At 40.1% G+C, this 576,716-nt stretch overlaps 10 protein-coding genes and 1 pseudogene across 35 annotated transcripts; 3 read left to right on the forward strand and 8 right to left on the reverse strand.

Annotated features, from left to right (window-relative positions):
* The first annotated feature begins 401 nt into the window (after nt 1–401).
* Nucleotides 402–2,482, forward strand: LOC125688046 (heat shock transcription factor, X-linked-like; annotated as a pseudogene).
* Nucleotides 2,483–6,096: 3,614 nt separating this feature from the next.
* A4GALT (alpha 1,4-galactosyltransferase (P blood group)) lies at nt 6,097–22,451 on the reverse strand. 5 transcript variants are annotated; one of them, XM_048933521.1, is made up of 3 exons: nt 21,945–22,148; nt 21,200–21,792; nt 6,097–10,651 (listed from the first exon to the last, which is right to left on the reverse strand). In XM_048933521.1, the coding sequence occupies exons 2-3, from the start codon at nt 21,200–21,202 to the stop codon at nt 9,530–9,532; spliced, it is 1,125 nt and encodes a 374-aa protein (XP_048789478.1). In that variant the 5' UTR covers nt 21,203–21,792; nt 21,945–22,148; the 3' UTR covers nt 6,097–9,529. The 5 variants fall into 5 exon arrangements, with proteins under 5 accessions (XP_048789478.1, XP_048789481.1, XP_048789479.1 ...); XM_048933524.1 differs by lacking the exons at nt 21,200–21,792; nt 21,945–22,148 and adding an exon at nt 22,319–22,451; XM_048933522.1 differs by lacking the exon at nt 21,200–21,792 and having other exon boundaries at nt 21,945–22,147.
* A 13,772-nt stretch (nt 22,452–36,223) lies between these two features.
* Nucleotides 36,224–75,815, reverse strand: ARFGAP3 (ADP ribosylation factor GTPase activating protein 3). Of its 2 annotated transcripts, none has more exons than XM_048933510.1 (16): nt 75,672–75,815; nt 70,848–70,966; nt 69,697–69,769; nt 67,156–67,287; nt 65,140–65,223; nt 63,376–63,457; nt 62,923–62,982; nt 61,217–61,263; nt 59,075–59,220; nt 55,887–56,012; nt 55,187–55,312; nt 49,865–50,002; nt 48,576–48,699; nt 47,113–47,203; nt 44,122–44,243; nt 36,224–43,575 (listed from the first exon to the last, which is right to left on the reverse strand). In XM_048933510.1, the coding sequence occupies exons 1-16, from the start codon at nt 75,738–75,740 to the stop codon at nt 43,558–43,560; spliced, it is 1,557 nt and encodes a 518-aa protein (XP_048789467.1). In that variant the 5' UTR covers nt 75,741–75,815; the 3' UTR covers nt 36,224–43,557. The 2 variants fall into 2 exon arrangements, with proteins under 2 accessions (XP_048789467.1, XP_048789468.1); XM_048933511.1 differs by lacking the exon at nt 75,672–75,815 and adding an exon at nt 75,397–75,567.
* Nucleotides 75,816–78,541: 2,726 nt separating this feature from the next.
* PACSIN2 (protein kinase C and casein kinase substrate in neurons 2) lies at nt 78,542–140,207 on the reverse strand. Of its 8 annotated transcripts, none has more exons than XM_048936303.1 (12): nt 140,083–140,207; nt 119,300–119,393; nt 109,449–109,559; nt 97,890–98,046; nt 96,873–97,108; nt 96,050–96,205; nt 94,885–95,060; nt 92,979–93,099; nt 90,706–90,830; nt 90,024–90,140; nt 88,877–89,073; nt 78,542–83,808 (listed from the first exon to the last, which is right to left on the reverse strand). In XM_048936303.1, exons 3-12 carry the CDS (start codon nt 109,506–109,508, stop codon nt 83,696–83,698), a joined length of 1,458 nt encoding a protein of 485 aa, XP_048792260.1. In that variant the 5' UTR covers nt 109,509–109,559; nt 119,300–119,393; nt 140,083–140,207; the 3' UTR covers nt 78,542–83,695. The 8 variants fall into 8 exon arrangements, with proteins under 8 accessions (XP_048792260.1, XP_048792281.1, XP_048792230.1 ...); XM_048936324.1 differs by having other exon boundaries at nt 90,024–90,137; nt 140,079–140,207; XM_048936273.1 differs by having other exon boundaries at nt 140,079–140,207.
* Nucleotides 140,208–142,547: 2,340 nt separating this feature from the next.
* TTLL1 (TTL family tubulin polyglutamylase complex subunit L1) lies at nt 142,548–170,350 on the reverse strand. Of its 5 annotated transcripts, XM_048969028.1 has the most exons (12): nt 170,260–170,274; nt 169,949–170,097; nt 167,475–167,587; nt 165,027–165,151; nt 160,656–160,864; nt 158,569–158,749; nt 157,412–157,546; nt 157,136–157,244; nt 154,299–154,442; nt 152,467–152,553; nt 151,259–151,422; nt 142,548–149,845 (listed from the first exon to the last, which is right to left on the reverse strand). In XM_048969028.1, exons 4-12 carry the CDS (start codon nt 165,137–165,139, stop codon nt 149,716–149,718), a joined length of 1,272 nt encoding a protein of 423 aa, XP_048824985.1. In that variant the 5' UTR covers nt 165,140–165,151; nt 167,475–167,587; nt 169,949–170,097; nt 170,260–170,274; the 3' UTR covers nt 142,548–149,715. The 5 variants fall into 5 exon arrangements, with proteins under 5 accessions (XP_048824985.1, XP_048824995.1, XP_048824975.1 ...); XM_048969038.1 differs by lacking the exon at nt 169,949–170,097 and having other exon boundaries at nt 170,260–170,321; XM_048969018.1 differs by lacking the exon at nt 170,260–170,274 and having other exon boundaries at nt 169,949–170,253.
* A 17,249-nt stretch (nt 170,351–187,599) lies between these two features.
* MCAT (malonyl-CoA-acyl carrier protein transacylase) lies at nt 187,600–190,649 on the reverse strand. The gene is made up of 4 exons (XM_048964234.1): nt 190,194–190,649; nt 189,984–190,071; nt 188,989–189,206; nt 187,600–188,255 (listed from the first exon to the last, which is right to left on the reverse strand). The coding sequence occupies exons 1-4, from the start codon at nt 190,647–190,649 to the stop codon at nt 187,833–187,835; spliced, it is 1,185 nt and encodes a 394-aa protein (XP_048820191.1). The 3' UTR covers nt 187,600–187,832.
* On the forward strand, nt 190,648–202,012 carry TSPO (translocator protein). The gene is made up of 4 exons (XM_048964339.1): nt 190,648–190,804; nt 196,636–196,834; nt 199,236–199,374; nt 200,244–202,012. The coding sequence occupies exons 1-4, from the start codon at nt 190,648–190,650 to the stop codon at nt 200,415–200,417; spliced, it is 669 nt and encodes a 222-aa protein (XP_048820296.1). The 3' UTR covers nt 200,418–202,012.
* A 119-nt stretch (nt 202,013–202,131) lies between these two features.
* TTLL12 (tubulin tyrosine ligase like 12) lies at nt 202,132–221,248 on the reverse strand. The gene is made up of 14 exons (XM_048964185.1): nt 221,017–221,248; nt 216,666–216,841; nt 214,663–214,861; nt 213,399–213,558; nt 212,944–213,077; nt 210,055–210,131; nt 208,759–208,875; nt 208,453–208,647; nt 207,451–207,562; nt 206,496–206,647; nt 206,326–206,407; nt 205,802–205,870; nt 203,534–203,672; nt 202,132–202,645 (listed from the first exon to the last, which is right to left on the reverse strand). Exons 1-14 carry the CDS (start codon nt 221,134–221,136, stop codon nt 202,494–202,496), a joined length of 1,884 nt encoding a protein of 627 aa, XP_048820142.1. The 5' UTR covers nt 221,137–221,248; the 3' UTR covers nt 202,132–202,493.
* Nucleotides 221,249–226,892: 5,644 nt separating this feature from the next.
* Nucleotides 226,893–427,919, reverse strand: SCUBE1 (signal peptide, CUB domain and EGF like domain containing 1). Of its 5 annotated transcripts, none has more exons than XM_048964148.1 (23): nt 427,755–427,919; nt 425,260–425,382; nt 395,731–395,859; nt 375,167–375,301; nt 324,357–324,482; nt 318,044–318,160; nt 315,095–315,184; nt 298,875–298,991; nt 278,476–278,598; nt 256,662–256,778; nt 254,681–254,803; nt 251,349–251,468; nt 249,642–249,734; nt 248,145–248,261; nt 246,537–246,674; nt 245,192–245,395; nt 243,810–243,971; nt 240,541–240,708; nt 239,538–239,699; nt 237,933–238,130; nt 233,842–233,994; nt 232,853–232,932; nt 226,893–231,686 (listed from the first exon to the last, which is right to left on the reverse strand). In XM_048964148.1, exons 1-23 carry the CDS (start codon nt 427,840–427,842, stop codon nt 231,534–231,536), a joined length of 3,036 nt encoding a protein of 1,011 aa, XP_048820105.1. In that variant the 5' UTR covers nt 427,843–427,919; the 3' UTR covers nt 226,893–231,533. The 5 variants fall into 5 exon arrangements, with proteins under 5 accessions (XP_048820105.1, XP_048820098.1, XP_048820120.1 ...); XM_048964141.1 differs by having other exon boundaries at nt 246,537–246,695; XM_048964163.1 differs by lacking the exon at nt 315,095–315,184.
* Nucleotides 427,920–480,223: 52,304 nt separating this feature from the next.
* MPPED1 (metallophosphoesterase domain containing 1) lies at nt 480,224–541,363 on the forward strand. Of its 6 annotated transcripts, none has more exons than XM_048964273.1 (7): nt 480,224–480,323; nt 494,553–494,815; nt 499,875–500,056; nt 513,826–514,051; nt 532,246–532,361; nt 536,491–536,604; nt 540,530–541,363. In XM_048964273.1, the coding sequence occupies exons 2-7, from the start codon at nt 494,664–494,666 to the stop codon at nt 540,646–540,648; spliced, it is 909 nt and encodes a 302-aa protein (XP_048820230.1). In that variant the 5' UTR covers nt 480,224–480,323; nt 494,553–494,663; the 3' UTR covers nt 540,649–541,363. The 6 variants fall into 6 exon arrangements, with proteins under 6 accessions (XP_048820230.1, XP_048820224.1, XP_048820240.1 ...); XM_048964267.1 differs by lacking the exon at nt 480,224–480,323 and adding an exon at nt 480,414–480,822; XM_048964283.1 differs by lacking the exon at nt 480,224–480,323 and adding an exon at nt 480,893–481,270.
* Nucleotides 541,364–557,673: 16,310 nt separating this feature from the next.
* On the reverse strand, nt 557,674–565,844 carry EFCAB6 (EF-hand calcium binding domain 6). Its single transcript, XM_048949296.1, has 5 exons — nt 565,728–565,844; nt 563,766–563,943; nt 562,729–562,913; nt 560,198–560,347; nt 557,674–557,796 (listed from the first exon to the last, which is right to left on the reverse strand). Exons 1-5 carry the CDS (start codon nt 565,842–565,844, stop codon nt 557,674–557,676), a joined length of 753 nt encoding a protein of 250 aa, XP_048805253.1.
* Between the last annotated feature and the right edge of the window lie 10,872 nt (nt 565,845–576,716).

Raw genomic sequence — 576,716 nt, forward strand, 5'->3', positions numbered from 1 at the left:
CCAGCCCATCTCCAGAAGCAGAGGGACCCAGGAGGCCAGCAGGGAGCTACTCACAGGAGCACACAGGAAAGGGGAAGCAAGGCCTCGGTGAGGGATGATCTCCTTACAACACAGCTTTATGTCCCTCTCAAGTTCAAACAGCCATAGCTCAGGACAGGACCAGCAACAAGTGCTACTCAGTGACATCAGCTTGGGCAGTTCCAGCCAGTCCAGCCTTGGGCAGCACACACTGGTGTCACTGTGATGACACAAGGCACCAAAGTGATATCTGAGCATCTCCCACCGGAACACCCAGGCAGTGCTGGTGGATTTCCCTTGCCAGCAGGCAGGGAGAATACTGGCTCATTGCACAAACGGCTGCAGGTGCAAGCTTTGGACAAAGTGAGACAGGAGATACTGAAATGGAGTTGTCTGCAGCAGAAACAGCTTCTGCTGCTGATCCTGAGGAGCTGATCAAGACTCCTGTAGGCTCCATTTTTACTGACCCTACAGGACACAACTAAGCAGCAGCTGGCCATGCTGCTGGAACATCAATACAGGAAGAACAGGACTCACCAGTGCTTCCAGAAGAGGAAACCAAAGGTTTACCTCGCAGTCCATCTGAAGAAAGCATTGGCCTAGCCAGGGTTTTCTCATCCCTCAGCTTCCCACAGAAACTCTGGGTACTGGTGGGAAGTGACCAAGTGAAGAGCATTCAGTGGGGTCACGGAGGAAACTGCACTGTAATCCAGAAAGAAATGTTCAAGTTGGAAGTTCTGGCAAGGGAAGCACCTGCGAAAGCCTTTGAAAGTCCCTGCATGAAGAGCTTTGTTCGCCAGCTTAACCTGCATGGCTTCACCAGAGTGCCACAGCACTTGGAAAGATCTTTCCTTCCTTAATTTCTGGCCGAGGAAGAAGCATTTGCTGCCCATAGGAAGGTAAGTACCTAAATTGTTCCCCATACTAACCAGCTCTTGCAGAACTCGGAGAGAAGGAGGTTCCATTAAAATCAGCTTAGGTCATAGCTATACCCAAATTTGAACCAATGGAATGGAAAAGTAAATAAATCAGAATGTGACAAACTCACTTATTTCCGTGCATTTGCAAAATTTCTTCTCTTAGTCAGCCTAAGCCGTAGGATTAAATTTATTGGTGTGCAGATGGCTCAGCACCACACAGTCCTTCACTCAGTTTCCCCCTTCCTGGTGGTTTACTCATGGGTTGAGATAAAACTACTAAGATAAAGGAAAATAATAAAAGATGTGTCTATATGTATGTATATATACATACGAATAATATACGTAACAAGAGGTGAATGAGAAATTGCTCACTAGCTCACAACTGAGGCTTAGCACCTTCTTCAGAAGTTCTTCTGTATGATGTCATATGGCATGGAATATCCCTTTGGTTAATTTACATCAACTGTCCTAATCCGTTCCCTCCCAGTTCCTTGGGCCCTTTGCTCAGAATGGCCTTGGCTCTGTCCAGCACTGCTTAGCAGCAACTGCAGACATTTGTGTGCTGTCAACATTGTTTTACTCCCTGAACCAAACCATAGCATCATACCAGCACTCTGAAGAATACAGTTCCATCCCAGCTGAAACTGAGACACCCATCAGCCTTGTTAATACCTATATTTGTCCTGTGCCATTAGAAGTCCTATTTTCTGTATCATGCTATCCTTCAGCTGCACGCTGACAGCACCTAACTCTTCTCCCTTATATTTTTCAGTTACTCCTGTACTCCAGCCCACACTTCAGAAGAGATTACCCGCAGCTGCTGGGACACTGCAAACGAAGAGTAGCCCACAAGAGAAGAGACATGGCTGCCCCTACCCCTGCCCTACAGGAGGCTCTGAATGAGAGCCCCCAGAGGAGCAGGCCAGATGCCTAACCCATGCAGGGAGTGGCTGCTGGGCCAGAGAGGAGCCTGCAGGCAGCAGAGCCAGAATGCACGCAGGCAGCAGCACCCATGGGGCCCTTGCCAGCCAAGTGCTCTAAGAATGACACCCGTCAAGCCTGAGGAAGTGCTGCTCACATCCTGCCAGGCTCTGCTGCAGCACCAGCACTGGAACAGTGCCAGGCTCTGTCCTGCTCCATGCTGCCCCTGAGCAGCATCCAGATGCTGGGTGCCACTTGTGTTCCTCCACTACAGGGCACTCAGCCATTCCTGCTCCCCTCTTTCACACCTGGCTGTCCTCAGCAGGAGCTCCTGCAGCCCCCAGAAACACCACAGCAGCAGGCTCCCTAGGCTGCCTTAAATTTCCTTGGCTCCTGCTTTGCAATGGCCATGATGACAGCAGCCATGATGATGCCACCGGACTGGCAGCCCTGTGCAGCCCCACACTGCCCAATGTGCACCTGCAGCCAGCACCGGGCAGATGCAGGCCATGGGATGGCCCCATAGTGCAAGACCCACTGCAGACAGTGGGACAGAAGCCCCTACTTACATGTCCCTAAGCTGTAGCTCATAGGTGATTAGTTGCAGGAATAGCACCTATCAGAGATTAACCTTTTTAGTTCTCATACCTCTTTGTTTGCATATTTAACTACTTATTCATTCCATTCTTCTGGAAATAAAATGATTCAATAATAAACCTTTTCAGTTGTCATGTCATGTAAAGTCATTGGCTCATTTCATGCTGAAATCTCAGATCGAATTTGTTTCATCTCTCAACAAGCAATAGTAGCCGTGCTTCTAACACCAATTGAATACTTTTCTCTAAACACTACACTCTAGATTCTTTGCTGTACAGTAAAGGATTGGGTAACATTTGTACAACATTTATATCCCAGCACAAGAAAGATGTGGAATTCTTGGAGCTGGTCCAGAGGAGGGCAACTAAGACGATCAGAGGGCTGGAGCACCTCTCCTATGAAGAAAGGTTCTGGGAACTGGGATTGTTTAGCCTGGGGAAGAAAAGACTCCAGAGAGACCTCATTGTGGCCTTCCAGTACACGAAGGGAGTGTATAATCAGGATAGGGTACAACTGTTTACGAGGGTGGATAGTGACAGGTCAAGGGGAATGGTTTTAAACTAAGAAAGGGGAGGTTTAGGTCAGATATTAGGAGGAAGTTTTTCACACAGAGGGTGGTGATGTACTGGAACAGGTTGCCCAAGGAGGTTGTGGATGCCCTATCCCTGGAGGTGTTCAAGGCCAGGCTGGATGTGGCTCTGGTCTAGTCGTTGGTGACCCTGCACGTAGAAGGGGTTGAAACTAGATGATCATTATGGTCCTTTTCAACTCAAGCCATTCTGTGATTCTATACATCTCACACACTGGAAATATCCTCCTAATCACAGAACCATGGAACAGCTTGGGTTGGGAGGGACCTCTAGGATCATCAAGTTTCAAACCCCCTACCACTGGCAGGGTTGCCAACCATTAGAGCAAGTACATTATTGAACATTAGATCAAATTGCCCAGGGCCCCATCCAACCTGGCCCTAAACACCTTCAGGGCTGGAGCTTCCACGGCTTCTCCGGGCAACCTGATCCTGCACCTCACCACTCTCGCAGTAGCAAAGATCCTCCTGACATCTAGTCTTAATCTCCTCCCTAATTAAAAACCATCCTCCCTTGTATTACCACTGTCTACCCTCATAAAAAGTTGATTTCTCTCCTGCTTATAATTGCCCTTTAGAAGTTGGAAGGCTGCAATGACATCACCCTACAGTCTTGTTCAGACTGAACAAGCTGTATAATCAAAGAATATTAGGATGTTATAATCACAAAACAAACAAAAGAGTTAGGCAAAGCAGACTATGATAACAAAATAGAATAAATAGAAGGCTTACCCCTATCCTGAGCTCACTCACAAACCACCAGCAGAGGCAACCTCCAGACGAGATCCTTCCCCACTGGTAGCCAGCTCTTAAATAGGTCTAGGAGGGATGGAGCCAGGCCCCACCCCTTCCGGCAGCACAGATGAATTGCCTTCACCTGTGCTCCTCTGGCTGACTCATGGTTCGCCTCAGGTGATCAATCAGAGGTTCAGGCCCTGACTCAGCAGTTCCCATACAACAAGCCCTCTCCCTTCAGCCTTTTTCACAGGAGATGCGCTCCAGCCCTTGGATAATCTTTGTAGCCCATCTCCGGATTCTCTCCAGAAGATCCACATCTTTTCCATGCTGGGGGCCCCAGGCTTAGATGCAGTACTCCAGCAGGGGCCATCTGAGGGCAGAAAAGTGTAGGCAACTCCCTCCCTTGCCCTGCTGGCCACCCCTCTTCTGATGGAACCCAGGATACCACTGGCCTTTTGGGCTGCAAGCACACACTACTGGCTTATGTTGAAATTTTCATCAACCAGGACCCCAAAGTTCTCAGCAGTTCTTCTCTCAGTTTCCATATTTATCTGGAATTACTTTGACCAAAGGCTTGCTTGCTTGAATCGTAGAATGGTTTGGGTTGGAAGGGAGCTTTAAGACCATCTAATTTCAACACTCTGCTATAGGCAGAGACACCTCTCTCTAGACCACGTTGCTTAAAGCCCCATTCAGCCTGGCTTTCAATGCTTCCAGGGAGGAAGCGTTCACAACCTTGCTGGACAACCTGTTCCAGTGTCTCACCACCCTCACTGTAAATAATTTCTTCCTAATATATAGTCTAAAACTTTCTGGATAGGCTTCTTTTGTAGAAATGTTTCCAAAGAGAAATAGAGGTGCTCAAGAAAGAAGCCTGGACTAAATGGATTTTCTTTTTGTCATGAGTTGGCCAAAAGAGCATAATTACTGGCTCACTGATCTCTACAAAACTGTTGTATTCCTTTAAGTAAGCAGGTCTGAAAGCATAAAAGATTAAAAAATAGGAATTCTGTAAATTAATACAACTGTTTTGTGAACTCAAGGCTTTAAAATTATAGGATTACAGATCATCAGGAATAGCAATTAGTCTAAGCTAGAACCTCTACCATGCTAGCTTTAATGTATTTGCCTTTAATTCATCCATAAAATAGACATTTTTCGTGTTTCATAGAACCATAGAATGGTTTAGGTTGGAAAGAACCTTTGAGATCATCTAGTTCCAACTTCCCTGTTGGGGGCAACCTGTTCCAGTGTCTCACCAGCTCCACAGTAAAGAATTTCTTCCTGATATCTAGTCTAAGTTTACCCTTCCAGTTTTAAAGCCATTCTCTCTTGTCCTGTTGCTACGTGCCTATACAAAAAGCCCCTCCCCGGCTTTCCTGTAGGCCCTTCAGGTACCAGAAGGCCGCTATCAGGTCTCCTCAGGGTCTTCTCTTTTCCAGGCTGAAGAGCCCCAGCTCCCAGCCTGTCCTCACTGGGGAGGTGCTCCAGCCCTCTGATTATCTTTGTGGCCCTCCTCTGGACCAGCTCCAACAAGCCCATGTCTTTCTTACCTTGAGGGCTCCAGAACTGGACGCAGTACTCCAGGTGGGGTCTCACAAGAGCAGAGTGAAGGGGCAGAATCCCCTCCCTCGACCTGCTGGTCGCACTTCTCTTAATGCAACTCAGGATACAGTTGGGCTTCTGGGTTGCAAGCGCACATTGCCAGCTCATGTTGAGTCTTTCATCAACTGACATTCCCAAATCCACAGGGCTGCTCTCAAGCTATTCTCCAGCCAAGCTGTATCTGTGCTTCTTAACCTCCATCTTCAAACAGGTATTTATAAACAGTGAAAAGGTCTGACCACCAAGCCTGATCTTCTCCAGGAAAAATGATCTGTGTTCTCTCATATGCCTTTCCTCATATGCCAGTGTTTCAGTCACTTGTTCATCTGTACTGGGTCTGGCTGGGATAGAGCTAATTTTTCTCACAGCATCTCCTATGGAGCCATGCTTTAGATTTGCGACCAAAACAATGCCATTAACATGCTAATGTTTTAGCTGTTGCTGATCAGCACTTGCATAACATCAAGGCCTTCTCTATTTCCCTCTTTGCTCCCCCAGTAAACACACTAAGGGTGTTTATCTAAGAGGTTAGGAGGGGACAAAACCAGGCAGATGACACAAACACAAACTGGGCAAAGAGATTCCAACTTGGTTCAATCAGGAACAGTACCACACTTTTCTCTGCACCCTCCCTTCAAGTCCCAAAGACAATACTGTAGCTGTGGTCCCCAGAGCCTCCATTCCCCATGTAGTTATAATCAACTTACCTCACTCTCATTCCACTCTCTTAATTTTATTGAGCCATTTCTGGACATGACTTTAAAATACTTTTCTGCATAGTAACGAACAGATTGTTCAGACCTGCCACCAACGCATCACAGAACAAAATGGTAGAGAGAAGAAATAATAAAACTGTATTTATTTTTCTTTCACAAGATGGAGGGCCAAAGACTCTGCTTATAACCTTGGAACATTGACTCTACAGGGAATAAAACCACACACACACACACACACACAAAAACAAAAAACAAGAACAACAAAAACATTTCACTTATGCAGAAAGGCACTTCCTTAGAGTAAGCAGTAGTACACCGAGTCAAATATTTAGTAGGTCCCAAATATGTCTGTAATCAGTCCCTGATATTGCCACAGTAGAGATTCTGTTAAGGCTTTACAATCATGAAACACCATTTTACCTTCCTTGGTTCCTGGCTCACTGCGGTTTTTGTTGCTTAGCATAAAGAGCCCAAATCAGAAACAATCATTAGAAGGAGAAACCATGTTCCACTGGCCATAGACTAGGCCAGAGTTGATGATTCTGTGGCTGCTTCTAAAGAAAGCAGTGTGTGGGAGGGGAAATGAATAGGTATAGATAGAGCATGATGTGAAAATATCATCCATTTATATCTCTTATTGTGGTTAAGACCACTTAAGCAGTCATGAAGATCTGCTGCTCTCCACAAAGCTGTTGTTCTTAAAGATGTTCAGTGTTTGGAGATTCAGAATCCTGAATGTCTTCCAGCACATGCCCTAAAGCTAAGCAGAACAAAGGGGCAGCATGCGGTGGTTTTGCACTGATGGCTGGTTGAATTCCACCACACTGCTCTCTCACTCCCCTGTCTCAAAGGAACATGAGGAGAAAATAGAATCAGAAAAAAAAAAAAAAAGCTCACAAGTTGAGATAAAGACAATTAAATTGAAGGGGAAAATAGAGAAAAACAAACAAAGGCAGTGCAGAAGCAAAGAGAGAGAGAACAATTTTTCTCTACTCTCCATTAACAAGCGATGTTTGGACATATCTTGGGAAGCAGGGCCTCAATATATGACACAGTTGTTCAGAAGGATAGACATCATAACAAGAGCCTCTCTATCTCTGTCTTCCTTCCACATTTTATTGCTGAGTGTGACGTCATGCAGCATGGAATGCCCCTTCAGTCAGTTTAGACTAGCTGTCCTGGCAATGTCCCATCCCAATCTCTTGCTTGCCCCCCAGCCTGCTACCCTTGGGGGAGTGGAGAGAGTTTTCTTAGCATAAGAGCACAGACAAAACATTCGTGCAATATCAGTGCTGTTCCAGCTAGATATGGAGAGCATAGCACTATATGAGCTGCTAAAGGGAAAGAACTCCACCCCAGCCAAAACCATGACACAGCATTACATATCTATGTACACATTTGGAGTCACCCAGTGGAAGGGTGTTTCCAACACCTTCTTCATCCCAGAGCAGCTGCTTGTGCACAGAGCTCCTGCCTTACCCAACTGGTAGCAGGTAGCTTCCATTGCAGAGCAGCAGCAGCTTCCAGTCAGACAGCTCAGCATGCAAATAAACAAAAGGTGCACAACCTGCTGAGCTCCCAAAGCCATGTTCCCCAGGGGACAGGGAACTGTTGTGGAAAAGTGATAGGCAATTTGGCTTTCTTGTTTTTATCCTCCAAAAAAGAGAAATAAACCCAAGACAACCTGAGAAATGTTGTCATTGCGTGCACAGTCTTTTACTTTTGACTAAGTTGAACCAACCTCACCTAGCTTCTGTTTGACATGGGAAACAGAAGAGGCTTCAGAAAACTGCAAACCTAGCAATTATCTACATCACCCTCAAAGGACTTGCAGGTAGCACTCCTTTTAAGAGCTCTTGCTATGAGGCTTCATGACACTGGAAATCTCACTGACTCATGGCCACCAGAAGGGTCACTGGAGTATCCCACTGCTGTTCCTGGGGGTAAGAAAATCCCCACACTAAAGGCAGAAAAGATTTTACAATGAGATCAGTGTAGGAGAGGGGATGGCCAATAATTTGCTCACCTCTGTCAACTCCACTGTAGTGTCAGCTCACGTGTCTCAGAAAAACTCTTTAGGTTGTGGTGAGGAACAGATACAAGGAAGCTTATGGTTTCTACCTTACTTTTGCTTCCTGCTGCTCTTTCTCTGATGTTTTTATATAATGAACTGTAAGAGCACATCCTTTTGGCTATCAAAGCAAAGGACAATTTTTTTTTGCCATCGCGTGTCCAACAAATTTGCCTCTGTGGTGGAACCATCAAAGACACAACTGCACCGTAAGAGTGATACGTTAACGTTCTCCATCATAATTCAGTCACATGCTCAGAGGAGAAGAGTAAATCTTTTCACTGCACTTCTCCAGACCTCCCAGGAGAGATTTACACTCCTGCACAATGAATAGTGAACTGCAGGAGGGCTGGAGCTACCTGGAGGCTACCTGAAGAAGTCCATCATAAATGACTCAGTTCCTGAACTTGAATTTAGACAGTAAAGGTTTCCACCACGCTCTCTGTAACTTTGGGAATACTTGGAAGTATCACTTCTTTCCCTTTTGGATCAGTTTAAGCACTGAAAGATCATAGATGCAGTTAGGAAAATTTGGTCACACTTACAAGCCCAGTGTAAAAGACATACCGGCTCTTCCTGAGTTACATGCAATTTAAGATGTGATTTGGGAGAGCTCTCCTGCTCATTACAGGAGAGTTAATTTGCTGTTACTATACCACAAATCACTGCTGTGCAAGAACTCTTTTTAAATGATGAACTAGACTCAGATCCCCTCGTCCTGATTCACGCCAAATTTCCAAGCAAATCTTTAGACCCACAACACTAAAGAGACTCCAATGTCCTATTCTCTCCTTGGACAAGTACCACGAGAAAGTCTCTTCCATCAAAGTCTTCAGAAGAAAAAGGAATGAAAAGAAAAACATCACTTTAACCGTTTCACCTTTCATCTCTGTTTTCCTTCACATTTTTTCTTAAGACACCTCTTCAAGCACACCCTTAAGCTCTTCAGTTCCTGTTCTTTGCTCTCCCATCCTTTTGGTGCTTTGAGGCAGTAACAGAGGATGAGATACATGTTTCTACAAGGCCCCTTCCAGATCTGCAGCTACAGAAAGGAGTCTTAATCTTCAAGAGGTTTATGGAGGCTGCCACAAGTGGCCCAGCACTCACTCCTCATCCTGAGATTCCTCCACCTAACTGAGGAGAGCAGAAGGTGGGTCCTGCAGAGAATCAAAATATTGTTAAAGTCAAGACAAAGAGCTGCACAGATGGGCTGAAAATACAGGCTCCATCTAAACCCCACAGATGGCTTTTATCCTCAACTCCCACCACCTTCACTTCAAAAAAAGTTTATCTGAAATGAAACAGTTGAATGGTCGGGAGGTCCCAGGCAATATCTGTTAGCTGATCCTTGGAGTCAGTGCCATTTAAAGTCCATCTTCAAGACATCATATGTGGCAGGGCAGAAATGAGAATGCAGCTGAGCCAGCAAAGCCTGCGATGTGATCTCTAGCCTTGTCCCTTGGCTCTTCTTGTTCCATACATGCACAGCATAGGTGTTCTTCAGCAGTTCATTCAGCTCAGTGGAGCTGACTGCTTCAAAGTATTTCTTCCAGTCCTGCCACCGAATGGGATAAAAAGCCTCTCGTGGAAGAGCACTCACCCCTTTGCAGCTCTTAGTGCTCCGAAGACTCCTGATGGAACACCACTTCTTAAAGACACGCGTTAGGAGCTGTGGGCCTTGATGCCCCCAGATCCAGCTGTTGTAGTTCTCCACAAAGTCCTGCATACAAAGCTCTATGAACTTGTGTTTGGGTGTAAAGGACAGAAAGGCTCCATTCAGTACATACTTGGACTGGGTGCCAAGCACATTGGTGAGGTTCTTTAAGTTCTTAAGCACAATGAAGTCTGTGTCCAGGTAGATGCCCCCAAACTTCCACATGATGGCAATTCTGCAGGCGTCAGACAGGATGGGCAGGAAATAAGGTTCCCAGCGCTGCTGAGCCTGCAAGTACCACTTTGCTAGAGGTGTCCCAGAGAACAGCTCCGACAAATCCAAGGGACGGATTTCCACATTGGGGAAGCAGCTTAGCAATGAGAAGCCCCAGTGGTTGGGTAATGAGGCATTTCTGTTTGCCAGGCCTTTCATGAGCACCACGACCCTCGTCCCTGGATGCGTCCGGGCAGCTGACTCCACAGAGCACATGAATAGGTAATTTGGGTTGGTTCGTTCAGAGGTCTCCACAAAAAACACATCTCCTGGGGGAGGAGGAGGTTCACCAGCAACAGCACAGGGAGGAGAGGGAACAGAGTGAGCACAGCGGATCTGAACAGGCAAGTAGACTTGGTCCCTGTCCTTAGAGTCCTCCGTGATCCTCCAGTACAACACGATGGAGACAAAGGACATGAACTTAAAGGCAAGGATGAAGAGAGTTCTGAGCTTGTGGCCAAGCACCACCCGGGTCAGCTTTAGCAGGCAGTTGGGCATCCTGAGCATTCTTGTTCCCATCAGAGCTTGCTCTTCCAGAAGAAATGTGATCTGGAGGGGAAGAAAGCAGAAAAAGAGACAAGCAGTCAGCAGACCACGAGCCACAATATATCACTATGGCAGAGCTGCATATGAACTCTCCTGTATGCCAGCATGCTAAATTATGTCTTAAGGATATTTCTAAAGAAGTGTCCTGGCTTCTCCATTCTGCAGCAGTGCCCACAGGTCCGCACCAGAAACCACAGTCCCTATATAGATTGTTAGAGTGCATGGTAAAACACACTTGCACACCTACAAAGAAGCTCAAGGGGTTGGTGGCAGAAGGGGAGCTCAAGAAACAACCCTCTGGGCTCTTCCCAGAACCATCACAGGGACCACAGCCCATCAGAGGCCCATCTGCACAAATTCTGTGTAGTGTAGGAGCACAGAAGTGCAGAATCATCATATCACAGAATCACAGAATGGCTGAGGTGGGAAAGTGACCTCTGGACATCTTCCAGTCCAAACCCCTGCTCCAGCAGGGCCACTCAGAGCAAGGTGCCCAGGCCCACATCCAGGTGGCTTTTGGAGATCTCCAGCATAGAAGACTCTCTTCTATTTATCACAAACCAAGATTTACCCTCAATTCCCTGGATACGTGCCATGCTTGCCTACATGCTTGCCACTTGTCAAGAAATACAGTCTTTATTCCATTTTATCTTCATGAGTCTGTCATTTTCAAATCAGATGTGTTTCAAATCAGAATTGCCTTCACCTGTGCTCCCTGTGCTTCACTCGTTGCTCGCCTCAGGTGATCAATCAGAGGTTCAGGCCGTGATTCAGCAGTTCCCATACAAAGGGAGATATGCATAATTTAGAATAAATAAAGTCAATACAGTCCATCAGCAAAAGCAGGAGCTTTATGTCATGAACTAAAAAGTGCAGAATGTAACAGCGAACTCAATCAGCCTGCTACAGATAGCTACAGATCAGCTTAATAACAGAACAGAACCTTCCACTTTAGATCATTTATACTTCAGTTGAAAAAAAAGAAAAGAAAAATCTCAGCTGAGATTCATCTCAGTTCAGTTTTTCCTCCATTTGAAGGAGAGTTCAACACCCTGTGATTTTGCAGCATGTCTCAAGTCCCTCAGTTTGCACACATCATCTGGCTGGCAGCACTGCGCTCTGTCGGGCTTGGGAGCTGCCATGTCACAGCAAGCAGCCCTTTCTTCCATTCTCTTTCTTTGAGACTTGAAGAGGACAATGAACACTTTCTTCCCATATAGCTACAAGAAATGGCAAGACCATGTCATCTGCCCCAACTCTCTTCTCTCCCTCTTCTCTCTATGACCCACTTCAGTTCAGAAGGAAGAAGAGCACACGAGCATGGGAGACCTTTCTACTGTATGGCTTTTGCCTCCACCACTTGTTCCAATATGACTGCTCATAAACACATGCAGCTGGCCAGTGCTGGCTCTTCTCTAAAGCACTGTAAACAGGAAAACACCAAAGTGCCAACACAGCAATGCAAGTATATGCCAGTCTCGTATATGGAAGAGGAAATGCTACCCAAGTGACATGTAGATGGGCTTTGTATGGTTTGCCATGTGATCTGTAAGCAGTTTGCATCCCAGCACAGTGAGCATACTGTTGCAGTCTTGACTTCAGAAATTCAATATCATGTGATTTATTACCAACTACCTTTTTCTAAATTTATTAGCAATCAACTTTACTTTTAATTTCCAATTCAGCTCCTGAGCAGAAGAAGTGAAACAATTAAACAAATAGTTTGGGAAATACCTTTCCTCTCTTTTCCCAGGCTCCTCTTCAGCTCCTCTTTCTCCCCTCCTGCCAAGTACCAGCTTCCTTTCTTTTCCCTGCTGCTTACACTCAGTCTGTTCCTGTTCCTTTGGTCAATGCATAACAGCTTATTTTCGCCACTCTTTGCATCTTATTCCTTCCCAACACTGCTTCTTGCTTCTTACAACTCTTCTGCCCAGCCCTCCACAGCCTGCAGTCCTTCAGAGCGTACCCACCCTGGCAGAGGCTCTCTGCAGGACACAGGGAAATCCCCATTCTGACATCAATCATCCACCAGCCGCAGATCCACAGGCATGTCCCTGTGCCCCTATGGTTCCTCTTCCGGCACAGACCTTCAAGGGTATCCCTGCCCCAGCTTGGGTTGTCCACATGCCACAATCCCTCAAGGGTACTTTTACTGCACTACCTCCTCCAAGGACAGCACCTCCACCCATGTACCCTTCCACACCTCTCCTCCTCGCCCTCCCTTCACTCTGGAGACATTTCTTTGTGCACGTCCTCACACCTCCTTTTGCATGCCCTCCAGTGTTTCCTCTCAGGTCTCCTCTGCCTCCTCACATCTTTGCTCATGTCTCCTTTTGCTTGTCCTCATGCAGGTCTGTACCTTCCTCCTGTCCCTTGTCACCTTTTCAAGTCCCATTCTGTGATTCCTCAAGTCACCTCACGCCTACCCCCTGTGACTTTTGTTCATAGCAGCTGTCTCTGTTTCTTAAACACACTTGGGCAGAGGTGCCACGAGGAGCTGACTAGTTGCAGTTTTGGTGTGCAATGAGTTGTTATGCTCATGGCCTCCTCCCACTCAGCCCACCCCCTGCAGCTCCAGTTCCCCAGAGCCTGCCAGTTAAGTTCCTCATTGTTTGGGGTTTTTTTTCCTCTGCAAGGGAAATACGCATTTGGATTTTGGCTTACCACCTGTCGAGCAGTTCTGCACCACTGGTGCAAACAAAAGAAGTCATACTATTGGCGGTGAAGGTCACTGCCCCTCGAGAGGCTCATGTATTTGTGTCCCTTTGTGGCAACATCTGCTTCCCAATGTTCCCTTTACAATGGAAAGTCTTTAAACAAATAAAGTACATGAGAGACCGTAAGTTCACATTTACATTTACCTACTTGTAGTACAAAGGGCTTGCCAGTTAAACCAATCTAAGATCAAATTTCCACAAAAAAGGGGGATTCGTTCAAGTGTTTAGGGCAGAAAATTCAGCCTACAAAGTCCTCCAATAGTTTAGCTTCCAGAGAACAGCTTGACTGAAGAATAAATCTTGGGAAAAGGTAATCAAGAGAGCACTACTGCTCCCCCAACACCTCTCCTATAAGCAGTGGGGAAATAGCAATGTCCCAAAAATAGCAATGCTTTCTCTTTAAGCTACTCAGCAGCCCAAGGGAAGAGAAGGATCTCTGGCAGTAAATAATAGCAGCAGATGACAACAGCTGTTCCAGCAACAGCAGTGAAGCACCAGGGAAAGCACAAGCACTCATCCTATAGCTCCCTTTGCTTCAAGTGACAGCCAGCCAAGCATGGCTGGAGCAGCGTGCTGTGCACTGAGCAAGGCACAGAGAACGGCAGTCAGAACCTGCCACGAGGCAGATGGGGCTGCACTTCACTGTAGGTGGCAGAAGAGAACCCCAGAGCACATCTCTGTGGGTCAGGCAAGGTGCTGCTTTTAAATGTTGTGTTTCATATGCTGCCTAACGCTGAGCCCAGGATGTTTTCCCAAGTGAATGTTGCAAGAGACCTGGAGTGTTTTGCTGCTGCTTAATGGAGGATGTCTTATCCATAATCAATTCCTCTGTTTACATGTTTCAGCTGTTGCCTTGGTTTTCCCCGGAAAGCGGTGACAAGTGTTCTAGGGGTAGCACCTGTACCTTTCCTCTAAAAGCCATTAGAAACACTTCACAAGGAAATACAAAAAAAAATCCCAAAACCTCAATCAAAGGAAAAATGACCAAGTAAACTTTTGAATAACCTTTGTTACACCAAAATTAAGTAAATTAAACACGAACCTAGAGCTCAGAGAATTTAGAATAACTAGTGGGTGTAATTTGCATCAAAATCATCCACCACCACATGTGGTGGTAAGGCCAGAGAAGAAGCTGCTGAAAGTTTGCATAAATCAGCTTTCGGTTGATGTGTTTCAGAGCTACAGAAATGCATTTCCTTTCTTTCAAGAACAATGGAAAATCAAAGCTGGCAAAGCTTTCATCACAAACAAGTTAGGAAAAAGGCAGACCTACAGATTATGCACATTGTCAAAGCAAAGCTTGTGACATTTTTCAGCTCAAAGACCGTGCACAACACTGCTCTGCTCTGTTCCTTCAGCTTTTACCCCTTTGATAGTTCAAGTTCAGCACTGTTACAAACCCGGTACATAGCAAGTGATGCAGTGATTTGTTACAATGTGCTGGGTAGAGTTATGGTCAAGATTGGTCTTTAGGAATACTTGGTATGAGGCATTCTGCAGCAGAACGGTGGAGGTGGGACTGGTGTTTGAAGCTATGCTTTTCGGTCCTGCCCCCAGGCCACAACAGCAAACACAAATCAGAGGCATGAAGCCACTCGTGATCTCAGCCTCAGAGAGAAGTGGTCTTTCAAAAGTCTACTCAGGTGCTGTAGTTAACATGTTTAAAATGCCTTGACTTTGTCCACAAACTGTATCTACGTCAAAGCATTTTGCTTATTAATGCTTCCCCCAGTACTATCACTGTCCATTGGGTTAACTCATGATGTAACCACGTCAACTCTTGCAACATGCAAATGCACCACATTGGTGATCTAGGTGAGGCCCTGTCTTTCCCCATTTGCACCGTGAAAGTAATTCATGACAGAAGTGGGGTTCTGTGAAATCCACGAGTCATGGATGCTTGGAAGGAGGGTGTACAGAAACAGTGAAAATGGCTAAAAGAGATGGAAAACGGCTAGGTGGGATTGGAGTAGGGTAGCTAACAGTTGTTTTAATTGGGAAATCCTGCAAGAAGAATTTCAGAGGTGGCAGTCGCAAACGTGAAAGAACAGAGGAAAAGGAACTTTTCACTGGTCTCCACACAGAGGTACCAGATGCTGGAAGCATTTTGCTTAGAACTGCAAAACAAAGAGTAGAAACCTGAGTACAGGCATTAAAAACCAGCTCACAAGCCACTTTACATTAAGCTAAGGATGCCTAAGCACGAGCAGCTGCCCTTGAGTCTCACAGTCACGACAAAAGCCAATTATTTCAAGAATTAAGAACTAACATCATTTCTCTGGTTTTACAACTGCTCAAGCAGAAATGCACATGCCCAACCTCAGTGAAATCCCTGGAAGAAAATACACACTGACGTTTGGCATTGTGAAGGATGACTCTGAGGCTGAACTTTCTGCCACCACACAGTTGTCCAAACCTAAGCAGGAAAACACAGCCTCTCTGCACCCTATTACTAAAAATTTCATGGTGCAACTTCTCCTGCCAATGGAGGTGCTCCTCCACTGCCTTGGGTCACCACAACCTCTATCAATTGTATTGCAGATCAGTTTGGGCAAATATCCATAAAATATTCCAAATATTCAGAGGAGAACTGGTTTGGATGAGTGTGATGATGCTGCACACCTTGAGATCAGGATGAAGTCAGACAGATATTCCTGGAAAACTGAATAGTTCTTCAAAGTTCCAGCAGAGGTGCAGTTGAAAATACCTTCTCTTTATTAAATTCAGCGTGACATGGTATAATGCAAATGTGTAGAAGATGAGCATATAATCTTCCTCCCTCCCTGGGATACTTTTGAACGCTTCTCTGAGTGGACTGGCCGCCCAGAATATCCTTAATGCACAAGGTGCAATACCCTGGGACGTCTGTGATAGCAACAGATACAGGGAAAGCAAGTTTAGCCTTAATGTTGCATAGGGAGACTCAGACTTGGATTAGAAGGACTTCAAGACTGGACATCCTTCAGAAATAGTACCCCTATCTTGACTAACCACTGGGAAGGAAATGTTAAGGTTGCACAATGGTCAATAAGCCATGACACAAAAGCTATATGGAAAACTGAGAATGAGCAAGCTGAAGGTTTAGAATAAGAAAACAGAAAGTTGAAAGGTGAATTAAAAGGGAAGAACTAGAATTAAGTATGACAAAAGGCCTGTCATAGTGACTGTGACGGAAATATTTGGGACAGCCCAGGTGAATCTGATGGCAAGGTAACTGATTCTATAACCTCTTTATGAAACAAGAAATCATTGCTGTTGACTCACAGGGGAATAATCCACAGAGGTGGGATTCTACTATAGTTTGAGATTTTAATGTGGATGCCGTGTACCAAAAACAGCCTAGGTAGTCAATCATTAAATGGTGATGCCTCCTCTGGCATGGCGAAGCAGCAAGAGTATCTCTGTTTGCACTAGTGGCAGATTTGGCTTTAGGTCCCGGAATTCCCACCCTCAGAGGGAATGTACTCAAACCCTACGAACCTTCGCTATTGGGTGGATCCACTACCAAGACTGTGGCTGGGAATGTCTTATCACTTGACAAGCTCCAGATTAATTTCAGGAAGCATTATTACTAGCAACTCCTATAACCTTATTACACTGAGCTGAAGCCCCAGGTGAATAAGCTAGTGCATGGCTCATTCCTGCTATGTCCCCTGACTTGAGGTCTGTTGAAAAAGGACAGGGAAATGAGCATGACATGCTTCAATGGCAAGGCCCTACCCCATTCACCATATGGGATGAATCATACTGATGAACTGCTGGTTTGGCATGAAATGAAACACTGTGAGAAACCTTCCTCTTAAAATTGTTGTTTTATGTACACCATGATTGGATCACACTCAGTGGTTACAGTAGTGCCTGTTCCAGCATCCCTGGGGATGTATCAGCAATCATGATGTTGAGTTTGCGAACAACATATCTCAGGTGGGTGATGAATCAGATTGCTGATCTGGCACCCTCCAACATTGGATACTGAATTCTGATTGTTAGCAGAACCAATCCACAGTGCATTTTGGAACCAACCTAATTTGGCAAACTTACTTCCCAGCACTGAATAATCCGAATCATCAAAAACTCTTGAAGCATGCTTCCATGGGCCATGGCAAGCCCACTTAGAGCTTTACAGTATGCCACTGTGTACAAATGAAGAGCAGGTGGGAAAAACATGCAGTTATACCTTTTTTACAATCATGCCCAAGCACAGTTTCTGTTTAAATGTAACAGCACACAAGCTTGTCCTGATGCTGATCAGGGCCTGTGATAATGGCTCAGCAATTACAAACAAATGTGCATTTAATGGCTTGAAATTTCAGAATCTCACATGCAATGCTAATAACAAATTCTCAAAGATGCTGCAATTTCACTGGCCCTAATTCTACATGACATAGTCTGCCGAGTAATGGTCAGCTGAGTAATAACAATAGCTGGAATACAGTTTGCCCAGACAACGTCTGGCTGTACAAATGGAAACCTATTTTGCAAAATCTGGTTGAGCCAAACATGCAACTTAATTGTTCTCCTGACCCACAGTGCTCATTCTGCAAACATCAAAACAACTCCAGATACTGTTTAAACAGTTGGATGGCTGTGGTTTTTTGGCATTGGTATGTATAAAAGTATACCACCACAGTGGGTTGCTACTTAATCACATAACTACAGATTCATAATCACAGAATGGCTTGGGTTAGAAGGGGCCTTAGAGCCCACCCAGTTCCAACCCTCTGCCATGGACAGGGTTACTGCTCACTGAGGCTGCCCAGGGCCCCATCCAACCGGGCTCTGAACACCTCAAGGGATGGGACAGCACAACTTCTCTCAGCAGCCTATGCTACTGCTTCACTATCCTCGGAATAAAGAATTTCTTTCTAATATAGAATCTAAATCTGCCCTTTTTTTAGTTTAAAACCACTCTCCCTAGATATATCACTAGCAGACTATGTAAAAAGTCTGTCCCCATCCTGTTTATAAGCTCTTTTTAGGTACTGGAAGGCCATAATGATGTCTCACTGAAGCTTTCTCTTTTCCAGGATTAACAAGCTCAGCTCCCTCAGTCTTCCATTGTATAAGAGGTGCTCCAGTCCTCTGAGCATCTTTGTGGCTCTCCTCTGGACCTGCTCCAGCAGCTCCACATCTTTCTTGTGCTGAGGGCCCCAGACTTGGACATAATGCTCCAGGTGAAGAGAGGGACAATCGCCTCCCTAGCTCTGTTGACCACTTTTGATGCAGTCCAGATTACAGCCTTCTGGACTGCAACTGTTGGCTCATGTCCAGCTTTTCATCCACCAGAACCTCCAAGTCCTTTTCCACCGGGTTGCTCTCAATGAATACTTCCAGTGTGCACACATATCTGGGGTTGCCCCGACCCAAGTGCAAAACACTGTACTTGGCCTTGTTGAATCTCATTAGGTTCACACAAGTCCACTTTTCAAGCTTGTCCAGGTCCCTTTCGATGGCACAATACCATAACACACCTCAAGCCTTATGCATTTCAATCTAAATAACTGACACTTATTTTTCCAAATACCCGATACCCAGTTTATCATAAGCACAGAATATTCAAACCCTTAGCAACAAGATCAACTGCATTTCATAAGGCTGTATGCTTACTGCTTCTAAACTTGGGTGCTTCTGAACCAAAATGAGCTATTGATAACACCTCTGCTGTACTCAAAATTACCCAAAATACAACGATAGATGCTTTAACAAACCCACAGATGGAGCTCACTTTCACAATTTGCAATTTGAAATCATGAGGCCTTAGGCCATCTTTTAGCTTCACAATGAGGAGTTTCTGCATTCATGTGACTTGTTGCTTTTTAAGAGGTTGGATATGGTGTGAATGCTATTCAGCAGCACATCCTTATTTGTCACCAAACTGTGCAAGGACAACCCTTGCTCAAAGGTCTGTCCAACAATTGGGCCAGACCTCAGTGTGTAGGGATGGCATGCCTTACCAATAGTAGCTTTTATTTTAATTGCAGGCTCTATTCTTTTCTGTATTCTTTAATGTATCTTGTACCACTTTACTGTGTGTTTCCCTCCTTTCTAAATCAATATGATTCATGTGTGCTTTACCTTCCAAACCACCCCAGAAGCTCCAGCATTGCTCTCACATGGCCATAAGACTCCTCCACCTCAGGCACTAGGTGGCAAGAAAGACAAAGCAAGTATAGCGTAGTCTCACTCCTAACAAGTCAGAACTGGCTGCGGGCCAGGGGCATGGGTGGTTCGTGTCCTTACGCTGGTAGGTTGAACTCCGTAAAGACAGCCCCTACCAGTGGCCTGAATGGTGGTTCTCTCCACCCAGCTTCAGTAATACAAAACAGGCCTGGCTTTTGCCCAAGATGGATGCGCTAAATGTTCTCCTCTGTTTCTCCTGTTCCTTTTGCTCCCTTAGCAGATGAAGCTTTGTTGGGACAGTGGTGGACTTGTGACGTGATGACATTAACTCCAGAACCCTGCAAAACACCACAGCCCTGATACAGATCTGCTTTGAGGTGACGCTCTGTCCATCACTTTTGCTTTGTGACAGTCGCTGACATTACACCTGTTTCCAGGTGAAGTCACCACCCAAAATAAGATCTGTGGATCTGTTCTGGAAACTGAGTTACCAACAAAGTAAGGGATTTAATATGTTTGTTTGGGCAGGAGTGGCTGAGAAAGACAACCCCAGATAAGTGCAGAGAAAAAGATCTGAAAGAAGACGCAGCAAGCAGAAGACTTTCACATGCATGGGAAGTACATGCCGTGAGGAGCTAAATGATAGTGTATGAGGACAGGAAGAGCTTGAACAATGTTCCCAACCTCTCCTGACATCACATGCTAGACCATGATGCAAACCCCAACAGTATAAATGGCAAGATTACTCCATGCTGTACTCTACTGATGCGGTCTCATTCCCACATGGAAAAAGTACATTTGCGTGGTTTTATGTGCTAGCTGCAACTGGCAGGCAGCACCTTACCTCTGTGGTTATGACCAAATAAAAAAATTAGATGGATAAAGAATTACACATAAGAACTTGCCAAAGTATGGGTCGATATCAAAAGAAAAGCAAACCAGCAGCTAATTGAGCTAATTGCAGCTGAATCCACTCCCTTCCTCCTCGGGCTTTTCTTTCACACTCCTTTGCCCCTGCCATGCCCAGCCCTGAAAAGCTTGAGCACCATAAAGTGAATTCTTACTTGTTTGGCTTCCAGAACTGGTTTTGCTCCACTGCAGAGTGAGACACAAACAATGGCATAAAGAGGTGCTGCAAGAAGCAGCATTCAGGTGGCTGCACTATTACAGCTGCACATCACTGAGCTCAGTGGCATCATCAAATTGCATCCCGAGGCTTCACAGTCCCCAGCTGCTAAATCTGGCCCTGTGAGACTGCTGGCTTCTTTGGAGACACTGTCTGCTGGAAGCTGTTAATGCCTTGAGAGCCAGTGGGAAACCAATGAGAAGGGAAATGTGGGTAACAGCCATGAGCTGCACACCTGCAATCAACTCAGGGCAGGCAGGTTGCTATTCACCTGATATCTGACCCTCAAGGAAGAGTACTGCTTTTATGCTGACAGATGATGAGCATGAGAAAAGAAGGGCGTTCATGTTGACTTCCCAGTCATCGGTTCTCCCCACAAAACCAGTGCCTGGAGACACAGCTGGATTTGTGCTTCTGGCTTTCATGATAACAAAAATAGTCATAGTGCAAAGCTGGCAGCGCTTGGCAGAAGCTGGGGTGGGATGCAGGCAGGATGCAGAAACATCCGGCCTGTGCAGAGCAGCCCCTCATGCATTGGGAAACAACGCACTGGTTTAGATCACTCTTAGCCAATACTGTGGGACTCACCATCTTTCAACTTCCCAGCTTTTAGGTCACTAAGTACAGGAGTTACTCATTTCTTCACAACTGCTTTGCCAGGGCTCTCTCCCCCTATTACCACAGCAAGCATTCCCACAGCCCTCTCGTGAGGCTCAGTCCTTCTTCTCCAGCCCTCCCTCCAGCCTTAGCCCTGCTCAAATCCCAGCACTTTCCAGGTCAGCTCCGTCAGTTCACGAAGGCCGTCCGAGCTCCCCCGTCACCAGCTCTGTTGCTTCTCCCCCTGGGTCCGGGTCAGCCGCACCCCGCCCGAGCCTTCCTTTGCACCTCATCTTCTCACCGCACCGCTGCCCGGCGGCGGACCCGGCTGTCGATTCGTCCTTCTCGGGTTGCACGGCGCCTTTCAGCCCGCACGACATGCGGGCACCGTGCGTGCAGCCCCTTCGGAAAGCGATGCCCGCTTGTAGCACGGACGGATGGCAGAGGACGCAGCGCAGCGGTAGGAGGCAGACCTCTTCGCCCGGGCTCTCCGCAGCACTACGAGCGGACAGACTGCGAGCTCCAAGCAGAGCGGCTCCAGCTCCCGGGAAGCTCAGGGCAAAGCTGCGACGAAGACGGACGCGCTGCGCCCATGGAAAAAATCCGCCGCGGAAAAAAAATAAAAAAATAAAAAAAATTCTCCAATTCCCCCCGTCGCGCCGGGCGGGTCGGGGCCGCCGACCCCGGTGGCAGCCCCACGCCCCGTCCCCCCGCGATCGCCCCGCGCTCCGCTCACCTCCGCGCCCTCCGGCAGCGCCTAGGAGCCGGACTGGGATCGGGACCGCACTCGGACCCGGGCCGGGTACCCCAGCCACCGGCCCGGCAGCGCCGCCCCCGCCCCGCCCGCAGGCCGGGGCCGCCTCCTGAAGGCACCGTCATGGAAGGATCGCGGCCGATTTGTTCCCCTCCGTGTTGGGATGTCGGCCTGCGGGGCCGGCCGGCTGCGGTGAAAAGGACCGGGATGCAGAGGCGCGGCCCCGCGTTGCGGGGAGAGAGCAACAGGAGTCATAGAAGCATTAAGGTTGGAAAAGACCTCTAAGATTGTCTAGTCCAACCGTCTGCCTACCACCAATACTGCCCACCAACCATGTCCCTGAGTACTACATTTACCTTTTCCTTAAACACCTCCTCGGGCAGCCGGTTCCAGTGCCTGACCACTCTTTCAGAGAAGAAATTTTTCCTAATATCCAATCTGAACCTTTTCTGGTGCAACTTGAGGCCGTTTCCTCTCGCCGTTACCCAGGAGAAGAAGCTGATGCCCACATCACCATTACCTCACTCCAGGAAGTTGGAGCTCTCCCCTGGGATGTGCTCTCCCCTGAGTCTCATCCAGACTGAACAAGCCCTCTTCCCTCAGCCACTCCCCATAAGATTTGTGCTCCGAACCCCTCACCAGCTTCACTGCTCTTCTCTGGACACACTTCAGGGCCTCAATGTCTTTCTTAAAATGAGGGCCCAAAACTGAACACAGTACTCAAGGAAGGACAGGATCACACCAGCCCCTCTGCTGCGAAGGGCAGGGGTCACAAAGCAGCACAGCCAACCACATGTGAGGCTATAAAATCAATTAAAAAAAAAAGGGGGGAAAGGAGAAAAGGAAAAAAAGAGAGAATCGCAGCTTACCTGATGAGTGTTTTGCATATTGCAAAACAAGAGATACCTGCCCTGAGGTGGGAGGAAATTCTGCCTGAATCATTCTTGGCAAATGACTGCTCCACAGGTTCTCAATGAGCACTGATAAAGGGAAGTGTGGCCTTTGTTTGGAACAGCACCGCCGGTACAGCCATGGGGGGACATCACTGGTGATTTTTGGATGCAGGTTGGCCAATAAAAGGAGCGATGCAGGCAGAGCTGACCCACCTAGAACTCAGCCCCAAGTCTGTTAGCTATGCCCCAGCACCGCTGTTGGTGGCTAGCCTGTCATAGCGTGTTGCTGTGTGTTACAGAACACCCGTAAGAAACATTTTTATGAAAGCAATTTTGACATTCCTTAAACAAAACAAAAACAAAAATATTTTCCCAGGAGTGAAGCAATCTAAAACCACTTCTTTTTTTTTTTATTTATTTCTTTTTCCAGGAATAACATTACATTGCTTCTTTCCTAACACCAGGCCCGAATCCAGTTCGAAGTTAAAGTGGATTTCAAGTTATTTTTCACTGCCAGAGCCACCACCAACTCTCTGCCTTCCTTGGCTGCCCCAAGGCCAACACTCAGAGGACAGGGACACAGTACACTCGTGGGGACCCCTATGGTGCTGGCCCTGTGCATGTAGCAGAATGAGAGTGGGGCCACTTGTTGTGGGAAGCTCACAGGCAGAACTCACCTGCATGAGCACATGGGACTGTAGGTTGCCGCCCTCAGTAGGTCCCTTTGACCCTACAAAGGGCCTGTGGCTTGCTTAGCCAGATCTCCAGGCAAAGGAAGGAATGGGCTGTCTATGCTAGCAGGCGCTCACCCCTCAAAGTGGAGCTGCTGGAACAAACAGTGCTGGCAGATACGGAAAATCCCTTTTAGAAGCATTAGCACGGTGCTCTCAGGGCGGTATCGCTTTTATCGATGGGAACTTGCCAAATCGGTGTTGCCAATTGAGTCAGCTGTGGTTACAAGCAGTGTGTCCAGCAGATGGGTTAGAAATGAAAACATGATAATAGAAGAGCAGGAACAGCAACGGTGCCTCCAGGAGAAGACAGAACCTCTGCTGCCCTAATCTTAAGCCAAGGGGAGCTCTGCTGCTGTGAGAATATAGCCTCCAGCTGGAGTAAGGGCCAGAACCCTCTGGCTGGCTGAAAAATGGTCCAAACACATCTCTGCTTCATGCTTCCCTCCTGAGGCTCGCACAGGCCAGCAATAAACATGAACAACTGCACCAGGGCTGTGCCTGGCTGCAGGGAGCTGCAGGAGGAGCGCTGGGCTGTGTGCAATGCGTGGATGCTTTCCTTTCCAGAATTTCCAGGGAAATTCTGCAGCTGGTAGCAATGGTCCAGAGCCCCACAACCACTGTACATCCACCAGGACCAGCAGGAGCTGTGCATCCCACTGCCGTTGCCAGTACCCAGCACTCCCCTACGCCTGCTCATGTCCATCACCCACTGGGCATCTCTGTCTCCATATCAGGAGAGCAGCTGCACGCAGTAAAACATCCATGTGTCTCACAGCTCAAACTATAGTGGGATTGAGATGGAATTAATGTGTCATATAAGGGGGGCAGCACCTCACAGTAGGTCGTACTCCTACTCTTACAGGAACAAAGGCCAATGATGAAGCCTTTTGTTTGATATCTTTAAGGATATTTGTTGATTTAAATATTACACTCAAAATATAAATTGCTCTTTAGTCTGAGGCTATTAAGGAATAAAACACATTTGGGACACTGTATGTACGTGGTTGCAAAAGGTCCATTTTCAACAGTCAGGCCAGCTTATCACTGATCTGCTGCTGCTGCAGGTCCCAATGCACCTTCCAGAAAGAGGATGGTCAGTTGCACATGCTGGGACTTTAGTGCATCATTGCCACCATCATTAACATCAAGTTTCTCGTTGATGTTGATGCAACATGAAAAGAATATTTGCCATGCTGAACACCACAGGATATCTGTCACTTGTCAGGATTAATTCCTAATGAGCTGCCTCCTTTTCCCACTGGCAGCATCACTGCTCTGGCTATGCTGATCACAGAATCACAAAATTGTAGGGGCTAGAAGAGGCTTCTGCAGAACATTGAGTCCAACCCCTGCTAAAGCAGGTTTCCTGCAGTAGATTACATAGGAAAGCATCCAGGAGGGTTTTGAATATCTTCAGAGAAGGAGACTCTACAGCCTCACTGGGCAGCCTGTTTCAGTGCTCCATCACCCTCACGCTAAAGAAGCTCTTCCTTGATGCCCAGCCTTTCCAAGCACAGGCTTGGGGCCTCAGTCCTAAAGACCATTGGGCAATGAAGGAGTGACCCTGCCATGTGCTAGCAGTGCCATGTGAGCCAGAGCACCACACTGTCTGCACCAGGCAGAACTGACCTGCTCCAGTGTAATGGGGCATGTCAGCATGACTAAAAGACCCACCAAAATGCCAGGGAGAGCACTGTTAAGGAAGACTGTCACGGTTAGGCCTGGTTTCCTCCCCCTGAGGCAACCAATGCCAACAAAGAGCGCTTATCAAGTTTAAGGTAAGCATTTAACTAGGCAAACAGAGTCCTTTTGCTCCTACACAGAACTGGTCACCTTGATGGAGGTTTCCCTGGTATCCAGCAGGCTATGGACAGGTGTTTGGGATTAGGGACAATTTGCTGCTGCTCATCCTCCCCTAGAGGTTTAGTGTGCTGGAGGAAGCCGAATGGTCCCTCCAGCCCACTCCTGCCGCTGGCTTGCTTGTCTCCCCGAGCCTTGCCTGGGGCCTGGCCACCAGCAAGCACTGCTGGTTGGGTTTTCCATGCCTTCAGAGCAGGTGAAGTTCAAAGCAGATTTCCCACGTCACAATTTCCATTTCCCAGCTCCCTCATTTTGGGCACAGAGCATTGCTGGTTCTGAGTGCTGGATGCCAGCAGAACATCCATATCCTGGCCAGAAGCCATGGGGGGGCTTCAGCCACCTGCGGAGACCTGCCCCAGAAATGGCCCCAAACCATTGCAGGCAGCAGCTCACCACTGCCAGGAGCTTCATGGCCCTGGGGTGATCGCATGTGCCATCAGAGTGGGCAGGTGGCCAAGATCAGCGGCTGTCACACTGGACTGGGCAGGACATTTTTCCTTCCAAGGGCCACAAAAAAACATGGGATGCTTTGAGGCGTGACGGGAGCTCTAAATGCCTTCCTTCTGTAGACCTGTTTTCTTGCAGCAAGTTTAAAAGCTGAAAAATATCGTCATCAGGAACAGTAGCAGTTTTCAGCTTTTCATCCCTCTCCCCCGCACCCTCACAAATCCTCTCCACACCTGTAAGGAAGAGCAGTTTTCTGAATTAAAATGAGGACTTCAGGTCCTTACTATTTATTTCTTTACTTATTTATTTTTTCCTTTATTAATGCAGCACGGTTCTGTGGTATGTGGGCTTCAGGGGCTGTTGAGCTTCAGCTGGGGGATTGTGACATTCATGGGAAGTGGAGACCCATCTCTTTCTGAAGCAGGGATCAGCGCAAAGTGGCTCTGAAACCACTTGTAAAATGCTGTGTAGGTCCGCAGGCCACATTTTCTTTCCTTTCCCTGTAATGCCAGGGGAGTATCTTGCCAATGAGCCTGAGGCTGTCTGGAAAATGTCATCCAGCACATTATTTCCCTTGCCAGAGGGATATTTATAGACAGCATAAATCATGTTGTCACGATCAAACCCTGTCAGGGAGGGCCCGCGGGAGCAAAGCATCTCCCCCAGCTCAGCAGGATTAGCAGAAACGGGGACACCAATGACAGCAATTTCCCACCCACCAACTGGGTTTTCCTGCTTCTCCAGGACCCCATCTCACTGCACTGCCCAAATTCACTATGCTTTACTTTTTTTTCACAAGCTGGGATGACCAACACTTTGTATTTGGACAATAACTTATAATTATATGAATAATTTCAACTGGGTTTCTCGCAGAAAGTGAGCCCCTTCCCCTCATCTGAGCAATTCAACACTTTAAACATTTGAACATAACAGACATAATGAAACAACGCCTTCATCTTCTGGGAAGCACAATTCTTTGAGTTCTGGCCAGCTTTCATCACAGGCTGCCTGAATTTATTCATAGAAAAATAAACATGCATTTTTGATAAGCAAACATCTAAATCACCAAAATGGCACCAGTCCCCTGTGACACTCATCAATAGCACTCACTGCAGCCCAGAATGCGATGCTATGGCCATGGCAACAATCTGAAGAACACACCTCTAACCCATGACAGCCAGCATCTCCCCAAATGCCCATGGCTTGGTTATGTGAAGGTCACTGGGTGGCTGTTTTACCACATGTGTCCATTCCATTGAGGTCTTATCATTTCAATGAGTGTAGGACATTAAGCCTTGGTGTGAATCCTCATGGGAGATGAAGAAGATTAGAAGGGACATTCAACTCTTCTGGAAGATGGACAGACCAGCTGACCAGCTGAGCTGGGTACCACCAGCACCTACTGTTCCACAAGGCCGCATTTTTTAGAGCCATCTTTAGAGCCACCTTTGCTTGGTGAGGCCACAGTGAGCCAAAGTTGGCAGCTGTAGGGCTGGCGATTACCAAGATGTGGTCAACATAGACCTCGATGGGGAACCCAGGGAAGTGGGAGGAGAGCAGGCAGGAAGTAGCATCCCCTAAGGAAGAGGTACAGCGGAGGATCACACCAGTGGGCAGTCATCTGGAGCTTGTTGCCGGAAGTGTGACTGCTAAACCCAATGGTCAAGATGTGCCACTACCACCAGCCCAGAGGACAGGGAGAGAGGCCATGTAGACTCAGGCTGGCAGAGCCAAGGAAAATGAGAGTGAGCAACCAGAACCATTGATCTCTTCTCCCTGCTCAGCAGTAGGTAAAATCAGAAGCAAGAGCAAAGCCTGGAGAACCCAGCCCTCCTTTCGGCCCAGGTGAATGCTGGTGGTGCACAGTGAGGCTTTGTACTTGGTGCAGAGAGGGAGTGAGGTTGACAGTGAACGTGGTGCTAGGAAAGTGAGTTATAAAACTTCAGCGAGAGTAGAAGTTCCAGAGCTGCAGAGCTGAGGCAGAACAATACTGCAATGCAGCCACCTCCCACCTTCCAAACAACTCAGCTGCTTCTGGAGGCAGTTAATGGAGAGGGTCACCCCAGGCCAGGTCACCTTCAGCTCCCAGTCTGTACAAGAAACTACTGCAAATTGCATCTGGTGCCAATGTCAGCTGTCCCACACATGGGACAGGGATGGAAAGTAGGAGTAGGAGATGGAGGGAGGGGGGAAAATCAACTCACTGAGATAAGGAGGGCAAAGAAACTAAGGAGTGGCCCAATGAAACAGGGCTTACGCTGGAAAGGTCAACTGGCCAAGATGAAATGCAGGCACACTTGTACAAACTGAAAGTCTTCTTTCTAAGACACAGAAAGCAGGAATGCCTGATTTTACCTCAAAATGTTGACATGACATTTTGAATTTTTGGTGAAGAAAAGATGGTTGGTGGGACATGATCACAGTCAGTGGGACTTCTAGCACAGAGGAACAGCAATGAAGACCCTGTGTAGCCGAGTCTACAATAGATTAAGGAAAGTCTTGAGTCAACACAAGTGAAGGCAGGCTGCCAGCAGCTAATGTTTTCAGAAGCTACAAATAAAGTAGCAATTATCAGCAGAAAGCACACTTTCTTCACTTCTAACAAACTGATCCTGCTGAGTTTTGGTCATCTCTGTGGCCATATTTCACACATGCTTTCTGTGCAAAGTTACAGCGATTTCAGTTATCAAGAGACAGAAATAGAAAGCTGCAGGAACAGGCACTGAAGTATCTTAAAATCTCAACAAAGCAAATAAAACAGAAAACCATTTTAGCCAAGGCACCACAGTGCTGCTGTACATGTTCCATGCAGACTTGCCATCAACCCACTGTGCACACGTGCCTTCTCAAAAACTCTCCAGAAATAAAAAAGAGTGAAACCCACTTAGGCAGGGCCTGACTATCATTGACCCCCTGCTTTTTGGGGCTCCAGCACAACCTCTTCATCCCACACAACTTTTGTCTGGAGCTGCTCACAACCCATGTCCCACCACCGATGTTTTCATTCTGTAACTTCATTGCCTTCCCTTACTTTGGGAGCATGCATTTTCTACCAGAAGATGATGCCTTGGAAGCCATTGGATGGAGCTGCCTGTTTGGGCCAGGGCTAGGCTGGTATTACTAAGGAGTATTAATGCCATTAGACAACAGGAGAAATCAAAGCACCATAAATACTCACAGGGTCCTAAAGATTTGACTTCATAATGTTGAAAATAATTCTGAGAAAGAAGCCAGAGAGATTTAAGTGATAGAAGTGCTAAGGAACATGGGCTAGGACATAGAAAACAACAATATTTCATAACTGGAAAAAACAATTGCTTTGAGAATACTGCAGATAGAATATAGGGATACAGAATATAGGATATCCCTAGCTAGAAGAGATCCACAAGGATCATTGAGTCCAACTTCTGGCTCCATGCAGGACCCCCCAAAAGAGTGAGGCAGGAAAAGAATGGAGTTGGGGAGAGGAAGAGAGCCTGATGAGAATGGACATGACAGAAGGCAAAGATTTCTGAAGGATACAGCCCACGGTTGTCATAGCCCTGCTGAGAAGAAAAAAGAGATTTTAAAGACAAGGGAGTGAACAGGGACGTTTCTATAAGCCAACTTTGCCCATGACGTGGTTTCTGAGTCTGCGGCCCCAGAGCTGAGTGCTTCACACCACAGACCTGCATCTGCTACTTTCGTTCTCTCTTGGCTACCCCTGTCCTCCCCCCTCACCTGGTGCAGTCCTGTTCCCTCCCCCTGCCAGCAGCTGCACAAATGCTTCCAATTCTGTTTCCTAGGCCAGGACCGGTGAGCACTTACCTTGCCTTAGCTCTGCACTGTTCCCAGGCACAGTCTGGGGGCACCTCCAGCCCTGGATGGAAAGCAAACAGAAACTGAAAAGCTGTCGACCAGCGCAAACAAAGGCAGGATTGGGTGCACCGGAACATGCAGGCAGGTGTGCACAGGGTGTGGGCTCCCATACAAGAGTTTTGGAGCAGAATGGAGGTTTCTAGTGGCAGTATTTTCCAGCCATTGTCAGCGTTTGTATGTGGGGATGCAGGGGGGTCATGGCCTCGCTTCTAGCCCATGCGTGGCAAACTTGTGTAGGGCCATGGCTGCCAATGCAGAGGACTGGGGCTGCTTTCTCCGAGCAAGCAGTGCTTTGCTATGGTTAAACCTTGCTTGCCCCTGACTGGGGAAGGAATCTGCAAGGACACAAGGAGAAGGGCTGTAATGTGCCCTGTGCATGCAGTGAGGGATGGGCAGGGGGAAACATAACCCAAAAAAGAAATTAAAAAAGATAAAAATAAAATCAGAGTATGATTTTTCCATCACAAAGTACAGATCCACAAAACATTTTGTTTGTGCCAATAAACAAATGAGAAAATAAAAGGAAAGAATCTGAGAAAATGCAACTTATTCTGATCAGCCTTTCTGGTTTTCATCTAACTGTATTTAAAATGTTCCTCAGCTGAAAAGTCCTGGACAAGGAAGGGAAGAAAAGAAAGAAAAAGGAAAGCAAACATTGCCTCTTAGACTGAGCAAAGTATTTAGCTAGATTCAAAATGTGTTTTCTCCTTGTTTTTCCACCTGGTATTTTTTAATTGCCTTGAGTCATAGCAAAACTTTTCTCCTTTATTTTTTCTAAGCTAATTAAAAAGGGAAATTGTTCATACTGGCTCCATGTAGGCTGCACTACATCCAGCTTGATGGACCCAAGAGTCTCCATAAGAGCCTGCATTCACTCACAGTCATCGGCATCTGCATCACAACTTTGATGCTTCCCCAAAATTATGCTCTGGTTTACTGGAAATCCTGTAAGATTTCAGAAACGTCCTTCTGTTACTCAGTATTTCTGGTATTAGATCTCCATCAGAAAGGCTGCAGCTGGAGGTAGATAAGCACAGGCATCCTCTCGCAACACTGGGACCTGTTACTGTGCATGGCCTCCACCAACATCACTGTCAGCTGCAGCTCCTCTTGTCCTCATGGCGCCCCACTGACTCTGAAATCAGCAGGGTCATTTGCTGTCCTGTCAGCAAGAATGATGTGCCAAGGGGATGAGTCAGAGCAGCCATCATTTTCCCCACTTCCCAACGTACCTTTGGGAAGGAGGAGGGCAATGACTGAGATGAAGGAAAAAATACTGTAAAAAACACACTATTAATTTCTGTCAGTTGCCTTTATCAGAACAACAGTTTAATACTGGCTAAAAGGTTTGCACATGCATTACTTAATATTTCTTCCAAAACTATGTTTTTCTCAAACCTCTTCCATGCCTTGGGGGTACATGCTTGCTCCTTTGGACCACATGTCTTGCACATCTCATGTGCTCTTCAACTCTGTAGACTGACTTAGCAACTGCCTACAGAAAGTCCTGCTGTTGCCCACCAAAGCAGTGGGAACTTGATGCTCTGGCAATGCAGCTCCTTCCCCAGCTGCTTGGCCAAGAAGGCTCTCACACTGGACTCTATGGCCTTATTCCCACGTAGTGCAGCAGTGGTACAGGAAAGCTCAGAAGGCCTCAGGAAGAAGCATGCTCCAGGGTGTGTGCCGTATAAGCAAGAGCCAGTAGGGTATGAAAACACAGGCAAGAGATGGTGGGAGATAATGACAGAAGGAGTGCAGTGAGCAGCAGGTTAGGAGGCTGTGGGACGCTCCAGGGACCCGTGCTCAGTCTCACCACAGCTAAAAACAAGTTAGTGCCAGGCACCCTGTACAATTGTATTCCTGATTGCTCACGGAAACATCCGCTGTTCAAAGCCACAAAAGATAATGGCTGTGGGAAAAAAGCTACACGAGCTTCCAGAAGTGTCATGGCAAAGCATCTCTGAAGAGGCAGCTAATTGAGGATAAGGAAGAGCTGAAATGGCACCTCAGTGGGATAACCACTGGGTTCAGCCCGGAAAGCAGTTAAAAACCCCCAAGTCTTCACAGTAAAACCCCTCCCCACACGAGGAGGCCATGAAGGCCCCGCCTCAGGCACACGTGTGGGCTCAGCACTGGGACTGTGGCAAGTTTCCAGAAGCCAAATTTTGTGTGCAATTCTTCACTTGACAGACCCACATCTACTACTCCCATCCTCTCTGGGCCTTCCCTGCTCTTCCGCTCTCCTCATGCAGTCCTACTCCTTTCCCCTGCCAGCAGCTGCTGCCACAAATGCTTCCAAGTCAGTGCCCACCCCAGCAGTATTGCCAGTTTCCTAGGCCAGGACCAGTAAGCATCTCCATGTTCTGTCCTCAGGCACATTCTGAGGGCACCTTCAAGCCTGGCTGGGCAAGCAAAGGCACGTTTGGGTGGCACCAGGACATGCAGGCAGGTGTGCACATGATCTGCTGTGACAGAAGGCCCTAGGCATGGAGTTTGGAGGATGTAAGGCCAGGCTGTGCCCACGAGGCTGCCAGAAGACTGCAAACAACCACTGTCTCCAAGAACGAGCCATCCACAAAGATGGGACTCCAGAACCCAGTCATGCCATCGCACACATCAAGCATTTCTTACGCTCCATCTTGGCCAGCCAAACTGCCTGCCAGTCAGATGGGGAAATGCCAGCCGTGTGAAAGGCACAGGAATGTGCAGATCATGGGAAAAAATGCTTTTGTTTACTTTAAATTTCCTCCAGTTTCACTAATAGCCTTGCAAGTAATCAAACGAAATATTTTAGTAATTTGCATCCTGTTGATGTATTTTGTCTCATTTTTCAGTTAGCTCACTCATCATAACAGTACTTTCAATTTTCAGTTTCTGTGAATTAGCACAGTTAGTATTTTTAACAAATCCGAACTCTGTTAAGATAAAATGAGTGTCAGCCCATTGCTCAGACACAGCCACACAGGTATGTAAGGCCTTGTATGTTAAAACGTCATTATGCCACAAACTGAACTTTGAGGGGAGGGGGGAACCACCAAAGAGTTTCTGCTAGAAAACTTCCTATTTTATTTTTTCTTTGTTTCTTTTTTTCACCATGTCTGAAGAATTTAATATTCGATAAAAGGAAAAAATCATTTCAAATGTTATTCTACACAAAAGTAGCCAAACCCTTTTTCTTTCCCCTATATTTCCCTATTTCCCCTTCAGATATGACTTTTTTTATTTCAGAAGAGCAACGTTTTCAGTATAAACTCACAGATACATTTTTCTTCCCAACAGCAGGATGTTTGATTTCATTTAGCATCATGCTACATCCCTCATTTATGCCCAATCAGATGAAAAAAAAATAGGGTGCTTTCACATTTCAAAGAGAGTTAAGGTCATTTTGGGTTTTGGTAACAGTGTGATGGTCTGGATAGGTTCTTCATAAGTCCTTCATAAACCAAGTAATGATGGCAGTGCTTACCTTCAGCACCAGACTTCAGAGATAAACTGGAGCTCTCAGTGAACCTCAGGAGAGACTGCTCTCCATGCAGAGAAATCCTACCTTCATCTGCATTTATAGAAGCAGGACAGCAATGTCCAGGTTTCCTTACATCTCTGGACAACTGAGTGCTGCTGCTGAGTACCAGTGATGCAGTCAGCCCTAATGAAGAGTAGATCTGGCAGGTTGAGACTCTGAAAGCTTTCTTCAAATGTGACTGCAGCATTTTCCTGGAGGGAGGGCCCCTATAAAGCTGATTATTGCATTCATTACTGATGAATGCAGATGCTGGTGGTCTTTTCTCCTCACTGAACCTAGCAAAGGGTTTCAGAGAGCAAAAAAGTCCGAAGGAAAAAACATCAGCTTGTTTTTAAAATTAAGAGTACTTTGAGTGAGACATAAGCAGAGAAAAGTAAATTGTTCATTTCTCAGTGCAGCAGACAGGGAAAGGGCTTTTCCCTCAGCACACCCAGCAGCGATGACATCTCCCTGTGGCTGAAGACAGGTTGCTGTGACCACCTGCTTTCTCTTCACAAAGGATCAAGCCCCAGAACAAACCAAACCCCACAACTGGTTTGCCTGTTTGGTGTTCCTTACCCATCTTGGTGTAAATCTGAGGGCCAAGAAGGCAAGAAAAGAAGGTGACACTTTCCCCAGGGCAGGAAAGTGTCACATACCTGGTTTGAAGCCAACAAAGACCACTTCCAAATCCATCATCAGAGAGCTATTACACAAGCAGCAGCACCTGTCTTACCTTAGTAGAGCTTTTGGTTTGATGCCAGTTAGTCACTGTGGCACTCCTTGATGGATGTTTGGTCCAATTAAGATACTAGCTAGAAAAATTCACCTGTAGCCTTATGTTTCCTTCATTTTCTGATGTCAGAATACACCAGAGACGGAGTAGCATTTATATATATAGCAGTCATCGGGCTATTATACATCAGAAATGCAGTTCTAAGTCAGCATTTCAGTGTGATTACTATGCAGAGTAGTAAGTGTTATCTCAAACCCAAGTCTTGTAAGCGTAATGGGCTGCTTATTGACAGAGCTCCCTGATCAGTTAGACACTGTAGAATTAGGGGATAAAAATGTCTGGATAACAAACTAAAGGCATGAAAACACTGGCAATCTCTGTTTCCTTCTCTTTTCTTTGTTTTCACTAATAGATCCTGGTCTTTCCCTGCTATGGTCATGTTTTGTCAGGCAGCTGGTCTTTACAGATGGTGAAAAAGGAGCTTCTCCTAGCAACATCACTGTGTCAACACCTTCTCCTTTTGTGCACAAAATCTTTGATGCACAGAGAGGATATTTTCAGTGCAATGGGATAGCAACACATACATCAATATTCATCATTCCAGTATACACAGTGTTTCTGACCAAGCTGTTCTGTGAGTAACCCTCCAAGCACTGTACCATGTTCATCTCCCTAAGGATTTTGTCCCCATAAAAATGACAGATACAGAAACCAAAATAAAGCAACATGAGTGTTATAATATAAACATATAAATGTATATATAAATACATAAATAAATAAATGCTGTGTTGTATTAACTCACTTGTAAGTTGATGAACCAGTGAAGAATGTGGTATACAAACTTCAGACTGCAGCGTCCTCTATTCTCATGCGATAGGATCCTGCAGTGTAGGATCTCCATGTTCCCATCACCAAATTTGCCTCCTGCTTACCCACCCTCCTGTGTCAGCACCTTACAGACGCTCTTGCTGTATGTCTTCTCAAACCAGCCTGGCAACAACATAATTATTTTCCCCATTCTTCATCATGGAAAACCACTCTTCCATACCAATCTCCCTGTTAAAATATCCTTTTGTAAACATATGGGGTGTCAGTCTGTAAGTGGTGGGGAGTAGATATCTGTATCATTTGAGGTGAAGTTGCTCCATGGGGCCCAGTCCAGATGCCCACTTGTAGATACTTCCAGTGCCCTTGTGCTTGTGATTGCTGACACAGCACTGCAGGACACCTCCCCCTTTTAGTGTTCATCACAGTAAACAGGCAAAGGAATGCGTCTCAAAGAGCAAGGTGCTTGTGAGTAGGTAACTGATGGGAAAGTGGTAGCTAAGGTACAGACATAGCTACTTTTAAGATCAGAACATGCTCTTAGACTAATGACGTGCAAAAAAAGCTGCAAATGAAGAAGTGCTGCAGAGCTTCAGTACTGAGCTGAAAGCCAACCTAAGGTGAAGGGAATTTCCAAATACTGCTCCTTTCCTTCCTTCCTCTTTAAAAGCAGAGAGGATCCTAAAGAAGTCTTGCAAAGCACGGGCATAACTGCTCTTGTCTGGTTTGCAGACAGGATACAAAGCACTCTAGTAGCCACTGAGCATCACACGGCCTCCGCAGGGCAACGCTTCTCTATTTTCACATCTTCTAGGTAAGAAAGCAACAACACTTAGCAATACTTAAAGCAAGGAGAATCCAACCTTTTGGCTTGCCTGGCCCTCACTGAGTGAAAACAAATTTTCTTGGGCCACATATTAAATATACAATGTATTTCATATATATAACTAACAAAACTTCTTATATATATATTTTATAATTATAAATAATAATTATATATAATAATATATATTATAAATAATAATTATAAATAATAATTTTATACTATTAAAAAAAGAGGGCAACAAAACCACAAAACTAGTGGGATATTTGACCTTGTTTTTGGGAAACTAATGCACTAATATCTGATTTGATGGCAGTGGTTGCAATTCTTAGTGAGTTCTCAAGGCGCTCACCAGATATTTTTGATAAAATTTTACTCCTCTTGTGCTTAATCCTTGATAGCAGTTGATCACAAGTGTACATGCTGCCAAAAAGCGATGGCATGAATAAGGCATGATTGTGAAGCAAGGGATATTTTTCTCTGGCAAGATAGGTTTTGCCAAAGGACGGGGTCAGCACAAAGTACTCAGACACCAAGTTAAAGAAGTGAGTTTATCTTTACTTACATTTTAAGAAATAAAATAGTAAGTGAAAAGTACAGCCAGAATAAAACAGGATAAGATAATGCACCTAATCAGTACTGCACAAGATTAACAACAGTGATTATGAAAGATTCATCACCAATTGCCCTAATACCTTACTATCATCCAGATCTGCAACCTCTGGTGAGCCCTGGTTGCAGCAGGGATTTGGAGAACCTTCCTCAGCAACTGGGAGGTCCTATGCAGTGTGTCCACTCATAGGTGAAGTCTCTGAATTTGCTGCAAGGGGGTTCTGTTTTTATATTGTTGAATAAACAAGCTCATGTAACTTCAAGTGCAGAAACATCTGGTGTCATTCTCCTGTTGGGTTCCACTCAAAGCCTGGCCTGGGCTTGAGGAGGAACCAGTGGAGTTTCTTATCTGTTTGGGCTTTAACCACATATTTCTCAAAAAGGTCAGATGTCTGGTCTCACTGTTCTCAAGATGTCCTAAATAAAGAAAAATCCCCTATTAGGTAGTGCCACACAATAAGGGCACTGATCTTTACAAATTGGCCTCAAAATATATATTCATATTAAAACAGCAAAACAGGTAAATATTGCACTGCACATATGGCATAGCGTTTGGTTGTGAGGTTCATCTAGAGGCCAACTTTGATTCAGGGCCTATTGTTCAGGCCTAAATACTTCGATGACTTACAAAAGTCTGGTAGAGACATGATCGATTTTTTCCTTGAGTTAAATGTCTGATAGCAACTCTATACATTCCATTTGAAAATTCACAGGTAGCGTATTTATGTAGACTGAAATTGGAGTTGCAAGTATACTGAAAAAAAAGATCATTTTTTCCAACATCTTGAAATCTATTCTTAAATTGCACCCATGTGGGCAGAATAGCAGAAACACTAATCAAATATGTATCACAAAACTAATGTAAAAAATATTCTCAGAAATCGAAGTCTAAAAGGAACCAGGAGATCCCCTTTCTTTCTATGAGAGACCTCCTCGCCACACTTCCTTTGAAGGTTTTAAAAAAGAGATGCAATGTGCAAATTTAAATTGAATTTAATGAGCAAATTTAAACAAGTTTAAACTTCAAAATCGGAAGCAACATCCCCTGACAGTTGTAGCTAACCATGCAAGAAGATGAGGGCAGTGCTGTTTTTTGTCTTGGAAGCTGTGAAAAGTACGACAGAGGAAAACCGAGTTTTTTTTCCACTTTGCACCACCTCAGCCACTTCCTGGTATGTGGGACGCTGGTTTGGCTATTACTCATTCAAGAGAATCCAGTCTCATACGCATAACCTATATATGCAAATCGAGTTAATTTGTGTAGAAGCCCTCAAAAATCAACATCAGGCACATTCACTCTTTTGTATGGCCCACAGCTTCACCCTATATCCACAAGAATAGCTTAACCATGACTCAAGACAGGATGTTAAACTGTTTGCAGCTAAAGTAATGTTTACAAACTCCTATGCTATGGAGTCACTTGGCCCGTTCTTACACCACAAAATCTTTCTAAAACAAAAAGCTGAAATTGGCATCAAAATAGTTCTAGTATTGCTGCTCTCAGCAGTGGAACAAACTGATGCCAGGCAGACCAAAATGACAGCATTAAGGTGAAACAGAAAAACAAACATGGCTTTACTTAGAGCAAGTTCTGCCTGACTAACCTGTGGCCTTCTACAGGAGAAGAGAAGGCTCAGCAGAGACCTGAAAGCAGCTTTTCAGTATCAAAAGGGGAGCTATAAGAAGGGGACAGACTCTTTAGTAGGGTCTGTCATGACAGGACAAGGGGAAATGGTTTCAAACTAAAAGAGGGGAGATTTAGATTGGATATAATGAAGAAGTTTTCAGTGTGGGTGGTGAGGCACTGGAGCATATTGCCCAAAGAGGTGGTGGATGCCCCATCCCTGAAGATGTTCAAGGTCAGGCTGGATGGGGCTCTCAGCAATTGAGATTGACTTGTAGATGTCCCTGTTCATTGCAGGGGAGTTGGACTAGATGATCTTTAAATGTACTTCCAACTCAAACCATTCTATGGTTCTATGACTTCCCATTTTGCAAAGAGAAGCAAGAGAAAGAGATAGTACCAAGATTCCCCCCCTCTTTACTGTTCACTCAGGGAAGGACAGCACACTCTGTATCAAACAGTACCAAGCATCGAGTTTATGCTTGTGCTGGCGTTTTTGCAATTATATTTAAACATTTTTCCAACCTTTGCAGTTTAATACATAAACTCAGCAATGTAAGTTATTAAATAATCCCTTCTCCCTTCTCATTATATGCAGAGTTCCTACAAAACTTTTGAGAGAAGAGAAACTTTAAGGAGGAACTTTCAAGAAGAAACCTTCAGGAGAAGAGAAACTTCAATGGTTCAGAATTACTGTTGTTCAGCTCCAGCTTTGCAAAAGCAAGAAGTGCACTGGGATTAAGAAAGGCTTAAAGGAAGGGAATGCAAAATTTCGCTTGCAGGAAAACCAGGCCCATTAGATAGTTTTCCTATTATAAAATCTGTGAAGCTTGTAGCAGCAGCATCCCCTATGATCAGAGGCTGGCAGATGTGTTTGAAAGTGAACAAAAAGAAAAAAAGAAAGCAAGAATACAAACTTAGTTCTGTTTAGATACTTGATCCAGTCCAATCAAATTCTGTAGGATCAGATGTACCATGGTATTCCAAAGTCCCACAAAGCTCCTCAAACAAGGTGACATAGCCAATAATCTAGATGAAGTTCCTCCACTCTAATGCATGCAGCACAGGAAATATGCAAGAGGAGTCGGAAGCCATTGTGCAATTAGGAAACTGCTGTAATTGAAATTGCTATAATGGAAATGCGGTGGGACGAATTGCACAAGTGGAACACTGCATGGGCTACAAGCTTGTCAGAAGAGACAGGCAGGGAAGCAGGGGCAGAGGAGTTGCCTGTTATGTTAGGAAGTGGATAGAATGAGAAGTGCTGCCTCTGAGAAAAATGTGGTAGTTGGGGTCTGCTGCAGACTGCCTTCCCAAGAGGAGACTGTTGATGAGGCTTTCTCGCTTCATCTACAAGAAGCATCGTGCCTGCAGGCTCTCATCCTGATGGTGGATTTCAACCACCTGATATCTACTGGGGAACAACACTGGAAGTCTGCAAGCAAACCAGGAGACTCCTGGAATGCACTGAGGACAACTTCCTGGTCCAGCATAAGATATCGGGCAGAGACTGGCATGGCTGAACAAGGACCTGCTTGTCAAACTGAAGGAAAAGAGGGACAGGTACAGGCAGTGAAGTAAGGTTGTGAGCCCTGGGAAGAATATAGTAATGCTGTCTGGATGTGTAGAGATGAGATCAAGAAAGCCAAAGTGCAGATGGAAGAGAATTTGGTGAGGGATGTGAAAGATATCAAGGGATTTTATGGGTACATTGGTCAGAACAGACAGGCCAAGGAGAGCGTACTCCTCTGATAAATGAGAAGGCAATAACTGGCAGTTACTGGCAGTAACAGACAAGCAGAAGGCTGAGGTACTCAGTGAGTTCTTTGCCTCAGTCTTCACTGGCAGTCACATTTCCCACATCTCTCACATCCCTGAACCACTAAGCAGACGTTGAGAGAGTGAAACTCCTCCTGCTGTAAGAGAAGTTTGAGACCACCTGATAAGACTGAAAGAGAACCTCTATGGCTCAATAATATGAATCCCAGTGTCCTGAAGGAACTGCATGATGTAGTTGCCAAGCCAATCTTCATGATATTAGAAGAATCATGGCTGACAGGTGAAGTCCCTATTGACAGGAAAAAGGGAAGCATCACTCCCATTTTTAAGAAGGGCAGAAAGGAAGACTTCAGGAACTACACATTCAGCCTCACCTCTGTGCCTGGGAAGATCATAGAACAGATCCTCCTGAAGCTATACTATAGCATATACAAGATGAGGTGATCTGAAACAGCCAGCATGCCTTCACCTAGAGCAATCACACCTGACCTATCTGGCGGCCTTCTGTGACAGTATCAGCTTTAGTGGACAAAAAGGAAGAGAAACTGATGTTATCTACCCAGACTTGTGCAAGGCCTTTGGCATGGTTCCACACCACATCCTTATCTCTAACTTGGAGAGATATGGATTTGAAGGCTGGACTATTGGATGGATAAAGAACTGGTTGGATGGTCACAGCCAGAGCATTGTGGTTAATGACTCTATGTCCAAGTGGAGGCTAGTAATGAGCAATGTCCCCCAGGAGTCCATTCTGGGACCAGTGCTCTCTAGCATCTTTATCAATGATACAGTGAGACTGAAGGCATCCTCAGCAAGTTTGCTGATGACATCAAGGTGAATGGAGTACTTAATCCGGTAGAAGAGAGGGATGCCATAAAAGGCACCTTGACAGGATTGAAAAGTGGGCCAACATGAACCTAATGAGATTCAACAAGGCAGAGTGCAAGGTTTCACACTTGGGTCATGGTGATCCCAGGTATGTGTACAGACTGGGAGAAGAACTCATTGAGAACAGCCCTGCACAGAAGGACTGAGGGTCTTGGTACACAAAAAGATTAACATGAGTCAGCAGCGTGTGCTAGCAGTCCACAAGGCCAAACATAGCGTGGGCTCTATCAAAACAGGGGTGTCCAGCAGAGGGAGGGAGGTGATCGTTCCTTTCTGTTCTGCCCTCAAGAGTGCTCATCTGGAGTACTGGAGGTCTAAGGTCTCCAGCACAGGAAAGATATGGAGTTGTTGGAGCAGGTCCAGAGGAGAGCCACAAAGATGATCAGAGGGCTGGAGCACCTCTCCTCTGAAGACACACTGAGGGATTTGGGCTTGTTCACCTTGGGGAAGGCACTGGGGAAACCTCACTGTCGCCTTTCAGTACTTACAAGGAGCTTATATTCAAGACAGAGACTGACTTTTTACACAGTCTAACAGCGATGGAATAAAGAAGAATGCTTTTAAAGTATAAGAAAGAGATGTTAGATATTTGAAGGAAATTCTTTACTGAGAGGGCAGTGTGGCACAGGCACAGCTGCCCAGAGAAGCTGCGGATGCTCCATCCCTGAAGGCATTCAAGGCCAGGTTGGATGGAACCCTGAGCAGCCAGAACTAGTGGGTGGCAGCCCTGCCCATGGAAGGGAGTTGGAACTGGATAGTCTTCACTGCCCCTTTCAAGCCAAGCCATTCTATGATGCTATTCAACTTGAGGAGTTAAAGTTGGCTCTTCCAGTGTACATGGCAATCCTCCCCACCTCCACTTGATGAAACAGTGACACCTCAGTGGTTTATTAATGACAAAAAGAGGTGCATTAGAGGTTAAGAGCTACACATCCAGTCACTACGTCAAGAGAAGGAATTAGTGGTAATGGGTTGCCATAGAGAACCTACAACAATAAATGAAGGCATAAATCCAAATGACGTTAAACTAGACAGTATTTCTGAAAATACTGAATTGTTCAACACTTTGCATTCCCCAGATTGCAGCACAAGGGAAGAAGTTTATACAATTACACAGAAGTTTATACAAAGTTACGCTTGCTTTGTGGCACATAAGGTAACTCCGCAATTGTTTCCTCCAGTAATTTGTTATTTTGTACTGAAAGCACCATTTTTTTCCACATTTTTCCATCTGTAAGTGGTTTGCTGTATTACAATGATTACAAAAACCCAAACATGTAGGTGATCTCATTTACATGTTTAAAATATGAGAAACCAAAAGAGAGGATGGGACAGGATGGAGGCGGGGGCAAGGATAGAACTACATTTTATTATACTTCACTGCCTGAAGTAAGGCAACTCTATCCACACACAAATGTCTAAACCTGCAGATTAGTTTTCAGAAGAGCAGCTCTTCTTCAAGTCACTGGGTGCAGCTGACTGCTAATCTGAAAATAAGACCATTTTTTATGTGTAATAAAGCATTTTCTCTTCACATTAGGCAAAACCATCTTACAGAGTGGGAAAGGAAAAAAAGTGTAAAAGCTCTACAACTGAGCAGGACAAATACTTCTATTCTCAGAAAAGAATCATCATTTTTAGCTTAAATCTGAACAGCTGTGAGAGAAGAAGTTAGAGGAAGTGAGAGTTAAATACAAGAGGCACTGAGAAACAGAAAAACAAGTACATCCACATAATGTGAACTGTACTTCACCACGTTTGAATACAGAAACTTTCTTTTCCATCCCACTTGTTGCTTTGATTTCTATTGCTATAGCAATTTAATAAGAAAGTTAGTTTCACTAACTGAAATGGAAGGTTAATTTTACCAGATCATTATATGGAATACAGATGGCAGTATTCAAAAGCTGGAGACTGGCGTCTGCATATATGAATTTAATTAAAAAAAAATCAGTTTATACCAATTTTCTTTTTTTTATTAGATATCAGCAGTTTACAAATTTGAATTAAGAATCAAAGGTACAGAACAGAATTAGCTTGAGCTCATTGTTGGTTGTGAGGTTTTTCCGTTAAGTTCTGATCATTTTTATACAAGATGTCATCAGCAAAAAAATCCAAACTGTCTAAAACACAGTTCTACTATATTTCCTCATCCAAAATGTCATTATTTATCAAAAAAACTGTGATTGTTCTGAAAATTTTAACAAGTATTTTACTAACTACTCTATTAAGCCCCTTATATACTTAAAGTTTTTTCAGTTTGTACACAATACAGATTGTTTTTAAAGCACTTAAGGATTCCATATTGCAATTTTTTTATGACTTTCAAAACCAGGAATAAATAGATTGTTCTCGTAAATGGATGAAATCTATTATTCAAAATACCAGGTGCCTCATCTCCCTTATACCTCACATTAAGTATAACATTTTCTTGCACAAATGTCATTTAAAAACATTAATCCCCCATCACTTCAATGCACATCAATTTACTGCAAGAGCTTTTACTTCCTGTTAAACGCAGGTTTAACTTCATTCTATGTTTTGCTACAGACCACTAAATACAATCTCAGCATAAGCTTACTTTCTTCTCCACAGCTTGTAAGACAGTCAGAAGATACGTTATGTCTGGCAACTGAGGATACAGCTGCACAGCGGTTTCTGTTGGGAAAGCTCATTTCCAATGTACGTGCTCATCCTTTCTTGCCTCACAGACAAAAGCAGTAATAATACAAAGTTCCCAACATCTAACATCAAGGTCACTAAGAGAAACACAAGACTGTCAAGGAAAAGGAAAATAAAAGCATATGCAATGTAACAAGTTGCTACATAATTTCTGCTCTGTGAAGACAAAATAGCAATAAAAAGACGCTGCGCCAGAAAGCTGCACAAAAATAGGCTGGAACAATTAGAGACATTAACAGTCTTAAGGCAACCTTTATTCAAATCAGCAGTGTGATTACTTGTGCACCTGAAGAGAAACTCTTCTTTAGTGTACTTAATTGATATGCAAGTTGTTAAGAACCATATCGATCCTAGAAAGCAAACAAACAAAAAAACCAGGCATGAGCATGTTTTCCACTGAAAGAAATCAGTTTCACTTACGTTAGTGAAATAAATTGTAGTTCAATTCTTAGAATCTTTCTTTAAGAAAATTGGGCACTGTTTTGAAGAACTGGAGCTTGCAGCTAAACTGAGAGATAATTAGCCTGATTTTCAAATACAAAATAGCTCCCATCGCCCTCATATAGGAAGCACAAACTGCAGGAAAGCTACTACTGTCAAACCAGAAGCAATACCAGAGTTAGGAACTATAACAGCAAGACAACAGCAAACAAATGGAATTTTTGTTTAGGTTTTAAGAAAAAACACTCTCTGCAAGGAAAGAAACAAAAAGAAGGTGTGCAGTAAGCTACAGATTTCCCTCTAAGATTATAAAGAACTACTGTCAATCCTGGCAGGTCTATGAAGTTCAAAACTGAGTCCATTCTTTCCTTCCCAAAAATAATTCACAGCAGGATCTATGACATTAGATGCCTACAAGACAACTTTAACTGAAATGTAAGATATTTTTTGCTAACCTGTATAGATGTCATGACTCCATTAGCGAGTACAGAAAGCTTTCCAGCCACTGATTTCACTCCTTGTTTAAACTGGGCAATATCAGGAGCAGAAGGCAAGACGTTTGTAATGTTGTAGCTTCCTGAAGGGGCAAACACACAGACAAAAATAGAACAATTCTGTATAAAAAGCAGACTTTTTTCCCGTAAGAAGTACAAAATGCTACTAAGTGGACTAAAGGTGACCATCTGAGAACCACTACAGAAAACAGTAGGTCGAAATCTTAAATTTCTTAAATCCATCTTGCTTTTTATTTTTTCATTAGCTCCTATTTCCACCCAGTCTGTCATTTTCTACACTTTGCATTCCCAGTTAAGCAGTATATGTTTGGATGAAACATGATTTATCCTGTGCTTCCAACCTGCTGCAGTGGTATGTCTTGCATCCTGAACAGCTGTGCTTAACGTTGCAATTTGGAGATGAATGAGAAGTAAGGAACCTTATTTGTGTGCATGCATGGGCATGCTTTGCTCGCTGTTCTGCATTACTGTACCCACAGACTGAACATTCTCTGGAATTACAGCAATGGTCGTTTGCATAGCAGGTTTTCACAGTCCCCAACAAAGCTGGCAATCCAACCTTTCTTAGAAAGGGTGTTACCTCTACTGCTGTTATGAGAACTACAGGTCTAAAGACAGCAGAAAGCAAAGGTGTTTCAAAACTAATGGCACGGTAAGTATTAACACACAATTACAGTCAAATGCTCGTCAGTGAGAAGAACTACTGTCATGCTACATTCTGCAAAGTATTTTGAAGTCTTCCAAGCCTCTGGTGCTGTAAAGGACAAACACATCAGTGAAAGAGCTCTTGCAGAACTAAGATCTCGTGAATAAATGAGGTTCCTGAGAGGAAGCACATTTTCAAAATAAAGACTGGTCCGTACCCTAACTCAGGCATGCAGCCAATCAGTACCTCTGGTCAGTCAGAGCACGGCTGGTAAGTTGTGCGCAGTTACCAACCTGCACACAAGTTCATCCAGACACCACGTCCTTCAGAACTGTAACTCCTTTCAACAACATTTCCACACACTGGCTTTCAACAGTATTTCTATATACTGGCTGCTTTTTTTTTTTTTTTTTTTTTTTTTTCTTCCCTGGAGAGAACCTGCAGCTCCTCTTTTCACATTCATCAAGCTTCCCTTCCCCCAAGACCTTCCTATGGCACATGGGCACATCGCCTATTGCTCCTTTTCAAAAAAATCACTATTCAAAAATTCACTGTCACTGAGATATCTCTACTTCTGAACTGTAACTTTATCCATTCCATTTAACACGTGCTTCAGCTTTTTTTTCTCCTATTAAAGCCAAAACAATGGGAATAAAAATCACATATATGAATAAAGGGAATGAAGCTCTACTCTCTTCTCAATCGAATGATTTTTCTCCTGCTTTTCTAGTTTACAAGACTCCCAGACAATTGCACAAAATGACAGAGGTAGATAACTCCTTGTTTTCTAACTTCTTTCAAAATCATCATTTGCAAGTCAATGACCTGACATGCCATCTTTCAAAAGTAACAGGTACTAAAAAAAAATACAAACTAAAAACTCCATTTTGCAGCCTTATCTTTTTGGTAACAGTGTTCTGTATAAAGACAGGTATCATGAAACTTGGTGACGTAAAACCTCAGCGGTGTTCATGAAAACAACTTTAGTTTCAAGACTCTATATTGGCAAGGACCCCAGAATTACAGAAGTGCATTTGTTGCCAACCTCCGGTCTTCTGATTGCATTTATTTTACGGAACGGATCAGGACCTTGGCATTAATCCAACAACAGACAACCTATGAGTGCAGTAAAATATCTCAAATGGTCACCATCTAAAATAACCTTTGAGAAGGGGATTGTAAAAATCAAGAAGAGATCAAAAATCAAGAAAAACAAGCAGGAAAGACAGATCCTAGAGCCTGAACATAATGTGAATTTAAAATACACAAACTAACAATTCTTGGTGTATTGTTTCTTCACTTTTATTGCTCAGAAGTGTAGTAACTACACAGGAAATTGAGCCACTTTGTAATGAAACTTCAAAGTCACGGTTGAATTACATAGCAAGGATGCCAGTTGCAGTGAGTAACTAACCATGAAATGCAGGAAAGTATTTTGCATTCTTTTATTAGAAATCTCTGTACTCCACACGCCCTAAGAGACTTTCCCAGTAGTGAGTAATGAATAAACATGTGCACAGTTCCTATACACATAACAAACTTTGTATAATTGCTTATGAGTATCCTTATGCAGAGTACGATGAGAATTTTATCATGTATACACCTAGTGTGTAAGTGAGCAGAATCCTCAAACATCATATTCTGAGAAAGGACAGAGCCCATTTTGAAACAACACTATGTTGTTGAATTATTAGCAGCATGCTAAAAAATAATGACATTTTCAACAGCCTAAACACTACTTTTCAGTCTATTTAATACTTAATTTCTAACCTGATGATATGTACTCTCCAGCCTAAAGTACTCCAACAAACCTTCTCAACAGACAAATAACTTGCAACATTTCCTTAACAATTTGGCAAGACCAGTGTTCAAAGCAGATTCAATACTATTATTACAATGTGTGGCATGCATGTGGCATGTGGTAACTCATCAAAAGATTACCTGAATTTAGGTGTCATCTCCTTTGTTTTTAAGCTATTACTATACGGTTTCAGGTCTTCTTTGTTTGTTTTCATACACAAAAAAAGCAATATGTCACAAAAATTATACTAAAATACTGAAGTCACTGAACTGAAAACACGGAGCTTTATATCTAATAAATGAACATTTTGAAAAAATGACTACAGCTGTCTTGCTTGCTTGATCTATTAGCAATATTAATGCATACTGCACTTTGCATACTTTTTGCAGAATACAGCAATAGCTTTCTAACACCATGACTAGAAGCAGAGTACTGGAATGCATCCCACGGCACTCTACAGTTTCTCACCCAGTTAATTATGTACCTGCCGGCTGCTTTTTCTGATCTTCAAACAAGTCTGCTGAACTTATAGAGGAGCTTCCAGAAAGTCTTTCCAGTCGAGCCCTAGCTTCATACTAGAAAAGAATTGAGAAGAAAAAGTATTTTAACAGCGTGCTGGCATTTTGAGAGCTGATGTAAAATAACGAGATTTTATAAAAAGTAAAAACCCATCTGAAGTTGACCATTCTGAAAGCTACTGTCATATTATATGTAGCTTATACAGCATGAGCTTGTCCTCCCCTCAACTCTTTTCTTAATAGATCAAAGACTGACATCTTCCTCTGCAACACTGATAAGCCAGTTCACTATTAGCTCCCCTAAAAAAAGTTTATATTGCTGACCAGGCAGAGGGCAGTGCGCTATTCAATCATTAAAAATCACAACAAAAAATATGAAATAGTGGGTAGGTATGAAAAACACTCCAGTTAGCATCATTTTGGCATCACAGCATGTTTGTATCATAAAATCATACAGTGGTTTGGGTGGAAGTGACCTTAAAGCCCACCCAATACCAACCCCTCCCTGCTGCTAGTAGGGCTGCCACCCAGCAGCTCAGGCTGCCCAGGGCCCCATCCAACCTGGCCTTGAGTGGCTCCAGGGATGGGTCATCCACAGCTTATCTGGGCAGCCTGTTCCATGCTTCACCATTTTCTGAGTGAAGAATTTTCCTCCTATCACCTCATACCTCCCTTCATTTAGTTTAAAACACTTCCTCCTTGTCCTATTACTATGAGATCATGAGTCACCCTCCTGTGTACAGAAAGGTCACAATGAGGTCTTCCTGAAACCTTATTCCTGCTGAATGATGATTTTAATTGAACTTTTCCCAGTTCCAAGTCCTTGGGAATGGTGATAAAATGACTACATTATTTTACATCACTGTTTACACTGTTATTTTTTCTTTAAAAGAACTTTCTTTTAAAGTGATTGCTTGTCTACAAAACTAACTAATATTAATGCTTTTGTTTTATTACTATTTGTAGGCTGATCCAATTATATGCTATTTGCTGAACAATTTATAAGCTTACCTACCCTTACAATTATAAGGAGACTGCCCTTTTCATCAACAATTCGTTAGCATCAGATTTTTTGTTTGCAATGAAAGAAGCTGGACTTCATCCAGCATCAGGCTGATTCTTTCTAAATCAAAGACTGCTGAATGACTATCTATCACCCCTATCTATCTATCACCTACCAGAAAAGAATGATACTGGGGACAAAGCTCCTCCTAGCATTTTCAGCTCCTTGAGAAGAAATACTAAACCATCAGTTACTGGAGACTTGTCTATTTCTATCAAACAAATTTTCAAACAAATACAACTCTACAAAAGTAACAATTTTACAGATTAAGTATTTATTGCCTGCTCTTTATATGCAACAACACCTTGTTCTACAGCCAAACAATATTTTCACATTCAGCAAGGTTTATCACTGTTTCCAGCTTACATCTGCATGATCTTGCCTTCCGAAATACATGTCTGATGAAATTGCTTTTACATTGCCAAATTTTTTTTGTGCCTCATCGGTGCTTGAAGACGGCTCATATTCAGGCTTACGACGAGATGCAGGCCTAGAAAAAAAACCAGAATGCATTAGCAGTGTTACATTTATATCATGGCAGAATGCTAAATCAAATAAGAAGCACTACCATCTTCATTTTTTTGAAGTCCAGAAGCATAATAGTGATTTATAAAATAGCAGCACGTAGAAATTAAATCAGCATAAATCCAGGACTGTATAACTAGTCTGATATAGCAGCAAATAAAATTTCAGTGACAGTTTTACAAGACAATGAACTTATAGTATCTGAAATTCATGAATCCTGCCATCTTTATTTTTAGAGCTCACTGAAAAAGTAAGCCAAAATTACATCAACAAAAACAGGATATTTCTACAAAACCCCAAAAGAAAAACAAACCCACTTAAAAGCACAACATCAGTGAAATTCACATTTAAGCCAAACAGTATGAAAAGATCCGGCCTTTTATCTCAGCAAACATGCATATTCAACTGCTTATACCTTTTTTTAAAGAAAAAAAGAAGCTTAAATAACAAACTAACAGCGTTATGAACAATATCAATGCCTATTTTGTGCAGAATGTATGGTCCAAGTCTTTAAGAAAGAAGAGACTATGTTTGTCTTAAAAAAAAAAGTTACATTAAGCATACAGATAAATGAAAAATTGTTTTAAATAAGAACAGAAGCAAATACAGCTGGCAATCACACAAAAGCCCACATTCTTGCATTTTCCGTTTTATTGAAAAGATGAAACCACAGCTGTCACAAGAAGAAATACATTTATCTCTTATCAAAGAGACAACAGACCTAATTGTGATGATATCTTGATCCCAAGAGCTTAGTTTCACTCCTTCGGTAACTGGGTTCTACTTGGTTCATAAGACAATACACAAAGGAAGTAAAACAAGCATGTACTCAAAACACTCAAATATGAGTCATTCTCTATTTTGCCTACCACCCTTTTGCTACAAATACTTTGGAAACTACCTCCAGTAGATACACTGCAAATCAAAACAGACAATAAGTTTTAAAAATACTGATCACGAAATTCAGCTTACAAAGAAAACTCAGCCAGGAGGTTCCCTGCCTATAATCAAAGCTGTGACCAAATTCTCCCTCTAGTCAGAAAAAAATCGCACTACTATAATCAGGATTCAAATTGTATTAACATGCTTGGACTTTCTGTTCAAAAATCAGTTAGTATTTCTTGGCATACCTCTCTGAAAAGCCTGTATTTTTCGGAGTTAATATTACATCAACATCTCTGCTATTACTTTCCTTCTTCCAAAAAGGATCCGAATTGTCATCCCATTTAGAGAAAGTGTTGCTTCTCAAATCTGAAGAATCATAGTACCTAAATAAAAGAAAAAAAAAGAAATAGTGAAAAAGTAGAATCTTACACTTAACTGAGTGGAAAGTTCACCTTCCCTTGAGGTTGGATGTGGCCACAAATATTCGGTGTGGACTTCCAGAGAGATCTGTTCCCATCAAAGACAGCAGAACAAAGATTATGTTAATTTAAGTATTCCATCTGTTTTAGGGTTAGGCAAAGCACTTGAAAAAAAACACTGTCAAGACACCTACTTGACATAAGAGAAATCCTTCAGAACAAGCCCTGTGAGCACTGGTTTTGCATCATGACAAGCCTACAAGCCAGCCTGTTCATAAACATTTGGTGCTCTTCACACTCCATAGTAATATACCAAAATAAAGCCACTACCACTTTCAAGGCACTTTTAGAGATCCAAATGTACCTAACCCCTGCCATCTGATGGTGCTGTGGGTCCACATGCGGGAAATTTTTTCTAATCAGAGCTGACAGTGGCTGATCTCACAGTTACGTACAAATCTATCTCCAGCAAGAGAGTCTGCTCCCATTTTCTGCAGCATTAACAAACAAAATTCAAAGCTGTATGGAAAGCCCTTACCTCAGGTTCTGTACATTTTTGTATGCAAATATTACCATGAAACTTCTGAGCTTTGTAACATGTTTTATTAAACAATGATAAAGAACATACTTCTTGAAAATCAGTCTCATTTGAACAACTGAGAATCTTTTTGCATATCAAAACTGCAGAGAACACAAAAACAGAAAGAAAAGGAAAAAAAACTGAAGCACATTTGACAGGGTATCTTATCTTGAGCATTTCCCCTTATATATGATTATCTACGTATGTTTAAAGACACCTGGCTAACACTGGGGGGAAAAAACGTATCTAAATGCTAAACACTGAGTGTTTCTCTTTGTGGCTAAATTTAAATCCTAACTTTGGATATGACTAGGATAGGGGTAAGACGACCAAAACAAAAGGAGGCATTAAAGCCAGGACCCACATTTCATGAAAAGAGCCATTTGAAAAACATGCTCTGTTTGTGTTATAAATACTCAGGACACTGTTTTTGCTGTTGATGGGAAATGTGACACCTTCAGTGAAGTCTCCCACCACTGTACATGTAAAAGAGCAAGGACAGATCTGTGATTAACTTCTGCAGAAATCTCTCCCTTTCTCTCCCAATAGACACCAAGAAATGAGACTCACTGAGATGCAATCTTCATTTTCACAACTTTATCTCACAGAGTGAATGTTACATGCAATGTATTTTTGAGGGCGTTTTTTCCTGCTAAAAGCACTATTTTAATCTCTCCACTATATGGATACAGCTGGAAAATCCACAGGAAGTCATCAATATAAACTGAAATGAAAGGAGAAATATCACTCTTTGGGGCACATCACTATATTAATTCAATCTTTTCCTGTTACTGTGATTCTAGCTTGTTTTCAGTGGAACACCTCATAGAATAAAAGGAAGGCAGAAACTCCCAGACAGAAGTGGCAGAGCATCAGAGGGAAGATTGTCTTCCAAACTGCCTCACTCAGCCGCTGATCTCGCTCTCAACAGCTCAGAAATATGGCAAGGTGCTATATGCTTTCCTACAACCATTTTCCTTTGGCCTTTCAGCTCACTTTGTGTCAGATGTTCCTGTGGCAGCGAGATGTAGAAGCGGAGTATGAAAAACACATGTGGAATCTACGAGATGCTCACCTAGAGAGTGATGCTCATCTTCCAAAGTTCTATAGGAATGCATAATAACAAGTAGGGTTATGAGGACAGAGAGGTGAAGCAATCTAATCCCTCAAAGAACATCAAAACAACAGGATTGGAAAGGGATTACTCATGAGCTACTTTAAATAAAATGACTTATTTCTTCACCTTTCCCTTTCAGACTTTCCTAACTTTACAAAGTATTTCTTCAGTAATCAGAGAGGGAAAAAACCCACACATATAAAAAAACCCCACATTATTATGTTAATAAACATTTTTTAAATGTAGGAAAAAACAAAACAAAACTAATCCAAGAATTTTGAGAGGCTTTAATTACATAATAAAATCTTAAGGTATTTATCTTGCTTGATTTACAGATATGCACCAGCATGGCACTAACATCCAGCATTATTTTGCTTTTTGCTACATACTGAGATGACAGTAAAGTTACTCTGCCTCTATTTCAAAGTCACAACTTGCAATAAATAAAAACCCTACCAAGTCCAACAATCTGACACTTTCTCTAAAAAGAATGAATTTGTTTATCAACTCCAATTAGATTCTACTACTGCTACAGCATGCACAAGAGTCAAAAGCAGCTAAGTCACAATTTACCTTCTAATTATTGAACCAAAACACATTAAAAAGCCTCTTCCATAATTCATAATTTCTCTGCTAGTAGACTTATAAATAATTTGAGAGCAGTAACAGCCCCTTTTCAAGGTACAAATAAACAGAGGAACACTGAGATGATACATGTCTCATTTTAGAAGACTGCTGCCAGTTTGCTTGGTATCATATTTGCAATTCTGTTGCTAGTGATTACACAACAAAGTAATGACATTAAAGCCTCTGCACTTCTATTTACCTACCTACAAGTAATTAGGTACCATTTTCCATGTTACTTTGGCAGCAATTCAATAAAGTTTACAGAAGGACCGCTTGTTTCTATCAGTCCAGCTGTTTGAATGCAATTAATGCCTGTCAAGCACTTTGCTGTCTCCTTCCCAGCAAAGTTTGCAGTGCATTTGTGCTCTGACCCAAACTTTTTTGTCTTGGATTTTTCTTAATTTTATGTTTAAAGACAAAGTCTTGTATTATAAGACTGCAGACATCTGCCTAATTCATCTAGCACACAATATATCAAGGTTTACTTTTTGTAAGCATTTGGCATACTTTTAGGTAAAAGATTCCAACAGCAGTCAACCTTGTACCAGAATTTGGTATTTATTTAATTCTCAACTGAGCACTGAAGATACACTCAAGTTCCACAAAACAAACAAATATGAACTAAGATTCTGCATATGGTCAATGAAAGGTTGTACAGCAACTCTTCACAAATAAAGACTAGACAGGACTTGACAACCAGTGAGACAAAACTTATAAGTACCACAGAATTCAGACTACTTCTCAGAAAAAAGTAGCTTCTTTTCATTACGTTGAAGGCCAGGAATGCTCTGCAGAGGGATCTTAAAAGGCTTGAAATAGGGGCCTATGCACGCTTCATGAAATTCAACAAGGCCAAGAATAAGGTCATGCAGCGGGGCAATTCCAACCATGAATAAAGGCTGGGCAATGAGTGGATAGAGAGCAGTCCTACACAGAATAACTTGAGGGTATTGGTGAACAAACAACTGAGTAAGAGCAGATCCTCCTGAGATCTACATTACGGCACGTGCCAAGACAGAGATGATAACAGACAGCCAGCTCAGCTTCACCAAGGACAGATCACAGCTGAACAGTCAGGTGGCCATCTATGACAGTAACAGCATCAGTGGACAAAGGAAGGGCAACTGATGTCATCTACCTGGTCTTGTGCAAAGCCTTTGATATGGTCCCCATCACATCCTTGTCTCTAAGTTAGAGAGATATGGATTTGAAGGCTGGCCTACAGGATGGATAAAGAAATGGTGGGATGGCCACAGTCAGAGGGCTGCTGTCAGTGGTCTTATAACCTGGTGGAGGCCAGTGGTTAGTAGTGTCCTCCACGGGTCTGTCTTGGGAGCTGTGCTTTTCAGCATTGTTATCAGTGACAAAGACAGTGAGATTGAGTGCATCCCCAGAAGTTTGCTGATGACACCAAGCTGCATGGTGCAGCTGACAGAAGAGAAGGAAGGGATGCCATAAAAGGTATCTAGACAGGGTTTGAAAAATGGGCCCATGTTAACCAAATGAGGTTCCAGAACGCAAAGCGCAATCTTTTTTTGTTTGTACTTGAGCTGGAGCCATCCCATATTTGCACTGACAAGGAGAACTCATTGAGGAGAGCCCTGCCCAGAAAGACTTGGTGCAATGAATGAACAGCTTGACATGAGCCACCACTGAGCACTTGCAGCCCAGAAGGCCAACTGTATCCTGGGCTGTATGAAAAGAAAGGTAGCCAGCAAGGCAAAGGGAGGCCTTCGTTCTGCCCTCACGAGGGTATGCAGACCTGGGGCCCCCAGCACAAGAAAGACATGGAGCTGCTGGAGCAGGTCCAAAGGAGGGCCACAGAGATGATCAGAAGGCTGGAGTACCTCTCTCATGAAGACAGGTTGAGGAAACTGGGCTTGTTCAGCCTTGAAGAACAGAATGTTCCGGGGAGGCCTCATTGTGGCCTTCAAGTACCTAAAAGGAACTTAAGAATAGGTGGGAGACTGACTTCTTATGCAATTTGATAGCAATGAAACAAGGGGAATACTTCTAAAGTAGAAGAAAGAGGTAAAATACTTCTAAAGTAAAAGAAGTACGCCCAACCCATGGTCTGTATGTGGACCAACAAAGCTAACAAATGCAGCCACCCTCTGCCCTGTACCATTGTGGTGGTGGCTCTGACCCACTCTGGCCCAAGTGCACAAATGTCACTCAGCGGCCAACCGAACATCAGTGAGCAATTATCCCTATCCGGTCTGAAACGAGGGCATGAGGTGGGCACAGTGCAGTGCTGACTCAAGTTATGGCAAATAAGTTTACGGATTTTTGATACATTAACTGTCAACATAAATATATTAGCTGTGACTTTGGAAATGGAACATAGCTTCCCTACAGTAAGGAAAAAATCCCACTAATTCCACATTTTTGTTGCTCTTCTTTATATGTTTTAATATAAAAATATCAAAAATTAAAATAAGTTTTGTTATTTATATATATTAACTATATTCTATATTTACAAAGGCTACTCAGAAAGTAATGCCTCGTATTTTATGACTTTGGCTCATGATGTCAGAGGTAGCTGTTGGTGGAATGGCAGTAGAGGCTGGACCTTCCCACAGATATTCCATTGCATTTTGTTGCTGTGTGACAGACGGCAGCAGAGGGGCAGTCTGACAACATGGCACCTGACATGGAAGTGGGTATGAAGCAAAGCTGTATTACTAAATTCCTCCATATGGAAAAAAAATGGTACCTATTGACATTCATGAACACTTTGTGAACATTTACCTTGTTTCAAATATACTGCATACACTGAAACACATAACTTGCATACACTCAAAACACAAAGCCAATACATTACCTTGAACTAGAAGAAGAGAAATAGGAGTCTTCTGCATCATCTATGTACTTTTTCTTTGGTTTTGCAACTGTTGGTGTTTCTTGTTCTATTGTCTGCATATCTGAGATGACAGAGTGAGAAATGCCACTGTGGAAAGTGAAAAAAAAAAAAATAATAATAAAAAAAATAATGTGAAGAGATGACAAAGCCTACATCCTAAAATAAATAAATAAATAATGAAAGCCCTTGTGCAGTCTCTGAAGCCTGCTGTCATTGCAAAATCTTTATAAGCATTTAAGAAGAAATGGGGAATTTAGAAAGTAAAGAAGCCTTTGAAAGCTCAGCTACAGTTCTCTGAAGTAGGGACAAGACTTTTGAATATACAAAGCATTCCAACAGCTGTAAAAGAGCCATATGATTTTTCAGAGTTTTGGCATGTATCGGGTAGACTGTGCTTAGGTTTGTAGTGTTCAAGAAGACATTCCCACTACCCTCATCACAGACAGCTAAATAACTCAAAAATCCTACAGACAATCTACAATTTAAGTTAGCATCTGTCTGGAAAATTAGAACTCCTACCCCTTTCTCTGACAAATACTCCATTCTTTGACAATTGCATTTCCTTAACACTTCAGTATATTTTTTCATTTCACAAGTAAAATCAAGACTATTTGCATAAAATCACAGTCTATTTAAACACAGGGTACAGAACCTCACATACCTTCTGTTGCTGCCAAATCCCATGCCAAGCCTCTCTAGTTCATTTTTCTTCTTACCAGATAGATTTAACTTTTCTTCTTTTGTTTTAATATCAAGATCTCTGTAGGCCAATCGTAAAGATGATACACTAGAACAAAACATACAGTTAAATGTTAATGTAAAATCATTTTAAAATAGTAATATTGATAGAAAACAGGCAATGCGTATTATACAATTGTATCTTGTTTTCTGTGTTTACTGAAAATATTCATTATTAACAAGATCACATTCCAACTATAAGAATGGGAAAAACGTGGTAGAGAATACTGTTTAAACAGTACTCTGAGTATGGTTGGGTTTTTTGTTGTTGGTTTTTTTTTTTCCTCCTTCAGAAGACATGTAAAAATTTCTACTGATAAAGTTCAGGGTACTGTTTTGCTCTACCATCAAGTCAACCACTGTCATAGTGGTACCTGCTTCCCAATAATTACCAAAATCACCCAACTCTGATACATTACAGTATCCTCAATACAACACTAGTAATGTGCTCCCCAAGAGCACTCCTTGGCCCTGCTATATCTTCCTACATGCTCCTAATGGTTTTAACACCTGCTATATATACTTGAGGAACTTTTAGTAGAGGTAGACTACATTTCCCCTCTGCTGATGCTGCTCTTCTCTGTCCCAGAAAAAGAATCTCAGAAGAGGGAAGAGAATCTTTGTAGCTGCAACATCAAATATATTCTCTAGTATGGAATCTCTGGAGCATCCAAAACGTATTTACTCCATGACAAGCAACATATTTTGTCACCTGAAACATCCTTGTAATTCAAATACAGTAAGAGCTGAGATGCCATCAGCCTTTCTAAACTTCAAAACAATATTAATTATTTCCCAGCAGTATCAACGTAGGAGGTAGAGTTTTTAAATCGTGATTACAGAACTGTAGGAACACTGCTTAAATCTAATTTGTTAGTTTAAAAGGGATACAAAGAGTAATTTTAATGAGGAACACAACAATATCTAATTCATAGGTTGTGTCTGTCATAAAGTACAAATGAACACTATCAGAAGAAAAGCAAATGGGAATTAGATGTTACTTGTAGATACCTGTAGACTTCCTGTTGCAAGTAGAAGGGAAATATCTAAGTTGAAAACAACACATTTTCCTTCTAACTTTCCATCCATTTTATACGGAAGCAGGAATGAAAAGAAAAGCCACTTGATTACTGAAACGGGCTCTTCTGGTCTCGCTCTTCATCAGGCCCCATGTGCCCTTACTTAATTTTAAACAGGAGTACAAGATGCCTCTAACAAAGGTCATATCTTGCTGGACAGTGCAGACTACTGCAAGACAGAGGTTGTGCACCTGAACTTGCAATGACTGGATATCCTTTGATTGGCCCTTCAGAAGGCCTTAATTCAGAACTAAAATGCATTATGTCTTACGTTCAGATGCTGACAACAATAAATGTCAGTCATCTGTTGAATGATTTTTGAAATCAGTAAAATCTGAAAAACTTATCATCAAACTACAGAATATATCCAGGAAAGTTTTTAATCAATTCTTACTATTTAGAACCAACCATTATAGAGAAAATGGGAAATGTTTTCTAAAGTTCAGCTTAATACTGATACTGAAAGAAGTCTACTCAGCACTTTACTTAAATAAAAAGATAGTAGTCTGTTTCATGAAATCTATTTAATGAACATAAAAAACCTCTTGTTTTCTGCAGATTAAAAATCATCATTATACCTATTAGTCTTACAGTAACTCTAGCAGACTATTATTTTGTCACTGTACAGCAGAAAATGAAGAAACTGTGTACCAATTATAAAATTACTTTTTAAGCTTCAAATCTTAGGTCTCTTTCTAAAAAGAAAGCATCAAAAGTATAATTTCCAAACATGTAACAAAGTCACAATTAAATAATTTACTAAAGCTCATTACTCACTCATTAGTTACTAGATTTTAAAACGAAAACCACACAAATTAGCTGGAGGCATGCACAACTTAAGAAGTATTCATTCTTCTTTAATTTTGATATACACTGCCATCTACAGTTAAAAACCCAAAAAGTTAATCTGTAGTGAATGTTACCTTGCCCCTACTGAGATTGGATACATAAACTGAGGTCTATGTGCATCCCTTGCATTTACAGACACTCCTAGAGGGTTCTAGCTAGCTCCAGAAATATTGCAGTGCACCTACACACATCAGGTACCAACAAATGTTTCTGACACAAAAGCAGAATCACTAACGTGAGTTTCTTCCAAACTGCATAATATCATTTAAAAGATTATCATGAAAGAATACTAATAATTAATAATGAACAATTATTTTTCGTTTTTATTTAGCAACACATTCCTGCAATTCAGTTTACTGGCAATTTCTGGCAATTGATGAAGGATGTGATTTTTGTCAGAATACTCAGAATACTCAGAAAAAAAACAAACGATCCCCTTGTGATTAATACTTTTGATGCACACAAAACATCCATTTTTGCAGAGGCCATGTAACATGTATGCATAAATACCATGAAGCAGATTGTAGGCCCAAAAGCTTGGTATCGTGAATTCCAAGTGATCTTCTCATTTTGCAATTGCAATTATACACAGAAAATTCCTCAACAGTTTATTAAAATGAGGCAACCTAGTTCTTATCAGATGTAATGCTAAGAATAAAAGCTGCAGCCTATTTACTGAGGACCAACAGAGTTGGGGCCTCTGACAAAAAACAAGTTCTTATGAAAATGAAGGCAGCGTCTGTATAAAACAGCTTAAACTTAAGCAGGCAATTCTAGCCATACTTAACCAACCTGCTGCTTTTGACAGCAAAACTTTTACCCAACACATACACAAATAATACAGAGCACCTGTATGATTCCTAAGCAATCAGTGAGGATGTTACAATGTTTATACACTTCATTACACCAAACCAAAATGAATTACATAACTACCAAAACGAACTACCATAAAAAGTACTGAATAAAGAAAGTTCAAGAGGTGAGAGTCTCATCTGGTAACATGGCCAATGGAACAATTACTTTTTGACACATCCCACTCACATTTGGGGATCTTCATTGAATTAAGAACGAAAGCTTTATTTGCAAAAGTAATGCTTTGGCAGCATTTAAAATGCTGACAGTTAATTCATTAACAACAAATCAGGCGCTGCATTTTACCATTGTCTATACAACTCATACTTACAGTGGCTCTTCCATCTCTATTTTCTTACTGCTATGAAGATCCTCTTGTTCCTTCATTTTATCTACAGCTTGTGCTTGTTTTTCAATCTCATTAAAGTTTTGGCTGCTGACTTTTTGTGCTCCCAAACCGCCTTTTTTGGCACCAAGCTTGATTCATTAAAAAAAATTAAAAATAAAAAAGACCCATGATTACAACTGAGAAAATACTGAAGAATCAATTTTGAAAGCAACAACAAATACTACACTCTGTTAGGGAATATACAGTGCAACATCAATAATGATTATGCTGCATAACAATAATATGATAAACTTTGTTGCACCTGAACCATTTGATGCTCATTCACTTAATTCATAATTACAGAAGTTATAGAAGTGACTAAGATTTTTGAAATAGTTCTTACTGGCCAGTCTTAGTAGTAAGGACTGATTTATTCATATTTTTAATAAATGTGTACATAAGTATTTAACCATAAGATAGGAATACACAAGTTTTGCATATAAGTGTATGCAACATTATATGCAAATTATATGCAAAAGTTATATGCACAATTAGTATTTGCATATAACAAAGCACAGCAAGTTTTTGTTTTTGTTTTTATTAAGATAGACACGTCAGTTAAAGAGGTCACAGTTTTGTGATTTTTTTTTTTAATAAATCTATTTCTAGCTCATTATTTTAAAACATGAATACAAATCCTTTCATTCTGCTCATCAGTTATTTAAAAAACACAGACTACTACCAATTTGAATAGACAAAATCATGTAGATTCAGAAACAACAAAACACTCAAACTGCTGCTCTCAGTCTCCCATGTGTTCAACTCTTCATCTGCAACACTACAGCAATATTAATTTTCCCAATACAGCTATCTTAACATCATGAAGTCCTCATCTAAGAGCTCTGGTCTATGTACACACAGAATTGTACAGTTTTAGGCTCTGACAATGCACGTGCACCTGTGAACCCAATTACATTCTTTTATCTCTAAGAGAACATAGCTGCATCAGCCACTTGGAATAAACAGGAAATTCCTCTTGTATACTGAAGCCCTCTAGTGGGAGCAATGAATAGTATGTTTCAATCTTTTCAATCGTTTGACCCAATGGATGTAATGTACGGAGAAGTACATTAGCCAAACCTAAATGTAGTGACTCCCTGTAACATGACATCCTTGTAGCCTATTATTAGGGATATTTTACTGGGAATTGCGAGCTATACTCCCAAAACTTAGCTTTTCCTGAATACACTGAGTCAACTCTGAAATATCTGCCTCAGTTTTCAGTTCCTTGAACAATCACTCAGCTCCTCACGTCTTCTGTACAAAGGCCAGATGCCTAAGAAAGCGTTGGGATCCAATCCATAAATAACTCTCTAAAGTATCCTGAAACTATTTTCAACTGAATGCAGCTGCAAGTTATCTATAAATACAACAAAGCGCCATACTGTGGCGTGATGCTAGATAAGAGTTGCTACACAAATAAAAACCTGAATGTCTCAAGTTTACCTTATACTGACACATTAAGCCATGCATGCATATTTAGCCACTTGAAAGAGCTATTGGAAATGCCTGTTTTCAGGATTTGCTACAGAAGGAACTCAAATGTCAACTAATATAGCTGAAAGACTAAAGAAGTCAATCCAGAGTCAACATATCTGACAAGAAAGAAGAAAGGTTACAGGGCACATTAAAGGATGAAGTTGCAGGCACAATGGTTGTGAATGAAGCCTATGTATCAATACAGGCTTTGACACTTTTATTTTACTTATTTTTTAAAAGACAGCAGGTGTTAAAAATCTAGACAGTGCCATAAGCTGCAAGTACGCCAATGCACTCAGAATTTATCTGAAATCAGAAAACTCCTCACGCATCTGAAGTACTCTGCTACAGAACAACAGTAATCAGTCAGACAAATTCATCTTAACAATCAGAAAATCATTTGAGTTGGAAGGGACCTATTCATTTTGCAATGGATCATTAGTTGTTTTGATGTAGGTCTTCTATTGCATTTTAGTTTCATAAATTGTTACTGATATATGTTCTGTTTAGTATTAACTCACATAATACATTTCCAAATTGTAATTTACTATTTCCACAGGTCTGTAATGCAGAGGAGAAATAAAAATGTTAATTATATAGACTTACCCCTTTCTTAACCTGATTCGGCTTCTTTTTTATGAAGGAGGTGCTCTCTGCAATGATGAAATGTACATTACTCAACATACACTTTTATTAATTTCAGAACTGCAAAAGATAATTTCTACAATTTCAGTCTCAAGATGTGTTTTCAAATCATAAAGTATTACAGTTTCTTCATGAAGAGATTCAGAAACTAAACTGAGTAACAGTGAACTGAGTGGTAACTATTACCAAGAAAATGTGAGAAAGAGCCTCTGATTGAGGATATGGTACCTCTTGCCTATTCTTAAGAAGAATAAAATTACAGTTCAGTTTTTGGTTGTGGATACCTACTAGTACACAGACTTGCCATTCTGAATCATGTTAGAGGTTTACCTGATCCCAAACCACTTCCAGGACAAATTTTCACTAGATAGAAAGGCACTATCTATGTTTAAAACAACCAGTGATAAAATAAATCAGCATCATCATCATAACTGCACCAACAAAATCACAAACATCACCAGAGGTGACAACATACTTTACCACTGAACTGAAGAGTTTTGCTCAATTGCCTACATATACTACTAGGAGACTAAATTTACATATAAAGTTTGCAGGTTCCAGACTTAATGCTTTGTATTAGACTTTGAAACATACAAAATAAATGTATTTACATCCTGCTCTTCATGAAGTCTGAAGCAACTTCTGATCCTGGTACTTTAATGAGGCCATTAGCAGTTGAATTAACTACAGTTTCTAAACAACTCCTACTAAATGCTTACACATATAGGAGAAACTCGAGTTGAAATTTAGTCAGAAATAGACTAAACAAGAATACACAGAACAGAGATTCTTCATGTAAGATAGAACTTGCCTTGTCCAAAACAAGTAAGAAAAGCACTTGTTCTGTGAAAACCTGTGTTATAGATAAAAATCAGAAAAAACAGGTAGCACATGTAGATAACTCTTTCTCCTACTCTCTAGTCTCCATCTCATTAAAAAAAAGTGAACTCAAAAACAGCAATGAAGATCGTGCCATCTTGAAGCACTAAGCTAGACCAAGCAATACTTCTCTACTAACACTGTGCTGCTGAAAAATCAATACTCCTGGCTCTTGCAGGGTGATCCTAAAAAAGATACGCCACCTATGTATTTAATTCTATTCTGATTTCCTCAACTTCTTAACTTATACAAAGACATATTCCTTACTGTTATGCAAATTAAGATTCTAGACACTGAAGATCTTAAATTACAAGATTTTTCCTGCCTAATTATGTTTTGTTTTCTGAAAAGGGAGCAAACCTACATCTAGGTAGAAAGAGGGACCTACAACTTGTAGTCTTGCTTTACATAAAGTTCTTGCTTAAACAAACAAACAAAAAAAGCAGGCCATTATTCACAGCACAGTGCTCCACCTGTGTACAGATGCAGAACTAGAAGGCGGCTAACACACTTAAAGCATTATTGGTCAACATTACTCGGTGCATTTAAACTCACCAAGTCAGCAAGGATAACATAGATAAAACCAGAACACTGTTGACTAAACCTGATTTCTTTAGTGGAATACAGCATTTAAGAGAAGTCGTAAAACAAATTCTGATGTTTCAAAGTAACTCATGTACAGAATATTGAAGTAAGACTTCCACATCCTTCCCCAGTCACACATTCTGAGTAAAAACACATAGAGAGGTACACTGTACTGGTTGCTGTCTTCTGCTTATGCTCATTACCTAATGTGGCTTTTGGTGATGTACTAAGGCAATCAACACTTGGTCCATGTTCTGGTCCACCTGAAAATATAATGTACAGCAAGGGTAAGAATACCAGAAGGTTCATCATAATGTTTAAATACCAAAACACAACTCACCATCCTCAGAGTTAGATACAGACAGCATAATGTGTTATTTCTGTTACAGCTTTACCAGCTACTAACAGTCACCCAAAGATTCATCTGAAATCTTCTGAATCAGACTTTAAGTTGGATTTCTACTAAACATTATTAAAGGAACATGCAACACCACACATTCTAGCACAACCCTTCTAGAAACACAATCCTTCCCAAAATTCTGAAGTTATTAGCAAGGTTAGATGATTTAACTATTGAAGCAAGGTAAAGAGAGCCTAAACAAAGAAACTGTCAGAAAATGCACAAAATTTTTTTGTTAACAAAGAACCAATCATACCTTCATAGCTTTCCAGGATGTTTTCTGAAGCTTTCTGTTGTAGAGGAACTGGTTCTGGCTCTGATAATACCCATTCTGTATTCTTCATATTGAATTTAAAAAAATAAAAATAAAAATCAGAATTGCACACAAAATGGAATCCATCAAATAAATACGAGCACTGTACTCAAGAACCACTGATGAGTTAGTATTGAATCCTTATGACTATAGCTTCTAGTTTTAAAACCTATTAAAAGAAATGTCTACCTTTATTAAAAAGTGACCTGTTTTCAAAGCACTGCTGAGCATCTGAGTCCACCTTTCAGTAAATTTCAGTGTCTACCATCCAAAACAACAACATGCATTTTAATTACATTCTAGATTTCATCGCTGCATGCTGGCCATTCTCTTTTATTTATTTTTTTACTCTTAACATTTATACAGTACATGAGATCTGATTTCTAATTTATTTACATATAGTAATCAACTCTTCTCCCCATGCTAGGCTCTCATACTTCTTATTTTCTAACATTTACTTTTTGACTACAAGCAGTACTCCAAAGTCTTTGAGTCCTTTCATTTAGCTCAGACAAATCCTTCTCACCAGGCAAGCCTGAGGCCTGGACACAATAATACCTGCTTAATATTACCTTTTTTCCTCTACAAGCCCTTTGCCAGTTCATGCTTGCTTTTCTTTAAAACCTCAACCTCAAAGCTTCCTGTCATTTCCCTGTCAAAATACCACACTCAAGGAATGTCTTGCCCTGAGGCACACAAACTAATTGTCTCTGAACTCCTATCTTTTCAACTATTCAAAAACTTTGCTCTGAAAATTTACTGTACCTGACCCATAAATTCTCCCAAAAGGGTTTGCATCAAGTTCCTACTTCTTGTCCTCAGTCTAAAAATATTTACAGCAGTTCCCTGCTTAACCCTCCTTCTCCCTAGCTTGCTTCAGCTTATGCTTTTCCTTGCAAGTGTTATTCCATGTTCCTTTTGGAAATAAAAATACACTAATTATTTTTCTACTGTCAGAACAGATCATCTTCTGGTGAAACCCTAGATTATAACAAAAAGCTTTAGGTGTTCACAGACAGCAAATGTACTAGAAAACACTACTGCCAGAACATTCAATATTGTTGCAATATTTAGGAATATTAGTGCAGCAGTAACTTAATTACTGCAAGTTTAAGGTCTCAATTGCTTTTACGGGTACTTTTCAAATATCAGAGCCAAGAGAGTCTCTGAAACACTGCTCTCCAAAATATACACAGCACCTATCACCAAAAGGCACTGGGAAAGCAGAGCAGAGCTAAGATCAAACACATAAAAACCAACAGCAGCAACAGCCTGCAGAAAATTATTTTAATTTTTTTCCAAAGAGGATGTAATTCTGCAGGGAGGAAAAAAAAGCACCTGCTTCACCAATGTTTTAGGAACTATTACATTTTATTGATTATAAACTGAAGTTTTCACTTAGTGAATTTAGATCAGGGCACTCTCAAGCCAAATGGCTCAGTCATGAGTCCAAGTGAAATTGTGTGCCTAAGAAAAACAGTTTCATTCCAGATTTAGCTATTATTTGGGTAATTCTGAATTATCATCTTAGAAAATCATTCACATTCAGGAAGAATTTTGAGACTCACAGAAGGATGAGAAGATGAATGAGTTTGATTCAACAACCTACTGCCTAAGATTTTCTTTCAGGGTTTAACCTTCATAACAGAACACACAGTTATCCTAATATGTTCAGAAAGCAAAGAATTAAGTAGAGTCAACCTATACCTTGGAAGAAGCATGGGATGCAAAAAAGTCCTCTTCTTTGTGCTGAGGTGAAGCAGGTGGCATTCCACATCCATCTATCCACAGCTACAAGTGTTCACAGAGAGGATCAAGGTAAAGAAGGAGGAGGAGGAGGAGATTATTAATTTTACAAGACAATTGCATTAAAGTATTCTGAAAAATGCACTTATCTTAAAACTACATTTTTATCAGGTTAAAAATTTAGTGATTTTCTTTTTCTAAGTATTTCACCCTTGCCAATTTATTTGAGTATATGACATTCCTTGTTTAGATTCCATGGCTGTGATATCTTCCTTCCCAGTAACCATTTCCTTCCTAACCAAATACTCGGTATAAGCTCTGCTGCAGTAATATTATCAATATTCAGTATCACTAGAGTTTTAGAATCAAGTTTTTTCACATACTCATGTAAGAATAAAAAAAACACTAAGAAAATACCATGGTCTGGTACTTTGATGAATTGTCCCACTCGGTCTAGAGCTCCAAAACCTCTACTACACCTGCAGAAAGCTGTAGCAAGATGCTAACAGTTCTCAGGGTAGGCTGCAGAGCCCTAAGTGCCTCAGGTCATTCCCGGAACCCTGCAAGACAATACCTGAACTTGTGATCTACATTCTAAGTTTAGAAGGTTCTTACTAAGACACGCAAAAGACATCATGCTGAAAATAGTGACCATATTCAAAAAGGTTATGAAATATGCAACAAGCTTACCTCATCGTTAAATAATCAAAAGAACCAGTAAATTAGAGGTGTTTTTTTTTAATGAGACCAGTATGAAGACTAATTACTGAACGAAACTTCAATATAGATAGCACATCACCACTTAAGCTTGCAGTGTATTCAGAAATATATTTACTATTTTCTTAATGTAAGAAATAAATTATTAATATCAAATTTTTGGATGAAATCTATAACTGAAGATAACCACAGCTCTTTAAAGTGTCATTTGGGGAACTTCATGCCAACTTATATGCAAATAGTATATTAAGTTTACTTAAATTTGTTTCATATCTAAAGCTATTAAGTAAAAAAATTATCTGAAATTAGTGATGTAAACCATGTTAAATACAATATCCATAACATAGAATTATTATAACTAACTAAATTTCATGCTGTATCATATATAGACTAGAAGAAAAAAAAAGCAAGAAAACTGTATTGTGTTTTATTTCTTTATTTCTTTTTTTTTGTTTGTTTGTTTAATTCCCACTCATCTGATCAACTTCAAATGAATTAGACATGGACTTGAACACACTGAATTCAACAATCAAAGCATTCATTCTGCATACGCAAAACAGAAGCGTTGTGTCAAACTTACTTAACGCCTCAGCAAACTCATATGCTACACAGTTCAGTAACAACTTCTTCCTGTCAGCAATCTCACTTCTAGGCTTTGACAGCATGCCTGAACTGCATCAGCACTTTTAACAGAACAGTATGCTCAAGACACAGAATTTGTGAATTTTTCAAGTATAATTTCTGTAGAAAAATGTACCTACTCAAATCAAAACACTGTAAAAATCACAACTACCTTATAGACAGCTATTGGCACTCCTATGTTTTTACTATGCTGTACTTCTAAGTAATAATTCAGTTGCAGAAAAGCAAATCTAATCACAATACATAATTCATGGAGAAGAGCTGGCATATTCATTGTGCAACAGCACAAATACAATTTTGCAGTACATCTGTGAAACAAAGTAGTTCCCATTTTGACGAATACCTAGTTTCCACCTACAATTCCTGTAAGTTACTCCAAATGATACAATTAATGTTTTGAGTAACCCAGAAGTGATTCTGAAACATCAGGTTCATCTCTACCCTCGGTATCTGCTGCAAATTATTTACTCCACTTCTTGCCTCCTCAAAGCAATGTGTAGCAGTACCTCCAAAATAATTGTCTTTCACATTGTAGATTAGAAACTTTAAATGACTCTAGTGGTAAAGGAATGGGAAGTGTTTCAGAAATCTAAATGACAAAAGACATACATGACTTACATCAGTACCATGTTTTCTTGTTGCTTGTGTCGCAAGAGATTTAATCTTCTCCTTGTAAAGCTGAGCAGCTCGACTGTTATACTTTGCATTGGTGTCATTTGTTGTGCATCCATGTTGATGGAAAAAAGCAGACTATGAAGCAAAATATATAAAATGCTATAAGAAACAAATTTCAAAACAAATGGCACTTAACATTAGTATACTCTGCAACGCAGCAAAAGACTCTGCTCCTGTCTTTAATTGTAAACTATGAAGTCTATGTAGATCTCCAAAATAAGAAGAAAACTCCATTATGGCAACATATGAACACATAAAACAACAAAACCCAAAAACATCAGTGGAATGTTCTAGAATTATACACAATTCCAATCATATAGAATGATTCCTACCTCCAAATCTAACAGCTGAAGAAAGGAAGAGGTAACTGACTGCCAACAGCTGTGCTTCAAAAGATGTTTCTAATATTCTAAAAGGCATTGCTTGGCTTCATGTCCAACATGCCAGGGAGAATAATGTATGTTCAACAGACTTTTTACATGGGCAGACAAGGGGGACTGGCTTTAAACTAAAAGGGGAAATTTAGGCGAGATGTTAGGAGGAAATTCTTTACTCAGAGGGCAGTGAGGCCCTGGCACAGCTACCTGGAGAAGCTGTGCTGCCCCATCCATGGAGGCATTCAGGGCCAGGTGGGGTGGGGGCCTGGGCAGCCTGAGCTGGTGGGGGGCAGCCTGCCTGCTGGAACTGGATGAGCATTTCTTCCAACCCAAGTCATTCCATGATGCTATAATTCAATAGCATCAAAATGAATATAAAGAAATGGTCTTCCTTAAAAAAACAAAACAAAACAACAACAAAAAAACCCAAACCCCCCAAATTTCTGTGTATGTACACATATGTACACACTCTTTTTATGTGCTTATTTACATACAAATTTTGTTTGCAAGATCAAAACATGGAAAAACTAGGTATGTTTTTTAATACCTAGAACTAAGTGGCAAATTACATCATACGTTCTTGCACAAAAGAATGTATCAGACCATTACAGTAAAACACACTAAACAAGTTTCTGATAGAGTCAACAAATCCAGGTGACTGAAGGTTGTAATGTCAAATGTAAAACCAGTACACAAATACCACACTCTGTAAAAAATTAAGCCAGTCAACTGCTGTAACTACAATAAAACAGTTGTAAATGTCACCCTGCCACAAAGATTTTGTATATCTGCTTATAAAAACATTTACATTTATGAAGTTGACTTTCAGAGCTTTTCTTTGTAGGCCCCAATTGCCATCACTGCAGATATTTATTCTGAAGACAAAAGGAACTTGCAACACCACATTTCCTAGCAACCTTCAAGAGAGCTAGGAAATAGTTAGGAAGTTCACAACTGCTGTTATCCAAGATTCAGTGTCATCAGGCAATTATAAAATACAAATAGCAAATGTTAATCTGGCAGTACATCTAAGCAACAGTTAGTAAAAATAGAATTTAACTGAACTGGAACAAAAAACCAAACTGTTTTTAAATTAAATTAAAGGCAAAATGTCAACTTTACTTTTTAAATGTTCAGGTACTTTACTAAACTGGTCTTTAAATTTTCAGCCATTTCTCTTCATTTCTCAGGAACTCCAAAACAGATCATTATGAATTTGAGGTATACAAGGAGTGAGTGTGCTTATATTTGACCTCTTGGCAATGCGTTATAGGAAACAGTGACATCCAAGCAGAATGTAAAAGAAACCACACAAACTTAAAAGATGTTTACTGTTAATCCTCTGGGAATATGCTTTCTGAAAGTAACTGTGGTTCTGATTAGTTAGAACTATGGTGTTTATGTACCAGGTGGTAAGAAAGAAACTTGACAATTAAATTCATATAACTGCAGCATAAAAAAAGAATATAACTTAAGAAAGGAGAGAAAGAGTAAAGGAGGGTGAAAACATCACTTTATTTCAGAGGAAGCTGCCAGCTGTTCAGATCTGCACACCAGAAACAGTCCCTTGCCAAGTACCAAATTTAAAGAATTCAAAGACTGCAAAATGCAGAAGTGGAAGATAAATTATAATGATCCTCAATTCACCGTTCTCTGCATGGAAATAGATAAAAAACTAGAACTTTCTTTTTCAGAAAAATGCAGCACTGGCATAACTTTAACTTACAAAAATACTGTGAAATAAACTTATTTCTAAGTACATATGAAAAACGAAACCAAAAGTAACAGCAAATACGAATTGGCCAAAACAAAAACACTGCTACTTCCTCTCTGACAGCATTATGTGCCTTATCCAGATTTCAATGGGTACCAAAGTCATACCTTGACTTATGAGAGACTTCCAACACTGACATGCTCTTTGGCATGGCATCATTGTAAGCCCCATAAGGAAACACAGCCTCAGGAAAACACATGTTAACTAGGTTTACAAGCAGAAGGAAAGCCATCTTTCAGCAGTTACCAATGTTTCACTGTTAAATTAGATGTATTGACAATGTATCAACAGTAGTTTCCAAGCCTAACAAGCCTCAAGGCGCAGGATACATACAGCATTTGCATTTCCTCCAACTTGCATGCACCTCAGTTGAAACCAAGACCAATTGGAATCCAGTTCTGTAGATCTAAAGAGAGGGAAACATGCTTAGTGTTATCTCCGTAGCCATTCAAAATCTACTTTTTTCTGTGCAAAGAGTCTCTCACACAAATTATTTTGGGGAAGTGTGAGGCAGTGACATGATTTAGCAGAGGGTTGTTAGAGTTAGGATAGTGTGGTTAGGTTGTGGTTGGACTTGATCTTTAAGGTCTTTTCCAACCTGAGCAATTCTGTGATTCTGTAATTTTATTAGAAGAATTCTAATCATTATAATACTATGATCATCAGGAATGGATTCTTGAAAGACCTTTTGTAACATTCTTACACACAGTGACAAAGCAACAGAGGAAGAATATTGATTTTAGCTGATGGAAAACATTTGCTTTTAAGTGCAATCTATTCTTAAATGCATTGCTCTCATATACTTCAAACAGTATCTTCCATTTCAAATATTTCAAATGCCTACCAGATGTAACTCAGGTGAGGGTAACTCATCTGAAATCAGAGAACCTCAGTAAAACAGCAATAACTGGCTGAGCCACCAGAGAGGGTAGCACTTTATATAAAAACTCTTTCCTCCTACCCCTAGTACAAGCACTACAGCAACGTAATGAATTACTTCAGGAAGCAAAGCAGGCAAAAAAAGGCTACGTGGGTCTCTTAACTGGCTTGCAAGCGCATCAGATTATCATTATGATCAACACACTGTCACACTGTTAGATAACAAAGATAACAAAGTGCTATCTGCCTCAGTCTTGATTCAGAGAAAATGATAAAGCGCTTCAAAGTGCTTACTCCCTTCTTTGTTTTCATCATCTTCAGTGCAGAAACAAATCTGTCAACAAAGGCGTGCTACTGACACAATAAGCAGGTAATGGGAAAGGGTGCACGGCATAAGTGCTATTGAACCCTACCTATTTACCTAGTTCCCAAGTAGCCATCAGATAAAACAAAGCCAATACAAACATTAAAAATGTTTGAAGGAGAAGAAAAGAATGGGCTTCTCTCTCTGATCAGGCATCCAAAGAAAATAAAACAACAACAAACATTAGAAGCCGGAATATAAATCTTTCTATTGCTGTTGTAGGAAGATACCAACCACTTACCGAATGAAACTCAAGTGCACGCCAAGCGATCGGTGCGTCCCTGAACAGTCAATACAAAGAAAGACTCCATATGTTATGCTTGCCCAGCTAGGGTTTTTCGATCCACAGTCAAAACATACCTTAAAGAAAACAAAGATCATTAACTTGACTTATGCACAGTCTCTGCTTGTAGATGTATTATGGGTCATTCTTAAACACCCTTGCAGTGATAGGAACTTAATTCAACCTTAACGCATGTGTCAACACAATTTCATACAACCCTGATTTTATAAAGAGAAGCTGCACAACCTGCCTGAGCTTGAAGAAAGCATCCACTCTGCGTAACACTAGGCCTAAGACTCTGCCAGATGTTCCCATTTGTACTATGCATTACCTGCGTGCTGCTGAACCAACCATTTGGCTGTCCACAACAAGACTGGTTAAATAGCTGACGTGTCCAAAATCACATCATAGCCAAAGCTAAGACTTTCCCACCACATAAGATTCCTAACACTCAGCTGAAGCTACAAGAGATATCTGCCTCTACACCTCATATACTTTGTACTTTCTGTACAGTCCACAGCCCTCAAGTCCTACTTTGGTTATTCTTACATCTGTGCCTCTATGGTCAAGGAAAGAGAGAACAAAACAAATTATCTGTTATTTTCAAATGCAAGGAAGAATGCAAATTTAAACAGAAACAGTTATACAGTTATTCCTATTTAATGTTACATGCATAACATATAGAAATGTTCCCATACAGAAATACTTCTCTAGTTGATCAATGCTTTTTCAGTGGAGTTATAAAGGCTGCAAAGGACTAATTCCACAGTAAAAGCACCCACTTACTGGGCATCCTGAGCAGCATCTATTAAAAAATGAACTCCACAGGGGCAAGTTTTTTCACCTAAACTGATGGATTTTCATTCTGCAACTTTATTCTTCAAAACCAAGGTGAGGGGAAAAAAACAAACCAAACCAACAACTCTTCCTGCTAGGGTCTCCACTAATGTGACTAAATAGAGCATTTTTCTTACATACCCTGCCAAACTACAGGAGAGGAAGGAGTGCAGGAAGCATATTTGTATTCCACAATTGCATGTGGAAATGGGGTCATTCAGTGACATAAGCAGGAAGAAGAAATGAGAGAAAAGCTGTAGAAAATGAGTGTTAAAAGGAGGAGCAGAAGAGAGTCCCTGAAGTGAGCAGCACATGGGGAAGAATGATATACAGGAAGTTGGGGAAAAAAAAAAAGAATGAGTCCTTTAAAAAAAAAGCTAGCTTCACCTTCATTTTAAATAGGCTGTTTTCAAGCTGTTCCTTCCCAGGGCAAAAGGAAGGAGATGACTGAATTAGAAGTGGTTTCTGATGGAGACCAAAGCTAGCACAACAGCCCCAGTCCTGCTGGACTATCACAGGAGAGCAAGGCAGACCCTGAGCAGTGGTCTGGGCAGAAATTCCCCAGAGCAGAAATGGGAAAAGAGAATCCTGAGCATTGGCAAGTGATTGAAAAATAATCCCATGGTTAGAAAAGTTCTGTTGGTGATGTCCCTGAAGATTCCTCAGTACAATGATAAGCTCTTCTTAATTTTAGCGTCTGAAAACAGTTATTGCATCACTGTGGAAGGCAGCTGTCACAGAACAGGACAGCTCACTGTCTTCACTGGCCCAGGTCTCTGTCAGCTCTGTTCCAGACAGCCGTGAAAATGACTCACAGAGATAAAGCCATATCTTTAAGGATTGCGATGCAAGTAGGAATAACACCTAGTTCCTTTAAGAACTGTCAGTTCCATCACGTTGTGCAACAGACAGTTACATTTCAGTAAGCTACCTGATGAAGGAGTGTACTTAACTCACACTCATGTTGCTGAGCTACCTCAATTTCTGAAGTGCTTCCCAACACATGAATTCTAAGAACTGAGAATAAAGTAAGAGATTTCAGAACCAGCCTTTGAAATTGCCTCTGTTTTAAAACCAGAGACAGTGTGTTTCCTGTACTGACTGAGGTACAACTAAGGTCTCAAAGTCATTATAAAAATCAGGTTGAAGATTACACTTCAATAATCTGTTGCTTTTTAAGTACACTTTCAATATTTTTGTCTACTTTGTTTTCGGCCATTTTGGGACAGTCCAGATTCAGTAACAATCACTTAAGGCAAAAGCCATAACCAGGCTGTTTGTACCAAAACAAACACAGATTTAGGGATAACCCATAGCAAGAAGTCATTATATTGTACAGCATCCACCTTGCACAGAGGTGGAAGTTAGCAAACCCCTTACCTATGGTGGTGAACAAATTCACAGTGCCCACTACCATTGGAAACTTACAGACAGACACAAGGCCTGCAGAAATGCTAGGTTTGTCATCCAGGAGGGCTGGCTCAGCACCCAGCCTAAGGCCAGGGCTATGAAGGCATGTGTCAGCTGTGCAAGGCCCCAGCACTGAGCCATGCAGGAGGAGTTTGTCATTGGGCAAAGGTGAGCTGCGTGCCACAGCTGCTCTTACTCACCCACTGCAGCATTCAGATATGCTCCCTTTTCTTGCATCAGCAATAATAACTGCGCTTGTTGATGGGACTGGAGAGCAACGCTACAAACTGCCTCAGAGCAAAGGTAGGTCCAACTCGCATTGCAGCCACATCAGCAGCAATGCTGAGGTAAGGTAGGGAGCAGGAACATTTGCCAACAGAACAGCACCAGGCTGCCATATGGGGAGAGTGGGAGCCTTAATAATGACATAAGGGACAGCCACATACACAAAATGTAATAACAGAACTGAAAAACTGAGAAACCACCACCACAATGCACCTTCTTGGTTTGCAGCCAGTTCACATTCTCGAGTTGGGCCTCTAAGTGGTGCCATGGATGTTATTCTCACTAGGGGAAGGGACAGAGCCAGAAAAGGGAACAGAAATGCATCTACTGCAGGGAGACAGACTTGTGGCAGAACAAGAGTCTATATACAACAGCACCAGGACAAGTCCTCCAACCAGGCAAGCTCTGCAAACATCTAAACCAACCATACCAATCACCCAGAAGGTTGGTTGTTAGAGCTAGAGTAGTACGGTTAAGTCGTGGTTAGACTCAATGATTTTGAAGGTCTTTTCCAATCTGAATGATTCTATGAGTCATACTGTGCAGCTTCTGTGTCTGAAAATAATTTAGTATGTTCAAAATACATCCTATGTGACAACTGTAACATGTTTGTTAAATGCTGCCAGCCAACTCTGTATTATGCAGTGCATAAAAAACAAAACAACTCCAATAAGCTATTTCTCATGCCATACAAAGTAAAAGAAACCAGAGACCGAGCTACAAGTTCACAAGATCACTAGATACAAGATCACTATTCAAATTCCAATCAAAACATGCTATAATATTTAAACTAAAACTGCACATGTACTTAAATGAGAATTATTTTGCCCAGGCCAGCATGTGCTTGGAAGCCTCGCAGAGCACCCAGCAGTGTGCACACACACACCTTCCCACAGGAGGCAGTCAGGGCCCCACAGCTGCATGGAAAGCACCTGTGCTTCCCAAACTCACCCAAACATACACAAAACAGCTAAAGCATACTACTAAAATTTTAAGAGGAAATGTTTCCAATATTCCAAAGCACTTATTTTTCAGGTGCTGCAGGAAAGCCCTACAAAGGGGCAGACTAAGAACAGAACAAGAAAAGATCAAAGCAGCATGCAGTCAAACACGAGGAGCTGTGGCTCTGGGCAGCCTGGTCTGGTGGTTGGTGACCCTGCACATAGCAGGGGCGTTGAAACTAGATGATCATTGTAGTCCTCTTCAACTCAGGCCATTCTGATTTTATGAGGTGAGCTGGTGGCAACAGCACCTTTTGCTCAAGAAAGCTCTTCCTACCTGAGCATGGGAAAGCTGCGAGATGTGAGCTACTGAAGCTCCTCATAAGCCTTTCCTTCCTACCTGAGTTACTGTCCAGAGTAGGTAACTGAGTTACCTACCGGAGCTACTGTCATCCGACTGCACACAAATGACAGCTTTCAAGCAAACCTGGTCCGAACGAGAGCAAACGTTGCCCCAGTCCAACTCTGCCAGCACTGTACTGAATCCCTTCGAGGTATCACAGCAGCACAGCCAGGTGAGCCCGACACGCCTGAGCGGCCCCGGGCACCACCGCCCAGGCTCGGCAGGAGGCAGAGGGCTCTGCACGGAGCTGTGCGCCCTGCCGGCAACAGGCAGCAGCGGGCCTGCGTGGCTCCAGCAACGGCGTGATGGGAGCGTTGCAACACTGCTCCATCTCTTGGGCACGGAGCTCAGGAACTGGAACTAGGAAAGCGGCTCAGGAGCTGGAACTAGCAAAGCAGAAGGGGGGACCTGAAGGACGGGGATCTTTCCTCGCTTTCGAAACTAGCTCAACTGCCGACTGTCTCTTTTCTTTAGTCTTCGTGCTCTGCGGAAGCAGGCAAAGCCCCACTGCCTGTACCCTGCACAAGAACCGGCCGGCCCCGACACTCTCACAGCCGCACGTCCCACGCAATACCACGGCCGCTACACCGCAGGTCAAGTCCTCACTGGCTGACCTAAAGGCAACACCTACGTTTGTCACCAAGGAAGGGATCGTGTCTGTTCGATAGAGAAACACCCGCCATGCCTTAGCTATCTCGGGGCGCGCTGCTGCCCCCCGGTCGTTCCAGTCACCGAAAGCGCCGGGTCCCCGCCGTGCAGCCCGGCCGCAGCCGTGCCATGTATCCGGACAGCCGCCCCGCGCGGCCCAGTCCCGCCGAGACACGCGCCCCGCCCCGCCCCCCGCCAGTGCGACGTGTCACAGCGGCGGAGCGCGGCCCCTACCGCGCCGAGTCCCGGCGCCCTCACCTTGTTGGTGGGCACGGAGCGGAGCCGCTTGAAGATGGCGCCGATGTCCTGCTTGCTGGGCTCGCACATGGCGGCAGGTGGGGGAGAGGCGCGAGGGTCGCCAAGCGAAGCCGCCGCCGCCGCCGCCGCCCGCTTCGCTGTCCGGGCCGCGCCGCCGCCGAACGCTCCGCCCCTCCTGCCGAGCGGCCACGCAGCGGGCGCGCGCACAGGGCCGCCCGGCGGGGCGCGGCTTGTAGCCGCCGGCGTGGCGCAAGGGGGCGCCGGTTGCCATGGGGACGCGCGACCGCGCCGCGTCAGCGCCTGGAGGCGGGAGGCGCCCGGGCTGAACGGCGGGCAGGGCCGGTCGTCAGCTGCGTGAGGAGATAAAACGTGGGAGAGCGACAGCAGCTCCGATTGCTGGTCTGGAAAAAAGAGAAGTGGGACATGTTGTTACACTGCGAACAGAATGGTTTCCACTCCTGGACACGGCGTGTTAGTTTCAAGCATTGTGAATAAACGTGAGGAGATGGGCATTTCCTCTGGGCACTCACACTGAAGTGTGGAACCAGGGACAAATCTTGGCATCTCTGTACTGTTGTTCATCCTCCCCTCACTCTCATCACATGCAGAGGAAGGACTACACACTACCCGCACATGAAACAGAGTTAGGGCAAATTTTCCTAACGTGTTTTTGTATAATAGTCTAGGTTCAGGGGACCTCTGCAGAGTGGCTGCTCTAACCTGTTGAAAATAGGGCCATCAGTAAGTTATCTAGGGCCCAAAAGGTCCACCTCCACCTTGCATGGAAATCTGTCTTCAGGCCCTGGCCTTCACCCTCCATAGGCATCCATACATTCTGCACATGTTCTCCAGATTTGCTTGCCAAACCCCATTGGGCTGCATGAGGATTGCCAGCCTACAGCTGGTGGCCTCTCAGGGAGAAAAAGTTGCCAACAGATTTCCATGAAAGAAAGTTTATTATGTCAGCTTCATAAGTACTGAAAGGGAAAGAAAAACAAAACAAAACAAAAAAGGCAGGAGAGGTACTATCTTGCTAGCTAAGTGGAAAAATCAACGTTGGAAAAACAAAGTTAATTTGAAGACTAAACCATGTGGCACAGCCCCCGAAAAGGACAGTCCTTGTTACTGTCCCGCACTCTCCTCAGCCACGCTGCCACTTCCCCAAGCAATGCTGCTCAAAGGCAGCTAGGTCCTGCCACTACAGCAGCCTTGCTAAACTGGAGTGCACAAGCAATAACACCGTGGGCTGTTGGTTATTTCAGAACTGACTCTTATTTCAGGAAGTGGTTCATCTCTGCCCTAGTGTCAACACGTCAAAAACCTGCTAGTTATTCAGAGCCACTTTGCACACACTGCACAAGACTCCATCCTTGACTGTGTTCATTAACACACTGTACTGTCTCTGTCTCACGCAGCGCCTCTGTCCCAAGGCCATACTCTGCCATTCAGATAAGTGGGTGTGCAAACTAGACACACCTGTTGCAGCCTGCAAGCTCAGCTGATTGCCAGCAGGTGAGCTCTACACAAGATGCAAGAAAAGCATTTAGCACATACATGGGAACTTGAGGGATGTAAACGTGACCTGAGGCAATATTAAAAGCAAACTCTAGACTTGGGGAAACAGGTGATACAACAAATGGACATAGAAGCAAGGACTGAGCTATCTACATCTACTGGGGAACAGGCAGTGCTTGTGATTCACTGCCTGCTCTTGCAAGTTGAATATTTTTAAAAACTACCCTTCAAGGGTGCCTGCAGACTGAGTGCTGGAATGTCCTCTACTTTGGAGTTAGGTGTAGTACAGGTCCTTAAGCAGAGCCAGTAGTAGAGCAACACTATGAGCAAAGCTGATACCACTCGTGTCCTCAGCCCTCAGCAGATTTTCGTCTGGACTGTTGTGGCTTAACCCTGTTGGCTGCTAGCATAACACAGCTGCTCACTCACTCTGCATTCCCAACAGGAGGGGGAAAGAATTGGAAGAGCAAAAGTCAGAAAAGTAATGGGTTAAGATAGACAGTATAACAAGAGGAAAAAAAAAGGAGGGGAAGAGGGGGGGAAGAAGCAAAAGAAAAAGAAGAAAAGTGGTGATATAAAACTATATCACTACAAGCTGATGCAGCAACCCTGATGAACTTCCCCTCAGCTTTAATTGTTGTGCTGTGTGGTGGGGGATATCCCTCTTGGTCACTCTGGGTCAGCAGTTCTGGCTATGCCCCCTCTCAGCTCCTTGCACACTCCAGCCTACTCACTGGCAGAGCAGTGTGAGAAACAGAAGAGCACTGCTCAGTATCGATTACAATATTAGTGTGTTATCAACACTATTTTCATCACAAATCCAAACCAGAGCACCGTATGAGCTATTACAAGGAATATTAACACTACGCCAGTCAAAAGGGAGCACAGCAACAAAAAACTGTCAAGTCTGAATGTGCATTCATTCTCTGGATCCATTATCCACAAAAAGCTGTACTGCCATTTGCTTTCTACTTGAGAAAGAATGCCAGTTTGTTCAAGGTATTTTGGAGACAGCCTCATTGTCTTTACTTATGCTTGGTTTTCTTTGGGAAACTTGGTCACACTGAGCAAAGTTTGTTACTGCTCACATCTGCGCTGTGCATAACAATAATACATCGCTTCGTGGCAGCTGCAGCTCTAGAAATTCAAGGCCAGCCTCTCTCTTGCAAATGATATCCTCAGTGACACAACATGGTCCCAGACACATATCATTCCAGACTACATAATCCATCCAGACAATCTTCTCCTTGGAGCAGAAAGATCAAGCATCTAAGTGTCTAGTCCCACAATATGGAAATGAAGTTTAGCAGTGTTAAACTACATTAAAAACCAGTTGAAACCAGTTCTACATATCAATAATATACTTTTATTTAGTAATAATGTATTGTTTGTACTGATAACATCAAGAAGCATAACCACTTCGTCACATAGGTGAGGTTTCTTGGAGCTTTCTAATCTTGAAAGTAGTCCATCTCAACAGCATTGTCCAGTACAAAGCCAAAAAGTTACAATAATATAATTTTCAGACAAGTCCACTGCATAGACAATATTCAGTTGTGCTTCTGTAAACCTGTTTGCATTAGGAATGCAAGAGACTTGCAAAGTCACATTTAGAAGCAGCATCCCACTGCAAAACCCACCTATGTTGGCCACATGATAGCATTTAATCTTTGGCAGGGCAATCAAATTTCTGCATCTTCTGCTTCAGGTTCCTAGAAATATCTATATCATAATACACAATCACTTCACAATTAATACAGTTGCTACTTCATTGAGTTAAAGCTTCATGGGTCATGCAGAGAGGTGACCTAGCTGAAGTAAAGGTAACCTGGATTTTCAAAACGTTCTTGTCAATCTCCCTCATAAAAACCTAGATTCATTGCCATGAAATAAGGAAATGATCATTTAACAAATTAGTCACTGACCACCATAACAAACAGTGGGAGGTTGCCAGTGTGTTGCCCAGAGGACTCATGCTTGAACATGTAATTTGTATATTTATCTGTGAGAACAGTAAATAGGAAGGTAGTGGTTTATGGAACTACCTACATTTACAGAAGTAAAAAAAAAAAACAAACACAAAAAACAAACAAACAAAAAAAAAACAGTAGAAATATCTTGTATAACACTAACTAGGTAATAAAGCAGCAAGTAAATTTCAGAGTCAAATGCAAAACAAAAATACAATTTTTATTAAAAATAAAATAAAAAGTCTGCACTTCTCTAATGGGGTCACAATTAGCTACAAGAAAGAATGGTTGCCTTTCTGGAACTAATTACAGGATCACTTTTCTGACCTACTTCGTCTACTTCTGTATGAACAACAGTTGTTGACAAAGCAATGAACGGAATGTTCAAAATAACTTTTTCTTATTTCACAGAACAAAAGAAACAGATCACTGACAGCTTGAAGTACTGTGGCTGAAGCATCATTGCATGCTGTCCTATTTCTATGCTCTTCCCAAGGCACCCACAATGTGCTACTGGCACAGATCTCACCCAACCTACTACCAGAGGTTGTTACACCCTCTGAAATGTGAACAGCGCTCAATAGAGCTTCTGGTCTACAAAGGTATTCTCTGAATGGAGGGTTCAAGAACCCTCTGTGGTATTTTGAAACTTTGTGCTAGAGGATTGATGTCAGATCCCCTAGGAATCTGTATTTCTAACAGGAGAAAGGAAGTAAGGCAGGCTGAAAGCAACATATGCTTACCATCAGCAGGTAAACTGTTAGATGTCAAACACACTGAAGTGATTGTCTACTGCAGTAATTACTGCATGACCTTTCTTATGCTCTGAAATTGCTTTTTACATTATAATTCAAACAAAACCAGTAGGTGAAAGTATCCTATGTTATCAGGAATAACTCATTCTCACAGATCAGGAGCAGGCTCTGTAGATTCCTTCAAAGTGACCACAGTTAACAAGCTCTATGATATTCTGAGGTAAATGACTAACTTTGCCAAACCAGAAAAGTGGGAGAAAGATTACAGGATGATTATGTAACCTCAGAGTTAATTTTTAAAAATAATAGATGCGACTCTAGGAGAACAGGAGATATTGCTGCTCGACATCCAACCTTCATTACATCATCTTCCATTTTCTTCCTTTTCTCCTTTGTTTTACAATAATATATTTTTATATATATATATATATTTTTAATTGCCAAGATCATGTCAGATCTGTGGTTTCCCCTTACAAGACTCAGTGTTTCTCCTTATCACCAATTCTTAAGCCTGCTTTAATTTTCTTCTTTGCAAGTGTTATGAATAAAGGCTTCATTGGAAGAAAGACAACAGAACAAAAATATTCAGGTCAGCTATGGCAAAAAGAGTTTTAGCATGTCAGGCCAACTCCACAAATATCTCAACAAGAGATAATAGCAATGGATTGGATTGTTATACCAAGATATTACAAGCTACAATGTGGTTATATTGAGAGTGTATCTTTGCTTTTACACTCTATATACGTACACCAAATTTGTAGGCAACAATATAAAATTATAGATGCAAGTAAATTAGCAGTCTGAGGAAAAAACGTGCTAAAGTTTTGGTGACAAGTTCTCAGAGTCTCAACAAAGGCAACAAATGAAGAAGAATGTCAATATTGCTTTGGACTACACATAAGGAATTGCTGGTCTTTACACATTGTCTAAGAAAATAGCCTACTATTTTTTCCCCAAAAAGACTTGCCATACTGAGGGGGGGATACAACACTTGCTCTGTGAGGAGAGGCTGAGGAAACAGAATTTGTTCAGTCTGGAGAAGAAATGATTCTGGGGTCCCAGAAGCAGCCTCCCAGCAGCAATTTGGAGGCTACCAAGACACCGGCAGGCTCAAGCACAAGCTCAAGCACAGCAGAACAAGACACAGGTTCCAACTGCAGGTAAAGCCAGGGGAGAAAGAACACCATTATAGAATCATAGAATCATAGAATCACCAAGGTTGGAAAAGACCTAAAAGATCATCCAGTCCAACCGTTCACCTATTCCCAATAGCTCCCACTAAACCATGTCCCTCAACACAACATCCAGCCTTTCCTTGAACACCCCCAGGCTCGGTGACTCCACCACCTCCCTGGGCAGTCCATTCCAGTGGAATAAAATATCATTATAATGATAATTAAGCATTGTAACTGCTTGAACAGAAAGGTGAAAAAACAGCCTTTGGAAGTTTTCCAGACCAGCTCTCAAGACTTGAGCAACCTAGTTTGAATGTGGAGTTGACTGTTAGATCAGCCACTGGACTAGAGATCTCCTATGGTTGCTTCCACTTAGATTCTATGATTACTAAATTTGATGCCCAGCATAAAGAACTGGATTATTTAGATTAAAAAATATAGATGTGAGAGACATGATCAAACTTCTGGCTAACAATCACAAACACGACTATCTTAACTGCTAGCAGTTAGCAATAAAGAACACCAAAAAAGAAAAAGACCTCTCTCACAGAAGGTAGAAGAGACTCAGATATTACAAAATAAAAAACAAAACAAACAACAACAAAAAAAACCTTAGTTTATCCAATCTGTATCAAACTTGACAATACCATGGAAAGCGCTCTCGTAAGTACATTTAGCGTACCCACAGAAGACATCAATCTCTTCTTCCACAAACATTTTGCTGCAGCATCTAAGAGCTGTTGTGCACTATGCCTAAGCAGCACAGTGCAACTGCTGGCATGCCCATCTTTATGACTTTCAGATAATACAGACTTTGTCATCTTGAATTGCAATCAGGTGTACTATTTGCTTCATAAGAGTATTTTTTACATACATCGCAAGATGAAGTGCATTCTGTGTATTTAAGAGATTAACAGATTTTATTGTTTTCTAAAATATATTACAATATAGAGACCCAAGGCAGTAATTCCTGACAGATTTAGTAACCATTTTGTGAATGAATAATTATGTTTTTCTTGACATACATACATCCACTTTCAGAGCTTGCACATTTTAATGCATTGAACATTATGACTAAGTATATCTATACATTTGAAAAGCAAATGATAAAATCCAAAACTACCAACAGTGTTTAATAATTACCTCAAAATAGATTTGTTAGCTTCATTACAGTGTAGATTCCTAAAGTAGCATATCTACTTACCTGATACTTGATTTTTATTTTTATTGTTTTTTAAACACAAATCTGTTGTAATTTACAACCCAGTTTTAAATGTCACAAATGCAAACTATTTGGCACTGTTACAGACAACCGAGTTGTAATTGCAAACAAATGTAGTTTTTACAGTGTTCTGCTACAATAATCCATGTAAGGACTAAGGCTAGTTTATATGTTGACCCACAAATTTATCCACATTACAGATTTTGAGTATGTTAGTGTGTTTCCTGTACTTCTGAAAACCTAATCACAGAATATTTTGTCTATAGTACAGTAATGAATATGGCAAGAAAGCAGATTTAAATATACCTATAATTTAAACTCTTATAAGTCTAAATCTTATCCACATCAAAAGGTTTGATAACTAATAGCCATGCTCTTTATATTTTGGAATATCAAATTGTATGTACATATACACAACAGATAGCCTCTTAATAAAAAGCATTTTCAGTCTATTTTACAATCTCTGTTCAAAAAAAAAAAATCAGTCTTCACAGATTTAACATTTCAAATCACAAAAAAAAATCATTAGCAGTTAGGATTTTTTTTTTCTGCACACTTGTGCTGGAAACAGATAGTATTCTGGGGCTTATGTATGATTTATCTCTTTGTTTATACAGAGCTACTTAAGATCTACAATGAAAACTCATTTAAGTGCCAAACCATATAAACAACATTCATAACAGAATCCCAACCCATGACACCTGCAGATATCTCTGTTACAAATAACCTTCTGTAACAGATAGCTATTACGTATAATATCTGTTTTACAACTTCGAGTCATGCTGACAACATTGAAAGATTACTACAACATGGAAAGAGTTTTCATTCAGTCAACTGCTGACTAAATCTATGTCATAATTTAAGTATTATATGATCAAGCATACAAAAAGATGCTTACCTACATAGCATTTAAATAAAAAAATACTGCATCTTTCAGACATTGCTAAGAACAAATAGAAAATTAACTAGAATAATCTTAAAAATTCAAGTTGCAAGTTACTGAAGGTCACTTAAAATAACCGATTAAACATAACTCAGCATAAGCCACATACCTCGGGTAGGATGAGGCACAAGCATAGAAAATGCAAAAATATTTAAGAGTCACAATAACAGACCGTGTGGAAAGAAAAAAGCTTTGAAAGTATTTTTCCTATCACTATTTTTTCCGCCTAACTCCTTTCATTTGCATTGTGCACAAGCTGTGAAAACCACATGAAATCAGTTCTATGTTCTGTCTTTAAATCACCACAATTTCAGTATTGAGCTTTCTCTCCTTTTCATGAAAATATATACACTCTATACATCATTCAACTTCCTCTTGGTTTAAATATATACTGTACAGGCCTGCAGAGCTTTTGTAATGCTTCTGTATTAACTTTGTCCTTTGTCACTGGATTGGTTCTACATAGTTTGCTGGGTATAAACCAACTTGCCCGTTGTCCAGACGTCCTTTGCACCAACCCTGCTCATCTTCATTCTCCATTTTAGTTAACTCATCCCCTGCAAAAAAAAAGCAGCACTGTTAAAAAAAAATCTATGAACTTTTAAGTGTCAGTAATAGAAAGCTAACATGACAGTTACCTATTTACATGGCCACTCTTGTTCCCTTGCCCACACCAGCTCCCAGCAGAAAGCCTCTAATCTCTGCTCTTCACACTTTTCATACTAATGCCATTTACTGATTTGCACATGGGATGAAAGACCTCACAATTTCAGAAGAGCAGTGAGAAAGGAGCTACTTTGAAACAAAAACATTACGCTAACAGCATTTCAAAAAGGCAAATACCATTTTAAACAAAATTAAAGAATGCCATTTTTTAACTTATATATGGTGTTGTTTTACTAGAAGATCAAAAGCTCGCATATAGCTAAAGATAGATGGTGAGGGATCTGGAGCACAAGGCTTACCAGGAACAGCTGAGGGAGCTGGGACTGTTCAGTCTGGAGAAGAGGAGGGTCAAGGGTAACCTTATTGCTGCCTATAACTACTCAAAGGGAGGTTGTAGTGAGGTGGGAGACAGTCTTTTCTCCCATGTAACTAGCAATAGGACTAGAGGGAATGGCCTCAAGTTGTGCCAGGGGAGATTCAGGTTGGACATTAGGAAATACTTCTCCGATAAGGCACTGGAACAGGCTGCCCAGGGAGGTGGTGGAGTCACCGTCACTGGAGGTGTTCAAGAAATGTTTAGACACTGTACTGAGGGACATGGTTTAGTGGTCAATACTGGGGACAAATGGACAGTTAAAAAATGAATGACCTTAAAGATCTTTTCCAACCTTCATAATTCTATGATTCTATGAGATGAACAGACAAAGATAGTAGCTGTGGACAGTAATACTACCTCTAAGCAAACAGAATAATCCTACACTGGGTTATTAATCCTACCACAACAAAAGGTCAGCACAAATGAAATAAACATTTCATTAGGCTTACTGTCAATATATACTTATCTTAAGAGCTGGTGAAAGATAAGAACATGTTACAAAATGACATACTTAAGAATTCTCTTAAGTAATTCTTGCTGCTTTCCAGTATTTCCACAACCACTACTTAGGTTGTGATGCAGGAGAATTTAAAAGAACCTTATACCTTACTCTGTAGCATCTCTTCTTTCCTCATCTTTCTTTTAACGCCTACCTTTACACTGCTGGAAGTCGGTGCAGAATTGTAGGTGTAAAAAAGTTAACCAAGAACTTGTTTCCTAACTTGAATAGCAAGAGCTAACACTGAATATTCATTCAGGTATTTATGAACTATAAAATAGCCTCATTGTGCACCTCTAATCTTCTGCATTCGCAGGAAATACTTAAGCATTAGTCTGCAGACTTCAAGATGCTATACACGAGCAAATGAACGTCCACCTCAGCAAAAAGTCCACCAGGGAAATAAAAGGCCACATCATCTGAATTATTTTCACACAGACAACTTCTTTGAATCAAACTATTTCCATAGATGCATGGGATTATATTAACCCATCCCTAATGGTTATAAATACACAAAGTATTACAGAAGTCTCAGTACATTTAGGAGAGCAAAAACTACCCAGACAGTATACATTGAGAAATGGAACAAGCATCATAATATATCTTCTATAATCGCACTCTTATCTATAAAAGGATTCAGAGGTCCTTGTGGACAACAAGTTGGCTGTGAGCCAGCAGCGTGCTCTTGTGACCAAGGCCAATGGCACTCTGGAGTGTATTTAAAAGAACATAGCCAGCAGGTTGAGGAGGATGATTCTCCTACTCCACTCTGCCCTGGTGAGGCTACATCTACTGTACTGTGTCCAGGTCTGGGCTCCTCAGTTCAAAAAAGACTGAGTATCCCCTAGAGAGAGTCTGGTGTAAGGGCACAAAGATGACTTAGGGGCCTGCATCATCTCCTGTACGAAGAATGGCTGAGAGACCTGGGACTCTTAGCCATCCCAGGAGCCCTCAGGAAAAGACTGCAAGGTGATCTCATCACTGTTTATAAATATCTGAAGTACAGGAGTCAACTGGGTGGGCCAGCCTCTTTTCTGTGGTGTGCAGTGACAGAACAAAGGGCAACAGGCAAAAACTTGAACATCAGAAATTCCAAACAAACATGAGGAAGAATTTCTTTACTGGAAGAATGACAGAGTACTGAACAGGCTGCCCAGAGAGGCTGTAGAGTCTCCCTCTCTGGAGACATTCAGGATCTGCCTGGACCTTCCCTGTGCAACTTACTGTAGAGAACCTGCTTTAGCAGAAGGGTTGGACCTGATCTCCAGAGGTCCCTTTGAAGCCCTACAATTCTGTGATTCTAGGATCTCTAGTTTGTGAGTCTACCAGATAATAAAAGAAAGGTATGAACAAATACTTGACTTATGGAGATGTTTTGCAAAATTTTAAACCAGTGATGTTGGAGGTTTATTAAAGTATTATCACTGGCAATCATACGCACAACAAGATTATAACAGAAAGAGTCTTTACAAATGCATGGAGGATAGCATGTATACTAGCTCATTTTGACAATGCTGCCTGGTCTATATTTCCTGTAGCTATTTATCCTCAGCCATGGCAGAACACTAGACACATGTTAGGTTATGTCCCCTGCAGTTATACAGTTATACGACTATAAAACCTCTCATAAAATAGGGATAAAATTATTCCTCCTCTTTGGAAGCCTACCACATTTGTTTGCCATCAGAAAAAAAAAAAAAAAACCAGGAAAGAAAATAACAACAACAACAAAAAAGCAACTGACATATAATGTATTCCACTAATGAAAAGGAGAGCTTCAAGTCTGCAGAAAAATAGTACATTTGATGGACACTGCACAAAGCCTATATATTACAGCATGTGGCTAGAAGTGATCACAAAAGCTTTGTAGGCAAATTCTTTGAATAGCTAAGGACATTCCTCTGGAGAATATCCTCATACATTAGAACAGATCCCTAACATGCATTAATCGCCTGCTGACAGCTGCTTATGACTCCAGGCATAGTCTGCATAGGAACACAGGAATAGAATACATTCTAAACTGGCTCCTGCCTGATCCAGTCTATTGTACATTCAGTGTAAACCTAGTCACTTCAATATTTGTGTCTAAAAAACTGAATGTTTTACTGCAGGCATTCTGTAATTCTTCTCCTGTAAGGGAGGTTTGTAGCCTAGCATGGTCCCTTTGTTCTGATTCATAAAATCATGATCTGCTGTTATAATGTTTTCTTAATGCTCTTCCTTCAAAGGTATTAAGCAGTTTTTAAGTTAGGTCTAAATACACCTCTTACTGTTCATACTCGTACTTTTATTCTACAGGCTTCACACTGAGAGCCACTTCATTCAAGTAGTTAATACTAGTCTAACAGCTGGTGCTAAACGTACAGAATGTTTAACTTTATATATAACCATTACGTGTGTAAAAGCATTACATAATTCTGTCATGGAAAATCTTTGTTATTGTGAACCTTTGGAATGCCAGAATGACTTGACAGGTACAATATATAAATCTCAAGGTTAACTTATTTCCATCCCCCATCAAGAAAAAAAAATGAACGGTTAAAGTCTACAGGATGAAGAGTAGTTTCAGCTTCTGTGCACTTCAGAGAAAGCTCCGGATGTTTAGTTACTACTATTCTTCCGTCAGAGCACAATTTAACAAAGTTAAAAGCCAACCCATTTCTCTTCTTTCAAAGTCCAAATTGTTTGTCTACAAAGATAAGCCAAAGATATAGAGTTTTACTATGAAAAAAAAGGAGAGAAGTGAGTGAATAGACAGTCTCACCAGGGTTATGGGACTTGTTTATTCATAAAAAACATTTCCATCTATATGCAGCTCTGAGCACCATCTTTCTCCACTTGCAGAATGGAATACTAACAGTTCACTGATAAGCTACATCACTGTCTTATTTAAAATAAGAACTTTCAGCTCTAACATCCAACACCCACTGCAGATGAAATAGCATAATTCTTATGAATGCTGAAAGGGAAGCGGAATGAAGAGTTTTCCCAGACTTTTTTTTAATCACTTGAATCCTTGAATCCTCTTTGTCTTCTACAACTGAGCTAGCCAGTCATTTAGAGAAGGAAGCAAGCGACAAGCAAAGGTGGAAGGAGTAGACTGACAATCTAATCAATCTCACTTTTACAAACTGAAGTTCTGATAATCTACCATGAAAAAAACATCTTATTCTGGAGCTCCTGCTTAGCAAGCTTTTCATGTGCAGTTTGAGGCAAGACAAGATAGATACTGGAGCTCAAAAGGTGCAGATTTTGCCTTGCACCAATAGAGGGTGCTGCCTCTGGATTGGTCAGATTATGAAAAACACTTGGAGTCTCCTGTTAAAGGCTGAGGAAGACGCTCAGGCACTCAGCACACAACTGCTGGTAGCCCAAATTTCTCAACTCCTACAATCAAGTAAAAAGACTCAAAGGAAATAAAACATCTCAAGAAGGGAGATGTCCAGTCAGTGTACCCTAATATAATGCAAGCCAACAAAACCAAGTAAACAAGTAAAACACAGTAGGGCTACTGTGCATAGACATGCTGAGGAGTGTCAAAGGAGAAAATATTTATCAATCCATGACCAAGTGCCCAGCTTAAAAAAGAAAACACCAATAAAAACACCTTAGCGGTGTAGGAAATAAGAGTCTAAAAAGTGGATGCTCCCAGTTTAGACAGGAAAAAAATATATCAGTTGATTAGATATTGTTTTAAGATGCATAGCTCTAGTCTTTTCCTTTAAATAACATCTTTGTAGGGCTGGCATTTATAGACAGCTAAAAGCAGCAGCTGTTACTGTCATCAGCTAGGAAAATGAGAAAAAGTAATCAACTGCAGCTCCCTGTTTTATTTAGCACAAAATGAATATCCCAAACAGATACATTCCAATACACTCCAAACAGATTACAAGTCAGTACTTTCAAACATGGGATAGCAAGAAGCACTATCAGGAGTGTGGGTTAGACAAGATCCTGTAAGTGGAGTTGTACATTCAGAGAGACAAGTGACTACAGAAAATAAAGGAAATGCTCTGAATAAAAGTCCTTATTTGCCCCATTTCTCCTTTTGATAAAGTGCTTTAAGAGCACACTGTAAACTTACCTGCTTTAAAGCTGAGTTCATCTTGCTCTTGGCCCTCGTAGTCATAGAGTGCACGCACTCTCACCTCCATTGCAGGAGAAGCATCTTCATCAAATGGATTGGTGTCTCCATTTGCATCAGTGGAAGAAAAGGGATTGTTGGACTCTTCATCAGACCAATCTGTAGGGTAGCTTTGGTTTTTTTCATAGCTGCTAACGCTAAAAACAGATTTTAAATTACTTTTTTCTGCTCTTACATGAAGAGGCTAGAAGTATCCCTGAGATATCAGTTTCCTTAGTTAAGCTTAAACTTCTCTGTAAAGGTTGGCTTTGAAAATTTCTCTCTGCTTATCTTATCTACCTTTAGCTGGCAATACCTTATTCAGAAAAAAATCACATTCTTACAGTATATTCAAAGTTAAAAAAATAAAAAAATAAAAAGGAAAAAAAAACAGAAATCAAAGACAACTTTCCTATCAACTCCAAGAAATTTCTCTAACAAGAAATCTGTAGAATCTATGAGATTATTTTATCTTTCTCTAGAAAGATAAAAGCTGTGAAGGTAGCACATAAGAGGAACTAGATATTTAAACTGCATTCAGAATCTTTCTCTCATTCCTCTGTGCACCCCATACAATATATTTTAACTTTTTGTATGTGGCAATCCACCAATATAAAGGGTTCATTACAACAGAGTGACAACTTGATAATTTAAAGAAGAATTCACTGTTGAGTACATGCATGTCATTTAAGACAGTGATATCCTTAGGTAGGCATAATGAAGCAACAGACAGTGTCTCGAAAAGGTCCTAAACAAAAAGAAAGCTATCAAAAAAGCAGACTTATTCAGCATGAACACACATAGGAGTAAAGCTCCAGGAGCATTCTTGTTAGAAAAAAAAAAACGTCCACATTTTAAAAGACTGGTTTAGGAAGGAAAAAAACAACAGCAGTTCAGCTAGCAACTGCCAGTAGGCCCAGTAGTTTCAAACCAAAGATCAAGGCAACAGATGCAGCATCTGTTAGGAGAGACAAGTTAGTTTACAGTGAAGCTGACAAAACCTCTCAAACAGACTTCATGCACCCACCAACATAGCGTTATAGAAGCTGAAAATTGAAAACCCTGGATAGAATAAGTGTAAAAACAATTAAAACAACATTTCACCAACTTTTTGATCTTATTGTCCTCCTTTTCACTGACAGTACTCCCAGTATCTTCTTCATCTTCAAAGGGATTGTAACTTGATTGTACTGACTGCACTGTGTTACTCTGGACACTAAGACTGCTAATTTGGAAAAGAAAGAGCATTATGGTGATCCTATCTGTTTAAGAGTTAAAAACACTCATTCGTGTCCCACTAAGTTATTTTTTAGAAGACCCTTTCTCCAGCCATTAAAAAAAAAACACACAAAACAACAAAAAGAACCACCAACAACAAAAACAAGAGCAGCGTAAGACCCAAGAAAGTTCTGACAGTCTCATAATACGATACATTCCTCCAGAACTAGAGACATTACTTTCTAAGGAAGCTGTTGTTAACAGCCACGTATAAATGGCATCCAGATTAGTCACTAAGCATTTTGCAAGCTAAGATTTCAAAGAAAAACTGTCATTTCCACAGATAGAAAAACAGCAACAGACCAACCTCCCAATCAGCTACACAGTTCAGTTTCTTATAATCCACAGTGGAGAGACAAATGTAAAATGGAGAATTAATCACCAAAATATTTTGTGAGCTGCAGGAAGCTATTTTAAGAATGCTCAGACAAGTAACATTTAATTGGCCATTGATCCTATGTCTCTGTTATGTTAAATAACTAAAATAACTAAAAATAATTAAAAAAAAATACCTGCTATGTTTGTTAGGCTGTGAAGCTTGATCTCCTGTCTGATTAATACCGGTCAGAGTCACTCCATCAGAAGCTTTCTTCTTTTCTCTTCTGCTGAGAGTGCGATTCAGATCTGCAGACCACTCCTATCAATGAATGTAAAAAGCGATTGAGAAATGTAATGGAGCACTAATTATCACATTTAATTTTTCAGACTGTGTTATGAAGCATATATTTATACAGCCTTACAAATAGTTATTGTAAAGACAAGTTACTCTACGTGTTTTGGTTATAGTCCTCTTCTAGTTCCTATCTTAGCAACGCAAACAAATCTTTGCTACTCACAAATCCCCAAGTGACCTGTACTTCCCTGCTTAGCATTCTGCACACCTTGAAAAGACTTAAAATACCAGACATCTGGAGAAATCAAAGGAATTGCTCAGTGCAACTCGTTAAAAGTTGTATTGAGAACATTTACTGTTTCAAGTAATGCCAAGACATCTGGCTTTTTAAAATTAAATTTTAGGTTTACCTTTTGAAGTATTACAGTCTACACAGAATCACAGAATCACCCGGGTTGGAAGGGACCCCAGGATCATGTAGTTCCAACCCCCCTGCCTAGCAGGGCCACCAAACATACATATTCAGATCAGGTTGCCCAGGACCCCGTCCAACCTGGCCTTAAACACGTCCAAGGACGGGGCATCCATCTACTTTAAGATACAAGTTTACTTCTCAAGAAGTGCTGCAGGATTGACCAACAATGGAGCTCATTTTTCATGTCATTGTATATAACTTCTCCTGTCCCTAAAATGTGAATGAGCCCTTAGGGTATTGCACTCAAATATTTTGTCCTTAAAAGCCAACCAAAAGAGCTCAAATCAACACAACTGTTGACAGCACTCATGATGTCATTTGTTAAGTATCCCCTCCTTGATGTTCTGAATGACTGAGAAGTTTCAGAAGGCAGATAAACACGCATGGTGAGACCTAAACACAAGTTATACCTTTCAAGTCAAACTAGGCCATGTACAGATATAAAACAGAGAACACAGAGTAAACTGGACACAAGCAAATATCCTATGCTTAGGCAAGTTTCATCTCAGAAAACAAGTTAAAAATTCAGGAGATGGTTTACTATCCAAAAGATAAACTTTGAGATATTAAGAACAAAATGAAGAGTTTGTGAGATGTTATTACTACTTGTTTATACAAGTAGCATGGTCAGTCATGAGTGATTTCTGGCCAACTTTTCAGAGGTACCTCTTTATTTTAACCTCTTACAAATACATATGGATTTTAGAGTTACCAAAATATAAAGACCACTGACCTAAGTACATTTGTACTTTATAATGACATTTCATATTCATTTGATAATGATTTTTGTTTTTTACTTACATCATCCTTGTAGCATGCAAATGAAAAAACACTTGATTAGAAAAACAGTAACAACGGAATTTCATGTATTAATTATGATGTTTATGAAAATGGATGGTATTTCCCCACACAGAAGTAACTGTAGTTCAGTATTGCAGGCAAAGAAATTCTGCAGTACTAATATGAGCTTTGTTCCCCAAATCTTACAATTAGAAGTTATTCAACGCTTACTTTACACTCAATAACTGAAGTTTCCACTCCATTAATTGAAAGCCCAGAAATTATTTCAATTGAACTTATGATTCTGTACAGAAATTCATTCCAATTCCAGCCTTTTGATAATCTGCTAGTATGATTCTGCACCGACAGAATTTGGAACTTGTTTCTTGTAAGCTAAGTTAGCAGAACACTCCTCAAAAGCCTCCCTTTTCCTTTCAGAACTGAATCCAGCAATAAAATAACTGCTGCAAGGTAGGACCTTTTAGTTGCTTTTTTTGTTTGTTTTTAATATAATGGTACCAGAAAAACTAGTTAAAGACTTCTACATTTTCAGAATCAATTTGAAATATTTTAACTATTTCAACAGCCTTTGCTGTCTACTCAATAACAAGAAAATTCCAATTTAAGTCTGACACCAAAAGGGAGAATCAGATACTAACAACTTCAGTAATGACTTCATTTTAAAAGAAAAGGTCTGCTTTTACCTCTCTACTCTTTAAGTAGGTGTTTGATATAATCATCTCCAAAAGTAGAGGCTGAGGGAACCCAATAGAAATAAAGAAAAACTATTAAGATAACAAAATTAACTGCAAGAAGTTGTTCGAGTCTAAGAGTCTCACCAGAAAGGAACATGTCAAAAAGGAAACTGGAAAAGAAAAAACAAAAACAAGTGTGGGCTTTCCATACTCTGATCTTACCTCAAACTGAGGCCAATTCATTGACATCCCTGGACCTTGATTAGCTCTGAACCACCGCAAGTCTTCAACAGCATCTGCAGTTTTTATGTTCTGTTCCAGTTCACGGTAGATATTTTTGTAACTGCAAAACAAATTTATCTTCAAATTCAGCACAAATGTAGAAACATGGCAAATTCCCTAGATTCATTTATATTATATAAATATATTTACATATATATATAAACAGTATTGAAAAAACACTGCAAGACAGACTTTAAAACCGTGGGACAGACCCATTAACTGCCTGTAAAAACAGTGAAATAACATCCTTATTTGAAAGATGGATTATTACTCTCTTGTAAAGTATCTTAAATAGTTGTCAGTAAATGTAGTACTTAATTCGGAATGTATTTAAATCACCAAATGTCAACCTTGAACTTTATTGAATTTAAAAGTCTGCCTACAAGGTAGTAGGAACTATTTTCAGTGTTAACTTCACAGCATTCTGTGTGGAGCCAGGAGTTGCACTTGATGATCTTTATGGGTTCCTTCCAACTCCAGATATTCTGCAATTCTGTGAAATTCCTGTCTTAATCCAATTAGACTTATAATTCCTTACGAAAATAAAAGTCTCCAACCTGAAGCAGAGTTAAATGAGTTAAAAAGACATAAGAAAATGTGTATTTCTTATACCTGCTAACAGCTTCTACTGTTTTAGATACCGTGATCTTAATAACGACACTATTTACATAAAACATCAAGTGCTATATAAAAGAACCTTGCTGCATCTACTCATCTTTTGGCCTAATTCTTCTTCATTTAAGTTGAACTCTTAACGATGAAGGATTACACAGAAGTCACGCTGCAGATACGATTCTGATCCTGTCCTAAACCACACACAATATGCTTGCTCTACAGACTGACTACAAATATAACAGCCTTCTTTTTTAACAAAAGGATCAATATGGTGTAATATGAACCCAGATGAAGAGGTGTTAATACAACAGATACACGGTCTTAAAAGTGACGCAGAACTATGAGTCCATTGACAAGCTAGAGGGATTTTAATGAAACCCTACCAGACCACAGCACACAAACTCTAGAATTTTAAGAACTTCTCTGGAAGTAATGCCTCGTGTTCTGTGTTGATTTGGGGCATCAGAGGTGGATGTTAATGGTATAACAATAGAGGCTGAACCTTCCCATCAATAGTCCCTTACATTTCGTTGCTTTGTGACAAATGGCAACAGAGGGACAGTGTGACAAAACGGTGTTCGACATGCGTGCATGAAGCAAAGAGGAGCCATTGAATTACTCCATGCAGAAAAAATGCCACTGACTTTCACTGATGCTTGCTGAACATTTATGGAGACCAAACAGTAGATGTGAGCACAGTGTGGTGGTGAGTGGTGGCTTTCAGCAGTGGTGACAGCAACAGTGGTACACCTTTGCTGGTACAGATTTTCATGAGCACAGCACACAAACTCTTGTTCACCACTGGCAAAAACACATAGCTAGGTGATGACTGTGTTGAAAAAGTGTTTTGTAGCTGAGCATTTGCTCTACCAAACAGTGTTTTATTGCGCTCTTTTTAGCTCTTACAGTTTGCGTGGAAATAAATAGGAGGCATTACTTTTGGAGCGATCTACATATATCAACAATGAAGGTTTACCAGTTTGTTCAGTACCTCTGAAGATAACTAGCAAATGCTAGGGATAGATGCTAACCAGATCCCAGACAAGACAAACAAAAAAAAAAACGTATTCCGTTTTTAGTAAATTGAGCAATTAAAATTAAGTCATTATTTTAAATATTAAGTCAGATTTTAAACCGACCTACTTGAAGCATGGTTTATTTTCTTGCTCAGAAGCAAAAAAGCACTAATAAAAGTATTAAGCACTAATTTTGAGGTCTTGCACAGTTTTACCTTGCAGCATTAGACAAGTCAAGGTGTTTCTGAACTTCCAGCAACACTTCTCGAAAGAAACGTAAGCGTTTTTCCTCAAACTGCTGACACTGTTCAAATACCTGCTCCATGTTTTCCATGTACTGAGGAGTGGCATTATCTAATTCTTTCAGTGATTTTTCATACTTTTCTTTTGTCTGAGATAGAAGGAATAAAAAAGAAATCAATTAGCAATACTTTTATTACAGTCCTACGAGACCCACAAGTATAGTAATAGGCAAGACCTGGACTAAAATACACCAAATCACATTCTCTTCCCATTACCACCAAGTATCTGTTTGATCATGATTAGAGTTAGCTAACAAAATAACCAAACAATTCCAATAAAGGCCTAAGCCTCCTCTCCAGCTTCTTAAAAGAAATTATGAAAAACGTTAATGTAATCTTAAAGATAAAAAACAAAGAAGGCATTTAGTATAAGAGTAAGTGGTCTTTCCATTTACAGGGTCTCTTAGTTAAAGATCGCCAAATAATTTCCAAGTGTTAGCATTCCCCCTTCAGCAGTTTATGTAGTTCACTGTGAGTTCCAAACAGAAAAAGGTATAATTGCATACATTCCTGTGAACATAAGCCATAAATCTAGCGAGCTCAGTTAACACAATTTTGGACTCTAGATCAACTTATAGCAGTAGTTCAGAGATATTAAGAGATCCCAGCAAAGATAATGTTGGCCATCCAGATCACACAGCAACATCACAAAGGGAAAATTATTTTTTTTGAAAAAAAAAGTCACACATTTACTTCATTTAAATAGACTGCATCAGCTCCATTTCCTTAAATAATAGTTTTTTAAAAGTGCACATTATGCAATCAGGAATGATGACGATTTTAGATGCCAGCACGCTTTAAGCATCTATCTCACGTTCTCTCAAATGAAATAACTCAGTCCTCACTACCAAATATGAATAACTCTTGTATTATTCTGTTTCTTTCCCTACTCAAAGCACTTAGGTAAAATAGAGGTTATACGATTTGCTTTTCACAAAAGAACATAACAATGACATACTTTGTTGAAAATCCCAAATTCTGACATAGGACCATAACAGACTAAGCTGTGCTGCAGTCTACAGCACATTCAGGAGGACAAAAAAATCTTTAGATATCAACAAGTATATATTAGTCATACCTTTAGTACATCTTGTTTGCTTCTCTCCACTTTGTCTTGTAATTTCTTGAGTTGTTCAGGATTCAACGCTGGATCAGCTTTGCTATTTGTCTCTCTAGATATAGCCAGTTTCTCCTCTTTACAGGCTGCATGATATGCTTTCTTTGCAGCTTCCACCTAGAAAGATAATTTGAATCTCTGCATCTGTGACGCTTTATACAACAATTGTGATGGTTTTGTTTCAGGATGGGTTTTTTTTGTTTGGTTTGGGTTTTTTTTTGGTACACTTCTTATTTAGGCCAAGGATTGAACACTACACAATGTAATCAATGTAAGGAAATCAATGTAAGGAAATTATTACAGTACTTTGAAATCAACATATTTCACCATACAACAAATACCACTTATAAAAGCTTGGAGAAGTGAAGTAAGACTCTAGAAAGGTTTACAGGAAGTCTGAAGTACAACAAGTTTTCCTCGTGCCCATGTTCCCCTGCTCCCCTTCTTCTACAAACCTGTTATTTAAGGATGTTGCGGGACAAGGAGAAAATTTGCAAATGCTTTTCCCCTGATCATTTCTTTGAACAATACGTAACTTTCCAGTGCATAGGACCAGGTGTTATTGAAATAACTTAAATTCCACTTTTTCCAGATTTTCAGCGAAGACACGAAGATTAAGAGAGACCAAAAGAAAATACTGATTTTCAGAAGAGGACAGAAAGCAAGAGAACTTTTTGAGAAAGGAGGGTCCAGCAGAGAAAATAGGGAGTTTACTCCCTTACAGAGATTTGAGACATTAATATATTGTAACACAAGATATCTAATACATAATCTACTGCTGTACCTCTTTCAGCTTTTTTGCCCAGGGTTTCTGAGCTTTCCTAAATCCATCTTCTGCTTCTTTGGTTTCCTTAAATCCTCCCATCATTTGCTTATGAAAGGCTTCCTTCTGCCAGTTCTTGATTTTTTCAAAGTCTTCATTCATCAGTGAACCTTTTACTTCTAGATGTAGTTCACTCACTTTTTCAGCTTCTGACATAAAAGCACACCAAGCCCTTTCTACTGTTCCATACTGTGGGCCTAAACACAACAGAAAGTGTCATTCTCAATAACCATCACCCACATGGAACTATATTCCCAAGAGACTACCTGAAGCTATTGACTTACATTCATTTCTAAATAGGAATTCCTAGATAATTACGCAAATGTAGAAAAGGGATTATTTTTTTTTTATAAAGATATTTTTAGAATATAACATGTTAAAATCATACTTAAATGATATTCATTTAGTCTGGCCTGCATCTCCCTAAACTGCAATTCCCAGTTACACTTATTAGCTCCTGTTTGAACTGCCTTCCATTTCTCAACATACTTTTTGAAGCATGGACAACCAAGAAAAGAAAAGCTAACTCAGAATATACTAAAATGCTGTCAGATCAGCCTTTCATTAAAACACTACTTTTCTATTATTGGTTCCCCAACAACCACTGACACCTTTTTAGACAGACATACTTTTCAAACAGCGTGTTCTCTACCCTTATTTAGCTAGAAACAGCTAATGTGTAGAACTGAATTTATTTGGATACATCAACACTGGAGGCAATATTCACCTGCTTCCATAAGAAAAAAGCAAATTAGAAAAGGAGCTACGTTTTTGTCTTTTGTGTTTGTTTTTTGGTTTGCTTTGCTTTGTCTTAATCAAGGAAAGCTTGATCCTTGAAAGACTCATTTGTTACACTACTGAGCCATCTGCAAAGGTTCCATTTAAGCTAAACATTTCTACTTTCAACTTACCAAGAACATTCAAATTTTTTTTTTCTATTTGAGAAATGTTTCAGAGTTCAAAACGAGGATGTATTACCTTTTTCCACAAGCTGTTTCCATCTCTTTGCCCATTCTGTAAGTTGCTGAGCATAGACCTTCTCTATCCGTGCCCGTTCATGAATACAGTTCATGAGATCATTGCAAAGTCTGTGACCATCATCGATTCTCTTTACTGTCCGCTTGTAATTTCCAACCTATAAAGAAACAAACACTTAGCAATTCCTGCTTGAAACATCTGAAAGCAAAGTAAGTCTCTAATACACATACAGCAACAGTACAAGGATAATCTGCTACCAGGAATTCATCAATTATACCACCCAGTATTTTCAATTAATCTTAAAACCTAACTTATATGAGATATTAGAAATAAATTGTAGTATGGTCTGCACGAAAGATGCTGGAAGTTTCCTGAAAGAACACCACAAAGCTGACAAGTCGTCCTATAGAAAAAAAAGGTTATTAAAAAAGCAAGCTCACCATTCAGCAGACACAGTTCAGTCAGCAATGCAAATACAGCATTACAAAAGAACCCATGCATTATTAGTCTTGCAGTGTAAGTATAGGTAATTGCCACAACAGTTATTAAGAAATTGTTCTGCATTATTACTGCTTGGCAATGCTTTAGATGGTCAAAATACTTGACGCAAGCACTGACGGAGGAAAGAATGTAGGTATTACTGAGTATCCTAATTTCACATTCCGTTTAATTAAAAGATTGATAAAACTGCAACAACATACTGTAAAATCTACACTGAACAAAAGAACGCAGTATAGAAAAACACATCCACAGTGTAACCAGCAGAGATCAGAGGCACACTGTATTATAGCTGTGCTTCAGTGTTGACAAGGTAGGTTGCAATTAGTTCAAAAGTATACTCTACAATTTAATGTGGGCTCAGTTCTGACAGTGACTTGGAAGCTCCTACCCCTAGCATAAACACAAACATTGTAGAGAGGAAAAACTAGGACCCCATGTACAAGATGCAAAGGGATGAGATATGGAGAAAAACGTACGAACTTTCTTTATATAAATGAACACCTATTCATTTTTGTGTATTATCAACATTAAATAACCAATCTAAGTAATGCGAGGGGTGGACAGGGAAAAGGTGATACAGCTGACAAACCAGTATTTCAACTAGTTTCAAGGTCAGTCAGGTTGATTTCTGTAAACATTAAACAAAACATGAAAACTCAGGTAACAGAATTTGCACGGCCTATTAATATTACAGTCAACTTCTTATCAGCCCAAACCACCTGACTGAAAAAAAAAAAGATAAGCAGTGAAGTAGTAGGTCAACCATTCAAATACTTAAAGCACATTTGCCATTTTTACATGAATCACATCTTAAGTGTGGGAAGCCATCCAACTTTCCAGTTCGTATTTATTCAGAATTTTGTCAGCAGATGCACACGCAAACCATCTGCTTCAGAAAAGCTTCTCAGAGTACAAAGGGAAATATTTTAATATTCTTAAAAGAAGGAAAACTATATTAAGTGCTGGTAAAAATAAATGGGACTTTATCAGTGACTAATCTGAAGTCTGATGAAGACAAACATTGGCCAAAAATAAGTTGACAAAATTCAGGGTCAAAGCTGGAAAAAAGTAACCAAAACAAACAATGACAGGGCAATTTATTAAGATGTTGTCCTCAAAGCATTAATTTGAGTATTTTTTGGACTATAGCACTTCAATAGATTTAAGAAACTCAGTTATTATCAAAGTAAAGCCACCAAAGTCTTCAGCCACTGACTTGTCCTACTCTCATCAAAAAGTAGCCTCTTTAAAAGCAGGAGGTTACAGACTTGGACATAAAACATAATGCAAGCAAAGATAAGAAACTATCAGCAGTGCAAAGAAGCAGGCATCAAAAATCAGACAGAGCACGCATCCATGTCCAGACAGACTTCATCTAGTAATACGAAATGTATGAAAAAGAACCTCTTATTTTCAGGGCAAATATTGAAAATGAGAAATTAGTAGTTTCAGACTAACACCACACAGTAACAAAGATCAGTTTGTAGGTCACTCCAAAAGTAATGCCTCCCATTTATTTCCACAGAAACTACATCAGATGCAAAGAGCACAATCTCACTATTTGATAGAGCACATTCTCAGCTACACAACACTCCTTTTCAACAGTCACCACCATTAGCTATGCATTGTCCCCAGCAATAAACAAGAGCAGCATATCACAATCTTAAAATCTGTCTCAGCAGAGGTGACCCTCTGCCTGCTACAAAACACCCAGCTCCTCACTGTGCTCACAGTCATTGATGCCATTTTGTCAGCCTGTCCCTCTGCTGCCATCTGTCACAGAGTAACAAAATGTAATGGAATACTGGTGGAAATGTTCAACCTCTACTGCCATACCACCAACATCAGCCTCTGATTCTGTGAGCCAACATCATAAAATAGGTGGCATTACTTTTGGAGCAGCCCTCATGTAATCCAAACATTAAGAAAATTAAGTACCTGAAAGAATACTTGCTGAAGTTTGTGACAGGAGGACAAAATTATTCATATGCTCAAAATTACTCTGGCTGTAGGTACACAGCCAAGCAGGCTTAAAACAGGTTACATTTGGCACAACTACCCAAAGCCTCACATTAGCATCAATTTGAGTCTTACAGCCTAGGGATTTACATCTCTAGCAAGAACATTTCCTTTCATAAATTTGCGCTACTAAATTAGCATTTTATATGCTAATACTGAATTGGAGCTGGCTGCCTCATGGTATTTTTAATGTTTTCATTTTGAGTCGTCTGAGCAAATCCTGCCCACACGGTAATATCCAGCAGTTGTCAAATCTCAGGCAGCATTCAAAGAACGGAATTCAGCTCGCCTATTACAGCCTACTCACTCCTCAGCCTTCTGCTGCAGAAGGCCATTTGTAAAAACGCCTCATGTAGAGCAGGGAAGATTCACCCACACCACCTCCTTCAGCTGAAGAAGACTGTAAGAACTGACATGATAGTAAAGAACAAGAACAAGGCCTACAATGCTACGGAATAACAACTTTGTATTCCAAAGAATGTCTTCTATAATATTTTCAAACCAAACACCAAAAATGTTCATTCAAAATACACAAACGTTTCATAAATCATATTAGACATCACATTCAATTTTCAAGACCTATGAAGAAAGTCAAGAGTTTTGGAAACAAAGCATTTTTCTGTCATTTTTTTCATGACACTGAATGCAAATTACACTGAATGCATTCAGAATTTTTAAAACATCACAATTAACAAATCATTGATACTTCATATCTTTTAAATCATTAGTTTATTCTTCCCCTCTTTGGGGGCATATTTAAAACGCAGAACATACTTCTCAGACCCTGATTCTTAGTCACTAAGTGAATTCATTCTGCTTCTGTAAGATCACCCGTCCTTAGTATTTTCAGATAAAAGCTCCTTGCTTTTCTAACAACCTGAGCCTCCCAGGGCATACTGTGCAGAGGAAAAAAAATTAAAAAAAAAAATGGGGTTGTGGACTTCCTCCAATATCTTATTAACACTCACTCCAAGTGCATCATATCAAAATTTAAGTAACTGTTTTACATGAATCTCGCCAGCTCTTCCCATGTATCTGTCTGTTCATGCACAGGCACGCACATAGATTTCCATTTCAGATAGCTCTCCACGTCCCTTCTCTCTCTGCAGTTTCAGATACAAAAATGGAGGATACCGCTGTCTGCATCTGATTCAGAAGACCAGAGGCAGGGAAGAGATGTACAGGGCTCTAGAGAATGTGCAAGTAGGCTGAAAGCACACACAAGGAGCAGAAGGGTCACAGACATGTCCACAGTATATTTGGAGCCTGCAGCACCAAATATAGGTGCTGAAGGACCTGTCAGTAAATGAGAGCCCCAGGACCTATCTCAAAGTAAGATCTGTTGAAAGGCAAACTCAGCCTTGGGAAGACTCAGTTTGGTGAGGGGCAGCAGCTATCTTAGGCAGGATTGAACAGAACAGAGTTTGCAGTATGGCCTTCTGAAGGACATCACGGGACTTTTGTCCTACTCAAGAAATTCAAGTGCATTAATAAAATATTTAGTGCATTAATAACAATTAAGCACGATCAGTGGATAGACTAGACCAAAGCAAAATAAAGTAAAATTAACTTTCTTATGAGCAACTAAACAGACCCAACTTCAAAATGGTCCAGTGCTTCAATTCTACAGACACTTAATAGCCTTCTGCTTTCCCTCTGTGAATGTGTGGATACTCTCGAGAGCTGAATTCCTTCCTCCTCAACCTGAGAATTACCCTCTCTACTCCAAATATAGGTTTGATATTTTTATATAGCATATAGATATCTTCATTTAACTTAAAGTACTTTATAGAATACTGTAGTGTTTAACACTAATCACAGAATCATAGAATGGCCTGGGTTGAAAAGGACCACAATGACCACCAAGTTTCAAGATGGTCACCAACCACCAGACCAGCGTGCCCAGAGCCACATCCAGCCTGGCCTTGAAACACTAACTGAAGTAATTACACATATCCACAAATATATCCACACAAAGTCTAAGGGAATCATTTAGATCTTCTATAACTGTAAATAATACATTATCTTAATTCTTACAATGAACCTTACTGTTTGAAAAATGCATTTTGAGCTACGGAGACTGCAATAACAAATTTTTGTGAAAAAACAAAGGTAACAAATATTATTCGTAGCAGCTGATCAGAAAAATAAAATCCTGTTTTTCCTTGTTTGATCAGAGCTAAATTTACATAATGCCTTGCCATTCTCAGATTTCTGCATTAGCACTTGTCAGTACGTGAGCACAGCATTTCATCAGTTAGAGTAACTTTCTGATCTTTGTTGGGTTGTTTCCTGTTAAACTTTTCCTTGTCCTACAAATGAAGCATTTCCTTCAGGAAGGTAAAACTGTAGGACTACAAGCTTTCTTACAGTTTCAAGGACAGTGAAATCTTTTAGCACAAGATATTTAAAACCTGTATCCTGCTTTCAATTTAGCATTAATGCCACATGCTCAGCTGCCGTTCAGCCTTAGTTGCTAGAAACACTTCAAGAAGAAATGATCCTCTAAGCATTTGTTTTTCTGAAATACTGCTGGAATGGTTAACTTCCTGATTAAATTGGTAAATTCCCTGAAGACTCTGATTCTCAGTTTTAACTGTACCTATGGATGGTACAGTCATCCTATGGAGGATGATGAGTTAGATGGAGACAAAGTAGTTTTATATGTTAGTGTAAACATCTTCAAACTGCTGTTATTATTAATTAAGAGAAGCTTTCCTGCCTGTGCTATTATGGAACCAAGGGGGAACACAAAATCATAGAATCTTTAATGTTGGAAAAGACTTCTAACATCACAAAATGCTGCTTTCTTTCATAAATTCAGATAGCCATTAGTTTCCCTGTGTGTCTTCTGAAATAATACTGAGCTTTGCTATTAATACATTTCAGGTGATCCTATTTTGCCCCATTTCACCTCTCGTGAAATATCTTTGCATGTTTGTTCTGCTTAGAAGAGAAAAATGTCCCCCCTTCTCTCACTGCAGTATTTCTTCTCGTCTACAAGCACAGCATTGAGTCACCTCAAATCTTTCCTAAGCTTAGAGAATTCACAATAGCCAGAGAATGACAAGCACACAGAGATCTGGTATTCAGTATTGCACACCTTAGCAGTACACTCCTTTTTCCTCCATTACCACCCCGGTATACTGCAACCAACCGCCATCACTGATATGGGAATATATCAAAGATTACAGGCTCAATATTTTATAATTTCACAGCATTTGTGACACTCTCTTTGTACCACATTACTTACACACCTTTATCTCAACTTTACATTCGGTTAGTTGTTTTGTTTTTTTATTAAGCGTATTCATAGACAAGGATAAAACACATAAAGAGTTAAAAACCACTTAACAGGTTTTTCTGGTACGCTGACTGAAAAATAAGGATATTTTAATTTGTCAGCAGCTCAGAACATGGCAAACACTCAGCTATTGCTAAACTCGTCAATTAATTCCTGCATATTATAATTACTATAACCACTAATAGAGAGCTTCAAATGCCTGAAATGAGATCTGACATCAACTCTTTTTCTGAGCTTGCCTAGTTTATCCATAACCAGTCAGCCATTATGAACTGGAACCATTTGAAAGAAAATACATTTCCGTATCTCTCAAGTCACCATAGCATACAATGTGTTTTGCTGTTGTTTTCAACTGGCAAACACTCAGGCAGGAAACGTGCAGTAATGAGCTTTGAAGGCTTAGTCAAACCCACACATGCCAGTATGAGAACAAACTACTTCCAACATTCAATTCAACCATAAATACGCCTTCTTTCTACCTACAAACCAGAAGTTTCCAAACGTTAGCTTTTATAATGCTCAATAGCACATGTTCTCCCTCAGAATAAACATGCAAAAACCAGACTATTCAAGGCCCGGTTTGAAACCTTGTTCTATATTTCCACCTGCATCCTGAATATCTGTGTCGATCGAAAGTGGGTTCTGAACATAAGCAGAACTATTTCAGTCCATAAATTAACACATACACAGCACAACCATCTCCCAGCACCATTTAAGTTTTATATTGGTAAATCTACCAACGTAAGTTAGCCTCTGGATTCAAGAAAAATCCTGAGGAAGCTCTTAGGCTCACAAAAGCTAAAGCCAAACACACCAGTAAGCAAATACCTGGCAATATAAATGGAAAGCACTACGCTACTCAAAGCTAGAAGAAAAAAATGCACGCAGGAGATACAACAGCAATGTACTGTTGTAGAGTCCAAATATCTTTAAAATGGAAGAACTGGCTTCATCAACAGAAGAAGCACTCACTAACAAGGAATTGAAATCCCTCAACTTCAAAACACTTTTTTTTAACATTCAATAGTGAGTTAAATTCTTCTTAAACTCATCCAACAGCCTCAGAAGATAACTCACTTAGATGCTGGCTGACAGCAGCAGGCACAAAGCACAGACACGATCAGTACCCAAACTGGCAGGCCCATGACCATTGCCACACAGAGCTTATAATGCAGTTTGTCAGAGGCACGTCCCAGATTGGCTCTCTCTGCTATCCAGAGTGTTTGGGGCTGATTTTTGTTTGTTTCATTGTTGTTTTTTTCTGTGGGGGAGTGGTGTAACAAAAATACATGCTGTGGTCTGATTTGATGCAACCACAGTACAAAGAGGACCGAATTCTCCTTTCTGAATCAGTGGAAAATGTTTCCTTGCTAGTGGTTCTATCTCTTCAGAACGCAACATGCCTAGCACCTCAAAATCCATACCAAGTTCTGGGCTTGAGAAGAATAAGTCACAGGCCTGAGTTTCTAGACCTAATGCCAGTCACTGTTCAACACCTATTTTTGCTTGGATTAGTGGGTATTCTTACAGTACTAATGAACAACTCCGCAATACACGTGGAGGTGCCCATACAGCTGACACAAACAGAGAATAAGGGAGAACAAGGACTCATATCTAGGGTATAGGTGGCACTGTCAATGAATAACCTGTGGGTCATTAAAAATAAGCATTTCTACAGGCTGTAGCTGTTCCTTTCAATGCCTTACCTTGCAAAATATGCACATACTTTTACTTTGATCTCTACCAACGCCTAATCATCATCTTTCTTACCTTCACGGATATCTAAGTGAACAATAGCATTTGTCTCAGCTTGCTCAAGGCATTTTTAATATGACCACAGCAGTGATTAGCAAGCATAATGCTGGGACTTATTAACAAACGCATCATAATAATTAACAGAAGGCCAGTTTTATATACCAAATCACGTGGAATACAATACTATCACTGTACTGAAGGCCAATAGGGTTGGCTGTTTCTTGCATTTTAAAGTATTTTCACAAAATATTGGAACAAGACGGGGTTTTTTTTGTTGTTCAATATAGCAGATGGAAAAAATCCAGAAGGTTTCTAGGTGAATACGGGGCACCAAATTTCCCACTTTCCCTTGGAAATGTTGCTGCCATCCTGCTCCAGGCCATAATCAGTAGCTTCCAGAACACGTTACCCCATCAGCTAAGTAACACCAATGAAGGAATTTCTTCTTGGAACATATCAACAAGATTCCTCTATGCACCCAGCGCACACCCTAAGTTCTGCACCCAATAAACAGCCTGAGTTCAGCCAAATCTATCAAGGTACACTGAAACTTGTCAGAATGAAAAAGAGGTTTCAATTTCTTAAGTAATGCAGGGCATTACTACAGCTGAAATTTGATGAAACCCTCCTGTAGCAGTTATCTCTTATCTCTCAGAATGTCCTTCCTTAATATTTTGCAATTCCTTGCTCTCTAACCAAGCGTAGATGAAAACATGCATCAATTTTTCCATCTCCTAAAATATTTTTATTTGCTGAACATCTGGAAGAATCTCGGGAGGGGCAGGAGGTGAAGGGACAGATGTGGTCTCCTGGAATGGATTTCTTCTTCCACTAGGAGACAAAAATGCAAGCCAGTACTAGAAGCTTAACTAAACAATGAAAAACTTTTTTCAATTTACCTGTGAAAGCTTCTATTTCCAACTTATGGTATGGAAAGATATTTCTGAAAGCCTAATCATCTGTTCTTGCAATCCAAAAGAAAAAGCTGACCAGTTAAAGTCAGATGACATTTCATGGAGGTCTGAACTGCAACGGCAAAAACTTAACTAGCTTATAAACACTTCAATAAACACAATTTTATCAGCTCAATAGAATGACAACATTTGAAAAATAAAAGTGGTTCAGTTTCAAAGATACGCAGTGAGAAAAACCACAGTCCTCACAGGAAGTTCTTAGGGTACATTCCACAGCCAGCCACCTCACTCTTTCCTAAGTGTCTTTCAAGGAAAAGATGTGCTTCGCAGCAAGCTCCAAAGGTAAATAAATTTGAGCTATTTTGGAGTATGAGGCAACAAATTCAAAAGCTTCCCATGTCTGCCTCTTCTGTGGCACAGCCAGGTTTAAATACATTCACTGCATTCAGTTGTGGCAGTGAAACACAACAATGGGGCTTTCAACAAACTGTAGGCTGTCTTTAAAAACAAACAGCAAAAATGAACATGTCACACCTTAAGAACTTCTGATGAAATAGAAAGGATGCAAATGACAAGTCTGCAGTAACACTGCAACTTATAAATTGATTAAGAATGCTGTAATTCTTATTGTGAAGCATAAAGTACAGAGGCTGTGATTCTTGAGATGCTGCATCTTTTCTAATTAAGATGAAAAACGTGGATCACAGCAGTTTATTTATCCAGTTTGAGAAAGACAAGGTTGGAGCTCAAAGTTGCAATTTTCAGAAACAAAATAATTGACTCAGAAGATAATGAAAAATGACAAATTTTAATCTAAAATTCAGACAAACTTTGGTTGCAAAGATGGCTCCAAACCCAGCAAGCCAAGAGCTTGGTAATTAAGTTTGACAGGCCTGCTATTAGTGTCTACATGTCATTGTTAATACTGAAGAGTTACTCTTAAGTTGACGTCTTGGTACAAGATGTCCTTCGCTTCAAGTTAATGTTCTACTGATAGTGGAAGTCTGGCATACCTCCCCCTTATTAACTCTTGAGTTTAGGAGTAATTCTTGCCTTGTTGTTTTTTTCAGGCTGTCCTGCAGAAAGGCAAGGCTTAGAGACAAAAGGTACCTTATGTCATGACAAAATTTGGCTTAAGTATCTGCAGGGTGTCTTAATTATTCATTTAATGAAAATATTCAGAACTACATATAAATCAAACTACAGTCCAGGCTAGTAAGAGGCATATATGTTCAATTGCAATGACTCACACTGAAATGCACAAAAGTACAGCGTGGAGGTCACAAGAAAACTATTCCCAGATGAAAGAAATTGCTCAAAATATTCTATATCAAAGCTACACTGCAGCAGGCAGCACATTCAGCACTTTCCCATTTGCCCTTAAGTTGTGCTTTAGTCCAAGCATCTTGTTCAGGACCAGGATTAAAAATCATCACTGTCACATGATGCTACATAGAATTATAATGACTTGCTGGATAAGGAATTGGCTGGATGGTCAGATTCAATAAAATTGTGGTCAATGGCTCAGCATCCAAATGGAGATTGGTGATTAATGGCATTCCTCAGAGACTGATGCTGGAATCGGTGCGATTTATTATCTTTGTAGGTGACACAAACAGTGGAATCAGGTGCACCCTCAGCATGTTTGCAGACAACGCCAAGCTGAGTGGTGCAGTTGACATGCTAAAGGGAAGGGATGCTATAGAAAAGGGCCTGGATAGTTTTGAGAAGTGGGTCATGTAAACCTCATGAAGTTCAGCCAGGCCAAAAACAAAGTCCTGCACCTGGGTTAAGGCAATCCCAAGCACAGCTACAAGTTGGGTGCAGAATGGCTTCAGAGTGCCACAACGATTAATCAGAGGGCTCGAGCACCTCCCCTATGGGGACAGGCTGAGAGAGCTGGGGCTCTTCAGTCTGGAGAGGAGGAAGCTCCAAAGAGACCTCTGGAGTATGAAGATCCCACATTCTCTGTGCAATCATACTACAGAGCGCCCCTACAAAAAAACGTATTCATAAAACTGACAATCCAATATGTTTAAAATAATTCTTGATAAATAGAATAGTCATTGTTCACATAATAGTAAATAAATCTCCCAATAAGCATTAGCTGCCTATTAAAAAGAGCCCCAACAGTAACTTCAGCATTAGATAGGCCTTTTAGATACAGGAAATCTGCATCAAAACACAATTACCACCAGAATTCATTGGAAGCCTAGAAATGCTTTCATCTAAAAGGAAACACAATGGTAGACAACCAAAACCAAGATGTCTGACATAGAATGATCCAGATATTTTCCCCCGTGTCATTTCCATATTTACTACAGCTAAATTCAGTTGCCAGTCACACGGTAGAAATTTACCCCACTGAATACAGTTCATCTAGACTGCATACTGACCACAGCCAGCACTGCGGTACTGGCTGTGTCAAACACTTGTTTCCTGTAATTAACTTCTTTAGTAACATGCTTTCTGCTTTATGAAGTTTGCTCTCTTTAAACTTTTATGAAGTTATTGTGACATGTGAAAGCCTTCTCCAGACTTTGGCAGAAGTTAGTGTGATCTTGCACTGTGCTTTATATTACCCTTCTGCATGAACGCTCTTACACTGAGAGAGCATAAGTTCTCTCAAAAAAAAATCTTACACCTAGGCACCAGCAGCAAATGCAGTAAATTCATATATTAGCTTAAATATTAAGCTATGTATACTTACAATACTGTTTAACCAGTTACTTTCAATTTAATATTGTTCATTCAATTCCATTGATAATTTTAAAAGCTCTTCCCCCCGCCCCCAGCAATTAGAATCTGCAAAGGTTAGATTCTGAATTGCACACTGCATCAGAAAGGACGTTTCTCAAGTCTCTGCCATTTAAAAAGCCTTGACAGAACTGGGCCAAAATCTAAAAAGTCATTTTTACCCTGAAGGCTATTTCTGCAGATCACAGTAACCGGAGACATCTTATGTTGCAGCTCTCTCCACAGTTTATCGTGCACAAAAAAACAAATTTTCTATAGTAAGAGAAAAAATACAAAATCAAAATACTGTGAATAAAAGGCTTAGGTTACCTCCCAGAAGCTATCACTAGAAACTTCTACTCCAACAGAATCATCGTATAAGCCAGACATTTCTACGTATGGAGAGCTTGCAAGAATTCAGAGCTTCAACACCTTCAAAACCTGCACAGAGATTAAAAAAAAAAAGAGCGTTATTAATGAAGAACAGTTATTAGAAGAAAAATGAAGTACCATCCTTAAATTCTTGGATATCATGAAGAACAAAATAAAAACAAATGCCAAGCACACACAGCATGTAAGTGCATTCTGAAACAGAATCATTTCCTGTCAGTTCTCAGCTCTACCATCGTATTTACGGTGTTCAGAAGCTGTTCAATTCATCTGTCAAATATCACTGAACTTACATTTTACATTTACTTTAAGAAAAAAAGGAAATCTCTTAAAGACATCTGAACAGTGTGATTTCTACTTGCTAAGCATGCAAAGCACTCTAAGAGATGATCAGTTGAACTTTGCTAACAATACAATAACCATTTCTTTTTCACTGGAAAACTACATTATGTAATAAAAACCATTGGAAACATTTAAGGCCAAGAACAACTATGGATTTAAAAATAAACCTCCTCCATTCCTGCCATTTCTACAGGAATCTTAGATTCAAATAATCTACTAAAAGCTAAAGGCACCCACAAAAGCAAACAGCTTCCTCTCTCAACAACAGAAAGCAAAAAGCTACAGGAAAGACGATTAGAGTTACTGAATTCAATTCGCAGGAGGCAAAGCCAGCCTCCTCCCTGAAAACCTTAGTACATAAGTTATTCAGACAGTTATTTCACCTACAGTCACCTGTGACCAGACCTCTTACCAGGCCAGCTAACTAACAGCTGTGTCATTTGCTTTTTTTTTTTTTTTGCCAACGCTCCTCTGGATTCTAAAGGAGAGAATAGATTTGAAATGACAGTACAATACATATCTACTATTCCCAGTGTACTAAGTAAAAAGCTGTAGATCTCATGGCAAAAGGTCTACTTGAAGGTGACAATTACTTTTACTTCCACATTCAAACTCATAGAAAACTTAAATAGCTCTAATACTGAATACAGAACTGAAAACTGCCAAAGAGACATCACAGTCTCATAGGACGGCCTGGGTTGAAAAGGACCACAATGACCATCTAGTTCCAACCCCCTGCTATGTGCAGGGTCACCACCCACCAGACCAGGCTGCCCAGAGCCACATCCAGCCTGACCTTGAATGCCTCCAGGGATGGGGCATCCACAGCCTCCTTGGGAAACCTGTTCCACTGTGTCACCACCCTGTGTGTGAAAAACTTCCTCCTAGTATCTGACCAGAACCTTCCCCGTCTCAGTTTAAAACCATTCCCCCATCCTATCACTTATCCACCCTAGGATATCAATTACATTTAATTTCAAAAAGATGTTCAAAAATACAGGAAGGGTTCTGCGAGTCAAGGAAACAAGGGGTAGCAGTTGTTCTATTAAAAAAAAAAAAAAATCTCCATAAAGAGTCATTTGGTCACAAACTAGAGATCCTTATTTATAATTCCTTACAATTAGTCACTGTTACACTTAAAATACAGAGGTAATAAGGTCTTTCTGTACCTTTGAAAGGATGATGAGAAATATGGAGACAAAGTAGTTTTATATGTTAGTGTAGTAATCTTCAATTTGCTAATAATAATTACCAGGAGAAAAGTTTTACTACCTGTGCTAGTATGGAATCAAGGGGGAACACAGAATCATAGAATCTTTAAGGTTAGAAAAGACCTTCAAGATCACCAAGTCCAGTCATCAACCCATCAGTACAATGACCACTAAACCACTACCCTAAGCACCACATCTACTTGTTTCTTGCACTAAAACATTGTTTACAAGTAGGCTGCTAAGAATTGTTTAATTAGAATATATTCTTTTCAAGTAAACATCGGCCCTGACTATTCTTATAGTAAGGAAAACAAAGAACGTATTTGTAAGTGTTGATGCTTTCTGACAGCCCTTCCCAGACAGGTAGAAGCAGCACAGAGAGGATGCAAGAGTGCCATAAGCTTTCAAGTAGTTGGACAAACTTGAAACAATAGTTTGACATTAAAAAGTTGTTGGTTTTTTTTTTCCCCCAAGAGTTTGATTATTTTAAAGTTTTCCTGAAAATACAAGGCTATGCAGTGGTACCTTTAACAATAAATCCAGATACTTTTTCTGATCAAAAGGACACCTAGAAGACAACTTGCTTGACCAAACACTGCTAGCTATTTTCTCAGGTGTTTATTTGCCTCTCTGATATTCCCCATTAAGGAGCACAAACACAATACTCTCAAAACCAACAGTGAATGAAGCAAATGCAACCCAGGAATGCTATGCAGACTGAGTGAGGTTCTCAGGAAGGGTTGCATCGATCTCCTACAGCAGTTACAACACAATCTTTAAACCAAAGTGTTTGTTGCTGTTTGGGAAAGATCAAGCTGAGGATTGTTGAGCTCAGTGTTTCAGAAAAACAAATAATTTTATCAAAAGTATAAACCCAAATCAAGCCAGCCACCCCCTACACACCCCCTATGCCCCCCCCCAAAAAAAGCACAGAAGACCTATTTTTTCCTTCTTAAAGAAAACAGTGAAAGCGTTCTGAAGTAACGACAGTGTCAGCTTACCTTCTTACCTTTCCTCTTATTAAGACGGCCTAGGCTATATGAGCACTGGAAAGCTTTATCTGAAAAGCTACACTGAAAAATAGGAAAGGTTGAAACAAAGGAACATTTTCTTAAACGAGGGAGCAGGTTGTGGCAATTTCCTCCCCCTCAAAGTTTTATTCCTCCTAAACCAAAAGTACGTAACACACTAACCTTTTTTTTTCCATAAAAGCATGAAAATGATCAGCACTCAGGAAATTCTGATGGATTTAAGGTTTTCCTATGCCAAGTACTATGCTGTGAGAAAGTATGAGCAAGCGTATTTAGGGAAATATTATGAAGTCATAGCAACAACAGGCACAAAAAAACACTATTTGTACAGCACAACTTAAAAATAAACGGAATACTGAAATACCAACATCAAACTGAATGAGTCATGCTGCTCTCATGCAATAGATTTATTACAGCAGCCAGTTCTTTAGCACATTTTTTGTTAGGGTTTGGTTCTCCCATCCTTCAAATGAATTTGCAGGGCTTCACAATGGAAGTCAGTTACATGTTGATAGTGAGGGTCATATGCTTAACTGTGAAAAGTAAGCCTGAGAACAACGAAGGCTGCCAGAATAAAATCTGGGCCATTTAGATCAGTAAGCCAAAAGAGGTGGCTCCTGCATATGATCAGTAAAAAGTTGGGAGTTCTTTGGTCAGCAAGGCTGTAAGTAGCAGAACTAGCAACTCCGTAAGAAAGCAAGGTGCACACACCCAGTTCGTGCATTCCCACAACTTGGCTTCAGGCACTCCAGCTTCAGTCTTCTTCCACAGCTTCAGGCCCTCTCTAGGAGCCCTACATTACCTTTTTCTTGCTGAGCAGGCAGTACCATGGTGTTCTGGCAGTTTCTGCCCACCTCCAAGCTGACTTGTCAGCCAGCTCACCACGCACGGTGCATCATTACTGAGCCCACACCAGCTTTCTTGAGCAGGTACATCTTCATATTAAATCTTTGATATTTTCTTCCTCTGTACCAAAGATCTCTGGGATTTTCATTACAGAATAAAATCCTAGTTTTTTTATCTATCAAAGGTTGACCCGTATTGCTGCAGACACAAACCACCAAATGTGAGGCAGCACAGAGAAGATCTTAATAGCACACAGCCCTGGTGTTGTTCACCACAGTGTCAGCACACAGGAGCTAACAGAACTCATGTAGCTCAAAGCAAACCACAAATTCCAACTGAAAAGAGTAACTAAACTAAATAGTTATAGTATGATAGTTACAGGATACTAAATAGCAAATACTGTAACTACAGAAATGGCACTGGTAAGAAAAGCTCAAATTTCTTAGTGATTTTTAAGACACTATGAAACTGAGCAATAAACAAATGAGATTTATTAATAAAAAAGCTTCCTCCTTAGGGAACATTCTAGAAAAGCTATATGCTAAAAACCTTGATGCTTTTCCTCTACTGCTAGTGCCCTCTAATGTGAAAAGACCTGCTATAAATATCCTGAGGGTTCAACAAATGAGATTTTTAGAAAATATTAACTAATAGTAGCCAAGCAGGCCTTCAGAAATTGCACAGAAAGATCTGAATGAAATATGCTGCTTCTGCTCTCAAGACGTCAGTTTTGATACTGTTACCTTGAAAGCAATTCACAAAATTCAAAAAGCATTTACTTTGCTCACATGGAAAACACTTGATTTTCTTTTTTATTCCCTTTTTGTTGTGTCAGGTGGTAGAGCTTAGCACATCACACGACTTGCAAAAGTCTGGGCAACAAATGCAGACTTAAGATGGCAAAATAATCCAGGCTATGCCAAAATTTCTCTTCATTTTCTAACAGAAAAAAAAAAAAAAAAGGAAAAACAGTATTTAAAGGCATTCTTCAACCCAGCTCTTCCTTCAGAACAGACAAGTTTTTAACGAACTCTTATTGTGAAACATGTAGAACTGTTTGTCAAATTGTCAGATTTTAACGTTCTGAACCCCCTTGGAAGATGTCTATATTTTAAGAGGATGGCATTAAAAAGGAAAAAAAAAATTAGGATCTTCATGTTGCTTACTGCATGCAACAAAGAGGAAAACTAGGTGCTGGAAGTCTGATATTCCAACATGAAGGACATCTGCAGATAAAACACTATTTCACATACTCAAAACCTGAAGGCAATACCATAGCCTTGTCCTACAGACCTGCTCAACATTTCCCAGAATGCGCAATCCAGATAACAAGCAGAAGGCATGATCTTTTGTGCCCCACTTCTAGAACTTCACTGTTTGCAGAACAGAATGAGCCAACAGGAGTTCCCAGTGCCCACACAACATAGCAATCATCCTTCCAACTAATCTCTCATGTACGACAGGCGCTTTAAAGCAAGGCAATCTCTAATCCTGAGGCTCTGCATGACAAATTAGTCCACAACCAAGAAAACTTCAGTTACATGAACGACTGAATCATTTATAGCAGGGTGAGCTATGAGATCAGATCAGATTCCTCAGAACTTTATACAGTTGGGTCTTGAAAGCCTGCAAATATGGAGACTGCACGATTTCTCTGTGCGCTTCAGCCCAGTGTTTAGCATTCCTCATGGTGAGGAAAAAATAAATCAATTAGTTTTTAGGAAACCGAACAGTCTCTTCAGCCATTACTACTACCCTTGTGTTTTCTTTAAGGACTCTTCAGAAGCAAACTCAAAGGCAGTTTAACAGCATCTAGAAGAAATGCACCTGTTCACATCCCCCTTTAAATTCCTGTTTGGAGGAGCAGAAGTTGTCACTCTGGATCTGACTCAGCAGGATTCCACGTTCTGTGACTAGGGAGTGAAATACAAATAAGGGTACGAATACAACTCAGCTTAGACCGGCTACTAACAAACACTTTCAGCTATGGTATTTTTCTGTATTACTCACTGAAGTCTTTGCTGTACAGAAACAAACATCCTGTGCTTCAAGTACAAACCACTGTGCTTTGCTGCTAAGCCCAGCTACCACAAACATGCATTACAAAAAAGTGTATCTTGTATTCTTGGGTTAAATAAAGCCATTTAGACATTCCTTCTTTTTCTATCCTGTCCAAACAATCTGCTGTAGGAGAGCTCCTGATTTCTTTGGGGTTGCAATTTCTGGATGGCTCTACATGGTCAGAAAAACACAGTCTTTGAGAAATAATGTGAAATTATAAACCAAAACCTGGCTTATACTTGAAATCCACACACGGATTGGACCAGAGGAAAAAATGTTTTCTTCAGTTTATGCATTCAAGCGACATCTAGGAATTTTAGCTCCAGGATGCAGGGGCATCAAACCAAGTTTATTCACTACTATTCAGCGCAGTAAACACCCCTAATTGTGATTAGAAGATATGACTGCCTACTAATAATACAAGTTAGGCCTCAGCCTTTTGAGGCCATAGTCTCAAATCAACAGCTTTGCCTTAGTTCTTATTTTCCAATCTACAAGGGAGAATAGCATGCTCTTACACAGAGATCAAAGAAAATCTACTAGTTTCCTCCAAAAACTCAACTACACCAACAAATGCAAGAAAAGAGTCTGTAAAGGGAAACCAAATCACTGCCTCCTATGGAATTCAGTCAGAGCAGCACAACAAATGGGTTTTTGAAAGGTGACAGCAATCCATTTGGTGGTAACCTCATTATTGTGAGCACCGAGGCAAGGAAACTAAGAAATGCACACTAACATGATCTGCATTATGCCTTCTCCTCTGTGACTGAGACAGCATACAAGCTACTAGCCTGTCCCAGCCATTCATAACTTTGAAAAAGAGGAAGGAGAGATTCCTTACATATCTGCTTTGGCCCTAACAAGCAGGATGTGGATGGGGCTGCCGGTGTGCCTGCACACTGGAGAAAGGTAATTTGGGGGCAGCTGCAAGGCAAGCCCATACTGGTGTCAGCCACCCACCATGAGCACAGGGAAGAGGAGGAAGAGGAGAAGAAACACTCAGCTGCACCTGAAGTGGAGGAAGGCAGAGGAAAGGTGCTTTCACAGGCATGCAGCTGCTACTGGCTGCCCTGCTCCCCACGCGCTGGCCCAGGATCAGAAGTGTTAAATGGTATTAAATGCCAATTAAGCAAAACACAGAACTAAAAATAAAACAGCAAAAATCAAAACAAAACTATGAGTTAAGAATTCGATTTGAGACAGCTTCCTACAACTGTATTCAGTGATACTCGCGGTCGCTAAAATGTCACATCTGTAACAGGCAGCAGAGAAAACCACTAAAAACAGCATTAGTTCACTGCCTTTACATGCAGGCAACGAGCAAACAACCAATTTCCAGCACACAACAGAAGATCAATAAAGCAACCAGAAGTACCTTGACACTTACCACACAATAAAAAAATCCAACTATACTGATAAGACTATCTCAGTTTAAAGTCACCTGACACATCAACACTGCATAACTGAAATTTTACAGTGTATAAATTTCACACCATATAAAGAGTGAGAACAACTACTTCAGTTGTTATATTCCCATTTAAAACAGCTTGAATATCTGATTAAATAAGTAACATTTTAAATTACTGATTAAATGAGACAATCTTTGAATATTAGAACACAGAAGTTCACCTTTGTAGTGCATGACAAGGACCCAAACTTTGCCAAATAGATTCTCAGCATCAGGCTTCAGATACTTACATTATGATGTCATTCGAGTACACTTAGAAGATAGGCCAAAGTTATGAGCTGTTGTTTCTGTCTGGTTTTATATTTGAAGACAAAGCAATTGAACCCTTAAAACCTCTTGGGGAATTCTCTCTTGTAACCGTGTGTCCTTACTGCAGGCACAAGCAATACCAGGGCGATGCACTTGTCTGTGAACCAGCTGTCAGCCCCTATCTTCCTCTCCCTTCATTTGCTGTCATCTGTACTGGGTTGTTTTTTTCAGACATTCAAGACTTACCCATCACTATGAGCTCCCACACGCTGTCTGCATAACCTCTGCCTGCATATTTAGAACCAAGCCAAGAGATGACTTGCACAGCAAAATGAGCAACCAAGAAAAATTATCTTTTTTTGTCATCTCCGTGCAGGTGGATATTTTAATGGTATGGTTTTTGCTTTAGCCATATGGTTGCTAACCATGTTCAGAGGCTTCACAGAGGTTTCTGATTTTTAAAAGAAACAGACACCGACCACAGGAAAGAAATACAAGCTTTAAATGGCATGCCTGTGTTGGTGAAGGCCATGAGGACGATATGCAGCTACCCAGGGAGTTCTAGAAGACTTAGTTGTACTTAGAAGTTTAATATATTCAGACTACGCACTTTTGCTTAACTGTAAGTGTAAGAGGTGATGCAGTAACAAGAATAAAAAGACAGTAAAAGTCTCCAAGTTCTTCAGATACCAACTGAGCCTGCATTTGCAGTGCTCTGCTCAAAGCTGAACAACACTTAAAACGCTCCTGCTGTACACCAGCCCTTGTGATCTCCTGCTCACCAACACAGAAAGTTCTTACTTCAAATTCCAAGCATAGATCTGAACAGAAATTACTTCATTACTACATTTTAGTGTTAAAATATCCAATGCCAATGAAAGGTTTCACTGCATAACATGCTTCTATTGCATTTGATCAAAAAAGGTTTGTTGTTGTTGTTGTTGTTGTTGTTTTTTTAATGATCACTACTAAACAACATTAAGTGCTTAAATTTGGAGTTGATGCTCATGAAAGTGTTCTGATAGAAATTTTATTCTTTAAAGTAAGGCAGGAAGAAGAGATCAATTACAGAGAAGTGAGAGTAATGACAATCCATAGCAAGGAGAGTGCAAATGGCTATCTTCAGTTTCAATCTTCATGAATCTATCTGAATACATTTAGATCTTTTAGGATGATTATTCAGTGACAAAAAGGTGCACACAGTTTCCTATGTTCCCATTAAAAAGATGTTTTTCAACCTCAGCCACCTAAGCAAAGCCTCCAGCTTTGCAAATAGAGTTCCACGAGCGGCTAGCTATTGCAGGAGAGATTTCAAACCATAGACTGAGCAGTATGAGAATTTAACAGTAATGAATAAATTTCCTCAAGCCAGAACTCTAACACAGAAGCATTGTTAAATTTAATTACAAATCTACAAATTTAAAATGATGAAAAGGTTGAATGCAGCAAGTTTCACCCACGCTGTTCTATATTCTTCAGATAAGGAACGCGTAACGTTTTTGAACGCCATCCTGATATTACGGAAGGAAATGTAAACAAGTCTCTAATCCCAGCTACTTCATGAAGGAAAAGGAGCATGATAACACAAGAGTATTGTACTCTGATTTCCTCAAATGTGTTTCTGAATAAAGAAAGCTAAGATCTCTCAGAGCAAGAAACATAATTAGAAAAGAAACAGACTGCCTACAAGATCTGGAAGTCTTTCCGAAAACATTTCCTGTCCTTCAGAATGTACTGCAAAATCTAAATCTCTTACATTTTTAGACATCCTTTAAAACAAGCACTGCTGGAGAACGTGTGAGCGTTTACAGACTTGAAAATACGGTGCAAATGGGAACACAGACGCAGTGTCAGAAAGGCCTGACAAATGCAACAAAAGCATTATGATTTTGTACAGACAGTTGCCACGAATTCAATCAAAAGCATAAGCATCAAAGAAAATGTTACGAAGATAACATGAAATGTATTACCAATGACTTCAAAAACTTCAGGCATTGATTTAAGATAAACTTTGTCTTGTTAATATATGAGTCTGGAACTATAACCTGAAGTAAAGCATCTCTAGTTTCTTTAATTTGATAACCTCCAAAAAACACTAAGAGCACCATTTACTGCAGTTAAGAACTCAAAAACAAGTCTGCTAACAAAACACTGAAGTATCCCTTTTAAAAAAAACATACTCTCGAGTTCTCAAAGGATGCAGATATTTTTTAAATTATTTTTTCAGTTATTTTATCTCATCCCACTGGAGGTTGAAAACACATCATCTTTCTCTATCTCTGCTCTAAACATTACTATCTTCAATGTAGGCTAGCTTTGATACACTACACCAAGTTGTATCTTGCTTCCTGAATCAACAATGCTTCTTGGCAGATTAAGACTCCTGCCTGAAAGCATTATTAGCAACATTTCCTATTAGGATTCCTCTGCAGAAGAAAAGCAAAATTAGTAATACATCTGGAGATGAAATAAAGGTGACCAAAAAGAAAGCAGTCATTGAATAACATGAAAACCCCAAAACTATAAGCATTATGTTTTTACTTCTTTAAGATGGGTATACTACATACTTTATCATACACTTACTGTATATTAGTCAAGTCAGTAACCGTTGGAAGGACACAACCATTCCCCAGATTCTCTCTCCGGATTTTCAGACTGATTTCTGTATGGACTGTTCCTAAAAACAGAAAAGAAAGTACTGTTAAATAATGAAACCTTCCAGACAAGCACAGTAAAGGAGATCATTTCTGTTTTAAAAAAACCCCTCTCATGACTGCTTTAAAACAAGAGAAACGAAGATCTCAGCACAACATTTTCCACACGAAGTAAAGATTAAAGCTAATACAGGCTTTAATCTGGATTTAATTCTTATGCAAACTTTGGAGGTATGCCACAATGACATACACTGAACACTACCTGCACGTTCATCAGGTAACAAGAAAAGATACAGCAAGAAGTACCCTTGAATAGTATCCTTCACTGACAGTAAATACAGAATCTAGCCATAACACACTAAAAAGTATGTCACTTCCCATTTCTGTAGAGATGCACAAAAGAGAAGCAACATATGGAAGCAATTTGACAGCAGATATTTGGTCACAAAACACTTGTTTGAGATTTTAAATCCTGCAACACTGACTTACTACAGGAAAAAAAAAATCAATTTAAATATCCAGTTCTTGGATTTTAGATCCAGGGCCGTAAGGGACTGAGGCCATAAGACACTTGTGTTATGCTAGTCAGTGTAATACTAAATGGTAGCCTTCTCAACAAGGAAACTGTAAGAATTGTTCCTTTAGGAGACTAAGGGCTGGGTTTTTGTTGTTGTTGTTGTTTTTTTAATCAAGAATCCACTTCTTTCTTTGTGGGAAAAAAAAGAACAATAAAATTGCTTTCAGTAAATTTTGCCAGGAAACCACCTGAAAAATCTTTTGACTGTGGAGTCAAGATTTTTTCATTGAAGTTATTATTTGTTGGATTTATTATTATTTAAATTATTTGAAAATTAAATATTATACATTTAAAAGACATAAAATTTTAAAACAAAGTTTTTCATTATTTAAAACTGAGTGATTAAAGTGCAGGAAAAATCCAATCTGAATAGAAGTCTTCTAATTGTCACCTTTTTAGATCCCGTGACATCATCCATTAATTAACACGTCCTGTCAAGGTCTTCCAACATGAAAGAAACCTTTCTGTTTAACTCAGTGTAAATAAAATCAAGATAAATGTGCCTTTAGGTTTGCTTCTAAGAAGCAAGAAAGGTATACAAGACCACGTCCCTTTAATTTCCAGATTACACTTGGGAAGCATTTAATTCCTAAGAAACCTTTAAAGTGGCCAGACACTTAACAAATAACAACTCTTTATTCTCTGGAAATAGATAGCAAGCGCAGAATATTCTTCATAATGAAAACTGATTTCAGCAAAGCCATAATGAAAGTATTTAACATCTACGTGCCTAATACTTAGCTCGTTCTGCAACTCAGAAAACAAATTCAAGCAGAATTTGACAGCAGAGCAGCAAGAATAGTGCAGAGAAATTGAACAAGAGGATTGCAGTGATGCATCCTCCAGCAGAGAAAATGCAGAAAAGCATTTACAGCTGCACTGAGAAAGTAGCTACAGAGAAAAGTGACGTGGCTACAACTGTTCTAAAATGGCATATGATTTAGAAGCAAAGAGTATTACAAGAAACGCTGCCTCGGATATCAGAGCTTTCCATCTTTTACCTAAAGATAAACGATGCCATGGTTCTTATCTGACCACACAACTACCACAAAACATGGACATTGCTGCACTTATAGAGAAAATCCCACAGAAGTATACAAATAAATATGAATAAAATAATCTGCATGTTTCAGACGCAGTCTGTTTGAAAGCAATCTTTCCAACCATGATTAAACAAACGCCCTTAAACTGACAAATGTTAAATGCTTTACAAAAATATCACCTCCATTTGGCCAAAAATACTTTCAAACCAGCCATGAAGCAGAATAGTACATTTCTGGTTGGAAAAAGCAAAGAACTATTTGATTGGTAAGCAAGAAACTTACCTTAAAAGACATGCCTCAGTTCAGTTGCTTTTCCCCAGACATGGAGCTGAGCAGCACAACAGCACAGGGAGCTGCAGTACCTGCACAGCTCTGCCTGACCTCCACTTCCACAAACAAAATTCTCTCTGAGCACAATTTCATCATTTCCTGCCGGCTGCTGAAAACCTTGCCGCTCAAGCTAAGGTCATTTTTTTCACACTGCAGCACTCAAACCAGCACAGGGTTTTCACTCGCCCATTTCCATACTGCAATGAAGTTGAACACTCAGGTAATGTTCAGAAAAGCCCACCGCTAAGAGACATTAACGAAAGGTGTTTTTCAAGCGTACAACTGCCTTAGGTGGAGAGCAGCCTTTTCAAACACATCAGTGAAATATGCAGGCATATTTTGCAGACATGTTGCTTAGGAAGCAGCTGTGTTGCTTCTGTGTTTCATACTCAAAAGCTGTATTTTTCCATCTCCGGAAATATGGGGCTGTAATACTAATTAACGAAATACTGACATGTATTGAATAGAGGCACGTCTAAATCCTTAGATTAAGGTGAAACACGCAGGTCTTCTTGAATCTGAAGGTTACATTAAGTAAAGGAGTTATCGTTCTTCGCATCAAGAGAGAACTGACTTAGAGACCTCAATTGAACTGAATTTAGCCCTAAGATTCCAACATATTTCTCTCTAAAGACAGACTACTGTTTGAAACTGAATAAGTGTGTTAATGACACGTCAGCATACTTTGCCTTTTGATATTCTTACAGACAGGCAGGTGACGATGCTTGGCAGAATCTAGTAATACTGACCGGGGAGGGGGGAAGCCAATTGCACTGCTGAACCTAGACCAACCTGTGTACCCTACAAGTAACTCCTATGCCTTTTTTTTTTTTTTTTTTAAAAGAAGAAGTAAAAAGGAATAGAGAAAGGAAAACCAAAAATAGGACTTCGTATATAGTCTCAGAAGGGCACCAATGAAGATGATAAAGGAGAAAAGATCTAGTGAAGTAACTCCATTTCCCAAAGAGCAAAGCATTCACAGTTGATTTAAAACACTGTAGGGGCACCACATGTCCACACAGAACTCTTTGGGGTGCTTTAGGATTACTCTCTACTAGACAAAAAATAGCTTTATAGGATAATTACTTGATGCATGTACAGTAGTAGAAACATCCTACATCATCAGTAATGTTTTGGTAGTATAGCTTATGCTGGATTTTTGAACAGAAGGTACAGAACTGCACCCTAGGAGCCCTGCTAATGCAGAAATTAAGTAAGCACCCCCATAACAGCTGACTTAGTTGAGAGCCCTAACAGCTCTACACAGGAGCTTCAATTATTACCTATGCTTTCTGCAGCCATTACCCTCTTAGCCCTCTGATGAAACGCAGAGCGAGTGAGCATGTCATGTACTTCAGTTCTCAAAATATATGCAAAGGTGGTTTAGAATTTCCTCCCATTCTAGCAACATAGAAACTGTTAATTACTGCAGGCACCCCTACAACCTGAAAGCAACATTCTCAACTGGGGACAGAGTCACAAACATTATACATCACTTCAGCAGTGTCATTCAATGTCTGGGACCAATATGGAAATTATAGGCCTCTGCAGAATGTAATTCATAAATGTACAAGCAGAAAAAGCACAGGCATAGGTAGCTTTGACTGTCCATCTTTCTGGTAAACTAAGAATAATCTGCTGATTATTCTTTCAGGAACAACACAAAAGATCCATTCATGTATTTCAGAATCAATGATCGACCGTAACCACACAAATAAACATGTGAGAGTGTTTCATATTTCTGATTCTAAACGATTAATTCAGATTTTAAACTGAACCTGTTTCTGAATACCAGTCAGGGTCATTGATGTTGTTAGTGTTAAGGTGGGGGAAAAGCTTACTTGCTACTTAGTTCCATTAAGGTGGCCATTAAAAAGAAAGACTCAAATTCAGTTTAAACAGATTTTCAGCCCTGTGAATCCAAGGCAAACTTTAGCCAGGACTCCCACGTTTCTAGGCAATTCCATTTTCTGATCCTCCAACGGTAATTACTGCAACAAGGACAAAAGATCTTTATTTGCCTGTTAGTAATTTACGCAAAACAGGATTGCTGACCTAGTAGAATTAAATAACCCTCAAAAACACTTCATTTTTTAAAATAAATCTAATATATAAACCTGCTCTTTTATGTAAGCAACACTGAAGTCTTATCATGTACTAAACTCATAGGTCTAAGCTACCTGGAAGTACCACTTGTAAGTACTGAGGTCACAGATCTCATTTTACCACCATACACATAATTCAACAAGATAAGCTAGAAGCAAGCTCAGCTGCTTTGTGTGTTTTCATTTCACTCTTTAAAATCACGTGCAGTATATAAACCCACGTTAACTCCAAGGTAATTTAAAATCTAAATGTTTCAGTGAACAAAACAAGGTGTTGCTTTAAGGCAATCACATGTAATTGAGATCAGGCAAACAAGATGGAAGTTTTTCTTTGGTTGCAAACATCTCACTAGTCTCATTAGTAGTTTAGAAAATGCAAAACAGCAGCCAGCCTTCCTTACAATTTCCAGAGATGTGGATTCACTTTAGTTGTCCTTCAACGGCTGCCAAGCATACAAGTCACTCAAATGTACAAACTCAAAACACAAGAATGTGAACAAAACAAAAGCTTAGTTTACTCAATCACAGCCCGGTCTTTTCTGTGCTTCTCCCCCTTTTGAGGAAAAGGAAAGCTTTTAATGACATATTCAATTAAATACATGTAGATGTACACGTAGATCAGCCACCCACCCTACAATCCAAACTGGACTGAGGTTCAAGGAAACTGGGACAAAGGCCCCATTAACTACTGTTCTTGCACTTGCCATTACCACTGTGCTTTTTAACTTCTAACGATTGGGCTATCACTACGAGCACAGAAGCGTGGAAACTGCAGCCTTCAACCTGCATCTTAGCAACAATCAAAAGACAGAAATCAGAGGTAAACAATGCAAAGCTGAATCAATTGCTCTCTCAATATTAGCATCTGATAAACACCAGCGTAGAAAATTCAAATACCTACAACTACTTCTAAACTACACACGGTCCAGATCCAATCTCCAGAGTGCTGAACAAAGTATTAATAAAGACTTGATAATACTCGACTTCCTTTGTTCTTCATGTATACTGCTGAAAACTTCAGCATTTTAGTGATTCTACAGTAATTCCCAAATACAAAAACAACAGTTACCAAAGATAGAACTACATTTCTGTATGAACCAGGGTAACCTGAACTAATCAGAACAGAAAAGTCTGCTATAACAGAATTAAATTATTTGGGAATTAAAATATCAAACTTGCACACACTGAAAAGAAATGGCATAAGACAGTTTTTTTAAATTATGGCTTATACACAAATAGAAAAGAGTCAGATGTTGAAAATTCATTGTGGCCTTACAATACTTGAAGGGACCATATAAACAGGAGGGGGAATAGCTGTTTATGAGAGTGGATAGTGATAAGACAAGGGGAAATGGTCTTAAACTGAGACAGGGGAGGCTCTGGTTAGATATTAGGAGGAAGTTTCTCACACACAGGGTGGTGACACACTGCAACAGGTTTCCCAAGGAGGCTGTGGATGCCCCATCCCTGGAGGCATTCAAGGCCAGGCTGGATGTGGCTCTGGGCAGCCTGGTCTGGTGGTTGGCGACCCTGCACATAGCAGGGGAGTTGAAACTAGATGATCGTTGTGGTCCTTTTCAACCCAGGCTATTCTATGATTCTACAAAAATAATTCTACTCAATGCCGCAGTTTTTATGCCATCAGCCTAAAGCTGTGTTCAGCACCATGGGAATTTTCAGCAGTCTTATAAAGGTGCTATGAGGGTCTACCTTCAACTTTAGATTTTACCAACTGGGTAGTCTTGTGCTTATGAACTCAGCCTACCTGAGCAGATCATACATCATATTTCCAAAGCTCCGAGTTGTCTCCCAAGATCTGAATGCGCTGTGTGGGAGCTAGGATTGCAGCACTGTGCTCATTTCCAATGGGGCACAGATGTGGGGCAGCGGCCTAGACAGAGCTGCTCTGTGATGTGACATCACCAAGGGAGAGCTCTATGTCACCAGTCAGACCGACACTGCAGTCCATGTTCCAGAATAGCTCGTGGTTACCGAAATGAGTCACCTGCCTAAATATGATTACCGCTACAAAGCCTACCCGCGTATGGATCGCTGGTTAAGAGTTTGGGTAGCAAAGGAAGCTCAACAGCTGAAATAGCTGCAAGCTGAAAGTTTAAGTTATGCTGCAGTGTTTTAAAGTTAACAATGAAAATAAGACTTCGATTAGATCAAATGTTCCTTGAAAACAACGTGCTTTGTCAATGCATATTACTTTGTATTTAGCTCTCTTTACCATATGGTAGATGGAAGAGTAAGAGAGCTACTTATGAATTAAAAGCATTGCAGGATAAAGCTTCAACAATCAAAGACAAGAGAAGAAATGGTGACAACATACATGAGTAACACACATAACGATAACATAATGATCTTTTTCATAATCACACTTTTCACTGTCACGGGTCAAATGAACATGCATGTCAGCAGAAGATTTGTGAAACTTTTCCAGTTCTGGTTCTGAAGACTTAGAACGTTAATGCTACTGTCTGATACACACAGCATTAAAATAAGAAAGCCTGCATCTAGAAAACCGCATAAAATCTCTTCATTCAATATTTCTGCACACTGTTTTTCAATTTTTCATGACTTTTAAATGGTTTTAGAGGAGGGCAAGTATTCTTAATACTTCACTATGGTTCCCACTTTAAACCAGTGGCAAACTGTGGTCTGCCCAAATAGCAAAGCATCCTGGAGGTTTTAAACTGACAAAAGTCCAGTTAGACCCACAAAGCTCAATGTCAGTACTGAAAATAAATAGCAGAGATTATATCTGTTGATCATTCCTCATCAGCTTTCATGGGAAGGTCACAAGTTGCTTGAACCCTTTAAGAGAATCCCTCCAGCTATGATTTTGCTAACACTTGCTGGAAGCTTACCATCACAAATAACCTTCACACATTCAAGCAAGCTCCCAGCCCACTATTTAAGAGCCATCACCTGTGCTTACTCCTCAATCTTAATGGTGTAAAGCCCTAAAAAAAAAAAAAAAAAAAAAAAAAAAGCCAAAAAACACCACCAAACCCTATGCAATTTCACAGTACATTTTAAAACATAGTGGGGAATATATACTTTACATTCTGATTTACTTATTTCAGAGCACAGAAAGATGTCTTTTAGACATATGTCTCATAAAAAAACCTAAACCACTGAAAACATTAAAGACATTGTGATCCTAAATGTAAGACTTCTTGTGCATTCAAGTAGGATGAACCCCTGGTACAACTATCCCAAGGGTCCACCACACACTCCTCTAACAAAGTTTCATGATTTGTGTTTAACTTGAAGTTCAGGTTTCTTTAACTGAAAGAGAAAATAACAGGTACCTCATTGAGGCAAAATATCTGTACACTCAAAGGAAAGACACCCAAAAAAGAAAAAAACCACAGTATTGCACTTATAGTTTTACATGTAAAAATCATTATTAAAAAACAGGCTATACTGAAAATTCAAGAGATTAAAGACAAGGACCATCAAGTTCCAACCTCCCCACAATTACTAGCAACTTGTAATAATACTTATGATTAAGTTGATCTGAGATTTCCCTCTGTCGACCCTTCTGTTGTGACTGTTCCTTCTCCCCACTGGAAATGAGCCTTCAGCTCTGACAACTCCAAGTTACAGTAGGATCACTGAACTACATTTGTTTTAGAACTGGGCTCAAGTCCAACTCACGCGCCATCAGTCAGAACCCTCTGATCCTTTTCCTGGGGCTGCTCTCTCACCTCCTGATTCCCCCCCCCGGGCACAGAGCCAGGGCTGCCCCATGGGCACAAACCAGCTTTTAGTGAACCTCATATGGCTGCTGATTGCCCAGCTCTCCTGTTGGCCAAGATTAAATCATAGAATTCCAGAATGGTTTGAATTGGAATAAGACCATAGGCTTCCAACCCCCCTGCTGGAGGCTGGAACACCAGGTAGAGAAACCTGGGAAACCAGGTTACTCAAAGACCTCTGCAAAGTCTCTCTCCCTTTGAGGGGCTCAACAGGTTCTCCAGCTTAGTGCTGTCCTCAGAATTAGCATGCACTCCAGCCCTGCATCCAGACATTGCCTCTACATCAAACCTTGCCATTACAAAGACAAGAGGTGAGGATGACAACAGTCTGATCTTAATTTCTTTCTTAGCATTTTTCAGGTATTTTAGCGGTAGCACTGCTGAGTAGCAGTAGTAGAAATACAGACAATATATTTGGGCTGTACCCAAGTTTGAACCCATGAAGTGGAAAAATAAATAAATCAGGCTATGACAAACTCATTTCAATGTATTTGCAAAATATCTTGTCTTAGTCAGCCTAAGCTGTAGGATTAAACTGACTTATTGGTGTGGCCATACCCCGCAGATGGCTCAGCACCATGCAGACCTTCATTCAATTTCCCTCTTCTTGGTGGGATGGGGGAGAGAATCAGAGGAAAAAGGATAACTTGTGGGTTGAGATAAAACTATTAAGATAAAGAAAAGGAAAACATTAAAAGTTGAGTCTGTGTGTATATATATACACAGATAGATACAAATAATGTATGTAGCAAGAGGTGAATAAGAAATTCCCTCCCATAGAACAGCTTAGGTTGGAAGGAACCTCAAGGATCATTAAGTTTCAACCCCCTTGCCACAGACAGGGCTGCCAAGCACTAGAGCAAGTACCAGATCACATTCCCAAAGCCCCACCCAACCAGCTTTAAACACCTCTAGGACAGGGCATCCACAGTTTTTCTGGGCAACTACTCTCATAGTAAAAAAAATTCCTCCGACATCTTACCTAAATGCCCAATCTTTTAGTTTAAAATCATCCTCCCTTGTCCTACCACTGTCTACCCTCGTAAAAAGAGATTTCCTTTAATCTCTGTTCAAAACTTTGCAAGGCCGCAACAAGGTATCCCTGCAGCCTTGTTTTCCAGACTCAGCAACCCCAGTTCTTTCAGCCTATCTTCACAGGAGATACACTCCAGCCCTTGGATCATCTTCATAGCCCTCTTCTGGACCTTCTTCAGAAGCTCTACATCTTTCCTGTGCTGAGGGCCACAGACTTGGGTGCAGTACTCCAGCCAGGGCCTCATGAGAGCAGGATAGTGCAAAACAGCATCAAACCAAGTGGCAACTCTCTCAGTCCAGTAACACAGATTTCAAAAATATTGCCAAAAAAAAGTTTTTCCTAAAGGATCTTTGAATTTCTGCATCAAGTTCTCTCTTCTGAGGTGCTGAATAACAATGCCTAGTACTGACTGGAGCAACACAAGAAGGGCTGTGTGACACCCGAACAGTTCCCAGGGCTTTTTCCTTAGACCTCTTTGATTGCTTGTATTAGAATACACCAACCATATTCCTACAACATTCACTAAAAAAAAGTTTCTACAGATAGTCTTTTCAACCTAACAGCCCAGCGAAGATGACCTTCTGAAAGCATTTCTTGCCAACTCGCAGCTCTGACTACACAATTGCTATTGTGAAACCATCCCAAATAAGCAAAAGTAACTCCACATGGATTCATCACACCATCACTGTCCTTCTCCTAGTCCTGGGAAAAGGCACAACTCAACAGACACTAGCACCAAGTAATGCAAGTAGGCTAGATTGAAAGAACAAGTCATACTAACAACCCTGACACAAAATAACCAGCATGCAATGCTACAGAAAGGATCTTTCAGCTACATGAAAAATTTATAGTCTATAGAATTTATTTCCCTCATTTATAGTCCTCTTATCAGGGTATTTTTCAGTGACACAGCACTGCAAGAAATTATTCAATTTCAAAATCTGTTCATTCAGCTTAACACAGACAAACAGTAATTTACATATGAGGTTGTAGATTCTAGCTAAAATTGGAGAAATCCAACATCCCACACTTCAGTGGATTTTCAAGTACATAAGTTTTCACTTGCTTCAACACTTAGGTTTCAGGAGGCTAGCTTTAGATAAAATGTTAAGTTGTACACTGATACATGCATGCCAAATCACTACTTGCATTCATTTTTTACCCAATTTGATGACTTTTTACCTCCTAGAAACAGAAAACACTCAAAGAAAGTTGGCCATCTAGGAAGCAAAATTCAAAAATGTCTTTTTAAGTTTATGCAGTTAAATTTTCAGCAACCCTTTTAGTATACAGAGCTACATGAAGCTGCTTAGTATGTGGAACTGGGTGATGTTGAAACGCACAGAAGTTGCAACTTTCATTCCCTCCTCTTCTAGGACAGAGACTATAGCCAGATTGAGATTTTTCACAGTACTCCCAATTTAAACACATATGCTGACTCTGATGTAAGTGCTTAGGTGCAATATGCTACTCTTCGCACATTCCTGTAATTCTCTTGAGCCAGCACTGCTGCATAACTCAAGAAAGCACGTAAAATTTAATTCATTCTGGACAGTGAATCTAGGTTCTAAACAACAACACAGATTTGTGGAAGACCAATTATTTTAAAACAAGATTAGAGACACAATCTCCTCTCTAATAAACAAAAGAACAGGACAGGCAGCAGCTCACCCTCAACAGCCATGAGACAGCACTCCCTCTTCAGATTCAGTGACGGATGCAGCTTTAATGTCACTTGTACTTGAAGAAAAGAAAAAGTCCACCCTCCATTCTTATTTTTGCTGATGTTCTCAAAAGGACCACATGAAGCCCACATACATTGCCTCATACATAAATAATTTCAAGAAAGAGCAAACACACAAACCTGTGAGAGCCACCACAACAAAGCAATTCGGCATTGGCTGAAAGCTTTAGATTGCTTGTTTCTCCCAGTTTGCAGGTCTAAGTATTGTCCAAACCTGCTTCCCATCGCATTTTAAGCACTGTTTCAGAAGATTTTTATAACAGTATGACGTAACTTTATTCTCCAACTGCTTACTGCAATAAAAGTTCAAAGATCCACCTGATCCATTATTTTCTGGATAAATTCAAAATACATTTTTAGAAAAGCATATTTGTAAGATCTTCACCATTAAAGAGCTAACCCGTACATAAGCACTTCTTGGTATTTTTCCTACTGAATACATGGATTTCCAGTGAGTATTCCAGCCAAAGTAGATATTTCACACACCTTGAAAGTTAATTTCATAGAAACTTCATAAACTTCCCAGCTGAACTAGTAGCATCACTCACAACTCACACAATCTCAAATTTAACTTAAAGGATACAATGCTGGTACAGCATTATTCATTTAAAAATGTAGCACATTAACAATACGTACAAAATGTTAAATAAACCTCCTGGAAAAAGTCCAGTGGAAGGCCACAAAGATGATAAAGGGCCTGGAGCAGCTCTCTTAAGAGGAAAGGCTGAGCGACCTGGGTCAGTTCAGCCTTGAGAAAGACAGACTGAGGGGGGATCTTATTAATGTTTATAAATATCTTAGGCATGGGAGTCAAACAGACACGGCCAACCTCTTTTCAGGGGACAAGACAAGGAGAAATGGACATGAACTGGAGCATAGGAAGTTCTGCACCAATGTACAAAGGAACTTTATAGTAAGGATGACGGAGCACTGGAACAGGCTGCCCAGGGAGGTTGTGGAGTCCCCGTCTCTGGAGATGTTCAAGACCCACCTTGATGCCTACCTGTGCAGCCTGCTGTATGGGGCCTGCTTAGCAGGGGGGTGGACTTGATGATCTCTGAAGGCCCCTTCCAGTCCCTACAATTCTGTGAGATGCTGAGAAGGGGAAAAAAAGTACATGCAATGAAAATACCTTTAGGCATACTTGAAAGCATAAAAGCCTGCTTGACTTCTTCCACCCTTCTCTGCTATGCAGTAAGATCTCTCGGAAATGACATAATTACTAGTAATCTTGATAAAAAAAAACAACAGTAACTGTTTTGAACAATAAATTGGTAGAGATAGCATGCTAAATTTAGCACGGTTTGTGATTACACAGTGTTTCTACAATACCTATTAACACGTAGAAGCATATTATCTCCCATACAGCTTCATTTACAAGAAAGAAGGCAGAAAAGGATCAAAGTCCTCCCAGCTGCAATTTTCATTTTTCTACAGGGCTAGTTAAAAGTAAGCCACTAAACTCTACTTTTATAGAAAGTGAGACTGCTCCCTGTTTTAATAGGCTGATCAAACTTCATAACAAAGAAGCTATGGGTCACCTTACTCTGAAAAAAAAAGTAAAAATCAATCCATAATGAAAGATCTGTTTTACAATCCACGTGTATCAGCTACTGTACCAGAGCTGTTCCTGACTTAACAACCATTGAAACTGCACTCCACAGATATTACTCGTGATACTCTATAACTCATATGACTTAAATACGACTAGAAACTACGCAACAGCCTGATCTAAACCAACTGCTAAAAATACAGTAATTAGATACAGACTAGATACACATTGTTCTCCAATACTGGAATATCACAAGCTTAAGCAGAAGCAGCTGCTCATATGCTACTTTATCCAAAGGATTTATTAGCCAAATTCTAAACGATTTTCAGATTCTCACACAGATCCTTTAAAACTACACTAACTGTCCTTTGCCTTCTCAAATGTGTGTTTAGGAAATAAATAACAACGAACAGGCAAGACTTTCATGATATCTGCTGAACAAACTTTCATCTTTCACAGCACAGAGCACAATTAAACAAAGAAAAGAACAAGGTGTTTTGCAACACTGCTCACTTTGCTTTCTCAGAAAGATACTCTCCAATAGCCAATCTGTGCACTTGTTTAAGAAAAACAACAACAACACTAAACAAAACTCATTATGTGGAACAGAACATTACTGGGAATAGCTAAGAAAACAGATGGGGCAGTATCACAGAACAAAGGTAACAGAAGGATCCAATGAAATCTACTCAATTATTTTTTGTGTGAGGGGAAAAAAACAATTGTGGAGACCACAATAAGGCGGAGAAACAATTTTTCCAGTCTAGGAAATAAAAGATCTGATGAGGTTTTGTGTGTACCTACATTTTCCCTAACATTTCTACAAAATTGTTTCAAAAACACTTGATTCAATTTTGAAAAATATTGAGACAGAATTCAAACTAGAAAGCTAGCTCTTCAAAACTTGATTTAATAATAAATTGTTAACATATCTGCTTAAACCTCATACTAGGAATTAACAAAAATTATTCAGCGCTCACTTTTTTTCATAGCATTATTTAATAAAGCAATAAGGAATTTAATTACATAAAACTCTGTATCAATGTTACAAACTTACATTCCTTTAAAGTTACTACAGCTGAATATTTTAGAACTCAAAAAGGGAAGACTTTTTGCTCCTTTATACTTCAAAAGTGTTTCAGTTCAAAAAGGATTTCAATTTCATCTTCTTGCCCTTTCACTTGAAAAAAAAAATATCACAGAATCACTGAACAGCTGAGGTAGGAAGGGACCGCTGGAGGTCATCTGGTTCACCCCCCTATTCAAGGCAGGAGGAGGTAGGAGGTATGCCTTAGGTAGGAGGATGCCTACAGCAGATATGCTAAAACAAAACATTTGAAGACAAATTTCCAGAACAAGCAAGCTCACCTTCAAATTTACTTTTCAAATGATCCTGAATTCATATTACCTACTTGGCTATGCATTTAAAATTGGTTAAAACATCAACGTGGAGCTCTTGGAGCAGGTCCAGAGGAGGGCCATTAAGATGATCAGAGAGCTGGAGCACCTCTTCTATGAAGAAAGGTCAAGGGAACCGGGTTTGTTTAGCTTGGAGAAGAGAAGGCTCTGGGGAAAGCTCATTGTAGCCCTCCAGTACTTGAGGGAGCATAAAGGGGAAGGTGAATGGCTGTTTATGAGGGTGGATAGCGATAGGACAAGGGGAAATGGTCTTAAACTGAGACAGGGGAGGCTCTGGTTAGATATTAGGAGGAAGTTTTTCACACAGAGGGTGGTGACACACTGGAACAAGTTGCCCAAGGAGGCTGTGGATGCCCCATCCCTGGAGGCATTCAAGGCCAGGCTGGATGTGGCTCTGGGCAGCCTGGTCTGGTGGTTGGCGACCCTGCACACAGCAGGGGGGTTGAAACTAGATGATCGTTGTGGTTCTTTCTAACCCAGGCCATTCTATGATGATCAAGAAGCATAAGTTATCTTCAATTTTCTCACCTATAAATAGTTCAAGGTTACAGCCTCTAGGTAAGTGTTCAATCTTAGCTGCGTAACTGCAGCTCACACAGCATAGCCTCAGTTCCCTACGATGGGCTATACTGTTGTACTTATGAAGACTCTTTTCCTTTTTTTTATTATATCCTGACCACCTTTGGTATACAAGAGAATATAAAAACACACACACACAAAATTGGTTATGCATAACATTCAGTTTAAGCTTAACTTTATTCAAGTTATTCACCATGCTTAGAAGAACAAGTCTACTACCTTCTTAAGGGACATGCTGCACAACCATGGGGTCATTTGGTCTTTTGGCATCCCACTTTTCCAACTCTACAACTTGCTTGGAACTTACGTTCCAAGTGACAATGCCTCATCTGAAACAGCACATGCATCCAACATGAAGCAACTCTACATGTGCTGCCTTGCAGAAGAAAAACAGAGCTGAAAGACTGACTGCTTACACAACAAACCTAAGCTGAATCAGACTGTTTCCAGCATCAACTGAGAAGAGTCAAAATTGGCAATCTGATAAAATAAAACTACCAGAGAATCACCACGGTTTTTTAATAGCTGTACCTAAAGCCAGAGCGAGAAGAAAAAGGAGCTACAGACAGCAGCTGTGGTGCTTATATGAAACATCATCTCATTAGATTTCTACAGAATGTCAACGTTGTGACCCAGAGGCTCTGAAGTACTTGCTCAATAAAGCCATCCTCAAAATATTTTCCTGAGGATATTTCCAAACTTACAAGAAAAGAAGATGAGGAGGAAACACTGAAGGAAAGGAAATTCATTCTAAAGTTGCAGATAGGTATCTATTCTGTAGACAATGCGAGATGTACAAGAGCTGCTCCAAAAGTAACACTTCTATTTTATGACGTTGGCCCACCAACATTCCATTACATTTTGTTGCTGTGTAACAGATGGCAGCAAAGGGGGAGTCTGACAAAATGGCATCTGACATGGAAGTGAAAATGAAGCAAAAGGGTGTCACTGAATTCCTCCATGAAGAAAAAAAGGCACCCACTTACACTCATTGATGCCTGGTGAACATTTATGGAAACCAAACAGTGGCTGTGAGCACAGTGAGGCAGTGGGTGGTGCATTTCAGCAGCGGTGACAGCAATGGGAAAGACAAGTCATGCTCCAGATGGCCGCATACAGCTGTCACACCACAAAATGAAGAGCATCTCAATCAGCTCACTCGCATGAATCAACTAATAATGGTGATTATGTTGAAAAAGCAGTGTTTTGTAGCTGAAAATCTGCTCTACCAAATAGTGTTATTGTGCTCTCTGTATCTGATGTAGTTTCCATGGAAATAAATAGGAGGCATTACTTCCCAAGTGACTGTTATTACAGGTGTTCACGTACACAGGGATGCGCATGTGTGCACAGGCCCATACCTCCAAACACAATGATTAACTTCTACTGTATAAAGAGGAATAATTTCTGATGTAGCACAGCTGGCATCACAGCCATTGTTAGGTCACCAGCACTGCAGTAACAGAACAGAACTGAATCTTTCCATTTAGGACTAAGAGCACAAAAGTTGCTTTGGAAAGTGGCACCCCTGAACCACAGGTTACTGGTTGATCACACTTAATCCACACAGGCCGGTTGTTCCTACGCTCAGCTGAAATAGTCTTTACAAAAGACAAAGCAAGAATGACTCACAGCCCTAAAAGTTCCCTGGGGGTGCAGAAAACCTGCTTGTGGAAAGCACGATGAGAGAAAAATATACTGAACTTCAGGTAAGCCAGTGGAAATGCTAGTGGCCTACCATGACAGTGGGCCAATACAAATAAATAATCAAAGAGATGGCAACACTCCCAGTTGCAGGCATGAGAGTTCCTAAGAAATTTAATTGCCCAGAAGAGAAACAGCTAATCACTTGATTTGTTTCTCACTGTAGCTGAATGACACGTGTCCAACAGCATTCTTTATACTGAAGATCTTTCCTAACAAGCAAAAATTAAAGAAAGCTTCTTCAAAGCAAGTGGTTTTCCAGCTTCAGTTCTCACAGGTAAACCAGGGTGCTCATATTCTGGAATCCAACAGCCACCTCAACCCAGCGAGGGTTCAGAAAAAATTCCACTCAGTCAAGTTCAGCCGGGAGCTCCTCCAAGCCGTGCAGGGGTTCCTTCAAATTAACCATAAATGTATGCTGATCAGACATGAGATAGCTTAGATTGTCTACATTATCGCTGGAAAACAACTACAAGTTTTGAAGCTTTTATCTGTAACTGTTATAGGAGAGAGAAAACATTACAAGTTTTGGGAAAATGCTTTTTAAAACATCGGTTAGCAAATGTGAAAGTAAGAGTGTCTGCAAGCTGATGCTGTATAATCATACGTCCTCACTAAATATTTAGATACAGTAAGAGAATCCTTAACTTGTTATAGACTTATTATTTCTGTTAAGAAGAAAACTGCTTTTCCATTCAGCAGGTCCATCTGGCAGCATCTGTGAAGGTGCCAAGAGGATAAGAGGCGTAAGTAAAACTAAAGATGTGTCCATTCGTCCTCTGACTCATAGCAGAACCTTTACTGAAATCTGTACTTCACATTACCAATTAAGGCTGACGCATTTGGGATTTCCCTCTCATCCCCTTTTGTTTCTACTCATAAAGTCAGAAATACAATAACAAGCTGGGAAGTGTAATGAAGTTCTATTAAGTACAAACAAAATTCTTAATTCAATTCTTATTTCAGTGCTCACCTAGTAGGCTAACAAAGAATTTATGTATAAACTGGATGCTGTTTCTAGAAACCAGACACACTGTGTTCCAAAAGCAGAGGTTAAGATGCTAGCTCTGAGAACTCTGCTAGCTCATATCTGTCCTACTTACATTACTCCTGACAACCACTGTAATGAGACAGAGCACCACACTTCTGCAGAAAGATACTTCACAATGAAGATTAAAGCAACACCACATTCACTCAGTATTATTAAACAACTCATAACTTCCTAATCAGAACCTACCAGTTTGCAAGGAAACCACAACTGTGCGATACTGAAATCACAATGACAAGATATTTAGGATATACAGGGATACACTTAACAGATGCCCTAAGAGCAACAGTTTATTTTGCATGTTTAAGACGGCTGAGATAACAAAAAAATCCCCTTTTCAGTTTCAACAAAACTGTTTGAAACATACTTATTAATATGACTTGACAGACTGCTCTTACATTCTCCATTTGTGTCATTTTATTGTAGTCAAGTTTATCAGTCACTAGTCCAGAGCACATGATAAAAGGCAAAGAAGTTTGTCTGTAGATGCCTTGGAATTCTTAACTTAAAGCAGAGTGAAGAAATAAGTTAACAACATGCACTGGCCCAAAACCAAACACTCCCAAGACACAGGTTTCCAACTCTGTCAAAATATTTACAATATGCTCTGTAAGCCAGGACTGCTTTTAAATATTTGCATATTCTAAGAAGTTGAAGCAAACCCCATCCACTTGAAGGCTTTTAGTTCGGGGTTTTTTGCTTTGGGTTGTTGTTTCTTTTTTGCATATGTGTGATTTTATTTCTTCTTCAGAGCTCATTACTGTGCAGTGCTGCTCACAACTCACATTAGTTATTTACTAATTGGGGTTGGGTACCTTCTCAAATATTGACACATCCTGTGCAGTAAGACTCATAGGACTCCAGCAATACACAGTGCTTCACAACGGCTCAAGCAGAACCACTCACGCTCCATAGAGCACACACCAAGGCAGATCCTAGACCAACACCACCAGAGAAATGTTGACTGTTCTCCAGCCCCAAGCAACATACTTTGACAGAATGGCACACAAAGGGATGACGTTCATTCACGATTATGACTGCAGACTGGGAACCAACCCTGGGATAGGTTTTGGGGAACGGCTGTTTATGAGGGTGGATAGTGATAGGACAAGGGGAAATGGTCTTAAACTGAGACAGGGGAGGTTCTGGTTAGATATTAGGAGGAAGTTTCTCACACACAGGGTGGTGACACACTGCAACAGGTTGCCCAAGGAGGCTGTGGATGCCCCATCCCTGGAGGCATTCAAGGCCAGGCTGGATGTGGCTCTGGGCAGCCTGGTCTGGTGGTTGGTGACCCTGCACATAGCAGGGGGGTTGAACCTAGGTGATCGTTGTGGTCCTTTTCAACCCAGGCCATTCTATGATTCTCAGGACCTGCTGCTCCTAGGTTGAGAAAGGCATGCACTGCCACAGAAGCTAATTTGTATCAGTCCTACAGATTCATAGAAGCATGGAATTCTTGCCTAGCAGCATGGTTGAGCATTTTATCCTCTGCTATTGCTGCGACAAGCACAGAAGTCTCACGTTCTGACTTTACAGGCTACTAATTTAAGCCATAATAACCTTTAGACCCATTTTAATCACAACCAGGGAAGCACAGAATTAACATAAGGATATCTTTAAGGCAGCAGCTCGGTCAGCTCCGGAGTAAGAAATGGAACCCATATGCCTGACAACAACATGAGAACACTTCTCATGTCTAACCACATCAGGCCCGACAAACTAAAATGAAGTTTTTGCTGCACAGCTGACTTGTGCAATATGGAAACTATCTCATAAGCCAGTAAGATTTTTTTTTTTTAAAGAACACTTCAGATCATCCACAAAGATGCATACAGCCAACATCAAGATCATCAATCACAAATGCCATCTGTCAGCTCAATATTAACTACCTCATCCACTTGCTGTACACTCTTACTAAAGCAGGGGAAAAAAAAAATCATTTTCTAAACTAAAACGAAACAGTTTTGTTTGTCAATCATTAATAAACGATTTCATCACTATGTACAACTGTGCCATGTATATTCCTTTTATGGAAGACGTTGCTTGATGTGTGGTATGCAGTTTAACCCCTGGGGGCAGATTTAATGTTTATTCTAGCATGGCACTGCACAGCATGCAGACCCCAAGCCAAAGAAAGTAACTCTAGAACTGTAAACTACGCAACAAGGGGAATTTGGAGCAGCCATGTTAAGCTTAACACCACAGAGAACAAGGCAGCACCTGCACTCCTCTCCTGTTTACCATAACTGAGCCACAGCATAGAACGTGCAGAGATCTCCAAAATGATGTTGTACTGTGCCAATTAGACATGCCCCGTGTGTTAATACATGCTGCTGTTAAAGCTGATTCAGTCATAATTGGCAGAACGTAACTACTATCATTGAAGGCAAATTGCAAGTCTGACAATACGTAATTTCAGACGAGTGCAGGTATGAAACAGCAAGCTAATGACCTTCATTGCTGAAAACACAATTAGGAAGCTCTGCCTGCCTGAAATAGAATTAGCAAACAGTTTTAGCTACCTTTCACCATAAAGCAAAGAGGTGTCTTCCCACCCCCTACAGAAAGCAACCAGTCTCATCATGGACATAAAGAGAATGATCTTTTTGTTGTGGTAAAATGAGAATGAAAATCCAGCTGCTTACATAACACAGCCTTCACTAGGACTACTGTAACAACACTGCTAAGGGTTTTATGCTCTCAAAGCAGTGGAAAAGCCTTGCCCTTATAGAAGATCTGAAAAAAATCTGGTATTAAGCCCAAATGAGCAAAACGAAGAAGCTCCCCCTTGTAGCAAGAAGCATAAACACACTCATTACATACAGCAAACTTTCAGACGGACTGCCGCGAGGACGTGGACAACAGCAGATCCTAAGGCTCGTTTTTACCCCTTCCACAAAGGTCAGCAAATGTCCCTCGCACCTTCCCGGCTTCCCCTGCCGCCGGGGCAGAGCAGCAGCCCCAAAGGGCTGTGGCCGGGAGCCTCTGAGTCACGCCGGCCCGAGGCAGCCCGGCCAGGCACGGCGAATGCAGCACGCAGACAGAGGCTGCGGATAGCCGGCGCTGCTCTGCCAGGTAGCTCGGAGCCCATAAAGCGGCTTCTGTCTCTCCACGAATGTCTCATTCGGGGTGAAGACGCGATTCTTCCCACGTGACAGAAAAAGGGAAAGCCAACAGAGAAAGCGGAGACGGCAAGCCCGAGAAGCCCGACCTATACGGGCCGTTACTACGCTCGGAAGGCTGCGAGCAGTTTAAAACCTCGCTTTCCCCCGCGGAAAAGCTTCTTCCCACCGGGTCGCTATCCTTACCCGCCACCAGCCCAGAGCACGGCAGGGAACGGGGACAAACGCCAGCCTCCCTCCTGGCTCTCCTCCCCCTGCTCCCGTCCCGCAGCCGCCAGCCCCGCGCCCGGCGAGACACCGAACTTCCCCGCGCAGACAGCCCTTCCCTCCGCCACGAGCGGAGCCTCCCCAGCCGCTGTCGTCATTCCCCGCGAGCCCCGGCCCTGCCCTTCCCCGCCAGGCGCCGTGCAAGGAGAGCTTCACCTTCCCCGCCGCGGCCGGCGCCGGTATCACGGCGCGCCCCGCTCAGCTCAACTGTCACCCTGCCCGCCCCGCCTCTTTCGCCCGGGAGCGCCGAGCCCCGGCCCGCCATCCGCCCTCGGCCACCGCGGAGCACGGAGCGCCTGGCTGCCCCAACCACCCCCCGCCCGCCCCTCCCCCGCGAGACTCTGAACCCCAGCCTCCTCCTCGCGCCGCTCCCCTCGGCTGCAGCCACAAAAGGCGGCCCCGCCCTCACCTACAGCCCCCAGAGCGCCGCGAGCCGCCGGCAGCAAAAGAGAGCGCGCGGAGTGCAGAGCAGAGCGAGCAACCGCCCAGCGCTCCGGCCGTGCCGCTCCGGCCGCACCAACTGCCGCCCGCCCTCCGATTGGCCCACGCCCAGCCGCCTTCCGATTGGGCGAGGTCGGAGCGCAGGTTCCCGCCCCGCCACCGCCCATTGGCTCTCCGCAGCTGCCAATTAATGCCTCTTCCTTGTCGCTGGCTGGAAAAGGCGGCGGAGGGAGCGGGGGGGGGGCGTCAGGGCGCGCAGCCCCGTGGACGCTCGGCAGCCGTTAGCGCCCCGTGTCGCAGAGATGTCGCGGCAGCGGTCGGAGAGCTGCTGAGAGGTTTTAACGCCCGGGAGCGGTGAAGGCTTTGCTTTCCCTCCCGCTCGTAGGGCGGGCTCCCTGAGGAACGGGGTGCCCGCTGGCACCGCCGTGTGGCACAGGCGGCGGCTTTGCTGCCCAGCTCCCGACCTGCTCGGGGGGACCGCGGAGCGCCAGCCCGAGTTGGCCAAGGGCAGGGCAGCCTCTGCCGTAGCGCTGATGTGTCCGAGGCACGCCTGAGCGGTATCGCGGGGAGATCTGTTATTCGGCCCTCGCCTATCTGCTAGGCGTATTTGTTTTAGACAGGATTATTTCAGGTTCCAGGCGGACGCCGTCACGGTAACCTTGTTCCGTCCCTTCGTTCCCTGGCAGGGTCAGGGTTTCCCTCCCGTCGGCCCTTCTCGATGCCGTTCTGGTTCCTCGCCGTCCCGGGGCAGCCCGCTCTAAGGACGGCTGCGCTGCAGCCCTGACGGTGCTATCGTCCTCCTGACCACGGGTCTCACGCTAGGCTGCGTGCACCGGCCCGGACGCCAAGGCTTCATCTATTCTTTCACTAAGCGGATGACTCATTAACTTAAGGACTTGTAGGAATTTAGGGAATTTAGATTAGCCCGTGTGAGCACAGCGCTGGGGTAAGGTTTACCTGTCCTCAATAGCTTGGTTTGAGTGGCAGCTAGCGATACCGTGAGCTTTGGTCAGGCTGTTTTCAAACGTGTAATGTTTTTCTCCCCTCCTAAATCTCCCTTAATTCTCTGTCCTATGTTGAAAGTTAACATTTCAGGTTTGTGGGAAGGTATCTTGAAATTCAGTGTTGTTTCCTCTCTAAGTTCTGCCAACAGATCCATCCGTGTTTTTTTGAACAATCTTTCTCATTAGACATGAGAGGGAATTTTGCATAAACCAGCTCTCCTTGCAGATTACAACCGATACATACAATCATAAATACCCCTCTTTCTGCACAGATACGAACCAAGCTTCCGTTTTGCCTAAAGCATTGTCAAAGCTGGAAGCCCTCCCCTCCCAGAACACTTAGACTTTATTCAGCCTCAACATCAAAACAGTCATTCATCTATTTGTATGGTGAAATAATGCTCAAGCTTGTCCAACAATTTAAGTGAACAGGAATTCAGGGTAAGTCATAGCTCCTTCTTTGGCACAACCAAGTTCATGGTGTGATGAAAAGGCATTCCACTTCATCAGAGGACAGAAATTCAGTCTGGAACTGGTGGAAAGTAAGAAAAACCCTGTTCCCCATAGAAGTGATTGGATACTGACTTGTACCCTAAGCTCACTTTGCTGGGCAGGAAGCCACTGCCAATCACATGCATGCTACCAGCTTTGAACAGTCAGCATATTTTAGACCAGTGTGGGTCAGCGACTAAATTCTACAAGAGGTGTGTATATTCAGGCCCCGAGTCTGACTGCAAGAAATTAGAAATAAGGAATGCAGATTATTTGTCTTCAAGTTATGTGCACATATATGAGTTTCCTCAGTCTTGCTTATAGAATCACCCAGAATCACAGAATAGCCAGGGTTGGAAGGGACCTCAAGGATCATGAATCTCCAACCCCCTGCCACATGCAGGGCCACCAACCTCCCCATTTAATACTAGACCAGGCTGCCCAGGGCCCCATCCAACCTGGCCTTGAACACCTCCAGGGATGGGGCATCCACAGCCTCTCTGGGCAGCCTGTTCCAGCACCTCACCACTCTCTCTGTAAAGAACTTCCCCCTGACATCCAACCTAAATCTTCCCTCCTTCAACATAAAACCATTTCCCCTTGTCCTGCCGTTTCTACCCATTTCAAAGAGTGTCTCCCCTTCTGTTTGTAGGCTCCCTTTAAGTATTGAAATGCTGCAGTGAGGTCACCCCACAGCCTTATACGTTTCACTTATGTATAGATATGCATATAAATATATGCACATATATGTACATATTTGTATACATATCTATATACATACATACACATATATAGTTATAACAAATATAGCCCTCAGTCACACTGTAAAGGCAACAGCTATTTTGGGATTCATCTTCACATGGCGTTTGCGCTGATTCTGCCTTCCTAAGGAACGGAGGGTGATCAGAAATGAATAATACACACAGAGTTTACTAGGAGGATTCAGACTTTAATACAGCTTGAGAAATAACAATCGTATTTTCCAACTTTTCACTTAAGCATCTTTATAAATTCTATAAAATTGTTTTAAAGACAAAAAGTAAAAGCAGATTAATTAGAAAAAGCATATTCACCAAAAGATCATTTGCTTGAACGTTTAAGATTTGAGGGATCCTTGAGGCACCACTTTAGGGAACACCATTTTCAAGCAGCTGAATACTGTCCTCTGGATACAAAACATTTCCCATGCTTTTTACACTCAGTTGAAAAAAATGGCTTGGACACTTTTGGAACCAAATAAGACAATAACAACAATGGCAACTTTAAGAATACATTTTTTAACTGTAAAATTATTACCCGTTTTCCAAGTGTATCATTTGAAACAGTTAACAAAACATTATCAAAGTTGTCACAGTGTACGTTTTGGATCAATGCTATTGATTTTGTAAATTACCTCCATATCTGAAAGCAGAAATTGTCTGCGCTACAGTCAATATGTTGCTGTCAACACGTTGCTGCTCCATTTGATCCATTTCTGATGGTAGTACAGTTTAATGCATGTATACATACATATATATAGGCTCGAGGCCACATGCACTGCATACATTCACTTAAAAAACTGCTTGGAGGAAAATACCTCAGTGGTTGATGAACTACTATTTTTTCAATTTATAATTTACATGCTGTCTTTATGGATAGTCAAACATTATTTACCTTTTTGAAGTGAATTAAAACAGATTAACGGTCTAATTATATCTACCACCAGTCATGCAACCCCCCAGCATGATGACACTATGATGATGCCATAAATTACACAATGATACCGTGAATCATACTTTTAACATGATATTATTCATCTTGATTTTAGCATTTTCAGATTAGCTTTTTTTTTCCTCCCCCATAAATATTAAAATTAAGTTGTTCTTTGGATGCTTTCACTTTGTAACTTCGTGAGAAAGACTGTCTCCATCCTTTATCTTAGAAGAAAGGCTGACAGTTTACACAGCCCTACTGGTGGGCATGCAGTTTTGACTGCAAGAGACAGGACAGGAAGTTTTCTGAAAATAAATAAGTACATAAATAAATAAATAGACAGATAGATAAATAAATAACCCTGCCTCCTTTTAGATGAGTATCCCATGGTTATTTTTATTTTTAACACAATCTATTTTTAAATATGCTTTTTGTGTCCTCCGCTGTCCTCAGAAATTTCACGTATCCTTTTAAGCACTAGCATTTTCTCTGAGATTCCCTCAGAGCAAATTCGATTGCTCTTTCTTGGCTCTTGCTGTAACATTTTGGCATTCTCTTCGGCATTTTTATCTCTAGCTAAAAAAATCCCAAGTGTTACATGTTTACAGTTTAAGACCTGAATTAAGCCCTGAACCATATTTTGATTCCAAATGTACTCCCATTAGTGGTTATATATGCCAATCAATGTCACAGAATTTCAGAATATTACAGTTAATTCCACTCAATTAATTAATTTTACTGCTTAACTGCACAACTTTCATCAAATACGATTCGTCTCACAGAAGAGATGCTCATTTGAAACATCCTTTATTATCTCCTTGTCTTCCACATTCATGTCTTCAAGCAGCTTCATACTGTCCTAACTTTTCTATTTCACAACAGTTGCCAATGATTATCTCAAGTGTGAGTGATGTGCTTTTCAGGAGGTACAAAATTTGTGGTTAATTAAAAGCATAGAGGACAACATCAATGATAGGGATACCACTATGTCATCAAAACAATTGGAAATGATCTGGCTGTGGACTACTCCAAGTATGGTGAGTTTCTTGAAGCTCACCTACGCTCTGACAGCAAATTTTAAAGAGTATTTTTAGAAAATATTAAATAATAATAATTAAAAAATACAACAGCCAAAAGTGTAGCACAAGCAACTTCCTACTATTCAGTAAAAACAAAGTCTTTCCAAGACAGCCATATATCTTCCTACTTCCTCTTAATAATCAAAAATTTTACCAAAATTATGACTAAAATCAGCTTTTCTCAGCTCTACACATTTATTTTCTGCAAGAAATCCAGAAATAAAGTCATTTCTTTGTGAAGGAACCCTAGAGGTTAGCATAGCTAGCTATGGACGGTAGTGTTACATTGTGATACCCACATACCAGATGGCACAGCGTGCTTCCCACTGAACTGAGGGATTGAGTGAGCTGTTTTAATAAGGCAGGCACAAGACGAAAGTTACCTTCTGGTTATAGTTCCACATACATAAACTGAACAGTAACTACTTTGGACACAGCATCGGTTTATCCTGACAGAATAAAGCTCCTTCCTTGATGACAGATAGATGAGCTCTGCCTGACACATTCTCCTGCTGAAGTGCAGTGCTATATATCTTCTGTGAAACGTCTATTGTTTTGCTGCATTTACAGCAGGAAGTGAATCCGGACAGGGACATTTTAGGCTGAAGCTCTATTGTAAAGCCAACAGCAACAAAATAGCTTTAGGGATAATACTGTTCCTTCTATTCTAGTTAAGTTCCTAAAGCTGCATAAAGAAGCTATTCTGTGGGAATCTTATTAATGCCATCCATGTCAAAGAATTAATAGGGAGAAAGGTTAGTGCCCGGGAAGCAAGCCCCAGTATTCAATTCCAGCAATAAGCTCCTTCTACACTGATGTCATTATAACAACTCCCATAGCTGTTTAGAGCTGGTCTATTTAATTCTTCATACAATACTGCCGTTATACCACAGATCACTTAAGCATATGAACTGCAAGACTTAGAAGCACATTTATTGTAGCTTTGCCCAGCCAGTTAGTACATTAAACAAAGTGAGAACTTCAGAGGATTTCTATTTCTCATTTATTTTGCCCCAATGAGACTCAAAACAATTTTTGCTAAAGTCAAATGTATGAGTATGATTGGCCTAGGGCCAAAGTCAGTTGCTCAGAACCCATTAAACCCATTTAACCCCTAGCAAATAGAGGTAAAACAGCCCTTTCTCCTTTGGAAATTTAGGCTCCTTATATTCACATGAAGGTATCCACACAGTATTTAATATCTCGTAACACACACGTTAACGTCACACCTTTACTTAACTCCCTTCAAATCCTATAGTAGACATCCTACATACTGCTTACACATCTGACTAATGACCTCAGTTCCAACTGATAGATGCTACACATAGGCTGTTATCAGTTTACACATCACTTGGTAGCACTATTTCCACCCTGCTACAGCAGTGGATTTAGTTAAAGGAGCACTGGAGAGAAAAATGCAGTGATAAAATCTTGAACATGAGATAAAATTTTCCTTCCTGGTTTCTCCTCCTCACCAAAAGGAAAGTTTCACCTTTACCTTTTTAGGCCACGCACAAACATCTCGTGGCACGGCATTCACATACTACCCTTCTCTCCCAGAAAGCTATGACTGCTTTTGTTTCCTTCTCATCCCCCTGTCTCGCAGCCTGCAGACAAGTTGTTTCATGTACAGAGCAAACTCTCAGCTACCACAGAACACAGTTCTTTCCTTACTCAAATTCCAGTGAAGAAGCAACGTATTTTTCAACCAAAAGTTTGGAGGAAAATAGATATTTCATAACAATGTAGCTTCCTACTTTTTTTTTCCACAAGAGCATTCTATTATCTATAGGAGGAGGCTTCAAGTTCTTTATAGAAAAGGAAGACTTGCAGCTTGCTTCCAGCTGTTTTTTTGCTCGCTTGTTACTGATAATGAGAAAGGCACTATTAATCATCTATTTAACGTCATTTCAGTTTTGTTCCCTAAGACTTCTTTTGCATACCCCGTTTTTTCAATGTATTAAAAGTGATAACATAGTTAAGCCTTTGAACTTCAACCTCTGCAAAAAGCCTGTTGGAAAAGAGCCTGCTATTTCTAATCACTAGTGCATTGTGTTTAAAAAGAGAATGGGGTGAGATCAGGAAGAGAGGGTCACTATGTCTGCAGCCTCTTTGACTTCTTGCTCTTTAAAGAACGCTGCATTACCAAAACCATGTTTGTGTCTGCAATATAAATTACCAATACTGGTTAAAGATACAACTGTGTAAAATACTATATCAACATTTGACATCTAAATTCTAGTTTTTTATTACTACACAGTGAAAGTTTTGTATCAGAAGTGTTGTTTTTTCCCCGCTCCGATTAGTAATATTACTGTTTTAATATCAAGGTAGTGATGATAATCCTTGAAATATCCAACAGACATTTCATCCTCACATAAGGTGTTTGAAATTTGCTTTCCCACTACTACACGTGGCCAGAGAGAAGCATTTGCCTGTTCCAAATTGATAGCTCTGCTACAAAAATATTGTCTGTATAAAATACTGCTCTTGAAATGTGTGAATGAAATAGAAATGAGATAGAAATCCAATTTTTCTGAAAGCAATAGTAAGACTTTGATTTAATATGATAATGATTGTTCTGAAGTCAGGACTGGAAGGGATGCATTATTATACTGATTAATGAAAATGCAAGCTCAAATGAGTGGGTCCTTTCCAAGCCATTAGAAACCTCCTATCAACTAAATGAGAATATTCAATATCAATATAATAAATATTATCAAATCAATATATTATAAATAATAATAAAATATTCAGTATTGCCGTTCCTATTCGGTATGTCTTGCCAATGTCTGTTCTCGAGGCCATGATTCAACTCATCAGCTGGCTGCAAAGACACTACTGCCAACAGAGTACCACGTACACATGAGTTTGGAAGAACAACGTTATTTTGAAATTATAACCAGTTTTGGTTCATTGTGAAATCACAAGTAAGTACACAGTTCTCTAAAGCAGCCTACACCAATAGCTGCTAATAACCTGGACTTGTTCTTACCTTCATGCTAAGCTTTCCCAAAAGGCCGACTGCAAGTCCTGCAGCTGGCTTAGTATGTAATGCTTCTGCACACTTAAAAAGCTATAGTACAGTTGACTTTTTCAGCAGAATCAGCATTTCTCAATATACCTCTTCCGTATAGAGCCCCACTAGAGTAGGCTGCACAAACAGGAAAAAGATAAAGGGGAAGAGTAATCATTCTATTGTAGCCTCAATTGCAAGCACTACTGTTATAACAAGACCACAGTAACATCCTTTGCACAGGCTACTAGAGAAAGGAGTTAAAAGCAGTGGAAATTGAAGTGAGAGAAAGCTGTTTTCCTTCTATTCGAGCACCCCTGTTGCATTACCTGTAAGAAATACAACCATACTACAGAATATTACAGCCTGTTATTTCCTAAGGTTGTCAACTTGTTACATACTTTGTAGTAACAGCCAATTTTGGAAAAAGCAGGAAATGTCTGTCTAAGTACCCCGTCATTAACACAACACATAATATCTGACTGTACATCTACTTAGGAGTGGCCTACCTGTTGAGGTTCAAGTACTGAAGCAAAACTCAGGCTCAAGAATTAAAAAAGAATTAAAACACACCAAACCTAACAGCTATGAGACCTGGGATTTCGAAGAGCTTCACTGCCATGCAATAATATTAACTTACTTCACGAGCCAAATTGAATATGCTTTTGTAAAGGCCAGTGAGAAGATTCATTAAGTCTAATGACCAGACAATCAGCTATATTTTGGTCTTTATTTCAAAGAAACAGCCAAGATTAATGAAGATGAAAATTACACTTGGAGTGACCAACTCAGTCCATGTATTTCATTCTTTTTTGCAAGGATGAATCCCAGATCATGTCTAAGGGCATCAGGAGAGGCTAAGTTTAAAATGTACGCATTTATACAGCCCTGCCACACAGAAAGGTGAAAAATACTTAGCCTGCTGTGACAGACAGAAATTGAGTATTGCTGCATTAGTGATATCCAGATTAGAGTTTATTACAGGTGCACGGATATTTGTAACTTTAAGCCTCCTTTTGTATTTCTCTCCATAACACTTCATAATCAAAGAAAAAAAAATAAAGGGGAAGGGGAGTGAGGACAGAGAAATAATGATGAAGAAAGATTATCAGAGCTGCACATCGAGACATCATTATAAGTAACAGCTCAACAACTGGTGGAAATGTGAGTGAAGGTAGCCACTGATGGACCCAGCTGGTTAGTTTATATCCTATGCTGTTAGAAGACCAAAATACCTATTTTTGCTCTATACGTTTCAGTATCTAATCATCACAACTTTTGAAATCAGAGCTAGAAATAGTTTATCGCATGCAACAATATTGTTGTGGTAGTACATACAAAATACACAAAAAGACACAGAAGTACTTACATGAAGAAATTCTAGTGCAAGTAAAGATTTACAGCCAGTCAATTTACAGCCATTCTCAAGCAATGAGATTTATTACAGTTATAGATGTTCTGCCTGATTTTCCAAAGACAAATTACCTTGCAGTAAAAACTAATGGCTAGCCCAATAATACATCAACATACTACCTGAAACATTCCTTGTTTACGTGAAACCTTCTACTTTTAAAGAATTATCAGCTCCAAAATATCTTAAGGCAAAACAAAAAAACAAAAAAAAAAACAACCAAGCAAACAAAAAAACAAAAACAAAGCAAACAAACAAACAAAAAGCCCTGCATGTAAAGACTTACTTTTCAAGTACCTAAGGCTGGTCATAAATCTTTAGCCACTTTAATTGACAATAGTCTCAACTCCATACACTGCTGTTTTTTCCCTTGTTACATTTTTTTTCCTAGCAAGCAGCTGAACCACCATTGTGACAATACTGACGCTCACCATTACTACTCTTTCCCATTATCTGTATCTCTTTTATTACAGGAATGTAGAGATAAGCTACTTGAGAAAATAAATTACAGAACACTTGTTGCTCTGTATATCAGAACATGTATTCTTAAACGTCATCTTTATAAAGAAACCTCATAATAATTACTGGCTTCTCCAACGTCCGAACAAAGATGCTTCTAAAAATGTAGAATTTGTTGCTTTCAGAGAACTACAAGCTTAAATATTCTTGATTAAATTAATTACATATATTACACTTTTTAAATATATATACATGCATGCGTATAATTGGCAAGTCAGTGCATGTATTATAAAGATCCAGGTTTAGGAGTGCTCATTTCACTTATTTTCAAAGGCTGTATTGTTTTCTTTGATTGTTTCCCTCACACAACATGGCGAAATAGAGAAATCTGTTCATGAACTCATTTTTTCATGATGCTGTCCTACCAACTCAGCAGCTGTTCTGCTTAGTCATTATTTCCAGGTGGTCAGTACAGGCTTTCCTGAATCTCTCCCACGATTTCCTTTTGTTCCAGTGGATTGCCCGGAACGACTTCGCAAGTCACGATCAGAACCATCGCTTTGCGCCATCTCTTCATCATATCTGAAGAAGACAGAATTTTTTCAGCACCTTAGCCTACTAGTCACTATTCTTCCACACTCTATTTTGTTTAACGTTTAGCACTGACATTTCATACAAGCTGTTTTACGAACATGTTTATGAGTGCACAGTTTGAAATACAGCTATTATTCGAGGTAATATACTACCACTTGGTTTACAATACAGACCAACTGAAACATCCTCAGCTAGCTTTGGTAAGAAACAGACTGCTTGGTAGCTTTGGTTCAATTACAGAGTTCGTGAAATTTCATGCTTGTGAAATTTCATGTGCACTTCTGCCCTTCTCAATATTGCTCTTACACAGCAGAGCAGGAACATCAGACTGCTGGCACTTCAATCCAATCTTAAGCTATTGCTTCAAGCAGAGGATTGCTAACTGCAGTGTTAGAAAACTCCACTGTTGCAACACTGAGTGAGTAGGAAAAAAATGAGCTGAACAAACAACAGCATGCTTAACCAAATGCATTTGATGACGTGCATTTTGTAACACTTAACCACAGTGGCAAGCAGTTCTTTAAATATCTAAGCCCATTACAGCCTCAGATAACCTCAGTATACACTTACTGCTCAGTTGCTGTGCAAATTACAGACATTGACTACAGATGCTTATGTACAATTATCAAAAGATAATACTATCATATTTTGTAGAGCATTCATAATATATGCTTAGTTATACTCTTGTACAAAAACGTTACATGGTAGGTGCAAACACATTAAAAATTAATTTATAATCCAGCCAACACATTTAATTGTCTTTACCAATATCTAGAAAGAGTGTAAGATTGGCATGAACTACTGGGCTGACTATGTACATAACCACATTCTTGATATACTAAACAGCTGCACCATTAGGATTTGAGAACCTAACTGGGCCATTCTCAGTAAGTATGTGAAACTGCAATCAATACAGTCATTACAACAGTGCTCCTCTGCATAAGATCAATCCTAGGCTGATACTTCAGGCACTCCAATGTAAAAACGTCTGTTGATTTTTCCCTTTAATAATACTAAATTTGGTAATTAAAAAAAATATCTGGTACTATATTATTATTATTACATCTAAGATTCAAATAGCATCAATTTTGTGCACATAAGGGTAACAACTATTTGATACAAGTTTTATATGTTTAACTACAGTGTATATATAGCACTTAATACAGTTAAGACTCTACACATGCAGAAGCTGCTGGAAGCTCAGTACACACAAAGGTTTATCAGACAAGTAAGATTCCCTCAGAGAATGAAGGACACACTCCCACCTCCAAAGCTGCTAATACAGCCTCAAAAAATGGGAGAATAAAGTTTGCCTTATCTCTTTGGTCTACATTACACATTAAAAAGAAGTGAGATGACTGAAAAACATTTGCAATTATACAAAACAATGCTAAAACTTACAAGACTTCATAATTGCCAAGAACCTCTTTAGGTGGAGATTTATTCCATTTACAGTCTGGAATTTCCCCATTAGGCACAGCAATGTTCAGTGTGTCATTAATGAGATTATACTTCAAGATGCGATCATTAGCAGTACTGGAAGTAAGAGAAGGGGAAGCATTAACCTACAAAAAAAAAAGAATCATTTTTTATGAGTGGAATAGTTCTCTAAGCAGCATGTGTATGACTTTATGTACTATTTGAGCAATCAAGAATCAGCATCTCAAAGCACATCTTTCACTTCCTCAGATGTTGAAAGGAATCCCCCATTGGAATTTTTTTTTTTTTTTTTTTTTTTTAAACTTAAAACTGAAGTGTGTCTGCAGCGTCAGCCTGAAGATTTTTCTTTAAACTAAGTTACCCAGGGTCAAACAGACAAGCCAGACATTTTTGTTTAGTTTTCTAAGCTTCTATGGATACCAAAACCATAAATTTCAGTGCCTGATTCACTCCAATGTTTGTTACACACAGGAATCCGTAGGTTTCTTCTAGTTAAACAGCTTTTATTCGTGTTCTTAATTCAAGTTTTCCCCTTTTGAATTGTGAGCTGAAGAAACACATAGGCTCCACGTCTCTATTCAAAACACTCAATTGCGTATTATTTTTTTTAGTGAAGGCTGAAACTGGGGTTAGTTTAACATATCTCTTGCATTCCACATTTGTTATGGGGAAACAGTACCACAACAATAAACAGCTTTGATCTTTCACTTCAAAAAGATTGAGAAGATGTTTAGATAGAATTTACACTGAACGTACAGATCCAAATGTGATATATTAAATTCTTTTCATAAAAGAAGCCTTCCAAACATCCCAATTACTTAAAGTGTCACTCCCCATCAAGTCATTTTTCCAGCTACTCATAGAGTATCTAACAGGGCTGCTAACATTCAGATAGCCTCTGAAGTCTAATTACAAGGATGCACTGGATTTAAAAGACAAAAGGGAAAGCCACAAACAAAAAGACAAAAGAAATAGAAATTTAAAAAAGCACATGCTAGCTTGGTCATCACAAGGTCTATTTTACATTCTAATGTTTTGCCTAATCCACTTACTAGAGGAACAAAAGACAAAGCTTCAAAACAGAAATGACTACATGTAAATCTACTTGGTTTTATACTGTGAAAAAAAAAATCAGTGGGAAGTTATTTCTGTATTTTGTGTGACTTTACCTCAATTAGCCATGGCTTAAGCTTGTCATCAATGATAATGTCATATCCATAGCACTCAAAGCAATGTTTATCGTTATTCATTACAGGCTAGAAAAAACAAGAGTATACATTAAAACCTTCAACTTCCTAAGTAACCTGATTACACACTTTCTTGGCTAGAAGTCACGTGATTACAAATCATTTACAACGTAAGCTAACATAACTCTAACATACATACGCTAACATTACTCTCAAGTAAGCTTAAAAATAATTTCAGGACTCTCTCCTCAAGCTCTTGGTAAATATTTCAATATTAATGACTGCATTAATGCCAAGTACCCAATTGCATCAGTACTCCGTTGTGTTTCCAGTTTTAAAATAAAAGTGTTCTCATATTTTGCAAAAGTAGTAAGAATATTTACAGCCTGCATGTACCCAGAGAAATCAGGACATTTAAAAATGTACATAACACAGCTTCACATAATCATGAATTATTTATGCTTCAGAGATAGAAGACTTATTCGTGGACATTTCCTTTGCTGCAGAAATTTTAGGTCAAACAATTCCCAGATACTTTTTAAATCTACAGTTAGTTCAAGTCATCTGTGATCTTGAAAGCCAGAGCCCAAGGATCAAGTTGTGCTTAGAAGCACACTCTGGAGAGTCAGTTTTCCAGCCTCTGCAAAGGATTTACAGCATGCATGCCAAGACTTTTATATAAATCTCATCAGATCTTTTAAAGAAACCTTTGTAACAGGTTAGTGACATGGTTTCCCCTAGACTAATAGTGAAAGCTTTTCAGTTCCTTAGGGAGTGAAAGCGGGAAAGGAGGAATGAGCATCTCTCGTTACATCTGCCATTCTCTGACAGACAGAGAAGCACTGCAGCCGATCAAAACATTTTGTCCTCTATATTCTCAAAACCTTTTCTCCTAAGGTTCTGCTTTGGATTAAATTCCTTTTCCTCTCACATCTGGTTTTAAAAGTGATTGCATAGTAGCAGAGGCAGGGCTGAGCCTCACCCCACTGATCCTAGCTTCACGACCTTGTCCCTCTTTCTTGTGCTGGTTCTGGCATCCACCCAATCCTTCAGTGAGGTGATTCAGCTTATTACACTAGCAGAATACTAACGCATCAATAAAATCAGTAATTTTCGTTTGGAAGAATGAGCTGATTCAACTCAAAATGGTGCCAGGAGCAGCCCAAGAAAGATGACAAGACCATGCACTCGAGAACAGGCTCTTCTTGGCAGCAGAAAGCTCTTCAGCTATCCCTGCTGACCCATGGCACAGTACCTGCTCTTTAACATATGATGGGATATGTCTCAAGCTAGAAAAGTCACTCAAGCAGAAAACTATTATAAAGAAAAAATTAAAAAAGGGGATAACATTTCACGAATAACTCCATGACCCATATATAGCAGAGCTGAAAATAAGCTATACAAGTCTGCTAAGCTAATACCCTTCAACATTTTGTGTGATAAATTGTCCCCCGCAGCTATTTTTTCTTTGACACATTATTGCTGAAGTGACATCATGGGCCTTGGTAGAGCTCAGTACTATTCACAAGGGCAGTACCCAGTCATATTAATTAGCTCAAAGGACCCTCAAGAAGATAGATTCATTCAGCTCTTCAGCTTGCTCACCCACAAAAGATTCAAATTCACTCCGCTCAGACAAATCAGCACATCACAGAATTGCAGAAATTGGCGTCGGTGTTGTCACTCAAAAAGCAGGAAATACATTTCAGGTTTTTCTGGGGGCAAACTCATTTTCACTCTGATGAAAATCCTGCAGCCATGATGTTGTCACATTCTAGGCAGCAATGTGACAGCATTCTAGGCACAGTACTCACCGCAACAGCCTTCAGCGACTGCACGATTATCCAGTGAATTTCATCAAATAACTTGTTTGTAACTTCCTTTCCACGGGTGCTTTCCAGATACAGGCGCAAGTTACTCACTGTCCACTTGCCTCCATGGATATGATTGTAATCATCCTGGAGAGTTAAGGAATTAAGTCAGTCTTTAAGATTCTGAAGTTGCTCAGCAGTTTTGTTCCATTCACATAAAGAGCCCACTTCTACCTGCATGCAAATATCGCCTTAAAAATGAACTCAGCAAATGGTTTTTACTCTGTTTTACATATTTAGGTCCTCCATACAAAATGACCATTTGTATTACAGCTGCAAGTACTATAGGACACAGCACATCAAACAACAAATCTCAACTTAAAAGGACTTGTCCTTTCAGGAAACAGACAGCTATTATATACTTTTAATGGTGCAACTGACAACAGCTGCAATCATGAAGACACTGAAATAACACCTGAATTACCTTTAAATACTGCTTTCTTAGGTAATTCAGCATTCAAGGTAGAAAACACATTAAGTACTACTGAAACAGAATAGTGGAAAAAAGAAGGTTACTTTATATTTGTCCTTTCAGAGGCAATCAATGCCCTGCAATATATTCTCTTTAAATGGAAAGACAAAAGCAAAGTGAAGGTATTTTTACTGATGGAAAGACATATTCAGTTCTCAAATAGCTCACAGGACAAACATTTTGTCCCTTTTTGAAGATTCTCCTCAGGGTATTTCTAAGAGTTAATGACTCTATACCTGCTGAGTTCTAAAACACGGAATGCCTACAGTAGGATGTCAGAAGAATCAAACTTTTCATCCTCTAAAACAAGGTCAGAGAAACCTCTCATCAATTTTCAGAGGTTTTTTTGTTTGTTTCCTACAACTTTCCCCCACAGTAAATTTGATAGACAAATAAAGATCTGAAACGTGGCTCTCAGCACTCTCTCCATGGACAAAATGTCTTAAGATCACAGATTCCAGAAAGAGGACAGAGATCAACTTTTCAACCCTCCCCGCATTTCAAAATAAGTACTCAAAATCAAAATAGATTGCAAGTGGACAGAGCTCTGCACAATCACAGCTGTGTTGTTACAAACACCAAAGCAAAGAAGAATACTGCAGGCAACATGGAATATCGCTAAGTGAAAACAATGAAGTAGAAGAATCACTTTCACTTTGCTTGCATTACACACACAGTGAACAACTAAGTACAATTATATTTTCTAGCAGAAACATTCCAATGGGCATACTTAACCCTCCTTTCTTTTCTTTAACCTTTCTCTCTCCCTGAATCTGAATTATAAGCTTTTCAATTTGTCGATGCTTTCCCACGAGCTTGTGTGGTACAGACACAGTAACTCCAGAGTTCACTCAGGGTTTAGGGTAGAGTTGAAGGGCAAGAACCTAAAAGATTTTCCAGACCTTATCATAACTTTGATAAATCACTTGACAGTTCAAATTAGGTTATTCTGAACTGTATGGCTCAGCTGCCTCCAAAGTTGCAGACAGGTATTAAATGGAAGACGAAAGGCTGAATGATAACAGGAGAGGCAGCACACCATATGCCTCATCTCTTCTCTGCTGCTGGCAACAAAACCATGACTTACACTCTACGCTGTATGGGAATTACTTTCACCCCAACTAATTCTCAGTGCCTTTTCAAATCATAACATCTCAAATTCACAAATCAGCACCCAGGCAAGAAAATATTTTCAGTACCAAAAAACCCCCCATATTTTCACACTTACTCTGATTCATGATTACCATAAGTGACATTCACAGTTGAAACTTTTATTACAGGAATATCCAGATAAAAAACAGCTCTGCTGTGCTGCACATCTTACAAAGCAATAATAGACAAAGCATGTTTGTTTTGTGAGTGTCCATGTGTGTGTGTACACAAACACTCATGTATACATACATATTTTCAGTGCTCTTAAAAAAATGAAACCCACAAGATTAGGAAGTGAAACAACAGCTTAAATTCCTGTAACAGAGGCACGTTTTACAAAACGCAGTCATCTGCTAAAGGCAAACAGGTCAATAATCATCATCAAGTGGATTCCCTGAAGAAACAAGGCTCAGGCAGTTATACCACATGTCCAACTGTTAATGTTACCTCTAACCCACTTGCCTTTCCTCCTACTGGGGAATATCAGCTTGTTTGGGCAGAGGGGATGCTGTCAAAGCTATCAGGTTTCCACACATTCGTTTTAAGAATATCAACAGCAAATTAGAGGACGGAACAATTGCGCAGGCTGAATTCTATCTCTATGCTTTCCAGAGGAAGCCACTAGCTGGCCAGGAAGCAAACATTTATCACAAGTCCACAAATGCACACTCCCTTTGTTACACAGAGAAGAAAGAGGGTGGAAACATAGGAAAATGCTGGAAGCCACTGTCATAAATAAGTGCTGGAAAAGAGGAAAGCTGAATTAACCGCATGGCCAAGAAAAAGGGAAGAGGAGATCTTCAAGTGCCATTATAAAATGCAGATCCACCATAACCGGGCTTCATTAATTCCACTGCTCACGGAACCAATTGCTAAGTGAGTACATTAGCATTTAAATGACAGGAGACTTGGAAAGAAATTGCTTTCAACTACTGCAAGTCAAGACTGAAGGCATCACAGTCAATTACAGAACTTGCAGTTCCTTATCTTGCATACATTTTATCTGCAGTCTTCTAAAACTTTTTTTTATGGTCAAGCTGAGACAGTTTAATTGCAAGATGATAAAGAATGAGACAAATAGAGCCTTCTTATTTTGGGACAGCTTAAGAAAATCAGTCTTGTTGGAGAATAGCACCTAAGAACTTGATACACTTACCCCATGTTTCTGAATGGCAACATTTGTAAGATGTACAAACATGTTATCCAGTTCACTGGTACTTGGTGTATATTTTACTGTGCAAAATCGGCAAAATCCAAGTTTATACCTTAAATGCAAAAAGTCATTGAGGTATGTTAAATCCCAGTAAAAAGGATGGAAAAGATCATCCTAGGATATGCGTACACATTAAACTTCTTTATGCAACACTGGCAACATTATTTTGACTACGTTAAACGTTCTCTTGCAATAAAACACATCCATACACAATCTTACATGTAACATCTCAGTGGGCGATACGTAGATACCAAAACATACAGACGAAGGTCAAATTTCTTTCCCCCAATCAGTAATGGATTGTTGATGTAGAGAGAAATCACATAGGCTTCCTTGGAAGACTGAGATACAAACCTGTAACACATAAGTAAACAGTTTGTAAGTTTTGAATTAACAGAAATCTTGCACCTTACTGACAAAATAACGTACAAAGTTATACTGGTTAACAATAACACACTTGGCAGCAGGCATTATGTACAAAAAAACAGCAAGTCTAAAATACAAACCTGAAGACCAGTATCAATTAACCATTAAAACTCAGTTTTGAATTTGGCAGGGCAGCTAACTGAGCCACTCAGAAAGCAGTTCTACACACCAGTCTTTTCTTTTCTCTTGAGAACATCTAGAGCTTGTCTACAGACAAGAAGCATGTATTACATTACCTTCGTTATTCAGGGCCTTATATTCCTAGAATGTTTGTATTTATGCTTGGTTTGCCAAGGCAAACCACTGTGAAAAGCTAGCTTTCAGACTGTGACATTCTTCAGATTCCAAGATAAACAGAAAAAAATGTCTCAAGGGGTATTCAGCCAGTCAACTTGTAACAGGGAAAAAAATCAGCATTAGCTTTGAGATCAAAACACTTCTTAGTCAGAGAAAAGCATAGGTTGCTACACCGTTAAGTCCATTTGAAAGCAGGACACCCACATGAGGTGTACTCCTTTGTGCTCCCAACAGATAATGGATTTATTTCATGCACACACATTCCTCCTCTGCACTAATTTAAGAAGTGAATCAATATGTATTCAATAAAATCATGATACAAATTGCTCAGGGAAAGATTTTTGTCTTCACTTCCTGTTAGAGCAGAACAATTTGTTTTTGCACATTATTCCAAAGACACTGAAAGCATTTTTTTTTTTAATAGAGAATAGTTATTCTAACTGTTCTTTATATCTTCTCACACACCAACATAAGCCATATTAAGACCTGTTTAAATGACAAAGTCAGATAACTGAGATCAAATGCAAAACTATCTATATAATGACAAAGCTATAACAGCAGAATAACTTTCCCGTGCATCAGACTACCAGCACGCTGATGTGGTTCATCTGATTATAGAAGAACAAGAACGGGTTTAGTTTTTAAGCACTTACGAGGATGTTTTGCTATCTCGAGACCATTTTTTAATTTGAGACAGTTTATTGATTAGAAATATTCCTTTTCCCTGAGCTTTACCACAAGGTTTCATAATCCAAGTGCTGGAAGGATTCTTTCTGAATTCTTCAACGAAGAGATTGTAATCAGCAGGAAGCATAAAAGTTACTGGAACAAAATCTGAGTTGAAAAAGAAAAAAAGAGTGCACCATTAAGGACAGTACATCTAAAGAGGAATCTTCATTATTATAGAGCAAGTTTTTCTAATCTGGCATGATCAACTTCCAATAAAACACATGCTGCTTTTTATTTCATTTAGTTTATGATTCTTACTTAAAGAATGGCTTTAGTATGCTGCTAATTTCAGACTAGTGAACTTTTATTTATTTGAATCATTTTTCTTCTGTTTAAATGATGCCCAATTATAGTATTATACACCACTGCAACTAAACTCTTGTTAGCAGATTCCCTCATCTTCATATGTCAGCTTTTACCACTCTGCAAGCCATCCCATCCTGTCATCCTCTCTGTACACACAAATACCCAAATGTTGATGTTGTTTCCTCTTCAGATGTGGCAATTTTTAATTTCTGTGCTAGTCTCATGAGTCATTTTTTCTTTATTCTCAGGCTCAGAGTTACCATACTTGCTAATCTAAAGAGAGGTATTTCGTGCTTTTTGCTATCTGATTATTCTCAGTCCCGCCCATATAGCACTACTTCTTTCTTACATGGATAAACAGTGATTTCATTTCACTTTCCCTGGATGTAAATCAACTCAGCATGTCCCCATCTCTATTCCACTGCAATGTTTGCACACCTCCAAGGCAACTTTGCTCTTCTCCCCCCCAGTCTATTGTTTTGATGCTTGCTTGCCTTTTAAATTTTATTTCCTAGTAGTCATTATCAGTTCTCCAACTTCCCCTAAATTTTGCTTCTGAAAAGCTTACCCATTCTGGCAGAAGCCTTTCTACCAAAAATTATTTTTATTTAAGTTTTTGCTCCAGTAGAGGATTTCCAGATTTTTTTTTTTCCTTCCCAGATTTGATTTAAAGAAACTCCAGCCTTTTTTTGACATGATGTTCCAGGGTCATTCTGTACCACCAATGATCTTAGAGCAAAATATATTACTCCCATAATATTCCCACTTAAAAACTATATATATATACACACACACACACTTACAAATCTATTCTTGTATATCCTGACATAACCATTTCATGATCACTTCACCCATGTTTCTTCAATTAATGTTGCACTGATAAGTTGTTTTCATTAAGCACTTACTTACCTAACCACATCTAAATACAAATTTAACACATACAAAGAGGATGTGTTCTTCTCTTTGAATATTCCTGAATGCTCGCAAGTAGACAGTGGCAGAACCACATTACTGCTGTAGTAGTACGACAGAAACAATCTTTTAGCCTTCCTTTGTCTCTATTTTCAGCAGTTCTTGAACAAACCCCACACTCTGTTTCTCTCAAATCTATAAAACATTAGCTATTCTGCTTCAAAACAAGGTTTATGAAATGCTATATTTTCCAAGCTTTTCACAAGAAATGTTTGTTACTACTGTCTTTAAATCATTTTCCCTATTCCTATCTGTTTCCTTATGCTCTAATGACAGCTTTGTAGGAAGTGAGAAGGAGAAAAAGACAATGAAAGAAGACAGTAACATTTGCAGAACGCAGAACAGTTTTAGGATAGAGTACACTTTATTCTGTTTAACTGACTGTTATTGACAGAGCACCTGCTGACAGATAGCCACTTGAGTGTTGGAACACTTTAGAAGTTCAGAAAACCTAGCAAAATTCCTTCCCTACTGGAAGACAAGCTATGCTGCAGCTAAATTACCTGCATGTGATAATTAAAATACATTAGTTTTATGTCTCTGAAGACAAACTGGTAAAAATGGGTAATCTCAGTTGCTTGTACTACTTGCAAGCAATTCACTGCAGATATGTTGCAACACGTACATTAGAATATGTTCATTAATGTGCTGTTCTGTTTCTCTAAGTTACAATGCCGTCAGTTTATCAACAACACAGAAGGCAAAGTTAACACAGATAATGAGAACCACGTACCCAAATAAATATATTTTCCATTTTCATCCTTTTCTGCAAGAGGACTTCCTTCCTTCTCAAGTTCTTTCCTATACCGTTTGATGTTCTTTACCATCAAATCTTTTCTGGTCAGTTCGTAGTGATTGGGGAAATGGTTGACGATTTGGTCATCAGAAAGGCGGTAACCAGTTTCCACACTGAAAACATTTCTGATTGTTTGTACACTCATCCTGAAAACAAAGACAGACAGCAGATGATTTCTCTAAGGAGATCAGAGTTGAAACTGTGTATGTCACTGTTGTGGTTTAACCCAGCAGGTATCTATGCACCACGCAGTCACGTCACTTCATCTCCTCCCTCTCACACTTCTTCCTTGCTCTGCATAGCAAAATATTTAGCTTCAGTGACAATCTAACATATTCTGAATCTCTGTTAGCAAATGAAATCTTTCCAGATGCTTTATCATTTCCTATACTAATAAAATTGAGGCAGCTGGTGAGGCAAGAAAGAGGAAAACTTGTCTCTACTAGACTCTGGATTGTTGATAGACAGGTCAGCCCTCAGCAGGGTCTACAAATTACTCCTACACACCCAAATGCTACAGAAATATCTTTCTAATTTATTGCTTTTCTCTCTGGAACTCAGTTTTTCTCTCATTAAAAAAAAAAAAAAAGCCACAAAACCATCACTACTGGTTACCTTGCTATTATATTTCTGGAGGGCGTCAAGCATATGAACGGAAATTAGTGAATCGCAGATCTTAATAAAAACACCTGTAGATAACAGAGCAGAATACTACAGCAACCACACCAAATCAGCTGTTTACTTCGTTTCTCACAGAATACAAGAATAGGGTCAAAAACACAGAGTTTTCTATATTAAAGGTGTCACAATGATGGCATTCAGGAAATATTCTTAAATTCACAATCTGCAGGGCTATCGTTCCAGGAAGAAGGCAAAACAAAACCAAATCAGCCACACAGCAATTTCCACGAGTGTCCTGCTCCCTAACTCCTCCCCTCAGCTGCATTCTGAAAACAAGCAGATTACTACACTCCTACTCATTTAATAAGTGGTTAACAAAAAGCACAGTCAGCAGTATGAACTGCCATTCTGTCATATTTGAAAAGGACTACGTTGAAAAAATAGTGTTTTGTTGCAGAGAATTTACACTATCAGATGGTGTTCTTGTGCTCTTTGTATCTGTTGTAGTTTCCATGGAAACAAATAAGAGGCATTACTTTTGGAGCAACCTACATATTAAATGGCAGAAAAAGCACCTCTAAGTATACCAAACCATTTATACCCTCCCTTTCAAACAGCCACTCCATAAGCATTCAGCAAGCATCAATGAATGTCAATGGGTGCCATTTTTTCCACAAAAAGGAATTCAATGTCACACTTCCAAGTCAGATGCCATTTGGTCAGACTGTCCCTCTGCTGCTGTCACATAGCAACAAACTGTAAAGGAATACTGGTGGAAAGGTCCAGCCCCCACCACCACACCACTAACATCCACCTATATTATCATGGGCTGGCTTAACAAAACAGGAGGCATTACTTTTGGAGTAGCCCCCGTAGATTATTGCATTCTGTGATGGCATTTCAGTTTTAGAATCAGAGAATCCTTGGAGTTGGAAGGGGCTTTTAAAGGCCATGTAGTCCAACTCTCCTGCAATGAACAGGGACATTGTGCACAGCCAGATTACACTGCCCAGAGCCTGATCCAGTCTCATTTTGAATGTCTGCAGGGACAGGGCATTCACCACAGCACTGGGCAACCTGTTTCATTGCTTCACTGCCCCCACTCTAAAACATTTTTTCCCCTTTATCCAAACTAAATCTACCCTCTTTGAGCTTGAAACCATTTCCCCTTGTTCCATCATCACAGACTCAGTCCCCCTCTTTCCTGTAACTCCCCTTTAGATATTGAAAGGCTGCTACCAGGTCAGCTTGCAGCCTTCTCTCCTCCAGGCTGAACAGCCCCAGCTCTCACATTCTGTCCTCACAGGAGAGGTGTTCCATCCCTGGGATCATTTTTGTGGTCCTTCTCTGGATACAATCCAACAGTTCCATTCTCTCCTGTACTGAGCATTCCACATCTGGATGCAGTACTCCAGGTGATGCCTCACCAGCACAGAGTCAAGGGGTAGGGTCGTCACCTTCACCCTGCTGGCCACGCTTCTTTTGATGCAGCCCAGGATACAGTTGGATTTCTCAGCTGTGAGGGCACATTGTTGGCTCATGTCCAGCTTCCCATCCACCAGTAGCCCCAGGTCTTTTTCAGCAGGGCTACACTCGTCATTCCCTGGCTTGTATTGCTAGTGGATGTTGCTTTGACCCAGGTGCAAGGTCTTGCATTTGGATTTGTTGAACCTCATTAGGTTCATCTAGGCCCACTGCTCAAGCCTGTCTAGGTCTATTTGGATGGCATCCTGTCCCTCTGGTGCACATGCACTCCACAGCTTGGTATCACCAGCAAACTTGCTGAGGGAGCACTCAACCCCACCGTCAACGTCAATGTCACTGATGAAGATATTAAAGAGTATCTGTCCTGGCACTGACCCCTCGGGGACACCAATCATCACTGATCTCCATCCAGACGTTAAGTCATTGATCACCACTCTCTGGACTCGATCCTGCAACCATGGAACTCGGATCCTTCACCCATGAAACAGTCCACCCACCAAATTCATATCTTTCCAATTTGAAGAGAAGGACGTTGAAGGGTACACATCATCTTCAGTGCATTCCAGGAGCCTCCTGGATTGCCTACAGCTTGCTGGGCTATTTTTTCAGCAGATTTCTGGGTAGTTGAAGTCCCCCTACAGGATGAGTGCTTATGATCACAATGCCTCCTGTAGCTGGAGGTAGAAGGCCTTATCTACAGGCTCTACTTGATCAGGTAGCCCGTAGTAGACACTGATCACAAGGCTCCATTTGCTGCCTTGCTCTCTAACTGTCACCTACAGCCTTTTGACTTGCTCATGACTATTCTTTAGGGACAGTTCTTTACATTCTATTCCCTTCCTGATAAAGATAGCAACATCCCCTTCCCTCCTGTCCCTTCTGAACAGCCTGTAGCAGTCAACAGCCATACTCCAGTCATGAGAATCATCCCACCAGGTTTCAGTGATGACAACTGTACCATAATTTTCTGGTAGCACAGTAGCTTCTGGCTCCCCCTGTTTATTAGCCAAGCTGTGCTCTTTGGTGTAGAAGCTCTTCAGCTGGGCAGCTGGTCCTGCCACCTCCTTAAAAGGAATAAAGGAGTTATCCTTTAAGTATCTCCCTTGATTTTCCCCATTGCCTTCTGCTACTGCCCCAGCAGTCACTACACCATCACAGGATTTTGTACGTGCTGTAGTGTTGCCAGCACCTCTCAAGGCAGTGGGTCCTTCAAGGCACCTGCTAGCACTCTGTCCCTCTAGCTATGCCATTCCACATCTCATCGTGGGAAGGCTCACTACCCCCTCTGTTCCCCTTCAGACCTAGTTTAAAGCCCTCCCAATGAGCTCCGCTAGTTTTTCCCCAAAGGCCCAACTCCCTCTTCGTCTTGTATTAAACAAATCCATTATCTTGATTTAATTTTACATTCGTAGTGAATGTACTGAAATATTGAATAAGTCTGCATGTAAATCTTTTCTGAGGACAAGAAGGGGAATGCAGTCCTCGATGCCTTTATTACAGGAGTCTGCATTCTGATAACAGGACAAGCCCCTGCAACACTGATAAAATAATACTGTATCATATACCAGAACCATGGATCATTTTCTTTATGTTGTCAACACACACAAACATGTGTATGCTAAAAATTTGAGGGAAAGATATGTTTCAAAGATTCTGTTCAGGTCAAAGAACCCCTTCAATCATAAAGGAACAATTCTGCTTACTGTGTGCAAGAAATTGGAGTAAAATTGGGTATCACATTTCAGAACAAAACAAAAACCACGTCAGCAACTACAGCCTTTGGCCTGAGGTTTTTACAGTAGGCATCCACAGAAGTGATGGTCTTCTTTGCTAAGTTAATCATTTTCCACTGCATGACAAAATCTTTGGGAAACTGGAAAGGCATCTGAGGTCATTAGAAAGGATGGGGGAAAGGATCCCTGCTGACAGGACCTTCTGGCCCCATGAATCCTAACGACGATAGCAGGCCTGCACAGATACCAGGATTTACTAATACAAATCCAAGGAAAAGATCAGCAACAGTGTTAGATTTTTTTTTCTTCTTTAAATTACAGAAGCAATGAAACAATGTTACACTTGTAGGAGCACTTCAGCAAATTAAAGCTAACACATGCATCTTTTATTTCTAAATATGCATTTTGTACTATTGCTAAAGCTATTAATATATTTAAATACTTCAACAACTTAGACACCAGTACTTACCAATAAAAATTCCAGTCCTCATTTTCTGCCACCTGAATCCAGCCTCTTTTTTCAAAGTTGTTTATTAGAACTGATTTTTCTATGTCAGTTACCCACTTCACTTTTCCTGCCATTATCCCATCAACCTGTTAGTAAAGAACAGAGTTAAGCTGCGAAGTAAAAAACACGATGTGAAAAAAAACAATCTGGACAAGTCACACAGAATCACAGAATCACAGAATCACCCGGGTTGGAAGGGACCCCAAGGATCATGTAGTTCCAACCCCCTGCCTAGCAGGGCCACCAAACATACACATTTAGATCAGGTTGCCCAGGACCCCGTCCAACCTGGCCTTAAACACGTCCAAGGACGGGGCATCCACAACCTCTCTGGGCAGCCCGTTCCAGGGCCTAACCACTCTCCTAGTAAAGAACTTCCCCCTAACATCCAACCTAAATCTTCCCTCCTTCAACTTGGATCCATTTCCCCTAGTCCTGCTGTTGTCAGCCCTTTTGAAGAGTTTACTCCCCTCCTGGGTGTAGGTTCCCTTCAGGTATTGATAGGCTGCAATGAGGTCACCCCGCAGCCTTCTCTTCTCCAGGCTGAACAAGCCCAACTCCCTCAGCCTGTCCTCATAGGGGAGGTGCTCCAGCCCCCTGATCATCTTAGTCGCCCTCCTCTGGACCCTTTCCAAAATCTCTATGTCTTTCTTGTACTGAGGGCTCCACACCTGGACACAGTACTCCAGATGGGGCCTCACAAGAGCCGAGTAGAGAGGGACAATCACCTCCCTGTCCCTGCTGACCACCCCTCTCCTGATGGAGCCCAGGATCCCATTTGCCTTTCGAGCTGCCAGAGCGCACTGCTGGCTCATGTTCAGTCTCTCGTCCATCAGGACCCCCAGGTCCTTCTCTGCCGAGCTGCTCTCAAGGACCACTCCTCCCAGCCTGTACAGGTGCCTGGGGTTCTTCCGGCCCAAATGCAAAACCCTGCACTTTGCCGTGTTGAACCTCATCAGGTTCACCCGAGCCCAGCCCTCCAGCCTGTCGAGGTCCCTCTGAATGGCATCCCTTCCTTCCACCGTATCAACCGCACCACTCAGCTTGGTGTCGTCAGCAAACTTGCTGAGGGTGCACTCAATTCCCTCATCGATGTCATTAATAAAGATGTTAAAGAGCACCGGTCCCAAGACAGACCCTTGGGGGACACCACTTGTTACCGGCCTCCACCTGGACATGGAGCCATTGACCACCACCCTCTGTCTGCGGCCTTTCAACCAATTGCTTATCCATCGGGTCGTCCACCCATCAAATCCACTTCCCTCCAATTTGGAGATGAGGATGTGGTGGGGGACCATGTCAAAGGCCTTGCTCAGGTCCAGGTAAATGACATCGGTCGCCTTCCGTTCGTCCACCAATGCCGTCAAAGAGGAAGAAAAGTGGACAACACTTAAGTATGAAGGAAGAAGTGAACCAATTTTAAAAACCACAGAAAAGAACATCCCAGTTTCAGACTGAGAGCCTGCATTTGTCATCTGGGCAGCTTCAAAAAAAGAAATCTAGTTACAAGGATCTTTCCCCACCCAATTCAAGCTTCACGAATGGGCACACAGCTCAAGTCTCTCCTTAAACAAACCAACGATGGAAATCATTAGCATAAACTCACTAGGTAATATTTACTGAAAAACAAACAAACAAACACAATCATAGAGCACAGAAAGTTTTGTACTTCTAATCAAGACTGATATAACAAAATCATAAGGGTTGGAAGAGACCTCTGGAGATCATCGAGTCCAAATCCTGGTAAAGCAGGTTCCCTGAAGCATCCAAGTGGTTTCTGAATATCTTCAGAGAATGAAAGTCTCTCAAGGCAGCCTGTTCCAGTGCTCTATCAACTTCACAGTAAAGAAGCTTCTCCTCATTCAGATGGAACTTCTGATGTTCCACTTTGTGCCCTTTGCCCCTTATCCTGTCGCTGGGCACCACTGAAAAGAGCCTGGCCTGATCCATTTGACTCCCATACTTCAGAGATTTATAAGCAGTGATAAGAACCCCTCTCAGTCTTCTCTGGGCTAAACATTCCCAACAAACCCAAAAGGCTTTCAGTCTTTCCTAATTTGGGAGATGCTCCAGGCCCCTCATCATCTTTGTGACCCTCTTCTGGACTCTCTAAGTTTCATGCCTTTTCTGAATAGAGGAGCTCGGAACTGGACAGAATACTCCAGATGTGGCCTCATCAAAAGCAGAGTAGAGAGGAAGGATCACCTCTTGACCTCCAGGCTGTGCTCTTTTTAATGTATCCCAGGATGCCATTGGCCTTTTTGACCACAAGGGCACACTGCTGCTCATGACCACCAGGACACCCAGGTCCTCCACAGAACTCCTCTCCAGCAGGTAAACATATATACATATAAATGTTTTCTCTATTTGTTTTGGGTGGGAGCATTCACATTGCTTTACTTTACTCACCAACCACAATATGAAGGCTGCTTTGAAAGTAATGCCTCCTACTTTATGGTGTTGGCCCACAACTTCAGAGAAAAATCCACTGCACGCTCCATGAAGAATCACAATTTGCTATTCTATAAGGAAAGAAGCAAAGTAATGTCACCAACTTTTTTGTTGTCTCACTGTATCTCACACAGCTATGATTTCTCCTTTCCCTCACTGATGTGAGAGGACATGGTAGTATCATTAAACGTTTTGAAGCAGTTTCCCAGACCTAAGGTTGAAGTCTTCACAAACTGCATTTCAATTCCTGACACTAGGTGTCGCTTTCTACTTTAGATCTTTCACTTGTCCTCAGCAGCCTTTCATCATTGTTAGATCAGAAGGGAGCTCAGGACTTTCCTAGCCCAGTGCTTGCTCCAAGGAGAGTGAGCTATATGGTCATGGCTTTATTTAGCCACATTTGGAAAATGCCCACACAGCTGGCCTGGGTGCCCTTTTTCACTGCTCAACAGTTCTCACAGTGAAAATAGTTTTCCATACATTCAGCCTGAACCTCTCATTTTAGCTTATTCCCATTGTTTCCCATCTTCCCATCGTTCATCATCACAAACAGTCTGGCTGTGTCTCCTCAAAAACCTCCTCACAGTAAGTAAAGGAAGAAAGGTGAGAGCAGCCTCTTCTCCAGGCCAAAGAAGCACAGCTCTCATAGCTGCTCATTACAGGCCAAGTGCTTCGGCCTCCTTGGCAGCCCTCCTCTGAACTCATTTCAGTGTCCCAGAATCATAGAATCAATTAGGTTGGAAAAGGCCTCTAAGATCATCTAACAGTCAACCTATCACCCACCATGCCCACTAAATCATGTCCCTCAGTGCCACCATATCTATACATTTCTTGAACCACCTCCAGTGATGGGGTGCCCACCACAGCCATTGGCAGCTTGCTGCAGTACCTCACCACTCTTTCAGAGAAGAAGTTTCTCCTAATAGCCAAGCTGAAAATGCCCTGCTGCAACTTAAGTCCATTACTTCTCATCCTATCACAGTTACCTGGGAGAAGAGCTGAACCCCACTTTGCTACAGAGAGGTCTAGAGAGATATAAAGAGCTTCCTCTTCTCCAGTCTAAACAACTGCAGTTCCCTCAGCCACTCCTTATCTGTTCCAGACCCTTCACTGACTTTACTGTACTTCTTTGGCCTCAATGTCTTTCTTGCAGAAAGAAAGCCCAAAACTGAACACAACACTTGAGATGCCACCTCACCTTCCAACTTGGTGTCACCTGCAAACTTAGTGAGGATGCACTCAATCCCCTCGTCCAAAATCATCAATAAAGATATTTATTAGTTTATCCACATCTCTCTTGTTCAGTTACTTATGTCTACCCTCATGTACTGTGTTACATCGTGGCCCTTTTTGTTTGAGAAAAACAGTGAAGTCTAGAAGATGGAAATGCTCAACAAAAAAACAAGCCAAGTATCTGCAACTGCTACTTCTCAAGGGAGAAGATGAAACTTTTCTGACAGCAGCAACATGAGCAAATGACAATACTGGTGAAGTCAGCTCACAGAATCAGTTTCAACATAGCTATTCAGTCCTTCTTTAGTTCATTCCACAAATTACTTACAGAATTGCAGCCTACTGACTTTTCATAGTTATCCTTCACCGAAATACACTACAGAAAAGTGCTGATTCATAATTAAATGTCTAAGCCAAAAGCACACTCTTCAGCACATGCATCTCCCCAGTACAAAACCTGCCATGCAAGGAAGTGGGAGAGAGTGAAGTTTCACCCACATACAACACCATCTACTTCTCCCTCCATTTAGAATTTTTCATCAAAAAGTCAAACTTCAAAATGCATTATTTACTCATCTTTGCTAATAACATAATTAATACCATTTCTGCAGCTAAGACAGTGGAATGGCATTCAAGGGGCCTTCAAGCTTCCAGGCCTGGATGTCAAGATGTACAGTTGCTACAAAAGCAATACCTCTACAGTTTCTCTCCTCCTGAGAGCCACAGTCCATTACACAGTGCTCCCACTTCTTCTTGCCTAACCTTAGTCAACAAACCCAACAAGGCAGAGACACTACTGCTTATTAGGCCTTGATTTTGGAGAGATCCAGGCACACCTATTTTCCTTCACATTTGTAAACATAAGTTAAAATCAAGCATAAATAGACGGAGAGAAAAGAGCATGTGCAGACTCGGGGTCTTTTTTCTGTACTTATACAATACCGAGTTCCACAAGCTGATGATTTTTCATTGGGCCTTTTAGATACTACCAAAACAAAAAGCAATGACACACAAGGATTCAGTTGCTTAACCCAAAGCATTCATGAATCAAAGTTTAATGATTTTATGCTATTTAATTACTAAAACCCACATACAAGAATTCATAAAAAATAACAACATAGTAAGCCATACAAAAAAAAAAAATCTTATTTTCTGCAGCATTTTAAATACAATTCAATTTTCTACAGGAATCTTCTAACCTGTAAGAAGGTACTCTTGATAACCTGCTGAGACCACCGCAGCACGGAGGACTGGAACCAGACGGGCTTTAAGGTCCTTTCCAATCCAGTTCATTCTGTGATTCTATGACAACAGACCTCACAGGAGCTCATAGCCACACAGCTTCGCTCTGTAAGCACAGCGTTAGCGACCACGAGCGACTACAGCACGACAGAGAGCAAGCCTGCAAGGGGAGCATCAGGAGACGCCCATCTGCCGTCCATCCCACAGCAAGGGTCCCAAGCCACAACCTATCGCGATAACGCCAAGGAGAAAGAAGCTCTGCTCTCACCTGCGCCGGCCGCGCCCAGCTCCATCACCCCCTTCCCGCCCTTTCCGGCTCCGCTCCCTAGCAACCGGGACGCGCAGGGGGCGGGACTTCCGGAGCGCTGGCGGCAAAGGCGCAACTCTGTTGCTAGGGAGACGCGAGGCTCCTTGGGGGTCGGCGGCCATCTTGTGTGTCCTCATCGGGAGGGCCGAGCCGAGCCGAGCCGAGCCGAGCCGAGCGGAAAGGGGAGGGGCTTGGGGACCTGTCCGAGTTGGGGCCGTTTGAACATTAAAGGCGCTCTCGCTCAAGTTTGCAGAATGCCTAAAAAACAGATCACTTAGATTCCAAAGGTCTAGTCTCTGCCTGAACATCAGATGTTGATCGTCATATAATACAGGATTATCTTTTTATCGGGTTGATGCTGTTGTGAAGGAGTGTCTGAATGTTTCCCTGAAACAAACAGCAACTAAACAGTTAAAAATATGAGAGAGAATTACTGCCTAAAAAGTTACAGCATTAGTGCTTGTTTAGAGAATGTGTACAAAAATTCTTTCCAAGATGATTATGATTATGATTATAATACATAAAACACTTGACTTTCATAAAGTTTACCAATATAATGAGATAAGAGCAGTACAGAACAGTGAGGTATTGCACAACGGGCTGCAGAGGTCTGAAGGAAAAATAACGGTAAAATAAATTATTCATCCCACAAGACAATTTGCTATTAAAAAGTAGACCTACCACTCAATAGCTGAAATAAGCAGTTTGCAACATGCTGGTACGCAGCAAACAACTGATAGTAATCTATATTCCCCAAACAATCTGAGTATAATAAACCTGCTTTATGATTGACTGCATCATCCTAAGATGACAGGCTCAGTCACAAAGCTGCAACTACAAAGAAACAGTTAAATGCAATAACACAGCAGGAACAAATTTAAGCACCCCCTAGTTTAACTACAGAAATGGCTACAGAACGCCGTGCATCTTCCTCAGTCACGTGTAGCGGGGATTTCCTGACACCACACCACCTCTGGCTACAGACCGGAGCGTGGAGCAGCCTTCACAGCCACTCTTTAACCAAAAAGGTGTATCTGCAGGGATACAAACCGCTGTGAAAAACCTGAAGAGAGACCGAACCTTTTGCCTTACTACCAGTGCATGTTTTCTTTTTTCACATCCATCATACCTCAGGGGAAGGCTGAAAAAGGATCGCTTTTTAAATCTATTAAATAATTAATTAAGGACACAAACAGTTGTGTTTTGTTTTTATGGAAGAGTGTTTTAGCTTAACTCAGCAGTTCTTAATCAAAGTTATGGTTCCACGGACCCATAAAAAAAACCATACAGTTCCAAGATGTGTTGTTTAATTGTCTCTCTGAAAATTACATCAGTGTTATTACATCAGAGCTAATAATAGATGCTCTAGTTTTTAATATTAATGCATCTCCATTTTGTAGCATTCTTTTTCCAGCAAGGGAAGTTGGTGAGAATTTGAGAACAGCTCACTAACGCTTACTATTACAGTATCAGGAAATGCCGTGGCAGCATCAGCATGCTATCTTTGTGGCAGTTCACTCCTACAATGACATTTGCATAATTTATTTTAAGCATGAGACAACTCAATGACTTAAACAGCATTACCTATGTATTCAAAATCAAGCCTGGTTTCGGGGGGGGCTGGGGAGAGGAACAATTATCGATTTGAAAATGAATACCAAACTGAAAATAAAAAAAAATGAAAGTAATTAAATAACAAAATACCAGAAATGCTGAACAGGACAAAGTCTCAACAAGAAGTGATATTACCGAGGTTAATTTCCCTTTTATTGTGTTGTACTTTCAAGGCAATTCTCATCTGGTGTATTGCAATATTGCATGCGTGCGTGTCCACACAGCCCTCAGCATGAGCCTGGAGATAAGCACTGCTGTGTGCAACTCGCAGACGAGTAGCCCAGATGTGCAGAGCTTGGAAAGCGATGGAAAAACATCCAGCTTACAACGAGGGCTGTAGTGCAGGCAGCATGAAGAAGCGGTTTGCATAAATAATATATCTGCACCTATAGACATACACGCACAGAGTTCTCTGCACTTGAAATGTAGCCACAAAGCCTGTGGACACCCACGCTTCAGGCAGAGCGGTATCTGTGCCTCCGCTCTGCGTTGTTTACCTTCCCCGACACAGAGATGAAATCATGGTATAAACAGAGGGCAAAGTCCGCTCTCAGGCATTATACCCGACAGTCTCCTGTTTGACATGACAATAAAGCGTGGGGCAATGGGGGTTTTCTGGTTCTTTAAAGCTCTCCTGATGTACTCTCTAATGATAGCTGATACCGACCGAATCATTCACCGCGCTGTTATCAGCAACGCCAAAGGAAAACATCGCAGTCCCGTGACCTTACGAAACCTTTAGGGCCGGCTGCCGGCCGCCCGGCAGGGCTCCAGCAGCCGTCCCTCTCTAAGCCCGGCTGGTGCTGCGCTTCCCGACCCTCGTGCGCCTCGCCGCCCCCTGCTCCTCGCTCCCAGGGACGGTGGGCTGCAGGTGCACCTCTGGCCAAGCAGGACAGGCCTGTGGGGCTCAGGCGAAGCTCTCCCTGTTCACCACAACTTTTCTCAAATCTCTGCGCTCAGATGACCAAGGGGTCTTCGGTAAAGGGGACCTGGAGGTGCCATCCAGCACCCCCTCCGTTTCCTCGCCGTATTGCCGCCGTCCCTTCAAGCCCCACCCCGGCAGGGCCCCCTCACGGCGTCCCCGACCCGAGCCCGTCCGCCGCTCCTCCTCCTCCCGGCGGCGGCCACCCGCGCGACGGGGCGGGCCGGGGCGGGGCGGCGGGCGGACAATAGGGGCAGGCTGCGGGCGGCGAGCGGCCGGGGCCGGGCTGGGCCGGGTCCCCCTCTCCTGACGCCTGTGTGTGCCCGCGGGGCGGGCGGGCGGCAGCGGCGGAGGTCGCTTTCAGCGCGAGGCGCCGAGCGAAGCCGAGCCGAGGTGAGCGGCGGGAACGGGGCGGCGGGCGGAGGGGCAGCCTGGGAGCACCCCGCCGAGTGATGCGGCGGGTGGCACGCCTGACTCCTGTCCCCAAGTAGCCGAGGACCGGTGCGTGCGCTCTCGCTCCTGGCGAAGCAGGAAATAAGCGCTCGGAATGAGCCCCGAGCGCGCAGCCCGGAGCAAGCGATCCTGCGTGGAACTCGGAGCGAGTTTCTGCGCGTCCCGCGCTGGCGGGAACCGGGAGGGCGGGGGCACCGCGGGGAGCTTCTGCCCGGGCTTTTTCTGATACAAGTACAAAGGTTTTGTGATGTGTGTGTGTGTACGTGTTTATTTGATCATTTGATGCATGTCAGTTGACTGGGGGAGCTCAGCGGGTATAAGGAAGAGACCCAACAGCGCTTGTTCACCTGATGCCAAACCGCTGTACGGACCTGCTCTGTCTCTCGAAGTAGAAACGTAAGCGAGTTCCCTGCCCCACCCGGCGGGTCGGTGCCTGTGGCGGCTCCCTAAGGGCAGTATGTCCGTAGGTCGCTGTGAGAGCGGGTCCGTCGGCTCGTGGCCTGGCGCTGCCCGGGCTTTTGGTTGCACAGACAGCTCCCGCAGGCAACCCAGCTGCCCCGGCTGCCCGCGGTCAGCCCCCAGCCATGCCCAAGCCGCTGCAGTGGCACAGAAGTCAGTGTGCCGCATGTGAGCGAGGGCTGCCCGCCTACAGAAAGCAAATGTACGAGGAACGCTGCTTTTGAAGAATTGCAGTGCTGCTTCAGGGCAAGAGGGCTTGCAGACGGAGTGCCTTCTTTTGCCTGTCACACTCAAGTTTGGTCTGTTTAATAAAACACTACGTGTTTGCTGATGGTTTCAGCTGTTTTGCAGTGTGCGAACATAGCTTACCTGTGGTAACTTGGTAACTCTAAAATGTGGACACACCACCAAAATACTGCAGGTGAACCAGGACTTTAAGACAAAATCACTTTATTGCCATGTTTGCAGTACTACCAGCATTTCACCAATACAGGAAACCCGAGTAACACTGAGAGCAGTGGGTCGTTATAATTATTTAGATTGCTGTGTGGAACCAAAAAGGCTTTATAATGACTTAAATTTGAGTTCCTTCACTTGTACATCACCTATTTCCTCTCATCCTTCCAATCCAACTGCAGGATCTCAGAAGGCACCTGTAGATCACCAGAGTTGACAGGAGGTGCTGAGCTCTCTGACCCCAGGCCCAGTGCTGTGTCCTTGTTGCACAGGACAGGACACAGGAACGAGATGCAGCACCCGATGCAGAGTGTGCCATGCTGCATGCCATGCTGTGTGGTGCGAAGGGGAGCTGGTGAGGGAACACAGCCACCCACAGCTACACCAAGAGTGCCAGTTTTAATGAATTTAATTAGTAATTAAATTAACAATATTACAAATTGCAGAGATGTTAGATTTGAAGTATTCAAATTCTACTGTGTAATTGTTTGTAAGCATGAGCGACATGAAATTTTCTGACGACCAGTAGCAACTTTTATTTTGCATCACTTGTTTCAAACATACAGAACTAGACAGTTTTAAGTTTTTAAAATGTGAGCAAAGCAGTATTTTCCATAACTTTATGGCTCATTCATACATTAGAACTACACACATTTTCAGTTACCTTCTACAACTTCGCTATGTAATTCAAGTAGCAGTTCTAAACAAAATCTTGTATTATCACAAAAGAATCCTGACCTTTTAGTGATACCGAGGAGTGCAAAGGGCAGAAGATGTTTTGAAGAGGATATGTAAATACTAGGTTAAGTCACAAAGCTTCTGCTCAAAAACTTAACTCTTTGTGAACAAATGACAGAAAGATGACATCCCTGAGAGATGTGGTGCTGCCACAAAACAAAAATCTGAGTCTGACAGTAAAAAAATATTATTTGAAGCAATGGTTAATTTCAGTTTAGTACTAATTCACGTTTCTGTTCAGTGTTCCCTCCAGTGTTCTCTGTTCTTCCCATAAAACTTCTTTACAAATAAAAGCAGGACCCTCTCATTTCCCTGAGCATTTAGAAGCTATTGAAACTAATCAGAGAGCACCGAAAGAATCAGTAGACACCTCAAGGAAAATGATACCTTGCACGTTTCATCAAATCATGGCTTTTTACTGTGGATATAGCTCTTATCTAATTTTTAGGGCAGAAACCTTTTCTTGTTTTCCATGATTGTATAATGAACGTCCCATCAGGCAGTGGTACTCTCCAAGTGCCCTCATGGACAAATTCTGATGCAAATGCAAAATCTGATGATACATAAAAATTGGGTCGAACCAAATGCAATGAAAGTCTCCAGACAGATACCGTTGAAGTCTTGACTCAGAATTTCAATCATGGTACCTTCAACAGTCTCAGTGTAGGCTGAAATAGAAAATACATGGGCAAGCTTTCTACTTCAGGAGGTTTCTTCGGTTTAAAGTCTGCTGTATGTTTGTTTTCCTCTAACTACTGAGGTTACAAGACTTGCTTTAGGAATACACCTGTTTGTTTCTAAATAGAATCAAACACTTTCTTCAAATGCTTGAGGTAGGAGAGCCCATGTTAAATTCCCAGGGAAGGCACGTTTTGATACTGTGTTTGAGAATGTAAATGAAATAAAGTACAGTTTGTGTTCCTTAGATTTACAGAAGTATACCTTTAAAGGCTGTTTGAGGCAATATTAAGGTATGTTTATATATAAACAGTATCCAAGGTCATTGGTGTTAAGCTGATTGAGAATGCAGTATGAGACAAAGAATGAATTTATCTTTGGTCCTTGGCCTGTCACCGATTTCAGAGTTAATCCAGCAACCTAACCCAGAAAAATGAAGAACGATTACTGAACCTCTCCTCTCTGTTTTTAAAGAGAAGCTGAAGGTGCTGATGGCTACCTTGCAGTGTTCGGGAGGAAAGCCTGCTGAAGCTGTCGTGTCTACATGCAGTTGGTGGCCGATGGCTTCCAACTCTCAAGGGAGGAGAAGTCAACAGCTGAGGCCAACAGCTCCCCCAGCTGCGGCTTCTGGCAGAGGTCATAGGAAACTTAGAGTTTGGAGAACAAACCAAAACCCACTGTGAGCTCTAAAGCTTATATTTCTCCTCACTGTTTTCCCCCTGCATGCCCAGTATTCTGCTTTCTCTGTAAGGTTAACTTCATCTTTGGTTATCTTTTCAAATACTCATCCTTGTAAAGCAGAACAGAGATTTGTATTTGCAACAGTGCAGGTGATGTCATGTTTTCAAATAATTGGTTATAGATTGAAGACAAACAATATGCAAACAACCAAGTCTATTTTTTTTTTTTGTTTGTTTGTTTCCATTTAAATTTAGTTTGCAGAGGCAGCTGATACAGTGTGAAACAGTTTGAGGTACACTTTGATATCTCAGAGATAAATGGCAAGAGTGTTATCTGGTAGTATTCATTTATATAGGAAGGACTGGGAATTTTGTGCTTGTGCACTGAAATTGAGAGGGCTGCTACAAAGTAATGCCCCCTGTTTTATTATGCCTCCTACAAGATTAGAAGTGGCTGTTGGTGGAATGGCAGTAGAGGCTGAACCTTCCCACCAGTATTCCATTGCATTTTGTTGCTGTGTGACAGCAGTCTGAGAAAATGGTGTCTGACGTGGAAGTGTGCATAAAGCAAAGGGGTGTCACCGAATCCCTCCGTGTGGAAAAAATGGCACCCACTGACATTCACCAACACTTTGTGAACGTTGATGGAGATCAAACAGTGGCTGTGAGCACAGTAAGGCAGTGAGTGGTGTGTTGAAGCAGTGGCAACAGTGACAGTGGGTCACCTCTGCTGGTGCAGATTTTTGTGAGTGCAACATGCAGCTCTTGTTCATTGCTGGTGAAAATGCATAGCTATTGCTGGTGCCTGTGCTGCAAAGTAGTGTTGTGTGGCTGAGAATGTGCTCTATCAATTAGTGTGATTGTGCTCTCCGCCTCTATTGTAGTTAACATGGAAATAAACAGGTTGATCCAAAAGTGATTCCTCCTATGTAGATCATCAACACCAGTTTTCTACTTCCAGAACCATCTTTAAAAACATACTCAGTGTACTTCTAAATAGCTTTGCCAGTAATTTCTGCATAAGGCGTACAAAACTGTGTGCATAACAAACACAATAGTTACGACTATGTAATAAAATACATATATACAATATAGAAATTACTGTTAATGCATTCAGTGCATTATACTGGGAAGTTATTTGCCTGCCTTCTTAAAAAGTATTACCACAGCAAATCTGACCATTAGTTTTCCCCAGCTCACCTGCCACTATACCTGGGTTAGCAGTATTTTTCAAGCAGGAGATTTTCTGTTCCCTTTTGCTAGGTTAAAAAGAAAAAAAGATACAAATGGAAAAAAAAACCTGACTACACAAAGTAAGGATAGAGTCAGAATCCTTTTTTGTATCAAAGATGCTTCATTATTTAATCATAATTGTGTTCAGAAAAAGTCATAGTTACCGTCATATAATTATGTGTTTAAGGAGCTTTTAAAACTCATATCTATTCAGAAAAACATTAAGTGTGTATTTAACTTAAAGTACATTATTCATTCTGCTGAAGACACTGAGCTCAGCTTTTGCTTTGCTAAAGCCTTACAGAAAAGAATGAGCTCTTTGATCTGTTCACTGGGCTGGAGATGTTCTCTGGTACTGGTAAGGGTCCTGCTGTGCCTCTCAGATGTGCTGTGAGGATTAGATTAAGGTCACTTGCTATTTAATGATGGATTATAACTCACGCACAATTAAAACATCCTGGTTTCTCTAAACCAAACTCAGCTTGCTTACTCTTTAAGCATAAATGAAAGAAAAGAGGAAAGAATGAGAAGGATGGTAGAAGAGTGATACCTGCTGCTTTATCAGATCAGACAGGGCTGTTGCTCCTCTTGCCCACCTCTGTGTGGATCCAGACTGGAGAAACAAAACACGTCTGTGATAATGCAGCTGTCACGTGTGCGTCTATGTATACTCATATACCTAAATCTTAAAGGGATGACAAAAATCAGCAAATGATTTCAGTTTGGTCCTTAGCTGCCAAGAAGACCAACACCAAACTTTGCTTTGGAACTAAGGGAGCCATATCTCACGCACCTTCAGGAGAGCAGTCCTGTCAGAGCGTCTGCCCAAGTGCTTCCATGTGTGCCCAACATGCAATGAACACCCTCTTAGTTAGTGATCCCATACATGACTGTGGAGATGAATTGGTGGGCAAAGGCAGCAGCACAGGCTGCAGCTGAATGCTTGGCAGCAGAACCCAGCCACTGCAGCGGTTTCTTTTTTAGCCTGTGGGAGGAAGGTATTATCACAACAGGTGTGAGGTGGCATATGTTGTGCTTGGGCTTTTGTCATGGTATTGTATGGTTTGTTTACATGTCTGATTTCTGTAGTGCATCGACTTATTATAGGTCTCTTTCACAACTCAGTTTTCATCTCCTACAGATATAGACATTTCCATTGTGTGGCCTTGTGAATGTGAAACTAGCATCTATTCTAGAAATGAAAAAAAAAAAAAGAGAGAAAGAAAATACCTTTTTTTAGAGAATTTTTCACAGTGCATGGTTGTGAAGTCTAAGAATAGTTGGTGTAAACACGCAATAGACACTTGAGGTTTTATTTCAGTTTTTAAATACATTCCATCCATAGTGTTTGTTTTAGTAAAGGCTACTAATGGCTCTAAGTTTCAAAGACACATGAGTAACACTTTTCCATTTGTTTGAATCTTCCTCTGGTACCTTCAGCCTACAGGAATAGCAGCAACGCATAGCTAGATGTTTGCTCCGTGCCTTGGAGTGAATGTATGGGTGGGTGGTTTACCTTCTGCAAGGCCAACGATGCATGCTTGGGCTGTTTCTCTATGCCACCTGCTGAGGCTAGACACTTCCACAGAGTTGGCACTCTGGATATCGAAGAGAGTACTTTGGCATTCCTGGCATCCTTCAAACATGCAGCCATTCCCAGGTTCTCTTTGGCCTTTCAGGATCCTGTGGAGCTCATGCCCAAGCTTGCTCTGAGAGAGCTGCTAGAGCATGACTTGCCCTGGATAATGCAACTCCATAGTGTACATGTTGTGTCAGCCTTGCCCAGAAATGAAGGGAGATGTAGCTGTTGAATGGGATCACCTGTTGAGCACCACTATAGTCAGCAGCTTGCTGGACTAGGTGCTTCTGTGGGAAGTGAAGGGCTGATACTAGTGGAGGGGAACACAGATTTGAACTGAGATGGCTTCACTATATGGTGTGTATGGAGCCTCAGCACTTGGCTCAGAGCTAGCATGTTCTCTGGGGAACTGGGTTACTGGAAATGAGGTACAGTGCTGGAAATGCTGAAAGTTCCTCTATAACCCTTTTCTTGACTTTTGCTTGGACTGAGGTGGGAGACATAGAGCAACACGTAGTGGAAGCACTATTTAAAACAAAATAGGGAAAGGATACAGCATCTGAAACTACTCATTTTTGTTATTTTTGTAGATGATCATAAGCCTTTTAACTATCCTGTAACGTATGTTCAGATTCTGACACTGACATGTAAATAAACAGCTATATGACTAAGGGTGGCATTGTATAAATAAAAGGAAAAAATGTGTGATTATAGTCCATACAGTATGTTAATGTCTACTGAACACAAGGTAATCCTTAGATTTTTTTCTCTAGTCACATTAAATGTCAGTAAGTGAAGTCTTTGCTTTTGCAGTGATACAGGCTGAACTGAATATACCTTCATTTAGTTATACCAAGTTTCTGCTAGGTTATGGAAGTGCGTTTATTTATGCAATAATACATACACTGTAATATTTGGTAACTTTGCTTATGGAAAATGTAGAGTTCTTCTGAATACTGAAAGAAGATCAAGGATTTCTTGGTGCATAACGGCCTCAAACTTGACCTGAATGTAAGACATGAAGAACATAGAGCTGGCAAACAAGTCCACTACAAGCAGCGTTAGGACAGATAGTCTTCGCTTGGTTGAGCTCCATCTCTGAGAATATTTTACACAGATGTTATTCTGCAGAGTGTGCTTAAAAGGACAAAGGAGCGCAGCCTGGGGGGAAATCCCATTCATTGTTTTCCAGGATTACTCCATCAGCAAAAGGAGCTAGCTCAGTGATGATGTAGCTGGGAAGCAGAGAGGATAAAGCAGCAGGCCAGGGTCACACCAGATAAAAATGCACATCCAGAGGGCTGTCACTGAAGTCACTCATCGGGCGCCCTGAAGGCAGCAGGTGGAGCAGAGCTCACCAGCAAAGTGCAGAAACAAACATCCCCAGGCTGGAGAAGAGCTGGCTGCCCCAGTCTGTGCGTGCGGATGTAAATAGCCCCAGTGCACAGCTCTGATGTCACCGGGCTTGATAAGCCCAATAAAAACATTTCCAAAGGCTACAGACACGCCAGCTCTGCCCTGAGCTTTGCTGGTGAACTCAGCCTCTGTGGTGCTTTCAGGAAGGCCTTATCAGAGGATGGGAAATGCTGGAGATGGCCCACTTGGGCTGAAACCCAGTGAGTTCTGTTGCTTATTTTGCTAGAACAGGAGCAGCCAAGCAGCCGCTTGTAGTCTGTGTGCTGGATGCCGGCTGCTGCTAATGAATTGCCTTCTGAAGGGCTGAAGTGGGATAACGCTAGGCAGCTCACTGCCAGGCATGGGATCGTGTCTTGCACTATCTGAAACCACTGGGAGCTATACTTAGCTACGCCAGCTATGTTTATCTATATTTTCCAATTTCTGGGCTGTTTTGACCCATTACGAGGAGGCTGCCTGCTCGAATCTTTGTTGGTACATCTGTAGGCTCACTGAAAGTTTCCTTTGGGGGCTCTCAGAATAGCTCTTACCTCAGCGCACTGCAGGCCCAGCAGGGGCGGCCACGCACACCGAACCACGTCCGCCTAAACCCAACCTCGCGTTCCCAGACAGCATGGGAGTGACGCTGGCCCTTCTTTGCAGAGCACCATGTCCCAGGCGCGGCGGAGCCCCAGGCGTGTCCTTCTCTCCAGATACCCCGACGGAGCGCCAGAGGAGCAGACGTACGGCAGCCTCCTGGCAGCGCCAGACACTGCAGAGCAAATGGAACTCAATATCAGGTATCACGTCGCAAGAATGCTGCTTCTGTCCTCCCCACCCGCGTCCGAGCCCCCTGACCTTCACAAGGCTCCTGGCTAAGCCCAGGAATCACAGTGGATGATATTAAGAAAAGTTGATGCAAATGGAGATAACCTGTAGCGCTCAGCACCAACGGCACAAGATTATGCTGCATTAAATGTCTGTAACTCTCTGTGCTGCCCAGGGACGCAGATGTGGCTCTTCATTAGAGGCCCACCTGTTAGAACAAGCAGCTGAGGAGGCTGCTTTTACATAATTCTCCAGGCGCCTCTCACAACCAACTGATAGTGCTATACTCTTTTGTTCTTTCTTTTTCCTTTTCAAATCTCGCACATTTTTCCAGTTCAGGGATGGGGGGCTGTCTTTTGCAAGATCTGTGAAAATTCCTTTCTGTGTTTATTTATTTTTTTGTTTAACCAACCGAACCAACCTTGAGTTTATCTAAGTGGATCTCTAGAATTAGACTTGTAAGCCCACTTATTGTGCAGCATAAATGGACCTCAGCAGAAATACGAGTTCAAATAAAAGCACATAGTCATAACTAATTTTACTTAAAACAAAAAGCACGCACGCTTAGGAGAATCTGTACTTATTTCATTGGAAATTTTCATCAGTAGAGTGCAAACAGTTTGGGGATGCACACAAATTCTTGACCTTTCATGCTGGACAGCAGCTGCAGCATAGGGATCCGCCTGCCCTGAAGCTCCCCACAGATGCTGTTTCAGTTGGTTCATATTCCAGCATCACTCGCTAGCTTGGGAACTGCTCTGTGCCATGGCGAGCGCTGAAGCGAATCTGTTGGACAAAAGAATTGGTTATGTAATGTGAGGTGTTTTGAGACATCTGAAGTGAATGCTTTGTGAAATATTTTGACTTTGTGGAAAAAAAAAAAAACCTAGAAATAATTCTGTTGTGTTGTATGAAGAAATTAGATACCATGGCTTTTCAAAAGTATCAGATGAAAAACCAGATGAAAACATCCTAGCACTTGTGTGTATAAATACGGACTTAAGGTCTCTGATCAATCAACAGATAAATAATAAAAAAGCTGAAACATTTAGCATTTACATCCCTACCTTAGCCCATCCATTGGGGAAATAACTGTGCCCAGCACTTGCAGAGTAAATTTTGAAGAAGTGACTTTGCTGTGTGTTCCTTTAACTGCTATTTCAATGCCTTCCAGCTCAGCTATCCAGGTTGGCCATCAGCTGGCACTGATTGGGGATGAATTTAACAGAGCCTACAGCAGGAAGATTGAAGACACACTGCTTCACTTGGCACGCAGGTGAGTTACCTTGCTGACACCATCTGTCCCTGGATGCTTCCAAAAAATCATGTCATATAGATAAATAATAATGTTTCTGCATCCAGAGTTTAAACAAACAAACATAAACGTTGCCATCATTGCTGTTTCATACAGAATCTAAGAAAGAAACCATATACTGAATCTTATTTTACAAACAAGAATCTTATAATGTAAATTGTTTCCACAGACTGTAACCATTTACAGAGAGTTAACTGTTTCTTGGTGCTTAAAATTTCACAATAGCACCGTAGTTTTCCTTGGCTAGACAGCATCTTTAAGCACAGCAAAGTGAGGAGAGGCCCAGCAAGTGCAGTGCTTCAGGGATTAACGTGTTACTGCATGTCAAACAACCCATCATCGCACATACAATAAAACATGGCTCAACTCGTTTGCACTGCCTTTTATCTGCTGAGGGCTGGCAGGGTTGTCATGCATAGTTATCAACTGCAGATTAACTGCAGAAGCACAGTAATTAACATAGTAATGTCCCAGTTTGAAACAAGAGTTGGTTATTGCAGACTTGAAGAGAATGAAGCCCAGTCATAGCTGTGTTCCTTAACTCAGCCTGGGTCACCTTGACCCGAGCTGCTGTGCATCTTTTCCAGCCTTAATGATTCTATGAAATACACATGTATGGGATACTCTTTAGACTTCCAAGAAGGAACATTTATGTTTTGGGCTTCTTTTTGTAGTTTTCTACACTTTGGCATTTTGTTTGCTAATTTTTAGAATAAAGCTACTATTGTCTCCGTGTTTTGTTTTTTTTTTTTCTCTTTCTGTTGTGGTGTTTTCTAAATCATCAGGGTTGCTATCAGTGTTTTCCAGACATGGAATATTATTAGAAGTGTTACAAGAAGCTTTGGAAACTTTTTGAACAATAACTGGACAAAGAGGATTGCTGACTATGGAAGCTGGGTATGCACTCTCCCTTTTCTCCCACTTTCTGCTCAGAAACTCCTAAATGCCAAGGAGTAAAGCCTATTGGGTTACTCTGGGCTTGGGTTTATTCCTTAATTTGCTGATACACCCCCTACCAAATGTCTTGTTCACAAATCGAGTGAGCTAAATGCCTGCAAACACTCAAAACAGGTGCCAAAGTGTCACTGACATCACTGGGGCTCCGTGCAGACAGGAGCCTCCCTGCTATAAAAAGCTGTGAGGATACATTCTGGATTAGATAGGTAGGGCTGTTATAATCTGTGTTGCATTATGTTTTGGAGAAGATATGAGGACCTTTTAGACTTTGGGTAAGGCAGGTGAGGCTTGACCCCACTGCTCGTTCCTGCAGAGGAAGAGGTGACGCTTTCAGTTCAGCACTCCCCTTGCCCTTGCTTTCCTGCACCAGCACTTTGCTCCCTGTTGTTCCTAATGGCCTCCCTTTTCCTCCTGCAGGTTTGCCGGCTTCCTTTCAGGTGTGTCTGCCAGAAGCTGGTGCCTGCAGCTCTGCTCGCTGTCGCATTTTGGTGGGCCATAAGCTATGGACTGCAGAATTAACACAGAATTACCATAGGAGGTCATTGCTGGACTCTGACCAATATAATTAACACCCAGGTGGTGGCAGCTGGTTTGTTTTTCAAATTTACACTGATAAAAATCTCTTTTATATTTAAAACCTAGGCTAGTGCTGGGTCACTGCTGTTTGGTAACTTTTTTAAGAAGAAAAATGTTTAAAATTATGAGGTTGTTGCTGGATAACTGCCTGACTTGCTAGTTTTGAAGTGTGAGGCCAGGTTACAAAGTCCATTTCTGTCCTTTTTTCGTTTGTTTTAATGCAATGTAAAGCATCTATTTCATATCATGGAGTTTCTTGAAAAGATTCCAGCTGTGGGGGGAGACAGAAGGCATGCTGGTCATCCTTAAAACTTAAACACTTTAAAAGCAATAACAGAGATAAAAACCATGATACTTTTCTAAAATTAAATTGTTGCTTCACATGTTCTGCAGTGTCATCTACATTATTTTCCAAGACTGTGCTGTTACACGTTAGTAACAGAATTCCTTATCTAGTTAATTTATCTAACACTACAGGACAGGCTTTAGTCGACTGTGTAATAAGAAAAGCACATGGAATTACGTTTGGTTGGAAGAGGAGCTGTTCAGATGGTGTGCTAACAGTCATGCTGGTTGGACTGGCACTCAAGTGCCTCCCAGCTCAACCCATTACTTTTCCAGTATGTTTCAAAAATGTAATGACAGATCTGACATTCTTCTGCTTTACGAAGTCAAATTCTGAGTTGTCCAGGAAAACAAGAATCTGTTTGAATTTGAGAAGGGCCTTGGTTTTGCGTTTGGCTGACTCATCTTAGAAGCCATGTGGTTAGCAGGAAACTGCCGACTGGAGAGAACTTGCAAAATGGCGGCGGGGGCAGATGTCAGCCCCAGCTACCCCATGTGGCAGCCAAACACGGCCGCCTTCATCTCAAGGGCAAACCGCAGCCACCCCATATCACCCTGCCTACCTGTGTGCTGCTTTTCACTGCGCGCAGATGCAGACAGAGAGAAAATGAAAGCGCGTCCCTGTGGTTTGGGCATTCCCCTCGCAAGAGGGGTTACCTGCTTCCTGTCTTGTCAGGTGACCGCCGCTGCTGCTAGGGTGCTTCTGCAGCAGGGAGGTGCGGTTCTTAGTGGCCTTGTCTGAGAGGTTGGAGCTTCCAGTCTGAGCCCCACCTTTAAGTCAGACAAGGGATTGGAAGCATTCTCTTCCTCCTAAAAGTAAATCCCAACCCAGGACAGTTTCAGAGGACTGAGGAGTGCGTTTCTGCTCCCGTGTGAGCAGTACCAAATCCCACTCTGCTCATGGGCTTCCACCTCACACAACTTTTTGGCAGGGAAAAAGAGGAAAAAAAGGTCGAACTAGAATCTTTTGTCCGATATTTTGTTGTAAGACTTCAAAATATCTTTACCTGACTTGAAATGCAGAGCAAAAAAAAAAAAACAAAACAAAAACCAACCAAGGTACTTCAAGGGCGATGGGTCCAGTATAGCTCTAAGCATTCAAACAGTAGCACACACACTGGAGCCTCTCCAAAAATATGTCCCCTTTCTGTCACAGTGCCCCAGACTGATCTGCCTTTCAGCAGTAAGCACGCTGGGTACCTTCCAGCAAAGCACACAGGACGTGATTGGAACCATGGTCTGATCCAGAAGGTGGCAAACAGAATTGTTCACGTAGCCAAAAGCCAAGCCAAAATGTCATCAGTGAATTGGCTGTTCTGTTTAACTCCATATTAGAGGTATAACAGAAAATATTTTACGGTCATTATCTAGTGAAGGGTAAAAATTCCCGTCAGGAGAGTATAATAAACCACCTCAGCAAGGTAACAAATGTACCAACTGCCATTATGCAATCCTTCCTGGCAGAGTCACTTCAACAGCACAAAACAATGCCGTGTGTTTCTGGATAAATAATCTCTATGCACTGGGAAGCAGTTATGTACAGGAGGCTGCTGCTCTGTCACTGCCATCTGACTGCTGCCAGGGATGACTGCAGTTTTTCACTCTTGGGGTCCGCAGTATTGTAACACTGAATCCCAGGGGAAGTACAGCATCTTGTATGGATGGAACAAAACACAGCACTGGAGAACAAGAAACGTAACCACACTGACACGAGGGAAACACAGTGCAAACAGACCCTGCACCAAGCATCAGCAGGGATGCTCAATAAGCAGGAATAGCTAGGCTGCCTCACATGTGGCATCCTGCTTATGGCTCTGCACTGCGACTCAGGAGACCCGCATTTCATTATTTTCTTTTTTAAACAGCACACTTCCTCATGTGACAGAGTTTACGGCATTTGACTTTTTTTCCACATCCTGTTTCTGCTTGCTCCTAGGTGCAGGAGCTGTGCTGGCTTTTTACATCATTAAACTTTCAGCCTCCAGAAGAAGGGGTAGATCACAAGCACATCAAAAGAATGCCAATAACAGCAATAAGAGCTAAGCACTCTTTGCCAGCTCACGCACTATCCTCCACCTTCTGCAGATGGGTTTTAGGACATGAGATGCCCTCCTGCTCCTTTATAGTTATGCAGTTTGACTTTTCCTATGCATCTACTAAATGCTATACTAACAAAAATCCAAAACTAAGAAGACAGGAAGGTCAACCCAAAGATACTGCTCAGCTGAATATCCACAACACAGCCTTTGCCTGCACTTTTGTACACAATCCAATAACAAATGGCTGCTCTCTGATTTTCTTTAGAGCTTTAAGCACCCCTTGCAGGCAAACAGCAAAGACTTTCTGAGCATTCTGTGTGTAACTGTCACAGGTCCCAGAACTGCATAAGGAGCTTGCACCCTGCTGGTGAACCAGTGGTTCGCCAGCACTGCACTACTCACAGCCACAATGTACAGCACCTCTCGACTGTGAGCCTTGCCAAGGCATTCCTTTCCTTACTTTCCTCCTTCCAAGATAACCTAGCACTGGTGTGACACTGAGCAGCTACATGGAAAAGTTTCCATCCATGTGGGGACTACTTGTCAGTAATCACATGCTGTGAAGCATCCAAAATAACCAGAAAAGTTCTACAGTTTACTGATAGCTTAAACTTTAGGAGCTTAAACTCCTTTCTGCAAAACAAACAAACAAACAAACAAAAAAAAACAAACAAACAACCCAAATCCACATATTTTGCCTTATTTGACTGCTGGGAGGCAACAGTGAAACAAAAGGATTTGATAGAGGTGAACTTCATAGCAGGCAGCTTAGGCAAGGCATGGGGGGAGCACCCGTGCATCAGAGTGGCTGCATGGGGATGGAGTCACCTAAAGGAGCCCATGCCTCAGCAGGGCATCATCAGGCCTGTATGGGACAGAACAGTGTAACCCAGGCAGCACACCCTGCACAGACAGTGCTACTTCTGGCCGTAATTTGAACGCACACATGCTCACCACTCACACAAATTCAAAATAAACAAAACAAAAAGAATAAAAACAACAAGGACGTTGCTTGCAGGATGCAGGCCAAGGAGGAAGCTGTTTGGTGCATTTATTGACAACTCTACAGTCCCGGTGCAGGTGAGAGAGCTGAGCTCCCGCTCCACACCCAAGGCACACGGTGGAGAAGAACATTTCCTGTGGTGACGCATGATGCTCCTCTCACTGCAAAGAGCCATCAGTGTTTCACACTTCCCCTTTCAGGAGCCTGACATTATTTGTACACTGTGGAAAGCCCAAGTCGCGTCGATTCTTCTCAAAAAGCTGTTTACGTCTCTGCTGCTTCCTCCTCCTCTGTGACGTCCACATGGCTGTACTGCCTCCAGGCTTTCAGATTGCACTTTCGGAGAACCGCTCCCAGCTGTTTCCCAGGACCCACCTCGTAAGTGTATGGAAATTCCATTCCCTGCTTCCTCTGGTACACAGAATGCATAGTCTGCTCCCACAGCACAGGTGAGACGAGCTGCTTCAACAGCAGTTTCTGGATGTGCTTTGAGTGCATGTACTTTTTGCCATCCACGTTGGAATAGACACAAATCAGTGGTTTTTGTATTTCAATGGATTTCAGGACTTCAGCCAGCGGCTCTACTGCTGGTTCCATGAGTTGTGTGTGGAAGGCACCACTGACTGGAAGCATTTTGGTACGTGTGAAGTTGAATTTTGGGGCGTTCTTCTGCAAAAACTCCAAAGCCTGTAAGAAAGGGAGAGCAATCACAGCCTGACACAACAGAATTCCATGTGCTCACTCCACCAGATTGGCCTCTCCAGGCTCAAGGTAATAAAGCCACTCCTCTCCTACCCAACCACCAAGCACACAGTGGGGAAAAAAAACAAACCCATGAAGCAAATACATAGGCTGTTCTGAAAGTAATGCCTCCTATTATTTCTACGACAAAGAGCACAATAACACAATTTGATAGAGCAAATTCTCAGCTACAGAACACCATTTTGCAACATAGCCATTAGCTATGCATTTTTGCCAGAGATGAACAAGAGCCTGCATGCTGTGCTCATAAAAATCTGTAGAAACAGAGATGACCTATGGTTGCTGTCACTACTGTTGAAAAGTACCACCAGCTGCCTCCATGTGTTCACATCCACTGTCTGGTCTCTACAGATATTCAGTAAGTGTTGATAACTGTCAATGGCTGCCATTTTTTCCACATGGAGGAATTCAAGAACAGAACTTTGCTTTATATGCACTTCCACGTCATGCCATTTTGTCAGACCGCCCCTCTGCTGCCATCTGTCACACAGCAACAAAACGTAACACAATATCGGTGGGAAGGTTTAGCCTCTACTGCCATACCACCAACGTCTGCCTCTGGCATTGTGGGCCAACAAAACAAAATAGGTGGCATTACTTTTGGAGCAGTTTTAAGACATTAAGTTGAAGTAAGCAGGTGCATCTCCTGCAGCAGTACCTGTATGTGGCCTGCGATGACTCTGCTATCTGGGAACAGGTAGTTGGAGACCTCGCACACGGGGTTGTCAATGCCCAGCGACTCACAGTGCCTACGGGCTTCCAGGCAAGCGTATTTGTAGTTGACCTCTTGTCTGCCGATGACTGACAGCATTCCACTGGGGACGGCCTCTGACGCCGCCTGCATGGCCTCAGCACGTACCTTCACAGCATAGAGTGCTGAGGGGAGAAGGGGACAGGTGAGTGCAGACAGGCAGCTCGCTCACACTGGGAGTGAGAATCACAGAATCACTACAGTTGGAAACATCACTAAGATCATCCAGTCCAACCATCAACCCATCCCCACCATGCCCACTGACCGTGCCCCTCAGTGACACATCTACACATTTACTGAACAACTTCAAGGACAGTGATTCCACCACCCAATGCACCACTGCTCTTGCAGAGATGCAATTTTTTGTAATATCCAATCTGAACCTCCCCTGGTACAACTTGAGGCCATTACTCACTATCCTATAACTAGTTTATTGGGAGAAGCAGCCAACCCCCACGTCACTGTAACTGAGTTATAGAGAGCAATGAGGTCTCCCCTCAGCCTTCCTTTCTCCAGACTGAACAATCCCAGCTCCCTCAGCTGCTCCTCACAAGACCTGTGCTCCAGACCCCTCACCAGTTTCACTGCCCTTCTCTGGACACGCTCCAGGGCCTCAATGTCTTTCTTGCAGAGAGGGGCCAAAACTGAACACAGTACTCAAGGTGCAGCCTCACTAGCGCTGAGTACAGAGGCCGATCACCTCCCTGCTCCTGCTGGCAGCGCTATTTCTGATACAAGCCAGGATGCCGTTGGCCCTCTTGGCCACCCGAGCACATTGCTGGCTCACGTTCAGACGCCCATTGACTCCAAACCCTTTCCAAGGTCTGTGTTTTTAATGCGACGTCACGCATATCAAAGAAAACCGCAGGAACAGAAAGCAACATTCACCCTCCGACCCGCACCTTCCGCAAAGTCCATGGCTCCGGCGAACACCAGCGCCGCGAACTCGCCCACGCTGTACCCGGCGGCGGCCACGCAGCTCTCCACAACCTGCACGGACACACGCGCGGCCGTCAGCGGGGCCGGGCCGGGCCGGGCCGGGCCGAGCCGGGCGGCAGGAGCCACGTCGCGGCCCCGGCGGCTCGATGCGGGGCCCGTCGGCCGCCGCCTACCTTAGGCTGCAGGTGGTTGAGCTTCTCTACGGCGGCCAGGGAGGCGACGAACACGGCGGGCTGGCAGTGCCGGGTGCGGTCCAGCTCGGCCCGCGGCCCCTCCAGGCAGAGCGAAAGCAGGTCGTAGCCCAGCACCTTCTCGGCCAGGCGGTACATATCCCGCACGCCGGGGTAGCGCAGCAGCCCGCGGCCCATCCCCACGAACTGGCTGCCCTGCCCGGGGAACAGCAGCACCGTGCCCTCCCGCGGAGACCGCCCCTCCCGTCTCGCCTCCGCCGCCTCCCCCTCCTCGCCCGGCTCCCCGTCCCCCACCGAGCTCTGCAGCAACTCGCTCAGGCTCGCCGCCCGTTCCCCACCGCCTCGGAGCGAGCTGCCCCGCCGCCGCGCTGCGCCGTGCAGGACGCCGCGCCCGCTGCAGCCAGCGAGCCGCCATGTTGCCGCGGCCCAGCTGCCCATGGCCGCCGTCTGCCCGCCCGCGTTGCCCCGGGAACCGAGCAGCCCTGCCGTCCACGGCTCGCGCCGCGCTGCTCCGCGACGCCTCCTTGGGGCGGGCCCCGCCAGCGGGCGGGCACTCGCGGCAGAGGAGGCGGCGGCGCGGGAGCGGAGCGGAGGTAAGGGGTGGCCCTGGCCCCGGCCGGGGATGGGGGGGACCCTTGTGCCGCGGTGCTGGAAGCCGGAACGGCGCGACAGCTCCTAATGGGACATTTCCTCACGGGCGCCAGGAGGGGCCGGGTTTATTTTCTTAGATTTCCAGGCTCCCTCGGTTTCTCGCTGCTCTCTTGGTTTCCTCAGTTGTTGTTGGGGCTGCGGGCCCCTCGGGAAGCGGCCGAGATCTAGAGGGGGCCGTTCTGTTCCCAGGGAGCCCGAACTGCTGAGCCCGAACAGAAGCAGCACGGCTCTCCCTTTGGTTCCACACGAAGGGCGCTGGCCGTGTTGCAGTGCTCGGGGCTTGGCCGTGTGGGTGGGCCGCCAACTGCCCTCCGCCATGGAGGCAGTCCTGGAAGAGGTTCTCTTACATCCCGCTCTGTCTAAAGAATTCCCAGGTCTGCACGGCGCCCATACGGGGAATATCCAAGGGGAACGTCTGTGTTATGTACACGGATGGCGCTTGAGAAGTGGTGGCAAAGGAAGACTGCCTAAAGGGTGCTTTGTCTTTAAAATACAGCCTGTTGTGAGGATCTTACACAAATGTACATGGTGAAAGTTACAAGAGACTGAGCAGTAAATGGCAAATTGTCTTGCAGGCAGATCCATCCCAGCAGACAGGGCTGCCTCTCAGTGTGTGGCTTTGCCTTTGGAAAGCAGTGGCCTGGGCAGCGAGACCTGTTGTGTCTCCAAACCAGATAAGCATGCTTGTGTCGCTCACCTATATCCTTAAGGACATACCATCAGCTGTTTAATTTATAAGTGCACACTATAAACATATCGTTAGAAGTTTATGTTGTATTTCTATTATGCAATATATATTGTTTTAAATTATAAATGAGCCATAAAAGTCCCTTACTTCAGGCAAACACACCTGATGTTGCTCCAGCTATTAGTAAAGATTTACAGACAAGACTCCTTTGAGGCAGCTAAGTTCTGTACCACAAGCTGTGAGAAAACTTTGTCTTCATTGCCACGGTTTCCCAGCAGCCAGAGCCGAGGCAGACCTAAGAGGTTTATTGCTATCCAACAGGCATGCACCCCTTAATCCTTTGGGCAGCTATGTGATGTGGAGCCTTTCCCCAATGAGGATTTGCATGCTGCCTCTCAGATCTGGGTAGAAACTTACTGCCCCCAAAACAGCATATTAGAGAGGACAAGTGTCTCCTCTGGGGGACCTCACTCCCAACTTCTGCGGCTTTGTCTCTACCTCAGCGTGCCTGGGACCACAACTCCAAAGCCGTGTCGGTAACTTCGCCCCACTGAGAGATTTTCCTTAGCACTGTTAATGCAATAGCTGTAACTTAAGCTCCGTGTGATTGGAAAGCCAGCACCAAGTTACTTAAGGGGATTAGTCAGGTTTATCGGAGCAGGGATGTAATACTGCAATGGAAGCGGCTGTCCTCTTCTGCTCCTGCTCTCTGGCAGTGCTCAGGATGGATGGGGGAGGGCACACACCTGGCTCTCACAGAGCTGCTCCTTCACTCTGGGTACTTCTTCACTACCCTGAGGCATGTTGGCTCCTCTGTCACAGTACACGTTGTTCTCCACACCCTGTTCTTTCTTGTACACAACCTCTTCCAGACAAAGGAGAGGACACGGAAAGCTTCCGCTTCACTTTCTGTGCATTGTGCCGCCCTAGGAAAACAACCTGCAAAAAGACAGAAGGCTGCAAGCCATAATGTTGCCGATTTTCCCCTTTATTTCTCTTGGTGCATTACAGAGCTGGAACTATTGTTGGACAGGTCGGCTGCTTTGAATAGCCAGAAGCAGTGTTTTAACATGGGTGAAACAAACTGGCCTGCTACAGCCAGACTGGGCTAAGCAGAAAATGGGCAGGATGATGAGGAAAACATTGAAGGGCAGAGATGAGAGAAACAGAAATAAGCTTCTATTAAGTGTGTTGAGGGAACAAAGATCTCCAGCAGCAGAGATCAAATTGTCTGCATGCTGCAGATACCATCTACAGACATCCTGGTTTCTTCAGTATGAAAATCAGGGTGCAGAAGTATTGCACAACCAGCTCTCCCTGCAGTGGAGCTGGGACCCGACTGGGAAAGCAGTGTAGGTTGTGTAATGGATGCAGCTGGAGGGGCTGTGCTAGCATACCTGTGCCAGGTGAGTTATCGCTAAGTAACTTCAGGTGTCTGTACATGCTTAGAAGACAGGATGTGCCCCAAACAAAACAAATTAGAGAAGGAAAGCTGTCTGTTTCACAGCCTGGATGTTTCCAAATGCAGAACCTGCATATATGTGAGCACAGGGCATGAGTGGCTGAAGGATCCTTATCACCTCAGCTGGTGTGGAGTGGCTGGGAACCCACCTTTGGCCCTGATGCATTCTTGCAAACATCAGGTGGTTACAGTATGTAATTCCAAATGAGAAATCCAGTTATGAACAATAACAGCATTATTAATGTTAAAAAAAATAAAAAAATCCTTGTTGTCTCATTATAGTTGATCATAAAAACTTAGATGGTTTTCAGGCCTAAATCTGTGAGCATCATGCTTAATTCAGACAAAGGTGGGTAGGATGCTACATTGAAAAAAAGGCAGGGCTGGCAATGCTTTATGAACCCTTCAACTCCATTACTCTCAGAAATTTCCTGGGCATGCCACAGGCAGCACAGATCTGTTGCTGCACTGCACATTTGGGACTGGGCTGCAAGCTGCATGTTCACGAAAGGTTAGAAGTGAAACCTGAGATCAGATTGCATCACTCAGACCCCTTCACCATGTTTTCTCCTGTCTTTGTCACCTTCACAGAATCACAGAATCACACAGAATTGTAGGGGTTGGAAGGGACCCCCAGGGATCATCGAGTCCATCCCCCCTGCCAAAGCAGGTTCCCTACAGTAGGTCGCACAGGTAGGCATCCAGGCAGGTCTTGAACATCTCCAGAGAAGGAGACTCCACCACCTCCCTGGGCAGCCTGTTCCAGTGCTTACCTTACACTGGGGTTTTACACACTGCACCTTCTGTCACAGTCTGCCCATCACTGTTGCCTGATCTTTTGCCATTCTAGTCCCAGCTTCTTTGTTTGGATGCAGCACATCTCCATTGTGTGATCACTTCCTCACTGAAAACCTGTACCAAGTAACCAAAGATGGACAAAGCTTCTTCCAGAGTTAATCAGTGTGGCTCCATGAGTCAGCTGTTGCTTTTTATGGGTATTTGATGCTGGAATTTAGCTTCTGGGGAGTTAAATACAGAGCTCCACTGCTGATAGACAGCTGTGTGTTACCGGACTGACTCTCTGGCACACTGCAACTTTGTTACACAGCTCTATGTGATGCAGGAGAGCATTTTGCAATGCTGGCAAGTCCTGAGAAATGCTGTTGGGAAACAGAGTATGTAATTAGTAGTAACAACAGTCAAAAGAATAGGACACCAACAGTCAACTCAAACCAGTACATTTCACCTTTTTACTTCTGTATCTTCCCATCTCCTGTTCACACACAGCAGTACTTGCCCTGTTTCTATGCTTTGTGCTTTCCCCATTTCCGTGTGCCCTCCTGATTTCTTGTCACTCAGTGTTTCCTCTGACGTGTGGAGGGACAGGTTTGGAGCTGTGCAGTTAGTCACTGGCTGGAGCAGAGCAGTTTATTTCCAATTTGATAGCATTCAGCACTTCCAGCCTGCAAACCATGTCGGGCCTTTCCTCCATGGGGAGAAGCTGACAAAAGGAACAATGCCTGACGCAGCCCAGCTGCTTGATACCTGCAGGAAACTGCCCTGATGCTTCTGTGGCCCAATGGAATATAATGCCCCTGAGGTCCTCACTTATCACTTTGGGAACCTACTGGCATTGGATCAATCAGTGTGCTGCAGCAGCAGAGCTGACTGGCACCTTGAGGCGTGTGTCCAGAAGTGCACACTAAGCCCCAGTGTGCACTTATTCACGATGCGAGCAGTGGTGTAACAACTGGTGAGATCTGAGCTTTCAGCTTCTAACACAACCTTTGGGAATTACCATCTGAGGACAATCACAGAGGACCAAGGTGTGGGAGAACGCCTTAACTCCTCTACTCTAGGTAAGACACTACGTGGTGAAGCAGCAGGAAGGACACAGGGCAGGAAGTGCAGCAGTGACCACAGCACAGAGCTATGCAGTTCTTTTCCTCCCCTCCTTGCAGTCTATCCTCCACCCAAGACCCGGTGCTGCTCCAGCAGGCTAGCACATTGTTCTCCCTCCCCAGTTCTTCCCAGCTCAGTTGTGCATTTGGCACTGCTGGGCTTGTCTTTTGCCTTGCACCACTTCACCCTTCTGTTATGGTTTTGACAGCTTTACTGCTTTGTTTGCTGTCTTTTTTGTGTGCTCCCACTCCTTCCCTCCTACAGCTCTCCCCTGAGGCAGCCCCACCGCCTACACGGCCTTTCTTGTTAACTCCTTACATACTTCCCTACCCTGTGTGCTTCTCCCATCCCTCTGTGCTGCTTTTCTTGCAAATCTCTGCTTTGCATCTACCACCAGAAATGTTTGTGATCCTACTCAGCCTTGTGGCTGAGGATTAATTAAATTAATCCTCATTACATCTACATGGGCAGAGTGAGAAGACCATTGTGCAGGAGATGTCCCTTGCTGGCCTGGCTCCTTCCTGTTCCCTGCATAAAAACACAGGGTGCCAGCAGAGCTCTGACAGATGAAGCCATCAGTGCAGCATCCTATTCTTAAGCACATCTGCTACCGGTAGGATTTTCTCTGTCCCACTCCCTGTCTCCTTATCGCATCAGACACAGCTGTACCAACAAAACCTTCATACAGTTTCATATAGGACATCCTCCTTTGGCACATCTCTGAGTATGACTGCCCTACAGCTCTCTCTCCTGGGGGTGTCCAAGGCCCAGGGCTCCCACTGCCTCCTGCAGTCTCTTGTGTGATTCCTTCCTGCCACCTGCCCTCCCCCCAAACAGATGAACAGGAATGGGGTGTATTTGACAACTGTGTATTTGAAAAACAACACGTTTTGGTTATGCCCTTTTTACTGCACCTCTTATCTATTTGCATTTTAGCAACCTAAACACAGATCTTTTATAGCATTTGACTTTCGGCCAGAAAAATGGTGACCAAGTTTTTCCCTGCTTACTTTCTGACTCGTTTTATTGGTGCCCGTACACTAACTCAAGCAGCTCGGCTACCAGAGTGAGGCAGCACTTTGTGTTACTTCTGCAGGCAAATTTAATCCTGTGAACCGTATGTGTTTGGCAACTAAGATGGCTACAAATGATTGCCTGCTTCAGGTACATTCTCCTCCTATCCATCTTCATCCTCCCTGGCATTTTATCTTGTGTCAGTTTCTCAAGCATCTGCTGCTTATCACATCCATCTCACTGCTCACCCTCCAAGGCTAGAAACACAACACAATGTATAGAACTACTTTGCTTGGGCACAGGCAAGACACACTGCTTTATTCCCAAGTGCACCACTCCAGTGAGTGAATGGAGCTCTCACTGAATACAGAAATGCAAGTTTCTATCAAACTGCATTGTTCCCCTGGTATACCCAAGTGAGAAGATTGACATAGGTAAAATTCAGAACCCTTACTGCACAAAGCTTAGAAGGAAATGAAAGCTCAAAAAAGCCAGAAAGTAAATGGTAGGTTCCTATATGGAGGTGAGTATTGTCCAGTGAAGCCAATACAAGATCCATTAATTTCAGCTGCACTGAGAGACAAGAGTAGGCTGCGAATCAGACCCTTCCTCTGTATACTTTTAAAATCTGCCTAAAAAATATGAAATAGTTTAGTTGTTTCCTTTTAAACTTACTCTGCCAATCCACTTTCTTGGGTTTGTTTCAGATTCAGTCTCAATGGAAGTGGTACCAGCCTGGGCCTCAGCCGTGGGTTTCACGCTCCTGCCTCATGCAGGAGGAGTTTTAGGAAGCAAGATAACCAGAAAGGAAATCCCAGTGTGGTATGAATCTCTGCAGAAGCCATCCTGGTGTCCCCCTAACTGGGTGTTTGCTCCAGTTTGGGGAACTCTCTATACATCTATGGGGTATGTTTTTCACATCGTATCAATACACTTGTGTGATCTCCAGGTTGTTCATTATACAGTGCTAGACTAGAAAACTATTATTAAATTTCTGTAGCTTGTATGTCTGCAAGAAACTGTACCGAGCTGCCTGTCTAGCAGGTATAGATATGTCTGGGGAAGCTGTGTGTGGGCACGCTTTGTATGTAGAACTGTCCACTACAAAAGCAGGAGTCGGAAAAGCTGCCATTCATCTGCTTTCCTCATTCATTCTGAGGGGAAGATCTGCCAAGCTGGCAGCAGTGAAGCGAGGCAGCTTTGGGATTTCTTCTCTGCATGTCCTTCAGTGGTTTTAGGAAATTAAAAACAAAAGGGAGGGGTGAGAGGATCGGGACAGAATTGTTTTAACATAGCTCAATTAAAATAAATCCAAAATCAAAACTAATACACCCTTTCAGCTTAACTGCCAGCCTGTTAAGTTCTAGAGATCTGAAACCCTCTGCTGTCTCCTTTGGTACCTGTGGGAATGGGATTTGGCCTCACGATTCCCTGTTCTTCTGACAGTAATTGCTGTGCTGCCAAGTATTTTAAAGCAGTTAAATAAGAGAGACCTGTTCCTTTCCAACATTATGTCATTATCCTGCAAGTTAATTTAAATACTACAACACCTGTTGCAAAATACAGCAATGATCCAGTATCTGAACGCATACCTGAACGTGTAAGAGAGCTGATTTAACATTCTCTCATTTTGGTCTACTTTTCTGGAAATAAAGGCTTTGTAATTTTTACAGATCCACATGCTCTTTTCTGTCTGTATTCTTTCTTCTTTCCTCTTCTTACAGGGTATGTGTGCATATTTATTTAATTGCTCTTTGCTTTTGTGTGCTCAGAGTTAGAATTTGGGTTGCTGTCCCTTGGATAAAAAATGCCTTATCTCAGGGAGACAAGAGCTGAGGGGCTTTCTCTTCAAGCTGACTGTGCAATCTGTAAACTTGTTTCTTGAATTCTCATCATAAAACTGGATGTCACATTAAATCTTTTAAAAATCACTTGTGGTAATACCAAAAGCAAGCAATATGTTCTGAAGTAAGTGGTTTCAGCTACATACTATATACATCTAGCTGACTGAAAATCTATTTATCATCAGGCTTTTGCTTCCATAACCTGCCATGTATAAACCTTGGAGTGGTTAAGACTTCTCGTTTGTACAGAATCGGAGAATATTAAAAGCAATAAATAATTAAAAGCAAGGTTTAAAAAGCTTCCAAAGTTGCATTGTTTAGTCTTTATGAAAGACATGGCCACAAAGCAAGCCTGGGTCACTATCTGAGTCAAAGAGAAAAAGAAATCCTCCTTACGTGACTGAGATATGTAGACTGCAACAGCTTGAAGGTTCATTACCACAGAAACACATTTGAGCCCCCTGCTGTTCAGCAGGTGCACAGTGCAGTTCACACACCTGGCAGACTCATAAGAGAAGGTAGAATCTGTATTCAGTTACTAACTCTAAACCAGGCGTATAATTCAGGGTGTTGGCACTTTGTCTGTGGGACTCTTGGAATGACTGTGTAGTCAACTGCATTGGTACGTCTAATAGAAAAGTTGAATGAACAAGAGTCTCCCTGTTCTAATCAGTCTCTTAAAGTTTAAAAGAAAATCTTACAGTAGTCATTTCACAAATCCAAAGAATTTTTGTCTTTATCAGCTTATATTCTGGGATCGTTCTGGTGAACAGTTCTTCTTTGGCATTAAGATGATCTGTTAAAAAACTTCAGAATATTTTTGGAAGATCTTTTTATAAGCTGGTGTCCCACAAGGGGGGGAGGGTGCTGGACACGCCTTCAGTTCTTTCTCTAGAAGTCCTAAAAATCTCTGTACCTTCTGTACCCTTCCCTCCTCCCTTCTGAAATGTGACTATAGATTCCTTTTCTGCTCGGTCACCATCCACATTCATGCATGCACTTTGGGATGGTACTCATTTTGTCCATTCCCGTCTCAATTCCTACTTCTACACTCATTTCCATGTATTTAAAAAGGTTTCTTCCAAACAAAAGTATTTTTAAACCATCCTCTCTCAGTACTGACAGCAACTGTTTCTTCCTCTCTTTAGAGACTTAACTTTTACTTTCAAGTCTTTGACTTGCTTCCATTTCAACACAGCATTCTCTATTAAGACTGAAATGCAGTAAGTTATCTGCTTTTCTGCACCTAGAAATGAGAACTCTGACAGAACAGGGAATATTTCTCTCCATCTTGCTGTCTTGCAGCAGATAATCAACCCCCCACAGTCAGCCATTCTGTCAAGTAGTGCCAGGACATTTCCAAGTGAATTTAGACTGACACTGAAGCGATTTCATTTGTTTAAGAAAACACGGCCGCTTTCTAACCAACGTACTGGATTATCCCTTGCATTGGCTTTCTTCAGATACGGCTCCTACCTGGTGTGGAAAGAACTGGGGGGCTTCAGTGAAAAGGCGGTGGTTCCTCTGGGCCTGTATGCAGGGCAGCTGGCATTAAACTGGGCATGGACTCCCATATTTTTTGGAGCTCACAAAATGGGATGGGTAAGTGAATAAGTTTGTTTCTTCAGCCTATGCTTTTGCAGTCATCTGCGAGGTGGTGAGGCTAAAACTTGCATCGTGATTTTTTCCGCTCTGAAACCGAACCCGGTTTGTATCATCAGTACAGAAGATGGCTTGCAGAAGTTTGCTGCTGTTCTTCTTACTGCATTCCAGCAGCCACCTGTGAGAATTTACAACACCCTTAAACGTTCAGATTACAAGTAGCTCCTTCTGACACCCGTTGATAAGAGCCTTCTGTGACTACAAAATGCAAACAGTTATGCCTTAGCAAAGTTCCTAGGTATCTCTTTGGCAAACAGTGGCGATAAGAAGCTTATCATTTACTCACGTAATCAGCATCTGGTTTAGACAAGAGCAGCTTTCTGCATGCTGAAGAAAAACAGCTCACCTTAAAAATAAAAATTAGTATTAAAAAAATGATTTGCCTGGCTCTCTAAATATAAGAGCAATGTTTTAAAAGCAGAATGCTTTGCAAACCATAATTAATTCAACCACACCACATCTCTTTAGGCAGTATCTAGAGCAGAAAAGATCTGGGTGAGATTACGTGGCTAAGGGACTGTTTCTGCTACCAAGAGGAAAAAGGAAAAAAAAAAAAAGAAGAAGAGTACGGATGAGAAGAATTTTGTCTGCTCCCAGCTGCAGTGTCCTTTCTTCTCACTGTTTTATCTTTGTATCAGTCAGTTCAACTCTTAGCTCAGCAAAAATCTTTTTGCTAGCTATGTGCTGAGAAGTCAGCTCACAGAGGGAGCTGCAAAGTGTCAGTGCTAAGTAGAAAGAGCTGCACAAATACCATCTAGTTAAGAAAATGCAATGAGGAAAAGGACACTAACCACCTTCCTGTGTTTTAGGGGCTGGTGACTCTCCTGCTCACAACTGGTACAGCGACAGCTACCACTGCTTCCTGGTATCACATCAACAGAACAGCCGCTTACTTGATGGTCCCGTATTTAGCTTGGCTGACCATGGCTTCTGCGCTCAATTACCGGATCTGGAAAGACAATCGCAACAAGAAATCTGAATAAACAGCTTTCGGTCAAAAACATTTTTTTGCTCCAAGAATTTTCTAAAGAAAGTTATGCCTTACTACTTTTTTAGCTGAACTATTTACACTACATTATAATTTGACGCTGCAATCCTTGTTTTAAACAAATGTGCCTCAAGTAGGCAAGTCTCAAAGCCTGCATGAAGTTTCGTAGCAAATTAAACAACAGAGCACATCAGAAGGTACTGGTTTCCTGTATTGCAGCATCACGTTTTATATCACAAACAGCACTGTAACTATTACCAGAAATAAGCACTAACTGCAACTTCATTTAGAGGAAGAAATCCAGCTTCCAGAATGCTGCTCCTCACAGCCACAAGTGCCACTGTGGCCTGAATCAATCACGTTTAGCACTAAGCATGGTGCCTTACGGTCTCACTGCAGCTTCCGTGTCTTCTGATCACTGTACTCTGCAAGTGTTTAAGACCAGCTCTTTTTCACAATTTGTGCCACCCCGCTTGGAAGCACTGTACAATCCTAAATGTCAGATAAATATATTAAACTACAAGTAAACTTACTTTTCTTCCACTGTTTTTGTTACAAAAAGGTTTTGAACAAGAAGAAAAAACGCGAGGTAACAGGATGCTGTAGCCTAAAGGGGGCCCCTTCCTCTCTTTTCAGCATTACAGCAGGCAAGACAAAACAGCAAATTCAGAGTATTTATAAGCCAAGAGCACCCAAATACTCAGCAGCTGTCTGTACATACCTCTGCAGTCCCAGCAGCATTGGCCAGAGCACCCACAAGTGCTGTGTTCACCATTCAGCCCTGTCAGTGGAGCAAGAAGCCGGGCTGTTGGCAGACTGCATACACAGGCACTGAAGTTGTCTCCTGCCTGCACCTTCTCACTTTAGCTGCTTAGAAATGGAAACGGGTTTTTCCTCTCTGGGATTACGGTAGCTGACACAGTAAGATCTGAGATGCTTAATTCACCCACCTGCTTCCTAAAAGAAGGAAGATAAAAGAAACAAAAAATCTTTGTCTAAAAGCATAACAGAGTATTTTAGCCCTGTGGGCTTGTGGTCCTACCACACAAATCTCACTACTTTTGTTGTGTCATTCTTCTGGTTTGCTAAACATGATGCTGCTGTCTCCTCTGTAATGAAGGAAACTTCCCCCTCAGCTCTAGATCCAGTCTCTGTTACTTGTTTTCACGCACTTCCAAAGCAGAAAGTGCCTTTTGCTTTCCTACAAGTCACAGGGCATCTGCTGAGCATCCTCTCAGAGCCAGTCTCAAGCACCTGTTGCAACATTCAATGCCACTCAAACTTTCAGAGACAGCTTACTGTTCTACTCAGTGTTTCAGCTGACTAAACAAAGCAGGCTTCTGAAGAGGAGCACCCCGAAATAGAATACTTCATCTTTCTTCAGTGGGCCAGAAATGAGATGCTAACAGTTCAAATTTCTTTTTCTCCCACTTTATAGTATTTGTATGCGCCAAGAACTCAAAATTAACACAGACCAATAACTTCATGCACAGATTTCAGCAGATGCTGAACAGCTTTTGAAAAACTACCAGGAGCTTTTACTGATCTTTCCCCCCCACCTTCCTCATTCAAGCTTCATATACTTCATTTTCAATAAACTTGCCAAATGCAACTTTAATAACCTGTTTTAACTCTGCCTAATGACATAAAAATTTTAGAACTTTGTACAACAGAAGAGTGGCTAACAAAATGATATACAAACTCCAAGATGATTCAGTAAACTGTAATTTTAATGTTCACACAGGGAACTACGCCACGTTTCCCAGCAAGAAAGCAAGAGCTTAGTCTACCTGAGAAACAACTCAGGTGTTCCAGTTCTGTCCTATTTTGAGGTTTACCATATTCAATAAACAAGACATTTGGTCAATACAAATTGGTGATGTACAGCACAAAGCAACACAAGGAAAATGCAGACAAAACAATTATCAGTACAGTATAAGGTATATGTGCATTCTGATTTTTTTTCCTGGGTTACTAATACAGGAAAATAATTGCATCAGCAGCTCATAGAACTGAAATGTAAATATTGCTATTAAGCAGATTGTGAAGGAAAGAATCAAGCCTCCTGTGGCTAGACGATACACGTCACGTGGCAGTTGTCTGCCTCATCCAGAAATAAGGTGCTGAAGACATCATTAAAAAAGGTAGGGTGGTATTTGCAGGCTCTGTCACAGTCAGGATTGAAGTTCACCTCCAGAATCTGAGGCTGCATGATTCTTTTTCCTGTCCAAGAGAACACAAACACTGCCTTTTAATGCAAGCTATACAGAGACCCTGAACCATAGCCTGTCATTAAGCTATAAGTCATTGAAAATGTCTAGAAGTCATTTTATGACCCAACCTGGCAGGGTTTTTTTTGTTTCACTCCTAATCGCTCCTTTAGCAAAGCCAGGCACAAGCATGGAATTTTGCTTGTGTCTTGGGAACTGAGAATTCTTTTCTACCCCTGTAAGAGGTAGGTGTGCACAGGGCACACTTGCAGACATATCTGAGCTTTCTGCTAAGAAAAAAATTGCCTTATTTGGCCTTTTTTTTTTCCTACCAGTCATCCACAAATAGCTGGAAGAAAGGCTCCAAGTGCTTGTCAGCCATACTGTGACATTAACATGAAGCATCTCCATATACACATTCTCACAGGGACAACTGAGTGACAGTCCCATGGACATCAACAGCACTGAAATAGTAAACATGGGCCCTTGTCTGCTTAACTAAATAACACTGCAACCTGAAGACACTGGGCCAAGCCACAGGATGATGTCTCTTTAAGGCTTTAGTACACAGGCAAGGATTCTCCCACTGTAAACTGGAAAGAAAACTTGCCCCTGTACAGCTGCGCTTCAGCAAACTAAAACAAAGCCATAGCAGGAGTCCAAGGGAGGCATGGACTCAGCCAAGCACAGTTAGCAGCTCCCTCTGCCATCACAGTTCACCAGCACAGCAGCATCTAGCCCCACAGACCTGCAACTTCAGAAGCCCTTTGATGTCAGTAGGAGGTGCAGAGTGCAGAGTTTACGCTGCTTGAAAATCCGTAAGAATCTGAGCAAAGGAAATAAATTCCTGAAAATGTTCACAAAGAGGAATTCAACATGCAAAGAAATGAACTTCTCTCACCATCTCTGCTGGTGTCCCATTTTAGCATCAAGTCAACGGCATACAGTGCTCTTGATGACGGATAATCACAGATGCCAAGAGGTGCAGGTTTAGCTGAAGCAACTTGGAACAATTCAGCAAATGCCTTAAAAATGTTTGCCTAGTAATAGAAGAAAAAGGTCTCAGAACAAGAAGCAAAGTTCCTACAACAGAAGCAAGTTAAAAAACCCACCTTTTAATCACTTAATGCATTCACATTTTGAAGAGTTTATAGAAATTACACTAGCCAACAGAAAAATCTGCACAGCACTGACTTCAAAGTATACATTGAGACAAAGACCAACACCTGCTAAGCACTTGGCCCTTTCACTGTATCTGTGGACTTCTTCTGGGAGCAAATAAGTACAAGAAAAATCCTAATGATGGCACACTTATTTATTAGATTCAACTTTCCTCTCAAGCATCAGGTGTAATACTACACTTCCACACAAAGGAGAAGAAGGAGAAAACCCAGGGAAGCTCTGTGCACACCAGCAGTGCAAAGGTGAAGTTTTTTCCTTCCCTGCCTGTCAAACCTAACTTAGCTTTGTTCTGCCAAGAAAAGTTTTCTACCTGCTTAAACTGACATCTATAAACAGTGCTGGAAGTTTATGTATGTTTGTGTCTACCACACTGGTGTTTCCATAAGCAATTAGCCAATAGGACATACAGGTGTAATCCTTAGCATGGAAACTATACTGCAGTAAATCTGCAGTATCTGCAAATGCAAGAGAGTAATACTCTGCACGTGGCACATGTCACTACTTTGAGTAGCCTGTGCATGGTTTCTTTTGATCTGTTTCTCAGTCTCTGCAGTCTCTTTCAGACTATTACAATCCTAATGCTGCAAACCTGTCATGCTCTGAATGTCTTTCCTTGCATGTGAGGTTCTAGTTAAAATGGATATGAATTAGTTTATGCAAATCAATCCACAGCTGGGTAATTTATTCACTTTTGAAAGAATACACATTAATCAGTACTCAGTCACCATTTCTTCTGCATCTTTTGACGAGTTATAAATATGGAAGAATGCAATAATTCAGTTACATGTGTACTTCTGAATCATCTTTTCACATTCAGCTTTTTCTTTCAAGCACTACTTATGAATAAAAATGACAATGTCCTCATCTGCCTTCTTGCATATTTTTCAGAAATACACTACTGGAAGCCTTTTCTTTGCATATAAAATATGCCTAAGTATGCCTTAGTGTTAGGGAATCATCAGTTTTCTTGTGCAAAGGTAGCCACAGGGCTAAGATCAGCTTGCTAATGCAGAGAAGCCAGAGCTGCAGCTGAAAATCCTACATCACAGCACCCAAGTCAAAATTTAATTCAACAAATGGGGTAATGTGCTCACTTAAAAATCCCTCCTCCACCAACTCAGTATTTCTAAGAGAAGAGATCAGCTTAACTTTTTAAAAATTTGCCACAGTATGTAAATACAGCCTCTGCACTATCCAGCCTGGTAATGCAGCCCCTTGAGCACAGCACCCTTGAGGTAAGGCTTATTTCCATCAGTCACTTTGGCACAGCTGGGCACATCCTCATCTTGCAAATGAGCTCCAGTGTCCTGCAAAGTGAGCTAACATGAAAGCTTACAGGGAGATCTTTAGACCTACAGCTCTGCTTAACTTAGGTAGATCAAAACCTGATTTGGGAAGATTAGTTTTCTACTTGTTTCAGCAGCCTCTTGTGTTGTGAAGTCCTTCAGAACAAAGGAAGCAAGAGCCTGAATATCTCAGTGGTTCAATCCCCAGATTCAGTGTTAATACCCTACTGAAACAGAATAGCAGTGAAAGCTTTGAAAACACCTTTTTCAGAGTCATAACAGCAGCATCTGTTACGATTAACACTTGATACTGTGGACTTCCCTGCTGTTTTGCATGGAATACTGAATGTTCATAACCATGGACTTTTGTAAATGGCATCCTTTCTCAGGTAGAACTCTCAGGAAAACTGATCCTACTCCCAGGAGCCTGACATTATTTAAGACTGGCTTTATTACCAAGTCCAGTGCAGGGAATTCTCAATGTAGCCATGAAATAAAATTCTCAAATGCTAAAAAGGGTGTTTGAGGTTGAATTAGTCGAAGTAAATAAATTATAATGTAAAGGTTAACATTCGCTGTCCTTTATGAAGCTGATGACACAAAGTATGTTTTCTGAGGGAAAAAAGTAACTTTTCTTAAAGGCAGTTTATTGAGTTGGATTCACAGATGCTCATGAAATTAAAGACAAATTGTTGACTTACCTGTACTGTTGTCCACAGATGTTCAGGATATTGTTTTTCAAACTGAGGAACAAATTCTTCACAGTGTACCTAGAACAGTTTAGAAGCAAGATATATTGCTTTGGGAATGACTGAGCAACCAGATGACACTGGAATACCAAACTTTTTTTTTTTGTTGTTATCCATAGAAATGCAGGTAGAGAAGTAAGGAGTTGGACACTTCCTGAATCCCTTCCTTGTTTTAGCGTTTACATATAAAGGATTATACTGCAGTCTTTAAAAATGATTAGCTGCCATTTTAATAATTCTTCTTATTGATCTCAATTAACGTGGATCTTATTCAGGATGTAGGTTTGTATTACCTATCACAAATTATTAGGGGTCCAGACAGCAAAACGTCTAGGAAAAAAACTTGGTTAGGATATTTCCAACAGAGACTGCCTGCTAGGTACAACACAGGGTGTTGGGGAATAGTCACCAAAGAAGGCACTGGAAGATTCTTTAACAACACAAAGATAAGGGAATATTTTGGACTGTTTGCTTACCTGCTTTAATGTTACACCAGGAGCATAATTCATAACAGTGAAATGCTTCTCGTAGTCATCCAAGTCATCAAGGGAAAACGCCCTAAGGAATAAAACAGTTCCTTAGAACCAAATGTGATCCCTTGGAAGCTAAGTCCCATCAGCCAAACAAGGAAGACAAAGGTAATTACCGATTTGAAAAGCGTAGCCAAAAGACATCATAGACAAACAGCTTGAGTGGTTTCACGGAGCGCAGCAACACAGCGTAACGGATGTCAAATTTAACCATCCCCACGTCTTCTCGGTGAAATAAGACTGGATTCTCAATGTATTTGCACACTACCTAATAGAAACAAACAAACAAAAACCCACGGAAAATATTATTTGATTGAAATGAAAAGTGGCAGTAGATATTGAGGATTTAAGACATCCTTGTGTATGTTTTGGTTTTACTTAAGAAACATGCATAAATAACTGATGATGTGCCAGCAGGTGTTTTATAAAAGTCCTTGGAGCCTGCCTGGGAAAGCTGGGCAGCCAGAATGTATAAAAGCCTTTTTATTTACAATTTTAGTGGCATTAACCTCTTGAAATCTAAGTCTGAAGCAATTTGGGCACTCCTGTATTCCAGAAAAATACATGCAGTGCACACATCAGCAGAAATAAAGTTCAGGTGACAGTCTGACAATATGACTGCATACTACAGGAAAAAAAAATAATAAAGAGCTCCATCATTTCTCTGTTGTTGGCAGTGTTTTGTGCTGCTGAGCTATGGATCAACAATAACGATCAACAGGGGACAGAAGCAACAGTGTACAAAAATTCATGACCAATGCTAATTACACCTAAGGTGTGATCATCTTATCTGAGAATTAGCCTTGAAGCAGAAATGCACTGAATCATTAATTACTGTCAGGGCAAAACTTTTTTAAATAAGAAAACATCAACCTCTTTGGGTCTTCCATCACTGCAACAAATGGTGCTGATTTGAATAATTAACTCAGAATTCACTGAAGCTGACTGCTGATGGATCAATGTACAAATTTTGAAGAAAATAAGTTTCCTTCCTTCTAGTCTTAGACCACCTCCTGTAACAGTTTTTTCAGAAATCCATTTAAAATCTCACTCAAAGCCACGGTCTCTAACCTTTGGGCTGCTTTCCCTATGCCTGATGATATTGTTAAGGCTGTTGGTGATGTGGGTGTCCAGGCTTCTGGCCAGGTTCCACGGTTTGCATATCCAGTGATTGTCTTCTCCTCTGTGAGAGATAGAAAGCCAAAGCCTATAAGCTTCATTCATCTGTCTGAACATTCACTTGAACTGATCTACATACTCCTATGTCTTAATCACTTCATAAAGCTGGGCACTACAGTGCAAGAACTAAGGACTTCTGACTGATAGCTTCAAGCAATGGTGTAAAAGGCAGAAAAGGCAATGGTAGCTTTCACTTTTTTCCGTTAGGGATTAGCATATTCTCACTGCTGATTTCCTTCTGTGTATCTTACTACTTTAAAAGAGAAGAACAACACATGAACATTAACACCACAAACACACAGAGGCCACGGTACAGACATCATTCTGTCAAGAGTCTGAGGCTGTGCTGGCAGGCAATCACCTCAGTTTCTAAGGTGATTCTCTTAATACCTGCAAATAATTCATAATACATTACACCACGACTGCCTCCCTGGGGAAGAAATTAGACCATATCTCAGCAATTCACACTGCAAGAAAACAAGAGTATACCATTCTCATCTCACTTCCCAGTGCTCAGTCACCTAAAGGGGGCAATATTCCTTGAAACATCCTGGTCTTCATTCAGTACATTTTTTTGAGCAAGGACAGGGTGACACTATGTCCTTCTTTCCTCAGTTAATAAAGCAATCTCAGAAACTGCTCTGGCTGCATGATAAACAGCTCAAACTGAGCTGAAGTTAGCAGTGTTAACTTAAGATGGTTTTATTTCTGTGAAACTTAGTCCCCTGCTTCCCTTTGCCTTATATGCACGTTGCATTTGTGCTCAATCCTTGATAATTAAGAGGAATTTAAACATCAGACAAACCAGTTACAAATCTCCAAATGCAAGACGCTCATCTTTGAATAAAGTGGGATCAGAAGCACAAGATGTAAGGTAGGAGAAATAACAACCACCTTCTCTCACGCTGCTGAAAGTAACAGATGAACTGGGGCAGCTCTGTTTGGAGGTTAAAAGTACGCGGCAACCATCTTGGCCCATCCGGCCCTCCAGCTCGTCTAGATATGGATGCCAGGCAGTCTTTGACAGTCAGGAGGTTCTCACATGGGAACTGATTCAGCATTACTTCAGGTCTTTCCTCACTCAGCTTCCTGCAAAACAAAGGAGCTGTTAAGCTGAGGAGGGGAAAGGCCTTTTGGATCGCTTATAGAGGAAGAAAGAAAAAAGAAAAGAATTTCCCTTATCAGGAAAAGATTTACAACCTATAATCTTTGAAGTGTGAGAAGTTGTAGAGGATGTCTGCTTCTGCCTCGTTGTCTGTGAATACAAAACGGGGATGTGTCAGGCTGTTGAGGACTTGCTGGACGTCTGTGAACACCCTAGAAGAAAAAAGAGATATGAAGAAAAATGACAGCTTGATTTCTGAAAATGATCAGCTGCTGCTCGAATAGAAAATAGTGTTTTGTTTTTTTAGATGTTGGCTCCCTACAAGTGTTACGCTTTTAACCTACAGAAAAAAAAGAAATATTGTGGAACAGATTAAAAATCAAGAGTTTTGAAACAAAACATCTCAAAGACAGTTTTGCTCCAGCAACTTTAACAAAACTTGCAATTGAGTCCCTGACGGGAGAGCACTAACATGAATTCACTATTATACACAAAAGAGCCCTTGAGGGAGAGATACCTTCTAAGTACCTTCATTGGTGGAAGAGCCCTAACCATCAACCTGTCAGCAACAAGGACCAAATCCATATGAAACCTGCACAGTTTGAGAGCTTCAGCATGAAGACTCAAAGTCAGACTGATGTAGAAAAGCAGTTAGAACAGTAAATGAACATTTCAACAGATTAAGCAACTGTTATTTTTTCGTTTTTCTTGAGGTGTCACAGTACTCTTCCTGCTCTCCAGACCTGCTCTCATCAATTAACTCTTCTTTCCTCCTCTGCAACCAACCAATCAGAAGATACAATCCCAGGAGAGGACCAACTTTTGGAACAGCCCGTTCACAGGGAGAAACACTCTTTTCAAAAACCCCCAACATCTGAAGCATGTCTGTTATGCTTTGTTTATTGCTACAGACATCCTGCATAGCTCTGTGTGTGACGTATTACCTTCACTGTGCTATTTACCCTGGAGAGTAAGACTAGAAGAAACTAATTCACAGCACTGGCATTTATCAAAAGAAGTCCTAATTGTTTTCCCACTACTAAAACTTGGTGAAGTTAATATCCTCATACAGCCCTTCCAGTATTTCTTTCTGCAAAATGTGGCTTCTTGAACTCCTGTACAGCTGAAGGAAATACAGCATCAAATCTGACAAAAGGCCCGGAATAAGTTGCACTAAATTCATCTCAAGGACAGGACAAATATCCACTGTTTTGGAGCAACTTTTAGTCCTTGCTGAGGGAAATAGGATGCAAAGTGGTGACCTGGAGGTAAAACAGCCTTATAATGCTGTAACAAAGTCTTGAAGCATTCAATATTCTCACGTAACTCCAGCACACTGCAAGCATCATACTTAATCTTGGTAAGAAAGCATTTTGTTTGCAGATACATACTTGAAAACTTTGTCTTTATCATAAACTGATGGGTTGATTGCTATGGGGAGTTTCTCCTTGTTTTCTGCTAAAATAGCCTAAAAACCAAACAAAAATAAAGAAATTAATAATAGTCACAGTAAACAGGCAGCCTTGAGTCAGACTTCACAATGATCAGCAAATAAGAACAGCAGCACAGACCAAACTGCCTTTTAACGTGCACACAGTCATGTTTATAGGATAAGTGACTGGAAAACAATTTTAAAAGGAAAAATAAGTAAAATACTCAATGATTACATGTTCATCCAAGTTTTTTATTATCGTTATCAATGTCTATTGAAGTTTTATCAAGTTATCAAACCTTACAGACAGTTTAATGCAATTCCTTTTCTTCACATAAGTCTTTAAATACAGGTGTACAGGTGTGTTCGTAGCCACAGCAAAAATGACAGTCTGTGTGACCACTGCACTGCCTGGCTCAAGTGAACTGCAGTCACGTTCTGAGAAACTTATGTTGTGTCATATGCTGCCCAGCAAGAAATAAAAGTAAAACAATTAAAAAAAATAAATCAGTACAAGAGCAGAGGCAGAAGGGGGTCAGAATTAAGAGGCCACTGATAAAGAAGGAACAAAGGGCAGAACATCTGCCCAGTCAGACATACCCTTCATCTTCAAGGGTGTTACAGGAAGTACAATCACCTCTAACTGGAAAGTGTAAGCAAAATCAAACCAGAGACACTGCCTTCTACAGCAAGCTGGACAATACAAAATAATTCCTGATTAGATGACTACAATTCTCAGAATGGTGCCAGAAGATTTGTTTGCATCTATTCTCAAATAGCTCAAATTCAGGGACCTGCTGCAGAACTGCAACTACTTGAGTCTCCCAAGAAATCGCTTCTTTAAAGTCAGACATTTCATTAGAAGTGCCTTTATTAGGAATGTCTCCTCTGAGTCTGCTTTCTGCAATCAGTGCCCAAATCACTACCTGCAGTACCATTCAAGTCACAGACTTTGTGATCTGTGCTGAAGAATACAGTGAGGTAGCAGAACAAAAACCAGGTGAGATTTCATCTGCAGCATTACTGTATTAACTCTGCTTTTCTAAGCAGGGCTGAAATCTTGTAAGATTTATGGGAACTAGATGATATTCAGAAGGGCCCTTCCAACCCAAAATATTCCATGAGTCTTTGCTTCTATTTAAAGGAAAATTAGAGCCTCAAAAGTAACACCCTTAGCTACTGCAAAACCAACAACTCAGCCAAGCAAACAACAAATTATTTGTGCATAGTAGTAAAGCATTCCCTGCTGCAAAAGCTGTAGAGATAGCAAACATTTACACTACCTTGCAAAACTGCTGGCTCAAAGACTGAACAAATCTGACACAGTCAGATTTTTTTGCGCACACAGCTCTGTATATGCTAAGCTATGGCAACCAGAAGCGTCAGCAACATGCATCTCTCCATAGGTATTTCCCTTCTTGAGTCATACTACATACAAAGTTTTTTCTTTGATCTGTCAGCAGTCTAAATCTTCAATCACCTACAGCTAAATATTCCAGAGGAAAAAAAAACGTTTTCAAGACAAGGTAGGAAAGGAATATAATATTTGCCCGTTTGCCACACACTTGAACTAAACAACAGATTGCCTTATCTGAGATCCAGGCACATTTGCCAAGAGAACTGTAAGATCAGAACTATATGAGCATCGTTTCTCATCTGTAAATAGGAAGTATGCCTACCCCTCTTCAAAAATGCAAAATCCCAACCAGTATGACATTGGTTCCAGAACAGCCTATTTTGGTCATATGCATTTATTCAACAAAATCAGCTTAATTTTTGCCTAGTTAATAATGAGCTGAATTTGGAGTTTTCTGACCATCCTCCATCAAAAGCAGCAGACTGTTGGTACAGAACATGTGGATCCAGTTTTTAGCTTGCCTGGGCCACACTGAATGAATAGAAATTGTTCTGGGCCACACAGAAGATAAATACTAGAGCTAGTGTATAGAACTAAAAAAATTTCTCATAATTTTTATTAAAGCAAAAATGTGAGAAAAGTGAATAAACGTAGGTAAAACGTGTGTCCTTCGTGATGCTCAGAGGACTGGAGCACCTCTCCTACAAAGAAAACCTAAGAAGGCTCTGGGGAGACATCACTGCAGCCTTCCAGTACTTGAAGAGAGTTTATAAACAGGAGATAGACTGACTTTTTACACGGTCTGATATTGATAGAGTAAAGGGGAACGGTTTAAAACTGAAAGAGGGGAGATTTAAGTTGGATGTTAGGAGGAAGGGGTAGGTGAGGCACTGGCACAGGGCAGTTTGGATGGGGCCCTGCATCTGGTGGGTGGTAACACTGCCCAAGGCAGGGGGTTGAAACTAAATGGGCTTTAAGGTCCCTTCCAACCCAAAAACCATTCTGTGACTCTAGGATTTATAACAGTGGTATCAAATTAAGGACATTGTCTCCACTACAATATTTAGCAATTCTAAACCACATGATAAATGAGTAATCAGACTGAAAAGTATAATTATCCCAGTGTACTAAGATGAATCCTTCTGTAATTCAAGACAGACCAGAAGTACTACAGTAATAGATCCAGTGGGTAAGCACGTTAGACAATGTTTCAAACACTGAACTGGAAGATAGGTACCTTATATGAAAGACCTGGCACTGTATTTACATGAAGAAATACTGCAATAACATAGTATAGACAATTTCTGTTGCCTCAGTTCTGTTAAGTTATATCACATGCCAGATATTTCTCATTTCATTATGCTTTTTTTAGTTAGTACCTATGCTCTGAGTCAATCTTTAAGCCTGACAAAAAGCAGAACCAGAACTCTTTGATTAGCTATTTAGACGCCATCTCTGAAAGGATAAAATATGACATCTGTTACACCCTACCTGGTAATGCTCATCGGATGGCTCTGGGGTAAAGCAGTTGACATCCAATACCTCACTGGGCAGCCACGGTAGCAAAACACACTTCCTGATCAAGCGATCAGTTTCCCCGTAAGCATAATCACGGGTCACTTCATCTGCAGCAAAACAAGGAGAGCCTTTCAGGAAGTCTTTAATTCTACGCTCGGAAATTCCCCTCATGCCTCATCATACAAATGAATGTTGGACAGTTAGTAATGCTACAACTGTCAGGATCAAAATGCAAAATTAGATATAATTAAAGAACTACATTAAAAAGGGTATTACTTGCAATGCAAAAATTAGGTCAAAACCAGCTGACTTACGACAGTTTAATTGTGCAGCTGAACACTATTACCCCTCTACGTGGTGGGAGCAGAACGAGGCATCCAACCACGGGTACAGGTGCAAAGTCAATAACAAACACAGACTCAACTTACCACCAGTTTCCAGGTCTCTCAGGGGCCAGAGAACAGTGTAAGCAATTTGTTGAGGCATGTAGAACAGGGGTGCTGTTGCAAAGCTAGGCTGATCTGAATGCTGAATGCGTGATCCAAACTCATCCATAATATACCAGACAGGAACTTTCTCCTCCGCAGTCTGCACAATTAGAGAGTGAGAAATACTGCACCTATCACTTTCTAGAAAAGAACTACAAGACAGAAGGTTCTGGCAGTACCCGCTAAAATGCTGTCCGTGCATCCAAGACACTGTGAAAACTGGCAAGCCTGTTCTTGTAACTAAAGAGTCCCATCCTTCCTCTTATTACAAAGCTATTGCTTACCAAATCCACTTCCCCTGAAGCCAGCTCAGGGAATAAACACAACAGAAGGCTGTTTCCTCACACTTCTATAGATGCAGAAGGGGAGACACACAAGTTGGATTTACACTATTCAAAGCAGTTCAGTGTCAGAAAGGGAAACTGAAGCCAAGTTCAACTATAGGTTGAATTAATTGTCTTCCAGGAAAGCATTTTTCAAGTGGGAGCATATAATTTCACGATTCATGAGTCACTCATGAGAAAAAGACAGGAAACCAAAACATAACATAGAAAGATGGAGATGTACTGCATCTGAAGGACCAAAGTTGGTGTAGTCGTATCTATATTACCTAAAACTAGGATCTGGAATAAGCTACATCTGGAAGCACACCATCTTGAAACTAGCTGGTTCTCACTTGAGGTTGAGCTAACGTTTATACTGTATTGGCAATCAAATGCCAAACTGAAACCAGGAAGCTAACTTATCTGACAGCATAAGTATATCCTCAGGGGGTGAAACACCCCTACAGATGAGGAAAGCTGTGAGCATAGCTGCTGAGAGACCTGTTTGTGAGGCACTTGATTCATGAAGGAGTCTTTCCTTCACTGTGAGTAAATATGAATAGAAAAAAACAAATTTGACACACAAGCAGAACCGCCCTTTTTACTGCCCTTCCTTTGCACAAGGCTCTTCTCCTCTGCGTGGAAAAACAAGAAAAAAAAAACCAACCCTCAAAATTCTTATCTGAAATGAGGGAGCAAGCCACCACACATTCTAACTTTAGATGGCATCTGCTCTCCTTCCAGATAGAAGTTTATTGTTCAATGCCCATAAAAGAACATTTTTGTGCCAAAAAAGTATATTTGTTCTACCTTATACTGGAATGCTTCACTCAGGGCTGCCCAGAAGTTTTTAGCAGCCCAGTCAAGCTTCAGAGACTCACCCCTTGAGAAAGCTGGTAGGTCTGATTGTACTTCCACATTTCCTGCAACACTTGCTCAACACTGCCCTCATCTGGGATTTCTCCGTGAAAATCGATGCCCATGAGATTTGCCATTCTGTGAAGTAAGCCAGGCACGTGAAGCAGCTGCTGGCGGGCGTGTTCAATGCGGTATGTCCAGGCATGGTCGATGAGGAAAATGCTTCAAGAGAATTTTGATAGCATTACAACGGAATGTATAGAGATATTTCCATGCAAGGGCCAAATACCTCTCTCAGTAAGAGCTACATGTTCTTGCAGAAAGTTCAGTAACTAAATACTCTTAATGGCAAAGTAACTCCCTGAGCGCACACATACCATTACAGGTAAGGAACAACTTCCCAGCAGTAAGACAGCACTCTTTTTGTTCTAGAAAGTTTATTGTGTAATAGTCAGACATTCTACGATAATGAGGCACAAACAGAACAGTGCACTCAGTTTGCCAGCCCAGCTCTCCTTAGGATCCTGGAACACAGGACTTTCTTCCTTCTTCCACAACATCAACCTGATATTCACAGAACAGCTAGAGTTGGAAGAGACCTTCAAGCCTGCCCAGTTCCAGCCCCCAGTGTGGGCAGGACTACCACACACCAGATAAGGCCGCCTGGGGCCCCATCCAACCCGGCCTTGAAGAAGAAAAACTATGTACTGTTTTGGAAAAGCATTCCCAGATCCTTCTAGCCAGGAGATCTTGCAATATCTACAATCATCTGTAGAACCAGTTGGAAAGGCATGATCACCACAAGTCTTATACAGGCTAGAAGTTCAAAAACTTTAAAGTTTTTGACTGTTTTTTCTTAATTTGGCTCCGTTTTTCTTTTCTTCCCCAGAAATAGAATGCACTGTTTAAAAGAAGTACCGATCTGAAACAAAATCACAGCCAACTGGCATATCTCTCCTTGAGAAGTTTAACCCTTGTGCTGGCTGCATGATTTTCACAGCAAAAGCCAACTTAAACAGAAGGATTCTTCACACTTTGGCCATATCCTTTCACTGAATCACGTCAAAGAACTGTAAATTCTACTTATTAATTTCCCCTTCTCAGTTTTCATAAGTTAAAAACATTTCAGCTGTCATGTATGCCAAGTATCCCTGAACAATTATTGTGTATCATATTCTACACACAGCATAAGCTTACTTTAATTTTAAACCTAGAGATTCTAGAGAATGCTAAGGTGGAAATCTACTTCAAAAGACAGTTAGCAAACAAGCATGTTGGTATTCTGCTTCTACAACCACTCATCTGAATGCTACAAGTAAGCCCAAGACTTTCTAAGAGTTGCTTTGAATTTTACAATTTGTGTTCTCAGATTCAGAAAGGCAATGACTTAGCTTAAGGCAAGCACATAAAGGTAGATACCCACGCTCTATGTTGCTTTTACTCATCAAGACAAAGTTTATGTAAATAGACAGTCTAAGATCTAAAGAAAAAACCATGAAAGGTCTGGCAAAATAAGATCTATACAACATGTGCCTAGCAGGCAATTGTATGGCAACACTCTTGAATTACATCATAGCCAACCATAGGAAATTCAGCAGTCTATGTATCATCTCTTACAGCAGCTCAGTATCCCCTGGGCCTGAGGTTCAACAGCAAACACACTGAATCTGCAAATCTGTGTATTTTATTTCTACAGACATCTCAAAGTTACCTCTTCTCTATTCTCTCAGTTTCATAAAACTGATTAATAAGCATCTTCCTCCATGATTTAAGGAGAAGCAACATAAAATACCTGCACTCCTAGGGCTCTTTACAAGTTATGCTTCATAGCAGGAGATTATTTATCTTTTCTGAAACAAGCTGCTGTGTCTTACGGTAAGAACGACAGACAAAAAACAACAACATATAAAACAAAACAAAGGAGCATTTTTGAATAAGACCAAGCAAGTTTTATTACAAACTGCCCTCATCACTGTAGGGTTTAAGACCACTCGGACACAGGACCAGTTCGCAAATCACTACTCACCTATCAGGATTGGAGGCTTGAATCCCATTCTCATTTGTTACTATAACTTTGAAACAAGGTTCATTTCCAGGATTTGGCTTCTTTTTCAATTCATCTTCCATTGCTTCATCACCTTCATCTTCCTCATCTACCTCTTCTACTTGCATTATCCCAAAGTAGTCACCAGCATCAAACACCTGAAGTTGAAAGTAAGAATACAAGCAGTTAGTTGAGGCAGTACTCATGTACGCACAACGCAACACTGCCAAGGCACAGACAGTTTTGGCCTGCATTCTGACAACAGTGGTGTCTAGCATTCATTCTTTCACCTTTTAATAGAGCTGTCTGGGAAGTTTCTCTGCTTAACATCAGGAGGAAGCTGTGTTGGTTTCTTTAGCATCAACAGATCTGTTGACGATCATCCATTAATTCCACTAATCACAATTATTTTTGTTCAATTCCAAAATCAACAATCAAGTGAATCACTGCAAAATACAATCTGATATTATGGCATGCAGTGCTCAACAAACCCAGGTGTTACCCAGGTTCCAGAACCACAGTGAAGTACATTAAGACCCCCAGTCAAGTTCTGAGTCAGTTAAGAGATGCAAGAGTATTTTCCTCCTCCTTCCTTACACAAGGAACAGTTTGCTCACCTGCAGATGAGATCGGAGCCTTCTCACACTGCTGCAAGCTGAAGTCTATACTTAACTGGTCCACTGAAAAGGGTTCTAAACACATTAAGAAGGCCACCACACGTTTCCCTTCTGCCACAAATCTTGCCTAATGGTGTCTTGTATGCCTGCTGCAGAAAACCAATGCTACTTCTCTGATTTCAAATTAAACATGTAATTTCAAGAAGAAAAAAGTATAGAGTCTCAGAAGACATTTCCAACCCTTTTGCAGGAAGTTGTTCTGCTAAGTCAGTCACGCTACGTAGTCAACCAGACAGGAGCTGACAAATGATTAGTCCTCTCACACATCATTTTTAAAGAGGAGTAAGCCATCCTAACAATACACTTCTCCATCTAACCTTGTTAGTAAGCAGCAGGGAGGGTAACATTTGGAAGCATAACCTCCAGAGGCACTGCTTAATGTGTCAAGCACCTAGCCCATTGCATCACTATCACAAGTCATTACCTCTAGACACTGACAACTTATTGGCTGGAAAATCCCAGAGGCAGAGACAAGCTTTTATTTGTTCCTTCAGGACAATAATCTCCACTAAGCCCCAGCTGGAGGGCAAGAAAATCAACTTCACATTCGCAAAGCAAGGCCACCTAGACAAAGCAGAGCTGCCCATGGGAGCTAGCAGCAAGAAGGGAGGGCAGCAGGGAAAGAGCACCTGCTGCAAATTTTAACCTAGAGCACTGCATCATAGAGCAGAGCAGACAGTACCTGCAACTGCCTCCTGAGGATTGGTGATGGTGTTTTGTTTTGGGCTAGGGGGTGCAGAGCGATGCTGAGAATGCACAGGCTAATTTCACATACGTGTTTTTCTCAGGTAAACAAAATCACTTTGCAAACAACCTCACTGGAGATTAAAAATACAGAAATAAGTAACTGATTTATCATCACCTGTAGTTCAGTAGGCATCTGAATAGCTAGTGATTCCAATTTATCTCTAGTTTTCCAGTTTTGTTGGAAGAGGATAATGTTACTCAACAGCAAGCAGTATTGCCATCTCTTGCTGTTGGGGCCACCAACATTTCCTTTAAGATCCTGTTTGCCTGCCTGTACAGTTCACAGCCATTTTAGCCGATTTCACTGAGGCAAGTTCCAGCCACAGGAAAAGCCCTTTCTTGGGTGGCTGCCAGCAGCACTCTGCTCATTTCTGTCAGGTGGCTCCCAGCTGGAGCAGCATCCTGAGCTGGCTGCTGCACAAGCACTAAGACCAGTCCTGAAAGGCAGCAAGAAGCGTGAGCTTTCCCCAACATCATCATTAAAAACAGCAGTAAAATGACCAGAAGCCATTAGGAAGTTAAAACTGCAAGCATGATGTACCACAGCCCACTTGACATGTGCTGCCTGTGCCTAACATATGGTGAGGCAGTGCAAGGATGGCCAGCTGCAGAGAAGCAGCTGTAAGCCAGCCAGGTTTGGGAAAACCCTCTGTCCCTTCACATTCAGGTGCAACTCCAACCTTACAAACCCAGAAAACTAGACAGTGCGAAACAAGGACTGCCAAGCGCAGGCACCTTCAGCAAATTACTTGCAGGCATGCTGCAAACTGCTGTGAAATCCACAGGCAGCCTGTGAGCAGCAGCATGCCCTCCCCTGCTCTGCAAAATAAAGTCTGGTAACACTAATCATGCTGCACACCTACTGATAGTTAAGTAGAAGACACCACTTAAGGGTCTGCTTTTGTCCAAGTTTGAACAATGATTTCTCAGGGCCACAAAAATACTCACTGCAATACATAGGGGCCTGCCAGTTTTGCTAAATGCAAAATAAGGAAATAAGTAAATGCAGGTTTCTTGCCCTAGCAGATATATCACATTTGGGATGAGCAACTCAGTGTAATTTGTGGTTACACAAGGCTCTCAGGAGCAAAACGGCTCTAGCAGCTCTCAAGGTAAGTGAAACCCCTCCACTTCTCTTGCAAGCTCTAGCATACAGCAGGTAAGGTGCTGTATGTTGAAGCAAATTCATGCTGGAAAACAGTACATCCAGAACCCAGCCCAGGCAGCTGATGTAAGAGGAGATTTTATCTACGTAATGCATACAAGTTTTCCAAGTTCTACGCTAGAAAATTTTAATCTTTGTAACAGGTTAAGACAGATGAAAAATTCCTTCCACCTTCACACAGGAAACAAGAGAACTCATGCTGTAGTCTGCGTTTCACAGATTTATTTTCCCCAATTACTCTTCGCTTAAAAGTCCCTGAGCATTTTCATCCTTTTCCTTCACCTCCTCTGCTGCCTTCATGCTGAAGCTTTGAGCAAGATACTGTGGGCCTGCTTGCTTCAAGAGTTCATCCCAGGCCACCGCACTCCTCATTGTAATTTTTCCTACACAGTCTTCTCCATATCCTTTTGTCCTTCTGGATAAAATCTAGAAGCTGCAATGGCAGAGACACGCACCATTAGCAGCCTGGTTTATCTTAAGCACACTGAAATCATTACATTTCTCTCTCCACGCACCCTGGACAAACAAATACACTCAGCCACTGTAGCAAGCATATTGAAACAGCGTGCACTGTGCCACACTAGGATATGTGCCTTCTCCATGCCAGCCCCTGTGGAAGTATCATGGCTATGGTTTTCCTCATTCAATTCTCTTCCCTCTCAACTTCAACGAAGAAGTTTGTGGCTTATCAATACTCGTAAATGTCAAATGGTAGGAGACAACTGGATGGGGCTAGGCTCATTTCAAAGGTGCCCAGTCAACAGGACAAGGGGCAATGGGCAGAAACTGAGATCTAAGTAGTTCCATCTGAACACGAGGAAAAACTTCTTTACAGTGAGGGTGATGGAGCACTGGCAAAGGCTAACCAGAGAGGTATCTCCTTCTCTGGAGATACTCAGAACCCACACGGACACTTTCCTGTGTAACCTGCTGTAGGAAACCTCTGTTAGCAGGGGTCGGACTAGATGCACTCCAAAGGTCCCTTCCAACCCCTACGATTCTATAAGAGAGCATTTGCTTGAGTTAACGTAGACGTATTCTCTCTGCAATACACAGCTATTCCTCTCACTTGCAGTACCAGACATGCAGCTGTTGGAAACAACCAGAAATGCATTTAAACCCTCCTGAGTGTGCTGCAAGCACTCTGATGGTATCACATCTTCTTAAACTTCCATCCAACTTTGAAGTTGGGATGAGGAAAAAAAAAGAAGGCACTCAAACAATCAGAGCTGAGTTTATTTGTACAACTGTTTAACCACAGCCCTTGCTCCTCACCCACCACCCTGCAGCTTCTCACCCTACCTCCTAACCCACAACCCCTGCTCGCTCCCTCCCTCTCCCCACACCCTCAGGCTTCATGGAGCTCACTCCGCCCCAGGACAGCGAGCTCACCTCGCCCTTATTGCCTCCCGTAGGCTGACTCCTCCAGACTCCCTGGAGCGCTCTCACTTTTCCACACAGCTGGTTTCGGGTCCTGCATTTCCCGCCTCAGCTCCCGGTTCCTCTGCTCCAGCAAATCCACGCTACCTTTCCTCACCGCTGAGGCTGGCGGCACACGCACCACATCCTAAACAATTCTGAACCGTGCCTACCGACAAAAGCGGTCCCGCTCACGACCCATTTCCTCTTTCTTTTCTTATCGAACGGCGGTCAGCCGCTGAAAACACGAGGCAAAGGGGATTCCTCGCTCCGCCGCTGCTTAACCCCGGCCAGAGCGCTCTTCCCAGCCCCGTCCCGCACTCACCTCTCCGCGCAGCTTACGGCACAGGCTCTCCCAGTAGCGCGCCGGGACGCAGGAAGCACGGAGAGCAGCCCCGTGCAGGGCCACGAAACCCGCCAGCTCTTCATCGCCGTCCCCCGACATGGCCGAGCCTGGCACAAACTGCTGCCGTACCCCCTGCCCGCCCCGCCGCGAAGCGGAGCATGCCGGGTGGGGCCTGACCGGGGAGGGAGACAGAGCGGGAACTGCGCGCGCGTGGCGGGCGGGGCCTCACCGCGCTGAGAGGCGCGGCTGTGGCTGCTGCCATGGTGCGTAGTGCCGCTGGACGCGTTCGCTTTTCGATGGAACTTGCTGGTCAAGAAAGCGTCCAATTCGTGGAGCTCCTTAAGTGGAGAATGAACATTAGTGTCACACTGAAGTAATTGTTCGCTGCTCGTCTTGTGTTGCTGGACTGATGTGTGCTATAGAGTAGCTAGCCCAGCAGTCCTTTCTCCACGTAATCAGTTATCATGAGGCAGATCTCTGTCAAAGAGCTGTGGTACCGTGGTCAGACACTGACGGTATAAAGAGATGAGATGCATGCTGTAACCATATGCTGCCGTTCCAGCACGATCCCCAGGCTATCTGAATAGAAGACACAGGCTGATCTTCCCCTGTCCACCCCACCATGTGCTCCCACATGTTCACAGCATGTCACTAAGCAGACCTGCCTAAATGAGCAACAGTGTCAAAAACCAGCTGCCTTAACTGGGTTCCTGCTACACGTCTCTATGATTGTAGATATTTCTGCTAATATTGTAGTTTGGAGAAAGGATGTCTGTGGTGGAGATCTCACCCCTGCATTATAAAAAGCAGGGACTAGACTGCTCACAGCTCTCACGGGGATCTTGATTGCTCTCACGGGGATCTTGATTGCTACAAAAGCTCCCACAGCCACCCTTCTCTCAGCTATTGCTGTGCCACAGGCTTACTACAGGATGTGTATTATGGATACACACACCCTCATGCACAGCCTGTATCGTGTATACCAAGTCACAAGACTTGTTTCTTCCTTAAGCAAATCCAGTAAGAAAAGTAGGATATCTTTTCATTTCCTTGTTCAATAGAGCTGCACTGAGCATGCCCTGTCCCGGGGGGAACGTGATCCTGCAGATTTACGTAACCTTGTTTTTGCCAAGTGCAGGCAGGTGCTTTCTCACTGCCTGTGTGCACCTTCACCTCACTTTGGGCAGGACTCTGGCTACCGGCCAGCTGTCTGTGGTTCCAGGCTGTTTGGGTGACTGTGCAGGTCAGGCAGGTCAAAACTGTTGCTGGTGAACTCAAGGTAATAATAAAATGCAGTCAGAATCACTGGGATTAAGAGCAGTGAGACTCTGAGATGTGGAAGCAACAGTAAATTGTATTTATCTCCTTACTTTATCTAATGAGGTTTTATTTGCCTGCAGCTCAGCCTGTTCTGCTGTTTTTCCACCAGGAGTATATCTATATCCTGCAGCAGGGATCAGAGTCCAGCACTTGCCCATTTCACATAACCATCTCAGCTGCGGGGCTACACAACAAGGCTTTCAGGAGCAAGTATTCCTACCCCACATCACTGACTGCTTGTGATGCAAAAGCAGTAGCCCCGCTGTCACCTCTCATTACAAAAACAGGTACTTGTTGATAATATCTGTAAAGTGGAAATATCTGTAAAGTTACCTCAGAATATTATTCTGATTGTTTTCTTAGGAATAGTGACTAATTTGCGGCACCCAAACAATGCAGCCCTTACTGAGGCAAAGTGCTTGTTGAGTTTGACAGTGCACAAGTTTTGCACAAGTGTTTACAATCAGGGAAGTTAAAAGAAAACAAAAAACAAAATTGACCTTTCTAATTTTACTCCTGTCTGAAGTAACAGGATCCAACCTTCCAGCATTATCTGCAGGGGTCCAACCCAAGCAGCTAGGGTACCACTTTGTCACAGCAGTCCACTTGCCCACTACAGCCTCATTTATATTCTGCCCTGCAGCAGCCAAAATGGCTACTAAATAAATGCCCATCTGCATATTTTGTCTAGTGTGGTATGTATTTGTTATTTTTTTTTAATACAGCAACATTTATAGCAAAACTGGTCTGTAGCTACTTAGAGGGAGAGCATCCCTCTAAGCTCACCTAGCAATATGATAGAAATAAATTTGTTGGGGTGTTAGGCAGCAATGGCAGCAGGAGAAAGCAGACTGCAACCCATATTGGCTTCATGTGCTGTAGGAGCTCAGATATGGCTCCATGAAACAGAGGAAGAAAGAAAACTTGCCCTGACAGGGAAATATCTCTGGAAAGTCCTCCAGGATTGTACAGGACAGACCCCTTCTGAGTCAGCCATGATCGGTGGCTGAACAAAGATGAAAGCAAGTCTAAGTAAGGCTAAGTGTGCCTTCATTTACCTGCTGGGTCTCTCCAGAGTGCCATTCATCAGGCCAGGTGTCAAAATTATGCTTTGTGAGCTTGTTGGGAAGATCTGAGATCTGCAATTCTTACCAGGCGATGCTTACTTCAGAATCTTGTACTCAAATGTACATTGTCACAACTGCGGAACTGGTGTTTGCCTTTGTACACAGGTGCTTTGTTACCAATAATTAATTTGACTTGTGATGACCTTGAGGAACTTCTGGGTTCAAGTCTTCTGTCTTTGATAGGAGCTGACTTTTCATATTAGTCCATCAAAGATCTGGAGCAGATAAAGACATCTGAGCACCATCTCACGTGTTCCGTCATGAGGCATCGTCTTTAGTCTGATAGAAGTGATGCTCTGTCTTCTTGGAATGTAATTAGAATGATTGCTATTATTACCTAAATTGACTGCTATTAGCTGAAAAAAGCAGTAAATGATTTGTGCAGCCAGTCAGAATGTAACTGTCTCTTTGTGCCCTTTAAAGCTGTCACACTGACACCAATAGTCATTAGTCATACTATTTATGTCACAAACAATGTATGTATTATCATATGATAAATGCTTTCTGTTAACAGGATAAGCTACTTAGATGAGAGTATCAGTAGAATACCACGACCATGGTGGTGTGTCAAGTCTCCTGACTGCCCCACATAGGTGGCTGCTGCACCACTAACAATGTTCTGATGGCAGATGGCATTGATCTGTTAAGAGGTGCTGCTGAGTGACAAACCTCGCCTTTTGTCAACTGATTTATTAACATTTGTGATTTTTGTCTGGTCCAGCATGCTTCAGTGACAACTGCATTTGTTGGACTGCAAAAGATGATCTAAATCATATTTAACAGAGCTAGTGATGTCACTGCGGGTGCTCTACATTCTATTCGGTCCATTAACATCCAGTTTTGGATCAAACAAATCATGGATTGCTTAACTGTAAGTATGATATCTAAAAGTCAGCAGGAGGACCTGGGCAAATGCAGTATTTCTACAGCAGGGCTAGAATGGAGAAAAGACACTCTTGATCTCTCCTTAAATCAATGTTTTGGGTGCCAGCATGGTTTCCTCTCTACACAGACCTCAGAGAGAAAGGCAGCTTTTGTTTGGAAGTCACTGCTCTCATTAGCAGCTTGTGATAGTAAGAGCCCATCAGGCCACCATCTGGAGAGACCTTTCTTCCACCTGAATGAGATAAACAGAGTTACATAAGAATTATTTGAAGAAATTGTTAAAAATCCTGGGGGAAAGCTGACATGTCACTTTGGTCTGTCCATGCCTCAGTATCCCAGCACTGAACTCCTGGTTTGACAAGAAAGAAAATGCTCTCTGTTGCATGAAGATGCAAACTAGATTCAAAAATATAGATGTTATCAAGAAGATGATTTGTCTTCTGATTCTTATCTACTTTACACTGGCGTGTTGAACCTTACGTGAATATGTATGAGTATACGTGAATAAATGGCAGCAGAGACATCCATTCCATTTTATGTTTATTATGAAAGTGATTTTAACAAAAGTTTTATTACATGCTTCGTTTTGAGCTTTGACATAGAAAACAAAGCTATTAATATACAGAGGTAAAAGGAAGTGTATTTTCTTATAAGGTACATTTACAACAACATTTTCTACTACGAATCTGACAGCATTTTTAAAATATTGGTAAAGCCTTAGATCACGGTATTTTATTTTCTAAGTATCAAATTTTGTACAGTTATTCACTATCTTTGTTCTAAACTACCATGATACATTTCATATGGAAATAGCTGTTTGTACATAATTTACATTGATAATAAAGCTTAGAAGTCCCAGCAGCATCTACAAGGGTTTCGTTCAAAATGTCACTCATGCCTGCTATTCAGATGTAGCCAATTGGTACAGTAACCAATATTACGTATCTGGGTATTTTTTTCCAAGATCTAGTCTACCAGAAATTCCTATTTAATAGGCAGTGGATAAGATCACGGTGAACCTAATGCAGGTAAAACTCCCACAGACCTCAGTGGCAGTTTTGCCTAAAAAAGGCTCTACGATCTGATCCAATACGTTAATTTATCACTTCCACTGCTACCTAGAGCACAGAGATACCATGCCTTTCCTTATCTTTGTGCTCTATTGGGGCATAATTTCTGAATTCCCTTTTTTTCCTGAATTTGGTGTAGTTTCTTATTCTAGTAAGAACTACCACTAACTTTAAAATACCTATTCTTTATATGTTTTGAAAACAGTAAGCACTTCCGAATGACACTTCATAGTCAATTCAGTGAAAACTAGCAGGTTAAGTTGTCCCAGAAAACTCTTCCCATGACACCAATGTGGCTGCAGAAACAACAGGAGCAGTCATCCAGCAGAATGAATCTGACTACTGACCACACGCACACCAGTGCCCTGTAAGTACCTTTTTAATTATCTGTTGGCTATTTGCTGCTGTCAGTGTGAATTAGTGGCCTTTCTAAGATATAAAACATAGAAAACAATATTTACAAAATAAATTTAATTAAAAAAGTAACAAGAGCAAACTAAAAAAAGATATTTTCACAATCATTAAAATTTGCTTAAGCAAAGCCACTTCTTTTCCTAGATACTGAGAAATTCAGCTAAAGTTGAATTGCAATTGTCTGTATATCTTTAAACTTGTTATTTCTGCTTTCTGAATATAGGTGGTTTAAATTATTACATCTACAGGTACTTCTGTACATTTTACTCTTGTATATTACATATTAAACTTTATAGATTAAAAGTTTAGTGATGAAACAATAAATAAATGAAATAACAAACTGGAATTGTACATAAGCAGGTACTCAGATAACATATTTTTTCCTTAAGAGTTTATTTCCCAGTTTGTTTCTATTCAGATGAAAAGTGTTATGACAAAACATGAGACTTTTCTCCAAACTGAAGTTGGATACTGAGGAATAAGTTTCTATTACCTTACAGAATTCCATAAATTCTTAACAGAGACAAAAGTCTTTCTTCTTTCCGCAAGTGCTTACGACAGTCTCTCATCCTAGAAAACTGTTTCATTAACTTCTCAAAGTATTGAGAGCCTATAGAACTTCTCCAATCACTACCATTCCTGTCAAACAGTGGTTTTAAACTATAGAAAAAAAATGCAACTACTCAAAATAATGACACAGGTACACACACCAGTATGTTGCTCACTCCCCCTCACTCCCACCATGCAAAAAATGGAAAATTCAGGCTTCTGAGTTGGCTGAGAAATTTGCCACTGAATTTAGTTATTGGATATTTCACTCCAGGTCATTTTTTAAGAGCACTTAAAGGTATTTAGAGTCCAGACACAAGTACTCTCACAGGCCAGTTAGGTTTTGCTGTCCAATAGCAGGCAGTAGTTCCTTAGAAGAATCCTACCACTGCTTTAGCTCCTGAAGATTAGAACTGGGTTGTTTAGAGATAGGACTAATCTGACAAATTTGAATCTGTTGGGCACACTAACAAGGGGGCCTGGAGTGGGGGGGGGGGGGGGGGGCGCAACTTTCTTATTTCAGTGTTTAGTGCATGGAAGCATGTTTCTTGTTCATGTGGCATCTGTTCTTTCTATGTATAGATGGTGGACTACAGCTGAGCTCTGCTCTTTCAAAACCATCTGGCAAATCAAAATGCAGCCTTTGAAAACTCTGCAGCCAAACATGACTTTATTTAAGCTAGTCTAAAACTAATCTAAAGTAAATTAAAATAAGCTTACTAAGATAAGCCTACTTAAAACAAATGCAAAACTGATGTGTAGGAAGGATCAGTCTAAATTTTCAGTACACCCAACACTGTGGTTTAATTTTACTGTGCGGAGGAAGCATGAGAAAATAAATTTCTTATGAAAAGTTGGTCATTAGGTAAAATTCTACTAAATAACGAGGAAGGAAAGTTGGCAGAAAAATGGGCTGAAAGTTACTGAAGTCTTTTTTCGGTCTAGTTTCGGTGACCTAAATCTTGAGGCAGAATAAATCTTGCTATCGCAGGCAAGATACAAGTGGCAATCTTCTACTGAGCAGAAAATCTTGGTGCTTCCTGTACTCAAATGACACACGGGAACACCCAGCCCACAGCAATCACTAACAAGCACTTTCAAGGCATGACTTAGGGCTTGATTAGCAATTTCTGATTGTTGCAATCTCCTGGATTACAGCAGGTGTGCAGGCTGTTATTTGATGAGAATACCTAGGTAAGATTCATCATCACCTCACTAAAAATAAGTGCAGTATTTAAAGCAGGAAGAGAGGCTTGAAATGTTAAGTGCTACAGGTGCAGCTTTTAAGTATATAGGCGTTTGCAAATTGAAAATGAGAAGCTTGGTTTGTTTGTGATGTGGAATTGTGTAATTGCAAATGGGTACTTCTTCAGCCTTCCTGCAGTGACACAAACATGTTGTTGCACATGGCCTGTACGCAGCATGGCATTTGTGATACGGGTCTGTATTTATTGAATGTGTTTAAATGCAATATTTCACATTTAGGCTAAAAGCCAAAATTTGCTATTCTGCCATGGACCAATTCATTTCATGAAGCTCTTTGTCTTAAAGCAGGCAATATTCCTCCCGGTATGTTTTTTGATTCCCAACTTTGTCTAAGTCATTCCTTGTTATTGCATAGTAACAATAGGCTCTCTGGCTTTCGCTCTGTAGAGTGAAAACATTCTACATGATATAAACAAAAGAAGAGCTCAGCTCACCTTCTGTTTGGTGAATACCAGTTTCTTTAACTGTCAAGTATGAAAAACCCTTGTGCCCTTTTGAAAGTAGTAAGATATTTTTAAATGAGATCTGTCAAAACATTTCTTTCTTTTAGAGCTCATGCAAAAAATATATGCTGTCATAAACATCAGCTGAAATGGGTTCAGACACTCCTATATACCACTTGTCGCTACTTTTTTTCATGAGAAATTTGCACATCTGATGGTTTTTCTATGCAGAGCTGCAAGCATTCAAACTTGGCTCATTTTCTAAATATATCACATATGAAACTGTATATTTTTGAAGGCCAAATTGTTCTTTCTTTCACAGCAACGCAAAGTCTGTATTTGCTCCAGAAGTCACTGAGAGCCCTGTCCTGACTGCGGAATCCCTGCCCAGCCGTGGCTCTAGGGAGCATGAGCTCACGTGCACCTCTGAGGCTGCCTGAACCAGATGAAACACAACATTTGTCTAATGTGGTTGAAAGTCAGCCAGAGCTGTACCAGAGCAAACTGAAGACAGTCCTTTACGTATTCACTGCTCACAGCTGCACCAAGGTCCCACTAACAGTGGCCATGACCAAGACAAGTTGGTGCCATGGTCTCTGTGTGGCACTGGATTCCTCATGGAAGACGTTATGGTGCTACCAGTAGTCTATGGACCTTTAAGGCAATTACCTTCAGCTCTTTTCTAAAGAGGAAGCTTGGCCTGCATGACAACTGTGGCGTTATGCCCACAATCATGAGTTGCTAAGCAGAAGTTTAGCAGGGATTTTACAAAACTCACTGCACAGCATCAGGTTTCCAAAGCTCACTTACTGAAGCCAACAATACTACAGATCATTCTTCACTGTTCAACAAATGAACAAGTTACCTTTCTTCATAAATTCAGTCATCTTTGTTTAGAATTCTGAACAATTCCCAACTATCTTTCAGCAGCACATCTTAAATTCTGACTAGTTCTAATCATTCTGGATAGACCTATCAGACTATGAGGTACTGTTTGGTTGAAATAGTTTCTTCGCTATGGCCTTATACATGATTATCTAAAAAGATTTTTGTTATTTTTAGGATTTACATTTTTTTCTACAAATTCCTTCTGTTAAGGGAAAAACATGCACATAACTTCTTTCATTTTGGGCATGTACTGAATCTGGTACTGACATGGTCGCCTTCAAATATCCACCTTTAATAATCCATCACGAATATTTAAGGAAAGTAATTGCAACATCCTCACAAAAACAAAACAAAACAAAACAAAAACCACCACCACCACCAACAAAAAAAAAAAACAACCCAAAAAACAACCTTTAAAAGAGGACATTTCTGACTTTCATGGAGCTATTACATTTGAAAACAAAGGTTAATATATAAATATATAGAGATTAAAGAGAATGTTATTCAAAGACCTACAATCCATGCATGACAAAAAAGGAATTAGACTAAGCTGAAACTGTCCAGGCACAGAAAGAAAAAAATTATGGTCTTCAACAGAGAAGGAAAGAAGGCAAGTAAAAATACAAGATGGCCAAGCAGAAAAACACAACTGAATATTTAATGTGTCTCTTAGAAATGAAATAGCCAACCACTCAAAGCCAACAGAAAACAACTTTGTAAATTTAAACAGCACTTGCTCAAAGACAAAAAAAGTGTAAGAAGTACAAGAAGTTAGCCTTATCTACCCTTAATGCTTTCTTTGAGAGCATCCAAGGGTATTTTAAACTACAAGATAGATGTGCAAAAAAAACCAAAAAAACCAAAGCAGTTACACGTGTCTTTCTGAAAGGATGCTGGCATGACAGTTAATTTATGCACATCATAATCTTGTGGGATCAGAAGGGAAATGATACAAAAGAGGAAGAGACTTAAAAATAAAAGAAGCTGAAATGCCAATAAAAATAGCTACTCTGTCACTGAATTCTGCAATCGTGTGAAATTAGCCCTTGTGCCAGAAAACAGGAGGAAACATGGGATTTATCGTCATCTTAGAACCCAGGTACTCATCACACTGTGAGGAGGACCTGACTACAAGGTTAATGCTCTCTTACAGACTGCATAGTCCCAGAAGTTGATGGGCACAGTGACTCCAAGCCTCTGATTGCAGGACCCGTCCTCCAACCCATCAAACTGGGCTGCAAAACTGTGTTCCTGCACCTTTCTTTTGCAGTTTAGGCCTGTGGCAGAGGTTTGTCCCCAGCATTTTAGAGATGGCAGATCTAAAAAAAAAAGATCCTCCTTGGTGAGCTCCTCACAAGTGTGCTGTCCTCAGGTGTAATTGTTTGTCTGCTGTGTGGGTCGCCCAAGGAAGAGACAGTAACTGCCCCCTTCCTGGACAGCAGTCACATCTAAACTGATGCTGTTATTCTTGCAATAATGTATTAAAAGAGGATGCCCAAAAGTAAACCATTATCCTGTGTTATAAAACTGCAGAAGGGTTTGTGTTAATAGAAGTGACAAGCACTTGGAGAAGTCATTGGATCATCTAAGCAAAGTTACAAATAGATACAAGTAAATAGTGTGTGGGGGAGTAAAGATTTAAGCATGAATAATATTTACAGTAACTAAAGATAACATTACTAATGTACCCACAAATAGAAGTATATATTTATATATTTATATATTGTACTCATTTAGATGCTCTATTAATGGAAAGAAAAACAGACTACCAGTTTTGTTGGTGTTGTTCCTTTCTCATCTGTTCTATTGTAACTGCCTCCAAAGGGACCAACTGATGGATAGAATTCCATAGCTCGATCCATTTCAATGCAGTAACGTATAGTGGCAAGCCTCTGAAGAAGTTTAGAAGAGGAGAGATGAAAACATAAGCACAGGGGACTCAATTGTACAGAATTCATAAAACAAAATTATACATCTGATTCTTGTTGGTTTTTTTTTCCTCCTTTTTCTTCCCTTTTGATTTCTACTTGGTCAGAGGTTCCACTAAGCCACAAATGAGAAGTAACAAAATTTAAATTGTTTTGTTTTCTTCTAAACTTCAAGTGCAATTCAAAATCCAAATCTTATTCATACTACATACCTCTTACTACAACAGAACCTACTGGTAGGTAGTTTCATCAGATTTGAATAGATGCCTTCTTTGCTTTGCAGAAAATTATTTTTGATGGAAAATAAAAAAAGCGGAAAGAATATTTTTACGTAACGTAGTTTCAAATGGAAAGTGAAGATACACAAGTGCAGACACAAGTTTGGATCTTCAAATAGACACACTCCAGGATCCACAATACTTTTTCTGTAGTAAAAATCTCACTCAGAACATTGGTGGTTAATGATTATAAAACATTATAGGTATTCTTCAATATACAACTGAAAATAAAGACTGCAGAAAAGAGCCTTTAAATTACCAGATGTTTCTACTACGGAGGAAAGACAGTATTCAACAGGAATGCAAAATAACCTCAAACTGAATACCACTATTTATACGGTCGTAGAAATCTGGAAACTTTTGATCGCAATAGTTTTATAAATGATCTTGGAAACATCTCTTTCGACTCTTGTGCTGTGTACTTGAAATAGTTTTGTGGATGTGCCAGTACGTCAAAGAGAGCTTTAATCAGTTTCTTGTCCTGTGGGAGACAACATACATATTATATAAAAATACTGTTGGGATTTAGTTTATGCTCATCTATCATAATTAATGAACAACAGTCAGCTTTTTTCTTTTGGTAGAACTTGATTCTGGCTAAAGCAGTGTAAGTAAACTGCTCCATGTTGGAGTAGGGTTTTATACTGATGAATTTGTCTACTGTGTTTTCAGGTTTTTTTTCCTTTCTCTTTTTTTCCTTTTTTTTTTTTTTTTCCTTTCCCTTTGCAATTTCTGTTCCTGGAAGATACTGAATTGAGAGAGCAGCAGTTGGGTTAACCACAAACTGGCTGTACAAGTCAGGCATTAGTACGGAAAGCCGCCTCTGTTGGCCCTTCCAGCCTCTTTAATGCTGTTGCTCAGGACCTTCCTTCCACAAGAAAGAAAGAAGACTGGTCTTCAGCAACCCTGAGCTCTTTAAGGAGCCTCTCCTGTATTTTGGTAAAGCCTTGTTTCAGGGAATCAGCCGAGCCTGTGCCTGAAACCTGAGTGACCTGGAAGATCCAGTGAGCGAATGCTCAGAGGGTTGAGACAGGGACAACCAGGAGAGCTGGCTCTAAGCCTTACATTTAGCAGGTTAAAATTTGCTTTCTGAGCAGCTTTACATACACATATATTTAAGTTTAAATTAATTAGATGTTATACGTGGCAACACAGCAGCCTTTTTCCACAGTTCTCTCCTTCTGAAAACCATTTATCTCACCTTTTGAAAATCCTTTCACAAACAGCCTACAATGCTACATTAGGGTTATATCTTGTTAAGGCAAGATAGTAGTTTAGATAATTTTTAATGCACAGGAAATTGTAATTTATTGTTAAAAAAGCTAATTTAAACATATGCCATACTGAGGCTGAAGAAGACTCTTTGAACAATAGCTTATTCATTTTTATAACATACAATCACGTTAGCATATGTTTCATTTAGGTCTTACGTCAGCAAAGGATGTAGATGTGTGCTTAGCCCAACTGAGCTACTGATTTTGTTTTACTTCAAATACCAGCACAAAGCTCTGAAAAGAGGGAATCTCATTCGGCATCACAGAGGAAGTTTAAATATCACAACCCTATGAGGGTAATGAGAGCTACCTTGGAAAAATATTTAGTAAAAGGAATCCTTGGTTAGCCTCAGATAAAGAAGAATTTTCATACCTTTAGAATTTCTTGATGATTTTCTGATGCATATAATCGTCCATCCCGAACAATATCTTCTATTAGTTGTTGGTAATCCTCTGAAAAATAAAGATCAGTGAGCGACTGTGATATCCTTTGGCAGGATAACAGACAGATAGGCACTCATTATCTAGACTTCCTCTTCGAGACAGGTGAGAAATTGAGTATCCAGATCATTATTCAGTGATCACCTTCCTGCTGTGGTCTAATCTAATCACAGTAAAATGTAGAATTCTGTACTGAACAGTAACTTTCAATTCTCTATGTAAGTATTGACTTACCCCCAGAAAGCTACTCCCTCCACATAACAGTGCTTTATTATCTACATTTTATAAACGAAGAAACAAGACCACAGATATGAAATAACTGTCAAAGGCTACATAAAACACAGGCAGCTGCCAAAGTTATCATAAAAAAGTCTTGATTTTGTTAAAACAGGAATCATCCCAAAGTCCAAAATACACAGTTTAATGCATATTTCTATACGATGAGCTAGAATGGTCTAAAACGTTAAGGATTTATGGAAGTGGCTAGTTAAAGGGTATTTCCTTTGGCATCCTTGCTTTTCTCTGTTGAACTTGCGATGTTATTAATTTATACTTTTAATGACTGTGTTGATTATCAGTAGGGCTTGATGAAGGGGCTTCCTGAAATGTACAGCAATTAATAGTTTTCTCATTACACATATGATAAATGACCATTAAAGAGAGTCTCACTGAATTTCATGTAAGTTTAAAGAATTCTCTGTAACTTGCCATCTGTCTTTCAAACATTAAGAAAAGAAATAAATATAAAATCAGGTATCATTTAAAACCAGTTGTAAAGAATTTGAAAGTAATGGACAGAAAAAGTTACATGAAGTTTTGTCTTCATTCTTCTCTCCCTGTCATCACATGATGGACAGATTCTGAAGGCCAGTGTTCTGCATTTCACATAAACACAGAGATGGAAAACAATCCCCTTCTCACCATCATACGTCACATAAGGGACTTGAAATCCTTTCCCACTGTTGCCTTCATTTGACTTGAACTGAATCCATAGCTTCCTTGATCTTGAAGTAAATGCAATAGGTCTCTCATAAGTCTGACACGTTTCGTATGTAGTAATTGAAGTAGGAGAAGCTAGGAAATATTAAATACATACGTTTTATAATTTCAAAGTCAGAAATGTGAAATTGACAAAACACTTCTCAGTTTACAGATACCTGTCAGCTTAAGGTTTTTTTTTTTTGTTTGTTTGTTTGGTGACAGAAGGCTCTTTTATCTGCCAAAGAGACGAAGGGAATTTTTCAACAAAGGTAGTAAGAGCCCTTCTCCTCTGTCCCAAGACAAGTTCATTTCTAATGTTTACAAGATTAGTATCAATATTACTCACTCTGTGTACTACTGACCCCAGATAGACCACAACAAGTCAGCTGCACCCCAGGTAGATGTGATAAGCAGCTCCAAGAACTCCCTGTTTGGGGAATTAACCTGATAGCAGTACGCAATTACCCTCTGAAGAAGAGTTAATGTGAGTGTGCCCAGGCCAGTGCTGTGTTTCGCTGTGCAAATCCCATGGCTGCAGGAGCACCTCAGCCAGAGCACAGGAAGAAGAGGAGCCTACAGGCAGTTCTCACTTGGCACGGCTGATCACACCACCTGCCTGGCCTTGCCTTTATCTAACAGTGCAGCAATAAGTTATCATAAGAATGCTGTTTTTGTTTGGCAGTAGAAATGATAGAGTTGTTTCAGGAATCACAAAACATAGAATACCTCAGGTTGGAAGGGACCTTTAAAGATCTTGTTCCAGTCCCCTTGCCATGGACAGGATTGTCACCCACCAGATCACGCTGCCCAGAGCCCCATCCAACCTGGTCTTGAATGCCTCCAGGGATAGGGCATCTGCAGCTTCTCTGGGCAACCTGTTCCAGTGCCTCACTACACTCTTGAGTAAAGAATTTCTTCCTAACATCCAGCCTAAATCTCCCTTCTCTTATTTGCAAGCCATTCCGCCTCATCCTATCACTATCAGTCTGTAAAAAGTCAGTCCCTGTCCTGCTTATAAGTTCCCTTTATGTACTGGACGGCTGCAATGAGTTTTCCATTGAGCCTTCTCCTCTCCAAACTAAACAAACCCAGCTCTCACAGCCTTTCTTCAGAGGTGTTCTAGCCCTTGGAGCATCTTTGTGGCTCTATTTTGAACCCACTCCAACAGCTCTACATCTTTCTTGTGCTGGAGGCCCCAGACGTGGACACAGTACTCCAGATGAGGCCTTATAAGGTGCAGAGTAGAGGGGGACAGTCACCTCTTGTGCCCTCCTGGCCACCTCTCTTTTGATGCAGCCCAGGATACAGTAGGCCTTCTGTGCCACAAGGCACACTGCTGGATCATGTCCAGTTCTTGTCCACCAAGACCCTCAAGTCCTTCTTTGCAGGGCTGCTCTCAATGAGTTCTTCTCCCAGTCAGTACACACTTCTGGTATTGCCCTCACCTAAGTGCAACACCTTGCACTTGGCCTTGTTGAACCTCATTAGGTTCATGTGGACCAACTTTTCAAGCCTGTACAGGTCCATCTGGATGGAATCCCTTCCTTCTGTTGTGTCAACTGCATTACTCGGCTTGGTGTCATCAATGAACTTGCTGAGAGTGAACTCAGTCCCACTGTCGATGCTATTGATAAAGTTGTTGAAGAGACACTGGTCTGAAGACAGATCCCTGGGGGACAACACTTGTGACCAACCTCCACCAGGACATAGAGCCATTTACCACAACTATCTGGCTGTGACCATCCAACCAATTCTTTATCCACTGAATAGACCAGCCTTCAATCTGTATCTCTCCAATCTAAAGATAAGGAGGTGGTGTGGGACCACACCAAAGGCCTTGTGCAACTCCAGGTAGATGACATCAGTTGCCCTTTCTTTGAAGGAGTGACTGATCCTGTAACTCCATCATGGAACGCCACCAGATTTGCCCTTGGTGAAGCCATGCTGGTTGTGTCAGATCCTCTTGTCATCTTGCATGTGTCTTAGCATCTCTTCCAGGAGGATCTGCTCCATGATCTTCCCAGGTAAGACTCACTGTAGTTGAGTCTCTGCACTTCACATACAACACAGGCCTGTAGTTCCCCATGTCTTCCTTTCTTACAAAATATGTTAACCTTAAAAGTGATGTTTCTCTTTTCCCAGTTAACAGAGACTTTGCCTGACAGCCATGACATTTAAAATATTATAGAGAGTGGCTTGGCAATCACATCAACAAGTTTCTTCAGGAGCCTGAGATGCACTTCATTTGGCCTCATAAGAAAATCCCATAACAGCTGAATGAAGAAAAGTGGAAAATCTTTTCTGTGCACAAGGTTTACCCAGTATGCTGTGTGAATCACAGGCCCATTTGATGCTACAGCACTTAGGGTTCCTACCACGTAAAGACCTATACTTTTCTCTCCTTACAGAATTAGCTTCAATAAATAGCATTTAAAATGGTATCTCACAGAGACTAAGTGCTTTTTTACTGGGATCATAATGGACCAGGACCAACCACTGTAAAACACCTGGCTGTAGGTTTGCAAGGAAAATACCATTTATCTGTACTGAAATAGAGCTGATAATTTGAGAACCACACACAATTGTGTAGAGTTAAGGTGACAAGCAAAGCTATCAGATTACTGAACAAATTTCACAAGCTTGCTCACTTTCTGTTTATATTGCCTGTGTGACTTGGGCTGAACACATTCAAAGCACGCTCAGCAACTGGAAACTCACGACAACCACTGGAGGACTGTGAGCATGACTTTTACTTGCTCTGTGCAAATACTTCCACAGAGCTGGAGCTTGTCTCAGCCCACATCTGCCTGTGTGTGCATAAGTGAAGGACTGGGTGGCAAGTGTGGATCAGGGAGAAGCCCAGCTTAACATAACCACGCTGGCAAGAACATGCTGTATTATTTATACATACCATTGTGGTTGAGTCCATTCTTAAACTACAAGTAAGGGGATCCAACAGTACCTCTGGATCTGCGATCAGTTTTTTCACTGCTTTCACTGTATGCCGACTTTCCATAAAATGTAATAAATATTTGTAAAGACTACTTATGTGATGCCAAATATATAGTAATTGCAAATCACATATCTGAAAAACTCCCCTCATTTTTCAGTGCTGATATTGTGGTACTACTGTTGGCTCTAAAGTGAAAGCCAAATATTTCCCTGATCTGCCTGGCGTTAGTTACTGCTGGAACCACAGCTTGGGATTAGGACAACTAATTTGTTCTGCTACACTGTTTTGCTTTTAAAAAACAAATCTATACAGAAATATTTTTATTTTATCTACACTGAGCAGGTTTCTTTTAGTACTCATCTGATATATAGAGCTGCCAACACAAGCCCTCAAGGATAAAAAAAAAAGGTCACGAAAATTGTTTTAGCAAATGAAATACGCCATTTTACCAAGTAAAATACACTGTTTAAACAAAGTTCCATATCAACAATTGCTTTTCAGGTTTGGTGCTTCTTGGAAATTTAACAACAGATCAATAGAAGCTGGATGCCTATAAAGGACGGCAGGAGAAATGTATCATAATGCTGTCTTAGCTTCAGGAGTAATCAAAGAAAGGGTACGATACCACTCCACATAAAGTTGGGAAAAGTTGGATTTCTTGAAGGTGTCAGGAGACAATCTGTGCCATGGCAAAGATTTAGCAATACTTGCAGCATTTGTATATTGTGCAGCATTTACTCACAAAGGATAAGCAAGAGAATAATTTGCATAGATGTCAGAAGATATCTCTTCTAATCTAATTTAGCATTACTGCATTGACTTCTAGAATGGCAGTGATTTATCCCACATGATAATTGGGCTAGACAAAAGCCCATTAACTGCTTTGTGATTCAGCCAGGACTCTTGAATAATTAATATGTTAATTGTTATTGGTACAGTGTTCTGTTTTAACTTGCTCTGCCATTTCAACAGTCCTTTTAAAAACACTGAAAGTTGAGGACAATCATCCGTTCAGTACGAACTTCCCACTCAGACTGTTTGCAATAAATATTTATATAACCCATGTCTGACAACTTACCACTTTTTCTCATTACTAAAACATCACCACATTCATCTTCTATTGGGAGAAATATCTCAGGCACAACAATGAGTATTCTCCTCTTTGGGGGCGGATTTATATTCCAAATGCATTCAACGTTAGCTGGGTAGTCTCCAGGATAGTTAGGTGATTCAATATAGCCAGTATAATCACCAAGTTCTCCTCCACAGTGCTGGTCTATGCAGGAACAGAAATTAGCATTTGTGTTAGCTGATGAGCTAATTTGAGCTGTTATTCTAGATCTGTCAAGAGCAAGCCTAAACTTCTCCTCCTGGGTTTAGAAATGGATACATTCTTCAGCTGCTTCTTTGTTTATCACTGAAAGCCCTTAAAGCAATAGTCAACCTACAGAGATGATTGCAACTGATTTGTATACCCTTAATCTCCAGTGCATAAGGTAACCCTCCATTCAGCTTTGACGTTTGATTAAGAAACCAGCAGGTAAGTAAACAGGATCTCATTGTGGAGGCACTCATGCAGTGGTTACCACTGAGGCCATGCTGACATCTACGTTTTCTGACTGAACTTCATGTGGTTTTTAACCTGGTTTAGGTGAAAGCGTGTGATGATCCTAATAGGTAACCTTATCTTGATTATAGATCTACTTTGCTTTGTTTAAAGTGAAACAACTTATTCAAGAATCTTAACCGATGCATTTAAGTTTTACTTTCTGAGCTTTTAAAATTCCTACTGAATTTACCGTGTGATTCACTAAGTTATTTAACTTGATCTTTCCAGGCCTACACAACTGTGTAAAACTAGATGTACATTTAAATATTTTGCTTAATCAAAAAATTCTGCAAGGTCAGAAGCTGGACTGAAAACAGAAAATATCTAAGCCAGCAAAGTGACATAAGTGGTTTTACTTTATTGGAAAATTATCAAACTCCTTCAAATTCTTTAAGAATAACTGATTTACTTAAATTGCATTAGAAAATATGACTTAGTAAGAATAAAAATTTATGGCAGCTGTACATACGAATATTTGATATGACATTACCTAACTATTATAGAGAACTTCTCTTAAATTTGCATGGTTGGGATGAAAAAAAATCTTTCGTCTAAAAGAAACAGTAACTCACAGAAGATCAAATACAACTACACAGCAATCCTCAGAGATGTTTAAAATGGTAACTTAAGACAGAGGGCTGAGTACTGCAAAAAAGCCTATGAGACTTCACTGTCATAAGTAATTATCTGGCATTTGCAGTATGCATGACCGTATCTGCTAGCATTTTATAACGACTAGCAGCAGTTACTCTGATAGAAGATATTGTGCTCTACAGAGATAGAAATATGCATCACTGCAAAACTTCCAGGATCTGGGAATTTGAAAGCTCAATAGTTTTAACTTGTAGCTGGCACTCTATGAAATTACATTAATGCTAAAACAATTAAATGCATCAAGTGATAGTTTTCCAGGTTTTGTTCTCCTTGCTTTCAGTTTTTACTGTCCCATGTGGCAGCAGATATAAGCTAACTGGGAAATACATGATGAGAGTGCAACCTGACAAATGAACCTTCAAGCTGCGGTTCAGAAACAAAGACATGCTTCACCTCACAGCTACTATAAATGCAACTTACTTTTACAGTGTGTAACATTAGTGGAGCCATCAAAATCTGTGCTTGTGTTCCCAGGGCAGGTGATGCAGTAGTTTTGACCAAACTCAGGTTGGTAAGTTCCTACAGGGCATCGGATACATCTGTGCGTTGTGGAGTTGTAGTAGTGTCCAGGAGAGCAATGAACTGCAAAGTATGAGCCATATTATTTTCATATTATTTTCCCTCTACTTTGGACATAGCCCATGATTCCCAAACTGCAGTATAATTACTAGGCAGTAAAAGGCAAAAAGAACATAAGCTCACACTATTTCCAATTACAAATGACCTTCTAACTAGAATACTCCTCTGAAGACTGATGAACTAGCAATTCATGCTAGATATGCCTCTCACTACATTTGATACAGGGGTTTCCTATGAGCTAATAAAAAATGGAAGATGATACATATCTGCCTCAACAACAAAAATGTCTTTCACAATAGCAAGAGGGGAGTTCCTATGTTTGCCAGAATCAGCATGTAATTCAAATAAGTAAGCCAAAATAAGTTTGGGCAGATTCCTTCTTTAGTGTTTGCACTGGAAGTTGTCATTACAGGACACGCAACGTGTTCCATACTAACAGTTGCTGCCCAGCCCATTTGTAAAGAATCCTTAACTTCATATAATTTCTGTAATATTTAGTTTTTCTAGTTTGGAAAATAAAAACAGGCAGCAATGAAAGGCTAAATCATTCTCTGATGCAGGCTGGTTTGATTTTTTGCCATGCAGTGAAGCTGATTTATACTTCCCAGTTGCAGAGCTAATACTATATGTGCCTGTGGTAAATTCCAAATACAATAAATCCTGTTCAGACTCCATCTCCACAACCTTGGGAGATCATGACTATTTTACAGATTGCCCGAACATTTAATTTAATCACATACACTGTTCCTATATGCAGTGACTATGTTTGTTTTGGAGACTATCAAAGCTCACAAACAAAAGGGCAAGCAGCAGGAAACAAATCATGGAAAGATATGAAATTCACCTTTGGTTTCACAGTCTTGAAAAGAAACAGCACCTTCGTACTTGGTCACAAGCCCTCCACCACATGGAAAGCAGAGGGTTCTTCCTGGTTCAGGCTGATATGTACCAAGAGGACAGACTCGACAAGGTTTAAAACCATCTGATGAATAGTGTCCAGGAGAACACTGCCCTAGAAATGAAAATGATCATCTGTGTTAGTGAGCTTACTTTTCTGGCCAAAATATAAAAACAGCTCATAGTTGGCAATGTTTCTTTTACCTTAAAAAAGTAACTACAAGACAGCTGCAGATCAAATTCTAGTCTTACCTGCTGCATCTGGATTGTTCCTGTAACTACTTCCTAAAAACAGGGCCAGCAATTAGAACTAGTTTCTTAATAAGCTCTTTGCTACCCATGTTTCTTTTTAAATTTTCTTTTTTAGAATGGGTCTAATAAGATGTTTTTATAATATTTTCACTGAGTCTTTCACCTGAGAATTACAAAGTTCTCTACAGGGAAAAAATGAATCTTTGTATCATATCTGTGAAGCATTGTTTTCTTTTTAATATCTTCTTTTTATTATATGGAAATGGTAACTATCTAGATGGGACAGTGTGGCATCCTGTCTGGAAGAATAGCTGACACCAGCAGCTTTCTGGGCAGCTGCAAAAACTACTGCTTGTCAGAAGTTCTTCTGCCAGAAAGCAGCCAGTTGTGAAAAGCAAAGCACTTCGTTGAGGAGCTCACTGACAGATACAAGGTAGTTTTAAAACTTGCTCTCCAGCTAATTTCTGATAGGCATTTGTTTGGCTTGCTTCTTTCTAGCTAGTGTACTTTACTCTTCGACAACATATTTGAGAATCAAGATGTCAAGTTTTTCAACATTATGGCATTACTACATATCTTCACACTAGTCCAGCCAGGAGATCAGCACTTTGAGATGTGTTAAGTGTTCCCTGAGGTTGCCTAATAGCAATACTTTGCAATTCATTTTCCCCAAGAACTGAACAGCAGACAGAAAAAACTGGCTTGAAATCCTGAGAGTTTTGAGAGCTCTAGGTGGGGTTGGGGTTTTTTATAAACCCTGATATTGGGAAATATTGGGGACGTCCAGCATCCTGGGTAATTGGCACTCAGGATGGACAAGAAATCCTGAGCAAAAGCAAAGTTAAAGCAAAAATTCAAGCAAAAGTTCCTACAAAAAATCTAACTCTTATAGACAACGTTGGGATCAGGATCTCTGGGATTTAGTCTTGCTCCCATCCCACCTGGCTGGAATATGAGTGTACAAGTAGGTTGATGTGACACAGACTCAGAGACATGACACTGCTAATTTGAAGACAATTCTGCACTTATTTTTATAGCAAAACTGATCCTCCTGGTCTGGTCCAACTGGTTGCTGGACTTTAATGTGAAGGTAGTTAATGAATGGATGTGGGTCTGGATTTCAATGTGAAAATTAAGAATGTGTGAAATGTGGCTCAGAGATATCTTTTAAGGAATAGGTACCGTTGTGTTTTCATACTGCTAAATGTTTGCTGTTTTCAGCATTAATATATCTTACCTGAGGATGTATATAGAAGTGAGCTGTTTCCTTCTTGCCTTTTTAATTGAATTTGAAATTGAAATTTACCAACAAAATATATCTGACATGATTTCCCTGAGAAAAGCCCCAAATGAATAGGCTCCCTAACTGTGTTTTGGGCTTGTGTCTGCAAGAATCACATGGAATTTAAATATCATAGCATCTTATTCAGTTGGAGCTACAAAAGAGTTCTATGCAACAGCCACTTGCAATCTCTTTCAGGTATCTGCATGTGCTTCACCTGTAGGGATGAGGATTTGGATTACAGTGTACTTGTTACCACACAGACATACACTGCTCCAGAAGACATGATGCAAAAATAGTATTAATTACACATGGTGAGTACATTTCTAACAAAGCCTGTTATTTACAAAGTCATAAAAACACAGTTTTATTATATGTGCTGCAACATTTTATCCTGTTCTTGATAAAAATTTAGGGAGGCTTATGAAGTCTCAAGTACATTCTTTTGCCACTTTCAGAAAAAAAGAAAAGGGGAGAGTTGATTAGGAAAAAAAAGACTCTTGTGATCTGACAGCAAACATTTCCAGAGCAATACTCTCCACAAAAATAACCAGAAGGATTTCTTTGTGTTGTGCAGAACAAAAATTCAAATGCAAGCCTTGCTAAAGGTGAGATAAAGCAACTAGTAACTCTTGTTCTACTTTGGTCAGTACACTATATCAACATTTTTTAAACTCTGATAATCTATTCTTATTGGATTTTGTTCAAATAAAAAAAAACAAAACCCAAGATGTACAGGCATTTTGAGTTTTTTTCAATGATAGCTCCTGCATACAGGATATCAGCAAAATCTACCATATGTTTGACTAAACTAAACTTTTTTTAAGTTCAGTGAATGAAGAAAAATGGCAGCTTCTCAAGTGTCATTCATTGTGTGCTCACTCTAGTTATTCTTGAAGTAAGCATTAATGTAAATTATATGGGTAGGTTTTAAAGTCAGAACTGGCAAAGCAGATAGGACAGATTTCTTTCCAAGAAAAAAAGCTACTAGATTTTGCTCATCTGCAGGAAATAATGTAGATAAAATAATTAACAGTGATATATCTTGAATAACTTACAATAGAAGCATTTACAAACCGAAATTTGCAGCTCTTTTCTGAAACTGGGATTACCATCGTAATCCAATTTATATATAACGAAGTCAAGTCAGAGGTGCTGTGTCATTTGCCAAAAGCTATAGCAAATTCATACAGCATGGCACTTGCAGTCATTACCTCTGAGCCCATGTACAGACCCTTGCAACACAACTATCTCAAAGTTACAACTGCTGCCAATGAAGCCAGGTAAACAGCATCCCATGCAAAAGGTTAAATCAGCAGGTTCATTACACTCACCAGCCCAAAGTAAACTATCCCTTTGGCTTGCAATATACCTGATGAGTCCTTACAAGTCGAGGTATGTCTGTTCAGATTCCATACCTGACGTGAAGTAAAGAGCTTTGCTTGACTTGCTCATTTTCATACCATAACCTTGCTGCAGCAGGTCCCACCTTCAGTTGGCAATGTCAGCATGTCAGTGAATGGAACGAGCCAGAACATTTTGTATATTGCTTGTAAGAGCACAGAGATTTCTTCTGTTACCTTTACAAGACAGAAGTGTGGATGGCTCTGCCCTCTTTTAGCCTCCACACTTCACAGGCTGTGTGGCAACACCTAATCCTTTTACAATCACATCAAACTTGCCTCCACATTCTGAAACATTCCGGGCGCCTGCTACTCCCTGTCCATCATTACTTGGGCAAGGCTCACAGGTAAGTTGACCTTCTGTGTCTTGGTATGTTCCTGGTGAGCAAGGAATGCACTGATTATGTTCTCCGCTATAAAAGGTGCCCGTGCTGCAGGTAACTGAGAAAAGAAAAGAGGAATCTGCATAAGGACTTTCATTTTGATCACATCATTTTCCTATATATTGAACGTTTAGAGAAGATGGGTCTTTTTAGTCTCAGTATTATTAGTGGCACTTTTGCATGCATTAGGCAAAGACTGTCACCTGATGTAAAGAGGACTGTCTGGGGTCTGCAGCCAATTGACATCAGTGCAGTCAAGGTCCTTCTTCTACTGTTTAACCCATTAAATGGCATTCTACTGTGCTGAAGCACTACCAGATATAGTTGTTAATAAAGTTAATGCAGTCTGCAAACAGTATATTGCAGTTCAATTAAGGCAGTGTTGTATAATGTATAGGAAATGATGTGAATAGTTTGATGATGTGAACAAATTTAAATTATGTGCATTTATGTGTAAGTTCTACGGAAGAAGGCACAAAAATCTGTCTCCTGTAATCAGTTCTGGCGATTTCTCTGAGGGCAGTGTATCCCATGTAATGTTTTCTTTTTCTTGACACTCAAATAGCCCAAATGGAAGGCATTTTAAGTATGTAAATGAATCCGTATACTCTTCTTATAGTAACAGGTCACAATTACATTAAAGGTTTTTCTCTACTGGATATTAGTAATTAGTAATTAGCTTCTAGACACTAACAGCAGCAGCTTTTCAATAACTGCTTGTAAATCACTGTTCCTATGTGATGAAAACAGCCTTAGAAACAACTCATCAGAGGCATCTAATAGACCTGTCTTAAACTCCTTTTTGCTTGTAAATGACTTGGTGTCTAAAAGCAGCTGGAAAAACAGATATGCTAATATTGAAAATGTGACTCCAAGTGATTAGAAACCTTGCAGTGCTGAGAACTGCCACTAGTAGTTTTGCATTATCACCTTAGCACTACAGCCTAGTAACTGTGGAAGAAGCTTAAAGAAATTTGAGATCTGACATAAAGTTAAAATAGATTTCTATAGATCGTTCCTTCTTTTTTTTTTTTTAATTGGACTTTTTGAGTGTTAATTATAAATATACATACAGGTCACAGATTATCTGGTGATGAAGAAAGTAAGAGAGACAAATTCAAACTAAATACACAGCATCTAGGAAAATGCTATTTCATTGTTTTACAGAACTGTAAATGTATTTTCATTAGATACTGGGAGTAACTGTGAAATAGTTGCCAACATATTGTGGCAGTGTGTTTTTTGGGGTATGGCTGAATGGAATCAGTTGGGACTTACCGCATTTTCCATCCTGCAGCACTTGCCCCGTACTGCAAGCTTCATGCCCTTCAGTAGCTTTAGCTGGCTTCTGAGCCACTTCATATTCTGTCCCAGAAAACTGAATGTAAAATTGCTGTTTATTAATAGATTTCCTCAATGTTTTGATTGCAGTTTGCAGCTTCTGCTCCATCCTTTTCCGAACACAGTCAATGTTACAGGTGTCTAGATGGGAAACGATAAGAAAACTAGAAGCAATTGAGATTGATGCTTAAAAGAGGTGCTTAACAAAAAGCTCAGCTTGCATTACACTGTGACTCCTCTGTTTGTTTCACTGTCTTCTCCATATAAACTGTAGAAGCAGCTCACTGTATTTAAAATCAGGACTTTTATGGGGCCAGCCAGTAGTACCCTGACGTCCATCAAACTGAGCTGCATGGCTTGTGAGTGGGCATGGAGCGCTGGTACCTCAGTCATTAAGAAATCTGGTTATACTGAGTGCACAGGGCTACAGAAATCACCAGTCTAGACAGAAGGATCAAGATGGCACTGTGCAACAATGCTGTACTCTGCTTTACAGAGTAGCAGTGACCAGTGCTTTGTGCACAATTAGAAGAAGGGTGGATGTCCCACTGCATCCTATTTCCACATAGGTGTCCTGTCAGACACCACCACCATTTCTGAATTTTCTCAGTCCACTCAGTTGATTAGGAATTCTCCCTACATTCCTGATCAAAATACATAACTGACACAAAGAAAGGTACTTTTTAGCACAATTGGCTGTTTGAACTCCTTGCTACTGAGATAACCCTCACAGGTTAAGAAATCTGCCTTTGAAGACTGACAAGTTTATAGAATTCAACCTACATTTTCTTTGGCTGAGTGTTATAGCATGATATCCTACATCTTGAATAACTTGAAGCAATTCTTTTTCTTCCTGAAGTTTGTTATGAATACATGAATTTATCAAATGTGTGATAAAAATACTCAATTCTCAGACTGAAGTTTCAGCAACTTACATTTTGAAGGACATTTTTAGGGTTAGTGTAACATAATTTCTAGTTAATCCTTACATTCTCTGTGCATCAATTAGCACTTCAGTTGTCTGAGAAAATCAGACTAAATTAAAATACAAGACTTAGCTCTAGGAATTTTGCTGTAGATCCAATCTTTGTTCTTTGGCTTAATTTCATACCTAATTCCTTTCAATAAAACTCGGAAACTGAGTTTGGAAAGGCTGTTGAATGAAGCTTGTGCTATAAGCTTCACATAGCAGCTTGATAAAATAGCATCAAAGAGATTCTAACAACACACTGAGGAATTGAATTATGGTTTCTCTCTGCAGACTTAGAGACCGTTGACAAACCTGAGACTTCTTCTGACTTCATCTCCACTTCAAACTCTGCGGTGATATGGGACACTTCTTTTGACGGTGACTTGCGGCCCCGGCGCTTTTTCTTGGAGGAATCACACTTGAGATTCACAAAAGTCACGTGGCAGTTGTCTGTACAAGGGAATTGACCTCCTTTCATGAGAGAAACCACACAAAGAAAGAAATCAAGTAGCAAGGTAGCAAGTGACAGGCTAATGAGCAATATCTCAGCTGGGTTATTATTAATGCAGTGACAGGTTTCGTAACATTTCACATGCACTTAGACACTTTGATCCTTTTGTTGGTGAAAGCAGGAGGCAAAAGCACTGGTGTGGTGATGCTCAGCTGCTTAGTGTTACCTATAATGCCTATAATTTCCTGTATCTTTTCTGTGTTAGGATTAGGAAACTATTTAGAGAAATTAGGCAAGAGCTGCAATACTACATACAGTCATTTCATGGTTATACCAAGCAAGAGAGTCAGTTTTCACAAATTCATTAGAGCAGCAGGCTTGGGACTAAACCAGAACAAGCATGGGCTTCTAGAAAACTACTAACTGATGTTCTATCTCTTTGAGCAATCTCTTGCTCAAAATCTCTTTTCTATTCAGCTATCATTCAACTTCTCACCAGCAAGAGTGGTAAGACAGACTCACAACAGAGAATGTAACACCAGTAGACATTTTCTGTAAGCTGCTACGTTCCTCTAAGCAAGAACTTGAGCTGCTGCAGTCTCACCAGTATTGTGCACTGAAGCCCAGAAAATTCTGAGTTAATGTTAAAAGTAAATGAACTTCAGATATTTCAGCTGTAGAAGTGCACAGCAAAAATACCAACACATTCTTTAATTGTTCAATCTACTCCAACGTATCAAGGGAATGGAGGACAAGAAATAAATGTCATGAAAATCTGTTAAAAATGTTTTGTTTAACCTTAAAAATGAAGTTAAAAATTAGCAATAATAGAGTCCCAAATCTTACTGCCATGAGTTTTTTGAAACATTTGAGTGCTTTGGTATAGCCTGATAAATCCTTTTTTATTTACATTTCAGATTTGTTGTAATTTTGTCTAAATCCTCTTCTAAATTTTTCTTCTCACAGCATAACTACTAATTCCAGTGTAACATATGATCGAAGACTATGTAACATCAGATTTTGGTTGTAACTTTTCTATATAGGGGTTGTCTGCTGCTGCAGTGCGTACTCATCCAATATAATGCAAATGAATAATAGCGTTTGCAAACGTAGATTGGAAACAACAAACTGAACCGACATTATTTCTTGTAACTGCACTGGTCACAGCTTTTTGTCTCAAGATATTTCTGCCATTACCAATGTCAGAAAAAGGATCAGCTTAATTCCAAATTCATGTAGTTTTGGACAAAGATTTTTCAAAACAACTGGTGACATCTCAACACTGCCGTATCCAAACTTATGGCACTGTTCAGTGAGAGTGTGGAACTTGACTTGATCTTAAATTCAAATCCGAATATGAAAAGCATTGCTTTTTTTCAGACTGAGATGTTAAAACAAATTACGTGAACAAGCAAACAAACAAGCAAAAAAATTCTGAAGCTGTTTATGTGTTGTAACAAATCACATACCTAAGACAGCTTGCTTCCCAGCATCTTTTGTTTTTTCTTTGCTGCGAGGTCGTAAGTGGCACTTTGCATCTTTAATTTTAAAGCGAGCTTTCTGCTTGATTGGAGGGGCTAAGGAATCTGTTGATGTTGAACAAAAAAAAGCCATTGTTTGTGATGCAGATGAAAGGAAGCCTGGAATTTATTTTTAAAAATAGACTTAAAAGACTTTTTGCAACATAGAAAACACACAGACCAAGAGCTATACACCTTTTGGAAAGGGATCCATTTGCATAAGTTTATTATTTCCCATAAGCACTTACACTTGAGCCCAGACAGATGAATGGATTTGCTAGTACTGTACATGCTCTGCATGCACTCCTTCCATCCAGTACACCTGCACATCTTTGTGGGATTGGGTGAATTTGCCATTTATAAAGAGTAAGATTCACTGATAGCGTTTTTTTTCTGACTGTTACTTCCTACACTAGTTGGCGGTAGCTCTGACTCTTGCTAATGCCAAGCAGTAGTAAGACTGACTTAATGGAGTTAAATTATTGACAATGGAAAACTATCCAAAGGAAATACCTTTATTTGATGGTTGTCTAGAGCTTGCAAGATTTTTTCTTCAGCTTTAGATCCATGCCAGTCATAACTTTAAAGGCTCCAAATATGCAGTGCTTCAAAAATGCAACTGCTGACTGACTTCCTCACAAATTCCATGGTGTGAAAGGTATGGCATGGCCTGTCACCTTCCTGCTCCTGCAGGCTGCCCCTTGGAACTGGAGCAGGTAAAAGGGTGTTGCAAGTAAGTGATGCAGTGGGGAGCAACCCTGAGAGCATTATAGAGGTTATCTGCCCCTGTGGCACAGGCAGACAGAAGGGCTGCTGTGTTAACTCCACAGCAACATACTTCGTATTGCATTCCAAATGTATAACAAGTACATGGCTAGAGAACAGGGAAACTGGAGAGAAGCATGGCAGGTATTGATATGTGAAATGGGCTGATACTTCCCTCCAATGGATGCTGTTTCAACTGCTTTTAATTCTGCCAGACTTCATCTTCTAGAGCTGAGTTCATTTTACACTAAGTATCAGCTTTTGAAATTTTGAAATGTCCCTGCAAAATAATCCAGCCACTTCTGTGAACAAGTAGAATGAAACACTAAATGTGCTTGTAAAAATACTGTAACCTTTCTGGTTATAGAAATGCAATGCCCAGATCCTCCACACTCCTCAGCAATGTCTTTGTAGCTGATCACCAAGCAGCATCGTTGCCTTTGGCTGCTGTGCTCCTGCTGGGCTTCTCGTCTCCTAGTCTGTGCCATTTTTACATGCTCACTGTCAGATGTTGGACTATGGAAAGTAATTTACTCCAGAGCTTGCCCTTGTTGAATGTAACTCTTAAATCTGGCTTTGTGTAACTTCAGAGTTGTCTACCTTGCATCTCCTCAGTGGTTTAGGAGACCTCCACATTTAATTCCCAGAAGCCATGGCCAAGGTGAGCAGGACAGCACCTACCTGCACAGCTGGGAAGGGTGGCATTGCGCTTCTGCTGAGCCTTGCCTTGCTGGACAGGAACACCACAGCTCAGTGTGTAGCTGTTCTCTGAATCTGTGAAGCAGAACACACAGTCAGCACACAGGGCATCAGCCTCACAAAACACCTGCTCTGCTTAGCTCTCTCAGCACTAATGTGTCATGTCTGAGCACTCTAATACTGCCAAATAATGAGACATTTAAAGTGTTGAACCTGGATTTTAAATGGCTGAAGTAGCTTACCAAGGGCTGCTGCTTCAGAGCATTGACTACGGTTTGTTTCTTTCAGCACTGAAATGCTACATTTCATAAAGAGTTCGGCATGAGGTTAGCTGACAATTAAGTAATTCCATGGCACACAGATCAGAAATATTTTACTGTGTTTGTTCATGGCAGAATCCTTGTGCTTTGATCATCTCTGTTACTTATAAATAGATCATGTACACTAGTAATAAAGCTAACCAGATTGACACATTTTTTGGCAGAAACAAAAATTAACATGCTAAGAACTATGAAAGAGTTTGCATACTGCACAGATTGAACTCTATTGGTGCATGCAAATTAGATAAATGCACGGGTAATCTCTGCTAAAATGAAAATAACGTGTGAACAGCTCTGCCACATATAATGCCAGGACTAACATGAAAAGTAGAGACATCTTTGTGGAAAATAATCCTGTGTCAGAAAGAGAACACCCATTAAAAAGTAATATCAACCTCCATCCTACTCCACTGTCCTGCAAAACTGTGTAGATGAAAATTACATGTAGCAAATGATAAGAAAAGGGAGGGGAAAAAAAAACACAGTGAGATGCCTGATTTTCTGTAACATTCAGCTGAACTACTGCCAACAAAATTTATTGAAACCCAGCTACTGCCAGGAACAGAAGCAACAAATAGTGAGTAGGGGTTTACCTGCGCAGCCTCCTGAGACAGATTAAGTCATACCCACTCTGTGTGAGACAGTAAGGCAGGTTTTAAGCTGTTGCTGCTTCATTCACTGATCCATGGTGTCCCTCGCTGAACTGATGGAAGTTTTATGCTACTGTGGCATAAGAGTTTGATCGTATGCTGGGGCTGCCACAACATTAAGTTGCTCAGGGTGTCCCAGCACTCTTCTCCTGCCTCTGCCTCATGCTTTGTTCTCTAAACCAGATTATCTAGGAGGAACCATCCATTTTCCAATCTGTTTCCACTCCTGTTTGATCACACAATTTCAGGATATGTTGGGACATGATGCAGAGTCCACCATTTTAAGCAGATGCCTGGAGGGGCTCAGAGCATTCTATTCATAATGAAAAACAGTGCTTAACAATTAGCAGGGAAATCAGCTGCTCAGTTTTCCCTCCCCTATTGACTAAGTAACTTAACGTATCAAAATTTTTCTTTTGCACATTTTAGTTAAGGCAACTGTAGGATTTTTTTTTTCAGTTTGACTTTTTTTTTCTTTCCCAAATGACAACTCAGATTAAACAACCAAGGGCCAAACCCTTAATGCAACGGGCAGTCAGTTCTTGTATATAATCATGTGCATGTTTGGACAAAATTTAATTTATAGTGAACCTTTGCTCACTTACAGTTGACCATCATAAAAACTGAATGCAAGAGTCATGTATACATTAACAGAGAAGAATCATCAAGTCGCATTCAAATAACTATATCACTTCAGAGAACAGATATTTTGTACAAACCTGGAACAAAAAGGGTATTGGAGGGGCATGATAGGAAGCAGCTCTCTATTCCTCCTGTCTTACTACATACTAGTTGAGCCTTGGGAGCTGGTTTGGCATTTGGGAGACATTTCACCATCTCTGAGGACAAAAAAAGAAAAATCAGAAGCAGCCCAAACCAGAACTCTGTGCATTCACTTCTTCACAACAGTGAGAAAGGAAAGGTAGAAATGGCAACCAAGAAAAATTACAGGTGCAGGCATTTCTGAAATAAGCGTTTAACAGGAGAGAGAACATTTGGACCTTGAGTTTGGACTTGGAAATGGAACTCCTTCAGATTTTTAGGTCTAGCATCTGAGTCTTTTATTCCTATCTTCTTCTTTTTTTGGGACTGTTCAGGTCCAGAGCTGCACTTTGAAATGCAGGTATCTCTAATTATGAGCATTATGCTGCACACACAATATCATTACAGAAGCAATAGGTAATATTAATGACTTGAGAAGTCCTGTCCCCCTTTTTTGGAGGCCCAGCTCTCTGGTTCACTGGGGAACTACAACAATATACACAAGAATCCCTCTCACAAAGTTCTGTTTATTTAGATTGCCAGTGAAAGCATTTTCTTTTTCTCACTCCAGTTCTCACAGGCTTGTATTTCAGTGCCAGGCTTAAGCTTCTGGAAGTAGAAAACTTCCCATCTGGGCAACGATGAGGCAGCAGGTGCTGAGATTGGGAGTAGATAGTCCCATCAATCCTTTCAGCCAATGTCGAACTGCCCCAAGCTATGGTACATAAATATCAGCTGCTCCTCATCAGCACCCACCACACAAGGCAACAATGAATATGTCCCTGCTTCTCTTCGTGGCTTCACAGCAAGATGAAGACAGAATATTCTGTATTTCTTACCCACAAACTGCTCTTTGTACTTGGGTGAGGGACAATTTGTGGTTTAGCTGAACCTACACGACATTGCTGAGTTGCTGGATCAGTTCTGTGCTTCATCTAAAGATGATGGTATGCAACTGATAATTAAGATACTGCATTTATTTTAATCTAATATCTTTTGGTACTCAAGTATTACTTAAATATACCTTTCCTTATAAATGACCAGATGCATTCTCAGCTACAGCTCGAGTAGTAGATGCCATCACTATCTGGCACTAAGGCAGCCTCACTGCTTACTTTCCTCCAGTCACCTCCTCCAGAGTTTTACTGTTTGCACTGACTATTGGCTGTAGTGCTGGGCACCTGTTATACCAGATAGTTCATGCTGTATCAGATGAATCTCAGGCAGGTGTCTGTAGAGCAGTTCTTGGTTCAGCCCTGTATAAACACATGTTCAAGTGCATATGCTTTTCCTCTGACTGGTCTTTTCTGCTTCATGCTCACCCTGCAAGGTGGACCTGGCTGACTCCTGTTTAGCTCCTAACTGGCCTCGTTGGAAGAGCCGTTTTTCCTACCCTTCACCTCACCACTGGACCACAGAAAGTTAGAGATCAGAGCTGTAGCATCTGAATTCTGTAGGACAGTTTTGGGTTGGCCAGACTTCGGGAAGAGCTGACTAAAGTTGGGATGAAATAGACCAGTTGAAATGTGGCAGCTGGAACAAGCCTTCCTGGCTTGGCCTGAGTACAGAGGAAGGATCCCAGGAGCCACCATTTGGATTGATTTCCTAGCCTCACTGCTGGTTAAGTATAAATTACATGCAAGTCCTTTAAACACATCTAATGTTCACATCTGAAATACAGCAATAACCATCCTCTACTTATCTCCCTCCAAAGGTCTTTAATGTTGCTTTGGTGATGTTTGGAAAGATACTATTTCTTTGGACTGAGGAGACAAACACAGGTGCAAAGTGTCGTTTCTGAGCAAAAGAGGATTTTGTTACAGCAAATGTAGAACACAGCAGGGAGATGACACTTATTTTAAGCCTCATTAAATTCATCAAAGAAAACAGTGTGCATTAATGGAAAAGAGTGTTCTATTTTCCACCTTCCAACTGAGTATTCCAAATAATGAACAGAAATACACAACTAGGAAAATATTTCAATACAAGCTCTTACTATGGCAAAAGCATTCTTAGTAGGTTGAGAGAGTTCTGTGGCCTAACAGACCTTAGAAAACTTTAGTCTTTACTAAAGTTTTACAAGTTAGTTTTAGGTTAGTTCACAAAGCCTTTTCCAGAGGGCTAACTAGTACACTGCAAGGTAGATATAGTGGACCATTAATTAAAAACAAACCCAAGAAGTAACCATTTCTTATTTCTACAGTCCTTAGTTCTCATGTAGAGAAGCAGTGAAGGTAATGTATCTGAATGCAAGTGGGGAAAATGAGGTTCTTACTGGTAGGTAGAAAGAAAGTCAGTGGCAAAGGCTGAACGTCAGCTGAAACCCTTCCAGTTATAAAGTGCTTTCCATACTGCTTTATCCATGTAAGTGGAAAAATGCCACAATCTTCTATCTTATATCGCATGATATAAGAGGCTAGTGCAGTGCTCTCTACTCCAGAGTATAGTGCCTTCCCTCAGTATGTCAGGAGATTCCCTTTTAAACAAGGTCTCTTCTTTATTTTTGTGTCTTGCTCCCAGTTAGGTAATAGCCATCAGTTCCTACTGTATCCATAAAATATTCATGGTTTAAGGAAGCAAACAAAAAAAGCAACAACTTAAATTTGACTATGAAAGACCTAACGTATGCCATTCTCAATAAAAATATGAAAATTGAATTAAAATCTCACAGAAATGCAGCCATGACCAATATTTGTTGTGTTTCAAATTGTGCTTCTAAAAGAAAAAATAATCTACCTAAAAGGTTACACAACAAGGATTGGAACAGGTATTCAGATTTGGCACAACGTTAGTGGCACTTGTAGTACTTGCTATCATTTGAGTCATCTTGGGATTGTACTAACTGCAGTTAATACTTCTCACACATCTACTATTGGTACTTTATAATGAGCAGGATACTTCTGGGGAGAACTTGAACAGGGGTATGATGTTGTGAATGTATATATTGACTTGAATAACATTCTACTTGTAAACAGTCATATATTTTAAATATTCTAAATTACTCTTAAAGGGAAGTAGAGTTATATCTGAAATTACACAGTTCAATATCAAAAGACCATAAAAAAGCAGAGGATCAAATGAAAACATACCTAATAACGTAGGAAGACCCACATTTGTGAGCACAAGAATCATAAATCAGAATTTAAAAAAAAAAACAACACATTCAACATATTTCCCATTCTTCAGTCCACCTGCAGCATTCCTCAGACAAAGTTACAGGCTTCTTCACTCTTCTGGAGAATGGGAGCAGCACCACAGCCACCTCTGAGTCAGTGACTTACACACTTACCAACGCAGTCCTTTTTATTCCAGTGCAGTTTCTTTCCAGGTGGACAGACACACTCATAGCTTCCCATTGTATTCAGACACCCATAGTCACAGCTGCCATTGCTGATGCTGCATTCATCAATATCTGAAAAATATAGTTAAAGGTGAGAGGATATTAACAATGTCTATACAGTATCTCTGTGCATACTGTACACACGTGTACATTGAAAAGTTGTGTGCATAAGAATATCTGTACCTACTACATCTTCTATGTTTACATCTATGTGTAATGCAGATAACAGTCTTGTCAAACAGCTTATCGTGCTTTGCATGCATTTGTCCCCAGACACATGCACAGCTCCTATTCCTGTAATGATTTACACATAACATGGAATCAAAGAATCATAGAATTGCTCAGGTTGGAGAAGACCTTAAAGATCAAGTCCAACCACAACCTAACCCTACTATCCTAACTCTAGCAACCCTCCACTAAATCATGTCCCTGAGCACCACATCCAAATGGTTTTTAAACACATTCAGGGATGGTGACTCAACTACATCCCTGAGGAGCCCATTCCAGTGCTTAACAACCCTTTCTGTAAAGAAGTTTTTCCTGATATCCAACCTAAACTTACCCTGGTGCAACTTAAGACCATTTCCCATAAGGCCAAATGACACAATTAAGTTACTTGTCAGGATTAGTTACACTGAAATTCTTGGAAGTTCTCACAAGATGCAAAACATTCTTGAAAGTCTGTGCAGCATCTGGACAATAATGTATATTACATTATATAGAAAAATGTCAAAGGTTTAATTGCTCAGACTCTAGTCTAATGATAGGCCTCAATATGTGATAGTTATAGAAAAACTGTCACTGCATGTGTTTCTAAGGCAGGTCAGGCTGTAGCGGTAGCGGCTCACAGGCTGAGTGCCTGCCTATTTTTCCAAACCATGCCTGAATCATGTCTTGAACTCCGACTGCCAAATGCCTGGCTCTGAGTGAATCTACATGGTCTGCAGGGATGGCTTTAAGAGTTCTAGTCACTTCTCCAGAGTCCCCAGCTCTGGAGCCTTGTGACCCAGTCTGAAGTCAGATGTGAGCTACAGGTAGGAACCAAATGAGGGACTAGGTTCCATGGCATACTAGGTGCTACACCAATTAACAAACACAAGCCTAGTCCAATTAGCCACATTTTTCTCTGGCACCTGTGGAAGAACAGCAGCACGCATGGAACAAGGCTTAGAGCTGCAGGCTTCTGATCTGTTGGAGCTGTTGGAGAGGCTCCAGAGGAGGGCCAGATGATCAGAGGGCTGGAGTACCTCCACTACGAAGACAGGCTGAGAGAGCTGGGCTCTCCATCAGCCTGGAGAAGAGAAGGCTGTGGGGTGACCTCATTGCAGCCTTTCAGTACCTAAAGGGAGCCTACAAACAGGAGGGGAATCAACTCTTTGAAAGGGTAGATAACAGCAGGACAAGGGGAAATGGTTTTAAGTTGAGGGAAGGAAGATTTAGGTTGGATATCCAAAGGAAGTTCTTTACCAAGAGAGTGGTGAGGTGCTGGAACAGGCTGCCCAGAGAGGCTGTGGATGCCCCGTCCCTGGAGGTGTTCAATGCCAGGTTGGATGGGACCCTGGGCAGCCTGGTGTAGTATTAAATGGGGAGGTTGGTGGCCCTGCATGTGGCAGGGGGGTTGGAGCTTGGTGATCCTTGAGGTCCCTTCCAACCCTGGCCATTCTGTGATTCTGTAATTCTGTTCTGAGGCTGCTGTGTATATCACTGTAACAAAAATGCTAGGCCATTTTTTTTTACGTTCTTCAGGGAATAGTTCAGCCGATTTGAGACACTGAAATTTCAGTGACACCCAGCTCAAACTACTCCAGCTTTAACTGTTTTGGTTCATCTTATCACCTCCTGATCTAAAATATTCAGCTTAAGAACGTGTGGCTCAGTAAACAGTTCACAAAGCAAACAAGCAAACAGATGCGGAAAAGTATTTCCAAACCTCCACAGTGTGTCAGCCCATACAAAGTGTAGCCTTTATGGCAGAGACATTCGAAGCTTCCAGGGTAGTTGATGCAGGTGTGATCACAGGTCCTTTCAAATGAACACTCGTCTATATCTGAATTCATAGAGAAAGCATTAATTAGTTAGAACTCATTTAAAATGAATGGCTGGGATTTCACAGCCAGCTGCAGTATCTTCTTCTTCCTGGTAGATCCCATTTCATGTAAAGTCTGAATACAATCTGTTTCATTCCTTTAGTCCCTTATAAAGAAAGTACTCTGTATGCAGAGAAGGGTAACAGGAGACTAAACATGAAGACTGTGTTATAAATATTCACCATTAGGTGGCAACATTTAACTTCTGAACCTTAATACCCAGCAGCGTTGTGAGGGTATTAAGATTTTTGGGGAGCTCAGACTCCCTGCACCAAAGATACAAGAAATCTGGGTCCAAAGTCCACATTCTACCTAATTCAAGAGAATCTGACCTCTTCCCCTTCAAAAAGCCAGGCATCTCTAATTATTGCTGCTCACTAATGTGAAACTCCTATTTACACAGACTCTTCGATCCAGCAGCTTATGAAGAAAGCAATTAACAGCACATTACTTCAAAGACAGTACAAAGGTTTCGCTGAGCAGGGCAACACAAAGGTTTATTTGACAGCAGTCCTCACAGAAAATGGACTTGCCAAAAGCTGTTACATTAAAGGTACTTTAAATAGCAACGTGAGCAAAATAGCAGCACCTTCGAGTGAATTTTGTCTCCAAACAATTGATATTCCTAAAATCCTCTTCATTAGGTAATTTTTGTTGAAAGGCCAGAGAAATTAATACAGTGGCATCAGAAGTACCTCTCAAAAACAAACAACCAAACAAGCAAACAAAAAAATCACATTCTTACAATACTCCTGAGGGATAAAGGAAAGGAATAGGATTTCTTTAATAGCTCGCACACTTTCTAGGGTTGCTCATTAAGAACATTAGCTGAGCAGCACCATTACTTCACATAACTGAGACTTTCACACTGTACATGTTCAGAAAAGCATGTGCATGGAAAATGTGGAAAATCACATACACTTAATGGTATGCTGCCCCATTCCTATATCCAAGAATTACTTATAAAATTTTGATGTTTAATGAAACATTCTAGATCTCCTCATGCTATTATAAATGCAAATACTTAACTTCAAGAACTATAAAATCAAGCTTTTATGTATGTGTACATAAAACCAAAGGCTTTGTGAGAGTTTATACATGAATTTACAATGTTGTAAACAGATATATTTTATATGATATCCAATTCTGAGTGTTTAAAAACATGCACAGAAAAAGAATTCACAACATGGAAAGCTACTGCTCAGGCAAATGCGTAACATGAAATGAAGTATACAAAACGAACAGAACAATCTACTGTACAATTCTAGGTGTGCATCTCGACCACTTGCTATGATCACATGATATAAAAAGACAATCAAAATTTCCTTTTTTTTTTTGCATCTATTCATTCTTAATCCATTTTCCTGTATCACTATTCAAGTTGAGGAAGTAATTTCTTTTTAAGGTTTCCTTTATAGTCCTGGAAATATGAGGCTTTTGGATACACATTGATGGCAAATTGTTTCAGTTTTCTCCAAATGAATATGTAAAGTAAAATCATTTGGGAATGAATACTGGAGTTACAGTTTTAAAGGATTTTTACTGCCTAACAAGCTGAATCATACATCATGGCTTCATTCCATGCAGCCTTGTTCACTACAGCAAGAAATTTGCAGAGGTAGTTCAATTTGCTGGCCTCTGACTTACCATGGAGGGACCTTGGAAAAAGGATAATTTCACATTTCTCAACAGTGACCTTATCCTGTATTATTTTATTCAGTGTGGTTTATGTGCTGCTGCCACACATACCGCTTTGTGCTGTTATGCATCAGGGCACAGAACTTTACAGGTTTTTCTTCAAATTAACAAGGAGCTGTAGCCTCCCTGCCTGCGTAAAGAGCAGTCTGTCTAATAATAAGACCAGTCATCTGCTTGCCAAACAACAGACACTTGAGATAGACAAATGCATTTCCATTGCATGAATTATTGCATGAAATATCAGCTGCTCATAAACCTACATTGCTTACACTGGCTAGCAGAAACAAACGCTTTTATTACAATCAAAGCCCACTCTAAAAAGATTTTTTTAGCCATTTAAGCCTCTCATCCCACCAGTGCCACCATTCTCATAAATCCAGCCCCTGCTAAACTCAGCCTCTTGCTTTGGCTGATCCGATGTGGAAAACCTCCACACAGCTTTTCCCTTGCTTAACAACAAGCCCTTGTCACCCTCTGCTCCTGCCTGCTGAGGGCAGGGCTGATGCTGCCCAGGGATGGAGCTTTGCGCAGGGCAGTGCCTGCAGAATCACCAGTCCCCTGAGGAATTCAGCACTGGCCATAGAAAAGGGAAAAGTATGCACCACATGCACTCTGCTAAAAGAAACCCATAGTGTGATATAGGATACTCAAATCCTCTTGCACTTTTTTTCATCCCTTTTTAAGCTCTGAAATCTTTGTTCTAGGTGCTATTATTTCTTCAACTCCCAGAAACTCTGAAGTTGGACATCACCTCTTTGTAGTTCCCTGCAATAGTTCTCTTCATGAAAAGATGTGTTTATTTCCCACTGCCCCCACGATACACTGATATCCTGCATAAGGCTGAAGATCAGGGAATTACTCTATTCTTCCATATCCACAGATCTGGGCTTCAAATTGTGCATACCACACAACTGGGAAAGAACATAGGTATCCAATCTTCAGCTCTTCAGTACAAACACATCTATGCAATCTGTCAGTGTTATCTGCTGAAGAGAAGCCCAAAAATACGAAGGGAGGTATGTTGCAGGTTACAGCTGAAGCAGTGGGGGAATGAATGAGTTTTCTTTTGGCTTTGTGGTCAGACTCACCATGAACACATGCACATGCTCACACACACAAACTTATTCTTTTTAATTGGGTCAAAGTGAATTCCTCACACTGAGAAATGAACTTGCTTGGTTTGAGGTGCTTTTAAAAGTGACTCAGAATTATTTCAATTAAGTTTTTGAACCATTTTACCATGAAAAGTCAAAGTGTTTTTTTTCTTTTCAAGGAACTGCACTGGAAACTTGAAGTTCTTAGACTATTCTAGTTGAATTTGGCATGCATTCACAAATGGGCTGATCTGTCACAGAACCTTTCAGAATTGCTAATGCTAATCTTAGTTTGCTAGTCCGACATCCAATTCAGCACATTCTTTTTATTTTTTCTTTACCCAGAAATTCCAATCACATCGATCACTATTTTCAACATATGTGAGACATCCACACAGTTTAACTGTTTGAAGCTTGTAAAAACTATAGAGCTAAATTCATCCCTGATAGTACAGGATGAGTTTCCTGCTGGAGATAACTTTTCCGGTGGTAGCACATCATTCTAAGGTGAGGAACTCCCTACTACTGGAGCTGACAACACAGTAGAGGTGCCAGTTTCAGGGACTGGGCCAAGTGACCTGAAAGATCCCTTCCAACCTCCACAGCTCTGTGATTTATGTGCACCCCGGATGCCCCAGACCAACCTGAAGTACTCTGTTTATGGTACCCTGTGCTGCTGAACGCTCTCCTTCCAGTTAATGCTTCCATGACATCAAAGAATCAACTCTGAATAAAATCCAACATCTCTTCTATCAATCCACATTTTCATCTCCAAAGAGAATATCTGAACAGTGCAAGCACTCCTTCCTTTTTGCCTAGGAGGGGTTCAAATTGAACAGATTGTTCAGTGGTTTAATAAAAGAGTAGGATTTTCCTTTGTTTTTGAGGGAAGTGGTTGTTGCCAGCGGTGGTCATGCTTTATAATATTTGTTTGGCCCTGTTTCTACTATTTTAAGCCAGAACTTTGGATTTTTTAATTAGTTTTTCAGGTATATATATATATATAGTATATATATATAGTATATATATATAAAAATATAACATATATATATTATAAATTTTATAAAATTTCAGGCTTTCACACATTCAACATTAATGATACTTATTTTTCTTGAATATGTTTGTAAGTGTGTGTCAGATTGTCAGTACTGACAAATAAGGTCTTCCATTTACCTCCATAAGGAGAGACACCTCTGAGCTATTTTCTTCTAGGCTTCCTCACACAGTTATGTCTCAGAGGTGACCTGAAGGAGCAGGGAGAAAGCTGCTCAGTTTCCGTGCTCAGTCCCTGCCTTTTCCACTGATGCTGCCAGCAGGACCCCAATTACAGTAGCACTAATTGTTCTGGTGGTTTGTGTGATGTGGACTCTGACTCATTTGTGACTGTACAGAGCAGGGCACCAAGAAGCCATCACACAGTAATGATTTTTGCTAAGTCTGAAACTGAGCTGGATTCCTACCAGCAGTTCTGAAGTGAAAGGCTTCTTTCTGTACTCTGTTTCCAGTCCTCAAATTCAGTACCTTATATTCTCAATTGCCATTGCTTTTTTCTCTACAGTAAATTTGAGAGTAATTAAAAGAAATCAAAGACCAGAAAATTTTAGTGTAACACAGAACATTTCAAAAAGGATTAGCATTGCTAGCAAAGTGCTCAACACTAAATATTTAAAGATGAGGCTGGTAAAGAACATGGCAAGGGGAAATCATTATTTGATAAGATGCTATTTGTACCATAGAGAATAAGACAAGAAGAGCTTTGAGACAATCAAAAGCTATGATACAGTTTTAGTATTGGAACAGTTCTGGGCACTATGGGCAAAGAACCAATCTAATATTTGATTTGCTTTTATTCACTGAGGCAAGAAGAGACATACCTGCTGGATTACAGCATATACGTAAAATATATTTATTATTTAATAATAATAATTTAATAAATTTAATGTAAATAGATTTGGGGGGGGGGGGGGCACAGAAATAGAAAAAAAAACAAAAAAGAATAGGAAATAAGTACTTCTACTATTGATTCCTTCATCAGTGAAAGTGACTCATAACCCCCTGAATGCTGACAAAAATGGTCACAGTATCACATTAATACCTAGAGTTGGTATCACAGTCATTGTTCCATACGCTCCCAATCCTTCCCTAAGTTAAAGTAACCTTCATTACAGCAGCAAAGACATCTATATTTCACAAGTGCTGCCCAGGATGCTGTGAAGCACATGCAAACCAAGGAATACCTGGTTTTCAGATAATCCCTAGGCTGGAAGCGATGGTCCTGGTTGGTCCTGTGTCCCATTTGGACACAAAGCCATAGATCAGGGCACTGGGAAAGCAGTGTGAGTGACAATAATACCCAGCCTTATTTCAGCCTTCTCACACCCCCTTGTTTATTTTTAAGCCCCAACCAAGTGCAGACTCAGCGTGGAGTACCCCACTCAACCGATCACGCACACAAAGCAAGCCCAAGGTGAGGCAGAACATTTGTGCACACATTTCTCAGCTTCCAAGTCGCTGGTTTCTCTGAGAAACAGAGCTTTTCCTTTTTCTCATTCATTAAGCACACATACATAGAAATTCTAAAGAACTGTTAGATGACGTTTTTAAAATAAACACTAATGCTTTTTTATATGTATATTTGGCTGAAAGTTATTTTCTGTCTCCCCTTTCCTCCCCTCCATCCTCTGATTTCTGGAGGGAATTCATACCACCCATGTAATGTTGTTCACCTTACAGCCCAGCCAGAGTGGTTTCCAACAGCACTTGACAGACATTAGGGAAACCACATATCTTAATCTGAGTGGTTGCTGGACCACAGGGAGTCATGATTCAAGCTACATTCTCCAACAAATGCTGGCTTAAATTCACTGTTGGGAAAGGTATTATTTTGCTATAGCCACCACATGAGGGGTTTCCACCATAGCTCAAGTTTTCTGATCCACAGTGACTTAGTCCTGTTCACAGTTAGTAAAAAAACATCCTCCATCTGAGAATATAACTCTAGTATACATCCAGCACCAAGTAGAAGGAACGGCATATAGCTAACTTCTTGCGTTTCACTGTCTACAAAAACAAAACCAATGAAGGGGAAACATGGAAAGATTTAGTAATATACACACCTCCTGCTTCACTGCTTTCCCACTGAGTGCTTCTGAAGTGGGCTAACAGAAAGGGAAAGGAAAAAAAGAAGGAAACCGGAAAGCCATAACCCCAAACCTTTAAAAATAATTGAGAAACCACACCCATTTAGGCTTCCCACTGCATTACTCACTTGCAATCAAACTTGCTGCTGAGACTTAATTGTTAATAACGTACTAATGACCGACAGAAAAACAGATCTGGCCTAAATTGTTATACTTCAACGTGAACGTAAGCGTCTAAATAGCACGGTAACATCTTGTGTTTCAGAAATTTAAGTGCAAACCATCCATTAGGAGTAACATTGACTTATTTATTTAAGAATTTTAGTGCTCACAGTCAACTATGCGATTAGTGATGACCAAATGTAACACGCTAATCAGGGAGTGAGAGATTCCTGAAGGAAACTGATTTTGCTTGCAAGGAAATGCACTTTTTATTGTAGAAGACTTCTCAGAATGCAAAGTGGTAATAAAGCAAATAAATCTATATAAACTGCAAAAAAAATGTGCAAAATATACTAGAAAGAGATTAAATAAATAATTAGAAATCTGTGACTTATCATGTAAATATGCCACAAAGGAGATAGTGCAGTAGAAAATGAAATTATTATTACATCAGCAATAGGCACCAAATTTTGCAAGATTTTGGTTCCTTCCCACTCTAGTACAGGTCAGACAATTGCTGCATGCATTATTTAAGCATGTTGCTAGGGTTCAGATCAGAACCAAAGACTTGTTCATATCAAATTAAACCGTTTCCCCAGTCTAGATAAAGCATTTAATTGAACCCTTGATTCTACTCTATAGCAAACAACATGTCTCCAATTTCTGGCAACAGATTTAGGCATCAGTGCTATAAGCAGGTCCATATTTTTGCCACATGGGAACCGTGGAAATCAGTAAGGACCTGCAGATGTGCCTCCAGACACATTCCCACTGGAGGGCTTTGGGTACAAGTTAGCTTCAGCTCTGTGACATACAGAAGATACTTGCTGTCTCAGAGGACAAGGCTTTCCAGTACAGCAGCAGCTTAACTTCAGTAAACAGACACATTCCTCTGGGTTCACCACACTGAGGTGGTTGCTCTTTTGCAAGCTACTTGCAAGCCCAAGCTTCTGCCACAGCAGTAGGTCTGCACAGACCTTGAGCCTGCCAGCTCTTGCAGGCTGCATGAGCAAGAAGGCAGCACTCTGCTGAGCAGCCATATGCCTTGGAAAATGCAACCAGACCACAGTTTCCATTTGTTTAGGCCAGAGTGGCATACAATGCCTGGAGTGCGAAGCCTTTCCAGTCCATAGCTGCAATAAGGACTGCAAATGTAATCATCTACACAGCTCTGCTTCACTGTCTCAGTAACCCTCAATGTCTGTTTTTATTCACTACATTGAGATCCCGGAAACACCTTGTCTTCACCTCACTTACTGGCTATCTGTAACCCATAATAACCTCAATAACCCATTATCTCTGTTCTTGAGGCTGTCAAACTGCCTCTTATATCACTCTTAAGAAAGGCTAAGTCTCTCTCTCTTTGTACAGTCCTAAATGTAATATTAATACCATAGCTTTAGTGCAAGAGCAGTCTAAGGAGCCACAGTTGTCTCAGTTGTTTGTTTTTTATTCTGGTCTGATGATTTCAGATACTCATATTCTGCTCTAAGGAATGCCTGGACATCACTGATTTCTCCTTTTTTGTGTTCTCATACTTCCACTCTGTTTCTGAAGCTGACTAATGCCCTCTAAGTTATGTGTGATAGAAACCAGGCATTTATTTTGATAGAATGAGTTTCTTTAATACCAGCAAGATGACCATGCTCATTTAGCCTGACCTGCATTTAAGCAGCGTCTAGCATTTTTGATTGATAACCTATGAAAGTATTTCTATCCCAGAAAGGAAGGGCTAGGTGTTTTATTGAGATAACCTCTTAGACACTTACATCAGCTTAATTTTTAAAGTTAAAATTAGTTTGATCCTTTCTAGTTGCTAAATCTGGCAAAGAATAAGTAACTTATCTTTAAAAAGTGCAATGCATACCTGATTCTTTCAGAAACCAGCAAGTACCTCTCAATATATTTCTTGTAGTATTTTGCTGGGTCTGAGGTTACACACAAGAAAGTAGAACTCAACTAAGTAGTTCCCTTGGGCTGGCTGGCTGCCTCTCTTAATTCATATAATCAGAGCAACTAAGTTCAGAAGACAGTAATCATTCATCAGCTCCTTCAGTGGTTAGAGGATCTGCAGCAGTCAGATCTGTCTTTGATGCAGTGCACCAAGGGGACAACTCTTAAGCCAACAAACTCATCACCGTCACTAACATCAGAGCAGCTGGTTTCCCACTGTTTAGGCAGAAGTTGCAGCAAAAGGAACTGCGCTTGGAAAGAACACAACCGTACCATCGGGAGAGTTTTTAAAGGCAAGTGGCAACTTGTTTCCTTTATCTTTGCTATCACACCTTATCATAAGAGCCCAGTTGCTCTTTCAGGAAACGGCTGTGCTGTCTCTGGGGTTTAAAAGCAGAAGGAAAGCAGGTTAAACACTGAGAATTGGCAATAAAATTGTAGGTCTAAACTGTTTGCCCCCTCTCCAGAGTAAATACAATCCTTTCTTTAGGAACTTTTCCAAGGGAGTTTTATGTGATCTCACATACCAGCAAATTAATTTTCCCTTCTCCTCTGCATTACTTTCAAAAATTCCCTATTTAATTTTCTTCTACACAGTCCACAAGCTCATTCTCTTCCACAAGCTTCCCTCAAGACTCTCTTTGTGTTTGCAGAAATGGGGCCGCAAGATAACCTCTTAAGGCAGTGAATATCTGTTCCCTATGTTCCCTTAATGCATGCGCCAAGTCAACTGACCACCATACATTGCTCTTCCTGTCAGCACTGCAGAGACAATTCTGCTCCCAGTAAGTACTGTTTTGTTCCGCCTCATGTATCAGCCACAGAACTATTTGCTTGCTTTTGGATCACCAAAAGATTTGCCTTAGGGGGCTGGGAAGATTTATTGTTTTGGATAAAAACTGCAGAATTTGGCAATTTCAGGCAGGCAAAAATTGGCGGCTAACTTTGGGGTCTTTGGGAGTATCTTTGACTACAGTTGGTGGGATTTGGACCTTTTTTTTTTTTACATTTCTATAATTAAATACATAATCATCTCCGCCATCATCATTACATTATTATTTCTCCGCTGTTTGGCAAAGTCAAAGTTTTTTGGCTTTTTTTTTTTTTTTAATTCTGCAGCATTATGAAGGACCTCACCATGTTCTCTTTTGTAAGAAGCAGCAAACAAAGAATAATGGTAGAAGACTACCTGATAATTTCTCTTTCTGGCAGATAGCAATTTTCTGTAGTATTTTAAACATGGTAGCATGAAACTAATTGCTAAATCTTGGTACTGCAAGGAAAGCTGGAGAACAGCAGTGGAACCTTCTGCTCATGGGACTAGAAAAGGAGTCTGGAATCAGAAGAGCCAGGTCGAGCTTCTCTCTTCCTCCACTTCTCTTCAGCTGAGCTGAACCGGTCAGCAGCTCCAAACAAATGACAGAGGAATGAGAAAACTGATGCTGGTTACTAAGGCTCTGAGAGTAGAAGGCAACAGTGCTTTTCACCTAATCAGAAACATTTGCTTCCTCCATGCAGGCCCTTCACCTTGTCACTCACACCAGGGAACATATCTGCATTTCTCCTTAGCCTGATGTTTCCCTGTTTCTGACCATATTTCAAACAACACTGCCATGGCTTCTATCCCAATTTGTGAAATCACTTGACAGATAACCTCAGTCAACTTAGCATGTGATTTACTGACCAGCTGTGCTGGTTATCTGTGTTTCTGGAGCTGGGGAGAGACCACAGATCCGTGTTGCAGTTGAGGATAGAGCTGGGAGCATGCACATCAAGTTGCCTATACATCTGTGGCACTCTTCTCATATCCTGTCTGTACAGACAGTCTCTAGACTCCTTTAGATTGAGTACTCCCATATCACAAGTGAAGAAATTTCATAGATTCACAAAATATTCTGAGCTGGAAGTCACCCATGAAGATCACTGAGTCCAGCTCCTAGCTCCACAAAGGATCACCCAAAATTCAAACCCTGTGTCTGAGAGTGTTGTCCAAATGGTCCTTAAACTCCTGCATCTTGGGGCCATGCTCACTGCCCTGGGCAGCCTTCCCATGGCCCAACCACCCTGTGCTGCAGCCCCTGTCCCTGACCACCAGCTGCCCTCCCCTGACAGCTCCATGCCGTTCCCTTGGCCCTGTCGCTGTCACACAGCAGAGCTCAGCGCTGCCCCTCCGCTCCCTGTGAGGAGCTGCAGCCACCATCAGGCCTCCCTCAGCTCCTCTGCCCTGCGCTGAGCACACCAAGGAGGCTCAGGGGCTACTCCCGTGTCTTGCCCTCCAGACCCTTCTACACCTTTGCAGCCCTCCTTTGGATGCTCTGTAATATTTTTATGTCTTTCAGATATTGTGGTGCCCAAACCTCCGCACTAGCATACAGTCGGCCCTTTTGACAGCCTGGGCACACTATGACTCATATTGAACTTGCTGTAAATCACAACCGCAGATCCCATCCTGTGGGGCTGCTCTGCAGCATCTCATTCCCCAAACTGTATAAGACCCAGGACTGTCCTATCCCAGATGCAGGATCTGGCTCTCGCTCTTATTAAACTTCATGACACTGGTGACTGCTCTATTCAAAGGCCACTCTACCCTTGAGCGATTCAACAATTCCTCCCAGTTTTGTGTCATTCACAAATTTACCTAGTATGCCTCCAAGTCTTGTATCCAAGCCACTGACGAAAACATTATAGAGAGCTGGCACTAAAATGGAACCCTGCAAGACCAAACTTGAGGGATGGGTAAGGGGACAGAGAAGGCAGAAGAGCCTTCAGCTAGTGGAGTGCAGTTTGCAGAGAGACTCATCAATCACCAGAGACAGCTCTGGAGGTACTTAAAGAAGTTAAAAAAAGAAAAGAATTACTTCTGCAGGTGAGAAAGATTGCTGGGTCTCTTATAGACAAGGAAAAAATCCTACTAGCAACTAGACAGAATGGTATAAAATTAGTAAGACTGCTCAAGGTCACAGACATGAAGGGAGCCAAGGGATGTGTTCTAAAAAGGCATTTGGAAAGGAAGATTTAAAATATAATTACTGTTTTTCACTATCAAGCTCACTACACTTAGCTTCACCACAAGCTCATGGCACTTACTTTCATCCTACTTTGTCTGTTTATTGTTATACTTGTGAATAACAATTCTTAAATGTACTTCTAAAGGATTGTTAAAAGATTTTAAAATGCCTTATAGTGATCTGAGCTTTAGTGCACAGCAACCTTCTATATACAGAAAAAGCCAATAGTATCAGAAATATATAAGCATCTTTAACAGTACTGTGCCTTTTTAGAATCCATTACTTTTAAAATCAATAGAAAATGAGCTGAGCTAAGCACCTTTCCATATTTTTCCTATGATCTACAAAATCTACCCACTATTAGATGAGGGAGGGCTGGGACTGCTTGATGAAGGGCCACGAGTCAGAGCAAGACAGAGTAAATACATTTGCATCCTTTCAGTGATGACAAACCAAAGGAAGGCCAAAATAGCTATAATAAATGAGCTTGAGTTAAAACCCTATCTCTGAATGCCTAGTTTGGAGAATTCAAGTGCAACTACAGTCAATGGCATTTTCAGATAATTTTAATCTGTTACGTATGCTAGCACCAATGTAGTAGCACTGTGGGCATCAGAATGTATAGGTTTCTGATGACAGCTCTTCTTGGTGCTCTGTGTGAGCATTTTGGCAATCACATCATCATTGCTACATGGAAGGAGTGTGCATGTACAGGCTGCCACCCCCAACATCTTTATGACATTCGTGTTATTACCTTAATGGTCTCACCAGATTATAAAGAGACTGTGTTTGAGACAGGCTTTTCAAACACAAAATTATTTCTAGTAAGAAAATAGAAATCCTCTTGAGCCAACTCACTTGTATAGGCCAACTCACTTCAACATGTGACAGTTGGATACAACCACTCAGTGGGGCAACACAAGGGCTTCCTAGCCTCAAGGCTGTTGGAGGGTAGAATTTGCTGGGATACAAGTAGAAACAGATGTAGAAAGATGAAGGCAAAAGACTCATGTGTGATGAAGTTTCTAAAACTGGAGACTGAAGTAGTGTAAATGCTCAGACAGTCTGTAGACTTCCTAAACATAATCCTTGTTCTTGGGTCTATGTTTACCTGTCCTACCTCTTTCTCACCCCTCCCACTCCTCCCCATTACATGAGGGCTTTGTTGTATTCAGGCTTCTCAATCTGAGGAACCCAGTAGGAGGCAATTGGCTTTGGCTTATATTACGTTTATCGTCTTACCATTGTTTTGCAAGGACAATATAAAATGAAATTAAAGTCAGTATTTTCCCAACACTTTTTTTTTTTTAAGAAAACAAAGTACTTTAATCAAAACATTGCCAAGATTGCATAAGCAAACATATCCTTTTCCAAAATCAATCATTTTCCAAGGCAAAGGCAAGTTGAGTTATCTACTGCTATTACGGCAATAAACTATGCTGCAATGTCAAGTGTGTGGGGTAGGAGAAGTCACATATAAAGAGGAGAAATACATTAAAAGAAACTTCAGGCAGGTTCATTTGTTTTCCTACAAACATAAACATGTTTAGTAGGACTCTGCTCAAACCTGTACTTACACAATAGCTTTGTAAGAGCAAGTTAAAAACCCGATGAGACGAACAAAAAAGGCTTTAGCTCAAGTGAAGGATATTCCCTCTCTCCTGCAATACATTTGCTTTTTAGACGTATATCTGGAAAGAAAAAACTTCTCCTTGCCAAGCTGTCTCCATCACAGCTGAGTAGTGTCTGCCTTGAAGGAACAAGGGACTACTCTGGGTCAAAATATGCTCTAGCGTTATTTGATGGTGCTGAAAGAGCAAGTATAACAACAGTTTCAGTTTTCAACCAAAAACTCAGATGCAGCACTTCACCTCCTGTTGTCCTGATCATGCATCCCCAGCTAACTTCAAGCTCCTGATGGCCACTTAATATACAAGAATTGCTGTTCAAAGGCTTGTTTAGAACGTATTTAGAAAACTTGTCTTGAGATCGAGAATCTCCTGTCTCTGCCACATGCTTGTTGATTGCCTGCCTGTAATTCATGGTCTGCCACTGACTCCTGTGCAAATCTGCACAGCATTTAGTATAAAGGATTCCTGATCTTAATTAAGGCAATGTAATGAGAGAGAGCTGTAACATGGCGTTATCTCAAAGTGCACCACTGAAATATTGGAGAATACATATACATACACTCCTTCTGTGGTTCTTTTTAAAAGCAACTCCTATTGAATTACAGCTTTCAGCACGATTTATCAACATATTATTGTTTGTGGAAGAATACTACCTTCCTGCTCAAGCTATTCCAAGGCTGACTCACATCCTGGTAATTCATTAATACATACGATTTTAGTCCAGTAACATAATTTCTGCACTATGCATACAATAAATCCTACAGCATCAAATGAAAAATATACCTCAAATTCTCTTTCTAAGCATTAATGGAACATTTTACTTGGCTTCCCACACACAACACCACAGGGAGGGGAACAGACAAAGCTGTAGAAAGCAATTTGATAGCAATATACGTTAGAGAGTTTAACACGGGAACATAAGAGCTGCAATACTGAATGAGACCTGAGGTCAAACTAATCTAGTATCTTCCAACAGTAGCCTGTGTCAGAAGCTTCATGGGAAAAGAGAGGTAGAATAATTTGCCCCAGCTGCCCTCCCCACAGTAAGTGTCATCCCATTAGGAATTGATTTAAAGCCCAGATTGTGAGGTTTAATATTTCTTTCAAGCAGCAGCAATCAAAAAAATTAACTTATGATAACTCTGTATGTGCTGCAGAGAGGAAAACTGGAGGTGGGGGGAATGTATTTGTTTTCATGTTTCAGCAGACATAATTGCTACAACCAGCATGGGAGATACTATCACTTGGCAAACAAACCTGTACTGGCTAGAACTGCATATAATTTATGCCTGAGGCATTTATTGTTTCTGGGTATGATCTTGCAACTCTTTTTTTCTCACAGAGGCAGACTCTACCACTATTCACAATCTCGCTGACACCAAGAGCAAGCACCATGTGTAACAGGAAGGGTTTGAGATGTATTCCTCCTTTCATCAACAGTGCAACGTGTTGCCTCTCAGCAGAGTATTTTCTTAACCTGACACTAGCAACAATATGGTGCCTGTCATAAGTAAGATATTTTCATAAGGCTCAGTGACATTCAGTGCCTAGGAGAAAATCTGCATAGGGAATGAACATGATCAGTGACAGGGAAATTATCTCAAATTTCCTTCCTGGTTTCCAGAAGCAGCTCCCAGCATTGCCTCTGGTGTGCCACTGGTTCTCATTGGTTCTTGGCCCACATCTGCAGCTGAACTGGCACAGCTGTCTGTATGCCAAGTGTGAACAGAACCAGACCTACTGGGCCAGACTCAGGTGGAGTGGCTGCAAATCAGCCTAAGGAAGGAAATGTACTTTATATCTTACAGTATGGCTATTTGATGTGGATGAATGTGAGAGTGCATAAATGCAAAATCACTCTCCTTCATGTGCATCACACAAATGTGTATTGATACAGGACAGCTTGAGTCCCTTCATCCTGTTTTCTCACTACTCACTCCTGCAACGGCACTGACTTACTCTGTTCAAGTGGTTTAATGGGACAAGGACTAACAGATTCCCTTAGTGTGACTGCAGTGTGAGCACAGTAGCCTGCTGAGTACCACAGCTTTCTTAATAATAGAAGTGAAAACTAAATGAAGCCCTGTATATTTTTCTGAATACTGAAGACATGAAACTTACAAGCAAATGCATACGCCAACTCAGGTAGAAGTCAGTGAGGGGATTTATAAGCCCGCTTGCTACTCAGCCCATGATGCAGATGATCTCTGTGATCCCTGTTATCACCTTCCTTTGCAGCAACACAGAGAGCAGCTCCCTTAAGGCTTGCTGACACTCTGCACCAGTTGCAGCCTAGTCCTGACAATGAGTCTAACATCCTGAGTGAGAGGTATGGGTGGGTTCAGGTAAAACTGTATTTTAAATATTAAGAAGAAAACAAACTGTGCAAAGCAGTGACATTTCTGTTGGTATCTTCTTTAGGTCCTCCTACCTGGCTGTGAAGCTGTGACAGAATAATACTGTTGATGCCACTCCAGAAAGAAAGGAAAGGCTAAATTGGCTTATTCTATTTATTTAGTGAGTGAGAAAGAGAGAGAAAGGGATGGAACGACAGGAAAACTTTTTAACGTTTTTCACTATTGTGTTGGCTAAACAATGACGTTGGCCATTGAACCTGAAGGGTCTGGATTTCATCCATTGTCTTTCAAAGTAACGTACATAAAACATCAGATCTAGCATCGATACAGATCAGCTGAAAGATTTCATCAGTCCCTTTACTGCTGCTTGGTGCAGCTGTAACCACATTTCCCACAGCTCTCTGCTACTGAGACTGCACTAGAATATACTCAGCTACTGCTCAGAGCATGAAGAGTCACAGGAGTAGCACTATGGTAAAAAGGTATCTTGGCTTGACTGGGAGAGTTACAGCATTCCTTCACTTCAAGGAATTTCCTCAGGTTTTTGAAATGAGATACGGGATACAGGATTCTCCCTGTCCTCCGTTTTCACGATGTAGTGTGAGAGAGAAAGGGACAGATATTCCAGCCCATGCATTCAGCTAAGTACCTTAACACTGGTAGCTTTGTCCTGTATAAATCAATGCAAGTGGTGTACCCTCATCCTGTGACCTTCATCAGGTCATTTGACTGGGGCCAGGTCAATTGCTTTTCTTGGTTACATGATCAAATACGGGTCACTGTTATGTAAGCCAGGGGACAAAATCATCTCTGCCTCCTTTTTATTTTTTAATTTGGTCCCTCTACATCCAAGAAATGCGATGATTCAGTGCTGCTGGTGTGGATACATCAATTTACTTGGGATTAAACTGGTTCTGTCCAGCCATATTTATCATCAATGCTTCCATACAGAAGAGTATAGAGAGATCTTTGTAATTAATCTCTGTGGGCTTCTTTAGGCCAAAAATAATTCCCACAAACACTTTCTATCTGTCGTTCCTTGTACGATTAATCCCTCATTTCATGCCCATTTTCAAAATGAAGATACCATGATATAATTGACCTTGGAAGGCTAATACTACATATTTTGTACAAGTAAGTGAAAAGACAGCTGCTATGAGATATGATTAGATATCTAGTTAACACAACAGTGTTTCAAGATCAGACCGGTGTGATCTTTGGATAATAGATATTTGCTGTATTTTTCAAGGAGCTCTTTTCTTTCTCTTGTTCTGGAATGAAGCTTCTCCCAGCAGGTATCCATCAGTAGCCCTATGTGAAGCATACTTCTAACATACTGATCACAGGCTCAGATAGGGATAACAAAGCAGCCCTGAGGTTGGGTTCAAATCTTATTTCACTTCTGCTCAATGACAACCTGAGAAACAAAGACAACCTGCTGGGCAATACTTGAGGTGTTTTACAGGTCCGCATCGCAATATGCTGGCAGAGTTACTAAGGAAACTGCCTCAATATCTGCTCACAAGATACCTGGCTCTGGCCATTACTTGCAGTGTTCTACTCCACGCATGTCAAGTTTCTGAGGAACAGTTGTCTGGAAGCGAAGCTGGAAAGGCAGAATGGAAGGATACAGTGGAGCACATAAGAAGTACATTTGTTTTTAAAGAGAGAAAGAAGAGCCCAAATACACTAATGTGACAATGGATGTGCTCATGTCTTTCTCTAGTATTGAGAAGGAAAAAAAAAATCAGCCATACTCAAGCTTTATTGGTTATTCTGTAGTGCTATAAAACCAAACATCTAGCAACATGTGCCCATAGAAATTTACTAGAGCAAGAAGTTGGTATATAATGAAGCTAGAGAGCCTAATTCTGTTTTGGACTTTGTGTTGTACAAATTTACATTGTAAATTTACTGAGTTCCCCTTTGACAGACACCAATACTACCAAAAGCCGACTAGGAGGCATTGCACTCTAGTGCTTGGTTACAAAATAGTAATTACACTTGTTTAAAATCTGGTAGGAGAGTACTACAGAATAATCAACAGTCAAACAGGAATACATTGAAACAAAAAATGCTGTAACCTAGTGTGTAGTTCCTAATGTGCTAGAGGGGTGCTATTGCCTGGCAAACAATCATCTCCTTTACAGTGGCTGTATCAACTGAAATGGTTGGTGAAATGGCTACTTAGAGAGCCTTCTTTAAGGCTGAGCACCATGACTGTGAGATCTAGCAATCGAGCCCTACTTAAACTCACTTTTGAGGCACTGAATTGCTTCCTGCATAAGGCTAAATTCCACAGTACGCAAGGATTTGGCTTTATTTCGGCAGAGGTGGAAAGGGGCAGAGGATGGCAGTAGATTTAGCAGCCCAGAGTCTTACATTCTGTTCACTGCACATCCCCACTAAAAGCACTTTTTTTTTTTTCTGAATGCAACTCATCTTTTCAACTCTACCACTCCCTGGAGAGTTATGACAAATGAGTTTTGCTGTCTTTCCTTGTTTTCCCTTGCAGAAGGCAATTCCTACAGCAGGAAGAGAAAATTATTTATGATAGAATTTCACACATTTTTCTGGGTGTTTAATGAAGCTTGAACTTGAGTAGAGCAGAGAGTGCTTATTGTAGAATTTTTTTCAACATCACTGCACAACAAACAGAATCTTAATAAGCAATTAAGTTAACTGGCTTTAAAACTCATATGGCTGAGGATTAAGGTAATTATGTCTGCACTTATATACATTCATTGTAGCTTTAAGTAGTCTTGCTTGCTGTTTTGTTGCCGTTGTGCTTCTAAAACTAATCTGAGTTGTTGTCCTGCTGTTAATTACCACAAAGGTTATAAATACAAGACATGCTTGCTATGAATATAGCCAAGTTATTGTGTTATGTACTCAAAGAAGTTGCAGGCCTCTTGCACGGCTTATATTAACAGATCCAATGGTTTCTTCCAGTACTAATGAATTTACAATACTTTAGGCTTAAGGGATCTGTTAAACCAATATACAGTAGATGTATTTGATATTGCCAAACAGTGATTTTGCCATCAAAGGTGAAAAAAAATCTATTTTTAATTTTCCATGAAAAGAGAGACTCTGGGAAAGCTGTATTAGCCTCCACAATATCACTGTCAAGGCAGTGTGGATTCTTTACCTTCTGGGTTACAAATAAGTTTCCTTTTAAATGGTTGGAATGCAGGGGAGGAGAAAGGAAGAAACCCCCTACATTCTCCTTGTCTAACAAGGAGTGTAAGCGTGAGAACCACTCCCTAGCAGAAGTAATCTGTGATTGACAATAGTTTTCTTTGCAACCAGGGCTAAAAATGGTTTAGCTGTAAACAGACAAATGCAGAACATTTTAATTCCCTTTACAAACGCAAGGACTGCTTACACAAGCACTCTCCATGTGGAATGGCTAGCCAGTGGCACCAAGCAATCAGCAAGCTTCAGAGCTCCTGAAAAATGATGACTTTTCATTGCAGAGTATGAGCACAAATACAGGAGAGTTCTTTTTTTTGTTGTTTTTTTTTTTTTTTTTTTTGCTTTTGTCTTGTAATGAAGAAGCAGGGTAGATTCACAAAAACTTGAAGTTTATTCTCCGTACTGTCAAGGTGTTCACAGATATGATCTGAGGCAAGCTACTATACTGGACTTCACCCTTCTGGCTTGAAAAACTGAGAGAGAAATATTTTCCCTTTCACAGAGACAATGAATGTGTGTAAGGCACTTTGCACAATGGGGTGGGAGTTAAGCAAACAGCCAGAACAAAGTCTGAGGCTTTGATACAATTTCCCTACAACCTTAAAGTTGGCCCTTCAGCTCTGCAATGAGTCTGCGAGGGTCTGCAATGAAAAGACATCAATGAAATGAGGTGACATGGGACAACCTTAGCATTTCACAATGATTCTACTGGTACCTTTTTATGGAAACACTGAAAATTGTCTTATGCTGAAGTTAACAATCACATGAAGAAAATGATGTAGCAGCAGCTTATTTGTATTTTCAACAGTGTGAAAAATATTGCTAACACAAACAGTGTATCTATGGCTGTTTTTCTTTACAGACTCTTTGCTCTGAATCAGACGCAAACACAGACTTACCCAGGGATTCTGCAGGTCTTAAAAGGGTAAGCTTACCAATTGCTTGAAAGGACATTCTGTCTAAAATTAGCAGAATCTGTTCCTGGATGTGAATGATGGACTCATTTGAAGATTAACTCCCTATACACTAGGAAGGCCATCTGAATAAAATAGGTCTTTGACCAAAACAACATACACTTCCAAGGTCCTAAATTAATATTTGTAAACACTGATTTGTAACTGACAATAAGCTTTAGTTTCAAAATGGAAACCAGAGGAGAAAGGCAATACTGACAGCAAAATCGATAAGTCATAAAAACTCTATTATTATGAATCAAAACAACAGACATAACACAAGTTTTATGGAGTCAAATTAAATGTTTTTGATTCATACATTGAAAAGGATGATATAGCCAAAATATATATTTTTTAATCTCTCAGTAATGTTCTATGGTTGATATTGAATGGCTGTTACCCCCCAAAAAAGCTATGGATAATTTATATGCTAGCAGAATCACTAACCCCAAACCACATTTTTCTGTCAGACCTGACATTAATATCTATAAACACTTCCACTAACTACATTCTCTTTGCAGAGGAGCAATGAAGTACAGGTGGTTCATACATCAATGATTTGTTGATCTATAAATTCACTTACCTTCCTTCTTTATTAGCAGGCTTTCTGACTGCCTGAATCACCTACTACCACCTTAAGCACCAGACAGGAACTAAATTATTGAGGAGTGTTCCCTCAACAAAGCTGGAATCATACCACAGCTGCTGTATCAGTCTCCGGAATCCAAATACCTCAGGCTTCAAACAGGAAATAACTCTGTCCTCCCCACTGCACACTTTGAAGGACCTACATTGTTGGGAGCAAAGCAAATTCTCCACCTTAAGAATTCTCCAAGCCTGCATTAATCAGGCTGTTGGGCCAACAGATAAGCTACAGTTGACAGGTCAATCAACATACCCTGTAGAGGCAGAGTGCCCACCCTTGCCCACTGACAATGGAAAAAGTAGGATGGCCAGGTGATGTTTGTATTTCTGAGCTAACAATTCTTGTCTGACCATGAAGGTGAGCAGAAGATGAGCTACTGCTTCATTCATTGCATGGTATGTACTGTTACCAACAAGTCACTCATTAAGTGTCCCAGGCACACAAAGAAGCAAAACTTTCACAAACAAGGTTTACAGAACTGCTTCCAGTTTCTCATTATCACAAGTACCTGATTATTTATAGGTAGGTTTCAAAGTCTGTTACTAGGACTTTGCATCATGAACAAATACATTCTGTACTAGCTACTGCCTAACAAGAATGCACGTCTTGAGTTCTTCCTTGTTGTACTCACAATGACTTCAGTGGCAAAACCTCTTACTGATATGACAGTGAAAGCATGTTACAACATAAGAAACTCAAGAAACAGAAAGCATTCCTAACTATCTCTAAAGGCATCATGAAAGGAATATTTCTTTTTAACATTTTGTCTCTATTTTTAGCAGGTGTATCAAAACTTGGCAACTTACAACTTTCTGACGTGACTCAACATTATTTCTATCTAAACATGTGGAACTCACTGTTGCCAATCTGAGCTTTTCCCATCGTGTCCTAGCATGAAAGTAACCTTGCAGTGACTTCTCACTGACAAACTCATGGTGCAGTAAGCTTCCTAGGCAACAGAAGTACCAACGAGATGCAGTGCAAAACCTCTGGAAAGACGTATGGATCTTCAGACTTTTTTTTTCTCCTTTGTTGATGAACAAAGAAGCTTTAAAGTACTGCTGTTTTGGACTTTGTAACTTTTATGTGTTCAAAACCCGTGCACATAATCATGTATGAATAAAAAGGCAATCCCAGTAGAAAAATTTCCATGAGTATTTCCTTCTTCCCTTTCTGTTTCAAATAATGCATCTTCATCTCTGTAGTCTTTTTGAGGAGGCTTCTACAGCATAAAGCTATAGAATTCACACATTTAAAATAGTTACACACTTATCTAGTCATAGAATTTATAGTACTGTATGACTTCGGTAACAAATCATGAAGCACACAACAAACATGACATAAATCATACTTCATTTGGATTCTCTCAAAATTCCTTTTATAAACTAATTTTATCAAGAAAAAGTAAGCTCACAAATTAGACTATTTTTTCACTTTAACTATTTCAAATGCTCTATTCCAGTAAGTTATTCCAAATGAATTCACTGCAAATAAGGTATACTTCTGTCCCACAGAGATCACAGCAAATTAGAGGACATGAACACTAGAATCTTTGCCTCTGCTAATTCCACTACACCACAGGGATTTTCCTGCTTCAGCAGGACACTGAAAACAATGAAGCAAGAAATTTCCAAAAATATTCTAAAACAACTTCAGAAAATCAAAATCTGGTAGGTATTTTCTAACTTTACTTCCTATGACAGTGTGATTAAGATCTCTAATATAAAATTACATTCCCCCTGACAATGAAAAAAAAAAAGTCATCAATTGAAATTAACAACTTCATTATATAAAGAGTAAAATAAATGATGTATTACCTTGACAGGTCCGTTCATCTGTGAGTAGTTTATAGCCCTTCTGGCAGCTGCATTCAAAGCTGCCAACTGTGTTTCGGCAGAAATGGTCACAGCCACCATTGTTTACCAAGCACTCATCAATATCTGCAAGGAACGAAGGGGAAAAATTTAGTTCATGACTGCAAAAAGAGTATTTTAAGTCAGGAGTATAGGAGTTCACACAGATTCCCAAGGAGGCTGCTGTCCCTTTAGAAAATAAGATCATCGGATGCATCCAATCCCAAACCTTTCTGGCAAGGCTTACTAAAGAGCTATGGCTGAACTGTTCTGGTGACAGAAGTATTTCTGTCAGCAGTGGAAAAAGTAAATGACCAAACTGAGGTATTTTGATGTTAAAAACTATTGAGGGAAGATTCTTTGTAGATGTAGTGATCTACCTAACAGAAGACTTTGGCTTAAAACATTAATATCTCCCCTAACACAGAAACTCTCAAAACATGAGAACACTTGAAAACATGAAATAACAACAAACACAAAGTAAAATCCATCTGACTTATCACAAAATACTTCCATTATTACTATATAAAGAAATGAAAAGGTATGTTAGAGAGGATCCAGAGGAGGGCCACAAAGATGATCAGAGTGCTGGAGCACCTCACCTACGAAGACAGTCTGAAGGAGCTGGGCTCTCCATCAGCCTGGAGAAAAGAAGGCTGCGGGGTGACCTCATAGCAGCCTTTCAGTACCTAAAGGGAGCCTACAAACAGGAGGGGAATCAACTCTTTGAAAGGGCAGATAACAGCAGGACAAGGGGAAATGGTTTTCAGTTGAGGGAAGGAAGATTTAGGTTGGATATCCAAAGGAAGTTCTTTACCAAGAGAGTGGTGAGGTGCTGGAACAGGCTGCCAAGAGAGGCTGAGGCTGTGGATGCCCCGTCCCTGGAGGTGTTCAATGCCAGGTTGGATGGGGCCCTGGGCAGCCTGGTCTGGTATTAAACGGGGAGGTTGGTGGCCCAGCATGTGGCGGGGGGGTTGGAGCTTGGTGATCCTTGAGGTCCACCTTGAATCTACCTCCTACACCTTATAACTTCTAAAAGTTTTGAAAATCTGGAATGCCCAGTCCATAAAAGCTTGTGTAACATGGATATGATAGCTCACAGAACCTCATTTGAAATGCAGGGCACTTTTCCACCCCTCCCAGCTTACCAAAAGGTGGATGCAGATTTTCTGAAAAAAAAACCCCAAACTTATTACTTTTTCAGGGGAATAATACTGCAAAAATATAGGCCTTTTTAGAGATATAAACAAAAGAAGCAATATGTCAGAGCCTTGGTGCATACTTCTGGAAGAGAAAATGAGATTCTTCAGAAAAATAAGTGGAATGTGATCTTTGCTACTGAAAAGTTTCTTACTATAAGCTCTGAAACTTTGAAGAAACAGCTGATCATTTAAAAAGCAACTCCTGCAGAACACAAAGCTAGGAACTAAAATGTGGAGATGGAAATTTATCAAGTATAGCATGATACTGGTGAGTGAAGGGGGCATTTAGCACGATTTAAATTTAAGATGACTTTGAGGGTCTGTTATTCACTCCTTTTTGAAAACATGATTACACGCATGAGAAAGTAATACGGCTCTTACCACATTTCTACACATGGAATACAAAAAGCAGCCAAATATGTCTGCAAGAGGAGTGAGGAGGTTAATCTAGAAATTTTAATAGCTCAGAAGCAAATTCAGCCCACTTTCCTAAACGGTGCTTTGCTGCACGGACACTAAACAAAATACATTTAGGAGGGTGTACGTCTCCAATGAATAAGAATGGCATGTATAATGAAAAAAATTTGCTCAATGAGCTGGACATATGGAAAACAGAAATGAAACCTTAGAACTAATACTACACTTTATTGGTTTTGTATCTGCTTCTGCACAGGAGTGGACTTTGCATTCAATACTACTAAAAGCAGGAGGGTAAAATGATAGACTGCAGCTGTGGTGGTATCAAGCCTTGAGTGGACTGCCCAAATGCAATCTCTGTCTCAGGTAACAGAGCCTCAAAGTGAGCTGATAGCAGGAGTCATTTCTTGTCTGTGATCCTTAAGTTCTGGTGACTGAAACAGAGTAGCCAAGGACAGATAACCTTAACTCCCAGCCTGACCTAGTGAAGATTACACTGCAGGCTGCTCTACACAACAGCGTGAGACTGTAGGCAGCAACCCATCTGGTTTCAGCTATGATTACAAGGACAGGGACAGATCAGTGGTGAAAACACATGACTGGTTGGCCTAGTTCCCCAGCCATTTCCATTCTGGTGAGTTCTCTCTCTTAGCTCCAACAAGTGTTAACTGGGTCTCTGGTACACTTCTCGTGATGGATTACCACAACTGCTCCATCCTTTTTCACAGCACAGATGTACCTTGCCATGACAAAACTTTTGTACAAATTAAACTGTAAATTAAAATTGCTAATATATTGTGCATCATGAACACACAGAACAGTCGTTCATCATGAGGAAGGTCTCCTTTACCCTTGATAAGAACAACATGACCTCTGGGCTATGAAGCAGAAATTACTTGCAGCCGTCAAACACCATTCTGAAGGATTGATGTTTTAAATGATAGCCCTTGGATTTCACATGTTACATTCCAGACTACAGTCTCGCTAACTTTTTTTCAGGGTCTCTGCAGTCCACAAGGGACAGAAATGAAACCTTCCTGGCCTCAGAGGGTAGGTTTGAAGCTGTTAATCCATTTCAATTCCACTGACAATGCAGCATATCAGTTTTACACCAGCAATTCTTTGGAGTAATCCTGAACCAGGATCTATGCAAAACCTGGGAGAGTCCACAGGAAAAGAAAGTTTTTATTCATTTCTTCTCACTGGATGACATGATGTGGCCTTTTGAAACCAGGACCATCAAAACAGAATAGAGGTCAAAACTGTTAGCTGCAAAAACATTCTAAATAACACAAACAGCGCCAGTGTCTCTGCTTTCACTGTATTTCTTTCCATGGCCATAGCGAGACTGACAAGGCATGTAAAAATTATTTCACTCTATGGAGAGCAGTACACTGCTGCATTTCACTTGAAAGAGAGCAGTATCCAACCACATCATGTCTAGCTGGTTCACAGAAATTGCACCAAGCCTATATCCCCACTATTTTTCTTTCCACAGCTATAAATAATTTGTGTTATGAGCCATGTGAAAATAAATGATTCCACTGTGTGAGAAAGGGGGGCCCATTTATCTCTAAACTGACTGGTACCCACCTTTGTCAGGTGGCTCCTGTGAACTTCACAGAGAGTATGCTTCCATGGCATGTCTGCCTACCATGCAGGGGAAGAAAAACACACTGGAAACCCATCACGATATCTCTACCAGATTTGAAATTTCTTTGTCAAATCTCCATATTATCTTCTATGATTGGGACTGTCTGTAGAAATTATAAAACTGTTATTTTCACACATAGCTCTGAAGTGGCTTATTTCCAATTGATAATGCAAGTTGCATAAAAATGGTTCAAACTTTCCACAGTGCTCTGTTCCCCCATATCCCTAGAAATACAAGAGTATATAAAGAGCTATATTTCTCCACAAGGGCTGTATGTGAAATGCTCTGATAATCAGTGTTTACACAACACTCTGGTCATTTCAGACCAGCGGGTCTGATGGGCTGCCAATGCATTAGCAATGAAATTCAAAAGGATTTCTCTTAATGTAGCAAGAGCATTGATATAGTTAAACAATACCTTGCTCATACAAGCTATGGATCTGCTACAAACACCGAATGACAGCTTCTGCACAAATGGACATAGACCAATAACAGACTAAGGACAAACCACAGAAGTATGGTGGAGATTGATGGAATGACTGTTCCTGTTTCACTCTGTAGCTTTTCAAGCTCTGCTTAGCATAAGTCATGTTAAAAAGACACTAGTTCTGATCTGGATGCGAGTCATGAGAGTGAATGCATGAATGTATATGTGCTACGAACTCAGAAAGCTTTACCTTACCACACACAAGTCAGAGAACAAATTAAAAAGTAGTGATTTTAAGTAACTTAGAATTTAGCTTTCCACATAAGCTGCTTAAATAGAACTTGAAAGGGTAATCAACATGCGATCTTCGCTTAGTTCTTAAACAATGATGGATATGGAGATTTCCAAAGCCTCATCTCGGGCGGAAGTTAGGCTGCTTTTTTCAATGGCTGGACAAATATTTGAACTGATTCTGTCTGTCTAATCCTTTGCAGTATTAAAATGCTACCTAGCTCCAGGAAAATAATATACTCCAAGATCAACCAAAAATAATTACAGGAATGTCATGCCCTTCTTGTTTTTGCTAAAGAAAGCATGTTAAGATTAATTACGCTATTACCAACATTCAGGGGATATTGGTAGGCATATTTCTTCAGAGTGGGCTAATCTGCCAATTCTTAGCTTTTTATTCCCACTCATGGCATTTTCCTCTGCTTTCCTTTCTTTCTTTCTCTTTTCTCATGCTTCTAAAAATCACCACTCTTCCCTAACCGTTATAACTATTGTTGCCTTGTTGACACAGGTATTAGTTCTGTGATGCATGCAGACCACAAAGTACTTTATAAAACAGGCCACAAAACTCTTTAACCTTGTCAGTGCTGGGGAAATAGATGCGCAGAAAAACAAATTTACTCTGCCAAACATGAATACCACCTCAACGCAACAATCCAACAAGGCTGCCTTACTTAGTATGACAAACAGGACAGGCCTGCACAAAGCACACGTTGCTCTACATTACAAACGGTATCAATGCTACCTAATGCTCAGATTACAATTGTTTTTATTTGCCTCTTAATTTTTTCAGAGTAACTTGCAATACAGTAAGTAACTTGGGATTAACAAAAACATAACCTACACTCTAAATGTGTTAAATTACACTTTCCAAACTACAGGGGCTGCTCCAAAAGTGATGCATCCTATTTTATTATGTTGTCCCATTGAAACAGAAGCAGATGTTGGCGGTATGGCAGTAGAGGTTGAACCTTCCTGCCAATATTCCATTACATTTTGTTGCTGTGAAACAAACAGCAGCAAAGGGCTGTCCGGCAAAAAGGCATCTGACAAGTGGAAGTGTGTATGAAGCAATGGTGTGTCACTGAATTTCTCCAAGCAGAAAAAAATGACACCCACTGACAATCACCAACACTTGCTGAACGTTTATGGAGACCGAATGGTGAATGTGAGCACGCAGAAGTGGTGGCACTGCAAGAAAATCTAGATGCAAATGCTGTCTGGTAGATTACAGGGAGTCAGAAGTCCTAGTCCAGTTTTCTAAAAGGTTTATCTAGCAGTCTGGGCAAGTTTTAACACCTCCCTATTTTATTTTATCCCTGTAATGAGGCATTGGTAATTATTACTTGATATTTTCAGGACAAATACTTTAAAATGATTTATTTTAATTGAACAAAGCATTTTGAAAAAAAGTCATCTACTGTAAAAAGTACTGTCAAATTACAGACATTTTTCCTTTTTAGTCTGGACTTTTGAGTGGTTTGACACAACAGCCTGTATTGGTAGCATTTTATCCTGAAAGACATTGTGAATATGTGTAGAACCATACAGGCACAGTCCACTTTAAGAAGTACATGCGCTTTTCCACCACTCTATCTGTGACTGCGCTCTCTGAACGAAGCTCACTGCCTCTAACATGTTTTGCATATTTCAGAGAGGAATAATTCTATTTACGCAGCATCTTCTATTTGAGGATTTCAAAGGCCAGGATCTTATCAACTTTATTGCATTAAACCTACAAACACTTCTGCAGGAGAGATAAGTTTAATTATTTCTCCTTTAACAAATGTGAAACTGAGGTGGGTAGGGTAGTGCGTGACTTTCTTGCATCAGATAGCTATAAAATGAAATAAGGCATATTTTATAGCACCTCTAATTTGAGTTTTGCACTTCAGTGACATCCTCATTTTCCCTCCCATGGTGCTAATTAACTGTAATGTATGATAATCATTACTGAACCAAAGTTCCACTAAGTAGCAAATGAAGGTTATCTATTTAATTAGCTATATGGTTAGGTTGTGGGGCAAGGCATTTTCCTAATTAACAGAACTAAAACTAGACTGGGCAGACAGGAATGAGTGTAATTAAAATTTAATCTCCCTCATCCCGAAAACATGCTGCCCACAAAATGGAGAGCTTTGTGTAAATGCTCTTATAGCATGGGAGGGTTGAGGCAGGTTTCAACACATTTCCCTCATGTCACTTTCTCCATTTTCACCTGTTATCTTTGCAATTTCACAAAGAAACCTGTCTTCCAACACAGATGGTAATCTGTCACATATGGATTTAGGTGTCAGCTATTCTGCTTCAGGACATATCCACTCTGACATTATCCACCAACCAATCAATAAAAGAGTCTGCCAGGCTGCCAAGAGATCAATCACCTCGTAAAACAAACATTATGTCCCATTATTTTCTTATTACAGTTAATTAGATTTATAAAACACAAAAAGCTTTGAAAGTGAAAAACTTAGAAATGCTGTCAGAACAGTTTAGGCCATGATTTCTCATTTGTGAAAGGGAAGGGATTTACTAAATCTATCGAGAAAAGAAAGGATTTTCATTTAAAAATTTTGCTGAACAGTGAATTCTTTTTTTAACTTAAAAACATGTTAGTGCAATGCTACCAACCCAAACAGTGCAAGTTGTCTTAAGACTGTGATACCAGAATGTGAAGTGGACTGGAGATTTAAAGAGAGAGGGTGATATAGTTAATACTGTCTAGAGCTAATTGAAAAAAAAAATACAGAAAAAAGGGAAAAGAAAAAAAAGCTATAGAGATCCCAGAAAATAAAGTTAGTTTTCCTCTGACTGTAAGATTTTAGAAATGCAAGTGTTTTTTTTAATAAAACACTGGAGAGGGAGAAGTAAGTGTGCAGTTATGGCTTGGGGACAACAGAATGTGTCTCTTTTACAAAGCATCTGGGAAGTGAAGTACACTAGGTTCTGTGAAACTCAAGTGGAAATAATGACAGTTTAAGCTCATGTACACTTAGAGGTTGTGTTTAAAGAGGTGGTACTGAACTGTGCAAATATATAGGCTGAATACTTACCTACCTTCATTATTCACATAGCCACTATTATCATAATAATTTTACATTTAATGCTTATGCGGTTTATGAAGGAGGAGATGAGGCAGAGAGCTATATGAATTGGTGAAAGTTATGTTCAATGGCTACACTAAAGGGGTTAATCTAGTGGCTCTCAAGACAAAAATCAGACAAAACTGCTGAGCTAATACCCCTGGGCACATTATCTGTTGTAACTCTCACTGAAAAACAGTGCCTTGCCCTGACAGTATTCAACCTCTCCATATAGTCTCAAAGAAAAGCACAAGGGCAAGTGAGAAAGCTGGATGCTACTGGAAGAAGATACAAGAATCCTTGGACTTAGCACATTAACTCAGTTTGCCTTTTAGTTATTTTTATTTTTCCCTTTGGAATTACTCTTTCCTCAGGAAGGCTGTGTGCTTGTTTTCAAGAATCTCATCCTGCATCTAAAAATTCCTATACTTGTGCTTGATTTAGTTAAATAGAATTTAAAAATAAAATTGCTATTGGGTAAGGACATTTGAAGACACTGATATGCTTTCTAAAATCCCATTATAAAACTGTTTTTTTTTTTTAATGATAAAGCTACTCTTGCTGAAAAGGATAGTTGAATACTATTAATTCATGATAATTCAAATCCCTCATAACTGATGAATTAAAGAAAATTGGCTGGTGACCAACATTAACCCTCCAAAACTTTTTGAAGATATTTCTTCAACCATCCAGGGATCAATTCTGTATCTGGAAAGACAAATACATTACTGAGAGCAGGATACAGCCATATAAAAAAAAAGGGGAAATATTTGATGAAAAATAATGAAAGAAAAAAAAATCTACTGTAAGTTTTGAATGTTGGTAGCTATGATTATGCAAGTAGTTGACCCCCAAATTACAGAAAACACATCACACTTCTGTGGTTGCTGATCCTTGGGGAATTTTATTTTGTCAAATAAATGCAAGGTCTTTTCAACAACTCAAATGCAAAATATGACCCTCCCAAGCATTAATTTAAAGGATTTGACATTTTCAAAGGGGAGGTTCACAAAGACTAATAACAAATGCAAGTTTCCAGGGAGCAGGGATATTGCCTTCTCATGAAAAAACCCTAAGTTAGTACACACAAATTCATTTTCTGGGGATAGATGGAACCCTTGGGAAGGAATGAAACTCAGTTACATGGCAGCTGATCCAAGTCTGCAATTTTTAAATGGAAGATAATCTGTTATCTTATATTCGCCTTGTCAAAAATGAGTCTACAGCTGACAAATGAATTGAACGTCTTCAACCTAAGAATAAGGCAATTCCCCCAAAAAGGGAAGGGGTAGTGGAAGGTTTCACACAGTCTGGATGAGATAAATTTGCAGCAACAGTTAGAAGGCAAAAAAAAAAATACATATATTTTTCCCTTCTATTCTCTTTTCTTCTTTCTGACAAATTTCACCTGTTACTATTTAAAATTTGAATTTCCTCTCACTTTTTAAATCCCATGAGTTTATTATTTCATTATTCCTCACTGTAACCTGGAACTTCACATCTCTCTCAGAAAGTCTAGATCAGATTATGTCTACATACCTAAAATTAATTGCGTTAGTGCCCACTTGAAATATATGCTCATCAGTCAATATCTGACGTCCACTTTTCCAGGCATCTGAGTAGTTGTAACCAGCTATTACCAACCATTTTCTGTGTTCTTGTCCTCTCAAAATATCATACATTTCCCCTTGGTCAATCTTTCTCCATCTTCTTCTCTACATATACGGATTTACTATCACCTCTGCCAATCCTTCTCTTCCCTCCATGCCTCTCCCTCTGTCGGATGCACCATCATCTTGACACATGCCAGGTTTTTCTTAGCAATGACAACAGTCCAATCCCTCTTTTCTTTAGTAGAGAAAAGAGAAAAGCATTCTGATTCTGAGTCACCCTTTGGTCTTTTCAAAGCCTTGAAACTGTTGTTTCCAGGACAGCCATACTGGGACAGATGAATATAGCTCCTCTTTGGGCATGACACAGAGCTCTTCATTGAGAAACTGCATCTGCCTGCCAGATGCTGTGACTATTTTCCTCACATTGGGTTATTCTTATTTGCTCTTTGTCTTGAGACTGGATAACATTGGTATAAACGCATTAAATGGCTGTGGCCTCAGCAGTGAGACTACTGCAGGCAGGATGTCATGTTTGCTTCTTTAATCCACATTTACAGAGACATTTTGAAAGTTTTTTTTTGTAGCTATCTGGCAGCTCATGTCCTAATCTGATTTCCGTGTCTTCCTTGTCTTCTCTACCCCTTCTAAAATAAGCAGCTTGTTCAAACTCAGGCATTGATCTTCTATCAGTTTTCCCTTTCTGAATTCTGAGCTTGATGAGTTTTCTCAGACATCTTGCTCAGGTCCTTCAAAACTGGCTCCGTTGTTTAAAATTCCTTTTCAGTTTTAACCTTTCTTTTGTCTCCCTATATAACAAACATAAAATTTCCCTTTGCATTGTCTTCCTTCAACAGCCACAAGTCTACTTATTATCTATACAGTGTTGCCAATGCACATGCTTAAAGGATAGATCAAGGAATTCCCTGTGGAAGCATTTACTGGGTTGCACTCTAACATGGTCTTTATTTTCCCAAAGATGTCAAAGTGTGTGCTCTCAGAAATTCTTGTCAGTACTCAAACACCTAACAGGATCGTTGTTTTCATGATGAAAGTGTTAACTTGCCTCTAGTTTAATATTGCCTTTCTTTACTTTTTTTTTTTCAGTTCAGCAGTTGCATCCATTGTTTTATAGTCCTAAATCACCAACTGCCTGCCTTTGGGTTGCCTCTTTGACACAAGTATCTCTAGTTTCTTCACCAAAAGTTTTTTTTCAGAAGCAGTGGACTAGGAAAGGGAAAGGGAAGGGAAATTCTTTGCTGTGCAACATATACCCAGGAAATACGTTCGTTTCCATAAATCACTTAAGCATTTTGAGATTCATAGAATTTCTGTTGTTTTTAGTAAGATGAAATGACATGTGATCTTATGGTTCATTACACAGAAACACTCTAAAATGCTAGTAAAGTTTGTCAGTAGGCATTTTACAGAAAGCCCCATCATTTTCAATTGAACATTGAATTGCACATTTAAATCTATGCAACTATATAGAAAATGACTATTTTGCTTCCTCCTAAAATCACTAGTCTAGTTACTGGAGGACATTACCATCTTTCTTCACATTATTCATAACTCATCAATTTATTTAGGTGTTAACTTCTCACACAACACAAACACGTTCCTCTGTCCATTCACCACTCTGTGTCTATGCACACAGTTTATGTAAGAGGCTTCTGCATTGAATACTTTTGTTTGTTATTAAAAAAAAAGATCAGCCACAAGATTTGTATCTGACTTCAATCCTTTTGAGCTTCTTTAAACTACAAAGTCAGTGAGATCTTGGGTTTGCTTCAACAGTGAAGTTCTGTTATAAATTCAGCTTCAGCTCTTTCTCATTGCCTTGTATTCATTATGGAAAGGGCAAGTCTTTCTTAATTCATAGCTGTAGTGGCTTCTCATAATATCTGGCCTCTTCTGCTTTCTGATAGCTTTTTATTTAAATTTCCAGAGAAGCAAACTCAAATGGCGTTTATATTTGAATGTGCACTTATTTCTAGACACAAATAATAGGAAGGTACATTGTTGCAGCTTGAAAAAAGAGTCATGCAAGGGCTCTGATGGAAGTAGAGTTGCTTTATAATGGATTATGAAAACTAGATCTTGATTTGACTCATGGGAAACTAACCTTAGGTTTAAGTTGATAAGAAAAAGGGAGAAAGCCATCACAGAAAAAAACCAGCTGAAGATAAACCACTTTGATAAACACTTAAGTGTTATTAGGAGGCACCACATACCAAGCTTGAGGCCTGTTTTTGACAAACAAGCTAGTGCCTGATGTTGATAAAAATCAAGGAAGTCTGATTCCTCTGGAGTAGGAAGTTCTTGTGAGAGAATGACAAAGCAGATAGAAGGAAAGCAAGGGACAAGAATTTTGTCCCGCACTATCACATATAATCAGAGAACATGGGCCTGTATTAACATTCATTTTTTTCTTAAATTTTGTTTCTACTGATAAGATTAGGGAGTCTCTTTATTCCCCACTGGTCAGACTCTGAAGGGAAGTGGAACACGTAACTCGGTTGAAACAGATTTTCAAGGCAAGTAAGGTGGATATCCTGTATAGTTATCCTGTAAGGGTTATGCTTATGAGCATGTTATTGCAATATGATATGCGTTCAGAGCATGCCAGCTGTTCCATGTTACTTCAGAATGCACATACATTTAAGCTTGTGCAAATAGGAGGTGTCTTAGCCACACAATGTAGAACTTCTAATGCAATCAGGAATGACCTAGACTGATGTGTTTTTTTTATCACAGGGTCACCTATTTTTTTGACCATATTCTAAAAAATAGGACATCACGGAATTCCAGAGAGAAGTAGAAGGTACAAAATCAAAGCTGGTGCACTCTAAGAGCCAATGCATAGAAGACAGGACAGAGGTTCTAGCTTGGTCCACAGCAAGGACAAAATGGTCTTGGGGATCAAAGGAAGAATGGCAGCAGGTGCAGTCTATATAAAGGCCTAAGAATGACAACCTCTGCATTAGTCAACTTCTTCATTGAGGGTTTGAGAACTCAGTGTATCTCAATCTGTTTCCATTTGCAATTTTTTCCATTATTACTATTGTGGTACTTCCACTAGAAAATGAAAGCCTACTGAGAGCAATCCCATCTTTCCCTCAGTTAACTTTTCACAGACTCTGAGGAACATGCATACTGTTGCTCTGGGATATCTCAGAGCAATCCATCCCAGATAGCTTTGTCTATGTGCAGCAAGTAAAGAGAAGCTACTTATTAACCTATATGAAAAACTGATCTTAGTAGTCATCACTGTACCTTAACTGAGAGTAAGGCAAAGGCATCATTTTCCATATACAATTTTCCAAACCAAACAATGAATATAAGACATCATACCAGCAGGGCGTTAGCAAAATTTAATTTGCTGTACATCAAATTACTCTGGCATTAAGCACTGATGGCATGAACCAGTACTAAAATCGTGAGTACAGCTGTTCTATTAACTACATAAATTATCTTAAATATACACCACAGAAGTAAATGCCATTTCAGGTGCTGCTATTATCAATGGAAATACAGTCAGATGAAAAGGGTATAAAGCAAGCAGGTCTCTGTCCTTTCTGGATTTACAGAAGACCTGTTAAAAAACCCACTGCTGCTTGTAATCTTGTGCCTGACATTTATGCTGACATTTGCTGGTGCCACAGCACTCTGACCGCAGTGCAGATGATGACTGACAGCAGCTTACTTCATTTTAGTTTACTCTTTCTCACCATTTGCATATATGATTTTCCCCTACTTTTTTGAGAGAGAGCACTAGAAAATGCTAATGGCCGATTATGGCTAATGGCTCAAATACATATGTTCTGCAAAAGCAGCATGTATTCAGTGAGGAGGAAACTAAACAGACCTCTTCACATGTGTGGAAAAATGTGATCTATCTACGTTTATGTTGCTAGAGAAACTAAGCAAGAGTGCTAATGGGAGACTCCCAGAAAGTATACTGCAAATTTCAAGTAATAGTATTCCAGGCTAGGCTAGGTTAGGAGCCAATTTGCCTCTACAAGCAATCCATAGAAATTTGAACTCTTGAGGAGATCATTTAAATTCTTCTTAATATAAAATGCTGATGTACATGAATTAATTCAACAAGGAAGACAAGAACAGCTTTATAGCGTAATATCTGAGCAAATCTAATGCAATTCTTAATCCTGGCTTAGGCTTTTAATCTCCTTGCTCGCTGTGTTCATTTATCTACAACATGATTACCAAAGGCAACAAAGCAAAATCAGAAGGATATATTGTAATGACAGCATAGAGAAAGGTTATGCACAGATAACACATACTTAATCTTGTATTGAAGTGACAGTGGCTCCCTTTAGTTAGAATTAATGGATATAGATATAATGCATATATAATGGGCATAAATCATCTTTATTTATAGTTGCCAATACATTTGCTTTCCCTTCTCCCCAATAGAAGAAGTAGAAGTTCCTTCCTACTCATCAGACCTGTGTGTGAAAGAGACTGAGGTTCAAACCTCATCTTTCCTAACAATGGTAGGCAGGTTTCTACATTCTCCCCCTCAAGGTAATGTTCCCAGTCATAAAGGAGCAGAAAACAACCCCTTCTGCCCTTTTCACAAACTTTCTGACTTACTAGGCAAGGGAATACCTGCCAAAACAAGTGAACCAAAAAAAGAAGGGCAATTTTTCACTGTAATTCAGATCTGAGATTAGGGACACTGGAACTCGACTGAATATGCGTGGCAGGCACCAGCAGAAGTTCAGGCACTATGGAAGTTTTACTGGTGAAAGTTTAGGTCCTATGGGAATTTACATTGCTTGCAGCTATGCAGAAGGTAAATCTATAAATCCCGTAGCTGTGCACCTCCATATAGAAGTTACATACTTCAGCAGAAAACTCAGGTGTAATTTTCAGTCCACTATTTTAGTGATTGTGTGTTCTCTAACACTGCTTATGCATTTATGAAGAAGTTATGTATACCTTTGGTACAATGATGGTATAACTTAAGTGGAAACCTTTCAATTTTCTGTGGGAATCTAACCCAAGAAATACTTTTTGTATTTAGGTGACTACTTTGAAGAAGGTCTCTTTACAGCTAAGGAAGAAAACCAGAACCGTGACCGAACAAACAAACAAAACATTCACGTGAATTTATTTGTGTCTGTCTTGCATTTGGCTCTTAATCTTAGTTCAGGAGACCTGAACCAAGCCTATGGACGTGATTCTGAAGGCCTTGAAGCACCTATATGATGTGAAAAGAATGGCTGTACGTGCCAGCATCTGCCTCACTGTAAACTTGACTGATGCACATATTTTACACAGCTTATCTTGCAAAGGGATGTATTTTACTGTCAAACTTCTACTGGCATGCAAAAGGAATGTTGAGTCAGGCATATTAACAAAACAAAACCTTAGTTCATCATTTTTCTGTAAAACTTTCCTCATTTAGGCACTCTGAGAAGAAAATATACTGCCCTGAAACTTATCCAATCCATCACAGTCAAACAACGTGAGAATCATAACTGAAGTGAGCCACTAGTTGACATACCGAACTAATCACAGAATCACAGAATGGCCCAAGTTGGAAGGGACATAAAGGTTACCTATAATTCCTTCTGGTGTTTCTTTCAAAAACAAAAACAAAACAAGCAACAACAAAAGAAACAAACAAACAAGAAAAAGAAAATGAGGAAACATTTTCCGTTTTTCATATGAATTGATCAGGATTGACATGATGCAAATTTAAAAAGCTTCAATCAATTTAATCCAGTTTAGTGGAAAAACCAAAAACAGACTTTAAGTAATTTTGACTAATGAAATGATGGAAGGGAACCATAACTGCCCACAGATATTCGGTATCCAGGAAATGAAGCCAAATTGGCCAGCTAAACTGCTCATTTTGAGCTTTTCACTTAGTGTAAGTGTGTTCTGAATGAAAAGAGAGGAAAGTTTTCAACATCTGAATCATATTCTCATGCCAAATTGATTTGAACATTAATTTTTGCATTTAATTTAATGAAACCTTTCAGTTTGTATTTACCAAAACATGACACAGTTTGCTTCACTGAAACTCATTCTGTAACAAAGTCTTAATTCAATTCAATTTTCAAAATTGAATTCATTTCCAGGTTTTCATTTTTTTTTTGTATTAAAAAATAATTTAAAATGCATTCTCCTCTCATAATATGCTGCAATTAAGAATCAGAAAAAAGTGCAATTGCTACATCAACCTAATAAAGCCAATGCAATAATTCCCTTATGTTTCAATAAAATTTGGTTTGGCTCTTTGACTGAAATAGCTCATTAGTCACCATGCTCCTGGTTTTCATTTCTAGATTGCTTAATGATAGCGAAGGTTACAGAGTTGAGTTAGTGGGTAAACTGGTCAACGATAAGGCATTTCTGGCACTCCCACAGCAGCACAGTCAAGTATTTAAGCATGTAAGTGCCACATTTCTCTGCTGCATCTGAATGCAAAAGGATGGGGGCCTGTTTCAAGGAAGTAGAGAGCACATCACATTTCTGGGTAACCATGACAATGAGACAGCAGGAAGAAGAAATGTTTGCCCAAACAGCATCCAGTCACATAACCTCTGCGTAACACTGCTCTGGTTAAACAATATGCCAAAGGGCTAAGAAGGGCTTACTTAGTGTACGTTGCACAGTAAATAAAATGCCCCAGCCTTAGGTGTAGACATCCAGGGGCCTTTCTGTGTCTTAAATACATGTCTGAGAGATCACCTGGACTCAGCAAAGTTTCATCTGAGTGCATGAATTAATGCTGCTATATTTAGCAATGTTACCAATGTACGGTCACACCGCTACTAAAACCAATGACACTTAGTCCCAGCTGAGTATCTGCTTCCCCAGAACCCCACTCTCAAGCTTGCTTGAGAAAGTACTGCAAAATAGCAAGTTAGCTAAACAAAACAATAGTCATCTTGCTATTACAAAACATCCATGGGGTATGCAAAGTTAGATGGCACTTTACAGATGCTTTACAAAAAGCCACATTTGCACTGTGTCTCTTGCTCCATACACCTAGAAAAACACTACTCTTCTGCTTTAAAATTGTACTTGCTCTGCCATCTGAGTCTTGGGATGGGGTGAGTATGGCACCTGCACAATTGGACTGTGACCCTGTGACAGTACTGTCAGGCTGCATTGCTCTGGGGCATAGGAGTGCCTCAGGGGGCACAGTTTCTTTGTCAAATACATGTGGAAGTGATGAAACAGAACTTTGGTGCCACACGGTCTTGCATTTTATGTGTTGCCAGAAGCCTGTGATCCTTCCCCTTGACCTAATCCACATCTTATAGTACGTCCAAAACAAACTCTTTATTGTTTAATCCAGTTCAGAAGCTGGACTTGAACAATCTTCAGAAAATAAACTCATTTGACTTCACTCCTCTTGAGCCCCTCGTGTTTTTCAGAAATGAATCTCCTGCTTTATCTGCTATATATAGGTTGTATTTAACATAATTAAAGTGCTAAAGTGATGAATCTTCTCACTGTGGGCAAATAATAACTGAATGCATGAGATAGGTACTCAGCAGGAAAGAAGTACAGATACCAACAAGCAGGGAAGCTACAGACTAGGGAATCCCAAGATGCACAAAGTAGGAGATATTAAAAAGTGGGTAGGAGACAATGAGCAGCAAGCATCATGGGCCACTATGTCTTTTAATCCTCTGTCTCTCCCTTTCTGTTTGTATTAGCTGACTTCTGTAGATGACTCAGTAGGCATGCACGGAAATGAACTACATTGCTTTGACATGCACAGCACAAAACCAACTCAGAATCAAGCTGGGGTCACTAAATTACAATGGCGGGAGAAATTAAATAGCATGAGTTAGAGGGAGGATGTGGAGTTCTTTTTGTTTGGGATGTGTCTGTTTTCCTAGCTGACAAAGGCCTGCATGGTTTGGCTTATTTAGAGATATAGCTAACAGCTGATAGGAAGACTGAAGGGAAAAAAGATCTTTTTTCATTCTGTGTCAACCCCGCTGAGGAAAGACTTGCTTTTGAAACTAACTTTTAAGAAGAACAGCAAAATGTTGATGAATCTGTACCTCAGTCAGCACTCATACAACTGAAGGCCCCTCTAACTAGGCAGCAGAGGTCTGTTCTTAGCACCTTTGCCCTTATTTCACTGCTAGACCATGTAAGTTATATGGGAGTATATAGGAGAAAGAACTGGAGATATAAAGTTTTCAAGCTCTCCTCTTCATCTCCTAGAAACTTAAACAGTCTTCTGCTACAGTAGTCCCCTCACAGGTTATGCAGCTACCTGTATGTATTCCTCATTAAGTCTTCATTCACAATGATTTTTCCTTCTATTTTATTGACATTGATAAAGACCAGACTGCACATGCATTAACTAAGGAGTCTGATTCTTTGAACTCCCATTTCCCATTGAGCCTGTGAAAGAGATCAATGTGCAAAGACCCTGAAGATAGATTCTTTGCATTACTCAGAACTTGCTTCCCTGCAGCCTCCTTCTCTGTTATATTCAGGAAGGGCCAGGAGAAATATCAGAACTTCAGTCCTGACTCATTTTTGTATTCTGTAGTTTGAATCCATCCCAGCTTTTATGATAAAACTATAGAATATGAAATCTGCTATTGCAAACAAAATGTGGACCAATTAGTAACGTTTAAAGAGTTATACACTCTTTGAAAAAAAATCCTTTTTTAAAATGTATGTTTGTCTTTATGTTACACTAAATTGTTAATGAACTTCCACACTACTAAACAAAATATCTGTCAAAATTTTGAAAAGCCAACTCTCTATCAATATTTATTTCATAAATTCAAAAATTAGGATTGTTGTTTAATTTACCTGACTCCCTAGTTAAACAAACAAGGAAGGAAAGAAGGAAAGTTGCAACAGATTTCCATGAAATACCAGCATGGTAAAAAAAACACTATTGAAGAAATCAATTACATATGAGCTAGAACTACAAATTGCATTATGCCCCTATTGGAGTACTCAACAGTTCAGACATTTCTATGAGTCTTATTTAAGCCTCAGCAACTCCATAATTTCAGTAAATACATAACTTCAAATAGTAGCTGTACTATATCAAATGCCATAGGGAGGAAGATGCCAAAATGGATGAAAAACCATAGTCTTTCCAATAAAAATATTCTTTTTGGTCAACATTATTTGCTAAATATAACCTAAACTTATTAATCATTTTGCTCAAACCACAACTGCATTTTTTTTATTAATACACTAATTAACCCTCCAGTTTCTCTCAGCTTCTTCTCAGCTGTCCTTCCTCTTTCTTTTCTTGTAGTAGATAAAAAGCCTATCTCTTATGTTTAAAAACATAAGCTCTCCTTAAAATCATGCCTCTACTAAAAACCTCATTTGGAGATGCTGTGACATTTGGTAGACTTGGAAACCCTGCCCAGGGAAGACCGGATGTGGCAGCTGTATGATCCCTGAAGGTGCTTTAATAGGCATTCAATAGATTATCCATCGTTCTTACCACATAGCTGCAGTTGTTAAAGATAGATCAATGGACAGCATACAATAAGAGACAGTAGCCCAATCAAATCAAAGAGAGTGAAGAGAAAAATAAAAAACTTTAATTTGAGAAGATCATTCTATTGTTTTCAATACAATTCACAGGAAAATGTGTTAACACTGAACTTCCCCACCCCAGACTATTCCAGCTCTACCTACAAGCAAGAGGAACAAAGAAGGTACTCTGCCAAAACACTCACTTCTATGTTCAGAAGATACACGTCTCAGAAAGCAGACTTGACTAAGGGCTGCCTGCATTATGAAGCAGCTTCCTGGTCAGTTTAAGTATATGATTCTTAATGCACAGATTTAAATGGGAAGTTGCTTTGGCTTCAAGGAAGCAAAATCTAGTCCAGAAATCTCGTGGTGTAATACATTAGAAAAATAATATTAATTTCAGTTAAATGTAAACCATATATTTTACTGTTTTTTTTATTGCCCAAAATGTCAATTTTGGTTAGGGTTAAAAAAAAAAAAAAATAACCTGGTTGGTTTGTTCAACCATGTGAGTGAATTTCAACTTGTTGTTTAAGTAAAAGGATATCTGCAACATCATAAAAATACAGATTCTGTTTCTTACATTTTCTTCTCATAAAAAATGGAAAATGAAGAAAAATGTGAAAGTGCTTAGGGCTATGGTATTTGGTTTGAGGATCAGTTGAACATTTTATTTTGTCTGTAGCACTAATTATAGATTTGATTATTATATAAATATTGTTTCATGTTAGTTCTATGGCCAGACTTCTAAATTTAGAACTCACCTTTTTTTTCATGATGTACTTTCAATAATAAACATTATGATCAAGTCTAGGTGTATGTTACAGTATTAAAATGCCTCCTTTTTAAGCACTCGGTGGAGTCACTGTTACTGTTCTACTATGGCTTAGCTAGTCTGCCTGTAAAAATGAAGGTTTATTTTCATGTGGTTTGAACTAGAACGACCGATTTTTGATGTGTGCTCACCCATAACCATTAAAATTGTATGCAATGGCAGCTTAAATGTTTTATTTTCAAATAAACAGGCAAATGGACTGTTATTTCTATAAATAAGCATACTAACAGAATCATGCCCAAGTTTTTAGCCTGGAGCAAGAGGAAACCACACATTTTCTGTTTATTTTTGTGGGTTTTACTATTTTAAGTTACATGAGGCCCTGAACTAAAGATATTCTGACATTTCTGGTTACTCTGAAGAAAAAAAGTCCCAATAGTTTCTTAACAAGTTAAGTCAGTTTATTCTTGCTGCTGAGTGACAAAAAAGTATTTTCTGCCACAACGATATATGCAATGTCCTCCTGGACGTCCCTAATCTCTTCTAATGGAGCTCAAAAGAAAAATGTAGGAAAATAGGAAAAGGGTTGATGAAGGGCCTAGTCCTGCAAGTATGTATCCAAAACTACTTACATGCATAGTGCCACTAAATGTGATTCTGCAGGAGTATTTGAGAACTGTCCCTGTCTCTTTAACTGAGAACAGATGTTGAGAGTGGTATCAGATGCTCTTTTCTGTTCTCCTTTCCCTTGTCCTCAGTTTTAACACGTTCATGAAACACCAAGGTTCTTATGCTGTCTTTGGAACAGTAAAAGACAAGCATGAACTGAAAAACTTAGACTGTGCACTAATAAATGCTGCTTTGGTTTTCCTTTACAGCTAGCTACTTCTAATGTTTTGAAGGGCCAGAAATGGGCAACTATTTGTTTGATTTTTTTTTCTCAGTAATACCTCTGCAGCTTTTGCTTAGCCTCAATTGGTGATCAACAGTTGATGGAGATTTGGTTGAGATTTTTAACCTCAATCTTGAATAGAAAAATTCAAGGATCATCACAGGATTGAATTTTTAGAAGTATATCAGACTATCTTTTATAACTGAATGTTTCTGCAGCCCAGAGTTACTCATCTAAATCTGGCCAGTTAAAAACAGTTCGACCTCTGTAGCTCGTTTCTTTGTGGTAATAAAATCTTCCAATAAAAAGAGAGAAAAATGACTGAAGTAGGTAAATGCAGAAGAATTAAGGATGAGGAAAGCAAATGAACTCAACTGCAATCACTATGCCAGTAACAGCCTTAACTTAAAAGTATTGATTAAATATCTGAATATTTACATCTTGTACCGAAACCGCTGAAGGCAAATGATGCATTGCAAAGCAAACAGAAGCTGACCTTTGCACGTTTTCCCATCAGGCTGCAGGGTAAATCCAACTGGGCAACTGCATCGTACCCCTGTCGCGGTATCCTTGCAAGTCCGATCACAGCCTCCATTATTGACAGCACATGTTTCTGCAGAATGAAAGAGAAAGAGAGAGAGAGAGGGGGGAGAAAGGGAGTGTAATGAAATGTTCTGGGGGAGGGGAGAGGCACCAACTCTTTGGGGCAATATTACAATATCGTGAAAGCAGTCTAAATTATAAGCAAGCCAACTCAAGCAAGCTCTCAAGGTCATCAGGGCCCACATACTTGTTTTGACTGGTAAATCATTTCCACAAGTCACAATTTCTTTTTCCCTCCAAACTGGTGTTTTTATTTATTATATTTAGTTTGTGCTTTTGAACTGTCTTAGGCGATAGGATGGGTTATTGCATATGAAACAAGTTTAAGAAAAAAAAAGTGATTGCCTTTAAAAGCAGAACCAAACATTCAGTCTGTTTCATATCAGTCAATGTCTAGCCAAGGCTTTTTAAGGTTCATTTTTTTAAAGGATGTTGTAGGCATAATGAACTTTAAAAAGCAGTAGAAAGCAAAGCAGAGTGCTAGACACGGAACCGAGACTTTTAAATCCTTAGTTAAGAAAGAGTTAATGGAAAATGAACTACATATATCACTTTGACAAGAATCTACATGCCCAATCTGTTCTTACTGAACTACAAGCAAAAGGCATCTGGGTTTTGTCCACTTAAAGCTTTTTGCAAATTGAAAGGAGTTTGGAGTGGGTGGGAGGGCATAATTGAGGTCACTGAACCCATTCCAAGCTGTGTCATTGAAATTTCCCAGTGCTTGTAGTATGTAGAAGGGTGGCTGGGCAAACACAGGCAAGGGAAAACTGCAGTGCTTTTACAACAGTGGGCAATGGCTATTAGGTACCACCACACTAAAAAAAAAATCTTCAACTTCATCACTAAAAAAAAAAAAAAAAAAAGAGAGAAAAAAAAGTGAAGAACACTCCCTCAATGCCATTACTTTCTGTGACTTGTGTGAGCACATGCGTAAACCTTACACATACATACACATGCATACCCACACACACACACCCATAAAATAGATAAAAGGCAAGTGAAACAATTAACTTTGCTTTGATCCAGAGAATAGGCTGGATGCAAGGATGCCAATTTAGTCAGTTTGAACTCTGAATTTATCTGAAAAGTACTTACTTCAGAGAGTAAGCCCTTTTAATAGTATCTTTTTCAGTTACTCTGGCTTTGATTAAATTAAAATAATCTCCCTGCTCCCCCCAAGATGCCATTATTCTACACAGTTCACCTCATTTTGGCTTTCCCTGGAGAGGCTTTGTCACTACTCACTCAGATTTACAGACTCTTATTGCTAAATATTCACAGCCTGTGTCACAATTGTACTCTGTAGACAGGGTCTCACAATACACTATAGGATATGCTAATAAGGAACTGCCTTAGAACAGTAGGTTGATCAAAAATTATTTACACAGAACAGAAAAGGCTTTATCTTTAAACTGACTGGTACTAAAGCATTTTTATTTTAAAGTAGCCTCTGCTAATACCCTCAAGGTGACTGCCCCTTTGGAGGGATTTCCCTGCTTCTAAGTAAAAGAAAAATAAATTTGTTTTCAATTTTGAACAAGTAAAGACCTATGTATTAGTTTTGGAGTAAGCTGCTGGCACTGATGACCCAAGTTGAAATCGAGGGGTAAGGGGCACGCATGCATTAACAGCATGAGACAAAACTTTGCTGTCCATATACATTCATTCACGCTGTACTAGATATGTATACATTTATACCATATATGCTATATAATAACATCATATTGAAAAAAAAAAAGAATCAGTATACAAATGAATTTGCACACAACTACCAGAAAGCACAGCTAGTAAGTAGATTGCCATGTTTTTGCAACAGCTTTCTAAAGATGGACTTGCGTCTATACATCTTTATTCTCAGGCAGAGTCCTTGCTTACCTGTGTTCTCCAACAAAATGAATGGGCCATTTTGCATGAGCACAGACTATTTAGGTAGGACTTGCAGGACCTGAACCTACCTGCTTCAATTTTGATTTTCATTTACTTCCCTTGGAAGGACTACTTAATAGCTTTCGATGCCGACATTACTCTTAGGAGAATTCTTTTGTAAAATGAAGAAATTTCCATTTGTATATGAATGCATGTGTGTATCCTCATATGCCAAAGGAAGAAGTTTCAGATCATTTAGAAGTGCTTTTTTTTTTTTCTTTTTTTTTTTTTTCCCCTCCTTCAGTACAGTTTAACAGTAGAATGACTAATCAGGAGTAAAGAGTTAAAGAGTTAAGGTTAAAAACCAGGCAAAAGTGCTAAAGATGTACGTTTGGCATGGCACTGCAAACAGTAGTAAATCTTATGTTAGCAGATTAGCTTTGGCATATGAAGAGTCCTTTATTGCAGTTCATCAGCAAGAGATGAACATGAATAGCAATATTTCTGTTTTCTGGATGACATCCAATGAAAATGAATTGACACAACAATTTTTTTTTCCCATGGCATGGATGACTGGATCTATAGGGTAAGGGTCATCCAGTGAACAAGAGTTATTTCTATGTATAAATAGAGTGAATCAAGCTAGCTTTTCTTATTTTCACAGAGATTTAGTAAAACAAACCAAAAAGGCTAAATTCCCTTCAGCTTTCCTGGTGACTCTGACTTTAATACGTGATGAACTCTAATACAGAATGAAGATCCAAGTGAGCGAGAGGACTTCTGACATTACCTACTAACATTTTGAATAACCAGAGAAATGTATTGATGAAATTCCTTAAGCTCAAGGTCACGAGAAAAAAAAAATAGTAAAAGAAAGCAAATGTGAATAGCAGAATGTGGGAAAGAGGTATTACAAACTACATCAAATAGAAGTGCTGAGGCCTATATACAACATAAACCGAAGCACATCACCACTTGTGTTTCTGTTAGAAATGACTTCAACCTATCCTTCTCCCCCATCAAACTTTAGTATGTATTTGAAATGCAAATACAAGTTTCAGAGCAGAAATAAATGTCTTATTTCCAAGCTATCATGCTAGAGATGCTATACTTATACGGAAGGGAAAGAAGAGATGTTCAAAATTAGGATTAGATTCACAATGATATTCATCCTACAGGTCACTGCTTTTCCAGTTTTTCTGATGTTTTTTCTTACGATGAAGGAGCAGAAAAGAAGTGGAAGACAAAACAGTGATATTTCGTCTCCTTCTGAATTGTGATAAAGCTCATCCTTTGTAACTATTAACCTTAACTAGAATTTTAAATAATGCTCATATCATTACTGAATTCCCTCCAGAAAATGCAGACAGAAACAGGGATCTAAATAAAAGGAAATCTATTTACATATATAAGGCATTGTGGGAAAGCATATATTATATTTTCCACTGTCAGCTCTTTATTATTCATTCTTTATAATGAAACAGACTTATATATCTGCTCCCTGGATTGATAAACAAGAAGAAATCAAATTCATTACCAACATAATATAACTATGTTTTACTACATCAGTCCATTACACTACTATGTGTTGTTTCTAAACATCCTAATAAACCAAATATTCTATTAAAAAGTACAAGCTTGCACTGTCAGTCCTCCAGCACTGGATTAAGGGTGTTTACTAAGTTAGTAGGTGAAGTTACATGGGTATTCAGTACTTTAATGCGTCACTCCAGTGCCTGCAAGGGTTTAGCAGAGAGAGATGAGGGCCGGGCTCTATTCTGCATCTTTTGAACTAAAGCAGAATCTTTATCAGGAGGTCAGAGAGCCTGGTCACTTCCTTCAAAACAGATCTAACATCAGACAGTACTTATTTGGCTTTGAATACTATAAAATTCCTGGAATTGAATACATTTATCATGATTCGGGAACATTTCTGATAACCTCCATTTCATTTTTTATGAAATATGTAAAATATAAGAACTCAAAATGTAAGCCTCTACTCAACTCTGGTTTTTAGAAGTCATCAATTATTTCATAAAGCCATTCAAAATCTCCCTTCAATCATTTTATTTTCTTTTTATCTTTACAGTCAAAAGAACATAGTGTGATTTCGAGTATCACTGAAAATTGGACAAATCTAGACTTCTGGAAAAGTTTGGACCAATTTCATCTAAAATTCAAAACAAGGTTTAGAAACTGAGATATGGTGCAAACGAGAAGGTAGATATCTGAAGATTATAAAGTAATATAATATAACTGTCTTAGTGATGTCGCTCTATAGAATCTTTTATAAGTCACGAAGTATGGTTCCTGATGACTGATGAAGACAGCTTAAGAAGGGCAAGTGAGAGGCTCTGGGAAACTTCAGACCAGTGAGCCTCACATCAAAAATCGTAACAGAAGCCATTTCCAAGGACATGAAGGACAAGAGGAAGATTTGAGAATGTTTAAAAAACAGCTTACTAAGGGCAAACCATGCCTGGCTAACAGGATCACCTTATACATGAGTTGGTCTGTGAATAAAGGCAGAGATGTGGATGCTGTTCATCTTAAATTCAGCAAGTGCTTTGGCATGATTATCTGTAGTATCCTTATGACTGCAGCAAGAAAAAAGAGACTGGTTAAGTGGATAATACAGTGAGTGGGTCGGATCACGGGGACTGTCGAAGCAACAAATTTAAGCTGGAATTTCAACTTAATATAAAGAAAAATATGTTCACAAAGAGAGTGGTCAAACATCAGAACAGGTACCCAGGGAGGATGTGAAATTTCTGTCCTTGGAGATATTCAAACTCAGCAGTACATGGCCATGAACAACTGGGTGTAATTGGCCTTTCCTTGAGCAGATCAGATCAGATGATCTACAGAACTCCCTTCAACTTACATGAATCTATAGCTCAAGAAGACTGATTCACCTATTCTATAGAGAATAGACTCAATTTCACTTTTACTTCACATTATTTATTTCTGGAAGAGAAGAAGGAAAAGGGTGGGACCATGAACACAGCAAGCATCATGTCAAATTCAAGAGCAGAATGCATGTCTGTTCAGTATCAAGCATTTATGCATTTATTTCTTTGGAATCTGATATTTGTGTATTTCCAATAAGAAATGCTCAAATTCTGAAAGCTGGAACACAAAAGCAGAGGTGTGATTTTTTTCTTACATTTCCCATAAACTGCTGTGTCATCTTTAGCAAATTACTTGGAGCTCACATGAAATTTGGTGATGTATTAGTCTCTTTGTGTAAAACAGAGGTTTTTCTTATATCTTTTGAAATTCATTAGCACACATGATCAAGAAACATTAAACACCACTGTTTTTATCGCTACAGATAGTACAGAAATTACTACAAGTAGTACCAAAATTAAGTGTCAACTGTGCCCAATTTTAATTTCATTTTTGCCCTGACTATATAATATTCCTCTTCAAATGTAACACTTTGCAGAAAAAAAAAACAAATTCTTAATAGAATTTCTTCTTTTTCATCCACTCTGAGAGTGCTTTAAATTAGTACAATATGCAACAGGATTAATTTAAGAATGCTTCATTAACAGATGAAAATGTTTCTGTTTTGTCCTAAACATGGTCCATCATTTTGAATTGGCTCTAATTATATTCTACACAAAAAATTAATACTATAAGCTCTGGAATGTGGGCACATACCTGCACGTATATGCAAAACTCAGTCAACCTGCCAAAGCAGTGTGAGGAAAAATTGCTTATGATAACACATGACTTCCAAAAGATTCTCTTACAAGACAAAAAGGTTTAAAAAAACAATGATGCTGTACATGGCTAAAAGGAATGAAGGGGACAAGTAACAATGTCATTGTTTCGTTTCTATTAAGACCTAAAACTTTGGGTGGCACATAAGCGGCAGGCAGGTAAGAAGGTAACTGATGAACTCAAATTTCAGAAAGAACTACACTGTAATCCTGCTCCTCCCACAAGAAGGCTGAGCCAGATGGTCATCACAAAGAACCTTCAGAAAAAGATTGACTAGAACTTGGGTGCGTCCTATCACTGCCTAAAAGCAGAAGTGCTATTTTGAAGACACTCTACATTGTGCAGGCTACCAAGATACCAGGCAATGTATGAAAGTCACCCCAAAAATAATGCCTCATATTTATTTCCATGGAAACAAAAACAGATACAAAGAACACCATTTGATAGAGCAAATTCTCTGCTATAAAAAAATCTATTTTTCAACATAGTCACCACTTTTAACTGTGCATCTTCACCAAAAATAAACAAGAGCTTGCATTCTGTGCTCATAAACAACTGCACCAGCAGAGGTAACTCACTGTTGCTGTCATCTCTACAACATTCAGCAAGTGTCAATGTACGCCAAAGGGTGTAATTTGTTCTGCATGGAGGAATTCAGGGAAACGCCTTTGCTTCACACTGCACTTCCATGTCAGATGCCATTTTGTCACATTGACCCTCCACTGCCATCAGTCGTATTGCAACAAAATGAAATGAAAATTGGTTGGAAGGTTCAGCCTCTACTGCCATACCACCAATATACAGCTCCCGTGCTGTGGGCCAACATAATAAAATAGGAGGCATTACTTTCAGAGCGATCTTTGTAGAAAACTTCTTCAGTGTAGACCAGTGCAGGTCTATACAATATCAAGAACAAGACATGACAGAGAAATGCTGTGTGGATTTCTGCATGGAGGAGGATGAACTTAACTGCATGTTATATCCAGAGTGTATTAAAAGGGTAAAAACGTTGTGCTACTGATCAGTGTCAGTTCCCTTTTTCTCATCAATATGCAGCTCTTTCCCAACGAGCCTGTCCTCCACAAGGCATTAAAAGAAGAGTAAACCTCTAGCAACATGGTGTTTCCTTTGGACAGAGACGTGGTTCTCTGATCTTTTCAGTTACCCAGAACAGCAGCTTGCAGTCAGCAGGATCTAAAAAGACCTGTTTTCAACTTCTTGATCACAAAACAATGACTGGAAAGGGCAGTGAACAACTAAATGGAAAGACTGTTCTCAACAATGCGTGTACGAACATGCAAAGATGACTTAATAGAAGGTCAAAAGTAGCAGCAGTGAAAACAAATCATGTGTAGTCGGGACAGCGGACAGAACTAGGACATCCAACCCAAACTGGCCAAAGGGATATCCCTTACTACGTGGCGTTATACTGAACAACTGAATGAAGAGAACTGGCCAGGAGGGTCAGCTGCTGCTCGGTGACTGACTGAGCGTCAGTCAGTAGGTGGTGAGCAATTGCATTATGCATCCCCTTTTTTATTTTTATTTTTTAAATTTTATTTTATTTTCTTCCCTCATTAAACTGTCCTTATCTTAACCCATGAATTCTTGCACTTACACCTGTTTTTGATTCTTTCCCACATCCCAGTGTGGGAGAATGTGTGAATACCTGTGTAGTGCTGAGCTGCCTGCTAGTTAAGGCACCACAAGAACATACCCTCTTTTCTCATTAGTTAGTAATTAGTAACTAGTTTAAAGATAATTGCTCACCACTTGGAGAGATGGGTTTGTGCTGGTACTCAAATTTGAAAGACTACTGAGGTGTATAATGTCTGAAAGCATAAATCTCGGCAATACCTGACTTTAAGACAGATAAGGGATAAGACGAAACAGCAGTCCTTCAAAACAAAGAATTTTTTCTGAGTTCAACAAATTTCTGTACACTGTTGAGGCTGAAATGGTAAGCAGTAACTACAGCTGTAAAGAGGACATGAAGGGATATATTTTCCCTACCTAGTTCCTAAGACTGGTGAAATGATAACACTGACCACAGTGTAAGTCAAAGCAGTTCACTGCCCTTCAATTGGAATTTGCTTGCGGTAGCCTAAGCTCACTGGGTCAGCAGAAATAGACTGCTCAGGCTATACTCCCAAAACATGTACCACATTACAGGATATTATTTTGAGTCGCTGTTTATGTCAGCCAAAAAGCAATTCACATGAAGTCCGGAACCCCGAACTTCAATATGTTACCCAGCTTTGTCTGTCCTAATTGCTCAGAGTAATAATGCTCAGAATAAGTGAGTAGTAATATCCAGAACACAATTATATCTATCTCTACACTTGGACTGAATATTGCAGAAGACTTGAACACAGTATGTTAAAACTCAGAATTACTGTCTTAAATTCAGGATTCAGACATATAAACAAGTTAATCTCAATGTGACTGAAAGCTAAAGACTACAAGCAGGTTGGTAGATTTAGATACTCTGTTTTTTAGCCAGTCCAGGAAGTAGTATATGGATTACCTTGAATAGACTTTTCTTAATGAGAAATCTGTGAATTAACATTGCCTCGTGGAGAGACAAACAGGGTTAACACGCTGGCAATTTGTTCCTCAGCAGCACCCTAACAAAAGCTGTTCTAAACTGCTCCTGTGATAACATGCTTATTTATCCTAAAGCACATAAATACAAGTTGATTTGTTCTCATTTAATCCATAATGAAACACAAACTGACTCCCCAAACTATGTGTACAAGATTGGAGAACTTGTATATTCTTACAAGTGAGGAAAGATGAAAGATATCTTTAGAAGAAAGCAAATGTCTGACAATTAGTAATAATGAATACTGAAAAGCTTAAAAATGCCCATCAATGTTCATCAGATAAGAGTTAATGTACAAATTGGCATCCTTATCTCATTTGCTTTATGTCCTGCACTAATTCCCAATGGGTTCTTAGTATGTCTCCGCAGACATGAAACTGTAGAACCAGTTCTAGACAGAGAATGCAGAATGTCAGTTAATACTGCCTTACATTTTAGACAAATTCATTTGTAAAGCAAAATCTCAAAGGCCAGGAATTGGGTGATTTTTTAAGAAGGAAAAAGTACATACTTAAGATTCTTTATTTTGAGAGGGCCTAATCACTCAGCTGAGTGGAACTGGTTCCCTAACTTTCAAGAACACTAAATTAATTCAATTGAAAACAAAAAAGTACGTGCAATCAAATGAGCCCTTAACTGTAAGCTAAAATGTGTTACCTCCTTTCACATCAAAAAAAGCCTGGCTAAGAGGCAGCCTGTGCTCATATCTTATCTTTTCACTCCACACTGATATCACAGCATCTCTACCAAATACATACGTATGTGAATTCCATGTATACTGGATTTCTGTTTAGCACACTCCTCCATTTCACATTTATGTTATGTAGAGGAATCTTATTGAATCAGTTTTATCACTAATGGCATCAGTGGTATATGCAGGTGAATTGCGTGGCCATGCCTAACAAAGGCTATCCAACCAGATTAAAAAAAACACTCAAAATCCCACTCAAATTCCAACCAAAAGTACACAGATTCTTTAAATCTGAAACCTGGATGACAAATCTTAGGAGAGGCAGTTTTAGAGAAAAATGTGCTGTTGACTACACAGTTGAGCTTACTTTTAATATGAGAGTATACATGGTTTGGCTAAGAAGAAAATGAAATAGAGGATACATGCTGCCCTCCATAAAACGAATTTTATTGCAAGTGGCAGTATGTGCAGTACATGACATGAGATCAGGATAGAAGCAGAGACCCAAAGAACAACAAGCACAAGGAGAAACTTAAACATAGAGCTTGAAATAACTGAATTTTCAGTTAAGTCAGAACTATGTTATTCTCATGCAAATTACGCCCTGTGCTGCTGAAAGGGTAGAGAAAAAGCATTCAGAAGAGCATAATGAAAGAAACAAATAGCTGCGAATAGAAAGAAGTAGAAACTGAAAGAGCTTCATATTCAGGGAATGAAAAAGGTGAGACAGAAAGGGTAACTTGCAGGATGTGGAATTCTTCACTTCGTTATGCTTGTCTCCTCATTTCCTTGCAATTTCATGATTGGTAGAATTTTATTTGCATGAAAATAAGATGAGAATTCTGCACTACCACATTCTGAATGTGTGAAGAAATGCCTAGGTGCATCTCACAGTGAATCACAAATCCTGCAGTTCTCGTTTCAGAAAACTTCTATTCATCTTCAGGGGAACAGTCCAAATATAAGTATTGTCACTTGACAGATTGCATCAGGTACTTTATGAACACTGGATGGGTCCATTCTGGCCACTTAAAAACAGCACTATTAATTTTGTTTGTGCTGTCTTTTCCAAATAGAGAAACTGTGTTTAAGAAAAACTGAAATACTCTGAACACTGATAGAGGGCATTATGTCTTGACCTTGGGCAAATCCTTTCATTTAAAATGGAAAAGCAAAACAATGGAAGGCATTGGAAGGAATTCTGGATAAGGTCTGAGACTTTATCATCAGCAAAGAAATGAGGAAAAAAAAAAAGAAAAAAAAAAAGAAAGGATTTTTACAGGAAGGAGCACACCATTCACAAACTCAGTGAATAAAAGTGACGATAACTCAGGATGAAAGGATCTGCCCTTGGGAGAGAGAGAATGCATGAATAACCTCAGGGATTCCTTTCCCTATTTTCTGTGATTTCATACAGCAAAGCAGAACTGACAGAAAGAGTTAAAAGTGGGGTCTTGGTCTCACTGTTAGGAACTAAGTTAGAGATTCTCCTAGCAATATGCCTGTCAATATTATGCTTTAAATGCTTTATTGATTAAAGCACAAGGTTGGGATGCATACAGGGCAGCACATTTGGCTTTCTGACAGAAGCTCTCTGTTAGCAAGCATTTCTAAATCAGATAAATGCCACTCAGAGAAATAAAGACATATTTTAAGTAACTTGAAAGAGCCTTGGGAGGCAATACAACAAAGCTAGGAACTGAAGTACATCCTGAAAAAGTGTTTTTGTCTTAAAGTAATGCTTGGTAGGCTGTAACTAAGTCAGAAGTTAATTGCTTTGAAAGAACACTTGAAAATAAACACTTGTTTGCCCTTCTTCCTGCTCTTCCAATACAGAATAGAATCATCTGGAAACTATTATTCTGAAAGAGGATCAAAACTCTAGAATCAAGACTATAAAATTCATTATTTCCCTTTGGAACAAAACAATCTAAGGCACTCAGAAACTTCCTAATGGAAAACCGGAGTTCATAACAGTTTATTCCGATAGCTCAGTATTTGGTGTTACACAGCATGTTTGAAACCCTGTTCTCAATTCTATTATCTTATGTTTACTGAAATGCAAGAATGTCGTGCCTTTATCAAGCTATCAGTTATTAATAATGGTTCCAAAAATAGAGCAACTTCACTTTACAGCCCAATTGCATCCCTTGAAAATGACTGGTAAATCACCATGAAAGGATCTTCAGTCCAAACAAATGTTCTAACCAGAACTGCATGCACTTTGTCTTCCTATCCCTGAAGACCATTCCAGGCTAAAGCAATATAAAAACCACAGTTTTCATACAAAACCCGATTTTAGGAAAAAAGAAAGACTTTTGCCAGAAAATGTTTATCATAGGAAAGATGTTTTTAGGTAAAGAAAGTGTGGCTTCAACAAGTTCTAAAGTTTTGCAGTATTCCTTCCTGAGCCAGAAAGGAGCTACATTTGGCTCTTTCACAGGATCTTGAACTCCAGAAAACTGTGGACTTCTATATGAATCACACAATCATTGTGTGTCATACTCATCAAATAATTCAAGATGTTGAAGAAGTTATTCACAGGGAACCATCAGAGAATAGGTCTTTGGATGACTGAAAGAATAACCAGTGAATGTTTCCATACCGGTATGATGATATTTTACATCTGGCAGGAGAAAATCGCTTTAATAATGAGACTCTGGTAGTCCCAGTTAACTTTGCTGATTTTATTTCCCTGTAGTCAAGATAGAGCTGTATGTTTCCACTGGCAGGAAAGTAGTGATTCAAAGAGATCAAGTCCTGACATTCCCAATAAATTGCCAGGCAGGAAGCAACCGCTTGGGTCAGGTAAGCATAACAGACTAAAAAGTCCGTAAGAACAGTTATTATATGATTCCTACAAAACGAAAGCCATAATGGCTACTTACTGTTCTACCAAGCTTATAGTCTTCAGTAGAAAAGACTATAATCCTCAAAACAGCAATGTGTCACAGAGAGAGGCAGAAGAAAAAAAAAGAAGATAGCTTATTAGAAAAGTCAGAAGTTTTTATGCTACTCACATGCTCACACAAGGCATACATTCTTGTAAGTTAAGATCTGAGATTTTTTTGCCTTAAGACCAACATATACCACTGATTCTTCTCAGCTCTGAAATCCCAAGAATATCTAGTTGGACTAGGAGAAAGAAGGGTGGCTTATCATACGAATGTGCATATGGATAACATGTCTCAAGTAAGTGACCGTCCACTTTCCTCCTATGACTATCAGCATGACATTACACACTAGGTGCATGCCATCTTGAGTTCCTGCCTTATGTAAGCTTCCTGACAGAGGATCTTGACTTTTCAGAAGCATGGAATGTAGAGGACTGATAAGAGCTGCATAGTTTCTACAAGCCACTGTGTAGGGAAACTGTAAGAACAGGAACGGTGCTTCAACTGACCTCTCTTTGAAGGACTGTCACTAAAAAATTCAGGCACCTTGAATTCCTGGAGGGAATGGTTCAGCTTGCAGCTGACAGTTCTACTCCTACTCATGTACAATGTGACACTGCAGAAGCAACCTAGGCAGCGGTAAACTCCTGTAGATACAATGTGCAGGACAGCTCCAAAGTACTTTATAAGCACTTCAGGCCAGTGCAAAATGGTTTGTAGTGATGTTGGGAGCCATCTTCCAGGGAAGGGAAGAGAATTATGCTCCTATCTATATGAGGAATGCTGCCTTACTGATGACACAAGAAACCAGTGTCCAATGGCAAAACCTTGAGATGTCCTGACTTAACAATGACACGAACACATCTTGCAAGGAGCAAATTTCAGAGCACGGTTCAGATAATCTGAAGACATTTGTAGCAACAGTATCATTGCCATTTGTAACATTATTCTGACCTTAAACATTCAGTGTTACTGCACTTCCTTAAATTCAAGACAGGATCAATGCAATCAGAGCACCATTGTTCTTCAATACAATAAAAGGAACTTTGTATAATTGTCTTCTCAAGACAAGAAGGAACAAATCCTACACATCACAGAACCAAAAGAAATGCATTTTATTGTCAAACAAAGGGATCTTGCAACAGTGACTGAAAAGAATGGGAAAGGTGTAGGGAAGGTGAGGGAAAGAAATGCAGCCTTTGTGAAGGTTCTGAAGTTACATGGGTTCTAGACCAAATTAAGTTGACTACTGGAGAGAAAAGGGAGAAAACAAAATATGGTGCACAACTGGTCCAGCCCATATCAGAAGAAGTCCATCTAGAACACAATTAAGGGTATAACCATTTTCCCTCTAAAATGGCAACTGAATTGGAAGTGGAAGAATTGTAAACAAGCTGTAGGAACAGCAAGATAGTGCCACATCCACTCATCAGAGAAAAGTCATTCAGTGACTTGTTTTTTTTTTTTAATGAGAGCACCATTTACTCTGTACCCAACCAATCTGCTATGACCAAGGAAATGAAGGACATGTGGAAGCCTACCGTATTTCTGAATGTTGTGAGAGAAACTGGATGAAAATTCCTATGAACCATTGGGTGGTTCTAAAGAAAAGTTTCTCACAGTTTCTGATTTGCTTCACAAGATCTAAAAAATAAATACATCTAACAGCAAGGACTGGAGTGTATTTTATCTACTTTTCTCTATTTAAGATTTAGCCACAAGACACAGGACCTCTCTGTGAAAGGTCTGGACACAGACCTTTTCAAGAGTCAGTATGAGATACAGAAGGAGTCAGTTTTGCTGCGGCGAAATGAGCTGCACAGGCTCTCTTGTCTGACAGCGCTCCCACTCTCCCAAAGTATTCTCATGCAAGATTATTCTTAGCCTGGGCTGATTGTAACCATTATGAAGATCACGGTCATTTTAATAATACAGCAAATGACAGGAGCCTAGAAGTTATCAACTCAGGTCTTGTAATCAGTTTACTAAAATTGCATAAAGTCATCAACTTTTCCTACTCCCCCATGACTGCCTACGGTCAAAAATCACAGTCCATTTACAAGAGCTGGTAAAGTTTCCCAAGGAGCCCTCAAATACTTTCTAAAATGGCTGTTTAGAAAGCATCTGCATTTTTGAACTGTAGTAAGACAGTCAAAAAAACAGATTTGGATTTTCTGAAAATCAGAAAACAGGGTTAAAAATACCAATTAGAGAAATCCCTAAATAGTAAGCCACCCACTCAGCTGACATTTACTAATTAAATCTCTTTTCAGCTCCAGTTAATGTTTTTCTAAGGAATCAGTTATTAAAACTGTCCACAAACTCTAAGCTGTTGGCTGATACCTGCTAATAAAAGAGGTACCAAAAACCTAGAAGTGTATTTTGTAAAATGATTTTTTTTACATTGTCTCCCTAAAACCTACTTTTAGACTCCACACAGAACTTTCAGACTCAGTGTAACTAAGAATCTTGTTGCTCATAATAATTGTTTACTTCTGTTTGCCTGAACTCTTGTGAGCAGTGTGAACATACCTTCATGCTGGATAATTACTTCCATTAGATGTTGAAGTACCAAAGCAGTGCGCTTTGGTGCTCCGTTTCTCTAAAACATATTGTACATACTGGTAATGGCAGGGCAATCTCACTGCTTAGACTTTGAGGACTGGATTTTCCAATGGTATATTGGTTTTTTTTTTTTATGTTTTTTTTTAGTGACTTCATGTAAGACTGCAGGCATTACTGAAATTAGAGCTAAAATTGTTACTATTACCTTTAGAAAGCAAGATGAGCAGTCCCACAGTTTTTGTTACATTAAATCAATTTAAATGGTGAATCACTAAACAGCAAATAGATACTGTTCACTTGCTAGATCTGTAAATTAACTGCTAATTAACAATTACAGATATTCTAAAAATAAAGGAACGTGTGACCAGGCATTCACAGGAGAGAAAACATTTTACTTCAGAATTATCATCTAACACCATATTTGACTGAGGACACCTTGCCATTTCCTGCATGGTGACTGCCTGCTGACCTACAACTAAGTGGACGGTTTAGTATAGGTGGCAAGATAAGAGTATTAGCATTGTATTAGCATTGCCACCTACTGCAATTATGAGCCCAGTAATCTGGGCTCTGGTCTTCCAGAGGTGCTCCTTCAAGGTAGGTGTAAATGCTTATAGCCAGAGCTCAGCCTGCCAAGAGCTAGAAGGGCAGTCTGTGATGGGTTTAATGCTTTTAAGAAAGGAATCAGCTACCAGGAGGGAACAAAGCAGAATTTCGTTGTGCCCTAATTTCTCCAATGGGTGAAGAACCCCTATCTTGTGTATGGATTATTTGGTATGCCTCACCAATGCTCACTATGCTTAAAAACTAACAGAAATATTACATGTGGTGTCTAAGGCATCAGAATTGAAAATACAGAGTAACAAACCACTCAGAAGCCTCCAAAATGCTGGCTTCATTCAGCAGTCTATGCTACCCCGTGCCCTCTGTCACATGAAAAGAAACTGGCAGAAATGCAGCCACTCTACTCTTTCAGTTCCCAAAAGGCCACGCATGTAGCATGAAGAAGACCAGCACAGTGGTGAGCAGTGGGTTAACTGAGAGAAGCTAGAGAATTATCTACATTGTCCAATTCTCTTCCTCATCTCTCCACTCTCAGGCTCCAACAACAGAGAAACAAGCTGTGCTTCAATCTTGCATGAACATAAAGAAGCTCACTAGTCATGAGGGAAAGATCTTTCAGTGGTTACTAACATAGCTACACAAAGGAAATAAATCAATTTCCAGTCATAATATTTACATTTCGATCAAAAGCACTGCAAATTCTAAGTAGTCAAATACAGTTGTTCATTTAACACTACATATGTAATAGAACATTGTTTTATATTACCACCATCATCCACTTTTAAGTCAAAAGGCAAGTCTGCAACACATGAGATTTTTTAGGAATCCTAGAGCAACACATACACACAAACACACAATTCACATATAAGGAGTAGCTTGCATAAGGTAAGTAAGGTTAATGGCAAAAGCTTCTTTCTGTGCAGAAGAAATTGAACATTAAAGCTGCAGCGTTATGAAAAAAAAAAAGTTTAAAAACAAGAAATGAAGTTGTACAACAGATGAGGTCTTAAAAAAAATTGGTGACCTTTTCACACAGATAAAGCCGGCTAAAAAAACCAACCAACCAAACAGACAAAAAAAAAAACACAAACCAAACCAAAACCGAAAAGACCAAATGAGACCAAAAGAGAACCTCCCCCCACACACATACAGACAAAAGTGAGAGCACAACAAAGGAAGTGGAAGAAAAGTGTTACCCATAAGTAGCCGCCGTTTCACCCGCTTGTCCACATCAGCTACTGACGTGGCATTGTACTCAGAACTCTCAATTGCAGCCTCATCCTTCTCTAAAACACAAGTAAGGGACAAACATGGAGCAGTTGGTTAATCACAAGCCCAATTTTCCACTGCCTAAGACAGTTTCTTGGCATGGCACAGCCAAAGCCAAGAAGCAAGGCATGAAAGCACTAAATCCCCGTTAGAGAGTTAATTCCCTTTGAGATCCCAGGAAAAAAATTAATGGGAAATTGGGGAAAGAAGAAAGAAAAAGGGGAGGAAAAAGAATGGCCAACTACAAAGTAATTAACCAGATACATGAAGACAGATTCCTAGGGGAGAAAAGACAGCTGACATGAGTGCCCCAGAGAGGAGTTAATGACGGAAATTAAAACTCAAGGATGCCAGTTTAACAAACTATTAAAGACACACCATAAAGTGATTCAGACTACAGGTGACACCATGATCTGAAGTTGGCAGGAAGAAGATCAGTATAGACAGAGAGAGCAAGAAGAGTCCGGTGATGGATGGGTACGGGTGCAACACAGTCTCATACACATTGACACATCATGAAGAGGAATCAAACAACAGCATGCAAATTGAACAAAAACAACAACAAAAATAAACAAACAACAAACCAAACAAACACAAAAAAGATCAATTTTGGGCAGTGCTGGTTGCCTGCTTGTCTATGAAACACTACTAGCTAAACATTCAATGCTAGAAAAGATGTTGCAAGAACAGGGTTTAGTAATTTTATGAGCATGCAGTAAGCAAGATGATGTCAGCAAAGGTCATTGTACAAGGTAGTCTCTGGTATCCTATATGTAAGAGTTTCAGATGGCATAATGAGGATTTAGTCTGGTTATATTTCATTAGAAATACACAGAAACAGTCACAAGTGTGGGAAGAAATGATCAGTAAGTGAAATAAAAATAAAGATTTATCATACAGGAGAGCAACGGAGAAGCAGCAGCTTGGTAAATAAAATGATTTATACAGAGAAGGAATTAGAAAAACAAAAACCAAAGTGCAGGTGGGGACTTTCACATGCAGTAAACATAAAAAATAAAAGGATAAGTTAAACAAAGACAAAATATGTTAGACAAAGGGTCAAAAAGTATTTCTCTGGTATTGCAGAGGTTTGCATTCTTGCAGTGATGACTGGAATATATACACCACTGAAGACAGCAAACACTAGAATCACTGAAGTGAGGAGGAGGAGGAGGCTGGCAGGTTTTATTTGTGGCAACACTACATGGTTGAGTGGTAACGAAGTTGTTTTGTTTTGTTCTTAACAAGTTCTAGATGGGATCAGGCTGCAATAGAGGCTTTTGTTTGAGTTTTTTATTTATTTTATTCTGTAAATAATTAATGAACGTCAGTTATCAGACAAGACAGGCAATCAGGAACCATCACCAGAAAGCAGGAATAAAAATGTAAAATAAAATAAAATAAATATTAAAAAGCATTCTAAGAGAAAGAACTACTTAGAGGGAAGAAAATCAGCACAGGAAGTAATATGTGACTTATATCACAAGACCAAGGAATGTAACATGGAGTTATATGTATTACATTACAAAAATGGGAAAAAAAAAAGTGAAAAACAGGTGCAGTGTACACAGCTTTGGAAACCATTTTTACATGCTGGACAATATAAAACATCAATCTGAGGATATTGGTGAATGCTAAGAAACGGAAGATCAATTATCCACTCAATACAAGCTGCTCTTAAGGTTCTCAGCCCTGCAAATTCTCTGCATCTGGAACTGCCACAGACTTCAGGGAGGGTTATTTAAACAGAGGGCCTGTAAGACTGAGCCCACTGTGTTAAACAAAAAGTAGTGGCTGAGAGATCCTGCAAGCTGAGCCATAGCTTGTGCATAACACAGGACGGCAGAGTCCAGCGCTGAACCTTGCTCAGCTCTACCTCTGCCAATACAGCTCTCGTCCCATCACAAAATTGGTGCAATCAAACCCATTAGTAGTGAGTGAGGCTCCATGCAGCCCCTGAGTTTCATGCCATGGATCTGACCAAGAGAACATTAAAGATAACTGACAGATTTCCATGGGGTTTAGATCAAGTGCTTTGTCTTGCAATAGTGACAAAGGAGAGAAAAGATGATAAATATGTGCCCATTTTTTTGTAACCTCAGGGAATTACTGGGAATTTATAAGGAATTGAAATTAAACGAAAAAAAGTCAGCAACATCACAATACTTATCTATTATGGATTTCAGGTTTTGATCTGTAAGAATCTTCAAATTCTAACTTGCATTATGCAAAATTACCCCTTTTTATTAAAAAAATGCAGAGAGTGGAAAGAAACTGTTATGCAAATAATCCATTTTACACTCATAAATGTTTGCATAGCATCTCCCAAGATGCTCTGTCTCTTGGATAGCTTTTTCCTATTGATAATCTTAGTGAAAGCATATTGACTACAACTACTGTAAACTTTAGAATAACAAAAAAATACAACACGGAGGAAAGCACATCACAGTGAATAATTTTTTTCCTGTAGCAGCTTAGGAAAAGAAGACCATCTTCCTCACCTTACTTACGCAAGGAAGTCTTACTCGTGAAAATGAACACAAGAGCTGAACTTTCACTCATAATGAAAGTTCTACACCTTTTTATTTTAAACATTATTAGCGTAATGAAAAGAAATGACAAATCACAAAAGAGTAACAAAGGGATACTCCATTAACAAACGCTTTAACACAACACGCACAAATCCTTCTCTCTATATGTAGCATGAGCTTTGCCTGTGGCTAGGAACTGCTGTTACACACTTCTCTTGGCAATGGTGCTAAATTCCTGTGAGATACAAACATACACACATGCACGCACACACACACATACACGTATGTGCACATATGTATTCTATGAGGAATGTGAAATAAAACGTGCTGCAGAGAAGTACTTACCAATGCAGGTTCGTCCATCTGAATGCAGGGCATACTTCTGATGACAACCACACACAGGACCAGTATCAGTGTCATCACAGGTGTGCTGGCAGCCTCCATTCCCATAGTTACAGGTTACTAGTTAAGCCCCAAATGAATGTGTATATATGTATACATAAATAAAATGACAATGAAACCAATTAGTCTTGAGGACTTTTCAGAATACAGAAGAGCAGTAACAAACCAAGACGTAAGGCAACATTGCATCTGTATTTACAGTTTTACATTCCACACTTTTCCTGAGCCCCATTCTCTTACACACACTACTGTATTGTGCCTCAACTTTTGATCCATGCAGTAAAGAAAACGAGAGAAAGAAAACAGAAGCAAGTGCTAGTTTCCCCCTAGTCTATTTGCATTAGTAATTTCAGCATGGGTGGACAGCCAATTTCATCTTTTCCTAAAAGTTTTATGTTTCTTATCTGCAATGTATATGGCATAAAGAAATGAGCAGTCTCCAACACAGACATATTTTCAAGCTTATATATAGCTTTTCTCTTTTCCTTCTTCGCTTTCTAAGTGGAGGAAGCAGAGATCAAACAGCAAGAACAGAATCACATAAGACCTGAAATCTATTATTTCAAGTACTGGTTCTCCTAAAGTACATGAATGTTTAAAAATAATGCAGGAGTTTTCTCCTCTTAGACAAAAAACAGTACAAATATGGCCCTGTGGTGTACTTGGCCTCAACTAGGGACAGAGTGTTGGAGAGGTCACTTTTGGTTACAAGCATACAGGGCAAAACTGCTTTCAGCAATTAAAATGTTAAAAAGCACTAAAGCAAGCACACTTTACATGGAAGCAAGCATATTTTCCTGACAGGTAGTGTTTGAAGTTCTCAAGAATTAAGAGATTAGATTCAATTTCTTTTGTCATACAATGGATTTCATTTCTGACAAAATAGCTTTTAAATATTAAGCTGGTATACAATGGCTCCAATTTGCCCCTGTTTCATTTAATCTTTTGCAATCACATAGCTTGATGCTGAATGAACCAGTTCTAAACTGAACTCAATATATATTTTTTATGTACAGGCAATTTAGGATCTTTATGGATATACTTCTATTGCCAGATACAGGGGAAATTCAATGCATCATTATTCAGTTATATTATAAATTTCAGATGACTTAGGTGTTTTGATAGAGTTACAGTAATTTAAATAATTACTCTTATTAGCCAGATGAACTTCCTCATACTGATCTTTAGCAGAATTTTCCTCTAGATAAGTGAGTTTATACAAGGGCCAGGGCAGCAAATTAGAATATTCAGTAAACTCAAGATAATGGTTAATAGGATTTTAAAATCAGGGATCTGAAAATCTAAACTGAGGCTCATTGTTCAACACTATGCCTGTCCTCTTTCACTCCTTTTTGTCCGTTCTTAGATTAGCAATTATTTTTTGACACATCTTTTCCTCATGGCTCCCTCTCTATGCCACATTATGTGTGCAACATAATGTAACACTTTTTGCTTAACCTGGGGGTAAATGAAATACTGTTCCGCAGCCTAGCTGAGAGCTAGCGAAGTGGTGGAATCAGCTGGCTGCATCTTGAATGCAAACATGAGCTGCTCTTCCATCTGGCTGTGTTTGGGATGTGATCAGACAGGGGCTGTACATGATACAGAAAGCAGCTGCTTGCAATTTACAGAGTAATGGCTGCACACTGGCAGAGCTTAGCCAGGATAAGGTGATTTCCATTTAACTATCCTCCCCTCCCTCTTGACCCTGCATGCCTCTTGGACTGCTTGGAGATTCATTCAGTATTTCTATTCCTGTTGGACTGCATTGCCATCACAAATTAACTTCAAGGTGCAGTTTAAGCCACATGTTTAAATACATTTCTAACCAACAGTATTTTTATTAACTATTTTAAAGTGTAATAGCCATCAAAGTGTGTATTTTAAACAACTGGACTGCAGGGATTATTTTTGGCCTTCCTTGCCTAAAAACCTCCACTAGCAGAGATGAAAGTATCTTAACGCGGTTGCTCTGATTCTCATAATATAAGGGAATTTTCCTTACTATGCTTCTCTATGAAAAACTGCACTACTCTGATGCTGTTTATAGCACATCCTGCAGAATCACACACTTGTTTTATAGCTTCCATGTATACTAAAATTTCAGTAAAACTAGTTCCAGTTCTACTCAGTCAATAAACATAAAATTTATGTTGCTCCTTCAATTGTCTCTTACAGATATCTGTAAATTATCTTTCTGAAAGATTTGAGTTTCCTCTGTGACTTGTTTGTTTTTTTTTAAATCGACTCAAGTTAAAATTCTGGAGCTTGGCAGCTCAGCAAGTGAAATTGGCAAAAAAAAAAAAAAAAATCAATTTGTAAAATATGTTGTTTCAATTTCCTTCCAGCCTTAACTCTGTGACAGTGACACAGTAAAAACATTCTCTTGCTTAGAGGGAAAAAAAACCCCACAAAAGTATTTAAAAGCAAAGGGATAACCAGCTCTACTCTGTTATCATCAGAAACCATTAAAGCGAATTCATGAGAAATCCTAAAGAGTTGTTCAAAAAATTACTTCCTATAAATTTGGATTCTACAGCTATGCAGTAGACTACGTGTGTGCTCATTCAGAGTTTGCGATATCGAAGAGGCAAACAAAAAAAGGCAAAATGGTAATTTCCGACAGGTACAAATCACTTTCGAACACTACAGAACAAGTTTCAATTAAATGAATGAACAATAGTGGTTTAGCATTCTCTTGTCTTAAGTACAGTCAAGGTGCTGCGCTTCCTCTCCTGGCTTTTATGGCATGATAGCTGAGTTAAAATATATGATACACAGATTTCTGAATAGGTGAAATCTTCACATGGCTTTCCCATGTTGGAGGGAAATACTCTGCACAACTGGCTTACAGCAGAGGAGCTGAGGGCAGGCGCGATGGCGGCTGCAGCTCCTCACCCGGAGCAGAGGGGCAGCGCTGAGCTCTGCTGTGTGACAGCGACAGGGCCAAGGGAACGGCATGGAGCTGTCAGGGGAGGGCAGATGGGGGTCAGGAACAGGGGCTGCACCACAGGGCGGTGGGCATGGAACGGGCTGCCCTGAGTAATTTAACATCTTCCATGTTAAAACAATAGGAAGATAAAAAATAACAGAATTCAGCCACTCTACAGCCTAGATCTTAGTACTTACTGAGCTTCCAGTGCCACTCTGAACTTCGATATAATCATTTTTCTCATCTGTTTCATCTAGCACGTCCACCATAATGGCTATGTGGAGAGTATATGGCCAAATATCAAATCTAGTCTTTAATACCCATCGACCCCCAAAAAATCCTCAGACAATGACTTCCTGATCATGTCTGCATGTAGATAAAATATATCTCATGGTTTAGATGCCAGAGATTTGCAATAAACTAGAAATTTTGTTCTTGTAATAAACTACATGCTAACATGGCTATCCAGCATATTGACAGAGCCAGTACATTGCAATTCCAGATGAATCGCAGCACTTTTTAACTAATTTGGCCATTAAATGTGTGATTTCTATAAATAAATGGGTGTCTCTTTCTTTGTGATAAATCTATGCATGCAATATTGTTTGCACTATTCATTGTAGCATGGCCTTACATTTTAACATTCTGGAAATCTTTGTACTGACAGTGAATTGCTGAAACTGTCAACAGAGGCTGAAAAGCTGCAACTAGGCATAGGTGGCAGAACATTTTATTGCAAACATATTAGACCAGATTCTTGAAATGACTTAGGACTGGCCCTCCTGCTCACTTAAACGCTATTACAAAAGGGAGCACATAGAAATAGCTGTAGCTAAGGTTATTTAGTATTTTTCATTAAAAGATTCAGCTTTCACTTGCTTATAACTCTGCCAGAACTATGTATTTCAGGTTAAAACTGGCATGCATATGTATCTGCTCTAGGTTTCTTCCCACTTCTTCAAGTTTCAGCAAAATTGATAGAGCTAATTAATAAAAAATGCCTTGTTTTGTCCATGTTTGACAAAAAAGAATGTTTATAAAAAAATTCTAGTGCTATCATACTCATTAGCAGGATCTGAAAATCAATCATGGATACAGATACAGAAAGAGGAAGTAATTTTCGATGTTTTCCAATGTTATCTGGAACCAAATTTCTATTCCTAAAATCGCACGTTTCTGCTTCAAGCAGGTATCAAAGAGAATCACTAACAAAGCACATTCCTATAATGGTTTGTATACACAGAAGATGGTAATTTACTGATGATTTGAATCTAAAGGAAGAAGCTCTGCTAAGGAATTGTGTCTGGATCTGTATGATCCTGCCTGGTGCATTTCTAGATGGCTTTCTGACACCACTTCTTTGAATGCTTTCTATTTTCCTAATGTAGTGTACAGATCTATTTTGTAACTGAGAAAATGCATGTTTAAAATTAACATTAAGAAAAAACACTAAGGTTGCAGTATTAAGGATTCAAAAGCTACAAATTACCAGTCTTCTGGCACATAAGACTTACAATACTGTGATAGCTATCCTTAATGACAAATGCAGACAACATTCCTATTTTATTCAAAGTGTTTAATGCACAACTGGGAAAGTAAGGTCTGTGGAACCAGCTGGAGAATCCTTGTCTCACTGTCAAGAAAGGATGGCAGTGAGTAGAGCCCTATAAAACTCCAATTGATTTCTGTCCTTGATATGGAAATCCTACTTAGGGCTTGGCAAGGTACACGAATCCCATCTATTACAGATTACTCTTCTCCACTGCAAGGAGCTGTTGGGAGCTTGGCTTTGATCCTACTAAGCGCTATAAATGCAGAACTGTGTTCTGAGTATTTCTTGTTCATCAGCTGTTGATACTAAACAACTTTGACAATAGCATTTCTCCCATTTGTAAGATAGGCAAAACAGGACTTTTTAACTTGGCAAGAAAGTTCTAAAAATGCAAGAACAATGCCTAAGTAGCACTCTGATATCACTGTAATGAGTATCATGGGAAAATCCATGAGGAAATTAAAAACTTTATGTTCAGGATAGAGTTTAAACATTGTGCAGCAAGCAAGGCATGGCAATGAGTTATAAAGGAAACTATCAAGCAAAAGCCCTGTTAATGAGCAATGTCCATCATGAAAGAAGCAAGACACCAATAGTGATTGCCTTATTAGTATGAAATTATATGATAAGGTGATAAGTAATCATGTAGATGGTATGCAATGATACAGTTACACAATACATGCATAAAAAAACAGAGCCATCCCACCAATTTTTTATGCTTTCATGTATTTTTCCTTTGAGAAACGTGCCCCCTTAGTAGTGGATTTGGGGGCCCAATACTTAGGGCTTCTGAAAATCTCTCCAAGTATTCTGATGAAATTGCAAACTGGTTAATTAAAATTCATCTAGTGACAAAATGGTTATCTGCCACTTCTTCACACAAGGTTATACCAGAGTATATCAGATACTATCAGTCTGAAACCCTCTAAATTTACCAAGGAAACCAGACCCTGTCTGGGCTGAAAAGAGGCAAGCACACAATATGTTTTATGTTGCTTCATTGCTACTCTCATTTTTTTTGTTTGTTTTTTTTTTGTACTTCACAAAGCTACCAGATAGAAAGGCAAGCTATTGGAGTCAGATCTAATACTCACTGCAGCCATAAGAAAGAAACCTATTCACTTCAGAAGCTTTCAGATGAAAGTGTTAAAGAGGGCCAATTATTTTAACCTGTACAGAACAATTCTAGCTTCCAAATTTGTGAGCTAATGAACACCGCCAGTATCTCCGTTCCTATAATACATCACTCAGAGTTTCCCATTTAAGAACAATACATACAAAATAGTTGAACATTTCCAAGAAAACAAAAATAGCCCATGTAAAGTAGAATCAAAACTACAGCAAACGTTTCTATTCTTAAAAAACAAGAAAATAACACTAATATTTTGATAGCTGCAGTGTATTTATCATTAGACCAATTAGTAGATTTATCAGTGCATCCATCATTATAGACCTCCAAAAGCTAGAATCCTCTATCCTTTTTTCTTGCTTTGCTTTTTAGGGAAGGCCTGGGTTAAACTGATCTACCACTATTTTCATTCATAGGAAGATATAAAAGTTGGTAACATTTTTGCTAAAAAGCTCACTGCTTAAGTTGTTATTCAATCCCTCTTATCCAACCCCAAGTAAAATGTTGACAGAAATGACACATTACTAAAATCACAAATCACCTTTGTCCAAAACAAAGTTGATTTCTTGACTTCTGGAAAACAACAACAATAAAGAAAATAAGACATTTGAGGGCATTTGAAATTTAATCTTCATCTACCTACATTTGCAGTCCTTCTGGTTTTTGGCAAGTTCAAAGCCAGGCCTACATTCACAGGCAACCCCACCTTTGGGCGTCTCCCGACAGATGTGTGCACACCCATGATCTTTGTTCATACAGTTCATACCCTCTGTAAAAGAAAAAAAGAAAAATGGAAAGCATCAGTACTGAAATAAGATTGGAGAATAATCATCATTAATTATACGCATCCAGTGCTTCACTGCCATTTAATTTTTATTTTGTATCTAGACCATGCTCTTGTTACAAGGGAAATGAAGATGAAAAGACATATGCAACCATAAACAGCGTAATGAGGGACAAAATATCTGTGCCTGGGATCAACTCCAGCTATATTTATACATTATCACCATCTATATTTTTAGCATGAATTCACAAGGAGAAGTCATGCTTAACACCATGAGTTTTATTTGTTATTAGAAGACAATACTCTACTAGTCTGTGTTCAGAAGTCTTACTGATTGGTTCTGTTTTGGCAATAAGTTTAATTATTAAATAAGAAAACTGAAATGTATGCCTAATAACAAAAACTGTGCATGTTCACGTACATGTGTAGGCAAGCTGAAGTCATAGAATTGCGGGGGTTGGAAGGGATTTCAAGAGATCATTAAGTCCAACCCCCCTGCTAATGCAGGTACCCTACAATCACTCACACAGGTAGGCATCCAGATGGCTCTTGAATATCTCCACAGAAGGAGACTCCACAACCTCTTTGGGCAGCCTGTGCCAGTGCTCCATCACCTTTATGGTAAAGAAGTACTTCTGCATGTTTGTATGGAACTATCTACATCTGAATATTACACCATTGCTCCTTGTCCTATCTCTACACACCACTGAGAAGAGTCTGGCCACATCCATTCACCTGCCTCCTCCCTTTAGATATTTATAAACATTGATCACATCCCCCCCTTTTTCCTAGGCTGAACAGACCCAGGCTACTCTGTCTTTCATTGTGTGGGAGATACTCCAGGCCCTTCATCTTCTCTGTGGCCGTCCAAAATATTTTTCTCAGCAATCACTGTATTTTACTTGCCAAGCAGCACAGAAGCATGCAACGTGCAATACACGCAGCTTTTGATTTGACTATCTTGAGGCAGGCACGAGAGGCAAAGTCAGCACTGCACCTCTCCACATCTCTGCTGTTACCTGCATAGTCCGTACTCAAGCTACATGCACTCAACTCATGAAAAAATATCTCCAAAAAACACATAATCATGTTAGAATTTTACAATTTTGTGGGGCTACATTGCTAGCAGTCCCAGGCTACAAGCAGCCCACAGGCTGCAGGCTGGTCATGCCTAATCCAGATGATGGGGCAGAGTGTACTCTCTGCAAGACTGCTGATGACACAAAACTAGGAGTGGCTGATACACCAGAGGGTTGTACTGCCATTCAGTGAGACTCAACAAGTTGGAGAAATGAGCTTACAAGAACCTCATTAATTTCAAGAAGCAAAAGAAGAAAAGATAATGGAAAGTACATATAGGCTGTATTTGTTTATAACTTTATGGAAATTCCCATTTCAAAAGGAAAAGACAGAGATATGAGAAAATTGACAGTGTAGTGAAGGCTAGTAATATATACTTTCTTTGGGGCAAGTACAGCGAGGATTGCTATGGAACATATGGTGTCTTTGCTATGTGTAGAAACACAGGACCTGTAATTTCCCTATTCAGTATCCATATTCTATTATATCATGAAAATATAACGGATTCAAAGTATAGTCTAGGGTAGTTCAGGAAGTTATCTGTCCAACAGGTGATTATCTGAGTTCTACTGAGCTTACTGTTATTTGTTTTATGAATAAATGTAATGGTTTTAACTGTCCGGTGCATTTTCATTTGCCTGTGAATATGTTGTATACTTCATAACACACAGAATCTATTCTTCAGATGATGCATTCATGTAAGATTATATGTAAGCAATTTTGGTTGGATTTGTTTCTTCACTATTTATTAGACAGCTCAATTATCTGTGTTATTCACCATAAGCATAAACAATCTCCAACAAACCCACTACTCTTCTTCTCTTGGATTATATTAAAAAAACCTTCCAGTTGTTCAACAAACATACAAGTGCTAGGAGTGGTTCCTGATAATGTTTAAGCCAAGGAGCAATACCTATCAGAATTCTCTTCATCATGATAGGGGCATTTTTAGCTTTCTAAACCATACAAGTGATACAGACATTGAACGTGCTTTTAGAGGCTTTCATTGCTGTGCTAATTCAAATCCCACATATTCACAGAAATCTTGAACTCGGTCCTTGTGGGTCAGCATCTAACACTGCTAGTGTGAAGGAAGGCTAGCTAAATTTGCATTATAAAGCCCTCCCAGACTTACCCTTGGGTATCTGACCTGGAAAGGAGAGACAAATTCTCTCAGAGTACACTGACAGAGAGTTCACAGCATAACTCAGCTCATTACCATGAAAACAGCATGTATTCCTCAAAACACTGTTGAATGCAGCATCGCTGTAGACTCAGCTGCTCATCTATCACTTTGTATCATGGCTACCTCTTCCTACTCTAGGCCAATTTCTCCAAACAACTCAATGTAAAATGTTCAAATAAAACAAGCAGTGATGATGTACTAAATACACACACACATATATATTTATTTTAATCAGGGCTGCAAGGTTTTTGCTTCCAAAGATGCAAACAATGTTCTTACAGAAATTACATGAGCACACCTGTCACTTCTGGCACCTCCGCACACTGCCTCTGTGCTGGTCTCACACTTCATAGAAATCATAGAATATCCTGAGTTGGAAGGGACCCACGAGGATCACTGAGTGTAACTCCTGGCTCTACACAGGACCACCCTCATACTGGCTCATGTACCAGATTCTAAGACACCAGGACCACAGAACCTGCCTCAAAGATTGAGATCACACTGTCATCCACTTCACCAAGGTGGATGGCTTCCTCCTACATCTGCAGGGGCTGGATACACTGAATAAGTCAGGAGTAGAACTGGAAGAAGGCTAAGTTCAGTCCCACCCTCACTTGCTAGCACAGAGCTGCCTGGCTGGGACCAAGGAAGCTCATCTCCCATCTCGAGATTTTATGATGACTTGGGCAAAGTTCCTCTGTCAGAGTACAGAATAGTTTTTAATCACATGTAAGTAACATGCTAAACAGTTACTAGGAAACTGTGTACAAAATTCTGAGAAGGAAATGTTACAGAAAGTCAGTCGGATTGCCTCAGCTTGACAGAAGACAGTGGCTTCAGTAGTTATCCAAACTGCTCGATTTTACTTCAGAGAGGTTTATATTAGCAGAGCAATGAAAAACACACATTGCCCGTCAGAATGGGCAATTCTACAAAAAAATCAGAACCTTAAAACTCACTGCCTATGAAAACCAAGATCATAAACAGACACATTTACGTATTCTAAGACTGAACCGTGTAAGCATTGATGTGTCCAAAAACCTGCCAAAACACAAAACAATTTTTTCCCTGTAAACTGCAGTCTGGACAACAGATGCTATTGAAAGACATAAATACACTTTTTATTATACTACACAGTCCTATACATAAAAGTGAGGTGTGACTGCTTTGTTTGATGAACAGATACAAAAAAATCTGGGAACCACGTTACTGGAGATTTTGAGGCATTTTATTATCTCATTCTCTCCCCTTCTACCAACAAAGATTTTCAGACACAATGTGTTTGACAAACTGTATTCCTGCACACTATATTATGTTCAGAAAAGAATCTGGGAAAGATAATACATGCCTGACTAAGTCACATTGCTGAGGCAATGAAAAGAGAGGAATTAGATAAGATATTTAATGGCCCAGAAGTGTAATGAAGCAAGTGATTTTCAGTGTTTACCTACAGATACTCAACATCGGCCACTGTTAAAATCATAACCCAGAAACTGTACGCTGCTAAGATTATATAGAGAAAGCTGTGAGTGGAAGTACTGCATTTTGAACCTAAAGTAAAAGGCAAAGAAGATTTTTATACTACTGTTTGTGTGTAAGATCAGAATATTTCAGTTATTTTCCTAATTGTTTCAGTTATGGTACTCATCAGACAGTTGGAGCTAAACCTGAGAACCACTGTTTCCACTGAATTTTTTTCTGGTGAAATGCAACACCATTATTTTTCAGAAATTCATCCACAGTGAAACTTCCCAATTATATTTCAGCATTTTTCAAAAACTTGAAAAACTAAATTACAAAAATTCTGAACAAGATTTTAATTAGTCCTTGATAGGAAAATGTATATATTGCTTAGTCCTTTATATGTTTTCACATAAACACATAAGATTTACACATCAGATAGACACGAGATAGAGTCTCTTTTGAATTCAATACTGAATCCTCAATGATATTGAGCGTAAATCAAACTACAGTACACAAAAATACGCTAAATACCTTCCCAATGCTAATTTAGTAGCTATATAAGCGAATGTGAGTGAACGGGAGAGAATAATGCTCCAAAAATTCCTTTGTTAGGTATTCTCTTTAGCAAGATGTGGTCCAAACAGTACAATGAAGAACAAATGCATAAACATCTCACCTATTTTCCTAAACTGGAAAGATTGCAGTGCTGGCAGTGAAACAACTGATCTGTTGACTACACAACACCATGCTATCAAAAGTAGCAAAATATCTGAGTTAGCATCTCACTTTCCGAGCAACAAAATTCTGCCTTACCTTTAGGAGCAATCTAACGTTCCCATGCTTTTTACATAAGGAGCTAATAATGCATGAATGAAGGCATGGAAAAAACATATCAATACATGCCTTGGTGTTCTGCCTCCCTTGGCCCAACAGAGAAAGGCAACTAAAAGGGGCTGTGGGCAGCATGCATCCAGACGTCCTGGCTTTGTCACATGCAGGGAGCTAGGAGGCTTTTCTCTTGCATAGCTACAGCGTACATCTACAGCAAACATGCCCTGTTCTCTCTGGGGGCAAGTGGTCCAATCAAGGCCAAACAACTTGATTTGAAGAAGTGAGAGAAAACTAATCCTTCAGGTAAAAAAAAAAACATGATAGTGGAATATCTGGGTGGAATACCACTTTTCATTTAAGTGTGTTTCGAAGCTTTTCTCTTAATCACCATCAGCCACAAGTAAGGAGATAGGCCACTGCTCCATAAGATGCACTGCATGACTCATATATTGCTCCTTCATATAGCTGACCAACACAGTGCAGGGACCATGGAAGAGAGTGGACATACCTATGGAATTATTCTAGCCCTTTGCCGAGACACTACAGGATCATACCTGCAGCAGTTTTACCCCAGTGTGCTACACAGCTGGGATCAAATAATAGACAACATATTTTCTTCTCTACTCTTGCCCAAGACATATTTGCAAAACTTTATCTTTTACTACACAGCTTTCACAGAATTACAGAATGGCTTAGGCTAGAAGGAACCTTGAAGACCATCCAATTCAACCACCGTGCTGTATACATGTTTATCACTCAACTATATCAGGCTTCCCAGGGCCCCATCCAACCCACCCTTAAACTCCTCTATGGATGGGGTATTCACAGCTTCTCTGGGCAGCCTATGCCAGCCTCTAATTAAAGAATTTCTTTCTAACATCTCATCTAAATTTCTTTTAGTTTAAAACTCTTACCTGTTGTCCTGTCATTATACACACTAGTAAAGAATCCCTCTCCGTCCTTTATAGAGGCCTCCTCTAGGTATTGGAAGGCTCTGGAGCCTTCGCCAAGCTAAATAACCCTAACTCTCTTAGCCTTTCTCTGCATGAAAGGTGTGCCAATCCCCTGAGCATCCTTTTGGCTTCCTCTGGACCCACTCCAATAGCTCCACATCTTGTGCTGGGGGCCCCAGGCTTGGATGCAGTATTCCAGTTGGAGCCTCAAAAGGGCAGAGCACAGGGGACCAATTAACTCCCTTGCCCTGCTGGCTGCTCTCTTCTCAATGCAGCCCAGAATACAGCTGGCCTTCCAGGCTGCAAATGCACGTTGTCACCTCATGTTGATGTTTTCATCCACCAAATTCTTCTTCTCAGGGCTGCTCTGAATTCATTTTCTACCCAGCCGATATCTGTGCTTTTGATTGCCCTGACCCAGCTGCAGGACCTTACACAGGGCCATGCTGAAGTTCATGAGGTCCACATGGGACCACCTCTCAAGCCTTCAAGGATTCTCTGGATGGCATCCCTACCCTCCAACTTAAGTTACTCTACATCAGGTAAGAAAACATAGTTCTCCAATCAAGGGAAAAACTAAACGTTGATAAAAGAGAAGTCTGAACAACAACAATATCCTTACTTTATTGTCCCAATATTAAAATACCATATATTTTAAAAGTTTATAGCTTTTTCATGTTAATCATTAACTAAAGCAATATTTTAATTTCACATGCTGCTACTTGAACCATCTTCAGAGCCTTTCAGAAAATCATCTGTGCATTCTCTTTGAAAGTACTGACAGAAAAAACAAAAACTATTCAAACTTTACGAAAGACAACAGAACAGAATCTAAAGGAAAATACATTACAAACAGGATGAAAAATGCCACTTACGAAAGAATAACAGTAATCTAATTAAACAAAACCCTCTCTTAGTATTTTAGATATGACTTGAGAAACTCTCCTAGAGCATTTTTCTTTTTTTTCCTGACTTCCAGTTACAAAGGATTGTTCATGGAAGAGCAGCAGACATTGTTAGATGACTCACACTCTACGCTTATTTGTTTTTTGGCCTTAGAGAGATTTGGGTACGAGTCTACTACCTTAATCCAGTCCACCATCTAGTTATCACAAATCTCCTAATAGTGCTGTTCTGCAAAATGTTCAGCCTCATACAATGACCTCTCCATTGTATTATGCTCTAAACATGTTTTCAGCTCAGCGGCTGTGAAAGTGCTTAAATCAGGCTGACTGTGACAACTAATATGCTGATCAGCCATTACTTTTCATTAACACTGTTCTCATTTTAATTGAGACTTCTAGACATTATTTTACTTTGTGGTTCATAATTTACTGCTCTCTCTATTGTCATACTCTCTATGTATTCTATTTTTTTTCCCTATGTTTTACTGCTTTTTCTTTTTTTAATGAGCTCCAAATAACTGTGCTGTTTCCAAACACTACCCGAGAATGACTAGTTTGAATTGTGCCAATGATATAATACAGGAATAACTTTGAAGGCATTGTCAAAGTAAATGTGCTGAATGTAGTTAAAAAAAACCAAAAAACAAAATCTTAAGCCATATAATAACTTAGTCCATATAAATGCAGTGACATGTACATTAGTTGTGCATTGTTTATATGCACTCCCCAAAATGATAGTGGATTCTCTTTTGTAGACTTTAATTTTAGCACTAGATACACAGTAAAGTCTATTATTACAGTTGTACTCAATTAAAAAATCCTATTAAAAAATCATGAAAAAGTTGTAGACAATTTACATAATTCATACAGAATTCATTTGTATTCTAGTAGCTTCTATGAGAGTTAAAATACAATTAAAAAGTTATATGCAAGCCTCTTAATTGCTGGACTCAAATAAGATGGAATGTTTTATTATTTATTGTTGTACACACCTTTGATTAATATGCCCTGAGTTTAAAGCAAGAAATAAATCTTTTGAACAAAAACAGGCAATTGTTGTCAGTTTCTTTCCATCCATCTTAATTATAATGGATAAATAGTTTTGCTCAAGCAGGGGATTCGTGTGATGCTATGAAGACTGCTACTAGTGATAGTCAGGAATTTCAGGTATGGGTTAGAGAACTGCTCTTTGAAGGAATGATAGTAATGAAGTGTATAAGGTTCAGTTGTTGCAGTTCAGCTGCATCCACATGTATTATGAGGGTCACTCTGAAAATAGTGCCTGCCATTTTATTGGGATGGCAGAGGTGGATGTTGATGGTATGGCAGTAGAGGCTGAACCTTCCCCCCAGTATTCCATTACATTCTGAGACCGTGTGACAGATGGCAGCAGAGGGGCAGTCTGACAAAATGGCATCTGACATGGAAGCATGTATGAAGCAGAGAGCTGTCACTGAGTGTCTCCATACAGAAAAATAGCACCCAAAGACATTCATCATGCTCACTGAATGTCTACGGACACCAAACAGTGGATTTTTATGGAGACCGAACAGAAGATGTGAGCATAGTGAGGCACTGGAAGGTGTGTATCAGCAGCAGTAATGGTGACACAAAGGCAAGCCATATTCCACACACCCATGCACATGTAAGCTATTGTTTAATGTTGGTGAAAATGCATAGGTAATGGTGCTATGTTTATAAATAGCATTTTGTAGCTGAGAATGTGCTCTATCAAACAGTGGTATTCTGCTTCTTGCATCTTTCATGGAAATAAACAGGTATCAAAGCAAAATATAACAATACATAATATAATTATCATACCCATAGTACCAAACAGAATGTAACAAGGAATGTACTTAAGGTCATTCTCTTGATGACTGGCACCAGAAAGAGGGAAATATATCTTCAGTTGCAGAGAAATGAAAGGAGACAAAATAGATCATCCTATTTTAGCTGTTTACTAAATTATTAAATATTTTTTGTTGCTCTTTTTTGTTTTTAAAAATTTATACTAGAAACAGAAGCACGACAACAAAAAGTATGACTACAATGAAACATTCTCAAAGCCCAAGAAATTTAGAAGACTGACAGAGAACACTTTTTTCCAGTTTCTGGTTTACTCTATTTGAAAACAAAACACAGCGCGTTTCTGATTAAGACAGGAACATGATGTTGGAAGTGCAAGACAGCTGTTTCAAGCCAAATGTTACTTTTACATGTAAATTTTGGTCATATACATACTGATATATGGTTGACTATCCAAAATAAGTATACAGTTAACTTTCCTGCTGACTTGTGGAAAGCAGCTCCCCATCTACATAATACTACATAAAGCATTCCTGCTTTGGCCTTTTAACTCAAGCATCTTGCACGATTCAGGGCAACGCAAAAATCAACATTTGTCTAATCAAGCCAATCGCCATCAAGAAATACATATGGTCAAATAGTGGCTCCATCAAACCCAAAGACTGTTTTTCAACAGCCTGGACCTGACCTTCACCTTCCTGCTGCACAGCTTCATCAGACCTTATGGACGTTTCTGGCTCACAAATAAGGGCCTTTTTCTGGGAGGTAGAGAACATCTGGTGAGCTTGACTACCCAGTGACAGCCTAAGATGCTCTCAGCTCAGAAGAGAGCATGTTCTTACTTGAGAACAGGAGGAAAAAAAAAAAAAACAAAAAACAACCCAAGATTTTCTCTCTTCATCAAGAAAGCAGAAGATGAGATTAACTGATCAGAACAGCTACTCTTCCTCAGATGATGATAATGTAATGAGTACAAAGCATCCATCTAGGAACAGACTACCGCAACTATATGAGAAATCTTGTATCAAGTATGCCAGAAATATAATAATCTATTTCATGGTTTAAATTATTATATTGTTAAGTGAAGGAATGCAGGACATCCTTTCTACCTTCATTTCTGAAATAAGTTGCTAAGTCCTACCCAAAGCTTTAGGAAAGCACAGTTCTGGTGATTCCAACTAACCTCAAAAAAGGTTGAAACAAAAACTAAACAAAGTAGGCAAACTGACCCAAGAAAGCAAAATTCTACCCTATTAAGTAGGTTGGGTGGATAAACTCTGGACATCATACAAGAAAACAGCTGTTGGTATAAATAAGCAAGTTTAAGTTTGTTTAGCAATTACATGTGTTTCCAGTTTGGATATAAAACATGCCTGGGGACAACATCTTCATCAGGCAGGCTTGCAGTCTGATCTCTGACAAAATGCTCCTGCTCTGAGTGGCAGCAAGGAAAACCAAATCTGCCATCCAGCCCTCAAGAGAGGTTTTATATTAAGGTTTGTGTCAGAAATACAACTTCATACTTTCAGCGGTCAAGGCAAAGATTTGCAGTTCTGCAAAGGTACTGTAGTTTCAGAAAAGGGGACAGAAAGATTAAGTGAACGACGAGACCAAGATTAATTTAGCAGAAAAAAATAGACATGCATGGAAAAGAGATTCAAAAATTGCCAAAAATGATAGCAATTCCTGTGAGCATGCTGAAATTCAACCTAGGTTGGCTGAGACTGACTATTGTGATTGTGTGATGACTTTTTTTGGTGGATCATCTGCAAGAAGTTCAGCAAACCCTGTCTGCTTCCCACATTGTAGAGCTACTAACAGTAGCTGGTGCTCACTGAAACCCTTTCCAATGGTCTCCGTGAGGAAATCGAGTATATTTACCTTCTCACACATAGATGTGGTTTATCAAAGACAATTCATCAAAAAAGATCAAGGAAGTTGTACTGCTGCTATTCTGGTGAAACAAAGTCTTTCAGTCTTTTTCAACATCTACTCCGTCCAGCATGTCTCAAAAAATGAAAATTTTTGAAAATTCTAGTCTTTGGGCCTGGCTGTGTACTGAAGATGCAAGAACCTCACTATTTTTTAAATGCTTTCTCCACATATAAAAAAAAGCCACTGTTTATAATATGCTAAGGATGTAGACATTGGAACAACGTCAATATGAATTTTTTTCTCCTTGGTCACAAGAAAACTCAGTTTTTAAACAAAATTTCTCCACTAACTACTACGTGAAACTTACCAAAAAGATATTACAAAGTTTTCAGTTCTTCAGTAAAAGAACAATAATCTTTGAAAGACACTTTCCACAAATGTAAGTATATAATTATATATACAGCTTTTCATTATTGTTTCATGAAGAGATTTGAACAACGTTTAACCAAAATTTAGATCATTATTATCATTTATGTAAAGAAAAGAGAAGAAATTGGATTATGGGAATAACAAAATGAACCCTAATACCTTCTATTTTTTTCCTACTGAAATTTGAACAGTAGACATGAAACATTCTGGGTTTCCAGAAAGAAATAATTCTAATAAATATTTGAAAAATAAATATTTCAAAGGCACTTTTTCAAAGCATGTAGCATATATTCAAATAGGCAGACTAGCAGTAAACATTTCAAGAACATTTCTCTTTGCAGGAACTCCTTCACATTCCATATTCTTCCTAGGAAAGTTTTGTAACCTCTTCAACACCACATAAAATATAAAATAAATACGTGCACAGACTCATGTACGTCAGCACCTTTGAGAGCAATACAAGATACTTCACAAGTTGATTTTCAGATTCTGCTATTTAAGAAAGCTGTGAAGTAAATAATCCTCATAAAGCAGTAGGATGAAACAGATTCTTATTCTGGGTTCCTATTAAATTTTAACTAAGATATTTTTCTCTACACGGAACCAACTGACAATGAACGTATTGGACGTGTGTGAGGTTTACGTTAAAAATCCCAATTGGAAGAATGATTTCATCAATGGCTGCTCCTCATTAGGAAATACATTCACTACTCTCGAATTCTTATTCAGGGAAGTAGCCTTCTCCTGTGCCCTTGACTTCATAGGCACTACCTTTCTGAGGTATAATACATCCTCAAATAAGCCAATGTTTTCTGAAGATGTCGCAAAAAAATCTGATACTTATTACTAAAATAGCAAAATTAGAACACAATGCTTGAAGACATTTCTAAATACTTCATGTTGATGACTTGAAAAAAGCTAAAAAAAAAAAAACCAAATGATTTTTTACTCCTTTTATATCAACAACAACAAAAAAATAGAACTAGTTAGCAAAATGATACATTATAACTATCTATAACATTTAAGATATAGAAGTCTAAGTACTACAATATATATAGTTTTATATTTATTATGAACATTAGGAACATAATTATATATAGTGCCACAAGTGCTCATGCATGTATATATAATCTATTTCAACCTACAAAGATACTGTTCAAAGATACTATTCTATAGTAGTAGTACTGTACTTCAAAGCTACTGTTCAAGGAATGAAGACCATCCACTGCTCTATAGGTAAATACAGTGTACAGAATGATTATCTAACATCAGGCCTATCACTTTTTTAGGGCTAAAAATGACCAAAATCCAAAGCTATTCCTGCTATTGATTTTGTTTCTTACAAAAATGAAACACTGACCATGATGTCAAGGAACAAAGGCTGTCATGTTTCTCAAAGATAAGGGATATAAAACAAAGGAGTTTCTAGTCTTATGTTCAATTTTCTGTAAGCCTGTTCAGATCTAGAAAGCCCAATGAGAAGCAACATCCATATGTACCTGTGCTATCATTCCATTTACTTCACAGTACCGTCAATATTTTGACACAAAAAGAAAATTAGTGGTCTTGGTTGCCCTTAGTTGAAGACTTTCAAGTGGAGGCTTGATCAGGCTCTGGGCAACCAGATGATCTAGCTGTTCACTGCAGGGGAGATGGACTTAATAGCCTTCAAGTTTTCCTTTCCACTCTAAGTATTCTATGATTCTATAATTCTCCAACAGTGTTTTTGAAGCCATTTTTCCCACTACAGTTTCTCCTCAGAATGGGATTGTGAGTAGATTTAAGTAATATGTTTGCATACAACAAATTCTTCCTAGGTGCAAACCGCAGTGTTTGTACAGCTCACTTAACAAAAATATCACTGATGTGCAAGAAACAACTTCTCTTTTGAAGAAGTCAAAGTGATTGGTGTGCACCACAAAGTACAGAATGGATTTCGAATTTTTATATATAGATATATATATGAAATACATATATTTCAACACACACATCACTGATTTCTGTCAGGGAAATGAAGTAATCAAGTCCAAATGGAAGTAAAGTCAATAAAGAATAAAATACTATGCTTTAAAAAACACTATTGGTTCTCAGATTTTACATTAGCAAGACTACTCATTCTTGTGGACACTGAATATGAAAGGCAAAATGTATGTTTGCAAACTGCCTTGTGAATGCACTGTTAAGTCTCCTATCAAAATGTTTTAAAATATAATTAGTAGCGAATGTAAAAGCAAAACTATCTGGAGAATTGTTCTAGCTAGATAACTGATGTAATAAGCTCAAGTTGTTTGTCTTCTCTCCATTCTGCTCTGTCTCTTGACTATTTAGTGGATCTGGTGCTAGAGCTCATAAACTTCACAATTCTTTCAAGTTTTTGTTTTGTCTTTCTGATCAAAGAAATGTTTATGTATCCTTCAAATACTGTGTCTCTTTAAACCATTGGCTTTTTCAAAGTGCTTTTTTTTTTAAAAAAAAAAAAACAAAAAAAAACAAAAAAAAAACAACACCATAATGTGATGTACACAGAGAGGTAAATGATGTCAGAATCCTTTCTGCCCCAAACCAGTCTGTAAATCTTCAGAAAAGCAAAGTTCATGGGTGCATTTAAAAGGGGCACAATCTGTTTCTGCTTAAAAGAGAGTCCCCCTTTTTTTGTGTGTGCAGAATAACAATGCAAGAATGTGTTATTCCAAAGAACTGTTGCCATGGTGATGCCATCAATAACATCATTTCTGCATCCTTGTCTTTTAAACACATAAGGAAAGCAACAAGCATTGGTAAATGTGAAAAAAGAACAATTACCTTTTCTCTCTAAACAGCAGAGGAAGCCTTTTTTTCACCTCATCAATAGAAAATTATGTAGAAAAGAATAATAAAGACTGTTACAAGAAGCACCAAGAAGCCTATTAGTGACAAAGGCCTTTTTTTTTTTTTTTTTTTCATGAATAATTACAGCTCTTTAAGAAGAAAGAAGCCCAGGCTAAGGACTCTTTGCAAGCTTTAGATGGTAAAACAAACATTTGACTATACAAGGATTTCCCTTTCATGTACCTTTCCAAGAAAAAAAACAACTAAAATCCAGAGCAAAATGAGAGAGAAAAAAAAACCAAAGGAACATCTGCTGCAATTAAATTTAAAGAACCTACCATTCACCTAAAAGATTTGTATCAAAAGCAACTGTATTAGCAACAGAATCAATATAAATTTCAGGCCGGCTTGTTAAAGGTGACTGTGCTGGGAAAGTTTGTCTCTGTAAGTAATATAATAACAGGAGTCTATTCTGATTTTGAAGCAAGTGGTGGAAAAGAGGATTCCAACAGTAAATGCATTATCAAACTGTTGTAAAACACTGTTAAGTTTAATACCTGAAAGGCAAAAGCAAAACAGTAGGTACACTTACCACACGAAGTCTCAATTAATAAGCAACAGAGCCTTTACAAAAGCAAGATTTGACTGCAGGGACTTCTAAGATTCATGTCACATTTGATTAAGAACCCCTCCTGAAATATTACACTTTTGTTCTGACTCTGTTACACAATGCACAAACAGGAGCTTTAAATGTGCTCCTTAGTGCTTTCCAGTGAGGGTCAACATACAGTGTGATGGCCTGTTTGTATCTTTCAGACCTTTCTCTTTATACCTATACTAGGGCCAGAGATTGAGGATGATGTTAGGAAAATCTACTCCTTCCTTGTCCTCTTGTCTCAGTAACAAAAGGAATTTGGTAAACAAAAAGCGTGGAGGAAAGGAAGAAAGGTGTCACAAATTTTAAAGGTAGCCTTCACATGTGAGTTGGAGACATAGATGTTCCACAAAGTTGGACCAAATGTTTGTTAGGGCTAATAATAGTAAAGACATCACTCAAAACTGTAATCTTAAAAGCCGTAAAATGAATTTAGTATGATGATAAAATTCCAAACTCTGAAGCTGAAAACCAACTTAACCACATTTACTTATGATGGAAACACCGAGCTAGTTAGGAAGAGATACTACATTCTTTTCCCGAACTCATTGTCTTGTGTTGTCCTTTGACTTCTCACTATCACTGCTTCTCTAAATCAAGAGATAATACTTGCTTGTTTTTACAGGTTCTTGAGCTCACCACTAGTTACTGTGGAAATCTGAAAAGTATTGTGAGCTATTAAAGATTAACAACACATTGCAATGATGGGAAACTATTCTTTTCCTTTCTATTTTAGAACTTCTGCAAAGTTTCAAAGTATTCACGCTACTCAATTCAGTCTAAATGCTCACACTGGGTTCTGTTTCACAGCAAAAGCTTCCATCTTCTGTCTAGCTTTTAAACACAATTGTTTAGAAAGATATGTTGAAAGGCTTTAAAAAGGCTAGCTTATCTGAGGAGCTACTCACCAAATTCCCTAGAAAACAAAAATCATTTAAGTCTGTTTCTCAGCATCCAAACGTTACAATTCATCTCTGACACCCCAGGAATAAAAGACAAATAATTGGAAGAAAGTGTTAGGAATCCGTTACCTTTCAGTTTGCCTAAGACTTAGAAAGAAAATTCCTGCTTTTTTAATTTCCTGGACTCAATAGGCTGAAAGTTGAACTGCAATTCCCTCTTCTGCATGATTGTCAGCACAACGAACTAATGCTTTTAATTGGTGAGGGTTCCCTTAACTCCTCTGAGATACTTTAAAGGCCATTGGAAGTTTATATGCTTAATTTATGGAGTAAGTATTGAAAGTGTACATGTGTTTTGTTAAGCAACAGTTTCTTAACTGACTCTGTTACTGCAAGGATGCTAGTGATTTTAATTGCTTGTAATTCCTCACAGAATGCACGCAATATCCAAGGGTCACTCCAGTGAGAGCACTGAAGTGTTCTTGCACAGATCTTTGAGAAAACCTTCTTTAATTCTTATTCTGAAGGAAGAAGATCCCAAAACACTTAAAAAAAACACATGCCATTGCTTACAATATTATTCTCCCTCATCAGTAATTAAAAAAATATATATATATCCTTGAAAGAATCAGCTATCACCTAAATTGTTCTCTTTATCTGTCCACTGAACACTCAGGTAGAACTTCCTCCACATTATCATGTAAAATTATAACATTTGGCAGTAGAAAAGCAAAGAAAACAAAAATTTAAACTCCCCTGTGCTAAGGTATTTGAAACAAAGATGGTGCTTTACAGAAGAGAACAATCTTTTTCAGGGATTTAAAATGGAAACCTGAAGGTGAACCCAAGAGCGTGCCTTTGAGGCTACTTAGAACAAGTAAGACTTCTTCTGTTGCAAACTATCCTGAAAGTGCAAACTACATAATGCCACATCACAATTACAAATTTGTTTCCACAGCCTCCACAACAACGCATCCTCCTTTGCATCATCACCATTTCTCCATAAATGAGTGTGCATCTCCTATATTTCAGTTACAGGAGTATTTTTTAATCATTTCCAAAGGTGCACTGATTCTGGCTACAACAAAAGCTAGAAAGTACACCTTACAGCTCTGTTTTTATCACAACATCAGTAATAGAGGAGACTTTTTGTGACAAATCTTTGGTAATGAACTTGCCAGATCCTTGGCTTAGAGAAAAACAACAGCACTGAGTGCATGGGCAGATGCAAAAGTGAGTAAGAGACGCATGCTCTGGAAGAAGCAAAATAAGGAGCCAAGACAAGGTGGTAAGGACTGACTGACCCTTCACATAAGTCAGAGGATGTGGACAGAGGTCCATAGAAGACAATATCGCTGGGACATGAGTGATAACATTTGGAGTAATGAAGAGAGAATCAGTCCCATGCTGGAGACAAGAAAAAAAATAGAAAGGAAAGCTGTTTTTCAATGAAGACCTGAAAGTGAACTGGTGTGAAAACAGTAATTAGAGAAATGGAGAAACAGTGGTGAATAGAGAAAGAAGTGTGCTGAACTGACAAGTAATTTAAAATACTGGGGCCCAGAATTAAAGGGAAAAAGCATCAAAAACCTACAGAAGACATAATGGAAAAATGAATGGAAATGAGAGCAGAGAGAGGGAGTCAACAGGTACAGCCAACAGGCCTATCTGAAAATGGTACATATCACTCAGTTTCATTCCAGGCTCCTCAGTGACCATATTACAATTGCTTGCGTACCACTGAAGACCTTGGCTTGAGACCGTAAGTGTTTTTCAGCATCTTTAATAGAGCTTTGTGAGCAGGCTTCTTTCATCTACTACAGTCTTTCCCACCACAAGCCTGTTTAACCAGGCTGCTTGTGGGGTGACATCAGACCAAGGAAACATTATGAGCATTCCTCTCTGCCACTGGCTTAAAGGCCATCATTATCAATAACCGTCAAAGCATAACAGTGGAAGCGCTATATGGTCAGAAGCAAAGAACTGGGCAAAATCTTGTTTACTAATATAAACAAGAGCAGAAGTTTCAGTCTCCAGGCGCTTGCTTACTGGTTGAGATTAGCATTTCTCTGTGCTTATGAAATTAAGTTCATTGTATGTTACAACGTTTCTTTTCCTACCAAAGAAGCTGTAATTAGCTGGATTGCCACCATACGTTGGAAAAAAAAAAAAAAATTAAAAATAAATAAATAAAATCAGTGGACCTGCTACCATAGGATGTGGGTTGTTTGTCATTTTAGTAGATGCTATGTGTTGTTTCTGAGCATCACCGATGTTTCTTTCTAGACTCAACAATACAGAAGCAATAAAGGAGATGAAGAACACATGTTTCACATTTTCAAAAAATGATAGGGTATCACAATCTGAATTAAATCAAACATTTGCACAATAAACACCAGCTATCTCACTTGGCCAACCACAGAGGAAAACAGCGCTTTTTAGGATGCGCACGTTGACTGGATCAGAAGCAGTACCCTAAGTTTTTCTGGAGAACTTATTCTACCCAAAGAATCAAGAAGACACACCAAGTTGTGGGTGCCAGAAAGCAAAACCAAGAGAGCATCCAAAGCCCCTCAGAGGGGCAGGAAGTCTTTGTCTTTCCCCTATGCTTGCAGCTCTTCTGTGAAGCTGCTTTTATGACCTTGCCTTCAAAATTCAAGACACACAAGTTCATAGGTCTGGTACATCTAATAACTGATATTTATGCTACCACAGTCGAAAAACAGTGAGCCTTCCAGCATAAGTGAGCCATTTTACATTGTTTATAATGCTGCTGCTGCTCATTTGATGCTCCTGAGTTTCCAACTCCAATTCCACAGCATGAGCAAAATGACAGAGATCTTCTTTCCATTTAGTGTTGTGAAAGCCTACTGGCAGCCAGTGTACTTTTTTTTTTTTTTTTTTTAAACTCGTGATGGTAATCACCAGATTTCATAAGTAGTGAGAATTGCCATATTACTTTCAACCCTGATTTGCCTTCCACATCTTCTGTCTTGCATGGAAGTTTTATAAATATCAGTGAAGAAATAACAAGGAATCAGATTAATGATAGGTAAAACCACAGAGTCTTTTAAAATAAATAGTACTTTGTGACAGGCTTTGTACTGTGTACTGCTTAAATAACATTTGTACTTAAAGTCCAAAAAATACTGTTTTTTGAATGAAACATTGAATAACTGAAAACTGATAGTTTAGAAGAGTTGTTGCTCTTTACAAGGAATTAATGATGTTTCAAGAGTTTTTAGATTCAGAAGCAACTGCAGAATGCGATAATCACCAGAAATCTTATTACAAGCAAAGAGTAACCTTATTAATGGAGTAACTAGGAAAGGGTCATGAAAAAGATAATTGTCACTGACTTGGTTTCAAGGATCTCAAACCATTAGTGTCAGAACAAAAAGGAAACTGGTTAGAAATTTTTTCACCACTGGTCACAAGCCATCCTAGATGAATAGAGGAATTCCCAGATCAAAATGTATGAAAGGACTTCCAAATGAGATGGTCTATATGGAAAGAGAATTTACAAGATTGTTCTTTGAATATGATGCAAACAAAACTTGCAGCATGATTAACATGGCCATTGCTTCTATGTAAATGTTACACTGATATTTTTATTGTCACACAGTAGAATCTCTGTCACTGAAAATCGTGACAAGGACTGTGATAAACCATGTCAGATTATTTTAAACAAATTGTGAATGCATATTTTTTAATGATGCCTGTTGCTTAAGCATCTTTTCTAGAGAAACAAGATGAGGTCTGATCTACTTTCAATAGAAAATATTTAATTTATGTCAATACTGGCAACTTCTTTAGTCTTATAACAACTTTTTGACATTTAAAACTGAAGGGTTAAGTAATTTCTCACCCTATTGGACAAACTCAAAGACCCCAAGTGCTAAACTTTATTTTAGCAGAAACAGGGATAAACTCATTCCTATGTCATGTAGTGACATGAAGAATGAGTGTTATACAAACAGCATCAAAGAAAAAAGTCAAAATATGAAACATACCATATTTAGCCCTAGCTTACTAGCATTGTAGAGATTGCTTCTTGATAATTGACTGTTTTCAATGTCTTCAAAAGTTTTCAAAGGACAAGAAACTGAACAAAGCTAAACAACATTGTTTTCATAGTAAAGTCAGTTGAGTTGGCAATCCTAAATGCCAATTCTCACTACAAGAATATCACTTTCCAGAAATCTCCAAACCAGTTACATCTTACATGAATAAACAGTAAGTCCACCTTTGAGATGGTCTCTATTATAGCAGCAATTCTGTAGAAACAAAAGGATAAGAAAGTGGGAAGTCTGTATTCTTAGAATTTATCTCATATAGTTCCAGTCTGAAGTAGGAATCCAGCACCCGCTCTCTGAATAAAGAGAAAAGAAACTTGCCTAGGAGTCAGAATCCTTCCTGAACAGATAACATTAAATACAAGGAGATAACGTGACTGCCCTCTAGCTCCCCCCATCCTTCAAAACTTTGAAGAGTTTGTCAGCAAACTACAACTTTTCCATGATAATAGAAAACGAATAGTTTTTCAAAGATGACTACATATATACATGATGGTAGATAACAGCCAGCAACTGAATCAGTTTTATGTCTCACACCCAAAAATTCTTTTCGTATCACAGGCCTTTCCAGTTCTGATTCCACAGATGAGAGATAAAACAGAAACAGTATAATCATTTTGAAGGAAAAAAAAAAGCCACTTCTGCAAGACCTGAAAGCAGTCATGTGAGAAGGAAGGCAGTCCATCTCCTGTGTAGGCTCATACAGTCTGTGACAAAAAGTGTGAATCAGACTTGATAAACTTGTCTAATACTGCAAATAGAGAGAAAGAAAAAAAACCTTGGAGGTAACCAACAAATTGTGAGAAAACATTACTGTGCAGCCTTACGACTGAGAGAATATATATCACTATGGGAAGTCTTGCTGTCATAAAACTATTGAATAATTTAGGTTGAAAGGCACTTTTAAAGATCATTTGCTCCTGCTCCAAGCAAGGCTAATCGAAGTTACACTGGCTTATGCATTGCTGGATATTATTATTATTTTTAAGTACCTATATCTTATCACAGCAATTAGGAACCATGCTATACTTTGTTTAGCAAAGCCATTTCACATATGAAAATCAATACTGAGGATTTTTATAATAAGACTGTCAGCTATTTGTTGTGGAATTTCTGCTGGGCTCACACTGGTGATGTCTGCCACTAGTCCACCACAGTTTTGTTAAAAAAAAAAAAAAAAAAAAAAAAAAAAATCTAGTTAACAAAAGGAAGTTAGCTGCGTTAAGGAGGTACTGACAATCATTTAGAGAACCATTACCACCATATTCTCTCTCTCTCTCATTTCACTGGAGATAAATGCTTTAGTTTTCCATCCCCTTTTTTGTACAGTCAACATTTTCTTGAGTGCATCTAGTCAAACATAGAACAATTGCACTCAATTCATGTTAACTTTTGAACATCCTTGCTTCTGTTTCAGACTTGAAGATTTTACATGCTCAAAGCTCACCATCCTTTCCATATATACCAAGTAAATCTTAAAAATCTTAAACAAAAAGCAACAACCCACCAACTCTTCAGACAATCCTTATCTTCCTTGTATTAGTATAGACTATTTCAGCTGTAACAGCCTGACTGTACTAACAAGACATCTGCAAACACACTCTGAAGTGCTCCATAATTCAGGTAAATCCTCAGATTTAAGATGATCATCAAAATATGATGAAATTTCAATATAACTAAGTTTTTACTGTTGACAATATTTTTAATCCTCCAGTATTTTGCTTCAAATAGGATGGAGAGAGTTTCAATGCCAGCCAGCTGCCATTTCTGCAAGCTACAGCATGGCCCTCAGATGGAGGCAGTCTGACAAGGTAGCTGTCATCAAGGCGCATCTCAAGTACCCTTTGCCTGTGGTTAAGCTCTATTTGCAGCATGATGAAAATCACGGTTGAAAGAGACCCCCAGGTGAGAAAAGGAAAAAATACTTGCAACTCATCATCTGTATTAAGTATTAGATTGACACTTTCCTATTTCTGATGCTGTAGGACTCACGATTTAGTAATGCAAAATTACCTAAAAGGAAAACAAAGTTTGGAGAAGGAAGGGATTCTTTTCCATGTCTTATGTATGTCTAGGACATTCACTTCTAATCTTCTTCTTTAATGTGTTCCAAACACTAAGTTAAATCTATATGCACCTGTTGATAAACTTAAGGTAAGTGAACATATCCTCTGGAAAGAGCTTATTCAAAGTTATGACTACTGTTAATGTGGGCAAATGAATAGCAATAATAATGCCATTTCTCTGTATATATATATATGGCTAGGTATTTAACCATGTACGTTATTTGCTCACTGGGAAACTTTTTCTTTATGACCACATAAATCTTTTTCATTAAAATAAGAGTTATTTATGCCCAGGACTACCTGTGCTTATACCAGACCTGGTGGGCCAGAAGAAAACTCTGCCAATACCACAGACTAACCCAACCCTCCAGGGATTCCTAGTTTGCTGTAAGGAGTGGCTTAAGAAATCAGATTTTTGAAGTCAGGTTACAAGTCCCTGTGGACTTCTTGCTTATTTTATAAAGGAAAGATTCATGCTCCCTCTCTACCATATATCCCAACATCCGTAGACAAATGGAAATGCTCAGCTAAATCTAAAGAAACTTATTTTTTTGACAGTCAGAGAATCCTGTACAACTTGCTCCTGCACTGCAGACCCACCAAAGACAAAAGCAACTGTCCAGATTTTGCTCTAAAGAGTATCACTCTAGGAAAGAAATACAATAGTAGACATTGAAAATACAACATTCATAAACTCTGAGCAAATATTTGTGCTAACGAAGGCTAAGGAGTTGGCAGTCCTGAAAACTGTAGTCCTCTATTCATCGACAGTCTAATTTCAATGCAGGCAGCTGGAGTGGAAGCTTCCCTACACTGGCCTGCCAATGCTTTCAACCCTGACCTAAAGAGACCCTCACTAGAAGCAAGAAATAATTCATTCTTTATGCTTGTTTGGCCCTGGATTTATTTCAAGCAAACACTTCCAATTCCACTGAATCTATACACAGTGTTTTTATAACATGGACTACAGTCAACTAGGATCTGAGACCACCTAAGTAATTCCGTTAGAACAACACACTTTAATAGAAATAGTGTTGGGAGCAAAAGGCCAGAGCTGTTATCCACTTCAGCTTATTTTTGTGATTTGAAGGTGGCTTGCAAAGGAAGGGAATTTTCAACCAAGCTGAGTCACACTTACCAGCCTAGAAAACTGCATAATAAAAGTTAAGACAAAAGGTCAGACAGCACTTAAAAATAGGTTGGATCTTTATATGCTTGTATCACTTTTTTTTTTTTTTTTTTATAAATACAAATATTTCCCAATAATTTCATGAAACAAAATGCACTCTTGAGGTCAAAATTCACCTGTTGTAGGCCTGTTGAGTCCGATCCAGCACCCACTAGTAACAAGTACAAATATCTCCATTGACCAAGACAGTGACTCAAACTTTTTTTTTTTGTTAGCTTTCAGAAATGGATGTTTTGGTATTTCAGGATCTTATTTTCACCTTCACCTTAAGGAGTTTAATCTTCAGTAAATACTGAAAACCGCCTGCCTGAAACAGCCCATTTAATGTCGCACTTCATCCAGCCAGTTTTACAGGCATACTTGTCACTCCTGATGAGCAGAAACGTGCGTGGCTCTGCTCTGAAGCCTCAGCCCGCCTTTCTGAAATTGCTAGTAAAACTCTCAGGAAGAGACTGTACCAAAATTACATTACACAAACAGCATTCCTTACATGTACATAAAACCAAATTTCAGCCAAATTTCTACTGTTCAGAAAGTTGAGTAGCTTACTTGCTTTATATTCAGACTGTCTGCTTCAGGAACACCTGCCACCCCTCAACCCAGATTATAGTTCTGGGTTAGGAGACTCATTCCTCCTTTACTTGGAGGGTAATGTCACTGCTGATATTGTGAAGCACAGGCCGGCTTTACGATATCTGGAGGGGGAAAAAAAATCTGAGGCAATAGAAAAAAGGAACTACTTAAAAAAAAGTTTGTCTACATTGATATACTGTATTTGGAAGTGTGCTCATCATAATCCATTACACCTAACTAAACTGCACATTAGTAATTTGTAAAGCAAGGAAGGTAACAGAACTCTTTAGTACAACAGCACAAACTGAATATTTCTCTGGGAAACAAAGCAAAATTCACAACGATTATACATTTAATGTTGAATTCAATGTAATGATGCACTGATAAAAGTAGTGCTGGATCAATCTCTTCAACTCTATTTATTTGATCAGAAATATACACTTCAGACAGGGTTCCTTAAAAAAACAAAACAAAACAAAAAAAAAGCAGGGGAGAACACCTTACCTTGCCTTCCTGTTTTTTTGTTTCAGGTCATTTTATATTTTCTTTGTTCAGAACTGACTGAGTACATGACAGAATCTTTAATACTATTTAGTACCTAAGCTACTACTATCAGAATATGATCCATCCATTTTCCTATGACTTTATTTCACAGGAAGATAAAAGCACTAATTTTGACTAAAGAATCACTGTTGGATTTCACAGGAATTATTTCTATTGAAGAAAAGTAATTATGCTTATAAAGGTTTGCAAGACCGCATCTAAATCAATAACTTTATAAAAGGATAATTTAAACTTAAGTAAACAACACCCCAAAGTGGCACTTTTAATAACATTTTTTAATTCCACTTCCCTCTTAGTCAGACAACCAGACACAATTAACAAGTTTTGCTACTTTTATTTTCCACCTCACATCAGCTCAGAGCTGTGGCTTTGATACTGAGCCTAATTGCTTCCTGTTGCCCCATGCCACACCTGTATTGACTTAATGTATCAGGAAAGCATGTAACTGGAAAGTACAATACTGCAGAAAATGGGGGACTCATATTGAAAAAGAGACCACGATGTTAGATGGAATTGTTAAACAGTACAGTATGAAATAGCTCCAAGGAAGAATTATCGGCAAGAAAAGCAGTAGAAAGAACCAAAGCTGCATAGCTGCCCAGGTGGTTGCACTTGGGTAGAAACCTTCAGCATCTTTTATGGAAGGAAAGGATGCCCTTATGACCAAGGTCTGTGGTAACCTGAAATGCATTAAAAAGTATGTGGGCAGAAGGTCAAGGGAGGTGATCCACCCCCTCTATTCTGCCCTGGTAAGACCTCATCTGAAGTACTGCGCTTAGTTCTGGGCTCTTCCATTCAGAAAGCACAAGGATCTTCTAGAAAAAGTCCAGCAGAGGGCTGCAAAGATGATCAGGGGCCTCCAGCAACTCAATACAAAAAAATGACTAAGAGACCTGGGACTGTTCAGCCTGAAGAAGAGAAGACTGAGAGGTGATCTCATCAATGTTTATAAATATCTTAAGTGTGGGAGTCAAGTGCATGGGGCCAGGTTCTTTTCAGCGGTGTGCAGCAACAGGATGGGGCGATGGGCAAACACTGGAACACAGGAAGTTCCAGACAAACGTGCAAAAGAACTTGTTTACTGTGAGGATGACAGAGCACTGGAATAGGCTGCCCAGGGAGGTCATGGAGTCTCCTTCTCCGGAAATACTCAAGATCCGTCTGGGTGCTTTCCTGCTCAACATACTCAAAGGAACCTGCTTTAGCAGAGGGCTGGACTAGACAATCTTCAGAGGTCTCTTCCAACCCCTGTGACTCCATCTGATGAAAACGTGGGGTTTTCTGTTTGTTTTTTGTACTGCCAAGCACAACAAAAGTAATTCTTAATAGTAAGCCACTCACCAGAAACAGATCTTTTTATCATTTTGCTTTTAAAAGCTGGAAATATAGTTACTATTTTTTTTTTCAGTTCTCCTCAATATTTACTTCAGATCTAGCCCATGTTTTGCTAAACAAGTCCTTAGAAACATTGCTAATGTTTTGTATTTTTTGTGTGATTCCCTTATTACTTTTTTTTGAGCAAAGTTGAATGTCATGCAATCTTCAAGCAGGCAAACTGTCACTGTTTCTCATGGCTCCTTCACAGACACTATCGTGAACCTACATTGCTTTGTATTCATCCCTAACAAAGATGGAATCAAAACTTGGAAGAAACATAACTTTTACTCATCATAATAAAGCTGGGCAGGCTTATAAGTGCTGTATGAGGAAAACAATAAATTCAGCTACCGAAACAAAAGGTCAAGCAAAAAAAAGGCACAGAACAGGCCTCACCACCTCCAAACCCGTAGCATATGGCTAGTAGCAACACCTGACCACATTCTGATAAACAATAACTGATTTAATGCAAATGGTGTCATATGCAAATAAATTAACTAGCTCTATGCCACTCATGACCATCCTTGAATGTCAGGCTGGATTGGCTAACTTAAAAATCCCACAGCATTATGTTCACAGCAGGTCCTCCTCCATCAGAAGCAATCTGCTCCTTTTTGCATGCTGAGTGCAATTAGACTGACTGCACCTGACACAGATCCCGGTGAGATACTCACAGGTTTTTATGCTGAACTTGGTTAGCCTGGAATGGTTTAAGGATTTGTGCATTGTGGTATGAATGCACGTGGTAGCCCAAGAAGCTCACCTGAGTCTTAGTATAGTTTTTACTGTTCCACACAAATCAAGAGATTTCATCGCATCTTTTAATGGCACCAAAGAAGCCATTTCTTCAGTAACATATTCATTATCAAGCTCTCTAAAAGAAAAGGCAAGTTGAGCTGTATCAGTAGCTTCATCTATCACCAAAGCATAACATTTGAAATTAGCAACACTACTGTCCAAGTTTATTTTGTAGATTTTCTTATTTCCTCAGTTCACGTGGCTACAGCCCAGCAAGACAAACTGATTTAGAAAAATCTGTAATTTGTCTGTATGAAAAAAATATCTGCCATGCTTTCCCTACACTTCTGCAATAAACTCACCATCAGTAAATGGTTTTGATTTTCTTACAATGAGATGTACTGCCAATTACTTGATTTTTTTTTTTTTAAATAGAGTCTAAGTTGTAGCTTAAAAGATTTATTTTGAGATGACAGACTTCTTTCAATTTCACTTCACAAAACATTCCTAGACATACATAAAATACAGTGGCATGGTTTTGCTTACAGTGTCTATTCAAACTGTAATCTTTGAAAAATTACATGATTTCCTATCTAATTAAGCATAGTGCCATATTGTTTGCCTCAACAAAAAGGTAGTCAAATGTCCACTTCTTGTGGAACTCTCTTTCTTCATCCACATTTTTCCTGTTTTTCAGTTTCTGTTTTCTCTGTGTTTTACTCACCAAGTGGCACAAGTGCATGCAATACACACGGGTTTCATTTCAGCTGTGTGCAATGGTCACAAGAGACAGAGTCAGTCACTGCACTGTGCCCCTCCCTCCACGGTGTTCTGCTGTGACGTATGCAGTCCATGCTCAAGTTATATGCAATCAACTCATGAAAGTTATCACAAAACAAAAACAAAACAAACAAACAAAAAAAAAAAAAACCAAAAAAAAAAAAAAAAACCCACAAAAAAAACCCCCAAAAGTTTACAACATTGTGGGGCTGCATTACTAGCTGTCCTGGGCTGCATGTGACCTGTGCGTTGGACATTGGTTTCGTGGTTGAACAGTTAGCATAACAGACCCTGATCTGAAACATACTGTAATACAAACTAATACTTGTTTTCTACAAGCACTTCTGTAACGCTGCCTAACTGTATTTTTTGACCACAGAGCCACCCAAACCCATTACACCAGAAATTTTCCACACTTGTATTGTAATTACCACACTGAACTAAGTGTTTCAAGAATCTTAGTGGTATAAAAAGAAAATAACACCATCTTGTTCAGTACCAGCTCCTCAGCTGAAATATTCATCACCTATGTGATAACTGGGCTTTTTCAGTGTGTTCAATGTACAGGATTTGCCACCATAAGATATTTACAGTTGTGCAGAGCAGACATATTATTAAGCTTGGGTAGCCAAACATTATGATAAATTAAAGGAGCGTGTTTTTTTTTAATCCAACTCACATACAGTCATCCTTTAAAAGGAAATTAAGAAAATCTCAGAATTGAAGAACTTAACCCAATACCTGGATCTAAACTGCGCATGTAGCAATCACTTTAAAATAAAATGCTGTTGTAGTTATTAAAATAAATGAATTTATATTTACTCTTATTGTTATTATTGGGAGCCCATCTTATTGTGAAAGGATATTTCTTATTGTTGTTGTTTATAAGGAAATGACATTTGTGCAACTACACTATATATCCATCAGTCTTCCCACTCAGTCATTCTGGATCCCCCTGGGCAATCCCAACTCACCTATCTAGAAGGGAGCAGTATGAAAGAAAATAATTGCATTCATACAAACTTTGCATGAATGTAGGAGAGAACCGGACTGGTATGGCCAGCTGGGGAAGGCTGCAACATCAGTGCAGGATCTACCCACTTCAGCTGGCACACTATCTGGCCAACCAGCACGCAGGTAAAAAGAAAACTAATTAGCAAAAAACACAGCTGAAAACCAGGCAGAGCATACATGGTTTCTGGTTTCAAAGAAGATTGGATCCTCAGCAGGTATACAGTTGTAGCCAGAAATGAAAGTTACAAGGGGTTACTGTGCAGGCTGTGAGCATGTTTAGGGAGAACACGCAAGTAACACCAGTGAGAAAAATGGACTTCCTCGGTTCCACTGACTGTTAGATAGTAGGCCCTAAACTCCAGAGCTATAAGGAAGGTTCTTCATGGACCTAACCTGAGCAGACCCACATGAGTAATCTGAAAAAGTAAAATCAGCAGAGTACTTCACTATGTAAGCTCATCCATCAAATAAAACGTTCAGAAAACTTTGGAAAAAAAGAGGAACAGGGAGCAAAACCTGGCAAAGAGGAGTATCAGATAAAAACATTAATTTCAAATAAAACATTCCATTACATCTTCCTTGGACATCTTCTGTCTTATCAGAATGATCAGACTTGCTATTTGTCTTTCCTATAAAGCCTGTTAGTCACTCAGCTGCTTCCAGTTGTGCAGCAGGAAAAAAGAGTTCAACTGCCATTGTAGATGTCCTACAGAAATCTAAATAAAGTGAAACTGTAAGTTTATGAACAGTTTTTCCCTTGAAAAGGCACTGACCTATTAGGCTGCCATTAACGCACCTGCAAAGAAATCCTGATCACTGCAGACAAGTGCAAGAGAGTCCAATTCCTGTGGCTTCTAGTAGCAGTTTGAAGTGCTGCATGAAAGTTAACAGAATCCAGATGGCTCAGTTCCACTTTGCTAAGTTGCTTTTGCCCTGAACCCTACTATGCAAACTGGCTCAGTTATAGGCACTGTAACATGATAGAAAGCAAAGCAATGACAGCAGAGCAGCAAGGTCCAAGGCTACAGCAAATAAAGATTTGTTCAAATGCAACAGCTGTACACACAAAAATAAAGGAAAGAAGCTGTTTACCTTCAGAACACCTCAGGTATGCAGGAATCTCCAGTGAGACACTGTTGCTCCTTTTTTGTTGCCAAAACCTTAAATGAGGTCTGGGAAGAGGTGGCTCCTGGCTCCACCATTATGGTCACTCAGGTACATTACATGCACCTGAGCTTTCCTGGGTTGGCCCTGCCTTCCAACCAGGTGCTCAATCACTGGTTCAACTTGTGACTTAGCCTTTCCACTACAGGTACCCTCTAACACATACTACATAGGTTGCCCTGAAAATAATGCCTTCTATTTTATTTCCATGGACACTACAACAGATACAAAGAGCACAATAACACTGTTTGATAGAACAAATTCTCAGCTGCAAAACAGTATTTTTCAATACATTTACCGTCATTGGCTGTGTTACATGAATGAATTGATCACGAGTCTCTTCATTTCACAGCGTAACAAATTTGCATGGCTCTGTGGAATATGCTGCATCCACTGTTTGGTCTCTGTAAACATTCACCAAGCACCAGTGAATGTCAGTGGGTCCCATTTTTTCACATAGAGGAATTCAATGATGCACCTTTGCTTCATATGCCCTTCTATGTAAAAAACTGTTTTGTCAGTCTGCCTCTCTGCTACCATATATTGCACAGGAACAAAACAATGTATTATTGTCAGGAACTTTCAACTTCTACTGCTGTGCCACCAACGTCCATCTCTGCCATCATGTGGATACATAATAAAATAAGAGGCATCACTTTTGAAGCAGCCATTGTATAAATCCTGGCTTTGCTTGGACTTGAACGCATGAGACACTCCTAGCGATTTGTCAAGAAGATAAAGAATACTGCTTATATTGCATAGGTTTTATGTTTGCTACAGAAGCAATCCCAAGCATCTTTAAGTGTTTATTGGTAAAGACTCATATTTTGACCAACAGACTTGGAATTCCACCTGATTGTCAGTTCAACAGAGATATTCTGACGTGATGTTTTTTATAACAGAGCAGAGAACGTCAGGATCTCACCTAGGAATTTCATTTAAGCTCCCCATGATTTGAAGTATATAAGGACTTGGAATGGTCTAGATTTTTCTTTTTCTGACTCAGAGTTGTGGCTTTTGGGGTTCTACTACAAGTTTTGAGACACTTTTGCTGCCAAGCATTTTGTGGTTTGTGGTATCTAGTTGTACATGGAATAGTTGTTTTCTGAACACTCTTAAACTTAGTATTCTTTACATACTTCCCTGCACTGACTTCAGCTATCAGTCACAGTAGGCCTTTCTAGCCATATATTGATATATACCTGTTATTTGTTGACTGAGGTTGCTCAGAAACCAATTCAATAAGGTGTCCTGCTAAAGAGGCAACTGGAATTAAAAAAGAAAAAAAGCCCCCAAACCCCACCCCCACAACAATTTAAAAGCTACATAAGAATAATAAAAAGATGTTAATGGCAACTATTACAATAGCTAAATACAAATAATTGAAGTAGTTATTAGGCAACTGCATTTCCTTTTGAAAATCTGTCAACCTTTCAAATCTTTCAAATCTTCTAACCAGTTTATCAATGTAGAAATTAATCAAGATTGCATCTGTGTAGAAAAGAAAAGAGCCAGAGCTTTGATCTGAACAAAAATTTAGGTCTATGGGATTTTTATTTTATCTATTTTGAAGTATCTTGCTCTCTGTTCTATTAAAGCACTCACTGTTCCAAGGCATGATGTTTGATGTTTGTAAAGCACATTAGACAGACACTTACATATTTCACTCTGTATTAAAATGGCAACGATTGGCTTCCCAGAGTCATACAAATACCTTTTTAATTGAAATCCTTCCATCTCCCCTACTTCATGTCCCCAAAGGTACCAAGCCATGAATTTCAATGAGGGCTGTGCAAAACAGCACTTAATTAGTGCTTTCCTGTCAGCCTTTCTCTTATTGCTCACCTATATATTCTTGTTTCTACAGTGGCAATTTAATATCATACAAAAGAAGCAACATTCTTCAACAGTAGTAAAAATCTGAGATCTATCAGTTCAACCTAATTTTTGTATGGCTGTCATATCCATATGGACCACTGTGTCTGGTTGTTGTTGTTGCTGCTTTTTTTTTTTCTTTTTTTTCTAGAGAGAGCAGACTAATTCACAAAAACAATAAATCAATTTGTACCAACAGGAACCACAGGATTCAATAAAGAGTTACTAAACATACTTTGAAAATAATCCTGTGTTTACAATGCAGCCACGACTAGTTACTTGTACTGGAAACATTTGGTTTTATTAATGCTGTAATTCAGCTGTCAATCTGAAATTATCACCATGCTGTTCTTCATTCAACGTTCAAAAGACGAAGCATGAAAACTTCAAAGGTCTAATTTGTGAGACAACATACCAGGACTTCTGAACGTCAGCCAAGGCCCTCCTGACTTGTGAAATATTATGACAAACAACTGATACCACCTTGACCAAAACAACCACTACCACACCCACATGGGAGCTTTCCCTCTTCTAGACATGCAGCAGCCAAAGCAGCAACCAAAGGACTGCTATAAGTACACTAGTGGTTTCACTTTATGGTTTCTGCTGGAATGAGTAGAGAAGGGATGTATGTCCACTGATGGGAGACCAGACATTGAGTGATCCTTGTCCTCTACGATTCTGCACTGGACAGTGTTATCTCACCTCTTGGTAGGAGGACATAGATAACATAGTATAATTCTTTGATTCCTTAAAGACTAATTTATCCTTTAAGTTGCAAGAAAAAAACAACACTATCAACACTAGATCTCACACTTTTGAAGCTGCAAAATAAATCAATCTTTTTTTGCCTACCTTTTTTCTCATCCATGCATAGAAGCACCATGGAATCAAAATGAACTATGCTGAAACAGGAGTATGCAATACATAGATACCTCACTGTCTTACCTGCTCACTGTTTACACTGCACTTGATCACAAGACTATCAGCAGCTGGCAGAAATCAGACCTTGGATGGAAAAACATGAATGAAGCTGAAGCTCAGCAGAGGATGTAGCTGGACACAGGCCAGTGTTTTCAGTAGGCTGCAGATCCTGCAGTCTCTTTTAGTTGAATGCTAACTGCTCACTTTTATCCCTTGTTACAGAATACTTTCGCGTTCCTTGCCCAGTAAATCCTAATACAGCAGTCCACAGTTGGCACCTTTTGCATTTTCTGTCTGAAAATCTAATTAGCAAATTAGTCCTGACTTTAAGACTTCACAATTTTACCCTATTTCATTGGGATCACAGTAAGGAGATATACCTAGGCTCACATCCTTTAGTGTTTAGGAAATACAAAAACATGCAATACATCACCTAGATAGCTAAATCAGATGTCTTCTCAATTTTTTGGCACTGGTTTATCACCTAAGTGACATCAAATCTTGTTTCTTATCTTTAATGACTTCTACATCTAGTTTCTCATCATTTTCAAAGGAATTCAAATTCCCTACTGTGAATAAGATAAACCCCCTAAAAACAGTTTTTGGTTGAGGTGAAAATCTCCTTAAGAAAAGTAAATTCCATCTATGACAGAGAAACATTACTCCTGGAGCTGAATGGAAGGGGGGAAATGAAAAGTGGGACCTCTACACACTTTTTGTGGAAAATATGAGAAAACATACAAGCAATAAGGGATAGAAATTACAGCCACTGCTGCAGATTAATATTGCAGTATCTTAAATTGGTAAGGCTGCAGTAGCATACATGGAATTGAACAGTATCACAACAGACTAATTTTGATCTACGTAGTAGAAATACGTTTATCTCTTGAAGTATGCTCTTGTAAAAAGACATTATTCATTCAGATAAATATTCCCCTATGAGGTCTTAAAATAACTTTAATCATAACTGACAATTTCTTGCTCAGGCAAGGAATAACAAATGGAGTAAAAGCTAAGCTAACAGCAAAAAAGAATGAGAAATTTTGAGGGGTGTCACAAAGGGTAATTATTCACACTATGACTACACTTCCATAATATTTCTCCTTCCTTCAAATACCACCTTAATCTTATACTAAACACATTCAGAAATCAGGAATTCAAAGCAATAAAATATTTTTCAACTTCTGATGGCAGGCAGACTTGCAAAAAGATGAAGTAATACCCAGCACTACCACCATAAGAACTATGACAAAAGCTGACAGTACCACATGAATTTCTCCTTAGCGTGTGTAAACCTTTCTGCCCTCAGTTTGGACTACAAATTGTGAGTTGGTATCAAGATACTAATTTTGGTTCAGAGAGAGCAAAGCGAAATTAGCAGTAAAAGCCACAAGGCACCACAGGAGGGTGCTGCACACAGTCACTGTATTCATCTTGCAGGAACGCTTGAAGCAGTGTGATTTTATGCTTTCCATAGGGACTGAAAGCTGGGAAAAGTCCTTTTCCTTCACAGCACCTCAGAGTGAATCCATGCACTTGTAACCAGAGACTCAAACTAAAAGGGAAACTGTAGCGTTGGCCTAGAATCTGTGTTGGTCATAATGACAGTGTCAACTGAGGCCCATTTGCTAACATACTGAAGAGTGAGAATTAGCTCAGCAAAAGGCATATCCAACGACAGGAGTTTAATGACTATATACATTTTTTATTGTGTTTATACTGTGTTAAAGAATAACTTCTCACTACGTCAAGACATCAGCAGTTTTTCTCTCCGTGCTTAATATCAATACGTCTTTTGAACAATGATTCACAGAACAAAGCTGATGTACAAATGGATTTACACTTCCATAAATCTGTTCATAATAATACACTGTCTGTATACAAGTACAGATACATTCTACTGTGTCCAGATACATTTTCTTTTGCACACCTCACTTGATTTTGAGTGGACAAACAAATATCTAGCACTCAATCAGATACAACATGGTACAGTTGCCAATTCCTGCTTTCTACTGAGGCTGTTTATAGTAATTTCAATAGAATAATTTTGAATTTTTAGTCCCCTTCCTCTCTCAATAAATGAAAGTCATGCTGAATTGCTACACAGAAGCTGGTAAAGATAGCAGGAGCATAAGATATACAAAAAATTTCTCCTAATTGTCAGTGGTATAAATAACACCCCTCCTCTACACCAGTGGAGCTAAAAGAGCTCACCACAATATTCTGATGCATACTGGACAACACAGGTAACACAAAAACTGAACATGGTTTTGAGACTGTGACCCTTATTTAATTACATCCTCCTGAGGTGCCTTTCTCTCTGTGTCAGTTCTCTTGCCACCTCCTTAATGCAGTGATGCCCAACAGCTATTGCATTGCCACCTTCACTTTCTACACCTTCTTTTCTTCTGTAATATCCCTTCCAAGTTACCACTCCAGTTTTCCTCTGTTTGTTGAATAGAACAGCTTCGCTTTCTCCTTAAGCCCCACTTTCCTTATTTCTCTCTAAGATGAAGTTCGTACCTTTCAAGGAATGTGCTCATGTGCTGTTTGTTCACTCTTTGACTCCGCTTGCTTGATGTTACATCTACTCTATAGAACATCAAACTTAAGGCTTTTGCCTTTCACTTGTCTCTGACACCTCTTATTTGATGAATTTCAGTTGTTCTTTGGGGAGATAGTAAAGGGAAAACAAGCCCCAGCTCCTCCTTCTATTTACTCGATCCTAGTGTTCATCACTACTGAGAGTATTGCTGCTTGCTTCCAGTAAAGCCCTGAGCATGCTGTACATACACCCCTTATACCTTCGTACACCTCCATTCATATACCTACATACACCTCCATACCTTCAAGCACCTCCAGCCGGATGCAATGGCACTATTTGGATCACATCTGTAAAACATCCTGGGACAATTCAGCATAAAACTGCTATATTTTAAAACAGGTAACTCTCTAAAGCAACACGGTGAGAAAACAAGACATACAACTGCCTTAAAACCATTGCTGGTCTACTAGTCCACACAGGGATTTCAAGTCCATGCAAGCAAGTATGGGAGACAGCATTGTGATGCTGAGAAAAAGCCTAACAGGCCATGAATTAATGTCAAAGACAAAAAAAAAAAAAAAGCTCTCAGCAGCACTGCTTCATGCAAGGTGGAACTCCAGTGCTGTTGTCTCTACCCAGGCATGACCTTGCTTTGAGAAAAGCGCCACATTTATACAAATATTAATCGAATGTACAAGTGGCAATCAGGACCCAACACAGCTGTGACACAAATGAGATGGTGACTGATAGTGTATGCCACACACAGCATTGGCAGTGCAGGACTGGAGACAGCCATCTCAGAATTAGGCAAAGGCTTGCAGAGATGCTCCTGTCACCCTGTACTGAGAATCTGTTGTCACTATCACTCTAATTATCTGGCAGCAAAATTCTAATACCTGTAACAGGCCACGGGGAAAATACATTCACACATTGCCACTTTCATAGAAGAGAAGTAAATACAGCAACAATGGCCACCACAGAGACTTTTTTTTTGTTTGGGAATGAGGCTTGCATAGGAAGGGGACGAGAATTTATGTATCACAAGGCAATGCAGAAATACTGGCTACTGAGAAGACATTTTTACATACAACTTCATACATACAGAAAACAAGCTGCTGGTCACTGTATCCTATACAAATACTGGGAGTGCAAACTGTCTGGAAAGAAGAAATAGAATGCTATACTCTGGTATGTGCACTAATTCATTAACTGCTCTGTGGCTCCAATCCAGCAAAACACTTAAGCCCATGAATAGTCCCAACGACAAAGGCCTGAAAGCCTGACCATACATTAAAGTAAAATGCAATGTAGGCATAAGCCTCTCCCTTGCTTTCAGAAAAACCTACAAAACCCAGAGAACAAAACCAATGCTGCCTCCCTTGGGTATATCAGGCAGGGAGTGGGGTCACAGCAGCCACATTCAAGGACAGCTTTGGAAAATGCATTTACAAAATGCATATGTATTTGTATATACAAACTTTAAATACACATACAATAGCGTTACACTCAGTTACTTATGGATAAACTTCAGAATTTTTTACTGTTGATGCTTTTATGGGAAAGCAGTCTGCCATTCCGTGGAAATGGAACATGTTCCTCTGTTTTCCTTGAATTTACCTTAAAGAAGCATGAATAAAATGTCTGCCTGAGACACACAGCAATCCCAGCTCACACAAATCAAGTGTCAGGTTCAAGCCAGTGTGACGACAATATTTGGTAGGGGCACAAGGGAATGAGATGAGTGATTCACTGTTTGGAAGGCAATGTTACAGGGTCTAGGTCAGGGGAAAAGTGAACAGAGCTGGGGAAAGATGGGTGTGGAATGGTGATGATAAATACACTGGCATTTGAAAAAAGTTACCTGCTACTCAGATTTACTCAGACAGTGCCATTAAGGCACTCAAAAAACATTTTCCAATAACCTGAAACAACAAAATTCTTTATTATCTCAGCAAGGATATTTACAAGAGGACCAATTTAAAGCATAGTTATAACTTCTCCTTTCACTGCTGTTGCTATGTCAGCAAAACAACCCTCTTGTTTTACCACTTAAATCTACAAGCAGCATCCAGCACAAACACAGGGTGGGCATGCACACACACATATTTTCCTCAAACTCTTCAATTTAATCCCATTCCTGTCACAAATAGTTAATTTTTTCCCCATGAACTGAGCATCAGATTTCACATGGAGGCACCTGAAATAGCAGTTCTATGTTATTAGCTGTTTAAGACTAAATGCTATCACCAGCACAATGAGTAGGAACCTAATCTAGAAGCTGTACTTCAGAAATGAACGGAATCTTTATAGAGCAATAGCAGCGTGAGAATGGGAGAACATGCTTCATTCAGAAATCTGTACACTCTGCTGGCACATGCATGGTTGAGAAACATCCAGTGTGTACATAAAACACCCTACTGCTTGCATATAATTGTCTTCTTTCTGTGCATTGAAGCTGATTTGTCACTACAAATAGCTTCTTCATCTTAAAACAAGCAGGCTCTCTCCTGTGCTAAAGTGACTGAGCATATCAGCACCTGCTTACCGCTCTGCTGCAGTGCCTACCTACTTCTTACTACAGTAACAACCATTAATAGTGTTGGGGATTAGTAGACTATGTAAGTGCCTCGCAAGAATATTCTTCAGTACTGAACTGCCTTTAGTTTACTTATCGCTTACTGTTTTTTTTCTGGCACTTTTTAATCCCTTTTCTTGAAGTTCTGTGTTGGCCCCAGAGACAATCCTGTTCTGCAGATTAGCGAAATAGTTTGCTAAAGCAATTCACAGAACAGCAATGGTACAGTTATTCTCAACTTACTTTACTTGAGCTATGCTGTCACTCAAAGAAATAATCACAATTTGCATCACCAGTCTCTGTTGTTGGCAGATCCTACTGAAATTCATGAGTCTGTTAACTTCTGAACCAGTTTGATCAGACTTACAAGGGATCTCCACTTGAGAGAGAACACTACATCTATGAGTAGAGCAGTCTTTAGCCTTTACAGATTTAATGGTCTAACAAAGCTATTTCATCCTTGTTTCCATTTATACACCTATTATTCTGTTCTTTAGAAAGAACAAAGCTGTGAAAGGACAGGATGAATGAGGATGATGACACATTCACAAAGCTGCACATGGAAATAGGCATCACATCTGCCAGCAGAATATCCAGTTAGCATCAATCCCTTGGTTGAACAATCCATGAAAATAAAGAAGAAAAATCATTTGGAATCTATTGGAGCCATTTGTGACAAGTCAACAAGACTTAGTAATAATAAGTAGACTGCAGGCAGTATTGCTGTGCAAGAGTGAACACTGAAAAATGAGCATTTTTTCTTGACAAGCAGTTCTGTTTAATTTCTCTACTTTGATGAAAAGCATCAGCTAAATATTAAATATGGACTTTACTTTGAGCACTATTTGCAGATGGTCAAGGTAAGCAGAAAAAAATGACAGTGTTTAATCTGATATCACATCATATGAGAAGGCAGGGGAATCTTGTTTCTGTCTGTAAATAGACCATGGAAGTCCAAGGAGAGAATAAATACAGAACAGGAAGAACGTGATGTCATTCAACACAGCCACACTTCTGACCACAATGTTGCTTTTCAGATAGAACAAGGAATAGAGCTCAAGACAGAATTAATGCCATGAAGTGAGTCACAAGAAACACTAAAAGAAAATGAGGCTGTTACCCATGTTCTTAACAGAAACAAAGAAACAAAAGACCCTCATGAAACAGACATAAATGCTGAGTGCTTGGAGCTATTTTTACACTTTAGGTTTAAGCATTTGATAGCAAATAGATAGTGAGAAGTGAATTTCATGGATACTCAGAAGCGGCACCATTTACAGATAGGTCTAGACAGCCTGAGAAGTGGGTTGCAAAACTTACCCAGTGGACAACAGGAAAATTCCTTTAGCCACTTGCATCCTGCTTGCATAGAACAGATGAGAGTAACACAAAAAATACAACAGGACATACCTGCTCTCACCAAGGCTCTACTTTTAAAGGATCTAACTACTGAGAATTACCACTGGTGTTCTTTGATTTTATTGTTCTTCTGCCATGTTACTCTACCATGGATCTGCCTTAGGGAGCATTTCAATGAGTCCTGACAAGTAATCCTCCAGATTAATTCAGAGTTCATTGGGTACATAAGTGGTCTCCTTTCTCAGAGGGACAGCTCAGGAATGACAGCTCATCACCTCTTTTCTGTGAATTCTCTGAAGATTCAACATCACAAAGTATTTCCAGTTAATGCCAGCTGAAGACAAATGGTAACATAGTCAAATGGCAAGAAGTCACATTGAGATCTACACAAATCCTTTTCAAAAAGAATGTCCAGGTAAACACACTACTCGGGATTCAAAAGAGAGACACAGCTTAGCCTGGAAAAGTATTGCCCACCAAATCCTGGTTTAAAGCAGCTTATTACAGGCTTTTTTTTAAAACGATATGCTTTTCAGACTCCAATTAGAGTAGAGTAATTAAATGTCCATTAAGGAAGCACTTAGGACAAATTACAGCTTTTCCTGGGAAGCTAGAGGGAATTCTAAAGCATTCTGTCTGGAGACAAGGAGCAGAAACAGCCCTTAGAGAAGAGTATGCATGGAAACACGTAACTGTCAGTAAGGGCAGGATCATCCAGCCTCGCCACAAGCACAGCTTGAATGCTGCCCTTTGGTAGAGCTGGCAGGACATTTTTGGGTGGTTTTGTTTGATCTGGAAAGCTCCCCCAACCCTGAAATATTTCACCTGTGAAAGAAAACTTGCAATTTAGAAATTCTACCAGGAGTATACCCCTCCACCTGGCCAACCAGGCTTCTTGATTGAGCTGTTTCTTGTTGCTGTCTACTTTCTTGATACAAACGCTTCATGAACATTCACATTACAGTGTAATAAAACACATGATATTTAGCTGCATTGTCAGGCCTATGGAGGAAGATAAAGCTGCCTAACTAACACTGCCATATAGTGCCAAGGGACAACACAACCCAGGCTGAAATGTTTTCAAATTCATTTTTATTTTTTTAAATGAGGGCTTTTTTGTTTGTTTGTTTTAAGCAATTACTGTTATTCCAGAAAAAGCAGCTACTTTGGAGAACAGAATTTGGTTTAGTGGAAAAATACACTTCTTTCAAAAACAATGTTGACAACATATGGTTGATCTATTCAGGTAGCTGTAATCCACATCATTTTTCAAAACCTGCACTTTTCCAATGTAACTGTGGCTGCTTTTCCAGAATGAGGACACAGTGCAGATTGTTATCAGGTATTGCCCTTGCAGCCCAGAATGCCAACCACACCTTGGGCTCCATCAAATAAGAGGGGCCAGCAGGTCAATGGAAATGATCCTGCCCCTCTACTCTGTGTTGGTGTGGCTTCACCTGGAGTACTTCATCCAAATGTGGAGTCCTCAGTACAGGAGAGACATGGACCTGTTGGAGTGTGTCCAGAGAGGGGGCACCAAAATGATGCAAGCAATGGAACATCTCTCTCCTCTGGGTACAAGCTGAGAGAGCTGGGACTGTTCAGCCTGGAGAAGAGCAGGCTCCAGGGAAACCTGATAGAAGCCTTTCAATATCTAAAGAGGGGTTATGGGAAAGAAGGGGACAGACTCTTTAGAGCAGGGTCTGCTGTGATAGGACAAGGGGAAATGGTTTCAAACTAAAAGAGGGAAGATTTAAATTGGATATAGGAAAAATGTTTTTTATGATAGGGGCAATGAGGCACGGGAACAAGTTGCCCAGAGAGGTGGTGGATGCCCCATTACTAGAGACATTCAAGGTCAGGCTGGACAGGGCTCTGAGCAACCTGATCTAGCCATGGCTGTCCCTGTTCATTGCACAGGAGTTGGATTAGATGATTTTTAAAGGTTCCTTCCAACTCAAACGTATCTATGATTCTATGATCCTAATTCCAGCAGGAAGTTGAGTTGCTAGGTACCATAAGTAATCACTCAGTTTACAGTGCTGAGCTAACGGAAAACAAACAGGTGAAGGAAGTAGGGGAAGGAAAGGCGGAAGAGGACAGGATTTGATCTCCAAACATGTACACCTAATTCATCAATCACTGATTTTGAAGTGTACCAAGGATGAAAGAAGGGAATTACATAATTGGTCAAAGGAATAGGACTTAAGATATCTGCAACCTGTTCGTAGTAGGTGCATATGGAAAAACAGAAACTCAGTTTTACAAAAAACAGGTTTGGTGGAATCAACATAGTACCAGTAAAAAGGTATATTTTGTCAAATGATTCCTTCAGAGCTTTCTTGGAAAGCTCTTGAGATTTCTACAGCCTTCTTGAATCTCTTCTAGGCAAACTTTTTGGTCTCCCATACCTACAGTACCATGATCTAATAGCTCCTACTTCAGAGGATGTTTAAAATCCTGAGGAAGTTTTCGTGGACGCCTTCAACATCCTCTAATTAATTAGTGAATGGAAGAGCAAATAACTAGCAGTTCACTTCTAATGCAGACAGAATGAGAAATGCATGTCATACAAAGTATTTCCATAATGGTTTCCCCACATTGGTATTTCTAGCATTCCAAACGTCAGTTCAAATAACCAATTGTCACTACTCAAAATACTGAAATGTCAACACTGATCATGTGTATTTCTGTCAAAAATTAATGTTTGTGTAAGGAGGCTCTTCTTTTCAGCTTGTCTACTGCTTTGCAGTTTGATATGGATTGAAGAGAGCAGCTAGTATATTTTCCTAAGCCCATGTTATCTATAGGGAAAAAGCCTGCCAGCTCGGGTAAATCATCAGCATAACACAATGCTCACACCACATAGCACTGGATACTATTGGCTTACACACCACATTCTGTGATTTTAAATGGCTATGACCACGCAGAAGAACTTCTAAAGGAAGTGCTTCACATCCAGGAGAGACAAAAATGCTGTTAGTTTTACTCAAAAGTGAATGTTTTATATTGAAACAAAAGACAAAAAATATTAGCAGCAGTTTTGGTAAGTCAGGTACGGCCTCTTGAAAGTGCTCTATCATATTATGTATTATGCATAGAAAGCAGGTAAATTGATTCACTGCACAAGCTCAATGTTTTTACAAATGGTAAATAAAGTTCAGAGGGTAATGAACTCCAACAGCACGTGATGCCTAGCTCCTTGTTACAGTTAATGCCACTTATTCTGCATTTCTTGGTTCCTTGGAAAGCAAAGGATTTGAACTCTTAGAGGCTATCATTCTGTCACTTGTGCATGATTGTCAAGTCTGATTTGCAATCTCAGCATATGACCCTTTGAGAGCATTGAGAATAACATAGGTTTTTCAATATACTGATTGGGTTTGGGAAGTTTGACTATAATATACTTCAAAGAGGAGTCAGCTAAACAAAAAGAAAACTAAGGGAGAGAATACAGAAAATAAATGGCCATTAGTGAGCAAGGGAATTAAGGAGGTAGAGATGTATAGATTTTAGAATCACAGAACCACAAACTCCTTTGAGTTGAAAGGAAACTCTAAAGGCCATCTAGTCCAACTCCCTTCAATGAACAGACACCAGAGCTAGATCAGGTTGCCCAGTGCCTGATCCAGCCTCACCTTGAAAGTCTATAAGGGATGGGGCATTCACCACATCAGTGGGCAACCTGTTCCAGTGCCTCACCACCCTCACCGTAAAACACTTTCCCCTTCTATCTAACCTAATTCTACCCTCTTTGAGCTTCAAATCATTTCCCCTTTCTCTGTCACCACAGACCCTGCTAAAGAGTCAGTCCCCTTCTTTTCCGTAACTCTCCTTTAGATACTGAAAGGCTCTATCAGGTCACTTTGCAGCCTTCTCTTCTCCAGGCTGAACAGCCCAGCTCTTCAGCCTGTCCTCGTAGGAGAGATGCTCCATTCCATGGATCATTTTTGTGGCCCTTCTCTGGACACACTCCAACAGGTCCATGTCTCTCCTGTACTGAGGACTCCACATCTGGATGCAGTACTCCAGGTGAAGCCTCACCAGCAAAGAGATGAGGGGCAGATTACCACCCTAAACCTTCTGGCCATGCTCCTTTTGATGCAGCCCAGGATACAGTTGGCTTTATGGGCTGTCAGGGTACGTTGTTGGCTCATTTCTAGCTTCCTATCCACCAGTAGCCCCAGGTCTTTTTCAGCAGGGCTGCACTCGATCCTCTCATCTCCCAGCTTGTATTGATAATGGAGGTCGCCTTGACTCAGGTGCAAGATCTTGCATTTGGATTTGTTGAATCTCAAGCTATTGGGAATAGGTGAACGGTTGGACTGGGTGATCTTTTAGGTCTTTTCCAACCTTAGTGATTCTATGATTCTATGATTCTATGATTCTAGGTCCCTCTGAATGGCATTTTGTCCCTCTGGTGTGTTGATCGCAACCCACAGCTTGGTGTTTCCAGCAACCAGCACCAGTCATTTGCTGACGGTGTATTCAACCCCACTGTCAGTGTCACTGACAAAGATATTAAAGAGTGTATGTACCAGCACTGACCCAGTGATGAGTGAGGGACACCACACATCACTGATCTCCCTCCAGACATTAAGCCATTGACCACCACTCTCTGGACTTGATCCTGCAGCCTGTTCTTCAGCCACTGAACAGCCCATCCATCAAATCCATATCTTTCCAATTTGGAGGATGCTATGGGTTACTGTATCAAAGGCCTTACTGAAGTTGAGATAGATGACATCAGTTGCCCTTCTATTGTCCACTGATGCAGTGACACCATCATAAAAGACCACCAGGTGGATCAAGCAGGATTTGCCCTTGGTGAAACCATGCTGATTCTCCCGTATCACCTCCCTGTTTTCCGTGTGCCTTAGCACAGCTTCCAGGAGGATCTGCTCCATGGTCTTCCCCAGCAGATGTGAGACTGCCAGGTCAGTAGTTCCTGGGGTCATCCTTTTTACTCTTTTTAAAAATGGGTGTGATGTTACCCTTTTTTTCCAGTCAACGGGGATCTCACCTGATTGCCATGACTTTTTAAGTGTGATTGAGAGTGCCTTATACTGACTGATCCACAGCTTTCTTTTCTTCCTTAATTTAGTCTCTTCCATTTTACTTTATTCCCATTTGGCTGTGTATCTCTCTCACTCCTTCTCTCACCTTCCTTTTAGCTGACATGCCCTTTTCTCACTCCTATCTTCTGTTTGTGCTCCCTCTTAAAAATATCTCTTGGGGCTACTGCAGCATTTCTGCTGTGAAAGCATTCACTGTGACTATATGTTTGTCCCGTCCTCTGCCCTGTGTCTGCTTTATTCACTCAGGCTCTAAATTTTCCAAATTTGTTTAAGCTCTAGCACAGTCTGGCCCTATTCTTGACTGGTGCTGAAATATAAAAAAAACATATGTATATGAAAGTACCATCAAGAACAGCAACAACTATTTCACTGCCTTGATACTTCAAGGATGTAAAGCTTAGCCAAGCATGCAAGCATTGCTATGTTTGAAAATATACACTGCTTTAAATGCAAGGATCACCCTTCTCATTTCCATTAACTCCTAAATTATTTCAGAATAGCACAGAGCAACTTCAAATCTAAGTACATGGATTTGAATAATAAATCAGACTCATTAAATGCATAGTATGCATACTATATACAGGAGGGTATAGAAGAGCAGGAGGTATATTTGAACAGCTATTTAGCATTTATATCTTGAATTCCTATTGGTTTACAGCCAAAAACACAATGCAGTATCAGCCTCTAGAGAGCTCGTGCTGGATCAAATCTGTAAGATGTCATGAATACCAGAAAAGAAAAACAGTGCCTACAATATGGTCTGTGGCTGATTTTTCCACAGAGTGAAAAACAGTAAGAGCAATACTGGGAGGCCCTTAACTCACTACAGTAGGTACGAAAGACAATGAGCATCTTTACACAGCATTCAGAGTTGGGCCAATAATTCATTACAGTATCCCTGATGGCACAGGAGAGATATGCATAACAAATTCAAAGTATGGTGCACTAAAAACAGAGTCCATTTGTTGTATGCACGTGCAAATGCAAGATTTTTCCAGTACATTCTGGCTTAATATTCTTCCCAGATCTTTCTCACCTGATGTTTCAGTCAACTGGATGCTAGAGGCTTTAAAAAACACACCAGTTCTTTTATTTGGTGTAATCCTGATATACCCGGAGCAGACAGTACGAACAGAACATTGGTTCACTTCCAATGCTATTGAGTGATTGAGTGTGAAAGCCCTCTTTGCGTATTTTCACTCTGATTTTTTTTTTTGAATGTACTACTTTCCAGTGTGTTTTCCCAGTCGTGCGTGTAGCTTTCCCATCTTGTCAGCACTGCCCGTCAGGAGCTGAGCCACAGGCTGTTTGCCGCACTTTCTCTCACACAGGTGTGGAAAGGTTTTTGATCTAGCTCAGAAATTCCCTGCTCCCCCTGGCAAGCTGGCTGCCTGTCATGCTGCTGCAGGATCTTTCAAACAGCTGCTCTTTCCAAGACACACTTTGTTGCATCTCCAGCTTCGTTATTTCTTACACACTTCTCTTCGCCCCTTACTTTCATCCCTTCCATACCAAAAGGCACTGGCAATGGAGCCATGCAGAAAAAACTACTGCACTATTTCAGATTCTGGTTCACTGAGGAATTATCTGCATGTCCTAGTTTATCATTTAGTCAGGAACATGCAACTGTATCTGTCTTTGAAGATATTCAAGCACTGTGTGCAAATGCTATGAGCAACTTGGACATAACTTCTTGATTACTTACCAATTTATATATTTTAATTATTATCTTTTTTGTTTAAAAAGTATTTATGTTCTGATCATGGACACTTAAATTTGGGACCTATTACATGCAGGATAGCTTCTGCACCACATTCTAAGTTCAATCACAAATTTTGGCAACATCTGGGAATTTGCTAGTGTTCCTAAGTGTTGGGAGAATTATTTGCTTTCATTGTTAATGAGTTCATCCCATTGCATCCAGATAATCAATCTGTTTACTAGTGTAACCTACCTCAGCAGAAGCAAAGCAGTGCACGGAATTGAATACTTAGCAAAATTTTATAATCTTTCCAAATCAAACCAAAATCAAAGCTTCAGAAATATTTAAAGAACAGTCAGTATCTTTCTGTCAGAAGGTAAGTCAGCTATAAAACTAAGATAGAGTATGAAGAGACTTCACCATAGTTTGTGGAGTATAAGGATGAAATAGGTCTCAATTTGTGCACAGGAACTCAACAGGGGCCTGCAGCAAATCATACATGGCTCTAATTAACTCTGAGCTTAGGATACACTGAAACTCCATAGTGATTTCACACCCTCCACCATTTCCTCACATACTTGTTTCCATTTGGACTGCTCTGATGAACAGGACTACAGCTTCTTTAATGGAGTGAATCTATCTTGTAGTTCAGACACAGCCACAAGTGCCTAAGATGATACCGTGGTGTTAACAACTCCATTTTCCTAACTATAGAAGGAAGACTGCAGCCTCAGGTTTGTGACAATTATGATACTTAACAACAAAACCTCCTTTTGCACATTTTTCTGGATAGACTGCTTACTCTCACATCTAATCCTAATCTTTCACCTAACACTGTTTTCATGATTATATAGTTACTGCTTACCCTCATAGTTGAACAGAAGGCAGACTGCACTTAAATTAAGTTTATACCAGTGTAGCTTTACTAGTCTTAATTGTGCCAAATCACCAACGTACAAGAAATACAAGGTCAAGCCTAAGTGAGATTTTTTTACCTTTATCAGGTGTTGTCAGCTGTTGCGTGTTCCCTCCAGTCGAATTAAAAAGTTCTTCCATTCCAAAGGAATGAAGAAAAGCAAACGCAAGGTGTTCTTCACGCTGACTGCTAGAGCAAGGGAGAATCTCTGAAGCCAAAGTGCAGCAATTTTTGTGTGTTATACACACTTTTATAAGGTTTCACACTTCTAACAGGGTACAATGAGATTCAAAATGCTTTCTCAAGCTTTTTCTTTCCTGGATACACTCTGCATCTTATATTCCAGTTCATCAATTGAACTTTTTATTCAAAATGCATCATATGAACACATAAACAAATGAGCTTCTATTACAGCCAGGTCATGCTGTGTGCAGCAGTTTTAGGAAACAAATTCCAAGATCACACTATGTTTGTCCAGATAAAACTTACCCTGCCTGAAAGGTTTTCTTATTCCATTATCTAAAAGCACATGAACTAATTTCCTTAAAATTTATATACATTCCTCTACTTTACAATCATATTAGGATTCCAATTTTGAAAGACAAATAAGACTACTCTGTTTCAGTGAATGGGATGCCTGTACTCAAGGTAGCTATGGCAAGTATACTGAAAGCAATGGAGTAATTTAACTTGTTACATCATCATGAAAGAGCTTTCATAGCTGAGATGAGAAATGCTGTATTTCATAAAGTCTGGAACGGTGCTGGCAACACATAATTATTTAAAGTCACCCTTTCACATTGATCTAAATATGAATAGATTATTGTGCTTCTGCAGAAAAAGCACCTCTGTCCTCTATAGCACATTGCAGAAATTCACAGAAGTCACAATAACCTTCTGCTCAGAGTCTCACTAGGCACCAGCACACAGGAATAAAGTTCAGAAACCCAAACTGCAGACCTCTCCTGCACTGGACAGTGAGCATGCTTCCTCCCACGGAATCCTAAGACATTATTCTATGCTGTGGAATCCTACCAAACTAAGAAAATAGGTAAGGAGTAAAAACATATCATGGAAAGTAGGAGAGAAAAAAAATTGAACAAAGGTTAATCTATAGTCCTCAGAGGACTGTGTAGGTTTGATATCGGCTTACCCTAGCACTCCTATGCTGCAACTACAGAATTTACAAGAGTTTAAACACATAACCAAGTTTACAAGTTACCATAAGCACAAACACAGTAAGTACATTCAGCCCATCACAAATGTGAGACAATTTGATTTTGCACGCTTCTCTGTCCTCTGGGACTAGACCGTTGCACTTGTGCAGAAAGAGACACAGCTTGAGACTGTAGCACTGTAATTAGCTAAATCACTATAGATTGACTTTATGTGTCAAAATCCCCAGCTCTGGTAAGAACATAAGTCTAATGGGATATGCAGTTCTTTGTCAAATATTTTGTTTCCTTGCTTTAAACAGGCTTGAAAATGATGGTAACAACCATGCAAAAAGCTTTTCTACCTCTTGACCAGACCATCAGAATTTCCAGACTCCTATAGTCTGGTTGTTCTTCCCCTCTTCTTGTCCTCACTTAACATTACCACTCCTAATTGCATCTGCCTTTTTAGCATACTCAGCACTAGCTTTATAAAAATATTGGCAGTGACCAATTAGCAGATGTAAGACCATTAATATAACTATACTTTTGATAGACATCCAAGGCATAGAACTTAAAAAGGCAGAAGTCTTCCTAGCCGCAGAACTCCTGAAGTATCTGGCTTATAAGCAAATTGCACTTTGTACATTAGAGACTTGCTCTCTAGGGCAGTGGTGGCCTTCTGTATCACTTCAGCTGAGAATTTTGGTTGGAGAGGCAGTTTGTAGCACGTGCTCTTAAACACAATGTCTTTAACAGCTGTAATGCAATTAGGACATCCTGATCATTCTGAACCTCAGGGTCATTAACGGCATATAACTAAACTTCATACATTTTGATACATTGAGGCCCATTTCAGATTTTTAACCAACTTTAATATCATTAAGACTTTAAGGATGTGCCCTGAGACTTTGCTGGACTGGGCCTTTTGGCTTATCACCAAATGAAGGGAAAACATGCTGTAAGCCACTCACCTGACTCAGTCACAGCTGCAGCATATGATACTAATCTTCACATTTATTAAACACATGCTCCCTCTGGAGCTGGAGATGATACAGTAACAGCTGTTTTATTCTGGTTTCTCTTTAAGACATGAGGAAACACAAATGTTTTTCTGGTGTAATTCACAGTTTGCACAACAACGCTGGTAATTAAGATGACTAAGATAAACAACTGCTAAGTTGCCCATATCCTTCACCATCCATTTTCCCTCCCTGTTGTTGCCATCATTACTGTAAGTAAACTAGTACTGAAATCTGAGGGAAATTAAATTTTACACAAAAATAAATGAGCTAAGTTGTACTGGGCATAGTCTCCTCCCAAAAGATGCAGAGACTAACATAAGAAATCAGAAGGCCTGTAACGGAGGTAGTGAAATAGAGCAAATACTAAGAAACCAGGGTTTGTCTTCACTTTAATGTCAGCTTGGCCTCTTGTTGATATAAAATACGTATTTCTCTGCAGATCATTAATCCTTCTTGTCTGCAGGAAATAATGAGAAGACTTCTAGATGGCAAGCAAACATGTCCTCTGGGACACAAAGACGCTATTAAAAACCCCTACCATGAACTCCAGTGTGGCTTTTAACCACAGCTTGTGGGTAGGCATGCAGTGGTGAAATACACCCTGCAAATCATGGAGCAGGCCCAGGGCATCTCTCTCCAGCATCTGACAATCAGGAAGAGAATGCCTGATACTGGAAGATACTACTTCCTCAGCTGTTAGCGCATGTCAGCAGCAGTAGCCTTGCTGAGGGTGGAGGAAGGTGAACTGCTTCACAGGCAGGGCATTCACTGCTTAGGTTGGTGCTGCTCCTTTCACTCTGAACTCATCCCAATCCCAAGGGCATCCTAAGCACCTTGCGATGCTTCTTCCCTTATGCCAAGGCATTCGAAAACAGGAGAAAAAAAAGTGGTAGTGAGATGAATGAAGAACCTTGCGGCTGACTGTTTTATACTAGATAAGTCCTTGAAGAGACTGGGGGATTGTGTGCCTGCACATGCATTTTCCAGAGACAGAAGAGTAATCCCACTGTAATTAATAGATCTTATTGTACTCAAAGTCAACAAGCTTGCTAAAGTGCTTTGGCAAGTCAGCACATTTATGTTTGGATTGCAATGCTATGTGTTTATTATGCCTGCATCCACTTCAGCCTTGTTTACCAACAGAGGTATGGATACAATCTAGCACAAGGCACAAATCTAGCTAAATGTGTTGATGAAAGTATTTTGGTATTTCTGTGCTCCAGCATTTTTTGTAGAGGCACTTACAAGTGAGACAGATGAAAGTGCGTAAACACTGATATTAAAAAAGCCATTTGCTTTCTCACCACGCAATGTTTACTGTTTGCAGTTCAGTCACCTCTGTCAACTGAAATAGATCATTCCATCTCATTCCCTTCCTTCAGCACATTTACCCAATATATTTGTATGTGAGATCAGGACACTGCAATGTAATGCTTGCTTTTATTGTAAATTGGCACTTAGTTTTCAAAGGTTACAAAACTTCTGATCATAAACCACTTTGTGATCATGATTGGTCTATTTGGCGGTGAGTGGTTTTTTTCCAGTTCTCTAAATGATATGATATTACTTCAAATTAAATGGCCATGTCTTATTTTACATTTTCCCTGTAAAGAAGTTAGCACAAATGTTATTCCCCTGCATATTTATTAAGTGCATGAAGCATTCAACCTTCAAATCCATTTCCACAGTCCTTCCTGCTAACTAGAAATCTTCTTTGCAATAAAAACTCACCTATTTCCCTCAATAAATCTATTCTTTACACAAAAGTTTTGCCTTCAGAGCCTCATTTTTCATTTATTTCATTAGTTTCCATCTCAGATAACTAAATTCTCTTTTATTACAACTGGGAATTTTTATAATGTGCAAATTGAAATAATGATTGCATCGCAGTGTTCTGCAAGTGGTTTTCATTAAGCCTCCAGCTACTATTCCTTGCTCTGCTGGATATCTTTGTGACAGGGTTACTTTATGCTGGACAGAAATTTGAACAATTTTTGTTGAAACAGATAATAAAAGCTTGCTAGATCACAACCTTTAAAACACACTAGCTGATCGTGCTTAATTTCATGCTCTTGTCAAAATCAAAATACCTCAACTGCTTAAAACTTAACAGTCACGCTAAAAAGTGAACCTGTGAAGATATTGTGGAGTTTCATATTTCTAAAAATCGAAATTCTTCCTTGTCTTCATAGTTCTATGTAAACAGGCACACAGTGCCAGAAATACATTTACATTTCTGAAATGCTAGACTACAAAGCTTTGTAAACAGGGTGACTATATTCATACTCTATGTTCAAGTAGGATTTTCTGATTAATTTTAGTGACTCAAAACAGCTCGGAACAATTTGTTTGGCTTGTTGAAATTTACAGCATGCTTTCGTTGTTGATCACCAGACTCATCTTGCTACTTTGTCATTCTGTATTGCCTGTTGGTAAATGAGTTTGCTACAATATATTCCCATTGCTGCCAGGGTCACCAGAAGTCTGAATGAACACATAAAGAGCCCACTTAATTGCAAAGATTTATAGTTATGCTGTTTTCTTTTCTCCCTTTCCACTCAAACTCGTCTTCTGTGTCTGACATGTATAGAAAAGGCAGAGCTGCTTACTCTAGTTGAAATAAGCAGCAGGGATTCCTTAGTCCTACTACTAATGCATAGGCAACAGAGAAGCTGTTTTCTAGGCCACCCTACATAGGGTACGGAACCAAATAACGGTATGCCAACATAGTACCAGCCATCATCAGTCTGCAAGGAAGCCATGAGTTACATGACGGGCAAAGGGTGAGCTACCATACAATAAATAGATGAGCTTTTGAGTCTTGAAAGTAAGAAGCAGAAAATTGCCAGTTGAAAATCTCTTCTCTGCCTGTCCCAAGAGCCTGCTGTCTGATTCATGTATAATTTTGTCAAACTAAAGCCTTTTCCTCTACCTTGTTTATGGTTATGCTTTAAGTTTAGGTAGCAGTGGAATCAACAAATTCCAAACAACCAGATTTGGAGCTGAAAATTACTCCTCTGAAACAGTTTCTGCAACTCTAATTGAACACGATTGTTCTAAAGAACAAAATCAGACACTTACCAATGGAGCGATGAATGCAGGTGTGCTGGTTATCACTCAGAAAAAAGCCTTCTTTGCACTGACATTCATAGCTGCCCATAGTATTTACACAAATCTGCTGGCACCCTCCATTGTTATCCTGACACTCATCAACGTCTAGGAGAAAAGCAAAAAGAAACACAGCATAACAGACTTAGAACATGCATCTAGAAGAGAAGGGAATCCATAAAAAGACACACTGTAAATTAAGCTAATGAAAATTACCTGGACTCCAACACAATTAATCCAAATTGACTCATCTGCTTCTTTTTCCTGCATTGCAGGTTTAAAGTTAACATTTAAAAAAAAAACAACAATGAAAACAACAGTGTAGAGGAGGAGTCCAGCTAAGACTCCATGCACTCCGAGCTACAAATTGATTTCCAATGCACAGTGAATGTTAACATCCTAAAAAGGCTACGACCCCATCTGCCAAGTGTGGTGTTGCACACTGTCATTCCCACTTCACTTGGAAAGACATACTTCAGGCCTACAGTAATTTCTAGCAGGGGTAGCAGGCAAACACAAAGGGCATTACTGGGTGAAAAGAGTCTTTATAGAGTTCTGGTCTTGAACAGAACAGCATGTTTCAATTACTGGAGTCATAACCCCCTACTTTGTCAGTTTGTTTAATGTTGTTTAATGAAAAGAAGGCTTCTTAAATCTAAATGTTCCATGTCCATATTGTCATTTTAATAGGCAAATATATAAAACCACAAAGGCAGCATTAGCTACTGGCTGTTTTGAGGGTCCCTTGAGCATAAAAGTTTTTATGCTGTTGTGTTTAACAGAGACATATGTTTCAGCATTGGGAAAACATTGACACTTACATGATATCTGACTCACATTCAACCTTGCAACTCCTGTTTTGCTCATAAAAGACACATCACATCCATTTTCAATTTTCTCTTTGGATAAAAGCAACTTGCCACCTGAGAAGTCCATGTTTTTATTTTTATTTTTTAATGGAGACTCTCCCACCAGTTAGTTATTCCACCAGATGTGCCAATATGTCAGCAAATGTGTTGGTGTATGTTTTGTTTTTATTTTTGGAGAGGGGGAGGAGGAAAAGGAATACAGCGAAGCTGAATAAACGATCCACAACAGTGAAAACCTCAGAAGAGCTGGCAGAGCTCCTGCAGAAATTAATTCCTGAGGACTGGCCACAGTACATCAAGGTAAAACCAAGCTGCTTCTGCTAGTACTCTTCCAGGCAAGGTCAGGAAGTACAAGGGCAGGAGAAACTCTTGCTGGTAGCTAATACAGGAACATAAACTAGCTCGGGCAACTTGCTCAGCTAAAATTACTATTGCTGTTTGTGCTGGTGGGCTGCTTACACCTCGTGTAGATGACAGGAACTGTAGCTCTTTTTCAAAAACAGAGAAAGCTCTAGGGTAATTAAAGCACTACCAAGAAAAGGAAACATGAAGACAATGCTTTCACATTGAGAAGAAAACTATACATAAGACAACTTTCTGAGACTTCATCTGCGAATTAGCAGGCAGTGCTACCCCATAAATGACAACTCAAACTAGTTTCTTTCAAAGAGCACACTGAAATCTAGATTCTCCAGAAGATTAGCTAAATACTTACTTTCTTAAAAGAAAAAGTCTCAGTTGATATATGTACAAATCCCAAAATTTTACTACAAAGCATGCTACATTCCAAGCATTCTGTTTACAGTATCACAAAGCAACTTGAATTATTGTCTTCCAGCTCTGATGAATAATCTGAAACAAATGCAATGATTTATAAACATTATTTTCTGTTCTTGATTGTAAAGGCTAGTGATTTACCACTTCCATGGAGAGAGAGCTTAATTTACCACCAATCCTCAAACCCATATGCTGGAATAAATGTTAAATTCAAGTAAAACTCTTTAAAAATCCTTTATGAAGAATTTCTTCCAATTGTTTTCACTTACTTGCCTCAAAATTATTTTAATGAAGGGAAGGAGCTGAAGAAAGAGAGCAGCTGGGATCTAGGATTACCGTATCGGTAACTCCATAATACATGACTTCCATTAAATCTTGGCCAGGTGGTGGTGCAGGATTAGCACCTTCTTTTCTTAGGTCTTACACTAGGAACAGGCTTTCTGGAGCACTCTGTATTACTTCAGTCTTAAAAGGCAATACTGTATAATATCAACCATACCAAGCAATATACTGGCCATAGCTACCTGAAAAATATTTATTGAACTATATTCTAGGTAAACTTTCTTCCAAATAATATCATTATTAACATCAGCCCTCTACTAGTCCAGTTTAGAGAATGGGGTAAAAAATCTTCTAAAGTTAGGAAAGAAGCTCTCTTGACTCCAAAGAGCTCAAACTTTGATAGATTAGGCAGAATAATCCCTTCGTGTATCTGAAATTCTTCAATGCTCAAAAATGAAGTAGCTGCCAAAGAGGCTTTTTCTTTCTTCCATTGTTTGTGCAACTCTTGTTCAATGCAGCTGAACTTACCCAGCAGAACATGTAAACACCGGTAATGCAGCATATGTGAGATTACATTTTGGACAAGACTTTCTAGCAATTTAAGTTCCCCATAAACATCAAAATAAGAAGTCAACTTTTTTTTCAATAAAACTCTTTTGGCTTCAGTTTTGTTAGGCTCTAGATGTCAAATCAGGCTGTTGACTGTTTTGGAAAACAGAGTGGATCCTCAGCAGCTTTAGTTGTTGTCACTTTGTCTGAGACTTTACACCTGCTGGAGACCTGCATCCAAAGGCCTAACACTAATACAAGCAAAAAGTCATTTCTGACAACGCAGAATCTTTTCCTCTTGATCATCCGCTTTAAATCCCAACAAAACTCCATTTAAAAATTTTTAAATTGAGTATGAATACACAGCTCACATTTCTTATTACTCCTTAAAAAAACATGGTTTTCAGAGCAGACATCTTTTCTTTGGCAACCTTTTGCATAAGATTAGCTGACACTGCTCATCTTACTGAGAACCAGTACCTGGAGGACAGCAGCCTTGAGGCAGTGAATGCAGTTCTCTCTTCTCTTAAACTGATATCTGGAAAATCAAATTCATTTCCTAGGCTCTTTATCAGACCTAAGTTCTCTCATCTAGGTTGGCCTCACCACCTGACAGTGCACTGGCTCCCAGAATTCATTATGCACCACTTATGGGATAGCTGGATCTCAGAATGCTACTGATGACCCCAAAGAGGAAGCTGGAACAAGTTTTCTGCAAGCTACCTTAATCCAGACTCACAAAAAGACGAAGAAAGGTTCTCACTTGAGCTGAGCTCAGATGGTTATCCTACATAATCTGCCCCAGCTCTCATCCTCAAATAGAGGAAAAAACTAGGAGAAAGTAAATACATGTCCTTAAGCACTATTCTCTCTTTAACACTCTTCTCAAAGAACCATCCCATTATTGTGTCTGTCAAATACATTGATGGTACTTGATGGACGCATCTAGAAAACAGAAGCTCAATTTCTATAGCCTTTAGCTACTTCTTATCCACACAAATACATAACTAGAATGGCAATCAGCACAGAAGCTAGAATTAAATATACAGGGCTTAAACAAGAGTGTATCCAGGGAGACCTGGACTCCAAATTGGCCAGTCATCACCAAGGACAATAAGGAGTAAGGGTAAGGTTAGCTCAGGGAGAGGCTGGGAAAGGAGTATTATCTTTCAAATGGGAGAGATGAAGTATGTATATATACAAATGTATATGTGTATGTATAGATAGATAGATAGATAGATCAGAAGCATGATGCTAATTAACACATACCTGAATTTGCATAAGACCTCTAGGTTTTTGGCCCACCGCCTTCAAATAATCAAACTTGTGTTGTGTATCTTAGTCATATGAGAACAGTAGTGTGGAACACTATCAAAGAGTAGGAAACATTACAGCTGATAAACACGGGTGCTTTATTTATTAAATAAACAAATACTTTCAGTTTCTCATCTAATTTATCTGATGAACTTTTCAAACTAGCTCCACTGGTATTTCACCCTGATCTGGCTCCAAGCTTCCCTCAGTATTTGGCCTAAAGAAGCTATTTGGACCAAATGTCCTCTCTGGATATGCGGGACAAAGGTCTGCTAAGGGTACCTGAAACCAAAACCACAAGCAGGAAGATACAGAAGTGGTAACGTTATATAGAGTAAATGACAAGAACAGGACGTCCACTGCCCAATTCCTTCCATGATCTTCTTCCCCTCTTCTGACATTTCTCTTTAATGTCTGAATTCTCAAGCACTCAAGCCCCTCAGAAATCTGAGTTTAATCTTTGAAGGCTCCAAAGCATTTAGGAACAATGGCATAATTCACTTACCATTGCATTTTTTGGAGACTTCTGAAAATAGGACTCATGAGCCAGGGAGCCAATCCTATGAATTTTACATGATTCTTTGAAATATTTCAGTAAGCAGAACACTGCAATAGAGAGATGAACTACTGATAGCACTATTCTCAGACTTTTCTCAAAAGTTAGCAATCAAATACCATTAAGGATATATGTATTTGTAAGAGAAATTACTAGCAATGTCAAGTTCAGAAAACATGAAGATCTAATTTTGAAAGTTTAAAATCATTATAATATGAATATTTGTAATCAGCAAGCAGACTGAAAATCTCATAAAAATCACATTCCTTCATTTACCGTAGTCATAGTTATTCCTATACATTTAACCCAACATCCTATCTCTAATGCTGCCCTATAGTGGACACATAGGAAAGTATACAGATGGGACACACCTATAGCTTACATGCCTTCCTGTTTTCAGCGATCACATACCTACTGATGTTCCTAAACCACTAGCTGGTCATTGCTTCTGACAGACCTTTCCTCTGTGAATGCTTCTAAACCCTTCTGTACCCAACATGCTGGGGCAAATACTCCTGCAATTTAACTGAGTTACATACAGTACATTTTTTGCTTCAAACTTGATGTTTTACGGCCTGGTTGCAAGCGTGTCCCCTAATGCCATTATGGTGAGAAATAGTTAATCATTCCCTACTTGCCTTTTCTGTATCTTTCTTAATCTTACAGATTCTCCTTGACCTTCTGGTGTCTACCTCATCGATCTTAAGCTATAGCTACACAAAAATATTACTGCAGAGATCATTCACATTACTTCAGTATATTACATATAAAACTACCCATTTCTAGCAATTAATGTTAACGACAACAATATATGAAACACATTCTCACTTCTGTATTCCATTCCCTCCATGCACCATGAGGCTCTATTGAAATGTGTGTCTTGGAAGATCTAATCTCAGGATTGCTCTGGAAGCTTGAAGAGTAAATCTGCCACACAGGTGCTAAGCACATGCAATCAGGTGAGCTGATGTAGGTAGGCACTTCTGCTGGAATGATCACACATGTAGCAACATGTTAATGATGAGAAGCTGACACATTGCATCAGCTGAGGGGACTATGAAAACAGGAATCATTGCTGACTGAAATAACTGTCAAACCAACTTTCTTAGATCAACTCTGTATGAGCACACTAAGGGGAGCATTAGAAGGAACAGGCACCAATACCTATACACATGGATTTGCATCTTCAGTTCTGACATCAGCCTTCACCAAGAATTTAAAAGCACATCTCAAATTTTCCACTTTTTACACAAAAGGCAAAAATTCTGCTTTTTGCCCTCCACCTTCAGAAACAAACAAAAATGTGATGATGAAGAAAAGGAAAAAGAACACCAACCCCTCAACTGAGTACTTCACTAATATGGTTAAAGAAAACTTCAAGAGAGCCTTTGCTGAGAAAAAAATTCACTTGAAAAAAAAACAGATTCAACAGCAGACAGTGTTTACTAGAGTACAAATTAAAAAAACAAAGTGAGGAAAATTATCTTTCCCTGACAAATAAAGCATATTTTACAGAAAAAAAAAAAAAAGCAACAACAAAAAAACAAGAACACTTTTGATGATGAATACTAAAATCGCTCTAAAATCATCAATGGATATTATAAAATACCAGATTTCCCTAGAACCATTCTATTATCATGTAAAAAAGGCCAAACATGATGCTCCTGATCTGTCCCAGAAAATCCCATATCTCATGATTACCTAGCACCTGAACACACACAGACTAGGCCTCTGCAATTACAGATGTGTGAAATCAAATGCTTGAAACATTTTTTCTGTAGCTATTTTGTACCACTCAGTGGCATTCCCTGAATTTCACACTACAAACGGAGTGTAAACATGGCTGTAATAGATGCCTTTTACAGACAATAAATTGAAGGATTTTTTTCATGTTGTTCCCACAGTTTTGGTAATAATATACTTAATCTATTGAAATCACTACTTACACCAACCATAAATGCAGCCAAATCTGCATGTGAGGTGGAAATAATAATTCAGTTTTCCTGAAATGCATTCAACTTGCTGGGATAATATTTGGTTTATTATATTAAGGTATTTTGATCCTAAATTTGAATCTAAAGACCCATGATTTTGTATATACATCTCAGTAACACAGACTGATTTGCTATCTGTAGCACAGGGAACACTCATGTAATGCCGGAACTCAGCTCTGCCGTGTGTGATGCCTGCCCTTTGCTCAGCAGAAGTAAACAGCTTCATGGACATTGCGCCACTGTTGCACTGAGTTCAAGTCTCCTGACGTCACTTGCCTACTCCATTCTCAAACAGCTGGGCACCACTGACATTTTAAGAAAGCAAAGCCCCTTTTCATAGCTTTTAGCATTTCCAAAATAAACATCCAACCTTCTTTGTGTGACATCTTACCTGGAGCTTCTGTCTTTTTATTTGGTAATCACGCCTGATTTTTAGACAGTGCACACTGTGGCTTCTTGCCAGCAATGCCTAAACACAACAAAGTTCTCCATCAACTATTTTTAAGTGTTACTCATTCCTTCAACACACAGTTTTAAAATAATTTTATATAAATCTGATCCTATTTTTTTCATCTACAGTGTCACTCTCTAGGGAATGCCAGCAACCTTCAGCTTGACATCACTGAGGCTTGGACAGTCATAGCCCTCTTAGCGGTAAGCTAGCAGTTCTCAGAGATGTTCAGCTGCATGTAGGGCACTCAGAATTTCAATGCTGGATTATAGATGCAAACAAACAGCAGTCCTGATCAAATGAAGAAAAATGTTGATACAACTTGAGTAAATTACCCAGTCTATTTTCATATCTTACCTTGTCTTGCCTCTGGGCTTTCCCTAGAGCATTATTAACTGCTACAGTCTGAGCTGAAGCAATATTTTATATCCTTCTTCTAGGTTAACTACTGTTTATACCTGCTTCTTTTTGCATATACTTAGAGACCCTGCCACGATCAGAACAATCTGCTTTGGATTAACACAAGACTATTCTTCTGTTTCACTTATTTTCTTAAAAAACAAACAAACAAACAAACAAACAAAAAACAAACCAAAAAGAACCACATAACTTTAAATGAAAAACAAAACTACTTTCAATTCAAGTTGGTAACATTCTCAAGTTTTGTACAAGAAGCATTTTCTTCCTCTGCACTGGCAATAAAGACTAAGGAAAAGATTAAATTAATGAAATGTTCAGAGGAATGGGGTGATTTTCTTTGTTATCTATCAGGAACACAGGGGACTCTAAATCTAAAAAAATAAAATAGGTTTTGTTACCTACATGTACGGACTATATCACATGCCTTATATGTGGCCCAAGACAATTCTTCTTCTTCAGTGTAGCCTAGGCAAGGCAAATGGTTGGACACCCACACAGGAAGCAGTTATGCAGTTATTATTTTCGATGGTTATCTCTTGACTTTATCTAAATAATCTAAATCGTGCCGATTTTCATTAATCACTATTGTTAAGAACTGATTCCATTCTAGAGCACAATATAATACCAGTGACTGTATTTGGAATCACAGACCACAGAACTTTGGTGGTCTCCACTTTGTCTCATTTCTTTTTGTAGTCTATAAGAATTTGGTTTGTTAACTGGATCTACATAATTTCTTGGGGTGAGACATATATAGTAGGCTGAAATCCTATACCTTCTAGTGAATGTATAGTCTCCTTTGCTTTACATAAGATCTATACACAGAATGGCTCCCAAAGTTCTGGTTAATTTTAATATAGTTCATAGCATTTATCTTCAGGTATACATCAGTATAGGCCATATCAGCTTAAAAATTTTTTAGAATGTCTTTAGAAAGTTGAGATGAAGTAAGAAAAGATATGAAGTCAATACAAACAAGGTAAAGAAGGATGCATAACCCAGAATAAAAGTCTGACTTTGTTTGCTGAACTAAGATACAGCTATCTAAAACTACATTGGACCAAACAAGGATGTCAGTATGGACTGATTCAGCTTATACCTATTAACCTCACACTCTAAGCTGATTACTGTTCACTTTCCTGAGTGTTCCATGTAGAGAAATCTTCATGGTGATTGATTACCTCCTCCAGGGAGCGAGTATTAAAAAAAAAAAAACCTCAGACAACAAGAAGACTTGCAGAAACAAGAGAATAAGATTGATGTTGCTGTCACATAGCTCCCAGTTTCTTAATTTATTATGACAGTCTGAGAATCTAACTTCATAGTTGACAGCAACTGAGATTTATTCTACACTTTTGATTATTTCCCCATACCTAACAAAAAAACTTCAGGTCTACACTGATTTATACTGTCTCATTTCAGTACTTCTCAGATCAATTGGCTTAAGAAAGCAAACATACTGCAAATTAACACAAAAAGAAAGTTGTATGTCATCTGAACGCAAAAGATTAATGCCAGATGATCAAACATTAAAATATTTTGGAGAGAAAAAACTTTCATACAGACTAAAAATAACAGTAAAAAAAGCTATCGATAGAAAAAGCAGGATTTCATACCAAAGCAGTATATTTGGATCCTAGCTTCAGAGACATCTGGATATCAGAGGGCTTTCTGTCAACAATGCCAACAATGAGAATTCCTCATTTTTATCAGATTTCTCGAGTGAACCTGAACTTTCATTCAAAATTTCAAAATTAGTTTCCAGTTTGTGGCTCTAAACTTCCTAGAACAATTCAATTTCCAAAAGTGTTAACAGAATTCCACCGAATTGTATATGCCAAAAAAAAAGGGGAGCAGTCTGAATTACAGTACGTAGGCAGGTCTAAATGTAATTCTTCCTATTTATTTCCATGGAAATTAGGCAACAGATACAAAGAGCACAATAGCACTATTTGATAGAGTAACTTCTTAGCTACAGAATACTCCTTTTCAACACAGTCATCACTATTAGCTATGCACTTCCATCAATGATGAACAAGAGACTGCATGGCTGTTTGGAACATGGCTTGTCTTTCCCATCACTGTCTTGGAACATGGCTTGTCACTGCTGAAATGCACTACCCACCACCTCACTGCGCTCACATCCACTGTTTGCTTTTCATAAATGTTCACTAAGTATCAATGAATGTTAATAGGTATCATTTTTTCCACATGGAGGTGTTCATTGACACACCTTTGCTTCATATGCATTTCCACATCAGATGGCATTTGTCAGACTGCCCCTCTGCTGACATCTGTCACACAGCAACAAAATCGAACTGAATATTGGTGGGAAGTTTCAGCCTCTACTGACATACCACCAATATCCACCTCTGCCACCATGGGCCATAATAAAACAGGAGACATTACTTTTGGAGCAGCCTTTGCAAAGACGTACTTCAGGATGTGAGCAGTCACACACCCCAAATACCTATTTTTCTCTAGTGACTTCAAAGTCAGTATAGATGGATCATTTATGTGATTTAAACTCCATTAGAGAAAATCACAGCCTAGGACATTTCAAGTAAGTGATGGCAGTTAAATGTTATTCTAATTTGTATATGAACACAATGACAATGATTATCACCTGTACGTCATGGAATCTACCATCATGGGAGGAAGCTACAACAGTTTAGAGACTGGAAACTTCTATCATTACAAGGTGCCATAAAAGTAAGTGAGGTTTAGAGGAGTAAGTAATCATCGTAATTAATATGTTAGCTAAAATCCTACCTCTAAAGAGATTTATTTCTAGGACTGTTTGCTGCCATTTATGCTATCCAGACTCTCACAACATGCAGGCAACCAAATAACTGAAGTAAACATCTGTATACAAAAGTTGTATGTTAAAATCTACTGCAGTTGTCTATAGAACATTTACTTATCATCCTACCTAGTAATATTTGCTTGGCACTTCATATTCAGTTAGCAGAACATTACAGAACAGCAGTACACGTTATAAAACCAGATGATGCCACAGTACCAGAGACTAGATAGTTTACATTGCTGTGATGAATCACAGTTCTTATCCCTCATCTAATGTACAGACATTACATACATACAGTATGACTGACAAAAAATCTGAAAACAGTAACAGAATGAATATGTTCCCTGACAAAACATATCAGAAAGCAACTCTCTTCCTTATTCAGGCCTACATCTGAAGAACATCAAAAATGAACTGACGTTTTTCATCCTAGTAGCATGCATCAGAGACTAACATTGAGCAACTTGCAGCGTGGCTTTTTGTAGAGGTACTCAGCCTGTTCAGAGGAGGGTCAGTGGATTTGTATCTCTGGGCCCTAAATGGCAAGAGTCCCCTAATCCTAAAGTTTTTATTAGACTTCAAGGACCCAGTCACTGTCACTCACCACAGAAGTAAACAATGCATACATTTTTAAAGAACACAGATATTTCTATCGTTAAAGCTTTCACTTCAACACTTTTTTCACTCACTCTTTAAATGTATTTTATAGAGGAACCTCATTCTTATCCTGTGCCTGGGTCTCTCCAGTGCAAAATAGATCCCCCTATTATTTAACCACTAAGCCCTGATTTTGAAGTTTGGCTTCCCTCTTTTTAAGACACAAAACTACTGAATTCCAAAGTTCTGCTCAAGCAAAACTCTCTCTGGAAACACTGAAAATGAGCGTCAAGATTCAGATAAGTAAATAACTTTCTCTAAAACAAACCACAACAACAAAAAAATGACATCATAACTTTGCATGTATTTTTTAAAAAATGAAGAGTTGCAAAAATAAAGCTATTTGGTTTATCCAGTCTTCCTCTGCCTGCCAAGAAGTTTAAAATTAGCAACCATGAAAATCTGTAAGAGTTTGTGACTGACAAAGTTGCCAGAAGCCCTGTTGAAGTTCCAGAGGAGGACAGTACTGTCAACTCACCTAAGAGTCTCCTGGGGTTAGAAAGGAAGGGCAAGGAAAACTGACAGATGGAGAAGGAAGCGGACCGTTTCATAGCTTCTTTTTAACACAGTTGTTTTTATGAAACATAAAAAAAACCCCTAACTTTCCAAAAGTTGTTTAGTTTTTTATTAGAAATCTTCACATTAAAAATATATATATATTTATATTTGAACTGCTAGGAAACATAAAGAAAAATAAAACTCAGTAATATAAGCATACAATTTCAGTTCAAGGAAGCAACACACTGCACGCAGCTGTCTGGAAATGAAGAAAATTAAAGCTAAATTATAAAAAAGGCAGTGGTCCCTTTAATCACATCAGTGATTATGCAACCCTTAATCAGTTATATATCACTTCTTAATATTTTGCATCTGAAAGATCTAGAAATGATTTCACATACACTTTCAACTCTCCTCCCACTTTATGTTGATTGGCACATTAGGTCATAATCCCCCAATCTACTGTATACACTGAGATAAATTAAGGTGTGAGAATACCTAGATTAGATTTTGAGTTCCAATTGTTTTAGTGTTATGCTGGCTAGCTTTTGTTGTTCTTGTTTGTGTGTGTGCGTTTGGCTTTTCGTGTTTTGTTTTTGAAAGAAAAACAAAAAGTTGGATGGGCCCTGGGCAACCAGACAAGTGGGAGCTGACCCTGCCCACAATAGGAGGGTTGAAAGCAGGTGGGCTTTAAGGTGTTCTCCAGCACAGACCATTCAGTGATTCTGTTATATATATACCTGTGCATAAATACTAATGTTACCATAATCTGAATCAGATTGTTTGTTACTACTGCCCAGCCAGGTCTTAAGCTTGCATGTCAGGGTTGAAATTCCTTCTCTTTTAAAATAAGCCAGCAGATCTCAAAGCAACACAGCAAGACAAGAACTTGGTACTACACCCTAACTTTAGACCTCAGAAGAAAATAAATTATGTCAATTCAAACATGAACCTAGTTTTTATTCTAAACTGGGATCCCAAAGCCCATTTTATAACAAGCAGATGCTACTTAAAATCCTGCCCATCTGCTCCTAGATTGTCTCAGGGGTTTCTTCTTTAGCTGCTGGCCCCCAAATGCCTTGCTGTGCTATTGCTCTACCCCACCTGCCAAACCTGGAGATCTGTACCAGTCCTGAAACAGATGTGGTAGCTCTCAGGAAAAGTGCTACCTACTTCTTTCCCACTAGGGACTTTATATGACAATTACTGTTCACGAAGAAAGGCAAAACACCACCTAAGAACAGACAAATAAAACAGTAAAGTACACTTTTCAGACTGGAAAATCAGGCCTTTGGTCTAAAGCACATCTTTGAGACTGGGGACATTACCAGGACCTTGCTACTGAAATTTTTGTTACTGAATTCAAGCTGGCACTGTGCTTGTGTGCTTGTCTACCAGAATGAACATTCAGCTCTTGCAGTGCACTCAATGCAATTCATAATAAACTACAGAGCTTGCAATCCTGGCCTTATTTATAATCAAAAATTCACTGTTTCCTAGGACTCTTCTGAATCAAAGACACAGAATCAACTGCTGAAGAAACACATGCCATACTGGATCTCCAAAATCAATTATTTCCAGGAAGTATGACATGCAAGAAGATTAACAGAGATATCACACTGTAGATGGTCAAATTTAGTAATTCTGTTACTTTCCTGTAAATAAGAGAAATCAAAGTTACAGAGAATATTTGCAATAAAAGTGTATAAACAGGGAATGAGAAGGGTAGAAATTCTACACTTGGCTATGCTGCGGACACACAGACATCCTGTGCAAACATCAGGAAATCACTTAAACCATGTGCCTTGGTTCCTCATCTATAAAACCAATGAAAGTTATTCCTCTTATAGGAGTTGGTGAGGATAAATCTATTAATATTTGTAAAGTGCTCACACATGCTCCCACGTCATAGCAATTAATATGATGGGATAATCAATAAACAAAATAAATATGTCTCTAAATAGATCATGATAAAAATTTTGTTCAAGCTCCTTTATATCTTGTTTGATGGCCTATAAAAAGAGTTTAAAACTTTCATAAGCTCACTTAATAATTACAGAAATTACAAAGAACAGAGGACTTCATAAGACCTCTATTTATCTTCAAAAGAAAGAAAAGATGAGCGGAACACAAAAGCAAGAAATCTTCTGTGAAAAAACACTGTGTACTCCCTATTAAAAAGGGGCAATCAGAAATCAGAGTTAAGGAGAAAATAAAAATGAAACCAAAAAAAACCCTCCAAAAAACAGAGAACTGAATAGTATTTTGTAACTATTCACATCTGTATCTTATGATTAGATAAGCAACAGAAGAATATTACTACATGCAATAACATCCTTTAACATGAAATATTTTTCACACCCAGATTTGGCTTGACAAACAGAAAACAATGAGTTGTGTCAACTGTTTAAGGAAGAATTCTCTAACTGTATGTACACAAAACTCTGCTTTCAGGTAAAAAGGACAGAAAAGCAGAATTTGGAGGCAGTACTACATGTTTTTCTCATGTAAGAATCAATGGCAGTCACCTTTTGTTTCTACAGATTCTTCTTACACACTTCTTTTTTCACATTCTGATCAGAGATGGATGAATTCCAGGCAGTCTGGCACAGTTAGAGTATCAGCTGATATGTGAGCCCTTCAGCAAGAAAATTTTGCAAAGTGAGGCTCTCAGCTTTCTCACTCACATAGTCAGGGCATTCTCTCCTCTCCTCTCCTCTCCTCTCCTCTCCTCTCCTCTCCTCTCCTCTCCTCTCCTCTCCTCTCCTCTCCTCTCCTCTCCTCTCCTCTCCTCTCCTCTCCTCTCCTCCTTTCTATTTTCAGATGCTGAATTACTTTGTAAGATTTACTCGGGAGTATCAGCAAGAACAGCTTTCAGCAATGTTTCCATTAAGCTTTTCCTGGATAAATCCCTTGGTTTATTAGTGATAAGCTTAAAATTCTCTTCTTTGGCAATGCTTCAGACCAACATAACATATAATACTCTCCTAGGATGCTTACATTTTCATACAGTAGGAGAGATGAATGTAAGATAGTGGTACTCCACATGAGAATTCTTTAGGGCAAAGGAAAAATAATTCAGTGCTCTTTCTGAATTTCCCACATGGAGTAATCAAATACTACCACACTACCTCATTCACTTTGGCATGTCTATGAAAACTAATCATTAAAATTGCAGTTCTTTGCAGTAGTCTTTTTTGGACTTCATGATTATTGTGTCTTCTTTTTTCATCTTTTCTTCCATGGAAGCAAACTACAGCTTTTATTTCATTCTTTTGACATCAGCCAGGTTTTCTAGAGCACACATTAGTATCACTGCTCTCTTTTGGCCTTTTCCACCTGCAGTGCATTAAACTGAACAGTCCTGCAAGAGCTGAAGACTTACTGCTGCTTAAAGAGCAGAGGGTTTCTTTCCATATAACAATTCCCAATAGCTTGAGAATAAACTAAAAGCAACAAAAACACTGGAAATTCTCTTATCCTCCTGAGTACATTCCAGTGCCTTTAGAATGGCAGCTACACAAAGGTCCCTTGAAATTCTCTTCAAAAAGGAGGACAAATTCTCAAGCCTCCTCTATGGCATCCCCACCAGTAGTATATCTCACTTCACACAGCACTCAGGTTTATAATACCAGTCTCAGTCTATGTTTTCTAGCAGTCCTGCTGTCAAGGAGCAATTCTGCTGTCTGTCTCCAATGAGACACAAACATGCAGTACAAGTATGTCCAGATGCTAGAGGCCTCAACTTAATAATCCATTAATATATATACAGAAGTCTAGTCTTCTTACTGAATATTACATCAAAGAAGTAAAAATCTATGCAAACTAGGAACACCTTTCAGTGTCATCCTGAATCAGAGGTGAGTACATATTGAATAACTAGTTTAAAAGGCAATAAGTCTTACCTCCTGATACTGTGTAGTGCAAATTCAGATTTCACCAGTTATCAGAGAGCAGAAACTGATTTACTATAAATTAGATGGGTAATGTGTTTGATAGTAATAGCAATAGGAATCACGATCAGTTAAGTCATAACCTCTCCTAAAGGCAAAAGAGAATGGAAATTGATAGCATATCTCAACATGCAAAAGACACAAAGAAGGAAAAATCAATTTATCAGTAAGATCATGGAGAAAAAAACAGTCAAAAAGGAAAGAATGTCTGGACCATTGAGCTAATTGTTTATTAAAAAACAGTATTTCATACTTGAGAGAGGAAAACCTATTTCGCAACTGGTTTCAAATGAATGATAAAGAAAGCCCATTGCATGAGACCAAATATCAGTTTTGCATCTGTAGATCAGAATTTAGAGCAATTTCCAGAAAGAACTACTGCTACTCCAAGTGATCACACTGCTAAAATAAATTATTTTAGATAGACAAGGATCTCATCATAGTTTGAATTCCCTATGGTGTCATTTCATGTTATATTTGAGAAATTCCTCAATAAAAATGTCAAACAGAAAGCAAGTTGAGAAGTTGAGTTCCCCTGAGAATGATTTTGGACATTTTTCAGCACAAATTTTATCCAGGAAATCTTAACCAAACACTTCCTCCCAACAAATAAATAAGAAATTTCACTTGATTAGAAAGAAAGAGAAAAATGTTGAAACAAGAACTCGGGAAAGAACACTTTACCTGTCAACCACACTTGATCTACTTAGTTGTGAATACTTCACACTTGTTATTTACAAAGAAGATTGTAATTATCTTTCTATAGTAACATAACTAGAAAAACATCCAGTAAATGTTTGAAAAGGAATCTAAACATGAACAAGAAGGTTTAAGATTTTGTACAGACTTCAGTCAAGCAATACATAAAGAAATCCTGATGCAGATCTTCTCCATTACAGGCTGTTTCACAAAGGTTCCTAGATGGCCTGCAGGCTTAGCACTGAACTACCACTGACTCCCGTCTCTAGGCCTCCTATCTCAAATTTTTTAAACCAGTATTTCTGGTGATGTGTACATGATAAAATGCAACACGGGTCACTGAGAGAGCAATTCAGCTGTCTAAATACAGGAGTCTGACATCAATTTAGATTCCTTATATTATTCCATCTAGCCAATAGCTCAAACTCCAGATCTACTCCTATAGATCCCACATCACATTTGTCAGGTCCAGCACTCTCCAAGTGGCAGAGGCATTTATGCTTAGTTAATCAAATTCTCCCTAACAATTCCTGCTGCTTGGCTTCCCATGTGATGACAGAGCAGACCCTAACAATAATGTCTCCAAGACCAAAATATGAGGGCGAAGTAGGGATTGTATAACTTGGTTCAGACCCAGAAAATTGACTTCCACCCAAGCTCATACATCTGTGGTGCTACATGAAAAATTGTTTCAGGCAGAGTGTTCGAAATCAACCTACAGTATGTTTTATAGGTTTTTATGTAAATTCTGTGGAAACGAAGTCATTCTATGCAAGATCCTGCAGTACTACCTAATGTGTCTACAGACTTAATTTCAGCTTGCTGATCAAACATCACGTGTCCTTTCTTGGAAATAAAGTTGTCACACAAAATATATGATATAGTACCTAATTAGCAATCTTCACATTGAGAGTTCTGTGAAGTCCTATAGAGAGTGTATGTGTGGGTAGATGAGGGTAGGGAAGCTGTTACAATTGATATCAGTAAAATAATTCAATAAAAGATGGCAAACATTATCAGTGATTTTGTAAAGAATTCTTCGACTTCTTATAACCCATGAAAAATAAGTGATTTCTCAGAGAAAAGGTGGAGATTAGTGTACTCATCAAAGCTTCAATTTAAGTTCCTGATTTCTTCACTGAGAAAAAAAAAAAAAAGCCAAAACTATTAATTGTCATAAACAAATGTAATTTTGCATGCTGGGTGAATTTTCCAAAGGGTTACAGAAACCCTAATTTCACAAATGCAAATACAGTGGTTTAAAACCATACTGGGTTCTCTTAAAAACAGCCATCTACATTTACTTCCTTCTGGTAGTTTAAGTGAAAGGAAATAGAACTGTTGCAGGATGGAAAGACTAGAATGCATTCCTGTTCAAAACGGATACTGAAGAGGTCATGGGAATAAGCACGGTATCTCAGCAGGCAGTATAACTGATAATACAAGCAGAGAGCTAGGGACCAAATAATGGCAGAAATCTGAACTTCTCTCTTTCCTAAGGACAATGTCTTAAACCTGAGTTAATTCACAACATGTCACACAAGGGTTTGCAAAGGTACTGTTAAGATTATAAAGTCCAGCCCGAGACCCAAAACTTTCATCCTTAGCAAATTTTAACTAAGAAAGAAAGAGAAATGGGCCCTCACTCTCTTTTCAGTGCCTCTAAGGAAATGCAGTTATTTTATTGGGATACAGAATTGGGTTGGGTTGGAAGAGACCTCCAAGACCACCCTGTTCCTACCCCCTGCCATGGACAACCTTGCTACCCAGGGATCCATCCAACGTGGCCTTGAACACTACCAGGGATGGGGCATCCACAGCTTCTCTGGGTGGCCTGTGCCAGTGCCTCACCACTCTCTGAGTGAAGAACTTCTTCCTAACATCTAATCTAAATTTACTTTCTTTTGGTTTAAAACCATTGCCCTTGTCCTATCACTACACTCCCCGACAAAGAGTCTATCTCCAGCTTTCCTGTAGGCCCCTTTTAAGCACTGCAATGAGGTCTTCTCAGAATCTCATCCAGGCTGAATATGACCAAATCCCTCAGCCTTTCTTCACAGGAGAGGTGTTTCAGCCTTCTGATCATGTTTGCAATCTCTGTCTCCAACAGCCCCTCACCTTCCTTGTGCTGAGGGCCCCAGAGCTGGACAGAACACACACCAGGTAGACTCTCACAAGGATGGAGTGGAAGGGGAGAATCACCTCCTTGACCTTCTAGCTGCACTTCTGATGCAGCCCAGGACATGATTGGCTTTCTGGGCTGCAAGTGTACATTGACAGCTTATGTTAAGCTCTTCATCCATCAGAACCCCCAAGTCCTTCTCCGTAGGGCTGCTCTGTCCACTCATTACCTAGCCTGTATTCATATTTGGGACTACCCCAGGTGTGTGTCCTTGGCTTTTTTTGAATAATATGATGTTTGCACAGGCTCACCTACTGAGCCTGTTAAGATCACTTTGGATGGCATCTCTTCCTTCCAGTGTGTTGACTGCAGTGTTCATCTTGGTGTCTCCCACAAACTTACTGAGAGTTCAGTCAGCCTCATTGTCCATGTTGCTGACAAAGATGTTAAATAGTGATACAGATCCCTGAGGAACACCTGTTGACCCCCCTTGGACATCAAGCCACTAACAGCAACTCTTTGAGCACAACTATCCAGCCAATTACTTATCCATCAAGTGATCCATCTGCCACATCTCTCTCCAATGTGGAGGCATGGATGTTGTGCAGGACAGTGTCAAATGCTTTGTCAAAGACCATTCATTAGTTGAAAGTATTCAATCTGCATTTGAGGAAACAAAATTAAAGGGTAACTGTTACCTCTTCTAGTGTCCTAAATTTACTTGCTGGAAGAGTCTTTTGCTGTCATTCCCACTCATCTGTTCACTGAATCTCTTCTAGTGGAAACATGTTCCTAACATTCTTGGAGTAATACAAAATGCTAGCTCCAAGAATGTGAATATGATTCTCACAACTATCTTGGTAAGCTTTGGACCAATACTTGGAACCAGAGCCACCTGTTAAACACAGTGGTTTATATTATTGTCTTTTCCTTATCTGTGCCAAAACCAAGTGTTTAAGTAGAAATCTATGAAAAGAAAATTAGAAATCCATTTATCTCTGTGGATCCAGCCTGCATCTTGCATGATCAGAGAAGAACAACACAGCATGGGTGCAAGATAATTCCACAGGTCTGAAAGGTTCGTCTTTTATCAGGTCACTCATTTTGCTGTTCATAATTGCTAGTATATTTTTCCCTACTTCTACAGGAATAACTGGAAACAAATTTGATAGTAGCAAGCTGTTAGAAACAATATATCTACACATTTATTTGAATTCCAAATAGCTGTCCTGCTTTATTGAGAGAGATGTATGAAAATTAATATAAATAGAGTTTTTCTTTCTTTCTTTTTTTTTTTTTGAAAATGAATGGCTGGCTGCTCTTTTTGTAAGAAATACCTCCTGCACAATTAATCATTTGGCTACCTCAGGTTTACACAAATAAATCTATTTAGTCTGTTCTATGATAAATGAAATTTGGAAGTTTGTGTCAAAAACTTGTCAATGGTCAGGATATATAATCCATCTGAATAAATATTACTTCATTTGAAAGTGAACGAAGTATGAAATACATCTATTAAAAGGCTAAGCAGAAATTTGCTCAGAAATTCTAGTTGTTACACAGCTTCAGTGAGCGCAGACTGATGTTACTGGACATTATTATTTCTGCTACATAACTGCCTTATTTTTCTTGCAAAGAACATCAGTTTCTACCACAGTAAAAGTGCTGCAGAACACAGATGAAATATCCCTTTTCTGTACTATTTTATGCACATTAACTCAAAACGAATTTGGGACTGCATCAAACAGTGTTCCTCGCACTTATATTGGGAATAATGAGAAAGATAGTCACTAGGCACTAAGCTATAACTAAAATGACTACCCAGCAAACAGGTATGAGAAACTGGATGTAGCGATCAGAGTTCATTTCCAGGTAATTGGTGTGAAGAAATTTAAACAAAACACATGGTTTTTTTTTTGGAGTACATTGGATAAGATCCACCTATTTAAAACAAAGCAATGAACATGAATCAAAATTCCAGGTACCTAAATCCTAAAAACTGCTGAAGCAACTAACATCTTGAACCTCTTTTTATAAAGTTAGTGGACTGTGCCCATCCCCTTTGTAAACATCTATTAATAACTACTCTTCTGCCTTGTTTTATTATCCAAGTACTCCTTCATAAAAACAAAGAAACAACACAAATTTGCACTTCGAATGCTTAGTAACCTATGTTCATACAGAACATCCTTGAAATATGTTACCCTAAGAAGGAAAAAAAGGTGGGGAGTGAGCTTTAAATAAATGACTGGAATTACAAAATTTGGAAGAAATAGGCAAAATATATTGAAGTGAATAGGACAGATTACTTTTTTTAAAAAAGAAACCCAAGTATCCAGCACAGGCTTTGTGTAAAAACCCCCACCACCTTGACCTCCAGTGTTAGGAACATATAATCTGACTGGAGTATGATAGGATGATGAGTGCCAACTTTAAGAATCTGGTCTCAACAACTCTGGAGTCAATGGACGCATTTCAACTTCTTCAATTGGATCTGAATCAGATTTTTCACAAAATAAAATGCAACCAAATCATCAGACTCTTGCCACAGCCATGAAATGAAACTTTCTTTCCAGCATTCACTACTTACCAAGACAGTTGTGGCCATCATGGGCCAACATGAACCCATCATAGCACGTACATCTGTAGTTGCCAGGAATGTTGATGCACTCATGGACACAACCCCCATTGTAGAAGTCATTTTCACATTCATCAATATCTAAAATATAAAAGGAGGGGGAAAAAATTGTAAAAAGATGATTCTAAGAGAAAAATTTCTCCAATCAAACATAAGTTTGAATACAAGTATGATCCTAATTATTATATTATTCATCCAAGAGAATTACTGACAGAATAAATGCAGATTGTATGAGACTAAATTCAGCAAGTTTCAGCATAGGACATTCCATCCAAAGTAATGACAGTATCAACAGGGGAAACAATTATATGTTGTAAGATTTATTTTTTTAAGTTATTTGTGTACATTTTTCTCTTTAAACTGTATTTTTCTATTTTAAATAATCAAGCAGATGATGCATTAAAATCATAGAATCATGAAATCACAAGGCTGGAAAGAACCTACAAGATCATCTAGTCCAACTGTCCTTCCATTACCAATGCTACCACAAGCCACTAAACCATATCTCGTAGCTCCTCATCCAGACGCCTCTTGAACACTGACAGGGATGGCAACTCTACCACCTCATCAAATGTTTGACGTGGTAGCAAAAACATCTATCTGAAACATACTATTAACATGGCATAATACATAAGACGAAAGTATGTTTTCTTTAATCAGAAAAAAAGTTTTCTCAGTATAATAATGATTTGATCTACTCCTCACAAAATATAAAGCTGCTTTTCTTGCAATAAATCTTGAAAAGCACAATTTCTGAAATAGCTGTCACTGTCCATTGAGGACCATGAAGTTGCTCTTGATAACATGGTACAGTTTTATCTCTCTTGTCTCCTACCCCAGAAAACAAATCCTATTAAAATTTTCCATATTAATATAAATATGTCAACAACAACAACAAAATCTAAAATTTTATTCTTAGCAAGTATGCTAGAATTATTATAAATTATTTTTATATATTATGAAACAGAATGAATAGCAAAAGATGCATTCTGCTTCTGTTGTGGTTTTATGATTTTTGTTATTGGTATTCCACATCATAACATCATGTAAAGCACTGGGAGTTTAAAAGTTAATGCCCCACTTCCATGAACCACAGATTTTCCAAATGCTTAGCTCTCAGAAGAGAAGAACTTCATACCCCAAAGGACTCTGCATTCAGAGGGGAAGATAAAGGTTCAGGCAAGTCACAGGACTCACTTTCTGTCTCGCTACTGGGTGTGCTCCCCAGCCATTTCACCTTCAATTCAGAGTAAGGCCTTCGGTTTTGGACACTCTCTCATTTTATTTGATTTATTAGCCTCAGTTTCAATTATATATTGTATTATATTGTGCTATCTTGCATTCTGATATACTTAGTAAATTAACTTTCCTCCTCAGATTGTTGCTGCTGTTCTGTTTTTAGGCCCATCTCCCATCTCCCTACCCTTCCCGCTTTTCCTTTCCCAGGACATGGGCCCACGGGTCCCCTTCCCCAGTCACAGAACTGGGCTGAACTGACCCATAAACTATTGACACCCCCCACCCCAGCCTGTGTGCCTGCTGTCCCTCTGTCACGGACACAGATTGATCTATATAGCCTTGTGACAGCTTCAAGTGCAAACAATTCTTATATGATCTTCCCTGACTCACATAAAAATCACTTCTTGGCTCATTCTGGAAAGTGCAAACTTTCTTCTTTCTACAAACTATATTTTGACACACAGACGGGATGTCAGTACTACAATTGCTGATGTGGATCATTCAGCAGTGCACATCAGCCAACTAAAAATTAACAATTACAGACAGCCTTCTGTCCTGCTATCAGCTCTAAATCTATGGCATGCTAGACCAAAACTACTAGCTACTGTCCCTAAGTTACATGCTGCATGATGCAGAGTTAAAATAATCCTTAGGAAATCATCTTTTGGTACATTAAAACTATCCTGGTCATGCATTTCAAATGTGCCTTTCATTGCAAAGGTGACTAGAGTATTTCTGTACTAGGTTTACACAGACATTTTAGGAATAAAATGAAATACAAAAGAACTTCTAAAGTTACCACCAGAAAAGATTCGCTACCTGGTATCATACCCAGATACAATGGCAAAACAGCAAGGTAGTCTGGGAAAACCAAATGCTTCTGAAAAGACAGCTGGAACTCAGTCACCCAGGGGATCTTCGTACATTTCTGGCCCTTAGCTTGAACATAAGTTTGCCTCTCCTTGCACAGTCTTTTGAGACACATGATCAGACCAGTTATGTTCAGGGGACTCAGCCTCCTGACCTGAAAATCTGGGATGACGTACAGAATAGCCTCCCCCACCTCTCCAGTTCAGACAGAAACAGATAGAGACCTGCTACTCCACCTGGACTGTCACAAGTCCATGGGGCCAGATGAGATCCACCCAATGGTGCTGAGGGAGCTGGCAGAGGTGATTGCCAAGGTGCTTTCTACCGTCTATCAGTGATCTTGGACAAATGGAGAGCTTGCCAATGTGACTCAGTAAAGGTCATAAGGAGGATCCAGGGAACTACAGGCCTGCCAGCCTGACCTTGGTGCTGGAGAAGCTAATGAAACAGACCGTCACGAGTGAGATCACACAACATGTACAGGACAACCAGGGAATCAGGCTCTGTGATTTTTCCTAAAAATGATAACCAGAAAATCAGTTACTGCTTATTGGGTCCCCTCCGAACATATTTGCACTGTAGCGTTGCAAAGTCTCAGAGAAGCTCTCCTGTATTTGTAGCCCAGTGAATCTGGGTGTACATTTCCAGAGTCTTCTACACATCTCCACTTAACAAATATTTGCAGCTTACACTGCCATTCATGAATATTTTCAAAAACTTCCTATCATTTTCACTCGACAAGGACAAAAGCAGAGACTTACAGTTATGCCTTGTTTCAATGGGCCAACTCAACAATAGAAAAGCATGTAACATTATCTCAATGTCAGGTGCGTACTCCAAGATAACTTCACTTTCAGATTTGCTTTTAACTTTCACCCAGCACCAAGATTCTTCAGAAGAAGGAATTCAGAAGAAGGTGCAATCAGTTGTTACGTTCATCAGACTACAGAGCCCTGATGAATTTATTTCCTTTTTTCAAACAGTGAATCAAGCAGGACTATATTTTTAAGTAAGTGACAGGAGAGCCTTCCAAAGAGACAAAAATCAAAGTAACGTAAAGTCTTTTTCTTCATATAATACTGATTTCTAAAAATCCACACCATGATCAGGAACTCAAGGTGCTTAACTGATACTTAAGTTCCAGAAAGGGTAATCTAACAGATAGCTCAACCAGAAAAAATAACTAAAGAGACAGATTCTTTCCACCTCTTTCTCTCAAGAAGTTCTAGTTATGTTAAATTTTCCCACAGGGTTAGAGGACTACTTCTCCCTTTTGTACCCCAAGAAGGCTAAAAACAAGGAGTGAAGCTAAACGTTCCCCCTCCATGTTATTTAAGAGACATCATCTGTTGGCTGACTGGATTTGCTATGTCCAGTACTGTTAATAAAACACTAAGAGGATAAGGCTGGTGATCTTCAAACTTTAAAAATAAACAAATAAATAAAACAAACCATCACTAAAGAAAAATTATTCAATAAACCCCAACCAAAAACCTGTACAAAGCCTACAAAGTTGAAAGGTTGAACTTGTTTCAAGCTCCAGTTGCTCCAAGAGAAATGCAGACATAGTACCAGCAAACAACACAAACACCACTCCATCTTGAAAGAGGACATTCTTTAAAGAATACATCAGTGAAAGTGTTGAAAACTAGTTCACAGGCAGAATATTACAAGTGACATGGCAGGATATGGCTTATTCAGTAAGCCTAATACAGCAATAAACACAAAAGGAGTGCATTCAAACATGCAAGGATGGTAGGCTTGCTCTTAATTTTATCTGCAGTAAAACTCAAAATTTCCAGGGGCCAGCTATGTTTGCTTCCTTTTGTTTAGATCATATCCTATTACCATTTTCTTCCTGTAATTGACAGAATTGGCTGTTAATTGAATTCTGGGCTCCAAACAGCTCTAAGCAGAAAGTTAGCTGTTTCCATTAATTTGGTAGATTCAACTAACCTTAAAGGTTTTGTAGTGTTTGGTCACTTTAAAATGTTATTCATCATGAAAGATGACACATAACACATAACACATAACACAGAACAAAATAAGCAGTACATGCAATGCTGAATTTGCAAGATCTGCTGCAGTCTAGCTCTCAGTTGGAAGCCAACAGTTTTAACCAGATTAGCAAAACACTTTCGAAGTTTTTAATCCAGATAATTCTAGCCATGCAGATAAGCAACTCTTGGAGTGACTGATAGTGCACTAAAGAGATCACAGGCAGCAGGTCGAGGGAGGTTCTCTTCCCCTCTTCTCTATCCTGGTGAAGCCATATCTGGAGTGCTGCATCCAGTTCTGCGCTCCCCAGTTCAAGAAGGACAGGGAACCTCTGGAGAACCCAGTGAAGTGACACAAAGATGATGAGGGGCCTGGAGCATTTTCCATATGAGGAAGGACTGAAAACCTTGGGACTGTTTAGCGTAGAGAAGACTGAGAGGGGATCTGATCAATGCTTATAAATATCTAGTGGGACAGAGTCAAGTGGATGGAGCCAGGTTGCTTTCAGTAGTGCCCAGCAACAGGACAAGGGGCAATGGGTACAAAGTGGAAGTAAGAAGTTCCATCTGGACGTGAGGAAAAGCTTTTTTACTCTGAGGGTGACGGAGCACTGGAACAGGTTGCCCAGAGAGGTTGTAGAGTCTCCTTCTCTGGAGATATTCACAACCAGTCCGGATGCTTTCCTGTGTAACCTGCCGTAGGGAACCAATTTAAGCAAGAGGGTGAGACTCCTATTTTGCAATTCTGTGGTAAAGAAAATGTTTAGGCTTCCTTAGAAAAGTATTGCAGCTTTCTCTCCAGGAGGAACACATTTCATACGGAATTACAATGGCAGCAATTATAGGACCGCAGAAAAAAAAAAAACAACAACCATTAAATACTCCAGGCTTAGTATAGGGATATTTAAAACAGTGATATAGTCTGCGAAAAACCTACTTGGGCTTACTATGTTCAAGTGAGATAGCAACTCCCAGGGCCAAAGCTGGATGTGTACAACCACATTTTCAGTTGCTGGTGTGCAAGACCTTTCTGGAACTTGTTTGGGAAATCTTGTAAATCCACTGCTTGCTTCAAAAGTTTTAAAATATACCATTATCAGGGAGTGGGGGGAGAGAAATAAAAAGATCGCTTATTGGGAGTAACTGCGCAGGTTCAATTATTTCTCAGGATGTAAGAAGCTTGGATAGTACAATAGATATCCTACTCGAAAGCAGAGGTGAGCCTCGTTGTAGCTGGGAAAGAACTATCAGCATCTTTAGGGAATGCAGTAATTCCACGCACTGCTGCTGTCCTCTTTCATCAACAACAAGCAGTGGTGTGACTTGAAAGGTACATCCAGAATGATACTATTATGTAAGGATTCAAGAACATTTTTTAAAGAACCAGGCCAGCTGTCTGGCAGAATCCTAGCATTTAATACCACACAGAAGTGCTGTAATTTTCAAACACTGCATTTCATTTACAAGAAGAGAATGTGAAGTTGCCTTTTATTATGCAACCTAAATCCTTTTAGTCTGGCAGGACCTGCATCCATCTCACAACAACTGAGTCTTCTTCTATTATTGTAAGTGAGACTCACAACAGCACAGAAATGCGTTTCTTTTATGTATTCTGCAAAGGGATGGCTCTCTCAGAAATGTCACAAAGTCACTGTGATTTATAAACTTCCAGAAGCAAATCTTCCAGGAGCACAAACAACTTGGCTAAGAAAAGTTCAAAACAAAACAAGAATTGATCTCTTCAGCTTTTGGTAACACAGTAACTCAGCTTTCTGATTTCAGCAGAAAGTAGAAGACGCATCACTACGTAACAACTAATGTCCAAAATACAAACCAAACTGCAAAACTGGGTGAGAAAAATGCTAGTTTCCATTCTGTCTACTCAGTTTCACCCTGACGTAATGAAATTTGCTGTTTGCTAGCCATCTTTTCCAAGCACTAACAATCTTTGCTAGAAGGCTGCGCAGACTTTGTCCCAGAAAAGTATAAAAACCACCTCCAGCAAAGTCCTTTCCCGGTCTTAATGAAACCACTTGCCATTCATTAAGTTCTTCGATGTCCAAAAGTCCTTACAACACATAAAACAAAATGTATTTGTCAGCACAGCTACAGACCATTATGGGCAAAGCCACTGAAATCAAAGGAAACGTCTGTGTGGAACTGACAAATTTTGGATTGGTGTCACAGCTAAGCTGCTGGAGAAGCCTTAGGGCTATTAGCATGCAAGGGGAAGAAGGGCTGAGCACTGAAAGTCAATGAGCCAAATTCAGCCTTCAGTGTTGTACTCTACAGATTTCTACAAAAAATGGGAAAGCATGCATTCTAAAAACCTTTACCATGACACTTATCAAGGACACAGGTCCCAGAAGTCACCACACAGTAGTACTTCAAAATAGGGGTAGAACTGGGTAAAATATGGGTTCATTGGAAAGTATTTCAATATGACTAATGTAAGGAAGGATCTGGAGTTAATTTAGTAAACACAAATTGCAATTGACTTTGAAAGGAATAATTTATGTGCTTGGACGTTTTAAAATAAATAGCCAAAGGAAGCTGTCTGCTCACATCAATTTTTTTCTAAATTAGAGAACCATGAACAAAACTTAGCATACAGATATATTACAGAGCTGAGGGGTATTTCCTAAAGAGTTAGATCCATAAAACAGTTAGAAAAATAAATATTGAATTCCTTGCTAGAGTATCTCGATGGATAAATTTGTATATTTATTCAACATCTAAAGAGAAAAGTATTTCTGTTTTTATCTTCATCTATTCATTTTGCTGCTTTAAACGAAACACTGCCAAAGGGACATTATGGAGATATTAAGTAACATCATATTTAAAGTCTTGCCTGGTGAGAGGTTGCAGCCCACCCGTTTTACCTATAGAGGACAAAAAGTCCCACTTGCAGAATTCTGTATCATCAGTCACCTTGTGCATACGACCGTTCTGCAGTTGCATATGTTGTCTGCTTATCCAGAACTGGTGTGCAGCAAAGGACATCGCAAAATGCTGTAATGCTTATTTCCATGTGGTAATATTTTGCACTTTTAATGGCTTCCCTCTTGAAAGGCCTTCAAGAATTTTTATGGATTCATTACTGAGTTTCGGTCACTGTTTCTCTAAGGACTACAGCAGCATCTTCACTTCCACAAATAATAATAATAATAAAAAAAAGAAAAATAGGTTCCAGATACTATACGATTAAGAGTAGAGTAGAAGGAGAGTTGTTTTTCCTCACCGTGTACTTTTATGCATCCTTGTTTTCGGATGCTGTGAAAAGAAGTAATATCTTGTAGTATCTAGAGGTGACATGGTCAGAGGTGAAATCCCAACCCCAGAGAAGTCGAGGCAGTTTTTTCATTGGCTTTACAGAGCCAGGAAGACATGTTTCCTGAGACTCACGGTAAAGAGATACCAGAGATAGGATCAGCAATTAATTATCTTGTTCCCACTTCCAAACTCAGAAGCAGCAGCAACATAACATCAAGAGTGTTACTTTACTTTTAAGGAAACAGGCAGTAATGAAGTAACATGCAGACAGACAACAATACAAACAATGTCAAGTCCTGAACCATAATCAAATCAGCATCTTACTTATTTTAATGGCTTTTGCGGTCCCCAAACTAAATGATTAAAATAGAAAAAAAAAACAACCAAACAACATGGCAGTATTTGTATATGCTCTGATTCTTTGGCAGATCCTACATTTAATATACTTTCAGCAGTTACACACACCCTGGATAACCTGAACTATTTAATGCATTTGTATTTCATACATCAAGTTGTACTTTCCATAATGAGGGAACCACTTCCAGATTTGAAGGCCAGAAGAAAAATCTCACAGGTTAAGGTCTGCTTCAGTTAAGCACAACCCAAATTTGCCAAAAATTCAGCTCTGCCTGGAAAACGTCCAACCAGAGCAGTAGTACTAAAATGATTAGATTCTCAAGGAGTTTATCATCAGCAAATTTCCACATGTTCAAAATTACTTGAACTTCCAGTGTTCTGCTCTTAACATCTGCAACAGTTGAATCAACAGGGAAAATGCTAGTGATTCTATTCAAGCTGACCTTACCTGCTGACACTCTGCTCCCCTGCAATAGTTGAACTGGCATCTTATTCTAGGTCCAAATTTTAAGAAAAAGTAATGGAAAAACAACAAGAAAATGTAATTCATTCAAATTCTTTCTACTCCAAACAAAACCTTGACCTTCACTTTAATGAAATCCATTTCCAAAAATCCCTTACCATGAAAAACTTCCTAAATCACTTCTTGCCATAAGAGAAAACCAATTAAAGTCTATCATTTATTACATCCTGAGATAGTGATGTACTTTTTTAATACTTACAAATGCTAACATCTTTATTCTTCAGATGCTGTGACCTTCAAAACATTACGATCTAATGAATCAAAGAGGAACACACAGTGCAGTTTTTATGACTTTCAGGTTGTCATGATATTTTCAAGATGCTTGTGCCCAAGAAAACTGTAAAATTTGATAGCCATTAGGACTACTCTAAGAACCAAGGTCAAGGGTGAGCAGGATAGGAATGGAGTAAAAGCAGAGTAAGTAGCTTGATGTTTCTCAGCACAGAAAAGAAAGAATAGAACAGGTACAATAGGTTGATTAATAGGAAGGGCTTTTTTCCCAAGCATAAATCTCTCAATAGCCCTTCTACTAAAAGTATTGTCCTTCCAATGTTTTTCCCATTAGTGCATTCACAAAGAAACAAAAAATAAACTCAGTTTTACAACTTTTTTCAAGAATGCCACAGAGCGCTATTTTCCAATATAAAAACAGCCATAAAAATGAAAATGTCATGCCAATTGAATGGAGATGGTTTGGATGCAATCTGTGGCATTGTTGGGTGTTTTTCTGGAAGCCATTTCACACGGTTCCTGGAAAACATCAAGTACTCCGTTGCAGTTTAACGTGCTTCCTTTTATTAGGTGTAGGTTGGACATAAAATTCATCGTACTTTCTATCTTGTTAAAGTTTTTGTCCAAAAGAAGAGAAAGGGAAACAAAAACAAAACAAATTAGGCACGTGTACACCCAGCTGGCTAAACCATACCAAACGTATTTTTTTTACACTGCAAAAACTCTCAAATTATCTTGCCTAAAACATTTAATAAGCACTTGTAAGATAGATAAGACACGAGCCCATTTAATCACCGGCTGCAGGCTGTGATTGTTTAAATTTATTAAATTTATTTACGTTATTTTTCTCTAACCACAACTGTTATCTATCTCCTTACTTAGAGAGGACATAGATGTTCTGTGTCTGATTTCTTTCCTATTATTTTACTGACCAAAGCAATTTATTAAAAGTCACAAAGACTTGGGCCATCTGAAGGATGGCCTTAAGAGGGTCACCTTCCCTTCTTGGGGAGGACTTGGACTGACTGCTTTGGGGAAAAAGCAAACCAGAGGCTTACAGGCATGCAGGCCTTCTCTGAAGAGGCAAAGGAGTACATGAACTTCTGAATTTAGCAGCTGTAAAAAAAAAACAGTAGATGTGTTTTTACTTATTATTTTGAAAGTTTTTGTAAGTGATCTTTAAATAATCACTTGGCATATAAAAGAAAAATTAGAGTCCCATGCAAAGACCCAAGATGCTAGACAAGATCAGGCCCTCAGTGCTGTTAGCAGAGCTCCACTGACCCAACTCACAGTGTTAAATGGAACAAGGCAACAGACTGTGGAAATGCAAACATTCTGCAGTAGCTGAATGTTTATAATCTACACGTACAATTGAATGATGGATGTCCATCACATGCTTTATTCATTCATAAGAAACGCAATCTCCGGAGACTCCCTTCCTTACATTTTTCTTAAATTCACTTTCCCCTTCACAGTGTCTTCTCTTTACTCTGCATTTCCCTCCTTAAAATTCTACTTCAAAGAGTTGGAGGAAAGTTTTTAGTAGCTGGAGATTTTAACACTGAAACTTCAGCCCTGGGCGATCCAAATCCCTGATTTGGATGCCCATCAAACTGAGAACAGACAAAAGACTCCCAGCTTTGATTCATTCTTTCAAAAAGCCTGCAGTTTGGGACCGGTATTGCTGCTTCAGAGTACCTGTACTTTACCCATGAAAGTTATCAGTGAAGTATGGAGGACTACAAATTGCTTTAAAAAAATAATTTTAAAAAGGAATACGAGCTGAATGCTCAGATTCTGCATGCACTTGGTGCCATTTGCTGGCCACATATGTTTTATGGTGGTGTACTTAACAATCCTGGATCAGCAATGGTCAGGATATCAAACAAACATCACAGAATAGTCTTCATTTAGGACTCTGTAGAGTTCTTGACTGCTTAACTGACAAGTTTTCCTACTGCATTAACATTAGTGTCTTAAACATTTTTTGCTAAAAAATTTAGGAGTCCGAAGACTTTTGACAGCTACAGTTGTTTAATATGGAGAGAAAAAAAAAAAAGTAATTGAGTTCTTTCCCTGGGGAACAAATACATTTTCCATCTATTTACCTGAGCATTATTGTTATCGTTATGCGATATTTATCATCCTAATCAGCACAGTGGGAACTGATCTGGGACCATTCCACCCCATTCATGGTTAATTAAAGCAGTTTTCTAGATAAAAACAAAAATATATCTTCCCACACTAGGTATCTTGAACTCTTGATTATAGTTTTTTCTGGGTTGACATTTTTCCTAATTGATATTTAAACAGATTGGTTGCAAGTTCTTTGAACTGCAAGTGAGATACCGAAATAAAGATGGATACCTGCAGAGCACATAACATTTTAGAGTCTGTCTTTATTTAGTAGCTGCCATGCCCGACAATCTCAAGCAGAGAGATTTCCTGTTCACAAGCTGCTATGAATGTGAAACATAACATTTGACAGCGTTTTTCCCACCACTTCTAAATCACAGCCATTTCCATCACAATTCCCTCTTTTAACATAACGGCAAATGTTTGCTTCCACATCTAATCCTGCAAGTTCTTGGAGATCAAGTGGGGGAATATTGTCGTGTGTCTTACTGCCACAACTGGTGTGCACACATCCTAACAATAACAATTTCAGTAAATCACACTAGAATGTTACTCCTAGATCTTCATATTGAAATATTAATCTAGAAACGTTGAGGAAGATGTTTAAAAATGTGAAACTACTTGATTCACACTGACATCTTTCTGAGCACCTCCCTCATTTGCCAGTTGTTTACTTCCAGCATTCCTTTGCATTTCATTTTTAAATTTCTGTCCATTGGCAGAAGGAAACAATCCCAAGCCTCAACTCTGAATTGGATTCTCTTATTACCAGTCACTGGATGAATATTAACTTATTTCCCAAGGACCTTCATGCAGGAGAACAGAAGGCAGCTATTCCCCCTTGCTTATTTCAGAGTCAGTGGCAGCTCTCATTGAGAAAATAGAAGACTTATTGATACCATATAGCTCATGCTTCATTTGTTCCTGGCAGATTAACAGCCAGGCTGAGACAGCTAAGGCCACAAGAGGTATGAGAGGCTACACAACTCACACAGTTTTCAACCTTCTTGGATTTGAGACTATGTGTTCCAGCAGAGGTGCCAATCTCTGTACAGCAAAGTTAAGTCTTCTGACAGCAGGTCTACAGTTGCAAATGATTTATTCCATAGATGCTTTAGCACTAGGTAGGTCCACATGATGGTAAAACAGCTATAATAAAGAACCTACTGAAAATAAGAATATGGGTGGTTCATCAAACTCAGTGAAACAGAAGACCCTCATATCTTAAGACTTCAGAATAAATTCACCAGGAGTAGTCTATTAATGCCTGCAACTTGACTAACTTATAATATGAATCATTTTATATTCCACTTTTCTTACAATAGTAATGGGGATTTCCTATTTTCCTTCTCTTTTCTGTAGTGCTGTGCATTGAGCGTGCTTTTTAAAAACGATTTCAGTTTTCTAGCCCAGATACAGATGCATTGTCTGTATATAATTTATGCTTTCATAAGAATGGTAAGTATTGATTTGTTTGTTTTCACGAGTCCTTGGAAAGACTGAGTATACTCAGCATCTTTAGTAAAAAAATTAAGTAAAATTATTCAAGACTACAATTATTCATTATTTACTAATTAATTATTATTCAACACTACAATCAGAACTGACTACTTTATAAAATTATGTATTTGCTTCAAATACATAATTTTGCTTCAAAAGGATCTTCGAAGACTATGCAGAACAAAAACAAGATCACAGATCTTTCTTTTGAAGACCTGATACTGACTTACAAACTGCTCAAACCAGCACTCTCAGGAGCACAGATCAAATGCTTTCCACTTCTTTCAGAAGAGTTGTCACTGTTTTATTTTCAAAATAATGTTACATTAATTTAATTTTTGGATTCAAGCTTTTTATTCCTGAAACCCAGCATTACATTTTACTGATACATGCTGACATTTCTAAAATTTTATTTCAGAAGGAGCTCATCAGATAAGATGTAGGCTTTCCTTCTTAAAAGCTGTTCAGAAACAAGATTCTGTGAGCCAGAGCTCTATTTATAACCAGAGATAAAAATTAACAGAGAAAAATCTGAAAACCTGCGGCAAACAGCCTTTGTATTTTTGTTGCTTTTTTTTTTTTTAACCTATTAATGAGGAACAATCATCTAGACACAGATCTATAGATACTGACCATCAGCACGGAGCCCATCAGCTCTTCCCATAATTACCCTTTACAGTCTTATCAAAACATTGCCTAGAATCATTGGCTTATAGAGAAGTAAGCAAGAGCAGGGGCTCTCTGAAAAGGAGCTGATGAAGCTACACACTTCTCTTTCCCTGGCACACAGAGGTGAGGGTTAGATGAGGCCAGGGCAGGCTGTACAAACACATATTTCATAGTGAAGAAAGTCCAGGAAAAGTAGTAAGGAAGAAATTTAAAATTCAACACTGAAAAACACCACTGCTGACTGTGAATCAAATATTTTCAATCAAAAGATGCGCATGCATATGATATTTGGACATGAAAGAAAGACACAGAAAAAGAAAGAGAAAAAGAAAGACAGACAGAAAGAAAAAGAAAGAGAGAAAAAAAGAAAAAAAACAAAGAAAGAGAGAGAGAGAAAGGAAGAGCAAGCAGATGCAGTAACTAGCTCTGCCAAGAAATAAATTATTTTTGCTCAGTTATTCAAATGCTCTGTACTAGAAAGCACCCAGGACTCCCAGCTCTTTGAAGGCTACTCATTGAAAAAAAGAAAAAGAAAAACAAAAAGAAACTGAAGAAGCAGAAATAGTAACATGGACATTCATCAAATATTGAAGATGGCTTTTATTCATAGCCTGGAAATTTAGCTTTTATAAATGTATATATTCGCTTGTTACTTTGGGGAGGTTGTTAGGCAAAAAAAAAACAAAGAAGGCCTAAAACTTCTGTGGAGCACACAAATAGCACTACACATTTGACAGAACATGCAATAGGAAGCCAAAGAAACATAACTGCACTGCTCTCTTCCCCAGCGGTAGAGGGATAAAAGAAAGTAAGTTGATACAAATGTTGGTTAAGTCTGGTAGAGCTACTTCCAACACTCTCATTTAGACTATTTATTATGAAATGTCTTTTACAACAAGGCTCTTTCACTATGCACAGGTAAGAAGAAAATGTAGAAATCTCTTGACTAAAGACTGGATTAACAACTCAGTAAACAGACATTTTGTTTTTTAAGTGGACAATACATCAAAAATATAAAACTAGATTAGAGAAGTCACTTTTTAAATGCTCTTGATGAGCTCCCTATATTTCTCTTTACTCCTTCCTGTATTTCAAGATAATCTCTGTTTTAAGGCTGCATCTGATACACGTTCACAGCATTTCTAATATATAGAAATGAAGAGTCCAGGAAAGAACACATAATAACATTCTTAGTTATCCACTGAAAATAGGACACTAATTAGCTAACTCACCCATGACTAATAGAGGAGTTTACCCATCAGTAAAAGGCTCAAATTGAAATAAAGGTTTTTCAAGTGTTTATTCATGGCTCCTGGTTTAAATACCAAAATCCTGTAAAGTTAGATTCAGCATCTAGATCAAGCTTTTCAAAGAATCTATTTATCTTTCAAAACTGACATTAGTTTTTTCCTAATGAAGTCTCATTTTCAGAAAAGGGGGAAGGCCAGTCATTCTGAAGATGTGGTGAGCTGCCAAGACAAACATTAATACCTGGTTCTGTAAGGTTTTGGCCAACACAGTGGAGAGACAGTTTCTGTGATGCTCATCGTAAGTAACAGTAGGCAGGAAGCTCACAAGAGACTGGTGTACATACAATTATTTTCCAGTATACAGGCTAAACATCCATCCATAAATGAGTTTTGAAGAATACTTGTTAAAGCAAACCTAATTCATTTTCAGATTACAAGTAGAAAATGAATTAAAAAAAGAGATTGAATGAAATGTTTGGCTTGAAAAATTTCTAAATCACTAGGTGCAGATACTGGTTGCAATCATTCTTCCATGTTCAATTTTTAATAGCCTACCCTAAGCATCAACTGTGGGCCACTGTCAGAGACTGCACATCAACCTAGACAAATCCTTTGTCTAACTCTGTCCAGCCATCTTAGACGCTAAAGATATTGAAAGATAAATACACATAGCTGTGCTGCACAGATAGGAACTGGAGTTATTTGAACCTACTGGAAAGAGCTCTGATTTTACCTTCTTCTAATGGATATCATTTAACAGTGTTTGCATACTCCACCAGCACAGAACATACAGCAAGACAGTAGGAGTAATCCTGAAAAATGTTTAAAAGGTGTTCTGAAGATCTGACAACTAAGCAAACAAAAATGGAATTCTGGAAGGCCTGTCCACCTCCATAACTAGCACAAGTGACCTTGCTTACAAGTTCCTTGCAGGCACATTAAGGTCTAGCAGGCTTAGTGTAAATTTGAATCTGTAATTTGTATTTAGTTCATGCAAGCAGACTGCCCACAATTATTGGAACTAAATACTATGCAATTTTTAAAACAGTATCATCACATTGTCTAGAGTGCTTTCTGAGATGGATGCTAAAATAAACAGTGAGAGCTTTTGGTTGTAGGGATATTGTTTGTTGGTTTGTTTTTTTTTGGATAGAGGTCGGTGGAGGGTATAACTGCGCTAGACAGGTGGCAGTGTATTTTAAATTCAATTTTTTTAAAAAGTAGACCAGAAACTGGAAGGCTGAATTTCATAAGATTGAATGATTACGCTAAAAATTCCTTGTCCTGGTCAAATTCAAAGCACAATTAAGTACAGAATATTTTCCATTAATTTCAGTGGTAGTTAAACATCACATATGTCAGACTTCTGCACATCCAACTTTACACACTCACTACACTCATGCTGCAGACGTCCACACCTGTTAGAAGAAGATTGTCATTTTCAAAGCATGATTTGTCTGATCTATTTATGGCTCCATTCATACAAGGCAAACTGCATTCGGGAAACTCCTATTTCTCTTCATCAACAACATAGGGAAAGCAAGGCTATCATCTTAAGCATATTGGTATGTACTCCTGAGATCCACACAGACAGATGAAATCCATCATTTGCTTCTTGCATATACCCTTGAAATGAAAAGAAATTCTACTAGGATGCCACATGCTCAGTGCACAAGCTTTAGTTTTTGCTATAAGTTAGCCCTCATGAATAAGTGCAACATAAAGCCCATAATTAACTGCCTAAATACAATTTAAATGTTAAACCAAATGAATTACAGAATATATTATTAGACATTGCAATTAAATTCTTAGCACACCATTTAATTTGAGTGACTGACAAGCATTCACTTGAGGATGGAGGAAGGCAGGAAGTTAATATTTATACTAATTCACACGTTCATTTTGTGATTTGTGACCCCAGAAAACTTCTTTAACAAAGGGCAGCAACATGTTTTTAAATAACCACAGGAAAAGTAAACTCCCCACCAACCAAATAATTTTACAGCTATCAGAAGGAACAAAACCACATGGAGGATATATTTTTAATTAAATGCAATATAAGGACAATAATGGTACTCAGTCTAAGCAATCATTATCAAAAGGGCTTCAGCTTTTAAAGATAAGTCATTTCAGCATGGCTTACTGTTTTAAGCTTAAGCTGTTTCTGATTATAAAGGAGAGCTTTTAATTAAGATTAGTAAAGCCTAATTCAAGCTATAATTTGGTTCCTTTAGTTAGCAAATGTCTATTAAAACTAAGCAATTAAGGTTAAATGGTTTGAAGCATTTAAAGCACTCCCATCAGCTTGAACTATTATAATAGAAAAGACCATGTTGGTGACTAATTCAGACCAGAAGACATGTATTGCCATTAGGTTTTATAATTCCTTGTTGATTATAAAGTTTGCTAAAAAAAATCTATTGGTAAACTAGATTTTCAGCGGAACTTCATTTATTTACATGGCTGTGTATTATAAAGAAAAACATAAACCACAAATCCTTTGACTTGATATATACAGTATAAAGTTTGCACCTACTATGGCTTTTCTCCCTTGATTTTGTATAGGTCAGTAATAAGAAATATGTATTATGCTTCCCAGCAGCCTGTTCCCCCTTTTAATAGTTATGTCCATAATCAGCATAAAGGTTTTGAGGATGTATACCGTGTGGACTTCTCTAAGGTAAAAAAAAAAACAACCTGTGGTTTGCATTACTTATACGAACAGCCTTTTAAATCACTCCTACCAGACCTTTTGCCTTTCACAAGTTCTTCAAAAACTGAAGTTCTTCATGCTTGGTCTCATTATTAAGATCAATTTATTCCAGTAAGTTTGAGCAACATCAGCAGAGTGAACTGGAGCCCTGTGCTCCTGAGCACACGACAAGCACGCACACAAGTTTCTCTCACCCAGCAGGACACCTGTAATACTCACATCCAAGTGGCAAACCTTTCAGACACCACCTGGAGTCTCCAGGACTCCCCACAAACACAAAGATCTTGTTTAATAAAAGAGATAGCATGGTTCAGGCACCAGACGGCCTTTTTCATCAAGCACGAGACATACAGAATGCACTGCGTGTAGACAGGATCATTTAGGTGGCTTCAATTACAGACACTAGGATTTTCTGCAATGAATGACAACTTCACTGGAAACATGCTGGTCCTTTCAGAAAGCACCCCCTTCAGACAGACCTCCACCCTTACGTCCAGGCTCTTCCTAGCTGAGGCAACATATCAGGTAATCTCAGGACAAAGATTGATGCAGTCTCCCACTGCCAAGCAGGCTACAGCATCTGCCTGCTACCTTCCTTACCGATCACAAAACACTTGCCTTGAAACCTCCTACAGCTACCACCAGTGTCCAATCATAGCATCAATATTAATGGTAATGACTAAAAACCTTCTACTTTCAAGCTGTATGGGAACATGTTCTACTAACTCTGTTCTACTCGGAGACAAGCTGACAAACAACTGCACAAGTTGGAGTTCCTCAGGATACTTAAATATATTTCTGGCATAAAGAGACCATAACTTTACAAAGCGTTACCTCTGCCTTACCACTACTTTTTCCTGACCTTTCTAGAATCCTTTCAGCATTATGTTTCATAGCTCCAGACAACAATAAAGGATTTCTGAATGAATACAGGCACACATGGGTATCCTTATGTGCATACACATTCACTTTGTCGCAGAAAGCCCAACAAAAATACTCAGAGATGTGCTTATGAAACTTTTACATTAACTCAAGTTATGTGAATAAGCTATTGCAGAAAATGGATGCAATTGCTGCTGACATTCAAAACAGATTTGTGTGTATGCTCTGTTCAGGGAACAAAACCCTGTTGGGTTTTGCTTCATGAGACCACATGCAATACAAGCAAATGATTTTATTTTTCATGCAGTTCACACATATCCTTGAAGAAAAAGAATGTTTAAAAGATTTAAAAGAAACAGTGAAATGACGTAAAGTGCTAGAAGCACAACACAAATAATTTTTATTTAGGTTTAGAAGTGACTATTAACATAAAACTTAAGTGACAACACTTTGGATTTTATCCATGCCACAAAAAAGCAGTTTTTCCTTGTCAGCTGGGATGGTTAATCATATTATAAACAAAAATCTGAGGGAGTTGTTTTCATTGTTTAAGCCCTCAAGAGAGCTGCAATAGAAAACTTCTTCCATTCTGAAGCCATAATCTCCTTAGATCTTAAACTATTTGCATACAGAATAAGCTGCTTCCATCTTCACATAATGGAACAGTTATACCTAATGAAAAAGATGATTCCCAAACAAACCATTTTAGTCTTCAGGCTTTTATTTCAGGAAAACAGGCTGAGGATGTCTGTCTGCTCCTGCCACGTTCTCTGGCTAGCTCTTACAGGTCAAAATAGCTACAGGTCAGAGAAGCTCCAGCAGCCCACATTCTCTTAGTTATTCCTTGTACTCTGAATACGTCCGCATGTTCCAGTCTGATCAGAGGTGAATTTGCTTTGCAAGGAATTCAAGCCAAGCAAAAGCCACAAGGTTCCACTTAAACAAAGCCTGGCACAACAGGCTCTGCCCTCCCATAGGCAAATAGCTCACATTTATCCCCCATAGTGAAGCAGCTTTATGGCTTTAGATCAGTCTAAAGCACAGAGCAGGCAGTACTGCCTTTGTCCAGTGTGCCTGATTACACTTGGTAAAATCCATTAGCAGTAGGAAGCAGAAGCAATCAGCTCTGAGCACGTGCCTACCTGGTGCATGGTGTATCAAGAATATTATTGAGGATCAGGTGGAGCGTACCACTACAAAAGCAACTAGAATGGTTTAAGAGAAAGTGATTGCGAGAAGGAAGAGGTGGAAATAAGCACTTTGATAGTTTTAATCTGTAGACAGGTGGGAATATTTAAGAAAAACATGAATTTCTGAATAAACTCAGAATTTGGTACTTCATAATAAAAGTTAAAGGAATATCTCCAAATCATGGTTGTTACGGAGTTTTAAGTTTAGCAAACAGAGGAAAAATGCAAAAAGAATAAAAGCGTAATTCTACTCAGCAAAATTCATGAACATCGCTAGACATATCAAGTCAGATACATTTCCTCCTGCACACATGCTGCCAAAAAAACTTAAATGTGTATTACCCATCCTCCTCATACAGGATAACCCATTTCAGGCATGTCTTCTCCGTGACAGGCGAGACTACTTGCTTCAACAGCAAGTATTTGGAAGCTCCAGCTTCCAAATAACAAAGTTAGAACAAAACAAATCTAGTGAATTTTTCTTCTGACAGCAGCAAGAACTTGAATGCACAGCAGTTACGTGTTGTCAGCAATTATAGGTACAGAAAACAACTACTTCTGTAGTGGTTCCCATTCTCTGGTCCCTGAAGTACGTTCTTCATAGGTTGCTCTGAAAAATAATGTCTCCTGTTTATTTTCATGGATACCACATCAGATACAAAGAGCATAACACCGTATGGTAAAGCAAATGCTCAGCTACAAAACACTATTTTTCAACATAGTCACCACGTTTAGCTATGCCTTTGCACCAGCAATGAACAAGATCTGCACGCCACGCTTCTAAAAACCTGTGCTTGCAAAGGTAATCCACTGTCACTGTCACCACTCCTGAAACACATCACCCACCGTGTTTGTTCTCCACAAACATTCAGCAAACCTTGGTGAATGTCAGTGGGTGACATTTTTTCCCACATGGAAGTATTCAGAGACACGTCTCTGCTTCATCCATACTACTATAGCAGACACTGTTTTGCCAGACTGCCCCTCTGCCACCATCTGTCACAAAGCAACAAAATATAACGGAATATTAGTGGGAAGGTTCAACCTCTACTGCCATTCCACCAACATCCATCTGTGGGCCAACGTAATAAAACAGGAGGTGTAACCTTTGGAGCCATGCTTGTACATCAGAATCCTCTCCAGAACAATAACAAACAGCAAATCATTATTACACATCACTCCCATATTTTTTTCAAGTAAAGTGTTGATGTTTCGTGAGCTTGGTGCTTTATTAAAAATAACATCAGAGTGCTTCATGCAAACTAACGCATGGGAACAACGGTCCAAAGCACCTGCAAAACAAAGGTCTCACATTAGCTTATTAAATGATCCAAGGACTTGTTTTTTTCCTTTTCTTTTTACACTGAAGGAAAAACCGTGATACTTTACAGCTGCAGAAGATGGGCACTGCACTAAGCAAAATAAGATGGTATCATCAATTTAACAAAGCACTTAAAGAGAATTACTTTTAAGGGTAACATCTACTTAAGATTAAACACATACTGAACTAAAGTACTCTGAACATTCAAAGCATTCAACAAAATGGCTCATCAAACTGCGATGTAAATGTAAATGAATCTGATGAGTATCTTAAACGTGTAGGAAAGCCTTGAAGGAGGCTGACAAACTTCTTCTGTTTCTTATCTTACAGCTCGCTTCATGTCTGTGCCTCAGGAAGATCATAGCACAGATCCTCCCGAAAGCTACATTAAAGGCACATGCAAGATAAAGACGTGATCTGAGCTTCAGCAAGGGCAGATTGTGCCTGACCAATATACTGACCTTGTATGATGGAGTGACAGCAGTAGGGAACTGATGTCATCGATATGGATTTGTGCAAGGTCTTTGACATGGTCCCACACCACATCCTTATCTCTAACTTTGAGAGAGATGGATTTGAAGGGTGGACTATTAAGAGGATAAGGAAATGACTGCATAGTTGTAGTTAGAGAGTTGTGGTCAACAGATCTATATTTGGATGGAGGCTGGTGATGAACTCTCTAGCCTTTTGTTTCAGCCTATATAGCACAGTTCATTGTCAGTGTAGAATTGCTTATGATGCCATACTGTAATCCTTTTACTTTATTTTTTTTTTCTTTCCACTTTTTATTGCTTCAGTCATATTCTTCACAGTACAGCCCCACATCAAGTGACTGTTCAAAAAAGCACAATCAAGTGAACAGGAAATCCCTAATCCAGTATGTTGGGAAGGCATGGTATTATTCCTTTTCCCAACCAAATGTGCACACAACTTCCCTGCCTTATTTTCCTCCATTCCAGGGCTACCTGAGGCTAGGCGAGACTTTCCCTGTTGTTATGGCTCCCATTCTGGTCCAAAATAGAGTTAAGCTAACACCATGCATACACATACTGTACTCACCATCACCTTCCACAGGCACAGAGACTGTATCCACCACCTGCAATTCCTATTGCCTCTACAGTGCCCTAGTGGTATCAGAGTAGATGCTACCTGACTCAAATGCAGAGGAAACAAAATCCACATTAGTGGAGTGTATCTGAGTAAAGATTAGAAAAGCAGCAGAAAATCAATTTCCCCACTCTTACCATTTGATCAAAGGTTCCCTGACCATCTCTTTTATCAGTGTAAGTTCAGACTCACAAGAATGTGCATTTTGGTACTGAGATAGACATACATGCAAACAGTCCCTCAAATCAAACAAAAGTTTATAAATTCATGATTTTGCGAAATGATAGCAAAATGCCAAACAATTATGTCTTTCCAGTCATGAGAAAAGAGCCTTTGTGGGCAATGGGAAAAGCTGGGATATGTGAACTCAGAGCTGGCAGCATGGGCCAAAAAAAGCCCATGTAGAAAATGAAGAAAAAGGGAAAACTGAGCTGTTGGTAGCTGTTTTGACTTGAAGGTGACTCAAGAAAGAGAGAAGACCAAAGGCCCAGAGATCTTGGTATGGGATAAAACTGCAAGGTAAGAGTACATCACAAATAAAGGTGCAGGTATGAAAACACAGAAAAGTAAAGAGAACCAGCGAAATCAAGGAAAACAAGGCAGTGGGTGACAGATACATAAAGAATGAGGACAAAAGATATACCAACTCTTCTATATTGATAACATACACATCCAATTTATTCATTGTTATTTCTGGCAAAAAATTGACAAAGCATATTTGTTGGAAAGGAGAAGTTCCTGTTAAATTTAAGTTTATATCACTGCCAGAGGCCTCCCTGGGTTGTACAGCTCAGCAACTGCTGAGAGTGATGAAATTTTATAAATATCTTTAAGTTCCCAGAGTACTCAGACCATCCAGCAGACAGAGAGCTTATCAACTATTTAGAGAAGTGTCCCTGGAAAAAAGAAACATATCTTTTTCAAAATCAAGAATTACATGTAATTCTGAAGAATTCGGCCATATTTCTAGCTGCATGGTACTTGTTTATGCAAAATATAGTGATATTTGTATCCAAAAAGCATTTCTAGAAGGAAAAAAAAAAAAAAAAAAGTAGCAAATGTTCTTTTCCTAACTAAAAATGGAAGATTTCCAAACTGGACCACCGGGGGAGCTGTTCACTAAAGCAGTATTATGGGCTGCCAGAAAAGAGTTCTGAGAGGTAGGACAGGCCAGGGAATAAAGGGAGAAAACAAGAGTGCGTGTGACACATGGAGACAGATGGCATGGTGAGAAGTTAAAAAGGTCGTGCCATCACAGCGAAGGGCTTTATTGGGTAAACTGCTAAACTAAATCAGAAAAACAAATCAATCTGAAAGGAAAAAAAATAATCCAAGGCTCAACCCCGGCCAAAACAAGAGCCCTATTCAAGGAAAAGAGAAAGACTGAAGGAGAAAGGAAGAGTTACCATAAGCTGTTAATTCACTTAGGCTGTAATAAAACTCTGTTTTATTACACAGTGTTCTCAGGAGTATTTTCTTGCTTGCTACCTCATCCCCTAAGAAACTCCATTCCCTACAGTAATTCAGGAAACTGGCAAGCTGGGAATCAAGTATTAAATGGTACAAGACCAAAAAAAGAAAAGGAGCACAGATACAGAAGACCTCAGAAATGGATACTGGGAGATGCTTTTATCAGTCTAAAGCAATGCATCAAGTTATCCAGTCAAATGAGTACACAATTACTGAGAGAAAAAAATATTTAGTTACTAGCTCAAATCAAAGAAGCTGGTTTACATTCTCCCCTACTCTTTGACAACATGTAGTTCTTCATTTTAGAAGCTGCTTTCAATGAACTCAGCACAAAAGCTCATACAGAGCAAAGTTACTCTCTGTGCGAGTGCAATAGGGAAGATCTGATGCTGAAATAAACATCACCACAAAACTGGAAGGTGGCTTTGAGCTTACATAGGCTGCTGCAAGTCAACGGGATAAAAAAAGACATCACAGGCTTCTAGAACGAGATTGCATCAAGACAACATATCCATTATAGGAGGGCGATGTGAATTAATGTTAATGTTAGCATTAAGGTATTGTAGCTCAAAAACTAGAAAGCACGGCAGATTTGATACCTAATGTTACTGATGGACCTAAAGAATACTGCGCAACCTGTTCAAAAGTAATTAGATTAGTGTGAAAGACTCAAGTACTAAACAGACATCAAGTCACAAAATGGTTATACAAAACATGACTGAATTTGCATAATGGTATAAATCAAGCATGAAACAATATTTAGGAATATATAAACACATGCAATATTCCTGCAGCTTTTCAGAAAAAGCAAAGGATGAGGATGTATGTGCTCAAAAAAACCTTTGTTTTTCCAACATATATAGTGGGATATTACTAATGGATATTACCAGTGCCATTATCTGACCAAACCAGCTTCACAGAGCATCTACTTACAAGCAGTGAGACTATGAATGTAGTGCTAATATTCAATCTGTAATGTGTCGATATTTTCACAATCGTAGAAGACGACCATTTCTTGAAGGAATAAATCCACCTTCTGCTGCAACTAGTGCCAATCAATCAGAAAGAAATCACTAATGCTGCCTCATTGAGTAGCATCACTGTTATTCCACTGAGTGATGCAGAGATAACGTAAGCCTAAGCCCGCTATAGTGCAGGCCTTGAGTTGCATTGGTTTTAGAAACTGAAAGACAAGAAACAATGTTATTTACTTCCCATGGGCTCACTGCTAAAGAAGATCCACTTAAGAAAGAATTGCTGAGAGTGAATTGATGGAACATGCTGCACTTAAAAAAAATAATAAATTAAAAAAAAAAGGGATCATTGAAGGACATCCAGAGGCCCATGCTTACTTATCCCTCCAGATAGGAGGAAGTTTCAGAGCAAGAGATGGTACTGAAAGCTCATAAAAGAGCTCTGAAGTGCTCTGTGCTACTGCCAGGCTGATTCAGATGAGCTTTGTGACAGTATTTGGATTCATCTTTGAAGAGCAAGAGAAAAATACAATAGATATCCAAAAGACTAAAGTACAGTTAAAATCCAATGAGACCAGCAATTTAAGGTAGATAAAATGAGCAAACAAGATCAAAATTGTAAGAACAATACTAAGTCAAATCTGGAGAAACAACCATTAGTATTCAAATAATAGTGATGAGGAAATACATTTTACATATGTTTTCCTCATTGCTAAGATTTGTTTGCTAAGAAATGTCTAATTCCTTAGAAGTAGATCGAACAAATGAGGTATAAGAAATTTGGTCTCTCACCCACAGCATTATTGAAGATGATAAGGAGATTTTATCTATATTTTTTCAGATTCTTTATAAATGGAATTAACTACTCACATTAAGCTTCAGCGTATCACTGTGCACACCACAAGTAGATTAAATTCCAGCTGCGCCTTCAGCATGAAAATAGAGTTGAGTGTAACAGTCTCAAAAATCTCAAACATTTACTCAAATAAAAAATTCACTGCCCTGTGGTTTCTACTATCTTAGAATTACTAGTTCCAAAGATGGCCTTTAGTTATCAATTTTGAGATAACCTTTACAGTATTCCCTGCTCTTCTGTCTGCAACAACAGATTGTGTCAAAGCCAACACCAAGTGTCACAGAATATTACTGGAAATGGTAAGACCTAGATATATAAACATAAGTTTTTCCACTCATCCAATTTTTCCACTCATCAAGTACTTCCTGTGTGCATAGATGAACATTAGGATCTATGGCAGTAGTTTCAGTGAGCAATGTGTCAGCCCCAGATGTGAAGGAGCACTGCTTAGCTGCACATTTCCCCAGAAGATTCCTTCAGCCCTCAGATGAACCCACATGTTCAGAATGGACAATGAATACATATTACCAAATACATGTGTGCCCTGAAATGTGAGCTCCTATCATCAGAGTAAACAAGAGTAACAGCTCCCTTTGCAGATTACCATGACCTGTTCACCTGGAATGACTACTTACAGTAGGAAAGGGACTCGAAATATATCAACATATAACAAACATACATGACTACAACTGTACAGGCATACCCCACTATCAATCACACAGCATAATGCTGCTAGCAAACATTTCCAACACAAGCAGAGAGCTAAAAATCAGCCTCTTGAGGCAGACTCTCACAAGATGTTTTGTCATGGTAGACATATTGCCCTAAGTGAGAAGCCCATCAGCAACACCATGAAACTTCATGATGGAGAAGGATAGTTGAAAGATTCCATTTGGTGAGTGAACTCTTCTGTGCAGAGTTCAAGAAGACGACAACCGTGTAAAATCGAGTACAATAACTGAAGAATAATTATACTGGTACTATGGAAGATAGCAGAAAAAGCATAATGAGAAATACTCAATACTTTTTTTCGGTTTTGCAGTTTTGTAACCCAGAAGCAAAAGGTCCCAGTAAACATCTTCAGGAAAAAAAAATAATAAAAAAATCACACCCACCCAATCATTTTCTCTATGTAAAGGGTCCCATCTATAAGATATCAGCCAAAAGAGAAAGAAACTACAACTAGAACAACCTACTGAAATCATCATCAGTATGCTGAAGGGAAAAAAAAAAAAAGAATTAAAATAGAGAACCAGCACAACCCATTAACTGTATATAAAATATCCAGATAAAAAATCATACAGCTTTTTAACCACTAATGGCATGAGGATTTGGTTCAGCTTCATCTGAGTAGTGGGAGCAAAAAATTAACCAGGTTTGAGAGCTAAGTCCTCTCATAGATTGTTCAACAATAAAGCAACCTACAACAGCAAACACATAACAATGGCATCAGGGTTTGAAATCCCTTTGAATTTTCTGGATTTTTCCATTGTTTTGACATAATTTTGCAGCTAACAACTTCAGTGAGATACTCACTTGAGTGGAGACCAAAAGTTAAATCAGAGAAAATAAGGCCACTGTGTTTGAGATATTGACTAAAGCCTTAACAAAGAAGATGCCCAAAGATAACAGTAGATCTGTCAGTGCCACAGACACTAAATTAGTTTCAGTTTATATGACATAGATTCTGTATGTTGAATAAAAACAAGCAGGTGGAAGTAAATTGTTTTTTTAAAGATTACCTGGGCTGGACACACTATTCTGTTCCATGGAAATGCCAACTGGAGAATTTGTGGTCAAATTCTGTGGTAATATTTATATATTATATGATATGGGGAAATATTTTTATGGCAATGCTGACCACACAGCTTGACAAAAGCACAGCAGATAGGGCATTAAAAATAAAATAAAATTAAATTAAATTAAAAATCACAAGTGTAACCTGAAGTCTACAAAGGGAAGTGAGAAACAGGACACAAGAGGAATTAGCAACTCTTCTATCAAGACAAACAACTGTACTCTGCAGAAAGAAACTTGTCAGATGGATCAAGCAGATGAGGCTACCTATCACAACACTCCCCTCCAGAAAAAAGAAAAAAATAAAAATAAAAATAAAAAGATAGGGTAGACCTGGAAACTAAAAAGTCATCCTTAATTATTAGGAAATCTGGAAAAACCCAGTCCAAAGATACTCTGGGGGAAATGCAAAACCCAGAAAAAAATTCTCTGTTGAAATAATTTAACATGCTGTCAGGAAAAAGTTTCATTTCAAGTATAATTGTTGCTACAGCTACCAGTGCATACTTGAAAGAATGTTACTATCTATTACTATTACTATTACTATCTTGTGTACTTCTTCCTACCTTTTGGGTCAGAGCAGCAAAATACACACGATGCTGCACAAGGGGCTATGCTTTATATTTCCAGTCACAACAGAGGCACACGTGAGCTTCAAGGAATCAATTTTTAAACTGTTCACCTTCTCTGAATAAAAAAGTATAAATAAATGCACAAGAGTACACAAAATACATATTTACGTTCCAGACATATTTGAGTATGTGCTACACTGCTTTTATAAAGCTTAAAAATCATCTGAGTCATCTTAGCTCCCATACTTTATCCTGTTCTCCAAAAACTGAGTTTGAATGGAGCAAAATTTAAGACTGATCTTTAAAGAAAGTTAACATGCTCACCTTCCTACATTAATTCTAATATCTCAGAAGATGCTAATAAAATTTAGATTTTAAAATTTTAAATTGAATGTGATCATACAGGGTCATTTCTTAATGCTCAATGTAGCACACAAACTGTTATTCTGTTTGTTTAGTGTAACCTGGCTGTAAGGGACAGCCTGCACTACAGGGGAGTTGGTTATGCTATAACTAGTGCTCTCCTGATACAAAGCAGTACAGTAGTTTTCTATAAATGTCAGCAAGAACTTGGTTAAAATGGCACATAATCTGTACAGAATACATCCTTTTCCCATAGGTGACTAACTAAAAATCTCGTTTAGAAAAGCTTTGTTATGAAGACCTGGAATCACGTAATGACCCAGCTTTGCTACTGGCACGATGAATACTGTTTGATCTATTACAAGCACAGTCACTTCTATCTTAAAAGATAATTTGTAAAGGCTGATTACTTGTGTAGTCTCGTAATGGAACATTACATCTCAATCCATACGCTGCCAGACTGTTTATTTCTGTCGGTTTGGAGTACTTGACCTTAAGATGCAAAATAAACCCATGCTACACGAAAAGCAGACCTGAGGAAGAGCTTACGTCTGCCACTGGCTTGTGTGACTCTTCTTCCTTCATCTCTATGGTTTTAAGAAGGACATCAATTATACAAATATTTGTCTGCCACTGAAGGTACATTACTTCAGTAACGAATTTTCAAACTGCTCGGGGATCAAATTAAAAGGGACTACATAAGTAAACTACAACAAGCACCTGAAAGGAAGCTGACAAGCTTTCTGCTTATCCAAAAGTCAGACATTAACCACTAACTTCAGATATAGAGATGTCACAAAATCTTTAGAACTATTACTGTAAGAAAAGTTGTCCATCACACAGAGCAATATCTGATTTAAACACCTTACGTTAATTTACCTGAGTAATGCTGAACAATTCAGTGTCTACACAGAATATGTTGCAGTCAGTCCCAGCTTACTGTAAATCTCAAGCCCATCAAACACTAAATGCCATCAGACACAGCAGTATGACATCAGCTACAGAAATTGCATGATTCTGTACATCACTGTGCAGGGAAATATGAATGTTACTACTTACAGAATTCTTTTTCCTTTTTTAAATGCACCAAAGCAAGTTAGGCAAAAATAAATACATACAGTAAACAGGTAGGAGTACAACCTAGGCTTACTATTAAAAAGAGATGAACAGCTAAAAAATGGCAGTTAAAGCTTACGGAAACTTTCAGTGTGGAAAACCAATGCAATGAGAAGCATGAGCGCACTGCAACCTCTACAGTTGTGGCCCAGAGTACATTTTTGCTACAGAGTTCCTTCCCTGGAAGAGATGAACAGGGGATGACAGCGGAGCTGAATGATTATTCTGTCTTTCCTTCTTTGCAAGAAGGAAAACCTGGCTTCCAAATGAACAGCACCTCAGAGACACTACAGCACCAAGAGGCGGACAGTAGGAATAGACCTCTGTGAGTTTAAGCCCAAGAGAAAAAAAATACAACCAAACAAATGCTTTATGAGGGCTCTAGAACAAACACTTTGGAAGTCCATGAGGAATAATAATGTGGTCTCCAATTTTTATAGACTTCAGCAAAGCCATTTCTAGATCTTTAATCTTTTTTATAGACTGGCCACGTACATTTTGAAAAAGATTCAGTCTGCAGCAGAGAGATTTGGAAGAATTTATATAGCTGCTGAGCATTTACAAGTGGAAAAATATAATAATGTCACATTTTTTATTTGCATGGCATTCTGCAGTGACTACCATATCCATTCCTTCCACCAGAGGATAATCTCTCTGCTGAGGATGAGATGAAGTTCATAACATGGCCATTGTTGAAGTTGTACAGAAAAATCCCACTGTGATGGGCCCAAGGGAACATGGTGTGAGCTCCCTGCACCTGTGGGGGGGGGGGGGGCTGCACCACGCCATGGGCCAAGGCAGGAGCATCACAGGGGAACGGTGCTCCTTTTTATTATTATTATTTGTTTTTTTCCACCCGGATAGGCTGGAGGACACAACCGTTTGTGATGGAGGACAATTAGCAAAAGCAGCAGGGGGATGCTTGCCAATAAACACCGAGATTTGAGGTTAAGCAGCTGTAAATCTGCATTAATCGTGCCAGGAATTCAGCTATTTACAAAAGCTTTTAAAGAGCAAACAAATAAGAGTGGGGAGGGGCGTAGAGATGGGAAGGGAGCCCAGCTGTCCTTACCTTCGCACTGTTTCCCTTCGCCCTTATAGCCTGGCTTGCAGATGCATTTGTAGGATTTCGGCGTATTTTGGCAAATGGCATCGATGTGGCAGTCGTCTGTACCTTCTGTGCACTCATCAACATCTGGAATACAGAATAAACCCAAGGAAGATGTGAGACCTGAGAAAGGAACACACTCCTTGCAGAAGCTGCTCACCTGCCTTCCTTCCTAGCACCATCCTGGAATTGAGAGCATCTAAACTGACATAATCAAACCAGCCAGCGAGTTAACTCTCTCAAAATCTAAGTGCTGGCTTTTTCTCTCCAATAAATTAGGGGTCTCGGTCCCATGTTTCTGTATTAAAACAAGAATCATTAAACTTACTAGAAATTAGTGCCTGTTGGATAGGTCTGGCAGGAGAGATCCCCATCATGGTTAGTTGAAACAAGTGAGAGCTTAAATGAGGAGAAAGCAAGCCTATTTGCATTATTTGCATACTGTCGCAAATATATGTTAATTTAGAAAGATATCTCCCAATTTATTTCAGCTATGCTGATGGAGGAATGAGAGAAATGAAACAGCTAACAGCAAAACCGCCTTTATCCTTTTTGTTAAACGGCAAAATACAAGTAAATGGAAACCCTAAGAACCTCGCTCGGTAAGTTAGCGACCTGTACCAGCATCATCAACCGAGCATCGCCTGGAAGGGAGCGGTGCCGGCCGCCCTCCGGCCGCCGCTGCCGCCTCTAACGCGGCGGGCTCTGAAAGGGGACCGGAGCGCTTTTCTCTCTCTGAGGGGAGGAAGCCTTTACAAACATCTCAGCGGCGGGCATTCGTTTTCTCCCCCGGATTTAAAGAGGAGGGGGGAGGGAGGAGGATGAGAGAGAGGCGAGATTTGGTAGTCGTGGGAATGTTAATGAAGTGAGCATAGGAGACGAGGAAAAAAAAAAAAGAAAAAAGAGCTCCGACCTATTCACGGACGGGGTATGCTGTTAACATGGGAACATTTACAGCCCTGCTAACCTGCCCTGCCCCCCCCCCCCCCCGAGGTCCCAGTCCTCCTCGTCCCCCTCACGAGGGGCCGCCTCGGTGGGGGCCCGCCCCGTGCTGCCGGCCCCGCGCCCCTCGCTCCGCTCCGAACGGCCTCGCCACGGGGAGGCGGGCAGAGGAGCCCGTGCCCGGCGGGGGCACAGCGGCTGAGCACGACGCGGCACGGCCCGCCCTGAGCCGTCGGGGAGAGGGGAGACTTCTGCTGCGATGGGAGGGGGCAACCAGAACGACACACGTGCAGCTGGTTTCATGCCAACCCGATGAGCAGATCCCCTCAAAAGATGCACCAAAGTCAAGCAGTTTGAAATCCTAATGCTAATCCTTTGAGAAGCTTTCGCTCAGCCGCTCCCGACGGTAAGGCGCTTCAGAGCCAGAGAGCGCGGAGGGCTCTGTCAGGGCGCAGATACCGCGGCACTGCCGAGAGGTGCGGGACGGGTCCCGGCTGCCAGCCCGGACCCGAGGGCTGCTCTGGGAAGGAGAGAAGAGTTTCCGCTGCCACACGCAGCGCTGCGTTTTCTCGAGAAACGCGCGGCTGCTGGACGCCTCTTCCTTCTCTCTTGCCCTCTCGGGCCAGTTCAGAACTCGCTATGGTTTACATGAGTGCGCTCCGGGCGTGCGAGGCTGCTGCCCGACCCAGACACAGCCCCAGTCAAGCACAAAAAGGATTTGAAAAGAGAGAGAGGAAGAAAAAAAAAAAAGGAAAAAAACAAAAAAGAAAAGCGTCGTTTCATGCTTTTAAGTCATTCAAGCGGCCTCACCGCCGCTTCAGAGCGGCAGGGTGACAGCAGCACTCCTCGCAATGTCGTCGGACAACCGAAGCGCGCGGGGCAGCGGGGACACCGCGCAGCAGCAGCGAGAGGCGGCCGGGAGCGGCACGGAGCCCAAGGGAAGGGCACGGCCCCACGGGACCCCCGCGCAGCATTTCGGGCACTTCACGAACTTCCACACCGCCTCCGTACATTTTGGTGCGCTTCGACTCAGTATCGGGGGAAAGGGGATTTCTCTGCTCCCTCCCCCAACCCCCCGTTTTACCTGGAAGGTTTCTTCCAGCACACAACTTTGGGGACCGCACGCACATCTTTAAGAGATTACCGCTGGCTTACAGCATTCCTAAGCAGATTTTTAACACCAGAGCAAAGGCTTGCTGCTATCATTACTGCTACTGCGAGAGCGCGGTTGTTCAGACATACGGGCTCTCGAGGTTAACGCAGGGAAGCACCACGGAGCTCCCGCAGCCGGCGCTCCCCCGCACAGCGCCCGGCGCTCAGCGCGGATTCACCTCACGGGCTCTTGGCTAACTTTGCCCTCCCGCTCCCTCCCCCGGTTCCGGCGCGAGGACGCCTCCGGCAGCAAGGAGCGGCCTCTCCCCGTCACCCCGAAGCGGGAGAGGCTGGCGGGCGGCCCGGAGCGCTGCGGTGTCCCGGAGCCACGGGTGGGAAACGCGGTACGCGGCAGACTCTCTTACCTGCGCTCCCGCTGCCCGCCGCCAACCTGCCGGCCCAGGCGAGGGCGAAGAGCAAACAGCAGCGCCGCGCAAAGCAAACAGTGCCCATGGTAATGATGCGGTCCCAGCCCCCGGTGCCCGTCTGCGATAAGGGACGCGCTCGGGGCCGGCCGCGCGGAGCCAGCGGCGCTGACGCCCTGACAGCGCCCCGCTGATTCGCCGCGGCTCCCGCGGCGGGGGCGGGGCCGGCGCCCGGGGCGGGCCGGGGCGGGACGCACCGCCCTCAGCCCCGGCTCTACCCTCGGCCCCGCCGGCACGGTGGGGAGGGGGAGGTCGGCGGGGTAGGCCCCGACAGGTGGGGAGCCCGTGGAGGGCTCCTGGGGCCGGCTGAGGGCCGAAAGCTCCGGGGAAAAGAGAGTGGTCCCCGCTGGGTTTGGGGTCGTTTGGGCAATGAGCGTCGCTGTCACCGCCGCCCCGAAGGAGGAACCCTTCCGTGTTAGACCCGATTCCCCTCCGAGGGGGAGAACGCGGCTCTGCGGTCTTCCGGACCGATCGCTTTAAAGGGCTGTAGCAGTTGGCGGACCCGCCGCCAGGACAAACTAGTTAGCGCCCCATAGGTAACAACGCCCGGCACAGCCCCGGCCCCGTTCTGCCCGCTTCCTCCCGGTGCCCGCATGTCCCGCTGCAGCAAGCCGGCCCGCAAAGCGTCCTAAAGCCTGAACAAACGGCAAGGAAATGTAAGAAAGCTGCTTCTCCATCACTAAACGCACTGCTTTTTCCGTCACAAAGCAAGAGCTATTTGCTTTCTGAGCGTCCACACCGCTGGCTTTGGCCATTCGCACATCCCCGAGGGGTGGGGCGGTGCCACCCTTCAATTCCAGTCCTTTATTGCCGTGTTAACGCAGCGAGGTGCAGTGTGTTGCAGCCCGCCCTGGGTACACAGCAGTCCTTCCGTGTGGATCCCAGCGGGGTTACCTGGTACCTTAGAGCTCCACCTAGTGAGCCGTACGGAGCGCTGTAGCTGGAGCCGTATCTCCCGAAGTTGGGTCGGCTCAGACAGGGACTCTACGCTCTTAACACCGTGTGCCGATCTTCCTTGGAAGGGCCCCTTATTCAGAGGGTTTGTAAGTGTGAGTTTTGCCTGAATGAAAAATTAGGCTAAGACTTCTTGTTAGATTCCTTCTTTGTTTTGTTAGGAAAACCTCATTTGCCTTGTGATTTCATTTCATTAAACCATGCTACTTACTTCATTGAGCCAGACTGCCTGAAAAGCTTATTTTCCAGGGAAGAATTCACTTGAACTGTATAAGAATGAACGATCTCAACTTTTTCAGAGTCACCCTGTAATAAAAAGATTTGCTAGAGCAACAAAACACTCCAGTTGCCCTGGTTACTTTCTTTCTAGCAGGCACTGGAAGCGTCATATTAAGTTACTCCTATAGGAATGACCACAGTTGTCTTGCATCTTCCCCAGTTCAATGCATTCTGCGCATCACTAGCACTGCCCATCTGGCATTCAGGAAAAGGCCTTCCAATATTGAAGGGTGCATATAAATAGGAGGGAGAATGGCTGTTTACGAGGGTACATAGTGATAGGACAAGGGGGAATGGTTTTGAACTGAGACAGGGGAGGTTTAGGTTGGATATTAGGAGGAAGTTTTTCACACAGAGGGTGGTGACACACTGGAACAGGTTGCCCAAGGAGGCTGTGGATGCCCCATCGCTGGAGGCATTCAAGGCCAGGCTGGATGTGGCTCTGGGCAGCCTGGTCTGGTGGTTGGCGACCCTGCACATAGTGGGGGGGTTGGAACTAGATGATCATTGTGGTCTTTTTCAATCCAGGCCATTCCATGATTCTGTGATGGATCCAGATCTATTATGCTATCCAAGTATTTCCTTGTATACTCCAAAAGGGGCATGCAACTGAAAGCTAAGCATCCTTCACATCAGCTGCGCATCAGCTTTAATTTTTTTCCTCAATAAATGAATGAATGAATGAATCAATCAATCAATGTGAAAATAGTGTGGCTGTATTCTCAAGCATTGTCCAGAACCTTAAGATAGAGTGATCACATACAATAAGGAACATGATCTACTGCACCAGGCTAAACATTTCCATGAGGGCCATTTCAGCAGTTTTCCTTGCTAATGGCCACACCTTAGAAAAAGGGATCCTTGTGGAATTTCAACTTTTCCACTTAAAGCTGTGCTTTTGTGCCTGTTTATAGTTATATAACATAATATTGGAAGTAATGACCAAATAAGCTGCTGCTGAAACTCACCACCTACCCACTTTTTAGGACTGCAGTTCAATGAGTCCTCTACAGAAGCCCTCAAAGCAGTTATATTTTTGCTAGTACAACTTCTGGCTCCTCATCTGATATGGATTACTTGCCATCACATTTTTATCATTGTCAGCTCAGTTATTCTCAAAATGAATGTTACTCATTATTGTGGTTGCATACAAATATATCGTATTGCCGCTGTCTTAACATGCTACCCTCTTGAACTCGCAGATTTGCACAGTCCAGAAAGGTCAAGCAACTCAGACAAAGGTATTCTCATGGGTATTTTAGACCTACGCCAGTCAATTTTAATCTGAAATCCGGGATAGTCATTAACTGCTCTGACTGCACAAGACAGCAGCAAGTAGTAATCCAGCAGCTGAGAAAGCTTTTGAGTTGTTTTATGAGATGTAAGTCCTCAAAAAATTTTATGATAACTCATGTTAAAGTGAACTCCTCCTTCAAAAGTGGCTACAGCTGGCTCTGATTTCTTCTTCAAAGTCCCAATTAGGGCATTCAATCAGAGATAGTTTCTGTTGTTTCTTTTCTTACTGCTATCCAAGATCTGCAGTGAGTTATCCATGTGCTTTTCTGGTTTAATCAAGGCCCTGAACACATAAGGAACACCAAAGCACGTTCATATTCATCAGCAGAACTACTCTTGCATGTGGACTTCTGCTAAGACTGTCCCAGCAGGATCAGAATCATACATTGAAAGATAAAGAAAACTGGCCATGACCTCTATTCACAGTCCCTTTATCCTTCAGCTTAGCTTAAAACCAGATGTGGAAAGTAACATGGCTCTAAGCCACATGAGCTGTCTCTTCTTCTCTATAGAACATATCATGACAGCAGTTCAGAGGAAAAGCTGATTCCACTTTAGAGGACTTAGTATTGTGAAATTTGATTTTGTTCCAACTCAGAGCCTTGCCTGCCCCCAAAAAACCCTCAGAGAAGCCCCAAGACTTCAGGAAGCGGCAAGCTCCAACTGCAGCCCAGGAGAGCAGCTGCAGAGGTGGGTGAGTTGGCAGAACGCCTTGCCACACTGTGGTGGGATCCTGTCAGTCCCCTGCTTCAGTTTTTTGGGGCCTTTTGTTTTTTGGGGTCTTTCCTAAACATAAAATATTTCAGTTCCTACATTAACAGCGGCAACAAGACTCTAGGAAATTTCAAGAGAAGTTCTTTAACCAAAACTTTTCCCAATTCCAAAAATAATCTTGAGGTTGTTTGTCACGCAGATGGGGAAGAAAAATATATACAACACTCCTGCAAATTTCTTCCTCCCTTACCTAACCACCCTTCTACTTAAAAGTCAGAATGAAATCTGTGTACTCCTTCAAAACTCTGCGTTGGTTAGGAGGACCACTGTACAGAAGTAAATCTCAAGTCCTTCTCTCTAATCAGCTATAATAAGAGAGGATGGCAAATTTTGTATTTTAGTATCTATTTAGTGTACTGCAAGAAGAAGAACTTCCACCAAAAACATCTAGAGGACCAAAGACTAGATGAGGTTCACCAACCTAAACCCAACTTAGCTAGCTATGTAGTGGGAGATTATCCAAGCGGTGCTGATTCGCACACAGATTTCTAAAAACCAGAAAGCTTATTTGCATGCAAGTGTATGTATGTATTTACTCCTTTGTTTAGCTGTAGTCTTTGCAGCATGTAATCCAGATTGTGTAAGAGCCTGTTGATATATAAACATGATCTTGAGCAAGACATATGAACTTGCATGGAGTGTGCTGAAGAGGAGTTACAGACTAAGTCTGGCTTCACTGAATAAAGTCTATTCAATTATCTATTGCCAGTAATAATTTTTTATCCTAAATGATGACCAAAGCAGGTGCCTGCATAGAAATGCAAAACACATGTAATACTGTATGTGTAATACTTTGTATTGTAATTAAAAACATTTTAATTTAGCTTTTCAGTTCATCCAACACAGCTGATCTGAGATCAGTGTTGGTAGGAGAGCCTACATCTCCCCTGCTTTGATTGTAGCCTCAGCCTCTTCAGCTGTGTCACATGAATGAAAAATTCCAACTGCCAGCTGGAAACACAAGTGAGCGTACCAGGTAGCTGGCAATGAAGAGTTAGATCTATGGTCCTGTAGCATGAGAGCGAAGATGCTCAGCTGGTGAAATATAACTAATAGAGCAGCACCACAGAACAGTTGTTCTTCACTGCATTTAAGATGGAGAAGTGTAGATGGAGGTTCTAGATTAAAACAAGCAAGGTCCTGTCTCCTACTGTCTTATAGTAAGCAACACCATTGCTATCTATAGCAATGCTCAGGTTAGTTGTGGGCTGTGACAGCCAGTATGTATCAGTTGCTTCCCAGTAAACAGAATTGTGCTTCTGAACAGAGAAGTCTTTAAATCAAGGAAAGGATGATTTTTTCCTCAGTGTATTCTAAAAAAGAGATGCCCTTATCTTAAAATAGTATTTTTTAAAATACCATAACGAAGTTTCTTTAGCTACTGGAACATTATTTCACATTTTAAAAGACTGAAGCAGCTCCTTTTACAGAAAGATAAGCTGTAGTCCCCACACTTTTCAGTATTCATGCACTTAAAACAATGATGCTGAGCACTACTGTGAGCATTGCAAAGGGCAGATGACCCTATTCAAGTCCAAAAGAATAGCCAAAGTACATGAAAAATAAGCTATGCCTAAGAACACAGTTGTATGCTTAGGGTTTTGATAGATATAATACAAATAAAACTAAGTTCTCAGAGGACTAACCAGCAACAGGCAAAAGGCAAGGTTTGAGTAGACTCATGCTGCACTTCTCAACACACCAGATAAAAATGATGGAATGAAACTAACGCAATCATTGTTGAAGGCAATCTTCTGACACAGATATTACAGGAAATATCCAAGCCCAAATCTTTCCCTCAGGCTTTTTTAGTGCATCAAGAAAAGACCCTCCTTTCTTTCTATTCAACCCCCAAAATAATCTGTCTACACTTTGGTGTTGATACTTGCCATTCTTCTAACCTGAGTTTGCAGTGACTTTGTTAAAACAAAAAGCAAATATTCACTCCTCATACCATTTTTTTTTCTCACCTTCTGGAATAATATTTCAGTGGCCTATTCCAACCACAGTTGTGATTCAAATCATTGTCAGGAAGCCCAGGCTCACGCAGACACCAACCCCTTTTCCCAGGACTGCTGTGAAGGGCTCAGAAGTCATCCCTTATCTCAGAACAAAAAGCAAACATCTCTCCACAAATCCCTCACACGGAAAGCTTTCTGTTCCTCTAATCTCACATATTTTCCCCAGTAACTGTCTTTAAAGGAACCAGGAACTGGGGTCGCCTAGTAGCATACCTCATCCTTAAAAGCACAGCCTGCTCTGTTTCATACTCGCAGATGCTTTTAAAATGCATCATCCTATTCAAATATAAAGTGACAACCTCAGAACCATTTGAAAAACCCTATCATCATTTTCTGCTAAATGACTTCTTCTCCCCAAGGGCTCTCCAAAGGAGCTGATGCTTTAGAGTGCTAAGCTACCTATGAGACAGCTCAAGCTCAGACTAACTCAATTCCTGACAGACAGCTGCAGTGTCAGGTGGTGCGAAATAGCAAATGAAAGAGAAGATTATTAAATGGAATTAAATGCAGCATCCTCAGGAGGCCTCCATATAAAAAGTGTAAAGCCTACTCACCTTAATTCTGCATATTATCCTGTTCAACTGAATGGGCCTAACTTTAGGGATAAGCACAGCAGGATTTGGTCTCTTATGCTTACCGTTGTTCTTCTCAAATTATGTGAAATGCACAATGTAGAGCGTTGCAGTTTGTTATTATTATGTCATTTGGGATGGCTTGGATTAGCACAGGTATATTAAATTACAATGAAAGCAGCTGGTAAGAGAACAGGACACTAAGACTGGTTCACAAAGGTGTGCTCATAAAGCTAGTGAAATCAGGAAAAAAGAAAACTTTCACTAAGAGCAAATACAGAAAGCTACTGCTTGAGACCTCCCTAGTAAATTGTCATCATGCCTGAACTGATCATACTTTACTTAATTATCTACAATATTTGATGGAATATCAATCAAATATCCATAGTATAGTTATAGAAAACTAAAATTTATACTTGTCCCACCAATTTCGAAGCAAACAGAGAATCTTTGGATACCGAATTAGGTGTAAGTAAGATGGGTCAAGGCCAAGACAGAGATTTCTTCCAGCCTACTTCTACTAGGAAAGAAGTGGTGTGTGTTTCATACTGACTGTGTATTTCCAGATGAGTTCTCAAATAGGAAGCATTCTTAGCTGGTTAGGTGAGTCAGCTGTCTTCCTCACCATTTTGCACTGTTGAAATGGCTTGAAGAAAACACATTAGTATTTAATTTTATTTTTATTATTATTTTTTTTTTAACGGTGTGTTATCAGTAAGCACATGGAAGATTTCATAAGATTTCATGCTATATCAGCATAGCACCTGTAAGGTTCAGTGGATGTTCAGAACATGCTTTATACACATTATATCAGGTTCCTCTCTATTCTTAGGCAACTTAATCTGAATGAAAGCGCTCATTGAACAGGCACAGACCATGTCAGTATCTACCTTCTACCACTTTCCCTATAGGTTTTGTCTTCAGCTAGCCTATGATTAAATGCTTGTATAAGGTGTCAGTTCTTCCTTTCTTCCTCTGCACATTCAACCCAACAACTCAGAAAAAAAATAGATATTTCTACCAGCTTCGTTCAGCCCTCAGTTTGCACCAAGGGGTTGCAAACAGATTTGAATGACAAGGTGAACAGTACATAAGGGATCAAAACAGTAATGTTGACCCCGTGGAAAGTTTGCATTGCACTTCCCCCTTCCAATTGAACATAGGGAATGTCTAGGAAAACCCATAATTGTGTCTGTAGTAGAAGGATAGCCCAAGTGGCTGAGCAATGACTGTGAGCACTGACAGCTGTGCTGGTCACAGTCATCTGTTCATCACCCCTTCCAACCCAAGCCATTCTATGATTTTGTGCTTTCATTGCTTGCTGGCCATGGCTTGTCAGATATGCTGTTTTGTGAAGGAAGTGCAATAGGGACTTTTATCTAGTACTAAAGCTACACAGACACTACTCCCCAAAAGCCACTGAGAGAACAGAGTTAAAGAATGATTTCTGTACCGATATATGGAAACTCCAGCAGGTTCCCAATGTGCAATTCCAAAAAGAATTATGAAGCTAGTATTGTACAAAGAATCAATCAGTATTTATGAACTAGGTCTCATAACACAGAAAATGTGAGCATTACTCTCCCCTGCTAAGGGTAAGTAAAAGAATATCCAGATAGGATGAGTGATTTTCTTAAGTTCACATGGAAAGTTTGGAAGTCCAGAATTAGAACAGAAATTTTCAAAGGGACTTCAGGTATGTCCACTATATACAACTTGGAGTGGCTTAGTGCAGTAACTGCAAGCTCCGTGAGCATTTGAAATCAGGCCACTTGAGAGGGTCCACAATTAGCCAACCATTGCCACTAATGACCTTGGCAAAACTTAGTCCATATTCTTGACTCCCGCTCCAAAGTGTTTAGTTCCACAAAACACAGTCCTACCAAGATAAAGGGGGATCTAATTAAAGACAGTAACTTATCCTTAGTCACCCAAGAAATGAAGCTTCCACATTCATTAAACACTGTTTTGTTTTCTAATCTGTTCAATGGGGCTTAAATATGTTATTTATAGGCTAGACATTTGGGATAAGTCCTGGGTTTTGTAGAGTAGTTATTCTCCAAGAAATCTTTTCACTGAAAATAGATGATTACAACAGTTTCTAGAAATATAAATTGTTTTACAAGGACAGACATTACAGTTTGTTCTAGTTTTCACTGACATTAAGCCAGCAAATCTCTCATGCCAGTATTATAACAATAATCATGCTGATAGTGCTATTTCAGTTTACCAAAGCCAAAATCCAGTATGCTACAAATTAGCTCAAGCACCAAATAAAAATAAGTAAAAGATAAGCAACACCAAAATGAATGAATACTAATTTCTTTAAAAAAGAAGCGTTTACATTTCTTTGCTGATTTCAGACACAAGCTGGACATGTATAAACAATCTTACGTCTAATGTACCTTCCTTTCATCCTGCTTCCACTCCTCTTTTTTTTTCTTCTTCTTTTTTTTTAATTATTATACTTTGATTTAAAAACAGATTTTGCAGACAAAGGTATTCCAAGAGAGCATGTTCAGTTTAAATGTACTGGTTTCAGTATGGGGGAAGGAAAACAGGGCTCAGACCAATTAAAAGCTTTAAAGAAGAAAGGCAAATCAATTAAAAATGCCAGAGGGCAAAGACTGCTTAGGAAGAGATGAGACTTTGACAAATTTGAAATAGCTGTCTTCTATGAGGTCCATAATGGAAAACAAAAATAACAACAATAACAACAGCAAATATCCACGGGAGAACAAGGCATCTGATACATCACAGATAATACAGATCTGTGCTTTCACAAGCTGAATAAACATGCTGCATCACTGACTTAGTGTTTGCTGAGTACTTTGAAGATAAAAAGCAACATATAAAATGTGAGGTGTTATTCTTAAGACACCCAAGGCAGCCAGATTTCAAACTCAGCTGCTGAATTATTAGCCTTATTGATCTGGCATTGCATTATTTTTTGCACCACAAAACCCAGTAGTTACTCAATAGGACACAGGCACTGAAAAGACAGGCATTAAATAAAACGTGTCATTTGGGACTCTTAAAGATTATATTCTGATTTTTGGCAACATACTAGGAAAAGAACCAAAACTGACATTGCTGAATGTATCCTTTGACTGTAACTATAAATTAAAAGCATTGTTTGATGTAATTTCTTCTTTTTTCACACAGTGATTTCAGGACAATTATTTATCCCCCTCCTCCCCCCCATAAGAATAGTGTTTTGAAGTCAGCCAATGAAACATGTTTTATTTAAGGACTATATTCCTAGAGCAATGGATTCTTTGGAGACCTAAAGGTTGCAGAGCACTTCATTAGTTCCACATAATGAAAGAATGGTGCAATTGAAGGAGGTCTCTAAGGGAGAATGGTGTGAAAATTAGAGACCCGTCTGCTCACTTGGGAAAAAAAAAAAAAAAAAAAGAGGAAAGAAAGAAAGAAAGAGAGAAAAAAGAAAAAGAAATAAATTTTCAAAAAGGAAAACAGGAGAAAATTGGGGAAAAAAGGAGAAAAAGGAGGAAAGTTTTTTTTTAAATGTGGATTTTCTAAATAAAGCACACCGTCTCCATTCAGCCCACTGAGAAAGGGTGCCTACTCAATCCTCTTACCGTTGACAATATAATAAAACCAGAGGAACTTTTTTGAAGTAGATCTGCACATTCCACATTTGGATTGAGGGGCAATGGACTGTTTAAATTGCTATTTACATTTCCAGCTGTTTTACCAGTGATTTGCCCAACTTAATAGCTCTTTAAGCTTTTAAACAAGAAAATAGCTATTCTCACGATTCAAAGAAGAAACCATGGTTATTTCAGACTGCCTCTATTGTAAAAGGCTTAGACTCCTCTGTCTTTATAGATGCCCTTCCCTTTATAGTACTTCCCTTTTCCATCTCCTCCTGCTTTCTCAATCTGCCTCCATATTTTAGTTCACTTTTTACATTATATATTTTAGTGACATAGTGAATCGTTGCTGATACTGCTGATTCGAGGAAAGGGTTTGCAGGCAGCCACCAGAATTCCCAAGAGAGATTTAAGTTAGCTAGAAAATTAGATTTGCGTGTATGATCTTCTGCAACTTATTGGGGAGTTAGCCAGCACTAAACAAATACTCTACATCTATTGAAAAATGTGTATTTATTTATCCTCTTTCCTCTGGGGATGTATTCAAAAAAACTAGAAGTGTGTACAGGCGTAATGTAAATTGTATTTTCTGCTTATTTTTTCAAGCAAAGGGGAAGAGGAGGGCAAAGGGGTAGCCCACAAATAAGATTGAGACTAAGATGAAAGGTTAAAAAGGGGGTGGAGGGAAGGGGGAGTTATTTCCTCTGTAGTGGCTCTACAGACCGCTGCCATTATTTTGTTATAATTTGCGCCCATTAGTTTGTTTAACCTGCTGCTAATAAACTGTAAAATCATGAGGGAAAAATAATCAAAAACAAAAGCCTTCCCCTGCCGCTTTTGCCCTGATCAAAGCATAACCATTTTCCTTTTACTAACCCTATATGTCCCCTGTGTTTACGGATGTGCTCGGATAGTGGGGCAAACACATTCAGACCTTGCAGAAAGTGGTAGCTGCAACTCTGATCAGAATTTTACAGATGAATACGGCTCACTTAAGGAAAACTGTGGTAATGCTTCGAAAAGCGTAAATTCGTTTTAGGAGCGGATTGTACCTTAACTCAAATTTTTTGATAAAAAGGAATTATAACTGGTTTAATGTTAAACAGCTGTGAGTATGTTTTAAAGGCAACACTTCATATTTTAACTAAATTTCCCTTTTTTGTGAGGTTTCTGCAAAAGGAAACATATGATTCCCAAACTGACATATTGGCTGCTGCTAAGCAAATGCTCTTCCCAGTGTCACACACCAGGACGTCACTAGGCAAAGCAGGTCTGAGAATCAATATCTATTTGAATTACTGTGGTTAAATAAAATGGGCTTGTAGCTGGAATGTCTGGTCCCACCAAGAAGCAGCAGAAAAAAATCTGCACACCTTAGGCACTGAGAGATCACAGAGTTCTAAAGAAAGTACCTTGTTGGGTAAATCAGGTGCCAAGGTCCAGTAAGGGACTGAAGAAACTGGTAAGCATCCAAAATATGAAGTACAATTAGACTTCATGAATTTTAATAGTGAAAAGAGGTTTCATAGACTTCTAGAGCTCTGCGGAAGGGCTGAAAACAAGAAGTCTTCGGCAGAATATTTCTAAAAAATTTGTTTGCTTGGATTTTGAAAACTCCCAAGCAGTGTTGCTATTAATTCCAAATAAGGAAAAAAAAAAAAAAGTAAAAATCAAATGTACAAATCCAGCATTACTTAGGACTATTGGTGAAAAAACAGCACTCTAAGTACATGGCAGAAGAACATGTGAAAATACTGAAAGAGTGGCTCAAAAGGAAGTTCCTCAGAGCAGGTATTCGTCTTTTGGCACTCTGTTCCAAGAAATGTGATGCCTTCCACCATACACAAGACAGATTTTCAGTTAAACATAAATTAATCCCTTTTTCAACCATATTGCCAGTGTGTAGCAATAAGAAAGGAGAACTGCAAATCAGACCACATTCTGTGCCAAGGTGTTCCGTGAATTTAGGTACCTTAGGTGTATTGCCCTAGCCTTGGTTTCAACAACTGAAAATATCATTAAGATCCAACTTCATGGGAGATCTTAGTAAAACTAGCAGAGAAAAGCTACAACAGACAAAGGGAAAAAAATTAACTCATTGACCAAAGTCTATTATACCCAAGAAACAATGCAGTAGAGTAACCATAATAAGGTACACTTTGAGTAAAAAGTGTTTGAAAGTAATACTTTCCAGAACTGGGCACAATTAACAGCAGATGCACTCCTGTGAGAGGCTCCACTAAAATCAAAACAATTGTTTACTGTTTACAATAATGGACATAGGTGCAATTGTGGCTGCAGGATTATGAGCCATTCCTGAGCTGCAGGAGCCCTGTATTAGAAAATGCACGCGTATTAAATCACTGTGACTACTTTGTCACAGGGATGGAAGTTTTATTGCCAAAGGAACCATAGTAAAAGGGCAATGACTCAACTCAAGTGCTCTGCAGCATATGAACAGTTGCACATTTTATGCAGCACTCAGCTGCCACAGCCACCAGATCTCAGTAATGCCTCCTGGCAAATCTCATTAGGCTTCTTCCTGCTCTATTAAAATCACTGGAGGCAAAGAAAGAAGCAGTATCAAATCTATTTTGTATTGCCTAAGGATCTGTTGCGGCATTTATTCTTTATGCTGAACTGTTTACTTTCATGGGTAAAATTCAGCCCAGAGATTACTATTTTCTAAGAATCTGAACAATACAGGTTGTTCTTAGAGCTTACAAGGTAGGAATTCATCAGGCACAAGCGAGTTGCACACATGAATTAACAGAGGTTAGATGCCTGAAAGGCATCCCTGAAAGAAAGCGTAAGACTGCCATGTTACCTTCACCTCTGATCTCCAGTTTCACAGTCTGCCTTCACTGCTCCAAAATAAAAGGGAGCAACCATGGTGCTGCAGGCTGTGTGCCCTTCTCCTTGTGCAGACAGTCTGGGAACTGCCAGCTGGGTGCTCAGTTTGTGCTTGGAGCCACACAGCTCCCTGAGCTGCTGCGAGCTCTCCCTGTTGTGCCAGGGCTCACACACCTGCAGACCTTCTGTCTGAGCACCTGAAGATGAGCTGGGGGGAAGGGGTTACACATCCACAGGCTGTATCAATGCAGCAGAAGTGAAGGCTAAAGGTGATAGCTGGTTATCTGATCTAGATATTCCCAGCTTCAAGAATGTCTTGGTAATGGCTTCTCCAAGTGATATCCTGAGCACACAAGTGGAGTTACAACTCAGAAGTAGTGTTGCAAGCAGAAAAGTTTAGAAACAAACAAGTTAATCTATGCCTTATCGCAGTTGTTGTTGTTTGTTTTTTTTTTTTTTTTTTTTTTTTTTTTTTTTTTTTTTTTTTTTTTCCTTTCTGAAGCTTCTCTGGTACTGCAATATATGGAGAGGAGGCACTGATGGTGAGGTACACCCAGCTAGCAGTGCTCATGCTTCAGGAGGTGCTCTGCATTCAGAGCAAAGGAGCCAGATACTTCCCCTGAGTACTGGAGAGGAGACCCAGGATGAGCCCAGCCACAGTGAGGTTCACCAGGGAGAAGTCAGTCTCCAGGCACAGCCAATTTCCAGTGCTTCAGAGGAGCTAAGCAAACACCAACCCGGAGTACATCTGGCTAATTGTATAGTGGAAGAAAAAAATCTTTCTTGACCCCAGTGGTTACCCAGCTAAACCCCTGAAGCACAAGCTTTTATCACAACCATTATGCAAATTCTTTATGCAAATGACGATCATTCTGAGGACTTACTCAGCCTGTTACATGTGAAGGAAAGAGCTGAATGAGTGATACATTCTGGACAGAATCCTTGACCAGAAGGGACCATTCATGCCAAAGCCAGTTTGAAAGAATATCTTTCGGAAAGGATATCCAAAATGCCTCCTAAAGTCTCCAAGTGATGTTAATCACGCTGTCCCCTTGGTCTATTGTTGCAAGGTTCTGTGACCCTCACTACTAGGACTCTATCTGAAATCAATGTAAAATTTACCTAGCATGAGCTCTTCCCTGTCAGACCAGTTTCTGCAAGCCTAAAAAGCAGTGATACACTGCTTGGTTGCTTTGCTTTAACAGACCTACTGATGGCAATTTTATAAACATGTCTGCTCAACCTGAACTGCCTAATTTCAGGCTTCAGCGGGATGCATGAGGTGTCAGAGAAATTCTCACTTAGATGCCAAAAGTTCTGCAAGGGAACTAGACAAAAACATGATTTTTTTTTTTCTTGAATGGAAAAAACAAACAGACACACACTAGAAGCAAAGAAGGAAAATGAAAATGACTCCACTTTACAAGCTACAACATAGACCATAGCTGCAAGGCAAACTCTTTTATCCTTACGGCTCTGTCCATTCCAGGAATATATATTGGCCACACACAAAAAGGCAGCTTAATCTCAATGTATTAAAATGGACCTTAGGTCCAAGCTAGGAGAGAAAAAACAACAACAACAAATCAGGTAGCAATAGGTGGGATGTGAGACAGCAGGACATTTCAGCTGTTTCATGCAGCCATTGCCACAAAATCAGTGTGATAGCTCCAAGTGCTAGAAAGGCACAAACTATTAACCAAACTGGAAAGGACAAAGCATGGGATCTTGCCAGCAGGAGAAAACGTAACCAAAGGTAGCAGAGGCCACATTAGTCTATGTCTCTGTGTTCCAGAAATGTCCAAGACAGCAATGAAGAGCAGCCATTGTGGTCATCTGGCATTGTGGAAAACCAGTTCCTCCTCAGCAGCTCAGGGATATGCTTGATTAATAGTTGGGAAATACTATTGGGTTGAGCACTGAGTAGTAGCAGGTGCACCCAGTTCGCAGCTATTAAAATGACTGTTCCCCAGTCAATTCTCTTTTGTGGATACTACATGCCCTCAATGTACCAGTTTTCAAGAGCTTTGTCACTTCAGTGTATCCAGCTCTGTTGTTGCTACCACACTGCTCACACCAGCAAATGTGTACTGAGCTGCAAAAATAGCCCGGACTCTGAACCTGTGCTGTGACAAATCCTAAATTATCAGCATTCAAAGAATCTTGTCCTCAGAAGCCAAGATTGCAAAAACAAAGTATTCCACTAACTGTGCAGAGGGAAAAAGGCACAACCAGCCATGAGGCTGGAACTAGGGAGCTCAAGAACCAGAAAGAACATCAGAGCTTGAAAAGCATCTTTGTGTCAATGCTGCCTGCATGCTGACATGTGTGTACTGTGGTTCTTCTGAGGAGAAACTGGCAGGAAAGTTTGCTCTCTGCTACAAGCTCTCTTAGCAGTCACTACAATGTGTTTCCAAGGCAGGACAGCTTCTCCAGGGCTTGGTATTAAAAGTTTTGGCAGACGGCTCTTTATGCTATTTCTGAGCGCTTCTGTTCTGAGTCTGGTAAATGTATGTAGTACACACGGTACTGAGACTAAATTTCTCATTGCTACTTGACTTGTGGTGGGAAGTTAACATATGCTATTGCTCAGCAAAGGACAACATTACATTTTAGCTCCTTCATTTAAAACAATAACAACTGCCTCCTGCACAGAAAACTAATAGGCCCTGTCCCCAGATGGTGTAAATTAGCATGGTACTACTAATGTCTGATTTATAACAACTGAAGATCCAGCCTTCCCAATATACCACATGATTAAGTATGTATTTTACTAGCCTGGAAATGTCTTGAGGGCCATGTAATTGTGTGGTAATGGACTAAACTTTTAATTAAGTTCTAATTTTGAATTAGAATCAATAAGTCAATAAATAGCCTTCACTTGATTTAGATGATAAATATGCACAGCTGAGGCTGCACTCTATGTCCTCCCCAGTTTTCGGGCTCTCCTTTCTCATCCATATGTCAGAATCTAATGAAGGAGCTCTGAAGTATGGACCTAATATATTATTGTCACACACATGGTGATAATACCGCTTGAGTTAGGAGACTGCCAGGCTTATATTATAAATCCTGTTCTCAGAGTTTATAGCATGTGTGTTTCAAACTGCAGCGAGCAAAGTTGTTTTCACAAGGAGCTGTCAGCCCCAGTGTGAATTTTTGTCAAAATAAAATTAAAAATGGATTTGATTGATTCAACCTGTCAATTTTTCAGGGTTTTTGAAGCTATTTTTGCTAACCTCTGGCATAATATGCCTTGGATTTGAAAAATGCAGTTTCGTAGCAAGCTTTTAAACAAGACTAATTGCCAATTTTGTTTGGAAAGAAAGAAGGGGCCAGTAAGTTTGTACGGTGGTAATGACTCTTGTGTTTTAAGACTAGACGAGAGCTTTCTGACCATCTAGTCGGACCTTTGAATAGCTAGGTCACAGTATTTCACCCAGTAATAGACACATCTGTCCCAGTAACTTCCATCTTGAATTACAGCAGATCTTTAGGAAACTATCACCTCTCAGTAGAGGGCATATTACAGACAAACTGTATTACCCACTGCTTGGAACAGCTGAGCAGAAGTCATCACTTTGGGCTTCTTTTCTTCATTCTAATTCTGACTTACTGTGTGGTCGTAGGAAAGTCATTTCATTTTCTGATTTCTCCATTTTTCCATCTTCCACAATGAAGAAAGTAATATTTAAATGCCTCAGAGAGAAGGTGGTGAGATGTAATAAATTATTTGAGAAATGCTTTGAACTATTCGGATTAAAGATACAATTCTGTAAAAGTAAAGAATGCTACTACTATGTATTCAAATTTGAAAACTGATTACTTTTCAGGATGTGCTTTCTCTCCACTTATGTCATGTTAACAGCTAGCGTGTAACAAACCCGGTTCTGCAAAGTACTGATTCTCACAGTCCACTTTTTAAATATTTTAGAAAAAAAATGGAGTAAAAGGTTGATTTGGGTAATTTCATTCAGCTTGTTAATATTTTTTTTCTCATGGAAAAGTTGTTTTTTGTTATGACCAGGTTTTGTCATAGTTTCCATTGGATAAGGCAGCTTTCAGTGGGAGTCTCTCAGGGACACAGAAATGGATCCTTTTTGGCTGTCCCAAGATCCAGAAGGAAATTACTTTCTGGAGCACAGTAGCTACCTCTCTGAAAGCAGTGGGGCAGTTTGCACTCTGGACTGTCAGTTTGGCTGTACATTCAACAATACAGAGTCCCATCTTTCAAGAGCATGATGACAATGATTGGCACTGGCATGAAGAATAATACAAAGCACTACAGAGCACTATGCCTTAAAAAATATCCATCATCATTCAACTGGAATATCTAGATCTTTTTTTTTTCAGTATTACTTTTACACTTTGTGGCTTTATCTTCTCTGATAAAAATATCTGCTTCAAAACCTGATGCTACTCGCACTAGAGGTGCAAAGTGGCCTGAACATACCCTGAGTATTTAAGTGGTTCAATTTGGCATCTTTGTGTCTCTTATAGATTGTTATTTCACTGCAGCTTTCTAATTCCAAATGTCAAAAAAAAAAAAAAAAAAAAAAAAAAAAAAAAGGAAAAAAAAAAAAAAAAGAACAGGGTCTGCAGTCAGTAGTAGTGCAATTTTAGTGAGTTGCTCAGCACAGTAAAATTAGCCTCCAAAGGACCATCACGCTGAAAATCTTAGAGATGATAGGGACACCAACCCAGTGCATCTTTGCTGCTGGCCCATCCTGATTCACTTGGGTACTTCCTGTGCAAAAGGTCACAGTTGGGGCACAGCGACTCTAGGAGTGGTGTCTTAGTGAGGAACATGGAAGAGAGATGGAGAATTCACTGATGTGATGAATGTTGCAGTGTGGTCAATCACTGCCACACACAGTGACTTGCAAGGGAAAAAGTATAGAAGGAATTATCAAAAAATAATGGTAAAACTTTAGACTTACAGAAGTGGTAAGTTGGGATCAAGGGAACTATGCATCTGGTCTTAAGTTGCTTTCCAAGGTCTATACAGCCAGGTGCCTTAGAAATAAAATTTCTACTGTAAAAGCCTGTGTTCTTTCTATCTGTGTTTTTCCAGCCCGGTTGAATTAGAAGTTCAAGCTCTCAAAGCCTTAGTAGTGCTAAGAGAAATTTGTGTAATGGTCTGGGAAGTCTTAGGCTCTGAATTCTGGTCACAGAACAGAACACTATACTGAAACCCAAGTCTAGGAATGAGCCATAAGCTCCCAAGGTCAGAATAAGTGACTAGGCTCTGTCCCATCTGGGTGGGCTGAGCTAACAGTAGAGGAAGAGTGGATCAGATTGTAGAAGTTGCACTGACAGCCCAACACAGATGAAGTCAGTCTTCACCAGTTGAGACTGACCCTTTGTCTACAAACATAAGAAAAGAAAGAAAACTTTGTTTATATTTTTACTTTGACTGGACATTCTTTAGCAAGCACAAGAAATAGTTAGATATCTTAACTGCATTTATGAGTGCTTTAACACCTACAGCAGTACTGCCTGGCTCCATACAACAGCTTTAGGAAAAGCAAAGAAATGGGATCAAACCCATTAATAACAGTTCTGATAGTTAAATAAGCACAAGTAGCATTAAAGGGCTATGTGCCTTTCCCTGTGCAGACCTAAGCCAACTGCAGTCAAAGAATGTCTCCACGCAAGAGATACTGATGTTTCTTGGTTCTGTGTGGAACATCATACAGAATACTTCTGGGGCAGCTGGTGGTGGATGAAAAAGGTAATCTTTTATACTACTGAAAACTACTTTTTCAGCACAATGATGATTCTTGTGAGAATGATCTGTTTGCAGTGATCATTTCCCATTTTTGACTGAAAAGCCCAAACCTGAAAGTTTTAAGACAATGCCTAAAAAATGCGGGACTTCAATTGTATTAGTCATTTGCTGGATATTGACATTCTCCATCCAAGCTCCATCCATCCCCTCACATCTCTTTAGCTCTCTGTCCAATTGCTGTCAAGAGCAGAGTCACAACTTGAGCCATAGCTTAAGGTTTTTGTAAAACCCTTTGTTTAGAAAAATATCTGGAGAAAAATAGATTCTATTTTTAAAAGGAAAAAGAACTGTCAAAAAAAAAAAAAAAAAAAAAAAGGAGAAAATGGAATAATTGAAAGAGAATAGAATCAAATAGTAGAGGTACCATAAAACCTGCTCCTTATAAGCCTTATTCTTTATCACTGCATTTGTATATTGCATAATCTTTACTTCACTGCTCTGAGTACTGAAATTAGACATTAGACATCTGGTGATGATAAACAGATGCAAGACTCTCTGTGCAGCTTCTGACCTGGATGGAGAGCAGCATCTCTGATTTAGAACCTGGGTTGGCATGGTTTTGCATTCTGAGAAGTTTATTTTGTCTCACAACAAAACTGTCAGGAAAGAGATTATTTTGCACATAGCACGTACGACATCCAGCATGACTAATTTTGGTTGGCCTTGCTAGTTTTGGTTATACAAAAATAATATGTACGATTTTGTTCACACTCAATGTCTTCTAGCAGTTTAAATGTGGTTGTTATTAGCAAGGACTGAAAAAGAATGAGGAAATGGCTTCTAAAAAATGCCTGTTAGCAGGGAGAATCTCTTGAGCTGACGAGAGATTAGACTACTCTCAGGAGTTTGATTCAGGACGATGTTAAACGTATGATTAAACACCCTACAGACCATGAGTTTAGCAACCACTTAGATACAATATACCAAATTAATTCCTGGTGCATTATAGTACTTCAACGGGGTTGTACCAAGAGGTGAATTTACAACATGCAGACACTGCTGAGTGAGAAATCCATAGATGTACAATCAACATCATGAAAGTACTTACAATTAGATTTCTCAGACTGTTTTCCTTTTGGGCGCCACTGACCAAAAATACACTGGAACAGAGCTTGTCAGCAAGGGTTGCAACTATAAAAATATGAAGGAATAAGAATTAAAAGCCTTTAGTCTAAGTGACATTCTATTGTGCAACTCTTTATCAGTTCTGAGTGTAAAAAGTACCAGAATTTTCTCTATGGCTCACCTTTGTCACAGATAATGTAAAACTGTAAACTGCCACATAGTAGTAATTCATTGCTGGCTCACTGTTGAGCCAGTATCATTTCCCCTTAGCCTCTGGCACTGAATGGTTTGTGAACGAGGTTATTCAGATTGTGGTGTTGGGACAGGACATGGAAAAAGGAAGTGAGTGAGAACGGTAGTACACTGAAGGACAGGTTTCCTCATCTACCTCCTGACTTGACAGTTGGTTGCTGCTTGACATATGCCTCATATTTCAGAGTATGCCAAACTGCTATAGAAGTTCTGACAGAGGATGACAGTGGCTTTCCTGAAGCCCCCTCTTCCTCTGTAGGGACAACACAGGGTTCCTGTAAACACCACCTTAAACAGGTTTTACTCCCACGGTCAGGAACTGTGGGCAGTCAATAGCTCCTGTGTGGGCAGCACTGTAACATCAGCCTCACAACAGCAGCCTAGGGAAGCACACTGCTTTCAGCCAGAACTGATGCAGTGGAGGGCTGAATTTTACTTCCTTCTGCGTTACAAATACGGAAATTAGCGTTCCACTAGCCTTCATAAAACAATGTGGAAAGTGAAGACCATTCTGTGTATTATACAAAACTGTGAATGTTACTACACAAATAGATTTACATCAGAGTAAGACTATTTGCTGTACTATGTCATATTAACCTAAATTCAGTAATCCCATTGAAGCAAACTGTTGGCTACCATGTATTCTTTTAGTCTGGAGAGGAAGGAATTTATTTTTTACTGCACTCAGGCTTGTAGGTAGAAATCCCACAAACCTTTCCAATACTGGAGAGTAACTGTTTTTTCTTGTATAACAACATGCTGCAGCAGATGGCCAGGAGTAAGCGGGAACCTTCAGGGCATCCATATGGGAAGGTAACTGGACAGCTAACAAAACATGGCAGCATTGATGAAATTCTCTTGATACTCAACAGCATTTATTCCCCTGTGACAGTGCTACTGATCTCGACAGAATTAGAAGCTCCAAAGCATTTTGCCAATGATGTGTGGCACAGAGCTCTTGATACAGATGCAGTCAGCTTTCCACAAGCATAAGCCACCCATGTAGCTGAGCCCACCACGAACATGCAGGGTGTTAAAAGCCCATCATGTTGATTAGCTCTGAGCTGAAGCAGCCAATCATTTTGATCTCCTGGCAGTGTGTCAGGCAGATGGAATATTAATCTTCTGAAATATCATACCCTGCAATTTATAATAATCAGGGGACTGATGATAAAAATCTAGACCGATATTAGGGAAAATGGGCCATTTAATAATCTGGTTTAGGCAGACTTAGATAAATGGGTAAGAGATTCCAGACATATTTGAAGGCTTTGAAGGCACCAAGGAAATAATCCATTTAATTCAATAAAAGTCCAGTCTGAAATTGCCTCATTTGCAGCTTGCTTGACATTTGCTGAAATTTTTGGTGCCAGTACAATAAAATTGTTCTCACAGTACAATTAGAGCACTCAGTGACATATTATTGAATGAGGCATTCAGTGTCTGACTAAACTTTTTGTCTCCAAACTACAGACATAAAATGTTTTAACATAAATTGGACGTGAGAACTGAATAGCAGTTTAAATGCAGAGACCGGTCAGGGTTCCTCTAACTCTTTTAAGAGCATCCCAGGCTGGATTCTCCTTGCATTATAGAGGTACCAGATGACTCCTGCTGTGTTCTACACTATTTCAAAATCACCCTGAAGAACTGCAATTAACAGGGTATTATTTTTCAGATGAATCACTATTGACACACAGTGACACCTCTGTCCAGAATGGGAGCTTGTTAGCTATCTTATAAATCACATCACCACAAAAGCAAGTGGTCTGCAGATACATGGCACTTCACACACTGTTGCTCCCCACGCAGTGGCTGGCTGGAGGACTGAGCTGTGACACCATATTAAACTGCCCAACTAGTGTTTATGACTTTATTTCTCTTCCTGGACCAGTGTTTGCACTGATGAAATGCAACCCCTGATTGGACAGTGAAAGGGAGTAGCACAGATCTTCTTCAACAGCTATGCCTGTAAAAATCTTACTAACACCAAGGAAGGAGGCATGATCCACAGCTGATGAAAGTCAAGAACTTAACATCTCACACAAACAACACAATGGACTTCCCTTTTACCTGTTCAAGGCACTGGAGACAAGTATTTTGTTAATATTGCTGCAGCTTGTCTGAGAAGTGACATCCAAATACGTCTATCTGGAATTGTACAAAGCAGAGGCCACACACAATCGCTTACCTGTTTTTTGCTAATGCAGTGGTTTCACATTAGTTTTCCAAGCTATTTGTTCTCAAATTGGTCTCTTGCTTTACCACTGAAACTGAAATGCAAATCAGTATTAGTAATGAAAGCCAGGAACGTGCTGAGTTTAAAATCAGGGCTGTTTGTTTCTTTCAGGTAAAAAGAATAAATTGAATAAAGATTAAAGAATAATTCACTGAAGGACAAAGATGACAAGGAACGATACAGCTTGTTTTATTTACCTGAAAGGGAAGTGCTCCTGACAGAGAAGCCAAGATAGACGGATTTGCTTTTACTCAGAAACACTGTCCAATTCTTGAAATGCCAACAACGAAAAAAAAAATCAGGAAGTAGGAATGTGGTCTAATGTCAAACAAAAGATGTAATTTCAAGCCATGAAACAACAGATTTCAATGGAATGGCACATCCTTCATTTGGTCTGCAGATTGCACCACACAGCTACAAACAAAGGAGTCCCTAAAACTTTGTGGGTGGCAGCACAAAGGAGGCATAGAGACCCTCTGGATATATTACAACATGATGGTAGAACTCTGTTTATGAAGTCAATCTTTCATTCTCTGCCTTCAAATGTCTACAGTTATTCCTCTCCTCAGTTGTACAAATGGATTATTTGGACAAGACTAACCTGGGCCACCACTACAGCACTGAGGCTGAAATTCTGCCCCTTCCTGGGGAACTGAAGCAGAACAGTGATGGCTGCAGCACTTGCCTCCCTGCCAAGGGGCTCCTGAAAAGGAACTTTAAAGAGTGATAGCTACCCACTGGTATATTCTGCTCCTGCTGGCTTCTGACTGCTCCCACTCAAAGAAAGCAAGAGGGTTTGCAGGATGCCTTACCAAAGCCTCAGTTTCCCTTCTGGGGGTCGCTTCTGTTGATGGAAGGAGGCTGGCACAGAGCTCTGACATCACTATCTTGTTAACAGGAAGCCACAGGAGTTAAAGACCACCCCACAGGGATGTCAGTGATGGGAGGGGCTGAACAACTGTACAGAAGGACTCAAAGTGTTTGTCCTTAAGACACGTCAGCCCCTCAGCCACACTCTTTCATATAAAAGAGCCATGAAACTACACTCTATTTGTCCTTATTCTTTCTTGATACTCCTAGGTACTACCTGTAATTTCATTTTATAACTTTCAGCATTCCGCAGAGGCATAACTCACGGCCTTCCGAGATACAGTGATTAAATTCACCAACAATGAGATTTCTATCTTTCATGGAATGTTTTTGCTGTCACACATGGCTCATAAAATGTTTCATCAGAGTTTTCTGTCATAATTCTCAGAGGAAGATGAAACAATTTAAAATCAGAATAATAGAATGATGGTGACTGCAGTGTGTTGCTGACCTGCTGTGAAGCATTATTTCTTAAGTAATTAGAGCTCCATAGTCCATCTTAGGCTTTTCTGTGCTTCACAAGCACTGGTACAGCACTGCACCCTGCTCCAACACTAACATAAAGATAATAATATTTGCAAGACTGTTTTCTAGTTCTCTAGGCAAGACGTGCTGTTTAAAAAAAATATATCTCAAACATCATCTTCATCTCAGAAAGTGACTAAATGGATCTCAAAATGCACATCACCATCTGGATCAAGAAATAATTATTTTTGGTTAGCATTGCATGCCAGAGAATTGCTGGGTTATAAACAAAACTTAACATAAATTAGCTATCATAAGGAAAGGTCAGGAAAAAAACAAACACTTTAGACAGATGTGCTCCTGTATTCCTGATCTTTATGCTTCCAATACAAATAAAAAGAGATGGCTGTAATTTGTAGTCTCAGATATTTGAGGTCAGTAGCACAATAAAGAATGTGTAATGCAAATTTGAGTTAATTACTCTATCTGATGCTGTCAGAACCCACAGCCCATTGCAAGTACAATAATTCACTTGTTGGTTGCATGGGCCAGGATACCCTTGTTTGATCTGTAGATAATATTCTGTAATTCTATAGATACATTAATTAGAAAACTCAAAAACCTACCTGGTGGTTTCTCATTCTGACAGCATTTGACAGCTCTGTTTGCATCAGCCTCAGGAGACCATCGAGTCCATTTGGAGTAAGGCACAAGACAATGCAGTGGATTATTTGGGGCTCAGCTGCAGAGCTGTGGTGACTTCCTATTTTAAGAAAGAATACAATAGCTTCAAGTGAGTGGGGGGATTCGACACTTTCACAGTGACCAAGGCAATTACATTTTGTATCTGTCTCTCTTCGGTTTTCAACCCAATGGTAGGAAAATGCCTTTTGATGTTGTTTTTAGAACAAGTGAACAATAGTAAATTATCTGGAACACTCCAAACAGCAAAAGCCAAAATTAATATGTACTTGACCGGGTTGCAGAATTTTGAGGCTGACCTTAATAAGGCCAGGCATTCATCGCTATCTCTTCCCCTTCTACCTACCCACAAAAAAAGGATGTTCTGATGGGTAGAGATTGACAGAGTGGAGCACAGGTAGGGAGTTAAAAAAAAAAATCCATTATGCCTTAATAAGACATTCTTATCATGATGTTTAATCAGAATTGGTGATCTCACTGAAATACTCTCTGCAGTTTTAAGTTTTTCAGGAAGTAATATATAAAAACACACTCAGCTAACTTTAGAAATTGCCTTCAGAAAGAACTGCACAAATATTTTGATTAGTCCCTTCAGCCAGCGTATTCATAAGACTACTAGCAGAGGTGTCAGTGCACGCAGTCTTGGTCCTGCGGCTGGAATCCGGTTGACCATCCTAGTGACGCTGCAGTTGGAAGACAGCTTACTTCTTCACTGTGTTGTCTAAACAAGGCTGCAGGGAGTATAGTTAACATGTTTTCATAGCTACTTTAAAACCACAAGTTTCCTGAATAATGTTGTACACTTTGCATTAATTAGACACAGTTTGAGTTACTGTTATTAAAACGCACGGAAATTACCTTGAAGAGTTAATTAAGATGTGTCTTTCAGATGAATACAAATTTAGGATTAGTTTCAGTCTCTGAAAGTTAACAGTACCAAGCTTAAAAAAAAAAAAAAAAAAAAAAATCAGGCTATCAAAAAGCAGCAGAGCACAGCAGTGTATCTGCAATGCTATCAGACTGCTAGACAGCTATTACAAGCACAGCAGCTGATGGATTTACATAATTTCAAATGTAAAAAGTCATACCTTTATTCCAAAGAAGTGGGACGGCATTACAGCTGTTAATTGAACCTCATGACACTGCTAGGAGTCAGTAAAATGTGAATGCCTGTTTTGTAGATGTGTAAATTAGCCCATTTATCACTTAATATTTGAATGCACTTGATCAGGGGAAGGTGAACAGGAGCCTTACTATCTATTGATTTTAGAGGATATAGTTTCTCCAGAGGTTTAGAGAAGGTGAATTCTATTTCAAAAAAATGAAATTGCTTGGAAGAGTAAAGACTGTTTAGTCTTCTACATTTTCCCCAAAAAACTCAAAATTAATATTCTCCTTTTAGTGTACATAATACTTCAGAAAATGAAATATATAGGTTTAGGAAGTACGAAATAAGCTGCTTCTCTGCTCTACTAGCCTACTAAATGTTTCTAAGAATCCTTCTCCTGTAGATTTAATTAAAGGTAACGATGTTTAAACTACCAATCAAATTTCTAGTCAGTCATTCCTAGAAGCAAGGAAGTAGCACTACAGCACGACGACATATGCCTGTAACTTCCAAGGAGGGGGGCAAGACAGATGAGAAGAAAGCAAGTTGAACAAAGTAAGATCTCAATTTTCAGAGAATTTAGAATATCTCAAGTTTATTTGCTCTAGATGACAAAATTCTGTCAATAGTGGATTCTGTCAATAGTGTCACTTTTTTCAAAAGACAAAACACATTGAAAGAATAGATGGAATGAAATATTTTGTGTCGTACAGACTCAGTGTCGCACTCAATAAAGGTTAGTTTAAGATGACTGCTCTGTGAAGTCAACAGACATGTCAATGAATAGTAAAAGGACTGGTGGTGTCTCTAGCATATGGCACTTCTTAGAACTGTTAAGGAAGGCCTGATCTTGTAATTCAGTGGGCAGAAAAGCAGCTGAAGCTAAGTGGTCCTAAGGCTTTCAGCTCTCTGCCCACTTCCCATCTGTTCCAAAAAAATCAGGACTCAGCAGATAATACATTGCAGAAGAATCATGTTACTGATCACACAAAATTACGTGGTGCCTCCCTTATTCTGATTGCAAAACCTTTGAGAAAGCAGAGCAGATGCTGAACAGGTAATGGAAAGGGACAATCAAAAATGTTGGCAGAACTGTAGAAGCCTTAATGTGATTTCCGACAACATTACAGCTGTAAAACCTATAAAGACAGGCGTAATTAGATCTCACATTCCAGGCAGAAAGCTGAGTCCTGCGCCACCTAAAGTGATGCTTACCTCAGTTCTCTTCAGCGGTAGTTAGTCATGCCTTGGCTAGGTCAACTTATCCAACTTCCTTTAAAGCATAATGTCCTGACAGCTGCTAGGAACAGGATATCTGACATGATAGGTATGGCAAATACTAAATTCCTGGAAAGGCCTCCTTTGAGCCCACTCTTTGATATTTCCTTTCCTATGGAAATGGGCAGAACTGTCAACATCATTGGAAAATGCAATTAATCCAGGGTGAGGAGATCACTGCCATAACAAAGATGCAGACAAAATCGCTTTTTCTTCTCCGCATATCTAATATTCAAACGTCCTGGCCAAGCAGTAAGTTAGGCTTACGAGACTGAAGCCAGAAATGTTCCAAAGCTTTGCACTTGACTTTGATTCCTACTGTGAAGTGCTACGCTAATAAATATCTGATATATAACCAGGACTTATTCACTGGAAGGATCCCAAATTGTTCTGCATGCTATATATAGGAATAACTTCATATGTCACTGAAATGTGGTTACATCTGAAGTGAAAGGGAGGGCAGAAAACAGAAATATTGCAGCAATGATGTGAAAAAAAAAGGATCTGTTAATTTTAAAGGCAGATGAATTGTCATTTCTTGAGCCAGAATCAGAGCCTTTGAAGCCCACTTATTTTACAGAATCACAAAATGTCTTCAGTGATGCCCCAGCATCAGGTTTCTGGCTCTCCGTTACTGCTGAAACACAGTGATCCTGTGCAGCAGCTCTCTGCATTTGTTCTTTAATCATAATACCATTTTAAAAAATATAACTGCAAACAGCAGGAGGACTTGGCATGATGCTATCTACTCCAAACAGAGAAGATAAGGCAGCACAGAAGGAAAAACAGATAATAAATTACCTGGCAACAGTACCGATAGGACATCCCAGTAGTTCTGGTGCATTGCAGTCACCAATGCATTCATCCTCACAGCAGCCTTGTAAAGATAATCAGTTGTTCATAGGAGGAGCCAAAGGCTCGGGAAGGCTCATGGTCTCTGTACATAGCAGCTGTTCTTCAGTCTAAACTATAGTGTCATGGCCTCACCAAAGCCTCCATGCAGAGGCTGTGGGTTGGCTCCTCTCTCTGACTACAGTGTGAAACTTGGACAAGTTCCACCAGAGTCTGGAAACTCAAATCCTTGGACCTAAAAGACTCTAAGAACATCCACATGGTCATAAAGTATGGCCAACAGTTTGGTGGTTACTTTCGGCTGTCGCTGCAGAATTTGTGTTCTAATACATCTTCCTATATGCTGCTAGGTATGCTGTGCCCAAGCTGTTTATCATTCATTGACCATGGAGCTGGAGCTCTCCTTTGGTTCCTTCACAAGACTGTACACTCCATCTTACCCCAAAGCTGCTCACCATAACTGCTGGCAGAGCAAATAAGCATCTCCAAAGCAAAAAAAAAACAATGCTAATGTTGGAGAAAGAAGTCAGTGACTCACCACAGCTTTACAGGATGAATGGATTAACTCCCTCGGTTAAGACTGAAAGTTGTCCATAGGTGCAGGACAATTCTCTTAATTAGTATGAAAATTTCTCAACAGAATAGCATTGTTAAGGTGCACTGAGAGTCGCCTATTTCCCTAGAAAGACCAGGAGCAAAGGGCAGCCATAGCACCTGGTGGGCAATGAGCTTATCAATCAGGCAATCTCGCAGTGTTGGACACAAGCAAGCAGAGAAGGGTGGTGACAGCAACTACCTAGGAAGCACTAGGAAAGGCAACAGGCCAGGTAGGTCCAAGGTCAAGCTAGGAAATCCAGATAGCACAACAACACAGCACCTGGTCTGAAGGCCCAGCTGGAGCTGAAGTGGGCAGTGGATGTACCAGGGGGCTCCAGGCAAGACCTGTCAGGGCCAATAATGCTCAGGTGCTGCCCTGGAGCAAATGAGTCTGTTAGCCTTCTCAGGGCTCTGGCAGGTGTTTTGGTCGACTTGTTTCCTAAAGAAGAGTGTTTTTATCAAAAATCTGAAAGCTTTTCACACAGATCAATTTTGAATTTTCTTGATAAGGGGATAGAAAAAATCTATGTGGGTAATAAAAATGCACTATAGTTTTTAAGGCTGTTACATTCAACAGAATTTTACAAGGGATAAAAAATATTTAAAAAAAAATTTCTAGATAGAAATGATGTGGGCACAAAATCTCAGCTGAGGCACCAAGAAGAGTGCAAGATCTTCCATTCCTTTCTCCACAAGACTAGATGTGGAGCAAGTAAACCTGTGAGAACAAATCGCTGAAAATCCCCTTGTCTTACCAGGAATGTTGGATGTGCCACACTGAACCTATTAATTGACTTCTCAAAGGAAAGGAGTGTTTTTGCAGATAAATGATTCTGCAAAGGAGCTGAGAAATCTTACTTGGGATTCCTCTTGTGAAATGAATTTCAGAGGCAGGCTGATACCTATTTTCGAATAGAATGGAAGAAATAAATGCTGTTCCCAGTGATGAGATGCCTCTTCTGTAAATAAAGCTAACAGTTGAAAGTGACAAATTCTGTTGCATTTAAAAAACAACGAAAGGGAAATTCTCACATTTCTCTGAAGGATGTATTTAAATTAATCTCCTGACTAAATCTTCCTGGCTCTTCTGTACTGCTTTTATTTAAATCATTTCTGCCTCTGGTTTCTAGCAAGCTTCTCTAAAAATACAGGCAGTACAGAAGTTACATGTAGTTGAGTTTGGTGAATATGTGGCTTTTCGAATGTCCTTCAATATTTGCTTTTTTTCCCCCCACAACACAACTTTCAGGGTCATCTGGTTATATGAAAATGGAAAAAGCAAAAAGAAGTAAGTCTTTAGCTCCTATTACTGCAGAGAAACATTTCAAATATATGAATTGTAAAATCTCACAAGCCAACGCACAAATAAGATGAACCTTACGCTTATTAATTTTTAAGTGTCATGATATTCAAGCCAATCACATAATTTTTGAGTGTGTGTGCTCCATGATATTTGAATGTCTGGTTTGAAAATGCTGAACTTAATAGTACTATTATTTCCTACCTATTTTATATTTATATTATTGAGGCGTAAAATTCCAAGCTTCAGCAAACTAGAACTCTTTCTTGTCCTGGGGTGATAAATCCCCTCAAATAATGAAAATACTGACAGAACTTTAACTATACTGTCTCAAATGAGACATAATGATTTTTAGCTTCTAATTAAATGCATATTTCTTTCAAAATCAGCTCTTACATAACTTGTAAATCATTTTGGTGGCAGCTCAGAGGGAAATAAGGGGAATGTTTACATTGGCAATCTTTGTCTTGGCAAGAAAAAAAGAATTTTTATCTGAACCTAAGATACATAAAATACATATACACATATGTTTATATATGCTGTGTAAAAGAGTTCTTAAAAAAAAAAAAAAGGGGGGGTGGGAGTTGGGGAGAGGGAAGGGAGGGAATCGTGTCACTTCAAGTTTGCAGACAAATTAACAGGTATTCTGCTGCCTCCCTGTGGAGGCTGGGATGCCTTCATCTACAATTTCTCCTGAAACCAGCATCAAGCATAAGAACGTTTTTTTAGTTCATCCCAAGTTGCAAGAGTATTTTTAATTATATGTCTGGTTAACGAGTACAAACATTACAGTGCATCAATACAAATGAAGGCTGAAGGATATCAACATATTGGCCAGCCCACGAGAGGAAATACCGTGGAGGCATAGTCCAGTCACAGGTGGCTGCACAGTCCATGAGCTCAGTACCTGGTGCTGGACTAGGAGCTAGGGCTGCAGTCTGAGTGAGCACTAAGAATAATATTATATTATGTATATATTTCTACTGATTTAACCCCAAATTTGCTCACTAGAGGGTAAGTGTGGATCCAAGGGAAGCAGTAAGCTGGCATCAGTGCTGACTTAGATGGGCTCCAACTGCTATAAAAATGTAATTTCTAGTTTGGGTTTCCCTTATCCTTGTAGGGTACAGAAATGTTTCTGTTCCATGTCATTTCTGAGGGAAAAACTATGTTGACAAGTAACTTGGATTCTTGAGAGTGGAAGACAATACTCATTTTATAGGGGGAAAAAAAAAAAAAGAAAAAAAAAAGAAAAAAAAAAAAAAAAAAGAAGAAGAAGATTAAGTCCTCTGGTATTACAGTGGAAGGGTATCTAGAGCTGAAGCCTTCTGTGGGGAGTGAAGTTGTCCTGTCCTGGAATGATCAGTTCATAGCAACCACAGAAGGGAAAGAAGATGGAGCATCAGCTGTGTTTCTTGGGAATCATTCCAGGAGATATGAGCCACTGTTGATTCAGCAAGCACTGCCTGCCAGAATAAGGTCATGTCAGCAGGCCAGCATTACCCTGTCCTTTAGCATTGGAAGGACTGATCACTTTCCACAAGATCTTTGCTACTCCTTGTCTCATATGTCTATTTCCTAAATTTATTCAGCAACACAATTGCAACAAAGTCTTCACTGGTCTTTCCACTAGGAAGAAAGTAGAGATGATGATGAGATTCCACCTCATCTGAGCCACTTGAGTCCATCTATCCTCTGAAGAAGAACTTCTCCTTACTTACAAATTAAATTCCCCTGAGGGAAGACTTTTCCCCACTTATCATAAAGGAAGCTTCTTGATTTATGTGCCTCTAATTAGAGGGGACTAATAGCAACCTGATACACAAGAAGCCTGACAACAGTGCACTGACTCACAGAGCATACTTAGGACATCATGCCACTGACTGCATTAGCTTCTCTATGAAGCTTTTCCCAGGAACCACGATACAGCCAGCCCACAGGAGTTCAGGTCCAATGGAAAGCCATGCTGTTTTCCCCTACCTAGAGAACAGCCTGCTGTTCAGCCCTAGCCCAGGGACTGCAACTGACTGAGATCGCTGCCTCATATTCAAAGCGTTCCAACAAATCTCAATGAAGACACCAAAACTGGAGAAGACCCTAATGCACATTTTGCCAACAGTTAATAAAATACCATTAGGAACTGGTGTTACCAATACTTTCCTACAGAAAATTTCTGCCACATATTCCTCATATGGCTCTAAACATCAAGGGAATGCTCTGGTCTATAGACCAGGAACACAGATCATGAGATACCCAGTCTGGAAAGTAATTAAGGAGACGTTACAGCAACATCCCTGCAGAAGGAGCTTCACCTTCAAATGTTTTACAATCTACTGTTTTATTAGCTTTAAGTGCTGCAGCAGGCCAAAGAGTTATCAAATCCTAGGAACATAAGATTTTCTTTTTTGGAGCAGAGGCACAAAGAGCCTCAGTCTGTACTTAACTCCTCGTCATACCTAACTGTGCTGATGGGCAGACATTAATTTCCCTCTTTGCTTCTCCCTTTCCCTGATCTGTTCTTGGGTCCTATGAAGGTGGCACATTCTCACAGTGAGCTACTTTTTCTCTCTTGGGTGGCTACATGTCAGGGCAGATCTGGTCAGTCCCAGAGCAGAGTTTTTAGCCAGTGACCAAAGACTTCCTTCATAGCCCTGTTTAGCTCCTAATTACCAAAAGTGCACATAGGACATGGGGTCTCACCTGATTTACACCCTGTACTGATTATGCAAATTTACCCATCCAGACCAGATGTCACTTGAGCAAGAGACAGCAGCTCCAGCAATGGCTCCGTTTTTCACTTCATGTAACTATGGAAGCTGGTTGGCAGGATTTTTTTTCTTCCTTTCTGCCAAGCTTCTCACTTTTTTTTTTTTTCTTCTGCTGAAAGAAAATTTTGGTTTGCAGATTTTGACTTCAAAAATGAAACAACTTCCACAAAAGAGCAGACACTTCAGGGGAGGATAAAGTTACTTGAAAACCTAGGAAAAACACCACTACCATTCTTAGTACTACTTTTAAAAGCAAACACTTTTAGCATTATTTGTTATCTTATATCTGTCTTACAGAAGGAAAATGCTTTGTGAAAAAGCTGGATTTTTAGAAGGGGTTTATTCCAGTTCTGCACTCTCTAAACCCCTTCTTCTCAAAAAAAAAAAAAAAAAAAAAAAAAAAAGACACAGAACTTGAAATAGAGTGTGTGGGAAGAAATGTTCTGTCACCATTTTTCTTCTTCTGTAGAAAAAGAAGAATCAAACAGTAACAAAGTTAAGTAAAGAGCAAAACCCCCTCCTTTATTTTGTTCTCACTCACTCTCCTTTACCAAACAAATAAAAGCTGGAGCTGGAACATAACCTTCCCCTCACATTTCAGGTAAAACAAGGGAGGCAAATCCCTTTTATAAGTGAAAAGATAAACCATGAAGAAAAATGCTTTCTGATGTTTTCAATTGCTCACTTTTACACCTGCGTGTAAGGAAAAGGATACTGTTAAGAAACAGGAATTCTGCCTCCTTTGCCAAATAACATGACCATTTTGAGGAGTCAAAGGTTTCTTTGACTTTTTCTTTTTCAAAACGCTTGAAAGCCATCTCAAAAACTAAAGTAACAATTCCCTACATTTTTCAATGCATCACTAGTAACTAACGAAAGACCGAGAAGAAAATCCCATCTAATGACTGCTCGATCAATCTACTGAGCAATGTGTTCAGCTATCTACTGAACACGCTCATCACATATCAAAGCGCTGCCCAGATCCAGGTGCTCCTTCAGCCTGTGGCTGACGGAACAGACCGCCTGTTTAGCTTTCTCACCCAACTATTCGTAATAACAGGCGTACGAGCTGGGGCTCCCAATGCCCTGAGCGGTAGATGAGCTGTTATGTCCCAAGGAGCAGGGCGCATCTCCCCCCTCAGTGCGCCGCCAGGGGGCGCTGCCGCCGCTCGCCTCGACCCTGCGGCCCCCGACGATCTCCCGGGCCCCCGGAGGGAAAAGGCGACGCGGCTTCTCTGGTGTTCGGCGCTTGTTAACGTCAGTCGTCGCTGGGAGGTGGCGAGCCGAAGGGGAAGGAGCTTCTCCGTTAGCTGCAGCACCCATCCGGGCGGGTGTCGTGGAATGGCGGGTGCAGCCCCTCGGGCAGGAGGCCGTGTGCCGCCGCTGGTCCTCATGGCAGCGGGAAGAAGCGAGCGGGGCTGGAAGCAGAGATGGAGGTGTCCGTGTCGAGGAGCTTCTGCCTGCCCCCTCTCTGCATACACACACGCATGTTTCCTGGGTCAGAACAGAATAAGGACCTCTCAGAAATCAGGACCTCTCAGAAAATACCGTTTCAGTGCCTCTCTCCCAGCTAAATACCTTGAAGAGTCTGTTTCCCTCCCAGCCCCTCAAAAAAATCCCAAAACCGAACTGCCCAAACCAGCAACAACAAAGAATGCCAATACCCTGAACAGCATTAGACGGGAAATACCTTAATTAAACGAGTTTTATTTATGGATTTTTCTTAGTTTTGCCCTAATCGAGGGCATTAGAAAGAATGTATAACGGGAAGACTGCTTCACTTCAGAAATAATTAAGAGCAGCTATTTCTGAGTTCTGGTTGAAACAGGTTTTTGTTTATGTTGTAATGAAGAAATGACATTTTGACACCAGGCTGAAACAGGAAACAAGTTCTGTGAGCGCTTCTGACTTGTTTTGAAATAATGATACACAGAAAAATGGAAAGGGGTATAAAGCTGGGGAGGGATGGGTAGCTACGAAACAAGGGGAAATGGCTTTAAACTGGAAGAAAGTAGATTTATACTAGGTTTTAGGAAGAAATTCTTTACTGTGAAGGTGGTGAGACACTGGAATTGGTTGCCCAGTGAGGTTGTGGATGCACCCTCCGTGAAAGCTTCAAGGCCAGGCTTTGGTTGCTTTGAGCAACCTGGTCTAGAAGGAGGTGTCCCTGCCTATAGCAGGGGGTTGGAACTGGGTGATCTTAAAGGTCTCTTTCAACTCGGGCCATTTAATGAATCTGTAAAATAAGCATATGAAGCAGATCCTTGCATTTTTCCCAAAGTGAGAAAATCATTCATTAAGTACCAATGTAAATAAAATTAACCTGAACTTAATGAACAGTATTAGCTTTTTTTTTTTGGAAGTAGCTCTCAAGTGGCACATATCTGGTCAGTCCCACCAGTTTTGCTGAATGTGATAGTTCGCAATGTAATGTTTCAGTTTCACCGAATGTTCTGTTATTTCTTAGCATTATTGTCTCTTTCTGCCTAAATAAGAATGCATCAATTGTGAAAATGGTTATTTTGAACAGCATGGTGGAACATAGGCTTCTTTAGTTTCTCTGCTTTTCCAGTAGTACATTTCCATCTATACATCTGTGTGTGCAGGTGAGATTAGAGGTCCAAGGAGCTTAGCTGAGATGGGTAGATAAAGAACTCCTGGTTCCTATCTTATTTCTCTGCTACATTAAGGCTATGCTTCCATTGCAGCATAGCAAAGCATGCCTGTACTCCAACTAGCTTCAAGCAGCGCTACTTTTAATGACTTCAAGCCACTCTGCAAAGAGTAATTGCTAAATTCTGCATAGAACTACTTGGAATTTTTGTTTCATACCTTTCCTGAAATAAAAAGTGGTGTTTAAAAGAGAAAAAATGTTGACAGAAAAATCACCCAAAGCACCAGTTTTTTGTTTTTTTTTTTTTCCCAGCAGAATCCTGAAGAATCATCCAAGAGATTAAAAACAGTGAGTTGAATGAGTTTATCTTCCCCCATTCCTTTTAACTAATCGTGTACCTAAAACAAAAGAATGAGACCTGCATAAAGGAAGATACTAAAGAATCAAGGCTGCTTTTTAACTTGCCTTTGATTTTTGAACCTTTAGAATTTACATATCCAAAGTATTTTCTGCAATCACAAAAGCTGAACACCAGCCTTTTTTGAGGGGGCATAATAATGATTCCAGGAAGCTGAAGCTACAAGAAAAAATGCTATGTATTGTGATGAGGTGGCAGCCCTTGTGAGGGGATGCTTAGATGGTGGATGCTCAGCAAAAGCTGTGGCATTACCAGGCTTCAGTAGCTGCAGTTGAAGGGACAAGAAAAACCAAAACAAAACAAGGAAGAGAAGACAGACGGGGGTCAGTGTTGCCCTCTGTTGCTGGTGACCTCTGTCACCAGCTCATGGTGACAGGCCATCACCAGCTCTTCCCCACAGAGTGCTGCACTGAAGGAAGTGGCCCCTGTGCCTTTTGCTTCTTGGCTGCTGTTCCCTAAAATGCCTGCAAACTTTGGAGTTATTTAAAAGCACCATTGTTTTCAGCTGGGGCTGGGGACTGCTGTTGGAAGAAATTAATACATTATTTAATTTGGAAAGCATACTAAATTCCGTTTTTAGTTCATTACACTTCACTCCCCAGTGAAAGCAGCCATGTCATTACAAGTAAGATTGCTTTGATATTTACCTGTGCTCTGAGAATGCCATTTCTCAATCTTACTGAAGACGACAAGCAATAATTAGGAGGGGGAAAGCTGTCTGAGGAATAAAGGATAATAACAAAGGCAGCATTGCATCTGTTGTTAAAATACTGAAATAAAATAAGACTAGGCTTGTACCTTCCCATTTTCTTTTACAAATGGTAAGGATTTAACTCCGATTAATCTCGTTTGGTGTTGTCACCAGCTTCTTTCAATGAATGTTCTTGCCAGGTCAGGGTTGGGAGATGAAAGGAATATGTATGTTAAAAAATATGTTTTTAAAATTTCTGTCACAACAGAGTTAAAATCAGCCAGGTATTGATGCATGCTTCTTCTAATGAATCACATACTACGCTCATCCATTGCTTTTGCTGAAATGCGTGGACAGAAGAGAAGATACTTTCTGTGCAGTCACAGGGAGAGGGAGGACTCTCCTACCATAAGAAGGCAGCACATTTCAAGAGAATAGGGAATAGGGGGTACAACAGACCAGAATCTTAACACTGACTTTGTTATGTTCCATGTAAGAGGTAAACAGCAGTACTCCTCTGCGACCCTGTTCGCTTCCTATCATTTACCATAACTGCTTTATCGTAACTCTGTGTGCAGTGACTGTTCTTTGCCATGGGTACACATAGTGCTTGGGATGGCTGAGTTTTAATGCCAGCCTAGGCTTCTGTAATACAAATAATAATTGGAAAGCTTATTGTACCTTCACGCTAAAGACAGTGCTTCTAACAGAATCATGATAAATGCAAAACAATCTTTCTCATTTTAACCAGGTCTCTTTTTGTTCTGTCAAAGCCACAGACAAAGCAGGGAAAAAAAGGTAAAAATAGTACGTTTAGTTTTGCATTCCTGGTAGGGCTTTGATGACAACCACACACAGTGTATTATATATACTTCACTTCCCAGCTAATAACATAAACCATTCATTCCTTTCCAAGACTATACATTCCAAAAATGTTTCATGTATATTTAATATACTGATTATTTCCTCCATTCCGTTACTAAAGGCAAATTAAATATACCTAATAATCCCTTCTATTTCTATAGACCCTTTTATCCAAGGGTCCCAAAGCATACCCCAGTTGTTAATTTGCCATGAAAAACACCCTGCCATGAAGCTGTGAGAATAAATGATTTTGGTAGCTGAATCTAATATACTTTTTGGTTTCAGTATGACCTACAATTATTTCTGGCTTTAGTGAAAGGGAAAGCGTTCCATTTCAAGTGAAAGGAAACATTCTGTTTTACCTAAAACACTATTTCAGAGCATTTCTGGAAAAATGAGAATTTGGAGAGCAGTAGTGAGGTTCATAAGGAATATTGTTCAAATAGAGTCTGTTCTTTGCCATTTGCAGTTTGGTAGGGCAGTTGGGGAGAAAAAGTGAAAAATAAGACCCATATCCACTGTGCTTTCTAAGAGAATTCTCTTCAGGCAAAGCTTTTCCCAGAACATGGAAGATGGGTTAACTTTCCTAAGAGCCAGACATTGTGGGCTGTGAACTAAGGGTTGCCCCACAAGTACTTGCAGACAAGACACTTCAAGGGCACATCTGAACATTGCATCGAAGTCCTTTGTGTTACAACCCAAAGCATGCACTGAATCTCTCTTCTATTTAGATGTATTTTTGCTTGTTCCAGTAGTTTATTTCCCTTCTTTTTCCTGTTCCTCTTAGAAAATGATTTTGTGGAACAAAAAAACCATTCAGTTTTCTTCATCCAATTCCCTTTTTTTGTGTGTGAAAGTAAATCGAGGCATAAAAAGACTGTGCTACTCAAGTCACTAAACTCAGTGTGAGTTTTAACATTAACATCAGTGAAAGCTGGATGGCATTCAGAACCACTTACTGGCAGACCTGAGACTGGAGCCCAGGAGTCCCCACTCGTGGCCCTGTGCTGTGACCTTGCTGCAGCACAGATGCCTCAGCGCAGCTGCAGAATTAGCAGACTTAAGTTTAGTTATACTTCCATTTGGATAGCAGTAAGTTGTATGCATGTTCTAGATTTATGTAGTTTAACACTGTGAGAAGTAATGGAACAAAATTAAGAAGTAATAAGGAAAAATGTAAACAAATAATAACAAAGAAGCTGGAAATTATTGCCTAATATGCACATAGAATGTAATATGGATTTGGTTTATAAAGCCCCCAACTTTGTAAGATCTTTTGACTAAGCTACCCTTCAGTGGATTTAATTTTAGCATGTGGTATGTTTGTAACATGTTTAATATCATTTTCTCTCAGATGTCTGTGATTTGGTAAACTTAAAGGTTCATTTATCTTCTAATTCTCCAGAGACGTGACTGGAGCCCTTTTGTTAACCCAGCACAGTAAAAATGCTGAGGAAGAATCAGATCCTGTCCCATGGAGCTTACATGGACACTATAGCTCCATCTGATTTTCTTTAGCCCTAAATTTTATATACTTATCTCTCTTATCCAAATTTAGACAAAGCTAATTCTATAATCCATTACAGTAAAATCCAAACAATGTGAAGGTTACAATATGCACATAGACTTCAATATTCAACACTCAGTCCCATTTCTAGTTCTACTTTCTTAGTATGACTTAAAAGCCCAAAAACAATTAGACATTGAAAGGATGTTTTTACATGAATGTCTTTTTGTCTATTTCAGAGGGTTCATTCAAATCTCTTCACCTGCTACAGCTTTGGAGAGTTGCAGCGTACTGAGTTCTTGCCTTTGAAAGATTTGCCTTGGTGGTACTTAGTGTAGATTCTTCGGGCTTACAGATTTGTTTCAGCAGCTACCCATTTTTATACTGTCCTGCATCCTTTTTGCTTTGTGGTTTGAATAATATCCAAAGTTCCATGTCTTGAGTGAGTCTTTTTTTTTTGTTGTTTAGTCTTGCTTTTATGAAGTAGCCAACTGTGCTGCCAAATTCAAACAGTTTGAGCCTTGCAGAACCTTTAATAGAGTGCCTAAGTTGTGTGTTTAGACGTTATTAAAGCACCTTAATTTGCAAATTGGTCTGCCACTCATGAGAACTATATGTTGAGAGCTTACCACTATGCAAAATGCAGGCACAGATGTGACCTCTGCCACCAGCATCCTTTATTCTTTCAACTAGAAAATTATGAAGCTTCTCTCTATATATGCACTGATATAGAATTGTTTTATCAATTTTCTTGTGGCAAGTTAAAAAATCCTCAAACCCACAAGCTAGTAGAACTTCTTGAACACAGTTTAAATATGTGATTTTGCATATGTAAAGGGTACTTACATTGCTTTCTTCACAGAAGTCTTATTTTTACATATGATTGTCTGAATAACAGAGAAGATCAAAACTCCTGATGCCACCTATGACTTTACACCCATGTAAACTTAATCAAGGTAATGCCTATAGCAGAATGCATGATGCCTCATAAAAGGTACAGTAGGTGAGGCAATGTTATCAGAAATGACCGGGTAACACAGTGAGAAAAAATAAGCAACAAAGTATGCAACACTAAGAGTTTGAGATAAATACCGTGTCTACAGACATTGGAAACTTCTTTTTAGGCTTTTTACCTGTGCAGAACTGTGTGTTCTCAGGGTGCACATACATGTGTCCCTCCCAAAATACCCTAAATTTTCCAAATGGCAGGAGTTCCAAACTGAAGAACTGAATTCATACAATTAGTGAATTCAAGTGACCTGAAAGCCTACAATTACTCCTGCTGAGGAATAGTATCACGTAGAGTAAGATCTTTTTAGCTGTCAAGTATCCATCTAAGAGACCATACCAAAACCACAAAAAATATTTGTGTCAGAGATTGCTCTTCCTTGGACACCAGTGAATGATGAGATGTACGTATCCATAAAGCACCACAGCAATTTGTTTTGATATTTAAGGAACAATGTTTTGGACATTAATGTTACAAATGTCAAAGTTGCAAAGAATAGAGAAAATAATGGAGTGGAACTGAGGAGTGACCTGAGGGTAAGTGAGACTGCAGGGCACAGCATCCGCAACAGTGGTCTGGGCATACAGGTTTGCTTAAGGGGAAGACAGAAGGGGAGGAAGATGGTCCCTACAAGTTTGTAGGAGTAGGATGTCTGCTGATTTCAAGCTGACATACATCAGCAAATGGAAGTACCAAGTGACTAAGTTATAAGCAGTCAGTTTCTGCTTGGTGTGAAATGAGGAAAAAGCAGAGATTTAAAGTGGGAAGGGAAAAGAGAGCCTGAATTACAAGACTCATGCAAGGACTGTGGCTTCTAATGTCTTAGCTTGGAGAAAGTTGAGTTTGTAAATGCTGAAAGAGAACAGACTAGTATTTGTGACATGGCAAGAGAAGAAAATTTGACAGAATACCCCTGTACTTGGGTAGCATGGGCAGGAAGGAGAAGGAATGAAGTGCCAGACAATGGTCTGATAGCTGTGAACCCCTTATACTAGTTTGGCTGCTGTTTCTTTGTTATCCTGTCTCTGCATGTAATGTCTTTCATATGATTAGCAAAAGCAGCTACACTACCTCTGTTCAAAGGGAAGGAAGTCAAGCATGGGACATTCCTCTCAAAAACAGGAAGGCACCTAACTCGAGGGTACGTTAATCATCTAGAAATACTACCAAGCCCACCTTTGCTAGCAGCCAAAGGATGATTGCTTTGCTAGAAATGGAAAAGAGAATATGCAAAGAAGAGCCACTTACATTCAGTAGCAAGAAGACCATCTCAGGTACAATTTGTGAAGAGCTGCAGCATTAGGAGACTACCATGAGATTAGGGATTGACACAACTTCCACTTGGACTTGAGTGCTAGAAGCAAGTGGTCTAAGTGCAATGGTGGAGATGTATGTCATATGGCACGGGTCATACCAGGGGCAATAAAGCAACCAAAGCAGAAGGAGCCAGCTGAAGAACAGAGCCCGTGGGAGCACAGAACAGATTTAGAACGATCAGGGTTAAGGATAAGGGAAATGGAAAGTGCTGAGTGTTCATTTGCTCTATACCAAAATATTGCAAAAATAAGCGAAGGTAGATAAAGAAATGAAATTCTCCCTGTAAATAAAAAAAAAACAGTTGAAAAATAGAAATTAAAAGGTAACACATGAAGCAGAAAGGGAAGAGGTATTTCAGCATCAGTAAAAAAAGAAAGAAAAAAAAAAATTCGGATCTTATTCTGAGAGATAATTTTTGTACGAAAGATGGAGCAATACCTGATGTGAGAGCAGTTTGAGCATAGCAACAAGAGCCAAAGTTTTCACTTCAACACCACGGGTAGGATCATCTGCCTCTTTGATGAAGTAATTCAAGTAATTCATTTGAGAAACACTAGGTCAGGCATGAGAATTGCAGATCTGAAATACATGTGGTATTTTCTCTTAGAAGACAGTTTTCAGAAGTGCAAAACTGTGTGTAGTTAGCATTCTTTATTATTATATAAATAAGATTGGCTTGCCCACTTACACATAGTACATTTAACATGTTGAAGACGAATTGACTCAGTAAATTCTCTTGTCATAGAAAATAGTGAGAACAACATGTAGATGACTCTGGAACAGTAAGAGTTTGTATTCTGAATGTTCCAACATATTTGACACATTATTTCTGAGGTTCTAACATCACTGGCATGAGGCTTTTCCAAGCTAATAGTATCATATTTCATGCTTCTGGCACCGAACAAAAATGTTCCTTCTGTGGACTTTCCTCTGTTTGCCCCAGACTCTGAAATTCAGTGTGCAATATACACCTTTCCTTGTGCCAATAATTTCCACTAGACCCCCCGAACTACTCTCCATTTGCAACTGATAAGATTAAAGGCTGTATGTGCTGAAATATTTTCTAAGACATGACAACTATTCTGGCAAGTAATACATGTGTTACCTCTTGCCTGTTGAGTTGCAACTTTGCAAGCTGAGGGCATTGCAGGTTGCTCTGGTTAGGAGAAGAAATTGGAATGGAATCAGCTCTTCCTCTGACATCAACATGTTTGACTAGACAAAGGAGGAGTCAAATAGCATGAGAATTGTCTACTCTCATAACTCAATCATCTGGCACATTATTCAGCCCTACAATGCTTCACTAGCATTGTTACAACAACAGCATGCTCCCATTGCTTGGTCATTTTACACTTAGCTTTCTCTGTGTTTTTCATACATACAAACTGCCCTCCCTTCAAACATTGTACTACAGCCCTTGGTTGCACTCTCTAAATTCCCGAGCAGCTCTCTGTATCTTTGATTCCTGGACCATGAGTTTTGGATTGAAGTCCCAACACTTCTGCTGCATAGTTTCATGAGGGAACTTTACAACTTCATATAGCTTACTGGAAGTAAAAGGCAGTAATTAGCATAACCAATGCAGCTCAAAAACACATCTGTTACTTACTCATCACTGCTGATCAGAATAGGCCAACAACTTTAAGCCACTTCCAAAAAGAGTCTTCATAGAAGAATGACAAAAGGTACAGATAAGACACCATCATGCCTTTCCATTAGGATGTTCTTGTGTGCAAACAATTTGCAAACAAATTACACTTCATTGCATCTGTCTTTGGAGCTTTCCACTCCTCATGCAGATTTCTTTCAGGCTACTCAGTGACATCACTTACAACAGGCCCTGAGCAGTGCCTGCTGTGTGAGTGGAAGTTGCTGAGGCCTCCATGCTTTGTGTCCTGGTGGGGTGAGGGAGGGCCTTGTTACAGAACTAGCTTGTGCAGTGTTGAGTCCAACAGATATTTTTTCAATTTTCTGATGGTAGATAGGGAAGGGGATAACCTTAACCCTGGAAAAACTGTCATGCCTAATGGAGATAATATTTCAAAGTCTGAACCCCAAATTATTTTCAGTGATAGTGCTTGCATTCTCTTCAGCTCTATCTAAGGTCCCATACAAGGTTTATCCAGTTTAAGGTTTCCGATCAGATCTGGTTCAAAAGCATAATTTTTGGTTCGGTGGAAGTTTGCTGGGGCTTTTAGGATTTGATTTCAGTCCAAATCTAAGTGAGATATTTTCAGGAATTCTTCTGAACTGGAAGTTCCCCAAACCATTCAGCTGCTCAGTGATTATTACAGCTAAAACAAGCACTGACTTCACAAAGCAGTGATAGGGACTCAAACTCCTAGTTCCAAGTAGTTCCATCTGTGATTTGCTCTGTGGGGAGGACATGATAGTCTCCAAAATTTGCCAGAAACTAAGGAATTGTCTTAGATCCAGTGAAACTAAACAAGACTTGAGAGGTTTCTAACACATAATGTTTATTGCAGTGGATAGTTGATATTGGAAAAAAAAAAAAAAGTCTGATCGATGGCATTCCCCATCCCTCCAGTGAGAAACTCTTTCCTAGTCCACATGCTTAAGCTTCCTTTGAATCTGAAATTGGTTATGTAGGAGGGATGGTGGACTCAGCCTTGTCCGAGCACAGCCCTCAGACTGGGGAAGTACTCCTGGCTCACACACAAGAAGAATCAGTATTATGTAGTCCCAGTTATCAAAAGCTGTATTCAAATATAGCCCTGCAAATACAAGGTACTTCAGTTTCCCCTTTTGGACTTCAAAACTTCTTACTGACCAAAAGTGTCATTACTCTACAGGAGCATCAGGCAGAAGGCTTGCAGAAGTCTCTAACTCTCAGCCAAGAATAAGGAACACTAGCCCACACTCCTCCAAGTTTAGAAGGAATAAAAAATGTTAATTCTTGCCTCTTGTTGAGAAGAACGTCAGCTGAACTGCCAACTGAGATGGTAGTTATTTAATAGATTTCCTGTAGTTTCCCAAATCTATGATTCAAAATTTATTCCCTGACTCATATGTGACTCACACAAAAATCCCAGACCTAATTCATTCTCTCTGGTAGAGTCTATTGCAATTCATGTCTGTCAAAGAAGGCAAGTGCGCCACTAGCCAATGGGGATCCCAGGACCATTAGGGCAGAGGCCTCACTTGCCAGGAGTTGCCCCACAGCACCTGAAGGACTGAACAGAACAAACTCTGAGAGCAGTCAGATCCCACAAAGAATCCAGATTTTAAGGCACTAATATGGTGATGAAGCAGATCTAAAGTCAAGCTAGAAGTTCTGTCCTTATGTCAGAGCTAAAATCACATCCAATGATCTTGACACAGGTCCACGCAAACAAAGCTGGTTCCAGATCAAGGCAGCCCATGCATTAACGCCCAGAGCGAGCAGAACCCCAGTATGACTGTGGCCTACCACTGCTGCAACACAGCTCAGAGAAGGAATAAAGGCACAGAGCTGAGCTTAGATAGAGCTTCTGGTCCCAGGAGCATGGGTGGAGGCCACTGGTGAAGATGGTCAGGGCTACTAAGGCCTGGCACTGCACTCAGCGCCCTGACAGTGCTCAAACGACGGTCATGTCAAGCAGATTATAATTATTAGTTTTTATTGAAGAGTATAAGAAAAATCTGCTAGGAAAAATAGTGCCCCACAGAGATTTCCCTTGTCTCTTAACATTTTAGAGCACTTTTTCTACATCTATTTTGTAACTCTTGCAACAGAAATTGTATCATGTTATAAGCACCCAAATATCCAGCTATTTACAAATGCTGACATTACACTACAGCCTTCTTTTTCAATTGATCTAAAATTAGCCAATAAAGCTTATCACCTACTGCTTTCTTCCCATCTTCTATACAGAATTTGATGTCAAACTCTGAGCCATTGCACTCTGAATGCAGAGGTCTTACTGAGGTATGCTAAAGGAGAGACTGTATTTCAGGATAGCTGTTGCCAATTGCATAGTGCTCTGGTATCACATTCTCTCTGTGGGAATGACTTGGTTTCTCAGGAATACTTGTAGCCACTGTTCCACTGGATTTGAACTTCTGCAAGATATAGAAAGTGGGGAAACCATCCCAAACATGCTAATTCCTATGAACAATCAATTATTTGCTCCTTGCTTGTTTATACTGGCATTTGGAGTCAATTGCACAATGAAGCTACGTAGACAAAATGTCAGTAGCAATCCATGCTAAGCCTGAATCCATGCTTTTGGGTTACTACAAACCCACTGCACTGCCATTTTCCAATCTGTTGTTGGAATGCGTTGCCCTTCTGGTTTTGTATCCAAAGAACTACTGCTGGGATGCCTGCTCCACTATGATCACAGCATCTTTCCATACAAGTAGTTGTGAAAATATTTTATAGTTTGAATCCTTGACAAAGCGTACAGTAGTTTTTCTCAGGACAGTTTAGCCACTGACTTTTAATAAACAATCATCCTCTGAGGTGATCTGCATCTCTGTATCGATATGTAGTCCACAATCTTTAGCATTTTTGTCTAATTGAAAATGAAGTTTGAAGCCCTGATAAGTTAACACACACACAAAAAAAAATAAAAAAATCAGAAGAACTTTTTCATCTTCATTTGCTAAATCACACACTGACCACTGAAATAACATTCTTTTCCTACCCTTTTTATGCAAATGGCATCTAATATTATGTGAAACACACAAATAAACCTCCTCTAGTAGGATTAAAGTCCCATAGAACTGCACATCTGGTCTTCAAAGACTTAAGAGGAGAATTTCCCTCCTTACTGTTCTGTGCGCCAGCACTAAATTCATTCTTCTTAAAACAATTCCTACTGCTTTGGGTATGGTTTCAGACCAGCAGCTTAGGCTGATCCTGTCCTATTTGTAAAGATATCTAATTTTGTTCAAAGATACTAGCATGTGCCTAGGGTATTATCTAGGTAGAGTGAACAGGCCAGGAGGAACTCCAGGCCAAAGCCTTCTCTAGTGGTATCTCAAATGTACCTGCTTATTCTGAAAATCAAAGGCCATCACATTGAAATGACACAAATCTTGTCTGCAATATTGGCATTTTTGTCATCGTCTGGGCCAATTTCTATTGCCAATCTTTGCTTAATATTCAGCCTGAAAAATCAGGTTAAATTGTTACAGGGTCTGGGGAATCACCTCTGTTCATGGTGACTCAGAGGAAGCCTTTTAAAATGTTCAAGGTAGTATATACACAGGAAACTAATCCTCCATCATTATTTTTCTATCGAGAGTTATTGTTGATGCACAAGAAAATTAAAGGTTCAGTTATGTTATTCTGGCATGTTTTTCCATGTCATTTGTGGCTTCTTCTTTCTCTGCTTGATGGCAAAAACAGATGAGGTGGGTGTTTGAGGTGCTGGCTCTCCCCCTCATGGCCGGGAGCTGACTTGGAACACCACGATCTCAGTCTTTGCTGAATCAAAGAGAAAATCATGATGCTTATCCAACAGGTCTTTTGGGGCCATATCAAACTCTGTATTATATCAAAGCAAATCTAACAGAAACCTTGAAATTCACCCCTTTAGTGTTCCTCCTGCATTCATTCACTCCTGTGGTTTTACATGTTTACAGTTTAAGTGCATCACTTTTCTTTCCCTTTTTATTGTTCATGACATTTTAGTCATATTATCAAACATAAAAATTAACTCCTGCTTCAGACCTACTTGAATCTTAACGTATCAGATCCTCCTGCAAACTTTATTTAAAAGCTGTTTTCAACCAAAGATTCCTTCGAGCACTTACCATATCATACTGCATTTATTATTGCAGAACTGTTAGTTCACGCTGGCAAATTACTTGCTCCACACTACCAGATCTTCAGTGAATTTGGCACAGGCTGGATTTCTAAGGTACCACCTGTCAACTAACAGTCACTATTAGTCACCAAAATTGCATAAGCAAACATTTGCTTGAAGTCTGCTCAGCCCGGCTGGCCTAATGATTGTCAAATTTGAAGCTACATCTATTGTGGTCAGGAACAACCAAATTCCCATTCTTGCCGCTCAGCTACACACTGGGGAGTTCCATCTTTCCCCTCGTTCCTGGCTAGCTTTGTAATAATCTTTCCTTTTTTCCCCCTTTGCATTTATTTAAACTATTTATTTGTATTACTGTAAATTTTCATTGTTTTATAAACCAGTTGTGTTATTTTTGATAGCTTGAAAAATTAGACTGCCATCCCCTTCCTAGCATGTATGCTAGCAGAGCTATTTTCAGGGGTCATGGCAGTCAGTTCTCAGACTCCTTACCAGCATTTGTTTCCTGTCCTAGAGCACTGCTGCAACGAGGGAAAGCTTTACGGTTAAACTCTGTTGCCTTTCTGCAGGCCTCTAACTTCTGCTTTGCTTTGGTCTGAAGAAACATAAATAAATTCATGTGCTCATAAATTATCTACCACAGAAGTGTTCGGTGATACCTCTGCATTTCTACAAGCCTCCCTTGTCCTCTGCAAATGACTCGAGGACTGATTTCTCCTTCTTCCTCACACTCCACTATTCTCTGACCCCCCCACAGTCCTTAAATCCAAAGTGCAGAACTTCCTCCAGGATCGGGATATTGCCATTTTGTTCTGATGGGTGAGTTGTGTAATGCCATTCTAATTGTGTTACATCTTCTCTGTTCCTTATCTAGCTGTCTCCTACCAGGGAGATCATTCCAAGATCATTTCACGGAGATCATTTCAAGGAGAAGCTAATTATTTCTTTTATGCTTAAACTGAAGGTGCAACAGAAGAAGAAACACTTGATGCCTTTCAGCAGGCTGCAACAGAGTGGCTACTTATATGTTGGCCATATCATCTTGCTGAAGGTCAAACAGTGCGGTCACTGTAGTGTTAGGAAAGGAAAGGAAGACTGTTTCCTCACGTTTTTCTCTAAATGTTAGATGCGCGCTTCTCTTACCTCTGAATTTCCTTGTCATGATGGGTTTATTTGACTGCATTGTGTGCTTCTGTGATTTAATTGTTATGTTATTAGGGTGAGTAAAATAAAGCTGCAGCTTTTCTTTTGCTGTATTAGTGCAGTTTAATTACATTTGGGAAAGGCGAAAAGGAGAGTGGGAGCTTGCCAACATTAATGCTGTCTGTCATTCACAGCCCATTGATGACAAGGAGTTGAAAGCTTGGCAGTTACTCTGGTAATCAGCAACCTGGCTGATGACGAATGGAAAAGATTATGTGAAATTTCCTGAAAGAGGGAAAAAAAAAGAGTTCTCTAAAGAAATAAAAATACAAAACAAGAACAAAGGGCAAAAAACCCAAACCCCATATTCTAAATCCTACAGTAAATTCCTTTTATAATGCTTACATGAAAGACACTACATGAAACAGCTACAATTAATGAAAAATTCCACTACTAAACAGTTTTTAATGTCTATAAAAGGGATCTGTGTTCCTAAATTAGAAGCACAAATACGTCCACTTGATTTTTGTTAAAAGCAATTTGGAAATGGACGTTTCCCCCTGAGCTGAAGGATACGTATCACTGATAAAAAACAGCAATGAAACACCTTTCCTCACTGGAGATGGCATCTCAGTTACATTTGTTGATTTATAGCGTGGAAAGCAAACTAATCTTTAACGCTGTTCCAAACATATAACTCCTGATCTTTCAGAATATAAATGCTTTTTGTTATCCTTTTTTATTCACTCCACTTAATTTTTTCTTTTTAATATTGGAGAATGCAGAGATTTCATCTTACTATTAATAATATTAGCAATCATTACTGTTCAAGCTTTAGAATTATTTCCAGTTCTCCAGCTTCCAACACAGTAGTAAACTCCAAGACAGTCTACAGTAAAATGCAACTAGGAACTACACTGGTGTTTAAGAAAAAAGGAGTACTTCTACGGTACTTATGTAGTTTTGCTGTGACCCATATTGTGGATGACTTGTGACATTTCTCACTTGTCTTAATTAAAATTAAAAGCAGAATATTATTCTGAAGCCTTTTTTTTTTTTTTTTTTGGATATACCTACTCACTTCACACTTCTCGTAATCGTGTTTCAGGATTCTGGACTTAAGTCTTCTGTTTTGCTTGTGATGGGGAAATTAAAAGGTCCTGTGCTATCCACACTGTTATTAGACTACAGTTTTAAGAATAAGAGAAGCCTGTAGAATTGGTCAATGTGCAATTGTTTGCTTGGTATGCAAGCAGTTGTGAGCCTTTTCTCTCTCCTATTTTGTCAAACAAACTCAGGCAAGAAAAAAAAAGTCTTTTAATCATGATGTCAGGCAACTCAGGCAATTTAAAGTTTACCAGCAGTAAGTCTGACTCTGCAGGACTGTGAACAGGGAATATCTCTTTCACACTGTCAAACAGATACACCACTACGCGTGGCTTCAGGCTTTTTTCCCCAGGCAGAGTACCGTAGTTCCATATTTTATGAGGAGTAGGAGGGAATACCTCAACAAAATTGAAAGATTACTGAGGTTTACTGGAAAATTACATATCAATGAAAATGATTTGACTGATATATTTTGTATTTAGAACTAGCTACATATTTATTAGATTAAAAATGTAATGCATATTAAAGACCTTCCTCCACTCTAAAAAATGACAATGGAATATTATTGTCATACATCAGACCCAGTTTTAAATTTCTGTGGAGAAGATGTAAAATTTAGGGGAAGAAAAACCATAACATGCTTTTTGTGTTAGCAATGAAGTTCTGCTGCTCAAGTAACAGGTTTCTCCATTGCCTGAGAATGACAAGGTAAGGCTACTTTATGGACAAGGCCTCCTACATATGCTACATATCCCTGTGGTAATCAGGTACAACTTGATGTTCTTCCTTATTTGCTGGGGTTTTGCAGTCATAGTGCAAAGCAGCAGACTGCATTTACACTGACTCACATGCTATGTATTCAAGAGTCCTGGCTAGGAGCACAGTGAATGTGTAGATCAGCTGTACTTGCCAAATGCAGTAAATCATATATTTCAGGAAAGCATCACAGGAGCCCAGCACAGACAAGCCTAGGAAGCACTGACATAGCAGATATGTGCAAGCTAGCTTTGCAGTGCATGTGCAGGAAGTCTGATATGTCAGACAAACACACAGGATGAGTACTGGATAACACCAGGAAGAACTGACGATGTCAGAGCTAGAGGCTGTCACTCAGCACTGGTCTGCTGCTCCTCTTCCGAGGTGACACTGTACTGACAGGAGTCTGTGTGAACCCTTATCTGGAAAAATCAAACTACTTGAGAATCAAAAAATCTTAAAGTAGTTCAGATTCATTTACCCACTGAAAAATGGTTCAAGTACAGATTTAAATTAAACTAAACATAAATGATGGTCAACCATCAAAAAGGCAAATGAAATACAAAAATTCAGCAGAAATAAAGGGATGCACTTTCATACAGAATTATCTTTACTATCGATGTATACCTTCCTCCTGCATTCTCCCAAACTTCACTTGCCCAGTGATCTTTCACTTTAGATAACGGGATCACATCCTCCACTATTATTTGAAATTCATTTTTGTCAGTTGCTAAGTAAGTAAGGGTTCACATATAGCACTTTGTCATTATAATAAGAATCTGAAAATAAGATACATGAGTTCTTTCACCTTAACGTAATGATCTCTTTGTACAACCAATGGCAAATGTTTAGAGGTTCTTTGCATCATTATCTCATTAATTTGATCAAAATCCCATTATAAGCATTGTCCTAGTATTATTCCAGCACACTTCCATCCAAAATTCATTTGCTGTATTACCTCTATCTGTTCAAATTATATTTGATATTGCAAGTAACTTAGATCTTACACTTGCTGCCATGTACTGACATGAGTTAAGACAGCTAATCAAAAAGATGTTTGCTGCTGAAGTTTTGAAGGTGATGCCACTGAATTGGCTGAAGTCACTGGATAAGCAGATGGAGAAGGATGTAACTGATGCAGGAAAGCAATTTTTGAAAGCTGCAGTTTATTCCGCAGGCGGGCTGAATATCTTTGTTTCAATCCATTCAGGGCGTTCTGTTAAGAACTATTTAACTCAAAGCTGAAAAATCAACGCAAGAGTAGAAAAAGTAAGATTGCCTATTTTTTTTCTGTCAATCTGCAACGATCCCAAATATGAGAGGATAAGATCTGCTTTCACTAGGACTGTGAAGGTGATGGCTACCAGACATTTCCCATTGAATTCCCATTCATTTGTCATTATTTCAGCTGTTTCAAGAACTATTTTAAAACGCAAACATGCTTTTGAGATGCATCAAGCACACTTAAGGTAGTCTTAATTAATGGACAATTTGAAACTATGCCACATCAATTTTATCTGAGTGTCAGTTTTCAGGCAAGCAGAACTTGACAGAAATAATAAATAAGCAACTAAAATAGTAAAGTATCATTCACTATTTTGTAACAATAGAGGCTGAGAAATTAATATTCTGAATAAAAGGTTTAAAAGCTAAAATGGAATAATACAATGTGTATGAATACAACGCAGTCTCTTAGCTGAAGAAGAATCAAAATAGCCAGACTTGTTATTAACAATCAGCTGCAAATTTATGTATATGTGTTCACCAAAAAAAGGAAGATCAGTTACTCTTAGGCAACTAAGATTTTTAAAAGCAAAATATTTTAATTAGTAATGCCATTTTTTTCACTTGTTCTTTTAAATAATAATTAAAATGAAGGTTTTACTTCAAGCCATCTCTACCGTATCTGGAACATTTCATCAACAATGTCAATATTAAAGACAAAAATAAAAAAGAGCATTACTTAGCAAGCACATTTCTTTCTCTCTCTCTCTCTCTCTCTCTCTCTCTCTCTCTTTCTTTCTTTCTTTTTCTGAAGAAATTTATTACTCGTATTTCTCATGGGGATCTTACCCAGCCTCTAGATTTCCAAAAATGGGTGCCTATAATTACTTTTCTAAGCTTGTATTCATGCATCTGAATAAGTGCATTTATTGTGAATACGTTCTGCAGCTTCTAATAGGCCCTAACCATTAGGCTGATCAAAAAATTTTCAAGCACATTTATATTGTTGTGAAAACGCTGACATGCGAAAATGTAAAATTTCAAGATAAATATGTTTTGCCACTAACAGAAATAGTGAGGGAGGGTTCTCAGGTCCATTTTTTTGCTTTCTGATACAGCCTGGCCTCCTCTCCACCCACAGATAATGGCTCAGTGGGTAGCGGAGGTACTCGCCCCCTGTGAGAGCCTTGTGCTCCAGTTTGGCCTCTGCTTTGGAAATAGTTTCACTATTGAGCTGGTCTTTTTTTCTTCTTCTTCTTCTTTCAGAAAAAAACCCTCAAACGCTGTCTGTTTCATTCTTACACAAAACAACTGCCCAAATCCCAGTTCTCTTTTAAGGAATGGATGTTTTCCAGCACACCATTTTTTCAGGGACTGTTCTATTAGTGATAAAGTCACCGTGTGTGCTAAAAGCAGACATAGCTCACTAATTGTTGCTGGCCATCCAGCACGCTTCCTCCCCTGCTAGGTGAGACAGGAGCAGGCGTGCAGGAATTAAATTTATTCTTGGAGGGATTTTAAAATATTTCATTTCAGAATCACTTGACGACTGTGCAGCAAAGCCCTTTACATGTAATTTGCCTCTCCTCGATGTATGCGTTTAACTCTCCTACTCTCTACTCATAATATCATAGGAGTGCAATATTATATATTTATGATTTGATGATCATGGCCTGATTTTAAAGCTCACACAAGCCGTGCATGCTCGGTGCCTCCGGGAGCCGCACCGGGCGCAGGCAGGAAGAGGGCCTTCCCCTCACACCCCCAAGTTCCCGCTGCCCCACCAACACCTCCCAACCCCCCGCCCTCGGCCGCGGCGGGGAGCGGCTCCCCCGACCCCGAGGCGGGGGGCGGTAGGGAAACCCCGGCCGCCGTGAGGAGGAGGGCAGCGGGCCAGGGCCGGCAGCCGCGGACCCCCGCTACCGCCCGCTCTCCGCCTCACGGCCGGCGCGGCGCGGCCTGGCTGCAGGCGGACCCCCCGATCAACTTCCCCCCGCGCAACGAAGGGACGCGGGGGCAGCCGGCACGGAGCTCCCGCCTAACCCCCCCGCTCTCCAGGGGCTGCAACAGCTCTGCCTCGGGGCGGGCGGGCTCCGGCGTGCCCCTCGGGCGGAGGGCGTAGAGGCGCGGGGGCGGGCCGGCAGCTCGTCCCGGCCCCGGCCGGGGGCCATGGAGTACCGCGGGCCCCGTGCCCAGCCGGGCAGCTCCGACCACGGACCGGGCCGCGGCCGCTCGGCGCTCCGGCGGCGCGGGGCTCCCCGGGCGGGTGGGGAGGAGGGGAGGGCCGGCGGTGGGGGATTCCTGGCCCCCCAAAGGAGGTGGGGGAGGCGGGGGAGGGGAGGCGAGGGGGAGGGGAGGCTGGGCTCCCGGAGAACGAGACGGGCACTCGCGCAAAATCCTGCGGCTTCAGAGCAGCCCTGGCGGGCAGGGTAAGTGCTCTGGGGAGCGCCCCTGCCCCGAGGGGTGGGAGCGGGGAGGGATCCCGGCGGCCGCCCCGGGCGGGGTCTGCCCGCGGCTGGGGCGGGGGCACCGCGAAGGGCCCCACTCCCCGCTGCGGGGTCGGTTGGAGGCGGCGGGGTTCGAGCCTCGGCGCTGCCTTCCCCGGCTGGGGACCGCGGAGAAGGGGGGATGGGTGTGCGTGCGCGGCCGTGCCAGGATCTGGATCCCCCCGCCTGCCCACCCCCAAGCGCGTCAGGGCTTCGCCTCTCCCAGCCGAGCCTCCCCGCGGCTTCTCCGCGCTCCTTAAAAAATAGATACGTATGCCCCGAAGCCGGAGAGAGTGAGGCGGTCCGGCAGGGGGAAGGGCTTTCCGAGGAGCAGGGGCTGCCGAGAGGCGGAGGGAAGCGCCCGGCGGCTCCCCGCGCCCTGCCTCCATGCCGCTCTGCCGCCGCTCGCCTTCCGCCGGGCCGGAGGAAGGGCTGCGCGAAGGTAAATCCGGGCTGTCAGCCGCCGAGCGGAGCGCTGCCCGCCCGGCCTCCGCCTCTCTCCGGCCGCGGGGCTGAGGGGGGAAGCGGCCGCGCTCCCGCCGGGAAGTTACTTTGTTAGCGAGTTCCCGCGGAGGCTGCGAGCCGCGGGTCGGAGGGAGGGCGGCTCCGTCGGCCACGGGCAGGTGCGAGGGCACGGACCGCCCAGAGGGAGCCCTGGAGCAGCGGGTGCGGCAGCTCGGCCCGGGGAAGGGGCGGTGGTAGCGGGAGAACTTTGCGGGGTGGTAGGAAAGGATCTGGTGACCTCCAAAGTTTTGTTCCGGGAGGAGAGCGTTCAGTAAGTTGCTCAGAATTCGTGCTGATCTTCGTGTCGTGCATCTGGCTGCTGCTTGGTACCCGGCACGCTCCGAGCAGCGGAGCGAGGAAGAAAATAGAAGATTGAAGAGAGTTAGGTAAAGGGTTCGTTGATTTTGATATATTTCACTGTTTTCTTTATGTCTGCGTTTCTGCGGTTTGCACGTTGAACCAGCAGCATGAAATACATTTTTAAATACATATATTTGTGCGTGGCCAACATAGGAGATAAGAATGAGAAACGTGCAGAGAGCGGGCAGGTTTCAGTTCTCTTTGGCAAATGATCAGTAGTTGAAGGTTTCTGCGTACACCACACATATCTTGATAATACCTTAATTGAAAGATCTGCTGATAACGTCCAGTATTGATAACCACTTCAACTTCAGTTAATGCCTAATGAATTTAGTAAGTAATTTAGGCTACAGAGCAAAGGAGCTTTAGTTATTCTGGATAACTGGGCAAGATTATTAAACTTTGTGATAAGCTCCTGGTGAAGTGAGCTCAGTTTCTCAAGAGAGTATCAGTAGGTATTTAAAATGCAGGACTGCATAGAAAATGTGTATGGCTGGGATTTGGCTTCCAAAATGAGTGCATCTTTTGAGAAGACTGTTCAGTAGTCATTACAGGGCTGTAACGTGTGCTGGACCTGCGCGTGTTAAACTGTGCCGTGATGTAAATTTGCTGGCAGTGTAGGTATGTATTTTTTTATTTTGCATATGATTTTTTTTTATTATTATTAAATACGATGGTTATCCTGTGTATGTTACGTAAATGAACTGATTGATTGTAATCATTAGCCACAGAATTTAAATGGTGTGTTTAAACAATTATAGCTTTGCTTTTCTCGTTTCCTTGGTTGTCTCAGGCTATTTGAGACAGAAGAATTTTAAAATTTCTTGCTTGTACACCAGTCTGCCTCTTCTCTGTGCTTTCCTTCAGTCTAATTTAAAGCATTGTAACTGCTGTGAATACCTGTACAGATTCACATGAAGAAAAGCACCTGTGTTAAAGATAAACAATTGTTCCTGTTAGACTAGAGCAAATCCTTCGTGCCCTGCACGAAAACTTGTTAAAGTGTTATTGTAGGATGCTGTAGTATTAGTTTGTGATACCAAACAACAAACAAAACCAGAGAATGCACAGATAAAGCTGGTGCTCTGATCTTTGTTTAAACAGGTCATGGTTTTTCTTTAATGCTGTGTGCTCATTACAGGAACTGTCAGCAGGAATGTAAAGCGGACCAGAGTTCTGATTTGGAATACATTGCCTATTCTGACATTGATGTTTCTGCTTCTTGGGTTAATGATTATTGTGCCGTTTGTGATCATATTTACCTAACAGAATTCATTGTAAAGAATTAGAAAAAAAGTGCATATTATGGCCTCTTAGGAAAGGAATGTGATTGGATTTGCTGCCTCAGATGCAGTCCCTCTCACCTGAAGACTTACACAGGAATGGGCTTTTCTCTACTGTAGTAGAGCATGCAGTGTTATATGGAAAGGTTTCTGTTTTTTATGTCAGCTAGAGTTTTGCCACTGAATTATGAGGAACCTCAAATTCCTTAGAACCAGCTGACCACTTAATTGATGCAGATACTATCTGCGAGAAGAAACAATCAGTGAATAAAAACGTGTATTTAAATTTGAGGATTTCAGTATTTTTGTACATGAAATCAGTTTTCATCTCGAATGATTAATACACATAGTGGTAATTCCCTGCAGTTCATCTGATTCCTGTTAAACTGTATTTCAAAGAATTGCAAGCAGCCAGATTCAGGGAGGATATGTAAAATAATCTGAGGGAAGAGTCTTTCCGCATGGTACTGTTACATTAAGATGTATTAGGCTGTTACAATGTACAGTTTGAGGTCTCCTGAGAAGACCAAGTATAGTGGTGGAAACTGTCATTTGCATATACAGCAGGTTGGGTTTTGTGAACGTTGTCCATGGGTGAGTTGGGTCTGTGCTGCAGTGTATAAAAGTGATATGGTCTCTAATCGTTTCTAACTTAAATACACGTTCCTGCTTCAATCCTGAATCTTCCAGGTTTGTTTTGAAATATAAACAAGGCTATTAATGTAAGGGAGTCCTTTAAGGACACTGGACTGTTATTGTGTGACTTCGTCTTAGAAGGTCATCCTTAGAGGCTAATGTTATTATAACTAAAATACATGTGAATGCAATGCTTGGGTAAGGTTACAGAATGACAGTCCAGTGTAAGATACATTGCAAAAAGGAGCAGAGCTCTTAGTGTAATGACTATTCACCAGCTTCTGCAGTGACCGTCTCCGGAGGGTGAAGCAGTTCATCCTCTTGTGACTGCTCACTGCTTGACCTCATTGTTGAAACTGTCAACAAGTGTGACAGTTTTGCTGTGATTTGATGTGGCAGTGGGAATTATATTAGGATAAACAAATAACCATCATGCTGTATATGTAGTAACTTGCAGTTGTAGCTGATTTGGTCTTCGTTATGCTAACCTAAATACAGAATGCTTCACTATTTAAAATACCAGTATTTACCATGGGAGTAAAATTGGGTTCATAATGTCATTTAATTGGTCATCTTATTTAGATTTTTTTTTAAGAGTTGTAATACATACAGTACATTTCAGTTGCAAGTATTTGCCACCTACTGATTATGTCTTTTTAGTTTATACATTTCTGCTAATAAGATTACTGTATTAAACATATATGACTTTTTTTGCAAGCTGTTTTGATGCAGCATGCTCTCCTGACTTTTCAAGTTCAGTTATGTACCATGCATGTATTCCAGCTTCTCTTACAGCAGGTGAGGGTCTTGCCATTCAGCCAAAGACTGGAGCCAGCAGAGCAGCTGTAGAAGCAGCGTACGAAGGAGACCAATGGTTACTGATATATATGACTGTTTTTTCTTTGCCTTATCTTAATTGGTCGCTTTGCTCAGGATCCCTCTTTGCCAGCTCTCAGTCGCTTTACTTTGTGTTCTCTCTGGCTCAAACATCCTACATAGCACTTAATTTTCTTTTTTCCTCTTCTCACCGGCTCTATCATACCTTTTTTCTTTTTCTTTTTTTTTTTTAATTTGTGATACTAATCCTGCTTATTTTTTCATTGTCTTCATAAATAAATGGAAGGAATGTAATGTTCTGTCGTTGCGTTGATCATTTTTTTCTACATTGCTGTATCATTTTTTTCCCACATCCTTTGTTGAGTTTTGTTAGACTGTAGTCTCTTTGGGGCAGAAGCTTTTTGCTGCTGTTTGATTGTACAGTACTAACGTAGTTTCTTCTTGGATTTCAATTGGTCTGTGGACACTCGTGTAGCAGTAAATAATAATACTGGAATTATGTCTTGTTTGTGTGACAGCCTTCCTTCTGGTTTTGCGGTAAACCAAAAATATGTTGTTCAAAGCTTATCTTCACAGTATCACTCTTCTGAGATATATCTCAGTTTTTCCCTCAGCACATGTACTGAATCCCTAGTGTGAGTTGGTTTTGGTAAAAGTTCAAGATACCTTGCCTGCTGGACCGGGAGGAGGATGGATTAAGACCCAGCTACTGCCAGTAGTTAACCAAATAGTAAAACCTGAATACTTAGTAGAAGATCTGACAACAGCAAAATACATTCGGGCTTTACCAGATTGATCAAGTAAAAGGTAGAAAGAAAAAGAAAATCCAGGAATGTATAGTAGTTTAATTTCACTGCTTTGATGTTTTCCTCCTAAATATTATTTTTCATTTTGGTCTCCCTTTACTTTTCACCACTGGCTTTGTTTTAGCATCTTTTGGGTCAGATGAGGATTTGTAGTCTGTCCAAATAAAATTGTCAAAAGAGTTTTTTGAACAGCCAGCAAATGAGGTGATGCAGTGTGTGTATGGCTCAGAGCCACAGTTCAGCAGCAGCTGGTCCAGCACTTTGCAGTGCAAAAGCTACCACCTGAGTTACCTCAATTGGAGTGCAGTGCTGTGGATGTGCTGTCTCACTGTAGGTTTTCTCCTGATTCTTGTTTCTCTCACAAATAGCCTCTTCGGTTTTAGGGAGAGCAGTGATTTGCAGCATCCTGTTGTGGAAGAAGGCACTGTAGGACTGGGTCTTCCTGATCTCCAACGCTCCGCCTCAGAGCTGTGTACCTGGGGCTTCTGTGTTATCTATCCTCTTTCCTTAAAGGAAGAGATTTAGTTATCTTTGTCTCAGTTTCCCATGGAGCTTGGAGGGGGGGCTCTATGTGGGTGTGACCTCATGTGTACAAGGAGTGAATGGTCCAACTTCTGTGTTATTTTTTTTCTATCAGTCCTGGAGAGGGTACTTGGAAAAATAAACAGGGCAAACCCACTGACTCCCTTCCTGGATGGTCAGACAATCATCAGATAATAATCAGATGTCATGAAGGATTTCAACTAAATAAATAAAGCTGAAGGATTGAAAGGTATAAACAATTAAAATAATAGGACAATGTACTTAATTTTCAAAGTTTTGTGTCCAAATATATATACATATATATATATTATATAAAGCTGTTAAAAAGAGTTCTTGATTCCTTTTAATAAGATTATCCTTAAGGTAGTATCACTGAAGGTATATTTACATGTGAGCTGTTGTATATTCTGATTTACACATGTTTGCATGCTTGTACTTTGGCATTTCATTCATCTTCAGCTACAGGTATTAGACTCTTATTTTCCCATTCTTGCGTATTGACATAGAGATCAGCAAACTTTCAAGACTGTTTAGTGTTAGTTTTTTTCCTGAAATCAGAGGGAAATGTCAGCAACTGAAATTCATCCAAATCTGAGCAATGCTGCTGGACGAAAAGGGAAGACTCTGTGAGCTGTCCTGCTGGCATCAACATGCCTTTGTGTGAAGCAGCAACTCTATCTCTGGCTGCCCTCAGAATGTGGGAATTGCTGCCTGTTTTGCTGTCTGCTACTTCGGTCCTCAGCCACCTTAGTACCAGCACTGTGCACTGCTGGCCCATGGGCTAACCCTGCTGGTGGAGGACGCTATTTTTGAGTGCTTGCTTTAGAGTGACTTGAACTGACTGCTAGGCATTTAGTATTAGGCTTTGTCATATTCTGATAAAATACTGGCATCGGAGCAAGCAGGCTAGATCATTTGGATTTATTCTGCCCTCGGGTGTGAATGACCCAATCAGCTAAATTCTGTGCGTTTATATGCTATTTCCATGGAAATTAGTTTGGATAAATTCTGTGGCATAGGTAACTTGAATTTGACCTGGTGATGCTTAGTCCAGATAAAGGCTAAGAAATCAATGTTAGGCAGTTCTCACAAAAAGGTAAAGAACAAAGATCGTCAGTTGCAGATTTAAACCAAACTCTGTCTTCTTAAATATATTTCAGTACTTATATATTCATTTTCTAAGCAAATATTTTAAGAGATTCGAGAGCTTCGTCAGATGACGTGCCCAAATTGCAGACTGAAATGTGGAATCAAAGCACCGCAATCTTAGTTTACTCCTATTGAAATGTCTATTTTTGGTAATGTTTCCAGATATCCTGTATTTTAGCTTTTTTTTTTTGCTTTTTTTTTTTTTTTTTTTTTTTTTAATTAAGATGAGTACTGTCATTTTGGGACTTGTAAGTTTTCTTGTATGAGCTTGGGATCTTCAGTAGCATAGCAGATTTTGAAATACTACCAGGGATGAAAGCTGATTTTTTAGAGTGAAGAATGAGTTTTGTGGCTTTTAGATATATTTATTTAAAATTTCCTTTCTTAGCGGTAATTACTTAAATAGATAAGCTATGTTGGCAGATATTTTGGGATAAATAGAGCAACATCAAGCAAAGCAGTATATTTTTCAGGGAAAAGATTTTTCCTTAAGAGAAATGAATTCATGTAAATATTTTATTCAAATATGATGTTTTATATGTTCAGGCAAGACTGTATGTAGGGTTACTCTAAAACATTTAGCCTTGGCAAATGTTTAGCCTGTTTGTTGATCTTAGAGTGTTGCAGTGTTTAAAATGCATTTGGTGTATTGTAAAGTCAACGTTTAAGAAAAAGACAAACGCATATTATTAGTGATATTTTTAAAATTTAATTGAATAAATTAACTGTTATTTGTATAGATGAGAACTTGGTTCAGAAAATGATACTCCTGATAATCCCAAATAAAATAAAATTTTCATAAATGGAACACTCAGTCATTGTGATTTTGTTAAGCTTGGTAAGTAAATTAGCACATGTAATTTCAAATCATACAATCATCATTCAAAATAAGACAAGCTAAGAAGGTTTTAAAGTGATAATTGTTTTAAATCAACACAGTTACATTTCGTAGGCAAATGTCTAATTTTGGTGTTTTCTGAATCCATCCATCTCTTTTTGTGGATGCCAGGTCAGAACTTGGACACAGAGTAGATACAGTATTCCTTCTGAGGAAACTCCAAAGAAGTGAACGTAAGGCCGTATTTCCAAAAGACAAATTATCTAATTTCCTACTTGCTTTCTCTATAAAATATTTGCATGACAGTTAAAGCTAACAAGTACTAGCAAATAGTGTTTTTTATTTATGAAGTAATGAGAGAAATGTGTATAATACTTGTGCTTGAGAGCAATGGAAGAAAACTAATTTGGAGTAAAAGTTCATTTCAGTGACGAATGTTGTCATGCTGTGTTTGACAGGTCATTGTAATCAGCAAAGAAGAGGAACAATGTAGTTTTGCATGGTGAGGGATAACTTGGAGGATTTGTTTTTATTTTTTCCTAATGCATGTTAAGGCAATTATAATTACAGAGAAATAAAAAGTCTCATATAAGTAAATGGATCTTTTCACATTACGAAACAGGTTGCTCTGTGACTTGCAGATCTGCAGTTAAGAAATAGGTGGTATAAATGAAGAGACACCAAAGCATTCCTTGATAGATGAAATACAAGATTTGATAGATCGTGCGTTTCTTCTCATTGAAGTTGGTAGGATTTTGAGACATACAGGTAATTGAGAATTATGTCTGCTTTTTCTGGTTATTTATCTGGGAGTAACTGACATCTGGTGAAAAGATACAGTTACAGAAATGAGTATTATTTGATAACTGTTAGCAAATTTAGGTTCGCTAGTGCAGAAGACCATCTCAGACGTGTTCTTTAAGATGGTCCCCTTAATAAATTATGGAGATGATTTAGCTTCTTCACACATCTTCTGAAGAGAGCTGAAACTGGAAGGCAGGATGCTTAGGATGTCTATCCATTGAAGACAGAACATAAGAAAAAGTTTCTAAAAATGATGACCAGAGCGTAGCAGAGCATATGTGCTCTAGTTAACAGGTGAGCCATAGCAGAGAGGCATTTTAAAGGTTTTATTCAGATTCTTGACCTTTAGACAACAAGCCCAAACATCAATCAGTATCCTTACATGTTGTGCCCTGAGAAGCAGATGAAGCAATGTATTTTGCTGCCTCCGGGCCCTCACAGAATTAACTGGTGTGCTCGTTCCACTTTTATTCTGGTGATAAACCTGCTCTACAGAACTCATTCTAATGTACACATCTATTTGCTGCTTAACAGCAGGGATTTCTTGAAACATGTGACTTTGATGTGGTGCTGCTCTTTGGTCTCTACTGAGCAGATCTGAGGCACAAAGGCAGCCTGGGGCCTCGTGCCAGGCCTGGTGCTTGTGCCAGGCCCCTGCGTGTGCCGTGGATCGAGGTCTGGAGGCTTGAGGGCTGTCGCCTTGGCACGTTGCACCAGAGCTAAACTGACGTTTAGGAAAACTAACAATTCTCAAATGCTGTCCTGCTTCTGGACCCTAGCAGGGGCTAGCTTTCCAAGCAGGATTTCTAGCTCCCTGTATTCATAACATAGAACTCTGGGAATTTGGTAAGGGTTAAGGCACCGTAAATGACATCACACGTTATAAAATGACAATTCGGATATCCTTGAGGAATTTGTTGGTTTTTAAAATTTTGTTTCATACTCATTGTTACAAGTTACGTATATGTAAAGCAGTTGCCTTGGGGAAAGGAGGCTTGTAGGTGCATATTTCACTTTAAAACATTGCACTTTCACTTGTTGACTTTTTAAATGCAATTGGTACAAAAAATTGTACTCATTTAGAGGGCCTAATAATCCCATCAGTAGAAGTGACATGACTGACCGTAGAACCTACGAGTGTCTCTATGATGATGCTGCCTTCACTTCAAAGTCCACAATTGTGTTAAGAGCATTCAGATTCCTCATTTGTCAAGTGAATTTGCTTGGTCTCTTAAGGGAAGACTCGGCGGTTTTTGTTTGCCAGGACTTGCATTTCGTTTCAGAAAATGAAGAGAAGGAAGAAGAGAATGTATCACTTTGGAAAAGCTTTTATCTGCAGAGTGATTTGCTTGGCTCATCCTTTCCCACAGAATAATGTCTTTTTAGGATTGTTTCAGCGTTCATTTTCTGATGATAGAACTGGAAATAGCAGCCCAATTCCATCGATTAGTATGGACTATGTGAAATGGATATTTTCAACAGGAAAAAGAATAGTTTTCACCCTACTTCTCATAGTAATCACTTCACTGGATCCATTATGTTCACTTATTACTGGACAGTCTATAATAATCTGTTTGTGTTGGGGGGAGGAGGGATTTAAACCAAGAAATAAACATCAGTAATTTGTTATCACAAAGCCACTGGGGGTTTTAAGAATGTTACTATGACAATTGGTACCACTGCTGTTGAATACTCTGTGGCACTTTCCCTCCCCCCATTTTTTAAAAATAAAGAGCCTGCTTCTCTTTGTGTAGAGGATGACCTGACAGCCTGTGAAGAACAGTTTACCCTCAGTATAGGGGGCAGCCTGAACTCTGAGTAAAGCTCTAGGAGGGGTTTCTGCTTATCAATTTCCAAAATTACCAGTATTCAGTTTCTATTGGAAAGTGTTCCCGTGACAGGGAGTTGGACTAGATGGTCTTTAAGGTGCTTCTCACCTCAGACCATTCTACAATTCTGTGATTTGCACAAGAAGCACGTGTGTGACTATGTGGTCTATCACAAGCTCTCATGTGCTTTGTTAAGGTGTTTTACTGCTGTTGTCTCACTGGCTCTCCCTGAAAAAATATAGCTTTGATGTTTTATAGCTGCATGAAGGTGCCTTTTTTTTACTACTGCATTTTATTTCTTCATTGCGTCCCCAAATCCCAGCTCGTCATACTCTGAACAAAATGTGTTTTCTTTAGCTGCCTCTGCCACTGACCTAGTACAAGCTTCTCTTCTTACTTCATGGTATCTCACTGTTGCTGATGCAAAATCTGGCAGCTTCCCTCTTCAACCTTGTTGCTGTGATGTGCTCCAGCCATGTTAAGCCTTTTGATCGCCATATTTTTTGTAACCTGGCAAAGTTCTTTGCTCAACAGGTAACTCCATCAGAGTTTTATTTCTTAATTTGTAGCTTCTTCGTTTTTATCATCAATGTCATCATCACCATCAGTATTTTATCTTGATTTCTAATTATTTTTTCAGTGACATCTGCTTGAGCTGTGTTGTTCTTAAGTCTGGATTCTTATATCCTATTTCTGGAATAATTGTCAAGAAGTCTTGGTATTGTTTGTAGGCTTGAGACAAAGAGTAGATGGTAGCAATAGAGATGATGGAATAAGATCTGATGAGAGACAATGGACAAGAGAATGAGCTGGAGGATGAACATAGAATGAAACAGAATCCGGGAGTGAAGAAGTGAGATTAAAATAAAATACTACCCTGGAGTGGAAAGGGAAGGGAAGGGAAGGAAAAGGGATGGATAGAAAGGCTGGAGAATTGATGTAAAAACAAATAAGCTGGCTATTCTAGAAATTTCCAGGCTGAAAAAGTAAGAAAATCTTAATGCGTTTTTTTTTGTTTGTTTGTTTTTGTTTTTTTTTGTTTTTGAGAACTTAATTCTGCAAATGACTTAAATATATGTCTGAATTGAAGCACCTGCCTGGTCCAGTAATTCCTCAGAATAGATGGTGACCCATATAGTTTATAGCCTTATGCAAAGCCTGCTGAAGGCGGTCTAGCAGTGTCCGTTGTATACAGCGGGCTTTGGATCAGGCTTCTGAACCTCTGAGCACGCATTTAAGGAAGCACCTGAAAGATAATGCATGGAGAACATTCCTGACATCAGTAAGGAAATGGCGTAGCTGGTTTAATAGCTTTTTCTCAGTCTGTGATTCTAACAGCCAGGTTTGTGATATTTATTTTAGTATTCATGTTCTTGCAGTCCTTTTTACATTTCCCTGTTTTTCTCTGGCAGACATCCCGCAGCTCCATAAGTCTGGGGGAAGAGGATGGTTAGCACGTTGTTGCTGTGGGGATTTGAGTCTTAGTGCTTTGTGTTGGTAATGCTGGGCATATAAATTTTAAATCTTGCATACTAGAGATGCAGATAATTATTTCCCCGCTACATTTCATACTCTGGTCTAGGCAAGAAAGAAATTTCAGAATATTAAAAGAAGAGAAAGTTATGATTGTGGGGACCATTGGAAATGGAAACAGCAAGAGGGGTGTAATGGGTGTAAGTCTAGTTATCAGTCAAGCTGGAAAAAGACAGCTTGTTCTGTCGAACACCAAGAATGTTCGTAGTCAGCCAACCACTTATGCAGGAAAGCAGCCCTAGACTGAAAGGTAAGGTTCAAAGACATCTGTGTATGTTTCTGAAATGAGCTTGAATGAAGCTTGCTATTGAATTATGCTTACTGATTATGCGTGTTACAGTATTTGATTTTTGTTTAGCATAAGCTATTCATGCAATTGCTAGTTATTTTATTTTTATTGCAGTATCTGTCTCTTTTTTTCTCCCCACGCCCTTTGTCTTGGATGCTTTTTATGTGTCCAGAGTTGACACTGGGTGACTGTCGTTTGGCAGAAGACTTAGCAATGCTGTGGTCTCTCTCTTTTTTTTTTCTTTTCCCCTTAAGTGAGACATGCTGCCTTCCAATTTCCTACATGTTCATGTGGTGAACTTCTTGCTGAATGTCTGTGGCTAGCATCCTCACAGGCTTGCCTAATGGTGTGATTCACATGCTCTCCCATGTGCAAGGATTGATTCCCTGCTTAAAGGAACTCTTCAGCACTAAGTGGTGTATTGGTGGTGCACTTGCCGTGCTTAGTTTTTGTTTGCAAACAAAGTGGAAAAAAACATTATTTTGAATTAGTTTGTGTTGATAAGCACTGATTTCCCTTCACTTGGAAAGAGAAAGCAGAGCTTAAGAGTTGACATTGGGGTGCCAGAATCCATCTGCTTCTCCTTTCCTTTGATGTATCACTTGAGAGCAATCGTAGAAGACAGGACTAAACAGAAGGGTAACAAAAACATGTCTCAGCTGCTTTGGGCACTGAGAGTTTCCTAAGGCCAATGGGAGATCCTAGGACCCATCGGGCAGTGCCTTAATGCCTTTGCAGCTTCAGTTCAGCTATGTCTAAGGTGGGCGTGAGCCTTGAATTATAAAACACAGTGTGTTTTTTAAGGTAATCTGAAATCCTCACATGGAGCTGTGGGCTCATATATTATTAATCATACTGGAGAATATTTCTAGAAGTCTCCAGTCCTAATGTTTTCTCTCAAACACAAGTAGGTTCACTAGGAGCAGTTTACCCCCTATAAAATGCCTGACCGTGCCCATTCAAACTTCTTTACAAATGCTTCATTTGTTACAGGAAGCTCCTCAGGGAGGATTCTTCACATCTGCCATCATAATTTCTTATTTCCTAAGCGCTGCAATTTGTACTTGATTATTCTTACAAGAATCGTGCCTCCCTTCCCTCCCCCTGCTCTGGCACATTCCATTGTGCTGCTGCTTGTTCGTCTAGCCTGCACAGAGCATCTGAGAGTGTTTAAATCCAAATTTTTCTTTGCTGTTATTCTATCATTTCTTTACCCCACTCACTTCTGGGGGGGGGAGGTGGAGGAGGGGCAGCTGCTTTTTTATTCTCTGACAGTTTTCCTGCGGGTTGTTAGCGACAGCAAGTTGTCATCATTTTGTAGCCATTCAGCAAGTAACAAAAACGAGCTGAATCTCTCATTCCAGTTTTCCAAGGACAAAGTTTCCCAAAACAAAAATACACCACCACTTCTTGGAGCACTTAACATCTCCAATAGATAGAAGGACTGAAGCCCGGGTTTGTGAAGATACTTCGGTGAAGGTACTTCGGTACTTTGGATACTTCCCACTAGAACTGAATTAGACCTAAGTACCTATAAATAGCTTTAAAACTTTGAGTGACTATGAAGGCCTTCCTCATCCATCACTTGGCAATGGTCCCATCAGAATGGAAGTAATTCATATCAGCAAGGTCACATAAAAAACCTGTAGTTCTGCTTTTCAGAAACTGCTCATATCAGACGGATGGCTGCATTCTACCATAGCTTTTCTTGAAATACAGCTTCCGAAGCAGATTACTTATATTTGCTAGAGGAAAAAAGCCCTTGCTTGCATTAAAGTAAATATTTAAGGCAGACAACTTTTAAAAAAGACACAACATTATGCAGCAAAAATACCCACCTGTATTCCTTATAATCCATTTTTTATTAAAACTGAGAAATAAAAGTAAAATTCACAATTTAATTGCTTTCTGCTGTTTCTAGGGGATACTCTTTACATTCCATTTGGTTTCACTTTGCAGTTCCTCTACCCCATTTTCAGTGCTGTTGTTATAGACATATGTAACCTTCAGAGAACATTTATTCCCAAACATAAAACCTCTATGGATTTTACTTTTTGATATTTAATAACATTTACCTGTGTGTTAGCCTTCAAATCACTTTTTTTTTTTTTTTTCCCCCATTGAATCCAGATTTTGGGGCTAGTGCTAAGAAGAGAATGTGTTTGAAATGGGGAGGTTGTCGTATATATATCAGGAGGTCCTCCAGGGTCTGCAGAGCCAGGATCACATGTGTGGAAGGTTGAGTTTGTTTTATTCCTTGGGATTTGAAGAACAACCATTTGTGTTGCATCCCATTATTAAATGGCATAGACTTTCTTAAGAATTGGTAGATCTCATTCTTTTTAATTAGATCTCATTGTAGTCACTCGCGGATGTGTATTCAGTTTTAGGTTTGGGGTTTTCTTGGAGGAAGATGGGATATAAGCATTCAACAGTTCAATCAGGAAAAAAAAAAAAGTAGATGTGTTGATGAGACATTAATATTTGACGCACCATTCTGTTTTAGATCTGTATTAAATGTCTGAAATATTTGAGCAAGTTGTCTCCTGTATTCTGTTGCAAGCTTACTTCCCCCACCCACTTTCCGCCCTCAACTGAAGTATGTTCATCAGATTGCTGAATTGGAAGGGTTTGTAATGAATTCTTTGAGCTCTGCCTCTTCCTTCTTACTCCCTCCTTGATTTTCATCTCATAATAAAGCAAATCTTAAAACAGATCAACTGTCAAACAGTTATGCTCCATCTCTTCCATCTACTTTTAGGTTTTCCAAAGAGAGGTGTGCTGATTGGATAAGATGTCATGGTCTTCTCCTGTCGATGTAGGAAGATAGCAGATATGATTGCCTGAGAAAGCAGAGCTACCCAGTGCAAGCATGGCTTTCGCCCAGTCACACATTATGGCAGCTAGAAGGCATCAGCACAGTAGACTCATAATTGAAGTGGATGAGTACAGCTCCAACCCCACACAGGCTTTCACGTTCTACAACATTAACCAGGGACGTTTTCAGCCCCCACATGTGCAAATGTAAGTATTATAGTTTTGTTATTGCTTTAGCACAGCCTTCTGAATTGTTATTGCCTTGTCAATGTGGTATTTGATGGACCAGTCAAAAAGAATGCAAAGAAAACTGTTTTGCTGCCTTTCTAATAATTACTATAATGATACAAAGTCAGTCTGTTTGGGAAGTATAAGTACTTCGATAGAAAGATCACCAGCATAACTTTAATACATAATAATATTAAAAAAATAAATAAACATCAAGCCATGGTAATAAAACAAGAAATTCTACAAGGCTGATACATTCTGCAATCTTAATAGTTGTTTGCATTGTGCGCTTGCCTATTGATGGAAATAGCTGTTGAAATACCAAGCTCGTATCTGTACAACAGATATTGTTTGGTTAGTTATATTGCAGACACATAGAAGGAAAAAATGACATCAATAAGTAAAATGGTGTGGGCATCCATCCGACAACTTACTTTCATACCAATGTGCTGAAGATGCCAAGTGCTTAAAGAGTAATTAAAATAATGTGTTTGTTTCTGACTTCTTATATAATGACAGCATCAGTAAAATTAACTGCTCTAAATGATTTACTTGTAATGTAAAGTGGAGAATTATAATTACGAAATGAAACCTGCCATAAAATTTAAAGCCAGAAGGAAGAGCAAAACAGTAAAGCTATTACAAATAAATTAAGTATAAAATTCTACTGTAAAATATTTTTATAGGGAATAAAAATGTCTGCACCATTTTATTGTGTTTATTAAAGGAAAAAGCAGCCTTATCTGTAGATGAGAAGACTGGTGTTCACTTTTTTTTTTTTTAAGGAAAGTTTTTTTCTTTTACGAAGTCTGAATAAATTATCCCCTCATTCACATTTTTGGTATTTAATATGAATTTATAATTTCCAGACGTAGACCACGATTTCTGCAGTTGAAAATGTCAGCAGTTATGAGTGGTTGAATGCTGTGTGTCTGTTTAGTGAATGCTTATGTATATTTTTTGGCATAAATAGATACTGTGTTAAAAAAAAATAATCTGGAGACTGACATAGAGCAGGGTGATGAGCAAACACTTGCTTTTTGGGGGCAGTGTGTTAGCTTGTAATCTGTGTTGGGGTTTTTAGGTACTATTGAAATGCAAACAGTAGAATGAGTTGAGTGTCAGCAGTGGGAAACATCTTTTGTTTATAGAGTTGGCAAATGTTAGTAAAAGCACAAACAAACAAGTGTGGGTTCAGAAGTACTTTTATAAATGAAAATACTAAATGCAGGTTGCTTTATTTGTTGAAGCTTTGCCATTCTTCATGTACATTCAGGCAGTTCCTGGGCACTTGTGAACTTGTTCTCCAGATTTAAAAGCTGTATTTTGTTGTGCTGAAAATGGGTTATTTATTAGAATCACAGAATCACCAAGATTGGAAAAGACCTCCAAGATCATCCAGTCCAACTGTCCACCTACCACCAGTATTTCTCACTAAACCATGTCCCTCAGAACCACATCTAAATAATTCTTGAACACCTCCAAGGATGGTGACTCACCACCTCCCTGGGCAGCCCGTTAAAGCATCTGACCATCCTTTCAGAGAAAAAAATTTTTCCTAAAATCCAACCTGAACTTCCCATGGTACAACTTGAGACCTCTCGTCCTATCACGAGTTACGCAGGAGAAGAGTCTGACCCTCGTGTCGCCACAATCTCCTTTCATGTTGTTACAGGAAGCCAAAAGGTCTCCCCTGAGCCTCCGCTTCTCCAGACTAAACAAGTATCCACTTGGTACTCAACAATCCACAGCTTGAATTTCTAACAAGTGAAGAACAAATCATAGTACCAGAGAGCTGAGAAAATCATCTGCATGATACAAGTTCAGCACCTAAGCAAATAGTTGAAAATAAGCTATTCTTAGAAAATTGTTCCTCAGAAGAATTTAGCACTCTCTTACAAATGATTAACACCTTGAAGAAGCCTGTGCACATAGGTTAAATAAATTAAAATGTATACCACAATCCCACCTGCTCTTTTCTTGGTACAGAAATCGTAAAGAATGTTTTTGACTACCAGCAGCATTGCTTTTGCTTCCAATCAGTGAATAGAACAGTGACAAAGAAGGGGCGGGTATATACAAAATATATATACAAAGGTCAAAATACCTAGGTTGCAACCAGTCGTAAACACTCTCCAGATAGATCCATTAACATTTGAACTTGTGGTAAAATACTTGTACTGCAGTTATTTCTGGTACTCATCTACTGAATCCAGTTCTGGAGCTCTTCTTTGGTCCTTGGTGCAGTTCTACTTAACTTTTTGGCATACTGACAGCACTCTCCTAACCCCATCTTAGTCCATCATTCCCATGTTTGTGAGGTGACTGGATTGCCACTGACAAGAGGAGTGGCAAATTCTGACAGTGTTCTCAGGTTCATCAGTCACTCCTAAGAAGTTCCCTTATTCTGTTTTTTGGGAACCTCCTCTAAAGTCTGGTCTAAAAACTCACTCTTACTGTTCTTATCTGTTGATTTTTTTTTTTTTTATTTTTTATTTTTTCTATGAGGTTTTAACTTTGCTTTTCAGTTTCTTTGCAAGTTTACACGTTGTTTTATAGAAAAATAGCATTTTGGCAAAAATAATTAGATCTATCTTCCTCTGCTTGTGCTGCAAGCAGTGCATTGGGTGTTGGTGTGACAGCTGCTGTGGCAATGTGTTACCCTAAAATATGGGGATCCAGCCTTCAGAAATCATTTCTAATACAACTTAGATGCATTTGTGAAATTTGACACATGTTTTTACCTATATATGGCCTCAGTGTGTGCATATCACTTCAACATGAAAATGTGCATCTCATTTATTTGTGGGGTTTTTTTTTAGTATTGGTATCTTTTCTGCATGTACATTATCTGACCCACTGCACGGGCTCTGAAAGTTAAGTGTACCTCAGCAACCAGGAAAATGCTGTCACACCTCCCCCCTCCCTATCCAAACTATAAGAAACAGCAAATGTATTGCACACTTGGTTTGCTGTGATAAGTCCCTTGTTTTTCCATTCGGTTTTAATGCAGGGAAATACACGCTACCCCTGAGGAGGAACTCTGTGAACTAAATGCAGTAGCCTTCATGCAGATTGCACCTTAAGACAGCCTTCACTCAGTAGTCCAAAGCCCACCATTCTCCATCTTTTGGTACCTCCCCTCACAGTCCATAGAGCTCCCTCTGTGGCAGCTCTCATCCCTGGGAAAAACAGAGGCATTTTTAATACCTAGTTGCAATCATCTAACTGCACTGTTTGAGGTTGTGACCTCTCATACTCCTTAACCCCCATCTAACTCTTTTCTGTGGCCCTCACACAGCCTACATACTCCCTCAGCTGTGCACATCATGTTTGCAGCTTCTGTGTCTCGGGGTCCAAATGTTTCACTTTTTCAGCTGAGTTTTCCAGTTTCTATTATGCTTTGCTTAGATGCACCACTGACATGCGCATAATGCTAGGTGCTCATTGGGTAGGATCTGATTGTGGCTGGCTTTTCTCCTTACTCACATTTCATTATTTTCTGCTCAGAAATGGGAAGTTTGGAGAGTTGAAAGGTACTCATAATGGTTTCTCCAGTATTCCTGTAAAAAAAAAAAAGTAACAAAACCACCTCACAAGTAGCTGATGCTTATTGTGCTGGATTCAAAACAAAACAAAGCCACTCCACTTCTTCCTAAAACATGTAAGGAAGATGAATACAATGTAATTTATTCAAACTGGATTTTTTAATTACAAAAAATAGAATATTTTACATGTATTTGACATATATGAAGTCTTAGATTTTATCCATTTATCATGTGAAGTTGTCAACAATATCTCAGTTTGTCCATCCAGATTTAATAGAATTCTTCTTTCACTTAGGGAAAAGATTAGAAATGATTATCTTATGTCTCTCAAGTAATAATATGTCTTTGGGAAATTTACCCAGTAAACCCAGGGGCAGTATCATTAGTAACAAAGATCTCTAACTTTTTTCTGTGTTTCTTTATATAACAGTAAGATCCTGAATTGAAGCACAACCAGCAAGGAATATATTATATATGGCAATAGTGAACAAAACTAATTTTGATTTTCCTTTCAGGATAACTGTTTTAAAAGTAAAATAATCCAGAATATTTCTGTATGCCTTTCTGGTTCCTGGTGACATAGATATAACTCTTGCATCTCTGACTTTTTGATTTTATTCCACCAGAATTCCCAAACTGGAATAGCAGATATGGTATAGCTGTATACGATACATTTGCTTTTGTATGTTCTAACAAACTATAGCTTGAGGGTAAAAAGACTGAATGAGCTGGAAATAAGTATGCCTCCCATAGCAGAGAGGTGTTCTCTGCTTTCCTCTTCTATTCATAAGTTGTAAGTCTCACCAAACTTGGTCAGATTGTTTCTTTTTCTCAGTTCCAAATACTGAGATTGGGTTCTGAACAATGCATACTCACCCCTCACAGCATCTGATTTCTTTTAGTATAATTAAGCCCAGAAAGTTACCACATTTATCCTGACAATAGTCAGACTTGAACATACATTTACAGCTGTTGTCGGGAGGATTCTTATCTTGCTTTGCATTAACAGACTGAAACATATCTCCAAAATGTGTTAATTAAATTTGCTGGAATTATATAACTTGCAGAAAAAAAAAGTTATAATTAAAAAAACGCATTTAAAATGTATTTATGTATCTGAAATGAATCTTTTTCCCGTGTACCATGTAATCATATTTAAACAGTGAAACAGAATAGCACCGTTCCTTTGAATCTCTCGATGCCTTTGATTTATTTGTAAGTATTTGTTTTAGAGTTGCTGCCACAGTTCAGTCTCTCTTGCTTAATCTCTTTAAATTAATCCAACAAATACTGAGAATGTTGTGATGCGAACATCAAGAATTTTTACACCTCCCATTAGCGTTAGATTTGTTTTAATAAATCCCTTCCATCAGACAGATCTATAAGACTGTGTAATCTTTTGTGAAGGTAAAAATTAGTATTAGAATTACAAAGTAGACGCTGGAAGTTCATAAGTACTTCATAACCTTGTTGTGATGCGTTTCCTGCAGGGTTGATCCGGTGCCCCATGATGCTCCCAAACCTCCAGGGTATACTCGATTTGTCTGCATTTCTGATACTCACTCGAGAACTGATCCCATCCAAATGCCATATGGAGATGTGTTAATACATGCTGGTGATTTCACTGAGCTGGGACTTCCTAGTGAAGTAAAAAAATTCAACGAGTGGCTAGGTAGGTATTGAAATCTGTGTGGATTTGAAAGTAAATTTGTTTACTGAATGTATCTGCCCCTTCTGCCTCCCAGTAAAAACCACCACGCAGTCAGGAATGATGAATATTAATTTGTCTTAAATTTGAATGGCAATGAGCAAGAATCAGATATTTATTTTTCTTTTTTTTTTTAACAAGTTTTTTTTTTTGCATTTTTTTTTTGCATTTTTCCAACGGAGCAAATAAGATTTGTGAGACTATTCATCTGTTCTGCCTTCACACTCTCAAGTGTACATTAAGCAACTTCGTGGTGTTAGCAACAATTTCAGTCAGTAGGCCTTTAATGATTTACATAAAACCTCCTACATACATTGTTATGGCTTTGCTTCCCTGCAAAAAAAAAAAAAAGTTGTTGTGACTGAAAACATTTGTCTGTTTAACCCTGGAGGCTTATAGTTTTTTTATCTGGGGCTCAGCTGCACCACAGCAATGAATTCCAAATAAAGCAAAACGTGTGCCCGTGGTTGCTGTCTTGGATGTAGCAGACCAGATGTAGATGCCTTCTGTAGGCAACTGTTGGCATTGTAACTGAAATTCTGTTCCACTGGGCAAGAGAGTGGTGATTTACATGCGCTTCTGCAGTGTTCTGTATATTCTAAAAAAAAAAATGTCAGTGAAAACTGGAAAGCATTTCACTGTATCCAGACAAAAAGCCCAATCAGTATTGTTCAGGCTGCAGCGTAGATCCCTTAATTTAGAATAAAAACAAATTCTTGCTTCTGATACTTCATTATCCAAAAAAAGGGTCAGAGGACTTGGGAAGTGGAAAGACAGAGTTTAATGGGTTTTGGTTTTTAGAGTGATTATCTTTCCTCTAGTTTATCTTTTGTGCACTGTCCTTATTTTTTTTTTCCTGCATGCTACAGCGTTCCTCACAAAGAATGCACAAAGCTGACAAACACACATAGGCTGAAAACAGATATAAAAAAGTCAGGGCTACACAATTTCAACAAATATTTACCAGCAAAAAAATCATCAATTAAGGCCGATAAACATTTATTTCAGCTTGGAAACCGCATGACATGCCCAGCATGAAGAAATTGCATTGTTCTGTGGTCACTCGGTTAGGAGCAGCCTGTGGAAGTCTCATACTTTGCTATGGTGCCCTCTGCTCTTCTCTGTCCCCAAATGGTCTGTTGTGCAACCAAAAGCAAATTTGAATCTTATTTTGTAGATCTCTATCGTATAGTGTGACAATGCACTGAAAACAGCATATGAAGATGACGCCTACCATATGGTTAACTATTCTAAATAATACTTATTTTATTTGTCTGCTAGTGTGGAAAAAAAATGCCTTGGGACATCACTAGTGAGCAAAGACAGGGCTACACACATTGCTTGCTGCACAGTTTTTGTGTCCTTAGTTCTCCATCTGCCTCTCTGCTGGTCATAGCTGTACAGTGTTCTGAAGAAGTCCTTAAGCTAAAATCCTCTCAGTTTGGTTGGGAAATTTCCCAAGGCATTTCTGTGATGGTCCCTTCATCATTTTTGTTCCAAAAGAAGGCCTAATTATCTGACTTTTCCAAAGTCTGATTTCATGGTAGTGTATGGTTTGGGAAAAGGTGATCTTTGCATTTTGAGGTGTACTGTTGCCAGAGCCTCTCTGGGACTGTCACTGAATTAACTAGATCAATCTGTGCCCGTGACAGGGAGGCAGTAGGCCCTTGGGCCCCCCTCCGCCTCCACAAGATGGGAAGGAAAAGGGAAAAGGATAGGAGATGGGAGCTGGGCTCGAGGAAGGAAAAAAACAGTGGCAACGATCTATGGAGGAAAGCTTATTTTACTAACTATGATATCGGAATGCAAGATAACACAATTTAATACAATCAAATTGAAATTGAGTCAAACAAATCAAATAGAATAAGAGAGTTCCTGAGACCAAGTCGAACCTGAAAAGCTTGATATGGTTGGAAAGCACCCACTGCAAGGCAGTAAGAGACCACCCAGCCAGGACGGGCCAAATCCCATGACTTCTGCAACATACAGGGACAGGTACCTGGAATTGGAGCATTAACACTTTAACTCCCAGTGCACTACATGATGTTATGATGTAGAATACTGAAAACGAGAAACCACAAAATCATGACAGGGACATGCATATTTAACAAGTAAAAAACCATTTATATATATATATATATATATATAGGCTTATTGACAATTTGGAGAAAAAAATACATATATTTTTAAATTAATTCTAAAATATCCAGTAGAATAATAGCTTGGAGTTGGTATGCAGGTTTCATTTGACTAGCATTAAAGGCTTTGTTTCAGTTAAAAGGTGTAAATTTTAATAATTATGCTCAATCTGATTTCAAAATGAAAGCATTAGCTTTTATTTTGAAAGGTTATTTTGTTTTAAATGAACAACTTATGAATTAATAATGCACTGAATGTTTACAAAATCTGTAGTAAATGATAAAATGGTTAAAAGCCTCTTTGAGAGGAAGATTTTTCCAGACTTTTTGCTGGTAGCCCGTGTTGTTGGGAAAGGTTCTAGTCTGTGACAGTTTAGATTTTTCTAGATGGTTTTGCAACTATAATGCCCACAGCCTGCCCAGCCTTATCCTTCTTCCTTGTCTGAACATTTCACTGGTGTCTTGAGAAAACAATTGATGCATTGACCAGGACTTTTGCTTACAGCCTCATTCTTAACTGTCACCACCAAATTTCCTTGTCTGTTGCTTCTTCCCATACCAGAGGACTGGCTTTCCCATTTGGTTGTTTTGTTTCAGTAACGTGTCTTCTGCAATCAGTAGATCATAACCTATTTATTAATGCCTGGAAATAAAGAGTAGAATATTTGTTTGTTATGCCTTCCCTCTGCTTCCTCCAGGCAGTAGGTACACACCCTACTTCTGCTGTTATGTGAGCATTTATTCCTCCCTTATGGCATTCAGTTCTGTCACACCCCCTTGGGTCTCTGCCACTCTGGTCTGTCAGCCTGTTTCATCTTATCAGGAGGCCCTTAAGCAAGTTCAGATTTTATCTTTCTTCTCTACATAAAATTTCTGTGCCTTTTTGATGCAAAATATATTTTACATTAACATCGTTAACTTCCGTGGAGCTTATGCTTCTATCAAGCACATGCTCAAGTGTTATGCTGATAGAGGCACGTTGGGTTGCTGAGTCATACCCTAAAATATGTTCTTTCTTTTTTAGGCTAACTGTATGTGGGTACACAGGAAGGCCAGATGATATATCTCTGCAGCCCATCACTGCCTTTGTCTGCCCCTCAGTCTCCTACTTTAAACTTTCAATCCTCTCACTCCTGTAGCCCTTTTCTGCATTTCATTTCAGTTCTTTTTGGTGATCAGTTGTTTACTTTCCCTGGTTTTGTTTTCTGAAGACTCCTCCATTTTTCTCAGGAAGGGGTTTGAGGTTTTACCAGTAATAGGTTGATGCTGAGCTCCGAGGGAGAGAAAAAAGGCTGGTGATAGCTGGGCATGCATATTTTCCCAGCTTTCTCTGATAGGCAGTCCAAGGACTTCCTGGACCACACCATTAAATACACATATAGTGTATTTAATAGACATATACAGTATGTGACTGTGTGAAGAACTTTGCATATTTTGAACTTACCATTGACTAGTTTCTTTTGGTATTTCCTAATACTAAATGAGGCAAGTGAACAATTCCACTCTTCATTCTGCTCCAGAATTTATAGGCTCTTCCCATATTTACCCTTTCAATATTTTTCAGGCTGAAAGCTGTTTAGAAGTCCTTAGATGCCTTTGATCATCTTTGTCTTTCTTTGTACCTCTGCTTGTTCTTTATTATTTTAAAAGGTGGAGAGACTGGAATTGAACGTGCTCTGAACACATCACAGATTTATACCCCAGCATAATGAAATTTCCTATTTTGTTCTCCTTTTCTTTCTAATATTGTGGATTATTGTTTTTATTTTTGTTGATGACTGAACAATGAGATTTCATAAAATTGCCTACTCTATAAACTATTTCCTGAGCAGCAACATCCAGTTCAGAATCCATCACTTACGAATAGTTGGGATACTTTTTCCAGCAGTTACATTATTCTGCATGAATTTCTGTTCTGTTTCATCTTTCCTGTTATTGCCCAGTCGTGCAGTACCGTGATGTACTTCTGTAAGTCAGATTTCCATTTTGTACTCTTATTCAGGGTAGCTTAGAAGAAGAAGGGGAAAGGCTATGAATAGTCAAGTTTATAGAGTGGTGCTAATGAGGTCATTTCCCTCCCCTCTTTTTTGCTGAACTGACCTTTCTCCTATTTTTATGATTCTCTTTTCCCTTTTGCTGCTGAGTTTCTTTTCTGACTGTATTTTTCTTCCAAATTTGCAAATGCAGGTATTGTGAATCGGAAAAAAAAAGGGAAGAGCAAAGCATGTATTACAGTAGGTGCAGTTGGAAGGCCATGAAGGCAACAAAACTTTGTAGTGACATTTTAAGGACGGATTGTGTGACAGCATTGGACATACACTGGTTTTCCAGTATGTCCAGGGGATTTTAGTGGCATCACTTTAAACAGCTGAAAGTTATTATTCAGGGGAATTGTAATAAATACAGATTAGTATGTAATCACGGCTAGATAAGGTGGATTATATTGTAAGGTGTGTCATGCTTCGTATGCACTGCAGCTATCCGTGTAGTCAGACATTTCATTATTTTTGTTACTTAATCTCAACCTGCATATAAATCAAATGTGCTGTGGGATGAACACAAAGACAAGCTTTCCTGCACTCATCAGATAATGAGTCTAAAACCATCTCTATTTTGTGCGTCCCATATTGTTGGCACTGGAAATTGCTTGCTTGGTTCAGTTGCTCTTGCAATTCACTTTGCTAGAGTCTGTAATATCATTTCCAAATTTTGTATGCTCCAGGACCCGCTGTCACTTTCAGCTTGTGAGTAACTTTCCTGGAAATGTAACTGAATGGCCAATCTGCAGTGTACGCTGCAAGCATACTTTCATATTCTCTTTGAGAACTGTTTTTTGTATGTGGATTGAAAAGCTTACTTAAACCAGCACATTTTATAGTACTCATTGTTTCAGCGTGTTTGCTTGGGATTTTCCAATGTCAAAAACACTCTTATTGAAATTCAAATGTAAGCTAAACTTGAAATAAAAAAAAAAGAGAAGGTGGCTTTACATTGTAGTGGAAAACAGTAATTAGCTCTTCAGACTATTTTCCTGACAATATTAATCTTACTTGTGTATCATACACACAGGCCCACAAAAATTAATTAAATTATTTGACATGCACTTCAGAAATGGACCTGGGCAGACTCAGTTCAAAAGGTACCTTTTTTCTTTTAGACCGAAAAAAAAAGGTTGTAGAGTGAAAATGTCTGCCCAGATTTAGTAACTACCAGCAGTGGAATTACTTGTTTCTGATATTACACCAAAGAACAATGTCAGCTAATTTTGGTCAATAAACATCATCCCTCTTTTTAAATTCTTAGTAAAAGATCTTCAAAAAAGCTTAAAACATGAGGCTTAGTTTTACTTTTGCTCATGTTAAATCTTGTGAAATGGTGGCAATTATTTATCTTCCTCTCTTAACAGGTATTTTGTATTTTTAGGTTCAGTAATACATTTTAAACAGATTAAAATTGTGTTGAAGAAAGAAAATCAGCTTCAGAGCAGGAAAAGAAATTAGAATTTATAAATTGTAGTCATGCCATTTTGACCATCGGTAATTACACTATTTTTATGTTAATGTAGAAACCTCTTGAAAGAAGTATTTAAGCACAAATTATCTATTTACAAAAGAATGGCTTTGGAAATGCTGTGAAAAACATTGAGCTGTGTAGGGATTTAGAACAGATGTCATTTTTAAAAGACTGGGCATACTAAAAAAAATTCATTTCTTAAATGTATAATGTCTCAGATGCGTTGTACATCTAAGCTTCAGACAGTGTGGCACAGAAAAGTGTACTGCAACACTCCCTTCCAGGATTTCTCCAGTTCTGGGGGTTTCATATATCCTGAAGACTTCTGAACGTTAGACTGGGAACTAGGAGTCTCAAGGAATATTTAAGCTACACTCCTTTATAGGGAAGATGTGCCAGAGCAGCTGTTTTCCAGATTTGCTCCTCATGCTAGTGATGAGAAGCTGTAGGAACCCTAGGAATGGTAGATGCTGAAGGAGTTTTCCTGCATTCCCTCTTTCCAAACACACAAATGCTTTGGGGTTTCTTTTGCACTTTGTTCTTAGATTGAGTGTGCTGCTTTCCACTGATGGAGTGGAAAGTAGTCAACCTTCAAGATTCTGAGCCCTGCGGATGGCTCATGTAAAAATGTCCTATGAATTTTGTAAATAGTGAGATGTCTGACTCCCATTTTAAGTAAGTGGGTAAAATTACTCAATGTTATTCTGGACTAGCAGACAAGCATCCCTTCAGGAGGGCAGTGAGACCCAGAAGTACATAGAGCAACCAGGGAAGTGAAAAATCTGGAATATATTTCTTCAAACCCTGATTGCCCCTGACTGAGATATTTGAAGGAGCCTGTGGAAGGTGGGCAATCAAATTCAACTTAGTCCTCTTTTAGGTTTGACAGCCTCTTCATCGTTCCCCCATGTAAAATTGTGAGAATGATGCTTGATGCACCTACTACATGAATGTGTTGGAGGATTAATTATTCTCAGTTCAGCACTTGGAACACCTATTGCAAAGCACTGTGCACAAACATTAAATGTTGTTATTAGTGCTGTGCACCTCATCCAGTGACGCAACACGCAGCTCCACGTAGTCTTCCCTTGCAGAAGGTGACAGCTGGGAAATAGCAAAAGCACCTCTATGGGATCTGAAGATCTGAGCAGGAATCTGTATCAGTGCGCAGAGACATCTATGCAGGAAGCTTGAAGTACTTTTATTGTTATTTTTCAACATAGTTCTCTATCTCCTTTGCATTTGTTGTCTCCAGATACATGTTGTATACCAAAACTACAATATTCTGAAAGGCTTAAAACCTCAGAAAGGTATATTGTTTAAACTAAAACTTTTCCAGGAGATAGAAAAAAAAAACAAAACCAATTTATGAAAATGAATGCCATGATTTGTATAGGTGTGAATTGGGGTCCATCAATCACCATAAAGCAAGGGAGCATATCAAGGAAAGATTCAGCTTGGGCAAACCTTGCAGTTGGGCAATTTTCTCTGCATCTGTTACTGACCACTAGTGGACAGAAGGTACAGAGCGACAATGTTTTGACCTGACTCCACTACAGCTGCTCTCAGCGCCTGGTTTACAGCATGCATGGGTTTGGTTCCACATAATTACTAGGCTAAAACAAAGCCACGTTTCCTTTAGAAGTAATTTGGGCCAATTATTATTATGTGTGTGTGTATAAAACACAATTTATCAAAGAATATAAGTTGGAGAATTATCCAATTTTGAATTTTTTTTTAAATAATTTTTTAGTTCTATTGCCTTTATCTACTATTTAAAGAAATCCTGGTTTGCAAATGTGAGCATTATTGTATGTGTTTGTTGTTCAAATGCTTGATATAATTACTGGCTTTTACAATGCAAGAATGTCTTGATCTAGCAGGTTACAGATGACTTAGGAAGGAGTGTTCATTTACAATGTTATTCCAGATTACACACCATACAATAAGTATGTTAATGTGAATTTCCCAGACATCAGCCCCAGTGTTTAAACACAGAACTGTCAAAGAGATGCTAAAAAAGCAATCTGAGACAGTTATGCAGTCTTTTTACTATATCACTCACTGCTGTGTTCTAAAAGGTTGAAATGAGAGGGAGAAAGCATTAAGTGGGCACTTACATGATTGTCACTGCTTTTAATGAATACTAAAAATTCTGCTTGGTACAATACTGGGAGAGAAGCAAAGCACATCTGCTCTTCAAGTTGGCTTTTTATCTCTTGAAGTTGCGAATTGGTAACAATTGTAAGCAGCAAAGGAAGTCACATTGGTAAAGTTGCCTAACCTCTTAGTGCAAGAGGAGCCTGGAGTATAAACATCCTGCGTTTGCTTTTGATGTATTTGCATTGTTTATCTAATATAAGAAGAGGAAGGCTTGCTGATAGAATGGAATGAACCTCTAAGTACACAAAATTCTACTTCCAATGAACTCAGATGCGGGGAAATGGCAAAGGCACACTGTTCAGTGCTTTGCATTACGCAGTTTGTAGTTCAAGTGACAGTCCCCCAGCATTTCAAATTATTTGGTAGAAATTATGTTCACCATAAAAAGGACCTGCTGTAGTTTACAAGTTAAGAATTGCTGTAATGATTTTGTAACTGGTGCATAAAAACACAAAAAATTAGATGTTCAGTTGATTTTCTTAATTAGTAATCTGCAGTAATGAAAGAAATAAACAAAGATGTTACTAGCTAAACAAATATATACTTACATTCTCATTCACATTGTATTACCAGAGCTATTATCAGATTCTTGTAGTTAGCAAACAAAGGCTAAGAAACTTTCTGAGAAGGCCTTGCCACAACTGACAAAATCCCTACATACCTAGTTAAGAAGCTGCCAAGGTGAAGACACCTTTTGGCTACACGTAAGTTAAGTATGATTTCCCAGGCTTTTCAGTAGTTAAAAAAAATCTCAAAGAATAACAAATTAGGGCTGCTCCAAAAGTAATGCTTGCTATTTTATTAAGTTGGCCCACAATGTCAGAGGCAGATATCGGTGGTATGGCAGTAGAAGTTGAAGCTTTCTACCTATATTTCATTGCATTTTGTTGTTGTGCGACAAATGGGAGCAGAAAGACAGTCTCGCAGAATGAAGTCTGACATGGAAGTGCACATGAAACAAAGGGGAGTCACTGAATTTCTCTGTGCAGAAAAATGGTGCCCAGTGATATTCATCAACACTTCCTGAACATTTCTGGAGACGAAGCAGTGGCTGTGAGCACAGTGAGGCAGTGGGTAGTGCATTTCAGCAGTGGCAACAGCGATGTGGAAGTGAAGCCATGTTCCAGAAGACCATGCAGATCTTTGTGAGCATGGCATGCCAGCTCTTTTTCATTGCTGGTGAAAAAGTGTAGTTAATGGTGGTAGCCACTGCTGAAAAATAGTGCTTTGGAGTTGAGATTTTCCTCTATCAAGTAGTGTTATTGTGCTCTTTGTATTTGATGTAGTTTCCATGGAAATAAATAGGAAGCATTGCTTTCGGAGCAACACACATGTTTATTCAGGAGATTTGGGACAGATTTTCTTGTGTGATGAGTTGCTCTGGGAGTAGAACCACTGCTGCCTGGCTTCTTAGATTTTGTCTTGAAGATTTTCTGCGGGATCTTAGGGCATCTCATAAGAGTTGTCATCTTTCTGAAGCCTCTCTTCCAGATTGTACATGAGTCTTATTAGGCACTTACTTCCAGGAAACTCAAAGGAACGTAATTATTTTTGAGGCCTCCACTCCTCTGCCTATTGTAGTAAATGACTTTTAAATCTGGTGGGCATTTTCAGAGGGATGCTGAGAAAGGTACAGAATTGTAAGGTGCAATGGTTTTGTATTTGTAAAAGAAAGAAAAATATACCCTTTTCTGAAACTACTAAGTCAAGTGCAAGAAAATGTGATTCTGGCATTTTTCTGCATACAAAAGAGAATTGGAAAAAAAAAAAAAAAAAAAAAAAACAGAAGGAAAAATGAGGAAAAAAAGATAAAGAATCATGTAGCAGAGAAGGGAAAGGAAAGAAAAATAATCTGTTAACTCATGTTTAGATAGTGGCTGAAAGAGTGGGTCATTGCTTGGAGCTCCATTCCAAATTGGCAGAAAGCAAATACTGGATGTGTCCTAAAAGAGAAAGCCCTGAAACCCAGGACTGAATTGGAGCCAATTTGTTTCTGACAGAATTTTGATGTCTAAGCATTTCTGTTGATTCCAAATCCAAATAGGATGAAAAGATTGATTATGGAGAAAAATACTCTTTTATTTCTCGCAAGTGAGGCATTCCAGGAGAGGGAAAAATTATTTTGAAGAAAAAAAAAAAAGTGAAGTTTTGCTTAGAAGTGTAATTTTTATTCACCCCAAAATATTTTTAAATGACATTTTGTTTCATTTTGTTTCCTTGGTAATGTCAGAACCATAAAATGAATTTCCAAATATATCTCATTTCATCCAAATGGTATTTTAATGATTTTAATACAGAAAACTATTTGGGCGAAATTCTCCAACCAGTCTAGTTGTACTTCCTCTCCAGGCTATGCAGCTATTTTAGCAGAAGCTTTTCAGGTGTGAAGAACTCGGTAATCCCATGTCTTTGGCAAAATCACTTGTCTTGATTTGACTAATCAAAATAAGAAATCGTGAAAAAAATACATATTTTCCCCAAATTCATAACTTTTTTTTTTTTTAAATCATCTTTGACTCCCATAGCATATGTTCTTGCATGTGTTTTTTGGCACTCCTGAAGGGCAGATCTATTTCTTACATGCTTGCTGACTTATTTCACAGGGGAATGAATTTTGTCCTGGATATGTGTGCAGAACTCCTGTGACAACCATAAGTTTTCTTTAATATCTTTGTATGCATAGAGTTCCTGTACTAAAATGAAGTTTGCTACCTGCCCACCAGCAAAGCCATATGCTAGCATCAAATGTTAATTGGCTATCAGTCAAGTATTGAGTCCTTCTCACCTGCTAAATGGATAATGCGAGAAACTTATACAGAAGTTAATGGAATATACTTGCTAGTCCTTGTTAAATTGCTTGTTTACTATAGATTTGTTTCATTAGAATCACATGGAATGAGTATCTAATTTCTTACAGCATTGCAGGCTCTTTAAAATTCTCATTCGTTTGCCAGTGTAGACTTACAGACACCCAGGATGGAGGGGACCTCAGATCATCCTGCACAGCAGCCCTTATTCTTCAGAAAGGGTCCCTTGGCAGTAAAAGTGGGAGCTCTGCTTTCAGTTTCTGCCATACTCAGACTGATGATGGGATGCACCATGGCTAGTTTGTAGCTACTGCTGTCTTAGGTAGGAATCATTCTTGCCAAGCCATGAAAGCTTTCATGACTGTGAATTCAACATTCTTAGCTCAGCTTGTTCAACAAGGGACAGAAAGTGTGCCTGAAGTTATTTATACCCAGCTTGCCATTAGTACCCACTACAAGGTGCAGGATCAAGCGATCAGCCTGGAAGAATCTGAATTCAAAAGTGGTGACACAAAAAATAATAGATGGAAAAGTGGTTGTTCTCAAACTATGGGCATGTATGAAAATTCCAGGTTACTGTGCTGTGTACTCTTGGAGAGGTCTTGGTCCAGCCATAGTCCAAGCCAGAGCTATAGAGTGTGCCATAGTCTGTGCCTCGGATTGGAAAACCATGTGTTTGCGTTGGAAGGATGTACTAGAATAAAAAAATACCAAACTATTTAAATAACAAAATATAACGAGAAAAAGTATTATGCTGTAGGTCAGGAGAAGGAAAGAAAGTTGCTATTCCAAGGTAGTTTTCAGGTAAATATCAGATATTGATAGTATTTGGTGGATCTTAAGGCCGTAGAAGGCACTCAGAACATTAAAAAATTTTCAGGATTGCATTCACACACCACATTGGATTGTGTTTCTACTACAGTAAGGTAGTGGCGCCTTTGAGGTTAATGGTAGGGGGATTGTACCTTTAATACACATATGTATAGTATTCAGTGCTGACTTCTGCATGTGGACTGTGAGTACTGGTAAATATTTGTCATACTAGAAAGGCAGGAAATGTATATAATCAGTACTGTGATCTGAGAGCTGAGGGTCTTATACATCTTCTACGTATAGTTCATGACAGCAGTGCCCAGCCAAGAGCAAGGTTTCAAAGATTTCCTTCTAAGGTGAAGTTTGTACTGTAAGAGCGCTTGGTGTGAAGCATGTTTGTAAGTCTTCTAAGGACAAAATTGAAACAAAATACTGTTAAATTTATGTGCAAGCAGAAAGAATTACCTCAGTGTGTTAGACAGAGGGTAGAGAGAGCTAGTGGAGACAAAGGAGAGAAATTGGTGTAGCAAGTTGCTGCCTGGTATGGAATGAAAGGAAAAGAAAGAGGAAAAGAAAAAAAAACTGAGCTGCAAACTCATCAAAAACAGAATTGTTAATTGAAAAGCTGACAGACCTGTAACTACAGCAGTGCTGCTGGCCGCCACTATAATAAATGTAACTGTACATTTAGAGTAATTTGCTAATTTGCCTATGTAACACCCACAGACAGCAACATGACATAAATACATTAGTGGAAGCAACAACTATAACCAGCTCATACAGGTTCTTGGCTGCTAGATGGATGGATCAGATGAGCTGGAAAAGATTTACAAAACAGAATAGAAATGGAATTGTTAACAATGTTGTGGCATGCTGGATTTCTTTTTTTTTTTTTCTCTCCTTATTTTCCTCAGAATGCTTTAAGTCCTGTAGATGACCTTACATTATGCAGCACATAAAAAACATTTAAAACTTGTGTATGTGTGCACACAGAAATATGGAAATGGAGTATACATCTGCAAAAAGTGGAGCATGAAGCATTTCAGAAACAAAAATTGCAGTATTTACATTTCAAGAAGTCTTTCACATGAATAATTGAGTCTGTGTGTAATAATTAATACCCGAACAGAGTTTCCCTTAATACATTTTCTAAAAGCACAGATGTATTGGGTCCACAAGCGGGATGGTAAGATCAATTTTCCTAATAATAAAGTCAGAAATGTCTGAAATGAATACAAAGGAGTCATGCAGATATTTTCATTCAGAAGACACTGAGTTCAGCCATTTATATACCTCTATGGGCTAGTGTTTCTGTTCTCTCCTCTTTCTGGAGCTCTGAATCCCACTGTTGGATTTTATCTTTCATCCTACTGATGCCAACTCCTACCACACGTATGGACTGGTGACATAAAAACCCTGTAGGTTTTCTCTCAAATGCACACGAAGCACTCAGCAGAAGTCTTCTAGGACAGGTGATCCCTGCTTTATGGGTAGAGTCCAGCTGATAACCAAAGTGGAGTCAGGTGGAAGGGTTCTCTTGCAGTATTGCTTTCAGGAGAAAACACGTGTGGGGGGATATGTACTCTTGCCTTAGGCAGGAGGTTGCTGTTAGGTTTTTCACTAACTGTGAGTTGTAAAATATTCTTAAACATGAGTCACTTTAAATTATAGACCATGGATCCAAGGAAGTCAGTGAGAAAATAGAGCTGTGAAAAGCTAGGAATCTCTGGGGGATGTGGAGTTCTGACAGTGAAGCTCAAGGCCTGTCTTGTTTGAAGTCTTGGTCTTCATACTGGGGCAGGGAGGGCAGCAGACCCATGGGTGACCCAAGCCTTTAGTCAGTGAGACTTTGTCAGTGCAAGCTGGCAATGACCGCAGGGCTAGGGAATGAGAACTGGGATAATTTATTGAGCATTGTGGCTGGTTTCCTTTGAACCCTAATTTCTGTCACTGAGTTGTCATGGCTGTCACAGTAAGTGATACTTGCAACGCAAATGGCAATTAAAGGGAAGTAAATACTAGAGCAGAAGTCTGCAGACTGTTATTTAAGGATGATGAGTTGAAAGTAGTTTCAACACAATAATGCTAAGCAAGCTAAATCGTACTGTGCCCTGAAGAAGACAGCAATGTCATTTACCCGAAATCACCAGGAATTATAGTAACACTGAGAAGGAATGTGCTCAATTGTTTTGACTATGTGAGCCTATTATAGGAATCGATAATAGTTTGTGAGTCTGCCTATTTTCTTTGATCGGATTTTCCATAAAACAAGTAATTTGTTTGTTTTTCACTGTTTTAGGTAGCCTGCCCTATGAATACAAGATTGTGATAGCAGGAAATCATGAATTGACCTTTGACCAGGAATTCATGGCTGACTTAATCAAGCAGGACTTTTACTATTTCCCCTCTGTTTCTAAGCTGAAGCCAGAGAGCTATGAAAATGTACAGTCTCTTCTAACAAACTGCATCTATCTTCAAGACTCTGAAGTGACCGTGAGGGGATTCAGAATATATGGCTCCCCTTGGTAAGCAGGTTTTATAGCATACATTAAAAAATATTGTTGATTGCTATCGCATCAGCCATTTTGTATGCATTCAGCCATATTTGGATTGCTGTGTTAGGAAGAAAAGTAGTACTCAATTTGATAAAGTTTTATATATTGTCTTGTAATGAATCACTCTTGTGACAAAATTATATGCTTGTACAGAACGGGTATTGTTAATAAAAAAATGATGGGGGAAAGATAGAGTACTCCTCTAGACTCTTACCCAGGAGCAGTTCTTTAATATAGTCCTTGCAGATCTTTTTCTGTCATAAAGTCTGTTTTCAACACTTAGTAAGTTTATATAATTACAGGTTAATTTTATTGCCAGGATAGATTCTTTTGACAGTTTCTGTCCTACAGATGATATTTAAGGTTCATTAATGTATACAGTAGTCATGTAAAGCAGCAAGCTTGTTTCACTATTTGTTCAGGTTTTTTTTTTCCCTTTGCATCCCTCAGAATCCTACTTTCCTTTATACAGTAGTAGCTTTCCTCAAGGTACAGCTGAGCTTTAAATTAATTAAAATCAGCAAATTAGTTGCAGCCAAGTATTTCATGGATTTTGCTATACTTTGTGAACACTTAAAACTCCTTGAAGTATCAGAGATAGATAGGCCTTGGCTTCCTGGCCCCCACCTTTAACCTCTCATGTGCTTCTTCTGTGTCACTGACATTACATTATAATGTTATTTCTGCAAGTAAGATTATAAATTAGGTCTTTTATGAGCATTCCATACACATTTAAAATAAGTTAAAATTTATTTTAAAAGGCATGTTTTTAAGAAAAAATATTATTCTTCCTTTTAAAATCACATCAGGCTGGAACATAGCAAACAAGTTGTCAAACCTGATGCATATACCCCAGTGTGAATTTTCAGTGTGAATAAACTGTGAAATCTTTTGAAATTTTTTTTTTTAATGAAAACTGGCATTTTCCCATTTGGTTACATGAGATGGGCGTTCATTTTTTCCAAGCTTATTGTTCTACATTTTTCTGTATTAAACAGCTTCCCTCTTAACTGCACCCTTCTCTCTTCTTTTAGTCCTCCAAATCTTTCTGTTGCTGGTTGTTTTTTTGTGTGTTTTTTCAACCTTCCCACCTGCCTGCTGTGTTGTAGTTCATCTTCTTGTGTCTACCATGTATTCAATCAATATACAATTCACTTCATTTTCCAAATTGTTAGGGAAGATACTAGATTGTATAATTCCCAATATTAACTTCTGAGAAATGCCACTTGGCATCTCTTCCCATTTTGATGTTCAACTGTAAATACTGTAATTATGCTCTGTTTACAATATGTCTGGCAACTTCATATCTTCATTGCAGTATTCATAACCAGGCACCATATTTCTAGTGTCAGTAATAATTTTCCAGGCAGTAAAGTACCAAAGTCTCATTAAAGTCTCGATAAATTAGATTAAAGCAAAATACTATCTATAAAGTAGCACTAAGTATAGGCAAAAAGAAACATTTGAACTTTCTGGGTTTGATTAGGTCTGTAAAAATCTGTCGAAAAAACCTTTTTCCACCCACCAAACCATAAATGTTTCTGTAAAATATGATCTGTTGCTTTCCCTTTGTGCATTTATCCTGTGATTTTTGCACAAATTTTCTAGGCTGTCTGGCATGACCCATTGTTCTTGAAAAAGATCACTTCTCATTTTTTCATGCATTCATTTAGATTTACTGTCATACTTATTTTTCCAATTCTGTAGTGCTTTGGGTTATATCTTAGCTTCTATGGTACATGCTTCACAGTGTTGCTAACTCATTTCCCACCCTGTTATGGTCCCAGAAGGTAAGAGTTGCAGAGTCCTTTGAAGATCTTGACTTATATGATATAGGAGAGAGTCTTTGTGATGAAAACTAGGCTGGGAAAGCTTTTCTGACAAAAAGACCTAGTGCCCACAGCATTGCAAACAGGTATCTTCCAGAGACATTAAATTATCCACTATGTTATAAAGGTTGAAGATGCCTCCTAGAATCTGACAAGTGTAGTGGGTATCCACTGATTCCCTTTCTGCCTGCTAATTCTACCAGAATGTCTGTGGAACTGGGATGATGCTTAAATCTGCCTTTGCATATCCCGTGTTGTCTGGTTTCCATAGGTTTGACCATCTCTGGTTTCCCCTCTGACGAGATGTTTTTTTCTTTTTGCCATTTTAAGCATTCCTGCACCAGCTTTGTTGAATTAGGCCTGACATTATGCTCCTGTTGTTTCAGCCAAACTGTTCTTTTTTTTGTCTCTTTGTTACTATGCAGTGCATGAAGCAATGTCATGTCTAATGAAAACAGCAGCAATAACAATAAGAAGTAGCTCTAAATCATTCTATCAGAAGGATGCATGGAAGAAAACTTGGTAGAAGTAACCAAGTTCCATCAGCAAGGCCACTGGTCAGAAAACTTAGGAAGAGAAAAAGCTGTTGTGTGTGGGTTAAACTGCCTGTCTGCTAAACTGAAGGCTGAGTACAAGTCTGTGCCTAATGAGCACTACTGTTCTTCAGTATTTCTTTTTGTTTCTGTACCTCATTTGCCCAGAAAAGAAAGGTGTTTTCAGAGTCTCTCTGGGAAATTAATATTTCTTTATACATTGCAACAATGATAAAAACTAAAAGGTACAGAACATTGGTGAACTTTTTGTGGTGAATCTTTTATTGCCTTTACATCGTGAAGCCAGTCCTTTACAAAAAGCTTACAAATCCAATAAAGACTTCAAAATTTAGAGTTCTTGAACCACTCAGCTCAATAAGAGAGCTAAGTTTCATGCAGTTGCTTGCTCAGTATCCTAAAATGTTTTCTTTTCCAGCCTTGAAAATATGCATATAGCTTTCTTAGAGGATTTGTTTAATTGGAGAACTCCCAATTAGAGTTTCTGTTTGTTGTACATGCATAACTCTAATTAGAAGGTGAGCTATGTAAAAACTGGGGCCCCAGGTCCTGCCTTTCTGTTTCTGATTACAGCCCTGACCCTCAGTCTTAATTTACCCTGTGTAAAAATAAATGCAAGCTACAGATATCCCTCCTTTATGAAAAAGGCTGGTCATTGTTTGTAAAGTACTTTGAGAGCCCTGGAATAAGGTCTGAGTGAATGCCAACCGGTATTAACTGAGTGTGTTTACCTGTAGCCATCTGTATTTTTGTATGTGACCTGTAGAGAATTAGATTATATTTCTGGTTAAGATGTTTTAGTTGCAGAGTAAACCTTGAAAGCTTGATTGGTTTGTATAACGTGCAATTTTCTAAGGCCTTTTAAGTAGGTACCAATTGTATGTAGTTAAATATATTCTACAGCACTTGGATATTTTGACCTCTAGTATTATCTGAAACTCAGTGGTTGTTTTTAATTGCAGAGAAGAAATGGGACACTGTCTTGTCTCAGAAACCAACGCTATAACTCTCCTGGGCTTCAGAGGCAAGATTTCAGCGCCACATTGAACCTCTACTCAATAACAAAAATGTAACTGCCTGAAGCATTAATTACACTGGTAGTATAATCAGGAAGGGAGCAGCCATTTTGATGCCAATACAAAAGCTTTTGTTTGAAAATATTTGCAACACAAGAGACTCGAGGACCAGGGGACTATCAGTAAATACAGTGAGGGAGAGGAGCATAAAGACATGCTTCATCAGAAACTTGAGAATACCTGGATTTTAAATATATCCAGAGAATCTTGAGTTTTAAGGGTTTTCTGTGTCTATGTTTGGCCAAGGAATCTGGTGCTCTTCATAGTGCACTACACACTATTGGTTCATGTGCCTGGATGAGCAAACCATGAAGCAATTTGCCAGAGAGGTTTAATTTATTTTTTAGCAGTGTTTAAAATAATAATGTATAGATACTTATGCAGCAAGCAGGAACAACAGGGAGGTGGCAGAACACCCATGCTTAGGCGTTTCCAAGTCTTAACACAACAGTCATGGCTGACCCTGTCTAGTGACTGTTACTGCCTTTCTTGGAGTGGTAGGTTGGGCTGAAAACTTACAGAGATCCCTTCTGAGCAATGTTGCTGTGATTGTAAGTCCTGCTGTGGAGCTAGAGTGAGGTATGAGTGTTGATACCTGAAATGAACTGGTATTAAAATGTTAACGCTAGGAAGCTTTTCCCTTGACCTCTAACTGTCAACGAGCAGTGGATAGTCCAGACAAACGGTTTGAAAGTCAGGAAGCCAAAATAACACTAGAAGTATGCATTTGTGGCAGAAGTTCTTTTCTGTGTCATCAGACTGAGTGTTATCTGCATGAGGATATCATGCACGGACTCATATTAATTAATGACTAGCGAGCATTATAGGTCTTCAGCTTTCCATTATAGTTCCTTACCTCCATAATGTACAAAAACATACTATTATTGCAAAGGTAGGAGTGTTAGCATCCAGAATTAAGATAAAATCCACCTGTGCCTGTGTACTGCTAGCAGTTTTAATTAGTCATACACTGAGTTTGCACAAGATTCGTTCAGTGCACAAGATGTGTTGTGCTTGCTGAATGGACATCTATGGATTCTGTGCTCATTATTTAATTACAATCATTTATTTTTACACGGTGTTAAGGTGCACGTATGCTTTGTATTGTCATGAGAGCACCTTGCTGAGTTTCATACTTGCAGGTGTGATCCTGAGTGTTGCTACATCTGCTTCTCTGTTGCATGAGGTTCCAGTAGTACCAGGCTGAAGCATGGCTGGAGCTTAACAGGCTCTGCTGTGCTATGTTGTTTCTGTTGAGCTTTTAACAACCCAGTGAGTAAATAACATAGCCCTCTGTTCTACTCTTGCATACCGTAACTAATGAGAAGACTTGAAACTGAATGAATTGACCCCTATATCTGGCAAAGGTTATACTGCTGCTGCCTTAATGTCTAATATTGCATCCCTGCCTCATTTATTGGTAAAGTATACATTTGCAGAAGTTATTTTGTGTTTATGCCCTGACCTTGTGGAAAATGGCAGGAATTTCTATTTAAAGGTGGACTATTGTGCATTAATGGCAAGGTAAGAGTATGTCTTTTACTTGATGTAGCAGGAGAAATGTATGTGGCAGAAGGAAGGCATCTTTTTCCTAGCCACTGAATCTCCATAATGCTTCTAAGCAGCTGTACAGAGCTGTAGGAGAAACTTCTGTCATCCTCTCCTAAAACAGGCATATAAAGTGGCAGGAGAGCATTTTATCTCTTTTTGCAGTTTTTCATTTTCCTCAATGTGGCAGAGAGAGCAGCAATCAAACTCTTTTTCCCAAACATGACCATTCTGTTATTCTAAGTGACACGTTGTCCTGGATAGCTTTAAAAAGCCCTTTTGGATGAGATTGCCTCCAGACTCATTATGCAGAGAGTGGATTTTTGTTTGGCTTTGATTATCTGGAGGAATCTATTTCTTCTGAGCAGACCCTCGTTTTTCTTTTTGCAAAATTACTTTTTTTTTTTTTCCTAGTGTCTATGTATTCATATTTCCTTCTTCATTTTTTTGTTATAGCCCATCTGGAACTTGAGAAACTTTTATTTCTATCAGGGAAAATGGAAGAACAAAGATTAGTATCAGCCTAGAAAGACATTTGTGGCCATTTGTGTTGAAGTGACAGATGCCCAGGCAGGACTCTTGTTTTTTTTTATAGCTTTTCTCTAACAGGACGCTGATTAGATACAGTCCTCATGTGTTTACACAGAGGCCAACAGCTCTCATACAACATTTCTGTTCAGGTAATGAGAACCTAATGAAGAGGGTTAGGGGTGTATGTAGGGGAAGTATTTGTTCTGTTCATTTATTGTTATTACTGAGCATCTTGGGTCAAGGATGGAAGCTCTGCCTATGTAATTGTAAGCTGTGTAAGTGTAAGGCACATTGACCTGTCAGTTGCAGCAGCCATCATCTCATCCAGAGTAACCTCAACAGGGCCTTATTATCAATGTCATTCATCACCCCACTTTGATGCTAAGGCTGGAAAGCTGTTCCAGCCTCTTGGCCCTTTCTTCAGTGCACTGCAGCTGTCTGTACTGTTATGGCATGCAGCCAAGTGCCCTTGTTCAAACTGTGTAGTCCAGAGTCATCAGTAGTGCTTAGCTACAGGTGTGTAACATCCTTTTACTCTTTTCCTTGACCGATTTGGTTTTTTAGTTGCAAAGTAGGAGACTCTGTTATACTCATTTTCAGACTCTGTTCTCACATGTGTGCACATGGAAATGAGCATGCTTTGGACAGGAAAATTGGTGAGCTCCATGCAATTGCAGTAGATTCAGAGAGCATGCAAAGGGCAAAAGGAGGCAGGCTGATTTTTATTTCACATGGAGTCTAGTCCATTCATAGCCTAGTCTCTTTTTCAGTGCCTACCTCCTCCATCTTTTCAAGAGCGGCTTATAATAGTCGCTTTCATTCCTCACTGAACCCAGTTTCCATCAGTGAAATAATGTAACAAAGATTTATAGATTCATTTCATGAGAGGGACATGCTTTCATTTTGCCAGTAATGAATCATCTCATGTTTACTTTGCCAGACCTTGTACAAATCTTTACAGTCATTGAGGTGAACATCAATTAAAATGAAGCTGTATTAAAATAAAATATTGACTTCATTTAACATAATGCACCTCCCAAGTTGGGAGCATGGCTTACTCATGACAAAGCAGCAGCAATGCAAGATATTATGTTGCACATTTCATCCTCTGTAAAATACACAGAAAATAATCACTGTTCTTCTGCCTCAAAATGACCACTTTGATTCTTAGTTCTTATTTCCCCTTTCATATCTATGAAATAAACTATTCCGTATCTTGCTTGTGATGGAAATACATAGAGAAGCATTATTGGACAATTTTTCTAAATAAAATATCTGATCCACATTTGTTCTCTCCTTTCTGCACTTCGCTTTGTTAAAAGATAAAAATTCAAAGATCTGAAGTGCAATTGCTTACATACTGGCTTGTAAAGCAGTGAAATACTATGCAGAAATTCTTGCAGATGTCAGAGTAAGTAGATTTTTGAGCAGGCAGCTTGTTGTCATGTCTGGCTGTGTCAGTGCTAAAGTTTACAGAACGCTGGGTGTGGACATACTGCAGACTGCTGGGTTTTGATTGCTCAGAAATTTAATAATGGTGGATATTCCCTGTTTTTGCAACTCAGGAGCTATTTGGAGCTCTTTCTTTATCAGTGATGAGGCAGGCAATATAAATGAATAATTTAGGTACACAGACATAGCTTGTGAGGAAGAAGAATGCTGGCTGGGAGCAGGAGTAGTAGGCTCCGCTTCTTGTTTAGAACTCAGGCATCTCAGGTTTCAGAAATTTTGGGGAAGATGTTGGCATCTAAGCCTTCCTAATGTGGCTGTGTGATTATGGTTAGAATGCTGAAGATGTTTTATTTCAGGCATTCAGTCAAAGGTAGGTAAGATGTGACAGATGGGTAAGAAATGGCAACGTGTTCAGGGGAGAGAAAGCGAAATTGATCATTCTGTTAAAATATATTAATTACAGTCTGTGGCACATAGATGCAGGTTTAATTGTATTTTAATGGAATGCTCGAGTGATATTTTTATTTCCTTTTCTGTACTTATCAGAAATTGTTTTCCATTTTGGAGAGTGCTGCTTCTAAAAACACTTAAAACTGCAATTCACTGTAGTTTAGTTTGCAACATATGGGAGATCGTAAGAATGTTTTTTATTCCTGCAAAATGGTTTTGATCTATTAAATTCAGCTGTTTAGGGGAGGTGGTGGGGAGAAATGTAAGATGTTGAACTCTTGAAGTGTAAAAGGTTTGCCAGTAACAGAAAGAAACTGAGACTTAAGAGTGCATTCTGGCTGTTTTATCATCAGAAATAGATCACTGAATATATATATGCATTTTTTTTTACTAAAGGTACTTTGCTAAAATCGGTGCATTTTGTATGGTAAATGCTGTCTGGCAAGCATTCTCTTTGCATGACTTGGAAACAAAGGAAATGTGTGAGTGCCATTCAGTAGACAAGAGGTATACAGGTGTCATTGTTTATATGAGCAATCATAGAATTGAGGAGAGGTCTTTTAATGAACACTGCAGTACAAATTAAGTGGCCGAAATGAATTAGCGACAATAATTAACACCACGGAAAAAAAATGTTTATGAAAGGAAACCAAGATTTCTCAGACTGAAAGTGAATTTTCTGTAGCATGTTGAAAGAACATGGTTGTTATTAACTAAATAAACTCTGCCTTAGGTTTTGTGAGTGAATGAGAGTGTAAATCTAGTTACACCTATCATAGTTCATAAATGTTGTCAAAGGGAAACCAATGTGATGAATTCTAATTGTTATGTGCTCCTAAGAACTTTTCCATTTCCCTTGGGATAGTTTTTTGAGGCGATGGCAGTTTGAAACAGCCCTTTTTTCTTTTCCTGTTAATGAATATTCCAGAAAAAGTTTTCTGTCACTTATGATTTCTCCCATTGCCAAAGGCTAAGGGGCCTGGAACAGTTCTGTCTTTGATGGTCAAAAGAGAAGAAAAAAGTAAGTCAGACACGGTTCTGTACTGCTTACTTCACATATTATGGATATGGATCAATCCTCAAACACTTTTCACCGTGATCTCTTGCAGAGTGAGCTTCGTCAGTTATGAATCCAGAGGTCCTTTGCATCCACTCTACATCTGTACAGGAGTGCAGGACGTGGCTCTGTATGCTTGTGTGCATGTATGCTGAATATAGATCAGCAGTTATGTTTATTTCCCATAACATTTCTGGGGAAGTGCTGTTTCTTATATGCATTGTGTGTGTGGCTTTGTATTTCTGTCTGTGAGTGGGGATTTGCATTTGCTTGTTTTGCTGCAAATGTTTCTAGCTTTAGTTAAATCTGAGAGCAGTTGAAAAATATATTGCTTTAGTTTAATTAGCTTGGTAGAAAAAAGTCTTTTCTTGGGCAGTAATTATTAGTTGTATATTATTAGAATGAAGTAGTTCACGTTCAGTTACTTAGCAGAAATAATTGAATCTTCTGATTCAGTAAACTAGCTCACTTTGGATTCAGCTGGTTTTTAATTTAAGACCTATAGAAGAGGAGACCTGTAATCTCACTGCAGGGAATTGGCTTCACTTTCCTGCAGTTCATAAACCACGAGAGTGAATAGCAATCCCCCACAGCACTTAGTTTTCTCTTTATTCTACACATTTGCTTACAAGTTTAATTTTATGAGACAGAGCCGATTTAAAACTTTAAAGTGCTTTTTTTGTTGTTGCTGTTTTGGCACTTTTTTTTTTTTTTTTTTTTAAATTTTAATTTTTTGCTTGAACAAAAGGCCCACCAGCCCAATCTGTAGTCTGGGCTGGAGTCTCAGACAGCAGCAATTTCAGGATGTTTCAAAGATGTAAACACAGTTGGGTACTGGATGGGCCCTTTGGCGATGATCCAAGAGAAGCACAAATAACTAACTACTTTGGGGCGGATCCGCGTGGAGCTGATTCTCAGCTGGAGTAAACTGGCAGAGCTCCACCAGCTTCTGAGCCCTTTATGCGGAGTGAGAATCAGCTTCCCAAGTTCACAATCGCTTTCCATGCATGTGCTTTCCAAAGGTTTTTACACAATAGGTGTGTTGTGAAAAATTTTGTTCATATGGGCTTGCTCAGTTATCTTTACCCCAAAAAGAGACAGGAGAGTCTTCAGCTTGCTTTATTCAAATGAAGCGTGAATCCATGGGGACAGCCCTCCTGCAGGGTCTCTCAAAGTATCAGAGGCACAGCCCCCCTTTTTTCCCTATCTCCAGACCACATTGTTACTCCACCTTCACTCACTGGCTGAAGTACTCGGAGGTTAGAGACTTCCCAATAGGTCAAATACATCTTCCCCCTTGTATGTGCCCTCCCAGTGTATCATACATCGCATGTGTAACTCTAATTCTAACTCTACATCGCATGTATAACTCTAATTAACTCTTTATGTTGTCCAGGGTGGGGATGTTAATATTAATTAGTGTATTAAACCTATGCAGAAAGTCCAAAATTTGTATGTTCAAGTTCTTGGTTGAGCATTGTAGCTTCTTGTTTCAACTGGTTCTTCTTGATGAGCCTTGTTTGTAAGCACAGCAATCGAGCACAGAGAAATTTGCAAGCCTCTGCGCGACTTGTTTGCAAGGACACTTTGTTCAGAAGCTTCTTTCGTCTCAGGTGCATTGCTGCACTGAGAAGTAGATGCTGACTTTACACTGTGCTCTAAGGAGGTGTGCTATGCAGAGCTACTACACTAACTGTAACATGGTTATCTCAGTTCTTTCTATTATTCATGACCAGAATTTAAGAGATAAAGCAGTCCTCTGCCATTTGTTGTGGATCTGTTTAACATTGTAGTCCTTTTGATTTGATGTTCAATAATTAATTTTATTTAATAAATTAGCATTGTTTAATATGAACAGTTTTCTTCTCCAGTAAGAATGTAGAATAAATTGGAACCAGTGTTAAAATGGGGAGCTGTACATGTGCGTGCCTCATATTTCCAATTATGTAATTGGCATCAGATAAGTGTATGATTTTTTTGTAAGGATACCTCAGTATTCCTAACTAGATGAATGAACATGAAGGTGTTGAAGCTGTACATTTTTGGCATAGGAAGTTCTATTGCAGCAGTTGTTTTCCCCTACAGTAGCGTAGAGAATTTAGGACTGCAAGAAAGCATTAGCTTGGAAATTTAGGATTACTTGAATGTTTTTCACTTCAGGTAGGAATAAGGCATGTGGAGCATCGTTATGTGCTTTTTAAAACAAGGAATAAGTTCATCTGTTGCGAAATTGAAAATGTTAAAAAGAATGCACTTTGTGCATATGTACGCATATGCTGTATTAGTGTATTAGGTTTGAAAGCATTTTCATGCTTGTTTAACTCAAAATGGCTTTCCTTTTTTTTTTTTTTAACGTGAAAAAAAGAAAAAGGAAGAAAAGAGGGAAGAACTGGCAGACAGTTAGTCCATATGGCCTAATTACTCCTAGTATTTTGAGAAAGGAATGCAGACCTGGTGAGTTACTAAACTGAGAAGTGGCTACTGTGAGGGCCTTTTTTAACAATTCTCAGTGCACCTATTACCCATCCTATGTATTTGAGTCATACTTCATGTAAGAGAGTCCCTCCAGGAGCTACACCGTAAAAAAGCTGAAGTATAGTGTCTCCTTTTGGAGGGATGTTCCATCTTTTTATCTAGTTGAGTTCTGTAAAGCCACAGAGAACTTCAGTGAAATCCAACTACACAAATGTGTGGAGAAAGAACATGTTTCTTTAGCTGTCTAGTCATTAGATAGTGGAAAAACTGTAGAGATGCCATGCATAGGTGAGGCTTCAATTCTTTCTGTTCTGACTGGTGCATTGGTGGCAAGTTTTGTATCTAAAAAGAGATCATGACTGTACTGCGGACAGAGGGTCTGTTCACTCTTCCTCCCTCTTAGCCACTGTGATTCTCAGTTGCCAATATTGGAAGTACAGACAGAGTAACCTACCTGTACCTATATTTTCAACATTGGGAGTCAGACTGCGGGAACGGACTCAAAGATATCAGAAGTGAAACAGCGTTGTTCTGCTGTAAGTCCATAATACCATGCTGATTGCCAGTTAGTTCTACATCTGTACCTCTAGCATTGAATCTCTTAGCTAATTATTCCAAATGAACTTTTAAGTTTGTTTACGGGGTCTATTTTATTATTTAAAAAATGTATCAGATGGGATATTATCTTTTGGCTCCTAGAAGAATGAAATAAGCAATTTGTGTTTGGTGCTGGCGTGTTTTAAATTCAGTCTTTCATTAATTTTTCTCTTTACCTGTTATCTTCTGTGTTCTCGTTATGAAGATAAATTGGATTTCATTTTATTTTTCATTGTTTTGTAACAGATTAATGTTTAGAAATGATCAGTTCCTATTAGTCACAGCTCATTCTTTCTTCTTTCCAGTCAGAGATGTATGAAATCCTTTGCTAAACAAAAGATGAATGATTTTATATGTAACTCAAATCGCAAAAGAAATAATTACTGACAAAGGGCCACATTCTGATTTTACACTTCTTTCCTTTTGTGAAAAAAGTAATATAATTTGATTGAGTTTTGAGATTTACAACCTTGGATGCAAAGCAAGTAAGGCAAAAAACCAAGAACGCAGCAGTCTTTCCAATAAAAGAAATATACTGGAAATATAGTTGTGGCCAGCAGGCTGATGGAGGATGCAAATTCAGTTTGCTGCAGAGCCCTAAGTAACACTGTGCAAGGCATTTAGTGCCTCAACTGAAGTTCTTAGCTTATTTCCCCTCCCTGCCGCTTTTGACTTTCCACCTGTAAGCTGTACTTGGTGGCCATGTGTTCCAAAGGATAATCATCTATGAGATTAATTGTCATTTGCATTTAATAGACGTAAGTATGGAGGCCCTGGCTTTCACTAAAATACTGTGGTTCTGCTGTTAAGAATAGGTGAATCTTAAGTTTCTTTTTCTTTTTCTTTTTTTTTTTTTGCATAATTTAATCCTTTCCATACACGGCTCTCATCTCTCATTCCTCTCCTCTGAAAATATACCATCCTTGTCACTTGCACATGAAAGCTGGTCTTTATATGAGTTACCTCATAACTTCTGAAATCCACTTTTTTTTCACATCTCAGTTATACTGTTAATGTAGCGGATGCCATAATAATGAGCGCTTGTTGAGAGCCTACAAACAAACATGCCTTGCTTGTCCCTGCAAGCACCAGTGGTCCAATTGCTCCTTTGGTTCCTGTCTGATTTAAATGGTCCTCTTTTGTCGAAGAGGGAAAAAAAAGAAGACAGAACAATGCTAATTCACAACTCCTTTAAATGTAGAAACTGGTGCCAAACACATGCACATATTCACACACACAAAAAAAGGTGACCTTTTTTGAATTCTGGATGGAGAGAAAACAGTGAAAAGCCACCAAAATAATGAACTGGATAGTTACTGAGGGAAGGCTAAATATACATTTAAAGAGATTGATTAAATTCAACTAATGCAGAGATGGTGAGTGTGAAAATATGAAGGATGTGAACTGCAAACAGATAAGGAAGGTATATGGTATAGACATTACTGTATATCCGTGTTCTCAGATCTGTCGTGAGCAATAACAGGTTAAATCAAGAGCAGGAAGATTCGGTTCATGTGTGGCTCTACAATTGCAATGAGGGAACAGAGATGAGAGGATTTGGTCCATTCTTTTCCCACTCAGCTTCTTTACAGGCACTGGCCGCTATCTGCTTATTTTCCTATGAGAGGAATAGCCGTTGTGGAGAAAAGACTGAAACAAGTTGCATGTGTTCATGCTGAACCACTGAAATTTATTTTGTAAGTGAAGAAAGTCTAGTTAGAGATTTTGCCTTTCAGCTGCAAAAAGGCTGTCTGTAGGAAGCTTTATAAAAATGAGAATGTGTAATGATTGTGTTCTAGTTATGTATTTTTTGCTATTCAGGTATAAGCAAGATGTTACCCACTGCTCCCTTTGATATGCTAATGGCTATTGAGTCTGTTGCCACCCATAGTTCTCTGTGGATTTTGGACTCCGTAAGGGAGTTTTCCCTTGAAGTCAACAAGAGTAATTGCGTGCCTACTGGTGGCAGGATTTGTCTTAAGCAACCGGACAGCCTAGCTGGAGCTGCTGCTGTAAATCTTGCGGCCCTGAAGTTCTTTTTGTGGCTTGCACTCTGCAGGCACTAAGGATGATGCTGTGCTTTGCGTATTTTTTCTAACTGCCCACTGGCTGCTTTCCGTGGTCATTTGTAGTTCATGACTGAGTACCATGTAGAGAAAGGAAAAAAATCTGTTCTTTAAGTTAAAACATTTAAATAGAATCAAGGTAATGGAGATTTACCACCTTGTTGCATGCAGTAGAAAAATGCATGTACGTAGATAGTTTTTTGCCAGTCAAGTATCCTGTTCTGTATTCCCTTGTATGTCTGATGAGCAGATTGAGATGTATACCAGTGGTTTGAAAATTGAAAACCTTCAGTGTTCACATAAATTACAGGTCAAGTCTTCGTAGTGCATCACTGCCCTTTACAGTAAATCACATGTAAAACTAAGTTATGCCCCATTTAAATGACAAAGGAATTCTTGGACTACACAGTAGCTCTTTCCAGTAGTAGCTGAATAAAAGAAGGAAAAGTAATAAATAATTAAGATGGTAATATGTTTGACCACTCTTTTTTTTAATATGACTTTTTTCAGTTATTATTGTAACAAAATTGCTCCTTTCAAAGACAACTAAAGTGCTAATGATAGCTAAGAAGGTCATTCATAAGAGGTTAAATTGGTTTAATTAGTATTTATGAGAAGGTTACTATAAGAGTGCAGGAAGATGTTAAGGGGTTAACCTATAAGAGATTACATTGTAGTCAGTGTTCTGTTAAAGTTTGAATTAATTTTTCCCATGGGTTTTTCACATTCTAATTTTCAACTAAATGAGACATCTGTTTCAGAAAAGGAAAATTTGCTATGGTTGTCATAGCAACTATCATTCTGTAAGAAAATTATTCCAATGGTTACTTTAGAACAGAAAGATAGAAATTCAGTACATAAAGCAACATCCGACTGCTAGCACAAATTCTGATAATTCAGCCCTTTTTGTATGGTGGATTATTTGACCTGTAAAACTTGTTCATATGTTTTTAACATAAGGTTAATTGTGCTGTAAACAAATTTACTTCCAATATATTTTCCCCTGAGAGTCTTATGTGTAGACAATTATTATTTTTATCATAATAATAATGCTGTTGAATTTCAGTAGGAAATGGAGAGACTGCAACTGTTCCATTTAAGAAGATAAGACCTAAATCAAAGTGCATTTCTACACATGAGCATTTCACTTCAGAGGTGAATTATATTCATGATGTATGTCTTTAATTGCCAAAAATGTTTTTTTTGGTTGTTGTTTTTGAGAATAGGAGGTTTTCTCTTTGATAACATACAGCAGATCCTTTTCTTTATAAAATGTGAACCAATACTGAAAAATAATTATAAAAACATTATGCTTTTCATCAGCAAGTACTAATAAGGGGATCTGGAAATTTTGTGCTTGATACTAAGACTTCAGCTTTGCTTTCAGGTACCATCATAAATGGAAATCTTAGACCAAGTTATCTGTGCATGACATCCAGGTCACAGGCTTGTTAGTAGGTATTTGAGGAGATTTTTTGTTCCTACTCTGAAACTTTGATAGCTGTTCTGCAATAAATTGTCAGAAGAGGGGACCTGGGGGTTTATAAAATCCTTGTGTGCATATAAAGATGGTTTGGCTTTGGGGGCGGGGGCACTGAAGTGCGTGATTTTTCTTCCTTCTCTTGAATAAAGCACTCTACTATCCTCCACCTGAATCCTTCCTGGGACTCCCGATTTTTGCCTGAAACACTTGGGCCATTTCTTTCGATCTTGGGATTGTCACAAAAGACAGCCTAATGGCAAATCAGGCAAGTTCGAACATTTTCCCTTCACAAAAGAACAGCTCCAGCATGCATAACTTACAGCCCCGCTGCCGGCACAAAGGGAGGCAGGGACAGGGAAAGTGCTGCGGATCTTAATAAGCAGATCATGCCTATTCATAAGGGGAAACGGGCTCTTAACAAGCCGCGATGTACGGGCTGGGCCTAGGAGGGACAGGTTGAGGCCCTCGCGCCTGCATGGTGCCATTCGTAGTCGTTTGGATTTCAGCGGGATTAAATTGCGTTGTCGCGACCTGTGACGGTCACGATTATTTCTCTTTATAAATGCTTCATTGTGTGCTTAAAATAACGATTCTGGAGGTTGTTGACCTTCTCTTCAGCAAATATTGATCTTTCTCCTTGGGTGCTTTACAAGGGAGCAGTCAGTTCCTCTGTGCCCAGCAGGCCGCAGGCTGTGGGACGCATCCTGACCCCGCATCCCTTGGGGACACGGGGACTGTGTTGTCCTGGGCCACGGGTGGGAGCAGGGGGCTGCAGTCACTGTGTCTCAGCTGTGACTGAAGGCTGAAGAAGGATCGACTGACTGACGCCTCGCTTGCCTCTTGATTGCCCTTGCAAGTATTTTCTGTCAGTGACTGGAAAACTTGCTCTGGGCCTGAATACAGTTTGCCAAATAGTTGAGTATGTTCATCTTAGTGAAGGAAGCTGCTTGTCAGTAAAGGCTTGAAGTGTGATTCCAAGGCAGGGATGGGGAGTTTGGAAATAACCTAACCTCTGTGTATTTTTATAAAGCCTTCCACTTCTGGAACATTGAGCACCTTGCAGGCTCTGGTTTCTTTATTTTAACAGCATTTCTGTGAAACAAAAACACTCCCATTCTCTTAGTAATTAGCTGAGCATAAGGATCAGTCTTCCCAGGCCTGGATTTGGTTTGTGTGACAGTGTTGCACATCAAAGTTAGTTACTGCAAAATACGGCAGCGAATAGACTGTGAGTGATCACCACAGCAGTAGGAAGGGAGAAGTCATGTTCTGTGGGCCAGTTTGTGTTCCTGCTAGGAGGAAACCGTGCTGGAAGCTGAACAGCTAACCAGAAACGTGGGGTTTGAATTGTATGGGTATCTGCAGAAGGCAGCTACCCTGGTCTGAGCCACCTGGCTCAGAACAATGTTTCTGCTGCATTGGTGCTGCTCTTAGCATCTCTTCTTCACACAGCTTCACCTCCCTCATTACAACTTCCAATGGCTGAGATATGCTTCTGGTTTCGGTAGCAGATGTACCAAGTTTTTTTTCTTTTTTTTTTCTTTTCCTTTGTTTTTTTTTTCTCCTTGGGACACCTGGCTATCCAGAATGCTGTGTGATGAGGAGCTGAAAGGTGAGCTCTCTCTTAGCTGGGGGCACCCGTGGCCTTTGGTCACCTCTCTAGAAAAGCTGGGGCTTTTTTTTAGTCTGTAGAAGAAAGAATGGAAAAGCCCCCTTCTGCTTTTCCTTTTAACAGAATTTTCTTTTCTTCCTGTTGGTAAACCACATTGCTTTATATTTTATCCAGCTCTAGATTTTAAGCTGTTTTCAATAGACATGTGCTTTGCAGCTTTCCAAAAGGAAAAGAGGAAAATATATCATCATGAAGATTGCAGACGTGCTAATTTTTGAAATGTTAGTCAAGCATCAGTAATGGGACAGGATGAATAATAGCTTCATGGGCATTTTCTTTTGTCTTTGCCATACATGATGTAAAATATAGTTCAGAGAATTTGTTTAAAAGATTTCTTTCTGTCTTTTGATGCAGCAAGGGAGTGTAAAGCTTTCTTCAACAAAGTAACATCTCAAAGGGAGCTCTGGTTTATGTGTATGTATTTATAAACACCAAGGCTGCAATTACCATAAACCTTATTAAATCACAGCAGTCTGTTTGTTGTTCTCCAAATATGGATATGGCCAGAACATGTCAGTCAAAAAATTATTTAAAAACTCCAACCTAAAACTAACCCTTCAATTTTATGGCCTAGAATTAGAATATAGTCAGCAAGACATAATTTACCACTGTGATATAATTGCCATGAAATACAGTTTTTTAATCAATGGGACTCCAAGGTACGGATAAATTGTGTTCTGACTGGAAGTGTTACAGTCCCACTGCTCCATGATGAGCCGCTCTATGACTACATTTTAAAAAGAGTAAATGCCCATATGTTAAGAAATCCTAAATAGATAGCATCTTAAAAGCCACTCCACATACCAAAAAAACCAAAAAAACAGAAAAAAAAAGTATATAAGAAAAGTAGCAGTGTTGTTCTGATGAGATGCTTCCAACTGGAGAAACGAAACAGCATAGGTGATGTCTCCTTCTCTCTTCTGAGTGGGATTTGTGGTTGTGCCGGGTTCTGACCCTGCTCAAATGATGGTGGGCTACAACTCAAACATGATGAGATTGAGTGCAGAACACTTACCGTACCTAGCTGTCTGAGGCAGGTGTACTTCTATATACCATGAGAATCTGGCATGCTAATCTGTAGGTGGGGGTCTTGGTACTCAGCTGTTGTAAGAATTACTGTATACCTGGTTAGAACAATGTGAACTGTGAACATTGTACTGTGTACTGCCACCGAATCTGTTAAGGGTTACGTGGATATTCCACACAAGTTATATAACATTGGTTGTACAGAGAGTTTCACTGTACACACACACACACAAAAAAAGAATGCTATTTGTGTCTCCAGATTCCGTGCTAATAGAAAGTTAATCACCATATTTTACTTAGGTAACCATACATGGAAGTAGCACTGAAGACATTCTCCTCCTCTCTTGGCAGGCAACCTTGGTTTTATGGCTGGGGCTTTAATCTTCCACGAGGCCAAGCATTATTAGAGAAGTGGAACCTTATTCCAGATGGGATAGATATTCTTATAACACATGGACCACCTCTCGGTAAGAAAATATCAGTGCTGTTAGCTGTGAATTTCAAATGATTATACAGTAACTGTTGGCTGTCCTTAGACAAAGAGTGGAAACCTGACTTACAAAAGTCAAAAGTAACATCCTTACCGATGTCAGCAGCACCAGAACTTCAGTTCAGGTTTATGTTTTGTGATTACTGACCACTTATGGTAGGGAATTAAATAACGGCTACAAAAATAAAGTCTTAATAAATTGGGTCTTAATGAGCTTTATAAATAAGTGAGGTTCAGTCTTCCTGCGCATTTACCCACGGTGCCACTGGTTGGTGAAATCAGTTGACTTGAAGCATGGAGCAGTTTTGAAGAGCAATGCAGGATTACTTTGTAGCACCATCATTCTCCCTCACCTGCACCAGCATCCCCCCTATCTACCATGGATTTGCATGCTGACTTGATTTATCTCCTGCCTCACAAACCCCAACACTGTGGTAGTTGGCCTATCTTTGGATAGGGTTAATTGCCTATTTTAAATACAATACAGTAACACTAGCAGGCCTGCAAGAAACAGTTTTGCATTTGTGTTTTACAAGTAATAAGCATACTGATGATACAAAGCAAGATGGGAGAAATTTTTTACCTTCTCGGGTAACAGTGAAATGATCTGTGTTATTGAAATGAAATTATCACAGAAACTTGTCCTGATACAGTAAAGGCTTTGTTTTTTAACACATTTGTCAACAAATCTAACAGATAGCAAGCTGTGTCTAATGCTTATGTGTATTTAACTCTCACTAATAACTAGACATGGATGTGTAGCATGTACTAAAATGTTTTGCTGCCTCTTACTGCAGAATAGTATTTTGTGTAAGATGAAGGCAGTTGGTTCCTTTAAACCTTTAGATTCTCTTCATTCTTCAATTTCCTGAAGCTAAAATCCTCTTGTCTTTCACCCTTTCTCCTTCTCTTTCAAAATCTGGAGCAGAAAGTGTCCAAAGGGTTTGTGTTTTGTTGTTTCCTATAGAAAGACACGTTTGCATTCCACTGCTCACTAATCCTGGTGAAAGGGCTGCTTTGCAAGCTCGGTTTCTCACAGAGCAGGCCTGTGTGCTGCTGCTCCACCAAACTGGAGTCTCATGCCGTGTCACAGACTGCTCGTAACCTGGACCTGCCTCATAAAAGTGGATGGCAGAAATGAGTTGTATAGACCTTGATATATCTTCTCTAAATGATTAGCAGAGATAATCGCTATGTAGATCCAAGGCTTGCATTGTAACAGTGGATGTTTGACACTGTCTTGTTCATAACTCTCCTGTTTCTAAAATTTCTTCAGGAACGTCAGCACTTTAAAAGCCATTTTTAAAGAGCCTTCAGCTCTTCCTAATATCCCTGTATCCCTGTTTGAAATCCAATGATTGAAAGAAGAGAGCAAGTTTCACACCACTCAGTTTCAGGCACTGTGCTAATTTAGTCACTTGCTTTTGTTATTATTAATATTATTAGTGTTAATAATAAAAATAAGCTTGAGCTGTCCTCCAAGGATTTTCCTTTTTTCAAGTTCACATATCTATGTCTTTTTCATATTGATACATTCATAGCACAGAACACTCTGCCTGAGAACATCAGCTGTTGGCATCCCTAACACTCATGGCAACAAATACATGACACTTCAAAAGAAATTAGCACTGTGCCCAACCTACAGAGCCTCCTTAATGTGTAGCTTTGTCCACAGACAGTATGGGAGACAGGATTTTCCTTGACCCTCCAAGCTAATTATTTTAACCAGAAAGCTGATTACTGTTGTTCTGATCTCAGATAGCAAGATCAGAGCTGTTCCTAATGATCATGTAAAGCAATCAGTTCTCTTGCAAATTCAATTTTTTTTTTTTTTCCCAGCACGGCTCCCTAAATTCTGTCATTCATTTTCTCTGCTGCTTTCTTATTCCTTCACTTCCAAAAAGCATGCATCCTCCTAAACTAATTAATACTACATTATTATATAGATTTAAATTTGCCCACAATTTAGATGCAGAAGCAACATTAAGAGTTTATGGACTTCTTTGTTTCTAACAAAGATATAATCTTTTTTTTCCCAGAGCTTATAAAATATGGTGCTTTACAAGCACTAATGCTGATTTCTAAATCAGCATATTTTTGTTAGTTTTATGTGTAGTGTAACTTTGAAAGTCCTTTCCCAAAGATCTTCAATTATGATTCTTTCCTCTTCAGAAGTTGACTTCTTTTTTTGTTTGTTTGTTTGTTTTTAATTTAATTTCACCCTTAAGTCTTCATTTCTAGCTGTCTGCTTGATTGTCTGTGACAAAGATTTATACTTTCCTGACAGCTGCAGAAACCTGTTTAAAGTAACCAAACATTAAAAAAAACCCTAAAATGATCTCTAATTGTTAGCTAGGTGTAATCAATTATTCTTAGTTTGTGTAGTCAGGTGTACATAATAAGCTGCTAACATATGGGAAAGCTTCAGAAGGGTGATAATGCATGTAAACAAAAACATGTTCAACATAAATAATGCTTAATTTAATGGAGAAGTTAATTTTATGGATTTTTGTTTGTGAAGTTTTTGAAGTGGAAATACTTCTCCCTTTATGTTCACCGCAGACTTTCTGACAATTAACTGTTTCAAATCGTTGAAGTAACAAAGCCCAAAGTTATAACGTGTTTCCTCTGAAAAAAAAATGTGAACTGAATCCCTGAAAAACTGCTGGTTTCACTGCGACATCTCAAACAGTTGTTATTTCCTACAGTGAATTTTGAAGTGTGTTGGGTGCATTGATGTGCTCTGTCTGTAATTCAGCTGGCTTTCTATTTGTACATTGCGTCATTGGCTGCCAAGCACCATCTTCAAAGATATCTGAATAAATTAGGAGCCAGCGTCCACTATATGACACCTAGTTCACGACTGATAGCAGGGCAAATTTCTATCATTTAGATAAAACCCACTGAGCTCAGTTTCCGGGCACTGGCATCTGAAGAGGTATTTTTCAATGTGTGAACCTACTCTGAAGCTCCAGTAAAGCTGAAAGCTTTTCCAAGAGCTTGAATGCTACACTTCTGGCCTTTTAAGCCAGCTGGTTAGATACCACTTAGCCATGCTTGATTGCACCTCAAAAGTAAACATATGAAAACGAGGTCCAGACTCTGCACCTCCCTGACTGACAACAGTTTTCTCAAAAGCACAATATATTCCTGCTGTTGCAGCAGTCTAAGTCAGAGATGCAGAAGTATGACGGGCACGCAGTGAGAGCACCAGAACAAATACAGAAAAACAGAACAGTGGTATTTTTCACATTTCCAAATTTGAGCCTGATCAAAAATGATCAAACAATGGAAAGGAAGCAAGAGGGGTTTCTTCCAAAGCCTCTAACACAATAACATTCTTATTCAGCTGTGAAGGAAGCAACACACTTCAGCTGGCAGCAAGTTTATGGGCATAGAAGCAAGTTGGTGTACATTTTTGTCTCATTTTGTTTCATAAAAAGTGTGTTTTTATACGCATCTGTGGGAGTAAATACAGCATTTCCAAATGTATCTGCTGCACGATGGCTAAGCTTCGTCTGCTTTCTGAAGCCCTTAAATTGATTTGACTTGAGGATGCTCTTAGACATGGTCTGGGTTCCTCACCTCGTTGCGCTAATGTAAGAGTCAGTGTGAAAACAATGTTGTTTTATCATTAGTCACACAAATTCATTATATTGGTTGAAGTGTTTCATTTTAATAACTACATCCCAGGGCTGGATTTAAACAGCTAAGTGTTGATTTAGGTGTTTAACTTTAGAGACTCAATTTGGGTATGCAGCTCTTTAATCATAATCGGTCTCTTAAAGGAAGAAGAATGGATGAAGCACTGAGTTTTCCTGCTAACGGCACTGCAAAAGAAAAAAAAGTTTTAATTGCAGTGATTTTTTCCCTTGAAAAATTATTGGCAAGAGTTATCGTAGTCCTGTTTCTTCAGATGAGCTTTTATGTTTCCTTCTTTCCTCTTCTACTTACCAAAGCAAACACCATTTTTTGCCACATCAGTTCTTCTCACTGCTTATGAGAGGCCATGAGACGTTAAATCTCAGAAATGTTTTTGAATACTACAGCAGTGCAGCTTTGCAAATAATCTGTCTTCTTTTAAAGCTTTCCTTTCTTTTCCAAAGGTTTTCTAGACTGGGTACCTAAGAAAATGCAACGGGTAGGATGTGTAGAGCTGCTGAACACAGTCCAGAGACGAATACAGCCAAGGCTTCATGTGTTTGGACATATCCATGAAGGTCAGAAAACATTTCTTTCTGTATGTACTTGAAACCCACAAGCACAGAACTTGTCTGTTTTAACCAGTATTTTTCAACTTGAATGTCTGAAGTAGCACTTTTGGAATTCAGATACTTATTTAGCTGCAAATATGCAGATGAAGTTGGCTGATACTCACATTTCAGTATTTGTACTTCAGTTTCTCTTTTAGTTTCTTCATCTATAAAATAGAGTGGTGCCTTCTTCACAGTGAGGCTTACTGTGAGTTTTAAAATGACACCAGTGCAGTAGTTGCAGGAAGGGACTAAATATTAAGATGGATAGATTGTATTTTCCTCTGCTGAAACTCTGTGACTTAAGGTAATTCATGCAAGTTCTTTGTGTCTCTGTTTCTGTGTTTTTAAAATGGGTGAGAGTTCTTTAGGGGGTACTTCTGAAGCCTATTCTTTAAGATTGGACAATAAAAGTTGTCTCTCCCTCTCTCTCTCTATGAATTTAAAATGAAGAGCAATATCACCACTTACTTGTGTAGAACTACAAGATGCTTATTCATGTATTTATGTGCTTTGGCAGGGGAAATGTTTTGTAGCCGGACAAAACACGACATTTCTCTTGACTGATTTTTAACTGGAATAAATAAGTTCTCTTCACAGAGTCAGTAAATGTTAGCAAATGTGTGCTGCTGAATTCAGGAACAGCAGGAGTTTGTCTCCAGGCAAAGGGTATGGTAGATGCCCTCTGCTCCAGAGGAGTCTGTTCCAGTGCACGTACAGTGGCAGTAAGTCTTCAAGCATGCCCCCACCAAAAGAAACCACTGGGCTGTGCAGAAACGTGCCCATCGGCATGTCAGCTTGTATTATTAGCTACTTAGCTCTTGGCAGTGTTAACTGATTGGCAGGAAAAGGTGCTCCACAACTGCCAGTTTTTGCTTCTGAGGTTGCTCCGGACTTCAGTGTAGGATATCAGTGGGTTTCAGCAGTGCAGGAATGAACTAATAGAAAAACTGGAGTAACTGGCACTCTGATACTTCTGCTTTTGTGAAGAATTATTGCCTTTCACAAAAAATCCCACTTGGACTTTCTGCTTGGAGTCTTGACCCTGCTAGCTTAAGAGTGGTTAGAGGTGTGCTGCTTTGAAATTGACAGAGAAGTCACTGAGATCATTATTTTAGAGGGCAGGAATGAAGTTCGTTCTCTTTTCTCATCTGTGATGACCTGTTAATGTCCAAATTGTTGTTAAAAGTACAGAGCAAACAAGCAGTGCATAGGCAATATTTTTTCCTAGTATCTTGCTGTTACAGCAGGCTTTGAGAATCTATACAAGAGAGCTGGTGACTACAATTCAAACTCATTGTCTTTTCAGAAATAGGCCAAGTGAGTTGCAGGGGAGGTAGGCAAACAGTGAGCCAAGAAGCTTCAGGCAGGTAAACAAAATCACATCTGCTAAGACCAAGCCCAACTTTGGCTCCCAAGTGAAATGAGTGGTACCTCCACAGTAATGGTATATCATGTGAATTAATAAGTTGGCACAGCAGGTATCAGAACACAGAAACGAGGTACTCTTCCCATCAACTACCATACTTTAGAGAAAACAAATGGGGAGCTGCGTAGCCTGTTTTGCAGTGGGATGGCAACTCTCTGCAGAGGAGAATTCCCACTGCAGACAGGCTGTGCAAACGAAGCTGCTCTTTGTAGAGAGAATGCATGATTTGAACAGATGAGTTCCTCCCTTGACTGGCATAGCTACATCTGCAGCAGTCATTTACTGAATATCCAGGAGGAAGAGATGCTTAGAAGAAATGTTTCTTCCCTATTCCCCCTCTGCACAGCTGTCTCTGCCAAAAAATACCTCTCCACATGGCCTTGCTGCTGATTGACGTGGTGGTGATGAGATGCCTGGCAGGGGCTCCAGCTGAAATACTGCTTTGCCAATTACAGCCAGTGCTTGGTGGAGGTCAAGCCCAAGGAAACTCTGCTGGCAGTAAGGAAAGAGTGAAGACTGTAGTGTGATGAATCTTCCAGCAAAAAGAATGTATTAGCAAGCTTATTTTGTTCTCTCCAAATGTGTAGCTGAGGAGACAGAAACTCCCAGCAGCAATGCAGACTGTCCTTGGTGCAGCCTGTGTTTTACACAGGACGATTGTTCTGTGGCAAACAGCACATGATGTAAAGAAATGTCTGTGACAGGAACCTGACAGAGTTCTCTTCCCTCCCTACGCCCTAATTATAATGTGGCTTTTCCATGGGGAGTCCAGGAGGCCCTGCATTTTTCAGGGTATTTTAAGGATCTTTGTTTATAAGTGCTACAATTAACAGTGCTTCTGTAAGACATGGAATTGCTTTCAGAAAAAACTAGGATCCTATGTACCCAGGAGAGCAATAGTTTAACTCAGTGCACATAGGTCGCTCCGAAAGTAATGCCTCCTTTTTTATTTCCATGGAAACTAAAACTGGTACAAAGAGCACAATAACATTATGTGATAGAGCAAATTCTCAGCTACAAGACTCTATTTTCTAACACAGTCACCATCATTAACTATTCATTTTTGCCAGCAGTGAACAACAGCCTGCATGCCACACTCATAAAAATCTTCATGGCCATCTGGAACGTGGTTTGTCTTTCACATCACTGTCACCACTGCTGAAATGCACCACCCACCACCTCACTGTGCTCACATCTACTGTTTGGTTTCCACAAACGTCCAGGAAGTGTTAATGATTGTCAGTGGGTACCATTTTTTCCACTTTGAGGAATTCAGTGACACACCTTTCCTACATCTGCACTTTCATGTCAGGTGCCATTTTGTCAGACTGCCCCTCTGCTGCCATGTCACACAGTGTAATGGAATATTGTTGGGAAAGTTCAACCTTTACTGCCATACCACCATCACCTGCCTCTGACGTTGTGCACCAGCATAATAAAATAGGAGCAACCCTTGTAGCAGTGAATATGTTTCACTATTAACTTTAGTAACAGTAAGATTGGTTGTTAGTACAAAAGCCTTCCACTAGGTGATTTTCCCAAAATCATGTGTTTCAGACTGTGAATGCATTTCATTATATTGATCATAATACTTGCATTTAGTTCAATGAAAGTTTTCAACATGAAGCTTTAGTGTTATCAATTCATGCTTTCATGCTTTCTCCTAGACGTACATGAAAATATTTTTGACAGTGGACAATGTGTTTAATTTTCAGTCCAGGGGCTTTTTCTTCAGCTTTTCAAACAGCATTTCACTGCATTTCTACAAGCTTAAGAACTGGAAGTTTGATTTCCTGCAGATTTAGCTCTGAGAGAGTCTTGAATGTCTAGTCAGACATGAGATGTAGTTAAAACTTTTTCCCTACTTGTAAGACATTCTGGAGGTGTTTTCTCCTATGGAAATGTTACAGTGTCTGGGGGGGAATTCACCTTGTCTGTCAAAGAATGTATTAATGAAGTCATTTTTCTCTTCCTGGGCTGACATTTTACAATCTTTCCATCACATTTTATTGGAATTAGTCATCAAGATCAAACACATGGGGAGAGGTTCCTACAGAGACCAAGCCCAACCGTGTGTATATGCATACATCCTCCCCTTGGTCACATCATCCTTTTTCTCCATCAGTTGCTTAAAATATTTACAAAACAGCACGGGAAAAAAAGGTAGAAGAAGAAAAATGGCCCAAATTTTTTTGCATGGATGTCTGCAAATCTAAATGAAGCATTTTTTTTTTAGTGCTGAAACTGTCTAAGTTCTGTCTTCCAATCCCTTCTAAAACTGGGGAGGTTTGAAGAAAACAGCTTTTCAAAGAGAAATACCAATGTTTATAAGGAGGTTTGGGGGGCAGGTTGCCAGAGATGATAGTAAACGTGCCAGTCATCATTGTTATATGATAAAGATAAATAATAAAAATGATTTAAAGATGAATAATAAGAGTAATTAGAGCTCTTCTTTTTTTGTAGGTTATGGTGTCATGGCTGATGGAACTACTACCTACGTGAATGCTTCTGTGTGCACTGTGAATTACCAGCCACTAAATCCACCTATAATTATTGACTTACCTACTCCAAGGAATACATGATTATAATAAAGGATTTCATGTTGTGCCCAACACATTAGCAACTTTATATTGCTGGCTGAGAATCCCAATAGGGAACTGTTCAACAAGAAAAGTCCTTCTTCTCTTTTTCCTGCTAGCTCTTCACAGATAAATCTGAGTGACAAAAACGGATGATGAACAAAGACTTTTTGGTGCCAGAAACAGATTAAAGACATATCACCATTAAAATGTTTGTGAACACAGAAAAGTGAATGCATTCCACATCTATATACATATACATCTCTCTCTCTCTCTCAAGTAGGGACTTTTGTATATACCGTACATTATATTGGACTAACTAAAAGAACAGTGTCTTTCAGGGGAATGTTTCTTCAAGAAAGTTTGCAGTTTAAACAGAGTTCAGACTAGGATTTCCTCATTTCAGATGTTTCCCATTGAGCTCTTGATAAAAGTGATGTTAAAGATGTTTTCCCTTAACACAGGATACACAAAAGATGCTTCATAAATGACCAGCCACAAGAGGAAAGCTATTATTTCAAGCCTTCCAGGTCTTGAGTCCTTGCATCTATTCCAAACCAATGCAATAGAGGTCTTAATTCACTGTACTGAAATGAAGTTTGCTACATCTGACATTAAGGGAAAGGATGCATATTGCCAGCATGTTCTAAACAGCTCAAAATCTAAGAAGGGAGAAGGGAGACTGTGTTAAGTGCAGTATAAACTCAGGAATTTGAAAGCTGGTTTCGCCTGTGGGGGAAAAAAAAAAAAAAAAAAAGACATTTCCCTTAAAAAAAATGAAGGAGTATAACTGTGTTTTCATATGGTAAGGCAATGTGTGATTGTCTGTAAAAAGAAAAAACAAAAACAAAAACAACACCCAACAACCCATTGCTCAGTATTGAAATTTTAAATGAAACCCACTGGGACTATTTGTTTAAAATTTGTTGCTGGTATATGCAGCCAATAGTCCATGTCAGCTGTGACTGAATGTCATTGTGATCATTTTGTCCTTTGGGAAACTGTATGGACCTCAAGGGGGAGGGGGAGGGGTCATCCAAAGGTGGGGTTTAGGCATTCAATTTTTGGATAGCTGTGTAGTAGCATAAGTGCAGTGAGTGATGAGTACATGCCAGTGGGTACAGAGCAGAGCTTGCCTCACAAAGAGCTTGCCTGTCATGGCCATGTACCCATTCATGGGCACTGTTGGGGGAGGCCGAAGACAAAACCATAAACCCAGCTGAAATCTGTCTCTTGTGCTGCGTGTAGATGCATCCAGGCAAAGTCAGGAGCTGCTGGGGATGGCTAGCACCAATCCTAACTGTGCAGCTTTCCTGCAGGTTAGCAGAGGTGTGGAGTCTGCTGGGATTTCCACACAGTCCTGGGCAGAAGCTAGAGAACTGTCTGCAAACTTGCAAAAATACTTGCTTCATATGTGTCCCGCAAGAAATGGGTTTCTGCCTTGAACTAACACCTCCATGCTCAAAGCAGCTTTTCTGCCTGGATGGAGATCATTTAATTGCTGGAATCTGAATGCTGACTTCCAGTGTTTGGGGCTGACTGCATTTACATATTAATCTTGTTTACACAAATTAGGCAACTCATCTCAGTATCAATACTGGATTGTTTTCAGCTCTGCACACAGCTCCTATGTGCACACACACAGTGGGTGGTAGTATCGGTTACTTTTTGCCTGATGTATGGATGTGAAGGCAAGCTTGGTGTAGCGGCTGCATCTATATCAAAATTCCTGCTCTGCCAACCCAGGCTAGCAGCCACAACTCTAAGGGAGGCAGGCAGAAATACTGCATTTTGGGGGTTTCCTGCATGCTCATCCAGTGGATGTTGGAAGCTGTGCAATTCGAAGCCAGCAGCTGATGTGCTGTGGGTCCACTGACAGCAAGAAACATGGCAAGCCGTAGAGCTGTCACTTCCTGGAGCGGCTGTGTGACTTAGGATCTAAACTGATTTGCTGCTTTTTCCTGAAACAGGCAAACAAACAAAAAACAAACATAAAAATGAGCAGGGGTTTCCTGGAGCGAACAGTTCACAGCACAAGAACAGTCCGCCACTGAATTCAGCTGGGTCTACTTTTTGTAAAATCCATTGGTGTAGAAATTGCAAGATCAGCTCCTAACTCAGCAAAGACTAAAATTCATAGCTTAATGTGAACTCCCACCATCGTTGGGAAGATGAACAATAGCATGCAGTTAAAGTGTCTAATCTAGTCACAATCTGAGCGTTTTGAAACAAACGTGGCAGGAAATTGGCTGTATGTTAAAGAAGTCTGAAATGTTTACATTCACTCATGGCACTTAAGATGCTAAAATGCTGAAAGTGGAGGGAAGAGGTCCTTTTATTGGCCTCAACAAAATTTCTATATCGACCATAAACTATTCTCTTAAAAATAATTTTTCCTAAGGTATCTTCAAAATACTGTGTATTTTTATGTGAAAAAGATATGAAAGCAGCTGTTACTTCAAAATATCATTTAAACTACTTGAGGTATGAAAGCTTAAAGGTTATTTAATCATTTTGGCATAACTTGATTGTTGTTGTAATTTTTGGTCAAGCATGTTAGACAAATAAAGTCTTAAAAGAAACAACGAAACACAAGGCTTCTTTATATCCCCCTGGCGCACTCAATCCCAGGTAATAGAGCATCTGCTCTGCAGCTGTGGGAGCCAGCCTGAGGGTACTGAGTTGGGGTATTGAAGCTGCCATCATGAATGGCTGGGGGCAGCTAGCACAGAGCATGGGGTGTCCCATGGGTCATGCAGCCGACACAGTGGTGGTCACTATGATATGACCAGCAGGGCATGGACTTTGTCCTGCTCTGTCCTGGTAAGTCTTGGTCTTCATTGTCACTTGCTCAAGCTGCATGCTGCCCTTTGGGAGTGTTTAGTGGACTGGGGGATGGACAGTTTGAGTGCTGGCTTATGTCTGTACAGACACAAACTACACAGGTTTGTGAGATAAACATTCTTATTTTAGCATTGTGAACACCATCAAAAGCCTGGATTTCTTGCCCCAGCTCCAATCTACCCCAGGTGAACAAGGCCATGAAAGGGAAGGTTTTGCAGTTTTGGAACTGTCAGCTCTGTTTAAATTCAGGGATGAGCTGTCAAGATGTTTCCCACCCCCGTCCCCAGGGCTGACCTTCACCGCTATTTATCCAGGTAGGATCATTCCCAGAGGTGTGCTGGTGTGTATCAGTAATAACGTGCGTTCCCATCATTAGGCAGAATTGTTACAGAGATAAATTTCAGTTCATTTCAGTGAGGACTAGGAGATATTGCTGCATGTCAGTGAAAAAAGGCGAGATTATTTTTACCTCTCTCAGGCACATACGGCTGGGGATGTGAAATGTTCCTTGGCTACGAGGAGTGAGCAAGCAGGGATGCGGCACCCACCAGAGCAGCTGCCTGCTACCCACCACAGTGCACCCCAATCTGGGGAGCTGGATTTGGGAAGTCAGATGCTGCTGCTTGTGAGAATCTGAAGCTAGAGAACCCCAGAACTTCTCTGCCCTTCGAGGAGAGTTCTTCAGGGATACAGCAAGCCACCTTCCTGGGGGAAAGGTGGAAATCCCTGTCTTGCTCAGCAGTGTGAAGTGTGGAGACTGGAGGCCGTGCTGGGCAGGAGGCAGTGCCAGCATTCAAGCATTGCTGCAGCAGGCAGCTAGAAGGGATAGGGAGAAGCAGTTCATCTTCTGCAGACTCTGAGCATGCTGACAGCCAACATAAGTGTTTCAGAGGAAGGAGGAACAAGATACTCCTTTGAAGGCAATTTTTGGAATAGTCTGCTCATGGGGATGTTTGCCCCTCTTCATTTATTCTTGTTTGTATGTGAATTTCTCTCTTAAAAACTCATATTATTGCTCACTGCTAATGTAACTCACATTTAGCAAAGATAACTGCAAATGTCCTGTCAGGTACATTGCTGTCCCTCTCAGGAAACTCTCTGCATCTGAGATTTCAGAGATATTTTAGAACAGCAAGCTCCCTGGGTGATGATGCACTGTGCATTAGAACAACAGCATTTCGTTTATCCCTGCAAGAGTGCCGCCACTCGACTTTGTTGACTGTCCCTTTGTTCTCTTTTTATGTGAAAAGTGTGAATAGGAGTGCTTATATGTACCTGCTTTGGACCAATTGTTATTTTGTATATTTCCAATACGTTGCTTTTTCCTCACTTTGTCAGGAAATTTAAACAATTTCAAATATTTCTAAACCTCTTTCTGTCCTATCCCAGAAAGGCTCTCTCCCTTCCCATGTGTCCTGTGGGAGCTGGGGAAAGCCAGGGACTCTGGAGGACCTCCTGTCCCTTCCCGACAGAGCTTCTGGGAACAACGATCTGCCACTTTCTTCTGTTCTGATCTTCATCTAACACTGTTCATTTGTTTAGGGTTTTTTGATAACAGCAGGTATTTGCAGCCCAAAGTGAAGGACTGTGGTGAGCTGCCTATGGTCCCAGATGGAGTTTTCCTTTAAAGAGATGGCAGCCTATCTAGCCTCCCCTGGTTTGCACAAGCACCATCTATTCGAGGACACATCCACGTGGGAATCCTTTTGTGTCTCTGTGGAATCCCTTTGAGTCCATGTCAGAATGTTTCTGCGGCCTTTCCCCTCTGGGCCCCTCCCCTGGCCCTGGTGGTGCACCCTGCAGCCCTCCTCTCCTCAGGCCTGCCAGTGGTGCTCCTGGCTGTGGGGCCGGGCAAGCTGCTGTGAGGGGCTGGTAGCAGAGGGATGCCGCATGGCTCCCATCCCATGGTGTGGTGCTTCCCAGCATGTCCCTTGCTCATGACCCTTTGCAGCCTCTCAGGAACTGCTCTTTGACAAAGGTACCTCTTCTTGACAGGATTTTGATGTACCAAAGCTTTCAAATAGATTAAAGGAACAAGCTTTTATTTTCCAGAAACTGACCATGTTTTATTTCTACACACAGCAAAGTTCATTTTCTTCTAGAGCACAACAAGCCAATGCTGAGCAGAGCAATTAACCCCACTGTCAGCCATTGGGCCTGTGCACAACATGCCCTTGTGCTCCCGCCATTTGCTCAGCCTCAACACCACCCAGGTCTGGTCAGACAGCAGATGGCTTCTGGCACTGGAACACTGTGTGTTGAAGGCCCCGTTCCCAGCTTGAAGCCAGCCTCATGCCATGGGCCTCACTGGGGAATGGTGATCGGATGGGCTTGTTGTTTTCATTCAGTGCTTTCTGCTCTGGGGATGTCATGAGCCTTCAGTGCACTGATGGAGTTGTGCTGCAGAAACAATTCCGGCTGCCTTGCATAGCAGCCCGTCCAGCAGCTGCTGCTCCTGCGAGGGAAACATTCATAGGCTAACAGAGACATTCACCCCTGCCTAACAGCTTTGGACAAAGTTTCCAGAAATAATAGTTATGCAGGATAACACAATTTAAATTGATTGGGCAATTAAACCTCCATTTGTATTTCTTTTAGCTATTTTATAAGGCCTTTGCATGGTGCAGCTGCTCTGACTGCATCTGTTACCTGATGTTTTACAAGGAAGGGAAAGCTGCTTTGCATGGACACGTGTTGGCTGCCAGTCACCTTTCTTTTGTCACCAACCCTTCTGCGTCTGTCCTCACCACTGTGTGCCAGTCACTGGGGGGCTTCATGAGCAGCCCCCAACATGGGTATCCCCACTCCAGACACATCTGTCTCTCCAGGGGCTGGAGTGCATCCTTATACACAAAGAAGAGGAGGTCCAGCGGCAGGATGGCTGGTTTGCCCAGCAGAGATGAGACTGGATAAGGGAGGTTCCAGGCACTCCTTTATGTCCCACAACAAAGGTTGTGCCCCTGGGGCTGTGACACCCCATGTTTGCCACATTACTGTGTGATTTAGATCCCATGTTTGGATTTCTTGAAAGAGTACATATTTATTTTAATGGCACCAGAGGCACTGAGCATCATCATTTAAATATACTGTACTTCTTCATTTCATTCATTTAAAAAGTCAGGATTTACATCAGGCTGCACTTAGGGAAAGAGCTGGGTTGGCTTAACGGAGTGCTTCCAGATGCATTGCTGAGGGCAACTCCTCTTCAAAATGAGCTGGTAATGCTGATCACATTACCCTGAGAATGTCAGCTTGTGGAGGGATGGACCATGTAACAGTGGCCAAATCACCATCATTACCATCATTCAAGTCATGTATTTGCTTTCAAAGTTAGCAATGACTGAACACGGCTATGGCATGAATAGTGAAGAGATCTGTGAGGAGCAGCACGTTAGTTTTATCCGATGGACAGATGGTCTTGCCTTTGAGCCCACAGACAAACAGCAACGCCTTCTCCATCAGCTCCAGACAGAACCAAGAAGCCCAGAAGGGCCGAGCGGGGCAGGTCCTTCCACTAAGGGTTAAAGTAGGTGCTCCACAAGCTCACCTTAAGCTGAAAGACGTAGACATGGAATTGTGGAATCACAGCATGGCTATGGTTTAAAGGAACCTTAAAGACCATCTACTTTCAATCCCCCCCTGCCATGGGCAGGGACGTCATCCACCAGCTGAGGTTGCTCAGGGCTCCATCCAACCTGGCCTTGAACACCTCCAGGGATGGAGCATCCACAATTTCTCTGTGCAGCCAGTGACAGTGCATCACCACACTCTGAGTAAATAATTTTTTCCTAACATCCAATCTAAATTTCCCGTCTTTTAGTTTGAAGCATTACCCCCGGTCACTACACTCTCCATTAAGGAGTCCCTCCTCGTCTTTCCTGTAGGTCCCTTTTAAATACAGAAAGGCCTCAGTGATGTCTCCCTGGAACCTTCTCCAAGATGAACCAGATCCCACAGCTTTTCCTCATAGGAAAGACATTCCAGTCCTCTGACCATCTTCATGGCCCTCCTCTTGAACCACTCAACAGCCTATATCTTTTCTTGCATTGGGGACCGCAGACTTGGGCATAGTACTCCAGATGGGTCCTTACAAGGGAAGAGTAGAAGGGGACAATTACTTCCCTTCCCCTGTTGGCCAGGTCTGTTTTTACTCAGTCCAGGATGCAGTTGAGCTGCAAGTGCACAGTCTTGGCTCTTGTTGAACATTTTGCCCACCAGAACCCACAATTCCTCTCATCTTATGTGTCTTGCCTGTTTGTGAAGTGATGATGGCTTCTGACACCTGGATGATCTAACAGCATGCTTGATATTCATGCTTATCCTGTAACAGAACAAGCAGTGCCTCTGGCTTGCTGTCCATCGTTCCCACCAGAGACCTTGGGAATTTGTGCTGGGATTGTTGGGAAGAAATTTTTTCCCACATACATCCCAGCAGCACCTTCTTTCCTCACCCATTATTCTTGCAGAGTGTACACAACTGTGTTTATTGTTTGTTCAGAAAGAAATAATAGCTCTGAAGTGCTACCTATCCAGTTTGTTTCTGTGAATGCCCATAATAATAATTAATCATACATATTATTAACATGTGGTCAAGAGACTTGTCAAAACTGGAGCTCTCCAGCGGTAAATAGAGCTCAGACAATTAGCAGCCACTGCTTGAATTGAGTCAGTGTTTCTCCCAACACAAAAGAAAGTCAAGGAAGTAATAAATAATGGAAACATAGACAATACACTCAGTAAACTATGATGAAGGCACTTCATCAACTGCCTGTAGGACTGTGTCAGTGTATTGCACGAGTCTGCAACGGTTGAGCCTGTTGCATTATAGATGTGTTGACTACATCATTAATGCTGCCCTAAACTTGGAAATACTGTGCTCATGCTCTCTTCTGTGTTAGAAGCAATTTTATTTCTTAATTACTTTCAATTCACCCGCTGCTGAGCATTTCCTGTTCCTTAGTACAGAGAACTTCTATGGTGCAGATTTTAATCTGAAGTGCAGGATCTCAGCTGGGCCCTGGGGCCAAGCATAGTGACGGGGCAGGGGGGGACCTGGCTGGTTAGGATAGGTCCTCACATTGGGTACAGACACCCTGCTCACTGCAGCTCTGCTCTGTTAAAGCAATGCCTTTCCGCTTACAAGAAACCAACACTTGCTAAATGAATCAAAGGAAAAAGGACAACAGCAACAGATAGGGTATGGTTCTTCCTAATTTTGAAGCTAGTTTTATCTATTAAAACAACCGAAAACTCAAAACACAGAGATTGGAAGAAAAAAAATTTGAAAGCACATGACTGACCAATGCTCCCAGATGCAGTTGTAATGTTCTGTGCTCCCTATTGGCTTCATTTCTGTTTCTGGGCTAAAAAAGGATAGTGTTCTCTCAAGAATGTTGTCCTGTTGACCCCATGCTCACATTATTGGCAGTGGTTGTGTTCTGTGACTGCATAGTGTTGGTCTAAAAATACTTCACTTGAATTATCAGGAAGTCACAGCTCACAAGTAGATTCAAAATAGAAAGCCAGGTTGTGTATGTTTTAATAAAGACAAAATAAGTTTTTATTCATTGAAAGTTCCCTATAAATGTAAAAGGCAATTGCTTCTCTTGAGTCTTCAGAGGCTTCACAGCACCTTCCACACTCTTGCTGGCTTTTCCTTTCCTGTGCACAAGGATGCAGAGCTCTTCCCACAAGAACAGGGAAGAGCCATTCCTGCTCACAATAGCAGGATTGAAAAACTGAGGTGAGCCAGTGGTAGTCTAGGTCAATAGCCATTTTTCCAAACACAGATCCCTCAGTCTGCACTGAGATGCCAGGTGCCCTGGACCCTTCCCCACACTATGGCTCTGGGCTGGGCCCTCACCCCATATGGCAGTGTCTTTCCTGTACTGGGAAGACTAGAAGAGGAGGCATGAATCCACACACAGACCCTCCAGTTCTAAAAAACAGAGGAACATTTATTGTTTTGGTTATTTTGTGGCTTTAGGGTTGTTTTTTTTTTTTTTATTTAGTTTTCCTTTGTTTTCTGTTGGTTTGTTTCTCAATTATACATCTTTTTTTTTTTTCTATTTTTTTAAATCTTCTGCTCTTCAAGCTTGAAAAAGTTCTTCATGCTGAACATCAGCCATCCTCCTGTCACAACTAAAGTCTTCTGCTTCTCCACAGGAACAGTGGCTGTTCCTGCTGCCCTTGGTCCCTCGGTGACACCTTTGACACCTCCTCACGTCCCCGGGCAGCTCAGGTCCCTCCGCTGGACTCCTCCTGTTGCCCCGCAGCAGTGGCTCAGAGGCTGCCAGTCCCTGGCCTTCCTTCTTCCTCTCAGTGAAGAAGAGATGAGAGGACTTGGGAAGGGAAGGGAGGTGGGGACGGGAAGGGTGGGTTCACAGGAACCTTGGCTGTCAAAAGAAGAATTCACAGGAGATGAATGTCTCATGTGAGCCTGCAGAGAGGTCTGACAGCTGGGGCTGTATCAGATAATGATAAACTTACAGGATGGGAGGATCAGGGTTGGCTTCGAGGCGGCTACCTGCCGGGAGGTGCACCGGACCTCAGGCCACTCCAGTAGTAGGGGTGGGCTCTGGGTCTGGCTCTCCTCTGCCACTTCCCGAGAGCGATGGGCTGATGGTGACTCTGCCCTGATGGAGGCGGATCCACCTCCATGGGCTCCTCATCGCTCTCGGGAGGGTCCACCTCCATGGGCTCGATGGTGGGGAGCCTCTCCATTAGCCGCCTCTTCTTAGGAGGATGAGGATCCATTCTTGCTCCTCGGAAAACAAAAACACTACTCAACTCGCGAGCTCAGTGCACCACTGGCGCCTCTCGCTCAGCAACTGGGGTTGTGGGCCCAGGGTTCCCCGTTTCCAAGGGCTTGGAACACTGGGCTGTGGGATGATCTGTGACATCAGGAGGCCATGGTGATGCCATTCTTCTCCATCACGATGCCATGGTGACCAAATGTCAACGGTTTACAGGCCGGTTTGGACCGGTTCTGTGACTAATGGGGCACGGACTGAGTTTTGAAGAAGAGAGGAAAGATGTTTTTGTATGGGAAATAAAAATAGAAGAGACCGAGATATACACAGGCTGCTCTGAATTTAACGCCTCCCATTTGCTTCCATAGACACTGCAACAGATACAAAGAGGACTATAGCACTATCTGAGAGCAAATTGTCAGTACCAAACACTGTTGTCCAACACAGTCACCACCATTTGCTGATTCGTGCGTGATCTGATCAAGATGCTCTTCATTTTGTAATGTGACAACTATGCATGGCCATGCAAAATGTGGCTTGTCTTTCATATAGCTGTTGCCACAGCTGAAATGCATCGCCCGCCATCTCACTGTGCTCACATGCACAGTTTGGTCTCCATTAACATTCAACAAGTGTTAATGAATGTCAATTGGTTCCATTTTTCCACTTGAAGGAACTCAGTGACACACCTTTGCTTCCTGAGCACTTCCATGTCAGACACCATTTTGTCAGACTGCCTGTCTGCTGCCATCTGTCACACAGCAGCAACACACAATGGAATACTGCAGGGAATGTTCAGCTTTTACTGCCATCAGCTTAAAAATACACATATGTATGTATTCAAATGTATGTATGCAGTGTTTTCCTTACAAATATTGTAATTACTTCCAAAACAACCTTCAAGTGATTGTGCTGTTTCATTGCAACTGGCAATTTTAAAATCAAGATCTGATGTATATCTACAAACAAAAATTAATTATGGAAGCCCCATTCATTAGGAACAAACTAACATACACTCACATGGGCGCTTTTGGCTTAACTTTGAATCAGGCCTTGGCTGAACAGACAATTTTGTAGAATGGTCACTGCCCAGGGTGCTTCCACACTGCTGCCTTGCTAGTGCTGAGCAAACCCATGGCACTGAGGAAAATGTTCCTTTATGCAGACATTTCACACTCTAGCAGGCAATTAAAATGCAAATTACAAATGTTTATTAGAACTGTTTCAGCATCTATTCTAATGCATAAGATGGGAATTATGCACAGTGCATGGAGAAAGATGCATTGCTCCTCAAGTAGAATCTGAGTTCCACTCTAGGCCTGGAAATAGCTGGAAAAGCTGATTCTGGTCTGATTCTGATCTGATATGGTGGAATAAACACCCTGAAGTCAGTGTAGCTACAAAGCTTTGTTTAGTGAAATGAGAATTTAGCTCCATAAAAGTACTTCCATTGAAAGCAGGTGCAGAAGGGGTATCCGTAGCGCAGTGAAACTTCTGCATTACACTGTTTTTCACTTTACCCTTATTTTTAACCACAATTCAGGGATGAAGACAGACATAGCTAAAGTAAGGCTCAAACACACTGGCTGTGCAGCCTGGGGTTAAACTTGTGGCTGTGAGGCCAGTTACAGAATTTCTAGTTGAGCAACACCTGCACAGGTTTGGAGGAGCCACCAGCAACTGGGCATAGCACCAAGTCTTCAGTTGCTTTGTTAAATCAAATTCCAGAGCTCAGCAGATGCAGTTAAAACTCTTTTGCAACTTTTGACTTTCCTGCTTGGTAGGGCCAGGGAAAGAAAATGGCTGAGCACAGTGCTTCTGTAGCCCCATGCAGCACCCATGCATATCCGGAGCCCACAGTACCTCCCAAAGAACTGCTCTTTGGCTGTGCAGTGCCTGAACTCCCCAGACAAGCAGTCTGGGAGCTGCTCTATGCACTTAAGTGTCACCTCCCCCAAAATGAACCATCAGCCCTTAATGGGCAGGACCAGAGCCAGGTTTTTTAAGGTGTCGAGTCTGGGTATGTATGCTGGCACTTCTCCTTCCTACGTCAAATTCATAGCTGCCCCATTAACATTCAACTCAGTGCAAGTTATTGTTTAAGACAACTTGCTTACCTTTCCTACTTAAAATCTAACTACATCAAAGACGAAATCTGGATAGTCCCAGAGCTGTGATGAGGTTGTTTTTACAGGTATTTGAGCAGCGTGTTAAACCTGCTTATTTGAAGATGATGATATTTGTATTGTTGCTAAGAATTCATGCCAAGCATAATTTTGGGGCGTTGGGAAGGTATCATATTTGCATATTGATATAATACAAAATTCTTTTTATGTCTCCTTTCATAGCATAATAATGCTCTTTCCACTGCATGACAGCTTTTAGTACAGAAAAATTCAAAAACAGAAGAAAATTATTTTTTAGAAAACGGATTTTTTTAAATCTGATTTTCATTTTGCCATGTTTGGAGCATCCTTTACTGCACATGACCTGCTGTATATCATCCACATAAAAACAGTAATTGCACAGAGATATAGGTACTTCACATGGTAATGCCTTAATCAGACAAATCAAATGACTGGAGGAGTTTGATTTTTTTTCTAAAGCATGCTCTATTTCTAGCCTTGTGTGCCTGTAGAAGATGGGCTTTATGAAGCTCTTCCTTGTTCCTTTTCTTTTCAGTCCCTCTGATTACCTTAACCCCCTCTCTACTCTATTTGTTCATCCTCTAAGCACAGAGAGACTTTGTTTCTGGTCCTGCAAGCTCCATAGAATCATAGAACACAGAATTATTGAATGGCTTGGGTCGGAAGAGACCTTAAAGACCATTGAGATCCAACCCTTGACATGGACAGTATTACCACCCACTAGCTCAGGCTGCTCTGGGCCCCATCCAACCTGGCCTTGAGCACGTCCAGGGATGAGGCATCCACAGCTTCTCTAGGCAGCCGGTGTCAGAGCCTCACTGCCCTGTGGGTAAAGAATTTCTTCCTAACATCTAACCAAAATTTCCCCTCTTTTAATTTGAAGCCATTCCCCATTGTCCTACCACTGTTAGGCCACGTAAAGAGTTACTCTGCTTCCTGTTTAGAAGCTGCCCTCAAGTACTGGAAGATCACAGTGAAGTCACCCTGGAGCCTTCTCTTCTCCCAGACAAACAAGCCCAACTCCCTCAGCCTTTCTTCATGGCAGAGGTACTCCAGCCCTCTGAGCATTTTTGTGACCTCCTCTGGGCCTGCTCCAGCAGCCTCAGAACCCACTCCAGCAGCTCTAGAATAGAAATAGCTGTCACAAAGTCTATAAACTTCCCTCTGCTAACTGTTTTCCATCTCGTTTTCCTTTCCCTATTTGCTCATGCTACCAGCAAGCAACTCTTGTGCCTTGTGATTCTGCCCTGCCCAGGAAGGGCCCACTTGAGCTGCTGCCTGCCCCAGGTCAGGCCCCAGTGCTTGGCAATGGTGGCCAGCAGGCCTGGGGCAGGGCTCAGGTATGTGCTAACAAGACAATGCTGCTGGTGTCACAGGAGCTTCAAAGTGAGAGATATCCAAGAGGAAAAGAATGCAGTGAAGGATATTCCTCCTTCATTGTCTAATTAGATACAAAATTCATTTTTGTTTTAACTTTAATTGTCTGGAAACCCTACGGGGTTTGGCTGGCACGAGTTCTTCTGTTGTGCAGGCTCTGGTGGTGCTGGCAGTTAGTGGGTGCTGTGGGTTGGATGCTACTCGAGGGAGGCTTCCACCACAGCACACATCTCTGCAGGTTTCCTTCTGTCAGTGGGTTTTCTGAGCAGGTTGATGGGTGATCTGGGAGGAACACGAGGCCTCTGTGAGGTGGCGGATTGACCAGCAACTTCAATCTCCTTCGGTTAGTTTATTTTGTTCAGAAGTGGTTTAAATGGAACTTAAAGTGCTGTTAAAGCACTGTTGAAGGAGTAGATCTTCTCTACCCTTGGCGAATCTCATGCCTCTGGTACAGAGCAGGTCCCCAGCAGTAATGACACCATTCTGGGGATAGAATAGCAAGCAACATGAGGTTGGGCAGAAGGGCTGTGGCAGGAGGCAGATTGTGATGCCCAGCCAAACCACCCCCATGGATCCTTGACTTTAGTCCTGTAGCCTTTCATGAAGAAGAGATGCTGCTCCAAACCCCGTTGTGGCCCTACCTGTGTTTCCCTCCCTGAAGGCTGCTCCTGGGATGGCAGAAAACAGGAATCAGTGTCCTCTGCTCAGCAGTGACATTTCCTCCCTTTGCACTGAAGTTTTTTATTTTCATAACTGCCTCAGTGATTACGTGTAGCAGCAGGGGACTGTTACCAAGGGATAATACTCAATCCCACTGACATTATCTACCTCTTAGTGGAAACAAATGGGATGCCTGCCAGCCTGCCGATGCTGGATGACTGGCCATTGTTTCTGGGGAAGGGCTGCTTAAAAATCTCTCTTCCATTATAAAGTTGATCCATCCAGCAGTTTGTGATTTTAATATGAAAAATTACCTTGCTTATTTTGAAATGCTGGTAGTTGAAATTCACTTTGTTTTTTTGAGGCTGGATAAACAGTTGACAAGTGCCATCTCTGCCTTTAAAAGCTCACTAAAAAAACCAGCATGATTTGATTTGTTCGCACAGCGAAAAGATTGTTCTTTAATCCCTTTGGAGTTGTTGTATTTGATACTCCTGCCAGTGGAACTAATGAAAAATCCTCTGGCATGGCGTGTCAAGAAGCCCAGGAATGTCCCTGGCCACAGCATGTCTTCTGAAGATGGCAGGTACCTTGAAGGTGGCAGAGCCAGGGCACAATGCCCTTATCCTTTCACAACATTCCTCCTTGCCCAGTAACAGCATGGGGATGGAGACCTTATTATATTTGGTACAAAACTGGATCCAATTGTCAGATAGAAGGTGTTGGTGTATTTGAAAAAAAAATACACAAAAACATAACCATCCAATAATTACTTAAATAGTTTTGTTGTTTGGGTTTTTTTTGTTTTTGTTTTTTGGTTTTTTTTTTTGGCCATCATTATAACAGTTCAGTGAAATCCACTATTTAAAAACTAATCATTGTAGTATTTGTGTTACAATTTTAGGTGTTCCGAACAGCAATTAATTCTTTAATGAGTATGAATGATTAATTCAGGACATAAACTGCATGAAATAATAACAGAAATTAAATCAGGCATGCTGCACCTGATTAGGGTTGGGGGAAAAAGTTGCTATTAAAGAAGAGAGCAGTTTGTGGATTCACAACAGTTACAAAAATAAAACTAAAAGGCCAGACTAATTGGTTCTTGTACAGGGCTAAACTGAACCCCTCGTGGGATCAAATCAGGTGCTGAAACATGATTTCCTGCTGCAGCCTGAGATGACCTCAGACACTGGGACATTCCTGTGGGGGCTGGCCGATGTCAATGCAGGACCACCTGGAGATGCCCAGTGGGAACGTCCAACATGCCACAACAGCTATGCACCGAGGCCTGCCCTTTTCAGTCACTTACAGGTATGTGTATCCCTAAGATGCACTCTTTTCCAGGAATGGAACTAGGAATTTTTGTATTAGCTTAGTATGGGAGGACAGCCTTTAATAACCGTAGTCACAATCTCTTCTGTTAATCATCTAAGTATCAATTACAGGGATTTACAGATAGCCATCAGTTTTGAGGAAAAAATCTAGCAAGTATTCTTTATGTTACCATTTCAAACACATCCAATGCCAAATGTATTTATTTTATGTTGGAGTATCCTAGAAGCTATATGAAAAACAATACAGAACATCTACGCCTCACATCCACAGGTCCAATCAGAAACATCCCCAGTGCTTTCTTTTTCTGTGGAAGCTCCAAAATGCAATGAACTGTTTTTTCATAAAAACAGACATTCATAGAATCATAGAATGGCCTGGGTTGAGAAGGACCACAATGATCATGTAGTTTCAACCCCTCTGCTATGTGCAGGGTGGCCAACCACCAGACCAGGCTGCCCAGAGCCACATCCAGCCTGGCCTTGAATGCCTCCACAACCTCCCTGGACAACCTGTTCCAGTGCATCACCCTCTGAGTGACCGCATTAAAGTGGTGGGCGCTGGGAATCTTTCAGATTCCTACCAATGGCTCACATGTTCACTAGAAACAATAAGAAAAAGAGGATTATGTTCTTTCATTTCCTTTTGACTTCCATATGTTCATGTGTGTGTGTGTGTTTTGTACATGCTTCTACAACCACACAACTTGCACTTTCTTTTCCTTTATTAATACTGTTAAACTTTTTTCTACTTTGGAGGAAGAGTGATGCCAAATAAGTACAGTTGATAAGGACAGAACTCTTCAGTGTACCAGTGAATATTAATTCAGGAACCCAACAGTGACATATTTACCTAACAAGTCTTCAGATCAGGTAATTGTTTAGTTGTTGATACAATGCCAGGAAGCAAGCTCTGATGATCATATGTCCTTTAATTATCTCAAAAGTTCAACAATCAAAACAATTACTTTTTAATTTCCTTCCCAAGATCACAGAATCACAGAATCACAGAATTGTAGGGGTTGGAAGGGACCTCCAGAGATCATCGAGTCCATCCCCCCTGCCAAAGCAGGTTCCCTACAGCAGGTCGCACAGGTAGGCATCCAGGCAGGTCTTGAACATCTCCAGAGAAGGAGACTCCACCACCTCCCTGGGCTATTCAAACAGAATTTTGCTATTGGGAATAGCAAACAGTAGCTATTGGTAAATCTAACTAAATGGTTTACTTGCAATTTACTGTTTAATTTATATCTGTACTCTAAAAAATAAAACCTCATGACTAACACTAGGAATCTATCTGCAGTTAAGAAGCCAATGCTCGTTGGTGCCTTCTTTTCTATACTGTTGACAGATGTAGAGGAACAGTTTTAATATAGTAAGGTGTGGTGTCGACTCACCGTTGGCATCTTAATAGCCATTCCAAATTAATGTCCTTGACAAGACAAATATGACACTAAGCACAGGAAAAAGAAGCACTGCAAAATGGGATGATTTTTTTTGAATAATGATGGCTAATATACTAAAAGTAATACATTTGGAAAATTACAATTGAGGAAATTGAATAGTATGCCTTGTAAACCTTTTTACTGAAATTAGAGTATGCCATTAATAAAATGTGTAAAATTGAAAAGAAGAGTTTTCTTAAAAGAATAGCTCTTGGAGATGTCTTAAGAAGCCTTATTTTGACAATGTTAATTGTTGCCTCTTTTTTGATAAATGGATTATGCAAAATTAATTCTCTCACTATGTAGATCTAATCCACAACACAGGACCACTCTGTCAGAATTTTAAAGTATTTTGAGTTTTCTAATGAATAGATACAAAAAGCCATTCTCAATTAATTTATTAGTTTGAAATTTGAAATTGTAAATCCATCACTGTCTTTATCTACAATTTCCTGCATTTGACCAAATCCTACTGTAAGAATGCCCGGAGAAAATCATTGTAGGATATTTTTGAAGATAGAGTTTTATCATAGTATTCCAAAATGTTAAACAGCTCTTCTTCCGATAGGTTGATTTTGTATTCATGAAGAACCTGTAAAAGACAGAAGCAACTTTAAAATTTATTGTTCCTTTGGTGAGGAAGAAATAAAAACAGTTATGCTAAAATTTCTTTACAAAACAACTTCATGATTTAGCCCTGTCCTATCTTAGGTTTCTGAGAATACCAGAAAATCAAATCCTCTTTCTTATCTTTGACTTCCATGTCAGTATTGGTTCCCTGGGATACATTTCTGAAAACCTGTGTATACAGGGGGTTTCATCCACAATCCCAAACAGCACTTGCCTTAAGGGGAGCACTGGAGATGGGGAGCCCCTATGTGTGTAGAAGCAAATTTACAAATAATGCATGTTTAGAGGGCTTTAAGTACTATTAGGAGATGGGATGGAGAAATGGAGTGTCTTCTTTTGTATCCTTCTTGGATGATCTACAGTCTTCACATCCAGGGAAACAGAAGGAATAACACTGTCACTCAAACTGTGCAAACCCCAATGTACGTAATAATGCCCACATGTAATCCATGTTTTTACACATTAATTTCTGGGCGTTACTTCTGGTTTCACATGAACTTGAGAATTTGGGCCCTGCCAGTGACCAGCAAAGCCATTAGTGCTGGTATGCCACGCCACTAATCACTGGCTTTCTGGAAAGATCTTATTGGTTTGCAACTCTCTCCTAACAACTCAGCATCTGAAGTTGCTAATGGCCCTGTGCATTTAGTACAGCCGTAAATAGCATTGTTGCTGAAGTTAGGAGGGTGCTAATTTCTCCATTTCAGTAAATTTAATTTTCCTAGGAAATAAAGGGTTCTGTTCCTTCACAAAACACCTTACATCTTGTCAGTGGCCGATTAACACCTTTGTAGCAGTATTCTGGAACTGGGGATGGCTTCTTCATCTAAGCCTATGAGATATTGTATTTATTTATTTGTTTATTTTAGCCTAGCTTAGGTCATGTTAAAGACGCTTGATTTTCAATTGTTGACAGCGCTTTAACTTGGAAAGATAATCATCACAGTCCTAGAGGAATATGACAAACTAACAGGTCTGATCTTCATTCCTATTCCCCTAAGCCTGATATCCTGAGGCAGTACCCAGGAAGGCAAAAAGCTGTAGTGACAGCCAGGGAGCCTGTGGCATGAAGATTATATAGCTACAGTGGTGCTTCTTATCCCTCAGTCTTCACGTAGGGACTTAGGTTTCAGTTACATGGCTGTGCCAGGAAATATCATGTTCCCACCAATACTAAATAAGTAAAGATTTACAGAGGAGTTCAGTGACTGGTATAATCTAAAGAGGTTTAGGCTGTTCTTTGCAGTGCCAGGCAACAAGCTGGTTTTCTGCAGCTCCTGGGAAGGCGAGCTTCAGAATTACACCTCACGATTACTTATTGCATGTAAGCATTTGGTTGCTGTGATTGAGCATCCTGTCCACCAGTTTATCAGTTCTTTAAAGCAGTAATAATACCAAGGGGTGTCTCAATGCACGCAGCATTAAATGAGTTTAGGGACCCATCATAATTTTTTCTTGCAATTGAATAGCAAATATTCACAATTCGTCTAGAACACACTGTGATTACTAATCCTAAATAAAACAGTGAATAAATAAAACAAAGAATACACTGAAATTTGTGAAGATTAAGTTGAGTAAAAATCAGAATCCCCATAGATCTAGATGAAGAAGCAACTATTAATTCCAGATGCAATATACATATATAGAATACAGAGGTATTTGCTATTTGAGGGGATACAAGGTGCCAAAATATTTGCAGAGCTTTTGGATCCCTCCCCTAGTACAAAACTGTGCTTCACACAAAAGAGCAAAGAGAGAAACCAGTAATAGAGATTCTTAGATGTGGACCACTTGGGCCCATTTCACATTCAGAAGGGAACACACCAGTTGGAAGTCCACAGGATCCTGCAGCTACTTTCCACAAAGGACTTGTTTGGTTCTGCCAATACCTCTGTTCTTATGCATTTGTGAAAGCTCTGTATTTAAAGATTGTATAGGAGCAGACTGCCCAGAGAAGCTGTGTATGCCCCAATTCTGGAGGCACTCATTGCCAGGTAGGATGAGGCCCTGAGCAGCTTGAGCTGATGGGTAGCAAACCCACTCGCAGCACGGGGTTGGAACTGGGTGGTCTTTAAGGTCCCTCCCAACCCAAATCATTCTGTGATTCTATGATAGGGACTAAGATTTTCTCTGCTTTATTTATGCTGTTATAGCAGGACCCCACTAAGACCCTCAGCCTGAGAATGTATAATCATATGTGGAGAAAGATTACCACAAGTAATAGTCAGAGCTAAATTTACAGAGGGAAGCCAGAATGACATTATATACTATTGTTTGGTACCATTTTCCAGAAAATTTTCAATCAGGAAGCTCACATTAAAGTACTGCAATTTTCTGACTGTTAACTGCTCAACACAGCTTACTTGTCTGAAATCTGCAACATTTAACAGTCCAGTACGACTTTCGTCATAGGATTTAAAAGTGCGCTTCATTGGTCTCCAACAGTGCAAGATCTGGGGCTGAATTCTCAGCATTGTGCTGTAGAACAACACAGATTGTGGTCCAGGACTCATCTGTCAAAATTGGATGAGAAAGACAAGCATTAATACAATGGACACAACGGGGCAGAACAATAATGCAGAATGAGAAGGTATCGGAAAGTAGCGCTGGCTTAATTGGCGAACTGGCTGCCAAGCACTTGTTTACAAATTATTGCAAGATACTGTTTACATAAGATAATTTTAACCTATGACATTTTAATATTCTTGGAAAGTGCAGATGGTATATTTACTTAATCACTGTCAACGCCCTTACTGTATTATTTGAAACTGATTCTGAAGTCAGTGTTACTTCTTCTCAGATCTGTGTTTTCACTTGTGTTACGCTTGTCCTTGTTTCAACTCCCTCTTTCAGGCATTTTTAATTCCCTGCAGCGTTCATTTTCCAGAGTGAAATTTTTGCTTTAAAATGACTGAATGCATAATCCAGCTATGGGGGCAGCATGTGATTTAAGAAAAGCAAAACCCCGCTCTACATTCTTCCCTATAGCTATAATACCTTGTAGTCAGTTTTTTTAACACCTCTGCAGTTAAATAACTGGAACATAGACTTAATTTTCCTTAGGAAATGTCTTTCCTTGTTTTAGCCTGGCTAAGCTCGTTACATGTTGTACGCTGAACACATGTGATCTGCAGAACTATTACTGTAGTACTGCCATGAATAAGAGACTTTGGGAATCCAAAGTCAGCAGGCCACCTTCAGGATCTGAATCTGCTCTGCTGTCCTTTTTTTTTTTTAGGTACATGTCAGGCTTCTCCTTAACACTTGTCATTGGTTACGTCACTTATGCCACTTTTGTGCCAGGCACACATGACACTACAGTCTCTACAAATGTCTCATTGTGAAGGAAACAAACAGAGGATGTTATACCTCTGTTAGTTGGACACAGGCAGACACAAGCAGACACTGTATTGCGCCTATATGTGTTGTAACAGGCATGGTAGTGAGATAACAGCACTGATCTGTGCTCATGGTGCATTCTGCCTTCAGAATATGTAGCTGAGGAATGCATGGATACATGAATAATGCAATTTCCAACCCCAAATACTGAGTACTCTTGTGGGTTGAAATAAGGGAAGGAGCTTTTTACAGCGAATGCAACTTGGATTATTTTCATAGCGTGGAGGTTTGATGCTTCCGTGAAGCCCTAGGCCATTGATTCCCTCAGGCTTTAGAGAAAGAACTGTGCCTATGACATAAAGGAAAAGTTTATTATTACTATTATTACCATTATTAATTATTATTCCTTTTGATGTGCATCTGTCTGCTTATTAGATGGAATGGGGTGAGCAATCAATGAGGAAATTTCACTTTGAATATTACATTATACAAAGATGCTCAAAACATGGACTGAGGCCTTCATTGCATTTTCTGAACAGGATAAATAAAATAAAAGTGATTTGAGTCAACTTCATAAGGGACTCAAAAATTCCTTCTTTATCTACTCCAGTATTCTGGGATGAAATTTTACAGCATCAAACTTGTGTATAAAGGAAACCTTATGTAAGTTAATGAGGTTTTTTGATGCAAAACTTAATAGTTCTACCTTACTGTCCCTACTGGTAGTGAATACTTGATAATTCCTAATGATACTCTCTTCATACCTTGGTAGCAATCTGTTCATTTCACATCTGAAAACAGTTCAGTAATGTAATTTCTCTATAAAATGCTGCTACTAACCATATCTAAACTAATTAGGCACAGTCAAAAACAGCTCATTTGAATGAGCAGATTTGGATTTTGGCACTGTTCCTACTACATAATTTGATCGGGACACTATTACCAATGCCTTCCTTCTGGGCCTCTACAGCCTGTCTTCTACTCTTCTTTTCATCTTTCCTGTCTTAGATCACTACTATAGGTATTTGTCACGCTCTGCCTATATGGGCAACAGCCTATGGCTAATTGTTTTGCTGGGTCTGTCTTTCGAGGAATAGGTACATGTTAGGAGGACAGCTGCATGGATACAATGTGCTTGACCAGTCCTGGCTACAAAATGATTTTACTGACTGGTAACAGTGGTGCCTCCATACTTTCCCTATAGGGCTGAGCATGGGGCTGGCTGCTGAATGACAGCCATCTCATGACACATCCACAGCACTTTTTATTTCTAAATTTATTTTTATTTAGTTCAACAAAAGCTCTTAAAACTTCAGGTCCTATGTTTTCTACTGGTAGTAATTATCCAAATTTTAGCACATTTAGCCAATTTACCATCTAACTTGGGTACACGGAAGCATGATCACAAGGAGTTAGATCCTCAAACTGAAGGGGATACCAAATGAATACCAGAAATTAACATCATGGGATTAAACAAGAGAATGCTGGAATTCTCTGTCACTGCAGCAGAAACTGAAAGAAGTGTAATTTTGATTTTTATAAGCATTGTATGTACCGGTTTTTGTGGCTTCGGTATAATCACTCTTTGTAGCAGTGTGCTTTTCTGTGGTTTTAACAACAAGATGCAGCTCTGAAAGAAGTCATAGTATGCAAATTTTCCATTTTTCTTGATATCGTATTTTGTTGTCATTTGGTTGATTTCTTCTTTGCTTAACTCCAAATGGAACTTCTCTGCTATATCTGAAATAATAAAGAAATGCAGAAATAACATCTACTTTGTCACTCATAAAAATAGACAATCACGTATTGTGTTCACAAGTTTTACAGGGATATGTTGACGTGCTCACTTTCAGTGACTTCTGCATAAATATATTATACAGCCATTGCTATATGCAGGTATATACATATGCCTACACTTCTAGAGGTAGCTGTTCACACTTCACAGGGCTTCAGCAGACTAATAACATGTTTCTTTGATTTTAAACACACAAGAAGTATGCCTTGATACTGAATGTAATTGATTTTCTGATAAGCTAACGTGTTTTTTTTACCCAGGACTTTACATTTGATTACACAAGTGTACACTGTCTTATCACACGTGTGGATGGACGTCCTAACAAAAGCACAGAACACTCTCTCAGGAAGAGTACACAACATAAGAGCAGCGTAGCTCAATTTGTCTGAGAGTAAAATCCAAGATCCTTTCAAATCAACAGGTATTCAGCTGTAGCTTCCAGAGAAACCAGAAGCACATGCAAGATCACAAGGAAAAGACTGGCAAAGTTATTAAAACATCACCAGGTACAATAAGGGCAGTGTACTTGGAAGGTGAGGAAATAACTTGTCTACAAGCCAAAATTATCAACAAGCAAAGCCATGTACTCCTTTTCTAAGTGGCAACTAATTCTGAATACGAACAGGATTTTATTGCACCCAAAGCTACAGTAAGCTGTTCTGCCCTGCACTAACAGGGTGGGATCTGGAGCAACCATGCAATGAATGCCACATGTCTGGAGGCCGATAGCCAGAGCACCAGAAAGAAAACAGAACACATCTGAGAATGAGTAAAGCACTTTTCAGATGGTAACGAACCTAGGAAGTCGGACAGTGGGATTTCTCCTATCTTGCTGACATCCTTCTCTTGACACAGCTTCAGTATGTCTCTCCAGGAACACTGGATATTCTTTCTTATCTTATTTTCTATTTCTTCCCAGTTAAGGACAGGTGCAGAACAGTCTGCTGTTGTCTGAGGATGGCTGGATGCTGATGTCTGAAACCAAGAGATAACAGTGATTTTTCTACCAAGTCTTACTGATTTTGTAGGTAACCAACTAGATGACAAATCCAGATTCTGGCCTTCCAGCATTGAAACTAATGCACCATCTGAACCATTTCTGATTTAAATTGTTTTTGCAAAACTGTAGGTAAAAATATTCGAAAACTCTTAATGTTGAAATGACACTATTTGCTTACTCAGCCTTGACCACTTTTTTAAAAAATTCACCTTACTTGTAAATCATTTACAGTTTCTCCAAACTCTTTTTTTTTTTTTTTTTAAATAAAGAACAGATTCTGTATTTAGAAAAGCTGTGTAATACCATCTTAGAACAAAATAATCACTGAATAATGCAATAACAGTGCTTTGATTTCTTACTGAGAAAACTCAGTTCTGTGGTCTCACATTCAGAGCCCACAGAAAGAACAGTGTGAGAAGATGCCAGTGCTTAATGTCTTTTTGACTGCTGCCTCAGCAGTACTTTGGGTGAGCTGGATATATAGCCTCAGCCTACTTCTGTATGCTGGGTGCACAAGCCATAGTTATGCTCCTAGGTCCAACAAATATTCTCGTATTTTCTGAGATTTCCCAGTGTTCCTACAGGAGTCTCACTGGTGCAGGATTGACGAGGACTCACACACTTCCATGCAACGAATGCTACAGAGAAGAATCTTAATAGGTGTTCAGGCTGGCTGGGTCTTCCCAACAGCCATACATTCTGGGAGACTTACATTCCTTTCCTACAGTCTTGCACCATCCAATCTAGCATTCACAGACAGTAATGAGAAATTTTCCAGTGCTTTCTCTGAGAACTGGATCGAAGCATGAAGGACGCATGCTAATAGCCTGGCTTTTCACGAAAGAATCTACAGTTAATGCAATAATTGAGCTAGCAATGGGCCTATGTTTAGATTTACCAGCTGTGACAAGTTGTTTGCATCTTTAATTTGCTCAATCTGTTATTTCTTTTTCAGTAGTTAAACATCTCTATGTAGAAGTAGTCAGAAAACTCAAGCATTTTATAGGACCTTAATAATTTTAATATTTTATTTTTCTTTTGTAGGTTTGGTCATAGTCAAAGAACATGGTACAAGCACGTGAAGCTCCACAAGTGGATATCAAATATTTTTGCCAGTGGAGGGGACCAGAGCGCAGTACTAACATAGTAAGTATAGCCAGGGATGCCAAAGTGGAACAAGACTACTCCCTTTCTCATGAAATTCTCTCATCTGTCTTGGATCAGTGGTCTTCATAGCAAGTCTACCAATCTGACTCCCAGCCATCAACAACTATAATTTGGCATTTGCCAGAAAGCAGAGCAAAACCACAAGAATGTTTCACACAGGCCAGCAAACTGCAACTACCACTCCTGCCTGGCTTTGTCAGGCAACCACTTACCTTTTTTAATGTTGCTTTGTTGCTTTTGCAGCTGTTGGGCTGTTGAGGTTTGGGCAGTTCACTTTGTTCTCAGAAATGGGACTGTACTTAAAACAACAAAAGAATTTTTGCCATCTGATGTTTTGCCATCTGATGGAGATGTCCAAGGTAATAGCAGGGAATGCTATTGGTATAAATTGATATGTATGATTTGACTTCAGGGGAGTTACTGATTAGTAACACCATTATTTTGCAAGTAACCCCATTTGTTTATTAACAGGCTTTGTGCCAGATCTCAGGGGCAATCAATAGAAACACTGGCACTAACTTCCAAAAATATTATTTTCAGTCTATGCACAAGAAAGGAAAATTGATAAAGTTCATAAAACAACCATACTTACACTCTTCTGCCCCACTAGAGAAGATGATGTCTTGGGATGCTCTGGCTGAGAAGATGCACAGGTAACTGGCTCGGTAGAAGTCTCAGGACAGGTCGCACTGGGAGTGGTTGATGACATTGCTACATGTTCTGAGCTGAATTTCTTAAAAAATTCCTGATATTTCAATCATCCACCAACATTGACATCCACAGTGTTCCAAAGATTTTCAAACTGGTGAAGAAAGATAACTGCTGTAAATGCTAGCTTTAAAAATCGGAATCCTCTAAGGTACTAAGGATATGACAAAGCATATTGAAAAGAAAGGGAGAGGATGATTTGGAACAGAAGGAATCCTAGGGTCCATCTTATTACAAAAAACATTAAAAATCACAGCTTCTCTACAGAAGCCTGAGCAAGGCTGGGAAAACAATGAAAAAGGGATTTCTGCGGGACATTTTTTAATTGAATTTGGCCCTCGGTGTACGTTTAGACTACTAAGTCTTGTGATTAGACACAGAGATTAAGCTGCCATATAGAAGAATAATGTTTTATCATGAGATGTAAATCAAATCCACAGTGCACATGTATCCTAGCTAAGTACCATTGCGGCAAATTTCTCATGCTATCAGCTACACCTAAGTTCTACAACCATCTCAGTAGGCCACTAAGGTTCTTCAGTTATTGTATTTGCATCAACAAATTATTTCACCCTGAGGGCATAAAGGAATCAGCAGGAAAGAATATAGCAGAAAATCTTTACAGCCTTTAGAATCACATATAGTTATGATAAACTGCTGAGAACCGTATCTGTACAATACAGACAGCCTACAGAGGTTCTGGGAGCAGCTGTTGGACTAAAAGCATATGTGGAGATAGGGTGTTTGCTTGGCACAAAGCAGGGCAGGGCAGCCCTGCTCTCTGAGTGATGCATGGCTCTGTAAGGACAAGGCCGGGCTGTTTTCCATTGAACAGCCCTTCATTCCATAAGTAGCTGCACTGAATTTAATGGGACTACTCATGATATAAGCTACTAATCAAAGCAGGGATTATCACAGTCTGCCCTTAAATGAGCTGCACTCATTTTGCAAGTGTTTCAAGAGTCATCAGTATGCCTTTATAGGGTCTTCGTTATTGATTTTTAATATAAATCTAATTGGGAACCCCAGATTGCTTTTGATTTGATCTGTTTCGGCAGAGACTTAAACCCTAAAGGAAACTAGTCACCTCTTTGATGCATGAGCCAAGTTGCAGTCAAACTTCAAAGGGCAAAGGATACATTTTGAATTTCCTTTCAACTTTCCCCCATTGGCCTGGCTGCTACCACATTATGAATTATAAACAATTCTATTTTGCACTTGTGATTACACTTCGCACTTCATATGAGGATCTCAAAGTGTATTACAAACTTCAATTAAATACAACAATACCCTGATGAGCTGGGTTAGCTATAGATAGAAACTATTGCAACACTCAACAAAATCTGGGGGATTTGGGGGACTGCAAGTAGTTCAAGCACATCAAGGTAGCTCAAGCAAAGAGGACAAAAGTGCCTGTAATAAAAAGGGGGGTGTCAGTTGGGAAGATATTAATCAACACCCCATTTGCCCCATAGTACTTTTTACGAGAAAGGTCACAAAAATTCAGAAGACCAAGAAGCTAAATTTTAGGAAGAAAGTCTTCACCTGTGACTTGATATAGATTTCAACTTAGCCTTGCTAGCAGCAAACAATAAGTGACTGTCATCCAAAAAAGGATAAAAGATGACGTTTTCTCTGAAGTCACCTAGAATATGATTGCTAGTAACACTGTTGTAACAACTCTGAGCAGCTATTACAGCCTGAACAGCAGGGGTTTGGTTTAGCAGTGGCAAATCCTGCACCCAGATTGGAAGGCTCTCCTAGGGCATCTTCATATAGCTATACGTAGGCATATCCTAGGGAGGCCTGTCAAAATCAAAATATTTCTGAACATACAGGGCTTGAGTCTCACAGAGAGGCTGCTGCTTATATAATTGAGGCTCTTCAGGCCTGCTTTTCATTGCTATTATGGATGACAGTTTCTATCAGGAAGTTTTTTCTTAACTTGTCTGAGCTTCTTTCAAAGTGAAAAATAGCTCCTCTGTCCCTTTGCTTTCTCTTGACTGTAAAGTAGACAGGATCTTGTCTGGAGGACTTTTCAGCAGGAGATGCCTGCCTTACTGCTTCCAAAAAGGAAAGAAACGAGATTTTTCGCAACATGGTTGGTGTATGTTTGCTCTCCTGTCTTGGCCTGGTCTCAGCCATATGTCAAGACTGGCTCTTCTGCTCAGTGCTTCACAGAGATGAGGAAACAATACCACTAAGTTTTCTCTTCTGCTTTTGTCTGGTTTGGAAGCTCAGGATTCACAAAGCCTTAGCAGTTGTGCTTGGTGCCTCACCAGCAGTATGACTATTAGGGCTGAAGCACACAGATCATTTGTTCTTTTATATTATTTATATTATTTTCAAGGGTGAAGCAGAAAATATTTAGATATTTTTTCACTGCTTTAATTTGCTAATTTACACATACATAGCAGTGCCCAATAATACAGAAGACTGTACAATCTCTCTGATGTAATTATAAGCAGGCCCCACTCCTGTCTTCAATTTGTAGTCAGAAGTGTTGGTGAGAAATACAGAGCCAAAAAATTAGAGCACGTATCTGCAATGAGCAAAGTACCAAAATAATATTCTGGCTTGTAGACATGCACAAGACTTTGGAGACTGTGTCTTGTCTTTAAGTTTGCTGCCAAAAAACACTGACACACTCAGGCATGAAGGCTGGAGTGCTGTTAAGTAAAACCTTGTAGTCAAGGTTCACTCTCTCTTCTTCATTATTCACCTCGGACCAGCAAAATTCAAAATGAAACAGCATTAGCAAAGATAAAAAATGACTGTTTTCACTGTAAGCTCAGTAGAAGCAGAATCTTAGGAAAGACAAAAATATCAGGTTCCCTGAGATTAGCACGGGATTAATCAGGTGGTTTGTAGTGCCAGATTCATGTCATGATTCCAGTCACTGGAGCTAAATTCAAGGTTACGTAAACCCTGCTGGTGTTAATTTAGGGGAATCTTTGATTCAGAAAAGTAGCTGAGAGATGGCTGGGCAATGTCAACTACTTGCCCCTTTCTTTGTCCAACGAGGGCAGAACAAAATATCTACTGAGAAAAAGGAATTTGCATTAGATCCCCAGGGAAGTATTCTCTGTTCTGTGCTGACAATGCCTTTTCCCTCCCATCAACCCTGGAAGTGAATTAACTTAAAACTGTAAAAAGAAACTTTTAAAATAGCAAATACACAGATCAGGAGCTGGGCAAAGAAAGCTGCTGCACTCTCCATTCACACCTTCATTATTAGCAAAAGCATCTCCATGACCTTGCTTTGGAAAGCCTCTGATTATTACAGTTCACAGCCACAGTCAGAGATAAGGAAAAAAATAATCTCATATGAGTGTAGCAAGAAATGTTCATGGGATAAGTCTTAAAACATTTTCATTTCTTCCAAACTGTTAAAACTCTATCCTATACACAATAGCATTCAAACACACATCTATAGCCAGAGCCAATTTACCTAGCTGTACACTTAAATTAACAATAAAAAATAAAACAGTTGTCTTACTTGCTCTTCTGTCAGGTGCTGAAAATGTTGGTTACAAGTATTCCAGAACTCCTCTTTTGATATTGTGTTATCTTTTGAAGAGTCAGTATCTTTAAAATCTCATGCAATCATGTCCAAGCGAGCGGTTGCTACTTCTGGTATCCGTGAGAGGATGCCTCTCTCTGACAGCTCCCAAGAAAATTTAGGCAGAATGACTTTTTGCCCTTCCTCAGTCTAGACAAAACATACACACAGAATCAGTAATGGATCTACTGAATAAATTATAAATCATGGTGTGGCACTCAGCCAGCCGCAGAGAGAGAAGTCCACAGAGAAGGCGGCCTTGGAGATCCCGCAGGCAGTAAAACCTGCTTCCAGGAATTCTGGCTTATACCACAAAAGAGAAAAGGGGCTATGCAAGTAGTTAAGGGGAAAAATAGACTCACTATAAACGTGATCCAACTGGTGACAGGCCAACAAAAGCACAGAATTCCAAGACTGATCTAAACTTCTACAAAGGTCTAAAAAATTGGGTGATCTTACAAAGAGGGCTATTCTGCTAATGCAGAAAAAAGGAAGTGGGCGCTAACTAGCCCAAATATCCCAAAAGTATTCTTCTCATCTGAATAGTTCTTAGCACACAGTGAAAATCTCTTTGATTTACAGGGTACTTCAGTCCTGAAATGAAAGAGAGGGCAATTATTTCCCTTTCATTTCTAAGTCCCAGGTATATTCACTGCGGCCCTTTTTAATCTGGTCATCCACAGTAGGAGTATGGCAGCTAAACATTGCAGCTGAAGACTGCAAAGGTACACAATGTGTAAGGGAAGAGCAGAGAAGTGTGTAAAAGCTTGCACAAGGTGTGCACCGATCCTATTTTCCATGTGTTGCTTCAAATGTAATGCCAGCGTGCTGCCTTTAAAATCTAGCACCAAAGCTTATTCCTAGTAAGTAAACTCCCATTATGCATTCTGCAGTGAGAAAGTCCACATCTTGAGTAAATGCAGTAAAAGGTCATAAGGCAAGCAGAGACAGAAGCTACAAAATACAGTTGGTTAGAATAAAGTGCAGAACGAAGAACTGCTATGCTTTTCTACAGACATACCTGAAAACACCAGAAGTTTCACTGTGCATGTGAAAAGCTGCATTTCATAAAACTAAACATCAGTGAAGTCTATTCAACATTTGCATTCTGCCTACAATAAGCCTCAGTTTTTAAAATGGAATGAAGATTTACTCATAAAATTAGTCTCAGGAACGGCACAATAATGGTAATTAAAAAGCAGCATCAGAATTTTGAAAAAGCAACTACTTATTTTCAGGAACGGAAGCCAACCTCCCACCCACCAGCACTGTCTAAACTAAATATGTAAAATATCTTGGAAGTAAAGTTTTCCTAAACACAAGTGGTAGCCATTTTTACTGCATGGTGGTAAGAGGTTCTGGTTTTAAAAACGTACTAGTCTGCTTTTGGTTCAAAGACACAGGGACATTTCTTTACAGCACGCTGAATGTTGCTACTGTATTTTATACCTCCGTACTTAAGCGTATAAGCTTTGCCACCTTCTTGCTCTATGCAAAGCCAAATTCCAAAGAAGAAACAGATGGCTTTTTGGTCCTGAGCTCCTGTTCCCTTGTCACGCCTCACATGATCGTTATAACTGAATGGAAAAGAAAATATGTTTCCTACAGAACCGCAAGAAGCCTGCCTCTCATCAGAAAAGACTCCCTTATTTTCAGATGCAAATAACACTTTTCACAATTAACCACGCTTTACATAAAACACATCTGCAGGATAGGTATTACAGCTGCACTGCTCACAGAAGAAACGCAAGAAGTGGAACTGTGCATGCAGAGCCAGGCCCTTTCTGTCCTCAGGAAATGAAGACTGCCAGGCTCGGTCCAGCTCTAGGTGCACCTTCTGCCTGCGGACTACCTCTGCTTTTAATTATTCTAACAAAGCCAAAGACTTAGGGAAAATATTACTGCTGAGCAGCCCTTTAAAAAAATACAGTTGGAAAGTGGGAGCTTTCCTAATTTATTTAGTTTCAAGAGCTTTCTGTTTATTTCATAAGACCTGGTACTCTTTGATCTTAAAATGGTTAGAGAGCCAATTAAAAAAAAAAAATCACTTATACTTCTTGGAAAGCATAGCTCAAAAACTAGAAAACCTTTTATATTAATTCACTGCCTTACATTCATCTACTACATTCAGATAATGCATTCAGTGTATGCCATCAACAGCTAAAATAATCATCTTTGGCTGAAGTAGTGGTGCTGGAGCCTAGACTCTGGCCTGGGCATCTATGTATTTAAATGCCATTTCTGCATCTGAAACAAAGCTTACACGCAGCACATTCCTTAGCTTCTGTCTCACTTTAACCTCACGACTGAGATGGAGTAACAGAATTTGGGGTGCCTTCAGAGGATCATGTAAATCCACTTTCCCCTCCTGCTTTCAGTGAGAGAGACGAGGCTTCTCTCATGGGTGGCTCTATGTAGATCACTAGCTGTTCAAAGCAGGACTGCATTTTTCTTCTTTAGAAAGTTCCCTGCACAGTCTCATGTCCTTTTCTATAAATGGCATAACTATGCTGATTAGTAATAAAAGAAGGCTCCACCACCCACACCTGCTCAGCAAGCTCCATCCCTGCAGCTCCTTCTTGTTTCTGGGAAATCTTTCTATTAAGAAAATTTTAGATTATAAAGTAAATCAGAACACCAGGATAAATTACAATTTCTCTGGTCCTGTCATGTCTGACCTCTCCCCTTTCTGGGAAGGTTCAGAAAACAAAGGTCTTGGGAAACTGCTTGTGTAAGAAGCCTCTTGTATCTCCCCTGAAAAAGGATGCATTTTCCTCTTTGTAAGTGAGAATGACCTTTGCCAGAAGTAATCATCCTTTTGACAGTTTACATAGTTGTTGGGGTTTCTGTGCTTAGCCCACGGGCCTGTCCCTTACCCTCACAACAAGTATCTTCAGGCTGATCTCCATGAACGATGCTCCTGCCTGGTAAGTGGCAGCCACAGTTAGTTGCCTGAGTGGGGTTGGTGTGGAAATGCATTTTGTTTGTATACTCAACATAATCAGTAACTCACCAGCCAGCCAGTTCTAGCTCTCAGATTCTGATCAAAAAGCTCCAGTATTACAGCGAGGCTTGTTTTTTATCAGTGGCATGTAAGTGGAGTTGTACTCTCATCTGGCAATGATCAACCTAGCTCCATTAACCTGAGTGCTGATTTAAGCTGGCTGATGATTCAATATCTAGTGTGCAACAAGAGCTTGCAATAATAAATGCAATTATAAATAAAAGATGAAAACTCCATTGGGGGTCATTTTGTAATGCACTATTTTCCTTTTGACCAAGGGTTTGCAACAGACATACGCAAGTTTTGAGGTCACATTTATGGGGTAAAACACTCTCTGTAGTGTTTAGCATTTGTAATGGCACATGATGATTTGACAAAGTGATTTAAGACAGTGCTTCTGATTACTTGCAAACTTGATTTTGTCTTGAAAAATGCCACTATCCTTTACATGTAATTAAAATATTATCTGCTGTATTAAATAACCCTAGGTAGAACTGGATAGAGAACTAGGAGCCACAGTGAGAATTCCCTACTCCTCACCAGTGTCTAGCCCATCAGTAGTACATCTGGTGGCCCAATACTGTGTTCCCAAAACCATTACCCCTCCTTTCTCTTTTTCCACTTCTCACAGTAAATACAGAGTGAAAGAAAGGCTTTCATTGCAAAGAACAGTTCGTCATTTTAAAATCCTGCTTTCCAGCCTGAAGTGGGTGCATAAGCATCATGAGGGACAAGGGGGAAAGCAGGGATGAAATTAAAATTCCAAAATATGCTGGCTCTAGAGTGCCAGGGTATTTTGTCTGGGATTTTATTTCAAGAAATAAATTTTCTGAGCTGCTTTGGTTGTGGTATCCTCTAAGTATATTGTTAGACCTTTTGGTTTATTATTTAGAGTGGAGAAGGAGAGGAAGGTACAGCTTCGGGGAATCTCAGCTTGACCTGGCCTCTTCCTTCTCACTGCTGGACTTGACACTTACAGGTTTACTAAGTGCTTGGCAAATCCCTTGGCAGCCCCAACTCCAGGAAAGCCATTTGACAAAAAGCAATTGATCCCATTCCCTCCTCCCTCATACGCAGGTGTGCTGGTTTGCTGATTTTGTGTAAATCCTCGCTGTTGTAGACCTGACCAGAACTCCCTCTACTATTGCTTTTAATACACTCTTTAATTTTTTCCCTTCCTTAACTGAAATAGCTCACAGTGGGGAAGGATGTGTGAGTACATTCTCTTTTAGCGGGGGGATGTCTGATTCCCAACTGTAGTCTGTTTTAGACCAGATTGCATTTTATTATACAGAAGAGCTCCACTCAGGTCTCAGGTCTTATTAGTCATTAGACTGGCAGGTGAGCTTATTCCCAGCTCCAGAATCTGGACTTCTACAAATGTCCTCCGAAAGCCCACTGGTGGTTAATAGCATCCCACCCAAGACAACGCCCTCTCTGTCTCCTTCCTACTTTTTCAGCTCTTCTTCTTCATATCTTCTGCATGGTTAGCAGTATCAGGGCTAAGTGACATAACCACAGATCTTCCTTGCCTGAATATTAAGCTGCAGTCATACAGCATAAAGAATTCACATTTCTATTATTTCTTTTATTTGCAGTTCTATTTTCATGTTGTGTAGCCCTAAAAGCTCTACAGAGCTGTAATTCAGTGGGCATCCTCATATAAACCAGATTAGACATACAGATGCCATAGACTGTATTGTAGAGAGTTAATCAGAATGTAAAGCTTATTAGCATATGTCAAAGCCATCAAAAGATCCGTGTGATGCATATAATATTTAGAAACAATTTCCACAAGATTTTAGCATCTCCTCTTATCCAGCTATTTTCTATGCAAAAAATGAAAAACCATTCTAAACCTGTATGGTATTCGGGTTTGTGAATGTTTGCCTTTGTGGTTGTGGGCTTTATTTATGAGGTGCCATGTGAGACAAAAGTCATCCCAGGCTCATACTTTACTAGTTCAGTAAATTTTCCGTACTTTAATGATCAAGCTGCATACTTTACTTGTTACTTTTTAATATACTTCACTGATCAAATTGTATAGCATAATGATCAGTTTTCCTAATGTGCCTGAATGAGTTGCATATCTCATTAATTTACATACATACTTTATGGGCCCGAACTGTAGCCTGTTTGGATGAAGTGAATAATTTAACAACCAGACTTCTCCCTGAGCCTGCACAGGAGCCCTGGAATACATGTGAACCTGAGGTGGGATGAAATTGCAAAGGCATGGGAGATGTGGGGTTGAACCCAAATGGTTAACATGAGATTTGAGAGCATATGGAAGCTGAACCAGTGCTGTGAATCTGGTTCATATTTGTTTTGTCTTTCCGAAAATGTTCCCTTGTGGATTAATTTGGGGTTTTAATGATGGATTTATCCCTTCTACACCAACACAGCATTCAAGAAGAATGTTTGATTTTGAAAAAAGCCACACAGGCTCCAGTCCTGCCATGGACCAAAATACTTCCTGAAAGATGTGGAGGTAGCTTATTTTTTGGTAAGTTGAGGTGGGAGGTACTCAGGGTCTTGGAGGAGTGACTGCTGAAGAGATTTCATATTAAAATGTGTCTTTTCAGAATTTGAACCTAGCTTGTCAAGTTGTTATGGGAGCTTAGCATGTACGTGGAGGATGAGAATGCATCACAGCAAAACCTTCCCTAGCAAAAGCAGAAATCCATTCTAAAGTCAGGATGAAAGCTTGCTGGTAAATCAATATTACAACACAAAAACATTCTGAAAATAATCATATGGGTGTATTTCATGCAATTGGTCCTTGGGCTGGTACGACTTGGTTGAAAGCAACTGAAATTATATGAGCAGAAAGCAGGATAATGGGGAAATGCAGCCCTTTCTGACCTGTAAAAAGTATTCCAATGTTTTTCATTTGAGAGCCATGTGATCTGTTATATCTGCTAAGGCTGCATTTTAATTTCAACAAGCTGAAAACATAAATATTTAAAAATTCCCAACTACTTTAAAAATAACTATAATTAAATGTAGCCCTGCCACCAAGGACAAAGTAACAGTTGCACTACTATAAATATTAATGCTAAATTTACAGAGAATAAAATACATTTAAGTAACCTTATAAAATTTTGAATAAAGCTGCACTTATAATAAGCGCTATTGTAAATCTGTGCCTATTGGTAACTGACTTGCAAAAAGTCTCTAACATGCTGAAAAAGTCTGTAACACAGGACAAACTTTTGGAGTTGCTTGTGGGTCCTCCCGTGTGGAAGAAGTCTGATCCCTCCTTTGCTTGTGAAGCGCTCAAACCCTGGCAGACTTCTGACTCAAATATGAGGAGGCTAAAACAGAGATCTCACCAGTTTTCCAGCTTCTGCTTTGTGACACAAAATGCAACCACCATGTAGCTCTACACGGATTTGTTTAGCACAACGTTCTATTATTGCCATGGCAATGAAGTGTTAGGCTTTTTATATGGTTTTCCACTGGGTGATGATTATTATTTTCCACATTTTATTTGTGCTTGGAGCATACATTTTTGTAAATGAAACACAGTTACTTCTTAGACTGTAAGATTAGAGTTAGTACTTGCATATTTAATTTTCTTTAGAACTGCCATCTACTTAGTAACAGGCCTTCAGCCCAATTAGAAAGTGAACTGCAAGGTAATGTGATTTGGACACCTGTATATTCATTGTTATACCCGATTCCCACTGGAAAAGGTAGAAGATAGATGGAAGAAACTAAAGGGAAGGGAAAAACTTTGAAATTAAAATAGGATAAAAACTTCTTTTACTTACATATTTTGACACACTTCCGTAATTTACAAGTGCAGTAAGAATTTCTGCCTGACAGAAGGATGATGTGAGTATGAACTGAAGGATCTGTTCCTGCAGTCTGCCTCAAGTAAACTGAGACACTGTAGATACAAACCTCTGCCAGAGAGAACAGCAACTCTAATTTGAATTATTCCAGCATACATATTCAGAGCACCAGAAAACACTGTCTGTGGCTGCAGTTGAGATTTTCCCTTTATTTGGCTGATCACCATGTCTGACCTCCTTGCTGCATCCGTACTGCTTTTACTACTTGGTGCCAAGAACCCGGTGGGCTTCCACTGCACTCGCTTTTCTCCCCATCCTTCATTCCATATAGACAGGTCAGGCATATTTGGGTATCCCACATCCCACTTCATCCTGCTGGGGTGATCTGTCAGCATCTGTGGCCATGCTCTCAGCTTGCTGTGTGTAACCCTAAATCTACAGAAGTGCCAGACTTCAGAGAGCAGTTCATAAGGAGATAAGGTTTTTGTGGACCTCAATAGAGATCAA

The sequence above is a fragment of the Lagopus muta genome, chromosome 1, assembly GCF_023343835.1.
Source record: "Lagopus muta isolate bLagMut1 chromosome 1, bLagMut1 primary, whole genome shotgun sequence".
Classification (NCBI taxonomy): Eukaryota; Metazoa; Chordata; class Aves; order Galliformes; family Phasianidae; genus Lagopus; species Lagopus muta.

Coding starts and splice junctions, on each gene's coding strand:
- A4GALT (XM_048933520.1), bottom strand. CDS start 11,450: ATGCATATCTCCCTTTGTATGGGAACTGCTGAATCACGGCCTGAACCT. Junction 10,652..11,354: donor GTGAAGCACAGGGAGCACAG/GTGAAGGCAATT, acceptor CTTCCCCTCCAG/ATCACATTTCTTCTGGAAGA.
- ARFGAP3 (XM_048933510.1), bottom strand. CDS start 75,740: ATGTGCGAGCCCAGCAAGCAGGACATCGGCGCCATCTTCAAGCGGCTC. Junction 70,967..75,671: donor GCTCCGTGCCCACCAACAAG/GTGAGGGCGCCG, acceptor GTTTTCTTTAAG/GTATGTTTTGACTGTGGATC. Junction 47,204..48,575: donor GAAGGCAAGATCATGCAGAT/GTAAGCTGGAAA, acceptor ATTCTTTTCTAG/TATGAAGCTAGGGCTCGACT.
- PACSIN2 (XM_048936303.1), bottom strand. CDS start 109,508: ATGTCTGGCTTATACGATGATTCTGTTGGAGTAGAAGTTTCTAGTGAT. Junction 95,061..96,049: donor GCAAACAAGATGTACTAAAG/GTATGACTAATA, acceptor CTTCTATCTCAG/ACAAAAGAAAAGTATGAAAA. Junction 83,809..88,876: donor TGAACTCAGCTTTAAAGCAG/GTAAGTTTACAG, acceptor TTTTTTTTGCAG/GGGATGAGTTAACTAAAATG.
- TTLL1 (XM_048969059.1), bottom strand. CDS start 165,139: ATGGCAGGAAAAGTGAAGTGGGTAACTGACATAGAAAAATCAGTTCTA. Junction 160,865..165,026: donor GAGGACTGGAATTTTTATTG/GTAAGTACTGGT, acceptor CTTTGTTTTCAG/GATGAGTGTACAAACAATCA. Junction 154,443..157,135: donor TTGCCATTCAGAAACATGGG/GTAAGTGTATCA, acceptor TTAACTCTCCAG/GATGATTACAATCATATCCA.
- TSPO (XM_048964339.1), top strand. CDS start 190,648: ATGGCCGCCGTCTGCCCGCCCGCGTTGCCCCGGGAACCGAGCAGCCCT. Junction 196,835..199,235: donor ACTCTCTATACATCTATGGG/GTATGTTTTTCA, acceptor GGCTTTCTTCAG/ATACGGCTCCTACCTGGTGT. Junction 199,375..200,243: donor GAGCTCACAAAATGGGATGG/GTAAGTGAATAA, acceptor CCTGTGTTTTAG/GGGCTGGTGACTCTCCTGCT.
- MCAT (XM_048964234.1), bottom strand. CDS start 190,649: ATGGGCAGCTGGGCCGCGGCAACATGGCGGCTCGCTGGCTGCAGCGGG. Junction 190,072..190,193: donor TCAACCACCTGCAGCCTAAG/GTAGGCGGCGGC, acceptor GTGTCCGTGCAG/GTTGTGGAGAGCTGCGTGGC. Junction 188,256..188,988: donor TCATCGCAGGCCACATACAG/GTACTGCTGCAG, acceptor CCTTTCTTACAG/GCTTTGGAGTTTTTGCAGAA.
- TTLL12 (XM_048964185.1), bottom strand. CDS start 221,136: ATGTCGGGGGACGGCGATGAAGAGCTGGCGGGTTTCGTGGCCCTGCAC. Junction 213,078..213,398: donor GAGAGACCTGGAAACTGGTG/GTAAGTTGAGTC, acceptor GTTTTGCTGCAG/ATGAAGTGACCCGTGATTAT. Junction 208,876..210,054: donor GATAAAGACAAAGTTTTCAA/GTATGTATCTGC, acceptor TTTTTCTTCTAG/GGTGTTCACAGACGTCCAGC.
- SCUBE1 (XM_048964141.1), bottom strand. CDS start 427,842: ATGGGCACTGTTTGCTTTGCGCGGCGCTGCTGTTTGCTCTTCGCCCTC. Junction 375,302..395,730: donor TGATGGCCACAACTGTCTTG/GTAAGTAGTGAA, acceptor CTTTTCTCCTAG/ACGTTGATGAGTGTCAGGAT. Junction 249,735..251,348: donor CAATACCCTTTTTGTTCCAG/GTTTGTACAAAA, acceptor TCTGCTTCACAG/ATTCAGAGAACAGCTACACA.
- MPPED1 (XM_048964273.1), top strand. CDS start 494,664: ATGGCTTTCGCCCAGTCACACATTATGGCAGCTAGAAGGCATCAGCAC. Junction 500,057..513,825: donor AAAATTCAACGAGTGGCTAG/GTAGGTATTGAA, acceptor TCACTGTTTTAG/GTAGCCTGCCCTATGAATAC. Junction 514,052..532,245: donor AGAATATATGGCTCCCCTTG/GTAAGCAGGTTT, acceptor CTCTCTTGGCAG/GCAACCTTGGTTTTATGGCT.
- EFCAB6 (XM_048949296.1), bottom strand. CDS start 565,844: ATGTCATCAACCACTCCCAGTGCGACCTGTCCTGAGACTTCTACCGAG. Junction 563,944..565,727: donor CTCTAGTGGGGCAGAAGAGT/GTAAGTATGGTT, acceptor TCTTGGTTTCAG/ACATCAGCATCCAGCCATCC. Junction 557,797..560,197: donor ATGTTGCAGATTTCAGACAA/GTAAGCTGTGTT, acceptor TGTCTTTTACAG/GTTCTTCATGAATACAAAAT.